We start from the raw sequence: 500,577 nt of genomic DNA, 5'->3' as shown, positions 1-500,577 counted from the left end.
TCTTCCCCTGTGGAGAAAAAAACGCGCTCAAGCAGCGCTGATTTTTCTCTACAGTCCTTTTCCACTTGTCAGTCAATACTGTCTTATTCCCGCCACGCTGGCCTGCACACAAACGTAGCAGATTTTGCAGTTTTGTATGTGATTAGCATAAAAACGTGATGAATACTTTTGCGCTAATAGCGCCGTTGCACCTCCCAGTGTGACATTGTTACTGGTGCCCAGCAGACTGACTGCTGTCTGCGAGCTATTTGTGGCTATTTATGTGTCTATAAAAGGAAGTCTGGATGGTGATATGCACGCTCACACACACACACACACACACACACACACACACACACACACACAATCATAACACTCTTTGAACTTCATGTGATGGCTCCAACATCGTTCAGATCACTTTCTGCCTATTACCCCACTGCATCTGAAGTCCTGAGAGACGTTTGACTGCAGGCTGGATGCTTTTTATTGAGATGAGGAGCTGTTTGATGCGGACATGGACAATATGAACAGGAGCGTTGGGAAGGTAAGAGGTTTTGATTACACACATATGTGGTATTTGCAGAATGTTTTTCTTTTTGTTGTTTGTCCTTCAGGACTGTTCAGGAAGAGCTGCTGACACTCTCTGGTAGGTTGCTGGATTCAGGTTTACAACAGGAAAAGAAAAGAAAATCCAAATACTGTCAAGTTTTCTTTTCGCACATGTGTGCACAAGGCCGCAGAGTCTTTATTTATCTATGTTCATTCTGGGAATTCTGACTCACACTTTCGGATCACACGGGGAACTTGAAGCCTGTGTAAATACAGAGAGACTGCTCTGTTATGAATCCTCTGACACTTCTGTATCTCTGAAGTGGCCCAGTTGCTGTGTTTGCATTGTGCTACAGACAGTTAGGTTTTGAAATAGTAATGCGAACAACTCGACACTCTTTTGGGCGCGTTATCAACAGTGCCACCTTCCAGGCTTTCACACATTAACGCACAGACGCTAGAAGCTACTTAGCTACCCATACGAGCCTTTTCCACCCTGAATACGCTGCCTTTAGAACTAAATTCAGCGCATTCTGGCTTTTGGACCAATGAACACGATCTGCAATCGTTGGGTTATCATTGGAGAAGATAAACCTCAGAGGCAGCTGGTGGAGGGCTATATTTGCCCATCTTATCGTCTTGGAGGAAGGGACTGTTTATCTGTAATTAAAGTCTTTGCTAGGTGACACGCCCAGAGAGCTTTTCCTTTCAATGATTTATGGCCGCTTGTTTTCTGTCTTCAAATTATGATGGTCCAACAGGCTGCACCAAGTGAGTCAGAGCAATGAACCCAGGGGCTGGACTGGAAATGTGATACAAGAGTACGGCGTGACCTCCCCAACACTCAACACCTTTAAACATTCAAAGGTTTGGTGGACGAGTAGGAAGCGCCAGGGTTAACCTTTCACAGTGTAAAGTTATTCTGCTATGACTACCAGGAGCTTGTGTAAGAGCACAAACACACAAACCGTTTTATCAGACGGCACACGGTGTTTTGGGTAAAGGAATTTGTTCTGCCTCCCGCAGCTCAGGGCCCGCACGCACTGCATACAAGTTGTACAAAGATTTAATATTAACCTACTTCAGGAGGAGCTGGGAAGGCAAGAGGAGTGTCTGGAAACCACTGATTAGCTTGTTGGCACCGTGACCCGATGGCAGCCTACTGGGAAGAATGGGAAGATGCAAATTAAACCGAGCCCCCAGGCTTCATCTTCCCTCCCTTAATTAATTTGGCCATTAAATAGATTTTTTTTGTTTTTGTCATAGAATAGTTAACATGCAGGCAGGCTTTGGGACTCGCCAACCGTGTTCGAGCAGAACTCACTCATTTCTTTGACATCGCATGCTTAATATCACTGCCTGGGCACCATTGTGGAGCTTCAGGTATTAAAATAACTGATGCTTCACTTTATTTCAGTCTGTTTCTTAGTCAGATTAAAAGGGAGCTGGCTGATAGTGGGAGCAGACTGGCGCTGGCGGGTCTCCCTGTCAGGCTACGCTAATCGGTCGTATCTCGTTTATGGCCTCCTCGGGACGATTTAATTGAGCCGAGGGCTCATTTCAAGACGCAGCGTATAAAAACACGCCGTGCCGCCTTCCTCCCATTCTGTGCTGGAAAAATGTGACCGGTAATGAAAAACGTGATGAACCTATTGTTGAAAGAGGACCTGATATGGGAACAGACCCCTGAGGGATCCCTCTGCAAAGCCAGACTGGTGCAAGAAACAATAACCGTGCTGAATAAAAGGACTCAAACCACTTTAGAACAGCGATCTGTAGAAGTGTTTTGTGCCGAGTCTCCCCGATGTCGATTTAAAAAGAAATCGTTAGAACCTAGAAACTCTGGGAGGAACAGATCTATATATGTGGAGAACAACTACCTCCACAAATAAGTGGGCTCAAACAAGAAGATTTCAGCCAGCGTGGGATGTCACACCTCCCCTTGTTTTAGGGGGGCAGTCAATCACAGCCGAGGCAGAACCCACAGTGTCTCATCTGTCCCTTTTCTCGGGGAAAACCCAGCCTCACCCTGAACCGGCCGGTCTTTGGTTTGCTGAAATGAAACTGTGGGAGCGGTATCTTCGCCTCGCAGCCTCGCCAGTCCCTGAGAAATGCAGATAGTCCTTTTTCAATTTGTGCCGGACTTTCTTGTGTCTGTCTCGAGGCAGCGACGTCGCTATTAACTGGCTCCCCTTCGGATTCGGAGCCCTAAATGGGAAAAAATAGGCCAAGCTACTTGAGCCACGGAATCTCAATCATTTAATAACCCGCCCAGGATGTCTCTAATGATTTTAATCACGGAAACGAGTTGTAGCTTTTTGTCCCTTGCCAAAGGCAATAGAAGCTGTTATTTGTGAATTTCAGAGACAAAAATGACCCCAACACATCCAATCTTACAAGTGTCTCCAGTATTTTGACTCTGTTGTTGGTCCCTGTTATATCCCTGCATTTATTTGCTGTCCTCCCCTCACTGACTTGGCTGCTGGATTTGGTTTTTATCAGCTTCAGATTGAAACCGCAGCTCCAGGAAGCTCCCGACTCAAAGCTGTGGGCTGTGATATTGACCCCACGCTGCAATCAAGGCGGCTTCACTGGGCTGCGGTTGCCATCAGCGACAAATGCGGAGGCCCGTGTCTGGGGGTGGGTTTGAGGAGGCTCTTGAGCCCGTCTCCTGCGTCTTGTTACCTTCGCCTCTGCATTCGACCAATTATCTCCCTGCTCCCCGCCGGCGTGTCCTGGGCTTGTGTCTGATTGTCATCAGTTGTTGCTGCCTTTCCGCTGCTGCCGGTTTGTCTCTGAGTTTTACACAGTTTGACTTTACGCAGTTTGGATTTTACTTTTCCGTTTGAGCCGGTTGGATTTGGACGAGTGACTGGTTTTCTGACCTGACACGTGAGTGGAGCATCTCCGGCTGAGGATCACTGACCTCATCCTGCCCTTTCTGTCCACCTCACATGTGCACTTGCTTCTGTGTTGTGTAGTTAAAAGCATCCTGAGATAATCTGCTTCGTATATTTCGGTCTCAGGCGAGACAAGGCCAATAAATATGTCATTTTAAACTGTAATCCACACAGTGAAAAGAAGCCCCGGCTTTACTTTCATAATGGCTGCAACAACAGCAGCAACGGTTCCTCCTGGATAATTATATTGTTCGTCTTCCCACATGCTCTGTTCCTCTGATATGAGCAGAACAGCAATTTTCTCACATGATCTACATTTACTCCTGAATAAATGTGTCGGGTTAGCAAGAGAGAAGCGCACTAGAGCGATTTAGAGTCCAAAAGTCAGAGAGTCACGGCAGTCATATTTTCATACGTATTATTTTCTTGTGCTTCAAGACAAAACCAACACACGCTCTGCTATCAGAGGTTGATCTTCTGGGGTAAATTATTGGATACAATTTGACACATAGCTTAACACGCTGATGCTCCAAATGTGACTTGTAGAGGATGTGTCAGCCATGAAGGGCCGTTATTAGCGGAGAAAATGGCCGCCGTCCTAACCTCCAGGCTGTAGATGAAACGCAGAGAACCGGCCTGAGGGAGGCGTGAATTAATTTCAGGGTGGAGATAACTATTCAGTTTCTCCTCACATATGTGAGAGCCTGTATAGGCCAGCGAGCAGCACACAAACCAAGCAGACCCAAGCCATTCTCCAGATTATTTCCAGGAGATGCAATCTTTTTTTTCCTTTTTTTTTCTTTTCAATGCGCTCTGCATGACGTTCTCCCCGAAATGTGTTTTCAATCATGGTAAATGATGCTGTCAGTCATAGGTGGAAGGAAATAAAGTCTGTAAAGCCTACATGAGACGGGGCTGCTGAAAAGAGCCCCATTTACAGTAAGAACGGGAGGAAAGTGGCTCGGAAAGAGCGGAGCCCTGGCTGTGTTTCAGGCTGTCACATCACTGTAGACACACTTTCCATTTTTAACCAGGAGAAAATGCTAAAGTGCCCATGTAGGAAGATAAATTTAGGGTCATTTGGCTGATGTTTCTATTTTCATTAATCAAAGGTGCATTTTAAGGTACCATAAGAGACCTGAGCTGCCAGCAGCTGAAGTCCTGCTGCAAACAGAATCTCCACTTTTCTTCCCTTTGACAAAGACATCATTAACATCAGGCCAGCCTCAATATTAATCAGAGAAAATAGAATTTAAAAAGTTGGGTCACTTTAAGGTCCAACCTAAATGTCCCTCATCCCATCATCTCTTCCAACTCTGGTTGGTTTTACCTGCTGAGTGTGTCTGAAAGGGTTTGGACGACTGATGATGCCTTTTAAAACCGGGAAATTATTAAATGAAGAGATGGTAAAATCCCAAATATATTATCTTTTTATCTGCAAAGCTCATATCTTACGGATCTTCGTCCACGTGTTAAATTTACATGTAATTAAATGATTAAAAAAAAGCTGTAGGAGAGGCTCATTGAATGTCTACCCTGAAAATTCCACCCTGTTTAATTTAATGGCATGAATCAGTGTCCTATTTAGCTACAAAATCGTTCCAATCCCTTCAGACAGAACCTGACACCACGGCAAATATTAATTTGATAATTCCAAGGCCTCCCCGCTGCGCCGCTGCAGGGCGCCGAATTACATCATCTGTGTAATGTGGAGGAAGAGTTCCCTCATGTGAAACGTGGCCCCGTCTGGAAATGAAGACTGACACGTGTTTGCTATCTATTAACTGTGGATTGTTGCGTGTAATGTGTGGAAGCCTGACAGGTCGCTTCTCTTTCCGCCAGCTCTCAGGAGGAGTTCCCTTCACCTTCACATTCGTCCCGGTGTTGCGAAAATTACCCAGTGAAATCCCCGTTACTGTAGCAGAGGGATCAGGACCCCCGGCAGCAAAGCAGGTACAGCAGCGGCACGCACGGTGTGATGACTGCTTTTATTGGTGGATGTCTGGGAAAATGGATGTGTGAGGTTGGGCTGGTGGATCTCTTTCAAACTGGGTTTTAAACTAAATATACGACAAATAAAACATCAAGCAACATCACTAAATTAAACGTCTTGCAGTTTGCGTCTCGAAATCAAAAGAAAATAGCCCCTAATCATGAGAAAATTTCTAATTGCTCTCTAATTTTTTCAGTAATCATAGTGTCAGGCTCTGCTAATTATCAGGAGACAGTGTTTAATTATGGGATGGTGATTACTGCCCTCTGCCCACTGGATCGAATCCCGAGCTTGTTTCCAGATATCCGAAAGCACCCAAATCCCAGCAGATAAATGGTCAATTTTCCTGCATTTTCTTCGTGCTGATAATTAAACTGTTGGGTGAGCCATGAATCTCATTTGTAGAGCGTGCGTGTAGCCTACGTGGTGAACAACGTGTACAAAAGAATTCCATTAACGGCATCACTCATGCGTTCAGCAGCTTAGTTATGTTTCATAAAATCAACTGGTGTCCAAGAATTTCATGTTGGCCTCTTATGCAGCTGCATCCAAATAGCAATGTTCTTCACATGAACATTAATATTCATCCAATCATGAGGGAAAATGACTGCCGGAGTGCACCTCTAATGAGTTCACCACGTGGTCTCTGCGGAGGGTTCTAACCAGGGTCGGTACACAGGGCAACATCTCTGCAGCACTTCTCGATAAATATGAATTCAAACAAACTTTGGCAGCTGCTGTGCCTCACAGAGACCGTCACGCATCCACGCTGCCATAACGAGCTACTGGGAGTCACTGGGAATGAGCTCACGGCTGCTGTATGTCAAGGACGGAAGTTGATAGGAAGGAAGATAATGATTTTTTGAAAAAGAAAAAAAATCTTTTAATTTAAGCTTTGGCAACACGTTTATGTGGAGAGAGAAGAAAAAAACCAGCAAGCTTCCAGTAAACTGGGAATGTTGTGGAAGTGGTTGATGTTCTCTTGGACAAACATCCAACAGCAGCAGCAGCAGCCGCTCCGGGAGCCTCAGGGTGACTGACAGCTTCTTCTTCCTGAAGACACCACACAGGCTGCCTGGACGGCTTCAAAGGGTTTCTCATCAGTGGGGGGTCATCAACCTCCCCCTGTGTTTTTACCTGCTGGTGGCAAACTTTCATGTCATTAACCATCTGTATCAGGCTCAAACGCTCATATTCTCCGTTCCATTGAGCCCAGATGTTATCTGAGTGTTGATTCCCTCAGTTTTCCCTCAGTGTGATTGTTCTTTCTTTCCGTTCCCCTCATTTTGACCTCTTTTCACCTTTGTAGTCATATATTGGGATAAGTCTCCAGTTGATTTTCCCCCATCATATGGGGATAAGACTCTGATTTCTAAGTTAAATTGGGTTCAGGATGGCAAAAAGAAACAAAAATGCAACAGATAACAAAATGCAACTTTGGTCTTACTATCTTAACTCAGACATTTATGACAGCGTGAACACGCATCAGCTGCTTGTTTATATATGAGGAATGGAGAAGGTATAAATAATAAATAGGAAAATATGTTATTTTTTATATCACACAAGCTCTGAAACAAGAAAATGTGCCTCTGACGGCCGATTTATGCCTGTAAAGGATTTAAAATATTGTGTTGGTCCTGACACAACAGACATTACAGCGTCATTACAGCATCAAAGATCCACTGTCAGGCATCCCATTTGAGTTAAGATTATAGCCTCCACGTGTAATGTGCTGCAACATCAGATTGCCATTTCCAGCCAACGCTGGCTAAATGCGGGAAAACATTCGCTGTCAACCATCAGAGGAGACATCAGGTCACTCGGCGCCGGTGAAAACACACTCTGGTGATGTTCTGATGGTGAATGAGCCTTTATGCGAACAAAATATCAATTAGAAAAAGAAAACCACAACAGCAACCCCAACCTCCATGTATGTCAGCGTGTTTGCTAATATGACGGAGTCGCTAACCTCCTGTCACCCATGCGGTTAGCCGCTGCTGTATGCCCACTAATTGGGCTAAATATTGCTTTTATATGAGCTGGAATCTAACAGGAAAAGAAACGTTGAAATCCAGACTTCTCGCCGGCCTTGTGAATACCAACAAATACATTTTAAAAAATTCTATGTGTTTTACAAGTTTGGAGCATTTTTCTCCGGCACACCAAATTTAGCGTGCCAAAAAAGTTTCTTTTGCAACAGATGAAACAGTTCAAGCCCTCCGAACGTCGTCCATCAAAGTGCACCAATAGCAGAGCTGTAGGAAAATGATCAAAACACTAAAAGATCAGCAATAAAAACCAGACCTGAGCCCTCTGATACCCAATCAAGACATTTATTAGCTGTAGTTAAACCTAAAATTGGTTGATGAGGGTTAATATTTTAAAAAAATGCCACAAATATCATTGTTTTTTTAATGTTTATGCTCTTTTAAGCCACTTTTGAAGATGTTTTTTTTAATTAGGCATCTTATGATTTATTGCATGACGGTTATATAAAATATATCACCTATAATTACATTCTGTTTATTAAATGAAGTGGGCAATTTCCCTCACTGGTATATAATTAAATCAGCGGTGATAGCAGCCCGTGGACCTGCTAGTTCCACATATACACAACAACAGTGCTGATATCATCGGTGACGTTCGCGCCGAACTCTCTGGCGCTGAATTAGACAATGTAAAGAATAAGCCGCGGATCACTCAGCACTTCATTGTGAATTCATTCATCATCATTAAGGCACCCAGGCTAATTTCCTGAATAAAACCAAGGAGGTCAGAGGCGTGCGGCCGGAAGTGATGCCCATCAGTTCACATTGTGAGCGGCTGTCATTAACTGACACAGGTTAACACAAAAAAAAGCCCCACTCGGCTTACTAATTGGCTTTTCTTCTTAAATTAGATGCTTCTTTTACACATTTACATTTCTATTGGCTCAGATCTTCTTCATGCAAACTAACTGGCCTTGGTTTTTAAAAGTTTGAGTCCTGAGGGTAGCTGCACAGGATGAGGCAGCAGCAGTGCATCTACCTTCCAACCCCCCAAAAATGACTCTCCAGATTCATTGAACAAACATCCTCTTTCTTCCCCCTCCAGGCCCGGGACGTGATCCAATGTGATTAACTATATAACCATATATATAAGAGTCTGATGCCAACTCTCCGACAGTGACTGGCTGTTCATTTAATCTTAGTTGTAATGACAAGAGGATGACGACTGAGAGAAGCTGCCATTAATGTTAAATATGGTTCCATTAATAGGTGTGAAACTGACAACCTTTCATTTCTGTGATTAATACTCAAACGCACTTGATCACAACTGAAGGGTGTCATTATCGTGACTTGCCAGTTATATTTTTATACCATTAAGTACCACATATGTTGCCTTTCTATGCACGCACATTCATCTTTAAGCTGTAAAACGGTTCCTGTAATCTTCATTTACGAGCTGCTACGCATGGGTCAGCCACTTTAATGCTAAGTATTTACAGGATTTCAAGATAAATTTGAATTATTAGTGGTATGAAAAACTGGGCGTACTGCTGCAATTGCAGAAAACTCCAGGGCTTCACCAAGTGCATGTTGCAGCCATAGATGATGGAAAATGGTTTCTATATGTTATTATTACACCCCTCCCACTGCAACAGCCACACAGCCTTGTGGGTTCTTTTATCCTGCGAATCACCTCAGTATCTATTATAACGACGAATGCCACTTTGCATATATGCTCGAGTCTTTGAATTCTATCATTTCAAAAAAGATGATAATTAGCAAAGGTAATTTGCTGATATTTAAACGCAGATCCCTTCAGAGTTGACTCCCCCCCCCCCCCCGCTTTTCAAAAGTGGATGAGCCCGTTCATTTATTGAGCGACTCACTGCCAATTCTTGACATTCTCCACGGCAGCCTGGAGATTTATCAGTGAGGCCGCGTGCGCTCGAGATTAGCCGCATTTTGAGTCTACACTTGCTATTCATGCACTCGTGGAGGAGCGCGGTCAGTAATGAGTGCGCACGCTGCTGCAATCACGGGAAAGTTTCGGCCCGCGCCGTCACCAGCTGCGCCTCCAGCAGGTTATTTGTAACCGAGGCCCAGTTCCAAGCATCTCAGAACGCCTACAGACCCGGGTGATTAAGGTTGACAGAGATGAACTGTAAACGCCCGTTATGCTGTCTAACATTCGCAGTCCATCACGTCTTCTGATAAAAAGCAGATTTTTAAAAAAAAATGGAAACATCTAACCTCTCGTGACCTTGTTTGAGGCGTACCGCAAGGCCGACCAGCCACAATATTTGAATTCTGTCACTTAAACACTCTCTATTATTGTCAAAATGAGTTCAACTAATTTACAAAAAAAAAAAAAAAAGGAAAGCAAGATCCCTCCTGCACATGAGCAGCATGTGTGCGTACATGTGAACTATATGTGTGGGACACGCAGGATGGTGACACCCCTCCCGCCCCCAAAGCTCAGACGGGCCAGCTGAGGTTTTCTCCGGTTTCACTTGCTCAGTTCCTCCTAAACATTTTTTCCTGTCAGAGCTTAACTGCGTCCCGCGAGAAGGCGAGCGGGCAAACCATGTCAGCCGGGGACATTTTCAAAGTGGAGACGGTCTTTATCTCGGACCCTGTGGAGGGAGGAGCAGGAAACGTCCTGCTACCAAAAATAACAAATCAAGTAAGTCCGCACGGGTGCTCTTGCACGTCTCTTGAGGAGCTAATGTCACTGCAATGTATGACCAAGGGAATATAGCACTGCACTGATGTTTCAGTATGTTAAAGCTGCCTAAATGTTACATACATATGCTATGTTACATAGAAGTTTGGCTCCTGTCACAGAGTTGTCTTTAAATAAGGTTTATTTCAGTTCTTTTGCCTCTGTTCCTCTACAAATCTGAACTCAAATACAAATAAAGTGCAAACAAGCTGGTGAAAATATCGTTTTCTGTCAGTTGCAGCCGCTGCCGGATCACGTGAGCCCCCCTGAAAGCAGACCGCGTCCCCAAGTCGGTGCTCAGGCTGAAAATACGGCCGGCCTCGTGGCTGCCGGGACGACCTCTATGGAAACAGCTGTTGGTAAACACGGGCGTGCTCCCCAACGGCGGTGCCGCGATGCTGCCGGGCTTTCCGAGGTTAGCTCGAGTTTCTTTGCAAATAGAACGAGTCCCACTGACTCTGCAGACGCTCTGACACCGACGGCTTCCTCGAGAGAATCCCTGCTGTCAGAGGACTTGGACAGAGAGACGGGATGGTCGGCCTTGCAGCCTCCCTCCGTAACCTCTCCCGTCTCGCTCAGCCGCACCGTTTCTCCGTGCTCGTCTGTCCTCTCCGGCATCTTCTCCCCAGCTGTTGTGCAGATCAGGAAGCACTTTCTTGCTCCCGGCTCTAGTTTGATTCACACGCCGCAGACCTGTTTCTCGTCCTGTGAGAGCCTGTCCTCCTGCTGTCCCCAGTCTCCTCCGCCTCGGCGCCGGCCTCCTCTCACACGCCTGTCCCTCCTCACCGCTATCCTGAGGAAAGGCCGTCTCCCTGTTCTGTCCCCCGCCGTGCAGAGGCCTTACACCCCCTGCTGGCCCATCAACCCTGTGACCCTGTCCTTCTGCAACGCCTGCTCAGCAGCCTCCAGCGTGGCCTCCATTCCCCTGGAGCTTTCCTCGCAGTTCTCCTCAACAACATCCATAGACAGTCAGGGCCACGTTCACAGATGTGCCACTGCTCCCGCATCCTCTAACGAGCCCCCTAAAGTCCGCTCTGAAACACCAGTAAAAAGGTGTTTTGAGCAGGTTCGCTCCAGCCAGGTGATTTCACCTCCGCCAGTGAAACCCGACACGTTCTCCCGAACTCCGCTACCTCGTTTATGCTCAAAGGCCAGAGCTGCCGCTCCTCTACCGCAAGCGCACAGAGCAGCTACCAAAGTCCGCCATCGCCCAAACATCTTTATTTCCAAATCCTTTAAACTAGAACCCACAAACGTTCAGGTCAGGGGCCCCGCAGATCGATCGCCAACACTCATCTCTTCATCTTCTCAACATTTCATCCATCAAGCGACCCCTGTCTGCCCGAGTCCCGCAAAAAAATCCTCTCTCTCTAAGCTTCACATGCTTTCTGAAAAGCTGAGGTCTCCTCCGAGATCTCCCCTTCAGCCTTCACCCTCGCCCGGCTTGGCGCGCACAGCACCGCATCTACCTCCTTCGCGGCCGGCGGTGGGAAGCGGCGAGTCACACAGGACCGCCAAAACATCAGAGGGCTCCCAGAGGACTCCGAGTCTGCCTCTCACCCACCGCACGCGCCCCTGCTCCCCGCAATGGCTGCCGCCCATCGGCTCTCCCACGCCTACGCTCTCTCCCGCTCCACCCAGCAGAGACCTCAGCCTGTCCCCTTCCCCCCCCCTGCACTCCACGCCCCCCCCAAGGCTGAAGAGTGGAATATCAGACTACAGTGACAGGGAGGGTAAAAAAAGAAAGGTAGTCACTCAGCCTGCATGTTGCTTTTTTTCAACTTAACATTATCCACACGCTCCCTCTGATTTGCTGCTGTGCTCAGAAGCTAAAAACAGATTTGCTAGCAGGCTACCAGGCGCTGGGCTCTACGTGGAGCCATTGTTACACTTTTGATTGCATAGTAGTTTGTGCGACAATTGCACTGATGCCTGAATGAATACTTGACAGGCATGTTGTACAAGTAAAGAAGGCTGCTGGTCTTAATGTGGGTTAAAATATCCGCTTCCAAGTTAACTGGCAAGCCCGCATCAAGAGAAATCCATCAGCCAGCACGGCTTTAAAACGTGTGGTTGTTTCTTGGCCTCGTCGCATTGAGCTGAATTTGTGACCTTTTGGAAATACTTTGCCTTATCTTAACGCATGTCATTGTGGGAAAGCGTGTCATTGGGACTTGTGGTGCTGCTTAAATAACAAATCAAAGTTTTTTTTGTTGGAGTTGGTAGAATTTCCCTAAATGGGCGAGCTCATTTGTAATCCCTGTCTGTCCAACTCCCTCCAGACACACAAGATTAAGTTGAACTACAAATCGCTTGCTGCGATTCCGACAAACACTCTTCTACTGGACCAGCAGGTGAGATCACTTAGTATTCAGCCATAAAAATCTCCCTCATTCATGCTTACAATTTATGATGTTTACTGTTATGCCACAAATTGACAAACAAAAACAGACAAAAAGGCGCTTCATAAAATGTGAATTTCCCACTAAATTTGCTTAAAAGAATGACCTCAACGCTGTCTTAATTACCGCAGCAGAGATGCCGTCTCAGCTGACGCAGGCGCTCTGCTTTGCACACACAGGTGATAGACGAGCAGGTAGAGAGAGGTGACAGTGGAGTGGACAAAGGTGTCCCAGACACCCACGCTGAGGTACTTGCTCACAGCACCTGACTGATGGTTCTCACTGCCCTTTTCACCCTTCACAAAACACCATCTTTCCCCACAGATGTGCTCGCCTGCTCAGTTTCGGCAGCAGTCGGCGGAACTTTACGCGGTGATTGACGAGGTCCTGGCAGATTCCATTCCACCGGTGAGCGGAATTAACCCTTCTTCTTATTTGATGAATAAATGTCCAATTGCAGCATGCAGTTTAGATTCAGCTGCCTTGTGTGTGCTTGTGACCTTTTTGTGCAGACACCCCAGCACTCCAGAACACCCACTCCCACCCCCGGACTGCAGGCTAAGGTAGCTAACTGGTATCATCGTCATTTCTCCCCACCAACATGCAGGATGTTTATTCTTAATTGAGTGATTAAATATTGAATTAGGGGTAAGAAATCTTTAATTACAGGAAACGAGTCCTGAACGTGAACTCTGTAGAGTTCTAACAAAAAAGAAAATTGAAAATGTTCATTATTGATCAAAGGATCAAAGGGTTTTTGCTCTCCTGATAAAAAATAACTGAATGAAAGTTGTAGAGGTTCATTAAAGCCGGTCTGATAACACCGTTTATTTAAGGAGCTGTTGAGGGAACCAGTAGAGTGTAATCAGGTTTTCACATCACCACATTTCAAATTCTACATGTAGTCCTGAGGAGTCACATGTACCGTAGTCCATCCTGAGTTGATTGGAATTTACCCAAAAATAAACCTCTGGGTGAGGTGGAGTCTAAATTCCGATGCAGTTTGTGTATCCCAGTTTGTGTATCATGTGGCTTCTGCTCTGTCTTCCAGCAGAACAACTCATCATCTCCCAAATCCTTGGGGCGTGAAACCAAATATGTGAGTAAGGGAAAGGTTTGTCTGTCAGATTGTAAAAACAAATGGATTTTAGCCTCATTTAGAGCTGGCTGAATTCACCTCATGACAAGCTAATTGGATGTTGGCGGGGAGAGCTTTACACGCTGCTGGTATTATAAAAACTCAGCTCCTCTGCTTTTAGGGATTATTTATTCATGAAATTCATTTTGCATCTTAAGCTTGCTCCAGTTCTGTGATATTACAGATTCACGATGTGGATGTTTTACTTCCACTCAGGCATCCTTGTGCAGTTTGCCTCCATCTAACAAAGCGGACAGAAACCAGCTGGGATCAAAAAAGGTATAGATTTTAATTCACTATGCTTCTGCCTAGAGTAGTGTCAATAGAGATAACGTTGCCGTGGTGACAGCCTCATTTCTGCTCCTCTGTTAGATGAAACCCGGGATTATTCGTCCGATGACAGCCATCCCCAGACTGAGAGTGGAGGATGAAGAAGGATATGAGCGAGATGCCTTTGATATTAGGGGTTCCTTCCTTGACAGCAGAAAGGTACTCTGATGCGTGATTGTATGTTATATTATATATAATAAAAAACCTGATATACATGCATAGTGATCAGTCCATCAAAAACTCAGAATTAGAGTACTTTATTGATCCCTTTAGGGGGTGTCCATTAGGGAAATTAGCAGCTGATACTCACATCAATCCACTCTTAAAAACACCTGTTTTAGAAAACTTTTCACAGAACATTTTAGAGTCGCACTTCTAGTGTGCTAGAGCCTAGAGTCCTTCTGTTTGAAATGTTGGATATCCTCCTCCACGTTGGTGATTCACTGGTGAGACCTTCAGCAAATGAATTAAAGGCTACTATAGGGATCTTTATCGAACATGTGAAGGGGATTATTATGCTCAGAATGCTCAAAGATTATATTTCAGATATCAGGCAGTAAATGGGCAGAATTAATGGAATCAAGAGGAAGGTGACAAAAAAGTGATTAAAATGGTTTTGATGGTAATTTCTGAAGCTCTGAATTTAGGGAGGTGAATACAATAAAAGTCATATTGCCTTTGATAGCTGTCTGCACTTTAGAATATGTTGACACTCAGTGCAAACCCTATATCACAAGTTCCTGGTGTGTTTAAATCAGGATGTAGAGCATATCATTCCTTACATACAACCCTGCTGCTCCTTCACAACATTCAATGATGCGCCTCCACACTGTCGTAGCACTGTAACAGCCAACAGGACCTTGATGACTTTGGGATTTATTGAAGAAGTTTTGCAATAATCCTCTTTCTTCGTAGGTAGATTAAAATCACCAAGGGTATACTGCTCAGGGAAGACATGATATATCCTCTCCGTACGGTTCGTAAAGGCGCTGGTGGTGGCGGGGGCTTAAGGTGGTGTTTATCCAGTACAGATGTGGATGATGAGGCTGATTGAAGATGAGCTCTGTTGGAAAGTGGAGCGCTGTAACTTCAATAGGGAAGAGGCACATGGATGATTGATTCATGTTGAAGAGGAGATCAGGAGTTGAGAGCAGCTGACCAACCTGAAGAGGAATTCAAACTTTTTACTATAGCTCCCCAGGTTGAGTGTGCCCTCACAGCGTGAGTCAAAGGAAGACCCTTGCTACTGTATGCCAGGACGATAGCCTCCATGAGCCAGTGGGAAAGCTCAGACAGTGCTTTTCCCTTAGGCAGATTAGCTTGTTGCTGTGGTGCTTAATTTACGGACCGGGCATAAGAAGTACAACCACCTCTGCTCCTCTGAAGCAAACAGAGGACGAGAGAAACTCAAACGTTCAAACCTCATCAATCTATTAAACCACTAGGGCTAATTTTAAGTCGCTGCGCTGTTGTATAACCTTTAAACCATCCAGAGTCACCTGAGCACAAGAGGAATGCACAGAAAAAGCATTAATGTCACCCAGTGCCGTCTTGAATAAAAGAAACTTCATGCCAACAAATCAATAGGCTCAATCAGGCCAAATGCCATAAGGAATGCCTTGGCTTAATTACAGGTCTCAACCTGTGGACTGCCTTGTCCTTGTCACCTGATGTCACTCCATTAAAGGTCTGATCCCAGGTTCAAGTGAGCTAGGACATGCATTTCTCTGAGACAGAAACTGAGCATTGCACCACAGCAACAGAGAGGGAGAGGTTGCAGCATTTTTAGTGGACCATTGAGTAATTCCCGGTACGATATACTGGGTTTAGGTCCGAACGAGCATGACTTATATCTCTGGATTTGATTTGCACGCGCAACACACCACTCGAAGGCAAAACAGTCAGAAAACACATTGTGAAAAACATGAAATATTTCATAAGTTGCATAGCTGAAACGGGTCTATATAATTTTATATGATCAGCTTCTTTGTTTACATTTAATGGCTATCGAATGGCGTTAGACAACGTAAACGATAAAAGTTACAACAAAATCTGAACAAAAGCCAGAAAAATGAAAACTGGAAACGATGTAGTTTGGCGAACAGCGCTCCTGGTCTTTGTATATTCTAGAGTCACTCCCTGCATAATTTGAATTTTTTGGTAGGTGCAAGATACGCCTCTGTGGTGATTGCAGATGGTGCAACGCCTATGCACCATCTGCAATCACCACAGATGGCGCAGATGGTGCAACACCTATGCAACCCCCTAAGAACTAGGTATTCATAGGCTCTGCCTTCAAACCCAAATCTCAAAAACTGCTTTTCCAGGTGTATCGGTACATGAAAGTAAGCATCTGTGAGCTAAAACATTGTAAACCAATCTGGTCTTATAGTGCTCAGTAGCTGAGTGACAACATCCCAAACCTGTAAAGTCGTAGGAATCTGTGTAACACTCATAGATCCAGAATGGAGTCGTACCCTTTTCTTTGGCGATAACAGCTGTACCAGTCTTCGCTTGCATCCGAAGCAGGAACGACTTGTATTGGTGTTTTATTCAACAAGTTGTTCATTTCTGTTCTCATTGCTGCAGCTATATCATTCCCAACAACTGTGTCTACAAAAGGGCAAAAATGAGGGTCCCAACCCTTAAACTGCAAACCTTAGCCCGTGGCAATGGTCTCTACCCAAGGTGGGACGTCACCTGTGCACCACTGAGGGCGCTGAACTGTCAGCTGGCTGAACTGCAGTCATGTGGGCGAGGGACTGTCGCCCCCTGGTGTTCCAGTGGGAAGCAGCTACTCTACTTTGCCCCAATGTTTGTGATTCATATTTTTGGGGGGAACATTTGGATCGCTCACACTCTGAACAACAGGAACTTTTATTGGGACATTTGAGCGAGTGGGAATGTTGTACTTGGGAAACTGCGTGGAGGAAGCCGAGTGGCTCTCAGGGCTTAACTCCTGAACAAAATGTAAACTCGGCAGTGTGTCCCTTCTGCATAAACCCCTCCTGAGTCGATCCTAAAGCTAGGGTGACTGAAGCTTTTCCACCCAGATGCTGAGTCTTTCTAGGGGCTACACAGTGGGCCACAACCCTGCAGATGGTGTCAACTTTAGGAGGATGCGGTGGTGCAGGTCTCCGCAGAGCTGTGCTGCCCTATGAATGGTAGTTTGGGTTTTCCAGCTGTGTGGCAAGCATTTAGCCCCTACAGAGGCTGGCTAGCACTGGCATGGGTCCCTGCTTATATTCAGTTAGCCCGTCATCAAACTCCATGTGGTCTGCCCAGCTTTCGTCAGGAGTTTCTAACCATGGCCAGACAGAGTGGGATCCTTTGAGGAGGAAAAAGGGTCCTGCTGAGCCACGTTGCCAACCAAGTACTCTCTGGACGAAATTCCTCATCTCTCCAGGGTTGAGCCTCGAGCAGGCAGCAATCCGCATGAGAGGTTGGCTCCAATAATGCCCTCTTAACCTGTCAAAAGTGCTTTCAAAGAAAATACACAACCTGAAGTTCCTGGCTGTATTTAAATCAGGTGTATGGCATATGGGGGAGAGGCGCAGTAGTAGTGCCCACTGGGACTGTTGTGGTCATTGAGTATCTCAGCACATGTCCTTGTCCCCTATAGATTTCCAGGGAATGTGGAAAGTCCAACAGGCTAGGTACTTTACTTTAATGGGGCAATCATTTTATTTTTTTTCAAAAAGGTATTTCTTGTGGCTGGTTTCTGTCAAATGTTTTAGTTATATACACCTTACTAGAAAAATTAAATCCTGTTGGCTCAAAATGCTGTGAAAACGGTTTGAATGAACTGCCTCTTAACTGCGAGCCTCATTACCACCTGCATCATCAATATTAAAATATACAATCCATTTTAAACGGTCACTATGACTACACTGCGTGGAGGGCTACCACTGAGACTTTTTAGGCTAAATAAATGTCAAGGTTAAGTGGGATGACCTTCAAAGATTTTCAAGATGTAAAGGAAAGAAGCTGCAAAGGCGTAAACAATCATTATTTTAGTCAGAGTGTTCAGTCATTCGCCACAGCACCACAGAGAGGTTTTCATCCTGTCAATGCTCTGGATATGTGACACTTACAAACACAGTTTGCACTCTGAAAGGTGCTCATTTGCTCCCAAACAATCAATTAATTGCATCACTTGTGATGCAGAGATGTTTGCTTAATGGTCTTTTAAAAATCTTATCCATTATCTCCTTCATCTTTGTCATCTTCGCCTGTTATCTGTGGACAATGACTTTTGCTGTTTAGAATAGCGTAGGCGTGCTCCAAAATTTGAATGTCTTAAATCAAAAACAACAGCAGCTAAAACTATGTAATATTTGTCTTTATGTTTTAAAATCCATGTTTGTTTTGAGTTATGGGGTAATTACTGATGGCATTTCTAGAAAAATAAAAAATAGGAACAAAGATAGAACACACTGAATCTGTGTGTAGAACCCAGTCAAAGAGCAGTGGTGGGAGTGATGATTGCCTTTTATTGTTGATGGGATGGTTATACTGTGATTTGTGTGCACAAGGTTCTGGCAGTGTCTGCAATAGCATCAATGAAAGGATTAAATCTTTGATTTGAATATTTTGAATGTTTTCAGTGACTTTCTTGGTTGGATTTCTTGAGAAGATGGTAGTGAGGTCACCTTCTCTTGATCCTTTCTGATGTAAACCTGGATTAAAACCAGAATACAAAGATTGCTAATATTAGCCTTCCTTGGATGCTGTTCAAACCTAAGGATAACAAAACATATACATCAAATACATGTGAATAGCAGGTGGACAAAGGATGGTAATTACTTTGCATCTGTGAAGGGTCTGTCACCCAGGTCATGGTAATTCTGGTAGTTGAATCATAGCAACTGGACTGTTTGAGTTTAATGAATACGTTTCACATCTCATCCAAGAAGCCTAATCAGCTCAGAACTGATGAAGCCTCTTGAATAAGACAACAGTAAAACAGTCCGGCTGCTATGATTCAACTACCAGAAGTCATTACTTCTCATCACTGGAAAATTACAGCTCAAAGAAGAACATGATTGCTCTCACTTGCATCATATAGAAGCTTGGATATTTCACCTCCAGTTTAACAAAACTACCAGTTGTGATACTAGCTGAATAAATCTCATAAAATTACTCTGAGGATATTCTTTTAATTAGAACAGCTTAACAACAATTCAGGGTGGCGCAAGATTCAATCGATGTCCTTGATGTGGTAAGAAAAGGATTTGTTTTGTAAGCCTCTCTCTGACGGGAGGAGGTCAGCTTACTCCCTCTATACAGGCTGAATCACTAGCATGACCTGCAGCTCCTTCCTTTTAAGAGACGATAACGACCATCTGTGAATGCAAAAACGACAACATGGCGAGACCTTCAAAGGTCACTACCTATTCAGTGTAGTGGAGGCAAAAGCAGCCTGGAGGAGAACCAGAACTAAAGACCAGCTGAGTGGTTTTGGCATGGATTAAATAGATTTATTATACTTTCTCAAGACGTGGCTGGATTGTAAAAAAAACAAAACCTTTGGGAATTATTATTGCAGTTCGTAGCAATAGAACCGTTTGAGATGGGAATTGAGCAGATAAAGATTATATTAAATGAAAAAATCTTCAGTTGCCCAGACAGGTTGAAAGAACCTTGATGTGATTGCAAGGTTTGTATAGGATGAGCTTTAATAGCAGTATGGATGTAAGTCATGTAAAATAGATTAATATCCTCAGTTAAAGCTTCCAGACGGCCTCCTCGGTCCCGAGTTTTGCAGATTCGGTTGACGACGTTTTGGGGCAATGCACTCCGGAGGGAAATGGACCCGTGGTAGTTTGAATCCTCTGAGGCTGCCATCCCTGGTTTCTCACAGGAGCCGCCTTGGACTGGACTGTCTCCACATGCATCAGCGATGCTTTATGAGAGGCTCCAGCCAGGAGTCTCAGCGAGGTACCTGTTTGTGTACAACCAGTCCAAGGTTCTGATTCTGAACATTTCATCAGCAATTCTGTGGGAAGTACGGAGCGTGCTTCGATCAAAGTGCCACGTGATGCGGGTGTAAAACATTCCTTTTGTTTCAGGCTCTGTTTTCCCTTTTTTGAAGCAGCGACAGGAGATTACGTGCTATTACAGCAGTTATGTGGAATGTCACAGGGCGACACGTAGGAGCCAAACAATTCCCAACTAAAGGTTCCCCAAATCAGAATTCTGATAATTTCTCAATTTTTCAGGACCATTGTTGATATGAGGTTGGTGGCATCATCTTAATTCTGGTGACAGATTATAATGTTGGCAATAAGAACAACTCTTTCTATACTTCTCTTTTTTTTTCAACATCAAAAACATCCACTGGGCAATAGACGAGGAACCGACATCCGGAGATGTGAGCAGTCTGTGGAATGACATGTTCTCTCCTGTTTCTTTTTTCGGGCAGCTCCACAGATTTTGGCTTCATCCTGACGTCTCAGGAAAATATAATCATGTAATTTTAGTTCAGCTGCGCATGGGTGATTCTCCCCTCCAGCTGTGATTACAGTTACAGTTGTTTCTGTCCTCTATAAATCACCGTAGGTTAGCCGTAAACATACTCACCAAAGTAAAATGTATTTCCCTCTCATACGCAGCTGCTGCTCTACGGCCAAAAGCTCAAAGACTTCAGTCAGAGAGAATTTTAAACAGATTTCCACTTTTTGTCTTCCTCAGAAATGAACTGTGAGCAGGTGTCTGAAATCACCCCGTAATCCAGAAAGATTCCTTTAATTTCTGATCAAATCCCCATTAAATATTGATCACACTTTAGCCCAGCCTTGGGGAAATTAAAACACCGCAGTTACACACTTTCTCCCGGATTAGGAAATAAACAAGTGGATCAGAGTGTGCTGCTGCTCGTTTCCCTCCGCAAATGTGTGACCATCCACTCTTATTTCAGGTTGAAAAAGATTTTTACGCGCTCTCAACACACAGAGGCTCAAGAGACATGTGGAAGCCTGAGAGAAGAAGTCCGTCCACAGCGTGGGACCTGCAGATTACAGAAGCCGAAGACGGCCCTCCTGTCAAAGGTGCTTCAGCGTCATTTAGTCCCAACTAGAATTAAATGGAACTCTTATGCGCAGTATTAAAGCTGACATGAAACCTTTGACCTTTTTTACTGAAGAGTTATACTTAGAGACATGTGAAATCTGTTTCACAGAAGGTGGACCGACAAGTTTATTGCACCTTAAATGCTGTATAATTAATTTTCCAATTGAGTAATGATTTTCACTGTATGACCTGTCAGTCAGAATTCAGCTTCATTGAAGTTTAGCAGATTTATCTACAGAAAGTCTCATGTTTTTTTCCTTCTTCTCCCTCTATTCAATGGAGTAAAATGATTGTGCTCATAATGACTTTGTGCTATTCATAAAAAGAAAAAAATCTGCTCAGCTCCTTTTTCGCTGTTTAGCTGTCAAACAACTGACTCCACTCCAGTAGGTGGCGATATAGCTCTTTCTACATTTGTTATTTTGGACTTTTCCAGGTGAACTGTAGGCATCCTAATTCAAATGAAGAGAAGAGCAACTCAATGTTTAAGCTTAAAGCTGGACCACCCTGAGGTTTAAACCTGGAGAAATTAATCCAAATTTTACTCAGCGGTGAAGAAGAAAGGACAGAGCAAGAAGATGAGGGAGGAAGGAGAATGAGCCGAGTAGGTTGTTTGTTTTTTACCAGAGGAGATTGCAGAAAATAGGTTCTATTGTCTCTTTTGACAGACGCGTGTTAATTGGGTGTTTTGGTCTTTTGCATTCAGTAAAAAAGTGAAAAAACACACTTGTCTTCCATCCTTTATTCCTGTAACTAGCCATGAAAACGGAAAACCGTGGTAAATCCTTTGCAAAACAATAGATCTCTAACGCACAACTTCAGTTGGTAAAGTTAGTCTGATTCGTTTCTAACCAATTAAAAACAAGAAATTCTAAATGACGCTGAACTTCTAGTCAGAGCCAGCTCTCATAAACTGAGCTACAGATCTTTTTCAAGGCCTGATTTTTTTAAATCATTCAACAGACACCTATAAATTCACCCTGTTCCTTATGTAATGTCAACTCTCTCCAGCTTAATATGCTATTGCTATTCAACATTGAATAATAAACCTTAATAGGGGTGAATGCCAATTAAACATTTCAATACAGTTTGCAGACATGTTTGAATCCTTGGCCATTGCGAATTGCTTAAGATGGAAGAGAAAAAAGTAGAAAATTGATGAGGAAGTAATCAGAAAAAGAAACACGCTGAAAGCATTCTATATTTATCGGGGCCAAAGCCGTGAGGTCAGAGTGACTGTGCAAGCAAAACATTATAAGGAAACCCATACAAAGCTGCCAGTAAACAGGTTCGAATAATGATAAATTGGTCTTTATAAAACGTACATATCATACCATTATATAAGAGCAGCAGACTCAGCCCCACTGATCACTCCCATCTCATCAGAAATCCTCAAAAAAGAAGCTTTTCATCCTTTAAAGAGGCTCCTGGAGAGACGTGATTCTAAAACGGTGGCGGTGATTCTTGATTCGTGCGCTCAGTGCAGCCGAGAGCAGGAACCAAGCAAATGGAGCCATAATCAGAGTCAAGAACGTTGAAGCTTGTCATTGACCTTAAAATGATTGTAAACAAAGAGTCATTTAAGAAGCTTGATTTTAGACCTTTTTTTTTAAAGCCCTTGGACAAAATAGAATATTTCCTACTGGAGAATCACAGAATTTTTTAGTCTTTATTTTTATCTGTCATGATCGCAAATAACAGTGTGCTTTATTTTCTTATTTGTTCATTTCCTTCCCACACTCCGGCATTCTCTTGCTCACTAAATCTCCAGGCTGCAAGAACAGGATGCTTGTATCTATGGCAACAACTTGGTCAGTCCCCGGCCCAGTTCATCTTGGCTGAAATTTGCTACACTCCACAGGACATTCTCTGTTACAGAGGGGGAACAGTTTGGCTACGAGGGGATATTCATTTCACTCAGTCTACTTTTAATGGGTCCGTCAAGGGCAAAGTTGACGATGATGATGAGATGAGAACACCACTACAGAGCGAGGTCGCTGCGCTCTTCATTTCTTTCCACTTCAGGGATTTAGGTGTGAAATGGAAAATAAACTGGGCGGATGTGTCCACTAAAAGTACAGCCTTTGGCTTGAGTCTTAACAGTCACTGCACAACATTAGTGCTGGAGATATACTGTCAGATAGATGTGCTGCATTAGCCGCTGCAACAGCGGGCACAGCAAATTAAACATGGACAGAAACAGAAGGACTCGCTCCTCTTCTGCACATCTCAACTTGAATAAAGTAAATCACATTTTTAGATCTGTGGGGTGGTCTCATAGTTTTAATCTGTCAGATTCTGCAGGTTTGTTTGCTCAGCACACAACTATTGCAGTCACATGACTTCAGTGATGTAAAAACAGAATGTATTACTCCCACTTTGAGTACCACAGGGTAGCGTTAGACTTCTACTCATTTTAGAGGCTAATTGTAGTCAAGGAAGATTAAAAGTAACAAGACATAGTGGACTTGAGCCGACCTCATACGACAAGATAATCCGACCAAATTGAAGCTAGATTCTTCCCATCTGACCCTCTTAAGATCTTAATTACTTGGATGGTTCTATTGATTATTTGTCAGCATGCCTTCAGCGAGTGTGTGAAGTGTGCTGCACTTCAGGAAGAAAGATTATATGTTAGATATATTATATTCTAAACATGAAAAAGTCTATGCACCACTTGTAGATCCCTTTATTCCTTCCATTTATCGATTCAGCTGTGAAACTAATTAAAAGCCTTAATCCAAAGTCTGGCGGTTATATGAACCCAAATTGTTTATCTTAGATGGGGGAATAGGGAGGCTGAGATGGTCAAGAAGCAACACACCTTAGAAGTTGGCGACACCGTGTTGGCAGCCTGGTGACAGGTTGTGGATATGGCAGTACAGCAAACTCACCTGGAGACGCACACATGGAAATGAGCACTAACTGAATATGCAACAAAGTGAGTCTCTCCCAACAACAAAGGGAAAATAAGACTTTCAAGCTCCCTCCCACACCCGTGATGAGTCGGCTGTGCTGCCTTTAGAGGCATAAATAAGTATGAGGGGCCGTCAGTGACATTATTCCGACTTCCCTCTCACCCACGTGTGCGTGAAAGCTTTTCACTTTTAAAAATCAAGGGAAAGTCTGAGGAATCTGAAGAGAGTGCTTCTGGAGTCCGCATACAATGAGCTGGAAAGGATATTTAGAGCTGCTGATTCAAAGATCATTCTTTGAACAGATGGATCAGTGGAGCGCAGCGTTGCACTGATCTCGTGTTGTTTGCAAAAGGACGTGTGAATCCGTGTCTCTTCAGCCTTTAAACAGACAGATCTGTCACCAGTCTGTCAGCATGCTTCTGTGGGCCGGCCTCCTCATGCTCACCAGTGCTACAAATGCAAAAGTTTCATTTGTCATTAAAGATTTTTTTTTAAATTCTAAAAAGCCAAATAAACTACCGTAAGTCAAATAGTGCCCAGGGAATAGAGCCGAGTCTGCTGGATTATTGCTGATTTGCATGTTGAAACAGGCAGGCAGAAACATGATTATCAGGTTAAATGAGACTAAATGAATATTTGTTCAATGGAAAATGAATGCAAAGCATGTTTTTTTGACCCTTTATAGTACCTATAGAATTAAAGTGTGTGTCAAAGAGAAAGAGACACAAAAGAGACACTTCTCTTCTACAAAAGTGTAGTCTTTGCTCCTAATCTTTTCAGTCCTCAAAGCCCACAACCATTATATGATTAGGGTCACATTTTCAGTACCTTGACAAACATGAAAACACCTTAAAACTGCCCATTTGTATGCAAATGTCTGCCTGTATTGTGAGAGCGACTCAAAGAAAGCCCTGCAGCCCCTGTGGCCCATCTTTCATTTCAGAGATGAAAAAGGTACCAACATTACTGACAGAGGCCGTTTCATATTTAAACACAGTTGAAATAATGTGTCTCTCACTGGCGCAAACTCTTCGCAAAACAGTCAAACTAGCAGGATTTCACAAACCAAATCCATTTGTCCTTTGCAAGGAATGAAATTGTTAGACCATTCATGGATTCCTCCCGGGGAAGCTCTCACACAGCTCAATTTATTGGCTGAATTTTGTAAAAGGCCATCTCACTAAAGGGCTTCACGTGCATGGAAACACCTCCCACCGCTATCACTTAAATGCATTATAAAGTGATATTCAATCAGTAGGCGGAAAAGGTCACATGCTGCTGGGGCAATCAGGCGGATCACGCAGGTCAGATTCAGCTCGCACTCATCCTGGGCGAACGCTGCTCTGCCCTTCAGTAATGCACCCCAACGCCCAAACCCTGAACGCTGTCATTTCGCCGACTGTCACTGGCAACACAAATGCAAAAGTCAGCGGAAAAGCGCTGAATTAAGGGAGATTGAAGGAGGTTAACCAGCCGAGTACGGTAACCACATCAAAACATCAAACCTTGGATTATTAAATCACGCTATGTTCGTGAATAATAGGAAATGACCACATGGACGATATAAAACCATTTATTTTGTGATAACTCAGTAAAAGGAAATGAGAGACTGAATTCACTGATAGTGGTTCTGCATCAAGATCAATTAAATGTCATTAAATCACTGATCTATTACCTCACGATAAGGCATGAACAATATAATAACATTTCAAGCCCTTTCATTTCTAATTTTATCCCCATGCACACAAATGCACCATTTGTTTTAATTGGCTATATGTCTCAAAATATTTCCACTGCTTCCCGCAGAGGTCGGGGAGTTTGAGGGTTCTGTGCAATAGTCCCTTAATTTGGTCACCGCTGTGCCAGTTTTAGACGCGGTGGTGTAGGTGGGGCTGGTTGGGGGTAGTTCTGGTCTGGGCTCAGCTGTGAGTGCAGAGAGGTGGAGCGGGAGGCCTAATTAACAGATTCGCCAGATCTGCTGCTGACTCTCCTGTTTCTCCTGAGTGAAGAGAACCAGCACCACTGAGGGGGGATTTTGAATTTGGTTCGACCCCCCCTTTTTATTCCCCATTACGATTTTAAACGTGGGCTGAATTCTAAAGTCTTGATTTTCCATCCGATTTCATGGACCTCCAGGCTGATTTCAGTTTGAGTTTCCGCTTAAGTTCATTTAGAGATTCGTTGGCTGATTAAAGTGGGAAATTTCATTTCATTGAAAATGAGAGATAGTCCGTCAGAATATGCTGGTCTAATCTGCCAGCCCTGCTTGCCCCCCCCCCCCCCCCCCCACCCCCACACTGTCGCTGTCTGGTCTGAACTTGTCTGGTTGTCAGAAACGAAAATACATTTCCAACAAAAAACAAAGTACACTGGTGCAATTGACAAACAGAGAGGCACAACATGTAATCTTTAAAGTTATTTTAGTGCTTTTGAAAAACTTTAACTGAAGTAAGTTTGCAGTAATCGTGTTACTTCTGTGTGCTTTCTCCTGACAGCTCGTTCGGACCCAAACTAACATGACAACAGCTTCTTTTCCACCAAAATTCCCAGGAACCTTTATTTCCAATAATTTATATACCAGGGTAATAAAAACAAAACATTTCCACCACCTCTTAAAATTCCTTAAAACACATTTATATCAGATTATAGGCATGATGGGAGGCTGGAAATCCCTCCAGTATTACCAAGTACTGCTCTAAGGGGACTCTTAGGGTTTGGGGGAAGTTTATTCCATAGAAAATCTTTGGTAGATACAAGCCAGATTTTTTTCTTTAAAAATAAGCTCTGATAAAAGGTCCTGCAGGGGAGAACTCTGAGCTCCTGAGACAAAGTTCTTCCTGCTGTCGAAGATGCTCAATTATAGCTGATCAAAGGGTTTTAAAGCTTCTGCCACAGACAGCTGTTGTTGCTAATCGAGAAAATTTTGGGGTAAAGTTGCATCGACGTTTTTGCTGCTGTGGATGCTTTTAACGAGACTTCCTCCCTTGTTGCACAATCGTATACGTTGTTTGGTTGGCACTCGGCTCTTCCTCCGTTAACACTGAGCTGTGCTTAATTTGAGGTCAGTGGTTCAAATGTGCTAATTTGGATCCTTCCTGATCAGGATTCTTTACCTGTGTTTTCCTTTAAATTGTATAACATTAGCTGTCATTCTTGTGTTTCTGACCCTGAGCACATCTGATTGTAGGAGTGCTTAATACCCTGTTTTAGTTTAAAATGAGAGGGCAGAGGTGTGATGTGGAGAGACTAGCACAGACGCTAAGAGCAATGATGGCCAGTTCACGATTGCATGTTTTGAACCAGCCATCGCTGGATGAAAGCACATGAAAGCAGCGAGCAACTTGAGGGAAGCAGACCAGACTGACATACCAATTTTCCACATATGTGATCTGGTATAATCTGTTTTTGAAGCATGTTGCGAGAGATCTATACTGATGGTGGGCGCGCTTCGGTGATCTTTTTCAAACTAAAACAGCAAATTCACTAAAAGAAGCTGGTGCGGATGTAGCCTCGGGCGGGGTTTCCTTGTTTTTTCTCTCCACCTCTCTGTCATAACACCTTTTTTCTGGGTTTACTGATCTCAGAGTTTTATCAAAACGTAACTTTTCCTGTGGGTTTGCAATCATGGATCAAGGCTGTAAATATTCCTTATTTTTTCCAGTCATCATCTCCATTCATCTGCAGTACTTAATTTATGTGTCTTTTAAATATGTGTTGTTGCACAGATGGAAATTATATTTACTATTAAACCTGTAATTTACATCTTTTCACCCTTCTGATAGGGGTCATGTTATTATGCTATGATTATGAGCTAGTTCCATGAATAACTAACGCTTAATTTCATTTATTTATTTATTTAAGGTTCAGGTAAAACACACACTGAAAGTGTTCAAATGCAGCCAGGTTTAAACTTTATTAGCTTAATAAATTGCTTTTTCATTACTAGATATATAATCATTTTGTACTATATAGCACTTATTACATTTGGACTTTAGATCGACCGTTATGGCCTCAAGAGGCAACGTTCTCCATTTGCAGGAGCTGCAGGAAGTGAAGCTTTTTAAAATGATCTTCCTTGTAAATTGTGCTTGCATGTGTTACATCCCGACATGTGTCATATCAAGTGAAAGCTCTAATTGTCAATTAGGCAAACATGATTTCAAACCTCCGCATAGTTTGTGTGAAAGAGATGGAACTGCTCACTCGGGACCTGATGGTGGGGAACCGTCACAGCTGTGCACATTAAAACCAGACAAGTAGTCAGTAATCATAATGTATGCACAGGCACGCCCAGCAATGAAAAATGAAGGGCAGTGACAACATCACAGTTTATGGATTATTAGATGCTGTGAATAATGTATCACCCACGCATCGATACGTTTCAGTATTTTATGATGACAGTTTGTTCAGCAGACATTTAATAGCATCCTCTTGGTGAATGTGTGCGCACTGTGTAACCCTTCGTATCATTTTCCAGGCATTCCTGATGGATTTCTGCCACATGAAGACTGGGCAGAAAGACTGCCACATTTACTGGCCAATATACAGTCCTGTATTTGATATAGGGGCAGGCTGCAGCAGCGCATATGTTTAGAATGCATCCTTTCACCACAATGAAAGGGTATTGGAATTACAATATTCACAAAAATACACCTTCTTCACATATTTTCTGATATCGTTGGCTTAGAACTGCCACTGATGTTTTGGACTGGTTGATGCTGCACATTTTTTCCACATAAAATCATCATAAAAAAGACCTTAGTACTTCTGTGTGTCAGAAGGTGTGTGATATTACAGTATCACACACCTTCATGGGATATTACAGTAATGGGGATCAGCTCTTAATGAGCCAAGGGAGCAAAAAGTGACCAAAAGGTAAAGAAAAACTATCAGCAGGTGCAGTCAGAGCACCTGCGTTTTGCTTTAGTCTGAGTTCAGACTGTGTTCCCACGACAACATCATTCACCTTTGTCGTCATCTGGGTGAACTTTGTCCCTGAAGCCAGATGGGGTGTGGCTAAACATCTGAAACAGGTTTACTGCTGTCTGTGAACAAGTTTCAGGCCCTGTCGCTTTGCATGTCAGAACTGGAATCCACGCCCTGCCTGTGCAGACCAACAGTCGTTTTGAGACGCTTCAGTCTTTGTCTGGTCTTTACAGTAGCTCCTCCGCAGACATGAACTGAACACGGACATCAATCTTTCTGGGAGCAGGATTTCCACAGAGTTTGCTGTGTAAATGTAAGTTACCTGTTGTGCATGGGATAGAGGTGTGGTTCATAGCTGACACCATCCGCGGGAGCACGCTAACCAGCTGAATGAACACAGTGAGGAGTTGCAGATACAATCGTGGAAATAAATAAGCTCGGCAGTGCTGAGGGGCGCTTGCTGTGGTTGAACATGCTGTGATAATAGCTGCTATTTTCCTTTATGGTTGGATCTGAGAATTAGAGCAAAAGCATGTTGTCCTTGAAAAGAGTGGGAGGCTGTGCTCACCTGAGTCACTTTAGACTCGCTGGTCTTGTCAGTGCTGCTAAGGCAGTGACTCACTAAATGCTGATTATTGAAAGTTGGACTTAAGCTAAGACTGGTTCTCAAAACATCAAGAAGACAGGCAGACAGGCTTATTTATGATGCACCTGCAGAGAATAGTGATACTTTTATATTGATACCTATAGTTTTAATTAATGTAATGTGTGTACTACATAAAGCACTTTGAAGTTTCATCGTCTTCTTTAACAACTCTGTCGTTACCCATTAATCAGCACGTACATGTTTCTCTCATTACTGTCTCTTTTATTATGTCATAACTCTAAAGATATACGATGACAAACAGGAGTTAATGTGTACTTGCAATGATTGCTGCAACATTAACGAGTTTTCTCTTATTTTCTTATTGTCTTTTTGGATATTTGAGTCCCTGAATGACAGCCATTTTGTGCCATTAAGTTACATGTTCCACCCTTTTGTGATGTTTGTGTAAGATCATCTTACATGATGTCATTCAATCTGCCCATCAACAGGTCAACCTGACAGAGCCTTGAGGAATGGATGGTCCAGGGTTCTCCATGTTGTCCTCCCTGAGGGATGATTTCAATGCAGAGGAGTGCATCCAACCCCACTATAAAGAGTCCTACCGCATGGCCATTGACCGACTGGTCAGTGGCGGTAGAGACAGTTACCAGGAGTTCTTAAAGGGGGAGCGTATTGGGAGCTTCCTGTCAGAGGATGAGCTCGCCTTCATTAGTGCAAATGTTGAGCAGCTCCCCCCACAAAACCATACTGAGGAAATCTGCGACCCCCAGGAGAACAAATCCTCCTCTGGGACGTACTGGCCGATGTACTCAGACACAGACGCCCCTGATTTGGACTTGGGGTGGCCAGAAATCTTCCCAGATACTCGGCAAACAAACATAGATCTGCTGTTTCACCCACCACGGCAGAACAGCCCCACCATCAAAGAGGTGGTACGGAAGAACATTCAAGAAGCAAGACAGGTAAACAAAACTGACTGTGGGAAAGCTGAAAAGGCAGCAGAAGCTATGGATCCACCTCTGTGAATATGCACATATTCGAATGAATTTCCCGATAGCTCTTCCTGCAGGCAATGTGCTGTTAAGGAGTGTCTGCTGTGTTTCTGAGATCAGAATCAGGTTCTGCGACTGTAATTTGTGCCACGATGAATCACAAAGCTTCTAAAATGTGTTGAGGAGACAGTTTCTTGAAATATGAAACAAAAGGTTTTATGTGTCATGGGAGAAGTAAAAAAAGTGTGTGTGTGTGTGTGTGTGGGGGGGGGGGGCTCGGGCTAAAAAAGGGATTTAGCTATTACGAACTGATGGTGATATCTTCAGCGTGTCTCCACAGGTCATCTCCATCGTGATGGACGTGTTTACAGACGTGGATATTTTCAAAGAAGTCGTCAGCGCCTCCCTACGAGGAGTCCCAGTTTACATCCTGCTGGACGACTACCACGTGAAAAGTTTCCTCACAATGGCTGAAAATCAGGATGTAAATATTCGACAGCTGAGAGTAAGTGCAGATTGGGAGACTACCTCTGAAAAAGACCCGTCGAAAAATAAGTAGTGTAAAATAAGTTTTTTCCTGTAAATTCTGACTGTTAAATACAATTAATAAAAAACATAAACTTTCATCTGGCCATTGAAATCATGAGTGAAAGGCCAGTGAGTTGAGCAAAAATTCTGGTACACCAGTGACGGGCGAGACGCCCAACTGCGCGTACAACTAACCAGCAAACCAACCACCCAAACAAACAAACAAACACAAGCTCTGAACAAAAAGACGTCTGTGTCGTTTTTAATTATTCAAAAGGCACGCTTTATTTTAGGTCCTTTTTTGGGTGGAGTCATAATAATTAAGAGAAGAAGATAGTCACACACCCTTTAAATTCCACTTGCGATACGAATAAGTTTCGATTCACAACTACACCCAATCAAAACATTAAGAATGATGCAATCTTTGTGAGCATCTGTCTTTCTCTTGTCTCACAACAGAACATGAGGGTGCGCACCGTGAAAGGCCTGAATTACCTCTGCAAATCAGGAGCCACATTTCACGGGACGATGCAGCAGAGATTCCTTTTAGTCGACTGTCTTACTGCAATTTATGGCTCATACAGGTGAATGAAATAGCCCAGCCAGCTGTAAACTGACTGCATTCATAAAGCAAAGTGCTGCATTTGTTGTCAGACTTGCTGTCATCATTTTGTCACGGACGTCGTGTAAAGAAGTTACAGAAAAGAGACAAGCAGACAATACAACACCATGTTTTTGCAGCAGATTAATGCGTTTTCTGGTGTTGCAGCTTCACGTGGTCGTCTGAGAAGATCAATCTGAACATGATTCAAGTCATCACAGGACATCTGGTCAAGTCCTTTGATGAGGAGTTTCGTACGCTCTACGCTCGGTCAAGTGCACCAGCCGATCTGTGCCCGCTGGATGGTTCCCTTCTACAGAAGTTGCCAAAATCTGACAAAAAAATCGACCGGAAGGACCTGCTGAGGCATACGCTGGATACGGTCTGCGGGAAGACATTTGGAAGGGCGATGGCAGCGAGAGAAAACAATCACAGGTTGCTGAAAGAAGAGCGCAACGAGGTTGGGCACTTGATCAAAAATGAGTTCTGTGTTCCAACCCCGGCGTCTCACTTACTCTCCGCAGCGCCAGTAGATTTAAAAAGACATAGCTATGCTGGCAAGGTGCAAGACGGATACACACAACTGAACATTTGCCCCAGGGGGAGTAATTGGAATATATACCAGGAAACAGGACGTGCTGTAAACAAAAACCTCACAAACAATAATTTATGTTTGCCACAAAGAAGCAGGGGCCAAAATGCACTTCACTTTTCACATGGCGAACAGGCTGTGAATATGCTGCAGACCCCACCGACACTAGACAACAAATCCACGGCATGTATGCGCGCTTTAAGAATCGAGTCCTACCTCCAGACCAACGACTTCCCCCTTCAAGACTCCTGGGATTACTTAGATGAGTATGAGCAGTTGGATAAATCTAGCAGAATAATGCAGGGGAGGATGAGGGCTTCCCTCGTATTTAGGCCCAACGTACAAGAACAAATGGAGCCGAACAGGCATATGAACCACATTGGACTAAGGCCTTCAGCAGTGCCAAACAGCCCTTTGCACTATTCATCCATGCAGTGGAATCCGATGATGACAGAAAGTCATATAAGTAATGAAGACTTCCTCATGAAGGGGCAGAGTTTGCAGATTTTGGACAACCGAGACGGCGCAAGCTACGGTCAAGGTAGAAACATGTACCCGCCTGGATATGCTAGCCTCAGCAGAGCCAAAGGTGGGCCCATTATTGCAAACCCTGATGCCCTAATGGAGAACTGGCACAAAAGGCACAGCATGGCAGATCCGCGATCAAACACCGAGTACAGGCATGACTTCTCTGGTAACATATATGAAGACTATGCAAGGACACACGGTAATAGGAGTGCCACAGGACTCAATGCACAGAATGGACAATACCAGTCAAACCTAAATGAAGAGCAAAGGTCGGTTTCCCATTACGATGTCAAGGGTATCACAAATAGCCCCGATATTTGGCAGGACCCACCGTCCCGAACAGTGTCTGCAGCTGCCCTGCATGCTAATAACACAGATTTAATTCCCATGTCAAACATTGCGGCTTCTGAACATCTTCTAAAGAAGAGTTCAAAGAAGATAAAATCATTACTGAACATACCAGAGAAAAAAGAAGAAGTGGGGATGGCAGAATCATTCAGTACCAGATCAGCCAGCAGCACCGCCACCATAACGGCAGAGGACGAGTCACCAGAGAGCCAAGGAAGACACCAAAAACGATCCAAAAGTCTGAGGTCATCCCTGAAGCAACGGGGGAAGTGGCGTGATGATTTTAAATCTTGTAAACCTCAGTCTGAGGAACATCATGGACCAAAAAAACACAGTTTTCATAAAAAGAGCACAAGGACAGAAAGCTGGAGTAAAGACTGCAGCACAGATGACACATCCCAGCCTTACAGCTCTACTGAAAAAAGACCTTCCCTGGGTGCTGACCACAGCCAGAAACTCAGGGAACGAGGCCACCATGAAAATAGGCTGGAGAGGTTCATTCAAAGAATGGGAAATCTCATATACAAGAACAAGTAGCTGTACTTTAGATCGCACAGTCAGCTACGGTGGCTGAGAAGTCCCAAACAAAATAACATCTGTGAAACCTTTTCTTCTTCTTTGGTGGCAGACTTTCTCACAACAGCTGCAATGCAATAACTTCCGTCTGACTTCCGGCCATCGTTTCCGTTGAATGTGTCCAATATGTTTTATAGTTTGCAAAAGTCTTCCGCAACTTGTAAATTTATTTTTTGGTTTGTCAAAGTTCATCCCGTTTCGTCTCGTCTTTTTATCCGCTTTATCCCTTTTGGGGTCACGGGAGGGTACACAAAGACTTTGTAAAGGTCTTTCGTCAACATTAGTTTGCATTTCACTTCTCAGCCACCCTCCTAAACAGGTCACAAATGTTTACCCTTTGGTCTATTTTGAGACACGCAGAAGCACTGTGCAATGTAATGAAGTAATACAGAAACCTCTCTAGGTAGGTTCTGCAATAGGTTGTTCTAGCAGCATGCCTCTGTTAGCTGTCCTAAAGCTAAAGAACTAAAGCCAATCACCATCAACTAAACAAACATAATGAAAGTGGCAGCTGTGAACCGAAGATCAGTGCTGCCCTTTCTCTGTCCAAACACCACGGTGAAGTCCACATTTGTTTAAGCGCCATATGAAGCATGTTGCAGTGTATACCCACGTTGCCAACACATCAGCGATACTGTGTGTTGTTATTACAATCACCATGAGCAGCGGACTTTATTTCTGCCTGCTAATAAAACACGCGGCTCATTCAGAAGGTGCTTTTTATCGCTTTAAGTGTTTATTGCAAGAACATTAATAAATACACTAAAATAATACTAATTATTTGGTGGAAATATCTTCTTTGATCCATCTTTACACTTTATTTGTGTGAAATACAGTTGCGTTCTCAGTGGTGTAGTTGACGGGACTCCTGGACCGTCTACTAGTCAGATGGGCCATGAAGAACCAGAAGACTAGTCAGACCACACCGCAGCCACATGAGGAACCTCAGGATCAACAGGACCAGGGTGATTTCAGGGTGTCTCTTTGTGGAACTCGCCGTGTCTCTGCAGCAACCGAGGCCCAAGTGCCCCTCCAGTTATCTTCCTCCTGAGGCCATCGTGGACCCCAGACAAACCGGTCATGCTGGTGGTTCACGTTACAGGCAGCGTGAGCACTCATTTATGAGTCTCCAGATTCTTTCACAGTGGCGCCCAAATGAAGGCACCAGTTCTCAGGTAAATGCTAATTAGGCACAACAGTGCGGAGCTGCGAGCCACACTGGAGGCCCCATTAAGCAACTGAAGGCCATTTTTAAAGACTGTGGTGTAAAAACTTTCTCGCACAAAGCATGAATCCTCTAACTTCTTCATAGGAGCTGCATAACAATATATTCTAATATAATACAGCCAGAAGGTGTGATGACAGTCTGGGTGTGATGACAGTAGATCCGCATTAAGCGCGTCTTTGATATAGGACCCTACACCGCTGCTGGCATTCAGGGGCCTCATTGATATGCAACCCCACCAGTTAAGACTGCTGGTAAGAACAGGAGAGTGGATTTTTGTAGTCTGTGTGTGTGCCTGTTGTCTCCTAGAGACCCACAGATGTGTTTGTTATGATGGTTTCTTAAGGCCTATCACTGCAGTCACTGGGAGATGGAAGGAATACACCCTGGCCAGGTCACAGGTCCATTCCAGAACACACACCAGTCACCCACACATTAGAGCCTCCATCACTTAATGTGAATGTTTGTGGACTGTGGAAGGAAACTGGAGGGAACCTGCAGAGAGAACATGGAGAACCTGCTATGGCAGAAATTCTGTCTTTTTCCTCTAAGGTGACCCTTAAAAGAAGTTATATGGCAAGTTCCTTCTAAATGCCACACTGATGACATTAAAATGAAGACTTGAAGCTCAAAGTGCCAGACCTTCATACCTTTACCTGTGGGATGAACTGATTTTCATCTATTTCCTAAACACACATCTGTTAAAACTATTATAAATATGATGTTTTTAACTTAAATACACTCTACTAATGTATGTAAAGCCAGAAGACAAAAAAATCACTCTTTTTTGTAGTAAAATGACAGTTGAGACTATCATCAAGTGTTCTATCTATCTATCTATCTATCTATCTATCTATCTATCTATCTATCTATCTATCTATCTATCTATCTATCTATCTATCTATCTATCTATCTATCTATCTATCCATCCATCCATCCATCCATCCATCCATCCATCCATCCATCCATCCATCCATCATCCATCCATCCATCTTTATTTATTCATTTAGTTTTTTTCTTTTTCAAAGGACCGTCCATGTTGAAAATGTTGACTGTGCTGTGTTGACTTGCTGTTTGTTAATTTGCTAATTGTGGAAAGCAGGTGATTGGTGTGTTTTGCTTTTTCTTTCTTTCCTTCTTTTTTCTTTCTTTCCTTCTTTTTTCTTTCTTTCTTAGTTGGTAACAGTTTTTTTAATCAATAAAGAGAACCAGCAAAGAATTGCAAATGCTAAAGGAGAGGTGGCAGGTGGAGTTTATGGGACTCAGGCAGCAGAGACGGGGTCAGGGACATGCTGTAGAGGACAATCTTTCAATGGCAGCGTGTGGATCTGTGAGCTGAATCCCGTGGCTGGTTACAGCTGAGTGGGATGCAGGAGCAACTTAGTGAGACTGTGTGAGACCTGGACTGACAGGTGAGATAATAGAAAGTTACCAAGAAGGTGAAGGGAAAGACAGGCTGATCGTGACAATGCAGGACAACGTCCTATGTTCAGCATTGATCTATTGGGATGTTTGGGATGCTGTGTAAGAAAATAAATGCACTGACCTCACAAGGTGCAGGGAATCAATTACACCACATTAATTTGTCTAATCAAATAAAATATGGACTAGCCAGTTTTACCTTTCTTTTCATAATCTGACCAATTTCAGCAACACTGAGAGGATTAATGAGACATCTTCAGCTGGGTCCCCCCACACTAGCGCATTGACAAGATAAATATAGTGTCAACAAAAATCAATTCAGTATAAATGAAGATGAAGACCAAGGTGAAGAAACTCATTACTGATACAGAAAACAGTGGTTTCACGGACCACGCTTTCATAAGTAAAACGATTTTCTTTGGGGAGCTCCAAGATGATGAGAATGAAGGCTCTAACTTTTTGTAACCTTTAACCTCATCCAGCACCACAGCTTTATTGATTTACTCTTTCAAGCCCATGCACATATGCGCGCGCACACACACAATACTCATGAAGCACATCCATGCGCACCACAATAGTCTATTCCATGGCGCTGAGAGGCAGAGGTGAAATCAGCGTCACACTGACGAAGCGGGTGTGCGAGGCGCTTCTTCATCACTCCTTCAGTGCTGTGTCTTTATTGGAACATCTACTCAAACACGCTGCACATACACGCTGCACGGCAGGAAAAGAAGAGGCACTTGGAGAGGATGTCTGGCGTCACTGGGAATTTGGATTGTGAGGAGTGTTTGTCGCCGGCGCACGTTTCCAACACCACGGAGTTAAATCTGCACTCCGCCGCGGACGAGGACGAGGAACTTCTCAGATACATTTGGAGAGAGTACTTACATCCCAAGCAGTACGAATGGGTCCTCATCGTGGCGTACATCATCGTGTTCTGCGTTTCCCTCATCGGGAACTCGCTGGGTGAGTTTCATTGCGCGTAATTGGGGATGCCAGTGGAGTTTCAGCAACTTTTATCCGTGACCGTGAACCGTCGCCTCGTAACAATAGGAAAAACCCAATTTGGGTGCGGATTGATATTCTCAGCGTGCGTTTTGTGCTGCCATTGATCAAAATATGACGCCCGCAGATGTGTCACAGTCATTTCAGCCTTTTCCACTGAGCGCGCAGCGCTGCGGTAAAGGACTGTTGCGCACAGCTTGACAATAATATTCAACAAAATTCTAGTTTATGTTCCATTTTTGTCTTATTCAATTAGTTCTTCACCATGCTTTTCTCCATTTTTCTCCTCCACATCTTTTTCCTCTATAACATTTTTTAAATAACATCAAATTTACAATGTAATAGATGTCTGTCAAAAGAACCCTGGAGGACAAATCATGATTGTTTCCAATTTAATTTGCAACCAAACGGATTGTTTGATTGATTAGTTAAGTTTAAACACACATACCTGTTGCCCATGGGTACACCTCCCCATCCACATACAGTGGTCAATGTTTATGGATCCAGATGCTGTTGACTGAGTTTAGAGTTTATATGAGGCAAAAAAAGACCCTTCAGTGAATCATAATGCAGGAGTCTTGTAGAGGAGTGTTGTAATTGTCCCAAGTGTAGTCTTCCATATCTCTTTATTGATGGACGTGGATGTTGGTGCAGTATGGCTGCTCAGCTTGGGAGCCCTTTTGAGACGTGTTGGGTTTGTTTTGTGTTGTTTTCCTGTTGCTTTTTCACAGTTTCATGGCGGTCAGGAGAGGCCAGTGTATTTCACAGAGAAAAAAACAGACTAAAAAGGATTCTGACAAACGCTGCGGTGAGCATTTGTGGCTTTTAAAGTAATTTCAACCATACTGGTCTGTCAGCTCAAAGTCAGAGGGTAATACGGTGCAATCCTGTCTCTCCCCTGGTGACATGAGCATCGACTCTGACTGTGCTCCACCCAATCCTGTAACTAATAATTAGCATCAGCTATTTGGAGACACTTGTTTTCAGGGGGATGTTTTTGCCATTTGTGTGTTGTGATTTAAAAGCAAAATCTATGTTGTCAGAAGCACAGATTATTGAACCTTAACATGTGTAATCTGGAAAATAAAATAATTCAGAAACTCCAAAACTGGGATTTAAACTTTTCCTTTAGAGTTTATGAATACATTTGTGCATTTTAATCTACTTCACTTAAACTGAAACAGGAAAAACAGGGAAAAAAAAGATTGAACTAGTTAAAAGTTGACAGCAGCCATGTCATCAGCTCTTTCCTGCTGAAGACGGTTTTGAAAATGCAATTGGTACTAAAAAACTAAAGAAAAAAAATCACACCACATCTCACCACCTCAGTGATTTCTCATTAATCTCTTAATTCTTGTTACTCGTCATCTTTTTTGAGCCCCTGAGGGGAACTGACATCTTGTCATTCACCGTAAATTATCCTGCAAGCCTATTAATTTTGTCCTTGCCCTTCCACAGGAGAAAACAGCAGAATGAGAGAGTAAAACTATGTTTTATTCATAGTTCCAGCCAGTCTTTTCAACGTGTGCTTGTCAGTAAAGCTGCTTGAGAAATGCCAGACTTAAGTCCATTTATTCACTACAGGATATTTTTTCTCTCTATCAATAAAAAAATGCACCAAATCATCTTTTTGTTGACTGTTTGTCAAGAATTTCAACACCCCAAAACAGTAATTAAATAAAATACAAAAATCAAATCACACTAGAAGTAATTGCACTCCTTTTAATGGGCCATCTGCCAGCGGATGCTGCTAAATTACATTTACTTAATTATAACCACAATAAGCAGTAGCTCGTTGAAGGACCACTTTCAAGTAATTGTTCCTAATAGTTGTACCTAGTAGCCACAGAAGAGCACCAGCAGTCTGGGGCCCAGGGTGTGCCATTATGTTCCAGCTCACAAAAAGTTCATTAGTAAAAGACTTCATTTAATTTCCCTTCTTTTGTCGTGGCTCGGGCTTGTCAATGTTGCCTTTAGGTTGTCATTTCATGTCCCTGAGCTTTGTTGGAGACTCTGCCGTCTGCTTTACCACCTGCTCGATGGCGCCTCCACCTGAGCACAGTTCCTTGCAGGTATTTCTGCTGAGGCCGATAAATATTAATCTATTTATTTTAAAATGAGCGGAGCTTTGAGGTTCCACCGACCACATATTAATAATATAATGATGAACTGCCCATCACGAGACCTTATACATAAACATTCAATTCCACTTTCCCTCAGATGCTGCTTAGCCCTAATTAGATTTTTTAAATTGAATTGCGATGGGATGTAAAATACATTATGTGCAACGCTGCAGCTTAACCAGGCAACTCTGGTAACTTTCACTCAATTTCAATCACTTTTCATCAGAAGTGTCCTTGTGTCCTTTTCATGGATATCAAAAAAGCCATTATTCTTTTGGATAATAATTAAAATGCTCCTGTTCCTTGACATTGGCTCTTATTTTTATATCTCACTCAAAGTACAAGGTCTATGAAACAGGGGGGAAAAGTGCTCTTAAAGGAAGAAATGGTGGAGGAGTATACCACAAATAAGCAGGGGGAGTTAAAGGAGTTGGAAAGAGAAGTGTGGCGTATTTTTCCTGCTACAAATTGCAAATGAATAACCGCCTGTTGATACGAGGCTACCACTGCCACTCCATCTTCATGGCACAACTATTCATTTATTCTATTATTTACAACATGTGTGGATCGAACACGTGCAAATATCCACCCAGGAAACTGAACCTTAAATTTGCATTTTCAATTTCAATAAACTTTATTTCTCCCCTTGGGCTGATCACTGTGCATTTATTAACCTGCTTTTACTGGTTGATAATTGTTAACAGGACACTTTATTATTTTGATCTTTCCCAGCAGAAACGATCCTGCGGCTAGAGGCTAAAATCAGTGAGACACTCACTGACCAGTCATGATGGAGGATGTTGTTGCCCTCACACGGCCTGCCTCCTGCCGTCTCTCACACTTTACCCTGCTGGCTGACCCAGCAAACCTTCTGACCACGACACATATGGGGCTGCCACCCAGAACTTACTGTCTAAACTTATGAAACTTTTTGCCTCTTTTTTGGGGCATGTGTGTGTGTGTGTGTGTGTGTGTGTGTGTGTGTGTGTCCTGTCTTCCCTTGGTCTCCTTCCAGTCGGACGAGCCTCGAGTAGGCATCCTAATCAGATGGCCCAGCCACCTCATCTGCCTCCTTTAAATTCAAAAGGAGCAGCGGTTCTGCTTTGAGCCTCTCAGGGATGAAGAGCTTCGTAACCTCTGGGGGAAACTCATTGCGGCTGCCCATATCTGAGATCTTGTTCGCTTGGTCAATACCTAGAGCTACTGACTATTGGTGAGGGTCAGAATGAATTGACAGCTGTGCCTTAATCTTAGCTGCTTCTTTACCGCAACAGACTAATGTGAAATCTTCATTACTGCTGATGCTGCTCTATTCCAGTTCTACAAATTTGAAAAAAAAAAAGCCCTTACCCGGTGTAGGAGCTGGCCCGCCTTCGATACAATGGTAGCCTGTCTCCTCTTTGTACTGTAGTCGGTGCAGGGCATCGAGTTAACACTAAGCTGCAGACAAGAGACATCACATGAATCCACAACCTTCTGGAGGACTGATCCATGCTGCAGTGAAGGACCTGGCAGCAGAGACAGGAGGACCACCAGCTGCAGTCATTCAGCGTGGCGATAACACAGCCCTGAGGAAAGCCAAAGGAAGCATGATTCACGCTACTGAATGTGATCTTGGCCAACGTTCGGCGTCAGCTGTGGGTCAGAAGTCATGTCACAGGATGCCGTGCAGAGGAGAGTGCGGTAAATGCAGAAGCGGCAGTGTCCCTGGGTGGCCGCCAAGCATTTACCAATTATGCCTCCCTCGTTTGTTCATCTTTCTCAGGGTGTATCGTGCCTCTTGCTGCAGCCTTCCCCCCTGTGAAACCATTAATGGAAAAGCGACAGATGGATGATTTGAAAAGTGATTATGAGCTGTCTAGCTATGTCAACATTTGATCGTTTCCATTTACGTTTGTTTCTGTCGAGGGCGAGATGCTTCACCACAGCACGTGCTCCGGCATCTCCCTTCCAACCCACCCATGAGAAGAGGCACATGAAAATACATGAAGGAATTAGAGAGGGCAGAGGTCACACAAGCCAGACTCGCTTCAACACAATTCAGATTTAGAAGCTGAGCAAGTAGCAATGGATTCTGAGGCTGAGGTCCACCCTTGTAGCTGTCTGACCTTTCTAGTAATTACTCATCTTGTGTGTCGTGTGTGTGCCCGTGTGTGTGGAAGTGGGGGTCCGTGCATGTGCGTACTTGATGATGGCGGCCTCTTAGGGCACCACTTGCTCATCAAGAGTGAAGTGCTCGAGGACACGCTTCCAAATGCAGACCAGTGGGGCCAGGACCCTTGAACCCTCCCCGGGCTCCACCGGCCCCATGTGCATCTTTGATCCTCTTTAATTTTAGCTCAGAGTCATGTAGATGATGTCACATTTTCTTCAAATATCAACCATATAAAATGTAGCATTTTCCTGTCGTCATCTGATCAAAAAGCAGAAAACTGAGTGTTTGCTGCTAATTGTTTTAATTGTGTGTGTATAACATCACAGCAATCCATATGTTATATATTTTTATGTCTACACAGTAGTTACTGATTATATTATTTCTTTTGTAGGAGAATGTGACAGTGGACATGGGTATTAATTAAAGCAAGTGATTACACAGGAAATTAAAACCAGCAAAGAAAGTGAAGGGTTAATGGTTCATTTTTCGTAATCTTTGTCTTAATTTTGAAAGAGGGCTGTTAAAATAAGATCAGCTGTAATGAATCGTAAGTGGAGTGAAATTTGGGATTGGTGTTAGGTGTAAATTAGCTGCTGATGGTGTGGAGTCCAAGTCAGTCAACATTGCTCAATAATAGATCGACTTTGCTTCTGTACTGTCAACATGTCAACTCGGGGAGGCTGCAAACCCAGCCCCCTCTCCCTCCTTTTAAAGTCATTTGAAAGGATGTTTGATGTTGAAAACAGGGCAGCTTCAGGACCACCTCATATTATGTTTGCACTCAATACACACAAGAGCTCTCTAATAAAGGGATCTGCCACCTCCGTGGCCCCGTGATGCTACAACAGCTTTGTGGGCATTTAAAAACACAATTTGAAGGGGGGGGGGGGGGAAGCCTGACTCTACTCCCCAGGCTCCATATTCACCGCAACTTCACAGCATCTCATTCTCTCCAGCAAAAATGTTTCTTTCATCAAGAAAAACAAGTCCGCTAACAAGTGGAGGTGCAGGTTGCAGATGCCGCATGCAGGTATGAATTATTCAGCGGCAGCAGACGCTCCCCAGCTTCTTTTGTCTTCAGAACTGTCTTAACTCCGTAAGGCAGACTGTTTCCATCGCGTCCTCTTGGATGACGGATTTATTTCCCGGCACCTGATTGGTCGAACAGATATGTGCTCGGTATCTCGCCGGCTAAGAGGGGACATAAATGCTCAACTGTCACACGATAACGCTTTTCATTTCTGTGACATAATAACTCCCATCGCTTTCACCTTCTGCTCTTAAAAATAAACAAAGAAGAGAATAAATCTAATTCTGTAATTGTCCGAAGTTACAACTATGAACACGCTGCAAAAAATAAAATATAAAATAAAAATGCTGCGTTACCACAAAGGTAAAAATAACAATTAAAAACATTCAGATTTCTTTGCTCTTAGGCTTTTTTTTTATAAAAATAAATGTAAACTTTAAATATCTAAATATATTTCCGTTGTCCACAAACATGTTCCCGTCAAAATCATACAAATTCAAAATATGAGCATGGCCCAAAAACCCTGGAAATATAAATAAATAAATCTAAATAAAATGTCGCCTCCCGAACCTTCAGCATACAGTTCTTTAACCTGATTCTGCCACTTCTCTTCACTCTGTGTTTTCGCTCTGGTGAAAAACATCTGGTGAGATGTCAGATTCTCCTTTAACTCTTCTACTTTCTGTAGCTTCTGCTCTGCATTCAGGTTTTTCAGCTTGTCTTGATGATTCGTCTCGATGTGCCTTCTTAGTTTAAATTTCTTAATTTCAGCCACATTAGCTCCACAAACAAGACATCCCAGCAATGTCAATAAACTCAGCCTCCTCCTTCTGTTTTCAGAATCCACTTTTCTTTTCGCCGTTGTTAAGGGCAAGGGTTGATTTTACAATAGCTTTGCAAACATTAACATAGGCTTGACTTGAATAACGCGGGAATCTTCCCAGGTGTAAACTATCATCAGGCAAGGCAGCTGTTGCGCTGCATTATGGGATCTGTAGTTTGTGTATTATCAGGGCTTCATATCGCCATTAACAACAATAATAATAGATCAATGTAAAAGGATCTCGCGGGCCGTATATATTGTCATTATGGGCCGGATATGGCCCACAAGCCTTGAGTCTGACACATATGAACTAGGCAATGCTTTTACAATTCATATTCTGTCATAGAGTGTAAAGTTTTATGTCACTTGGGTTCCTCTTTCACATTTTGATCCTCCATTCTAATTCCTGTTCATTCTGTTGAAGCAGCATAGAAACCTGTTGAGCTCGGCGGTTATTAATCCTGCATGAATGCAATTCAGTGATTATTATTATCATTATTATTATTGTGGGGCAGAATTTTGATTTTCTCCCTCGTGTTTAGTTTGTTTTGCAGTGTGGAAGAACCGCCACATGCGCACCGTGACCAATTATTTCATAGTGAATCTCTCCTTCGCTGACGTGCTGGTCACCATCATCTGCCTGCCTGCCAGTCTGGTGGTGGACATCACAGAGACTTGGTTCTTCGGGAACACGCTTTGCAAAATTGTGCCATATTTACAGGTAGGACATCATTTTGCCACAGAAAACCTTGACCTGATCTGCTGTAGATTGACTCCTCCATGCTTCCTCATTTATTATGTCAGACACCGTCTGTCACTATGGTGCTTTAAGCTGTTGCTCTCTTCAGTCCCGTCCTCCTTCACTATCCATAACATGCCTCAATCGTGCTGCACGTCATCCTGATATCAAGAATCACTGAGAAGTTCCCTGCACAGGTTCTGCACAATGAATCTCTAATCCTACTTCAAATACATACAGATGAATATGGTCCTTTGCAATCATAAGCTTGGTATTACTGTTATTAAGAGACGTTTTTAGGTTTAAACATGAGAGAGAAATGTCCAGCAGTTTAGAAATAGGTGAGAAAAATGGACCAAAATGTAAAGTGCTTATACATCTATGCAGCGCTCTTCAGGACCTTTCTCATTTAGTTTGGGTCGAAACAGAGAAGACCTTCACCACAGTGTGGTGTTAAATCTGTGATGATGGGGCTTTGAAAAAAATCTATAACAGATGGTGAGCTCCCCAATAAATATGAAGCTGTGGGAATATTTCATCATCAAAATTCAGCCGTTCCCGCAGCTTTACGATAAATCCCATATGGAGGTCACATGTTGATGTTGCTGGTCATGAAACCAGGCGATGAGACACATGAGGTTGATTAAACTGCCAGGACTGACGGGATATGGGTTAATGTACTTTACAGTCATTAAAAACATTTTAAAATTTAAAAAGAGCTGCTAAAAGATGATTGGCTGATGGATAAACTGGGCTCATGTTGCTATTGGTTACAGAGATCAGCTCCTGGAAATGATGGCTCACATTTCAAGTGGTAGATTATTGCAGTCAGAAGGATATTACCAGTGGTGGTCAAGAAATCAAAACTTAAAGTCTGTATAAAAAGTCATCTTATCGATTAGAACAAAGAACTTTGTCTCTTGATTACGAAAGCTTCCATCATTCTCATTTGTTCTGTATCAGCAAGGTTTTGAAATTCATTTTCGCGACTATCAACATTTAATTCTGTTCATTATTGGGCATGAGTGCAGAACGAACGTGTTATGACGATGTGTGAATATGTGGTGCGGTAGAACAAAATTAGTATTTGTGTTTAATTTTCTGCAGTATTATTTTCCAGCATCATCTCTCTGCTGGAAGTTGAAAATGAGAAGCAGTGAGCCGATGGAATCACTCATTATTATGTTGATTCAACACCACGCTTGAATTATACCAGTCAAGGCAGGATTCTGTTTATTCCATTCTATACTTTTCAATGCAAAACACTATCGACAGTTTAGCATCAAGGCTTTATAGGAGAGGCTCATAAGGCTCAGGCTCTAGGATCAGGATTCTAACAGACGTACTGTAGAGGATATAAGTCCCAGAACTACCGGTAGTTGTCCGCCAGTGATGTCTCATATTGGTGTTTCTGTTTACCTTCTGCTCCAGACCATCTCTGTTTCCGTTTCGGTGCTAACGCTGAGCTGCATCGCCCAAGACCGCTGGTATGCAATCTGCCACCCTCTGATGTTCAAGAGCACAGCCAAGCGGGCCCGCAAGAGTATCGTTATAATCTGGGTTGTATCTTGTGTCATCATGATCCCTCAAGCTGTAGTGATGGAGAGCAGCAGCCTGCTGCCTGAGCTAACCAACAAGACCAGCTTGTTTACAGTGTGTGATGAACACTGGGGAGGTTAGTTTTCAAAGGTCTGCCTCAAGCCACCAAAAATATTGATGAGTTGGTTTATTTTATTCTTTGCTGGCATGTACGCAGCCTAAACTGCACAGGAATTCAAGCTTCGGTGTTCCATTTTTAGTTGTCAAATCACAATGCTGTCACAATAAATGAACCATCCTCTGAAAGGAAGGAGTTGTAGAGAATCTAAGTGGCCTTCAGTTTATTACACTTGAATTGTGTCTCTGTATTTTGTTTCATGTTGGATTGATGTGCACCACTCACATCTCACTTGGAGAAGTGCACTGTAACCTGTGGCAACTCATCCCCCCATTTTTATGTGCATAAAATCCCTAACAAAAAACTTCTCCCATATTGATTTTTTTAAAAGGCCACGAGAACAGAAAAGATAAAGGAATTGAATCACTCATTTCCATCAGCCACCCAGACTACAAACTTCATTGTTTTTTTAATCTAAATCTGGTGAAATCCAAACAATTCCATTTTTAGCCAACCGTTTCAGTAAGGATGCTTCTTATTTTTCACAAAATATACTTTAAGATCCATTAAAGGGGACTCAGAAGCAACAAAAGAATCATTTTAATAGGCTTTCACAGCCATCCAGACAACATTAATTCAAAATGTGATGATTCATTGTCTTCTTTCCGCAGCTGAAATCTACCCAAAGGTGTATCACACCTGCTTCTTCATTGTCACCTACTTTGCACCATTGTGCCTCATGGTCCTGGCTTATATTCAGATATGTCACAAGCTGTGGTTTCAGCAGGTCTGTAATCTTGATGGATCTTGTTTTTTTGTTTTATTCTGCTCCTGCAAGTCTGCAATTTACAGTCTAAAGGATGTATAAATCTTACCCTATAGATACCTGGAAACACATCAGTGATGCAAAGGAAGTGGAGGTCCATGCAGTGCTCAGCTTCAAGTCCATCTCCAGGAGAACCCGTGAGGGTTAGAACCAGCACAGTTTGCGCCGAGATCAAACAGATCAGAGCCCGGCGGAAGACGGCACGCATGCTGATGGTGGTGCTCTTTGTGTTTGCACTGTGTTATCTTCCCATCAGCATCCTCAACCTCATGAAAAGGTAAGAGCTAAAGGTACAGCTAAGAATAGTCAATGAAAGGGGAGAGTTAAACTGGTGGATGGTGGGGAGATTCTAGGGTCAGGGTGTAGCGTTAGAGTTAAGGGGTTAGGGTGCTTAGGGTTATGCTAGGGTTAGATTAGAGTTTAGGGCTTAGGGTTGGTTAAGGGCTGTGTGTTAGGGTTAACATGGGGGTTAGGTTAGAGTTAGGGTTGGTTTAGGGTTTGGGGTCAGGGTTTGGGGTAAGGGTACAGGTTTAGGGGTCAGGGTGTAGTTAATTTTTCAGCTAATTTTAAAGCATTTATTTCTTGTTTTTTTTTCATTTGCAGAGTGTTTGGGAGTTTCAAGCACGGAAATGACAGAGAGACCGTGTACGCCTGGTTCACTTTCTCCCACTGGCTAATATATGCTAACAGTGCAGCTAACCCCATCATCTACAATTTCCTCAGCGGTGAGTTAGTAATCAGTGATTTCTTTTCCTGGAAACACTGCGAATGAATCCGAAGCCATTGTTGTTGAAAGGATTTCTTGATTTCTGTTTACTTCCAGGGAAATTCCGCGAGGAGTTCAAAGCAGCCTTCTCTTGTTGTCAGCGCAAAGAACAAAGTCAGACGGTGAGGATGAGGACGAGCACCGACAGTCGAAAATCCATGTCCACCCAAGTCATCAACATGGACAATGTGTCGCGCATCTCGGATCACTTGGTATAGTTTTTGTGGACACGGTTTCAACTTGCAGCTGCACAGATCTGGCGCACGTCTCCATCTGTTTTTGTGTTTGGTGGCTGGCTGTTTGTTACCATCACACAGACACTTTATTAAACGAGGAGCATTAGAAATAATTCCATTCAAATCTTTATTTGCTGGACTTTCTCAGATGTGCCGAAAATAATTTTCTATGTTGAATGTATAACCTTGCTCTGGTCAGTAGTGAGAGTTTATGTCATTGTTATTTGTATTTTATGTACGTTATGTTTAATTGGATTTTTATGGAAGGAAAAGTAAATGAATAATAATAAAGTGCCCAATCAGCGCCTCACTGTAAATGCCAGTGATTTATGTACATAATAAATAATGTCAAATCAAATGTTTGTACTGAATATTTAGCACTTTACCTGGGTGTCTCCTGGTGATTACTGAACCTATATTGTATTTCTAAAGCGTCCAATGGAGAAAAAAAAAAAAACATCTCCAATATTTGAATTGATTTGGAATTAAACAGTTGTGTTGGACAGTTGTGTTGTGTGAAGGTTAACTTTTAAATTTGCCGACGGTTCAGGATGCGGTGCCCAGCCTTGGCAGAAGGCAAACTGGATCTGGATCAGGAATATCATGGCCCACAGGCCATGGGCCACAACTCACCCCACTCAGAACTAGTACATGTGCCACCCCCAGTTAAAAACGAACAAGTAATAAATAACCACATTTAAGGTGTCATAAAACGTAATACGGGCAACATGACCATGGTCCTTGTTACCTGTCTGTTGCCTCAACATTTTCTGAGTGGCCTTTGCTTTGGTTACCATATTTTTAATACACCTTGACATTTTTCCACTGTGTTGATGACTCATCAATGTGATGCATCATCTTTTGTCTATCATAAATAATGGATCATAACTACTGTCATCATCAACTTGACTCAACTTGACTCTACCGGCAGCTTGCTTTACTTAATATAGTGTATTTCTGTATGTATTTTCTATGATCTATGCTTATCCTCTCCTCTCCTCTCCTCTCCTCTCCTCTCCTCTCCTCCTCTCCTCTCTCTCCTCTCCCTTCCTCTCTCTCCTCTATAAACTTGTTACATTTTTTAAAACACACACACACAACAGTAGGACCCTCCTTCCGATGGAGTAGGGGGTGAACATAGAGGAGAGAATGGACATACATCATTCATGCTCGTACATTATTTACACATGGGACTCAAGCTAGAGCCGAGCGGGTCAGTGGGGCCGGTCAGTTCATGACTAGTGACGGTGATACTGTACTTGCAGATGGCAACAGAGAGAAGCAGAGGGAGGGAGAGAGAAGCACAAAAGACAAGAAAATGTGTTATTGACACCATCACTGACCTGCAAGACAGGGGAGGATGTAAATAAAAGAGTTTGAATAAAAAAGTTTAAATAAATCCACCAAAAATACTGTGTGAGCCTAAACAAGATCGTCTGTTAAATTGTGCATTGTAGACTTTTCGAAACAAACTATTCATTTAAAATTAAAATAAAAAGAAAATTTGCTTTCGAGAATAAGAAACAGCAAAACAATTGAAAATTTTGGCGTAGCTGCGACTGACGTCAAATGGCAACAAGATAAAACGACAAAAACCTCACCAACGTGGACTCACCTCCTTCACTCCACCTGTTTATTTGGAAATAACATTCAACCAAATCTATCTCTTCTCCTTCCGCCAGGTTTATAAGATCGAGTGAAAGATGTTTCATAGCTAACAGATATTTGGGTTTTGTTCTGATACCAGATTCAGGTTCTCCTATGCTTATCCGACCACTGGATGCGTTTCGAGCACATGTCATGTTAGACAGACCTTGGAGCTGGCCGTGGGGCTGCAGCCTTGAGATCTGATTGGCTATCACAACTGAACGTGTCCGTCCAACTTACAGCACACAGGAGCCGGCTCTGTGATTCAGAAGGCCACAGGCAGATTTTAAAGACTGCGACAACACAAGCAAGCTGAAACACAGCCCTGGAAGCTGGATATAAGTGGAGTGGATATAATATGACATGAAGACAACAGAATATAGAATATATATATTAAAATTGACCTTTGTGATGATACACAGGTGTACCAGGACAATGAAAAGCACCATAACAATTGTGTCTTAAAAGCAAAGGTGATATAACACAGTGGTAAATATGCCTCTGTATCAGGTTTTCTGAAACATTTCAGGCATCAAACTCAAAATCTGTGAAAATTTGCCAAAAACCTCAACAAGGTTTGTTATTTATCTCATTTGAATCAGACAAGGGGTGAGTGATTTTTCATTTCTCACGTGTCCGGACGGAGGTTAATCATCAAAACATGTCAGGTATGCGAAAATCGAATTACCCACATGTCTGATACAAATAAGATAAAAAAAGCAATCTGTTAAAAACAAAGACACAATGAACAGAGTAGGAATAACAATAAGATTTATCAGTTTGGAATTTAAATATGTTGTCTTTGCAGTGTAGTCGATTAAATATAAGGAGAAAAGGATTAGCAAATAATTGTATTCTGTTTTTATTTATATTTTACACAATGTCTCAGCTTCACTGGAGTTGGGGTTTTTGTTACATGACTCAAGAGAAGCAGTAAAATGGAAAACTACATAAATTATTAGATGATAAAAATAACATGGAAAATATTGAATGACAACTGATATAGATAAGAGGGGAGGAGGAGAGGAGAGGGGAGGAGAGGAGAGGAGAGGAGAGGAGAGAGAGGAGAGGAGAGGAGGAGAGCGAGAGGGGAGGAGAGGAGAGGAGAGGAGAGGAGAGGAGAGGAGAGGAGAGGAGGAGTGGAGAGGAGAGGAGAGTAGGAGAAGAGAGGAGGGAGAGGAGAGGAGAGGAGAGGAGGAGAAGGAGGAGGGGAGAGGAGAGAGAAGAGGAGGGGATGGAGAGGAGAGGAGAGGAGAGGAGAGGAGAGGAGAGGAGAGGGAGGGGGGGTTAAATCAAATGTTTGTACTGAATATTTAGCACTTTACCTGGGTGTCTCCTGGTGATTACTGAACCTATATTGTATTTCTAAAGCGTCCAATGGAGAAAAAAAAAACATCTCCAATATTTGAATTGATTTGGAATTAAACAGTTGTGTTGGACAGTTGTGTTGTGTGAAGGTTAACTTTTAAATTTGCCGACGGTTCAGGATGCGGTGGCCAGCCTTGGCAGAAGGCAAACTGGATCTGGATCAGGAATATCATGGCCCACAGGCCATGGGCCACAACTCACCCCACTCAGAACTAGTACATGTGCCACCCCCAGTTAAAAACGAACAAGTAATAAATAACCACATTTAAGGTGTCATAAAACGTAATACGGGCAACATGAATGAACATCATTGAATAGAATATCGCTGATAAGACAATATTCAGTGGAATATTGTATTTCCATGAGCTACTGTCCAGACTTCCTTGGAATTATGTCCTTAATGAGGTTAACAATGTCTAACTACCTGACCCAGGCTATTCAACCTCAGTGATTCCTCCATTCTATTGGACAGATCTCAAATAAGGCAGCAGCAACACCCAGAAGTGGTTGCTTTGTGCCACGGACCCATTGTTACAACCACTAGGGGCGCTATAGAGACTGATAATGCTCCAACTAGGGACACTAAACATCCGGGTCATGACCATGGTCCTTGTTACCTGTCTGTTGCCTCAACATTTTCTGAGTGGCCTTTGCTTTGGTTACCATATTTTTAATACACCTTGACATTTTTCCACTGTGTTGATGACTCATCAATGTGATGCATCATCTTTTGTCTATCATAAATAATGGATCATAACTACTGTCATCATCAACTTGACTCAACTTGACTCTACCGGCAGCTTGCTTTACTTAATATAGTGTATTTCTGTATGTATTTTCTATGATCTATGCTTTGCTATCTTTTCCTCTTCTCCTCCTATCCTCTATCCTCTCCTCTCCTATTCCTCTTCTCCTTCCTCCTCTCCTCTCTAAACTTGTTACATTTTTTAAAACACACACACACCACACAAACAGTAGGACCCTCCTTCCGATGGAGTAGGGGGAAACATAGAGGAGAGAATGACATACATCATTCATGCTCGTACATTATTTACACATGGGACTCAAGCTAGAGCCGAGCGGGTCAGTGGGGCCGGTCGGCAGGTCAGTTCATGACTAGTGACGGTGATACTGTACTTGCAGATGGCAACAGAGAGAAGCAGAGGGAGGGAGAGAGAAGCACAAAAGACAAGAAAATGTGTTATTGACACCATCACTGACCTGCAAGACAGGGGAGGATGTAAATAAAAGAGTTTGAATAAAAAAGTTTAAATAAATCGACCAAAAATACTGTGTGAGCCTAAACAAGATCGTCTGTTAAATTGTGCATTGTAGACTTTTCGAAACAAACTATTCATTTAAAATTAAAATAAAAAGAAAATTTGCTTTCGAGAATAAGAAACAGCAAAACAATTGAAAATTTTGGCGTAGCTGCGACTGACGTCAAATGGCAACAAGATAAAACGACAAAAACCTCACCAACGTGGACTCACCTCCTTCACTCCACCTGTTTATTTGGAAATAACATTCAACCAAATCTATCTCTTCTCCTTCCGCCAGGTTTATAAGATCGAGTGAAAGATGTTTCATAGCTAACAGATATTTGGGTTTTGTTCTGATACCAGATTCAGGTTCTCCTATGCTTATCCGACCACTGGATGCGTTTCGAGCACATGTCATGTTAGACAGACCTTGGAGCTGGCCGTGGGGCTGCAGCCTTGAGATCTGATTGGCTATCACAACTGAACGTGTCCGTCCAACTTACAGCACACAGGAGCCGGCTCTGTGATTCAGAAGGCCACAGGCAGATTTTAAAGACTGCGACAACACAAGCAAGCTGAAACACAGCCCTGGAAGCTGGATATAAGTGGAGTGGATATAATATGACATGAAGACAACAGAATATAGAATATATATATTAAAATTGACCTTTGTGATGATACACAGGTGTACCAGGACAATGAAAAGCACCATAACAATTGTGTCTTAAAAGCAAAGGTGATATAACACAGTGGTAAATATGCCTCTGTATCAGGTTTTCTGAAACATTTCAGGCATCAAACTCAAAATCTGTGAAAATTTGCCAAAAACCTCAACAAGGTTTGTTATTTATCTCATTTGAATCAGACAAGGGGTGAGTGATTTTTCATTTCTCACGTGTCCGGACGGAGGTTAATCATCAAAACATGTCAGGTATGCGAAAATCGAATTACCCACATGTCTGATACAAATAAGATAAAAAAAGCAATCTGTTAAAAACAAAGACACAATGAACAGAGTAGGAATAACAATAAGATTTATCAGTTTGGAATTTAAATATGTTGTCTTTGCAGTGTAGTCGATTAAATATAAGGAGAAAAGGATTAGCAAATAATTGTATTCTGTTTTTATTTATATTTTACACAATGTCTCAGCTTCACTGGAGTTGGGGTTTTTGTTACATGACTCAAGAGAAGCAGTAAAATGGAAAACTACATAAATTATTAGATGATAAAAATAACATGGAAAATATTGAATGACAACTGATATAGATAAGAGGGGAGGAGGAGAGGAGAGGGAGGAGAGGAGAGGAGAGGAGAGGAGAGAGAGGAGAGGAGAGGAGGAGAGCGAGAGGGGAGGAGAGGAGAGGAGAGGAGAGGAGAGGAGAGGAGAGGAGAGGAGGAGTGGAGAGGAGAGGAGAGTAGGAGAAGAGAGGAGGGAGAGGAGAGGAGAGGAGAGGAGGAGAAGGAGGAGGGGAGAGGAGAGAGAAGAGGAGGGGATGGAGAGGAGAGGAGAGGAGAGGAGAGGAGAGGAGAGGAGAGGGGAGGGGGGGTTAAGAGGAGAGGAGAGAAGGGGAGGAGAGGAGAGGAGAGGAGGAGAGGAGAGGAGAGAAGAGGAGGGGAGAGGAGAGGAGGGGTAAGAGGAGAGGAGGGGGTAAGAGGAGCGGAGGCGGAGCGGAGGAGAGGAGGGGAGAGGAGAGAAGAGGAGGAGAGGAAGAGGAGAGGAGAGGAGAGGAGAGGAGGGAGAGGAGAGGAGAGGAGAGAGGAGAGGCAGCTATGAACCAGCAGCTGCCAGAAACCAGTCAGACGATCACATTTTTATGTTATATGGAGGCTACTGTGTTTCTTCCACCCCATTTTAACTGACATATTCTTCTGAGAATGCAGAGAGAGTTTGTTATTTTTGAAAATCAATTCTTATTTTAGCTGGCAAATGCCGTGGCGAATTTTATCAGGGAGGAAAGCTTCAAGGTCAGTTTGTGCGCACGCTAAAACAAACAGAAAAAGGAAGATTGAAAAACAAGTCTGAGTGTCAAGGTCAACACCTGGAAACATGCTGCTGGAAACATAAAGAAGCCTTCATGTTACTGGTCACGCAGATTACGCTGCCACAAACAGCTGGCTTGGAAGATACTCTCCAGACACAATAAACACAGCTCTACCTTATCCTAACATGGGGACAGCGTGCAACCTTGTTATCAAAATTCACTTATTCTTCATTCAGAGTCACCAGCAAACGGGCAAACCATTCCCTCTCACACTTATCTACCCCCTGGGATAATTAAGAGTCTTCAACCAGCCTCCTTTTCACATGCTGTTCACACAGTATTTGAAATGCTGAGTGGGCTTTTCTCTGCAGCAGAACTCCAGCCCAGGTTCCATAAAACCGCCACATATGCAGAACAAATATACTCCACTGTTTCGCTGATCTTTGAATTTTAAATACGCTCTCCCAGTTGAATGTTTTTCATGCCAATTGGATGCCATGCTTTTTTATGACTTGACTGTGGAGATTCATTAACCCACATTGATCAGTTTACTTCATGAAAAGATGCAGTTTATAACTATTATTTTAATTTAGCACCTTTACACAGAGATTAAAAGAGAGTTGAATTCAGCTTTAAATCATCTATGTATCTATCTATCTATCTATCTATCTATCTATCTATCTATCTATCTACTATCTATCTATCTATCTATCTATCTATCTATCTATCTATCTATCTATCTATCTGTTTCTGACCTTCATTGAGAGCATAATTAAAAATGAGAAATAGAGCATCTCAGTGTTTTTAACGTAGTCTGGAAGTAGAGATTTTTTCCACGTAGCATTCCTCGTCAGATTTTCCAGTTTAATTTAATCCCGTGAAACGAGACAAGCAGGAGTTTTGCAAGTCTGCAGCCTGCTTATGCTCCCGTGTGTAACCTGACTGGCCTGCAGGCTTCTCTTAATGCCAGCAGGAGCTAGAAGACTCAAGGGGACAAGGACACAGCAGAAGGCAATATCAAGAAGAATCTGGAGTTTACACATTGGGATGTTGTTTCTTTTGTCATCAGTATTGCAACAGTTTTTCATCATCTATAGATTGATGAAATTCATTTGTAATGTTGTGAAAGAAGCAGAGCTAAAAATGCATGTGTACCTTTAAACAAGATGAAGGCAGATTTTGCACGCTCCAAATCTATCCAGGTAAGTCACGTCTGATCCATTTTTAATGAGAGAACATATTTAGAAAAAACAATCATCCCCTCAGTGACGGCTGTCTGTGTTTCTATATTGCTCTGAATTGAATTGGAAAAATGTCATCTCCCAGTAAAGCTGTTACACCCTGGTGACTGTGGGAGGTGTAACTCGGTTTAAGTCCTGCCACTGTGTGACCAGAGCGACAGATCAGCTGCAGGAGAGCCTCCATCAGCCCGCAGCTTCCACTCTGGCCGCCATGCAGCTGATACGCCTCCGATCCGCAGTTCTGCTTGGTGAGTTCTGCTTTGTGATTTGAAAGTCTTTGACCTGAATAAGACTTTAACCTGCGCTTGTCATCTCTGTATCAGCTCAAAGCCTCCCCTCAGCGAGGGTCAGTCTAGGATCAATAGGATCTAAAGAAAACCTGTCCTTAAAATCCACGGCGCTTTGACGTTCCCTTGCCAACGATTGATGTATGCTTCTGTTTCAGGGATCGTTCTTCTTCACATACGCAGCAGCGTCGCACCACTTTCTGGCTGCCTGGCTTGGGTTGACTGTCTATCTGATTTATTCAAAAGTCAAGAGGCGTTTTACGGCGACACCTGTGGAGGTAAAGCCAACAGTAGTTCACCCTGTTCTGTCGCCTCAGGCTGGGGATGCTCTCTTCAGGTGGCATTATCCTGGCAAAGATTACATTTTCTTTGGAGGATCAGGACACAAGGCTCCAATTAAATTACACCTCAGCTGGAAAGCTTAAAGACAATGACCTGAGGGAATAGCCAGGAGCATAGTGTTATAAACTCTGTTAAATATGAATATGTGTACATTATGAATAAAAAGCCCTTCGTGAGTACAACTCATTTGTTTGTTGTATTTTATATGCTTCAGGTAAACAGCAGTAATTGCACAACCGGAAAATCCCTTTTCTTTTTGCTCCTCCCTGCTGTGTTTGTGTTATTCAGATAAAGGGTGCCAAATGAGCGGCTTTGAGGTTTGTAACTTGACCGTCCAGACTGCCCTGGACCGATTCCCATCTCTACGCGGGTGTGTGTGCGCCTGCCAGGAGGATCTTTGTGCTTCCACGCCAGCCGTGGTCACACAATGCCGCAGACAGGCAGGTGCAGTGCTCAGTAGTCTCTGAGATAAGCATTCACAGTTGAGATTACATTTTTGTTTACCAAAGGCGAACTGGTGTTTCCTGCATTGCCTGTTCTACTGAATGCCATTTTTTTGGGAGAATGTGCATCCTGTTATTTTTTCACAGCAGCTAGACAGAAGAGGAGCACGCTGCCGCGCTGGAAGTCAAGCAGTCTAATAGACTATGGTGCGTGTAGATGTCGGCTAATGTAATATAGATGTTACTAGACTGTTTTATTGCACGTGTTTCCTTATTTTTCAGTGTATCGTGGTGTTGGATCCTGCACGGACCGCGCGACGGTTTGCATTGGCGATGCAGTTTGCAACAGGTACCTAGCGCCTGTTCTTCAGGCCTGCAAGACGGACCAGTGTCAGCCTGATCGATGCCAGCAGGCAGCAAAGCGCTTCTATGGGAGCATGCCCAGCAATGTGGCTGAGATGCTGCTCATGTGCGAGTGCGAGGCTTCGGATCAGAGCTGCACGAATATGAAAACTGCCCTGCACGGCAGCACATGCGGCGGAGATACCAGGATGTGCCAGGATATGATCTACGATTGTGTTGAAGACGACAACTGTGGGTAAGACCTGCTTTTCCCTCTGGATTAATCACAACACTACAGCAGAAAAATGACCTCAAACTGCTGTTTGTGCGCACGTGTTGAGTAAACTATGTTTGGAGGGGTCCCACCGGTCCCACCCCACCCTAGAGACAGGAATGGGTCCAAATGGAGAGAAAATTAATGCAGTTGTTTAGGAGCCCGATTGAAACCACACATGCAAAGAGGAAGCCTAAACAGTCCAGGAATATAGTGACTGGGATGGAGACCCTCTGCATCTAACAAACCAGACCCAGAGCACAACAGCCTGCTGGAGCACGGGCACAGACAAAAGTTGCTGTAAAGTCCCGGTAAGCATCTGACGCTCTGCTGCAGGAGGGTTATTTCAGCTCAGGCAAAGAGCAATCACGGCGCCGAGGAGCCATCTGGCTGCAGCTGAGTCTCAGCGGAGCTAAATGAGCTGGCACATTTCTATATTCTGTTACTTTCATCTCTGTTTCTGGCCTTCTTACTTTTCTTTCAATTGGATCTCTCCAATGTATCTCCCAGAATGTATCGAATAAGCTATATGGCCCTCTGATCAAAGACAAATGTGAGAATAAGGGTGCATCAGGAAAAATGACCGTCGTCTTGTGTGAGTGCGTGTGCGAGCGCATGTGTGCGTGTGAAATGCATCCATTAGTACTGAAATTCCAGTTTCTTTATTCCCACGATGTTTCTTCCTGTTTCGTTTTTTTTCCTCTCTCTTTTTGCTCTGTATTTGTTGGAACTAATTTAATCCCACAAATGCTTTCAGGAGCTTAAACAAAAAAAGTGCAGCTGTAAAAAAAAAAAGAAAAAACATCAACCCCCATCTTTATATATAAAGAGAAGAAGGCCGACATTTGCATTTTATAAATCTATGCAAATGAATAAAATGTGATCCAATTTTGAATTTAAAAAAATGCATTTAGAAAAAAAAAATTGAGGAAAATTTAGGATTTTTTATTTTTTTTTAAAAACTTATTTACCTTTATTAATTTATTCCTCTGAATTGAATTGGACACCTACAGTTCCCAGTAAAGCTGTTACACCCTTAGCATGGGTCAGACAAAGGAACAAACAAAGGACAAAACCAAGAACAAAGCTGTTCTAGGTGGAATTCTGACTGCGGCTAAAAGCTTTTTGTTTGCTGCTGAAGGGGTCGAAGGCAGATTTTCTCTACGTGTGTCCAAAACACACAGATCTGTTATTCAGCATGATCCCAATTTCTATTTCCAAATATCGACAAGTAAAAATAAAAAAAGCTGTTTACTTAGTAAAAAAAAACAACAAAAAAAACCCACATCCATTTATGTTCACTGCCTCAAATCTTGCAATCTGCATTCTGACCAGTGGGGGCGCCAAATCACCACAAAAACGTTTAATATTCACTAGCACAGGTGATTATGAACAATCTACCCAGCTCTCAAAAGGTGAACTTCCATGTTAAATGAATTAATTTTGCAGTTAAACATCTGGAAGAATTTTGTAAGTTTGTAGAGCTTTATTATTACATTACATTAGCTTTCCGTTAGTGACATTCAATGTCAGCGAGTAAGATATTTACTCTCTTTGGACAGAGATAGGTTAAAAACTTTCCAAATCAAATGCTGGAGCTCTGGAGAAGTAGAATGCAGCGACAGCGAACTTGGACAAGGTGAATGCTGGGCTGACATGGATCCATCCCGCATCCTCGGCACCGATTCAGAATGTAAAGCGGCATTTTTTGCCACCGTGGGCACGCCACTACACCGCCCGTGCTCGTGCAAGGGGCAGCATGGTGAGCATCTCCTGAAGTGCAGCAAAATTCAGAGTGTGTTCCACAACAGATCGCATTTTGGTGAGTACGGGTTTGATCTCTAAGCAGTTCAGAGAGTTCAGAGGAATGAGTTCATTTTTCCCCTTTTTCCCCCTGCACCCATATTTCAGTGGAACCCTGGAAAAGTCCTTCCAAACTGCCTGAGGTTGATGACTCGGAGGCAGATCACGCACGGTCCAATGGAAAATATGCAGGCAGGTGGCAAAAGTGGTCATGCTGGAAGGTGATGAGACTGGGAAGATCATCACAGACCTTTGACCTGTGACAATTCAATACCTTTATTTTTGTTTCCATATAGAGTCTGAGCTTCCTGAATTTTTAAGTGTAATGTTGGTGTCTAAACAGCTGTTATCGAGCAGGATTATTCAGAAATGAAAATTTCATAATCTATAAGAAATTTCTTGTCACCACTTATAAGGATCCTTTATTCACGTGTTTTCCCCAGGTCGATATTTTTAGCAGATTTACGACACAACCAAAATCTATTTTTACGCTGTTGAAAATTTACTCTTATGTCGCTAATTTGATCTTTTCAGATTACCTTCTGTTGCCTTTCGCTGCTGTGTTGCTGGTTGGGATTGCTATATTACTGCCTCTAACTCTGATGAGTAAAATATGGTGAGTCAAAGAACATGCCTCCCTTTTAAAGCCGTCGCCTTTCTTCAGTCATCTTTCTCATCTTCTGGCGTCTTTTGTCTTGCAGGATGTTAAAAAGGAGAGAGGAAAAACTCTGTCAGCATCCTGAGAAAAGCGACTGTGTCATAATGATCTAGTTCTCACCCTGATTCAGTTTGACAGTCACCTCCTGCTGCCAATCAAAGCTGATGTTATCTCCTATTTTCACGAGTTCTATTAATCTTTAAATGGAAGATCTGAAATGACTGACGGTTTTGCTGTCACATTCAGGTAACCTGTTCTGCAAATTCATTGATGCTGAATTCCACTTTCAGCAGCGACTCTTGTCTGTGATCATGTTTAAAACATAGGAAGGTTTTAAGGTGGTCCATTTTCATTCAACCAAATAAAACGCTTATACCTGGAGGACGTGTCGGATCTGTTGCGAGTTCATTGATTTTGTGGCAGAGATGACGAGAGGAAAAATCTGAGCTTATCAAACCAGTCCAGGCTGCGGTGTCACAGCAGGGGGCAACTGACTCATGAGCTGTGGAGCCGCAGGTGAGTCCGCCGCTCACTCACAACGGGCTTAACGAGTAACGAGCAAACAATGCGAAGGAGAAATCAAATGTTAGTGTGTCCACCGTGTTTTGTGAACTATTCGCCTGGAATCTCACCCGATATCCCACCTGACAACTCACAAATTGACCAGGAAAACAGAAACCTTTAGAAACTAAAAGGAAAACAATAAAAAGGCGACCAAGAGTCCCGTCGGCTGCAGAATAAAACTGCTTCCTTGGTTGGTTAAAATAGCCCCTAACGAGGAGACACATGTCCATGTGGTTTAATAACCTGTGCTGCAGCGAGCTGGCGTTGTGCTGTTGATTCACATCTCAGAACAGAGATGTTCTGAGGCTTTTGTCAGACACATTTGGTCTGAAACACATGCAGACGCCTCTTCAGCACCCGTCGCTTCCTTTGCTGAGCGTCCGCTGGCTGTTGCCAGCTCCACCATCCACGTCAGACAGATGAAAGAGCAAACTCGCAGTGCATCAAATGATATTTTCTGTAATTAGCCTTTGACCAGAGTCAGCATCTGAGGCGTGAAGATGAAACGATCACTTTGATGAACTCTCCCTGCGTCGAACGTTTTAGTTCATAGCACACGTGTCCCTTTCTCTTTTTCACCCACAACTCTTCCTGAAGTTTCTTTTCTTGTTACCAACCTGGACTTTATTTGTCCTCTTTGAGTTTTGAAGTCACCTGATGTTTTTACTGTGTGTTTTACTCCCACCGGACATCATTAGAGGCTTGAATTTTCTTTGGAGCTCTCAGAAAAGTGCTCAGAAAAGCGATCCCCTCCATCCTGATGGAACATCGTTTAGTTTGGTGTGATTGCTGCCATGCAAAGGTGGCTAATTTTAGCATGGCCTTTTCTCCCCAGGTATCAGAGAGAGTTTTTCCTTCTTCCAGAGTTGAAATTATAATATAATTATAACACTTTTCAGGATTTCAACCCATTAAAAACTTGTGGCTGCAAGGAGATTGCCATATTTTTAAACCTCATTTGCAAATGGGCCAATTTTGCTCAAATATTTAATCAAAAAATCTTGTTGTTCAAACTCTCCTAATGATCCTCCCCACTCTCATTACCAAATTCAAATGTGATATCCGGCTGGAATTTCGAGCAATTTGCACAATTCAGAAAAAAATAAAGCAAAACGTGCTTTTAGATCCTGTTGTCATTGTTCTCTTATTTATTTTACAGACAGCAAAGCGAGCACAGACAGAAGCACCATTAAAAACAATCAGTCAATCAAGCTTGCTTGAGAAGATGCTCACACGCACCGCCCTACATACAGAAAGAGGAAAATATTTCTTTTCAGCAATCAAGAGGCACTTCTCCAGCGAAGCTGAGGGCCCCACAAACTCTTCAGAGATTGCCTTTAAATTTTTCTGTGGCATCTAGGAACTTCAGATTAGACTGCCAGTTTATTTCCCCCCACGGAATTTGCCAGAAGCAGACTTTGGGAACGCCTTCAGAGAAATAAAGTGCACAAGTGTTTTGCAGAGGGGTTTTTCTTCTTCTTCTTCTGCTTCGTGATCAGTTCATCATCACAAGTGTTTGGTTTCGCATGGATGAGACAACAGTGGGCTCAGACGTGAGCCAACACATAAATGCTTATCACTGCTTTGTGAGGTGGACGGGGCCAAAGACACGAGTCGATTTCTAGTTTTTGTTGTTGATTCACAAAGACAGCCATTGTCACAGACTGGAGATAATCATCGAATACATCCTGGGATGTTAATTGTGTGCAAAAATACAGCGCAATAATGGACTATGAAAGAGCAAAAAAACAGATTCCCGCTGATCTCGACACATTAAACACAGCATTTGGATTGCAGTAATCGATGTCTGATGAAGATATAATTCACTTTTGAAGGCATAGCAACACATCAGGGAGCCCGCAGCAGCAACAGGGGAGGAAAACAGATACTAAAGTTGTCTCTCCTGAATCACAGCCCGTCGCCTCTGGCCTGGGCAACCTTGGAATTTGTCTTTCGCTGTAGAGCGCAGCAAATAAAATCCCCAGCTTCTATAACTTTGGCCAGATTCACACCCTGCAGAAACAATGAAGCGCAGTTACAACATGACACCTTTTATTAGTCCAAATAGGGCCAAAGTGGACAAAGGCGTGCAACAAGTGATGCAGAGCTGAGCCGCAGTGACGGTCTTCGGCCACCAGGGGTAGGAGTTGCTAAATAAATTGCTCCTGAGTTGGCACATGCATCACTGGGGGCTCCGTGCAAGCAGAATGAAACCACTAATATCGTAAAAGATATATACCTGGAGCTGTGTGTTTGCAGAACCAGCTGTTTATGTGAATGAGCTCTACTTGACTGATGTGTCAGGATAAGAAAGACATACTTACAGTTTCAATGCCCATGCCATTGAGCATGTAGAGAACGTCCTCTGTTGCAACGTTTCCAGATGAGCCTTGAGCGTACGGGCAACCTCCCAGGCCAGCTACCGCGGAATCGACCACACAGATCCCCATCTGCCAAAGCACACACACACACACACGGACACATTCAGGGCCTCCGCTCAGGTACTGTCCAGGAACTGCAGTCCATGTTCTGTCGGGCAGTTCTGCTCTACTGCACTCATGTATTTCAGCTGTTGGGGAAGAACTGTGGCCTCATGTCTCAGCGATGAGTGGGCACAGCCGCAGGACGGCACACTCATCCTCCTCAGCCGCCTAAACCACTCCTGCGACATAATTACCGCCTGGATCACTTGAAACTGTAGATCCGCGTTTGGGATTCTTCTGTTTTTTTGTGTTTTAACAGCACTGCTGATCCCTCACACCCAAAGATTCTTATTGCTACAAAGAAAGTAGTAAAAAAAAATATATAAAAAGTTACTACAGCCCTTTCAGCTGAGGATATTTGTGCACTTGCTGCAAAGAAGAGCTCAAACTTAAATATTAGACTTATTAATTCACAAAAAGCAAAAGCAACTCCATTAAGAAGAAAACCATTTGTGTGGAATTCAAGGGGAAAATATCCCGATATTGGGAATGCTGCTTTATTTAACAACTTTCCTATTGTGGCAAATCCAAACATTAGCTGTGGAAGCAGTCTGCTGTTATTATTTGTGGGATACCCCCCACTTCCCTCTTCTTTGTTCTTTTGTTTTACATTGTAGCTAAAATCTTAAAATCTCTTGATTTGTTAGCTCCTATTGATATATTTGTTTCATTTCTCCAGCTCAATGCTGCCCACATAAACATAAACTGTGGTGTAGTTGATGACCACAATTAAAAAAAGATGAACTCATAAAAAGATGAAGGCAGACCTTTAAGATTTCAGAGTCATTATGGACTAAGGTCTCTGGATCTTTTCCACATGTCCCTGTCATGAGAATATTAAAGATGTTTTCCAGCTTCCATGGCTAAGCCAGATGTCAGAGGCTCCCACAGAGAGGCTAAATGAACACGCCGATCCTCTCAGTGGTATCTGCTCACGAGGGCGTTCCAGCCAGGCTAAGCCAGCTAAATTAAGATCCTTCGCTGTCTTTATTTAAACAATGTTGCTAATTGGTTGTTGTCGTTTTCTTTCTCCAGCCCCCCTCCAAAAAAAAAGAAAAAACCCAGCTCCTTTCAGTGGACGTCTGAGCCGGCCATAATTGCTGTTTATATTGGCACCGCAACGGGAGGAGCAGGGGTGGGAGGAGGAGGAGATCTTCTCAGGGGTGTGTGGTGCACAGGATTTCCAGACCTTGGTGAGAGCCAGAGACGGATATTGTACGAGGCAGATTTTTTTTTGTAGTGTAAACACAGAGTTGTAATCTACCGCGCCAATCCTCTCACTTTCAGCTGCTAACCACCTAGGGCCAAGGGTCCTTGGCATAGTGTTTCCTAGAGGAACAAAACACTCCTTGAGCAGCCCGCCTCGCGCCTCCGGACGCTAATCGTGCAGGAACTGGTGGTCAGCAGCTTCGCCTTGCCAGCACTCAGTTAGCTTCACACTACCCAGAAACCAGATGTGACCGCCGTGCTGAAAAAGCCATATTCAGGACCGTAGGAAAACAATACATTCCTGGATAAAGACACACTTATAAAATGGCATGATTTGGCATAATCTTGTTGACGTTTTTCACTCCAAGTGGACGGGACGGAGACGGACGTGCCCCCGGTGTGGTTTTCCAATTGCGTCACAGAGAGAGCGTGCCTTACGAGGCAGCGGTGTTTCAGCCACGGCCACATAAACCAAGACGTCCAAAGATCCAGTGCTGACACATATATCACCTCTTCCCAGGAAACCATAAATAAGCCGAGTGTAGCGCAAAGCCCACATAATGGAGGGCAGCTACAGCACCGGAGGGGGAACATCAAGATTAACTTTTTTTTCTAGGCGCGATGCTTTTTAACTTCACAGATCTGTAATAGTGCGTCTGTAGCTGTGGTCTCCGCTTCCTCTTCTACCGTATTTGATGGATTTACTCAGCTTAAAAGGCTGTGTTGCGTGGGTCAGAGTTGGCGTTCGCTTAATCTAGTCAAGATTTAGGAAAGACAGTAAAACAGCGGCACAGGCTGGTGTGGTAACCCCCCAACTACAGGTCACAGGTGATCCACTGATCAACGGAGACCTGTCCCCTAACGTGACAGCGAAAAGCCATCTGCTTTCTGGTAATTGCTGATTATTCATGATCAAGACTCACAAATCAAGATGAGGGAAAACACCCGTCATTTAGCCCACTGATATACTGGATTTACTGGATATACTGGAAGAGACCAGACTGAACTCAGCTGTACCACAAATGCAGAGAAACGCAACCTTACTTTTTACTGTTTCTGGTCTGCTTTCATGGACAACAAACCGCTGAAACTGTATCTGAAAATGTTGTTGACATGTCAATTTTAAAACATATTTGGTCTGCATGTAGATACTGTACACAGTGATTGTTTGGGTTGTATTCAATCAGTGCCGTCTCTGTATTTCTCTTGTAATAAGCTTTCATAAATCCCGATGCAGTCGTGCGTGAGTGCAGCTGTCTGCGCTGTACTCAGGGTTCATCGTAGCGTAATGTTGTTGTTTACTCCAGACTGAGCACACTTCCAGGCAGCAGATCGTTTCACCGTTACCAAAACACCGCGGTCCCCTCGGCCCATCGCGGTTGAACATTTCCTTACGGAAAGACCACAAACACTACTGAAGGTTCCCTTTGTTGCTCAGAGGGAAAGAAAATCCCGTAGATAAACAGGTCACGCTGAATAACCCAGCATGTGGGAGTTAAAAAGTACACCCGAACTACGGCTAAGAGTAAATCATTTTTCTTGCCAAGCCTGTGAAATCTAAGTGCGTACGATGTCATTGTGTGACCTGTCAGGAGCAGGTTATTCACCCACCCCCGGACCTCCTGGGGGGAAAAAGAAAGAAAAGGTACAAAGACAGAGGAATGTCTTTATCGGCAACAATAGGGGTGACTCGGAGATGGCAGCGCTGGGGGAGTTCATTTCTCTCCCAGTTGGTGGTGTGGGCTTCTGGCACTCAGGAGAGATAAAAAAGAATTGTGATAAAATCTTTCATTTCCATTTTGTTTAAGCATTCCAGGCTTTTTTTTTTCCTGCGGTCACGTGACGGCTGCATTCTTTCAGAACAAGTCCAGGCTCACATTTAGGTTTTGGGTAGATTACACGCGGACGCAGCCGAGTCCTGTGGCACCGCCGATAATCAGGAGGAAGCGCTGGTTTTGGGAGCAACTCCACCCACGGTGTTTTGTATCCTGACAGAGTGCGTTAGGAAGTACAACCAAGTGCAATAAATATTTCACCCTGACAGCACAGACCGCCACACGGAAATATTACAGTTCTCAGAGACAGTTGTCTACTTATTAAAGACGGCAAAAGAAAAACATGCAGCGGCATCAAGTGTGTGGAGGTTTTTTCCATGGAGCATAAAGAACGAAAGCTTTCCTCAACATGTCCGACCAACACATGGCTCCAAATGTTACCCCTGGGTCCAATAGGACCCTGGGTAGCATTTCCTACATTAGCACCCTGCTGTGCAGGTTAAGGTTTATGGGTAATGGAGGAAGGGATCGGTTTCACCCACCAACTCTACACTTATTTTACTCACATTTACAGTTTCTTCTATATACAGCATCAATTACACTGAAATAAACTGCAGTAATTACAAGCTGTGGAGTGTTATTACATATACAGACATGGGTAATTTGTTGTAACTGGGTTTCTGGTCACAAAGCCACAGGATCCCCTGACAGACAATAACACCTGATTCCCTAATCTACAGTTTTAAAGAAAGCAAATTTCAGAACATGGTTGATGTCCTTGTGGCCTGAAAATAAGGAAAGTCTGTAATTTGAAAATAATTCCAGCAGTCTTTGCTGGTCCTGAGTGATGCCAGCTTTAATTAGCACACGATAGAGGATATTAGAAGTTTCTAGAGCTGGGTCGGCAGCTGCAGCACCATTTGTGGCATATTCGGGGTCGGTGAATGAAAGGGCAGTTTTCCACCGGGCCTTAAATGCATCATTGTCAGAGAGTTCAACAGCTAAATGACAGATGAGTAAGAAGCCCCCCGGGGGCCCGTCCATCTACCTAGCTCTCAGCCGCTTTGTCCAACAGACACCAAATAGGTGAGCCTTTGTCCTGACCCCCTCACATCTGCTCACCCCCCGATGCCGTTCTTCCTCTGTGCTCCAGAGACAGCCGTATCTGTGTCGCTTCGGTTTTATGTCTGGATTTATGTTCGTTTGCAGAGAAAGAGAAAACACCCCTGATTGCAGCATTTCCACTGAATTGTGCATTTTTTGCCAGCTTTGCAGAAACAGAAAGCATCACTGTAACAGTTTTCCATCAATATGTGTTCTGTGATGGGAAATATCTTATGGTTATTAAGATTCTGGGCGTATTTTCAGCGGGGAGTTTGTGAGACGGCTTAGATCATGTTTCTGAATGCCCCTCCTTCTTTTTGACTGATAGTTCCTGTGTTTTTCAGCGTTTCATTGTGACCTTCACATTTGCCTTGCGCTGCCTCACAAACAGACGGTGCATTCATGAAACCACAGGTTGTCCGGGAATTTGCAGGTTGATTCACCCGTCAGTCCAGACAACAAACACAGTGGCTTTGATGAACACAGATTCCAGTCAGAGCTGGATGAGCTGGCCCTAAATTCATTTGAGGACTGGAATTTAATTGTCTTTTGTTTAGGTCAAGTGAAAAACAAACTGTAAAAAAGAAATATATATAAATGTATTTCTCCAACAGAATGATTATAATCTTTGGAGGGAGCTGGAACTTTCTTGGAGAGAAGGCCAACACTTACAGATGCTGATAGCTCCAGATGCTAATTTGTCCTATATAATCTGACCTGGACATCCTTTCAAACTGTTGCTACGGAAACAATATAGAGTATACGATACTGTTTAATTTTTTATCAAGACAGCCCATCTTTTCTGTTCTCACCTGGAGAGCAGTCAGGATGTTGGGGAGAGCTTGCCCATAAGTGTCGTGGCAGTGAACGGCTAAAGCGTTAGCGGGCACCTCCTTCATCACACTCTGCAGCATCTTAAGCATGGAACCTGGGGTTCCAACTCCAATTGTGTCCCCCAGGGAGATCTCATAGCAGCCCATTCCATATAATCTCTTTGCTACCTGGGGGGGAAAAGTAAAAAAATAAAGTAAATACACCTTTGATGTTGAGCTAAGTTAGTTTAAAGCAGCATGGTGCCGCAAACACCACGTGTTGATGGTTACGGCACCATCATCTCCACCTTATAACAGCTTTAATAAATGTTGTGGTGTAAGGCGAATGCACAAGTTACCTCAGCAACTTTGGAAGGTTCCATGTGTCCTTCATAGGGGCATCCCAGGGCGCAAGAAATGTATCTGAAAGGTTACAACTCTTATGAGCGTGTGAAGACATCATCTGTTGGTATTTCACACTAGGAACCTCACTTTCCCAGTATCTTCTTAACTGCTCAACTATTAATCATCAAAAACAAATCTTAAAGAGTTACAAATATTTGTGTGACCTCAAAATTGACTGCTGGTCGAAATGTTGATTCCGTGAAGTTGGTTAATGGTCAATTCTGGACCGCCTGGACCAAATGAATAAAACTTTATGATATAATCTGAATTTTTGCCAGATTTTCCATCATCCTATTTAGTTTAAACATAAAGGCTCTAATTGATATCAACTCCATAAAAAGAGAGGACTATTGGGACCTTTCACAATAAGAGCACTAACCCACGCACAGGAATCTTCTGCTCTTTGGCTGCGTTGATCACATCCTGGAACCTGAGCATGCTCTCATCAATAGTGCAGTTAATATTCTTTTTACTGAATGTTTCCGACACCGACCCAAACACCGCCACCTCACTGGCACCCGCTGCCACCTAAAAGCAGAAGAGACAAATCCAATGGAAGTGTGTTCACCCAACTGGATGCATTAGAGATCGAGGACCTACGGCGTCTCGGAAGCCTTGGATGTTAGGTGTCAAGACAGGATACTGGACATGAGGGGCCCTCTGGATTCCTCGAAGCACATCTGTGTGGTCCGCCATCTGCACAGAGGAGCCAAACACGTGGGGTATAGACCCGTTAGCAACACAACAAACCTGCTACAGCCTGCATTCTTCATTGAAAGTGGTTTTAGACAGGAAAAGCGACGCAGACGACTCAAACCGAGTGGACAAAATATTCAAGGTAAAAGCAGACGTGGGTCCGACAAATGGAGAGTTTCCTCTGGGCCTCTGTAGACCCGGAAAAGAGAATAATAAATGGCTCAGTGCTTGTTCCGTTTGTACTAAGAAGACGTATTACCTGCGGTACCCACTTTGAAGAGACAAAACTGGTGGCCTCGATCACAGGCAGACCTGATCCGGAAAGCATGTCTATCAGCTGGATTTTCACCCCCGTCGGAAGTATTTCCTGAGGAAGAATGAGACTGAAACAGCTTGAACTGGCTTTAAAGGGAGGTGGAACCTGCCGGCGGGAACAGTCGCGTCTGCCTTTTTAATTTGTGTGGGTCCATTTTTTGTGGTCAGTGCAATCAGTGGAGGCCCCAGGTGTGCGGCAGGAAGGTGGTAAAGCGGTGACGGATGAAGTGCAACGATCCAAATGAGTCATCCTGCTCTGATTCCGATGTAAAACATGTGTTCCTGACAATTACGGCACATCTCAGGTTCTATCTCAGGTTTGCACAATGTCAAGATGCACGTAAATTACATTTGTGGCTGAAGAGAGGAGATACCTTTTCATTTTGAAGTCCGTCTCTGGGGCCCACTTCCACGACTTTCACAAACTTTGGATACTCGTGTCCTGAGAGAGTCTGTCGGAGACGTAAATAATGAGGGAAAGAACGCCAGTCAAGGAGACACCGAGAGCAGGCCATGAATCATCCGTTTATCATGGGATGCTGCAGAGCATGTTACTGCCAACAGGCCCCGCTGTGCCTGAAACCTGAGAACCAAAGCTCACGTCTGTCGTCGCAAACTGGAGATGTGTCATGAACTCCAGGGTTGAGAACAACTTCAGCTGAGCCACAAGGGGAATTTTTGTAGTCTGCATTTCATCCTTTTAACCCTCAATTGTAAAATACAAAGTTTCAGGTTTATATACTGTAGATGAGCTCTGAAACTGAATGAGAGATATTTGAAAGTTACTACAATGTAGGCCAAAAAGCACTCATTTTTAGCACCAATTTGCCTTTTTTTTATTTTAGATTTTATGTTCATTTAATCCAGAAATACATCAGTACAAGTTAAATGTAATGTAGGCCATGAACATTTCAGACAGTTTCAGACAGAGAACAGCGTTTTGAAATGAGCTGCTCTCCTCACTTTTGTGTCCACAGATGTCTGAAATCCCCGGTTGGCTAATTTCATTTTTTCTCCTACTGATTGATAAATACAAAATACTCGCTGGCCATTTGTTGATGTTCTATTGTGTCATTTAACTTTAATTACTAATAATTTGCATCGTTTGTACCTTCACACATGCGACCCCAAAGGATGATGGGATATATTTCGTGGCACATCTGTTGGTGATAAAAAACAGATGTGATATCCAATCGTTTTGTAGCTCAGTTGGTCTTTTTGAGGCTATTTGACCAACTTCTTTGCTTACTTTAAATGGGTCGAGAACAAATTTAGATCACTTTGGTTGGAACGATAAAAGTTACAGTACAATCTGAAACGAGATAATCAGCCATTGGACAGCGGAGACCTCTGTCAGCTAGCTCATTTCCCCACATATTGTGACACGGCCAAAACTATCGCTGCAATTATTGGGATACATTCAGTGAGTTTGTCTGGCACCGCATTTGGCTCGTCTTGCATTTGAGGGTGAGCCTCAGTGAAAGGATCGCTGATTGAGGTGGCAGATTATAGACTGATTCTGATTAGAGAATCAAGGTGCCTGGAGAGAGAAATCTGAGTTTCCTTCTTTTAATGGGGGTTGAACAGCTTAAAAACAAGCAGCTCATTTCCCCGCATGCGACTAACACCCAAAACAGCCTTGTGCGTGTTCATGTGGGGGCAGCAGGTGTGTGTGTGTGTGTGTGTGTGTGTGTGTGGAAGGGGGGGGTCCTCTCATCCTTTAATAGAGGAACCTAAAGATAACTGTACAATTTAACAAGTAACTTATATACAGTATATATTGACACTAGAATAGAATGTTACAGAATATAGCATGTTGCTTTGTGATCAAACGTTCATCAAGATCAGAAGGTCAAAGTTCCCCAGGAAACCAGAACCTCACCCAAATTTAAGGTGCGGTTTCTTGGCCCGTTGTCAACATTTTCCTCAAGATTTCATTAAATCCATCCACAACCAAATTAAATTGCTAACAGCCACCGGCTGTCACGTCACCCTTCCTGCAGATGGTAATAAAGTCGACGCAGTGGCAACCAGAAATGATGCTGCTTGTCAAACCAGTCATGGTTCCCCTGGTCTCCGTAGGGTTCATCGTCCCTCCATGTGCAATTTTTGGGAGGTGGGCGACACATCTGCAGCTTTCAGTTGCAGAAGCTACTCAAATAAAGCTTAAATTGGTCTCGAGGGAGCATCAGTCGGCAGTTGAGATTAAGTACATGAGGTTCACAGAGGTCCTAGACAGCCCTACATAATGGCTGCTGTTGGGTCCCCTACACAGAGTATTGGGGGGGATTTCAGACAGCGTCCGTGACACCACCAGTTTGAAAGGTCACTTCCTATATGTTGCTGAGGGACTTAATGTGTGAAGTTAATAAACTAGATAAGGTTATAAGACATGTAAAGTGAACACTGCACTCTTTAAATATTATAAATGAAGTGCATTTCTTTAAAAATCTCGTATTCGCTTACACAGAGTATATCTACTATAGCATAAATTATGGAACCTGTTTACTCAGAAAGGGTACAAAGACAACCTGATTAATCCAGCACAAGGCAGTAGATGCATTAATATTTCTGCATGCATGCATAGTTAAGAATCCCATGCTCTATGCATTTGTTTGACTGTTACATAAGCCGCCAGCAGCATCGGTGGACGGCTGCTGCAGCCGCTGCCACAGGGGAGTCATGTGGCAGCGCATGTGCAGCAGATAAGCAGCAGCAAGAAAAGCAACGCCCACCTTCTCCTCTAGCAGCCAGCGTCTCAGCCACGGGTAGTCCTGGACGAGTTGCTCAGAGCTCAGGCAGTGCTTGATCGTGTCGGGTGCGTTACCCATCCAAAGAACGGCGTCGAGCAAACGCAGCGGATCAATATGCTAAAGCGGGGCCTGGACACTGACAGGCCTTTGCTGCGTGATGAGACGGCTGCAGAGGATGACTGCAGACCCGGGAGTGGGAGTCGGATGTTGCCATGGCGACATCCTGCCAAGGGAGGGGAGCAGAAGAGAAAAGGGGGGAGGGATTATGTAATGTAAATGGGATGGCATTTTCTGGCCCAAGTCACTAATAACTGTAGGGGAATTTTAATCAGCGTGCAGTAAAATATCCTTGGATCTTATGGAGTTGAATTCCCAGTTCCCGTGAGAATCGGAGGGAAAACGGCACGCTCTGATTTGATCTGCTGTGACCTCAACAGTTGAGGGGTTTCCACCGCCAGACGTGACACCGCTGCCAACGTCAACTGCACGGTGAAATAAAATCCCCCCGTTAAGCCCGGGCAACATTTAGCAGAGAAAGAGCCGTTCTTCAGGAGCCAGATGTTAACAATAGAGGAGCTTAATGAAGTCCCTGCGTTCAAGCACCTCAACAGGCTGAACCGCCCTGAGATTAGAGACCCCCACCACTCTCCCGGCGGGAGGGGGGACTCAAATGATCAGCCCTTTTGTAGCAGACTTTAAGGTCCATGTCAGGTGACGCCCCCTAAAACTCAAAGTAGCATTTGAAATATCAGGCACCTCAAATTATTTATAGAATGAGCACCTTTCTAGCTTTAAACCAGAGCTGATCCACATTACCGCAACATGAGTCACCCCCCTCCCCCACCCTCACAAATTAATGTATTCGTTAAAACAATTTTAATCCATTTGCTGTCCTTTAAATCTTCTTCAGGTGAATGTAAATTTTTCCCATGTCTGTAACTTCCACGTAAGTGTCTTAATATTGTTCTCCTGCTTACAGCATTTAAATTCTAATCTTGCGTAATGAATGTATGCGTTCCTTCAGAGCAAAAGGCAACGGATGTAATTAGATTTAGAAGTGCCGGTAAAAAATGGCAGCTTCAAAAGAACATTTGTTCTGCTGAAGAAACTCAGCAGATGTGCTTCTGCTGACAGTTCCTGCGCAAGGTCACGTTGCACCATGGAAAACATGGGATGGTTCCTATAGAAGATAATCTATATCTTCTGTAAACGGTGACGTGTAGGAACTCATGGTGATTCATGACAAGCCTCTGGAAACACGAGCCCGTGTCAGGTGCTGAAACCACCATCGCGGCACCTCTGGATTATTAAAGCCACTTCAGTAGATCTCAGATAAAAATCCCGAAGACTGGAAACGTGTTGCACGTGCAGCTGCTGCACTTCAAAAGAGACTCAAGGACAAGAGAAATGCAGCAAGCAGGTGGGCTTTTAAGAGAGTGCAGATTTTAGACGCAGCATCCAAAAATCTTTAAGTTCTCTGAAATATGGTATTTTCAAAACAGAGTAGAACAAAAAAGAAACAAGAACCAGATCAATGCCCATACACACACACAAATATATATATATATGTGTATATATAAATGGAAGTAACTCTTTTTCTTAAACAAATCAATATTACTACCTTTTGCCACTTCAGAAGACATTTAATGAGTGTTGTTGTTGCTGATGTACAAAGAGACGTGTTATCCTGAATTATTCGTGATGTTTTAGTGAGCCGATTCTTTCTTTTTTAGGAAGCAGCGGAGCTCTTCCTGAAGACGCGGTGGAAAGTCAGCGGATAACCGCCAAAACATCAACACAAGAAGACTTTAAATGTCTTGGCTACTACAATCACGATAATTAACTCAAGGATTTGGGGTAAAAAAAAGGGGGGGGGGGGGTCTTTTTCAGTGTTTTCATTTTGAAAATGCAGACCAGATGGTTTTAATGGAGTAGTTTACCTTTATAAAGTGACTGTGCCGCTTTTGTTCTTCCTTTTTCTTTGTTAAAAATTGCATCCAGACAATAAACAGATTAATCTCATCTGCCCTATTTTGGAAAATACTGATATTGTAAATCCCGAATAATGACAGAGACAGGGAGACAGGTTCATATCCTGTTCATCTGCTTTACTTCGGCTTATTTCCTTTGAACCTCTTACATTGGATGTGTGCTAAGAGATGCAATTACCGGTATGCTAACAGTGTTAGCACGTTGTTATTGTTGAACACTTATTATTACACTAGTTATTTATCATTTGCCTTTAGTATTCCAGTAACAGGGGTCCAGTCAATAATGAACCGGAGAGTAAAGAAATGGTTTAAATGCTCAAGAGCTGGTTGTAACAGTAATGGGGAATGACAGCAGAGTTGTGTTGAACTCCAGTAACTCTCTCCCTCTCCCAGTACTCACCCAGTTCTCACCCAGTTCTCACTGGCGCTGCTGCAGCCTTGTCATACCAAACAAGATGTAAAAATGTGACCCATATGTTCTCTCTTTTCAAGAGGGACTGATTGAGCGGCGTGGAAGTCCGAGCCCACCCACAGAACACAAATAAGGGGAACCATATGTGGGGAGATGAATTAGGTAAACTGCACAACATTTTTATTAGATACAATTTCACTTGCCTTGGTGGATGGACTGCAAGGCGACACTTTGCAAATAAACTCCGAGCCTCGCTGGTTAACCGGGGGTAACTTGACCAAACATGACCAAACGAACAGTGGATGGTCTGCTTCAGATTGGCCATAAACTGAAGAGAACGTGAGCAAATTGAGATTTCTGCTAATCCTGTCTGCACTGGAGCCAAACGTGTCACAATGATGATGTCCAAACTCACAAATGTGATGTCCAAACTCACAAATGTGATGTCTTAACTCACAAATGTGATGTCTAAACTCAAGCTCACTGTCAGATCTCCTCTCTTAGTAAAATCTAACTCCCCACCGACCTTATTTTATTTCCAAGGACAATTGAGAACATGTGATTTTTATCTAAAATACAACTGTTCTCATTTAAGGGAATAGGTTACCCAATAGAAAGGGACTCAAATGTTCTACAAATAAACCATTACAGGAAGAAAATGGCATGATCCACTTGCCAAATTTTGGTTTAAAAGCCATTAGCTGCACCAGCTCCACAGGCTTATGCACTGTTGGTAAGGTTCCTGTTATTAATTCCAGTAAGAACGACTGTCATTAGTCTACAAAACACTGTATTTTTGAGCAAGCTGGACCTGCCTCTGCGGTGCTCTGACCAGATCAGGTGTATTACTATTACTACTGCAGCCTCAGACAATAAATCTCCTTAATGACAAAAATACAAAAGAAAAAAAGAAAAAAAAGCATGAATAAGTCTGATTAAATAATAGGTAAATTGGAATTAATCCTTAGTCAGATGAACGATATGGCAATCACTTAAGATTCCCATTCATGGGGTCAGGAGGTTCCTGCACAGCCACGCTCGGTTACTCAGAGCTAACGCGACGCTCCTCGAAGGAAAAGCGCGGCGCGGAGCTAAGCTGCAAGGGCTCCGTGATATAAAACAGTAGACGGGATTGTGAAGTGCGAGGCGTAATCATGCCAGGCAACAGGCCGCAGGAATGCAAATCAGCCCTCAAGCCAAGAGTGAAGCTAGCAGGTGGCCTCCCCTATTCACTGGATGTCAACGCTCCTTTTAGACCGAGTCCGAGCGCCCAACATCTGGGTCGGCAAGCCACTGCTTTTAATTAAGTGAAATACAGTCACTCAATGTTCTGCCATGTCGCAAAGAAAAAAAATTAAAAGTGGGAGCGTAAGAGGAGAGAAAGTGCAACAGTACATATCCTGTACTCAGTCAAGGTCGGCACAGTTGTGTAAACACGTCTTAATGCTTGACCTAATCCCCAGACTTCCAGGGTCATTTCAAAATAACGCCTCAGATTTCATCCACATTTTTCCATGTTTGTCCAAATGAAAACAAACGAACAGCAATTCTGATCGTAAATCGATCATTATTGATTAAAACATTCACAGGATGGAGTCGCATACATAAAACACACACGAATGTGTGTGTGCACATGCATGTCTCTCACCAGCATATCAGCAGTGTCTGTGGGCACTAGTGTACATCACACCTGTCAAACGTGCACACATCTGAATCAACAGAGCGCATTTAACATGTCTCCAAACGGGAATACTTAAGGACAACAAGAATGTAGGAGATAGATGTCTGAAAGTTGGAGGAGGGGCCCAAATAAGGGAAATAAACACAGTTCTGCGTATGGTCTTGCATGAAGAAAAGCTGTCACGGCCCAAAAAGTTCTTTCAAATAGGACATTTATTAAAATAAGCAACGCTTTATAATGAGTACTGTTGCCTACAAGAGTCAAAGATCATCTATGACAAAGACATGAAGAAAAAAAGAGGATGTTTCACCCAAAAACAAAAAAAGGAGTTGGCCTGTAACACCGAATCAGTGCTGAAAGACAGTGACGACCTGAACGTTGCTGGCGTGGAACTGATTACCACTTGTTGAAATCACAAAAGATTCCTGTGAGTCCTCATTACTGCGATATCGGAGCGTGTTGTTTTAATGTTTTAAAAAAAGAAAAACTTGTCAGAAGTTTGAGTAACGAGGGGGAAAACTGTCATTATAATCCTCATAGCAAATTCTAAAAGTTATACAAACCCAACAGAGACTACTGACTACAGTATATGCCAGTGGACTGAGACGTAAAGGATAACTGGCTTAAAGTAAACTCAATATTTCATCCTAATCATTTAAATATCACATCATTCAGTGCTATCTTATAAAAGGAAATAAATAAGGCTCATAAATCTTTATATACATAATACTGTACATCACATCCTGCAGTGGATCTATTATTCAGAAATGTCCTCATACCAGTGAGCATAAATGATCTCGAACACCTAATGGCAACCGCACGACCTGACGACCATATTTCTGTATTTCTTGAGGATCACGTTGGAGCTGTCGTCGAAGTAAAGCACCGATATTGCGTTGAGCTTGGTGGGGGCGCAGCACGGCTTTGGCACGTTGTCAGGAAACATTAAGTGGACCTGACGACGAAAAGGCGTGATCAGTTTAAAAGAGGTGCACCCGGCGTCGGGCCAGGTTTGAGCGACAGATACGCACCAGGGTCTGCACGATGGCGTGATTCGTGGCGTTCATGTGAGCGTTGAGTGGGAAAGCGCATTCGCCATCGCAGTAAAACGCAGCGTAACCTTCGGGCGCGATGATCCAATCCTAAACCAGAAAGAAAAAATCATTTATTTGACTTATTTTTACCAACTTGTTGCACGTCAACAGCCTTTTTTGGGCTTTTTGTCTCACCTGCCAGCCCAAGTCTCGAAAACTGACATAAAGCTCATGTTTCTTACAAGCCTGCTTCTGCTCACTTGTGTTGTAATCTGAAGGAGAAATAAAATCCAAACGATTACATTTCTTGAGAAGTGAAGAAAAAATGTCCGAGCTTAGTGATAAGCGAAAGAAAAGGAGATAGAAAATGACTGATGAAGCTTAAGGCGGCGGTCTGCCGGTCGACGGTGAATAAGCGACAGTACCGCCAGGTTTTGGAGCCCTCGACGTCTCCTGTTGGTTGGTGGATTTATTGCGACTGTGGTTCTTCTTTTTGCCACCGGCGGCCCTGACCGAGCGAAGCAACACCCCGCTGGCCTTGAAGAAGGCAACCAGAAAAGGCTGTTTGGACTGGGGCCCGCTCCTGCCGACCAGTCCAGCCGATTTTATGCTCAAGCTTCGTCCTTGAGAATAAATAAGTCAATATGAAAAAGTAAATAAAACTGCATGTTTTATCAGTTCGCCGCTGCTTTCAAATGTAAGTCGGAATCAGTCCCTGTTGGATTTGGTGGATTTATGATCATTTATTGTTGATGAATAGCAGAAATCCACAGAAATCATTAATCACACATGCACGGTTTTTGGACCGTCTCTGAGGTACTTTGTGACCTTTTTCAGGTCCAAGACTCTGACATAAATCCTGGGAATAAGGAAAACATTCAAACTTGCCATCAGCAGTCTCCACGCAGAGCTGGAGGCCCAGATTCTGCTGCGGATTCATCACCCAGTGGTTACTGGTGGCCGTGGTGTCGAACACTAGCCAGCCGCTGTTGGACGAATGGATCTTTTTGGAGTCCAGGAGAAACGTCTCTGCATCTCTGGAGGTGTGAGGGGAAAACGGCAAAACGCATAAACTTCGGGTGATTAAATCTATATAAGAGCAGGGGAAAGAACACGCGGGCACGTCGCCGCTGCCTTACAAATATTCCGAAACCTTGGGGCCAGATTGTGCTAAGCTCCTGAACAAATGAAAACTGTGTGTGCACCTTGATATTGAACAGCTGAAATGTGACACAAAAACAAACCAGATGCTTCTCTGGGGGCATTTCGGCCAAATCCGAGTCATTTTAGCCACTTTAAGTGAAACAGATAAATGAGGCATGGCTGCGCTGAATAACCACCGATTGGATGTTCGCTAAAACCGACCATCGATCTTCTTCTTTTCTATCTTTTCAACTGTTTTCCCCCGTGGAAAGTTCAGCTTCAGAACTTTGTTACATCCCGACTTCACCTTGGGGTTGAAACTTTAGATTTCAGACATTTCATTGGCGATACATGTTCAGTGGTTCTGAATCACATATCAGCTCTTGTACTTCCAACATTTGCCTGACATGAGGCATAAATCAGCCCTAAGTTGAAAAATCCCCACTTTGCAATTTGCATTGGATTCCTTTCAAGCAGCGGATCGGATAAAGCAGCGCCTGTTGAGTTTTTGTGGTCAAGACGACCAGATTTTTCCATGTGGCCCCAACAGCTCGGGAATCATTCCCGTGTTTATTACAGGTGTAGCTGAGCTTCACATGACATTTGCCATAAGACATACTGCTGACCCCCCTCTTTGGGATGTACGGGATTATATGTAATATCCTATAATAATTCACTTTCTTCAGGCAGGAAGGCGTTATTCCCAGAGTCATATCCAAGGGAAGAGTGCATCCTGTCTCTCGCTTGCTGGATGTTTTGTTCCACTGGAAATGAGCTGGGAAATATGGAAGTATGCCTGTCTGCTGCAAGTTATATTCATCCGATGTCACTGACGCATAAAGTTTGTCTGCAGAGACGATCCAGTGAAGTCCCTCTGATATTCAAGGGAGCGAGAGGTCGTGTTTTTAATTCATTATCCGCTTCCTCTCTCGCACAGACGGATGCGCTAGAGCACATTTTCTCCGTCCTGCAGCCAGAAGTAAAGCAAACTGTTTAAAAAAGGAGGGAGAGCGTGTTACGGCCAACATCTCAACACCGATCTCTGACCAGCTTATTTGTTTATCATTGAGCGTGACCCTTTAAAGAGCTGGAAGTGGGGGCAAAATGGCCATCGTAAAGATTATCTTACCGAGCGCAGTTATTACTGAAACCCTTTAAAAATGCGCAACGGTGCGGTTTGAATTCGCTTCAGCTCGAAAGTCAGTGGAATAGAAGAGGGCGCGTGATTAATGCTGGTCATTGTGGTTTTAATTACAGGTTTATATGTTCAGGGAAACCATTAGCCAACTGTTTTATTTCAACGCTGTTTTTCACGACTCCTCACCTGGAAAAGGAAGCTAAAAAAACCCTCAATGAGGCCTTTGTGAAATCTAAACTGAGCCGTCTTCACTGTTAAGATGGCCGTGTCCGTTGACTCGGACCTTTTGGAAGCCCGTGGGGGCCGTATCTCCACTTCAATCACCCACACATACTTTTTTTTTTTCGCCAAAATGCGGGCCCACTCTTAAGTGCCCCCTTGTGTGTTCAGCTATGTCACGGTTCAAACTTCCGCTGTATTGTTGGGCCAGGCAGGTGGCGGGCAGAGGGGGAGCAGCTACAGTCAACTTGGCAGGCAACAGAAGAAGAGCGATAACGGACGGGCCCTGTGAGGTCCGCGAGAGGCCGACTTGCTAATGGAGCCCTCTTTATCCGAGAACTATATTTACAAGGCAGACGCGGGTGCGAATGAAGGAGACCAGAGTCCCAGATAGAGGAACGTCCTGCGCCAGTGGAAAGCTTCATCCGTCGGAGACAATAACTGAACTCTGATGTAACATTAACGCATGGGATCAAGATTCAGCACATTGGTCCAGATTTTACTGGCATCTCGCTGCCCTTATTGTTTCCCCAGCATCCGCTTCCAATTGAGACGAGATTTGCTGTCTGCTTTGCGTTTCACAGCGCTTTAAATAACTGGAAACAACCTTTTCACAGATCCTCCAGCTCTATTCCTTTTTATTGTTTTTATTGATTCCCCAGGGACGGACCGATGACTTAACGCCAAATGCTTCTCTGTAGACGATTCACTGTTTTACATGTCTAATCTACAGGAAGGACTCCTGATGACTGAAGCCCACTTAAATTAGTTTTATCATCGGTTGGGGCTATCGAGGTGTTGATCCAGACTTAGCTCATTTGCGTTCTTTTGATTAAAAACGTTAAAGCCATTAACGCTCGGGCAGCCCGCGCACGATTCCTCTCTCGTGAGGATTAGTGGTTCAGTGCTGTGTCAGCAGAACCAACTCAGTCAAGATGGACGTTTGCAAGCAATATGAAGACACATACATATCGTTGAGAAGATTTCTGCATATCCCCAAAAGTGTATATGCTTTATATATTGAATAAAACACATGTGAAGTCTATATGTATGTGCATATGTGTGTGTGTGGATATGTGCTTTTTAAATTGCGTATCACAAAATGATAGCCATTAATAAAGAAGGGGTAATGATTAATTTTGTGTCTCTCTGACTAATCTGATTAAAAATTCTAATCAGATGACACCCTTATCATTATTGAAATGAAATTACTCAATAAATGACCACTTACAGAATATAGATGATTACAGCGTACTTTGATACATACATATTTTATGATTGGCATCGAGATTAACAAAGATAGTGGTTGACAGTAGTTCCATGTGTGCTTGGCTATGGTCCAGCACTCTTTATTATTTCAGCAGGAATGTGTTACGCACTTACTTGTTTTGGTTTTCCTTTATGACCTGATATATGGAAACCTTCAGAGTGATATTGTCGTAGCGGGAATGACTGCGCTCCTTATAGATCCTGAACTCGGCGGCCGTCACCGCCTCGCCCTCTGGGATCTGGGTCAGATCGAAACGGAACTCCTTGTAGTGTCTCCGCTGGTGAGAAAAATCTTTGTCTTTCTCGACTGGGAAAGAAAATAGTTTTTGGTGAATCAGAGAGCCAGAGAGCCAGAGTGACTTCATCTCCTGCGCGTTGCTCAAAGGAGAAAATAAAGCTGCGATATTGTGCAGGGAAGAAAAAGGGTAATTTATTACATCGTCTTCTCCGTTGCGAGTCCAATCCAAACATTTAGACTCCCAACAAAAGCACTTTCCAGTTCATTAAATCAGTCCACTGAATACAGGTAGCAGTTCCCAGACAGGCCCTCCACTGTGCGCCTAACTGCATTCTCTGGACATGATGAATGGGCTGTCAGTTAGGAAAAACAGGCCCATTTCTATTAAAGACACTTTCTTCTGCCCTTCAAGTGAGAGAAAAGAGCAGAACGGAGTCTTCAACGTCATGCGAGTGTCGACTCTGGCCTCATTTCTGACCTCACTCCGACCTCCTGTAGGTTTCAAACAAAGCCCAACAAGGATTTAATGACCTTTAACCTTCAGCACTAATACTTCTCATGTAATGAGAAACATATTACGCTGTGACATTTTTTGTTTTGTTTTAAATAGTTAAGCGCTCATTCTGCGGAACCTTTCCCAGAGCTGCTGCTTCTAATTTGGTGGAAAAACAAAGAAACTCGCCGATTTTTAGCCTGAGCAATGTTGTTAACACAGCGGCCAAAAACACACGGGCTTGTCGTCGCTGTGGAGAAGCTGATATCTTGCAATGCACGTCTCTGATATTTTATCCCCGAGGAAGCCCTACGGATACTCAGCACAAACAGGTCAAAGGTCAAGCCTGCCTTGGAGCTTTCCATTTTATCATCCTAGGTCGGTAATCTGAAGCATCCCAAGCGCTCTTTGGGATGTAGAATCGTCTTTCAAACAGTTTACAATGACATCCACTCAGTCCAAGGATCCTCTTTAACATGAACATCATGGTCGATAAGATGCTTAAATGGCGTCACGTGATCCACGGCTGATTTAATCAGGGTCAGAGATGAGGTGCATTAAAGTAGTAAAGTAAAGGTCATTAAGCGTGTATCCGTGTGCAGTAATAAACGCTTTACTGACAGTCCCCAGAGCGAGAGCTGAGTCTTCAAGGCTAACAGCGTCGTGTAGTTGGGAGGGTAAGTGGAAACAGATGGGCTCTGACGAAGGTGAGGACATAAGCCTTAACCTTTCACAAACATGTGTTTACGTTGCCCAATAATCCCAGGAATCAACACATTCAACAGTTTTGTAACATCGCTGTCTGAACGTGTCCATCGTATCACGGCCAAAATTTTTAATTCATAAAAAAAATGGGAATAAATTCAGAGAAAACGTTGTAGATCTGAAGGATTGTGCTGCTTTCCGTCACTGTACGAGCCTAAAGATCGTCAGACGTCGGTCAATACCGTCGCCCTTTTAACAACAGGAAATAATTCAGACCAATTTTCTCAAGGTCAGACAGTCATCTGATAAGCCGCGTCTAAAGTGCGAGGTTAAAGGTCATGGCTACTGCACAAACTCAATCATTGTGCACACGGCCACTTCTTTAATCAAAAGCAGCCTATGACAGGGTCAACTGTTGGGCCAAATGCAACATAAAGCTGATATATATGGTTTATATGGTTTACTAGAAAAATGTGGACGTAAGATTATTGTAAAGACACCACGACTACCTTATTTAGTTAAATTATTTCTACTTCCTCAAGGTCAGCAAAACGTATTCTAATTTGGTTCATTTTGTAATCTGAAGTGGAGTTAATGAAAACTGCAAAGCATGAGATGACTTTTAATTTCAGACACATAAAGATCTTATATCTCTCTTCAGTTAATTATAGTAAAATCATCTGAGGGGGTTAAATTAAGCCGAATTAATAATAATAATAATAATAATAATAATAATAATAATATAATAATAATAATAATATAATAATAATAAACAGCTTCAGAAATGTCTCACCTAGATTGACGAAGCTCATAACCATGTCGGCATCGTTGAGGACGTTGGTGTCGTGCGCCGAGGGGAGTGCGGGACTGTGGCCTAGGAGCGGGGCCGCACGGTAAGGCTGCGCCACTCGGGAGTACCCAGCGTGCTGGGGACTGTAATAACTGGTTCTGGAGTTCGCCTGAGCCTTGGCACCAAGGCTTTTCCGCCGTGCGCCCTCCTCTTCCTCGTCGTCCTCCTCCAGGGCCATGGCGTTGTACAGGTCCAGCATGAAGAGCGGCGCGGAGGACGCCTGCTTCCCGGGAGAGAAGGGCCTGGGACGGTGAGGCAAGCCCAGAATGGAGAGGATCTCTCTCTGGATCTCCCTGCGTTCGTGATTGCGCAGGCGCCTGTAAATAAAACTGGAGTGCACATGGTTGTCACTTAACCCGCAACGGGCGCAGGACAGAAAACCCAAGCAGCTCCACGCCAGTCCGAGAAGAGCGCGCTGCAAAGGTGTCATCTCGACGGCTGGTTCGGGTCCCGTGTGAAGCTGGACTACATTGTACTGTCTGCCTCTGCAGAATCACTGACGGTCCATCCTGGACACCAGCGGCGGCACTTTGGGTCAACGCAACAGTCCTCTCCCGTGCCCTGTGTTTCCCCTCAGCGTTCATCCAAGTATTTATGGAGATATGGCACCGACCCTCACCTTACTTTCCTACGTTGCGGAAACTTCTAGGTACGCCCATAACGTCGAGTGATCAACGGCGGATCGGGAGTTTTCCCAACTTTATCAGCATCAGACTCTCCCCTCATGCCCTGGCTCGCAGTTGAGCGTTTCCCCTCCGCACCAGCAAGAGTTCATTTGGGCTTCAGTTGCCCTCCGAGTCCATCCCACACATTTTTTTTTTCAAACTTTTGCATCCACCTCTAGCGGCCGCAGTAAAAGTTGAGGCCGGCCGCCTGATGAATGAGCCCGGCAGTGTAAAAGGAGACACTTGAAATCCGAGAGCCGGTAACGAGCGAAAGAATAATGACAGAAGCTTTTAATCACCTCGACTCACTGAAGTCTGCGCGTTTATGGAGAACTCTTGGCCAGCTGCGTTCAGGCCCCACATTTAGAAGCTTTTACAGAAGTGAAAAACCAATTGGGGAAAAAAAATCTAAAAACGAATTAATCAAAAAGTACCTAAAAAATGTTATTTATTTTAATTAAAATTTCTAAGAAAATCGATTGGTACCGTTTGCTGTTGCTGCGTCCTAGGGTGGGTCGAAGTTAACACGTAGCGCCACCTAGTGTTTACATTACTAAAACGCGTTAAACCATAATACCTAATATCCCTAAATTGTGATATTTTATGGCGCTCTAAATCCATAAATTCGCCTTCCACTGGCAGCTGTGACCTTTTGACAGATCTGGTCTCGCATCAAATGAGAATTTCACCCCTGATTTTGAGGTTACTCATTGAAACATTTGATTATTTTGTCTGGCCATTTTCAGTCTTGACAATTTGGGGGGGACACACCAATGAAAAGGGTGTTATTTAACAACAAAGTTTATAAAATATGAATTTCTGGGTATATGTCACATTGCAGCGACAATTCTGGCTGCTCAGTTCATAAAAGCGAATGGAATTGAACATGGAGTTGGGTTGTTTTTCTTGGTACACTGAGGTTAAAAATGAACCACTTCAAGCTGGTCGACCTCTCTGATCAACGTCGACTCTCTCTTCTCTCTGTGTGAGTTTGTGTTCTTGCTGCTCTTCATCTGTCTTTTTCTTCTCCCTCCTCATCTTTATTTAGAGAAGCTCTTCGAGTCGGCACAGTGTTTCACACTGTTCAACTCTTCATTATTTTGCACCGGAAGTCTGTTCCTACTCTTGGATTCCATTTGATGTGGTGAGAGCATGAATTGTGTTTCCACTAGCAACACGTTGCTGTCCTAAAACATCTTCTTTATGGACAGCTCACTATTGGAGTTTCAGTCATCAAAGAAAATAATTATTGCCGCTGTCAAACAAAGCAATCATCTCCTCAAAGGTAGTTCCTGAATGTTTTCTTTTCGCCTCATCATTTTGGGGACCTGTGATCAATATGTCTGGAAAGATACTCTGATTTATTGAGGCCCAGTGTCCCGGCCAATCGAGCATCTGTCATCGCTTTAATCCCTGAAAATATCTTTTACAATGTCCTTGGGTGAAAGATGAGACTAATCCAATCCTGAAATAAGTCCCAAAACCTCAAAAGCTTCAATCTCTTGAGATATTTTTTTTATTTCTGTTTTTATAAAAAGGGACCCTTAGTTAAAAAAAACAAAAAAAAACAACAAGTTGTTCACAACATGGAATCATGTGAAAAGACTCACAAATGCTTCTATAAATAACATAAATTGCCTGGTACAGTAATTAAAGACACACCTTGGAAAAATAAGTGTCATTAATATATATATTTTTAAACATAAAACAGGCAAAACATGTTTTTAACAGTAAAAGAATGAATGGAAACGGGGGTGACTTCATCTTGTTCTGAGGGGATTTATGATGGAAGCTACATGTGTCTCAAATGAAGGTATGAAGAATTAAGTGCTTAAAAGTCAAAGCGACGTCCCTTGGAGGACACGCTAACAGGAGCTGGTTTCCAGGAGATCTTGATCACATGAGTGAGCATATACTTTAAATGGGAACTCTGGCACTTAACCAGCTCTGGGAATTTAGAGACAAACAACCAAGAGAGAGAAAATGGCAATTAAGAGAATCACATAAATGCTCCAGGAGCCTCTTAATTTTACCCCTCAATTAATTTGAACTGAAAATGACATATGAATAATTATAACAATAGTAAACCCCAGCAGACTAACTATAATGGGATCCAGGTGCATTGACTGAGTCTGTATAATGAGTTAATTACAGAAGGAGGGAATAGCCAATTCCTTTGATTGGACCGTTAGCTTTCGAAGCAAAAATTAGAGTTATTATTTACGGGTCTTTGTGCGTCATTAAATTAAGAGTGAATTAAGACCACCTCATTTGGAGGACGTTCCCACATGAACCGTCCAGATAAAGGGATGACTCAGCTGGGGCGAAACCAGCTGTTTGATTGGGAATCATTTTGCAAACCGTGACAAAGAGACGTCACAAAAGAGAGATCTTCCTGAGAATGGCCGCCTGTTCCACGTGCGCTCCAGAGCTTTGCTTGCAGTGGTGCTCCACAGCATCAATAATTTGGTCCTTTGCTGTACGGATTCTGCCTCATCATACTACTGTGGCACATGGATGGATCGCACACCCCAGGTCGGCCAGGGTTGCCTTGACTACCGCGTTTGCCTTCAGCCCCATTAAGTCCTGGGGATCCTGGCTTACCTGGAGGACCTGGATGACTGTAACCTTGGGGGCCCGTTGGACCTGTTGTGATTATTTAAAAAAAATAAAAAATTGCGTTGATCTTGGATGAAATGTAGACATTTCAATCAGAAGACATTAAATGTCTCATCTTTGTCACTGCGAGTTTCTACCTGGAGGCCCGGGGGGGCCTGGGTCTCCAGTAATACTCCGACCAGGACTTCCCTTCTCTCCACCCACACCTGGTTCTCCTTAAAACACAAGTACGGCCAGTAAAGCATTCGTGCAACCCTTCTTTAATAACTCACCCATAACACCATGTGGGCTTTACCTTTCTGTCCGATAAAACCAGGACGTCCGGGCCATCCAGGCTGTCCTCGAGGACCAACAACTCCAGGAAGGCCCCTGCCTCCCTGAGGCCCAGCTGGACCAGGAGGACCAGCAGAACCCGACTGGCTCTGACATCTGCTACAGCTGCTCTGCTGATTGCCGAGCAACAGCGAAGGCAGCTCCGCTGGGATGAGTGACAGTGAAAAGGTTTCACCAGTGTGAAGGAACCCACGGAAAGTTCGCCTGAGCTGACTTAGAATGAAACTCACTGTGAAGAATCTCTCTGCAGATTTGACGTATGCGATTGTCCGACATTTCAAAAGCCTGTAAGATGAGGAAGAATCCGTTAGCTTACACAGCTCAGCCTGGAACCGAAACCTTGGATAACATCAAAGACGTTCATACAAGCTGCGGTTCCCGTACAGATCTCCCCATAGGTCCAGGTGTGCCAGGCAGACCTGTGTCTCCCATCAACCCTCGAGGCCCTGGTGGGCCCGGCAGACCAGGTTGTCCAGAACCTCCCATCTGACCCTCTTGACCTCTCTGCCCTGGTTCCCCTGTTGACCCTTTCTGGCAGAAACACCACCTCAGTGTGTACGATATACAAAACAATATGCGGCTGGCACGCAGAGATGAATGCGTGCAGCTGAACATACCTCTCCTTTCAGCCCCGGCGGCCCAGTGGAACCCTGTTGATCAGAATCACATCTATCACCACAGTAACTGTCAATAATTCACATTCCAACAATGTTATTTGAGCAACATCTCAGTTTGGAAGCATCAGAATCGTCACTGACTAACAATCTTATGCTCAGGGAAGGTAGGTGATTAGTACTGACCACACGGTGGCGCTACTCACAGTGAAAACTAAGTTTTAAGCAGTCTACTCTAATAAAAAAAACATTAAACAACAGGCTGATTTAGGCTGCGTCACATCGAGAGAGTTTTAATTTTGAGCCAGAGCTGGTTAATAACACTCACATGTTCACCTGGTCGACCGTCATCACCTTTTTGACCCTGGACGCCCTGGTGAGAAACAACTGAATGAACACCGTAGAGTCACATGAAAGAGCCACTTTATTCATCTCTGTTTGGGTATCACCCAGAATGGAGAATGATGCCCCAGGAGTTGGTGGTTGACAGTTATTTGTTTGGAGCAGTGAAGTTAAAGAGGACGTTCAGGTCTGTGCCTCTGGAATTATTCGTGATCATGAATTAACAGGATCACTGGGTGGATTCAGTGATGCATTAAGCAGTCATGGCAGTGCAAATGTTGGTTATTTCTTACCATCTGTCCTCTTTCTCCTGGATATCCAATTTGTCCCTGAAAATATAGAAAAATAAAACTACGAGCATGTCTTTGCCTTCCTCTTCGACTACAACTTATACTTATAACAACAACTTATAAATATGCACTTATGGCAGAAAATGCACACAACTGAGCAAAATGCAGCTATATGTATCTCTATAAAAATACATACAAATGTGACCTTTTGACCCCTTGTGTAGAAGAAAGACCTCAAAATTACATAAATGTGGATACCTTGCTCCCCTTGAGGCCTGGCATTCCGGGGTGCCCCGGGTGACCTGCTATTCCCGGCTCTCCCGCTCTTCCCTTTAACAGCATTAATATTCAGTTTCACGTTGTATCTCAACACAACTCAACATGGAACTAACAACAGCGGAATAATGACCTGCCATAGGGTTGAAGTTGATGAGCAGTGGAATATTCTAACATCAGAATTGTTTACACTCACCACAGGCCCTGGTCTTCCTTGAATACCTGGATGTCCTGTTTCTCCTTTACTTCCCTTGAAAGACAACATTCAGAAAGTAACTCCCCAAAGTCACATGGTAACCTCATCATATCACCGGCTGGATCCTCACTTTTCTGATCCACCACTACAGTCTGAAATTCAGCCAAACAACCCAAGACTTGCCTTCCAGGACTAATTCTTCACTCTTCTGCCATTTCATCAATTTAGTTTTAAAGGCAAAATCAGCTAATGAACATGAGGCAGCAGGCAGACACAACCCCAGACGGGACAGGGAACATTTCCACTGAAATTCCACGACCAATGAGTGCTTGATTTAGAAGTGCTGGTGAGAGTATCACTGTTGTTTCAGTGTGTTTTTGAGAGATAACGAATGCCCAGAAAAAAAATCCATCACACTGAGACCCTTCGACCACAGATGGACACTTTCTCGTTGTGAATTGATCTGCTTTATTGATTTTCCTGGGTCACAGTTTGAGCTACAGCCTCAGAAATATGAGGGAGGATCAAACCGTCGCTGTGTTTCGAGCAGAGTTTTAGCCATTTTTAAGAATCCCCTTTTATCTTTTTTAAGCTGTTGTGGCTGCTGGCTTGTTTTCAGCAGTTGGAAAGGCAAAACAATCACCTTGGCTCCGACCAATCCTTGTAAACCGGTGGCACCAGGCAAACCCGTGTGACCCTGCGGTGGAGGAAGAAACTCTCTTGGTAGGCACCTCAGAATTTATACGGATTAAAAAGCAGAAAATTGACTGTTGACATACAGGTGGTCCAGATGAGCCCTTAATTCCCTTTGCTCCAGGCAGACCCGCATCCCCCTTAATCACAAACACCAGAACGGACCCAAAATCAATAAAAGCAGTTGATTTCATGACACCATTGGTGGATATTTACCTTTTGCCCATTCAGTCCTGCACTTCCAGGTATTCCAGGCATTCCCTGGAATATAAATTATAATTATTTATAGTAAATGATATCCACTTTGTTCATCATGTAAACACAATTCCTGTCCCTTTTTTAGACTTAATTCATCCTATTGCAGCTGCTTTGATAAATCTTTGCAGAAATAAACAGCGTTTCAGCAACTCGTGATGCAGACGAAGGGAATCATTTCTCTGGGAAGACAGAAGGGCAAAGAAAAAACTATTTTTTAAATTCTGCTAACGAAAGAACATGGCCGAGCGCCTCTCGGAGCCACTGACTCATCCCGGCTAAACCAATCGAAGCGTTTGCCCAGTTGCAAAGTTTCTTCCCAAAACAAACTCGCCAGAGCACAACAGTATTCCCCCGATGAGAAACCGCTGCTGCCAAAATATAGTTGGAGCCTGAGCGTTACATAACAGGGCTGTCCTGGAATCATCTACAGGGGGAATACTCCTAATTTACTGGCTGCCCGGGGCTCTCTCATCTGCCTCTTAACACATATTTAACAGCGTTCTTCAGCTACGCAACGTAAATCTTTCATTTTATAAAGTTGAATGGTTGGAACCAAAACATCGTCTCCATAGAGGACAACAGATGTGTGTGAGCATGAGCACAAACGGCCTACAAAGGACCAAATATGTGCCGTGCTTAATGTCTGTGTTGGCTCACAGGGTGTCCGTCCCTTCCATCGACACCAGGAATCCCAGCGGCACCAGCGTCTCCCTTAATGCAGAAGAGAAAACTCCACATCAATCACAATGTTCTCAAGTAATGCTCGATAAGGCAAGTATTTCTCTTAATTAAAGCTCCGACAGACCTTTAGGCCAGGTCTCCCTGGTATTCCATCTTTCCCCTCTCTCCCAGTTATGCCCTAAAGTTGGAGAGGGTTGTGGGCGGGAATATCCCAATGATTATAGTTGCACATGTGCGCTGCGTTTGTTTCAAACTGAATTTATACATACAGGTTTACCAGGAAATCCTGGTGGACCCGGAGGTCCCGGGCTTCCTTTTCCACCCCGTTGACCAGGTCTTCCTGTTAATCCCATCTGTCCTTTGGATCCTTCTAAGCCCTTTGAGAAAACATGTGGAATGTCAGTCATCATTGACCAGGCTAAGGCTTGTAGCAGTAGTAATTACCTTGACAACAGCAGATCAAGTACCAAGTATTCCTCCGAGGGCCGATGCTATGGGGCCAGTTTACTTTGGTGCACACGTTACGCAAAATATAGGATGCTTTTTTCAAATATTTTAAATGACTGTCTGCATGCAGGTGCAGATGTAAAGCAGCATATCTTCAGTATCTGTAGGATGAGCTTATTAAACAAATACAATGAGGTGGTAATCAGACACTACCTCTTCTACTTAGAATTCAGTTTGGATTAAAACTGGTATCAGCTGGCTGTTGTTGGTATATTTTATAGAGGGCGCTCAGAGGTTTTTCATTAGTTTTTGGCAGCAGCGTCGCTTTGCCAGTGAAGAAATGACGTTCTGCAAGCTTTCTCATCTCTCAGAACGGCTCATTAGTTGCCTAACTACCAGATTAAAATAACCTCAAAGCCAATAAATGCCACAATCCTTTCATGTTTAAATAGTAGCCTGAAAACAATGGACACAGGGAATAAATGAATAATAAATGGCAAACTCTTTCCCATTATGTTTTCGTGTGGTGGTAACATTGAGCAGGAGTCATGAGGACGGTCTGAAGTAAACACTAGTAAACCATCTTTATTCGATGCATCCTGGACGGATGAGTCAGACTGTGGAACAGATGACACAGGAGGAATACTCTGGGTGCACACGTGTGTCCGCAGACTGCAGAATTCGATTATCTGCTTGAGTGGATTGAGTCCCAGACATTTTGGCCATCCGCACAGGGAAAGACCAGAACAAAACAGCAAATTTAGAGGGATTAGATAGCCTGCAGCCTGCTATCAGAGTAATATTTCTGCACAAACAAGAGGATGCCCTTCTATAACGGAATATACTTTCTGCACTGACTGATGGTGTTTACTCATTTTTAGTGCCTGATTGAAATGCTGAGTCCATAATTATAAGCATCTGGATTCTGTATTTCCAAGCTTAGAAATAGCATTCACCATATTTGAATAATTAGCATCATCACCTTCTCCCCTGGTTTTCCAGGTGTTCCCAGTTCTCCAGCCATTCCCTTTTCACCCTGAGGAAACACACTCACATCACATCAGTATTTGATTTTAAGCGCTGCAGAATAGTGCTGGATGCAAATATGTTTTTAAACCTTCCTACCGTGACACCAGGTCTCCCTGGCTCGCCTTTGTACCCACCGGGCCCACGTGGACCCTGGTAGATGTAGAAGAGATCAGGTTTACATTTCAAATCCTAAATCGGTTAAATCGGTGACATCTTTTCTTTATTTTTTTACCTCTGCTCCTGGGCTACCTGGCAGCCCCGGGCTTCCTCTGATACCAGGGACACCCTTGAATTAAAATACATCCAGACATTGAACCAACAGAATGGGGAATTCTCTAAATCTTTAAACTCGCAATAAAAAGTGTTTCTCTGTTGGATGCTTTTCTCTGAGCACATCATCTTGTTTATGAACCTCACTGGTGTTTGGCATTTTCTTTTGGTCCCTTTTGACTTTAGTATGTTTGTATATGGAACTATGCAGTACTCACAGGCTTACCATCAGCACCAGCAGGCCCAGGGCGACCAGTCAGACCGGAGTTTCCCTGTTCTCCCTAAACAGGAATAACGGTCATATAAAAGTCGTGTTTTCTGTGTGTCTGATGGTGATCACATGAAGCAACGCTTAAAATTATTTAAATATATGTGCAAAAAAGTAACAATTTAATCTTGTTTCAAACAATAGATGTTAATCCTTTACTGTCCTATCACCCATCAAAATCATGTAATGGAGCATAAAAGTGATGCATAAAATATGATGTATCAGTTACAGACCTTTCGTCCTGGGGGTCCAGGGGGTCCAGGAGGACAAACACAAGGTTCTGGAGTTGGCTCAGTGTAATCAGGACTGTTAGAGCACTAATTAAGAGATAATAGTGGGAAAAGGTCCTTGCATTTATTCTTTGTATCAGCCAGTGAAAAATGAAAATCAATATTTATTATATAATATTAACATCAACAAGGCTGAAATGATTTGTCTTTGCCGAAGCTTCAGACTAGATCTACTCACCACACCAGGTATTTCACACGCCGTCTCCCGGCTACTCTGCTCGGGGTCACAGTAAATGCGAAGTTTCTGTATTTCAAACTAAACAAAAACTTTCTTTTAAGACGCCATTTGCACGAGGACATTCCACTTTTTCAGGATGACTTTATCCAAAGAGCAACTTTATGTGTTATTTTAACTTTGGGATCACACAATAATCGGTGTAACAGGGGTAATTACAGTATTACTATTCTGTTTTTATTCTATAACGCATCAATATTCTACATACGATAGATTAGTAACGTCGTTGAAACTTACGGGCACTGTGGTTTCCTTTTGGACGTATTTTCCGACTTGAGTTTTTCCGTTGATGAAGATGCCCACAGGGGGCTTCAACAGCAGGGTCTCAATCACCAGGTCATCAATGTAAAGGGTCACATCCTCTTCAGTGACCAGCAGGCGCAGCTGGTGCCATTTCTCATCAAACAGCTGTGTGAGGGTTTTAAAATTGTGGACAAATATATGATATTAACGCAATGACACAAACTGGTGGCGGATTAAAAACACGCCAAGTAAAACAAAGATCTTTTTAGGCCTTTACCCTGGACGTATGGTGCGAAAATGTCACAGTTTGGGTTCCGCTGGGCGCTTCGCTGGTCGTCGTGAACATGACGGTGCGGTCGGCTCCGTTTAGGGTCACAGCCATCTGCGGTTTCCCGTCACGTGTCTGTATTCTCCACACGTCCCAGTCCTCCTTCGTCACCGAGCCCTTGTACCTCAGCGTGGCCACAAAGACGTATGACGGGGGGAGCCCATCAGGAAAAAGGGTCCTGGGGGGGGAAGCCGGAAAAGGTCAAAATCAGCGAGCTCAGGGGTGTGCGGGATAAAGAAAGCTGAAATGGGATGCGAACCGCGTAGCTTCGCTCAGGTCCAGCCGAGATGTCACGGCGTAGGCCTTGGTGCCATAAAACGCTCCTGTCGTCAGTTTAGCTTTTTTAGCCAGGTTTAGATATAGCAAAAGATCGAAGCCCTTCTCGTCGCGGGTGTCTATGGGAATTCTTGCAGGACAGACAGTCTCTACAAGAGGTGGGCAGAAGAAGAGCGTCAGGAGGTCAAATAGCATTACAGGAGAATACCGCTGATGAGAAGACACTGACCTTCACACAGTTTCTGCCGGATCACCTGTATGATCCTGGAAATGGCTTTGTAGTCCTCCACAGAGAAGACATACGTTGAGAATGGCTTGTTAGCGATGGCCCTCAGCTCTGCCTCTTCTGTCTCCGACCCCACACCGATGGCAAACACAATGACTCCTTTCTTCCTCGCCGCCTCCGCCGCTTTCAACACCTCGTCTTGGGACTTCCCGTCCGTAAGGACAACAGCAATTCTAGAGATGCCGGAGGAGCCGCGCTCGGATAAGCCAAAGACTTTGTCCGTGGCGAACTTAATGGCTGTCCCCGTGTTCGTGTTCCCACCCATGAAATCAATGGACTGCATTGCTTTTATGAGGTCCTTGTTGGACGAGAACTTCCCCAACGGAATCTCCAAGACGGGATCGTCGCTGTACTGGACAACTCCAACCTGGGTGAATTTCTGTCCGATTTTGAAGCTTGTTGTCATGTTGACAAGCCATCGCTTCACTATCTCAAAGTTGACATCTTCAACGCTCCAGGAGCCGTCTAGAATAAAGACCAGGTCACACGGTGCAGTCCTGCAGCCTGAAGGGGACAGGAGAGACGTTCTTATTCAAACAAATTCGCTGTAATTTATTCATTTTTTGGTTTATACACATTCAACTGCCGTAAAAATGTCGCGTTATTAGTTTCTTTCAACAGCTTCCACGAACCGGTGGTGTAAAAGTGTAGAAAAAGGAAGACAGAAGAATTCTTACTTCTCAAGTCTTCTTCTTGAGCTGCACAAAACAAATGGAGAAGCAGGAAGCACAGGTATCTTAACGCACGGTGCAGGAAAGTTGCTTTGCAACCCATTACGCAGCAGTACCGAGTTCCAGTTGTGCACCTACGGAGGAAGAGGAAACACATGGCTTGTGTTGAATATAAAGAGAAAAGGACAGTGGGAGCATTGGATGGATGGATGGATGGATGGATGGATGGATGGATGGATGGATGGAGGATGGATGGATGGAGGATGGATGGATGGATGGATGGATGGATGGATGGATGGATGGATGGATGGATGGATGGAGGTTTCCTTTCACATGACAGCAGCTCCATTACGCCTCCTACCCCGTGCACCATGTTTCCAGTCCTGATTCTCCACCTCAGCGTGTTTTTCCTTTCAAGCCTCTGGTTACTACATCATCTCATGGCACGGTTTTGGTTTCCCCAAACAAACAGAACGCTGAGCTTCTCACCACAACTACCCTAACGACAGCGCTGAGTGTTTCCTGTGGGGTTGTCAGCTGTTTCCTCAGATCTGCCCTCTTTCTGGCCCAAATACAACACGTGTGCCCAGGAAATCCTCACTTCTGCATGTTTTCCTTCCCCGTGGTCATAATCTTCCTCCATCACAGAAGATGACATAATAACTGTTATTACAGAGACGTTACAGTAGTTATGTCATCAGCTAAACTACAACCTGTTTTAAAAATAGAGAAACCCAGATCCTAGTCAGATGATAAACACTTTGTACATGGTGATTGTCTGACTCTAAACATTGGAAAAGTTCACGTTTTGTATAATTTACATGTGATGCGCATTGGTTTCTGTAAGGTTTCCTGATCTGTTACCACAATTAAAATCAGATGGCTTTCTTTTTCTCTTTAAATTAGTGTCCGCACAGTTACGGAAAATGTTGTGGTTCAGCTTTTCATGCCGTGCTCAAATTATACCAAACGCTTAGGCAACTTTACAGGATTTATATTAGCATCTTATTTCCAGTGTGCAATCAATGTTTCCAAGGTATTTTATGAGCAAATATCCGAGTCTTCATTGTGACCACATGGTTTTTCTTTGAAGCTGTAACCATAGTTGTTATAAACATCTCATTAACCCTGTTAGTATTTAACTGATACTCTTTATTTCAGCCTCATTCACATTACCACGTGGTGCAAATTTATTTAGAATCAAGTGGAATAGATGCAAAAACACTGATGTTAATGTAGCAACATCACAGCAAGTGTCCTGTAAAACTGACAAGCTCAAATAAAGAACAGACCCGGAATAGCAGTTAATACACTGCAATTGCTGCTAACAGCATGTAGCATTCTACAGTAATGAAGACTGATTCTGTGTTCATGTTAATGTGTTTAGACAAGATGCAACACAGACATCACAACCAGGCAGATCAGGTTCTAGCAATTATCAGCCAAACTGCATGTGAGCAAACATCAGACATTCATTAAATATGCGTGGCTGCGCTGATTTTGCAGCTGTTCTGCCCAATCATCTTGTGCTGTTGCCAATATGACACATAAAAAACCTTAAACTGGGTTGTAAATGCAGGCCAGAGCTGTTGATGTGAGCTAAGTGTGATCTGATCTGACAGCACATCCCATTAGTATTTCTTTTCGAATGCAAATGCAAAACAGTAGTTTAGCTGTAACCTTTGGCCTCCAGAATGCTTTTACTGCACTGCAGCCAGAAAGTTTAAAAGTTACCGTGACAGACTTTTTCCACCATGTAAACTCAATAACAGCACTGAGGGAGGCCTGAAGCTTCAGCTCTTGTACAAGCCGTTGTCTTCAGACTTTTTCCCTAGTAAAGAGAGGTTCTTGGAAACCCCCTCACCGACAGGTTCCAGCCCAGATGATTTTTCCCTCAACTGAGTCTTTATACACCCCCGTTCAAGCCACGTGTGAGTCGCTACAGCGGCGGATTTTCAGACAATTTCTGGTTTTTGGCGTGATGGAGAGCTGCGGAATCTGAAACGCAAGTTCACACCTGCAGTCTGAGATAAAGTTAGTGGAGTGAAAGAAGCCTAACTCAGTCGCTCCATGTTTCAAGCTCGGAATGTTGTTCAGAAAGCTATTTTTTGGTGCGGTTTACTTGATATCGGTTTTGGTTTTGAACGTTATTCATATCAGATCCTTCACTGACTAAACTTCTGATAGTGCTGTAACCAAAAGTCTGACTGTCTGTTACATTAGCCAACTGAATCCAAGTATTCATTAAATATGGACTTAAATGGGCCTTAATTACATCCATCAACTTTAGATAATGCCATTTTCCCCTCTATTTTTTACTCTGCTTATCAGAAATGTATTTTTCTTTCATTAATTTTAGCTGCATTATTTTCACATTTGCTCTATTCTGTGCAAAACATCACAATTATTCAGCAACCATGAGGAGAAAAGTGAGGGAGCAAAGTTGAAGAGACGACTCCAGGCATTCTCCCCTGCTCACTGCTCTCTCAAAACAAACACTGAACTTCAAACACCAAATGCATCACAATCAGCCAGGCCGGTTCGTACCGGCCACCAAAACTCAACCGCTATTGCCCGGCAGTACAAACAGAAAGTTACCAGATTGCATCCGAGTCCTTGTGCGTTTCTTCCTGTAAATCCTCTCATTGAAAACCGCTCATCACTAGTGGAAGTCTAAGAGGAGAGCATGACTGACTGGCTGACTGAGAGCCTGCCCTTTTCCAGCCACTTTGCTTCTGCTGCTTCGGTCCTTCTACACCCTCTTTCCAGTATTTTTTTTTTTTTTTTTACTGGCCTGCAGCCGCTCTCATTTCCCATGGGTGGAAAGAGAAGCCGATAAGAAGAACGTGAAGACTTTCAGACATCATCCCATCCCTGACAGTCCAAAAGGAAAATACTGGTAACGGCTGCAGTCCAACGCCAGTGATGGTTTGGATTTACATCCTGGAGGAAGACCCACAGCGCATGAAGTTTCTGGATGGAGGAAAAGGTTCGGCCTGGCCAGCACATTATGACACTTACACACACACACCAGATGCTCTCGGTGCTTTTACTGCAGCGGGACGCTCCTTGAGTCGCGTGTAATACTACAGTTCCACTGATTCCTCCTCAGCAGCCAAAGGGACAGCCGATCGTGTTCTACAAGTCAGCAGTGAACAAGGTGCTGAAAGCTGCTGCTGTGCTGCTGCAACAGCTGGAAGACATTAGAACGGCAGGATTTCAACCTGCTTCCTGTAAATGAGGCAAACGTCCATTTGATTGAGCCTAACAAGTTTTATCAGGCTCATTCCTCAGTGGCAGCCTGCACAGTATCAGCTTCAGCGTGAAGCCACACAGGCGTTCTGAAATGAAAATACCGTCAATCCACAATGGAATTTTCCCTAATCTGAGTAAGATGACTGTCCAAAACTGCAACAGGTCATATTCAGTCAGATGTGGCCGCCACTTACTCCTAATCAGGAGGTTTGTCCATGTTTCTGGGCTGTGGGAGGAACCTGGAGAACACCCACACAGGCACATGGAGAACATGGAAACTCTTTGAAGGAGGGCCCGTCCTGGAGTCGAACCTGCCACCAGCGCTGACCACTGCGCCTTCGCACTGACACTGAAGTAAATTGAATAATTTTTATTTGATGTGGGATCAACTGTTCAACTGGCTTCCAGAATCTAATGAGAGCCAGAAAAATGAGATGCTGAATAAATGATCTTGTATCAAATCCTTTCCCAGTTTCGCAATAACCAACACGTGCTCCGAGCAAACATGTTGATGGACCGCACCGGGACAGTGATGCGACTTTTCATCATCCTTCCATCATTGAACGGGAATAAAAGATTAAAAGATTACCTGCTGCTAGGCGCACTGTAGCCTTCGAAAGGATCCCGTACTGCAGGAATGGATGACATGAGCGCTTCCTAAAAGTGAGGTCATAAGACCCAGCCCATGGCAACAACCCTCTGTTGTCCGTGCACACCCAGAAAAAGAGTCCTGCCATGTGTTTCCACCTGAGAAGAGCCAGCATAACGATGTCAGGACGTGTTTCCAAAAAGACACGAGTCATCATTCTCATGGTGGCCAAAGTCACAACCTGTTCCCTAGATAGTGTACTAACTAGGGAGCGTACCATTTTGTAAGGGTGACTCAATATAAAGTGAAGATCACAGCAGCCTGTTTAGTGCACTCCTTGTATCCCATAATTCATTGTGAAAGGGAGCGTAGAGATGATGCTCCCTAATCAAGCGATACATCCCATCATACGATGCCGTCGCGAGCACATGATTTAGTGAGTAAGCAGAGGATGCTGGGAGTTGCTCATTTCGACTCACTCAAAACCCGATCAAATCCAACATTTTAGCACTAAACGAAGAAGATGGGTTGAAAGCAAATCGAATAAAAATGTATTAACAAAAACATTCAAAACCAAACAAAATCATTGATAGCGTTTTAGGATTTTATTTATGAAGTACTGACATTTAAAGTGTGTCGGTGTGTCTTTATACAAATACATTTGATCTTTTGCTTATATAATGTATATACAGTATACGCTGTTGTCTCTGGTGACTGGCTATGAAACTATTTCCAGTTTCAGAATCATATTTACAGGAAAAAATCCATTTATTTGAGCACGTATGAATAAAAAGACATGATTTTTTGGCATTAATGTTTCCTTTATGGGCGATTTCTTAGCCTCCGTGGTGCCTGCTGAGGAGTTCCATTGGTGTCGTTCGGCTGGCTGCACCCAGTGGTGACACAAACACCCGGAGGTCCCCTGAGACCCGGGTGACCCCTCAGTCCGGGCCTGCCCTGATGGCCCCTCTCACCAGGCTTTCCCGGCTGACCGTTAAACGCTCTTCCAGGTCGTCCAGGCGGGCCTGTGAGGGAGGCGCGATGTGGCTTTTAATTGACAAACTATAGGGGGGAAAACTGGACTTTCACTAATTAGACTCACTCACCATTTGGTCCCTGGTCTCCAGCGTAACCGGGAAACCCATAACCTTTGGAGCCTTTATCGCCTGGCTCTCCTGGCTCACCTGCAAACCAAACACGCTTAAAAGTTCATATTAAATGGTGTTCCTGCTGAACTCTCATGAACAGAAGCTTTAATGCGGGGTCAAAGAAACAACTGGAAACAATTTGTTCTCTTCTGTGGATATGAATCCAAATATTGATTCATTATCCTCCTCCAGACAATGTTATTGTCATAGGTTCAGTATATATAATGTTGATGATATGTGTATATCTGTGATGTCTTCCATGTTTCTTCTCCAGAAGTCCCAGTTGTTAGACATTTAAATAAGAGGGTTGCATATTTATTCTTTGATTTGGTAGGTCCACACCTGTTTCTCCCTCTCGGCCTGGTTCTCCAGTTTCTCCATAGAACCCTGGTGGGCCCATTTCTCCTTCAGCACCATCATATCCAGGATCACCCTGAGAGCAACATCAATATTACAAGACAAATATTGTCCTCCATCCTGTGTGTCCAGCCAAGCATCATGTGTTAGCAGGACAGAGACGTGGCTGGTGCAGCGTGGTGTAACCGTGGGTTACGGGTAACCCCGTAAAAACAATGCAACAAACCCAAACTGTCAAACTCACAGTGGGGCCGGGGGGTCCCTTCTGTCCTGGTGGACCAGGAGCTCCCATGGGTACGTCCCCATAGAGGGGACAGACCGCAGCGCATGTCCTCTTCACCGAGTTAGCGAAGCTGGAGAGCTGCTCCCGGAAAACCTTCTCGCAGACCTGGATCACGTGTTGAGCGGGAAGGCTGGGGCCCTGCCGGACATCGGTGTTTTCTACCTGATCACCTTTACTGATAAGGCTGTCTAATGTAAAGGAGGATCACTTACTGGAGCCCCCGGAGGCCCTTGAAAACCGTCCAGTCCTCCGTCACCTCGAACCCCCTTTGTTCCGACTGAACCTGACCGCCCAGTTGGGCCAGCCGGTCCACGCTTCCCCCGTCTTCCCTGAGACCCCGGCTCACCCCTGCCCCCCACCTAGAGCGACAGAATAGTAAAGACAATTCTCTGTTCTGGGGGGCAGCTGTAGGAGCTGAGACCTTTAAGATGTGCATGTGGTTGGAATATTATCTGATGGATTTATCGTATATCCTGTCAACTTTACAACAGCACCCAGCCAACATCCTCTGAATTATCTAGCAAATAAATAGGATCAATACTCCCATCAGTCTACTCCTGTTTCATTATTGCCACAATATGAGAGGTATCACTGTCAGGGACGCTAAGAATCCCAGCTCACCTTTCCTTTCGGGCCCTTAGATCCTTTCCCTCCCTGTGAAAGATACAAGGTTGGGATTAGTAGGGCGCATGTTGTAAAGCAGATGTAATCAAAAGCAGAGAAAATGAAATGAGGTACCTGAGCACCTTTAACTCCCTGGATTCCCTGGATTCCTGTGTCTCCCTGCAGAGAGTCAAAGACAATATGGACAGTTGTGATGTCCAGAAATATCTATAGCCCTGAGACAGATCTTCCAGTGATGAGGAAGTGTTACCTTGGTTCCTGGTTTTCCGGCTTCACCCACATGCCCCTGTGATATGGTGAGGAATTATGCTGCTTTCAATATCTTACAAAAAATGTTTAAGAAAATTATGTCTTTGGACATCTTAGGACTTACAGCAGGTCCTGGTGGGCCAATAAATCCAGGTCTTCCTGGCTTTCCTGCAGAACCTTTGTAACCTCTCGGGCCCTCAAGGATAGAAGATTAATAAAACTGAACTGAAGGATTGCTTTATGCTGTATTATGTAGTCGACATTTAAATTGTCAACACTGTTTTTCCTCTCAACATTATGACTTACAGTCTGTCCTGGGAGACCCATTTCTCCTCGGGGCCCGAGGAGCCCTTTCTCCCCCTTTAAAAGACCCATACAATTAGAAAGAAATCAGCTGATAGTGACTTGAATGCCTGAAATTCCTTCACAGCCCTAAAAGGTCCACAGACTTACCTTGACTCCACTTCGGCCGACCTTGCCCCTGAGGCCTTGAGGTCCTTGATAAGCCTGAGAGGAAGAAAAATAACAGGGGAATACAAGAACACTGATGCTGGAGCTCACCATGAGAGTATTTTACCTCTATTCCAGGGTCCCCGTCCCTCCCAAATGGGCCTGGATCTCCAATTATACCCTGTCAACATATTTTAATTACCACAGGAAAAACAGAGCAATTGTGATGTGAGACCATCAGCAGAAGCTTACCTTTGGTCCGATGGTGCCGAGTTTTCCCATGAGGCCCGGGACACCCTAGCGTTCATACAAAAGCAAGGAAACAAATGTTTGATTTAATCGGTCGAGACAGACGCGTCCAATTGCTGGTCGTGATTAATGTGAGGTACATACGGGCTGCCCCTTCTGTCCAGGAGAGCCTCTCTCTCCAGGATCTCCCACAATGCCCTGTCGACACATCAGCGACATAAATCAGAACATCATGTGCAACATGGCCTCCTGAATTGAACCTCATGACCCTGGAACCTTTCCTTCTCTTTAACGCTCGGGTACAGATGTCGTGGAACATCTCATTGTTTATGGAGACGCCAGCACAGTCACATCTCAACTTTTCACCACATTAAAGCGGACTTTTCAGCTCCACGCTCACATGAAATAGCTTTAACGCTATTGAGAGAAGCTGTGGAGTAGGAAAACCACCCACCTGCTTTCCTCTGGGTCCAGCACGCCCGCTCACACCAGCAGTTCCTTTTACTCCCTAAAAACATCATGGAATCAAATCACACTGTTAAAACATTAAAACACACCAAAAGGGGAAAGTGCGATATAAATACCTTGACTCCTTGAAAACCTGGAATCCCTTCATATCCTGCATCACCTTTCTCACCCTTTGTGGGACATACAATGTTTAAAAACCCGCTAAAGTGCACGAAAGATCGCAAACCAGTGTCGAACCACGCTGAAGGGTTAACTCACAACTTCTCCCTGTTTGCCAGTTTCTCCGATGTCTCCAGGTGGTCCCCGAACTCCCTTTGAACACAGACAAAATGGCAGCTTTAAACACTCTATGCCTCTATAAACAAATCCCCTGAAAAGAAATAAGCTGTTGCTTATTTCCCAGGTTAGATCCAATCCCAGTCTGGCCTGGAGGAGTTTACCTTGAACCCCGCTGCTCCTTTTAATCCCTTCAAGCCTTTGAAACCTCTGTCTCCCTGGAAAAACACAGCATTGCATTAACAAGGACATGGATATTCAGACTTAATAAACATGGTAATTCGGAGCATTAGGATTACCACTCGGCCCCAGAGTCCTCTCATCCCCTTTTCACCTTTGATTCCTTCCTCCCCCTGCAGATGTGGGCGTATGAGGTTCCATTAATGCATTTTGAACACGAGCCACGCTGAGACGTGACCTGCTCAGGCATCATAACGCACATCTCACCTTTGGCCCCGGCTCGCCGATGTTGCCGTAGTCTCCGGTCTTTCCCCTGATTCCCTGCAACACAAGCTGAATTGAATCACAAACAACAGTTTCCTCACAGCGAGCGACTCTGCCAAAGCAGCCACCTCGCGGTTAAGCAGCTGATACACATTCACGACTTGGACCGATTTACAAAGCTCGGAAAGAGTTTTTGAAAGAACGAGACTTCGGGGGAAACACACACTTAAACGAACGCTGCGGGAGAACCACGTGTTGAATTAAAATCTCAGTTTTTCGTGAAATAAAACAGAGGCAGATAACAAGAGTTTGACTCTTCCTTCAAGCCTGTGGTCTCCCGGTTGGAATACCTCCTCCTGCCAAAGGGTAGAAACAAAACTTTTGTTATATTAAAAGTATGAAACTACACAAGAAGCATTTTAAAACCAGTTGAGTGCTCAACAGACTATATCATGAATCTCTGCACACTTTGGTTTATACACAGGTGTGTTTGAGGGTATTTGTAGATGTCTTTATCCAGGACTTGAGTTTACAGTAAAGTCTAAAAAGCTCAATTCCTGCTGCTTGTAGCTTCATATTAAACTTAGTATTTGGATAAAAATCAGGCGTCCCTTATAAAGGTTTGACGAGTAGGTTAAAAACAAGTGTCACATCTGTAAACATCCAGCCTGTTGCTCCCATTAATGAGGAGTCTACAGCTGACATATCCATACCCAGTATTGTTTGCACAGATCTGACTCTCTCTCTCCCATGGATGTTCCACGGGTCGGGGCCAGCGGGCCTGTGAAGCTGTCAGCTTATTTGAAATGTTAAGCTGACTCAGTTGGGTTGAGGATAACCTCAGCAATGGCAGGAAGAATGACTCTCAGCTTTACGGGCCAAAGACCACCCACCACCTGAAATGGATCATTCTGTGCCAGGAAATGCCCCTTTATAGGTGGCGGCGGAAGGGGAATAAACCTGCTGCCGTAATTCCCAATCCCGCAGGAGGAAAGACTGATGTTTATAGATGAGCTGTGGCTGAAATCCTGACAGCTTGTGGAATACCGCAGCTCTGGACGGACGGAACATGATCAAAGGGAACAGAGCGCATGTATTTGATGTGTGACCTAAACCGGAACATTGATGCTTGTTATCGCTGTTGCGTAACCTCCTTCCTCATAATTTGTTCTTCCTGCAGTGGCCTGACTGGAGCATCGCGCCATGTTTACAGCCAGCACTCATTAAACCTGATATCTACTCTCTGCTTCCTGGTTTCTCTGCATGGGGGGAGGGGTGTCACATATTGGCTCATTAAAAAGAAAAATCGGAATTCCGAGACGTCCTGTGATTAGCGGCCAGTTTGTTCCATCCTGAGCCCCACACCAGCGGAGGCGCTGATGATTATTTCAGAAGGACAGAAACAAATTTATCGCATCAGTTCATCTGTGCCTTCCTCTTGAATTGCAAAGCAGACATGAGACTATTAAAGCCAGAAAGCAGCCGCTGTGTTTATCATCGCCGAGTGCTTTTGCCTCCTGGATCTCTTTCCATCCTGCAGCGCCTCAGCTGTACGTCTGCTGCCAGTTTCCACAGTTTTGCTGCTGGTTTATCACTAAAAAAAATCCGTTTTACAGTTTCATTTAACAAGCAATCAGTTTAACTCTTTATTGCAATGGGAGAGGAGGCGGGCGGTGACCTTAAACAACAACGAGGAAGCTGTTTTACGTGGCGTAGCAACATGTTGCTTTGTTTTACTGAAGAACTTAATGATTTTACACAATTTAGGAGCAAATCTTCCAACCGATCTTGCCTTTTATTCATTATTTTACTCCAAAACCCAAACATGGCACTGGCAATGCTCGTGCATCCTCCTTTGCCTCCTTCGGGGACGAGCATCTGTTACCTCTCAGGAGGAGCGATTTTGCCCCGCCCACTCACGCTCAACGGCTGACCTAATATCACATCTTAATCTAGAACTTATTGAACTGGTTTGGCACCTCTCATAAATCCAGAAAGGTCACGCAGTGGTGCCAGGGACTCAGATTCGATGGATGCGATGGGATTAATGTGAGCGTCGCAGGTCAGTCAGTGTTGACCTCTCAAATAGCATAACAGAGGGAGGATTTGCATAAATATTCACCCAGTTTCCTTGTCTTCCTTGGTCTCCAGGTTCTCCAGGAAGACCTCTGTGACCCTGCAGGTGAATGAAACACAGAGCAAATTCATTGTAGCGGTTGGTGGAGGCTCTCATGGGCTTTCACCCCTACCTTCGGCCCCGGGGGTCCCTGAATGCCCGGTTGTCCGTGCATGCATTTGCATGGGGCCGGTGCATCTCTCAGACCCATCTCTGCGTACCCTCCGCACTGCCGGTGACATCAAGATTTAGACACTACAAACACAGACACAACAGATGGTCGGGCTCCATATGGACTCACCACACTGGAGAGCTCACAGCAACCCTCGGAGAGAGCCTTCTCTGGGTCGCACGACATCTCCATCTGCTGGAGGTCCACCTGGAGAGAGGGGGTGGAGTTATGCGATCGCTCAGCCTATATCAGAGGATCCAAACTGCTAACTCACAGACACCGAGCGGTCCCCGGCGGCCCGTTTAACGATGGAGGTGTACCCTCGGAGGACAACCGGCCTCGGCTCGTCCACGGTTTCCACCTTCACCTCCCGGCAGTCTATGAGCAGCTTCATCTGACTGCCCTTCACGCTCAGGGCCAACTTGTGCCACTCGCCATCAAATAACCTCTCCACCCCATTGAAGGTCCGCACCATGTGACTTGCGTGGGGGCTGGTGTAGAAGAAGTCCAGAGAGCGGGTATCACCATGGAAACGCAGGCCGACCTGCTCCCGTCCTTTGGGGTCACTGACCTGCCACAGGTCCCAGGATTCACCGGCTGTGTCCTCTGTGACCTTAAATGTGGCGATGATGGAGAAGTCGGAGGGAAATCCATCTGGATACACGTCGCTGGGAGAGGGCGGATATTTTTAGAATATGCACGATGGTTTAGACACAAAACGCTGCTCTTTATATCTTTGATATGAACACACCAAGTTTTTCTTTACTTTAAGTCACTTAACCTGTCGCCTCGCTGCGACACCTCACTTTTAATTCTGTGGATCTTAACAGCACGTGTCGCTGCCTATTTCAACACATTAGCATGCTGACACTTCAGAGGGGATTAGAGCAACAGGCTGCCATACCCCATAGAGCGATGTCACAAAGGGAAAAAAGAACAGTTTTGTAGTTGTGATTCATTTTAGACATCAAACATGTCTCAACGCGCAGACATAAAGCCAGAGATCAGGGGGAAGAGTGTCTGAACGCCCCCTGAAAGACATCAGTTGTTTAGCTTGTCTCTCTGCAGGTGCTCAGGTGGCAGAACAGCTGCTCGATATTTCAGGCTTAAATCATACGCTTAAAAAAATGGGAAAATTGACTTTCACAGCTGTAATTACAGAGTCGCTCGCCCCTGCATGCATGTTTGTGACTCTGGCTAATCTGGAATGACACTGCGCACATTCTGCCATAACCTAACATTCAGTTTGGGATTTTGTCAGCATTACACGTGCAGGCTTTGCTTGCTGATATTCAGAGCTGCTATATTTCACCTCTGTACCTCATGCGCCTCCGCAGGTGAATGGACGGGTTTACTCGGTAGGCCGCCACCGCAGGTCCAGAGCCGCCCACCCTCCTCACTTCTCTCAACTCAGGCACACGAAACTCCTCCAACAGATCAAAACCTGTGAGCAGAAACACATCCACCATCAGAAGCTCTATTGACAGTATCATTTTCATTTTCAAGACTTTAATCTCTCCACTACGGTAATTTGTTTCAACCATTAGCATGATCATGTTTTTTTTTCTAAGTTGATTTTTGGATCTAGAGCCTCAGTCACTTCACAAATTGTTGTCAGATCAGTGTGGATTAAGGCTTGCTGCCTATGAGGATAAAGCGCGTGGATTAAAGCTATTGAAAGCATCCTGACGACAGTCTGTCATCTTGTCTAATTCCTCATTTCATGACAGCCATATGTTGCCTAGGCTAAAAATATGACACCGATCACATTGATCCTACAGCAGACTGTTTAATGTCTTTGCACAACATCCTGGTTTGTAGAAGCTTAAACTTACATGCACGTTTAACCCCAGGGTGACTTATTTGACCTAGGTGTCGAAATACTGTATGCGACATTTGCTGTCGGCAAACACTGACACCTGCTGGTCACTTAGTCGCACTACATTAAATATTAACTTTCAAATGACTAATTAATTAAAATTTAACCTAATGAACGATGGATATAGGAGATGTCAAGATTATAAATTCGTCAATGTGCCTATTTTTATATTTCTGTATATGTAGGTTGTTTTGAACTATTAAAATTCCTAAATATGGTGTCCAAGGACCAGAAAGACATGCACAGATAAAGGCAATTCGTTTTTAGGAGGGTTAAGATCCAATGTTAATGATAGTTTAATGTTGTTGCTGTGGATTGCTTAAACTTACTGGGCAGGTTTTGACACCAGGTGAGTCCCGAAATGACCAAGACTGTCGCCAACACCAGCAAGTCCTTAAAAGCTGGCATTTTCAAGGATTTGAAGTCAGGGACTAAAAGTGCCCGAAATACAGCAAATAAATGTCAGGGTGATTTAAATCATATCACACGTGCTTGTATATTCCTTTGCTATAGACCATTATAATTTATCTGGTCAAATTTATTGTAAAATACATTTCTTCACATAAATGAGGATTTGTAAAATGTACATTTCTTGGCAAAGTTTACAAAATGTAGATATTCTGTTTTCACATGTTTGCTTTTTTAGGCATATGAAGGGGGGGGGAAAATCACCTGCTGCAACTGCCTCCTAAAATATCAATTAAAAAAAAAAGAGTGTTTACTCACATAATCTTACAAAAGTAAGTCCAAATGCTCCGGCTCCAGATCTTTTCCAGGAATCAGGATGCAGTGGTCTCTAAAGCGTCATCCCTGGTCCAGTGTTTGAACTGAACAGAGGGGCCATTCAAACTAGAAGCCCTGGGTCTCATAGAATGATGACCCCTGAGCTCCACTCCACCGTTGGCCCCTGGGGGATCTGAGATTTCTCACAGGCTGATTCCACTCGTCATCCAAGCCAACGAAACCCTCAGCACATTGATGCCATAGAGGAGAGCTTACCAGGACCGTATTTGGAGGGATATTTTGAAAGAATTATGCATTTTATTTAAAAGACAACAGCAAAAAAACACAAGATTTACTAGGAATATTTTGCTGTGAGAAGCCATCGGGGCTGCAGCAACAAGTGTGCTTTTGAACTCTGGTTAAAACTTAATTTGTAATTATTCTAGAAAACAATCACAGGTTTTAAGGGATGTTCGTTCAACTCGGTGTTTCATCATCAACGTTACTGAGAGAAGGATGTAGTATGTCACAGCCACACACGAGATACTCTGCAAACATTCCAACCTTCAGGCTCACCGCATCACAACCTGACGGCAGCCCCGAATCCAGCAGTCAGCAGAAAAAGGACTTTACATTATTTAGGAACTGAATAAATTTACTTATTAATAAGTAATGATAATAAATAATCGGGGATTTAAATCTTAATGAGAATTAATATTTGGTGGAGTGGGGTGGGGGGAGAGAGAGTGGGGTGAAGAAATGTGTTTTTTAACGACACTTTTTGATTAATCTGCCCCCTACAGGTCGACACGGAAACTGCAGTTCTGTTCACACTCATTCCGTATTGTCAGGGTTGGCAGCTACAGTGTTGAAGACCTTTTAAATATTTTCTCATTGCTAATATCAGGACAAAATCAGTCACTAAATTATGTAAATTGCCACATCCTCACTCTAAATGCTCAGTATGTGGTTACAACAAAGTACAACGGCCTGACGTGGTCGTAGAAGCGGTTCAGCTCACACAAAGCAGCTCCTGAGACGGTTCTGGTGTCCCACCAGTATCTGGTGGTTTTCTGCAAGCAGGTTTATTACAAAGTAATGTTACAGTAACAATTTCAGCTCTACCGAAATGAACCTTACATCGACACGCGACAACAGAACGTCTACACGGAGTGGCACATCTGGACGCACACGCCGCCGTGACGCCTTCAGACAAAGAGAGGGACTGCAGCTGCTCACAAACAAAGAAGTTGTTTAAAAAAAGCGTTGTGGTTACAGGCTCTTTGCTACGCGCCTTACATAGTGTTATTTGAAGGTTTCTGCAGTGCTCACAGGGGTTCCTAGACTATATTGCATTGCCCTTTAAATGCATGTTGGCAGTTCATCATAGCACTTAAATAAATTAACTGCAGCGCCTTACACGGTCCCTCACACACACACACAAACGCACACACACCCGACTCCAAACATCAGCAACCATAACTTACAGTACATTCAGTAACTCCAACAGCCTTTCGATGCATTTGCCCTTCATTAGTGTTTAGAAATGTTAGTCTACCATACCACAGTCACTCCCAGGGTTTCTAGTCGTCGTCAAACAGGTCAGGCGTTAACAAAATAAAATACAGTTCAATTAAAAAAAATCACAACTATTTTGTTTTTACAAAAAATAAATACATTAAAACAAATGCACAAGGCCATAAACATTCCATTCTCACATAATATTAAATCATATTGCCTCTCGACAGAATATTTTACATCTTTGCAACAATTTAAATAACGCTAAACTTCTGCAGTCTTTAAGTTAGATTTCTCCAGTGTCCGTTTACGTCTTTCGGGTGCAATCAGCAGCGTGGGGCGGTTGTCCGTTGCCAGGGCGATTACCGCTTGGCTCCCTTGGCCAGTTTGCTAGTTGGAGTGGTTCGTCTCTGCGGAGTGGGGATCTTGGAGGGCCTCCCTCGCTGTTGGCGGGACGCAGAGCGCGGCGTGCCACGCGCCGATTCCCCGACCGTCTCAGACGCGTCAGAGCACACGGACTGAATGTCGGAGATGTCGAAGTCGGAGGCGTCGCTGCCCCGCCGGCTGCTCCCTCTGCTGCCAGCTTTGCTGCCAGGGCGGCTGGAATTCCTCCTCGTCTCTGAAAGGGTGACAAATACAGACGGAGCCGGAAACACGCCATTAGCAAGTGAGCAGAGGTCCCGTGGCGCCTGTGGCGTGCGTCTCCACTCACCTCCGAGCGTTTGGTTTCGAGCTTTCAGCACAGCGGCGCTGATCAGGGTTCCCTCTTCACCAGACTGAAAGCCTTTACCCGACAAGTAACCAGGCAGCCGCAACTTGCTGCCTTGAACTGGCGTCACCTGGAAAAGACGCCGCCAGGGGGGTGTAAGCGGTGCTAAAATGTGGGTCAGGCTCATCCAGAAGCAGTGAAGCGGTTAGTTTAAATTCTGTTTAGTCATCACTCACATTCACGCGTGCACAGATTCTAGAAGGCTGCTGCACCAGCACGGATTAGATACTCGTGTGAGCACAATTGGAGCGTTGTAGGTCAAACAAAACATGAGATTTGTGAGAAAAAATGAATCAAACTCCACTATTTTACTGCAGAATCACCAAATTGTAGGTTTTTTTTTCATTTCACTCGTACAAATGAGTCATGTTTGGTGCGTTTTCTGCTTTAATCTTGAGAAATCCTGAGTTTTCTTTAACCTACAATGACTGGGACACACTGCTGTGCACGTTAGGCACACTCATAGAAAAGCTGTTAAAGCTGTCTGGACCCAACTGAAATTTCAAGGTCATGAAACCTTTTTTTTTTTATTGGGTCAGATATCTCCGGACCCTTGACCTAAATGTTCTCAACATAAATTCAACCAAAGCAGCCAAAAACGACCCGATGCCGCCTGCATTGTGAATTTCGGTTGGGTCGTGAATGTAAAGCGTTCCAAACCACGAGCTGTGCGTGACTCTACCTCAGAGGACGAGCCTTGGCTCCCAAAGGAGTCGGATGATTTAAGAGGAGTGGAGGGTTTGCTGTTTGTAAGCCAGGGCTTATCATAATTGCGTGTTATGTGTTGGGGAGTCTGGGGAACAATGGCAAATCAACAAAACAAAAACAGAGACACGGATTCACAAATCAAAAGGGAACAAAATCTACAAGAATCACTTTAAAAGAAAATGAATAATTCAAAATGAGATTAACTGAAGAAGGATCAGTGGCGGTGGTGATGATGATTGGAGGGCGGAGACTGGGAACAGCCGTGAGGGGGCGGCTTACCTTCACCCCGGCCACCGTCGCCGTGTGTGCGGGGACCGGGCAGCTCTGACTGGAGGTGGACCTGTTAGGAGACGCCCCTCTGGACGACGGCCGGGATCGGCGGCCTCGGTAGCGGAAGCTCGCCATCACCTGAGTGGTTCCCTCTGGGAGGATGAACTTCTCCCGCAGCTCCACGTTGGTCCTGCCTTTAGCTGAGGAACAACGGCAGAATCAACCACGCTGGGTAAAAATGGCCCCCCATCAAGTTTTCATGCAGCTTGAGATGACGATCAGCACTTTGAAGTCCCTCATTCTTCAATAATTGAAGAGGAATCTGATCATTTTGGCGTAGAGTTCCACAAAATCCAATTTTGGGGAATAATTGCAGAAATACGCACAAATAAAATAAAACTTTGCCATCGTATGAAAGCCAGATTTGAAATTCTCCTCATATATAAAACAAAACTCCGATGGCATCACGTTTCCCCCCCAAAAAGCTGAAATTTAATTTGGTTTTTTCTGCTTCAACTGCTGATCAAATATTGGAACAATGAAAATGAGTCGAAAGTCCCACACCAAAGCTGCCAGACTCAGCTGTGACACTTCAGAACAAACTGATGCACGTGCAGTTTGAGCCGTCTGGACTCTGTATCGGTGAGTCGTGCGTCCACCAGAACTCCCTTTGACTCCGAGCGAACCGGAAAATTGTGCTGGTGACACGACAAAGTGGAGGCGTGCTCCCCACAAACAGGCATGCACGAAACACCAAGGCTGAGTGATTGATGGGTGATGAGTGGCTCGGGTGGACGGCATTCATGAATAAGCACACACACACACACACACACACACACACACACACAAACAGCTACAGCGACACAACCAGCACACGTTCGGATGTGCAGATGCACATACCACCGGTGGGTTCATGGAGCTGGGTGAGAATTTGTGAGATTTGCCAACCTATGGGAGACTGAGTAATTGAAGAGTTTGATTCCGAGCGCAACATTTTGCTTCCGTGGTGGTGAACTAGAGGGAATGACACCCGTACGCAGCAGCCGGGAGGATTAGCAGGGAAGAAGAGAAGAGCCGTCGTTAACAGAGGTGGCCGAGGAAACGACATCGTGACCAACAGAATCTTCGGTTCGAGCGGGAACTTGTGAACTCACCTCTGCAGGGGTCGTTCTTCACCAGAAACTCATCCAGGGCCATCCAGCCTCCGCCCACGCGCACCATCACGGTGCTGCGTAAAATCCGCACCAGGCGCAGCTGCTGCGAGTCTCCGAACTACGGAGAGGAGAGGGAGCGCGTGAGACATGTGGATCACCACTCATTTCAAGAGAGAGAAAAAAAACACTTGTGAAAATACGGAGATCAGACTGGGTTGGTGGAATTAAGTCGTTCATGCAACAGCAAAACACACACACACACACACAGATTCTTTGTGTAAACTTCAGGAAGCATTTCTTTTCCATGTTGCACAGATTTACACAAAGAGGATTATTACACATTCTGAGGTTTCATTCCCGACAACACAAGTTACACAAAGGTCATTCCAACTGGTTTATTTCTAGCATGCTGTTCTCTTTTCCTTGCACGTTTTTACTGGCATTTTTGCAATGAAAATATTTATAAAATCACTGTGCAGTGAATTTTATAGTGCACTTGCAGCTGCAGTGTTATTAAATGCATATTTTCATTAATAAATCTGTTTGGATGGCGACTGCAAGTTTTCATCACTGCATCGCTAAACCACTAGAGGGCACTAAAGCGTAACAGTACGCTTCGAGCGCGTAATAAACAGCACATGCGTGAGAGTGAGAGTGTGTTATTGATGTACACGGTTTGTTAGCCAGTTGGATGTGACCCACGAACAAAAGCATAGAACCATAAATCACAACCACGGATCACACCGCATGCACCTTTCCCAGAGACAGTTTCACATCACCGACATGGACGAGCAGCAACGTCCTGCCGTCCGACAGTCGGCTGCTTGTCTAACAGCTACAGACAGCTCAGGTTGTGCACTGACACTGATGCAGATCGAATGCAGAGAGCGTCAATGACACATGAGGAATGGAGCGAATCAGTTCTGTCTAATCCACCACGGCGTGACACGCAGACATGACCAGACACGGATGACCCTCCGCTTACGATCCTGACATCTCACATCTTTTCGATTGATATAAAAAGGAAACAATCTTGCACTCGTATGATTGTCAAAATGATTGAATGCCACTGGTGATATTAGTGATCGAATACATTTAAGGTGATGATGATTTGGAGGAAATTAAACAAAAAAAAAAAAAAGAGGCACAAGACAGATCTTAAGAGTAACTATTTACCAGAATACAGCTTTCCAAAACTGCAACGTGTAGGTGGGGGGTAAGATTTTGATTTTCTCTGTTTGCTATTGTCTCATCGCCGATTACGGAGTCATGTAAGCAGTGAACCAGACCAAACTGTCAAAAGAATTATTTCAATTCATTTGTTGTGTGATACAGCAAAACAAACGGACGTTCTTATCCCCGCTAGCTGACACCTTCCCTCATTAGACTTAATTCAAGAAGCTACGCAAAGCAAAATGAAGGCAAACTGATAAACAACAAAAATAATTGGAAACTGCGACATGCAATCGGTGGCGACATATTAACCCAGCGCTCGTTAAAGGCATTAAAATCAGAACTCCTGGCCCAGCTACGACACTAAATTAAAGTCGGTTACAGAAAATATGTCAGCCAATGTTGAGGTAAATCATTCCCATGAAACTGAAGCAAGCACACACAAAGCGTTATTTTCCAAACTGCCCGGCAGATGAGTTTATGTCTGTGGACCAGTCAGAGATGTGGGCTGAAATGGTGCTGGCGCTCTAGAGCCATATTTTCTGAAACTCAAAAGCAGATATCGTCTTCGGTGAGTTGCTGATCTAAAATACACCGAGGCTCAATCAGTTGCGCTTTTTGTTCTCTTTAGTTCTACTTCTGAGTTTCGTCGGCCAGGAATCGGCCGGAAATCTGGGCAGAAAGTGTTAACTGGACAGCAGTGAAGAACAGAAGAGAAAGGCCAAACAACACAGAGGGGGTTTCAGAAGTACCTGGTTTCCAAGGTAAAACTGAGGAACAATGAAAACACAGGTTAGACGTTTCACCACGTATTCAATCCTGAATCGCAAACACCAACAAACCACATTTGCTTTTTTTCCCTGAATTTGGGAGATTGTTGATTCCAAAAAAATGCCACTCACCCGGTATTTGTTGGCGCCGATCTGTTCCACTTGGAACCGTTTGGGACATTTGCATTTGGCCACCTGACGCGTCACCTGCGGGAAGACGAGACGTTATTGCACCTGCGGTTCTGGGGTTCGGCGCCCATTTCGAGCCGTCCTTGCCTCGTCTTCGATTTTGTCAGCGTCCGTCAGTGGTTTGTACGCGTCCTTGTTGGGATGGAGCGCCGCCACAAACTCGTAGTAGTCGATGTAGCCGTCGCCGTCCCGGTCGAATATGTCCGCCACGGCGCTCATCTCCAGACGGCTGGTGGGGAATTCTGTGGAGGAGGGGGTTAAAAGTGAGGATCCTGCCAACCGCTTCCCGCTGCCCTGTTCTGGGTTTGCCTGAAACACTCACTGGAGGACAGAATACCCTCGATGAACTCCTGCCGGGTCACCTTTCCGTCCTGGTCCTTGTCGATACGGCGGAAGAAGTCCATGACGCGAGACTTCTTGTGGTTCATCCAGCGCATGTAACGCTTCCGCCACACGTCGAAGTCGAAGTTGGCGAACTCCTTCAGCTGTGGATTACGATCAACGTTAATACGGACGTCCTGAAAGGTACACAGGGTCCACAACCTTAGATCAGAGATGCCAGTACCTCCTCCAGTCTGTCCATGGCGTCATTCAGTTTCCTCCTGCGGTCCAAAGCCAGCAGCCACACATGCTGCCACTTGGTCACCAGGAGGTTAACTTGGGGATTCTTGGTTTCAATGGGAGCCTGAGTTGCTGACGCGTACATGGTTTGCGTGGGCGATCGCTTTCCTGTGAACGAACAAACGCTTGAAATGAGGAAGAGCGGGTGACATCACCGCAGCTGCAGTGAGGTAATGAGACGGTGAGTCAACGGCGGCGCAGATGGCCCAGGTCGCGCTTCCCGAGGGGGCGTCCGTGTGATACGTACGTCCCGCTCTTCCTTTGCCAAACACTGGGATCTGAGACTGGTTCTGAGTTTCCACTGCTGCCTTCCGCTTGTGCGTCTTGGTGATTTTGTCGACATCTGGCTGCTTCCTGGTCATTTCCTCCATGAACGCCTGCAGGGGACGGATTCTTTCCAGTTTAGCGCAAATATGATGGTTTGATAATAAGCTAAGCCCTTTTCCCCCCAGATTTACTTCACCTGGTGTTCTGCTATGAGGTTTTTGACCTCTTCGATCTCCTGCGGCAGCGGCTCCTTGTCCTTATTGCTGAGGTTGGTTTCGGCCCAGTGCAGCCAGGTCAGCAGGTTCTCCAGAAGCTCCTGAGTGGTTAACAGCTCAGTGAGGGCTGTGGCCAGTCGCTGCTGGTGCTGCCTGGCCCAAGCTTGCACCTGCAGATGTGAAGTCACACGCACACACATGCCTTAGATTACATAAAACTCTCCTCCCTTACAGGCCTGGCACTGTCGAGAGTTTTGACGGTTCTGACGCCCAATAAAAGCTGAACTGACCTCCTCAAAGCGAGCCTTGATGATGGTGTTCCAGTGTTTGACGGTTGTGATGGAGTCTGGGTGGCAGATGGTCAGAATGGCCTCCCCCATGCTGGTCGCTTTGTTAAGGGCTGCTCGCTTCTCCTCTAGATTCTTCATGAACTCCTTAAATAGAAGTGAAAAGAACCAGTTAAGCTGGATGAACCTTGGTTCGTTCGATTTTTCATCGGTAAATTAGGGAAAATGTTAACAATGCTGCATTTTCTTTGGCTCTGAACAGGCATGACATCATGCAGCGGGCATGTTGTAATTCTGTTGTAAACTGTTAAATCGTGCAAGCCTATTAGACGTGTTTATTTAACATCTGCGGCTTTCACCTTGTGCTGTCCGATCAGAGCCTGCACAGCCTCTTCATCATCTGGCAGGCTGCCGTGGAAACGCAGACTCTGCTCTGCCTCCGCCAGCCACTCCAGCAGGATGTGGACCGTGGAGTGAAACTCCTCAGCCTTATTGTGGGAGACACAGATCAATCGGGAATGACATGGACTCTTTACCGGTTCTGTGACCACCACGTGCACACTGCAGTACCTGACACAGCGCCTGCTCCAGGCGCGCCTGCTTGGACACCGACAGGTTGCACACTGTCTCCCAGCGGGTGCTCAGCTCCTGCATCTGAACTTTGACCCAGGACGAGTCGTCGTGGCTGCTCTCGATCAGCTCCCTGGCTGAGCGCTTGAGAGCCTGAACGCTGACTGTCCTCTTCCCCAACTCCTTCTGGAAAACCTGCAGAGACCAACCGGAACCCACAAACAGGACAAGGTTCAATAAAGGAATAAACTACTAGAAGAAGTCCTTTAAGTGTTGAAGATCTGGTCCACCTTGTGGTTGTCTATCAGGTTAAGAACCAGGTCTATGTCTCCGTGCACGGGCTGGTCTTCTGCCAGCTGAGGCTCCACTCTGTATAGCCAGTCAATGAGAGCCTGGAGTGCGTCTGTAAACTGTCCGGAGAACAGCAGGGCTTCCTCCAGCTTGTTTTGTCTGCAGAAGATCACAAATCATGAGCCGAACTGCACATAATCTGATTAGAAGAGCAGCTGCGGGGGGTTAAAACACAGCAAACACTGCAGGGAGATGCTGCCTTACCTCTCCACCGACTTGCCGCAAACGGTATCCCATCTGTCTCTGAGTTCGCTCAGCATGTCGTCCAGCTTCTGATTATCGTCTTTAAGTGTCGTCTTGTCTTTCAGGGCACGCCCTGTTCGAGCGGTGGTGTCGTACACTGAGTGTTTGCTGCCCAGAGCTTTCTGGAACTCCTGAGACAGATTGTGAAATGTTAACTCTGTCTGAAATGTCAGCGCTATCTGGTGACCACCGCAGTGGAGGTTTCTCTCCTCTGACTGTTACTACAGTAACTCAACACAAAAGAAGCGCTAAACACCCAAAAGCCTCTGGAGATTAAACGTATAAAAAGCAATGTCACAGCTTATACATTTGATCCATCCTGGGATTAAGACAGGATTAGCAGAAGAGCTCTGAAACAATGCAGAAATGAGAGCAAAAAGAAACAAAGAAATAATCGCAGTTATGCAAATTCTCTAAATTTGGCAAAACATGGCCAAAATATAGTATCTTAAAATATTTGACGTTTTCACAGGCGACTAATGGAGGCTGGCTGGGTCGCAGCTCTTTCATTGGAAGTACTAAGTGAGGTCAGAGGATGCTTGTTAACCTTGTGCTGCAGCAGTTGGGTCTTGATTTTATCCGGCTCGTTGGCGATTTCCACATCAGTGTCCAGGCTTTTCTCAGACTCGTCCAACCACTCCATCAGTTTAGTCCAGTTTTCATGGAACTGAGGAAGGACAACGAACAAATTGAGACAAGGGAGCATTTTGAATGTGGCAGTAATTAAGATGTCTTAGGTTTGAGGGGGAAAAAGAGACCTAAACAAATAAAAAATGTGATAATGAGCTGCTGACAGAACAATAAACAGGCCTCAGACTCCAGAACACTCCACTGATAATAAAAAAGGCCAGACAGCAGTGAAACAATGCCTGTTTCCGTACCTGCTTGGCCCTCTTCCTGGCGTCGTCCAGCTGACGGCCGCGCTCAACAGAGCGTTGCACCAGCTTCTCCCAGCGGCCTTGGACGCTCAGCAGCAGGTTCTTGATCAGCACCACGTCCTGTTTCTGGCTGAAATACTTCAAATGCGTCCCCGTCTGGTCCAGTTCAATGATGTGATCTCTGTGGGAGTTCACCTCCGTCACAAACATCTGCAGAGAGGCAGAAGTATTCACGTGAGTCGGCTGCGATGCTATCGAGACGGAGCGAAGGCTTTCCATTTGACGGTGCAGGAAACATTAGTCGCGTGATTGATGAGACTGAACGGCAAAACAGATGGAATCATTAAGTCACCGCTGGCACGACAGCAGAGCCGAACGATGGATTAGCAAATATAAACTTTTTCCTACACCGACACCGATACTGTATTTTCTGCCGGCTGTTGGAAGACGGATAAAAGCCTGGAAAGGCGAAAATATTATCTCATGTGTCGTTGTGGGTTTATTTACATTCAGAGGTTCTGTGCCCCGTCCGAACAAAGTACTACCTTATGCTCATCAATCTGAAACATGATGGTCTCCAGTATGAGGGAGGCGGGGGAGACCGTGTTCAGTGTCTGCTCCGCTTGAGTCAGCCAGTTGATGAAGTCCTGCAGGGAGTTATGGAAGTCTGTGGCCAGCTCCAACGCTTCCTCCAGTTTGACCTGTTAGACACGGCACACGAGAGCACGGGCAACAAAACATTAATGTTGGTACAGCAGCGGGGGAGGGGGAGAGGGGGCAGGAGGGGCTGGTTGTGCGGAGCATGACCTCTGTTCCTCCAGAGGAAGTTAGCATCTCTGGAGAGGCTGATAATGAGGAAGAAAGTGAGCAATGAGCTTTTAATTGAATGACACAAAGAGCTGTTGCTATAAAAAAAATAGCCATTTCCTCCAGCTAAGGTAATGAAATTTCAAAATGGACAAAATGGGTGATACGGCTCTCTCATCCACACATTCAGATTCCCGATAAACCAGAAAGCGTGGTTTGACATACAGAGCTCATTTAATTAGGAAAGGACTCGTTGCAGCCGGGAGGAGAGGAGCGTCCCGCTGCTTTTCGCCAGCAGCTGCCACCGCATGATTTAGCAAACGCTAAATTTCTGGGAACGAGACCAAAGTAAATGTGAACCCAAACACCACGGCAGACTCCCGAAGCAGCCAGAACCACTATCTCCATATCTGGAGCGAGAGCAGTCAGAGGGAGGATCCGTCTTTTGCAAATGTAACATGACGGAGTTTATTTACTGTGGCCGCAGGCGCGAGAGATCCTTCCAGCGGGCGGATTTCTCAGAGATCAGCGGAGATCGATGCGCTTTAGTTTGGCGCGTGTCTTCGTTTTACTCTGAGCTCCATTATTTACGCACGAGACAGGAGCGCTGTTGTTGTGTGCTGACTCAGCTGTGATCTACGCTGTAGCCACCTCCTCGCAGCACTCTGCCTCTACGCCATTCATTACCAGCCGTGGGATTAGCAGCTCATGACTGCAGAGTCACGGCTCGCGGCCCCTCTCTCGCTCTCTCTGGGACCTCCGCGTCTGCAGCATTAAGCTAAGAGCAGCACTAAGCTGCAACACTCACTGACCCACCACCACGACTGACGTACCTTCCTCTCAGTGACCTTCCCTTGCACGGCTTCCCACTTGTCCTTCAGGTTGGCGAGGTCCTGCTCCGTGTTGCTGTCGGGCCCCGCGGGGGTCACAGCGAGCAGCTGCTGGCCCTTGTTCAACAGCTCCTGATACAGCACCTCCTTAGCCTCGAAGGCAGAACACAACTCCTGCAAGAGGAGAGCGACATTTTCGAGATGCTTTTGAGACGCTTTGTTCACACGAGAGAAAAGGAAACTAAAATAATGACAACATTCATTACAGTCGAGCGGGGGTTAATGAGGCCGAACCCCTTTAAACGCTCTTTTGTTGTCCTTTGCGAGTGCCGCATTCTGCACTGTCATTTAATTTTCACACTTCAGATAAAAACACAGAGAAGACGTCTCCTACAACCGGCCGTCTGCATGCTGCCTTTCATAGCGTTAAAAACATACCAGATGGGCGTTAAGCTGCTCCCGGGCCGTGTCTGGTAAGCCTCCCACGGCCTTTGATGCCAACAGCTGACGCTCAGTGTCTTTCAGCCATTGCTGCATATCTTCTATCTCACCATGGAAACCCTGGGCCTACAACACAATACAACCTCAGTCAGCCATTGTCGGCAACCTACGCCTACGAAAGGCCGAGACCTATGGAACTAATTCTTCAGATGCTGAACATCTTCAGTAGAGAATTTAAAAGGCATTGAATAGAAACTTTGGTGTCATTACAAGACAAAAATGTTGGATTTTATATACCAATTCTTCTGACTTCTGAAACATGCATGGAGGAAAAGGCATGTGAGGCTGTATACCTGAAGCAGGGCGGCCTTCAGCTGGTGCTTCCGCTGCGCCGTCTTCTCTAAGATAGCTTTCCATCTCTGGTTCAGGTTCTCCAGTTTGCTCTGCAGACTTGAAGCTTCCTCTCCAGCGCTGGATTCCACCAGATCGCTGCCAGCCTTATTGACCGTCTCCACTGTCGCTTCGTGAGCCAAAACGTCATTTTGGAGAACCTGAAGAGACAAGCAGCCGGAAACTGTGGTGAGATGTTTGATTTTGATGTGCGGTAAGACATCTTGGAAGATGGGATGGAAAGTCTACAGCCGCCTCATTGCTCTGTTTCCATGACTACGTAAATTAAAAAAAACATGGTTTGAGTTGTTCGTACGTGATGCTTGGCGAGCTCTATCTCGATAGCTTTGGGGTCTCCTCCAGCCTTCCTTTGCTCAGTGAGGAGCTCCTCGGTGTGGCTCATCCAGGCCAACAGCTCATCCAGTGCGTGCTGGAACTGGCCCAGTGCCAGAAGGCCTCGCTCCAGTTTATGCTGGGTTAATGATAGATTAAACCATTACCATGTGACAAGCAAAACCACTCCAGATGCCGTCCACCTTAAGCGAAGCAAGATGTTTCACAGCCTGCTTGATTCCATGAGGGAGCTATATTTCTCCCCTTACTCACCTGTCTCCCGATGATCTTCTCATCCAGGCTGTCCCAGAGCATCTTCAGCTCAGACATCGGCTCCTGGATGGCGCAGCGATCGGCCTCCTCCGCCACCTTCTTCAGCAGGAGGCCCGCCTGGTGGTTGAGTCGCTCCATCTCGATCTGCAGCTGGTAGGCCTCTTCTTTGAACTCCTAAATCATCGGCACCAACAGGAAAGACAGTATAAAAGTCAACAGCAGATCTACAGCACAAGCTCTGCCTTATTGTCCACGAAACGCTATTGTGCAAACACAGAACTGGCCAGCCGAGGGGGGGCTGTGACAAAAGCCGGTGTAGCATTACAGAGTTTTAACAAAGAGGTAACTCGATGAGCGGTGAGAAAGCGAATCGTCTTGTTTTCGGCTGCTGTATTTTCATACGACCCGCCCTACCTTCAGCTCCACGATCTGCTGCTTCACCGTTTCCAGGTCTGTGCCTACAGGTGACATGGAGTCCAGTTTGCTCTCCAGAATATCCACCCAGTCAAACATGCCCTGCGTATGAGACGAAGCCTCATTGTTAGCAGGAGGAACGTCGCTCAGAAAGTCAGGTTTCACATTGAGCAGAAAGAAATGTGAATCTGTATGGGTGTGATATAAAACCAACACATTTAAATGTAAGAGATCTCAAGAAAAACCACCAGGAGGACCCGAACTTCCTGACTCACTGTGTATTTAACTTTTAAAGGACCATATAAAGACTATTTCACTAAAGAGAAGACAGAGGGTAAAACCGAGTATACCTGCAGGCCATCCTGAAACTGCACAGCTGCCTGCATGGCTTCTTCCAGTCTCTCCGCTCTCTCCTTCCAGGACTTGTTGAGATTTTCCCAAGCTGAATTCACCTCATCGATACTTTTCTTTATAACTGGTTTGTCAGGTTCCCCACAGGCGGTCAGGAGCTCCGCGCCCTGGTGTTGGACGACATCGAGCTCTTCCTGCAGCACATCGATCTCCTCCTTAAACCCCTGCAGGAAATAAAAACGGTTGTGTCATCACTCTTTACTCCCCCACCCTTTTCTTAGAGTCCTTCATTTCCAGACCTCCACAAACTCCTGCTGCTGTTTGACGACAGAGGGGTCGACGCCGGGTTCCTCCAGCTTCCTCAGGAGGTCTTGGCTGTCTTTGATGGTGACGATGAGGGCACAGTGGTCGCACCAGAACTTGTCTGCCAGGTCCATTACATCCAGCAGCTTGGCCTCCCGCTCCTCCTGCAAGGCCTGGATGTCACTCCAGAGGAACACCATCTGGTCCAGTTTATCTTGTACAGCTGAGAGGGAGAGAGAATCCACAACCGATACAGTGAAGTAAGGTGGAATCAAAGCATCTGCATCGTGTTTTGATGGTTCCATGTACAATAACGACTTTAAAACCTCAAATTGTCATGATCTACCTTTAGCAGAGATGTCCTTGTCTGCTCCTTCAGACCTGGCAATCATCTCCTCTCCGCGCTGCTTTAGGGTCTCATACAAGGGCTGCAGCTTCTCCAAATCCACCGAGACGGCTTTATTTTCTGCTATCTGCTCCCTGATCTTGTCCACCTCCACAGAGATGGAAGGGGGCTGCCGCAGGCGCTCGGCGATCCGGTCCAGCGATTCCAACATGGGGTCAATTTTGTCATGAAACTGGCAGAGAACAAAGAAGGATTTTAGTCGACGCAAGTCTGTGCTCAACCTGCCGAACCTGGTAATCCTCATATCCTGCAAGGACGCCGTCGCAGCACGGATCATCAGCACGGATCATCATCCTAACCTGGGTAGATTTGGAGATGGCCTCATCCAGAGTGGCGGCTCTCTGCTTGACGTCAGCCTTCAGTTTGGTGTAAAGCTGGTCTGACACTGTGTATTTCTCCCTCACGGGAATCCCCTCCACCGGGCTGAGTTCAAGCAACTGAGGCCCCGTCTTATTCATCTTATCAATGTGCGGCTTGTGCTCGGCAATCAGCTCCCGCATTTGCTGGAGAAGACAATGATGCGTTTTAACGCATGAAAGCGATGCACCCAGCACTTGAGCCTCTCCTGGTTCCTTACCCTGAGCTCCTCCTGCTGCTGCCGCAGCGTGTCGTACTCGATGGCGGGCGGAGGCAGCTGCGCGAAGGTGGACAACGTTTCCTGGAGCCACGGCCACATCTCCTCATAGGTCTCCCAGAACTGAGAGGCCAGAGAATGAGCCCGTTCCAGCTGCAGACAGCGTTCAGAGTTCAGCTGACTGACGACGGCGTACTCCTCCAAGAGACTCTGGGTCTTTGCCTAAAAAGAGGGCCAAAGTATTTTACTTTACGAGCACACTTATCCACAATGAGTGCTTACATTAGGGTAAAAATATAGCCGACCTTCAGCATTTCTTTCTCCTCTGGGGTTTTACTGTTCATTATTGACTTTCCTGTTTTCACAATATCATCCAGTGCATCTTTGTGTCTCATGATGTCCATGGCGAAGCACTGAGAAAACCGGTGGAGTGGGTTTGGATGGAGCAAAATAGATGGTGTGTTTACTGTACATTGTTTAACTGGAGGCCTGTGTTCATTCACGCACTTGCACACACAGTATTAAAGACTAACCTTCTGTGCTTGGAGCTGAGCTGTGGTTTGGTCCGACTCCAGTCTGATCTCGCCCATCGACAGCAGCTTCCTCTCCGCATCAGTCAGCCAGGAGAGTTCAGCGTCTGCAGCTTGTTCAAACTAGTAAAGAAAAAAAGAAATCAGGTGGCATTCATGAACAAAACTGAATACGCGAATACAAAAAATTAAAATATGAATAATGAGAAATGTAAAAAGAGTGAAGAGCGTCTGTAGTTTACCTGCTGGGACTTGAGCAGATCAGCATCCATCTGTTCCACTTGCTGAGCGGCGGCGTCACAGAAGGCTCTGTAGCGCTCATTGTCCTCAGTCACCATCCTGTCTAGACCCTCACGCGTGTGCCAGGGGATCAGATCCAGCAGGGAGCTGCTCAGCTCATTCAGCTTGTCCACCAGCGGTTTTTGCTCTTTGGCCTCCTTCAACAAGGCCTGAAAAAAAAATCCGTGAAAAAATAAACTTCAGTAGGGCGAATGAGAGCAGGAGGTATTTTCATATGCCTGTGTTTATTTCTGAGGGATGCATTACCCTCTGTCTGCTTTGTGCATGAACCAGCTGCTCGCCCACCGGCTCAAAGGCTCTGGTCTCAGACTCCGCACCCTCGAGCCAGGAGCTCAGATCCTCATGGGTTTGTTGGAGCTTAGTTGAAAGATTCAAAACCTGCTCCAATTTCTTCAAAACATTCCCACTCATGGAGTTGATCTCGGAATACTTAGTTTTTATCCCCTCAAGTTTGCCTTGGATTACCATAACCTCATCACCTGCAAACATGAAGTTAGACTATTAAGGAGGCTTTCAATTATGCTGTAGCAATAGCTTAGCTAAGGCCAAAAAATGAATAGCGAAAGAACCCTCAGCTTATCTCTGTCAAAATGGAAAATGCCCCGTGACCTCTAAATCTCTCAATCTGTCATATTTATTTTTTAATTCAATGTAGGAAAAAAAGAAAATAGGGAGTTTTAAGGAGTTTTCATGTACTATCTGGGAGTGCAAGAGCTGGTGGATGAATCTAACCAACATGATACACATAAGCCAATACCTTCTAATTATTCTGTTATGTACTTTTATTTGCGGTTATGAAGATTTTGAGAATCAACTTTCACAGATAGTGTTGATTTTGACAGTGATAACTGATAACTTGCCTGTTGTCTGCTTTAGAAGCTCCACCCCATTACAGATGGCCTGCTCAACATTCTTCTTTCTCAACTCGATGTCACTTTGCAGTGCCTAAAAGGAAAATACAACTTTACAAAATCCTCGCAAGCGGGGAAAAATAAAATGCTTTGGCTGTGAAAGACGCAAGTCACAAACATAGACCAATAGAAATGTGATTGATGCAACTTAAATAGAAGAGACAACATAACGCTTGGCCAGAGGAGGACTGTGTACCCTTTGTTCGCCCAGCTGATTTTCGAGAACATCTATTTTGCACTCCTCCACGGACACTTCATTTAGCCTGGCGTGCACCTCGCTGAGCCAGTTCATGAGAGCCACTTCGTCTTCGCCGAAGAGCTGGGCGTTTGCAAGAGCCTGCTGCAACATCTCAGCCTTCCTCCTGCATCGCTCCTGGAGCTCTATGTAACCGGCCTGGGCGGCGTCCAGCTTAGACTGCACAAACTCCTTATCATCCACTGAGCTCACAGTCCTGAGCATCTGACCCAGGCTGACGGCCTGGAACAGGTCTTTACTGTGATTCATTATCTCCTCCTCTAAGGCCTGACCACAGAGATGGGGAGCAAACCAAAGGGATGTGGCATAAAACAGAAAAGACACACACGTAGAGAAAAAAAATGAACAGAAATGTAATGAAAAACAAAACAAATGGGGACTAATGGAATTGAATAAGCAAAATGAAAAGAAGTGGACAAGATGGACAGATCCGCGACAAAAGTTGACCGATGTTACCTTATGCTGAGAGATCTGATCCTCCAGCCTGGACGTCTCGGTACCGATGGGTTCACAGTTGATGAGGTGTTTCTCTGTGGCTCCGAGCCACTCGCTCAGGGGCTCTAACGTTTCATGGAACTGCTGAGTAACCACTAAGATGCTCTCCAGTTGCTTGTGCCTGACACGTTAACATAAACAACGGCAGTAAAGTAGCAGAAAACACAAGCAGTTAACCACAAAGCTTCAAAACTGGCTATTGAGAAAAGCGTGTGATATATGAGTCATGTTTTACAGTCATGTAGAATGTAAACCAAGAGGATTTATCCCGAGTCGCGGGGAAGAGTAGCTCAGTCGGGCCAACCGCATTGTTAGTCTTTGTGCTAAGCTACGCTAATTTCCAGCACGAGTCATATGTGCCATATGAGGGTGGTCCTGAAAGATTCCTTTATGATTTATGAAGAGGAAAGTAAAGGTAAATTTACTTTCTTGATTAAGGGGTGGGAAAGCTTTGATCATGGGGAATAACACAGCACACACTGAAGTGTTTAGAGGGAAGTGTAATGTTACAAATGTTTATGCAAACCTGTTTTCAGCCTTCTTGAGCAGAGCGTCCCACCTCTGCCCCAGGCATTCGATTTCTTTTGCAACCTTCTCCTTATCCACAGACTCTGCCAGCTCTGCAACCTTCCCTCCCTCTTTTTTAATCAGCTCCACTGTTGGCTTTCGGTCATCCAGCAGTCTCTGTAGGAGCTGTCAAAGGCAGGCGGGAGGGTTATTTGCCTCGATGGTGTTTCACGTCCTACGGCACTAAGAGGCGATGCCTTACTTTCTGCTCCTGTATCTGCGCCTTGACCACTTTGAACTCTGCAGACGGGGGCTTTTGATTGGCCACCAGCTCCTCGGTGTCCGTCAACCAGCTGAGCAGGGACTCCAGAGCATCCTGGAATCTCCCACAGTGCAGGAGGGCCTCGTGCAGCTGGGCGGAGCGCTCGGCAATCTGCCCAAAAAAAACAACCCACAAAGTAAACTGACGGCGATTTAGCTCATTATAATAATACCAAATAAAAAAGTACAAATGAGCATTCATCATACTTTTATCGCCCTTTTATAGCATGTATTAGATTAACAGGAACCTTTTTATTGAGGGTGTTCCACTTTCTGTTGACTTCCTCCAAGTCATCCTCGAGCTTCTTGGTTCTGGTGCCGTTGGCAGCGGTTTGGATCAGACCCTGGCCCAGAGAGTTGATGTCTTGAAGCTGCAGCTGCAGCGGATCAATGTCTTCCTTCTGGAAAGCCTGAAGACAAATGGGAGAAGTTTGAGTAACTATTTCTAGACTGTGGGTTCTTTTATTGCTTCTCAAGCTCTTATGGTCCTTTTCATCACAATAGTGATCAATCTTGGTCACTATCAATCTAGCAGAAGAAAGTAGATGAGTGGGTGGATGATGTGGAGCTGTGAGATCAGCAAGATGGAATGTCTGCTCAATAAGATATACATCTAGAGAACACTAATGAGCTAATATCATAACCGAGGGTATGAATGCTTTTAGAGCACCTGTGGTGACAGACAGCCTATTTCAGGACATGCAGTAATTGCATTCAGTAAGGCTTCAATCTCCCCCGCGTCCTGAGGAGTTTGAAAGCTCTTAGGCAGACAAGCCTCCACTGACTGCAGAAACTCCTCCAGCTCCTCCATGTTGTACTCAGACGCTCCTTGTTGCACAGCGTATGCTTTTGTTGGCTGGCCCCTCTCAATGGGAAGCGTCCCAGAGTTCCCATATGTCTCCGGCTGTGTCACCACCACACTAACCAACTCGCAGTTGTCCGGTTCTGACGCATCCTCTAACAGCTCGGCGGTGGACGGCTCATCATAGTCTGTTAAAGTCCTTGAATGCCAACAAGAGATGTCCTTTTGAGCCCTGGTTGCCGACCCACTGGATAACCGCCCTGTGGAGTATTTGTGCTCTCCTTTCCTGAACGTATCCCTTCTATCCAGAAATTCAGCTTCTGCTGTTCGCGTCTCCTTGACCAAGCTGCTGCTGTAGTAAAGCGACTGGCTGTCTCTCACAGGTGAGAATGGGAACTCCTCCTGACCCGAGCTGAGAGATCTTCCTGCTCTCAGATCCCCAGACAAATGCACGGCCTCTGACGAAGACAGGCTCCTCACGCTGGGACCTGCTCTTTTGTGGGACCTGGCCTGTCTTTCCCTCTCCACAGTGGGGCTGTATAAGCCCGAGTCCTCTTCAGATGTCAGCGAGTTGGTCATGCTCTGCCCTCTCCTGCTACTCATCAGCCCTGGCCTCTCGGTGCTACCTGAGTTTAAAGTTCCGCTGCGGCTCGCGTACTCGCCCAAACTGGTGGGAGCGAACGCCCGCCACGATCGCCGATGATGTGGTTTGTCTCCTCCCTGGAGACGGGACTTGGACAGCGTGGTGTCAGCCACCCTCGTGACATGCCCATTGAGTTTCAGTCCGTCAAACACGGCACGCTCCTCCAAGGGTGCCGGCTTGCGGGACCGGAGCTCAAACGAACTAGAAGCAGAGAGGCCGCCGTTTCCACAAAGACTGCTGAGGTCTAAGGTGCGGTGGGTGTACGGTAAGGTTCCTGTGAAGTGCCTGGAGGACAGGCTGCCTTTGGAGCTGGAGTCTATCTGCTCATTGAGAAGAACGGTGTCATAAATGGATCTCTGGGGCACGTAACAGTCGTCAATGTTCAGGTCCTCCTCCTCCCCCTTCCCCACGCAGGAAGGGTTTTGTCTGAGGCAGTCTGGCCGGCTCAGCGGTTTGCCCATTCTTTAACAATCGCCCCGACCCACGACAAAGAAAGGGTTAAGGATGTAGTGAAATCCTTTGAGGAATATGTTGGTGTAGTGATCGGTGAGTCATTTAAACCATGTGAGGAGCAGCTGCGTGCAAAAACTGTAAATAATAAATAAAAAAATAAATACTAAAGATTTACACGTGTCTTTCAGAAGCAAATCTGCTGTTACTGATGGAGATTCCCTCTGATGAATTAAGCAGGAAAATCAAGAACTACATCAGGGAAAAAATGAAAACTTTGGCATTAAAAATGTGTAAAACATTATAGAAGAATCCCAAACGAATGCCGAGGCTGTACAGCAGTTTCATACTCTAGTTGAGATCGAAGTTTTCAGCAATGGGACAAATATTCCTTCAGATCCTTCTCATGTACATTTCCCAAAAAAAAAAAAAAAAAAACGTAATCCCTACGACTCTGCTCCAAAGTGCTTCTTTTTTCCATGAAATCCTCACAGCACCCATCCGAGCTGAAGGAACTGAAATCTTCAGTGCAAAGGAGAAATGATCCCCAGTGAAATCCGGCAGCAGCAAGCAAAAACTCCGGGCCGTTCTGAGGAGAGCTGGTATTCCCGGATAAACAAAAAAGCCTGCCCTTTCTCTCCCATCGCTCTCCTGCAATGACAGACACCCTTCTGGCAGGAGGTTCCGTGCCCCGCCCCCGCTCATTATTCAGACAACATCTGCCACAACTCCATTTGTGCTCAGAGCTGCTACGGCTCATGTTGATTGGTGGACACATGACCCGTTTTCTTTTTTTTTTTCCCACTTTCTAATTCCCCCTTATGTCAGCACGGCCCATATGACTTCACTTCTAAGCCATCGTCTGCATCATGACGCAGTCACTCACGTTTTCATTTTTTTCCCTCATCAAAATCTGACGGAATGGGGGGGAAACAAAACTTAGCGCAACTTTGCGGCAGCTCCCACTCCGGTGTTGAAACAGATATCATTTGTCCTCTCTTGCTTCTCTTTTTGTCTCCTCGTAGATGGTTTCTCATTTACTGTGGAATGCTGAGGGAGGCACCGGTCCCAGGTAATTTAACACCACTTTCTCTGCCAAGTGAATGAAGACACTTTTTATGTCCAGAGAGTGGAGAGAAGGAGAGAAGGAGCAGACAGATGAAGATAGTGAAAGGGGTTTATCTGTGTTTTGGTGACTCGGTGAGGAGTCGACCCTTTTGTCCACTCCTGCATGCATGAGAGGAGATGTAAAGAGGACGCTGACAGAGATTAATAAGCACTTCGAGTCCAACGGGCTATATTCCTGTTTCAATAGAAGTTTTAAATATTTAAAGGATCTTTATATCTTCATGGATGTGCGGGGAAAACGATCTATTTTGCACATTTAAAAAGAAACTTAAATCCAGTTTAATGTTCCTTTTTTTATTAATGATAATATGTGATCTTGGTCTCTAATATTAACCATATTTGAATGCAATCCTCTTCCAATAACCCCCCCCCCCCCCAACTGTTGACAAGGCTCTTTTCTATATGACGAGCACATAAAAGCTAAACATGTGAAAGCGAGTACCGGTAAGCGGAACTACCCGAACATGCTAATACATCACTCATCAACTTTGCTACGATGTGACTCAGTGGCCTGAAATTCCTTTATGATTTTCAGCACTGATGTAATGTCTGCACGCCCACGCTGGCCCCCAGTAGGGCTGAATCACTCGAGCTGTCCTTTAAGGTGCACGTAAAGAAAACGGTAGGAGTTTCTCGCCTGGGCTCCCTGCAAATCTTATGTAAAAAACAAGAGTAAACGCATGAGGTCAGCCGAGCCTCAAAACCGGACCTAAAATGGTAACGGCACATGAAAGAGGCCAACGTGAACGCCGTCCTTTGCTGTTTATTTCTTTCCCAGCAGCTGCCAATAAAGCCCGCATACCTGCACCGGGGGAAAATCTGATCCACCGAATTCAAACTCTGACACAGTAGCTTTCCCAAAGCAGCTAAATAAAGACCTTACTCCGGATATAACCACGCGTCGACTTTCCACCAGCAGCTGGGTCCATATCTGTGCCCTCTCAACCCAGACCGGTGACCAAAAATGAGGGGGCAAGCATGTGCGCCATGACAACGCAGCTCAGCAACAACATCTTTAATAGTTATCCTGCAGAGCCTTTAAACCTCACTGACACCCCTCCAGCTCTCACGCTAGGGTTTTTTGTTTTTTTTAATCTAAGTTATCCCCCACTGGGAGTTTGAACAGAGACCTCCTGCTGGAGTTTAGCACCCCCGTAAATTAAAAGAGAAGAAATCCTCTGACCTATCTTTTAGACAGATTTGTGTCATTTGCCTGTACACATCTGTTTACAGTGCTTTATTGTAATAATATCTAATACTATAAAGGAAGAAGTCTTTCCTACTGAATGTAGGTTAATCCTTTGCTGGAAAAGTCCATCAGAATTTATAAGCTTTTAAAATATTTTGCCTCTGTCTTTTAAATCTCTCTAATGAGTATTTTTGTTTTTGCTGGCGTAGGCTGGAATTAAAAAAGAAATGTCTTAATGCGTTATACGCACTATAAATATCTAACCATTTCAGCCAGTAAATACTGTAGTTTATCTAGTTTAATGACTCTAACCTTCTCTTTACTGAATGGCATCTTGTATGATCAGCGTCAAATTAACACTAAAATCAACAACAATGTTAAAGGCTCAGAACACAGGCCTAATTTTATTATGAGCACCAGTGAATCCAGTAAAGGCCTGCTGGTGACCACCTGGCTGTGATGGTGCACCCTCCCACAGAGGGGGGGGGGGGGTCCTTTTGTTTCCAGCAGATCCTCTGAATGACCCAGCAGTCCCCAGAGGATTGTCACACAGTTTATCAGTGGGGTGCAGTAAACCAGTGATTTCTGTACAATTAGCAGCTCCAATACTGTAACAAAGTAATAAAAATGATCTAAATATTACAAACGGATGTAACAACTGGTTGGCTATTAGGGTAAATGAAGCTTTAATCCAGTTTGACTGTTATAAGTAGATGGCGCTCCTTGGGCAGCATTCTGGTGGTTACCATGGGAACTCTTACCACTAAAACTGCGACTGTGGATGCAACAGTTATATTAATCCACGTTAGGCTGCTACTACAATTCAATTTCCCTACGGGGATGAATAAAGTAATCTTAAATCTTGAATCTTGAATCTTGATTGTCCCAATATATCATAGCTCTCATGTTTGCCTGGAAACACTTCCTAAATAAAAAACAAAAGAGGCTAGAAAGGAATCCATACCTTAAAAGCCTCCAGCTGCTGATTGATGACATCTGTCTCCATGCCGACGGCCTCCTGCGACGCCTCCTTGGCCACAGCGCTGCAGAGTTTCTCGTCGACCTGGTGGATCTGATGGTACAACGCCTCCAGTCGAGTGAGAGTACTCTGCACCTGCAGCTCTCTGCCTTTGGCCCTGTCCATCAGTTTACCGCACTGCTTGCTCAGAGCATCCAGATCTCTCTTCAGGCCCAACAGATCAGGTGAGGTTTCTGTCTCCAACATCTTCTTACAGCTGTCTCCTGCATTGGCTGTGTTAGCCATTAGCTCCCGCAGCTTAGCCATGAAGCTGTCCAGACTGTCCTGTTGTTCCTTGAGGGGGGCAAGCTGAAGAGCCACCGGAGCCATGCTGTCCAGCTCATCATCCAGGTCGGTGAAACAGGTGAACATCTCTCGGATGTTGTTTTGGAACTGCCCAATGCCCTGAAGCTTACCCTCCAACACCTGACATGTCTCGTCCAGTTTCCTGTTCAGGGTGCTGTAGTTTTTCTCGAGGCCGTCAGCCTGCAGCAAAAGGTCAGTCACTCCTTCGGCATCGGGGACATCGACCACGAGGTCCTTGGCCAGGTTTTTCAGGTGTTCCACTTGGTTCTGCACTCCTTCTAAACTCTTGTGCTGGGCTTTCATGTTGGTCAGTGTCTTGTTGCTGTGCGCCTGCAGCCCCTGAGATTCATACGCATCCACCTGCTTTCCAGCCCCTTCCAGCTGATCCTTAGCCTCCTTGTAAACATCATTAAAATCCTTAACTTTATGTGCAATCTTCTCTAGGGCCTCCCTTTTGCTCTGTAGAGCTTCGGCTATGCCCTCCACTCGTTTGCCGATGCTGGCTTTCTCCTCTTTGACAGCTTCCACGTCTGCGTTGGCCACCTCTAGAAGGCCGTCCACAGCCGTGTTGAGCTGCTCCAACATCCCTCTGTGCTTGTCCACATCCTTCTGGAGAGCTTTCACCTGAGATACGGAGCCCTCCACGCCAACGGGATCAACAGTCAGTTTGACTCGGTTTTCGCAGGCTTCACACTCTTGAATCCAAGTGGTGAGCTTCTCAGCGTGCTCCTGATACTTCAGAGATTTCTGCAGAGCGGTTTTGAGTTTTTCCGCCTGCTCCGCGGCGCTCTTCTTCACCTCCTCCCAGTTAGAAGACAGGGAAGTCAGCTGCCCTTGAAGGGCCACCTTTTCTGCACCCTCAGCGTCGTGTAGAAGCATTTCACCTTCCCTCATGATTGTGTTGTAGGCGTCCTCGTGCTCACTGAGAAGCTCCTGGAGTTTACTGTGCTCCTCCAGGCTTTGCTGCAGGGGGTCTGCTTTGGCAGATATAGCCTGGGGCTTTAACTGATCCTGGAGCTTCTCGCTCAGCCACGACTGGAAGTCTTTGGAAGTCTGATGAAATTGCTGAGAGCTGGCAAAGGTAGAGTTGAGCTGCTCAATCCGTTTTGCTGCAACACATAAATGCAATTGCAATATTAGAGCTGGAGCAGAACAGCAAATGGAAATAAACTGCGTGAGTTTAGTTTATTGTTTGATCATTTAAAATAGACGTGTATAATTAGTGCTATTTCATCCACGTTTGAAAAGAGCCAAAAGAGGACGTGAACCCCGGTGAATGGCTGTGAATCAACACTAATGAACGGTGCCGCTGGTCCAACCATTGCAAGATTAGCTTATTATGTTTAAAGGCGAACCTGCTTTCTCATCCAGTTGTTTGAAAGGCTTGCTGATGCTCTCCAGCTGCCTGGCCAAGTCCGCTTTAAGGTAATCTTCAGTCACCATGGTTGTGAGCTCCGCGTTGATGGCCTCAGCCTCCTTCAGCTTCTTCCTCTCCTCTCTGAGCTGTACCGAGATGTTCTGGACGTCCTCCAGCTGCTTCTTCACGGCGTCAGGCTGGGTGCTGTGGCTCTGATGGTGGGTGAGCTGCTTCTCCAGCTGAGCGGTGGTCTGGCCGAGGCTGCACAGCAACGCCTGAAAGTCGCCCGTCTTCACCACGGCCTGGTCGATCAGGCCGTCACGCTGGTCCAGCTGGCCCGTGAGGCCTTGCCACTTCTGGGTAAGGGCAGTGAGCTGCTCCTTGACTAACTTGCCACTTGAGGGGTCCTGGCTGCCCGAATTAAGAATGGCAGAGGCGGCTTCCACTAGCTGCTCATATTGAGGTTTACGACTTTTAAATTCATTCTGGAGGATCTGAAGGGAGTCACAAAAATAAGCAATGATAATTCTGCTAAATCTCACAAGCATCGAGTGTACACAGCATACGGACCTGGACCTGTTGCTTCTGCATCTTAAGCATGTTGGGGTCTATGGAGAGGGGTCCAAGGACACTCATCATCAGTTCTTTCTCTGAAAGCCACTGACCGAGCTGCACCTCCGTCGTCTGGAAGATGTCCAAGTTCTTGTTCGACTCTTCCAGGTGCTGCTTCCTCTCCTCCACCGAGCCGCTGATATCTGCCCAGGCAGCATCTGCGCGGAAGGAACAATCGCACCAGTCTGCATGACTCAGCACACCAGCGTCATCTCTTTCTCCTATCCTGCTGTTTTCTCTGCAAATCCCCCCCACTGTGCTGGACTTGGCAGGAGAAATGTGTTAATTTAACCCATCAGGCAGAGAGCAGGTGTGTCTATGTGTGTGAGGTGGAGGAAGACTAATGTCACAGCTAGTTTATTTATAAAGGCTCTTATTCATAGTTTGCAGAAGGGATTTACCATGATTCAAGGCCATCTGGCATCAACACACTGTACACACCTATTTCTGCCAGCATCTGCTTCCATTTTGCTGCCTCGGGGGAGTTTGGATAGGTCTTAATCAAGTTGAGGAGCTTCTCTCGGAGCTTCTGGAGCTGCTCCTCCTTTTGCTTCATGTCTTCCTCGAATACCTGAGTGAATCAACAAATGTAATGTATAAAAAAGTACAACTAATGAACCATATGGAGAATCAAAACATCACCCAGAGGCAGCAACACTTCGGTACCTTCTGCTGCTCAAGCTGCGTTTTCACTGAATCTTTGCCGTCTGAATTGTTCCAGGAAGCTGCCGTCTTCTTCATGTCCTTCAGCCACGTTATGATGGTGTCCGTCTCCTCTTTGGCTTCACTGAGATCGTGCACGGAGCTCTTCAACTCAGCCGCTCGACTCTTCAGCTTTTCTCCGAGACTCTCGTATCCCTCATTGACAAATGACATGTTCTGCTGAATCACCGTCAACTCTGCGAACAGCAAAAGGATTAAAAATGATGATATTTTTTCACGATAAACTCATAAAGCTACGTATCTTCATCTAAATTGTTGAAAGGTCAATAATAACATTTTCAGTCTAAAGTTCAATAATAATAATATAAGGGTTATTTCTAATAGGATATTTTTCAATGTTTTAATGTGAAGTCATCAGAATATTCACATTTTTTCTATTACACGATCAAAGAGACACAAATGTGCTGAAATTTAAAAATATTATACATAAAATGTAATTAGTAATAATGAATTATAATGGGAGTCATGCTGCTCGAAATTGTTTGAATTTTAAACATACTGTTCCTGCTGATTCATTTAAAAAGAAGTGCCATAACGACTGCTTAGTTAACTCTAAAGAGTGCATTCCCACAGCAGCACCATCAACCAGACAGGATTACCTTTATTAGTTAGGTAGAAATGGCTCCCAGCACCGGCACCGTTAGTAAGAGCTGATGCAAAGACACGAGACAAAGCTTGCGTAAATGACAGGCATTTACCTGATTAGTGCTTGTTTAAACACCATGCTTCCCATCCTCCCCCCAACTAACTCATAATCTATAGATCACCTGATTTGTTGGCCTTTATTTTGGCAGGTGATGTGAGGGAAGTGATGAGGTGGCAGAGTGACGATCCTTTAGTGTTAAGGTCCTGGACAGCAGGGCCTTTGGAGTTCCATTCATCTAATAATCCCTGAGAATAGATTCAACAGTCATGTGAGGAGTCTGGATTCAATTTCTGTGTCAAGCATAAATATTGTATATTTCAATCTGCCGACTCCAGGATACATTTTTCTAATCCAGACATCAGTGTTACAACTAAGGGTAGAGGGGAGTTTTTAGGGTATATGATCATAAACTCCTCCTCTACTCACATTTCCACACTGAATAATGTCAGCTTCACTTATAGGTTTCATTTAATCTATTAATCTATAAATCTCTTGACTCACAGAGACAATCTGCAGGTCTTTCTCTAGAGTTTTGCTGCTGCTTGGCTGGGCTGCAGGCACTTTCTCATTGGTCTCTTCCAGCCACTTGCTGAGAGCACCAGCTGTCGATCTGAACTCTTCCAGCTGGTCCCGACAAGTAGAGACCTCCTCTTCCCTAAAGATGATCATATGCAAAGATTAAAAAAGAAAAAAAAAAGAAATAATGCTTGACTCGCTGATCCCTCCTCTACCATCCACGCTCACCTTTCTTTCACTGTGTCTTTAAAGGTGCTGAAAGCATTTGAGAGATTTTCCATCTTGCTCTGGATCTGGGCTTCATTTCCATCCGGGCTTATCTCAGACAGTTCCTTGGACAGAGTCTGAAGTGTCTCCAGATCCCTGACATGTTCAGCCATCTCAGCTTTGGTATTCTACAAAATAATAATAATAATAATAATGGTTTGTCATTCACTGCACTTTGAGATAATTAAAAGCAAAACTGTGAACGGATGAAGACGAGAGATGTTTGCATCCACCTGCATCAGCTGGGACAGTTCGGTGAACGTCTTGCCTGGACCGTCTGTCTCGTGCAAATCTTGCGACCGCCTCACGACAAACTGTTGGACTTTATCTGCGAGCTTCTCAAACGTTTCCACCTTCTCCTTCAGTTGCTCCAGCTTGGAAACTTTGCGTTTGTGGTTGTCGCAGGCGTCGGAGAAGCGCTGGCAGAGTGTGTCCATCTGTGACTGCAGCAGAGCCGCGGCAGCGGGATCCGCCGTCTCCACAAACTTCTTCACTTTAGCCTTCATGGCTGCAATGCTGCTCTGGCGACTGGCTATGTCCTGTTCCAATGCCTTAGAAATACAGAAGAGTCTATTGAAAACGTCGTAAACTGCAACGACGCACGATAATCGTCGAAAAAACATACTGCTTCTTTGCTGAGAATGTCTCCAATAGACGCTGAGTCCAGGGGAAGTGGTCCTTTCTCCTCAACGCTGGTCTCCACGGCTTCCATCCATCGCATCATCTCGTCCAAACCATCCTGGACACTCATGGAGCGAGTCAGGGTGATCTGCAGCTTCTCGTTACGGTCGCTTACGGACTTGGACAGGTTGTCGTAGCGCTCGACGATGTCGTCTAAAACATAAGAGAACGAATCCAGGCCGGATGTGAAGATTTGAGGGTAACAAAGATAGAAAATGGACTGTTTTTAAGTTGTAAAATCATTGTATTTCTTGGATTTTTTTGTACCGACCTACAGACTCCTGGATTTCATCTGGGTTGCTCAACAGGTCTCCGTCAGATTTTATTAAAGAGTCGGCCGATTTCCGGAGTGTGTCGATGGCAGTCTGACGTCCGGTCATCTGAACTTGGAGCATCTAAAGATCAACAATTAAGAGGTTAAAGAATGATAAATATTGGAAGTGTGAAGCTTGCAGTCACATTTTGGTGATGGTGTAGATAAAAGCAACAGCACAGCGATGCGAAAGACTGCCTGGATCACATCTATGGAAATATTAAGTCACTCGGCAGATATAGTAACATGTTTGCCTGAGAAAATAACTTTATAAGGTATTCTTTTCAGTAATTTATAACCTAAGCAGAAAGCACAGTGTTGCAGACACTTCATATCTGCTCGTATCTTTGAGTAGGGCAGTACTTCTTTCCACAGAAATGTTTGAGCTAAAAGGTGCCAAAAGGTTAGACAGAGGCAGTTTGACTTCTTATCTTCCCTTAAACCAGTCACATGCGACTTGACTTTAAAAACAGAGCTAAGAATAACTTTCTAAATTAATGGAAACTTTATATCTGTGTGTCAGTCGCTCGCTAAATAAAGCTTACACTTCTATTTATATTACAAAACACAACATCAGCCCGACGTTTGGCAGTTGAAAATAAAACAAGTCTGGGCTCAAAGCCAGCCAGAAAATGAGCTGCAGAGCTTTGCTGCTTGTCGTCTTGCCTTGGTCTCCTCCAGTTGCGTCTGCAGTGTTTTGGGGTCAGCTGCGATGGCCTCTGACTGCTGCTTCCTGGCCTCTTCCTCTGAGCTGCTGAGCCATTTCAACAGACCCGTGCTTGAGTCCTCGTACTTCTTGTATTTGTCAACCACATCTTTGAGGTTGTTGCCGAGCTGGTTGCACTGAAATAAAATAATTTATTTTCGAGTCACGAGACAGTACACTATCAATACAAATGCTTCCATCTATTGGCGAGATGTGGGTACTGCAACCCAACAATGTGACTACATTTAGTTTTCGATTTAATACCTGGGAATGAAGCTTTTTGTATCTGCTGGCAGCTGAATCCAGCTGTTCCTTCACAGCCGCACAGGTTTTTGAAGTGTCCACATGCAGCTGAGCGTTCTTTTCCACAGGATCAACCAATCCACAGGCTGTAGCAACATCCAGCACTTTTTGTCCTGACATGGTGATGAAGCGTAGGTCGCCTTTGTGGGAAATCACATCTTCTGAAAAGCTTTTCTGCCGCAGGATTTTGGCAGAAAGGTCATCCAGAGAGTCTCCGGGGGCTCCCAGGTCCCCCATGTCACGCTCGGCCTGATCCAACCAACCGTCAAACTCCTCAACGTCGCTCCTGAACTTCTTCAGCTCCTCTTGGATGCACTGCACCTGCTTCATCTGCTGCTCGGCCTGCGTGAGCGAGGCGTCGTACCGACCCTTCAGTTCCTGGATGCTCTTCTGCAGCTTGTCCTTTTCTTCAGGAGTCAACATGTTGGCCTGTTTGTCTAGTACAGCCTGAGCTGACTGGGTGGCCATAATCAGATCCTGTTGCTGGGAGAGAATCTCCTGATGGTGAGCCTGAAGCAACAAAAATAGCAACAGATGACAGACATGATTTTAATAAATGTCACATTCTGAAGCTTATAATCCTATTTACATTTGGATAATACATTATCAGTTTCTGTTAGACTCCAGTCATAGGTAATAGATATAGTCAATGCTCCACTCATACAACAAAATAACCTTACCTTGACCCTGTCGTACTGTTTATCAAGATCCAGGGAAGCGTCCTGCTTGCCACTGGTCTCTCTGCCAAAATCTTTTCCAGAGGTCTGCAAAGCGTTTCCATTTGCATCATCGTCCTCCATCCTTATCAGTCCCTCCGCTGACGTTACAGCTGGAAGGTTTCCATTCTCTTTGCTTATACGGTCGGTTTGGTCCAGACCACTACTATTTTCATTCCCTATGTTGGATATCCAGTCCAGAAGAACTTCAATTTTGTTCTTGCTCTCTTCCAGCCTCTCCACAGCTGCAGCCTGAAAACAACAGGCGTCAACAAAACAATAAATATTGAAGAAAATGAATCAATCGTCCAACGCACTAACGGAGCTAAAGGCATTTCTAACCTTTTCACTTTCTTGTTTTATGGCCGTGGTAACAACCTTCTCCAGATCTTTCCTGGACTCCTCCGCCCTCTGATCAATGAGCTTGGCTTTGCTTTTCGCCTCTTCCAACTTATTCTCAAGCACTGTGATTTGATCAGGTGTCAGCTTGCTCCTGTTTTCCTCCAGAAACCTCTTAGTGCTAGTAATGACCTCATTTAGGGCACTGGCATTCGTTAATACATCTTTCTGTAGAGCCTTGTGGTCAGAATGGTGTAAAACAGGAGGAAGAGTGAGGTCATGGAACTTAACTGATGTTGGCTACTAAGAACATAAGCAGATGGTTTATTAATGCATTAAAAATAATGGTCAAACCTGATGCTCCTGCTGGTACTGCTGCAGATCCGAAACACTCTTGGCATTTTCAGCCTGCTGTTGATGGCCAATCAGGTGGTTTTCTGTCTGGGTGAGATTACTGCAAACCTCCTCCAGCTTCTCTGTAAACTCCCTTTGTTTTGCCAATAAAACCTGTCAGACAGCAGATTAGAGAAAAATGAACAAACACAAAAGAGACACTCAAACTTAACTGCAAGCGCGACTAGATCAATACAAATGAACCCAAGAGAGCAGAGACATAACATGCCAAATCTTAGTGACGGAACATCCTGATATCTTATGATCTAGGTTGCTGCAAACATGCTTTTTGGCTTTTTTCATTGCTTGTATGTTAAAGCAATTGCTGAAGTTCCAAAAAAGAAGGTGGATTTGGTCCACTGTTAAATGGTCACGGGTGTCCTGAAGGCCTGAGGAAGAAAGCAGCAGAGATGTTAGTCTGCAGCAAAGGTCAAGCGTTGCATTCTGTATTTCGTTCAACACGCGTCCTGTTAGTCTCATCCTGTCTCCTTTACATGCACTGTAAGCTTCCCTTGTCGTTTTCACTAAGCAAAGGGACCACAGTTGTTATTCCAAAAGGCAAAGTGCAGTATTTGTCCACATGTCTACGGGCAGACCTTCTCCTGGTTGTCCCTCTCCCTGGTGTCCAGCAGGATGTCCCACGTGCTCCTCTGGGAAGCCAGCATCTCTGCCTGGTCCCGGAATGCTCTCTGCGCACTACTGAGGGACTTCAGAAGGCGGCTGCTCTGAGCTGGGCTCAGAAACTGCGTGTTCTCGGAAAGAAAACATTGGACGTCAAGTGTGGTGTCCTCTAACTTGACCTTGGCTTCGCTCAGCAGGTTCTTCTCTGAATCCTGGAAAAGATGTGGATAGTGTGAATGTGTTGCTGTTGGTGAACATAAATTAATTAAATTGAGAAATACCTTGTTCCTCTGAATGATCAGTTTCAATGCGTCCACATCACATGTGGCGGTATCCACGTCATTCAACACAGAGTTGGCTTGGATGACCTCTCTTATGTCATGAAGGTGAGCAAGATGGTTCTGGTATGATGAGTCCAATTGCTCCTAAAAATCAACACATACAACCGTTCAACCCTGGCCCAGTATTCCCTCGTGTCTCAGGGAGAAAACACTGACCCTTCCTGTTTCCATCGCTTGCATCAGAGTGCTTCCCTTCTCTGCACACAGCTGAGAAACGGCGCTGAAGTTGGTCTCTAACTCCAAACGTGCAGAAGCCAAATCTCGGCAGATTTGCACGGGGATGGCTTCATCAGACGAATTCAGGAGCTCTTTGGCTTTTTCCATGTCCTCATTCACACCGCAGGTCAGTCTAGACAGCTGGGACTCCAAGGCCTGAAAAAAAAAAATCAACAGAAAAAGCATTATTTATACTTTTGTTTGACTTGTAACCACACAGCTTTGAGCACTTTTTCCTAACCTGACACTCCTCCACTTGGATCTGTAATTCTTCCAGGGTTTTGCCCAGGTTTGTCTTGATTAGAAAGTCTTTTCTGACATCATCCAAAGTATCACAGTGGTCCTGCAGTCTTCCAACACACTCAAGATAATCCTGGATGGAGAACAGCTGTTGGGGGGATTGACAAAATTAAAGCAGATGTTACTTTGCTTAAAAAAGATGAGGTTATCTAACAGACTTAAATTGTACCTTTTTCTCTGTCTGCTTGACTTTACAGCCATTTGAGCTGGCAGAAGACTGAGGAGATTCATCTTCAGCCGACCCCTCATCTTCTCCCTCTGAGCTCTCCTCCTTGATGCTGTCCAGCAGATGTCTCGGGTCCTCCTGGGTGTTGCTTCCTAGGGCCACGTTCAGGCTCTGCATCACTTCCTGGAGCATTGAAAGGTCCTGACTTGAGGTGACTGTCTGAAGAACCTGCAGAAGTTGTTGCTGGATACTTGGAAACTCCTCAGCCTTTTGGTTGACTTTGACTTCCTGCCGGGTTTCTCCTGCTTCTTTGCTTTCTAAATTGTGAGCGTTTCGCTTCAGCAAATCAACGAGAAGGTCTGGGTGCCTGCTCTCAAGAAGTGCATGTGGCGTGGCGTTCTTGTGAACATCTTTCTCTAAAAGTTGTGAGGTGTTTGCTAGAATAGAATGAATGCTTCCAACATCTTCGGCACTCTGAAAATCCCTGACCTCCCTTTCTTCTGAAGGTGCCTTCCCCACCCCCCAAGCCCCTGACAGAGGAACAGATGTAACGCAGCAGCCTGATGGGACATTAGGCAGGTCACTCTGAGAGAAAGGCACATGTTTAGAGTCATCTTCAGCTGTCCTGTTATTGTCTGCAGGAGTCTCAGAACCTGATTCAGCACTCGCTGCAGGTTCAGCCTGCTCTGAGCTCATTTCTCCTGGAGCGACAACCCCATCGCTTGTCTCTTCTCTATCACCACTGATTTGCTGCCTCTCATGGGAGAAACCTGGGCTTGGCTCATCACCCACAGACCCAAACTGTGATGCGGACACATGTTGGTCAACCGGCGCAGCCTCGGGAGAAGTTCTTATGGCAGTTTGACTGTCTTCACACTCTGAATCATCATCAGTAATACTTTCAAAGTGATCTGGCAGAATGACTTCATCTGATGAGATGGCTAACTGTGGAAAACCTTGATCAGCCTCCTGTTCCACACAAAACACCCTTTCTGCTTGAGCTTCTGTGGGCTGAGGTGATGTCATTCTGGTGCCATCCTCTTTCCTGGAATGAGACATAATGTCTTCAACCCTGGTGGATGAATAGTGTCTACTGGGAGCTGGCTCGCTGCTCAAATGCGGCTCGAGCGCGCTCGTCTCAGACTCCGTGGCTTTATTCTCATACATGAGGACATGTGACGGCGTCAGATTGTCAGATTCGCTTTCACTGCATTCCTGAGTTTCCACCTCTGAATCCGATTCAGCAATCAGAACCTTCTCAACGAAGAGAGGACTGTCAGAGTCAGGGGGAGGGGTAAATGTGGGGTACTGAGTCAGGCTGACAGAATTCCCCCTCTCCTCAGATGTCTGAGTGATTTCTCCTTCATCTGGTGCACCTGTCAGCTGGCTGTTGCTCATGTCCTGTGAGTCACTGCGGCCAGTCGGGAAAGAGGATTTGCTGGTGTGATGATCTGCAGTAACCTGACTCCACGGGGAGCAGGAGAACGTCTGAGAGCTGCGACCATCAACGGCCGGAAGGCAGCGATCGAGATCGCGGCTCATCTCCTCCACATTTCCTGTCCTCTCACAATCAACCTCTTTATCTGCGATCTCCCTCTCGAACTCTGTGTCCTCAGCTGCCTCGCTGCCCTTCCTCACCATTGGCTGCTTTTCATTTCCATTCGCATCCGTAAAATCGAGATTATTCGATCCGGCGGTGCAGGGCGGACATTCATCTTCTGAATACAGGCTAGTTTCCAGGTCAGAAGCAACAAACTCATTTTCGGTTACACCGGTGTGATATGATTCACTGATGCTAATGGAGCAGCCAGATCTTGATATAGTTTGCTTTTCCGCCAAGAAATAAGCACTATAAGAGGAATTGTATCCACCAGATGCAGTTTCTTTAAAATCAGACATGGAATCCCACTCGTCGCCTTCCGTGCTTCCTGTGTCATCTGAATGTGAGTTGAGCAACTTCACAAATGCCTCTGGGTCCACGAGGTTCTCGCTGAGAGCTGCATTTACACCAGCGTGTCTGGCAGAGGGTATTTCTAAAATGCCTTCTTCCTCCTCCACCTGAGCTTCCAGAATCTCAATAACAAATTGCTGCTCATCATCCGACAGGTAATCAGGGCACAGAAACTCAGCCTCAAATGGATCTGTGACGTCTGATTCGCTGCAAATGGACTCTGCGTTGTTGTGCCGTGGGGTCAGATGGGAGGATTGACCTGAGTCGCCATCAGCATCATCAGCTTCTGAACCATTTCCATAAATCATCTGAATAAACTCGCCGGATTTTGTCCAGCCAGGGTTTTTAAGACACACGAGTTTCTCAGATATATGAGGATCTGATTCGTCCACGTTTATGTCATTATCCTCAGTAACATCCGTGACAGGATGATGATTCACAGCTTGGTCGCCCGTATGAGCTTCAACTCTGAATGACACGTTTCCATTTAAGGGGGAAACAAAATAAGGAGGTTCGCATGTGTGTTTGTTGTCTTCAATACCCGTGTCCATTTCCTCCTTCCTGTGTAGCTTGAGGTTTAAATCTGCTTGGTCTAAAACATTTAATTCCAGAGAGGTGGTGCACTTGTTGCCGTCTTCAGAGCTCACGGGCTCTTCCAGAAAGATTTTCACCATTTTACTCAGCTCGTTGTCCAGTATGACCACACGTTTTCCTGTTTTGGGATCTATGTAGCTGTTTATCATGAGGTAGGAGATGAACAGCTGCTCTGCTTCTGCAGGACTGGGGACGCTGTCCACTTTTAAACAATGTGCAGCATGAAAGCATCCATCTACTGTGAGTTTCCTGTACATTAGCCAGGATGAAAACTTTTCGTTCAGGCGATCAACATCAGGAACCTCATCTGGGATCTCTATAGTTCTCAGAACCTCTGCCGTGTGCATGTCAATCAAACCCTTCTGGATGGCAACATCAAAGTCCACAACTTCGGAGAAGTGTGGAATGTAAAAAGCTGCAATTTTCTCCTTGTTGCTGAACAGGCTGCTGGTAAACTCAGAGGCAGCGGACAGTTTGTTGTCTTCAAAAGACTCGGAAAACATTCGGATTTCCTCAGAGGGAGGCAAAACAAGACCCAGATACTGCTGCTGGCTGCCCAGCACGACGAGGGTGCTGCTAGAGCTCCTCAAATCACACTGAACTGCTGCATCCACGTTCAGAATGTCCATATCATGAGGTTTAATCAAATCACCCACATCCAGCTGAGGACTTGACAGCTTCAGAGCGTGAACATCCCTCGGTGAGATCGGTTTATTCCTGCTGAGACACTTAGATATGAAACTGTTCACATCACAGGGTTCAACTTCCCGCACCGGCTCAAATGGTGACACATCTTCAGCAGCATCTCGAGGGGTTTTCTGCCTCTCCAGGACATTTGCATAGTCAGAAGCTGCTATTAGCCCAAGCTGAAATGCGCTCTCCAAGCTGACAGTTTCCCCTGTGTAGGACACATTCACTCCATCGCTGTCTGTTTTGACCTCTATCACCTTGATGACTGCATCTTTCCTTTCCCTGGCTGGGGTTGTGTCAGAGAGCCCAGAGGAGGACACGTATGAACCTGGCTTTTTGGGTTCATTTAATGCTGGTGAGTGATTCAGGAAGGATTCAAACATGGCATCTTGTTCCAGAGGACCACACCAGTCCAGGAACACATCAGCCTGGAAGGGGTCAGAGGTCATGGGTGGGGTCTCAGGGAGAGCAGCCCCACTTCCAAAGGCAAATCCAGAATATGTTGATTTAAAGTCCTTAAGAAAAAAAAACAAAATTACTGACTGGTTCAATTTTCAAATATTTATTATTAACTGTACAAACTGTAAAGGTTCTTAAAAGTAAGTCAATGGGTATACTCACCGTGAGACACACGTGTTAGAACATCATGCGCAAGACTGCACCAGGGTTGCAGCAGGAGGGTGACGGGTAACACATAAAGCTATCATGCATCTGGAAACCTAGTGTCCAGCATCTTTACAAAAGGTTAGTCACATCATAGTCTGTAGGTGATGATTAGTGTCATTCGGTTTTGTAATCTTTAGTTCCAGACCAGAACAGCAATAACGATAACATCTCAGACCAAAGGTGGGCAGAGAAAAGCATGTTTGCAGCACACTCAGATTTTTCTCAACTGTTTGAATGTTTCCTGCTCTGCTCCAGCGTGAGGAAGTAAAAAAAAAGAGTGATACAACAGGGCCGCTCACACTACACGAAGGGAAAATTGTTAGTCATGCAACTGAACAACAGGTGGCGCCGTTTCCTAAAAGAAAACACAATAGAAACAAACACCAAGAGTCCAACCTCTTCTGAGGAGTTGTTCTGGTCGGAGCAATGCTGAGACAGTTCGCTGTAGGCTTGATTGAGCGCTTTCATCTGTTCCTGAGCCTTTTCTCGTTCATCTTCTGTCATTCTGCAAGAGAAAATACAACAAACGGGACCAAGAGTTTAACTTTGGGGGAAGCCTTATATCTACATCTGTATCTGAAACTTAAGGCAGCTTTACTCACTTCTCACTGTGTTTGCTTAGTATCATTTGCGTGGCCCTCAGCGCTTCTGCAACCTGTTCCTTCTTAGTAACCATTTCTTCAACTGACACCTGAAATATTAAACACATCACATCCGTGTGATACAAGGGAGGGAAACAGGCAGAGGATACACAACTCAGACACCCTCGAGTACATTGGTAGTATTAAACCAGCAATTACATCCCATCAGACGAGCAACGAGTCTTCTATCTGAGTCAGTTTGGGAATTATATGTTTCATGTTTCCATGGACACCAAAATCCAAACTGTACTGGTAGTAAAAAAAAGATCTACTGTGGTCAGAAAAGAGTAGAATATAAATGTGTGTACAACATTTGGCTGAAGTAAATGGAATGAAAGGTGACAGAAATAATGTAAAATGAATGTAATAGTCTGATGATAAGAAAAAGTAATTAAAAATAAGCAAGAAGATAAAGTTATGCATATAAAACAAAGAAATATTGCGAATCAGAAGTATGGCATTAAACTTCCTCTACCTGGGGCGCTTTAGAGGCGTCTGTGTTGGCGTTGCTGTCCTTCAGAGCATTTTCGTTGTTGTTGGAGGACTGCTGCACGTTGGAAACCCAGTGCAAAAGTTTGCTCACTTTATCACCGTGCTCCCTCTTCTCTTCATCAGCTGATCTCTATAATTCAAACATGACTGAGTTTGTAAGAAGACAGAAGCATGGCTTTGTTTACCACGGACAGTTCAATAAAGAACTGATAGAAGGGATTATAGTAGACAGCCCCATTGCGGCTTCTGCACAAGCAATTTTTTTCTCTATTATTTATAGTGAGGCAACAAAACATAATATGTATGAGGAACGATGCAACAAGAGGTTATTTGCTGCATCAGCCCCTGTAAGTGTGAAAAGAAAGAGGCCTTGAAATCTGCATCTCTCACCTCCTCGTCTTCAGCTCGCTTCAGTGTTTCACTTGCAAACTTCACGTACTGTGTGATTAGAGTTACGAGAGCAGTGTAGCGGGTCCGGAGGTCCATAAACTGTGTCAAATCAAATCAAACAAGTGTGTCAAAGAGATGTCCTACAATCAGCAATAATTCCAACGAGCCCAAAGCAGGCCTCTGAGTCTTTACCTCCTGCTGAATGGTGTCAGAAGAGTTCTGCATCCTCCGTTTCTTCAGAGGGGATTTGTGTTGGGAGTCCACCATCGCTCTGAAGGTCATCAGCTGAAGCTCGTAATCCTAAAAGAAGATTTCAGTGCAGGTTTAGAAGCTGTTTACTTTTGAAATTGCAACATTACTCTGTTTCAAGCTGCACTGGTCATAAACTGACTGCCTGCCTTACCTTAATGGCAGCTGAGTATTGCTCTGAATGCTTCTGACACGCCTCGATTTGACTCTGCTTTTGCTCAATTTCAGCAACAAGCACCTGAGGAAATAAATAAATACTTTGGGCATTCATGTTTACACTTTTTGTAAGAATGGGGGAGCGGAAATTGCATCCTACCTTCTGTTTATTCAACAGCGCCGCCAGCGACTTGCTGTCTTCGGGTTTGTTTTCCTGGGCCTTCAACTGCTCTGCTTCCGTTTCTCGGACCCACTCATCAAGACTACAGTAAGAGTCTCTGTAGTTTTGCAGGGACTTGCCAATTCCATCCAAGTCTCGCAGCCTTAACATTAAACAGTCAGCATCAGTGGGATGTATAGAAGTGGCCAGCAGTGAGACAGAAAGACGTCGTCTGAACTAACCTGCTGTCTATCTGTGAGTGAATGTTCTGCCATCGCTCACTCAGCTGGTCGGCTCTCTCCTTGTGCCAGTCAAGGTCAAAATCCCGCTCATTATGCGTCTTAAACATGCGCTCGCTGATCAATCGTGCCTTCTGCAGCTCGCCCTCCATCATGTGGAACACCTCCTGCTTCTCGTCTATCTCCGCCTGCCATTGCTGTCATCACCAAGAAGAAGAATGACTCAAAATGACTCGTGACCTGAACTCTCAATACCATTTAAAACTGGCACAGTTGGCGAAACGCTGAAGATCATTTATGGACCTTGAGAGTTGATATTGCACTTTCAATGGACTTGATGTCAGGGTTCATAGCATCCTCCTCATACAGTTTGAATTCGAAGGTCTTCACAAGCGCCTCTGCACTCTGGCTGTGCTTCACCACCAGGCTCACCGTTTTCAGTCTGGCAAATAAAGCAGGCGTCTCGTGAGGGCAGCTTCTCTAAACACCACTCTAACATGTGGGAAATCACAGTTTTGCCTTACTTGTCCATATAAATGGAGGACATGGAGTACACTTGGCTCATACTCTGAAGGAGGACGGTGAGTTCTGAGGACAGCTTGGACACGGACGGGGAAGCTGCGGCCTCTCTGAGGAACAACTCGCACTTCTCCTTTAAAACATCAAGGTCCTCCTTCAGTTTATTCAGCTCAGCTGTCTTCTTCTGCAGAGAGACACGTGCAGAACCACCGTTCAAGTAAAGACAACAGCGAGTGTGCAGATATGCCAGAATCACTCCCTCGTAGGCGGGTACCTCGTGCTCCGAGATGCGCTGCAGGCTCTGATCCAGGTCGTCCCTCTCCAGCGGCGTGCGGAGTTGTCTAATCAGGTGTTCTTCGTGGGCTTCGAGAAGCATCCGGAAGTTGCGTAGCTCTGAGATATAACGATTGTATACCGACTCCTCGTGCTCCTCTGTTTACCGAGGAAACATAATTGGCATGAAGGTGACATCATACTTATATCTTACCGATTCTACTCATACAAATCAGGCTTTATAAAATCTACAGAGAAAAAATAATCAGAATTCCAAACAGCATTAAGTTAAAGAGCTTCAATAGCATCATTTGTTCCATGAGAGTTCTCCGGAGAAGTGAGGGGGAAACTTGCCTCTTTCTGCAGACCAAAGCAGCTCCTGGTAGTACTCCTTACATGCCAGGACGTCCTTCTCCAGCTCAGCCCGTTCCGTAACGGAGAAGACCTCTGATTCCTTGCTGTCCTGGAGGAACTCATCAAAGTGGGACTGCAGGTTGCCCAAGACTTGCTGATGTTCCCCTGGCAGCATGGTCTTTATCTAGCGGTTTGAGGAACAAAAGAGGGATGAACCTCATGATCATCCAGTAATAAACCATCGACCATCAACTGGTCAACGAATCCCACCGAGGCCACGTTCCAGTTGCGGATGGCTCGTACATCAGCCATCAGATAATGCCAGGAGACCACGCTCTTCATGTTGATGTGGGAGTGGTGCCAGAGGGCCAGGACATTCTGGTATAACTGCTCGGTTCTGCCAGATAGGGACAAGAATAATCAGAACCACGGTGTCCGGTTCGTTGTGAGTTGAATGACAGTTAAACTGATCCGCGCTCCTCACTTTGCAGCCGCATCGGCAGCCTCTTTATTGGGTGGAGGTACCGTGAAGCAAACAGAGGGCACCATGGCCTCATTCCCTGCAGGACTTATGACTTTCCACTTGGCCCGGTGAGAGTTGCTGGTCAACTCACACTCCTCCTCTTTATGGATGGTGATCTGAAAAACATCCAGACAAAGATTTACTTTGAAGTTCTGAAAGTTCTGAAGTGATGTAATGTCCTGTAGAGACACCTCGATCTGACGATAATCACAGATGGCTTTAACGGGGATGGAGGATCTGATTGGACTTTCGGGGTTCCTGGGCCTGAGCTGCACAATGTTCTTAGCTCTGCCCACCAACCCAGCCACGGTGCTGCAGTACTGAAGGAGTTGCTCTTTCTCATCCTAGGGGCAAAAGTGCAAATGAGTTTGTTTTGTGTCCTTGTGTCCACCCCATGAAAGAAAAGCCTTCGTTTATTCAGCATCATACCATAGACTCCTGAATCAGATCCTCCAGCCTGTGGAGGCTGCTGGTCTGGTCGCAGCTGTACTTCCGTTCAATGGAACCTTCCAGGTTCTTAAGGAAGTCGATGGCCTCTTTGGCCTCGCTGAAAAACTACACAGAAGATTGTGGACTATATATTAATATATTAATAATATTAGAAGCTGTGGAGGTGACTTGAAACGATGGCGCCTTACCTCAAAATAAGCAGCGTTCTCCTTCAGATGTTTCTCTACACAGGAGCAGAGCTGCAGGATCCAGCTCCACTGTGTCTGCATGGCTGCCTTGTATGCCTGCAAGAGATGAGAAACATGAGAATTTATAAGGTTGGGATTGTTTCATCGCCGTAGAAGAGGCAAAGATCTGACCACAGCATCAAATCACCCGCTCCCAATGACCAGAGAATTGTCTTACCTCAATAGTGGCCCTGGCTGGGTGGTTCTTGCGGATAAGGTGTTCTCCTTTATCCTGCACAGACTTAAACACGCTCTCCTTTTCATCCAGCTCCCTCATCAGGTCCTGGATTAAAGACAGATCATCTCTGACGAAAAGCCCAACTCAGCTTAAATGGCGCTCTGTAAAACAAATCCAGACTTACCGTGTGGTATTCTCGCTTTTTGGAGATGCTGCTGTTGCGGTCACTCCAGTCGAAGGCCACCTCCTCTTCCTCCTTCTCATTCAGCCAGATGAGTTCCTGGGTTGCCTGTGAAAGGAAGTCATGCAGGCTTTCCAGGTGGCTCTGCCGCTCTCTGGAAAAGCCCTGGAACAGGATCCACAAAGGTCAGACTAGAGAAACATATTTTCTAGAAAAGACTGGAAGAGAAGGGTGGCATCCCTTACCAAAAGGATCTCATACTCCTTCTCCAGCTTGTTCAGCTTTTCGGAATAAGTCAGCTTTAAAGGTGGGTTCATCTGAATCTGAAGGGAAAAGCATCTTTTCAGGAACAGATCACACTTACATCTTACTCACAGATCACTGCCAGCAAAATCGCCTAAAGAGGAGGTCAAAAGCAGGACGCGCTCACCTCACTGAGCTTGGCTTCTTTAAGACTCATTTGGAATTCTTCGATGTCTCTATGTACGCCACTGTGGCTATCCATGTGCGCCTCCACGCTTGGCAAATCGTTGCCCCACTCCGAGCGGCCAAGCTGCGACTTCAAAATTTTAAAAAAAATCAATGTGCTTCAATGTGCTACTCATGCATATAGTGAGTTTAAAGCTGATACACATCATCAAACTCACCTGCATTTCCTCCACCCAGGTCTGGAGGCCCTTGATGAATCTCATGTTGACCTCCTCGTCTGTCAAACTGGGGTCTGCCACGGACGATTTCCGCAAGGGTTTGCTGCTCTGTATGTGTTTCAGGTGCCGGAGGCCGCTGGGGTCCACACCACCACTGCTGTCCATGAAGGTCTGGACTGAGGGGGGCTGCAAAACGGAGTTCATCGAGGGACTCAAAGACGGGGTGAGGCACGACGTAAGGCTGGAGGTGAACGCTGACCCGGGGGCTCCTAACCCCCGGGGGTGAGTGCAGGTGTGAGGACTGGTGTCAGGCTTGTGTTCTGCGGGAACGTAGAGTTCAGGCTTTGTGTGATGCCTGAAATCATCATTTTGGTTTGCTCTGTTGTCAGGGTGCGGCCTTTGCTGTACAAAGAGGAGCAGTCCGCTCTCAGAGCCAACAGGTCATCGCGCAGTTTTGATACCCTGCCATGAGGAAAGGGACAAAGGACGTGAGGTCTCACGCTGAGTGACGGCTGCATTCTCAAGGTAATGTTGTTTTTACCTTTGGACAAGTTGATCTGCAAAGGGAAACTTTCCATCCAGTAGAACCTGGATGTCCACCACTTGTTGTCTGAGGATGTTCTCACACTCCAAAAGGTAGCCAGCGATCTCAGCCTCGTTGATGAACTGGATCCCAGACTCAAGGCGTTTCGCATCCTTAAAAAAAAATACCCAAACATTTCACAATGTGTAGAAACATGATTTTCTCTCAAACAGAGATTACTCACAGACTGCAGGGCGGTTTGTGCCAGGGCTAGTTTGTCTTCACCATTGACGCAATCTCGCTGGACCCTGTTTGCAATCTGCTGCAAAGTCTCGAGTCTACGGGGGGGAAAGGAATGAAAACGGTTCACAACCATCGTGAATGTCACTGAAACACTGTGATGGTGAGAGAAATGATAAAGACAGCGTCACTGTCTTAAACCTCTTTATACAGTATTTATAGCTGCACAGCCAGGCTGGGGGGGGGGGGAATCAGAGGCCTTCTTTAATCTTTACAGAGCAAAAATGAAAACGCAAATCAGGGCAGCAGAGTTTTATAAAGACAGTGACGGCCTCTTTGCAACAGTAAAAGCAGGGGTTGTGTGAAGAACAGACGTTGATAACATCCTTTTAAGTGGCTCAAGAAATCGAAAAGTGAGCCTTTTAATTCAGACATCCTGTGTGTTTGCGGGAAGAGCCTGGTGATATTAGCCTTTGGCTAGCTTTAGAAAGCTACGCTGAGTCACGTTTGCTCCATTATTGAGAGCATTTCATATAAATAGGACACAGGTAATTTACCTAAAATATTTTGGAGTGCAGAAATAAATGTGTTAATTACTATTTAACTGTTAACTACTATTATTATGTCTCCAAATCATCCTGTTATTGCTTATTTAAAACAGAGGCGATAAAGACTGGACAGTATCAATTGTCTTACACACCTCTCCACCTCAGGCCTCAGACTCCTCTCTCTTTCAAGCATAGCAACGATTAATTTACCCCACTCCTTCTCTATATCATTGGGGTGATGTCCTGGGGGCAACTGAATGCGGCCAAACTCGATCCATATCTGTTGAAAACAGCACAATCAGCACAATATCCACGCCGTGTAAGATAGCAAACACAGCCGCCTAACTATGTGTGTACCTCAAGCATTTTGTAGAGGTTTTTGATTTTGGTCTTCTCGTTCTCCTTCAGTGGGATGTCATGTTCTTTAAACTGCAGATACTGGGAATAAAGTGCCTGCACAACAAGAGGAATTAGAACTCAAAAAATATGGTGCAATAAAACCCAATAACACAAGTCAAATGGGTAATACCTTCAGTTCAACAGGGTTGTTGGGGAATGATCTGTCTGACATTATGGCCACATTGTGTTTGATCCACTGGCTGAGGTATTTGATCATGTTCTGGTACTCCACCCATTTGATGTCGATGTCCTGTGGAGGTGGAAAAAAGATTTCAGCCGAGATGCAGGCAGACTCCAAACGGACTCAAAGGTGAATGGTGTCACTCACATTAGGACTGATTCCATCAGCGCCATCAGGGACCTTTGGAAAGGCATCATACAGCGTTGAAACATACGTGATGACTGACTTTTCATCTGGAGACTGGACGTCGACATCTGTGGAGGAAAGCAGAGGGCAAAACGAGGGGAATCATTAAACCTGGATAAATTCTAATGAACCGGGATAAACCAAAACCAAAGCAGACTCGCCCTCTGGGTCCAGGAGTCGGGGCACTCCCAACTGCTCGGCTGCACAGAACGCGTGCTCCAGATTGGATCGGTTGGTTTGTGCAGACACGCGAGTCATGTCAACCATGTCAGGCCTGCCAGAGAGAGAACAAGCAAGCACCAGGATTAAAGAGAGATCTAACAATTCAAATGAGCCGTGCGGTTTGCTCTGTCTTGGTTGTTACCTGTATTTATGAATGATGGCATTAAATAACCTCCCATCTCTCCAGGAGGTGGTGAAATTGTCACATCGTACGCCCACGTAGCCATCAGATAACTGCTTGGACCACAGCAGCAGCCTCTCCTTGGCTGTCATGTCCTCGGACTCTCCTGTTACATGGATCTCCGAGATCTGTGGAAAATGTCCACACGGGACGCAATAGATGGATATCTTCAGTATTGGTGGCCTTGTTAACATTATCTTCGAAGTGCATGTGCACCCTAACCCTAACCCTAACCCTAACCCTAACCCTAACCCTAACCCTAACCCTGCATGCTCATACTTAGGGTAAAAGAGATAGTAGCTCTGAAATGGAACTCCAAAGTAATTTCTAGCACGTCTCCTAACACATGAACCAAAGCAATGGTTAAACAGTCCAAAAGAACTAAGAAACACAGTAAATTTAACGAGACTGACGGATCAGCCATCAATTACCACCTCATTGAATGGTGAAGAATTTACAAGCTTTTGTCAGGACAAAAACTGAAGCTCAGACAGAGTCAGCGCCACATAAATCCAGAAAAATCCTCCAGCACACTGTAAAGCTATAACAGTCAGTCAGTAAAATGCTGTTTAACGGACACCTTTGTCTTTTAAGGACAGATTCTTCAGAATGTAGTAGTACCTCATTAACATAAAAGTTAAAATTTTACTGGCTACTTGAGTGTTCCTTTAACAGGCCTCAGCCAAACACTGAATAAGACCTGATTCTGGGGGGGGAAGGTCGTTCCTGAGACGAGTATCAACATGTAAACTCTGCGGCTGGACTGAAGCAACCGTGATCGCACACAACGGCCGGATGTCGCAACAGAGGTGACGGGATTTCACTCCAACAGAGGCAGCGTGTGAAAGCAGGCAGTGTGAAAAATGAGCAGACACATATTTGAGTAGGAAGATCCTGTCTGGCGCGATCTGCTCCGAGCCGCCTGACACATGCTGCTGTGCTGAAAACACAAACACTGTGTCAACGGGCCGCCGCCTGTGGGTTTTGCCTGTATTTCTGCTCCCACAGCTCTCACTTTGACATTCAAAAATCACTTCCTCCAGGCGTCTACTGTCATTTTACGTTGTAAAAGTTTCAAATAGAAGTAGATTTCGTGCCATGTTTCATTTTATTTCTGCTATTCCTTGGATATATTGTCAAATAACAAAAGTCTGCAGAGCCCCCGAAAACCATGATGACATAACAGGCTACAAACAATGAACCCTGCTGTCAGGTTATACAATCACGTAATAAGACAATTAATTCAACTTAATTATTTGGCAGCCCTTTGCCAGTCATTTAGCATGTGATTGTGGCCGAGAACCAACAGCTCTGCCATTTAGCTGCCGAACCCCTCGTCTATGGTGAATGACACCCTCGTGCTATAAAAAACCGTTTATAGGTTTACCTTGTGATCAGCAGAAACACATTTGGCAGAAACTGGGTAGTGTATGTAACCAGAGAAGGAGGAGGCCCTCCGTCCCCTTCTCCCGTTTGCTTCAGAGCCACACATAAACTCAGCAAACGTTTCCTCGTTCCTGGATGCGTCACCGACCCTCAGCGTCGGCAGCGTGCGCTCCGCTGCCCCAAAGCTAACAGCCCTTCTCAGCTGAGGGACCATCAGCCGTTTCACCAACACTCCCTCCCTGGCTGGTGCAACTCTGGATGCTGTGCTAATGTCATGGAGCCTTCTGTCCACAGCCGAGCTGCTCCATTCGCTGTCTGAGGAAATCCTGGGTGTTAACTTCTTGTGGGGTTGATGACAGGAATCTCTGAAGATTGAAACCGGCTCCTCTCCAACACAGATGCCCCCACTGAGGCTTTCCTTGCTTGATAAATGTGTCTCTGCTTCCATTCCTGTTTGGGACTCCTCCACGTTTCCTCCTGGGTCATTTTGAGGCTCTTGGCTAACGCCGACGACCTCACTCATGACAGCCTCACATCCAGGACGATCGGGGGGTTCAACAGGCCGAATGTCTGATTTCCTCTGATTTTTCCTCTGAAAATAGCGACGTCCTTTGAGCTCCTTTGACTCTGGCCTCAGCGGCGCTTTCTTTGGGTCAACATAACACTCCTCTTTTGGACCTCGGACGCAGCCACAGACGTTTCCCATGGCAGTCAGCCGAAGTGTCCCTTTCCCATGAAACAGCGAGTGACCTCCAATTCTCAGGCAAAATATCCTGGGAGCTCCTCTTGGTCTGAGGAGCCACTACCAATCCGACAATACGCCATCTTCAGACTGTGTAACCAGACAACAATGAGTAGTGGCAGAAAACCCGGCAGCCGGAGAACAACCTCCACTCAGTTGACTTTTCCTTTCACTTCTTCTAAGCTGGGAACTGGTCGCCCTCTCCCTCTCTCCCTCTCACAGCTCTGCTCCCTTGCTCACATGCTCCCTCTTGGGTCTCTCCACTGACACAGGAATCCTCTCTGACCTTTGATACATTTCTCTTGGTTCGCTAATCCGGCGCAAACACCATAAATGCACACTCGAACACGACCCACGTGCTCATAGCTCTCAGCTGGGAAAGACTGCAGTCTGGCCTGTTTGCCACCTGGCAAACGCACACACATGCCCCTGCCTTCCACATCAAAGAACAGCTACAAATCCGCATTTATCCACCCCAACTTGTTGTAAATGATTCAGCATATGTAAAGGTTACGGTAACACCAGTGCAGGTTAATCTAAAAATAACAGCCATGAGATCACAACATTAAAGATTTCGCTGAAGGTCAAAGTCACCTGACAGCCAGCGCAGGTCAAACTGCACAAGACCGGTTACTCAAGTGGCCATGTGGCCACCTAGGGGTCAAACTCCCAAAGGCGGATTTCACACAAATGTTATGTTAGAGGGACATTTCTGAAGCTAAACTGTGACGACAGGTGGAACAGTGGATGGGCGGCAACGTCGACAGGCATCAGGTGGTGACAGTGACACGTAGCCAGGGCAAAACAAACAAGACCGACAAGCTCGGAAACACCTGAGAGACGGCTGTCGTTATGGAGCTGTGATACATGGCAACTCCAAACACACAACAGTGCGCGTGCCAAAAAGTGGGACATGTTCTACTGCAGTGACACGACTGCTGACAGCACAGATGATTTTTACATGAAAGTTCCAAAGCACCAGAGCAGGATGTCAGCAGCGAAAGGAGCTAGGAGGTCAAAGGTCCTTTAGACTCAAGACCAGAAGCGTGACAACAGTCTCTCACCATCACAGCCTTATTTGACTAATATGAGAAATTATTTTATCATAACCCTCCATTTTTATTGTAAATGTCACCGGAACTCACAAACAAGACGCCGGGCACAAGCATGTCATGAAAACACTGACCTGAAAGTGCAAAATGATTGTCCAGATCAATCCCAGGGTTAGTTTTGGGTTGCCGTCTGTGATGTCATCATTCCTGATATTTACAAGCTTGACCTGCGGAGAGAAAGTGCACGATTGACCTGCTGCTTAAAGATGCCATTTTGAAGTGATGCGCCCATTGCTATTTCCATTTAGGACATCAATTACATCTAAAATATGGAGCATGATTTGATCTGTTTTTGATTCGCCTGTATCACCACAAGGTGGCAGTAGCCATCATCAATACAGGCAGCGCCGCTTTGGGCAACATTTATATATCATCCAGGATGCTATCAACCAGCAAAACAGTTTATCAGAGTGAAAACACCAGAGTTTATCTCGGATCTAAAGGTTTTATCTATTTTTTTAATCAAAGCAGGAAAGTGTCTCATACGTTGCCTAAAACAATAGCACTCATTTGTGAGACTCCTGGAACTCTTTGTCTCCAGGATGACGTCACATCTGGACACAGCGCAGCTGTGTTTTTCATCACAGCGTGACTGTTTTTCATTGGCAGTCAACACTCACATTTCTTGCAAATGCAGAACAAATGTCAGAAAACACTGCCCCAGTCTGACTACAGACTTCCTTCTAAATCCTTTTAAGGTGCAACACAACACAAGCTGATGTCTGCAAGTGTTAAAATAATCTTAACTAGTTATGAACACTATAAATTGATGCGGTTCCTTACCTGCCGCCTCTTTAAATAATCCAGTGCAATCTGTACATTCTGGAGTCTGTGGAAGCGCATCCTCCCTCTCTCCCGAGGCTGGGGACACAAAGAGGGGACGGGGGAACATACGTAGCGCTCAAGTTTGAGTCACTCATCCAACATGAGTGGAATATGCAGTTAGTAGCGTGGAAGACGCAGGACATGCCTCTGATTTTACCCATTAATCTGATTAGGTGAAAGAACGAGAAATAAAAAAATGCAGAACGTCCTCCAGCGTTTGCATCTCACTCGGTGTCCTCGCTGCGTAAAAACACACTCAAAACACACTTACGATACGATCCACGTGCTGTGGACACTAATGGCAACGTTAGCAACGCCCTCGCGGCGTATGTCAAGCAAGTATTCAACCTGTCGTGGCAAGCGCACATGGTCGGTCAGGAGCCACGGCGGGGACGTAATGAAATGGAAAATGCTTCTCAAAGCCCGTGCACGGCGTCAGCAGAAACACGCGAGCGTGCGTTCGGCCGCATTTCCTCTGCACATCTCAGCCGCGAAGCATCGGCCTTTAAAAGACTCGTCCGCAAACAGCTTTCAGCCGCTTCTGGACCCCTACTGGGGTTTCAAAGTGGCCGAAGAACCTTAATGAAGCAGATGGCGAAAGTCTGAGTCGCACCAAAGCGGCGGCGCAGTTTGATCGCGTGGCTCAAAGGTCAAAGGTCGCGGAAGACCCACGTTTTGAAATTGCTTGTGAATAAATGCAAGAAGATGGAAGCCTTTAGACATTGGTGTGCATATGTATTAGCATATGAGGATTATTTTCTCATCAGTACGCTAAGACAATGACAGACACAAAATCACAAAATTAGCAGAAGTGGACAAAGGGAAACTACTTGATTGAGGGCAAATAGAGCTGCTAATCAAGACTAAGGCGAACCCCTACACTAATGTTAACTGGCCACATTAAGGCTGTGAGTTAGTCTGTTAAACAGGGGTGGAAGGGCGGGGGGGGTTGGCCACACATACCCCCTTATCATCATCCACCGTCTCTCCATGCTGCTCAACCGCGCATGCTTCTGTCCCACTCACCAACCGCAATGTCTTCAGAAAATCACGCTCCCTCGGCTTATCACCGAAAAAAAAACAAAAAAAAACGGGGCAACACATGGGGGAGAGAGGCAAACACATGGCGGCCGGATTAAAGGACGTCAGACAATGGACAGAGAGAAAACAAGGATCAGAAGGACAGAAGAGGGAGGTCAATTCGAGGGGAAACATGATTTAAACAGAACATAGGTGGCCGCTGAGGATGGAAGTTAGTGGCGGAGACATCGCAGCGTATTATGGATCAATGGCTGAGGCATAAAACCAGACATGTTAACAGCCTGTTGGGTAACACAGCAGCCTTTTCTACGACTCATGTCCTCCCATTTATTATTTAGCAAAAACAAAATGAATTTCCGGAGTAAATCTGCTTTTTGAAAACGCTTATAGATTAATTCTTTAGTGGCGTAAATACATGTATAGTAATTCTCTTTTTCTACAATCGTCTAGAAACAGCTTTTTGGAATCAATGTGTGTGATTGCGAAACAACAAATCCCAGGATTGCAGAATCCTGGGATTTGTTCCTTTCTGCTCCATAACCCCTGTTTTGATAACCTGACCGTCAGGATGATTCGAATCATGACTTGGAGTCATTTTATCCCACAAAAACTGCCACAAAGAAAGATGGAACTCACCAGTGTGTCTCCAGACAAAACCTCCAGCAGTGAGATCAGGTTATGTCCATCTCGCAAGTCTTCGTACAGGTCGTTTATGTGCTTCCGTACCTGCAGAAGCGAGTCAAAACGCACAATGGGAGACTTTTCACTGTGTCTCTATTCTTATTGGAGATAATGTGACCAGTTCCACCTTCATATTTCACTTTTTTTGTATCGTTGGTGCATTTCTTGGGGGTGAAAGGCCTTTTCTACATCTGGTTCCACCTCCTCACCAACCTCAGCTGTACGGTCATTGTGCTCATTACCTTAGCACTTCACCACTCCTGCCTTTCTCCTTCACGCAGGCCCATCTCTCCTTCCTGTCCTAAATTCCGCACCTCTGAAATCACGCTGTTGCCCGTTGACCTGCTTTCACACAGGGCTTTCAGCGCTGTAATCCCACGATAGCAGCCACAGCTGTGAGGCCAAAATAGACCTGCACCCTTGTGTTATTGGGTCAGCAAAGCAGGCTTTCTGTTATTACTCAGCATCTCTGCTTTCTGGTTACCCGTATGTGACATGACCACACATGTCTAATGGCTGAGGTGTTTCATTAAATTCCAGAGTGTGGCAAAACAATGAAGACTGTGATTCCAAGCCCTGATTCAGCAGAGGAAACCAGTTGGTGCAGTTGTGCAACCTTGTGTCTTTGCTACAGACTTTTAATCATATCAGGGGAGGAATATTAGCATGCTAGCAGCTAACATTGAGAGCTAACATGGTTTTATCATAATGAAAATGTGCCTACATTTTCCCCCCTATAATTAGGTTTGATCTCTTAGTTTTGAGATTTAAAGGAGATTTGAAACCATTAAGCAGGAAGAAAATGGATCAATGATTAAATAGCTGCTCTCAATTGTATATATATACATACATAGACGCATATAGATGTGTATAGATGTGTTTTCAAAGACATTTGTAAATTATACCATATTTCTGATCAAACACTGGACCCTTTAGAGGGAAAAGCAATGCAACAGTGCACAAGTTCTCACCTTCATCAGATGCTGATTTATCCATTTTGTAAAAGTTTTCTTCTGCACTCTGTCTCTTTCATCTGTAAAAAAAGAAAAGAAATACAAAATCAAGAAAATACCTTTTCACATTTAGCTGAGGGTTTTGAAGCATGACCAACATTCATCTTCACTCTATAATTTTCCTGCTAAAGTCATATGGAAAAGTAAGGCCATACAAAAGCTGAGCTGAAAATAAGGAAATCATTCACTGGAGACCAAAATGACATCACTCTCTCCGTCCTGGACAACATTGTGTTTTTCCTGTTACCATAGCAAAGTGTGAGTGCTTCTCGGCAGTGATGCAAGCGCATAAAAAGCACGAGTGCAAATGAATAGAAAATTGCAACAAACATTCCAAAGTGTGCAGCATAAAGACAAAAGTGCTTGCATTATCAGATTTTGCTTGTTTCTGCCTGTCTCTGACTCTGAGTGTGCCCCATCTCCTGTGGGACCACAGTAGGATCCAAGCCCGCCACCACAGCCGTGACTCATACTGTCCCAAAGCTTCCACGCGTCTCCATCTGTGACACACGACTCCCCGGATCCTCCACTCGGAGCACCACATCGCTCTCGATCAATAGCATTAGCAGTCGATAAGGTCACATTTACTCCGAACAGTACTCGGGAAGCGTTTTTTTTCCTGAGCTCTGCCACAGAGGTAACGTCACAGACCTCCTCCTGAAGGGTCAGGATTACAACACGGCTCTTGCGCAAGGATACCCTGCAATAACGAGCGAGCACTGATGAAGCGAGTGCGCGAAAGAAACAACAACACTGACCCATGCAGCACATCAGAGATACCAGGTGAGCTCTGTGCTCCATCTCACTCCTAAAAGGAGAAGTCATCCCGGGTCCTGGCTCCTGCCGTGGCGAGCCAAGGTTGAGGCAGGCAGATGCCATGAGGGACGAAGACGGAAGGAAAATCAGCACGCACTACGATTTGCTTGCTTGCCTGGCTGGCTGACTAGCCTGTAGGGCAGCAGCGACTCCCTTTTTCATCTAGAACGAGCCCAGTCAGGTTTTCTGTGGCTATTCTTGGGGATTGCCGTTTTTTTCCACTCGCAGCAGCACTCACAAATCTGTGTTTCTCACAAAATAAAAGCTTGTTTCTGTTTCTGTTTCTCCAATTCCAACATTAGCCCTTTAAATGAAAAGCACCGTACCGTCATTTCCGTTGACAGCATGTGTCATTTAGCTTTTTCAAACAACCTGCACGTGTTCCAGTGCCTGGACCTGAAATGATGCAGGGATTTGCAGAAAGCCAACAGCTTGGCATTTTATATTTGTTTTCTTATTAAACTCAACATTGCATTTGCATTAAAGTGCAATAAATGGCTCTTGATGCACGTGCAAATCTTGCCACTAACATGCATAATGTTCATTTTCACCTAAGCAGATGACAGTAGTCATGCAGCTGTGGAAGATCATAAAGGGGAAAAAAAAAAGAGAAGCATTATCATCATGCTTCTGCAGCCACGGTGCTGCTGTGTCATTGTCGATGACTCCGCACTGCAATCTGCAGCAGGACCCCAGCGTGATGGCGAGAGCTCATATCCCAGCTCCTCAAAGCATAATTTATAAACCTCCCCAGAGAAACTCATTAATATAGATTATCTCTGAGAGTATTCCAGGAATCCCTCTCTGGCTAGAGTGAAGGGTTAGTCAGAAATATGACTCCTGCGCTTCACATATTACAGAGTTTATGATGGCAGAAACATCTGCTGGACTCTGGTATGTTTACCTGTTATAGAGCATCAAATACAATCATTCAAAAAAGAAAAAGCACTCAGAATGTAAGTGAGCCTCAGAAAATGAAGGTGTGTTTGATAATATAGCGCCCTCTGGAGGATGCTGTGAGAGTAAAAAAAGTAAGTCCCATCTATAAAGATGAGCTTCACCATTTGTGCTAACAGCATAAGCTTAAATAGAGGAAATGCTCCTGCAGGTGTGTTTTATAGAGGACCCAAAGTGTGTATTACTATCTCATACCACTACGTTGGTAGTGACGTTATATAGCGTCGCAACCATGTAACCATGATTGTGCAGCAGTGTTCATGGGAACATGAAATGACCCCCACAGTCTGTCTATAGCATTAAAACAGCCAGTCAGAGCCTCTGAAGCATTCAGACCTCAGCAGAGCACATGTGCGTGGCTAAAAATAGCCTCAGCTCTGCCATGCTGGCCCTGAAACCTCAGGACACAAAACCTGCGCTTCAGTCAGAGCCCTTTTATTTTTGACCTCCCGTGAACGAAAAACGTGGCTCGAATAGATTCACAAAGCGATTTTTACGACAAGTGAGAAGGGGCTTTTTGAAACAACAAATAAACACTTATTTTCTCGAGAATGTGCAGCTCAGGGTGCCGGTGACACCGCCAGCGTCTCGTTACTTCAGGGCGCCTAAAATATCCTCACATTCTGAGCAGAGGCAAAAACTATCCAGCAGCTATAATCCTGTGGCTCCTGGCTACCTTTCATAAACAAAGGTAGGCCGGGGTTGGCTTTGCTCAGAGTGGACTACAAGGGAAGGGAAGACAGGTGATGAATTATGAACAACACGGACTCATCACGTCACATTCAGACAAGCGTAAAAAAAAGCATTCGCGAAAGGAAAAACTATATCTAAAAGATTTTCCTATGAACTTTATTTTTACCACCACAAGTTACTGTGAGCTGTAATCTTATTTAATAAATTCCGACCCTAATTTCAGCTAAATGCTAGTACATGCGTATTGTAATACTCGATATCTCCATGAAGAAAAGAACAAGGTTTTTATTGAGATACGTTTGAGACACAACATTTATTAGTAATTCTAATATACAAAGCTCTATAATAACCATAATAATCCAACAGTATCAGTCCGCCTGTTTAAATAGATCCTGGTCACATGAAAATAGGGACAAATCTGACGGCTAAATTTGTAATCGTGTGGCTAAATACTGACAATCTAAAAAATAATGATCACGTTGGAGGCAGCGGATGCTTTGAAGGGGTTAAATTGATGCTGTCCATTATGAGTCAGCAGAAAATGGCTACCCTCCAATGCTGCATTATAACAGCCTTCTCCTCAACATGCCATCCAAACAGATGGTAAACACAAACACGGAAGTGTAATAATGAGGAGCAGAAATGCATTTTTATCATGCTTTGCCAGTGAGAAGGCAGCAGTCAGTCATCTGAAAGGGGCAGGGCAGCTTCACAACTATGTAGCTGCAACTGAAACAAGCTGCCCTTCCAGTTAGTTTGTTTTCCCCTCAAAGGAAAGACGAGCAAAAGAATAAATCACGAAACTGTGACTGCTGGCCTGATACTTAGGTTAGTCACGACTGTCTAGACTGCAAGAGTTGTAATTCACAAATACAACTATAATGAAGAGCTGCATTGTGATTGGAGGGATGTGGCTTTTCCAGGACGCCGCTGTTCTTCCATGAGTCTCCATACGGGGGTTAAGTGAGGCCAGCAACAGCTGAGATACCACAAGGGCAAAATGGAGGAGATGGGAATGACAACACAGATATGGGAGCATGCGTCAAGTCTGCCGGCCGGATGTATGGAAGAGCCGTCATGTGACGGGGGAGCTGGCTCTGAGATCAGCTGACCCGGTCAGGTTTTTAATGTGTCATCAAGGAAGACCTGCTCTTAGAGACGAGATGTTACCACAAAAACCTGTCAGCTAAGACAACCCCCCCACCCACCCACACACACACACACACACACACACACACACACACACGTAGTTGTTCACACTCCCCTATATGCTTAATGTCTAACAGCTGTGATTACAAGAGTGTGTTTGTGGGTGAAGAAATCTGTTTTCCTCTCACTCAGATTATCCTTACGAAGACTAGTGTCCAGTAATCCTCCATATTTTGGAAATACTCCGACATGTCAGTAAGGAAAAACACAAATGTCACCTTGTTTCGTCATTTTGTTCACATAATAATGGCACGAGGGGAGGTCTGTTGCTGAACTGGGCATTAGGGAGTTCACCTCTATGTGCTGACTTTGTCTTTGCACTGTTTTATGAGGCCTTTTTTTTAGTGAAAAAGCCAAATGTTAATCAAGCAAATGTGATGATTATAACAGGAGCTTGAGATTCAACACAAAGCCAGTTGCTCATTCGCCTGATCACCTCTGAGAGAATGGAAAAGGGAAGCTGCTCCCAGCGGCTGTGGCAACTGCTCCCCAGCATCTGCTGCATTTGGAAGAGAGGGGCGGTGCAGCCGGAGTGAGAGAGAATGAGTCAGGGTGGGACACACACACCCGATGATCTCATGGAAGTGGACCTTAACAAAGCTGCGGAACGGAGATCGAATCACGCCGGGTCTGCCATCGCCGGGAAAAAAAACCTGCATTCGGAAAAAACTGAGCAGATGCAGATGTGATACAGGAACCATATGAAGCTGTGTTCGATTTCAAGACTGCATATCCAAAATCGTATACGATTGGAGTAAACGCACAAAGCTAATTATTGAATGCGTTGACGATATGAGTGGAGGGAAACGCGATTTAACGGTTTATACTTTAGACAAATTCCAAAATGAAACAAAGAAGCGCGATGGTCACGTATTCAAGGTCGCATTTCTACACAGATATAACTGTTGGGAGGAAACGGCGCTTAAAGTGAAAGTGTAAGTGGTTGCAGGGAGCGGAGAGCTGCTCCTGCTGCGGGTCAGTGTGAACACACTGTCACACACTTTAATGGTCTCCGTTCATGCACGAAGGCTTGGGAATAACTGTTACGGGCTGATCTTTGATAGCTAACAAATAGTATTTGTTCATTTAAAAAATGTCCTCCATGAGCGTTGATGCATACATGTACAACAACAACACGGATGATATTAATATTAATAATAATAATAGTCTGTGTATTCAAGGTCACAGATGATTAGAGGGCTAATGAACACAGATGTCAGCGGGTTTTAACTTCTAATAGTTTAAGTCTGAATTAAAATGCAGAAGAAGAGCACAACATGTTTATTTAACACACTAACGGGTCTTTGGAACAAGTGCACGTAAAAACAAAGTGTCTTTTGTAGTGGAGACAGTGTCCGTAGAGGGGCCTGCTGTGTGTGTGTGTGTGTGTGTGTGTGTGTGTGTGTGTGTGTGTGTGTGTGTGTGTGTGTGTGTGTGTGTGTGTGTGTGTGTGTGGCCACTAGTCCATTTGAATGTGATGAGTGGGCTGTCGACATACAGCAGAAGGGTTGGGCGCGGCGGCCCGGGATGGACAAAGGCAGTGACTGTGCAAAAAGGCACAATACTCCCTCACAAATGGTTGTGTTTCGACATCCAAGAGAGCACAATTAATGCAGATTTTGGACGGTGTAGTTTCCTATTCTACCTACAGAAGATCGAGTCCTGCTGAAAAATGATGAGTCACGGACATAAAGAGGCTGGGGGAGACCGCGCCCTCTCATGACACACTGAAGACCTCTAAATATTGTCCCTATAACATTTGAGAGTGCAATGTATGTGTGTCATGGTCTGTAATTAATCACTGAACACATGTGCCTTGACAAATTTAGCTTTCTGGCACATTATTTATTCCCCTTCACATTTAGTTCCAATAAAAACCACCTTTGATACACGTCTTGGCCAAAACTACTTTTGTGGCCACAATTTCCCTGCAGATAAAATCAGGTCAATCGCTCCGCGTCCAGCTTTAATTTGATTTAACAGATATCGGAGATCTGTTGGTAATCTCAAAAGCACATGTTCGACCCTATTAATATACCCCACGCTGAATCAAATAAGCCCTTAATGCCATGCATCTTAAAAAAAATCAACCGCCGAACCAACAAACGTCTAATCCGCTAAATCTTTCCTCTCCCAGCTCGAAAAAGGGCCCTTCCGACTGGAGGCTGACCAAGCAGGCTCTGCAGGGACAGCGTGAGCACGCACACGTTCACAGGCGCTGTCCGGCGTTGTGGAGTTCTTTAACTCACTCCTCAAGTTTACAGTCTTTTGTAAATCCTGCTCGCATTTTCCACCTGAGCCAAAGGAATTCTTCCATTCAACGAACCAGAGCTTTAATACCTCATTAGTGCTCCTAAAGCCGCTGCAATAAGATCCGCACACATTTTCACGGTTGTTTGGCTCGGTCACAAACTCACAGTTGTTGTACAAATTTCACTGATCTTCATCGGACGGAGCGTGACCCCCTCCCCCCCCCAGACACAAGTGCTGAAGCTCCAGCAGTTAATCAATCTCCATCTTGATTTGGTGAGACGAGGACAAATCTGTTCTGTTGCTGCTGCTATGTTGGTCTGTTTGGATGTGTTTGTTTGGTTACTAGTTTCTCTTGCAAAAATATCTTTTTCGAGACATCACATGTAGGCCCGAGGCCTACAGGTCCCCCCCCCCCCACACACACACACACGTCTGTGAAGAAGCAAACTGTTCGTTTCATGCAATCATGGAAATAAACACCCTCAAATGCATTTATCTTGACAGGGAACACATGTTGACTCAAATGCAGCTTGTTTAAAGGTGGGAAAGACGGTATTAAAATGACGTAAACACTGATTTTGCAATCCTGCCATCCTCCCGCTCACTGTTTACATCCTTTAATATCTACTGTGGTTTATGGTTTTCTGAGCTCTGAAATCACATCTTATTTTCCAAAGAGGCACTTTTACCCTTTCATCAGCTCACAAAGTCCTACGTTTCACAAGATTTTGGTGAAGTTGTCCTATTGATTCCCCTTTTTGCCCTAAATAGACCTGAGAAGAACATAAACCATCTCTGGTTTGATAGGAAAGTTTTTATAATGAGTTAGATCACTCAATAACCACACTTTTCAAAGGCTAAGGAATAACCATTATATGAAAGTACCTATCAAATTTAGACAGTTGTGCATGCAAGAATATGGAAATGTGAACTCAAAAATGTATATTATCATTCTGTTGAGGCTCTATCACCAAGAGAAAAAGTTCAAATGTAGCTGAAATTACCAGAAAGTTCTGCTGCAAAAGTCTCACCCCTCCATGTTGAGTTCATGGCTCATGCGATCGCTGGTAGGGACTTAAAGAAACCCCCCAAAATGGCTAAGATAAAACATGGAAAAAGTTAAATGCAAGATGGCACTCCGAGAAAATGGGGGGAAATAAATAAGCTAATTGTGTGTCAGCTCCCCAGCTTCGGATGATGCTACATCATATGATCCCATTAGAATCCAATCAGAGCCGTGTGGCCACAGCTGACTGCTCTGCTTCCTTTCTATAGGCTCCTGATGGAGCACTTTTCAGAGCAATCATCTCCATTGTAGGCTGTGCTTTTTAAAATCATTTTAACTTGGTGTTCCTTGGAATCCTTGTGTGGTGAGGAAAGAGTTAAAGGCGCTGCTGTCAGTTTGAATTTGGCACCACAGGCGTGGCCTCATGCTGCATGTGTATCTAGCTGTCAGAGAGACAATGAACAACATAGATCCTTTACGTGTGATGGATTTACTAGTATTAATGCGATTGGCTCACCGGGAGCAGCTACACAGACAGACATGAGCGATGAGCTGAGACACCTCTGCAATGATAACATTTAGCCCACGATAGTCCAGTGAGCCATCAACTTATAGGCTTATACATATTTATACATTAAAAATGCGAGTCTGTGACTAACCCTGGAAATCCAGCAATGAATCGTGGAATTATCTGGTTCCGATGTAATACTTCACAGAAGCAACGGATGCTAAATATATTCAGCAAAGCAACAAATAATGCCTATTGTTGAGGCATGGAAAGCTCATAGTAAAGTCTTTGTCCTGCCTATTAAAATTCAGACAAAACGTGATGTCATGCAGGAAACATTCTCACTTTTCCACAGCAGGGATAAAGCCACTGACCGGCCAGTTACCAGTAGAGGGGAGGGGGGTGGGAGGCTGACATTTACTGAACTGTCAAGCAGCAATCACACCATATCTTCGTCATCCCCTGGCCCCCCCAACAACGACATTAGCCGATGCCTCCTACCTTTGTATTTCTCCAAAACGTCCTCATACGCCTGGAGGTATTCCTGTTCGTCCGTGAGCGCACTTGCCTGCGGCGCGTATTGAGCCATAACCCGAGCTCCTCTGACTGGACATTCACCAGCGGTGGACAGGGACACGGCTTACGTGTGTCCGCCTGTGTGTGCGTGCATGTGCGTTTGTGTGTGCGCGCTGAGGTCTCTGGAGTGATCGGCGCTGTTGTTGCGCCGAAGGAAACGCCCTAGATCCCGCCCTTGTCTGGCGCCCTGACCAATAGGAAACACTTCCTCTCACTGGCTTGATTGGAAGGACTGCGCTGCAAAAAATAGCTGTCTTTAAAAAGCCAGTGATATATTAAATATAATTAAAATTAAAATTAAAGTACACTTAAGCAGGCGTCTGCCAGTAAAGGAGGAACAGCGCATCAGCCTTCTTCAAATTGTTGGATTAAGTCAATCAAAACCTCAAAATATGGACTCAGATAAAGTTTGATTTTTTTGGGTTTTTTTTTTTTTTACAGTGTGTAATAGTCAACACCTTTGCTTTATTCTTGTAATCCACCTCCAAAAGACGATATTTCCACACACATGGGTTGAAAATGGCAGGAGCAGATCAGCAGCCACTAGAGACTCACATTTTCCTGAGGAGATACTTCCCGCATGGTCGACATGGATTTTGTCACGTCCAGCAGAGGTAAAAACTCCAGATAGCCGTAAAATAATTAAGCCTACTTCATTACTCCGGCCTCCCATAAAACATTCGCCGTCCAAAACAAGGTAAAAAGCCCCTTTCATAAAGACTACACTGCATTCTTGCAACATTGCATTTACATTTTCGGCATCATATCCAGAATCAGTGCGCACCAAAATGCCATCACATCGGCTTCCCAAAATCTATACACAACAGCTGACAGGGTACCACGCAAACTCAGTCACGATATGATGATGTGGAATGATGGGCAGCCGAAAAGATTCACCGTAGGAAGCTTCACGTAGGTCATATTTTGTTAGTGTACGTGAAAACGGGACAACCGGGACGCAGCTGCTCACCTGCGATCCTGAGCACAGCTCTCTCCGCGGGGTCCAGCACAGACCCTCCGTGGATTTTCCTCTTGGAACGCTCATGTCTGGGCAGGTTCCAGGGTAAAGTATCACCGGGTGCCGGTGACGCCGATCCCGATTTTAGGCTGTAATCATCCTCGTCTGAGAAATCCGCTGAGGACGACATGGAGCCGTGCAGGGAAGGGTTCCCTGAACTGGAGCTCTGCGAGACAAAAGAAAAGGGGGTAAACAAAAAAAGGGGGACAACGTCTCCGTGCCGCGCAGCGCAGGGATAAAACGCACAAATCCCGGTTTATTCCGTCACGATCGCGGGTCAAAGTGCGTAATACGGGCGCAGGTTAGAGTGAGGACGCTCCGTGACAGCTCGCAAAGATGGATAAAACAATAACAGGTTTGGTAAAATAAAGCCAATGTGAAATCAATAGTATTTGGCTCCCCCGCCAGGTCAACATTAAGACTTACCACCGTGTACATGACGAAGACCTGTCAGGCGCAAGGAAAGAAAGAAAAATCCGAATTTGAGCGATATTAGCTTCCACCTTTCAGTCACACGTCTCCGTGCGTCATTATCCAAAGGCGCCACGCCCTTTGAGGGATGCTCCGGCCACGACTTCGCCCTTTATCCGAGCACCGAGGATGATGTCAGATCTTCGCAGGGGCTGTAGGGCTGGTACTGTGTGCGCGGTGTGCAGCGTGATGGGGAGCGCAGGGTGCATGTGTCTGCGCGTCACAGCCGCCAGCCAACATCAGCAGCCTCCAGCGGCGACGGCGGTGTTACAGCGCCACCCGGACGCACCGAGGTGACGGCGGATAAAACCCAACACCGAAAGCGGAAGCAGATACAATGAGGAGGGCCGTGACAGAGCCGCGAACAGATGCACATTAGGATCCGCAGAGAGACCACCGCTGTGAGGACGCGATTACATAATCTCAGCAGCGGATACGCGTTCACCACAGCGGGCGCCCAGGGGCCAATTACAGACAATCTCTCTCCATTTAAAAAGGCTTAGCCGGGTTTATATTCAAACTCACATTTTGCCTGGACTGAAGGAAGCAAACGTGTTTATCTTCGATGGGGCCTGGGGCCGTTTCTTTAACAGTAATAATGAATCACCTTCTGTTGCAATTTCCCACAATGTACCCTGACACACCTGATATTGAGCAACACAATGAATCCAGGAGGGTTGGGCAAACACTGGCTACACCATTCCACAACATTTAAATCGAGAAATCGGCATCCAGCTGTGAAATCTTGGGGTTACAATGGTGTGAGAACAGATGTTGTCGTTTTAAGCCCTTCTGGGAGCATTTCTACTAAGTTATTTGTAGTCCGTAAATAGCATGATGACAGCCTGTGTCACGACTGTGGACCAGATGAAAAAAGAGCATCCTGTTAAAATTAGCAGCATTATCATCGAGGCATCACTTTCATCGAGATTAAACTTGAATTCAAAAGATATCGGTCTTGTGTTTATTTATAGTTTTAGATTCATATGAGCTGTATCCTTTCTGCTAACAACCCATTTTCCTACACAGCTGTCAGTGTAAATATTGATGATTAGAGGTCACTGTCAATATATAGTCCTTATTTCTGGAAATGACAATCTAGCTCATAAGCTGTTGGCAAAAAAGACATTGGATGATGTACGTAGCCACACTGCTACCAAGCTTTTGGCATAGATTGTGAAGAATGTTCAGTATTTGTGATATAATGAACAATATTGATGAGTTTGTAAAAGACTTAAATTGCTGTAGCAGTGCAGAAAGAGAGAAAACAAACTAAAGGAGGGAAGGGCGTCTTATGTTTGCACAAGAAGTTCCCGCTGAGTTCATGCTCACTCTTACATTCCCTTCCACAAAGAAAATGATCAATATATGGGTCAGGTGTCAAACTGCCTGGCTCCTCGCTGTAGATTTAACTGCACTAACCTGATGAAAGTACAGGAAGTAGTTTGGACAGACTGCCGCCATATCACAAGGTAAGGGGAGAACTGTCTAATTTAATATAATAGCCAGGTTTATTTCCTCTTCTTTTGTGTGAATGTCCTCCACCTGCTGTAGTCTGAAGCAGATCTGATTGGATTAAGTATATCAGTCCATTCATTTCCTGTGAACTGCAGCTAATTGCTAATCAGGATCACAGATCCTGGACAGGTAAACAGTCTGCACTCTCCACGCTCACACACTCGCATAACAACACAGACTAATGTGCATGATCTTGGTATGTGACAGGAGACTATTAAAATATGAAATCCCACACCGAAATGTGATTAACATGCATCAATGATCACTAAACAAAGGGCATTTATAACTGGTATAAATGTAACAACACCCCAGGACTCACCATCATGTTGTATAATTACTTAAATGTCACATATTTATCACAGATCAACATGTTTGGACAGTGTTGTTGACCTTATTTTTAAAACGCCTGTTGATAAAATCATTTTATTTGTGAAACTACACTGGGAATAAATTGATTGTTCATATTTAAATAAAAACTGCCTTAATTTTCTTTTGATTTTCATGTTGTAGGATTGTCATTTGACCCCAGCTGCAAATGGAAATCCCACAAATCAGTGCATGCAAAGTTTTATGGAAATAACTATGGTCTGTGCATAAAGATGGAGGCTTTTCAAAGGTGATAGAGGTACGAGTGGCTTCTGTAGTCAGGCTGCAGTAAAAGCTCATTATTTACAACTAATTAGCTCACATCTGGTTGATATCTGCCTTTAAAACCTTACTACAATTAATGGAATATTTTTCCCCAAATCACAGTGATCAAAGTCCAGCTGTACATTTTATTGGCCTTTTTTTTCCACTGACAAAAACAACCTAATGATTGACAGCTGAACTGTGTGTAATTTGCACATCAGTCGAATGACTCCACCGAATGACGCCACCGGAGGAAGGCGGAGACTGCGTCCTACATATTTTAGCTTCAAATTTGCAGCACGGCAGGAAGTGGCTGGTAAATATTCATTTCATCGCAGGCCGCGGCTGTGAACATTTTACCGTGTCCACAGAAGCATTTAAATCTGTGGAGGGGAGCAAGTGGAAAGCAGCACTGCTATTTTATTAGTCATGGTCAGAGTGGAGTTGGTACCTACAAGTTTGCGTGTGGGGGTGACTTGTACAGACTGGTAAAACTCAGGCAGAACTCTCTTCTTCACTTTACGCTTTCTGAGACCTGCTGATGAATCTGGTTCGCTCTCGGGGATCTGGACCAGACTGGGCTTTTCCTCTATCACCCGAGCGTGTGCACTCCTTCTGGCATGACGTGGACTGTTCCTGAACCCCTGGAACACATTGACAGTTATTCAGATAGCGAATGAACACATGCACAGATACAAAATCCTTGTGCTTTTGCTGCTTTCTCTGACTCATAAGTGTGTATGAAATTAGAATTTCCATAACTGGGGAGGAAAAGCTGATCTGTCTCCTGCCAGAGCTCATCATTTATTGCTGAATCACACAGCAATGAACAATGACTGGGATGGTTATTACTTTCGCTTCTGGTTTTCTTCAAAATGAAACTAAGCTCTACCAACAGAGAGACAATGTTCTGTCTGTCTGCCTGCCTGCCTGCCTGCCTGCCTGCCTGTCTGTCTGTCTGTCTGCCTGTCTGTCTGCCTGCCTGTCTGTCTCTTTGTTTGCCGCCGCTTTATTTTGAAATTACAGAGCGTAAAACGGAAACAGAACCAAAAGCGCTCCTTTACGCATAGCGATAACGTAGCCTCTCGGCTGGTTTATATGATAAACGGGCAGGTTTGGATTTCCTCCGACTCATTCGTGGCTCGCATCATTCGTAGGACTACACGGCAAAGGGTTTCAACCCTCTGTAAAAGAAAACAACTTGCAAAACAGCCCGTTTAATTATTGATCCTCGAACACATGCGCATTGCGCACATAGCGATTCTTAAAATAGTCATGCCGCTCTATTAAAGTCCAAAGAAATAGGTTTGTGGATGATGCATTTCTCTTCGAAGCATATAACTGGGATTCAGCGTTTAACTCCCTCGCTGCCTGTGATTTGATTAATCACAAATGTTGTAACTGACTCAAACTCATAAAGTTCATCCTACCTCTGATCGAAAATGATGAGATCGCAGGCCAACTATGGGACAGATAACAGACGTAAGGATGACAAAATAGACATGTTATCGACAATCTTTTTCTTTTACAATGTCGGAAGTACACAACATGCCAAAGATATGTGCTGACAGGATGAAGAGGAGACGCGGCCATCCTGCGTTACTCACCGCGGCTCTTCGTGCGCCCAGAGAGAACCGATTTTATTGGATGCTTTCCATTGCTAATCCGGCGATGCCAGCAGCACAAAAATGTAATCGTCGCTACAGTTCCGATTAACAGGAGTAACAGCACCAGCACGTACTGGATGCTGTAGGGCCTTAAGAGGACCAAAAACGCAGCAGCAATCATCGTGAGGCGAGATGTAGGACAGATCCCGCAGTCTCAGACATCTGACTCCTCTGATGCCGCTTTGTCGATGAAAGCCTGAGATGAGTATGAAGAGGCTGGTTGACGTGCCCGAAGCATCGTGGCATATTGTGGTGAGGGTTCTGGTTCGACTGCACAGACGGCTGATATCATGGTCCTGAGGTACAATGCGTGAGTCAGCAGACACGCAAGTTTTATTATTTTTTTCCCCCCCAAACCGAATTAGGAAGCGTCGGCAAATTAATTTTTACTGTCGCAAACTGCTAAAGAGTCCAAAGGGATAATTATAATACATTGTTGCCCATCAAGAAAAAAATCTATATTAAATATATATATATATATAGAGAGAGAGAGAGAGAGAGAGAGAGAGAGTCATGCCTTGATAAAGTATATATTTTCTCAAAACTGTATGTGATTAATCTATAAATAATCAACCTTATTGGCAACAGTTTACATATATTGTCTTTGTTGGACATAGAAAATACTAGACTGGAGAGTCAGCTAAAAGAACTGGCTGGACATTAAACCTTAAAATCTAAAGCTACTGCTGGCTGCATAAACAACTGGTCCAGTGGCTAGCTGACTTCAACTTACCAAGAGCCTTGAAGGTAGCAATTTGGAAATACCTGCAACACAAAAAACACGGCAAAAACAAAAACACGATAGTCTGAACAGGATGTCTGACCACAAGTCCCGAGGGGATTTCACAATATGTAACCCACTGATTATAGTGATTTTTGCAACATCTACTTATGCACGACATGCACACACCCCAGTTTGGGTGGTTCCCACGTCGATTTAATGCCCCCAATTTGCTGGAGAACCTGCCGCAATAAAACTAAGCTGGTCCTTATGTTACTGGTTATTCCCATGGATAATTGTGAATATTTACAAAGTCACACGCATGCCAAAATGTTGTGTGGGATACACATTTATTGGTGGATTAAAATGATGTACAGTTTCTTGTTCACATATTGGGATGGAATCGTTAAATTATACGAGAAGTGAGTGATAGTTTGTAATTCCCACTGTTAGCGCCGGTGAGATGGGCGGAGTCTCCCAGGCCACAAAATTCCTGTAAACTCCGCAGATACGGCACACACCACGAGAAAAAAGGAGCGCTTCCTTTACAAATGACGCTTCCCAGCAGACTCGCGTGTGTGGTCGCGGGCCGGAGTTATGTGATTCAGGTCGAAGTAAGTGAACACGCCGCACTGGGGAAATCATTTAGGTGGGTACTAATAGCTTAACCGTGGCAGATTATGTAGAGTTGTGGCAATATTGATCGCTTTCCAACAGTAAAACGGAAGGAATTGGAAAACGACAAATGAATAAACTAATCTGTACTTTCGACCATAGACTGGGGCGAGCGACTGTGTCAGTGTGCTGCTGCAGAAGACCCTGTAAATGTTGCCTGGAAAGACAAAATGTATATATACCGTGTATATATAATGCTTGATGTTTGTTGGTGGCTGTAATTATACTCCCATCCGGTAGTGGCAGCACCGAAGAGTAGTTCAAACTGTTGCCAAGGAAGAAGTGGCGGTTACTGCACGATCATTCGCATAGATTTGGGTCAATTTAATGCAATTAACCCGCATCGGTCTGGTGTAAGTCGTGTTTTAATTACATATCTGAAGAATCCTTCTGCATTACTTTTGCTTCCTGTTTATTCTCAAGCATTTAAGCAACACTTGTGCGTGGTTAGCTTTCGTCTAGCAACGCAGCTGCCTGCATCATGAAGAGGCTGTTTGTGACTGTCTCCCTAAAACAATGATGCATTTGTAGCATCCTGAAGTGAAATCTAGACGTGCACCCTGCTGTTTTGGTCACTTGTTAAACTGCTCGTTGTCAAAAAGGAAACTTTGACTTGTTTGTCCTCAGACAAATGTCTACTGAAGCAGACGACGACGAGATGGAAGAAGTGGAGTTTATATCAGTAAGTCACATGTTTCAAAAATTTAAAATGCATTACATTAAAAAGCTACCTGTTTGCTGACTTTGACTGAATCCTTGCTGTGCAGCACATTTCCTTGCACATGTGTTAGATTGCACCTCTGACACATTGCTTGTATTTTTTAGGAGGCTCCCCCAGAGCTGGAATGTATTGATTTAGGGAGCGACAGCGAAGACGAGGGGTTCTCGTCCTCTTTGACAGGCACTGTGAGTTGTTGAAAAGCAAAATAACGTGTGTGAATTTGAGCATAGAGTTTTGTGAAATGCCCTCTGTTCTCTAGCTGGATGATAAAATCACCTGTCACAAAGCACGGGTCACCTCAACGCTGGAGAGGTTAGCACAACAGGTGGCTCAAGATAAAGAGGAAAGAGCAAAGAAGTGTAAAGCCTTCAAGGTGAGATGTATTTTACTGTCACACTAATGTCCGTATGGCTGTTAGTGTTTTTCTTGTTATGGGAAATAGTATTTCACTCGTCTAATTTGATCGGCTATCAATAATGAGGTCAAGGAATGAGAATTGTTGCGAAACAGCACCACCCTGTGGATAAATTAGTCCCTAACAGCCACAGCAACCTGGAATTAATGAAACGATTTCATTGATGCAGCAAAGAATGAGAATATATGCTGTGTCATTTCCTTGTCATTTCAGGAGAAACAGAACCGGCAAAAGGCTCATGGACAGCAGGAGCTGGCTTTTAGTTCAGCAGATGGAATCAATCAGGAAGCAAAGCGCTGCGTTGACATGTGGTTAAAGATGCCAGGTGCATATCCACAAATGTGAACCGCGTTCTTCCCATTAAACTTTCAAGGACTCCATTTAAGATGGCTTGTTGATTGAGTGTTTTGAATTCTGCTTTTGTGCAGCGTTTGGTGCAGGTTCCAGAAAAAGACAGCGAACCGCATCTTTTCCTGTGAGCACAGCCAGCAAACACACGTGTCCTGTTGTCAACTGTGGCCGAGTGTTTGACAATACACCACTTCTAGAGGGGCACCTGAAAAGGTAATCTTTTTAACCCTCACAGGATGCAATAACTTTCAAACCTTTTAATAAATATATCATTAAAAGCTGTTCATTCTTCTTCTGATTAGGTTCGATCACTCTCCTTGTGACCCAACCATCAATCTTAAAGGATGTCCCTCTGAGCTCTTTGCCTGTGCTGCATGTGCACAGCATTTCCAGTCCAAAGAAGAATGGCGGAAGCACCTTGAGTCAAAGGTTGGTGCACTTATCTGACTGCACTCTGAATTGTAAATATTTTGTAAAGAACCTTTTTTGAACTGTGCGCCTTTGTTATCAGGTGAACCTGCTCACGCCCGATGGTCACAGCAGCCCTCAAACCTACCAGCGCATTGTTTGTTTTGCCTGCCCTGCTTGCTTCCTCTTCTTTAATCTCCGGGATGAATGTCTTCAGCACATGGCCGCCAAAAACCACTTCTCCGAGTCGCTTCCCCTAACTGGTAAGAGTAAACACCCGCTCAAGTGCAACACGTATTGAAGGCGCCGTCAGGGGGGTTTATTGTGCATACATCAAACATCATCGTCACCTCTCTCTCCTTATAAGAAACCAAGATAAGGGCTCTGCCTGTTCCCGTCCCACAATATGTGAAGAATCGTCTCATCACTTTGTGCAAGGAAATAATGTTCAGTGTGCGATGCTCTCTGTGTCACAAAGTGCTCACGTCGCATCAGACGGCTCAAGCTCATTTCAAGTACGTTTCACTGAAATCGAATCAACGCGTGCAGATGTTTGTTTCTTATATTCATTGTTCTTCTCTTCCAGCGTGCACTGCAGACACGGCTGCGCGGTGGCCAAGGCTGATAAAACCGTGGCACAGGTGATGCAGCGGCTGCAGGTGCGAGGCCAGTGCTCGCTCTGCCGTCAACTCTTCTTCAGCCAAGCCGAAATCGCCAGCCACAAGGAAGCGACTCATCACGGCGTGGAGATCAACCGAACGATGCAGAGGGCCGTCCTTCAGCACTGCAGGTTTAGTGGGACGCAGCACACGGGCGGCGAGAGAGCGGCGCCAAAGGGAGGACGGCCCAGCTGCCTGAAAACTCCTCATCAGAAGATGAACAAGGAAGGTTTCGAGGAATACTCGACTAGGAGAAAGCGACCGGCCCCAGGCGAGAGCGACGGCGCCAGCAGCAGCTCGCCGGTGGGCTGGCGCTGTGAATGCGGCCTGCAATTCTCAGAGGAGGCCGCAGCCAAGAAGCACCTGTTGGCCGCGAACCAGATCTTCCATCAGTGCGGCGTCTGTGGGAAACATATGGAGGAGTCGGCCATCACGCGGCTGCACATGAGCCGCTTCCACGGCGGAGCGCACTTGTCCAACTTCCTCTTCTACTGCCGCAAATGCAAGATCGAAATGCCCCGATATGAAGACATCCTGTCTCACGTGTCGGACGATCACGGAGGGCACACCTATATCACCGAGCAAGAGATGCCCGAGGAGCTCGCCGCCGCCTGTGACGCTCAGCCGTCCACGAGTCACGCTTCCGCCCCCGCCAGCCGCTTCAGCTCCTCCTCCGTAAAACTGGAGCTGTCTTGGATGTGCAGGATGTGCGAGGACGTCTTTGACTCGGAGAAGGAGGTTCTGGAACACTGCAGCGACGTAACTAGCCACAGTTTCCAGAGATTCATGTGTGGACACTGTCCTCAGAAGTTCTTTAAAGAGTCGACCGTGCGCCGGCACTGCGTGAACGAGCACGGCGGGCAGATCAAGAGCTTCCACTTCTGTGGCCTCTGTGACAGCATGCAGCTTGAATCCGAGGGGGAGTTCTTGGAGCACTACAAGAGGCTCCACAGCAAAGACTTCTACTGCATAAATAGTGATGGAGTCATTCAGAGCACCGTTCAGCCCACATGCCCCTGCATGGGTTCAGAGAAGAACAAGGGGGAATTAAAAGCCGTATACACTCAGTGTATGAGGGACCTGGCTACTGAAGGCAAGTGTCAGTACGCGTGCGCTCCCTGCGGCGTGTCTGTGTCGTCCTACGCTCAGATCAAGACCCACGTCCACACGAAACACCCAGCGTTGAACCTGGAGAAAACCTTCGAGGTCGCGTGCGGCATTTGCCAGGAGAGCTTCAAAGACGTGCCGAGTTTCCATAAACATCATCACTCTCGGCACTGCGCCCTGGAACCCTGCATGAGCTCCAGGAGCCGCGGCGCCGAGAGGGAACCCGCCCCCGTGAAAATCCTCGACGCCGTGGAGATCAAACCCGGCACCAGCGGTAATCCGCGGTCCTCTTCCCTTCAGTCACCCGTGTTTCGTTGGAGCGTTTCATCACATTTCCGTCGTTTCAGAGATTTGTGACGAGACTCTGGCGGCCTTTTTGAATGAGGACCAGGCCAACAAAGACAGGCATGTACGCAAAGGTATGGAGGAAATAAGAATGAATCCCTCATCTCACGACAGCATCGCTCTATTGATGCGTTTGAATAAAGGGCCGTGTGACTTTCTCCTGCAGATGGAGCCAGTGATGCGGCGTCCGTTAGTGCAGAAGCAAGAGAATCAGCAGGTAGTTGTTGTTGTTCAGCCTCCCGCAGAGCTGCGAAGATCATACATTCAGTTATTTTCATAGCCGGTTCTGTCGCCTTTGTTCTATTGTTCTCCACGTTCCTGTTGTGATCTGGTTAAACATCCTGTAACCGGAGTCTTTGTTTCCCTTTTCCTTTTTTCCCTGCAGAGTTGGAAGAAGCCCTCCAAAGAAGTCTCTTAGAGTTTTAATGATCTGTGTTGTTGGGATGCATCGTTCAACAAAAATTACTTAATTATTTTCTAATTTCTAATTCTCTCCAGAATAAAATAAATAACATCTACATTTTGTTTATTTTATATCATTGATATGCTAGAACATCAGAGAGACTAATTTCCCTGTAAAGGAATATTATTGGGGTCATACCGTAGACCCTACGTAACACAAGTGGACCTTATATAACACTTTTCTTTTTTTAAAAATCTGTAATTATCACAACTTTTTAAATCAAATCTATGTACATACACATTTGGCCTCAGTGGTAAATAAATTAAAATTAAGAAAACCTCATTTCTTGCTGCTTATTTGGCCTTTTTTAATAAAAAGTTTATATTAATATGGTCAGTAGAGGTGGCTGTGATATAGAATGTGATAGAAAAGCTGCAGAACTGTCTTTTGAAGTGATTTTTGAAATTGGCTTCATCCTCTACTCATTTATTCCATCATTTTGGAAGGGCATTTCCTGTCCCGGTCACATGACTGTCCCCTGGTTGCATCATAGTCTTTCGTATGTCATTGACAGGTCCTGAAGGTGAAACTGGTGTCACCACGGGGGTTAAGTTGGGCAGTTATGGACTGTGGGGGCCTTCGCCTCCCTACATTATGCTGCATCAGCAGCAGAGTGCTATAGATGGCACCATGATGGTGTGACAGGCTGCAGCTGAACCTCTCAGCTCAGTGGAGATCAGCTGCCTCTGAAGTCCAATGTGGTATTTATGTATTTAAAAGTAATGCTTTTCTACATAATTGTCAATGTTCTTTTTAAAATTAAAAACTATCCATTAAGAACAGTGGAGAATAAACTAAAATGGAATCCCAAGGTTGCTTGAAAGTAGCTGTTGTGAGCTTTAAAGTGGGGTTGGATGTTCATTATAACATCTACGGATCACACCAGAACTCTTTCTCAACATCTGAACGCGCGTCTGCGCACCCTCGGGGGCCCCCGCACCTCAGCTTGGCAGCAGCTGCTCGTCTCCTCGGGACCCTTCTGAGAGGAGCCAGTGAAGGAAGTCTCGGCCCATGTTAGGAAATCCCCTCCCAGGAGGAGTCCAGCACCGTCATCCGGGCCGAACCGTGCGCTGTTGAAGCTCCCCCGCAGTCTCCACCGTCGCTCTCCGCCATGGCTCAGGCCAAAATACAGGCCAAAATGAACGAAGCCTTCAACGCCAAGTTCAGCAGGACCCTGTCGATGGCTGATCGCTCCGGGCAACTCCTGGAAAGTTTGGATCAGCTGGAAATGAGGTAGGTTGAAGCAACAGGCCGCGGGCGTGCGCGCTCCTATATAAGTACGCACGGAACACCCATCCAAAAGTCTTTAAAACAGACCCCCGGCTATTAATGCGTGACGGTTAAGAAAGGCGGCTTCTCTGGTGTCTGTTAGGGTGGAGGCTTTACGCGAAGCTGCGTCCGCCCTGGAGCTGGAAAGGGAGTCCATCATGGAGGTGATTCAGGCCATTCAGACCGGACAGGAAATGCGGAACATCTGTCCTGGTGAGGCTGCTCACTGTCACTGTCACGGCTCTGGCTCCGCTGCGGGACTCTGTGTTCCACAGACCTGGTGCATGACAAGCCGACACAGGCAGCTTGATTTAAACAGACTTCCAGCCAAGAATTCGAATTCAAATCGGGTGTTTTATTTGTGTTATTATTGATTTATGCTCTCCAGGAGAGAGGGAAGAGCTGGAGCTGACCGCCGACCGCCTGATGGGCCGGACACTGGCGGTGGAGGTCTCCGTCAGCACGGTCAGGAACCCCCAGCAGGAGGAGGCCCTCAACAAGGCCACGTCCATCATCGATGAAGTGGTGCAGAAGCTGCTGGACAACATGGAGAGCGGCCGACAGAGGCTGCTGGCCCTGCACGCCGCCTGCCTGACCGAGGCCCCCGCCGTGCCCATCGACCAGAGGTTTCAGGCCGTGGTGATCGGCTGCGCTCTGGACGACCAGAAGAAGATCAAGCGGAGGCTGGAGACTCTGCTGAGGAACGTGGGGAACGCCGAGAAGAACATCAAGCTGATGGACCACCAGAAACTGGAAAAGGCAAACGGCTGCCAATGAACCGGGGGTCACTGAAGTGCCGCACGTTTGATGCCACTAACCTCACCGGGACCGATGCAACAACACATTAGAATAGTGATGAGTGACGTTGATAGTGATCACACCCACGATTAACTTCATTTTACACTTTTTTTTGCACTGAAGACACAAGGACACTCATTTTGAAACGTAACCCAGGTTCCAGGTGTGTGTGTGTTTGCTACCTCTTGTGTGAAGGAAACACGAGTCATTTTATACTCGCACCAATATGTGAGCGTACGTGTCAATAAACGAATAAAATTAAAATAAAGGTGTAAAAAGGACTCATCAGAATGTGTGTCACACCAAAAATGAGACCGCTCAAAGAGAAAAAAGTAGATTTATTCATGATTTTACTGCCAGAACTCACTCCAAAAGAACAACAATCCAACAGAGTGGTTTTCGTCTGATCGGGAGCGCTCGTGTGCAGCTCGTGAAAAACTACGCAAACGTGTTATTTCTTTTAGTTTCTTCTTCAGGAGCGTGTGGAAATAAAGACAAATATTCTCAAAACACCTGAGTGACAGCCCAGAAGGATGCTTTGGGATTAGATGCCATCTCTCATGATAAAGTGCGCGAAATAAATCGGACGAGAACGACGACGGGAGGCCGAATAAGCAGGAAGCGAGAGGATGGAGATGCTGGTGGAGAAGGCAATGTGGCGTCGCTGGACATTCACTGATGTGGACAAAGGAACGTTTCCACGTGGGAGAACGGCACCGTTTACACAGGCGGAGAGGGAAACGTACAGATTCTGGATCATTTGAAAGCACCTTTTTTTTTTTTTTTTTTAAGAAAAAGAAATCTGCACGATGGGAAATGATGACAGCAGATTTCTTCTTGTGCTGGTCTCCCTGTTTCCCTTATCAGAAAGGAGCAGATCGAAATGAAACACACCAAAAAAAAAAAAAGTACCTGTTTGATTAACGACCAATCGGTTCCTGGCGAAGGTACCAAAGGTCAAGAAGGGCTCCACAGAGGAGATTTGGATGTGTTGAATCAGATATTTGTATTAGATATTTCTGTTGAGATTATGAGTCGAACGTCCTCTAATTCTGTGTTAAATCTCTATTTGGCACCATGTCAACGCCTTAATTACGTCAATCAACACTAACGAGATTCGTACAAAAATACTTCTGAACGGCAAAATCGTTTGATCATGTTCTGTCCACAAATATCAATTCAGCCGTGATCGGTGGGACCGGGAAAATATGGCCCGGACGCTCGTGCGTGCCGCAACAACGCGGCTGAAAGGTGAGGAGGAGGTTCTGAGTCTGATGGAGCGGGTCGTCAGCCCCGACGAGCATGCACGTTAACCCACAGACGGGACAAACACTGACGGATCGCTGATGGAAACCCGAGTGGGACCGAAGAACCGGGGCGAGGCGGCGGCCCGGACCTCTGCTACGGCTACAGAACGCGACCAAGACGCCTCCACGGTCCGAAATCAGTCACATCTATAGAAGGCTGCAGCCCCCGAAAGGATTTTTGCTCTTCTTGGTTCTCTGTTTGTTGGGTCGCAGGGTGATGACCTCTTTGCCGTTGCTGGAGTTCTGGCTGCACGTGGTGCTGCTCGTGGTATTAAAAACGCCTTTGAAAACAAAGAGAAATGAGCAACGCGTCACTTTAGCGTAGGTAAATATGACACGAGCGGGTCGCTTCTCGCTCCGGAACGCACCGATTTTATTGCTGGTCATGTGGACCACCTCCGTCTCGGCCGCTTGCTGTCGGAGTCGTTGAAGGTATTTGTCAGCCAGGCATTTAAAGACTGAAGGGGAGCAGCAGAAATGTTAGCGCCGTGCGCGCCGACCACGTTCGCACCACCTTTTCCGCCGACTCACCCTCGTTGACGTTCAGGTCCTCTTTTACCGAAGCTCGGTAAAATCTCAGCTTCAGCCGCTTGGCCAAGGCCTCCGCCTCCTCGCTGCAACAAGGGGAGAAATTCACCCCTTCACCATCTGCTCCGTTATGGATTTAGGAATAACGAAGGGGAACGCTGGCGCACCTCTTTATCACGGTCTCTTCCAGCAGGTCGATTTTGTTCTGCACCAGGACGGTGGGAACGTCTCCCACCTCGGCCTCGACCTTCTCCCTCCAGCTGTCAATAGCCTGAAACGACTCCCTGTCTGTGGTGGAGAAGACCAGCACGCACGCTTGGGCTCCTGGAATGTCAGACAACAGCTGATCTACTGAACCTACGAGAGCCAAATCTCAGTTAGAGACCGAGGCTAGAGGTGCTACAGATGTCTCACCGCGGTAGTAGGCCTTGGTAATGGCGTCAAACTCCTCCTGCCCGGCGGTGTCCCACAGCATCAGCCGCACCTCCTCGTCGTTGACACTGCAACGATGAGCGGCAACGTTCCCTGGTCACACTCAGCAGACATTCTCCCCCTTATGGTAACATCTGGAACTGCGGCTGCACGAAATACGGTCTGACTGGGTGAGAAAGCAGCTGCTTACGCGATCTGCCGCTCCAGGAAGTCCACGCCGATGGTCTTCTTGTAGTCTTTTGTGAAGATGCCCTTGCAGTAGCGCTGGATCATGCTGGACTTGCCCACGGCTCCGTTGCCGACCACGACCACCTTGATGGCCACTTCCATGTCCTCCTCCAACATGGTGGCGATGTCCTCGCTGGCCCTCTCGGCTCCACTTCCGCGTTGCCCGGGTGGCTGCAACAAAGGGACGCGATGTCATACCACACCTCAGAGTGTGAGGTGAGGGTAGAATCGGCACTCGCCCACAAAACACTGGTAAAAAAAATTGTGTTTCACTACTTTCTCGGGCTGGGAAGCAATTAAATATAATCAGATACTGGGTTAAAGCCGATCGTAGGAATTTAATTGGAGATAGCCGCAACGGCACAACCTTGTGCACCCACCTCAAGCTAAGTGTTGTAAATTTTATGATGATTTCATAGCAACGGTGTAATGAGTTTATTCTTCCATTAGCACCGAGACCCGGGGGGGGGGGGGGGGGGGTTCACATAGCAACTAGCAGGTCTCCCATGCATGTGTGCAGCTGCTCAGTGCACAAAAAATAAAAATAGCAGAAAAAGTGTGTTGTGTTCCCAGCAAACACCTCCCGTTGGCCTGCGATGTCCACCAGCCCACACAATCGGTGCTGCCACAGACGACTGTTATTTATCCGTCAGAACACGGTGATACAACACTCTGGCAACGTGTGCAGCGCAATAATAAATCCCACGTTAAGTCGAGACTCAAATAACATCTTTGTATGCCAGCGCTGGTTCCCGAACTGCTGCCGTCCCAAGGGAAGGTCTGTCAAAAACCCAGTTTAGCAGTAAAAAGAAAAGCACCATCTTTTCTGGTATGGGGATTAATAAGGGACTTATTTTCCTCAATGTATTGCAAATAAAAGCTAATACTCTGTATACAGTCTCCTTACATGCATATGATCCGCTCTAAGTTCATGCCAGCAAAGATAAAGGTCGATTTTTTAAATATTTTGTCATGTAAGACACAGCCCTGCAGCCTGGGGTTCTCAGCTTAGATCATTCCATGATAGGGAACACATTAAAAACTCAATAATCGGTGCTTAGGCCTAAAAGCGGGCTTGTTTGAACTCATCACTTAGGAATGCAAGGGCACCCTGAGCTACTGATCATCCGTTCTAGCTGCAGTATTTCAAGCCTGTGACAGTGATTGATCATTGTTCGAATCCCTCACATCAGATTTCCTTGCCTGCTGGAGATGACCTGTTGAACAGCTGGCAGGAGGGTGGTCGGAGACCCGGCAGCTGCTCCAGGCTCATCACTACAGCAAATACCCTACTGTACTGTCATAAAGGAAGAAGCGTAAGCAGACACATTTCACTTACCTTTGAATCGGGGTTTACCTTAAAGGAGTCGGATCAGATCAGGGGGGCTAAACCGAACGGTCGACCTACAGTGACATACTCAGCCTCTCTGTTCTTGTCCGAGGCAAGACAAGCGCTCTCGGCTTGGCTGCTAAGGTTACTTCGGCTAATGTTAGCCACTTTTCACAGAGAAAAAAAATGCCTCACGCCTCCACCCGTTAATAATATATGGCTAACATCCACACAGGGTTGTTGCGCCCTTCAATGTGACTGGTGGGGAAGAGCTGACGCCACAAACTATACAAAATCTGTGACATTTACAGGATGATAATGCGCCGCTACCAGTGTAGGAGTCTGCATTACGTTGCGCATGACGGTCGCTAGCCAGCAACTGGCTAACTCGCTATTGCTTGTTGCTAGGCAGCAGATCAGAGAGTGTGCTAATGCAAGAGAGTGATCTTCACCTACACATTCAATTCGTTTTATTCGTTGCTTTTTTCACTTGTTCACTCTTTTGAAGAAAAAATAAGGATAAAGGGCAAGACATGTTTAATAAAGACCAATTTTTATCATTAATTACAACAAAAATACAATTTTAAAAAAGAAATTATCTTGCTGTAAAACGATGCTTTCCTAAATATGACAAGAACTGCTGTACACGAGGGATGCTTTGTTTGAGCTGAAGGTACACATGATTATAGTCCTCACCTTTAAATTGTGTCAAAGTTTTAATATTTAACTATCACAGAGAACGCATAAAACAATGATGAAATAAGCTGGCACAAACAGAATGTAGAAGTTTGCCGTTTACGAAGTTTACGTAACTACCGGGTGCGTTTGAGATTAAATACAAATGAAAATAACACGTCAAGCGAAAAAAGGGGCCAAACAAATTACAAATCTCTAAATCTTCCTTTGTTTGACTTTTTACAGCATAATATTCAGCACCTAACTAGAATGTCTAATTGTTGCGTAGAAGTCGTAATACCCAGGATGAAGCAATTTACGGGTCGAGCCGATGTAGAAAACAAGTGCTCCCAGAGACTTTCTCTTCCTGGTTGGACTGATGACGTCACGGTTTACCCGCGTTCGTCAAACACTTCACCGTTTGGCGGGATCGAGCCTGGAAGAAGCGTCTCCACCATAAACTCGGTAATATCTCGAAAGTGTTTAATGTCCTAATGGAGCTCCTAACTCGTGTGTTGTCTTTAACAGGCCGATGTTTGCTAGTAAGCTACGTGTAAGCTTGCAGCTGCCATCGCGGAGTATCTTGGCGATGTTGTCTATCGATTGAGAAATGAGGTCTTTTACCCTCTTGTTTTCATTTAGCTGCGTGGTATATAGTTAAGTTAAATCTCAATACATTAGCATATATATGACAGGTTATATCTCTGCTGGATTTAACTTAAGCATTACATCCATTTGATTCCTTATTCTCCATAACGAATCCGCATTGTCCTGGTTTCACATTTAGATGTTGTTAACTGTGGAAAAATAAGAGTGGTCAATAAAAACGTCAGCTGTTGTTCTCTAACTACTAGAAAAGTTAAGTTTTACGTGTTTTAAGAGACAACGACTACATTCTATACGTTGAATAACAGCACGCGAATCAGTGACATGTTGCGCAATAGTTGTGCACCTTTCTGTGGCTGACTGATCTACTCACAACTGTTCACCAGATATATGTATATATATATATGCAGATGGGCCTTTTGCTTGAGACCTGATGGTTCAGTTCTGATTTGAAAAGAAAACTCTTCTTCCCTTTATTGCAGGAACGATGCTGTTCTCCGGCAGGAGGAGGAAGGTGAACCTCAACGCTCAGTCGGAGCTCTACGAACACGCTGTGCAATTTTATGTGCAGCCTCCTCTTGAAAACATCTCCCTCAATGAATTTGAAACGTTCGCCGTGGAGCGTCTGAAACGTGAGACACCGGATCTGCTCTGCTTGTCTGAAAAAACACTGACTTTCACTTTAAGCTGATGTGTAAAACATTTGATAAGGTTTCAACGCCAGATTTTGCGTCCTTGTCATATTTTCATACTTCTTATATTTATCAGACTTCGTTTTTTGTCTTCTTCTGTAATTGCCACCGCAGTGCTTAAGACCATCGAGACTCTGGGAGTGAGCTACGTGAAACTATCTGAGCAGTACAAAAAGAAACTGGAGAGCGAGTCCAAGAATCTGAACTTTCCCTACAGATCAGAAACTGTGAGTATCTTTAAGTGACCGTTGTGATTTTTTTTTTAATGACCTGAGGAATTTCCCTGCCGGGATCAATAAGTTTGGTATTCGCCGTAACGTCTCGTATGGAATTCTGGTTTCGTTTCCATCTTTAGTCCCAGGATACTTTGACTCAATAACGAGCAACTTTCCTCCTCGGTGTCTTTTTAGGATGACAGAAAAATCCCTCCAGGTGGACTGAGCGAGTGTGAAAAACGGAGGAAGGACCACATCTCCCACTTCATCCTGCGACTCGCCTACTGCCAGACGTAAGTGTGTCGGCACCGCCTCCGGGAAGCCAACGTGAATATGGGAGACGGAGATGAAGGAGTGTGCATAATCCTTACAGGGAGGAACTGAGACGATGGTTTATACAACAGGAAGTAGATCTTTTCCGCTATCGCTTCAGTGAGCTTCACTCCAAGCAAAAGCTGGAATTTCTCCACAGGAATAACCTGCAGTATGACGCAGTGAGTATTAATTTGTTGCTAATTTGTTGTAAAGAGGACGACTTCTGTGTTGGATATTTAAAAAATGCTGCAATATAAAGTTCCAGGTGTGTTATTTACAGCGGACTTCTCGAGTGGTGCAGCTTCCTCTGGAATAATCAAATCTGAGCCAAATGTTAAGACCAATACTGTAACACAGCTGTGCCTCTTAGTAAATGGTAGAAGTTACTATTCATTAGTTAAACCTCGGACAGAAGTTTACCAAATATTATATGGAAGTACCGTCAAATAAGGACAGTTATTCAACCACTAGATGGCGCTATTTGGTAACTGTAATAGGACAGAATTTAAAACCTTTAAACCTTTTAAATGATTTTTTCTTTTTAAACGGTTATTGTCCAAGATCAGTTTCAGTCACAGTATTTAAAATCACTTGTGAATAGTTCTGTGTTTACCTTCATCCACCTCAAACACGTCCATCAATAGTAAACGGTGAAACAATTAAAAGGAACATCACTATACTTAAGCAAGGAGAAACATGACGCATTCATCTGATGTCAGTTCTTAAATTTCCCAGCACGAGCGTATTTTCCGCTCCCCAGTGAAATCCTTCATCCTTTTCTTCTTCATCTCTGGTATTTTAGATCAGCGCGGAGGAGAAGTCGGAACTGCAGAGAGAACTAATAGACTCCACTTATGGCGTCAGCGGCATTACAGTGGAGCAGCAGGACTTCTACAAAGTGAGTTCCTACAATGTGGAGCATATAAAATAATAATTCCAAGAGGGTTACAAAGCTGGTCCTTCTCCTTAAAAAGAATAGGTGCTTACATCATTCACAGCCGCCCCCCCCATGATTGTCTGGTGTTGTATTCAGTCCCGATGCCTGTTGGACTGGTTGTTGGGCTGTACCACCAGCACCAGTGGCAACAGCATCTGGTCCCATTTGAAGGGCTTCCGTGAGGCAGGTATTTCCTCAGGTGTCTTAAACCCTGTTGGTTTTAAACTTAAATCTTAACAAGAGGTAATCGGATGACTTGGAAAAAAGAAATGCAACACATTAAACCGTGTTGGTGTGCGTTTAAACAAAAAAAAGAAAGAAGTGAAATTAGAGGAAGATCGGTGTTTTCTCCTACTTAATTTGGCTGCACTAATTGGTAGATTGTGGCTCCTCCACCAGACGTTCACAGCTGAATGGATTTAAACAATGCCTTATCTATCCTCTGAAGGAAAGCTGCTAAATGCCACAGCAAGCCGGTCGGCTTTAAATTTACATTCTAAATGTTACAGATTGGTTTTATTTGCAGACAGAATGTAAATGGATGCCGTGCTCTCCTAAACATTGTTGCCATGGAGGCTTTGCTAGCCTCACTTTCCAGGCCCCAACATCAGTTCTAAATAACCATTTTTAAAATGAAGGCATGGAATTAATAATGTCGACTGGCATGTCAAAGGTTCCCTTTCAAGATGCTCTGGATCTTGTGCGAACGAGGAAGGTGTACCTCAGGGCGGGCTACGCCTACATCCCTCACCAGGACATCGTCACCATTGTGCTCAACGACTTCCGCACCCGACTCTCCAAAGCCCTCGCAGTAAGTCTCCTGCCTCACAGTCAGGTCGTTTCTCTCTTTCAGCAGGTTGTGTCTGTCTTTACACACCCCTCTCTTTCTCCTCCGCACGCCTGTTTTTGCTGCCACCTAGTGGTTGGAGAGGGTAATAATTACACAGGCTGATTTTGAACGGCACCCGCGATTAATTAAACGATTAATTTGTCATTTAAAGATAAGGTACACCGTTTTTACTGCCCTGCAAATCCACTGATTTTTATCAGCCCTCTGATTCAGTGCAGAAGGCTTCATTTTTACACCCTTGTTTCCACTTTGCACACACACATTTATGTTAATGCGTCCACTCCGCACGATCTGCCTGGTTCTGCACGGCACATTTGTTGCCTGTTGCAGCCACCGTTGCCCTCGGTGCCCAGAGGGCAGCGGGGGAAGTTCAGCATGAGAGGAATGTGTATGACCTGACATGTCCTGAGGAACACGTCCCTGCAGGCCTGCTGGTTATTCTTTCCCCACATATTTAGTTGTTTGTTCGTTTTTCCAAAGCAGCAGAGGTGATATTAACGCACTCTGTGCTGCACTGAATGCCCAGAGGGACATAAAACACAAAGGAGGCCTTTATGAAGCATGCGAGGAGACGTTTGGTGGCGTTTGAATTTATAAATAGAGGGTTTTTTTTGTCAGTGATGTGAAACAAATTAATGATTTAGCGAGAGGGCGTACTGAAACTCTAAAGCCTTGCAGGTAATTACAGACTCTATACCTGAAATCATCATTCACGTTCTGGCAAAAAGACCGTTTTCACTTAGAATCAAAGAATATTCAGTCAGCAGAATAATTAGGAGCATCTGTGCCGTCTTTAGCATCAAGTTAGCAACAAGAGTGAGCACAGTCTAATGATTCCCCCCATTGATGAATTTACTGTTGAGTGATTATTGTTTTTAGATTTATTCACAAGCAGGATGCAAGAAACACACTCGGACAGCTCCAGTGGTTTCTTTATCGGAGAAATTCAATGTGTTTGTTGCACTGCAGCCCTTTCAGGCTACAGTCCGCCTAATTTGCTTTAACCTGAATTTGCTCTGGCATCTCGCCACCATCCCACCACATCGCAGATACTAGCATGAAAACCCTCCACCAGAGCAAGGTCACGGGTTCGATCCCCAGCTACAGCAGGCCGTTCTGTGTTCCGTTGGCCTGTTCTCTCTACGTATATGTGTGTGGGCTTCCTCCGGATGCTCTGGTTTGCTCTGGTCAAAAGCACAGAGGTCTGGTTAGTCCAGGAAGCAGCAGCGCCTCTGGACTGACCTCCATCTGGCCTACATATTTAGTTGTACAACTATTTTGTTGTTGTTCTTCTTCGTGCACCTTTTTCACATTCACAAGCCTCATTTTTGGTTCCTTTTCCAGTCCCTTAATGCGTGCCTACAGACGTGCCGCTCCGTTCCCGTTAACGCACTTGTAACGGCGAGCAGAGCAACGGCTGCAGGAAAATCCAATCAGGGCTCGATCATCTACAGTCTGACTGAAATGTTTGACCTTTTCTTAATGACTTGCCTCTGTGGTACTTCACGTGTCGCTCGGCGTTGGCGCGTCAGGCCCCACCGTGTAACGTCTCCCACGTGCTCGTCTGTCCTGCAGCTGACGGCTCGCTCCTTACCAGCGGTGCATTCTGACGAACGGCTCCAGCCGCTGCTCAGCCACCTCAGGTAAGGAGAGCGGAACGCTCCCACATGTTGAGGGTGTTTACATTTCCATTTGAATAGAAGAACCCTGATTAATACTCCGTGGAAGAAGTCAGGTGGGGATTAGTGGGCATCTTTAGATTAGTGGGCTAATTGCCGAGCGACATAAAAAAAGCAATGTAATCATAATTTTCTTTTCACACCTCCTACAATAAATGCTTGTATTCCTCCTGTGAAACATTTGTTCAGCTCACCGATTTATTTTATTTGATGTTATTTTAGTCATGCATACCTGGGGCAGGATTACAGCGTCCAGAAGAACGTTGGAAAGTTCTCCTTGGAACAGGTCGACTCCGTAAGTCACTCTGCATCTCCGCTTGGGTTATTTAACCCCCAACGCCCATTAAAATTTAGATTTGCACTCTTAGTAATGTAGTTTACAAGGAAACTAAATCGGGCACAGCACGATAAACAGGGTGCGCAGATGCTGACACCTCCGGGGCCCTGATGCTCGTGTCTGCAGCTTTCAGGGAAGTCCTTCCCGCTCTGCATGAGGCAGCTGCACCAGAGCCTCAGGGAGAACCACCACCTCCGCCACGGCGGCCGCATGCAGTACGGGCTCTTCCTCAAAGGGATCGGCCTCTCTCTGGAGCAGGCGCTGCAGTTCTGGAGATCAGAGTTTGTGAAAGGAAAAGTGGACGCCGACAAGGTAACGTCGACCGTTGCTGGACATTTTTACCGCAGTTAATAGACATTTTCCAGTTGGCCTACAATATCAACTAACAAAGTTGGCAAAGCAAAATGATCTGGCTCCCTATGAGAAGCACAAAGAGCACCTATTAAGTGACTTATTAACCGTTAATCTTTTTGGATCTGATTGAAAAGTGAAGGACAACTTCTAGTTCCAGCGTTTGTGCTGCAAAGCAGCTTGTGTTCCCTCTGGACAGCCCAGAGTTCTTAATTAACCTGTGCCTGTCTTGTCGAGGGACTTCACATTAATACCCTCCGGCTGCTGTTATGAAGCCCTTATTAACTGCTGCATAAGGCCGACCGACCTTTTTTCTAGCCAGCCACTCGCTGTATATGCAAGTCATTTTCCAAGACTATTACACGCTCTCAGATTTGATTAAGTTTTGCAGGAATGAATATTCATCTCACATAATGGCTGCCTCTGTGGGATGGTTTTAGTTTGTGAAAAAGACTTTTCTATTTTGTCTGGCATGCTCCAGCTATCACTAAAAGAGCCGCCTTTAGAGCGACTGAGTGACGGGTAAGTCCTCAGAGAAGGGAGCTATAAGGAGAGGCTGCGTCAGCCTACTTCCTGCTGCCTTTAAGCCTCAGGAAGGTCAGGAAATATGAAATAATTTTCCACTTTACAGATTGAGTTTACTCTTTCCCTTCAGTGGATTCATTAAGCGTGTGGTCGGCTACCTAACGTGCATGAAATCACAAGAGAGCGACCGTTAGATACGGGAAACCACCAAGATGGAGCTGAAAGGTTCAGCAAATCATTTTGAGATAAGCTAATCCTTTACCCCTGCGATAGCTAACCAAACAAACGGCTCCATTCGAAATCAGGAAAGACAAAGTAGGGAAAAAAGAAAAACAAATGGGCTTTTGTGCAGGAACCTTCACTGCAGAGGTAGTATTTTAGATTCCCTGAGGATCTACGCTATTCTTTATTGCTCCATATTTTCTCACAAACAAGTGGAAATGAATGTACAGTTGTATCCACTCTGGGCGGTCGCCCGAGCACACACACACACACACACGTCCGTATATATATATATAATCCCTTTGACTGTGTCCTACTTTGCTGCCACTGGTTTTTGTGCACGTTTTCCCAGAATGTGTCAGCCAGTATGTGCAATAAAAAAACCCAGAACATTCAGTTGCGAAGCTTTTATTCATAACTTAATTGCATCATGTGATGCAGAATAATCAATATTGTTAATTAATTAATGCTAATTTTACATGTATGTTCCATTCGTATGTCTACGTTTCTCAAGCCACTGCGAGACCTCGGCAGGCTGGGATTTTAACTTTCCTTAAACGTTCCCCGGACAGCAACCCAACAGCGCTCGTATGGCACCGTTTAAGATCCGGATCCGAAGTGCGACGGCCCTCAGCAGCTCTTTGACCAGCAGCTTTATTTCTCATAGATGGAAACGCTCGGTCACAGCTGACATGATAGACACCGGCGTCTGTTGCAGCCCGTTCGTGTCCTTCTCGCAGTCGTGTCCCTCTTCATCCTCTCCTCCGTCTGTCTCCCCAGTTTGACAAAGCGTACGCCTACAGCATCCGCCACATGTTCGGCAGAGAAGGCAAGCGGACCGACTACACCCCCTACAGCTGCATGAAGGTGATTTTGTCAAACGCGCCGGGTCAAGGCGACCATCACGGTGAGTCGGTGGCTGTCAGAGGGAGCCATTAACCGTGTGACAAAACACCGCTGAGGCTGAAGTACAGGACAATCCAACAATGGAGGGGGGAAAGAAACTTTCAGAGCTTAGCTGAGGGCAGGAGAACAGGCATTTCAGAGCAAATACTAGACAGTCTTTCTTTTGAGCCTCCAGCTGCTTTCATTTTTTTTTAAATATATATGAATATCAGAATGACCATAATTGTGTTCAACACCTACAGATTTAGTCAGATAATTAACAGCACAGCAAAATACAAATGATACAAAAGTCTCTAAGCTCTACTAATGTAATATTTCCACACTAATAACTGTTTCCTGTATATCACACTGTGTTTAGATGCAGTTGTTCTAAACGCCCTTTGTCTTGATAGGATGCCCATTCCGACACAGCGACCCTGAGCTGCTGAAGCAGAAGCTGCAGGTCTACAAGGTTCCCCCCAGTGGAATCAGTCAGGTGGCTTCATTAACCCCCCCACCAATCTCACTCACTTCAGCATAGAAAACAGGACATTAAGACTCATTTCTGACTGCAGCGACATTAGCTCTGGGCATTAAGAGTCTCGGTAATTGAGCCTTTTAGATGCCTGCTGCATTTCAGCGTTGTCAGAGCGCCGCCGCATGTGATACAGAGCCGGCCGAGGGCACGGCGAGGCCAGCGGGAATCCTATTTCACACGGGTCCAGAAAGGGAATGAATAATAGCGCAAGCTTCCACTGTTGTCGGAGGCATAATGATACAGTGGATTCAATATTGTTTTAACCTCTTCCACAATGTGTCGGCCAGACGTCCAGCACCTCCATTTTTGTATTGGTATTAGAAGCAAAACTCTCTGCTATTATGCTTTTTTTTTGTAATTCTCATATTTTATTAACTACAATCATAAAGTATCTGTTGGAGGCTGTGAACAGCCTATGATTGGCTGACTACCAGCCCCAGGATTGAGCATCCAGTCACACCTGGACGGTACCATCAGGAATAATGATTCCAGAACGGGAGAATGCTAAAGACTTTCCCTTTTATGGATGTTGCCCTCCTAAAGTCTGGCTTGAAAAAAAAACAACAACAACCTGAATTTTACAGAGAAATTCACATAGTTGATGAAAAAGGTGTCATGTTGATTTCTGCAAAGCTTAATCAGCTGAAACGAGCCCGATGTCTTCGCTCCCTTAATAAACGTAATGAAAATGTTCTTATGGTTGTTGGCAGATCCTGGAGCTGGTGAAGGGGATGCACTACCAGCTGGCGTGCCAGAAGTACTTTGAGTTAACGCACAATGTAAGTGGGGCGTGAAGAGGGTCACCTGTGGCCAAACCGCCGTCACTTCCTGCCTGTCAGAACCACTTCATTTTTCCAAGTTTATTATAGCATTTACATCCACTTTGTCCCCCCTGGATACTGATTTAGTTTAATCTCTTTAGGTTTGACTCATCATCCCTTTCAGTCACACTCGACTCTGATTGAAGTGGTGATGGGGGGGGGGGGGGCGCGTGTGACATCTGTGCTAGACATTTTGTTTGGATCTGTTTTGATGGGGGGGATCCTCCTCCAGGCCACTTTACACAAAGTTCCTCTTTCATATGCAGAGGTGCTTGAAAGTTTGGGAACCCTTGTACTCCAGATACTTAAAAAAAAAGAAGAGAGAAGTTAATCAACAAAGGCCTCCGCGTGGTTAAAAATAACCGATCTGTCAAACCGGCGAGGCAGAGATGTTAAACTAGATGGTTTAGGTGCAGCCGGCGATCAAACTGCGACGGCCTTAAAGAGCCTGGAACAACTTCTTACTCCGATTTTGACAGGTTGCAGTTTCTATATGCTGTAGTAACGTAGATTCTCTACCAGCAACGCGCTTCGTTTGTTTATCGTCCGACAGGGAATCGAGGCGCTCGCTTCTCGACATGTTTTAATCCTTCTGCCTCGTGTGTCGACAGGTCGACGATGCCAACTTCTCGCTCAGTCACCCCAACCAGTACTTCATAGAGAGCCAGAAGATCCTGGGTGGAGGAAAGGACCTGAAGCGAGAGGCGGATGTCCCGCAGCGGTCGCAGGAAGCCGCTGGGGGGTTGGCAGAAATGTCCGAAGACCTGGACTCTTTCTTTCAAGACGGCTGATTTTATTTAACAAATGTTGGTTTTCATTAAATCTCTGGTTTTGTTTCTCACCTGTTTGATGTTGTATTCTCCCCTCCCCGACCTGGACCGGCATTGTTTCCGGACCCTCTCGGCGCTCCGTGTTTTGGCAAAGCTGCGGTTTCGAGGGTCGATAATCGGGAGAATTTCCCCGCCGTCTGAAACGCACTCATTGTATCTGCTGGCAGGAGGACGGATGAATGGTGGCACACGGGTGGAGGGAAATAAACAATTTTGCGCAGCATTGTTGTGGCTTGGATTAAAGCCACGGGGTAATTAATCCAGAACTCATGTGGTCAGAAGATACAGCCTCACTCTCCCCCAGTTTCTGCGGAAAAGGCGCCAAAATTAGCAAGACCTTCCCTCCCCAGGCACCAGAAATGGCCTGTTGCTTTTACACGATGACCAACTTTGGATCCAGTTACATGTTGGAACAGGCAGCCTTGAATTACATCAATATCTGGTTGCCTGGGAGACCAAATAAAGCATCAGGTGATTAAATGACAGCACCTCTCTGAAAGTTAATGATTAACCCCCCTCCCAAAAAATGCTCCTAAATCAGAGTCTGCACCAGAGAGTGGATTGCACATGCCTTTTGCTCTGCGGGCTTTATTTGCTTCTCAACTTTTCGACAGATTCTGACCACAGTTGGATCACCACGCCGCTCGTAGAGCTGCACACCACTGGAATTAAATTAGATCTCCAAATCCAGGCGTGGCGCCTGACACGGGGAGGATTTATTCGGCATAATAAGGCAACTGGATAACGGCCCGCTGTCGGCACCAGGGTCTTGATGTTTTCTATTTGGTGGAGCCCGAATCGCCTTGACAAAGCTGGCACCTTCTCAGGCTGGAGGAAGGCCGTTGTCTCGGGAAGCTGGATTTACAGTCATTAGTGGCAAACTTGCCCGCTTTGCTCCCTGATATGTCGCCCAATGCTCGTTACATGGACCAGGGGTGTTGCATGGGCTTGGCGCTTCCGTCGCAACGGCAAGAAATTGAATCCAGGGCCCAGCAGCATTTGTCTTATGTAGCCTTTGTAGAAGTTGGGGGGGGGATTACACACACCACGTGAACACCTCCATGCATACGGGAGTATATGAGCAATTCAACTAAAGGAAGTCGCGTTGCCAGGGGCGACAAAAGTGTGAAATTGGACCTTGTTAAATTAAAAAAAATTGCCTGGCAAAGTGAAAGGAAAGATTAAGAACGTTTAAATCGCACATTGCAGGTCTCTAAAAAATGAAACTAACCAGGTGAAATTGGCGAAATTGATTCGATTGTGGAATAGTGGAAACCCAAGTTATTAACTCTCCGAGGACTGGATTTATAATCGCACTCAAAATCAAAGCAACTCTCTCTCTTCATTATACAGCATCCGTTACTTTCAAAATTGTCTCTTAGCCCTTTACATGACCTGACCCCCCCCAATAAGCAGGAGTGGCATGAAAAAACTCCCCTTTAACAGGAAGAAACCTTGAGCAGGACCAGGTTGCAAATCTAACAAAGCATCTGAGCTGCTCTGTGGCCTGCAGCCACTTCTTTACGGGGATTTTCTTGCTAATGGTTCCTTCCACCTGTTGTCAGTTCCATTAGCACAACAGCAGGTGAAAGTGTCGCTTCCTAACTGGACAGGTTGATAAGTGCGATCCACTTGCAGTTACACAGTAAGGTTCCCTTTACTCAATTACGAGCTAACTTGGGAAGCATCGATGATTTACGTTGCCATACGAATCATCTGGGTTCCTGTTCTCTGTTCTGCAGACGTTCTGCAGACGTTCTGCAGACGTTCTGCAGACACGCTGGGTGTTGACAGGTGAAAATGAAAAAGTCAAGGCCGTTCAGTTAAACCTCGACACCGCGCACTGGGTAGATATACTGACCTGACTCGTTCCACCGAACTCTGGTTAATTAAACCTGATTTAATCACATTCTTCCTGCGCCGCGCATTTCTCTGCACGTCTGCATAATCCAATAATAGAAGCAGCATCACGATAAACGTCTAAATGCCAGGCCTACTCAAGGCCGGCTGTTGTGGGTTTTGTTGTTGCACTTGTGTCAGGACAGAACTGTAAAAGTGAACGTGTCATATTTAATCACTGACATCCACTTCTTGCATCTGTCTCACACATTAGGATTTGACAACTTCCCTTTGTTTGGCTGTGCCTCCTCGGAGCCGGTGTTTCCACATTTGCCTGTCGAGTGTAACGCGTTTTCAGGCGAGCGCTGCAGGCAGCGGCGCCGCCTGTCAACAGGCCCGCAGCACCTCGCTGCTTGGGTCCTTCGCCTCGTAGGGGGCCTCGAGGCCTGACAGAATTCAAAACATGCCAGCAGCAATGTGAAGGGATGAGAGCGGGAAAAAATGTAAGACAGATTCTTGCATTCAAATTCTGCAATGACCTCACATAATCAGGAAAATGCTACATTTTAACTATTAAATCAATTCCTAAGATGAAGATCGTGGGGGTGTCAGCATACTAGCAAATCAGAGGTCAACAGTGTGAGATTTGGTGGCACCTAGTGGTGGAAACGATAACTGCAGCGGAAAATCATACTACTAAATAAATGAATGAAAAATGAAGGCAGCCACAAGGAAGCAAAAATGAAATATTCTGCATTTTATTAGAATTCTGATCCCCTATTTCCCCCCCTATGTGAAAGGCTCAGACTGCCATTCCAGCCTATATTCCAGCTGTCAGACGCCTCAATATCACTTGGATTTGTGTTCAGCCTTTGAGAAATACGACCCATAAAAAGTCTACAGCAGAACTGACTGCACTCAAACTGGTGCAACATCACAAATTCTGTATCATGACTGTGCCTCAGAAACCACCTAATTCCATCACACTGGCTTAAATATCGCCAGCAGGGCTGGTACTGGAGACTACTTTTTCTAGTGCAGTCCCACTGCAGGAATATGTGGTATCATCATTTTTACACTGTCAAATCCTTCAACGTTTAATTTTTTAGGCCGGTATGTGGCTCTCCAGAATGGGGTTTTTCCACTCCATTTTTCCTCTCCACAGGGGCCATCAACAAAAAGACATCATCCTGAAAACACTGCTGCTCTCGGCTAACAACCGGCCGACTATTGCATCTGGGAAATTGAGTAAAAGAAAAGAAATAGTCTCAGTCCGATGTGCCACCAGACTTTCCTGAGCAGAGCGGTTTGGTTTTTGCTATTTCGGTTTCCTCCGAGCACTCGTGATTCACTGGAGACTGTGACTTTTATTAAAGTTTGCCCGTATTATTCGGCCGAGGTGGAGATGAAAATAGCATGTCCATGAAATTTCAATGAAAGGCCGTTTCTTTCTGCTAAGCGCAGCGTCTTTAGGATTAAGATCCTTGATTATCATTCATATTGAGTTTCCTTTTTCTGTAGGCATTCAGCCATAGAAACATAATCATCTATTTGGTCTTAAAGCCTGTGCAGTAGCTGGAGACTGTTGAATACTGATGTGACCCCAGAGCACTTCCTTTTTTCAATAATTACAGCTGTTGTAATAAAGATCGTATCACTGCACGCTGGGACTCGCATCTCTTTCTATTTCAAGAAGAAAAACAACAAGTAAGTGTTAGAAGTGCAGAATAGAGCGAATTGATTAGCGTGTTCGGCTTTAATCGAACGGTCGGGGGGTTCAAGCCCACCCAGGGACGGGGCGACGGTACCTAACGCTACATCTGTCAGAGGGTCTCTGGTTCGGATCCCAGTTGGGCCAAAATAGGCAGGTCACAGCAGAGGTGAGGGAACATTTCCAGAGACATCCAATGTGCCTTTAACCAAGGCACCGGACGCTGAGGTGCTCGGCGTGTGTGGAAACAGTCATTTCTCCTCTGGGATAATAAAATCTAGCTGACACGAGTCATTATTAGTTGCTGCACCCTCCTTCTTTTTAAACCATTATTTCTACATGATGTGGGATTTTAGTTTACCCCCCCCACTTGCTAAACTACTCTCTTTGTGCTATTTTCAAGATTGAAATTCCTGCAAATGATCACATTCTTATCAGAAATCCGGTCCCGAAGCATCTGTGTTTGGTTGAAGTCCACGTCTCGCTGTGAAAGTGTACCTGTTGGCGTTGCCGTGCAGGGCTAAATCCGGAGGCCCGCGCCTGCATTACCATCTCTCGGCGTTGCTGCTCCTCATTGATCGCAACACCGGCTCAGAGGATCAATTACTTTCCCATCAGCATTTCACCGACTCATGTGACACCTGGCAGGGCCGCAGAACCGCCTCAGCCTGGAAAGGAAAGAAGAACAAATGTGCCCAACAAGCCCGACACGAAATTAGCTGTGACAAAGCTGATCAATGTAAAGCTGGAGGCGAACTTCCTGCAGCTGTGTGTAAACTCATCATCGTCCTCTCGGGCCCCGTCTCATTAACTTGACAGATGTTTCAGCTGCCGCTCGTGTGATTAACTTTGCTCATGCAGTCTTCAGTCTTTGTAAGCTTCACCTGCAGCCATGCTGTCACTTCCTGTTAGACGAGACTCCTGGAAAAGGAGAGGCGCTAAAAGCATCCCCGCCGCCACCCTCGTGTTGGTAAGCAGGCTTTAATCGGACCGGTGCACGTGCAACTTTTTTACAGCTGCCGATCAAGCTGCTTCAGACTCGGCCGTCTGCTTGTTGCTCGTGGAAAGTGTTCCTCACTGTGAAGGCAGCTCAGGTTTTCATCTTTACCCGCTATGATTCTCCTGTTTGTATGTCGGAGGCGATCATGCTGCTGCTGCTGCTGAGTGTGCACATTTTCTTTTTACGTGTGTTTATGTCACGTTCTGCATTTAAACACCCGAGACAACACTGCAGCCAAGGATCAGACAGAAGGAAAGGGACCATGATGAGGATTTAAGGAAAGATACTTTATTGGTTGTTTCCTTTAAGTTAGTTCATTGCAGATGCGGTAAAAACTCTATAATGGTTGATGTTCATCGAGGAGACCAAGGTTGCCTTGCTCAGCTTGTCACCCTTAAAGTTTTGAAGTGTCCAGGAAGTGCCCTGCGAAAGAGAAGAAAATGACAGGATTACAGAAAGACTCTACACAGCACAGAACTTACAATAATAAACAGACCAAATCAAGCTTATTTAGAGCCCAAAATCACTAGTAGTTTGTGTATTTATGTATTTATTTGGTTTTAAGGGTAGAGGAAGTGGAGGAAGAGGATCAGAGCTCAGCAGACCTCTCTCGAAGCCCCACGGTCACACTGGAATTAGAATTCCTCCCAATAAAACCTGCCCAAAAACACAACAGGTCTTCTAGGTGAACGTGATGTTTGATTAGGAGCGTTAGAGGCAGAATGGTATTAAAATGTGTTGATCAGATCCTGAACTTTCCCTGTTTAGATTTCATGAACTTGTCAACATCACCTCCTGCTATTAGCCACTAAAATAGAGTCCACCGCTCATCCAAAGCAAACCTTCACACACGTGGGGCTGGAAAGCAACCCTCCCTGTTAATAATGGCATTTGTGGTTGTGGGCGCCGAGGAAGGTGGGGGAATGAGCGGCCCTGACAATCATCCAGCTGAGTGCTCACTCCTTTCCCCGCAGGGGGGTTGGAGACGGAGCCCCGTGGCTGGTTGATGCCTCGCTCGCTGACACGGACCCGACGGCTGTGAACCGACGGCAGATGAGAATTGTGTGAGTGTGACGAATCAGAATTAAGAGCGATTCCCTGGATTTCCACTCAGACAGTGACGGATTGATGCGCCGCAGCTGGATCCTCAGCTCAGCTTCCAGAGGGAAGAAGATCCCCTTTGTTTTTCCAGGTGGGTGCCTCCCTAACAGGCTGCATATTGATTATTCTGAAAAGAGCAGCCTCATATCTGCGGCTGTAGACCCGCACTAGGAATTCTGTTTTAGTCAATATTGCCTCTGATTTCTCCCTTTACGGATGAGCTTTTGCCTTTAACATCCGGCAGCTACTTTCCCACTCTGCCTTTATATTATTGGAGATTTCCAGCACAAACGATCTCTCAGTTTGAGGCGCGTTGTCAAAAACTGGAGATAATTGAATAGAAACAAACCGCCGCTCATGAGCTCGGCATTTATTGCGATCATCTTAAATCTACACAATGAATATTGTGGATTCCGTCTTCACAGAGAGGAAAACATGCACCTTCTGCATTATCCAGTGTTTGTATTTTCTTGTCATATTGGGTGCAAATTATGTTCGTGTGAAAAAGAGGGCAGCTTGTAGAATGTAGGTGGTAGAATAGAAACTGGTTGAGGACCCCCCCCACTTTCAAAGTATTATCCGGATCCTCCTTGAATCCATGAAGAATGGATCCTTCTAACGTCGGTATCAAGTATAATAAAGACTTTTTTCTTCTGGGTTCAAACCACTTGATTGAAAGTTGCTCATATCTGGACGAATAAAGTGCCCAAAGTGCCCAACAAAGATGCAGCCTTGTGTCACGTTGCCATGCCGATGAGATGAGGGCGATGTAACCTGGTGGTGCTGGCAGCAGCCTCCCGTCAGGCCTGGGCGGTGGACAAGGTTTGAAGGTAAACTGGAGACCTTTAAAAAGCCATGAAATGTAAATATTTTGAGGTTGCCGCCGTGTTTCCATGGTTAGTTAGCATTATATTGATTAAGGTTTACACTCGGTGGGGCTATTTTTAAAGGGAAATATCGATTCTTCAGTGAATTAAATCTTCAAAACAGAGCGCTCTGTTTTGCTTTGGCGGTCGGCATTGGCAACGCTCTCCTTCTCCTCCTCCGTCACGTCAAAAACACAAACGCTCCTAACAGAGACGTGACGCTTTCATTGGCTTATGCTCTGAAGACGCTGCGCAGAAACACTCCGGCGTGCCCCCGACGCGACCATCCGCGACCATCCACGACCATCCCCGACCATCCACGACCATCCACGACCATCCACGACCTTACATCCGGGCCACATCCGTCACGCTGCCACATGAGGATGGCTAATGGTATTTTCAATGTTGTCGCTGTGAAAATACAGTAAATACAGTCCTGGTGGTGGCAGGGGGGGAGAAAGGCTGCGGGGACGTCTTCTGGATCTTGACAGGTTGTTTTTCTGAGGTTTTTCTGATGCTCTGTTTCTCATGGGGGGGACGCGTGCCAGACAAGCGACCACAGATCTCTGACGTGTCATCGCTTTGAACAGCAGCTACTGTACAAAAGCAGCTCATAAAATTAAATTAAATATATTTGACAGCGTCGCTTCCTGTTTGGGTAAGAAAAGGCCGTGGATCATATTATTATGGTGAGTGGCTTCTATTTTTTTTTTTTTTAAAATCAGGAGACATCGTGAATGAATTGAAAACTGGCTCAGAAATTATTTTTGGAAATCATCAGCACTTATTGTGGTGCTTATTTTCAGCAGCGCTACACACAATGACGTGACTTGTTACCACCCAGCCCCCTCTAATGAGATCAAAAGGGAGGGAATATTACAAGAATGGGAGTTTGCTTCAGTACAAACAAAAAAAAACCAACCCTGAGAACGAAGCCGCAGCTTCGCTATCTGTCATCTGGCTCAGATCTTCGCATGCTGTCGTAAGGGAAACGCCATGAAAATCCCCCAAACACGTCAAAGGTGGCAAAGAGGCTGGAAGTCATGTGATGCTCAGCCCTTTTCTTCCTGCTCTGGCTCATCAGGCAGCTGTCGAAACAGAGCTGAGCTTGCTCAGGTACCCGGAGATGGACAAAACGCTGCGTGTTGCATTCACTGCCTCGCACCACTTGAACGTTTCTAGATAATCGCCTTGATACTGACCTAGTTGGTGTTTCCAACGTGTAGCTCAAGCAGTTTCAAGGCAGATCAATACCGCGGCCTGTCAGGCTGTGAGAGGGCAGATGAAGTACAGAAATGCCAGAATCAGAGGCGGTCTGAAGGATATTTATGGCGCAGGTTTGTAAAATCCTTTCAATCCAACCTCAGGAGGGATTTTCATGCACCAAACCTGGCTGGTTTAACAAGCTGCTCATGCAGGACAGGTTAGTTGCATTGTGCCCCTTTACAAGGTAAAGTTTAGGTGGCACTTTGGGTGGTTTTGGGCAAAAAAATACACAATATCAAAGCAGGTTTGCTAGAATTGGTGCCGCTAGCGTAGGCGGAGCCGCAGACAGCAGCATCTGTGTGCGACCGTTGGAACACGAGGTGTGAGCCGTGCACGCTGACGTGTGTCCTGGCAGCTGCGTGGAGCTGGATGTGAAAATTGGCCGTGACAGTCGGCCAAAACGCCAACAGCGGCCTCCACTTGTTTAATGAACTAACATGTTTGTGTTGGCAACGGTAAGCCAGCCATTTATTAGCGGGCTGGGAACAGATGGGTGGGGCGGGGGCGGGGGTGGGAGCGGGGCGATGTGCACACTCACGCCGGTGATGACAGCAGCCAAGCGACGGCGGCGCGACTATGGGATGATTTCTGTGCATCTCCAGTGGGAAGACCTCCCACTTTAGGTCGATGTGACACCCTAATAAAGGGGAGATGAGATAAAACACAGCAGAAGTGACACCGTGAATTTGTCCCTCCTCAAGAACAAACACACGTTCTGGTATTTCTATCTTTGTGAGGGCTTTCATAGATGTAACACATTACCCAGCTCCTTACCATAACCCCAACCATCCCAACTAACCCCCAACCCTTTTAACCTCAACTGTAAAACCATGTTTTAACCCTAAAATAGATCATTGAAGTTGGGAGACCGGGAAAAATGTCCCCATTTTGCTAGTAGAATTTGGGTTTTCTAGCCCCAACATACATACAGTTTTATCATAGCTACAACACAGCCTGCATCACATGCAAAGAGACAAAGAAGCAAGAAATTTAACAAACAAACACGCCAAAAATGGCACAAATATTTAAACTTATAAGTACATACTGTATGACATGTGTGGAAGCCTTTGTACGGACTGAATAGCAGCATGTGTGAACAAAGGCGCGGTGTCCTTGGTGAGCCGTCGAGCCGTGGATCTGACATTTTGGCTGGGTGTGGCTCAAATGCGGTGTGGTAATTTCTCCCGATCCACTGGCCTGTCTCTTCATGAATCCCCAAGTATAATCTGTCAACACATATCTGACATTCAGGGCAATGTTTTGTATTGAGACGCAGCTTTTGCCAGAGACAATTAGCTCGTCCTTGAGGGGGCGTCGGAATGTGTGTGTGTGTGTGTGTGTGTGTGTGTGTGTGTGTGTGTGTGTCTCCTCTCACTTCAACCTTTTCAGATGAGCTCTTATTGTCCTGTTAGGAACACAAAGGTGCAATCATGAGAGGGGGTAAGACACAAACGATGGTGCAGTCGATGTTTGGTCCCTAACATGGTCGTTAACTGATTAGCCAGTGTAGCCTGGTGCATATCTGAGGACACTGAACCCTTATTAGCAAGTGGCGTCTAAATTAGTCAATTCCTCTGTCAATTCCTTTTTTCCCTGCTTATTCCTGATCAAGGTAGTGAGGGAGAATATCCCATTTGGGTTAGTGAACAAGTCCTCAGACCGTCACAGAACATACACACTCAAACAGCCCATCGTGTTCATGGACCGTGTGGGAGAACGTCATAAAAGTCTGACCCCCTGGAACTTTCTCCAAGTTCTGTAATGCATATTCAGCAGCTGAACCCTAGTTAACAATTCCTCGATGAGAGATTAATGTGAATGCTGAAAGCAGCCTGATGTCTGGACTGTAACGTGTAGGATGACAGCCAGATTCTTTTATTATTATTTTTTTTCTCCCACTTTCCACAATTTTTAGGCGACGCTACGTCGCCGTCGGCTATTCATTAACTATTCATGGAAAAGCAAACAGAATTATTTCCCCTAGATACCGAACTATTTCTTTGTTTATTACACCCTCGCATAACCAGACGCATAATGAAAAGTAGTGACTGCGACCCCTGCCAGAAATAACTTTCCTGAGCTGTCAGGCGGCTGTGGAGGCTGTCGCAGCGGTTCTGGAGAACTATAATCAAAGTTCCACCTGGGCGGATCAGGTGCGAGCGCCAAACAGTTTTGGCGGCGCGTATGGTTTTGGAAATAATGGTTTGGAAATTAAACGAGCTGAAGAAGATTCCCAACCCAGAGTCGGCTGAAAATTCCGAGGCTTCCTACCTGGACCTCATTTGTCGGTGTTTTCTGAGCCGTCGTCTTTCCTCCCCAAGGTCAAACGCGTCCCTGCGTGCAACAACGGTGGTTGGTTTTTAATCTCCGCTCAGGCAACAATATTTCTGGTGTCACAACAAACCAGGTCTCACAGAACAAACCGCTGGCTGTGCCTGATGGCGAGGACGGGAACGCGGTGACGGCCGCAGCGCCCTCGTCACCGCTGTGTTGTGGTGCCTTTCCAGTAATTGGAATGCAGGGAAGGTTTAGCGGCGGCGTTCGCTGGTCTTAGTGGGTCTCAAGTGGAAAACGGCTGAGAAAACGCTCCGGGCGACGGCGGCGGCAACCACAACCGGGCCGATCTCGTCTGTAACGGGGATGAAAACGGTTGATATGATGTATTCACGAATGAATGGAGCAGCAAGAGCGGAATAAAAAACCAAAACAGACGTGAAAATGGCAGTAAATCCATGGATGTTAGACGAATACGCACCGACCCGGGCCTTCGCCTCGGGCCTTCGCCAGTAGGAACTGCTGTTTGGAGCTGCTTGGCACAAAGGCAGAGGGGAATGGGAGTCACAATGAAATGTGCAGATATCGAGTAATTTAACCGAACAGCGCCGCAGGACAAAACCATTCCAGCAGTTCGATTTGTCTCACGATGGGCAGGGAAGAAAACACCCGAACGTGGGTGCAAAGGTCCATTCATGACCGCTTCCTTCCCGCCGCTGCATATTTGTGGCAGCGTGGAGTTCAAACTACAGTTAATTGTTGCGGCAACAAGCTGCTTCTGTCAAAAGAGAATTTTACACTCCAGGAACGAAAAATGTGGTATCGGATCGAGGTTGACATTTACTCCCGTAAACTGGTGTAAAGGAGGATGGCTTCACGAGGACGGAGGTTCCCGTGACCTATGACCTCTGCTCACCCGTCATCGCCTCTTCTCCTTCGGCCACATTACGCCTGCACACCTTTCTTTACCTATAGAAAACCAAAGGAACAAGAGAGAGAGAGAGAGAGAGAGAGGGAGAGAGAGGGAGAGTGTGAATGGGGCTGCGGCGGCCGCGTGCACAGGTGCAGCTCAGGAGCACAGGCGGGCAGCATGCGGTGGACTCAACACGTACGCCACAGAGCAGACACTGCGTGCGATCACCGTGAAAAAAAGTAAACCGGCGTCAATGTCTTGAACGCTGAGGGGGAATTTTGAGCAAATTTTAGGAATTTGTTTTAAGCCACTGATGAGGTGTTTAGCTGTCCGGATAGTTTAGCGTTCTGTCTTTAAAAACATCAACATGTGTTATTCATGGCGTCAAAACCAGTTTAGCGCTATTTAGTCAGAGAATGGAAGGATTTCTTTTTAATTCAGTTTTATTTCATGTTAAAAAGGGCAGGTTTACTTTTTTTTAAAGTGGAAGTTAGAATTTAGTTATTGCGGTTCTTGTTTTTATTGGGGTTACCTGCTTATTGTTTAGTCTTCCCTTCAGTCCTTCAGTGATCTATGCTCGTAGGCCTCAGGCGTACTAACCACAAAAGAGAATTCAAGGCGCGTGATGGACTTCTGCAGGTAAAAATCCGCTACCTGTGGGTTTTTTTCTCTCTCTCTCTCTCTCTCGGGGTCTCTCAGGTTCGCTACACGCTGGTGGAAAGCGTTCAAAAGCATTTCTGTGGGATTATTGTCAAATCCGAGGACTTCTTACCTCTTTATCGATTGTCAATCAGTGTAACGGCGTAAAACTTTTAGGAAAAAAGACACGTATTAGTTTAGAAATAAGAAATTGAGACTTAAGGAAGGGGTGGTCAAGAATATAAAATGCCATTTGGGAACATTTGTGTCCTTTAAGCGTCTTTATGGCGAGTTAAAATCAACTTGTTTAGAGAGTCTTACACAGTGGGCTCAGATTAATGCCGTTTTTATTAAATGCTTTATATACAAATACAGATTACAGACAAACCACGCATTAGAAATCACATACTAGATGTTTCTGTGTGCTCGAACAAAAGAGTTATGCACAATAACAATCTCACATTTTAAATTCACAATATGACCTTTTTGAACTTTTGACTCTGGGATCGACTCCAGTAATGTTTGCGTTTTAAATCCAGAAACGTCATTAATTCACTTTATAATCAGGCTCTGGTTGGACTCTGAATCTGATTTCCATGTTGCCTTTAATGGTGGTTATCAGGAACTGGGCTGGCATTTCACAGAGGACGGGACGTTTCTGCTGACGATGGTGGGAGAAAAGCTATTTTACACATTTAGTCAGTCAAAGGATCCGTTACTGTCGGTGCTTAAAAGCATCCAATAATTTATTAACGAAGGAAATAGAAAATTGTTCCCATGTACCCAAATCTTAAACACAAACATCTTGTTTTGGATACCTCAAATCCTCAAATCCTCTATATGGCCAGTCGACAAAATGAGTTTAGATTGTCCCCAATTCATAGATAGATAGATAGATAGATAGATAGATAGATAGATAGATAGATAGATAGATAGATAGATAGATAGACAGATAGACAGATAGACAGACAGATAGACAGACAGACAGACAGACAGACAGACAGACCAGAAGAATTAACCTTAATAACCACTACATTAAAGGCACTCAGTGGAAAACAGCACAACTTAAATAAATAAATAAATAAATAAATATTTTGTCAAAACTCTTGAAAGCGCTAATCAAGGTCATTCACACATCCAATTTGAACATTTTCTTTATATTCTTTAAATTCAAATGATCGTTTAACTGTGTGGTTAAAGGACAGGATCCACAGGTCAGGGGACGGCCATGAGGTAAACATATGGATTTATGTGGCATCAGCCTTAACCTTTCTTATGGAGCAAAACAGAAAATATATATGTGTGTGTATATATATAAAAGATAAATCAAACATTACAACAGTTTATGGTGGCTTTAAAAATAGTCATAATATAAATATTTGCAAATGGACTTGGCATATCTTCAGTATCTACCATATGGATGTTTTCTGTAGCCCCCTCTCGTTAGCCGTAAAACCGGAGCTTTGAGACCGGGACGACTGCTTCCCCACTCCTCCTCTGCACAAACAAATAAACAAACAGCGCCGCCGCGTTAAAGGTGCAGAAATGTGGGTGTCATGTGTTATCCTCGCGCAATCCGTTTAACCAAGACAGTAAAATTCAATCCAACAAATTTTATCAAAAGTTTGCCTCCGCTTGAGATTTGCCAAATTCGATTAAGGAGGCCCCCGCAGCAGCAGCTGCAGCGCCGGTTCCAAATAAGAAAGTGTTTACGGAGCAGCAAATGAAATCAGGGGCCCTTTGGTTTGGGTTTGTTCTGACCTCGACACCCCAGTGCACAGTTGATTGTGCTGTAAATGAACGGGCGCTCGAAGCTGCCAAGTCAACACACGGCCGATCTCCTGGAGCAACCTGCTACTCTGAAGCATTTTAGAGGAAATTAAGTGAAAAAAAGTTGTGCAATAATTTATTCAGCCAGTAAAACGTAGTACTTTTAAAAGGTAGCCATGCATGGCGCATGTATGCAGGCACTAACCCTTGCAGAGGTCGGAGCCCCGTTCCTGTGCCGAGATACAGCTTTTTAATTTCACTGACCAGGACGTTAAACTGGTTTCTATGGAACCAGTTTAATCTTGAGAATTGTGGGCGTGTCCGTGGTGCCTTCATGGTCAGGATGGCCGAGCGGTCTAAGGCGCCAGACTCAAGGATCATCTCCTTCCAGGAGCGTTGGGTGTTCTGGTCTCCAGATGGAGGCGTGGGTTCAAATCCCGCTCCTGACAAGCTTTTTAGAGTATAACTACTTCCCACACCGCCGCTTGAACGTGCTCATTTAGTCGACTTTACTCTGTCAGTGTTTACTTTTCATCATTTATCACCTTTTCTCACAGTCACATCTCAGGGAGGTGGTAATGTGCTTGTGTAGAGTGCACGTTCTCTGTATGTGCCAACACTGCTGATGCACGTGCAGCTTAATGACATTAAAGCTTGATTCGATTTTAACCAACAAACCAATCAAACCCCCTGTAAAGAGCAGCTGTCCTGGTCCAGACACCGGTGGACAGATAATAACTCCATTTACCTGAATAACACACCAGCGTGCACACAAACACACCATTTAAGGGAGAGCAGCAGCGTTTAAACAAGGCTCATAAAGGATCTAAATACCCATTTTTTTGTGTGAATGCTTCCCCCTCGAGCCCCCAATTATTCATTGGGAACCAACAGCTGACTTTGTTGGTTACCGGCTCCAGAGCAACCCCTCACTGCACCAACACTTCCAGGCGGATGAAAGAGCAGCTAGCCTGACTAGGAGGGAGAAGGGCCAGGTATCAGATGGAACGGAGGAGATTAGAGACTGGCAGCGAACTGGACGCCCAGCGGTGGAAGATAAGGCCCCCGGAGGGAAGAGAATGCTGCTGCGGCGGATTACTCCCGGCACAGGCGCAGGGCCTCCACACGTCTGCTACAAGGTTCAAAACGCCGTCCGTCCAATTTTGATCCGAAGGGAAAACGATCACGTTCATCACGTTTGTTAATCGGCCGCAGTAAAACCAGATTCTGTCGCTTCATGTGACAGTTTTACAACAAAGAGGCAGGTTGGAATTCTTGCACTATCTATTTTTTTGGAGGATTTTCCATTTTTCAACTACGTCAGAATTATTTTTTTGCATTTGTGCCACAATAATCATAATAAAAGAAGACAAATGAGGGAGAGGAGATTCCTAATCACTGTTTGGGATAGGAAAATAAATCATTCTTACCATAGCTGTTGTAGGCTTCATCGCTGGTTCCACAGCCGTAGACATAATATTCTGAAATGCTGAATCAGACAGGGATTAAAAGGTTGTAAAGATTTGACATTTATGTGAGTATAAAGGAATTAATGTGTTTCTGAGCTATTTCCAAGTTGCGGATCGATGCATATTTGGTTTTCTGGTCAGTGTTTACAGAGAGTAACACATAGTTCCACGCCGATTTTGTGCAGTTGGGTTGGTTTGAGGGAATTTATTTCATTCCACAGCTGCTTGACAGTATTTCCACAGGTGGCAGCAGCAGCAGCAGAAGCACTTAAAAGCCATTTTCCAGACTTTGCTGAATGTGAAGCTCACCTCTTTGACTGACTGCTGTAATCCTCCTCATAGGCTTCATAACTCTCGTCGTATTCATCCTCATATCCGTCATCGTAGCCCTGCGAGGGAATATATAGCCGTCATCATCTCTGCCCGCTCCTATTGCTTATATATTAATCTATAAACAATCAATATGGGTGCAGCTCCACAGGCAGAGTCTGTAAATCTATCTGGATGGAAACAAATATGTTAACCTGACGCACCAGTGGAGATAATGGACACCTACTGGAGTTTGTCCTGCAGTATAATTCAGAGAGCTGCAGGAGGAATGGGAATGTAAATGGATGGGGGTGTCCAAAGAGCACACATGCATTTGGAAGTGATGGAGGTGTACAACACATGCTGCCAAACATTCTGTAAAAGGTTTCTGGTCTATAAAAGCAGCGTATAATTGGGGGTAGAAAAAGGTCAGTTTGATTCCCACTGTCATCCTAAAGATACTTTAGGTCTTTAAGATCCTCTCAATTCAGACCAAAGTTGCTCAGTTATATATAAATAGAATTCTATTTATCTATCCGTCCATCCGTCCATCTAGCCATCATTAATCTAGCTAGCTCATTTAGCCTGGTAAGATTGTTCCAACTCTAAGTGATGTTGTTTCCCACCAACCAGGGACAAGTAAAGCCAAAAAAGGATATTTCAGATATCTACAAGGTTCCCTCTTGAGTCATCTTTATTATTCAGGTGTTGGTAAGCCAAAGAAAATGCCACCAACCCCGAAAACAGCTCCTCCGCCTCAAACTGGGGGTCGCTGGGGATTCGCTTGGTGACACACAAGCAGGCGGCTCGTTGCCAGGTACATCAAGGACCACAAACACAAAATGAATCTCACTTAAGGCCCTTGAGCAGCCTCTCCCTTCCTCCAGATAATGATTATTAAAAGGGTTTCGTACTTTATTGCTATGGACATTTGAAAATGGAAGTCGGGGATTATGTCAGGGTTTACGTCCTTCAGGGGATCTTAAGACTTTCAGGTAATTGACCATCACTCGTGAGTCAGCCCGCGCATGATCGTTGATGCGAAGCAACCGGCGGATGAATTTCAGCTAAACAAAGTGAAAAAAGGGGACCTTTGGTCGTGTGAGCGCAGAAAGGTCAGGTCTAAAACCTCGGGTATAAAACAAAGGGCGGTTCAGAAACACCAGCCTGGATGATAAATGAAGTGAGCTGGAGGAAAGCAGAACAGCGTGCACACACAATCTTATCGCTGGCCGCTGACCTCCCTGCGAGTGGAACCCACCACAACAGGGTCTGCATTCAGATTCTGCGAGGCTCCGCGTGCAAACGCTCCGGCCCCCGATTAACGGGCCTTAGCTCGGCCGCGAAAACAATTAACGCCGTTGCTTTCAGACGCGGCAGAGGAAATAAATCAAACGTTAGCACAAGGGTGGAGGGTCCTCACTGGGTGTAATTAGGAAAGCCCAAAGCTGAAGGCCCTCGGCGCTGCGCTTCATTATCAACTGCGCGTCCTCCGACAGCGACCGATCTTCGCGGGGACGGGCCCCTGAATGCACCGCCACACGGAAGAATGGGGAGGACAATGAGATCTGCCTTTTGTCTCCGGGAATAGATGGACCATTCGAATCTTCAGTGGTGGTGCACCTTTGTGGTTCAGCCCGGTCTTTAAATGCAACATCTGTCTGCTTCAGATAGGCTTCCCGGCCTCGGATGACGCCTCGGAGGTCATTTCGCATTCCGCCAGAGTTTTTCCGCTAATGTTAAATAACTGAAGGGAAGTATGTGTCATACATCTGCTTTAATAAACAGCAGGGTTGCGCGCGGAGAAGTTGTATAATTAATCAAACAAATGTGAACTCAGCAGTGTGGCTCGCCCATTGTTATAAAGCAATTACAGCGGATGCGCTCGGTCCCTGCGGAAGATGCACGGAACGTCACGAATCTCACGTATCTTTTATGTTCGCGGAATGGATGCCACGGGCAGAATTTTCCTACCCCATTTCAAAGGGGTGTCCTTTTGCTTTTACCACGGCAGCGAGATTAAACTTTCTTTCTTTAAAGCTCCTCAAAGCTCTGTGTTTAATCACATTATGGCATTTCCCCTCAAAGCCTGGGCATGGTTGCAGGGCTTAGGTTCAAAAACTAAGCCGTGCCTTTCTATTTCTACCCACAATTTGTACAATTCATGCTCGGCTGTAAGGGACGGGATCCCGTATCACCCTCAGATTCGTCCTCCCCATTGTCAACCCTGACATTAAAAGAAAAATATCCGAGCTGGATAGGACTTGATCTTCAACATTATACTGGTCTGGGCCTGTATGAAATATCATCAGTCACATCTTTAATCTCCCGTTTCTCTCCTCCTCCTCTGCTATCTGCCTGCCTGCTGCCCTTTATGAGAGAATATTAACACTTCCTCCAGCCGCAAAATCATGGACTGGGAATGTTTGCATCTTCTCACGTATGCGTCGAAGCCCGTGACGTCGCCAGGGCTGACGTTGCTTCACAGTGAGGTGAATCGCAGATGTGCCCACCGCCCAAGAGATCATTAGTGGAAGAAGAAGGTCCTGTGCACGTTTATCAATCTCCACACTGCAGCTTTAAATGAGGTTCCCACTGTGCTTTATGGGGGGAAACCGCTAAATACACAAAGGCATCATCTGACGAGGAACCCCCCCCCCCCCATACTGGTACTCAGGCTGCACAAACTGTATGGCGAAAAGCTCGGCGGTGTGAGCAAATGTTCCGTTGAAACAGCTGTAAAATAATCATAATAGTTTTACACAGGACAACAGCTGCTTCCTTAACTAGCAGATTTATGGGCGGAAAACAGACCGTTTTCCAGAAACTCATTCTAATAAACCCCTCACAGATGGAGGATTCATCCTGCAGCTTATTGCAAAATGGGGGGGGGGGGACATTTAGGTTGCAAATGTTCTTTCAAAGTACAATCGGTTACCAGGAGACCTGCTAAAAGAAAAAAGAAAACATCTATGTGAGCTGTTAACATCGTTCCTCACAACGGAGGAATCAGCCGGGTCAGGAAGACGTCACTTCCCCAGCGTTTATTTGCATGTGACGCTAAAATATTTGCCGCTTGTTGCCTGACGACGGCCGCTCGTTCTCCGAAGACCCGCTCCGGAATCGCCGCCGTCCTTTCGAAGGTACGATAATGGCCTCTGTCGCGGTATTAGTTTGGCGCCACTGACAGCGTGACAGAGTCCATTAATCACTGGAATCTCCAGAGGACGCCGCGATAACGCGCTCCCCAGCACAAACACCGGCTGTTGGGCAGAACCTAAGCCCAAAATTGAAGAGAAAACAACCATTTGTCATTCATTCACTTATCAGTAGGTGCAAAGCTCAGGTTGAGGGAGGGATAAACATGCTTTTGGACTGGGAATACTTCCACCTGTACCCTCCCTCTTCATGTCCGGGGCAGCCCGTCGCTGCTGTCTGCACCTCTGTGAAGCTGTTTACGGCTGCAGTGTTTCATTAGTGAGTTTGGGCTATTCTTAGATATCTGCATCCGCCCTTTTCTTACCTGGTCTGAATCCTGCCTTTTGTTTCTAATCTGCCCAAAAACTCGACTCTAAATATAAAATAGAAGTCAACGGTGCCCCCGAGTCACACATTGTTGCTCACAGCAGTTGAGCAGTTTCTATTTAACCGCGCTTTCTTTTTTTCTTTCTTTCTTTCTTTCCCCGCGTGTATCAGCGTGCGAAGCAGCGCACTGGCAGATTTTTGGATGATAATCACGGCTCCATGGCGGTGCAGAGCCCGGCCCGGTTTGTGTCCAACGTGACAACATTTGTCAGCTTTTCAAAGCAATTAAGGAAACCTACAATAAGCTATTATCGTCGCCAGGACTTTGAGAAGACATTAATGAGCCGTGAACCTGCGGGTGGAGGGGAAACCACGGAGGTATTCATTATTATACATCCAGACAACTTTCTGAAAAAGTCAGCTATAAACCTGCTTCACAGGTTCGGCTCATGTATTTATTCTGTTTTTGTTTATTTTCAATTAGAGAGAAGAAGAAGAAGAAGAACGCCGCCTGATGATAAAGAAGCTGCTTTTCTAAATAAAACAGCTCCACTTTCCTGTGAATGATTCAATTCAATTTCCCCACGGGGATGAATAAAGTCCATAAAGTCCATCTTATGATAGCGTCCCACTGGCTCTACCCACTGCTGATTATACTAATATCAATACTATTGACTATAACAACACGTGCATCTGTCATGTTTAGCAAAATGACCCTAAAATAAGACGTTTGCAGCAGAAGCAGCAGGTTCGTCCCACTTCTCTCGCCAATCAGCGTGGAAACACCCACCTGAGTCCGTTTGACCTTAAACTCCCTCGGTAAAAACAAAAGACTTCCAGACGTTAAACTGCTGATTTATGTTTTCAGTGTCAGGCGTGTGAAGCAGGGCGATGCGGCAACGCTGGGCCCGAATCGCTGCGCACAAAGAACCCGGCTCCAAAGGAACAAAGGGACCCGGCAGCGTGAGGTTTTTGTGAGGGCGAGGAAGAGCAAATGCTGTGGTCATAAATTGTGGAGCACAGAGTGACACGCGGGAGGTGTCAGCTTCCCCGCCTCCTCCATTTAAGATTGAAATCAATAGAGCCTTCGATTAGATATAATTACAGATATTCTAATGTTATCACTTTTGGGAGGCGGGCTCCCGGTTTGACAGGAGTCCATCAATCATCCGTTTATACGATACCCGAACGCACGGCAGCGCGTAACGCTACCGTGGCCCTCTGTGGATAAATGTGCACGTTGTGTTGTCGGTGACAAAGATGCATCTACAGAGCCGATGATGCCTTGCAGAGTTCTGGCGGCGGAGATGGAACAATGGAGGAAGTGGACCTTTCCTTATGAAACATGTTCAGAGATAATTGTGTAATGTAGCCCAGCAAAATAGCAGAAGTGAGATATGAGAGGGGGAAGCGTACGGGACAAACTCATCTTTCTCTAATCCCCTGTCTCTGCGCCTCCGCCCCTCTTCCCAGCCTCCAATTACAAAGAGAAGGAACGCTGCACTTTTTACTCCTCAGAAATACACAGAGTCGACATCAGAACTCAATTTGGTTTGGTAATGAGGCCGCGCTTGTGCGTTTCCCCGTGCAGACAGACCAATCTTCAGTTGCCAGCACACGGGGGCTTTAGCGGGAAGCCTCAGAAAAAATCGACTCGGAAAAGTGTTGCCTTTTTTCATTTGGAAAGGCTCACCTTGTGTAATCCTTCCAACACGACCTTGAGAAATTTTCCAAGATTCAGGTTTAACCAGCTTTGACTTTTTTTTTCTTAACAGAAGGATCTCTGCTTTGTGTGAGAAGTTATAGATGGGTCCTCGGAGTAAAGCTTACACATCACAATGGGAACCTCCCAGAGAATCTGCTTTACATTTTCTGAACATAATGTCTTCTTTGGTAATGATTTGTTTTCTTTACAGGAACCCACCAGTGCTTGCAGAATAAACCTATCTGGTCTGGTCTGGGAGCCCATAATGTGCATTTTCTCATTCTATTCTATTCTATTCTATTCTATTCTATTCTATTCTATTCTATTCTATTCTATTCTATTCTATTCTATTGTGGAGTATAAACACGTCTGCTTCTCTAAAAGTCCAGAGCTCTTTAAATCAGCATGTTTAAAGGCTGAAGGATGTGATTCCGTGAGCAGGTGTACAATGGTCAGACGAGAGATTTGTCACGGTTAATGGAGCCCCGAGCTGCTACATCCAAAACACTGATCCAAACCCAGAACGCGTGCGCTGTAAAGGATACCTGCCTAAAGCGAGATGATGGCGGCGCGCCAGCACCAGAGACGGGACAGTTGGGGGCGGAGGTTGACGATTCCAGATCTAAGTTTTTACTGTACATGAAAAATGATTTTCCTTTGACGCTGTGATCAATTATAAAGTCCACAAAAGGACAATAATAAAAACAACAAATAAAGTTCAAACCTGTTTAAACCTGTGGGCTCACACACGCCCCCTGTCTGTGTGGCACAGTACTGCATACCAGCAAATGTGCTTTTATACTGTTTTAGGTCCACTCAGCACAACTAAATATGTTACACATGTACAGTAAATATATTAGCCAGACTGTAGAATATCAGGGGGTATAAAGGTGTTATTTTCACAGCAATTGCATTTTCGACCATGAACCATTGGCCAAATATTACAATTTGACTGACCGAACACCTCTGAACTCTCCTGAGCTGAGCTCACTACATCAAATACATGCAAGACTGGGGTTATGTTCACATAACTACAGGTGTGAATTCAATAAAAAAAAACTAAATATATCTTGTTTGTCCGTAATGTGGAAGCATGTCCCTGAACGCCCCCTAGTCCTCCATCCGAACACAATAAACCACATTAAGGGGCCTGAATTGCACAGTTCAAACAGATTTACGACCGGCTCCACTCTTGTGTAAAGAGGATTTGACTTACGTAATTGTTATATGATTCGTGTGTGACGGCCAACAGCGGGGGCCTGTACCCAGTGCTCCCTGCTGCCCCCCTGGCTCTGGAAGCTTGTGCCTCCCTCGTTAAACCGGTCGTGGGAAGTTTGCTGTGCGCGGCTGTCCCCCGAGGCGCCGCAGCTGTCGCTCTCCTTCCTGTGCCTCTGTGGCCCCTGGTTAAAATAGAGAAAAAACAAGTGGGCAAACAGGGCATCCTTTGGATCCGAGGCGCTCTTCGTTGAAGAAAATGTGGTGGTGACGGTGAAACGTCTGTTTAACCCCTGTCTATATGTGCAGCAGAGAAACACAGGACAAACACAACCTCCACCGGCACTGAGGAAGACCTCGTGACCTTCGGCCTGCCGAGGAACGTCACTTTGTCTCTTTCCAGGCTCTGCAAACATGCCCGCAGGACACGTCTCGCTTATTTCAACGGGACGGCGCGGATCCCAACCCGCGTTTCGCAGGAACTCGCACCTTCTTCTGCCGGAGGCGCGCTGGAAACACGCGCAAAGCTCGACGGCGCCCCAGTCGGACAGCGCTGCCGCTTGTTTTACTTTCCAAAGAGCGACGGCTTCATTAGCGCCGTCCACCCGAGAGCCGGCACATGTGAAGGACTCATCCGGGCACTGGTAATTTACTGCATATTTTCCTCCGAAGGTGTGACTTTTTCAGTAATAAACCTCCGCGGGGATTGGACGCTGGGTTTAGTGCCGCAAAGCAATCTATTGTCTCCCAACTTCACATTTGAACAGCGGCGTGATGTAGGTGGGCCAGCGCACCCTTTCTTCCTCCAGCACTAAGTAACAGCCCATTGTTGATCCTGAAATACCGGCGCATATTTTTCATGGAGATTTACAATAATTGCTTATCTGTGCACCATAAGGAACAACTCTGGGTAGTGAAGTGCTGCTGCCTTCATATTTTGGGGCTCCCCGTGTTACTGTGGGATTTAGCTCATTTACATGCGGTGGCTAAATTAGGCCAGGCTGTCATGGGGAAGCGTACCTGCTCCTCGGGAGAGACTGACAAGGAAGTTTGAGAACATTCTCCTCTAAAAAGGAAGCTGAGGCAGTAACATCAGGCTCTGTATGGGTTCCCTGTATCTACTAAATGATCTCCTTTCGATGCGGAACACTAATATGGAGATTGTACGCAAGCTTTTAATTGCAAATAATGTTGCGTGAAACTTTTGCGACTCCCACATTGTTTCTCAGTCAGTTAATTAGCAGCAATCCACGAGACGACCGTAGCTTTAAAATGCAAAATGATTAAAGGTGGTGAATATGGATGAGGAATCTTTGCATACGTTTGCATTCTCAGTGTTCTGTTGTGTCCGGCGCTCTGACAGTAACAGACTGACTAAAGTGATTAGGAAGGCTGGGATGGAGAGGAGGACACGTCCTAAACTCCCATGCATGGGTGGATAATCCGGACCGCCCTCGCCGGACAGACTAAGGAGCTTGTCCTCAAAAAAAAGTTTCCGACAGCTCTGGAACTTTTCCCAGCGGATGCGATGCCACTCCAAGTCTGTCTCTGTTCCTCCCCCATTCTGCCCCCCCCCCCCCCTCCATCAGGAGGATCCTGGCTTGACTCAAGGTTTATCCCTGCCACTGATGGGGGACTTGTCGGGGGTGACTGTGACGCGCCTGGAGACCACCCTGGCTGTAACATCTGCCATGTAAATAAAGTTGGATTGAATGGTCTCTGCGTGACGGATTAACTGTCTGGGCCCAATCATGTTTCCCTCCACTGTAACAGCTGTTTGCACATTATTTTGCATATTATCCTGCGGGTTAGTGATTCATTTTTAATGTGTTTTTGGAGGGGGGGGCACCCTCTGTCTGTGGTTCCTCCTTCATTTGGGAGGAAACGCTTTTGTAAAGCCTATCGAAGCAGGCGTGGCTGGTTTTGGGCTGTTTAAGTAACATTTACCTGATGTTTTGCTGACTATCACTCCTGTATTGGATGAATATTATAGGATGAACGTGACTGTGTGACCGTGACTGTGTGACCGTGACTGTGGGTGCATGTTGTTACAAGCGTTTGTGACTGTCAGTGACCTTATTCACTCGTTTCCTTTTACCTGACGGAAGCCGCCGCGGCCGGCCGTGCGCTCCTCGCTGGCGCGCTCCTCCCCCTGCTGGAGTCGTCGGAGCCGTTTAACAGCGAGAGTTCTCTTAGCTGTTCCTGTCTGATCTCATCGTTATAGTCCTGCGAGAACAACATACAGCGGCTCTTATAGAGAGAGAAAAACAAGCACATTTGTCTTCTGACTGAAACGGCTGCTCGCAACAGCCATGGAAGCCATCACATAAAAACTGTATTGACGTGCACAGGAAACACGTGGGGTGAAAAATGGTTCTCTTTGCTTATAAGTGGAGACAAGATGCAGAGGAAAGACGGAAAGGAGCAGTTGATCGCCAGTAGGTTTGCCTTATGACGTTATTCTCTCTCATATAGAAATAAAAGGAATTGTCACACAACCAGCTTTGTAAAGCAAAAACACACAGCATTTGAGTTAAATCCAAATAACCTTCTTCTGCCGCGCAATTATCTATTTTGGTTTTGTGGAACGGCTTTATCTCGGTCTAAGGCCTTTTTTTTCCCCGCGACCTGTTATCGAACACGTCACAGATCATTACACAGCAGACGCGGCGGTCGACAAAGCGGCCTTCATTATCTTGTCACTGCTGACAGATAAACAGGCTTTTCCACGGAAACACATCGCGGAGCCCAGCAGCATCGCTACCTAAGGTTGAAAAGGATTTTTTATTTTTTTGGCCCTAAATGATGAAAGAAAGGCAAAAATGTGACACCGTCATCCCCTTTTCTAATCACATTATGAAAAATAGATATTCTCAGTCATTCATTCTTGGAAAGCGCAGTTTAAAATGCGCCAAAGGATCTAATGCTTTTAACCAAATGACAGGAAAATCCATATTTCACAGGTTACCAACAAACTTTAGGATGTTCATCATGTTTAGTAATGGTAATCTAGTGAGACCAAAGAGCAGATTACATTTCATTCAGAACTGATATCTGGAGTCATTTCGTATTCAGTGTCAGCGTTACGATGAACTGATTCGGACACTTCATCCCTCCCAACCGCAGGACTTGAGTGGGTGAATTAATGGACTCTGGTTTGGAGGAGACGCGGTTTTTAATTGAAATGTTGGCAGCTGATGTGCAAAAGCTGAATAAATAAATAAGCCACGCTACACGAGCATCGATCACCTCCAGCCGTTGGCATGAGAGGGGCAGAGAAAAAAGCCCACCGTGATCCACGTGGAGACCGAACATGCTCATCTCACCGCATCGTTAGCAGCTGCCGATTCCTTGATCTGCACTTTTCATTTGTTGTACAAACCAAACCACAAAGTCTTCCTGATACGCTTGTTGTCGAAATAATTACTCTCACATCCACTCTTTCAAAACTAATAACGGCCAGTCCCTCCTGAGAGCTCGCGAGTATTTCTGCAGCATTTATGCATCTTAAACTCGATAGCTTTGTTTCTGCACAAACAACCGTTTGAACCTTTGGACCCACTGCTAATTATCAGCAAGTGTTTGATTGCACCGCGTGCTTCATTTTTCTCAGTCGCGTAAACATCTGCTTTAAATGGCCTCGCAGCAAAACAGCACGTTCTCTATTATTCACTGAAATCACACTTTCTTTCATCGGCGACTACAATTATCACCGTTTATTGACTTTTTCCTGTGTTCTATAATGTGCATCTCATCACTGAGCAGGAAACCGGTGCCGAATTAGCAATGTTCCGCAATCAAGTTGACGAATAAAGTAAGAATTTTGAATATGCGAACAAACTCTCTCAGTTGGCTCAAAAACACTCATTCTTCTGTTGCTCCAGTTACAGGACGCTTTAGAGCTGAACTATTTAATATTTTATTATGTATATATGCAGTTCTACCCTAAACCCATCATTTTATTAAGTACTGTTTCAAACAAATTGACCAATTTCTAGCTGTAATCGACGCTTCCTCTCAGTCTGGCTTCTGTCTATTACTGAGCAGCAGGATTCCCATAACATCTGTCACCATGGTTACTGAGCAACGCTGGCCACCTCCCTAACAGTAAAAGAGACCTTGTTTGTTTTACTACAATCCCTGGATTCTTTTAAGGACAAAGAAAAAGGATAAACAAGCAAGGAAGCGTCTTTAGAGGTAACATTTACAGCCGTGTGAGAGTTTTATGACAATGTTTGAAGGCCTGTTTATAGTTTGCAGCAGCGATACTAAACATGTTTCATTCATTATTCGTGGTTTGTACCAGGCAGTAATTATTTGTCACTTGGTAAATCCTATTCAGCTTGTTCTCTCCCAGCACCCTACACTAAATTAGCATAAAAGATTCACAGTGCTTTCAAGCCTAAACAGCTTTCTGTGTGGGCTCCAATTTAAAAAGCGGCACGCTGCAGCCAGTCCTGCGTGCACACTAATTAGGAAATTTAGAAAACACAATACCCATCTATACCCAAGTTACTGCAATTAAAGTGAAAGATGAGGCTCTCTCGGTCGGAGGCATTATCATCCAGAGGCAAAGTGTTTTATAAAACAACATGTTGGAGCTCCCGCTGATCAGTAAACAGTGAGAGACGCCGGCTGACCTTTCATCACCAGAGGACGCGGAAGACGTGAGCGAGCCGTCGGGTGGAGACCTCGCCAGTCGGAGGAAAATGTCCAGGGTGTTAATTACCACTCTAAGAAATGCATTTTTACACGAGCCTCTTCAAATATGGGCTGCAGGGGTGTTTTGCAAAGCCTCAGTTTCCATGCAAATTGTTTGGCCTCCGGAGTGACGTGTTCGGCGGGAGGAAAACGGGAGTATCACTGCTTCCAACTTAAATGCAAAGGTACTTAATGCACAACACACTTAAGGCAGAATAAATGAGTCTGAAAGTTTCAATAATCAGAGAGGACTGATGGAAAAACCTGATTCTGGTTGTCTGTCTGTCACACGGGCTTTATAATGCGTGGCCTTCACTGATAAATTGTGTTCACTCAGAAGAACTTTAGTGAAAATGGGGTGTACTTGTACTGCTGTGGTGATTAAATATGTTTTTTTTAGACTACTTTCACAGTTGTGCTATATTTGCTAAGCATTTCTGGCTTTTTTACTCAGTAAGTGGGCACTAATTATGAGTTCTCTGGGTTTTAAGTTTAGGGAGAAGCTCTATAGTTCCTCTTTAATTGGTAAATACGTGACTCTTCTTTCATAAACGGCACATAAATGCAAAAGATCCGTGAGGGAATGAAAGGAGCCCAGTGGAAAAACGATCCAGTCGGCAGTAATGAGTCTGGATTATATGTGACAAAAGATTCATATTAGTAGGGAGGGGGGGAAAAATGACAAACTTACTGGAACTAGGAACTTTTTAATCTCTTCCAAGGCGTGACTCATGCGGGAATAAGCCTCTCCAGGTGGGGCAAACACTTCAATTAGAACGTGGAGATCGTTGCTCAGATGAGCATATTTGGCCTCGCCACTTTTCCGTAATTCTTCTTCCTGTGACAAACAGACACAGAACACATTCTGGAGCTCGATAAGCACTCATTGTTCTCCATAATACAAATATGCATCCATCGACAACTGCATTTATTAAAACAGTGTGTTTAAGACAGGGCATCTTCACCTAATGAATTCTCTTTGTTTGAAACAGAAAGGGCACCTTTAAAGGGACTAAAATGGACCTAAAACCCAGCACAACGCATCTGTCAGCGCGACTCAACCTGACATTTTATTGCACTCTATTTATTTATACGGGAAAAACAATATCAGGCTGTCAACAGCTGAACGGAACGTGAATGAAAAATGTTGCAGCGCTCCTGCAAATGCAGACAGAAGTGTTGGCAGCCGACTGCAGACGCGGTAATCCTCCATTCTCTCCCGTTGTCTAGACTCCTGTATTTTTTCACGGAATTGAAAATATCGAGAAGGACATTGAGTCGGGAAGGGGCAGGAAGTGTTCCGAGCTCATAACGCAGCGCGGAACGAAGAGATCCGTCGATCCTTGACAAGATATTGTCTGATAACTTCATCGGGCGTTTTACACACGCTGGGGGAAACGTGGCCTCTCTCGTGTTTGTGAGGCTGACACAGCTTCACATGTATGGGCTGTCTCATCGACAGAGGACACCCGAGGTCATGTCACCCTTAAACATCCAGAGCAGTTGCATCCTCCTGTTGCATCCATTTGGAGGCTTTCCTCTGGGGTTAACTAACATAAATGAGCAGAAGTCTGTGGAGGTTCTCAGACATCCTGGTGAGCAGGAGGTTGAGGAAACACTGAGTTAAAAATAAAAGCCTGGGCCAGGTTATTACGTTGTCAGGGCAACGTGCTTAATGAAAATTCTATGGTTCTTATTCATCAATATGTGCCACTCGACGAAAATCAGAATTAGCCTGACTTTGCTCCCAGGAGAACGGGTTTCAAGAGGCTGAATGCTAATCCAGAGTGCGGCTGTCCAATCAAAGGGAGAGACCGATTTTTGATGGCTTGCAAAAAAAAACAAAAAACCAATCCTGCAAAACAGTGGTGATGGTTCAGAGGGAGGATGAGCAACTCAAGGCCACCGCACAGATGTAGGCAGCGGCAGCAGCGAGCGCGAAGCTGCGCGCTTTAGCAAACGGCTCCGTTCGCTACGAAGCCCTTCTCTTCCAAAGTAACACGCCGTGACACCTTGTCGCCTTCCCTCACAGCTCTCGGAATACAAGGATTTCACTTCACTTATGAGAGACTTAACTCAACTTCCGAGGAATAATTGCAGCCCGTCTCGCAGGAGAACTCGCTGTGTAACAGAAGCTGACACAAAGGAAGCTCTCATCAGCGGCTTTTCCCACGTTTCTGAAGTCGTTCGTGGCGTCGCTCCAAAACAGCATTAGCAATACAGCGGATTGAATACGGGCAGCAACCTGAACTCTAGAGCAACAGACTCCTTATTCGGGCGAAAGTAAGCCGTCGTGACCTTTTAGACCACTTTTCAGGTCATGCTTTCAAGAAGCCGACTAAAACAGACCCGTGGCCCCTACACGGCCTTGTTTTGTGACGGGCTGCTCCTCCACTTCAGCATGTCTGGTTGTTATAGCGACACAGACACGTACTGATACTGAGTGCACAGTAAAGCCAGCAGGAAAATGGAGGGAAGTGCTTGTTGATTGTTGTGTGGGTGGTTGAAACCTATTTCAGTCATCTGTTAATAAAATATGTGCATTGCTGCATCTAAAAACCTTTGTCAGGCCCACAAATTGATTTAAATTGTTTGTTCCGCACGATTAATTCAGATCAAACCCAGAAATCTTTTAAACAAGACAATTCCCGGACAAAGAAAGCCCAATCACATGTAAGGTCTTACCTCGGGCCCCGCGGGGCCCCGCTCGAGGCTTCACTCCGGCTTAAAAGGTTTAAAAAGATCTGTAGGATCGCTTGCAGCCTATCCTGACGGCGTTCAAGAAGAGCCAGTTAAATCGAGAAAGTCAATTCTTAGCGAAGGCGCTGTTCCGCCTCAGCTGCTGGACACCGAAAACATTCTGGAACATTCGGTCAGGCCATCACAAAGAAGCAAGAGCACAAAAATCTGAACTCGTCCTCTGCTGTACTCAGTTTTGAGAGCTTCGCTTCAAGGACTCAAGGGTGGCGGCCGATATGTGAGTCACATTTGACTTTGCCTCAGACGCCTGTTATAGAACAGCTGCGTCTGCGCGTCTGACCTGGATGAGGCGGCAGAAGTGTGTGGCGGCGACGTTACGTGGTTAAGCTCCTGGTTTTGAACACCCAGCGGTGACCTTTAGTCCTTTAGATGTGATCTGGCGGCACTCGTGCAATCAGGATCACAATCAGGAAATCGGTCGCTGGGGTTGTATCGCAGCCAGAGCCGCTTGTTGCAGAACGCAGCTCAAACCGCCGTCAAACCTCGTGTGAGTCGAAGACATTTTAGGTTTCATTTAGCTCACCCAGCAAGCAGAAGGTGCAGCGCGTCCCTTAAGAGTTTGTGTAGAGTTGCTATGAGACAGAGCAGCGAGCACCCCCGAGACAAATGAATGCAGCACCCGGGTGGCAGGAAGCCAAATTTATAAATGAACTTGTGCTGCAGCCAAAGAAAGTCTCAGGCAATGAATGTGTGTCTGCGTCGGGGTGAAGAATTCCAGCCTCCCAATTAGGCCAGAACGTGTTAATTTCTAATTATAAAGCTGGCTGGTTTCTGAAGACGCGTGGCTCTTATTAAGTTGACTTCCCCAAAAGCTCGCTCACCCGGATGATTACGCGCTTTAAAGAAACGCTCCTTTGGAGTAGGAATGCAAGAACGGGGTGAACCTCAGCGGCGTGTCCTCTGAGAGAAGCGGCTGATTCCTTAACTTAATGTGTCCCGTGAAATAAAATCCACTTTCGCATTGACTTCAAAGCATCAAAGCTCACAGTGACTAAAACATACTTAAGAAGATACTTAGTAGTATCACCTGATACCGCCGATTCCACGGCCACCTGGTAAAATCTGCCAAGCGATATATATTTTCACAACGCGCTCATCGATCGCTGAGGCGGCCTGTGCGTTCACCGCGCTCTCCGTGGAAGGAAAGCTCTCATTTCACTAAAGAGGTGGAAACTCTGCACGTCTTTTGTCATGTCTAGGTTACAGTGATGACGGGGGAGGCAACTCAATCGTGTTCTGAGCGCTGAATCCAGCAGGTAGCCTCAGATGGCGATGGCTTTGGCTCCAGGGGAGCCGGAGTCAGCGGGAAAAGAGACTCATTACTCTGCATTTGTAATCGACTATCACGGAACATACCATTATACAAGAGACAGGGGAAATGTGATTGTCTCCTACATATGTTTGTTGACTAGAAGCTATTAATTCTGCTGCCCCATCGGTGTCTCTAACATCTTTAACACACATTCTTTCCCCTGTTGGAAGTTCAATCATTTCTTTGAATATTTCACCCATTAAGGTGGACCTGATTCAATTCTGACACAAGCTCATCATTCAAACCTTGTCTTTATCCCTCATGGACCCCTTGCCGAGGATGGACATCTTCGCTCCTGTTTCCTCTTGTAATCGTTTCATGGAATTTCCCCGTGGTCCCAGCAGCTTCCCGACAAAATTAAACTGCAACACAGGAGGGGGTGTGGGGGGAGAGGAAAGGCAATCAGGCTCCTTAACAGCAGTTCCAATCAATTTGTCAAGATAAGGGCAAATAATGATGAAAGAAGGTGAAAGAAGGGTTACAAACCCACAAATAGTCCCTCTGTCTATTTATGTGCTGGACCAAACAGCGTCCCCTTTGACCCCCCCCCCCTTCAGTTCTGCCCACTTGCTTGAACTTTGCTGTTAGCGTGTGTCTTACTGGGACGGACGGTCACCCATGTCACGGCTGCCACAAACCAATAACGTTCACAAGATCGTTCCAGAGGTCATCGTGGAGACACATTCAGAAATAATGAGTTTCGTCCCAGTGGGAAATTAAGTTATACTATCCCGGTGACAAACCATCAGATCGCAGCCCCCGGGCTCCGACTATCATTTCCCTCTCGCTGTGCTGGAATTCATATTGAGGAGCGCAGCTGTGGTTTGTTACGGACGCAACACTGCCGAGATTAGTGGTGATTAATCCGAGGGGTGAAAGTCATAAAACCCGCCTGCAGTCAGAGGGGTCATTTCTGAAGAAAGATGGGAATTTTAATCATTCCCTGCCGTAAACCGACTTCAACCAGCTCGTCCGGGCTTTGGTGATAAAATCACAACCTCCAAATATCGCTGTTGGAAGGGTGAAGAGCTCCCTAGCTGAACAGGTGGTCAGCCGCCCACCGCGGCGCCTCCTCCTCCCCCGATCCTGAAGAGATATTAACCTCCTCATGGAAGAGACTCTCCCGCTGTGGCCGAGCGACTGCCAGCTGCAAATCAACTCCGCAAACTGCCTGAATTAGACGCCATTTGCATACTGAGTCACGGCCTGTGATTAAGGGAGCCGCCGCTCCGCGTCCTCTGTCTGACCTCTGATCTGATCACCTCGCCGGACAACTTTCCTTCTCTCCGCTTTGACAGCACCATCCTGGCGACTGGCGGGGAGCGTCGGAGCAGATGGTCTCCTCGGCGCTCGCTGGGCGGTGGAGGAAGACTGGCCTGTTTTCATTAAGCTAATGAATGTCTGGAGCTACACGGGCGCTCCGCGGCGAGCAATTTGGGCTTTAGAAAGAGGACAGGGTACAATGTTAAATGAGGTCTGAAATGATGCACTGTGCAGCCCCTCCCCCACCCTTGTCCCAACATGGGTAACCGCAGAGACCGCCGTATTAACTGGATGATACAGAAGCAACGTGTGCGGCTCCACCTCAGACGCAGAATAATTCAGGGGAGAAACCAGGAGGCTCTCCGGCGATCTCTCAGTGCACCTTCACGCGATAAACGCTCAATTAAGACCTTTTGTGATTGATACCGCTCATAATCGATGAGAGGGCGTTGCTCGCACGCCTGTCAGGGCAAGAACCGGAGGTGCAGCACCAGGTCGGCCGCGCCACCTTAACGCCACAAAGCTGCTCGTCTGCTTTTGCTTTGTTTTGTTGTATAAATCAGCTTCCATAGCTGAGAGTCAGACGGAGACATCGAGAATAGTTCCAGGCACGCCGGCGGGTTTATTTGTGTAGGAGCACTGCAGACGCACCGTCCACCACACGCAGCCTTTCCAGTGGGAGATGGTCACACTGCGGCGCGAGAAAGCTCAATTTAAACATGTGCATTAATCATCCTCACCATGGGCAGCATATTAAGGATGAATGCTGCAAACTAGTAGAATAACCACACTGCAAATAAGTAAATAAAAACTCGGCACCAAGCGCTGACGAACTGCCTACAGTGGTGTAATAATATTAGCATCCGTGTGTTACAGGTCCACTCTGTTGCCTGACAGTTGAAACAAAGGAACCACCTATTTCGTTATGGTGCCGCTCTGCGGTCTCACTGGGGCTATTTCTGTGACCGAAAGTTGATGTGGGGCTCGCCAAAGCTGCCGTGAAGAACCCCCCATCCCATATGGATGGGTTTTCCACTGCAGGGAGGAGTTAAACCGGAGCGATCCGGAACATGTGAACCCACAGAGAACGCTCAAGTCCAACACATCTATTGTCATCTTTTACAGGAGTATTGCAGCTGTCGGCCCTCTTAATGCCAGGAATATTTATATGTAAAGTTTGATATTCCAAAATGTTGTTTATTTCATGGAGGAAACTTGCTGCCGGCCAAATCAATATCTCACCACGGGTCAATATTGTGACCCACAAGGCCTCCCATCTCACGGAATATCTTAGCATCAACTCTGCTTTTAAAATGGAACTCTACAGTTTAAATGATGCCAACGCTGATGCAAACTGGGACAGTGTGTTCTGTAGGCGTTTCGGACCCGCCACCACCACCGAAGGGATGTTCACCTTTAATGGACTCTAATGGGAGCCGTCGGGATGCGGTGAGGTACTTTGCCAGGTTAGTGAGCTGTGCTCGGTGGGGAGTCCAGGTTATCCCAGATAGAAGTATTAAGGCAGAGGTTTCTGTTTTAATCACACCTCAGGAGTGGGTCCCATCCGTTCCACTTCCTGGTTCGTCACATGTGCACTGAGCAGAACACACGTACGCTTCACTTTCCTCTGCCACAGAGTTAAGAGAGGAAGGGCAGAGAGGCCGTCCCAGCGATGCTGCGGGAACATGCGGAGATTTGTCTTTTCATAAAGGGGCGAATGCGCTGCGAGTGTCATCCGTTAACCAGGACCGCAATCAGGCCGACAGGCTGCGAGGGCCCTGAAGGGGCCCTTTGACGGTGACAGCGTAGAGACAGGTCGCGTTTGGTTGTCAGAGCGTCGGCTGCTCAACTTTCCAGGGAGAGGAAAATCAATGAAAGGGATCTGATTCAAAGACAGTTGTTTTGCACCGAAGCTCCGGTCAGACGTGCGAGATTTCTCCCGGGATCCAAAGAAAAAAGCGATGGATTGCGCTGACGTTCCGAGCGATACGGTATAATCAAATATAAGGCTGGTGTGGTGGAGGGGAGGACCACAAACGCATCACAATATTAATCCATGAATGTTGTTGTGCTCCGGCATTTGGCCCTTGATGGAGTCTAAACGCCGGCTCTAATTGCAGAAATTGCCATAGGATTATGATAAGTGAAGGAGGAGAGACAATAACACTAAAAGGGCTTTAATGTTGCAAAGGTCCATTAAGACGTTTTGTGTTCAAGAATAAAAGAAACAAGGAAGTGATTTAAAATGAAATAAGCCTTTTCAGTGTCGGGGCTGCAAATCTAAGGGAGAAAATATAACTATATATTATGCATGTATCCATAAAAGAGCTGCTGGCTTATGTGCATGCAAAAGACACAACGGCTGTCGTAGATGTCAGAACATTTCTGCACCGATAAAATAAGTTTACAAGTGACACGAACGGGTGTGCAAATGCCACCGTTGGTGGCTGAAGCCGTATGGATAAAATCAATACACTCGCAGGCACAGACTCGCATAAAACAGACCCACAACAAAGTTAATCACACACACACACACACACACACACACACACACACAACACACACACACACACACACACACACACACACACACACACACACACACACGTAACAGTCAGGAAGTGTGATGCATCAAGCCTCATTTTTGTCTTCTCTCCTCGGGTGCTGTTGACTTGCACCGTGGACGACGTTAACGTGGGGGTGTGGAACACTTATTCTATCTGAGCTGTATTGTGGCGGACAAACTCATCGCAACCGAGCGGATCCCTGAAGAGACGTGGCGATGCTATCGCGTAAGCACTTAATTTGACTTCACACTCTCCTGTACTCAGCACTTATCGAAGCAAAGCACCTGTCGGCGGAGGGCCTTTCTCTGGGACGGCGACATCTGCGGGCAGAGGAAAATGGAATATCTCCAACTGGTGGAAAAGCTGCTGCAATATTTAAAGGTCATAATAACTCAAGACAGATAAGCTTAAAACTGTGACAACCAAGAGGACAAAACACATTTTCGAATGTCACGGGCTGTATATAAATTGCACAGTTGCCAGTTAAGGCGGAACACTGAGCGGCTTCAGAAAAAAAAAAAAAAATTCAGTTTATTTAAATTTAAAAAAGGAATAAAGTCTCTTGGATACAGAATTGTGCCAGACTAGTCGACATTATCAGACATTGAAAATCAATCTTATTCCCCCAGGTTATGAGGTGGTAATCAAACTATCTCATTAAAGCGAGGAGGATACATTTTAGTTAAGGCATAATAAATGACTGCGCCGATTATATAAACCTGCCCCCCCCCCCTTCCGTAGAGTAACGTAGCGCTGCAGGTACTCAGAAGTGCACGGTAAGCACGCCATTTGTACTCGTGTCAGGGACGGGACAGTTACCGATGCGTCCCCTCTCCCTCCCGATTCCATAGCTTTCCTCACTTTTTCGTGAGAATATTAAAATGAAGGTAAAGTCGGCGGAGCGGGACGCCAAGGATGCAGCAATTCATCTTCTCAGGCTGTAAAATGACAACAAGTATAATGTGCATGTCGGAGACAGCGCTGCAAAAAACGCCCAAATCTATACTGACTCACAACCAGATTCAGAGATCTACAGCTATCGGGGTTATCATGGGATGTCCTTTTTAAAACGTCTTTATCTGGGGAAAATAAGTGTATTATGTGGCTCCATTGATGACTAGTTGACTCTAACGAAAGCGATCCTGCAACAAATTTCATCTCAGCTGCCATTTTTCATTCATATCCCACAATTCCAAGAGCTTCTGAATGTTGTTATATCTATAATAAAAAGGCCCTTTCTTGCTTCTGTTGTCGTTTGGCTAATGAGCTGTGTGCCCTAAACACAGCCCCAAAATTAAAGTACCAAAAATGAAAGTTTACATTTTTCACGCTAAGCGAACAACCAAGTAAAGACAAACACTACTGTAATATGCTGAGTTGGGGTATTCCCTAAGTGCTGAGGTGTTCTTTTTTGTTTTTGCCATTGTTTTCTCTTTACATCAGACAGCTGGCAATATTTCAAATAAGTTATTAGGGTTCCTCCTAACAAATGTCTTTCAGGTACTGAGCTTTTCTGCAAAAACTGGGACGCATACGGGTCAGGAAAACGAGCAGGTGGGAAGCAAACCACATTCTGTTGCATATTTATTCACAATCGGAGGCAGTCTTGTAACAAGTTGATGAAATACAACCACTGCTAACGGCTAACGCTCATAACACAACAGCAGTTAAACCGGTCTACATGCTGCATCTCTCAGAGGAGTCTGTAACCCAGAAGGAAAATAAAGATCACTGCTGGACTGTGAACAAAGAGGCGCGTCATCAGAGTGAAGAGGTCTGACCCCAGAACTGCATCCTCGCTGCATCTCGTCGGCTACTCGTGCGCGCTTGATCAAAGAGGCCCTTCCCGTGGCTAATTAGCATTAGCTGAAAGTGCAGCGTTACCAGGATGGCGGAGGTAGTGACGCAGCACTCCTGTGCAGTGCTGACCGCGCGCCTACATCACAGAAGCTGATGCTGGACAACACTCGTGTCCCTCTGGGCCGCGCCGCTTTGCTTACTTTGCAGAGCTGACAGATTTATGTTCATTACGCTGAACCGGGATTGAGAACCCATAAAAAAAAAAGTTACTGACTCACATCGTTTCTGTGTCCAGAGGTTTCCATTAAACATCAGCCAGGCACCGGGGAACCTTAACTCTCTGGAAATCAATGGCAGCGCGATGATTGATGATTTAATTGGGTGCTGCTGGTTTGACAATGTTATCAGCGTAAATGGGAGGATTCCAGTGGCGTTTAAGCGTCGCGTGTCTTTTGTGGCATGATGTCTTTTGGGGAATAAACTTTATTTCCTTAATGCACTTTGTAATCTGAAAATTCAATGCTCAGAATCATAAAGAACTTCGAAATGACATAGCGGTGCAGCAGGAAATGTGCCTAATGAGGCAGAAACAGGAGAGGAGGAAGATGTCATTGTGAGTCATTGTGGATCCTCCCCAGGAACTGGCTCATTTGGTATTTTATATAGATTTTTAATCAATGTAATAGAGTGAGGAGTTCCTGAACACAGCTTAATTACTTTCCCAACACTGATCCTGAGGAGGAAGCAGCAAATTGATTTATTTGAGAGACACGTGGGACAAAAGTGTACGTCTGCGACCCCGAGAACGTTCCGAAGGCTGCGGCTTTTCGAGGGTTTTCTTATTTGTCGATATGTTCTAAGGTGTTTTTGTGAGCACCAGAGGTGCGATGCCTGTCTGACATGCACAGCAGAAGGTGTAACTGTGATAAAGCTCATTATAAACTAGGGGGGGGGGGGGGGGGGGGGGGTCCTTGGTGTGTATGTGCGTCGTTGTGTGAGGAAAAACGCTCTGCACCTATAGAAAGTGGGGATTATTGGCAGACTTTCATCATTGCAAAGGACACTGCTGCTTTCACCTCTGAACACAGACGTTGCCGTGGCAACGCAGCGGGACACAGGCCTGTGTTGCTCCTGATGACACTGACATTTGTAGATGAGGCAAGAACAACGGGGCCCATCAATACCGATGATGGTGGAGTTTCAGATGTTAGCCGCCAGATGACCGACCCCCCCCCCCACACCCACCCACCCCCACGTGTAAAGTCCCAAAAAAAACGTGTTCTGTTGCCATGTGTGCCGTCGTATTGTCGAGAGACGGGAGCAGGTTTCTGTGATTACAGAGCCGGTAAAGTCTTTTGGTGCTCCACCTGCGGCCGCTCCGCCGCCTCGTCCGCTACGCCTCAAAGTTTGGTCACCATGGACACCGTGTGAGAATAACCCTCACATGGTGATTTATGATCATCGGTCTCCCCCGATACCCTGGAGCGCTCTCATGAACAAAACTTTGTTGTTGCTTTTTCCTTCCTTTTCTCTCCCTGTTTTTCTTTCTAGGTGGAAGACAGAGTTGACATTTTGAGATGTTCTTTGTGGTGAAGCGGTTTTAGCCGGCACCAAATCCACGTATTTCTGCACGTGTGTACCAGACAATCTGATTCATTTTGTCCGCCTGCATCTGTGTTTGTTAAAAAGAAGTAAAGGCATCGCATGACGTGATTCCGAGGATCGGATCTACCAGGAAGCAGGCTGGGTGGCGTCGCTTACCTTCGGATACTGCTGGACGGGAATGAGAACGCGCTCAGAGAGCTTGATGTTTTTATTGCTGATGATGTCGAGGTATTTCTTCATGTCGCCATCTTTTTTCAGGTCATCGCCTTCACATTTCTCAATCTCTGCAAGAGAGAAAAACAAAAATAACCAGTAGCAGCTTGGCCTTGATGGGCCGCGCCAGTCACGACTTCGACTGCATCGTTGGCAGCTCTCCCCCAGGAATCCTGCGGTCCTGAGCAGCAGCCGAACACGTTGTCTGGACAGCAAAAACGATGGCTAATACACGAGCGACGCGACACCCTTTTGCAGTCTGGCCCCCTCTGACCGCCTCTGAACTGGGCTTTCACTCGTACATGAGCAGAAATGACGTTTCCAAGTTGAGCCCAGCTTTTATTCCAAACTTTATCTCCCTTTAAAACATTATTAAGGACACCAGAGTGTTCAGGACGCCGCCTCCCACTGCGCCCTTCTTTTAAAGACCGTGTGACATTAAAGGAATGCCTCAGCCGTTTGTGAAGAGCACTCATCTTTAAAGCTGGCGTCTGGTGTAAATTATCAAAGAAAATCAATCATCTTGGTTATTTATTCAGTCCAAATCTCTTTTACTCCAGAAATCAATTGATACTCTCATTAAAATCTTTTTTTTAAGAAAGCCTCATTAGGACCAGCTTCAAATTCACCAATTGCACCGACACAATCTGTGTTATTGTGTTTCGACCGCCAGGAAACCCGCTGCCCCTGGGACGCTCCTCTGTGGGAACGAGCATCCAGAAACGATCTTTCAAATGATCCGGATGAACCAATGAGTGGAAGTGGTGAGTGTGCTGAAGCGAAAGGGCTCATCGATGCCGCCTGTCGCACCGTCCGCCTGAATCCTTTCGCTGGAATCACAGGTGGACGTGTCTAAAGACCCAACACTTAATCCACGAGCGCTTCTAATCCAGCTTGATTATGCAAAACTTCGAGACGGCACCTTCAAAAATGTGCAGAGGCCCCGAATCTGAAACGCAGGCAGCAGAGAGTCCACCGTGGCTGGATCGGAGCGCCATATTTCTGGAGAGACGCATTGTTCCGCACTTCAAACACGTCTTTAGTCATAAAGACGATCCCCAGAGGAGGAGTCAGAGTGTTGATCATCTTTTGCTCATTTAATTACATTCTTTCCATCCATCCATCCATCCATTCATCCATCCATCCATCCATCCATCCATCCATCCATCCATCCATCCATCCATCCATCCATCCATCCATTCCGTCCGTCCGTCCGTCCAGCCAGCCAGCCAGCCAACCAGCCAGCCAGCCGGCCAGCTGTCTTTCCATCATCCATCATTGGCTTATTTGAGATCAGATCATGGGGGCAGCAGCTCAAGCAAAGCTCCCCCGACTTCCCGTTCCTCGGCCATGTGGGCTGACCCCCCCCCCCCTCCCTTCCCAGGCGCTCCCAGGCTGGAGTGGAGCTAGAATCTCTCCACCGGGTCCTTCCAGTTGGACAGTTCCTTAGGATGGCATCCCGTCGTTGTATCATCATCCAGTAATTGTATTAAACCAATCTGATGTGTTTGCATACACCTCAGTAACATCCTGGCATTGCTGGATGTGGCGACACCGCGGTCTTAGCGTTAGCTGTCCTAATGTGAGAACTAATGGAGCAAAACTGGCTACACGCTGCTGTTGTCCTCCATTTACCCTCCACGTTTGTCATCTTTGGGCTTCGCCCATGTTGCAACTCCTGTTTTTACACATGCACAGACGTAAACGGACATAATAAATCAGATTGAGAGGGACACAAAGACATCGGACCTTTTCCAAGACATCTGGGTCTGTTAATGTGTAACTGTGGAATAAATAACGTCATGGGGTCCAAGCAATTTCCTCACAGCACAGAGAAGAAATTGAAAATTAGCTACACAACAACACTGATGACACACGACCTCCCATGATGCACCTTGAGACTTGTAATAATTCCAATCAATGATGTCATGACGGGAAACTTGGCCTGAGGGGCCGTTTTGGCTCATGCGCCTCCAAAAAGCACTTTGAAATATTTGGTTTCATTTGTTCGTGCGTAGCAGGTGATATAATATTGACACCAAACACTTTGTTCGGGCTGTTTCCATTCTTCACGCTCTCGCGGGGGCCGCAGCTCAATCTGGGTAATCTGTCATGTTTACTGGGAACAGCTTGCTTCACTCTTCGTTTTGCGGGGTTAGGGAGCATCTATTTCAGCTTTTTAGACTGTTTAAACTTCCACTTCCTGGTATTCTCCTGCATTTTTCCAGATTTGGGATCAGGTTTTCCTCACGTGTGCTCACTGCGAGGACGCTCTGGACCTGGTCTCCACCTCCTCCGAGCTGAGCGGCACTGTTTTTATAGTGCCTTGTGGTGATTATAGCATGGAGCAGAGCATTAACTGGAGACACCTCCATTCGGCTCTGCAGCCCGCTGATGAACTCAGAGGAAGATTGTGGAATGGGGGGGGGGGGGGGAGAGGATGAGTGACATGGAAAGAGGGAGAGAGAGAGAGAGAGAAAGAGTGAGAGAGAGAGCGAAATAAGCTTACATCAAATAAAGCTGCAGAAGTGTTCACATGAGTATCATCATTGTCAGATATGAGAGCAACAGGGGCCTTAAGATGAGAGAGTGTGCTTTGAAGGTCACTGATTTCAGTCCTCATGCAGGATGAAAAAAAATCTCATTGGGGGACTGAGTGAGTAAAACACTCTCAGCAGCTATTCTGGTGCTCTTGATCCCCTCTGTTGCTCTGCCCAAACTCCTTCAGCAGAGCCGCTCAGCAGCCGGGAATGGGAAGAAAAAAAAGGAAGAAGAGGTTTAACTGATAGCAGATAGATGTGTGCAACTGCAGGAGTGAGGTAGCAGGGAAGTGGGGAAAGAAATGGGTTGAACACGCCAGCTCCAGGCGGACAGGAAATCAGCGTGACCACGTAAACACCCGGCGCCAATAACGCCGCTCAATTAGGGGGGGGTTCAATTTTCACTGCATCTTGATTCACCACCCGTATCCGTCACTGAGCTTGTGATTCAAGCAACAGGGTGACCTGCCCATGTTTGAAGGGCTGCAATCTAAAGGTGGGGGGGCGGGGGTTGGGGTCCAGAGACAAACATCCAGAGACAAACAGTAGCCCCTGGGGAACATCCTCCATGCCTTCCCCCTTTGGAACCATTTTTCATCTTGCAACCATCACCCACATTCTGAAAAATGCACTGAGACAAAGCACTGAAGAATACTGCCTGGGGGGCCTCAGTCCAGCCAGGTTCTGTCCCACCAGGTAGCAAACATTTCCCCTGAGGAAAGTGAATCCCAGGTGAGATCCCAGCCCCAGCTGTGGGTCCGCTTATTTGCATTAAACAGAATGTAGCGCTAATAGCAGCGCCGCTGAACCGCACACGTGAAGCTGAACCAGGTGTATAATATGCAATGGGCCTTTTTTGCCCCCCCTCACTGATGATGGTGCAGGATCACGCCAGAAACCTCTGGCAGAAAAACTTTCCGCCACTTACAATCACCCCGAGGAATAAACGACGACACCAAAGACGATTCTACATCAACAATAATGATGAAGTCTCACCTGTTGATTCCGATTAATCATCCCGTTATTGTTAAGGGAATGAATCCCCCTCCGGGCTCACGCTGATGCATTCAAACTGTCTTCAAATCCATTTATTTGTTTGTCACAACGTCGCAGAGGAACGAGCAGCTACCAGTTGTGTGCCTGAACTACCAGCCTGTTAAATTAGCCCCCCCATCACCCCTGATTTTGATACTTAATTGCATCCCAGCTGTTTTTCCCTGCCACAGGTGACCGTTCAGGGGCGGCGGTGTCATCATCCGATAGCTGCTATCTTTTGTCTGAGTGCCGCGGCTCGTCCGCTCGCCCCTGTTGCCTGAAACGCCCGTGACCTTGGAATTTAATCTTATTCGACCCGTGCGCTCGTAGCGAGCCGCTCCTGATAAGAGCGCCGTCCAAATGCTGTAAATGTAATGCAACGGCTCACTTTCCCCCAAATGTAATTCTGGTGTCCTTCTGATAGGTCGCCCAACGCGGGCGGCGGCGGTTTATCTCCCGCCGCGTGCTGAGGTCACGGCTGATACGGACTCGCGGAAAATGTGAATAACAATTCTGGACAGGCCGAATGAAAATCAATCCCATTTCGGAGAGAGCGGCCCAATTCTGAGGTGGAGAATGAGCTCAGGCTGTTGTAGAAATACATGTGAGGAATCCGCGTTGTTTTCTTGTGTTTGTGATGCACAATAGTTCGTTTATATGCAGCGCCATTGAAAAGTGGCACTTTTAAGACTATATTAAGATCTTAAATGGTCATTCAAACGCAGAATCTTCATTTGTACAGCGGCTTTCTGATGTCGTTCCTTTAGAATCTCCTCAAGTGGGTGTGACAGAAGTTACCTTTAGACTGTTTTCACACTCTAGGGGTGAATTCTAGGTGACCACAATAAGGAATATAGAAAAGTTGTTGTTTTACGAGTCAATCAAGGGAACGTGGCGAAACGCTGGCGCTGGGCTCTTCTTCCTGTCCGTCAAACGCTGCACCTCAGACCTTTATTACAAAACCGATGGGGTTCCGTGTCACGGCGAGGATAAGAGGAATGATGCCGGATCGGACTCAATAACACCCGTCTGCACGCAATGACAAGAACCTGAAGCGGGATGGGAGGGGTTGGAAAACACACGTGGAGGTAAACAATGGCTGCATCTGAGGTAAAAATCTGTCCAACCAGTATAATCATGTTGGCTAACTGCACTGTTAGCATCACTAAGATGAGAAAAGTCCCCTCCCATCTGGAAGAGCTGTAAACTGCCTAAATAAAGACAAATAACCTAACAGGCACCAGAGTTTAAGCACGTCTGCGACGAGACTGAGACAACGGCAACGCCGCCTTGGGCTGCTTATTGTGCAGGACGTGAATAATTCAGGAGGAGGTGTCAAACATCTGATAAGACTCTGTGAATCTGTAACACCATTTATCCTGCTGTCCCACCAGCCGCAGGCGTCCTGGCGCGCCAGCAAACGCCGACACCGGGGAGCAAACGGTGGAAGCGGTTGCTTCCGGTGGCGTCCCAGGGGGAGAGGGGTGGAGCCCCGCTCTGTCTGGGCTGACAGCGGGTTATTAGTCCACTGTGGTGCACGTTCCTCACGGTGTTCTATACAGGGAAGAAGAGTGGGTTATTACAGTGCTATTACCTCAGAGGGCGGCAAGTCTGCTGCGCCCCACTCATTCTGCCAATTTGGACTCCGAAAACAGGCTTAACCTGGTGTTCTTTTTTAAAAATCCACTTCTGTGAGTCAGCGGCGAGCGAATCTGCCAACTCTCGCTGGGTGACAGATGATCTGCACTGCGACACGAGCCGGACCGTCAGGTGTCTCATCAACACGTTTTAAGTGGAAAGCCCAGAGGTCCAAGCACGTCCCCCAGACATCCCCTTCGATTGGATCTTCATTTAGCCGACACGCTAACGGCTTCAAAGGCTGAGATGTGGAGTGGACGAGGACCAACTCAGTCGCCAGATCCCAGGAAGTAAAAGGTAATTATGATGGTTCAAAAGTGGGATGTTGAGGCCTTGGAGACAGAATTAAAGGACATCTGAGTAAATGAGAATGGACAAGAACTTACACGTGTGTGGATTCAAGTATTTGTGTTGAAGCATCACAAACTGGAGCTCCCTAATCAATCGTGAGCTCTTCAAGAGTGAGAAGTTCAGACGATTCAGACTGGAAAACGTCCAAGCGTTGATCAGATCCTGCTGTCACACTGCAAATCAATATCCTGGACCTCAGGGAGAAAGATGGGGGGTGGAGGGGGGGTCTGTCTTTCCTTACTTTAAAGGCAGTATTCTGTCGCTCTCCACGGGATGCTGCAGCACCTTTGTCTCCACGCCGCGGAACCTCCATCGGGTCAGTATTTTACAAGAAAAGTTGGGGAGGAACCAAAAGTCAGAGACGCCGAATGACCCGCGTGGCCCCCCCTTCCCTGCACACCCCGGGTGCTGATCCATTTTCAAACCCATGAACGTCATTAACGGAATGTGGCGAGAGCAGCAGCTGTTTCCGTCTCAGCTGCTGAGAATGTGGCCCGAGAGGACTGAGGATAAAACTTTTGCAGAGGCAGTTGCTCACCGAGATGACAGAAAAGTTGGGCACTGGTGCCAACGAGCACGAGTGAAACGTGCCCCCCCCCAATATTAATCCGAATATTAATAATAATAGTGGACAAATTGGCATCTCCAATGAATGCAGATGGGAGGGAGGGAAAGGACAAACCTCTTGTCCTGACTTACCTTCAGCGAGCAGGCGCACCGCGTGCACAAAAGAGGGGTCCAGGCTGTTTTTCTCGGCCATCAGTTCAGGCAAGTGCTTCTCTGGATGCATTATTTCCGGACCACTTCGGTGCAGGTGAGACCGCTGCAGGTGCGGAGCCGCGGAATCCGTGTGTTTCTTTACAAGCACCCCCGAGGAAAAATGAAAAATAAATAACCCTTTAGATGAAAAAGAAGGGGGAAAAAGGAGAAATCCTACACCAACAGCAACTCCCGGGTCCTCGAAATGCTTCGCAGGGGAGTGAAGTGCGGGTTCAGAGATGCGAGCCCATCTCTGTCGGAGCTGCCTGCTGCCAGCCTCACTCTGGTTGGGTCTGCAGACCGCCCTGCTCTCCGCCCCCCAGCACCGTTATTGGCCATATTCTGGGGACTGGCGCTGCTGGGAAACAAAGACAACAGAGCAATTGGACGATGCTCTCGGTGGGATCATTTTTTTAAAAGTTGAGGTTGTGGTCGTGGGTGTAATAAATGCGTGATGTGCAGCTGGTTCAGCAGGCAGATCGTAATTATAGGCTCCAAGAGGGCGTGTGCGTGCACAGATCTCATCAGAAGTATGTTTTACTTGGGGAAAAAAGGTGGCTTTAGTTATTAAATACAAGTATGCGGACTGCACAATTAGAAATCAATGTCCAGAATCATCATCGACACACATCCATGCACATTCAGTGTATTTATTTATTAATTAATGACCGTGTGGCAGGCGGCTAGGGCAGCTGTGTCTCTGTCCGTGGTCCTGATCGCTGTCTAACTCTATTCCAATATTTACAACTAGTGTAAGACTTGTATTGCGACACGGGTTTCTCAATGATTAACGGCTGCCCTCTAGTGTCGATAACTAATAATTGCACATTTTCCTTCAGATTTCTACGTATTTTTGTCTTTTATTTCTTTGTATATGATATTTGCCACTTTGTTTGTTTCAGACAAATGGTTTTATTATAGTTTCGGACAATCGTATTAAATTCTCTAAATTAGGATTATTAGCAATCGTTACATCACATGACTGAGTTAGACCCGAGTACATTTTTCATTCTGATTTTAGTAATTTAGCAGACGTTTTCTGCCAAAGAATACAAATCAGATATATAGGTAGAATGAATTTTCTTGCATGTGGTAATGTTCACAATTAAAGCGTAAATTGGCAAATCCCAACTCTGAATTAATCCAACTGCCTTTTATTCTGAAAGTAATTACCGGATTGGGTTTGTAAATCATTAATACTTGACATTGTGTGTTTTGAGTCGAGAGAAAAAAATCACGACTCATTACATACAGTCAGTCAATTCCTTCAGCTTCAGGAAGAGTGAAGGTAAAAACTCCAGTTTTTGATAATTATTGCGTTGATTATCTGTTCGGAGTCAATGACAGGAGCGACATGTCGGAGCGAACACTTGTTAAGTTTGACCGACCCAGTGTTGTCAAAAGGCGACTTCTCTCCAATTCTGGTGAAGTTTCAAACCCTCATAAGAACTTTTACTGATATAAGCGACTAATATGAATATAATATTGAGGGCCAAATTTATTTTTTTTATCATTTGAAAAACTAAAATTCAGTCAAAGGCATTTGAAACGGAAACATCGGGTTTTGACGTTGAACTACCAGATGTTACAATTTTTGGAATTTTCATTCTGTTTTTCAAAATTTAATTTATATTAGTGCCGCTTCTTAGATTACCACTTTCAGATCCCCTTTTTCTGGTTTATTTATTATTGTTTTTTGGCAGTTTCATGTCTTTTCTTCAGTTCGATTTCGTATACAGTATCTTCCATTCTGCCATAATGAGTGACAGCAACGGAGGCTGGGACAACTCCTTAATCATGATGCCTTCAGGGAACGATGGCCTTATACCAAGTTAAACTGCTATATTGATGCGACTGGCTGCAAAACGAAAAACAAACAAAAAACCAACCCCACTAGTTAGGTCAGAGATGTTTAAACCGACTGTTGTTCACAACCTCCTCATGTGACTGTGGAGGCAGCGTCAATGTGCGTGCGTCATCAGAAATGGCTTACGTTCCCTGAAGGCAACCTGATTAAGGTTCAGTGTTTTGCTGTCAATCATCATGTTTCTTTGAAAGTTTCTACACTGTTCCACTAAAATAAGCGTCTATAAAGTTATCCTGTTATTCCTTATCCCCCCTCCTCCTGTGCCGAACTCGAAAGTTGCAAATGACACTATAAAATTGGATGTTAACATTCCTTATTGAGGAGTTGGTCACAGCGTCACGACCAATATTCTGAGTTTAAAAGCCAATAAAAACTCTGTAGAACGTACCAGACCTGAGTGCAAATTTTGTACCATCTCAACAGATTCCTGTAATCCTTGAAAATATAGATAATAGATAAAGTGTTTCAACTATTAACTTTTAACATCTGATTGAGATAGTGCTGGTAACCTTAACAGGTTGTGTTCCCCTTATAATAATCTCTGTACTGTGCCACACAATACTTTCCTGTGTTCCTAGAATAAACACAGGGATGCCTGCTGTGGTCGTTGTGCACGGCGGAGCCTGGTCGGTCCCAGACAAACTTGCCAAGGCTGTCGTGGATGGTGTGAAGATGGCTGCACTGGATGGCTTTTCAGTACTGGAAAGAGGAGGGAGTGCCCTGGATGCTGTGGAGGCAGCGGTGAGGAATCTGGAGGATAATGTTACGTTTAATGCAGGTAAAGCATTCAATTAAAAAACACACCTGACTCTAGAGGAGCTCACTGGCTCCACCTGCTGGTACTGATTCCAACATGCATGGAAAAAAACAGCAGCCCTTGTCTAAAGTCAGGTTGCTGAATAACTGAGATTATCCTCATACTCCAGTGCTAATCCCAGGTTAAATCTGCCATCCGAGCTAATTTACAACTGTAAGAAATTCACTGCTGTACATACATAACATAACTGGACCCATGTTTCCATTTAATATTTTATATCTGTATAATAACAAAGATGACTGGAAAAAATAACAACTATTACCCAAAATAACCTATATTTGAGTTCACAAAAGTCATGGAAATACATTTCTAAAAACCTTAAAGATTCCGATTTTCTCATTGTTTAATATAATTTCATCTACAAGCTGCGTCAGCTGTGACCCAAAATGTAATAGGCTTCATTTTTGACATTGAATTTAAGGCCACGGAGCCGTACTGAACGCTGATGGAGATGTGGAACTGGATGCTATCATCATGGATGGACGCACGCTTGGCAGCGGTGCTGTGTCGTCGGTGAAGAACATCCCCAATCCAGTCTCTCTGGCACGGGCGGTGATGGAAAAGGTGACGCCTCGTCAACAGAGCGATATTTCCTGTTGGTCAAAACAGGCATTTGATGCCACTGAATATTCCAGACGCCCCATTTGCTGTTGACCAGCAGAGGCGCCAACCTGTTTGCTGAGAGCATCGGCATGGCCACCGTCCCCACTGACACGTTGGTGACGGCAAACGAGAGGGAAAAGTGGGAGGAACACAGGAGCTACGTGGCAGGAGTGAGGGAGGATTTCAACTCAAAGTGGTAGGAACTGCGCGGAATTCAGTTTGGACTGAAGCAGATGCAGAGAGACAGGTCTTGATGGTGATCAGAAATCCTCAGAATTGTGTTGTGCCTTTTTCTGGCTCCCCCCTGCAGGGCCCATGATACGGTAGGAGCGGTTGCTGTTGACTCTGCCGGCAACGTTGCCTGTGCGACCTCCACCGGAGGGATCAGAAATAAAATGGTCGGCAGAGTTGGAGACGCTCCCATTATTGGTGCGGTGGCTTGATTTCACCATCAGTAACAGCTGCGCCGGCAGATGTTTTCCCCTAATTCGCGTTGTCATTATTTCTGCGTGTCTCCTGTGCAAACCAGGCTGTGGAGGATATGCAGACAACAGCAGTGGTGCTGTGTCTTGCACTGGTCATGGAGAGTCAATTCTCAAAGTCACCCTGGCCAGACTTATTCTGTCACACATGGAACAAGGTAGCGGGGACACGCTCCATGGTTGTATTCTGTTTTTAACCAATAAACAGTTTCACTTGCATGCATTCTTTTTTCCCGTACCTTCCCAGGGAAATCCGCGGCGGAGTCTTCACAGCTGGCTCTGCAGTACATGGGCGAGCGTGTGCGCGGCGCAGGAGGAGTCATCGTGGTGTCTCCATCAGGACAGTGGGCAGCTGAATTTACTACAGTGAGAATGTCCTGGGCTGCAGTGGCGAAAGATAACCTGTGGTATGGATTAGAGCCAGGTGAACGGTTTGAGGAAGCATTGCCCCGCTGACCATTCAAATAAAGGATTCAGGACTGAATTCCAATTAAATTCAAACAATAAATGTTCATGTATGCACTCAAAAAGCTCTTTTTTTCCTTTCTCTACTAGCTCTATATCACAATTTTCACCATTATTATGGCCTTCGGGTTGTTTTGATAAAATCTTCAAACAAAAAAAGTAGGGATGTAATGACTAATGACTTTAAGTGCTAATAATTGCTTAATTTGGAATCAAACCTACTAGACGCTTAGAACCTGTGATGTTTAATCAATCACATCCTTTTAAATAAATATTCATACACTAGTTTTGGGAGGGTTGTTGTCATCAAAATCAGTATGTCTACTTTGTCATATTGATCAAATGGCCGCAAAAACGAAATTACTTTTAAGATTGTTGGCAGTCAAGTGAGATGGTGAGTCCTTGAGGGACATGTGAGAGGAATAAGACCAGTACTCCAGCAATAAAAAGAAGTCACACATTTCATTGATTCAATGGATAGTTTTTCTGTTTCTTCCTGAGAAAAGTTGCAAATAAAGAAGGTTTCCTCAACAAACCACAGACGGGATTCGTATCTTTTGGTCACTATGGCGCCCGTAAACACAAGTCACGTGACCGTCACCGTTGAAGTCACCGTTGCCTGACAGCAACAGCTTTACGGCAGCAACTCGACTGACGGCAGAGTTCCAGGAAGTTAGTGGCAGCAGCTGAGCTAGTATGAATCTCTCAAAGATCTGATTACGGCGTTAGCGTGAGAGCGAGGTGAGTCTTTCGTGCAGCTTCACGCACATATAAAGGCGTTTCAAGCGCAAACCTCAAGCGCCGGAGAGTCCAATATTCGCATGATCAAAACTCCGCTAGCTACGGTTGGGCTACAAACAAACTTGGCAGCTAAGGCCTAGGCTAACGGGACTTAATAAGCCAGTCTGCAGGAATTAGCAACGGATTGTCCTAAAATATTGCATACGTTCAACCATTATATTGGGCATTTTTGGCCAGAAAAGTGTATGAATGCAGATGGTGTTTAATGAACCGCGGACGTTTTCGGAGCGGTCACTTCTAGTAGTTGGTAACATCACCTTGCTAAACATATGGGATGGCGCTCTGCCGCGGGTTGTTGTTAGCCACCCGTGTCGTAAGGCTACCCACAAACTCTCTAAAGTGGTAAAAAAAAAGAAGGTATTTTGTAACCAGCAATTACTGATAATAAAAGTAAATTTAAAGATTTACTCCTTACTGCCTTCATGCACGGTTCAGCCTTTGACCGGCTTGTTTATTTCCCAGCCGTTTATTTCATTCGGCGTACAGGCCGAATGAGCCCGCTAATAGTTACACATTTTACGTCCACGCTTTCTTAAATCGCTCAAGGAGATAGTTTTGGCAGATTTTTCTTGCTCGTTTGATCTTATTTACAAGGGACTTTTTAAACGCTGGACATAATGGCAAAACCGCGTAAACCTCCAACAGCATTTAATTCAACGTAGCACAGCAGCCGTTAGCATCTGTAGCCCAATAAAAGGTCCCAGCATCAACTTGGTAAACTCTAATGCATCAAGATACTTCTGTAGACACTTAAGTTTCTGTCAAGCAGTAGTTCAAAAGTAGCGAAAAGTTGCTTGCAAACGAAATGTCTCAAACTAGCTGGTAGTGCACAATGCATTACTTTTTAACTGGTGTATGTGTGTGTGTGTGTGTGTGTGTGTGTGTGTGTGTGTGTGTGAGATAGCATTCTTTGTACAGGAGGGCAGTGGCATTCATGGATATTGTGGACACGTTTAACCACCTAATACCGAGTGACCAGTTGGATGAGTCCCTGATAATAGGTCAGAATTTGGAATGTGAAGGCAGTAATGAGTTTGGGCCCGGAATTCAGCTGGAGGATTCGCTGAAGAACATGCTCAGTGATAAAGATCCGATGCTTGGGTCTGCAAGCTCTCAGTTCAATCTGCTGGAAAATGAAGATACAGCGTTTCCTATTGCCGCTTCAACAGGTATGAACATATATTATTATTATTTGCACAGGGTCTAAAAAAAACAAACAAAATACAGAAAAGCCCACTCAGTAACTGAAATATTTACTACATGGGACAAAATGTTTTGTTCAATGTTGAAAAAACTGGATTAAATTGGAATTTCACAGTAGCTTCTCCTGCAATGGAATGTAATTTTTCTTTTAATTTTGCACATGTACAAGCTATACAAATTGCCCCATATATTGATAGTTCAATTAATCATGCACTTGTTATTGATCTTTTCCCTTCTGGCACTTGCAGATTTAGATGCGTCAGAACCAACAGGTGTTAGTAAGGAGGCGTCAGTTACAGAGGCAGGTAGAAGACCTGTTGGCAGGAGGAGGAAAGGCCCACGTATTACAGAACACGGTGCGTCCACTCTTCTTTATTTTAGCCATAGGACTACAAGTCTGATGTGTCATTATTAGGTGAATTTGTCTGCTACACAGGAAGCATCTGGTTACAAAAGCAGTCCACTGGACGAAGGCAGCGCTGAGCTTTTTACTCTATTCCGTGCCGGAAACCCCCTTTTCCAGGAACTAGCAGATGACCTTGCACTAATTTATAACGGTGTTTTATCTCAGCATTCGGGAGCATTCCATAGTCATTCAAGCAGATCACAGCATACCTGTTTCTCTTCAGCTGTCTTGCAGAGCCTGTTATCTTCCACCAAACTAGCATCCAGCATCAACCACTCCTGTTGGGCCTTTTGTTCTTCATTCTGCAGAAGTCTTTGACATGTTAAAAAGCATCAAAAATGTAATTTTTCTAACAGACGTGTTTCCCTTTCTTTTCTTATTGCAACAGAAAATAGCAGTGGGCCAGTATCTGTCAATACACGCTCAAATACTGCTGTCCGTGGAAGACCAGGAAGGAAGCCTTTAAGCAGGCTGCAGAAGTCATTTCTCATAGTGAAAGGAGTAAAGGGCACTCAGCTGAAGAAAGAATTAACTCTGGGCGGTCGTGTTAATGTTAATGATCTTGATGGAGGGTCATGGCTGAATCCCCTGGTTGTATTAAGACGACTGACTGTTACAATTGGAGGATTCAAAATTGAGCTGCTTCCTGGACCCTCTTACACACAGAACGTTGAAACGGACAAGTCTGCCTACTGTGATGAGGGTTTGTTGTACAGTGCAGACACGACTGTTGCTGCATTAGCAGGTGGTGCTGGCAGCGTCCAGAATCCCACACCCGAGAACACTGAAAAGATGGAAGTCACTGAGAACGCGTGTGCAGAAGATGCCTCCCTTGGACTGGGTCCATATGTGAATCCCAATGATGTCCAGTCTGCCAATGGAACATTAACAGGGAGCGTATCGTCTCAAGAGGAAAAACCTGGCAGCCAGACTGTTTCTGAGGAAAAGCCAGGCGGTAAAAAGAGTGAAGTCAACCAGCCCCAAAGCAATGAGATTGATGGAAAATCTGTCAGTGATAAGACTGACGATAAGGTGAAACAACAGGCTGTGTTGAAATCACCGCTCAAGTCCAAACAAGGAGTCAGTCCACTCAAGAAAAAGGAGAAGAATGACGTGGTTTCAGTTAAACCAAACCACACTGTTACAGGCCAGGAAGCATCCCAAAACCTGCCATCCACAGCAGGGCAAAGAGAAGAACAGCAGAAAATGAGGCCTTTGAAGGAAAAGAAAGACACTGCATACTTGAAAAGGCCTGCAGAAAACGTGCAAAATGAGCATACGACTAAAATACAGAAGATGCAGGTTCCAGGTGATGGGAAAGAGAAGCCAAAAGTGCAACCTACACCCAACTTCCCAGTCAAAAAGAGCCCATCTGGCAACCGCGTTGGTCAACATGGATCAGCTAAACACAATCCTCCTCCCAGTGGTGCCAAGGTAGATCCTGCTCACCAGGGCCTCAACCACCCAGTCCATTCTTTGAAGGCTACAGATGAAGGAGGCCCAGAAAAGCATAAAGTGAAAAAGCCTGAAAAGATTCTTCAGAAACAGAAGAACAAAAGTTCAAGGAGCATTTCTGTTGATGAGCCGCAGCTATTTATTCCAGACAACGCTCCTGTTGTGAAGAAAGAAACTCAGGAGGAGCAACCTGCCACCACTGAGACTGTATGGGATGGAAACAACTGCTGTGGTTTATGCAAGAAGCACCATAATAACATGTAAGTGTTGCTCTCCTGCTGTGTTTTACTATGTTGTTATATTTAACTTATAACATCGATACATCAGAGACTAAAACAGTCTCCTTACGTTTGTCAAGCATCTTAATCTCGATTGACATCTGCCGTAGGTTCATGGTTGGTTGCGGTCGCTGCGACGACTGGTTCCACGGCGACTGCGTTGGCCTCGACCTGGCGAAAGTACGTGAGATGGAGGAGGAGGACCAGATGTACGTGTGCTTGAAATGCTGTGAAGAGGAAAGCAAAAAGGTGGAACCCGAGGCTCCGAATGCAGCCAAGCCAGAAGCTCAAACAAAGACTGACGTGCAGCATCACAAGCCGCCCCCCAAACCCCAGCCGGGACCCTCGCAAACTCTCACGCCAGCTGGGGTCAGACCAGTAAGAAAGGTGAGCGGCGTCCCCGTGCTCTGTTGGAACGCTCCTGATTTATTAACTGTTGACATTTGGATCCTTAAAGTGTGTGTTTTTGCTCCACCAGCTAATTCATCCTCAGATATTAATCATAGGCAGTGTCACGGCTATACGAGGGTTTGTTGTTTTTTTACTTTGCCTTTGCAGAAGGTTTGCACGTGGTGTGCGGCTCACATTTTTGTCCACATAAGTCACAATGTTTTGTGAGCCTCTTGGCTGGGTTATTTCTAGATTTCCTGTATCTCTTTCCTCCCATAAGTAATGCAAGATATCAGTAACGCTCATGGATTATGGCTAAATTTCGCTTTTCTCTTTTCACATAGGATCAGGATAGAAGGCAGTCCACAGATGTCAAAGAAGGAACTCATAAAACAGGTAGCTTTTATTTGCGGTAAAGTTAGAAGCACTTTAGATGCCGTGTCCCATTTTTACACGATAACTTTATTTTACTGCACAATCTGTGCAGACAGGCACTCAGTATTGTTATTCTGTGCTCACAGTCATCCAGCAGAAACAAGAGACAAAAAGTAAGCCTCCATCTTCAGCTACAAAGAAGCCTGTGTCGGTGGAGGCAATCAGACGAAGTGTTCGGGATTCTCTAAAGGAAATCCTTATTCAAAGGTAGGGATTCAATGGGAAAAAATATTACCCAGAGCCTTGAAAATAGTGTAATTGTCACCTTTTTTATTGTAACACTTGGAAAGCACGACGCTTCTTTTCATTTTAGGTTGAAGGAGTCTAATTTGAGTATCTCTGTGGAAAAAGCCTCTGACGTCGCAAAGAAGATCGAGAGAGAGCTTTTCCACTTGAATAAGGACACGGATAATAAATACAAGAACAAGTACCGGAGCTTGATGTTCAACCTCAAAGACACTAAAAATAATGTAAGAACCTTAAAATCAGCCATGGACCAAATGTGAGCTCTCTCAGAATGGTGCAATTAAAACGTATAGAGTTGCATGTAAACTGTTTTAATTGTTCAGGTCCTGTATAAGAAAGTTCTCAAAGGTGAAATATCACCTGGGAACCTCATTCGAATGAGCCCAGAGGAACTGGCCTCAAAGGAACTGGCCGCGTGGCGCAAAAGAGAGAACCGACACGTGAGTCTTTGATGTCATTTCTGTCTAAACTCAACCAATAAACAGAAGCTACAGTAATTTAACACGCTAGAAATGGAAAACTTTAAGCCTTAAATGCACAAAATTCTCATTTCGCAGACTATTGAGATGATTGAAAAAGAGCAACGGGAGGCAGAGAGGCGCCCCATCACCAAAATCACACACAAAGGGGAAATCGAAATCGAGAGCCAGGAGCCCATGAAAGCACACGAGCCTCCGGAGGTAAGGGCCATCGCAAGACGTCGCCACGCATCTGTGTGTATTCCGCAGTAAAAGGACGCCCTCGGTTTTATTTTTGGGCTTCCTTGACAGCCTGAGCCGCCTACCGCTGTGACAGAAGTCTCAGTAGAACCCCCCGAATCCCCTGAGAAGAAACCAGAGAAAGCCAAGATGGAAAAGGACACCACCAGTCAACACAAATCTCACTTATTCGACCTACATTGCAAAATCTGCACAGGTACAGCGTATATTCTCGAACAAACGGCTCTCGTTCCTGGAGGTAATGGTTTCCCAATGCTGTTGAGCCCATCTGTTCTGTATCAAGGTCGTATGCCGCCCCCGGTGGAAGAGGCATCTACTAAAGTGGTCAAAGTTGCTACCACAGTAGTTAAAAGACAACCGACCAAAGTCGAAGAGGCAAAGAGCACAGCAACGCCCTCCGTGGAGGATGAACTTCACCTTAGCGTGCTTGAAGAGAGCTTCCGGAGCGCTCAGTCGGGCTCTGAGGGCGGGTCGGTGTTGGTCTCCTTTCAGGTTTTGTGTTGTCACTGGAGCCACTTTGCCTCATTGCCGCTTTCTTTGCCGCAGGTTTGATCACATCGCTGGACGTGATGAAGAAGCTGCTTACCTCTCTGGGCTGAAGACCCTGTGGCGGGGACTCATTCACATGCACGCTGTGGCGAAGCTGGTGACTAAAGCTTTTCCGGTCTCGGGCGTCATGGACAACTTAAATGAGGTAACAACATGGACAAAAACAGCCCCACGCACACGTGCCTGTCAGCAGGCTCTCACCTTGTTTTGTTTTCTAATAGGACCTTCCAGACAGCATTCATGTTGGCGGAAGGATCAGTCCACAGATTGTGTGGGATTACTTGGAGAAGATTCGAGCAACTGGCACAAAAGTACGTTCCGACAAGTCTCAAAGTCTTAAAATGCAAGCATCTGCAATTCCATATGTTTCATTCCAAGTGAGAGCTTAATTCCAATTAATGAACTTCTAGATGATTATCATTACGCCTTTAAATGTAAAAAAATCTTGTTTAAAACCTTGCACATTCACTGTAGATTTTCCTGACATTTTCTTTTTTTTAATTAAAGGAGGTGTGTCTGATTCGCTTCTCCCCCGAGACGGAGGAAGATGAAATCTCCTACACCCTCCTCTACGCCTATTTCAGCAGTCGTAAGCGTTTTGGGGTTGTGTCCAACAACCTGAAGCAAGTGAAGGACATGTATCTGATCCCTTTAGGTGCCATTGAAAAAGTTCCCCATCAGCTGGTACCCTTTGATGGTCCAGGTAACAGAGTTTGATTCTTTCACACGATCTGTAACCTTTTTTAAAAAATTTTTTTTAACTAATGCAACCTTTTTTAAAAAAAATAAAAATGACAGGTTTAGAAAACAACCGTCCCAATCTTCTCCTCGGACTCATAATTCGCCAGAGGCCCAAGAGGGATTTTCTCTCCATGGACTTGACTGAACCTAAAAGGGTTATTCCTGAACCCAAACCCATCCCTGTTGTTACAAAAGAAACCAGAACAGTGGAAGAGCAGAAACGATACCTCACTTCCTTAATTGTAGCACACGATAAAGAGAAGGACAAACAGCTCAGCACCGCTGAAGCTGTGGAGGAGCCCATCGCAGAGACATTTGAAGAACCACCTGCAGCAGAATCAAGCAGCCAGGAGTCCCTTAAGCCTCTGCGCTTTCTGCCTGGGGTGTTGGTGGGCAAGGGTGGAGACCTGCAACTGCTGCCTGACGTGGGAGGTAAATCTGCGGCGGCTGACGATGGCCCGAAGTTTCAGCAAGACCCCGAAACAGAGCCGTTAGACGGAAGCACGAAAAGCCCGACGGCTGCTGCGCCTCGTTTTGTCATCAAGAAGAAGGAAGCCAAACCAGTTAAAGCTGAGCAGGAAGCCACCGGTCCAACCGACACTCAAACCAACCAGCCTCCAGAAAAGGAGTCTGCAGTGATGACCCGTGGGGCAGCCGTCACACCGGTCTCTCTGAAAGACAAGCCTCCAGACGTGTCCACCGAAACCTTCCTGGAAGGCTTCTCAGTGGCTCAAAGTGGGCCAGAGAGCAGCGACGTTTCCTCTTCAAACAAAGGCGCCGCCGTCCCTCAGCCCCAACCTGAAAAAGGGCCATCAGAAGAGAGTCCCGTGTCCCAGACGGCTCCGCCGCACACAAACAGCTCAAAACCTCCATTAAGCGGGATACTTAAAAAGTCTTCGTCTTACTGCAGTGCAAATGAAGACAACACAACGGTGCTACAAAAGGATAAAGCCAGCCCCCCCGTTACTGTTAGGCCTCAACCGGGTCCTGGGGGAAGCAGCGCGCGAAGTGACGCAATTACAACTTTTCACCAAGGACTGTTACAGATATCTCTGGCCAGGAATCAACAGCAAGAAGACAACAAAGGAACTGCTCGTGAAAAGGACCTTCCTGTTACATCCCCGACTCACCCCCCAGTAAGTGTCCATGTTCATTCAGCTGATAGACCGCAGCAAACATCTGACAGCGAAGCCTGCGACGCCCAGCACGACAGCGCAGCGGCCGCCCAGCCACAGCAGCCTCAGGTACTCGGCAGCTCCGACCAAACGCAGCCCGACGACTCCGACTCCGATCAACCCGGAAAACCTCCGTCCGTGGTCAGACACTACAAGCAGGAGGAGGAGCTCTATCACGACCCGTGGGAGAGGCCGCGGAACACCGAGGACAAAGACCACTACGGGAGGCACGGCCACCACAGGGACTCCTACCACGGGAAAAAGAGCAGGCACCACGATCGGGAGCGCGAGAAGAAGTACGATCGCAGCCACGACGACAAGCACAGAGAGAAGGGCAGGCACCACGGACACTCAGACGAGCGCCACGGCGAGAAGAGGAAAGAGCGACAACACAGCGACGACCACAGCCGACACAAGGACAGGCACAGACACAGACGGGACTCCGACTACGAAAATGGACGAAGAAGAGATAGCTATTCATAAAAATCTATTTTTTAGACTTCGTGTGGTGCTCTGTGACTGAGTGTGTTTATTTTATAATGCTCTTCTGTTTGTTTTTTTAGATTACAGCCAAACAGAAATATCATTTCAATTGGAATATTTTACGTTTTCTTAAGATGAAGAGGAACACTGTTGAAAAATGTTCAAGTTTTTAACCTTTTATTGTACATTTCCTTGTCCGTTACGGGCTGCTGTATTGATTTCAAATGACTGGCTGAAGTGTTTGAGTTTGTGGACCATTTGTCAAAAACTGTCGGGCATGAATGTATCAAAGAAAAAAACGTATCGGAAGACAATCAACACAGCAGCTTTTCTTTCAATTTTTGTTCAAATTGCCTAAATATTTTTTACCTTTCTATGGAAAAAAAAGTGTACATTTTGGCTTGTAATATATATTAGATTACATGTGCCTTTGCACTGTGTTTTATGTACAGTTCATAATAAAGCTGATCCTTTTTGAAATATTGAAAAAATCAAATTATAGTAAAAGCAAAAATTCGGTGTTGCCTACATTGCATTTTACTTGAAAAGCTGCATTTTATTAACTTGCAGCGATAGATTAACTTCCTTTAATGGATGAAGCTGTTGCGTTCAGATGATTCAGTTGTTCACAGCTACAGAAACGAGTAAAAGGCATCACAGGGAATTCTTAGCTCAGATTTTTTATTGTTCGCTGTCTTCAAAAACATTAAAACCTTCCGTATCTCTGAGAAACAACAAGGGTTTGGTATCCTTACACAGGTAAACGTTTTTCAGCTTCCCCTCAAAGGCGTCCGAGAACAGCCCTGAAGTAACGGCGGCTATCTTCCTGTTTAACTCGAACCCCGCGAAGTACAGCCGGCCTCCGTAGTTCAAGGCCACGTAACGCTCGAATGGGTCCAGGTTTTGGAGGAGGACTCTCTCGCTGTTGTGGAACACCTGTATCACAGTGCTGCTCAAGGACAAGGTGATGTTGTGCCATTTGCCGCAGCAGAACGTGAGGTTTGCGAGGGTGACTGGGGGGGAAAGCTTCTCCCCCAAGTTGACGGCGATTTTGAGGCGACCGCTTTCCAGTCCCACTGCGAGGTAGTCGTCGTCTTGGTGCTCGGCCTTTCCCGCCCACATGATCAAACCGTCATGTGACCTGGTGAGGAAGCTGAAGGAAACCTGTACGAACCTGAGATTTCTTGCGTCGTATCTGGGGTCGATGTATTTAACGTACGAATTACCCACAAACCTCAGCGTGTCTGTCGTTACCTCCGAGTCGCAGTACCGGCCTCCCCACCCTAGGGGGCATATGCAACGGTATGAAGTGACATTAGATGGAATGCACGAAGAACCGCGGCTGCAGACGTTGTTCACACATGGAACAGACTGGTTGCACACAGAACCAGTCCACAGTGGTGGGCATGTGCACGTGAATGCGTCAGTCCCGGTTGGCGCGCAGCTCCCTCCATTCTGACACACCTTAAACCCACAGGCGGTCCCGTCCCAGTCTCCTACATTGGCACCACTGAGAGCGCTGCTCTCTGTTAACTCAAACTCTCGCCCGTTGACTATGACCTCTCTCAACCCCCCCGTGAAGCCCACTGGCTCCCCTTCAGTGGCGTCCACAGAGACGAGGCTCAGCGTGGACACGCCCCCGACAAAGATCTCCGTGGCCACATCGAGGGTGCTCATGCCTCCGGTTCCACTCTCGTTCACCTCTTTGTCGTCCAGACTGAGGAAGCCGCGGTGCCCGACTCGACCAGCCCTGACCGTGTGCCAGCTCCTGCCAAGCGTGTCCACTCGGCCCGCAGACCTCAAGGTGTGAACGCCGTCCCCGAGGTTGAACCGCAGCAGGACGAAGCCGGACGCCAGAGACAGGCAGATGAAGTCACCTGCAGGAGGGGCAAAATGAGACAGTTTAATTTCAGGAAGAGAGTGTCAAATAAAACCTTATGGGGAGCGACACGACTCTTTAGAGTTAATTAAATGCTTTGAGCAACAAAATTCCTAGTGTCAGCAAAGTTTAAAGTCTTCCAAAGAAAAGGAACTAATGGTAGAATTCAAGTCAAATGAGTTGGGACGTGCAAAAGCAGATCTGTGCATCCTCACCTGCACTGGCGCTCAGCCGCTGAGCGACGTAGACCAGGATGCCGTGGGGCGATAGCGGCTGGAACTGCAGCTGCAAACCAGTCGTGTGTCTCATCCTCACGGGCCGGAATGACATCCAGGATGACAGGCTGCCACTGAAGAACGGATCGCTGATGGTCACGGCTGAACGGGTGAGAACCAGATGATTTACATGAGGGAGCGAACGATAATAATGGCACAGTTAAGGGTTTAATGATGGGACCTTTGTCGCAGTAGATCCCCGCCGTCCCCAGGGGGCAGCGGCAGGTGTATCCATTCGGAAGAGGGATGCAGGTGGAGCCTTGGGCGCACAGGGGAGGGGGGCTGTGCTCGCCATCACACACAGACACGGTCTCAGAACAGAGCGCTCCCTTCCATCCTAATGGGCACTGGCAACTGCACACACAGCCAGACATTGTGGAACTCTTGCAGCCTCAACTCAGATGAGAACTGTCAGAAACGCATTCGCACTCACTAAACGGAGGAACCGGAGTCCACGCACGTCCCGCCGTGCCTGCAGCGCACGTGGTTGCACGGGTCCACGCCACACTGGCCCACATTGCGCCCGAAGGACGGATGCCCCAGCGGTTGGGGTGCTCCCTCTCTTCTTGTGGAGAACTTCACATCAAAAATGCACCCTTTGAGAAGAGCAGTCATTCCAGGTTAGTCAGGAGGAGGAGTGGGAGGAGGGACGGGGATTATCAGAGGGATGCGCGTCAACCTTTATATTTCCTCAGCAAGATCCTACGTTATGCACGAACCCATAACCCACGTCGGCGTTTTCTCCATCATCATGCATTCCCTCCCTCTGGGTTTTTTTTTGCGTCCATAATTCAATTTCATCAAGGCAATATTTGCCTTGGCCTCCACCTGCGGAGCACGGGGCCCTTCAATAAATATGAGGCCCGAGCACAAGCCTCACAGTCGTCTGCACATGCGGCCCCTCTTCTCTCTGCTGCATTAGTCACTGGCATAAACAGGAAGCAGGGGAAATGTCATGCTCACTCATGAATATTCATGACACGATGCTGTCTCCTTGGCAGAGTCAAGCGATGGCTGCAAACGTAGGCAACAACAACAACAACAGCAGCAGCAAGGTGGGTTGACAGGAAGGAGTCTGAAGGCTGGCCATTTTGGTCTCAGCCGCACATAGGAAACACCCGAAAGAGGGTGAGAGGATGAGGAGAAAATGGGGTGTTCCTTTTTCTCCTTTTGACAAATTGGACAAGCACAAAGGCTTTTATTTCTGTTTCCCCTCCACCGCCCGGCGGCTACAACACCTCCCCGCTGCCTTTCCAGGGAGCTGTGTGGATCGGTTGATAACTGCGAGTGAAGTGCATTATCAGTGTGTTCACTGCCAGCCATCATGATTAGGGCTCGAGGAAGGTCGCACAGATCTGATTAGACTCTCATGAGTTCTCATTACATCCCGGCAAAAAAAAAAAATTAAAAAAAAAAGATTGTGGTTCCGCCGGTGTCACTTGGCTCAGGTAGTAAAGTGACCTTCTGCTTCTGCACCGGGCTCAGTCCATCACGGAGCTGACGAGCGGAAAAAATGAACTAGATAAATATGAAACTGCATCAATGAGCCGTTGTTCTGAACACCAAATGCCATTGTTCACCTGAACCGGAGGCGCCGCCACATTTTTCTTTTTGAACAAGTCGTCGCTGGGGTGCAGAGAATTCCGAATGTGGTTATGATGATATTCACTGTTATCGCTGCGTCTACGGCGACTGTGCTCCGCAGCTCGGCACATGAGCAGGAACAATGGATGCTCCCCTGAATGCATTCCTACACAGGCCCGTTATGAGGGAGCATAAATGATGCCAGTGATGACAACGATTATTTGTATGGTGCCCTTGTTGGAGTGACTTATTAGCATCGAAATAGATTTGCACACGACCAGAGACTGCACAGGGAGTGATTAAAGGGTGTGGATGCAATCAACCGCCACCATGGCCGCGTGAAATAACCCGTGACTCGTCCCACTGCGCACCTTTACCCCCTGATTACAGATTTGGGGGCGACTCAGAGGCTCAGTGCTCTCGCTCCGGACATCAGAGGCGGTTCTATTAAAGGACGCTCACCCTGGAATCCTTGGCGGAACCTGGAGCCAAGCGGCAGCAGTTCGGGGGTGTATTCACTGTATCCCCCCACGAAGAGAAGCTTGAAATCCTTGAGGCCCCGCAGGGGTCCTGGGGAAGATCTTGTTCGGTTTCGTTGTCCATCAACCTGGGCAAAACATCATAAAACTCAATAGCGGGGCCGTGGGAGTCAGCGTGGGAACGGTGAGTAAATGAACAAGCCTGCATTGACTTTCCCCCTCTGTGTACACTGTCAGCCCCAGCAGGTCCGATATTACACCGCCATCTTTCCTTCTGAGCATATTAAATGTTTGAAGACATCGATTTACCGTCCTATTTGGTGCATTTCACGCTTTGATGATGCAATTGACCTGTTTTGGTGATCAAGGCTGTGTATCTAAGACAGGTTTGCCTTTTTATCGTTTGTGTGTGTTAAACAATGAAATGTTGCAGGAGGGGTAGACTTTATGCAAATGCCTGATATTACTTGAATTAGAAAGAATGAAAGTAAGAAAAGCTCAAAGGTTTGATGACTGATACGACTAAGTAAAAGTATCACTCAGTTTTTTTTTCTTTTATCCAAAAGCAGGTACAAAGAGACCATAAAAGCGAGCATAAATAAGGAATCCAACGAGGATCTGACTTGAAAAATGTAAGAGCAGAATAACTTAGTTGCATTTGTTCTGGAGGGTTTTAGGAGGCTGCAGCATCAGCAGTTAAATGAAACTTCTTTTTCCTTCCCTCCTCTGATTTAAAGGATTGTCGGAGGCCTGTGAAGAGTCATTCGGGCTCCCAAGGAAAAGCAACGGTTCAACCCTTTTGGTCCTTGTAAGGAGATGAGAAGAGCGAAGATTTAACGCTACTCTCTGACACCAGCGACCAAATCACCTTCAGCCAGCCCGTTCTCCCGGCCCTTCCGAACGTAACGCTGTGAATGTTGACCCGCAGGTCCAGTTGATCGCTGACCATCGTTGCCACGCCCGATCCCAGGTTGAATCGGTGCACAACTCGGCCGCTCCGCACGCCCAAGACCAGGTAATCGTCCCCGTCGTTGCCTGAGAAACGCATGAAAAAAGTGCAGAGGAGACACACAAACAGAAGACTTCTCTCCAATTAAAATAAAGAAATAAAGCCAAAATCGTTTGACAATTAATTATGCCCTATGTGAGCATTTGCGGGTTCGGTACCTCGCTCAAGGGTATCTCGGCAGTACATCCTGGTACCTCCCCTTGTTACCACCTTCCAAATGTTGTCTGCATGGGGGCTTGAACCGAGAACCCTCGGACTGAGCTACCACCGCTACTCTATTGACAGTCCACATTCTAAAATGTTGTTTTTCCATTTTACATGAGGCTGAGCTCCTCCTTTGGAGATATAGCTGCATATAACTCATGCTGCATTATTTAATAGGTGTCACTCAGCCACCCAGAGTCACATGGTGCAGCTCAGCCAATCAGCAGCAGCTCCAGCAACAACAGCAATTTACAAGCCAGCGATCTGCTGTATTCTATAGTTATGGGGACAGTCGGTAATAAATATTTGCTGTGGGGAATCATAAAACACTTGGCTAATATACTGACTATGCTGCAGTGGGTTGCTTAACAATAACTTTTGATTCCTGCATGTTTCCTGTGCTCTTACTTCACTGTTGTCTACCCATCCTGATTCCAGCAATGAGGTAATTAACTCTGCGTCCTCCCTCGGCATTTGGGACGATCAAAAGAAGCCCCTTCATTAAACCAATTATCATGTGAATTTCTCACATTTCATCTCTTCTAACATGGCGCCTTTGGATGCGAGCCACTTCCTGCTGTGCAGCTCATGCTTCGCAGTATTCCATTATTCACACTCCCCTTGTTTTCTTTTCGCCCCCACCTTGATGAATTGCTCTCCCAAGGGACAGAGAGATGAAAAGTAGTAACCAAGAAGGAAAAAAACAGACGCAGGAGATTCACAAGATTCCGTGTCTTCTCCTCTTCCCTTCCTGCCTTTGATGAAACAGGGTGATGACAGTGACTCTGTGGTTACCTGCTACCGAGTCTGACCCCCGAGAGAGGAAGTCCTAATTTAAAGTGATGGCTGCTGACAGCATCACATTGCACCTGCACCTTCCTGTCCATATCATATAATTAAAGCCCAAACTCGGCTCCTTTTTCCTTGCACCAGCAATTCTGACCCGCTCTCTTTGAAAGCCCAGAACAATAACAATTTAGCAGGAAATCAACCAATAACTGACTCATTGAGGACTTTTTTTTTTATTCTCGTCTCGATGCCAAGATGCTTTCAGGAACTCTTTTAGATTGCATTTAAAGGTGGAACCGTTCTCTTAATTCCGTGGTGCGTTTGGGTGTCTGCATCGGACCTCACCTTGGCCTTTGTGGCCGGCGAACAGCACCAGGTTGTCCCTCACAGCCGTGGAGTTATTGGCCAGCGTGAACTGCAGCCTGAACTCGTAGAAGAAGGTGAAGCTCGGCAGGGAGGAGTGAGCCGCGAAGGACGTGTATCCGAACCGGTCGCCTCCGCTGAACCTGGCCCGGGTGATGCCGATGGCTGCAAGACAAACGCGTGCCCGTTAGTGGCTGGAGGTGATTTCAGGCCTGAGCCTCCCTCGCAGGTTACCAAAAGATGGCACTATTGCTACACATTACAGGCCAGGGCTGCCTGAGCTATTTTCTTTCCTTTTCAGCTATATAACATGCTGACCCCCTTTTCAAACACTATCACCTCCTCAGTCCTATTTTATTTTCATTAATAGCTATTTAGGATGGATTCTGGCCCGGCTTCACACCCGGCGCCACAAGTGCGGCTCTATAATCCCACTAATATTCAATTATGAGTTGGGTTATTTACAACGCACGTGCTCCTTCTCCATTGCTGCACAACAATCCCCTTAATTTAACACAGGAGAGTCAGAATAAATGTCTCTGTGCTACCGGCCGCTGCCTGGCCCTCATTTATTTTTGATGTTCTATCTTAGTTCTCAAGCACCAACCTGGATTTCCTCTCCACTCAGAACACCTTGCAGATTGTGCTGCAGCCTCAGGCGATGGCTGAGCTGGGTTCAGAGCTCTGCTCTGTGGCTGGGCCGGCTCTCTGTTTAGCTGCTGACGTATTAATAAAACCCAAAAACGCTTCTATTACCGTCACTGCTTCAGCAGATGATGGCGGGTCCATCGCAGTGGGCTACATGCTGCCAGAACTGATGCAATCGATTAAACAACCTTGGGCCAGTGCGTCGATGGACAGAATAGGCGCGTTTCCGACCGATATTCTTGTGGGTACCAATTTTAAGCTGGTCCACGAGCTGCCAGACGAGACAGTCAAAAAGAAAAAAGGGATGACGGTTCCAGTGCCCTGACCTCAGAGGTCACAGCCTGTGATCTTGTTTTATGAGGATTAATGAGGGGAAAAAGGGGCCGTACATGTTTCTGAGATTAGAATCACCTGCTTTGTCCTCTGCCACCCCCCCCCCCCTCCAAAATTAAGATGTACGGCCCTGTCATCTGCTGGGTGAGGGAAATCAGCATTGAATTTCACATTTATTCCAAACGAACAGAGATTAAGCCATTTTAAAAAGCTCTTAAGTTGAATATGGAACCGATAATAACCTTGACAGTATTAAACGGACACAGAAAAGGGTGACGGGCGATAACGATGTGATGGAGGAGGCCCGAAGAATCCCGGCGTAACGCATGTTTGCTCGTTCATCCTTCACACTGCAGCAGGAACATAATATTTGACGCGTAAACATGATACACGATCGCGGAGCTTTGCTGGCTGATATTTACCACGTGTTGGAACAGACGGCAGAAGCGAGTCGGCTTTAATGGTGGTTAGAGAACAGACAGCATTAACAAGGAGCAACCCCCCATAAAATGCATCCGTCCATGTTTCAGATATTTACATTAGCAGCAGCATCATAGCAACAGGTTGTGAAATTCCTTCGCCGCCCCACTGACACTCCTGAATTAGAGATACTGTGGATGCCATTCTGTCAAGTGTAACTGGAAACATTAATGAGGGGGTTTAGATGAGCATTATGCCTATTAAAAATAGACTGTATGAGAGGGATGAATGGAAAGATGACGCTCTAAAAAAAGGCTGCGTTACGTAACCGTTTCTGCACACACAGGCTGTTCTAAGGCTGCGTTAACAGACAACCAAACCCACCACTGTTGTCACTACTTTTGCCGTTCAGAAGCTCGTCCCAGGACGCGTTTATCCCCGACTGCAAATCGCCGTCATCAATGTTGTCAGTTCCAAAAGGAAAACGAACCAATTAACCGCATCGCTGCATTTGACTGCATTAACCTTGTTTTCTTTCCCTTTTGTTTTCCTATCAACTGTAAACATTAATCTTTAACACAAGAGCAACTTGTGTGCAAAGACAGGACATTAATAATTCTGAGTGAAGTCATGTGACGATGAATCTTTCATGAAGTCAATTCTTGAGGCACTGCGTCAGCCGCACTTCCTTTTCTTCCCTTTCCTCCATTTCCTGTTTGCCGGTGGACCAATCGAGCGCCAGTTCTCACGCAAACAAGCAAAAACAAAACCACTTTTTGTTCATTAACATTAAAAAAAAGTGAACAAAAGACTACCTGAGAGCGTAGCTCTACTTGACCACAGATACCGGCGGTGTCACCTCGGGGGTGGTTATTTTTAACGGATCTAATCGGGATTAAAAATTCAAATGTCAGCCGTGTGCTTAGTTTGATGGTGGAAGGTTAGACGGCGCTGTGTGACATGTGGGTGCGGATCCTGTCGGGGGCTGTGACATGGCTGAGCGCCTTGTATGCCAAGCACCCTGCTGCTCCAGCGCTCCCTTTAGTGGGGCTGAGCCCTTTGTTTGCCGCAATGTTTTTCTGGTTTATTTACCCTCCATGGCGATGCTCATTCAACAGACCAGTGTCTTGTAATTTCCAGTTCAATTCAGACTTCTATTTACGTCCAAAGTCATCTCTTCATATGTAGATGTGTTCTGGAGATGCTGAATTAGCCATTAGCCAAAGAAAAATGTGCATCTAATGATACAGTTTTCTAAAAAGACATTATTGCTAATCATGACGCTGATGTTTATTCAAAAGCTCATATTTGGAAAAGTGATTCTCTCGGCGCGGCGGGGGGGCGGGGTGTCACTAGTGATGATATCATTTGAAACCGTATACGCACGAGAGAAAAGGTTTTAATGTCGAAGCTGGGGTGTTTTGATTCAGAAATACGTTGAAAGTTCCAGAAAGGGTTTGACCTAATTAGACACAAAATCAATGCAGTATTCCATGTTGACTGTGGGCGGAGCCAAACAGCTGGGAAAAACCTGTAAAAAACTTCAGAACAGTTGAGAAAGAATTGGTCACCACCAGTGAAACCCAGACCCATTGCTTTTGTTTAGCATGCTGACATGCTAGCTTTAGAGTATGTATTGCTTCTTTCTCCATGAACTGCTCACAGATCTCTCATTAGATGTTTACAGCCCCAGCTTTATAATAAAACCATGAAATGTGCCCTGCACTGATCCTTAACACTCACGCTCTTCACACAGGAGACCCTGCCTGCCATAGGGACAGAGGCACACGGCCTCCAGCGGCGACTTCGGGATGCATGTTGCTCCGTGACTGCAGGGGTTGAGCTCGCAGGCGCTGAACTGGCACAGCCTGCCTGTGTAGAGTGGGGGGCACTCGCAAAACCAGTTCTCCGCATCGCTAAAAGAGGAGACACAGAGGGAGGCGGCGTTAGTCCAGAGGTGAAACGTGGGCAGTGAATTTGTAGCGACGTATCCACAGCGAGAGATGTGATGATACAACAACCTACCCAGGAAAGCCTGAAGGCCATGAAAAAGATGTAAAGAGCGAATGCACCCTGGCAAGTACAAAGTGTGAAATACATCAGATTTACAGAAACACAACAATCTAACAGGGTCGCCCGTTGGTCATCTTTTTGAGAGTGTATTCATCGAGGCTGCTAAGGCAGAAAAAGCATGTTTTCGCAACAGCTAATTTACACCGAAAACTCTGACGACGGGTGAAAACGCAGAAGCACAAATTGCGGTCCTATTGCATGCATATGCGTGCAATAGAGTGCTTTCTCACACTTTTAGGGCAAGAAGAGGATGATAAGTGAGTGCGCAGACTAATACGTAGACAGGGACGTTTTAAAGCACTCTGCGATGCGCGCAACAGAGAGGTATAATATCAAATAGAGGAGGCATCGGTGGGGCTTCAAATGTATGAATTAATAATGCCTTCCGAGCAGCAGCACTACAGGACGGGGTTCGGCTCCTTGAAAAACTGGCTCCTTGGAATAAAATATTTACTTTCCATCAACAGAGTTGAGCTTTGTTGGATGCAGCCCTACTAAAGTAGAAAGGGACGCGGCGCTGTGCGGCACAACGGCATGTACGACAGCACGCTAATGCCCGTTAGATTTAGGCTACGCTGATTCACGGCTATGGGGTTATTCTGAGATGATATAACACGGATCCTCAGCAGGCCCAAATGAGCTGAGTCGCGTATTTAACGCACACGTTCTCCATCTTTCAGATCTTTGAACGCCACCTAATTTGTCTGTGTTTTGTCAGTTATAGTTTACGTTTAAATGACGCAATATGCTTAGATTGGTCTATTTTACCCCCCCAGACTCACACTCCAAAAATGTGAGCTTTAGACTCGTTGGCAGGTGTGACTGTTGAGTGCGTTTGTCGTTGCTTTTCATTCATTCGGGGCTTTTTGTTCCACCCGGAGGACGAACAAACGCAGACAGAGAGTAAATGATGGAAATGACAAAGAGCCATAAAGTGCCACCTTCTAATATAGAAGTGCTAAAACACTTTTAGACCTGAAAAAGGGGAAAATGTTGAAGTTTTGGCAGCTAAAGTGTGGCTGCACTGTTTGTTTTCTGACAGAATGGACTGTTGGAGGCAACGCCATGACACTGTTGGCCTTGAAATAGCCCTCCGAAACCCTGAACCAAGTGATACCTCCTGATTTGAAGCACCCAGTCAGCAGAGGGGCTGCTGAGCCGCTCTAAATATGCATCCCTTGCAAATAAACAAACCAGCTATGCTAAACAGCATCTCACCTACACCAGATTTAATTTCCTGACAGTTAATGAGGTGTTGCTAAGGCAGCGGAAGCCGGAAGCAGATGCAGCGTCGGTTCCTCAAAGGTAAAGAGCAGACAGGAGAGGCGACGGGAAACACTTCAATCTAAATTGGTGTAATCAAAACTTGGATGTGTGGGGTGACAAAAGGTTGTTTTAATTTGGCCCACGCAATCCTTTTGATTGCAAAATTGTAGTAATGTTTGCAAACTGGTTTGAATATGTTAATGGTGATTGCTTAAAGCCGCGACTCGCCGGCTCTCACGCCACTCAAAGGCTGCGCCGCTCTGCCGCATCGCGGTCGGGTTGAATTATTGAGGAAGACCACATTTTTAATTTAATGGATACCAGATAAAATGATGAATAATTTACCGCTTAGCTTAGGACATCCCCGTTAGCCTGAACAATAATGGCGGCGCGCTTGATTCCAGTTATTTACTGCATATTCCTCACTGATGTGCATACACGCTTCTGCATGAAGAGCCTGATGAGGTCCTGCAGCCACGTCATCTTCAGTCCCCCCACAGGACATCATGAGAACACTTTATCCTTTTTTTGAATAAAAAGGGCCAGTTGGTTTAGCAGCTATTATTTATACCAGAAGAAGAAGGAAAAAGCGCAGCGCGGTGCCGGAATGTGCCACCAAATTGCTTTCCAGCATTGTGAGCCGCCAATTGGACACCGTTTCACTGCACTATGATGATTCCCGGTGTGTTGCCGGGAGGGAAAATCATTTGAAAGTCGACTAGTTCCACACTCAATTATTTGCCCCCAGAATTTGAGCAAAGGGATGAAGTGGAATTTATACACAGCTTCCACCTGACACGTTCGGGCTCCTGTTTTAGCAGACGGCTGCTCAATATTCCCGTGACCTCTTCCAGGCACCATCGCAAACATTCCCCTGGCACCGAGCGGCAGTTAAGTCTTTTGAACCGTACGGCCAAAAAGAAGCAGATTTTAGATGTTGCTTGAAATAAAACCCTTATAGACGGAGGACGGAGGAACATCTCTCAAGGGGAAAGATTTCCTCAGTCCAGCAGCGGAATTCAATTCTCAGGCAAATAATGTTAACCGAGTCCCACATGTCTGATAAATGAGATAAACTGTTTACGCTGCATGCAATGATTTCGTTTTCAAAAGAAGAACATGAATTACATTATCGGCGAGTAGTTTAAACAGCTGCTTCATGAGAGGTAACATTCTCACCGTTCCTCTCCGACAACAACACATACAGACAAAAACATGAACATTTGGAGCAGAAAACACAACATTCAAAACAACTGAAATGACATTTCCTAAAGCCGGTGAGTAATAATGAAATCAAAGTCACATTATCACTGTGAATTGACTGAATGAGACTGCGGGGCCACGGGCAAGTTTGAGGAACAACAGAGCCGTGGATTGGATTTGAAACTTTGGGGAAATCAGGGCAAGACAGAAAGATGGTTTACCGCAAAGCTCTCGTGTTGCAGAGACCGGCAGAATCAACGATCATTTAAAGATTTGTCTGTGCAGTTATGCAGTGCCTGGGAAAAGAGCACACATAAACTGGCATTTGTGCTTTTAGGAGTACTGCTATTGTACCAGTGATTATGCTGCAGCGTACCAATAGTGGCCCGCACACCATTGGTTGCCAACCCCTGCTTTAAAATCAACCCACACGATGTGTCTCGCCTCTTCGCTGACAATTAAACAAGTGGCCATTTCTACCGTTAAGTGGACATTTTCTACTGATTTAATCACTTCTAGTTCTCTGAACTTTTCCCACCGCTAGAATAAGCATCCATTACTCACAAGTACATCAAGGTTCCACCAGGAAAAAATCTATAAAGAGAAACTTCACAGAGCTTCTCTGCGATTTAAAGCACAGAACAATAAACGATGTAACGAGCAAGTTTGTGCTGGGAACAATCTTCGGGGACGTCACAGAACAGGATGTGATATCGATGTTTTGCAGTGAATTTAAAAAGCTGCTTCTTAAACCTTGAGAAGTTTAAAAAGAAAAAAAAAGTGCAGCAGGATGTCCAATTAAGATAAAATTAGTTTCGCTTTCCTTTAGAACAATACTCGCGGTTAGCACAGTGATTATTCACTCGATCCCACAGTCGCACTCTGGAAAAATAAATACGAAATAATCTCCACGTGGGTGTTTGTGTCCAACCTCGACTCAATAATGAACATGGAGTTCTTCCCTGCAAGTCTGTCAGAAATGTTAAAATTTAGATGCAAATGAAACCAGCTCAATCTTTGCACATAAATAATAAGGGTCCAGCTCCTTGAAGCCATTCATGCTTTGTTCTTTGTTTCCTGTCTCTTTGTCAGTTGGCTCAGCGCGCTATAAAAATTTAACAAGCGAGCTCACGTAATGTCCGACAGCGTGACTTAATGTCTTCTACATGTGTAGCCGGTGGTCGTTCGGTGGACTGAGTGGTTCCTGGTTTTGTCCCGCTTGCTAACCTTTCCCATGCAGCCTTAGAAGTACATACCACACAAAATACAAATAAATTTCATTTGCCAGAAAACTCCAATAAACCATTATCAGAGGAGAGTAAAAGGGTTCAGGATCAAGCTCGCTCCGAGACCCGGTAAAACCTTGATGTCGGTCCTGAACCTTACAGGGAGCCAGTTGGGGGCAGCTAGAATGAGGCTAATGTGCTCCACAGCATAATACAGTACAAAATGAAAGCATTTAATTTACATTATGTACAGTTTTTGGATCCATTGCGTTTGCCAGAGTAGAGGTTTGCACTTGTCCATCATCTTAGAGCTGCCACTGACACCTTTTCAGGCTTTTCATGTGGTGTCACTTCAAAACCCTTCCCCTCTTTAAAAATGAATCATCCGACATTCCGACAAAAGTGAGCAGAAAACCGCATTAAAAGTGTACGAGCTGAATAACCTGAGCTGAACCCCCGTATCGAAACCCATTTCTCCTCTGTGATGTCGCGGCAACGCGAGGGAACGACGCGATCCGAGAGAGCTGCGCGAACTCCCGGTGACCCCTGCCTGCTGCGAGGTTCAAGAGGATGCTGCATTAACACGTATTCATCACAGCGATAATTGCGAGGTCCGCTTCCTCACATGGCAGGCCACCGTGAGCACAATGGTGTCCGCTCCTAATTGGTATTCCAAGAGCCTGATTCCAATATTTCACCGCAGCCCTTTTGAAATTCCGGTTTAATAAAAGCAACTGTTCATTTATGGTGTCATAACCCAGTGACAGAGTTGCTCAGAGCAGCCATTTTGTGGATGAACTAAGGTGGAGGAGCATTGTGGGTAGTTAAAGCATTGCTAAAACGGCGGGCAAAAGTGCTGATAAATAAGGTCTGAAGGCAATCTGGTCAGATTGTGTTTTCGGTCTTACCGACCTCTATTGTGTGTTTCCAGTTGGACTTTAACCCTGCGTATGAGGCCATAGGAAAGACCCGAGGACTAAAAATTAAAATATTAGCCACCACCCGGTTTTGTGTATAAAAACATGAATTCAGTTTGAAACTCCTCATTTCTCTTCAAAGAGAAAGAGGAGCTGAATTAACCGCTGGAACTGATGGAAGCGGTCATTTCAAAGTTAGACTCCAATCCTATTTTATAGATGTGAGGATTATTGAATTCCGAGAAAGATCGCACAAAATTTTCATCCAAAGAAAGTTTCTGGAGCAGCTAGGAACGATTTAGTGCTCAATAACAAGGGAGAGTTTTGAGAAGGGGGCCAAAGGAGGTCACTCCAAATATTCAGATTTATGCGTGTCAAGTACGGTGGCTGAGAAGTGTAATAACATAGAACTTTTATGAAACAAATTTACAATTAAGAGCAGTTTTACATTTTACCAAACAAAATTGAAAAAACGAAACAAATTCACATAAAAAAAAACCCCAACGGACAAAACAGGATAAACTTTTACAAATGATGAACAAAGTCATGGAACACTTTGACCAAGTGTACAAAAAATTAACAGGACAAATTGGACAGAAACGGACGTCAGGAAGTGACCCAGAAGTTATCGTATCGGCCCTGTTGAGAGAAATTTTGCCACCAAAGAAGAAGTTGTGTTTAAATGCTAACACCCTTATGAGATGGTGAAGGAGAAGAATGAGAGGATGCATCCATTCCCAATCGTTTGTCTGATTTATTTTAGAGTTGATAAAAGTGTTCCGAGACTTGTAAATTTGTTTCATCATTTCGATATTGTTTCAAACTTTTAGTGTTTGATAAAACTTCTTCTCTGTTGCACTTCTCAGTATAGAACTGTGAAGGAAAAAGAAGAGGCCGGTCAAGCATGTGTCATCACACTAAAGCTGTCATTTCATGTCCTGTGAAGAAACTTAACAACAAAAATAACCTGCCTAGCTGGGCCTCACACCTTTCCTATCATATTTGTGTCCAAACTGACACCGTCCTTAAATAAAGAAAGATTAGAATTATATTCTTAAAATGTTCCAAAACATTTCCTACTTTGATCGAATCATTTTGCGCCGATTCTCTGCTGATACGGAGCTCGGGACCAAATTCCACAGCACATAATTAGCATAGCGGAGGCCTGAATTCAGATCCATCCAAAGCAGATAAGACGGGCTTTACGCTTCCACATTAAAAGATGGTTCTGGCAGAACGAGGGGGCTGCTGCCAAACTCTCATTTGACTGGCGCGCTGGGTCGGTGCGTGCTAGCTCAGCTGCTGCACCGCCACACGTCCATGCTCGTGTTGTTAGAGATTGGGAGAACAATTTAAATTGGAATATATATTCCTGCAACAGAGACACTGACTTGCTGACAGTTTCATGCTGAGCCACAAACACATCAGAAAATAACTGATTGAATGGGGAGATATAAGACCCACATGGAAGAATACTTTGTAAACACCCCCTTGATTAGTTTTTAAAGTCGCTAAAATATTGTATGGCAATATAATCTGTTATTGGCAGTAATTCAATGATATCTCATGTGAAAGGTGACCTTGTACCTGATACAAGTTCCTCCATTGCGGCAGGGGAGGTGTTGGCAGACCGGTGGGTCACAGTTCTTGATATTCCTTCCCCTCACTGCGTCACCCATCAGGTCACTGTCATTTGAGTTGACCCAGAGTTTCCCAATGCAGCCGACGAATCTCCTCGATCCCGCCGCCGGCCTGTCAGGAGACTCCAAATGGGGCGAAACATCTCCGAGAAATATGGGTCCAAATATTCCCTGTGGAGAAAAACTACGTTTTCTTTCGTACAGTGAATCAAGGACTGCTAAGAATTGACGTCTGGACTTGCTCTGAGGTGCAAGATCGTTTGGAACAACACATTCAGTCCCCACTTCCAGCAGGTTGTAAAAAGAGTGGTTAGGCGGTAAAACGTGCGAGACAGGAGGTTTTTGATATAGAGAAGCCTGCCGTCGAGCATTTTTTAGGGGATTTTTAGCTCCTGGTATTGACGTGACTCAGGAAATGTAGGTTAATTAGCAATTCTTCAAACACAGCTTTGGATATTCAACATCTGGACTTATTTGTCTGGATTTGTGTGAAACTAAACTGTGCTGTGCTGTGTCATGGGCGGACTATATCTTTTGAAATACTGGTGGCGAAAGGAGTTTTAGCGTTTTTCCCCTGGCAGCCATGTTGGGTTAGTTTGAAGACGCAGGTGTGCTATTTTCACACTCCACATTCCTTTCTAGTCAATTCTTTAAAATGGGTATTTTTGGATGCCACCAAACCTGCCAGCCTGGATCTTTAAATTGTTTGACTTTTTATCTGAACGCTGACAACCTCAAAATAACCTCAAATTAAACGTAGCTGAACCTTTAATGTCTGTGATTTATTCAATTCTAATTCAGATTCAAGCTCATCCCAAAGCTGCTTTCTCTCCCATCATATTTTAATTGTTCTTAACTGTCACAGAACCATATTTATTGGTTTACATAAAATTAATTATTACATATGAGAAGGTTTGACTGCTGTTAGTAATTATATCTAAAATAAGTAGGAGTAATATGCTGATGACGTCCTACGTTATGTTAGAGGCGAAATATTTAAATACGCTGTGGTCTCATCAAAATGTCTCTTTTACACTCTTGTAGAGCCTTAAATATAATATACATAATATACTATATATCTAGTTGTGACTAATGAAGGAGGGTTTGATATTAAAATTGGGCTATCACTGCTTTGTGATTCTTATTTAGTTACTAATCAATTTAAACAATCCATATATACTTAAACCACAAGTACATGGAGTAAATGTGGACAAAAGGTGACTGAACAGTATGTAATGCTATAGTTTGAGCCCAGATCGATTCCGTAATGAATGTTTTAGTAATTTAAAATGATGGAAGGAAAAAAACATCTTGGTCTCTCAAATTAGAAGACAATAAATCAAATTGGGGGAGGAAGGAGGGATGTTGCGCCTGTGGGAAGGTTGAGCCCCTCCGCGTCTTTGAAAGTGAAAACAAAATTATTAATTTAATAACAAATATAGGTGCTGTTAATCAAATTAATGAGGCAGAGTGAAACGAGCACTCTGTGCTAAGAACCACCAGCCCAGCGCTGCTACGAGAACGTTACATTAAAGAGGTTTTTCTTTATTAATCAGTAGTGATGAAAATAACAAAGAAGGGTTTTTGTTTTATTTATAAAATAGGTATTTTGTGAATATTCTGAATATTCAGAACTAGCCTTTAAACTCAGTTATGTTGAATTACTGAGGGTTATTTCTTTTATTTCTGTCATTCTCTACCAACCAATTTATTCCCATGAAAGGATGCTAACCACATCACGGTTCACCATCAAGTTTGTTTTTATTTCTAAACAAAGAAACACAGCTAATAGTTAGCATTCTGATTAATAGTAAAAATGGGTTTCCGGAAATAAACAGCTCCCAAAAAATGTTAGCTGGAAGGGGAATGACGGAGAAGTCACAACCACGATTTCTCCGACTGTTTATCCCGTGATTGCCAAGGTCACGGAGTCCAACGAGAAATGGCGGAGTAACATTTTAATTTATCTAACGAAAAGGAGATGCAGATAAGGCGGATTGGGATGCTAATTTCTCATAATTGTTGGACAAAAGGTTGAGTTGATTGCAAGCAGGTCACATTACCTCTGGCGCCGGGCGTGACACGTACTCCTGGAGACGGCGAGCTGGGCCATTATCCGCAACTATTTCAATCATACATGACCCTCCTCGTTTGCCGACGGGCAGATTGTATCTGTGGAAAGAGAAGAGCGAGGGACTGGGGCTGGTTAGAGAGGGCTCGCCGTATCTGATACTCACAATAAATCCAGCAAAGCATGAAAAAAACTTCCTGATGGGGAAAACAGACACAGTGAAGCTTTTAATGCGACCGCAGAGACTGGGAAGAAACCAGCAATGCATATCTTTTATATATATTTTACAGCCTTTTCCATGACTCCTGATTGAAATATTAACATATGTGATGCTTGAAAGGTTTAAGGACACTGCAGGGAGACAGAGCGGAGGGAAAGAACCCAATACAACACCTGTGCAGAAGTGATAATGACAATAATAATAATGTATTAGCATGTATCCTAAGTGCTCATTATGTCACACAGGATTAATTTACAGGCGCAAAAAATGAGGGCAGAAACGGGATATACATTTTAAACCTAATGAGTAGAAAGACAATTTTATCATTTGACCCTCAGAGGGTCTCTGGGGAAATACACTATTGTACTAGTCATTATTGTTGCAGCTGCGGTGTTAAGTAGCTGGTCTACTTGTGTCATATTCCTGCTTGGGCAAAGTCAAGTGATTCCCTCTCTTCAATTCATCATCGGGTTCACGGCGGCAATGTGCAATTGCAGCATCTTTACATTGCACATGCATTATGCAGGGCGCTTTGTGTCGTGCATGAAAAAGGACCCGTGGCGGCATGTACGCGTTGGCCTTTTCACTTGGTCCAGCCGCATGGTCGTGGAATGAAGCGTCTCTGATCTCTGAATCAGTCGGTGCTTTTACTGTTGAAACGAACCCGCACGTCTGCTTTAATGGCCAGATGGAAACAATCAGGGCAATAGCCCTCCTGCTAATTTGAAAAAGACTTCCAGGACACTTCCCTGAGGCAATGGCATGCGCGCGGCTTCAGGTAGGACTAATTACAGGTATGTAAATCAGGAGAGATGTTTTGTGCATGATAAATTGGGCGACAATAAAGTAGCGAAACAGAGACTGGATGCCGTCGAGTGCAGAATTTGGTCCTTGTGCAGAAACAAAACGGCACTGATGGAACATGAAAGGTTGTAATATGGTTGCAGTCTTCGCTAGTGCTGCAAAGCCTCTCCCAATGAGACCCAGAGAGCATGCTCACTAAGCAAACAGGATGATGCTACATGATGAGCTCTCGTGAGCACGCCGAACGCTTCGCCACTCTCATTTACATCGGTCTCGCTCGAAGGCAAAAGGCCCTACATGTGAAGATGACTACGACTGCGTGGCTTGGCCTGGCAGCCAGATGGATAAGAATAAGCCCCACAGCACCATCGCCACCACCGCAGACGTACGGACAAACCCACAATGGTTTATATTACACAACCCAACACAACAATGGATCAGAGGAAGAGCATCGCCTTTTTCTTTCTTTTTACCAAAGAATAGGAGAAGAAAAAAAATGTGAGGATGAAGTGCTGTACGGCATCTTCTCAGGCTCCCTCTGCAACATTCCATGCTGGGTCTCTTAGGAGCACTCACAGCAGATTCACAGCTTTAGGAAAACAAACAAAAACAGATGAATATTTGATTTTCTCCAAACACACAAACATTTTTACCAACCCCATCATCACTTATGCATACCCTCATCTGGCTAACGCGCTAATCACGCGCAATTTGTCATCTGTGCTATGTTAGATGGGGTTTTCTGTACCACTGCACCCCCCCATATTATATTACCTGGAATGTTCAGGGACCTTGCAAATATTTTGAGCGCCGCACCTTCACGCAAAGGTATTTGTTAAACCTGATGGCGAGGTGTTTGTCTGTGAATGCACCTCCTTCAGAGTCCCCCGACTAAAATTACTAATGAGGGAAGAATCATCATTAAAATATCACCTTTGCATAAATCATCTGAAAGTATTGGCAACAGATGGCAGTACAGCATCGTGCACTGCACCGGCACCCCGCAACACTTTCTCCTGCCTCACAGGCCTATTACTGTAATTATATTTGGGATCCACAACAAGAATAATAACAAAAAAAAAGTTAAATCAAAGGATAATGTGGAACATGTTGGTGACTAATTTAGAAGTCGCAAACCGTTTGCCCCTGTAAAGACTTCATTCAAGCAAGAGGGCAAATTCTCCATGGTCTTCTCTGTTCGAGTAGCAGATGTTGCGCGTCAATAAAAGACGAAATCCGCATTAATTTACGCAAAATGTGGCCTTGACTTCGACAATAAACCTTCTACACGTGCAGCCACAGCACAAATGTCAAGATATGCTTTTTTTTTTTGGTTTTTAGCCTGCAAGGATTCCTGCAACAGTCCACAATCAACATCTACGCTGACGTAGTCCTTGTTCTGACTGACTCTGGTGCAGTGACTCTCCCCCCAAACACACACACACACACACACACACACGCAACACTGCAGCATTTGCTGCATAATTTGTACTGTGACTGGCAAGCCTCAATTAATTTGGCTGGGCTGTGTTCTATCATTATATCTCCAGCAATACAATTAGACAGCACACAGCGAGCCTCTTGGCATTGACGGGCTTTACAAAGGAAATTCCCAGAGAGCAGGCAGGACCGCCGGTTGCTTCTTCAATGCTCCTTTTATAGCAGCACTTGTCAATACAATGCTGAATGCCCTGCCACCGATAAGCATATGCTACCTCAAATTAAGCTGTATGCGGTGATTAAGATGACACGAATACAAGCTGCTCCGACTCTTAAGACCTTATTTTCCAGGAAGGTGCGTATCTGCGAATACGTGCCCCTCTTCTGACGATGGATCGCACGTGCAAAGCGCCGCAGATTGAGTCGCGCTGATGTTATTTCAGGGAAAAGAAAGTAATCAGGGCATGTTTACTAATTACTTGTCCAAATTGCAAAAAGGATTTCTGCACTTATTACTCACACACTAATTACGGCAATGCTTCAACTGTAACCCTCAACACCTGCCACAAATTGAAAATGTGCACGTGTATTAGCCCAAGTACCAATTTCAGGCTCCTGTGGCGGATGTATGTGATCTCCACTGTCTCCGGCATCAAGCAGCCTCCCGTTGGTGGACGTCATTCATGCAAAAAATGTACACGACGCACAGTGTTTTCTGAGTAAACACCTATGGTCTTTGTTGTGAAGCTAGTTAGAGTAAATGTTTGTTTGTGGGTGACATATGGATTAACAACAAAACAAATATTGGATCTATTGGAAGGTTTAAGCCAGGGAGGCAAACAATACATACAGCAAATTCTTTCCATATTTTTTGAAGAACAAGAACTTCCTCCTTTTTCTTTAAAAAAATCACTCCTTATAGAGACACATTACGTGTGTTCCTGGGTCAGGTTTTATATGTATCTATTTTAAAAAGCATCCTGAGTTTTGAAGAGGAGGAGAGCATCTGAGTTTGAGACTCTTAGGACCAGAGTGATGAACAAAGATGTCATTGTGTTAAAATGAGGATCCTCTCTCGGAATCATTTCCCCTGGTCTCTTTGCAGCCTCTCATGCTCTGGAGAGCTTTTAAGGAACCAGCAGCGATGACGTGGACTGGACTGAGTCCGCTTATAGACTCGTGCTACGCACGTCGCAGCATCCGCTACACCAATCATCCATTAGTTATTGTTTGGCCAAGATTGTCGCTCATGTAGTATCTGAGCTGTTCTATGCAGGCTTTACATCTGTAAGGCCGTAATGTGTTTAACACCCAGCCTAAGCACCATATTAGGACATGCTCCACATGTGTGTCCGGTGTCTTCCTCCTTTATGTAAGAGGAGCTGCTAAAAGACAACACTGGAGCCTGTGGGCCCCTCGTTGTCCTCCATATGAGGATGTGTAGCATGAAGCATCTTCAAGTATTCCCTTTTTTGGTAATAACTGAACGCTATACCATTGGGTTGGCCATATTGTACAGCGTGAGCTCATCAGTAAAGAATGTGTTTACTCGACTGTATAAGAAGGAGGTGACGATGAAGACACCTCGGAGTTCTTCACCATCGAAACCTCCCTCGGACAATCTGCAGTGTTCGATTGATGCCTGACTGTTCTCTCCAATAAACATCTTTGATAACCAAGTCGGTGTCTGCGAAGATTCCTTCCTCATCAACACATCTCGGCAACCACCAGGAGAAGATTTACAACACTCACTATTCCTGTTGGCCGTAGTTGATCGTGATGCTGTGCACGTGGGAATAAAGAAATACAACCCAGGCAGGACGCAGTTCAAGTAAATTAATTAGATTAACAGGCAGAGAGACCTTGGTTACTCGGCATTATGCTGTTGACATTTCCGCACGATTCGAGAGGTGCACAAAATAGCCCGAGTGAAGCAGATTGCCGACAGAAATGTCCTCAAAAAGCACATTATCAGTCATTCGGCTTCAAGGGGAAGGAAAATTGCCGTAGATTTGTACAATTTTAACTTTGGGCAAGGATGAGGATGCAGAACTCTAGTAATGACTTCAAACCTTGAACCCGGAGTCCTGGAGACGGTAATCAGCAGTTTGTACCCAGAAAGTAACATAACTGACGCCGGCACTGACATTAAAAAGCAAGTTGGCAGCAGCAACAACAACCATGGCAACATTGACGACAATCCCCGAAAATGCCAAAGGCTCACACGCTGCCGAGTTATCCGAGTTGCCACAAAACTGTAATTCCAATGGCATTAGCTCATATGCGGCTGTATTCACAGAAGTGTAACTCATTTATGTCAAATTAAAAAGACGAGACTTCATTGAAAAGCATAAATCATCTCCTACATGTGTTCTGTCCATTATAGACAAGAATTTTCAGCACGTTGGAAAGTGGTCCTGGGTTAAGAAATCCCGAACCCTTTGCAGACTTGAACGGAGCGTTTGGGGAGATATTAGTGGCTTTATCGCCGTAGATTACCTGAAATGTGGCGGGGCTGGAGTGGGACCGCGTGGAGCTCTGACATTTGAGCAGCAGCAACAGCTGCGCGGATCACCCACAGGAGAGCGTTTAATGACATTTAAATAAACCCTCCACATTGTTTAATGCGCTGCTCTGCACTCATCTTCGGAACTACTTACAGCAGCTATTATGCCGTTACCTCAACTACGCAGCATGAAGGCGCAGCGTGGATAAACATCAACAAATTAGAGCAACATTTGTTTTATCACAGCGTTCTCGGAGGTCTTTTGTCAATCTTCGTGTCAAGAATGCACAAGCTGCTGGGATGAATGAAGTTTATCCAAAAACAAGAGCTTTTCCCTCTCTTGGTGCTTTTGTTCTTTTGTTAACCAGAAGAGTTCAGACCACTTTGCTGCACAGCAGCGGCGTCTGAACCCAGTGTCCAAAACTACCATGTGGGTGTTCACAGCCTGACTGGATGACATCATCATCATCGTCCTCATTTGCATATGAATCAAAACTGCTTCAGGGCTCAGCAGCGCTCTCAGTGGGTCTCTCTTATTTCTAAAGCTGGTGACCTCTGCACCGCACAGAATCATCTGTGGGTCTGGATCATGCAGATAAGAGCCAACCCCACCCCCCAAAAACAAATCAATAAGCTCAAGTTGAAAGATTTGTTGCCCTACCTGCTGCAAAACCAGAGGTAACGCTTCTTTTTTTGTAATGCACACACAGCTCAATTTGCCGTTGTCGGCTTTGTACTGAGTTTAATGCCAAATCCAAGGTGTTGGCAGAGGAACCTGGGTGTGATGATCACATTATGGTCACATTTAACTGCAGCCATCTGACTCCTGATGAGATGCTGCGATCCAGATCATTGTCTCAACACCTCGCTGGAGCCTATCCCAGCTGCCTATGGGCGAGGCAGGACACACCCCTGAATGAGACGCCAGCTTTGCAGGGCCCTTTGAGCGCATTTGGGGTATTGGTGCGCATATAGAGGTATCCTGGCACTTCCCCCTAATACCACAACACCCTCCATGTTGACCCCCCCACAACACAATACCAACGTGTGTTGAGAGGCGGAGGGTTACATAACTAAAATGAAATACTGGCTCATTCAGAAAGTGTCGACTTTATCTGCTGCCTCTGGCCAAGTTGAACCAATTTCCTGCCACCACAGGCTGGACAATAATGTTCCAAAGTCTTAAATTCTGAGGTGCAAAAGATGCTAAATCATTGTTTGAATCACAGATTGCAGAACCCCCTCCAAAAAATCACAGCAGATTGGTGTTTGTGCTCATCATAGAGGACATTTTACTGGCTCGTTTCTGTGGATAAATACCTGAATGTGCCACAGTTTGTGTGTGTGTAAAGCCATTTTTCTCGGTAAAAAAACAAAACTCATTTAAATCATTTATGAGGAGCTGCTGGACGGAAGAAAAAAACAATTTAGGGAGATTTGATGAGACAGGAAGACTTTTTTAAAATCCCAGGAAAGACCAATGAAAGAAATTAGTACCTTCTACACATTAAATGTTAATCTTTTTTTCATTTTTTATCCTCCCAACACGCACACACAAACACGCACAAACTAACAACAAACTAAGGACAGAAAGGCTCCGTTTCATCTATTGATTGTGAAGTTTCTTTTTCACTCTGCTCAGACGTTCATGGTTGAACCCATTTGCTTTTCGTAGTTCCATTAGATTAAAAAAAAACAAAACCTTGCTGCTTTGGATTTTCTATAGATACATCTTTTGATCTGAGTTCTACTTTGTTCCAGGCGTAGCTAAGGGATAGTGGATATTCCAAAAGCTAAGACACAACACAGTAGAAGTAAATGAGACACGTGGTACCGGACTGTGATGTTCATCCATCTGTCCTTGTCGATGTTCTGCTCTGCAGCAGCAGTTAACAGCAGAGCGCCGCCGCAGCCCAGCTGAGCGACAGGACTTCCATCCTCGATGAACACGTGAAGGAAGTGATCTCCTGTGGTCTGGTCCTGAGCTGCAGTGACAAGAGCGTGTGATTAAAGGCACCTCCACTTCCAACCCATCTTTGGCATCCCAAAAACAAAAGGCATCACACTGTAGCTGCGTGTACATTAAGCATTTATTCACCCACAGACCATAATCAATCAACAGGGGCCCTCTCTGACTGAACCTAATGGATACAGAGGTATTAAGGATAATATAGAATATAGCCTGCATGAAATTATGAAATATTTAAAATGCAGTGGAGGAAACGGCCAGTCTGTAGAGACGGGATTCAGCCTGTCTGGGAGGCTGCTGCTGCCTTTAGCTGTGCACATTTATCCCCCATGTGTGGCTGCAAAGCACAGCAGATATAGGTTGTCGGAGCCATGCCGCCCCCACAGACTGTAATACAATAGCCAGTTCTGCTGGGCTTGAACACAGTCTCCTGTGATAGGATAGTGGGGGGGGGGGACACAACAAATGGGGGTAGCATTAATTATCCTCACGGGCTACTTAGTGTCTTCCAGAGGGATACAGAAAGGAACCATGTGCCAGTTCTGCAGCTCTTCCAAAGAATACCCGGGCAGGAAGCGATAGGAAGGAATTTAGCTCTGTGGGTTGGACAGAGACGGAGAAAACGCCGGTTTCACCGCCGCCGGAGAAGCCGAGACAGCGGGGCAGGACTGCACTTCTTTGAGATTAGAGAGTCCCAAAAGGTTTTTCAGTGTTTTTTATCTCAGCTGGTCAGCAGAATTAGAATAAATGGGATGAACGCGGGGGGCTAGTGGGGAGGAAGCACGCAGGCAGGAGTGACTCGGCGCACTCCGTGGCAACAGTTGTGCCAGGACTGGAGTGAACGGATACAGCTGTGCTGCGGGAAAACACGGCGGCTTTCCGTGATGCTGAGGTGCTCCGGCACACACAGGACTCGGCAAAGTGGAGCGCCATTAGAAATTGTGGAAAGACGATAATTACAGCACCGATGAGGAGGAAAATCACTGGCTGAACCTCCTTCCAGAAAAGAGTCTTTGTCCCCTTTCAGACCAGTTGCTTCCGCTCGCTGCCATAACTCATTTGTTGACACCTCGTATTTACTTCTACAAATGTCAGCGTGGCCCCAGCTTTTATTTTTCTATTTCCCTGGTTACGGGCGTTGCTTCCCTCTCGTCCCCATGGCCCTGTTACTCCACTGCAGTGAGCCTACCGGAGCGTCCGTCCTTTTGTTAGTGCCTGTCACCTATTCTTCCCCCCTCTTTCTTTGCTTTCTTCCCCGGTCCCCTTCACCCCCACCTCCCTCTCTTTTTCTCCAGGAGCTGACAGCTGAGGTCCGCGGGGAGGGCTGCATGTTTGCTTCAGGGAGAGGTGTGAAAAAAGGGGAGCAGAGAATAAGGAGCAGGACCGTTGGAGGATTTCTCCACGTCTCAGTGCATGTCTTTTGGTTGTCTTCTGATTAACTTTGTCTGTTTGATCTCTAGAGTTTTCTTTTCAGTTCCTGTCCTCTGATGTGAAAGAGAAGGCGCACTGTAAGGCAGGGAGCATTATAGATAAAAGGCAGCGCGCCCTCTATATATTCTTTCTGAACATTCATCCCTCTTCATGACGTGTCCTCCTCCACATGCGGCACCAATAAAGTGGCACAAATTTGATTTGGAACAGAGAGAAAAGATTTAAAAAAACAGAATAAATTAAAATGACTCAATAGGTTTGATGTTTTGCTTTAAAATCAGCTTTTGAAACGTGGCAACTCATATGACTCTCGGCCTTTGAAAACTTTGCTAGCGTGACCTCTAACAGATTAAATCGCTTGATAATTATCACATTTGATACTCCGGGCTACTTTTGTGTCGTGATCATCCTTTAGATACCGAGGACCTCTTGATGCGTCCCTGCTGGAAAATACACCAATCATAACCTTGTATTATAACATGTATAAATTCCCTCATGTATAAAATTCAGTCCATTTAAAACTGCCTCTATTGTATCACCTGTATGATTCTGGAGACTTTTTAATTTCATACACTGTGCATTTACCACTCCTATATTCTTTAAAAATTACCGTATTCAGGGTTTAACATAAGCTTTAGCCATTTTCCTTTTGAACCACAGTAACTCCATGTAGAGCACCAATTAGGAGTTCTATTAAGCTGTAAAAGCTGGCTGTAAATAGCTCAGTAAGCACAAAAGATTTAAGTCTTTGGTAGAACACTCAGCAGCCACAATGGGAGGTGAATCCTAGCTGTGCAAATGAAAAAACCTTTACATGGAGCCTGTGTGTGCTTTCTAGCTGCAAAGAAAGACACACAGCTCCGCAAGGCTGCGGAGCTGTGTGTCCGACCCCCTGATGAGCAACACAGGAGCTCCTCAAGGAACTGTGCTCTCCCCCTTTCTGTTCACCACCTACAGAGCTGACTTCCAGTACCACTCTGAGACATGTCATCTCCAGAAGTACTCGGATGACACAGTTGTAGTCGGGTGTGTGGAGAATGGACAGGAGGATGAATACAGGGACCTTGTTGAGAGCTTTGTCAGGTGGAGCAGGGAGAACCTTCTGCAGCTCAACGTGACCAAGATGAAGGAGATGGTGGTGGATTTCAGAAAAAGCAAGTCCCCACCCTCCCCAGTCTGCATTAGTGGGAAAGATGTGGAAATAGTCTCATCTTACAGGTTCCTGGGTGTTCACCTGGACAATAAACTGGAGTGGTCCACAAACACCGATGCTGTTTACAAGAAGGCCATGAGCAGACTCTATTTCCTCAGGAGACTCAGGTCCTTCAGTGTTTGCAGCAGGATGCTCCACATGTTCTACCAGTCTGTCATGGCTAGCACCATCTTCTTTGCTGCAGTGGTACAGGCATTGTGCTGGGGTACAGGCATTAAAGCAAAGGATGCTAACAGACTCAACAAACTCATTAAAAAGGCAGGGTCTGTTGTTGGCTGTAGACTTGACAACTTGGACGAGGTGGTGAGGGACAGGATGGTGTTAAAACTGCGGACAATCATGGACAATCCCTCCCACCCCCTCCATAACACAGTGGACAAACTGAGAAGCAGCTTTAGCAGCAGACTCCTGCAGCCTCGCTGCTCTAAGGAACGCTAGAGGAAGTCATTCCTGCCGTCCGCCATCAGACTGTATAACTCGTCCAAACCCAGCCAATAACAATAACTGTGTAATGTTCATGTTGTAATTTTATTTCTATTTTATTCTATATTTATGTATATATGCTTATAATGCTTATAATATGTATATAATATGTATATATTATATATATATATGTGCTTATAATATATGCTGTATATATGCTTATAACGTTCTAATCTTATCTGTATTTATTTATTCTGTTTCTATACTTTGCATAGGTTGCTACTATAATTCAATTTCCCCACGGGGATGAATAAAGTACATCTTAATCTTAATCTTAAACTACTGAAGTGGCAGTTATATAGGGTCTGGCTGGGACGATATCACCTTCAGAGCTCTCAGAGCAGTGGATGGATGCCTCCCTCGTTATGGTGGTTAGTTAAATGGCATTTCTGACTTAACGACCCTTTTGTTTGTATATCCCATTTTTGGCTCATAAGCAGCTGGCATCAGTCTCAAACTAAGAGAAAAGCTCTATTCTATACCATAAAAAGCAGTTTAAATGATTCCAGTCCTGCGAGTGATCTCAGTGAATCAGGTGTTATAGCATATACGTGGCATGTAAATGAAAATGAGAGGTTGTGAACCTGCAACGATGCTGCAAAGGGGGTTAATTTAGGTTCCACCGGCGAGATAAATGGAAGCTCCTGTTGGAGTGTAATAAATCACTTGTGATTAACCCACAATGCAGGCCGCTTACAGTTGTGCACTTGACTTAAAGGTGCACGACAATGGACTCACCAAACCAAGGTGAGTGCTATTTTAAGAGAGGAGCAAGGTCCTAACATTGTACTCCACTGAGATGGACACACACGCACACATGCACACATGATTTTTTCTTGGCTTTATGCAGCAATATCACCTAAGATGGCTGCTCCACTTGCAACAATGCTCTATTGTTACTGTACCTGTGAGGCCTATATATCTAAATCTGTAACAATAGAGTGTGTGTTCGTATCTGCAACATATTCATATCAAAATACTCCTTCTAATATGAAAGTGGGGCCATTTTGGCATGTCCCCACAACTTCAAAGGTGTGTCTGATGCTGAAGACATGGTTTGAAGGTTAGGGTTGGGGTAGTTAGGGTTAGAGTAGGGGGCTGGGTTATTATTATGCCTACAAAAGTCTCCACAAAGATAAAGTAATAGGAGGGTGAGTGTGTGTGAGCAGGTGTGGGGGTTGAAAAGAGCAAGCTGGAGAGAGAAACAGAGCTCCTAATTAAAGTGAAGGCTGGCCCAATCTGCCCTCCTCACGTGTCCGAACACTATAAAGATTCCTTTGTTTTCCTTTAGGCTGTAAATCACGTCATCAAAATCAACACAGGGAAACAGATGGCTCAGATCTGGCAACAAAAGACTGGGCTCGGAATGGATTTCCACTGTGGACTTAGTTCTCTTTTTGAACACCGTGAGCTGACTATCAACTCTTTGATCAGTTTGTGCTGTCGTCCTTTTCCTTATCTTGAACATTATCGTGAATGAAGAAGAATCCTGGGTAGCTGCATGTCTCCAAATATAGTGAAGTTGGAATTAAATGTGGTCAAGTCAGCATTTAGAACAGTGATTGTGAACAAGGGATGCTTTCTAAAATTTATATTATTATATATTCTGTTTGCGCTCACTGTACAGGATGGTGCCTTGTGTTTCCTTGGTCTTCACACTCAAGGAGAGGGTCATGGTGGTGTCCTGGACGGGGGACCGCAGGTCACTGCTGGAGCCGGAGGACTGGCGCATGTATGAGAGGGGGCGGAGCTCCAAATAAGAGGTGCCGTCAAAAGATGGGATGTAAACCATGGTATCTGAAAAAAAAACACACATCCCTGAAATACCATCCATCCATCCATCCATCCATGGACGGGTCTCCAGGTCAGCCCGGGGTCAACATATAGGACAGACCACCATTCACACTCACATTTACGCCTATAGAGTTGGCAAGTTGCTTCCCCCCCATGTACAGAACCCATGCAGTCCCAGGGAGAGGATGTGAACACAGGGGAGGGTACCCAGAACCTTCTTGCTGTGAGGTGACAGTGTCACAATCAAGTGGGTTGACGGCAGGGAAAAAGCAAAATAATCCCAGTCACAGATATTATGGATCCTGGTTAGCTTTCTAGCATGAGGCGGACGACTTTATCAGCCTCAGTGATGCAGAACTCAGAGGTAATATGACGACAGCCGGTGGAACCATGTTAAGATTGAGGAGAAAAGCCTCCAAAACCCCAGTAACCTGCTGGCGTCAGCAGCACGGCCCTGCTAGCACTCCGCCGTGTGATTTCCCACAGGTTGAAAAAGGGTTATATGTTTAGGCCAAGGTGGCACAGATAACAGCGTAGCTTATCAACTCCAGCCGCCAGTGTCGCTCTCACATGAAGGGCACTTTACTCTTCGTGGGCTCTTCAGAATCAGCAGTCAATTCAAAGCAGGATCGCTCTGAGAATCCCGCCTTCAGTGCCAAGGTTCTCTGCAGGAAAACTGCAGTTTACCATCAGCCGAGGACTGAAAATACGGCGGAGACTGAGAAACTTTTTAATGATGGTAAAAATATGGATGCCCTCTGCATGTGTTGGACTTTGATGTTGGATCAGATGGGTCTTTTGAGTTCTTCTTGAAGCTGAATTTGTGAATTTAGAACATTTAGAACAGATTAAAAGAGAAGAATGCTGGGAAATGATGAAAATCATTGCTGTCTCTTTGATTAGCTGGTCAGAAGATAATGCCCAAATCAAACTGAAGGCCAATTCTGACATGGACTCAGTTCCTGAAACATCGCATAAAAACACTGTGCAGCGTAACAGGCAGATTCAGAATTACTTGCGCGACCTCATGATGGTTGTTCTCATTAATGGTGTCATTTCTCTCACTTCTCTGAGTTTTGTCTGGGTTTTAACCGCTTTATTCAGTTCTTTCTTCACATTTCTTTGAGTTTATATTGGCAGTCAAATTCTTTCCACAAAGAGGGAATTTGGATCATTATTTTTCAACAGACTATCATTTTGCAGGTCTATTTTTATATAATAGATAATAAAACCCATTTTAAACCGATTCAATTCAAACCCATTAACAACGAATAACAATAAAATTCCAAATATCAGTCAGGTGAGCAGCATGTCCTCTTAATGAGTGCCGAGGTTTGGTCCTGCGGTTTGCAGGATTGTCCCAGGCTGCTCAGTGACCTCCACCTCAGATCACTTCTTAGACCATCACCAAAAACATGTGCGTGGTTGGAGCATTTATCAAAATGGAGCTGGAGCTTGTGGTCTTAGCGAGCGCGCTGCCGTGCTCTCCTCCTGACCGGCGACAGGAAAAGAATCCTCACAGTTGTGTGGAAAATGATGGCAGCAGCCATAAAAACAATAAGACAGAGAGACACAGAGAGAGAGGGAGAGAGAGAGAGAGAGAGAGAGGGGGGGAGAGAGAGAGGAGAGGGAGGGAGAGAGAGAGGAGAGAGAGAGAGGGAGGGAGAGAGGGAGAGAGGGAGAGGGAGGGAGAGAGAGAGAGAGAGAGAGAGGAGAGAGAGAGAGAGAGAGGGGGAGAGAGAAGGGGAGAGGGAGAGGGAGAGGGAGGGAGAGAGAGAGAGGGGAGAGAGAGAGAGGGGAGAGAGAGAGAGAGAGCAGTTGCTTCCACGGGCTGAAAATGATGAATCAATTCTGTAATGTTTGTTGGCAATTTCTGACGACGGCAGATTGAGCTGGCTCATTTTGAAAGGCTTTAGCAATTACAGCAAACACACCACTAGATGCCCACAAAAAGAGCTGGCAGCACCTGTCTGTGTGCTGGCGTGGCGGGGAGCCCAGCGCCCCTCATCTCTTACCCTTAATGTCAAACACCAAATAAGCTCTAATACGCACAGTCTGTCTGTTAGCATCTATAAAGGCTTTATAACTGCGGTTTGCAAGAGGGAAACACTATTGCTGCTGATGAATCCTGATAAATGAAAAAAGGCTGCAGCTGGGGACGACTTGTACTTAAGAATTAAAATCCCTTTAAATGGAATTAACTGTGCTGTCAAGTCCGCTTAACTGTTGTTTAAAAAAATGAAGAAAAAGCATATTCATGTGTTAAATAAGATCAAAAGCAAATGTAAATGTAAAAAGGGGGAAAACAGCTTTACTTGTATTGATGTAATGATGAGAGAAAACTAGCTGTTGAGGCAAAAAGGATTGAAACGATTGTGCCTCTCCTTTACATCCCAGCCTCAGATGCACAGAGGACATAAGGAAATTAGACGCTAGGTCTGATAGTAGGTCTGAATAATTTCAGGCTTCATTGCTTTCAACTTTTTTTCCATACACTTTGCTGCCACATGCTCCGTAACTAATTTTTGTGATCACTTAGCTTTCAATTGAATGCTTTTATATACTTGAAAGAATGTCCCTGGCAAGGTCTGAAACCTGCCGGGAGCTCCTTTAGAGACGCTTTATCATAGCTTAAAACTCCAACAAAGCTGAACAGACTAGCTTTATCTTGACAAAACGTGTCTTTTATGGTCGGCTACCCGATATCAGACCTGTAGTCGCTGACCTGGATTTCAATTCTCGGGGCCAGAAGTGCAGCCAGGGGGTCCACACACAAGTGAGCAAGGCTCGCGGCACGCTCTGGGTCAAAGCTGCTCATGCACGGAACACGCAGACTGGAAAAAGTCAAGTTGGGCGAGTTGGGCTCGCCAACCATCAGTGAGGTCACGATTATGCAAATGAATGGACAGGGATGAGCGCACTGCCTCACTACTGTAGCCATCATCTCGCTCGCGTGTGAGCTTCATGAGAAAATGAACAGGATTCGTTGAGGTGACGCACACATACAAGCGGCGTGCGTTCCCCGTGTGCATGTGTGTATGCGTGCATGTATCCCTCACAAAAAAAGGGTGTTTTAATGTGCGAGCTGTATTTCGGATTTGAATGAACTTTAGGCCAAATTACTGGAGTTTATTGGAACAGGAGGTCGTTTCAATGGATCGGCCATCAACTAGAAGAACACCAGTGTATACGGCTGACAAAAGGCTTCTGTTGGACTAAAGATTTCAAGAGCACAGTGGCTGCCATCGTTTTGAAGAATTTTACGCTATTTCTGGCCAGTCTAAGCCATTAGGGGAGAAGGGTCTTAATGGTCCCTCCAGCTGATCTCCAGAGATCCTGCGTGGAAGAAAATCTCAGCCGTCACTGCAGCTCTCCAACAAAATGGGCGACATGATTGAACTATAGTTGGTCTTGATTGCAGGTGTCATGTTGGGAGGAAAGCAGGGGACATCCTCAGCTGGATGGGGGTGGTGCTTGGGGCAACGCTTGTGGCATCATTCCCAAAACGACTGGAAGCTTTAACCACTAACAAAGAAGAGTGAAAATGCCTGTTTTTAAACGCATTGTTGTAGAAAGAACAAATGCACAGGCACCCTGAGCTACCCAAAGGGAACCAAGACCCTTCTGATCTGTAGTCACACATGCTTCCCACTGCACCACTGGAGCCATGAGTATTGATTATTGATTCCATCTAAAGTCTGTCCGAAGAGCATTCAAGTACACCTTCATATTTTTCTAAACATGACAAATCAGCATTAAACAAGGACACAAACGGGTCCGCATTCACGTCACGAGTCAGCGTTAACGAGGATTCGCTGTATCTATAATTAACTGAGAGCAGAGGTGACTTGCTGTGATCGCCTTTGTGTCTGTTCTTAATTCAGCAAGATGTGAAGAGCTGGCCGTGGCCCAGCGACGCTGCGGTGGAAATACACACTCATGAACTGCGTCAGCACACAAACGCGCCTCAGACTCCGTGTCGGGACCTGCAGGACTGTTGCAAAGCACCAACCATGGACGATGCGCGAAGGCGTTCCGTTAATCCTGAGAGAGCAAACTACTTCTGAGGAGGAGAGATTCCTCGACCTCAGCATAAATGACTCAGGGAGGCCACAGCTGCTGTTCGGGTTTATATACCGCCAGTTGAGAGATAAGGACAAACTTGTGATTAAGGGAAAGCTCTAGAGAGGAAGTAAATCTCATTATTGTAGCAATAATTGACTGGAAAATAGATTTGAAAACTGTCCTAAATGATTAGCGTAAATCGGGGGTCACCTGGGATTATCAGTGATAAAATCCATTTAGCAAAGAAAAGCTTTTGTGTGCGTTAGCGAGGCGTTTGTTACACTTCTGAACCTGAAAGACACAACGTAATCTGCAACGCTTCTCTCGTGTAGGCACGAGGAGTGAGGGTTTACTGGAGAGACTTCCTCTGAGAAAATCAATGAGACTGGAGTCTGGAAAATGGCAGCGCTTTTCCACAGTGCCTGAAGAGACAGATAACATTTCAGCGGATTACTTAAGCGTCTGCAACTTACTTGTTGGAATGCATGACGAGGTGCCAGGCGCACGCAGGCTGCACAAAGCCAGGTTAATGACTGTAAACATTAACTCTGGGCGGAACTCTGCCAGCTTTCCGCGCTTTCTGCAGCTACCGGGCTACGGTTAGCATAAATCATGCTCAGGGGCGTGGAAGGTGAAGATCAATCCCGTTCTCTATAATTGAAACTCTACATCATAGAGTTCACTAATTCCACCAGACATGTACACCACATATGGCACGGCACGCATGCTGTTTCCCCAAAACTCATTACGTTCAGCCCTGAACTGGCAGCACTGCGAGGAGCAGAGGTAGAGAAATGCAGGACCAACCACCCCCTGGTGGTGGGATGCAGAACAAGTCATAAAGCATCCTCCGTTATTTTACATAGCGCTAGGGCCAGAATTAAACCTCAATAATTTGCCCCAGTTTTAGGAGTTTACTTTTTTACTTTTTCCAACGCTATATTTGTGTATCGGGAGCGCCTCCCCACCCCGAACGTGGCGCTTTTCAAAATAAATATTGTTACTTTCATTAATTACGCCATGTAAGTGCGATTTGCTGCGAATAAAATTTCTATATATTATACGAAACGATTTAGTCATTCTCAAAATTCACATTAGCAGTTGTGAACGTGCAGGGAGATCTATATTCACACGGAACCAGCAAGACCTGCTGATTAGCTCATCGGTCCGAGATATTTTCAACAGATGGGGGATTTCTTGTGGCATTTTTCTAAATTCATTGTCCGGGACCTTAGCAACAGACCGCCCACCTATCCTGCAACAAGCTTTATCAGTTTCCCTCCACTTGTTGCCAGCTTCTGTCCAGGATTAAAAACCCAATTTATCTATTTAGGGCTCCTGCAGCCACACTCTGAGTCCTCAGAGGGCTGGTGGCGAGAGAACACTTGCACTGACTGCACAGCGATCTGCTCTTCCTGCAGACTGATGATGTGGAAAAGAGTCCTGTCGTCGCTTTTCTCTGTCATAAATAAAAAGAATTATATGCATCCATTGAATGTCAGCTTTTGTGGCTCCTTCAAGCTAACACGGTAGCCGTTGCCATGGTATTTTGCATCAGGTGATGACTCACTGTAAGGTTAACTTAATAAAAGATGTACATTATAAAACAGCCACGTCAAACACGGTCATGAACTTACATGCGATCCACCACAAATTTTATCTTTATCATCTTTCAGTGAAATTATGCGGGGAAATATGTCTCTTTTAGCTTATCCCATTGTTTTCCCTGGAAAATTGCTTTAAGTTCCTTTTTTTCTCATTTTCTTTTGTTTAAAAAACTGTTGGGCATTTTCACATCAGTGCTTCACTTTGTGATGGTCAACCATAGCAACGGCTACAAACAAATATAAACAAAAACTCAAGAGAATCATGTTTTACCTTGTTGAAAATTGGAAAACTCCTACACAATAACGGCATTTCAGTCGAAAGAACTGATGTATTGTAAAGTTGTGTCAAATTCGATTGCATAGAATGTTTGGATTTTGTAAAAAAAACAAAAAAACAGCCATTTTTAAATGAGAAAGTTAATAAGTCCTTGGTCCTTATGTATAGTATTGTCTACATTTGAGCTCACCATACATATCTAAAGTTGAAATGAGGTCACAAGGTCATCTCCTCATTCTTGGTGACTGTTGGGGGTGACCGTGGAAACAGCAAAGGTTCAAGCCGCTTACAGGGATCTTTAATTTCAATATTCTGAATAATTCATATCACTCAGGGTTCTTAATGCAACAGACTCTTTCTCTCTCATAGTGAGACCTATCAGCAAAAGAGGCTCAGCATATATTAAGTAACATAATTATTTGGCAAGCTCTGAACAGTAGTGCAGCAAAGGTCACGCTTCCTTTTTAGCTTCACGCTGCTCGTGCGTGTTAGCAAATCAGTAGCACATCTGGAAACTGGAAAATCCTCCTCTCAAGCCTTGAAAAACCTCCCCGCTCACCTCTCTCACAGAAAGCTCCAGTGAAATGCAGCGGGCAGTGACAGGAAGGCCGAGCTTCTCCAGGCAGCTGGTGACAGGTCCCCCCATTGCCACAAACGCCGTCTCTGCAAGCTTCAAATCCGCCTGCTGGAGACTTTTGACCGGGGGCCGCAATTTCTGTTGTGTGCGTGGCGTCAACAGTCAGTGATTGAGTTGTCAGATCCGAGGTATTTGTTGTTGAGTCTACCGCAGCACGCCTGTAACATCGGGCAAATATTTCACTCTAAAGCAACAGGATTTTACTACGACTGTCACGGGTCACAGATTTCACCTGCACTGGCCGACGTTGCTGCCGGCAACGGCATCCGATGTGCCAAAGTTGGTCACTTTATTAATTTCAACGATGTGGATGCAGCCGGTGTAGTTGTGGAAAGGTTTGGCTCTCTGTGGGGGGGAAAGGGCCTTGATTGTGGGCCTGATAGGATTTCATCAAAGCTGATTCCAGAAAAGGTCAGAACCTCACCTGATTGGGTAGATAGTTTTGGGGCAGACCCCCCGTGAAGATGTGATTTGTACCTTCCGTCATGTGACCCACCCAGTAATTGCTTGTATTGCTCTTAATTTTGCCTTGTCCAGACAGTGTCAGCTCTGCCTCGCAGGGGGTCAGATGTTGCCTACAAAATACACAAAGTTTTCACGTCAGGGTGGAAAAGGAGGTGGATTTCATTTGAATTAGACTAAAACAAAATCTTCCTCTCAATGCACGCACGAAAATACGGCTCCAACAGTCCAGAAACTCATCTAGAATGCCGAAAAAAAGCCACCTCTGTGCTGAGATTAGATTTGCTGTTAGTAGCAAATGCAAGAACAGACGAGGAGCCAGTAAATATCGGCCCAGAAAATGCATAAATGCTGAGAGACTTTAGGTTGACACTGTCAGGCAATACACTCATAATTGCTGCATATTTACCAAGTCAAGTATTTTCTGTTTAATGTGGGTTTGTTTTTTCCACATCTGGTTTCAAAGTGCAGAGAATCAAGCCTCATCTGTTATACAAGTCCAAACAGATTTATTTCAAGCAGAAGCCACATAAGTACAGAGGCAGGAAAAAAAAAACGGATGCGCGAGTTTTCAATTACTTCAGCGCTCGAGCGGAGCGAGGAAGTTTTCTGAGATGCTGCTTTTGGAGCTGCAGCTTCATCATGCAGATAATATGGAAATAATCATCTCAGGTTGAATATATAACCCTGATGTACGACGTAGCCGCATGGTGTTGAGAAAGCGAGTCACCCGAGGAGACGAATGAAGCGGCGGTCCGGGAGGGTAGTCCTCCTGAACGCCATCATGTCTCCGGTATCCAGGTCTTTTGCACCCTCGCAGCAGGATTCTGGAGTCGCCCCCCAGCCATCTGAAGCTTTCAAACTCCAACTCCCCACCATTGAAACAACAGGGAAGGGCAGATAATCACCCAAGTGCAGATTCTTGAATAACCATCTGCAGCTCGAGGGTCCTCGGGCCTCGCACATCGTCTTCTCTCCAGTGTCTCCTGATGCCCCTCGTGGTCGGGAGGAGGTCCACGAAGCAATCTAGTCTGATTTATAAAGCCTGTAGTTTGCAGGCTGTTGCACATGCCTACAAACACTCGAGGCGCCAACTCGGAGCAGCGCAAGTCCTTCCTCTAGAGCCGGCACGGAGAAACGGTTAATTTAGAAGCAGTCTGCTAGAGCGGCCTGGCCGGCAGCCAGAGGGCACCGTGCTCGCCGTCCTTGAGAAGTCATCCCCACTGGGTTTCTATTTAACATATTGAAAAGTGTCTCTGACGGGAAGATATATTAAAAGTCTATAATGAGCTAGGCGTCGACGTTCCGGATGGCCGTGGCGTTGTAGCTCTGGGTCAAATCAGACAAAGATGGACTGACTTGGCCATTGGACAATTATAAGGAATTTGCTTTGTGACACCAGGAGCCATTTTTCCATAGTGCTAACCCTCTAGTCATGACAGCTTTCTTTCTTGTAACGTCTCCAAGGGGCCGGTACAGAACATTATGATTGATTTCACACCACTGTTGTATTTTTCTCTCCGTGAGAGAAAAATAAGAGAGAAAAACAGGGGCAGAACCTGAGAGCTCTTCAAGCTGATGGGCTGATCCGGATGCAGCCGCATATTTAGGACAAAGCAGCTTCCTGCTAAAACACAAGGCTGCTCCGGGGTTCGTAATTGTCCGGATAGGAAAAATAAGCGAGCACATACATTATTTTATACTTATGTGTTCTTATCTCTAGTTTTGACCTTAAACTCGGAAATTCTGGAGGGAAATTTAAAAAAAATGTTTTTTGCTGCGCACCCAGGCACTTTATTCGCACAGTAATCAGATTTGATATTGCTCTGTTTGCACTTCAACCTGATATATAATGTTTTTTTTTTCTCCCGTCTCAAGGCTAAACTGAAGTCTTTGCCCATGTCGGACTATAACAGAGGGCTGGCAGGAAGACTGCACTCAGGCATAGAAACAATATAACTAAAGGGGCCACAGCCTCGCTTTAAATCATTTAAACATTGATTTTGTGTTCAGTTCGGGCTTGTTAATCTTTCAGTAATGAAAAACTGCAAATGAAGACTTCAGAACAGCCAGTAAAACACGCTCAAAGATCGCTAATGCATTTTAATTGGCACATCCTGGTGTTTGTTTTAGCTTTTGTTAAAATATAAGCGCATTTTTCTCAATTTGGCGATCCTGCCAATTACTCATCCCCATCTGGAATTAGCCAAAGCTGTGGAAGGAGTGAAAAAACCTAACATTAACTAGAAGTACAGATTACTAATTAGTTTCTGTCTTTCTTCAGAATAACCAGACAGCAAACCAGAAGAAGGGAATAATACCTGATATTAACCACCTGAACCTGGCCGTCATCAACGGGGAGCGTCGATCCGATCTGTGTAAGCCCCTCCTCCTCGTTACAGCAGAAGGAATACTGCAACACGTGAGAGTGAAACACAGTTAGCATCTGTTCTCCGAGGAGACGTCGCGGCTGTGACGAACGTCTTCGCCTCTACCTGCAAGAGTCCATTTACGAGGAAGAGCTTCATGAAGAAGTGAGCATTAGCTGGACCCTGGTCCACGTACAGGAGAGTTCCCCGGGCTGCTGCCGTCTGGAAACTCACAGTGATGTCGTTGACGGCGGCGAGTTCCACGGCCGCGAACTCCAGATACGAATCCCCAAAGTACCGGACGTTGCTGGAACCTCGGAGAACAGGGAAGAAATGAGGCAAACTAAAATCGGCAGTAGGACAAACAGAAAACAGCCCGACTGCAGGTGATGCAGCTCTGCTGAGATTCTCCATTGATCCTTGAAAGAATTCAACACTTCCTCCCCTTCCTCCGCAGGGAGGGCTGCACACACAATCAGACGCACAACGCTGACCTCAGAGTTAGTTAAGATTCAGCGTCCGCCTAATAACAACTCAGCGGGCCAGATACTGATGAGGCTTTAACACTGACCTGCTTTTAAGTCTGGGCTCTTCTACACACCCCGCTGCACGTTGCTTTATGATAATACAAACATGCTTCTCACTCTGGTCAAGTAAAGAAAAAACACAACCCAGATGATTATTATTACCAAAGGGCTTCCAGGGCTCTCGCTCATCCCAGCTTTCCTTCTGCTCACTGTACGGCCGCACTAACTAGTCTTATTTGCCAGAAGGCTGTGAAGCATGCAAATGGCGCTATATTAGCTGGGAGAGGAGTTGGCTCGGATGAAACTATTCATACAAGTTTATTGCATGCCTCGTTTTATCGTGGAATAACTTGGCTTATATCATCCATGAGAATGGGTAATTATGGGGCTATTTCAGTAAATGTTGCACTGCCCTCCAGCTTATTGGGGGCAGTGACGCAGACACACTTAAGCGAATGACTTAAGCATTACGGGCGCTCCCGCTCGATATTTCTCACTTTTAGGACGCAGCGGAGGCAAACTGGAAGTCCGCGCCCGATGAGACGCTGGTGGACGCACCTATTTGGGGGTCTGTCTGCAGGAAAAAAAAGTGATTGCACTCTGGTAATCAGTAAATCTCTTTTAAGGTTGTTGCCATGACTAATTGAGCAGATGCAAGGAGGACCTTTATCAATATTTGTTACACGTCAGCTCCTAATAGGCTAGCCCCCGCTTTGATCTGACGGAGTCTCCCCTGGGGTATTTGGCAAACAACATGGCCTAAATACCCCGCTTTCGTCTGGAGAGTAAGATGGCCAATATCCCCGAGGAAAATCTGACAGAAAAAGTGAGAAACATCAGGAGGCGACCTACTGTGATCTGTGCATTAATGAGGATAAACCAGCTTCGCTCCCGACAATGGGCTTTTGCCAATGCTGATGATGGAAAATTACCCCTTAGAGACAAATCTATTCATTAAATTTAAAGCCTTGTTTAGTCTGTTGTAGTCTTTGATGCAGACTGAGGCTGCTGCCAGGAGGCACTACAATATAGTACCTCATTAGCAGTTAGCTAGTCTTCCTTTCAAAGTGTCCCTACCTGCCTTAAACTCTCCCAGCAAGTTTTCATCAACGCATTCAACGCCACGTTGAGCTCGATCTAAATGGTAAATGTGTTCCGTTGACTCTGCATCTCTCTTCCCACAACCAGTAACTCCACACTGCATAGAACCAGTAGATTCCTACGGTCGGAAAAACAAAAACGCTGATGCCAGAACTTTGTATCTACTCTTCAAAAGCTTTTCCACTTTCAGTGAGATATAAAAGTAGCATCGGTGGGAATCTTCCTCGACATAAATCTTTCACGTCAGATTTAATTAGGGCCGGCATTAATACACGTCCATAAAAGAGGTGGGGAAATTGATACGAGTCATATATAATCAGGAAATATGGAGCTCCTCTGTTGCCCAGCAGGCCCCGAGCAGATGTCGGTCAGGTTAAAGAACAAGATATAGAAGCAAAAAAAGAAAAAAAATTATTTGGAGAAATATGAAATTAAGATCAATGAATATGAGGGCAGACTGGGGAATGGTGGGGTTTAATTGATGTAGACGTAATGTTCCATTTATTAGAGAAAAGCCGGGATGTGAGTCCTCTTTCGTCCCTGATTTATCGGGGAAGGTAATAGACTGAATGATCGAACTTGTCACAGGACAGAGATAAAACATTCCCGAGGATCATTCTTGGACCCGAGCAATTTCAGAGCAGGGAGGGAAGACAAAAGGTCATTCCGTACTGTACCTGCAACACCGGCTGAAAATGACTTCGATTAAAGATATATATAACGATAGATGTAGCTGAATTTTATAATACTCCAGAGATGGAAGAGACAGGAAGTTGAGGCTAAAAATAGACCTTTGTTTCAATGTAGGGGATAATTATATCTTTTTAGTTTAAAAATAATAAAGTTAGACAACACCCGGAGAGGCGTGCAAGACAACAGTTGGAATCCAGCGCTCACGTTTTGGCCGGCGCCGCCTTTTCCCTCCTGAATATTCATGATTAAGCTAATTCGTGCGAGTGCCGCTATGACTCACAAGGAAAGTTGTGTCACTGAATATCTCAGAATGGTTTAAGGCGCACTAATCAGGCACTGTCAACTCCATTCATAACAAGCCGCGCCAATAAATAAATACATTTAAAAATGAGCTAACACCAAGCAGAACAAATGTGTGCATGTTAAGCTGAAGGTTAACAAGGTGGCTGCCCAAAGACAGGTGGCGTGTGTTTGAAAAGGGGCCTCCCGGCTAACCTCTTACTCATCGAGTTGATTTTGAAAGGCTTAAGTAATTTCACTGCCGCCGCGCATGGCGGCGAAAGATAACGGCTTCGCCGGTGATCACTCTGAGGAGAGACGCAGACGCAGAAGACGTGGCTTAGCCGCGGTAAGTCTCCTTCTGTCTGCAGGCTCCCGTAGAGATTCCCATCAGTTCTAATATTGTGCCGCTAAAATACTGGGAGGCTCAACAATCCACGTATGTGATGGAAGTCACAAGATAATTCTGCTTCCAGCTCTTAAGCTGCTTCCATTTCTCCCTGTTCTTCCAGTAAGAATCAGAGGCAGACCCCATTTGCGTATGTTAACAGCTGATATGCTAATTGCTGGTGGGACACGCGCTCTGTTTCTATTGACTCAGTACATATGAAAGGTTGTGGCACAGTCTCAGGTTCAAATCAGCGCTATGCAAGTCTATTTCAAGCGGCACCAAGGGCAAAGCATGCCTTTAGATGGTGACCTAGATAGATAAGCTAACAACTTTTAGCTCCCTTTAAATGTATTCATTATGTGTTACGTAGTATAGATGTGTAGGGTTGCTTTCCTTGACGGTGTGTGTGTGTGTGTGTGTGTGTGTGTGTGTGTGTGTTTGTCTCCTCCTCCCTATACCAGTTCAGGGCTGGATCAGGTGCTGCGAGGGCAAACTGCATTATGTTTGGGCCGCAGTGATTTTCCGAGTGTCGTGCTGAATTGGCTCAAGTCCGCCTGTGTTCAATGGGTCTGTTTTACAGCTCTGTGAGCAGTTTCAAAGGCAGACAGACATCATCTGTCAAGGAGTAACAATCTGCCCACAGCTTCCAATTCCTCCTCTCGCACAGATGACTGATTCCGATACCAATCGTGTGCAACATATTGTGTTGGGGCGTATGTCATTTAGGTGTTAACGGACACAGAGTCGAATGACGGTTGAACTGATGCTCTGAAATCATTCTCCTCAAATCTGAATCAAAATGTGTTCAGGTGGAATTTGTACCTGCAGCTGTGCGAACCGCTGCATCTAGGCCTAATATATAATTTTCCTGCTCTGCATGAAATGCTCTGGAATTAAAATCGAAGCAGCTCCGCAGCAGCGACACGTCATTCAGGGGTTTTTATGAAGGACAAGGAACCAAAGGCTTCACAGTTTATAAAGAAAAAAATCTAAACTTCAGGGCTACTTCATGTAATGACTGTAAGTAGTTAAGTGCCACTTTTTTTCCATTTTAGATTGTTGATGGAGTTAAGAGCACTTTGGCAAGAGTCATTTTGTGAAAAAGTTCAACTGAGCAATCAGTTGGAAAAAGGTCTCCTTTTACTTGTTACTTTTCGTGCAGGTTGGAGGTACCACATCAAAGTGTCGGTGTAGAGAACAACCGGTAAAGGCGGCAGAGATACAACAGCGGTGACAGCTGCAACAACGCAGCAACACTGTCAGCAAACTGGTCAAAAGAAGGATGATCAGCTCAGAATAAAGTGATCAACAGCTCGACAAAAGGCAACAATAGAAAAGAGCACTCTGTCTAATTGTTGTGTCCCAAAGGTTCCAGACTGAGGCATTAATTACCAGAAGATGAAGTCAAATCCTGATATTTTCAGCACTATCCAGGTCCAGTCACTATTGCTGTCATCATCTGTGCTAGAAAAGTGATTATTTCCTAACCGGCGTTGAAATGTGATGACCAGTAAAGCACCAAATGCTGCTTTTGTTGTGGGAACCTTCACTTTCCATTGACTATCACATTGTCAGAGGAAATGCATTTAAGGCTCCGAGAAAGAGGCGAGTGCCACTTCGGCTTGGACTGGATGGAGTGTCGGCAAAAACTACTGCGCGCTTTAATTAAATCAAAGTCGGACTGACTTCTGTCTGTGGATTCACACACCAATAATACATCAGCGCGAAGACGAAACCCTGTTAAGAGAAGAAATTTTGTGAGGGAATTGACGGTGCGTGATTTTCTCTCTCTGTTATTAGCAACAAAAGTCCAGAACTTTGGACGGTATATTGACTCACTTGAAAGCTGAGATTAGCTTTTTTAACTAATATTTTGGGACAGTTTTGCAACATTCCTCTCCTACCTGTAGACAGCTCAGCTACAGATGTTGGACCTGTGGCGGCGAGGCCGTGACTGATGTTCCTCGCTGCGGCCTCCAGGAGAACATCGCCCGTTACAGGCGGCAGACAGCTGACCTCGTTGATTCCGTCGATGCAGGAGAAGCCTTCCGGACAGGGATTTACCAGACAGTCGTCATAGTTGTGCTCACAGTTTGTCCCCTGTAAGACGTGCAACAGGTCTACAGTGGGATGTTCAGCGGGGGGGAAGAGGAAGGACGATAATCCCAGAATATTTCAAAAGCAAACGCTCTAAAAGAAAAGGCACCTTCCTGCAAATTAGACCGTGGTTCGAAGAAAATTGAGGACAGTCTGGAGCACCCCCACCCACCTCAGATGCACAATACCCTCCAGTTGTTTGGAGAAAATGAAGGAGTTTCCATTTTTAGATGCACTAGCCCTGGACATGTTCTAGATAATAATAAAATCTTAAAAATCTATTAAGTCTTGGTTTTTTTTACCTCAAAGTCTCTGTATTTTTTAACGAAACCTTATCAAATCATTCAGAATGTTAGGAGAAACGTCTCCAAAGAGAGCACGGAATGCTGAACAACCCACCCTCAAATTTGACTTTAAAGAACCTACAATTAGCCTCCATTTTAGAGGCATTTCTGCTATGACAAAAGAAGCAAATTGACCCAGCGGTGCCTTTATAACCCAGGAATTTTATCCTCACTACAAATTCTGGCCATTGTTACAGACTTTAATCTCAATAAAATGTATAATTAACCTGAAACAAGGACGACGCTCCGCCTTACAGTGAGGATAAATCAGTGAAACTTGTGAAAATAAGGGAGGACTCGTGCGGCTGAAGTTCAAAGAAAAAAAACAATAGTAATAAGGTAGGGGGCCTCACCACAAATCCAGGGCGACAGAAACAGGTGTAGCCATAGCCTGGATGGTTCTGAATACACATCCCCTGGTTGCAGGGCTGTGGAAGGCACTCATTAATGTCATCCTCACAGTGAGAGCCTGTCCAACCTGCCAGGAATAAAAGCCCACACAGTGCAACGGTGAGCCCGGGCTCTCTAACTTCCATCTGAAGCGAATATCAAACAGATTGCTCCAACATTGATTTGCTTCTTTTTTGGGTTCACGCACACACAAAGACAAGGAAAAGCTTTCACTAAAGAGGAGTAAGGCACATCCATTTTAATGAGTCCGGGCCGGATCGTGTTTTTGCACCGTACGACTACAAATTCCTCCCATGAGAAAGAAAAAAATAAGGCAGATTTGAAAAATAGGCATAATGTGGGCATTATATTAACCTTTAGTGGCTTCTTCCCATCCACATTTTTTGAGTGTGAACACGGTTTTAGATGTGGTAAAACACTCTGCACTAACAAGCACAGCTTGTGTGTTAGCGTTTGTTCCTCAGCCGTCAAGGATTCATGGAAAATAACTTCCGGAGGAGGAGAAGAAAATAAAATAAAGCTTCGTCTGACTGGGTTTCGAAGTATATCAAGAGCTTTACAGGATGGGCGAGTGACTCACCAGACCTGCAGTGGCAGACGTAGCTATTAATAAGATCCTGGCAAATGGCACCGTGGTGGCAGGGCGCGGAGCAACATTCGTTAACGTCCACTTCGCAGAAATTCCCCACGAAGCCCGCCGGACAGCTGGGGAGACACATCACATTTTAAACGCCTCGTGGCCGTCTCGGAACTGTCGCGTGCCTCCCGCCGGCCCGGCAGAGTGAATCTGGAAGAATATCTTGTTTTCCATTATTTATCAAAAAGTGCAACTTTTTTTTTTCCTCTCCTTTTTCCACTTGGCTGCTCCTTCTTGTTTCCGAGTGGTGGAAAGAAAAAGACAAAGCCTGAGAGATTCAACAGAAGAATCAGTGAAGCGGGAAATAAAATTCAAAGGAGCTCATGTTCATCCAACATTGAATCCATCTGTAATACGCTGACCGTTTCCAACATTTGCTTTTAAGGCTCGGTCATTATGATAAACGTCATTTTTGTGTGCGTGTTAGCAGGAGCAGCTACGCTAAAGCCATGCTTTGATGAGAAATGTTCCACTTTAATGATAGATTCCATGTATAATATTATAGATATGAGAGACAGTATATTACATTTGTATGGTACCTTCTTCTCAAGAACCACGCTGAAGAAGCAGAGAAGTCTAAGGAGTTATTGAACTTCATGAACTCATTATTGCAGGTTATTAGACGTGTGCATTAGCAAACCCTCTGTCCTTGCCCTACTGTATAGTGGAGCTCATGTTACGTCCTGATGCTTTGTTAAGACGTTGTTAGATACCCACTAACGGTGGAAGTGCACACTGATACACGTGCCTTTTTGTCCACTTAAATGAGGCTGCTTGCATTGTAACCGGAGGTAATAGATGGAGCTGCCGATGCAGCCCTCGCAGGCTAAGTGCCCTGGATGTTTTGTGGATGGGGCAACTGAATCGATGCGAGTCTTTATGTGTTAATGTCAATGTTGCTAATTTGTGCCTGTGATGGGCCCGTGCACACTGGCAGACCAAAAAAATAAAAAAATGAGACAAACATGGCATGCTGGTACGAGGAGCGCTCATTTAGGCGATAACAACGAGCCTAATCACGTATCAGAGCTACCTGGGGACATGGAAGTCCAAGGTCTGCTGGCTTTCATGGATTTTCAATTCGCAGTCACCAGACCTCGAACCCGCTCGGCACCTTTGGGAATATCTGATACCAGAAAACGTGGCGCAAGCAGAACAAGCTGTAATGCTGATCCAACACTATCGAGACCATTATCAAACAAGCTTCTATTCCCATAAAGACCCATTAACCCCGCTTCCTCAAGTTTCTCTTATAAACAAACATTCATTCATTCATCCAAATGTCTCGAGACAAATAAAATTCAATGCTCATTTTGTTTATAGGCGTTCCCCACGCTTCCTTAATCATGTAATAGCAGGTGGGAGCACGTTTGCCCATCAAAACGCCCGTCAAAATATACAAAAAGTCATTTTTCTTGACATTCCGCTGTCGGCAGAACTGATTAAAATTAAGGTGTACATCATTTTTTATGTCACAGGCATGAATAGGTACATGTGTGTGTGCGTGCGTTTGTGCAACGCCTCCTACTGCACACACCCACCCACCCACACACACACACATACACACCGGGGTTGGTTTCAGGGATGCTGTAACTGCGCCAACCTATTTGTAGTTGTGGTTGTCTGGGACACATTAAATCATGTCACTTGAGCAGCAGCACATCCGCACGAGGTTAGACAATGTAATTAACAGTAAGGCATCAGGGGAGTGGTTGTGTCAAACATGCATGCTTTTACTGCATGTAGCCCGCATTCAGATGCACTTCATCACTGGTGGGGGGGTGTCAGCAATTAAAACGTAATGATTCACCAGTGACAGAGTGCCCGCATGAGACAGCACGGCGAGCTGGGGACGAGCAGGAAATGATGTGGGAGGGAGCTTTTCCCGCCTTTTTTTTGAATGTTTGACATGCTAAAGCAAAACAACGTGACTTGAGGCTTTAAAGATGGTCGCGGGGGTGTCGTTCTAGGTCATTTTCAGATGTCGGCTGAGCAGGTCAGACATTAAGGTGCCCCAGTGATAGTGTGGGCACTTTGATGAGGAAGCTAGCTGAAGCTACTGGATTAGCAGAGCTGCAAAGCTGGAAAAATGTCAATCAGATCAGTGTTGATCAGCGAATCACAATTCTTCTCGAGCGTCTCCAGCGGGGAGCGGCTTACCGACACGTGAAGTTGGATCCCTCGCCATCAACGCAGGTGGCTCCGTTGAAGCAGAGTGAGCCATTTGAGGGAGCAGTGCTGCAGACATCTATGTCATCCTGGCATGTTTTCCCGGTGTAACCATCCTTGCAGAAGCACGCGTATTTGTCAGTGAGGTCCACGCACGTGCCTCCGTTCAGACAGGGACCTTCAGCACAATCCTGTAAATAAAAATGGGAGAAATGATGACTGGTCCATAAAAGAAGAACCCTTTTGTTTTCAACATCCTGCTTCTTGATCACAGTGGATAAATCTTCCCAAGGACCTCGTCGGTGTGTTATCAACACCGCACTTTTGATTATTAAGCACAAACAATTTCTTTTAATTGGGATGTGTACAATGTTTACATGATCGCGGAAGTGCCACTGACGTATCACGCAGGGAAATCAAAGGAGTTAGTTCTAACAAGGGCCACACAAAGATTAGGAATTTCTCAGGTCATTCAGGCTGAATCAGATGCTTTTTTAATCAGGCTCAACTCACGTCGATGTTTGTTTCACATCTGCTGCCCGTCCATCCAGATTCACACAGGCAAGAGTATGAAAAGAGGCCATCTTCACAGCTGAAAGGGTCCAAATCAACCAGGTAAGCATCACGCTCTTAAACTATGACGCTCTAGAGTCTAGAGTACGTAATGATGATGATCCTAGTCTTTCAGCCGCCACACGTGTCCCAAAGCTCGGTACCTGCCATGAAGACAGGGCGCCGACGCGCATTCATCCACATCGGTCTCACAGTGGCGCCCTGCGAAGCCAACGGGACACAGGCAGAGGTAGCGATCGATCCCATCCAGGCATTTCCCGCTATTCTGGCACGGCTCCGATACGCACTCGTCGATGTCGACGCCGCACTGTGGCCCTAGAAAACCATGAAATAAGTCATTTAGACGCCCAGGCCAAAGATGCATAAACGCGGTTTCCTCGCAAGGCCCATTCAAACCGAGTTCTGATGAGTTCTACCAGGTTCACCTATGGACCGTTTCTCTGTCAATACCCTTTGATGAATCGGATCGAATCCCTTTAGAGAGCATTCTTCCCCAGTGACGGCGCTGTACATTCAGCATTAACAGAAACCCGGGCTATTGGAACCGCAGGTGCATGCAATCAGCCTGAACGCCTCCTTCAAGGTTAAACTCTAAAGATGAAAATATTAAATATTAGATATTTGCTAAAACATGCTGTGCATATATTACTGTATAATAAAATCTGCATCCATAAATGATGCAATTTTCCTATCCACGCTGCTTAAAGGCCAGTTAAGGGACAAGTTATCATGTGTTTTATGTGTCTGAGCAATAAAAATGTTGCACGTGAGCAGATACGGTGGCGATCAGCAGCAGAATCCCAACAATGAGCAACACACATCTGAAAATGCATCCCAAGGTACCCGTAGCTGCGCTTTGCCATGTTTTGGAAGGAAAATCGAAGAGAAAAAAAGAAAGCAAACCAATAAAAACTCCATTTCTCATCCGGCAGGAATGTGGGGGTGACCCTGTCGGAAGTGATGGAAATTATGGAAATTAGGCTACATTTGATTCAAATGAGCACATGCGATATGTAAATTCTTGCACGGACCATTTTAGGTAAACATAAAAATGGCGGGTCCCCACTGTCCCGACAGCGAATTGCACCCATGTTCTTTCAATCCTTGTCAGTCAAATCTTACGCGGCGGTGGGACGACCAGCGTGGCTGCACGGAGTAAAGTGGCGTCTGCGAACGGCAGGGGGCATATTGAAACCGCTCCGTGAGAACGGGACATGTTTTTCTCTTTTTGTCTTCTCTTTGATGCGCCGTGATCAAAGCCTGACAGCAGCCGTGACCACGAGGACGTCCTTCGCTGTCACCAGACGTCCCTTTAAATCATTATTTATTTTTTCCCATCGCCCAAAAACACACCTTGACCGGCTTTATCAGAAAAGGGAGAAAAGCGGGAAAGACGGTGGCTCACATGCCTGGAACAAGACCTTTGAGGCAAGTGGCGTCCCAAAAAGGCTGCGATCGTTGGGATGTACTCGGTATCCCAACGTCTGATGTGAAGTAAATAGTAAGAAATAATCCTAAACTGATGGGAACTGAAGTGTCGAGGTCACACGCAGCTGTCCAAGGTGGCGAGATGGTCACACACACACACGGAGAGCGAGCATGCTAACGTTGTGACTGGGGATCAAACCCACAACCTTCATGCTGGGAGGCAATAGGGCTCGAGTGGTTTTTGACGAAAGTATCATAAATGATCGTTTTGACTTCTTGACCTGCTGGTTACCTTCACCCGTGGAAGGGTTTTGTTCTACACGACATTTATCACGTCCATTTTTGTGCAACATTTTCCTCCTGTTGTTCTTTTGATGCTAAACGTATTTGAATCACAAAGAAAACAGCTACGGTCTTAAAATTATGGATTTGTGCGGATTTAGCATTAGTGTATGCAAATGCGTCCAAATTACCCTGATTCACAAACACACCCGTTGAGGACACTAAATTTACACATATTACTCATTCAAGACAGATGTTAAAACCAAACATTACGCTGAACACATCTTACACGTAGCCGTGAACTCCTCATTAGAATCTAAGAGTGCCAAAGTGAAACTACCAACAGAGAGACTTTTCCTTGAGGCCACCTTTGACTGCACTTTAAGGCGGGAGGCCAGAAGCCACCATGTGCACGCACAGTCAGAGAGGCGCTGCTCCAAAATGGAGGCTCGCGGGGCGCCGTGGTTACGATCTGAGAAACAAAGAGGTGAACACACAGAGATAACTGTGCAACTTGATTAAGGCACAGATGACAATAATTAACGGGAATCAAAACCAGCAGGAAAGGAAAGAAAAAGTGGCGTATCATGAGAAACAAAGAGAACGGAAGAAACAGAACCAACATTTCTGGTTCTGCGCCACACAGCCTGTCCCACATGAGCTATGAGATCCTGGAACCTTTACTGTACTTTCTCCACCGCCACAGATCCTCTGAAGTAGCTTTATTCAGAAAGTTGCTGGATATTTATTATTTATCCGGACCACCCCCCAAAAAAGAGAAAGAGGAGATCACAGAGGAATCCGATGAGAGGAGAGAGTTCAAGCTGCGAAGGCAACGTCATCTATAACAGAAGCTGTCAAAATATTCTCCCTCCTTCCAATAAATCAGAGACAAGCGAGGAAAACGCGCCGAGGACTGTTTACAGTAGCCTTAATTATAGTGCGGTGCCTCGGAGAAGGGCCTGCTTTTGCCGGGGAATTAAAATTTAATGAATTAACACGATGCCGCTAATTCCACAGTTGGATTTCTTTTTTATTTCGATTCTTAGAACTGAATGAATTGAATTATTTTTCACTGAAATCTACGAGACATCCAACAATGAGAAATGTCAAAAGTGATGAATAATTCTCCGCCGACTCGCTCCTTAATCGGCTGTTTTAATCTCTCTCTGTAAACATGTCAAAGTTTTTTCATAAAAGAGAATAAATTTGTCCTAGTGTATACTCACTGATCCCATTTCAGAGGCTGAATCTCATTTCTCCTATTAAACTGCCTTGAATTAAAACCAAATCCTTATTATTTAAAATTACGTATTTCCTGGCTCCTGGTGGCAAAGATCAACAATAATAATCCCAATTAATAGAAAGGTTATGTTGATAAAAGCCCTGTGGGTAAAATACAGTCTAATTCAGGCCCCACGCTCCTTTTTATGGTACATCTTTTCTTTTCATGTTGTCCATATGCTCCTCTTTATCTGGGATCACATTTAAATTATAGAGACGCAACCTATGCAGACAAAAATTCCAAGCCCCCCCTCCTTTTTTAACAACCAAGGTCACCGTCTGCGGCGTGTGTTCTTTTAGGGTGTGTCCCAACCCACCGTGGCAGGTTTAACTGCAGAAAAATGGATGTAGCATCAGACATATGGTTCAAAGGAGTTGCACTTAGGTTCTTAATTAATCATCATTCTCTGCATAGCATAAAATAAACCACTCACGGGGTCATCTTCCCTTCCATCCTATAAAAGAGCCATAAAGTGGCTTGCACCTTGGCGGACCGCAATTATGGTGGCAGATTTACTAGTAATACTAGAGAGAGGACACTCTGCAGATGAAACTAATCTGCTCCTGAACCTGGAGGCCTGTGGAGGTGCCCGCTGCTACTGTGCAATGATGTGTCCATCGTCTCGGTCCAACGTTTGTTTCCCGTCGTCATCGTTCAAGTGTCGCAGCCTTCAACTGTTAGAATGAGAAAATTTACTCAAGAAGTTGCCACAGGTGATCCTTCGTGCCGTAAAGGAGCGTCGCTCCAGCCGAACAGCCGCGCTCGGCCCAGTCTCAGCGTTATTTATCAGCTTTGCGCAGCGGCAGGTGACAGAGCAGACAATGCTGCCACGGCCGGAACATCGGCGCCGCCCAAAATGCTGACCGAGGGAACGGCCGCGGTCGTGTCACACAGGGGAACGCCGTCCTTAACCACGGGTGAAGAAGAGAGAAGAGAAGGTGAAGAAAAGTATGCTTACACCATGATTTATATAAAGATGGGCCATTAATCATGTCCCTGTAATGACTTCTGACTGTGGTGCAGAGTGAAACGGCCGTGCGGATGATCGGGGTTCAGGAGCCTTTTAGAAGAAACCCCTTAAATTGATCAAACAGCAGCTGTCAGTACTTTTACACAGTTGGATGTAATATTGATTACTTTTCTGCACCCCTTCAGTGTCAAATATCGGCCTGTGGCTACCTCACAACTGACGGATAAAGTTTAATCTTCACCTCCTCCATCTGCGTGAGGAGGTCCTGAGAGCAGCGAGAAAAAATGTTGTTGAGGAGCGAATCCGATTCCCACATGATTCCGGCGCGATCGATTTCAGGCGTGTCACAACCTGGATGCTCCAGCTTCTCGACTGGCGCACACAAAGATAAGACGTCTCCTGCTTCATCGCCGCCGAGCCACATTTCGCCACAAATCGCCAGAAGAACGCCATGTCCATGCCTTCGTTAATGTCACCTCGAGCCGCACTGACAAACCTGAATTATCCACGAGGACATCATGGAGTATTAAAGTGAGGCTTCGTCACAAAGCAAATAGAAATGTGACTTTATAATGCGACTTTGTGATGGAAGAGAAATGATGTGCCTCCATTTTCCTCCCTTTCAGGCCTCTTTTGGGATGGTTTTAGCACATACTTACGGTATATTTAATAGTGATGTGATTTGAGAAAATATCTGACTTGGCCTCTTTTGTGCCTCTTCAGAGCCGCTGGCACCGAAGTTGTAAATGAAAAAGAAAGGTTCACCCTTCGTCCCGTCTCTCCATTATTGAAAGAAAATGTGTTTTTTTAAGAGTGTTCGACAGCACCAGTGTTCTGGGAAAAGATGTCCAACCCAGTCATACATTAGTAGAAAAAAATAATGCATTTTCTGGATAGGAGGAGGCAGAAATTAGGAAATAACTTGCTAACACTGGCCAGAATATTCAGTTCTAATTCATTATTGGCTGATCAGATCGTTGAAGAGCGCCGCTCCAACACCGCAACAAAGCGGCTTCACCAACTTCAGTCACAATGAAAGTTGGCATCCTGGATGTGCTAAATAACTATATCAACCACCCCCCTTCTCTGTTGGAAGCAGAGAATAATATGATGATCCCGTCGAGTGACACGGGGAATTAAAGGATGGGTGAGATGGGAAACATGACACATTGGACCACAGAGGTCCAATAACTCAAAGCAAATTTAGCCACAGACTGCCACAGCACCATGCGACTGGAGCTCTACCTGAGAACATGTTTTTACTTGTGTTACTGGAGCAAATATTTCGTTGGACTCCACCTTGGTTTGAGCCGATCCGAACTGAATCCATCCTCTCCCCGCTGACTCTCTTGGGAAAGCCAGATGAGCTTAGAGCAACAGAAAAAGTAATGACTAGTGTGTTGCCTGCGCACAGGCCTAATAATAAAAGCTGCTTCTGTGGGAATTGGGCCACGTGTGTCAGGTTCGGCTCTCCAGAGTAGCAATGCCTCGGGGACACCCACCACTTCCTCAACTGGGAAAGGATAAATTGATGATACAGTGTGGAAGACAAATGAAATTAATCTTCCCGCTGCCTGACAGGAATCGGCATTAGGGCTGTGCACACGTACGTACACATGCCGGCGCTAAAATAGCTTGATCTGTGTGAGCGGAAAATAAGACAAATGGACCGGAGTCGAACAACAGAGTTCTAAAGAGCCCGGTGAAACCCAATAAAGCAAGCTAACGTTCCCTCAGATGTTTTCATCCGATTAAACAAGTGACATGAATTTGTCTCTTGTTAGCCTCACTGAAAAGCCAGCCCGGTATCTTCCAGAGGCAGACGAGCTAATTAAAAGCCGACCATTGTGAGGCGGCGCTTTCATTCATTTATTTATTTTTTTACCCAGAGCCAGATCTGCATCAGAGTTGCCTCGGTAACATACAGCCACCGGGCCACGATAAGCTTTCTGAGGCTCTGGTATCGATCTTCACGTCACTGGAGGGGAAAAAAGACCTACCTGAGTATCCGGGGCGACAGACGCATTCGAAGCCGCCGCGTGTGTTGATACAGATACCCTCGTTCAGGCAAGGTGAGTCCTCGCACTCATTCACGTCCAGGTCACACAGTGTCCCAAAGTACCCTGGGGGGCACACACATCGGAACCTGGGGAAGGTGTGACAACACTCGATCAGAAGGAAGTGACAGTACGGAAGAGCCAGATGACAACGCGGATGAAATCCATTAAAAACTACGAATCTGACAGCTCAAAATTAATAATGCGGCGCTCCTGTGTAACTTCATTTGCACCCTGTTCGAAGGCGCCGAAGGGAAGGGCTTAACCTGTCCAATAAGACTCCTTACTCAATCCAAATCCCTCTGCTGCTCTGCGGTGGAGTCCAATTTGCCTGGTTCGGCATCCCGCTTGTGAGCGAGATAACAAGAAAAATATATCATTAGGCACCTCTGTGCTCCAGGTCTTTTGATCATATTCTCATTCATTACACTTACCCATAAATCAGCTGTGTTATTTGGAATCTTTATAATCGACTAAATGACATCATCCATAATAATATTCCCTCATCATGTAAAAGAGGACGGGCTGGCGGGAGAGACTGGCGCCCTCTAATCAACGCCTTTTCTTTTAAGGGAAGACAAACAGGAGGCAGCCAAAGGCACACAGGACAAGAGGCGCCGTGCAGATGCGCTTGTTCATCTTGTCGGGTCAGGGAGATTAAGATAGCGGCGCGTGCTGTGTTTGCGGTGAGTTCCGGGGTTAAAACACACCTGATGTGAACTCCCCGGACTGTGCAATCAGGCAGACCGCTCTGAGCAGGGCCGGGTCACATGGGAGCCAAATCATGACGGGAGGCGAACTGAAGACAAACCATTTAGGACTCAAATTGGCCCTGGGACTCCTCTACCCATCTGTCCAACTAAGCCTGGAAGCCCCGGGGCTCCCATTAAGCACAGCAGAGAGAAGCACCAGTGGAGTAAAGCCCAATCTAGATACATGATGTGTTCCTGCTGAATTCGCTCTGTCTTCAGAACAGCAGCTTATGTGTGTCAAGGATAAAGACAGGACTCCTTATATAAAACCAGAGCGCTTTTTGAGGAGCTACTGCAGCCTCGCCTGCATCGTTATGGGGTAGGTGGCGACGATTTCCGTTCAGGGAAAGGATCCGCCGTCATCGACATACACATGAAATCAAGCGCAGATTGAATTAGCACGAAGAGTTCTTACTTATTGGTGAGGTCTTGACAGACAGCGGCGTTGTGGCAAGGACTCGACGCACACTCATCGATGTCCTCCTCACAGCGTCGGCCTGAAAATCCCGTCTGACAATCGCAGCTGTTAAGGACAATCGTTAATATTGAAGGTGTTTTTTAAAAAAAAAACGAAAATCCCTACTGAGGACAGAAGACAAAAGAAATCAGAGAAGAAAGAAAAAACAATGTTGTGTACTTATATTGATATCAATTACACAGATGGATGCTTTTAAATGAAACAGAACATCGATAAATCCAAGTGCTTGTCGACACACACAGAAATACACTAATTAGTTTTTTTTAAAAATGGGGAAAAATGTCTGATGTAATGAAGATTGCAGCACAGGCAAGAAAAGCCTGCAGTGTCATCACCAGCCAGCATTTGTGTTAATTGTGGAAGGTTCATTATCACTAAAGAGGACATATATCTTCATAGGGAAACACGTCTGATGATCATCCATTAAGAAAAGATAATAGAGGACAATGGTGCTTATTAGTTTCTTCAAGCTTAGGCCCTAACCTTCACAAAACAAGAAGAAAAGTATTTTTTCAGTGGAAATGATGTTTAAAATAATTCTCTACTTAATAGGTGGCATTCAAAATGTGGGACAGGAGGAATTAAATAAATTGCACCGTTCAAATCCAGTCATGTTTGTAGTCCTGCGGCAGAGAAGAATCTATTAAATCTAATCATAGCAAACATTCCAAGGACAACACCCAGCTGTTGGTATTCTTACTCTATCAAGTTTGGAACATTTTTAGTCACGGGGGGGTCGGTGCCGTTGGCCTGGGGTAAGAATGGTCTAATGCTCATTCAAACTGGAGGAAACAGGGATTTAAAAAACAAACCTTAGCATCTCTTCTTTGTTTCTTTCCACTTTACTCAGGCGTTTATTTGAGACAGAGGCAATTTTCCGGAGTCCCTACATGTCCCGGGCACAAGGCTACATGCAGGTACACCTTCTTAAGGTGATGCAACTCTTTATTTAATTTGTGTGTCTTGATGGCCGGAGTGGAAAGGGTTAACTAACTAACCAACCAACCAACCAACTAACTAACTAATGCTCCACTGTGCAAACGCAATGCAGGTACTGAAGGAATTCATGCTAGTTAATGATCTCCTGACTGAGTCCCAGTTTGAGTGTTGTAGATCAAATTAGTAGTGATCAAAATATGGTTGAACATTTTTTATTTGTGCGCGCGTGTGTGTGTGTGTGTGTGTGTGTGTGTGTGTGTGTGTGTTATAAAACTGTTGTGGAAGCTGGTTCGGGCTGACCGACTTTACCTGTAACTGTTGACCTGGTCCACACACTGGCCTTGGTTCTGACAGGGATCTGACGCGCATTCATCGGTGTCGGTCTCACACCGGCTTCCTTCAAAGCCTGAAAGACAGATGAGGAAAGCGACGGGCCGTCAGGCTCCAGTACGTCCTGAAAACACCAGGGCGGATGATAACAAAAGTCCCGGGCAACGCCGTTTTAATAGAGCCCGTGGCCCCTGCAGCATGCCTCCTCTTTCGTCTCCGTCCTCGCCGTTTCCCCTCTGAGAGCGTGTAAGTCTAATAATACTTCAGTGCCACAGACAGATTGGTCTGAGGGTTAGTGGTTTGGGGTTTGGGAGGTGTGTGTCTTCCAGCGCTGCCGTGCATCTGGCGTCGGTGTTTGTGGGCCAGTTTGAGTGCGTGGGGGAAGGGCGACATCTTGTTACCTTAGGGTAAGAGACAGAGGGTAAACCCAGGGGCTCTTTTGCCCTTTTGCATTAAGAGGTTTGAGGGGCACACTGGCTAAGCAGATCAGTGAAAATCAGCCCTGAAGCTTGCACATTGGGCCCTCTCTGAGGCATTCCCTCCCGTCAAAAACGCAATCTAAGCAGGTCGATGAGTTCAAACATAAAGAAAAAAATGGCCTTTTTAAATTGATTCTATTTTATTCCTGCGTGTGTCAGAATGACAGACGTGCAGCTCTTTGTATTCAACCCAAACCCAAACATGACACACAGACTGCTTTTACAACGTAGTACTGGGTTAAATAATTGTTTTAATTCCCTCTGTATTCCAGCAACTCCAGTCCACATAGCTTGAACCGAGGAGGATGGAAGCCGTTAGTTCTAATTTTCCATTCATGACATTCAAACTGTATGAATGCAGTAAATCCTGAGAAGAAATTTGCCTTGGAACCAAATGAAGCTCCAGGAGCAGCCCTCACGATCTATATTTAATGGGTGAAGGAATATATGGGTATTTCCAAAGTGAAGTTAAATTTCCGGTCCAATTACGGCGTTGAGAATGAGGCGCTCGGCACAGTCGCGGTCCTGTGAAGGAGGGGGGGGAATCCAGGAGACCGCGGAGAATCTGCTGAATTATAGGACAACACCGGTTTCTAAAGCTGCTCTGTCAGTCAAAGCCATGCTGGCGCCCCTCCGGGACCATCCCGAATGTCACCGCAACGTAATGCATCTTCTGCCACGAGCACTGACTGGAGGCCTGCCTTTGACTGAGTACAGAGAGAGATACCCAAGGCACTTAATACTCACACAGTCATTCCATCATCTGACTGGGACCGCGTGTGTGATCACCGCTCCTTCCAGTCAAGGTCTCCGAGGAGAAGAAATTGCGAGTAATCCCCCACGGATGGCGAACTAACTTTGATAGGCATTTCAATTGAAATGTGCCATGTTTTCATCGTAGCATTATGAATTAGGTTTGGACCGTCAAGACGGTGACTCGACTGTCAGCCTGATCTAAGAGCTCCTCACGTGCACGGATGATGGCTCTTTGTGGCGTCCTGAGTGTCATAATAGCAGATTTCGGGTGATTTTTCTCGATGAACCCGACTGTAGCGTTTCAAAGCACAGATAAGAACTGAGGAACACACACACTCACCTCTTTTTATATCTTTGCGAGGATCTTTGACACTATGCACCCTCAACTCCTCACCTTAACCCTAGAAGTCTAACCCCAATCCTGAAACAGCCCTTTGAAGACAACTCATTGTGGTACTGACGCAGCATGAGGAACACACACCCACACAGCCACACAACCTCCCCATACATGCAGTACTGGACAGAGAAACAACTGAGCATCTGCTCGTGCATTTGACGGGGGCCATGTGGTTAGGATAACATGTTAATGGATGAACCGGTCATAGCAGATGCACCCTCGCCATCACACCACTTTACTGGAGCGTGACAGGGCGAGTTAGCTGAGGAAGTCTTCAAATCTCATCAGCATCCGCCTCGCTGAGACGAGCCCCCGTAGCATCTATAGCCAGACCTAATGATATCAGCTGTGCCGTTCGGAGCTACTCCTGGTGTCCCAACCGAGAGGAGCCCGTTCAAGAATGTGTGAAGACAAAGTGTTTAAGGTCTCAGTGATTCATGCAGCGAATGCACGCCCAGCATCCGATGGATGGAGCCCACAGAAAACCCGATCTCCTGGCTACGCTGCACAAAAAAAGGACATTTTGACATTTGGTTGATCTTCTCAGGTTTATAAAGAACCTTTTTTTTCATATTACACACTGGGAAACCTTCATGGGGCAAACAGCAATATGTCAGAAGCCGGCGTCTGGGAATTTTGATGAAGGGAAAACCTCTGACGCTTCCACGGGTTCGTTTCTTTGCATTCTTGCCTTTGATGCTGCTTCTTGCTTTTGATGCGGTCAGTGTTTCGTGCCGGAGATAGAGGTCTCAAAGCTGAAATGGAGTAGAGAAAAAAAAGCACCTTTTGCCCTCAGCAATGGAATATCACTAGCATACTGAGACCTGTGCTCGTGAAAGGGGAACGCTCTCACACCGAGACTGAACGCACGCTACATTTTAATACGCTGTGGCCTCAACACTCGTGTTCGAGGTTGCGTTTTTTTTCAGGTTAGTGAACATTCACCGACAGGTTCGCCTGCCGTTATCTCAAAGGCGACATTTGAATGAGCGCCACCTTATGGCATCAATGAGTTCTTAAGACTACAGCACCGAGGGCGAGGAGAGCATCAAAATCAAAGATCTGAGAGAGCCACACACAGCTAACCAGCAAGGCCCGCATTGGACGGCAAAACAATTGCGCAGCTTCTCGTGCACCTGAGAGGGGACGAGTGGTTAACGTACCGTGCTTATGCCCAAATGGTCCGTGCAGTCCTGCTGCTGTGTAACTACATTAGGGGATTGCAGACAACTCTCAGGCTGGGAAATCTTATCATGCTGCTCCTGCGACAGCAGCCCAACACCTGAGATCTGCTAATGCTGCTGGAAAATCCTGGAGCACTCTTACACTGTCCTGAAATTTAATATAAGCTTACACACGTTCCTTTACGCTAATGCACACAAAGATCATTTTGTTCATCATACGAGTCTCAAGCAAATCCAGATCTGACCAACTGCTTGATATTGGTGTTTTTTAAAGTAGGTGTATAAGGTTTAAAATTAGATGAATAATATTCTTGTACATCTGCCCGGACATCTGCTTTATCATATTAGTTTCCTCTTCTATAAACATAATAATAATCATGGCGAATGGAACCATGAGTCAACAGACTCCTCAACACATGCTCCCGACTCATCATTTTTAATATCATATTAAGTATTAGCCAGTTTTCTTGTTGGCGCAGCTTCAAGGCAGCTCATTAACCAACTGTTTGTTCGGACACAATCTCAATCTTGTGGAAGGTGAAGGCTAGTGTAGCGTGCCATGCAAATAAAGGGGTTTGTTCACCATCTGGACGGAAACACCTTGGGGGATAGATAGAGCCACGGAGACCAAATGGTTCCTGCATGTGAAGGGACCACGCGGTGCGACCGAAGGAACGCACTTCATCGCAGGACTGTGTGCCCGCTTAATGTAATCGGCCGGAGGCAAAAGGAAGAGAAGAGTTGTCAAATGTGAGAGTTCATTTTCCTTTTACTAAATACAACTCTGGAAAAGCCTTTTATATTTCAGATGTTGCAACAATGTCCTATTTTTTCAATCTTTCAAAACATTGATTTATTATTTGAAATAGCATTTGATTTTTCATTTAAAGTGCTGGACGAGACAGAAAACAGACCCCAGAAAACCACAAACAAAAGCCTAAAATAAAAGGTTGACTTATTAGGGTGACAAGTATTTTTGGTAACACGAAACATAAACTACTTAGTTACTTAGAGTTTTGCTAAAGCTATGCATTATTATTTGTTCAGTTGCACCTTTAATGCATTTATATCAACCAATTAACAGTTGATTCAATTAAAGGATGTTGTTTTGTCCCAACAAGGACACAAACCCGACACGTACGTTGTTATTCTGACTTCCAATGAGAAAAAACATCCAAACTAGACTCTTCTTTGTCTTTTCATAGAGAGTTTTGCCAACTGAAGCAAACAATATTTACCACCAGTTGTTTGGGCCTTTGACCTATTTGTGTTCATATAAATACTTTGCATGTATGACAGATGAGAAGGAATTCCGCTGGAGTCTCACTCATATTTCATCCCAGAATGCTTCAGTGTGCAGAAGCTATTCTCAAACAGAACAAGGACATCCAGGACTACAGATTACAGTAGCGTCCATCTCTTGTACCCGCGTACACTAATCTGTGTTGACCGATGCTGCGTGCGTTTGTTTCATTTGTTACGGTTGTCGACCAGAAACCCTGAACCGACCTCTACCCTCGCTCGCCAGTTTTCAGGTCGCTCTTCTATCAGGTCTAGCGTGCCTGCTGAGGCTCCTCATTAAGAGGAAAGCAGAACATCTGCGCTGGTCAGGCTGGGTCTGCTGGTCGGAGCAAGAGTGCAGAGCCATTCGAGGAAGGACAAAATCTCCCTTGAAGAGCTCGCTTTAATCAAAAGAAGGTAACGGTTTCCGATCTTGTAAAGAGAATTCCGAGCCCAGCCCCCGGTTCAATTCCCGCTTCAAAGTTCTCGCAGGAAACCTTTGTAGGCAAAACTCCTGTGCACCATGGATGTGTTTTACAAATCCCTTTAATACGTCTCCCAGCAGGTTCCTCTGTAATGACGGCGTTTTATTTCCCATTGAACCAGAGAATTGATGCAGTCACTTTACTGGTTTTGTTTTGTAAGAGTCCTACGGCCAGTAGAGAGTCTTGGGAAAACTCTGACCACACACTTATGCAGCTTTATAACAAATGCGGAACATGGAGGCTGGCTGAAACGATCATTAAAGCAATAAGACGAGCCTTATCTCACCGACTCTTTTCAGTTGCTATCAGGTATTGTTATAAATTGGCCAAGAAAGTTTGACAGAGGCCATCCGCTATCAGAGAATTCCCTGGGTGGCTTCGCATCAGATATCGGCGCCTTTTCAATTAGCTGCGATCTAAATGTAGCATGTAGCTAGAAGCTACACAAAAGGCCAGAAACTGAGATAAAGTCCTATCTGAGGAAAAATGAATTAAAGGTGAGATTTGATAGAAGCAATACAAACTACATAAGGTGACTGATGTGTGACTAAATATTATGGCATCGTTGCATCGAAAGGAGCATAAATCATCATTGAATGCAGAAATACTGGCTTCTTCTTCTACTAAAAGTACTACTACTAATAATAATAGTAATATTAATAGTTATTATTATGTTAATTTTAGAAAGACTTTGCACACTTAATTTTGGCTGCTTATTAACGTTTTTCAATTGGTGGGTCATAACTAAATCAGAGAATATTGAATATAGTTCACACACAGATACATTACTTGTTTTAAACCTTGACCATATGAACTGCCCACACTAATACTGGATTATGATGGTTGTTTTGAGGTTTGGGTTCTTGTCTCTGTACCACCCAGCATCTACAGTCAAAGACGGCATCTGTAAGGTGCAGAGGGGTTAGATTTATGGCCTGGAATGCAGCCCATCAGCGGAGGGGAGCCCTCGTGATTGGCTTCCCTTGATCGCATTCCAAAAAGTCTTTGTGCTGCTTGTTGGCCCCCACACTGGATGCAATGATAACAGCTCTGCCCCGAGTTCATGATGGCCAGCATATGGGTTGATTTACTGGCTCTGATACTGTATAATTGTAAGAACATAAATATGCATAAAGCACTCTGCTGATTGGTTGGCTTTAATGCTGACCCATCATCGCCCACAACAGTCTCAACATCAATAATGTGTAAATGATCCAATGATCTATTTATTATGTAAAACTTGGTGTTGCTGAACATTACGAGTACAAGCTCAGTGCTTAACCCCCTCTAATTCACACATACCCCGGGTCTAGACAACTAATAAAGTACGTTCCACATCCTTGTTAACAACAGAAGCCCTCTTTCTGGTCTGCCCTGAGGTTTGTTACAGCCATGGCACGGCTGCGGCGATTTCAGACTGTGCGCACGTAAATATGAGCACACAACCACTCTGGTGTGAGCACGCATCATGCGGATGACGCCAAGCTGAGAAGAAGGTGGTTTTGGGCTGCACAACTATCGTACTCCGCCTTTGTAATGCTTCAATTTATTCACTGTTCATGTTTTCACGTTAAAATAAATAAAAATGCCGCGGTGGTTTTGTGCACGTGAGTGCGTGTGTGACTTTAAGAGATTCAAAATTCGGATTGGGCGCCAGCAGTCCAACAATGTCTGACTGAGGAGCGTCCGATCTGATGTCACGCTAATGAATCTCATCCAAGCGCCTTAATTCGCTTCATTTTCCGATGTTGTCCTTCTGCTGTGCGACGAAAAAGAGCAAAGACGAGACTAAAAAAAACAGGCGATTGTCTTCAAAATGAGTCAGCCATGATGATATTCAGCACGGCGTGTCCATCATCGGTGTGTGGGCTGAGATTTGTTTAAAGCTCTAACTCTGCCAAACAGGACGAAATAAAACAATGTCATTTAATTAGGCCTGGGAATAATGCAAAGCCTACACAATTTCTGTGACGAAGAGCCTACACGGATGGTAAACATGTCTGCAGAGGTGCGGCGTTGGAACCCAGCCCTGAGTTGCGTAATAGCTGTGTTTATTCAGTAGAAGCTATGTAGGCTGAATTCATGTTGAATAATAATGGTGAGCAGTCAGTCACAATACTTGTGAAGTGAAAAAGACCAGGCCCACGCAAAAGCTCTGGTGTAATGTATGCAGCTGGCACCTAATTTCTCACTCCTCTCCAAGGAAGCCTGCTGAAACCAACCCAGCCGCTCTATTTATAACTGGCAACAGCATTTCATCTGCACGCTGATGGAGCCATTAGATACAGCAAACCTTACACCAGCTTAACCTGCTCGCTGATAAGCTTGGCTGCCTGAGAGCCGCATTGTTTATAATTGCTCGCCATGAAGGTGGATTCTGGTTTCTGATTCTGAATCACCATGACTTGGATGACTGTGAACGTCACAGACACGAAGGTGGACGACCAAGAGGCCCAAATAGCTCTTTGACGGCGCATCCGCTGGACAGAGGGAGGCAGATCTAGTCTGACGTGGGCTTCCTGCGCTCGAATGGTCAAGAATGGTCAGCATTGCAGGATGTTTACACAGGTACTGGTGACAAGGTTTTTTTTTCTTTCAAATTTAATGTAAATGTTTCCATCTAGGGTGGTGGGAGTCCAGCCTGTAGGTGACTGGGCTGAAGGTTGGAGGGTTCTTGGTTCAAGCCCCAGCGAGGACAAAAACATGGGAGGTGTTCTGGTAGCAGAGAGAGGTGCCAGGACACCTTCAGAGAACTGCCCAGGTGCTCTTGAACAAGGTACCATACCCCAAATGCTCACATAGGGCCCTGGATGAGCTGGCGACCCATTCAAGGATGTACCCTGCCTTCGCCCATATGCAGCTGGGACAGGCTCCAGCACCCTCCCCAACACCCCAAAACAGCTAAAGCGAAACAAAGAGAGATTTGATCTGTATGCCTTCACCAGAATAGCACGCCGTGGACAATTTGTCCCCCCCCTGTCTTTTATTTTTGAAATATATCCGGTAATCACGAGTTTAATTCGGCCAAATGGTGGCGTTTTTGCTGGACCTCACTGCCCTGTGTAGAGCACAAGCTGCCGCCTCCATGGGATTGGCTTCGGTTGTTTAAAGGTGTCAGGAGAAGTCAACCCAGGGTAAAGCAAGTCCAGTCTGCCCAAATCCACAAAATGCTCTGCAGCAAACACAAGCTTAGAAACAAGCCAAATGCAATCATCCCCCTGCAGCGTGTGCACATGTTTTCAACTCGAGCGCGTCACCTACGCTGAATTAATCCTCTCTTAATAAGAGTGTAAATAAAAGATTGTTCTTGGTACAAAAAAAAGCTTTGCCTGGAGGGATTGGTTGTAATGTATAATGTTGATTGTCTCTGGTCCTAAAGAAACGCGAGAGAGGAGACACGTGTGCATGTGTAACAGAGAGAGGATTCATTCCTCCTTTTCTGCTGTGACCTGTGTTGATCCATAATGTGCAGGAATTAGGAACGTGTTTCAAAACCTGGCGATTTTCTTTTCTTTCTTTATTTTCTGCTGCTCTGATTATCATCTACCGCCACTGACCCAACAAAATTATGTGTTTACCTTCAAAAAGTGAGCAGAGAAAGAATCAGACAGAGACAGGGAGAGAGAGAGACAGGGAGAAAGAGACAGAGAGGCACAGAGAGAGAGAGAGAGACTATTAAGGGGTTGTGGAGGTGTGTATTCACTCACCAGCTGGGCATCTGCAGGAGGCTGTTCCATCGGAGCGTGTCAGGCAGGTGGAGTTGTTCAGGCAGGGATTGTGGACGGGGCCGCAGGGGTCATGAGGCAGGCTGCAGAAGGGGCCGCCGAAGAAAGGAGGACAGGTGCAGGAGAACTCCCCAGGTACGTCTGACTCCTGACACTGAGCTCCATTTAGACAAGGCCCAGAATCACACTCATTCACGTCCTCGGTGCAGTCCACACCCGTCCAGCCGGGTGAGCAGAAGCACCTCAGAAAGCCCAGAAGTAACAGAGAAGCATTATTTTGGAGAAGCAATTTAAGTCCTCTATTTATTTAAACTATTCCAAACGGGAACCAGCTCAGTCTGGGAAAAGGTGCTAAAAATATAGAGCCAGGCAGCAGCGCAGCGGGAGACTGCCAGTAAACGACCCCATATTTATATTTTTATTCAAATGATGCAGTGGGAACATTTTTCTGCGTGTTGAGAAGGATGAACGTTGCCGTGCGTTCACCCTGGAACGTGCGCCCGCATCTCCGTGTGGAACCAGGAGGTCACTTACAGGTCAATTGAGCCACAGGTCAGAGCATCTTTGTGACCCCGGACAGCCGAATGTGGGACACGTGCGGTCAGAGCAGCGAGCTGGGATTAAATGGAAATATATGCATGCCAGGCGGAGAGAGAGAAAGAGTTGGTGGTGGAGGTGGGGGGGGGGGGGGTATGCATGTCTGAAGTGTCTCTTAAGACGAGCAAACATTCCACTTGGTGGCAGTGAGTACCCGAGCACCGCCAACCCGTCCGCCTTGCGCTCCTTTTTATCCCCCCCCAACTTTTCCACCTGAAGCGGTTTTCACGTCTCCCGAGTGGTAAGGGGGAAGGGGTGTGTGTGGGTGTGTGGGTGTGTGTGCGTGTGTGTTAGCTGAAGCATATACACAGGCTTCTTTTTTTCCTCTCTCCCCTCCGATGAGTCACAGATCCCCTGGAACCTTTTCATGCTGTGAGCCATTGATTGACTCATTTATTTCACCTGCCATCTGCAATTCATTATCTCTGCCGCCACTGGAAGGGCAGATTGCCGCTCGCGCCGCATTTATTAAGTGACGGACGCGCAGATGTGGACGCGGGCGGCGCCCTGAAGCCTGGGTGCACCTACTTGTAGCTGTCGAGAAGGTCGGCGCAGGTGGCGTTGTTTTTGCAGGGCTGTGACAGGCATTCATCAATTTCTTGTTGGCAGAGCCGGCCCTCCCACCCGGGGTGACAAACGCACTCATAACTCTGGAAAACAATGAGGACCACAAGTGCCGATGTCACCGAAAGAGCGCAGAGATGCTTCGAGCTCAGATCTGAGGGGGCTTACATGTCCTACGCAGCTGCAGGGAGACGAAAGCGCGGCGCTTTATACATTTTGGTTGGATAAAGCTGAGCTTTTTCTGAAGGATAGTGTCAAGCACAACCTCCCACTCGGAGCACAGCATCTTTCTGTGGAAATCTGCAGATGTAAACACCCACCTGCTGGATAATAGGTGAGATGTAGTCCCCCCCACCCGCCATCATTCCGGATATACCGGGTGTCATGAGCCTTTATGGAGCATGAGATTGTCTGGCTCTCTATAACAAATGAAAGTGACTTTTCCACCGCACAGAGAGGAAACTGATCATACACTTAGCTCCTATCAGACTGAGTCATTTTCATTTATTTCCCCCCTCCATTAAGAGCAGCATGTGGAGAACTTGTCCTTTCTTCATCCAAGACTGCTTTTGATAATTAATAATGGCGTGGGAGAGTAATAGTTTGCTGTCTATTTCCAAGTTTGCACTTTAATTTGAATTAAGATGGGAAATATGGTCAAGAGGTCCCCGTGATTCCTCATTGCCGACGCCTGTCTAAAGGTCCGGCGTGCTGTCGATGGAATGCATGATAATCTGTATTTCATACACCAGAGCGGAGCCGTTAAACTTTGTCTGATGTAATTTGTACACGGTAGGACCGCGGCCGCCGCCGGTGGGGGGGAGGGATGCCGTCATCTCGTGATAAATTAGATACCTTCAGGAGGCACCAATTTCTTACCCCTGGCGATTGAATATAATCTCATTTTTGCTGCCAAGTCACCTTCAGGGACTGCAATTCTCCAAAATAAGATAGAGCTCTGTGGGACACGGTGTTCAGGGAGAGGAACAGCTGCGCTGTAAACAAGACCATGTGCAGAGGTTTCCAAAAAGCTGTTTCAATAATGAGGGTTTTTAAAAAAAAGAATTAAACTACCTCCCCAACATCTAGATTAGCTAGAAAGGAGACAACGAAGCCTCTTTATTGAACTTCAAAAACCTATTTAAAGGGCCTTTTCAGAACACAGCGAAAGCAAAAAGGAAACATTTATCTTTGGGTTTGGGTTAGAGTGGCACGTTCTTGAAAGCATCATGCTTTCACACCATGACACGACAGGAAGCTCCTGTGAATACAAAAAGAAGGGAGCTAAATTGTTTTCTCACATATAGAAATGTGCAAATATAACACGCTGGGTTCGACCTTCCAGCACATATAATCTATCCTCCATAGAGTTTGTTTTCCTGTAGTTTTTTTCCTTTTTGATGGGAGAAAGAGATGGTTAAATAAAAGCTTCCAAATCCTCCAATGGAAATGTTAAAAGGTTTCTGTCAGTTTATTCGTCAATTGAATTGTGCGTGAATGTTTTCATCCCGATAAATTACACATTCTCAAATGTGGCTGCTCTAACTCAGAAATAGGCTACTTCCTTTCATATAATAGGCAGCCTTTTCAGCACCCAGAACTGATATCAATCCAAACACAAACTGTAAAGTGATTTATCGCCACTGACGTCAACACAAACTATCAGTATTCAGTGAAACTCACACACATATATAAATAACACACATCTGTTAAAGCTAGAAGACCGATTTGAGGTCCGTAAGAGGACACACAATCTCAATCTCAATGTAATTCAATCTCATCAGTCAACATTTGTATAAAACCACATCCAATATAGTTTTAAGAAACAATTTTCCACCTTTGCATCATTGGAGTCATGTGGAGGCCCATTATCCGGATTTTATGACCAAGCACACTCATTAGAACATCAGGCCATTTCTCGGCATTTTAAAAGACACAGTGTCAGCATGTAACAAACCAAAAAGGAGAAAGCTTCCACTCACCAGATGGAGGTCCCGACAAACCGAGTTGGAGCTGCACGAACTGTTCACGCAGTCGTCGAGGTCCTGCTCACATCTGACACCGGCGTAGCCGGGGCTGCACAGGCAGTAGAAGCCGTCCACGGCTGAAAGACAACCAGGGCGGACAGACGGCTGCGTTAACGTCTTCAGTGATCATCATCTGTAAAAACATTGTCTCGTTCTGAAGCTCCATCATCTGCAGGTGTTTACCACTCTAACCCCCCTGGAACCTGTCCCCTCACCCTCCTTTTCACCCCCTTTTGCACACTTGAGACACATTTTACGATGAAGAACACAGGTGCAAAGCAGGGAGAGAGCCCGTCTCATCCTTTATTCAGGTGTAACAAATGCTCCACTTTCTTCCCTCAGAATTTAAAAATCTCCCTCCGACTAATAATTCATTCTTCCCTGTCGTTAATTATTAACGACGTTAAAGCTGGATGCATCCTTCTGTTTCTCCAACACAACACTGGTGTACAGGCAGCCAGTGACAGAGGTAATTGCAGGAGTGAATTTATTACTTCCCCAGTCAGGGTCCCAGGATTCTTCATTATCCCAAAGATTTACCACGTAATCTATGCTGTCACTCTGTCTTGGTACGTGTAGCTGCTATTACTCTCATTAAATGCTTTAGGTCCTGGGTGGCAGCAGCATTACTCATCCCAGCCGCTGAAGCTATGCGTCTCACTCCCCGGTGGCTGGCTGGCTGCTCCTGAGTGCTGGCCAATAGGTCCGGCTGGCCCGCCTCGCTCGCCTCGCTAACTGGAGGTGAACTCCAGATTCCTCCAGACAGCCGGCCGGGGTTTCCTGTGGTTCTTTGAAGGGTAGAACGCCCTTAGTGGCGATCTACTCTGAGCAACGGTCCCAGTGGAACCGGCCTGACCAAAACGCTGGTTGGATTTTCGGAGGCGCCCCACAACGTAACCCAGCCTTGGCTTTGATTGTATTAATTTTGTCATTTATCATCCGTTATTTCAATTACAGCACGGAATTGATGATAATTCCCTTTACAATCGCATTAGTGAACTAATCAAGCTCCAGCAGGTGATGTCACAGGTCATCACATCAGGTGGAATAAGCCCACTGTCATAACACCCTTATTACCTGCAACTGTGATATAATAACTAAATGTGACTCCGTCCCTGAGCGTCTGTATTTCGATGGAGCCTCGCTACCACCCCCAGCGCCACGTTGTAAGGATGGATTTTCTTTTTTTTTTTTTCTTTTAATACCGTCGTAGCAAAAGCCGTGAAGACAGGGGCTGGAGCTGCACTCATCCACATTGATTTCACAGCGGGGGCCGGTGAAGCCCCGGCGACAGTGACAGCGGAAGCCCAAAGGGAAATGGTGCCGATCCAACTCCTCCACGCACACTGCGCCGTTCTCGCACGGATTGTTGGCCTCGCAGGGTAGGAACTCACAATTTGGACCTGGAGCGAAGCACAGAGACACACGGTGGAGCGTCGCATGGCACAACACAATCTTTGTGGCAAAAATAATGGAAATCCCAACCTGGGGATATTAAAGCTTAAGCCAATATTTCATGTTTTCTTAAACTTCTTTTAGTAATACAATTCCAAACAGGAATGTAGACGAGTATTCATGTAGCTTTTATGTGAACATTCTGCAAAAAGGCAAGGAACCAAAAGCACACGTTTATTCATCTGAGGTAAATGCAGGTTCAGGGTTCGGGCTAGCATCATAACACCTGCGTGATGAAAGCATGAATAATAAACTTTGAGAGCAGACTTGCAATAATAGGTCTCAATTTTTGGGTCTCTAATGGATGCTCCAACCAAAGAAATCTTTGTGTAACCTTCTCATCAGGTACCGTAATATGGCTAAAAAAAACATGTCAACAAGTCACTAACTTGTGGCTCTGAATGAGACCATCTCAATCAGAACGTTGGCGCCCAACCTGCCTTTAGGTGGTGAATTTCTTTCCCTAAACCGAGACTCTCCTTTGGAATTTATCATTTATCCAGGATGGTAAATTGTAAAAGAAGGAGAATTGTAATTTGTATAGGCAAAAATTTTCATTTTTTTTCTTCCTCTTTCCATTTTGAGGTTCCAGGATGAGACCAGCTTTCTAATAAAAAGGCAGTCCGGGAACATACGGATTACAGGAACGTAAAGAAGCACAAACAAATATATTAAGGAGGAAAAAAATGAAATGGAGATATTTGTGAATGTTGACCGACAAAACATCCATAAATGTATGATATAATATTTCAAATCTATGCATACAAATCATGCAGAGATGTGTTTGAAAATATATCTGGGGTATTTTGACTACAGTAAACATTAGAACTTTTATCAAAGAATTAATAATTTTGCTTTTCACATCTATGTGTCAACGTGGCGTCCCGTTGGTGTATTCCTGCAGGGGGGGGGGCACACAAGACTTGAAGGAGCTGAAACGGACCTGTGCATGAAATCAAAACTGACAATTCATTTCTGTGGGATTTCAAATGAGACATTGGAAGGAGGGTTTAGCTGCTATTCTTAGACTCCGGCTGCAGACAGAGTGCAACAAAAGAAGTTTCAGCTGCTCCGTAAAATAATCCTCAAAGCGAGTTTTCAGCTCCCGGCCTCCTTTTTCAGGCGGGGGTAGCTTGTTTTTAGGGGTTGGTGGGTAAGACACAGATGCAGGTGCATCTCTGGCAAAGCCTGGTGCAGCGGTAATGCAGCAGGAATAGACAATCAGAAGGTGTCACAGCTGATTCCAGTCACGGACAATTAGGTCGGCTGCTTTCGCTCCTTATAAGGCCTCTGCGACTGAGAGAATGGCAGATTTTTGGCGTCTGAGTCGATGGACCATCAAGGAGCATAATGTAATCCACCAATCCATACTTACTGCTTCATCTTGAATTAAATGTGAAACAGCAAAAAAAGTCTTTAACTGTTTTCTTAAATTTAGAGGAAAAGGGACCGGCAGAGGAATGGGATCGCGGTCTTGGATGCATCAACCAAATTACTATACAGATATAGAAGATTGGCCCCAGGCCACCCAAGCGGCCACTAGACCTATCCCAACCTGGCAGGTGCCTAAAAGTGCAAGTTGAGCTGAATAAAACTTGCAACGTGCAGCTCATTGCTGTGTTGGCTGAAAGTGCTGCTGCCATGTGGGCAACCATCCAGTAAAACAGCAAATTGTGGCACTTGGGCCTGTAAAGTGAAAGCAGCCCTGTCAGGACGGAGCTTCCATCCCATCCTCTAATGGCAGCAATGTCACACGGGGGAACAAAACACGCCTCGTTTTCGGGGTTCCTTTGAATTCCAGCTGAAGACGTCCGTCATCATCGTGATCAGGGCTCCAAAGCTCCCTCTGTGTGTTTTTGAAGAATCCTTCTTTGTTTTTCTTTGCAGAATTCGCAAACCTTTGTTTCCTTCTTTTATTGCAGGAGTAATTTTCTTCCAGGCTACTCGATTGTAAAGCCCAGATGATTGAAGTGCTGCTCTTGTACAAAAGATCTCAAAGCCAACAAGCTCATTATATCTGTTGGAGTGGCCCTTGGAGTCTGACCATGCTTTTTCATTGTTGCTTGCGCCTTGGTTGTTTGATTCTTTCTTTCTTTCTTTGGATGTGACAATGAGGCGGTTGATCACACTTTGGACTTATGGAGGACAGGCTGGAGCCAGAAAAATCACGCATGTTCTCTTTTAATATTTCAATTTGCAAATCTTAAAAATGACTGTTCTTGTGATAATTCCATCTCCAATCCCCAACCAACCTACTGTGTTTTAGGCCTTTTCTCCCACTGATAATACACTCATACATTTTTCTGTAGTTTCTGTCGGACTCACAAATTCTTTATGCAATTACATGTTTCAAGTGTAAAGAGTCATTGTGTTGAGCAATATGACGCATCTTCCAGCAGGTGACAATAACACCCTCTGGACTTAATTAACTTTACTTATTGTTGCCATTCCCTGAGTGCTCATTACCTTTAAAAGGAGCCACACACTGGCAGACGTAATTACCAGGTTGGTCAATGCAAGTGGCTCCATTCTTGCAGGGTGACGGAACACACTCGTCAATGTCGAGTTCGCATGCAGAGCCTGTGACAGGAAATATGACACCCCGGTAAACACGTTACGCAGCCTCTGGGATCGAAATGAACAAATGCTACAGGTCAGGAGTTGTGATCGCAACTGTAATATCAGATCTGGCTGGAGTGTATACAGAAACAGAGGAGCCGAGAGGCTTCATGAGGACGGATGTTTGGTCTAACCCCGAGGGATATTTAATGGTTGTCGCATGAATGGGTTATTCAAGAAGAATCATGTATGTCTTCACTCTTGTTTCTAAGGAGTCTGTTCTCATTTTGGCTGCTTTACTTTGAAAGCTGATCCGATTCACAGAACCATTCCGGTTAATCCCAGAGCAATTTAATGATACTTCCCACATGTAAGCTTTAAGTTAAACATTGATGCACGGATCAGCCATGGTGCAGACGACCATATGTGCACCTGGTGGACACCCGGGGTAGTGCAGCATCCAGATATTGGCAGATATCAATGGAGCATCAATGGAGTACAGTAGCAGAAATACAGTAAAACATGTTCACTGACCTGTAAAACCAGTCAAACACACACAGCTGTAACCATGGACAGAGTCCAAACAGGTGGAGTTGTGGAGGCAGGGGGAGGACGCACACTCGTCAATGTCGACCTCACAATGGGCCCCTACACACACGCACACATATTAAAACAGCAGAGACCAAAGTCTCATCCTGCAGCTTAATTTCATGTTTCCCTCCGACATTTTACCCAAACGTGGCCTTAAGGTTAATCTAGTCATTGCTGGCCACCAACAGTTTCACCCACTGAAATATGATGTGTTCAGGGGTCCAGTTACCATGTTAAAAAGAAAAGCACGGTCGAGTTAGAGCAGTTTGGAGCGGCACTGCCGGCATGCGGTTCTCTACTTGTCGGCACTGTGGTTCATTTGTAGTCACTTCAGAAAAGGAACAGTTTCACGACTGAACTCAAAAAAGGAGGTTTTCAGGTTGCAGCACAATTCCAGATCTTATGTGTTATTACTTTTCTGGGAAAAATGTACGTAAAAGCTCAGCACTGAAGCCTGCAGAAATGCTCACACCTGCCTCATTTCCCTTTTTAAAATCCAAATATATATTTTGCAGAAATCAATGTTTTCATCCTGATGGGAGTGTACGACATACCTGTGACCCCGGGGGGGCACCGGCAGCTGAAGGAGTTGAGTTCATCGACACACGATCCACCATTTCTGCAGGGCTGACTTAAGCATTCGTTCACTTCAGTTTCACAGTTATTTCCTTAGAATACACACAAAGAAGAATTACCTCAATGGAGGAGTTCTATTGCAAATACACCTCTTGACATGCAAAGAAAGGTCAAGTACCGACGAACCCGGGCGCACAAAAGCATCTATAGCCATTTAGAGTATCTTCACACATGCTGAGGATCCCACAGGGCTTCTCCTCGCATTCATCGATGTTTATCTCACAAAACTGCCCCTTGAACCCTGCAGAGAGCAAAACAAAAGGGAGGCATTTGTCCTACAGTCGTAAATACAAAATCAAAGCCAAATGTACAGATATTCCCGTTGAGAAAAGGAGGTGTAATAACGAGGTTTTTATCAAACAGGAAACAATCGCCTCTGTGAAAAGAGAAATGGCAAAGTTTACTTTTCACCCAGAGAAATAAGCAATGAAATGAACGGAAATCTTTGCCCTTTTAATGTCGCGTTCATTGTTAATTAGAGGGTGATTTTATGGCAGATTCCCAGAGCGGGAGGGCAGGCGATTCTACGGTGGCTCTTAAGTGACAAAATGGATTTTGCAACAACCTCTTTGGCCGATGTTTTTTTAATGGTTGGTTCACTGTTTCAATTTCCACACCCGTTGTTGCTACTTTATTTCCAATCACGTTCCACAGCAGCCTCACGTTTCCAAACGTCACCCCCGCTCGGAAGTTCACTCACTATTCGACAAACTGAGCCCACAATTACGCAATCCACCAGGTTGTTCCATGTTGTCGCTCAAGGCCACAGAGATTAAACTCCCACAGAAGAGGAAGCCTGAACAAGGTGAAGGGGGAGCATCAAAACCCCTGAGCGCCTGCGTTTGTGCATTCCAACGCGCCTCCTTTCACGGTGACATCCCAGCGAAATCGCAGCTCCCACCTGCTGAGCAATGACACTTGAACCCTCCCGATAGATCCTCGCAGGTTGAGCCGTGTTGACACAGGCCGGCGACGCAGTGGTTTATGGGCGTCTGACAGCGGGGGCCGGCGTGCCCGTGTTGACACACACATCTGTAAGTGTTTGCCAGCTCTTCACAGCGGAGAGTGCCCTCGGGTTTGCAGGGATTTGACATACATGAATTCAGAGATGAGGAGCAGTCAGCGCCGTGGTATCCTGGAAGAGGTGGGATCAAAGGCGTTATTGATGCGGCGCGTACAGTATCCCCTTACCTACCCACACGAGGCAACCAACGCAGATTAGGGTTTCACACACTGTCGTCAGTGCCTCCAGAACATTTGCAGAACATTTACATGTGTTTCCCTGTGATGCACACAAAGAGGTGAACCACCGAGTTAACCATGAATTGCTGGCCCCTTGCTTAACCGGGGGCTTTGTACAGTATTTAGTGACGGCATCTGAGCATGGATGCGCACGGCAGATCTACTACTGCTGATACCGCCGTATACAGGGGGTGCTTGCGGAACACCTGGGGGGCAGATGCAGTGCAGTCCTCCAGCCATGCTGTCGGAGCATGTTCCTCCATTCTTGCAGAAGTCAATATCTGATGCGCAGGCCTTCACAGGAACGGTACAATTCTTGCCTGAAACACGGATCAACAGGAATTGACATGAGCTGTGAAAATGATGTCAATTATACACCTGCATCAAAGCCCAACGTGTGCAGGGCCAATAAATGTCTCTGTAGCGAGCACCACAGGTATTTAAATAAGCTAATAAAGAGCTAATTTTCATATGGAGCCGACGTTGAAGGGAATCAGAGCTTTCATCTAATTTACCTCGTTATATAAAACCTTTTTTTGAGGCATTTTAATCACCATAACATCTTTAAGATACACACTTTTTCCCCCACTGCGCCGTCTTAACTGGTGGAAGAAAGATAGCGTATCTTTACTCCCAATCTGCTGTAGTCAACAACTGGTGAATAAGCCCTTACATTAGGCGTCGGCAGCTCTGCGATAGTTATCGCTGATTAAGAGCCATTAATCTGCACTGTTTTCATTCAGGCCTAAACTATGAAAATGATGACATAGATAATTCACCAGCAAAGCCCGGAGGACACACGCACTCATAGTCTGCAACCAAGTCAATACACGTGGAATTATTGGCGCAGTATCCGTGGACACATTCATCATCGTTGATTTCACAGTTGGAGCCCACAAAGCCTGAGATGAAGGAGGATAAAGAAGAGAAGACCAGAGATTAGGTGCCAGTGCCAGAAAACTGCAGGTTAAATTGGCTGGGATTGGCATTACCACCCCCCTCCCAACCAAATTTTACATGACATTTCTCAGAAGAAACGAGCGAACACGGGTTGCTGCGTTTGCCGCCGTTTCGCACAAACGGTTGCGTCAGCACGTTCAACATTTTGCAAATAAAAGGTCAGCGCCTGGTAGGAAAAGCGAACGCTTCCAATTTCTGACATTTTACCCCCCCCATAAATATATCGCACTGCATGGTCACGCAGCAAAATGACTGTCATTAGCGGCGCCACACACTGCAGCTGCAGGAGACCCATGACTAATGCCCGGCTATCAGCACCATCGGCGCAGGTCAAATCCTCATCATTCCTCAAACTGACCATGGATCCAATCTCAAACTCTCTTCACGTCATAAAATTTGACAATTACCCTGACTTCATTAAAAATGCATAACCGGCTTCACCCACAATCGCGCTTTAATCAGAGGTATGTCTCGCAGGTAAGGTGTCAACTGGACCAGGAAATGATTGCCGAAAGAGCAGAAATGTATTGATTTATTTATTTATTTCCTGCCTCCATTAACGCCGCTGGCAAATGCTAGCGAAATGATAATGAGATCAGAGAAAATAAGAGAAAATAGTTTTTAGCAAAACATTTTTTTATTGCCCCGAGCCAGAAAATGTGCCATGTACTATCAGCATCATTTCCCCCCACAAAGAGTTTTTTTTTGTTTTGTTTTGTTTTTTACATGTTTTATTTTGAGCAAACGGCACATTAAGTTGCGCGCACAAATAAAAGTCGGTTCGGGATTAAGAGTAACTCTACTTCCTCGCTTTTGTCGATATCGTTTCACCAGCGCTCGAACATAATCAGGCCTGAATGATGCATTTATCATCCCATCCCAGAACCCCCCCTAAAAAAACCTCAGACAATTACTGACTGAATTAATGGTCACACACATTGGTGGTCATCATTTATTTATGATGAATCTGATGTTTTGGATTGTTCAATTCCACTAACGAGTCCTCGAGGTGATAAAGCATCTCGACTTTTTCTCCCTCTTTATTATTTAATGCCAAACCAAAAAGCAAGCGTCTGATAATATAAAATAGTCACATGAAAAAGAGTCGCATTTAAAACCTATTTATTAACATTCATATGATAATATATACTTATATTCCAGAGGGTATACAGCATGTTTATACATGTACAGCATATATCTGACATATGTACATATATGCATGTATATGGCCTGAAGGTCATGGGAATGCTGATTAAATAACTAATATGCTGCTTTTGCCTTTAGACGTCTCAATCAACCTCATAATTGCAACATTTTCCTGCGAATTCATAAATGTTTTGCTGAAACTTACCTTCTGAACAGAAGCACTCATAGAAGTCAACGCCGTCGGCACACATCCCGCCATTCTGGCACGGCTTTGACTGGCATTCGTCGAGGTTGACTTCACAAAAGGTCCCTCCAAAGCCTGCAAGGCATTTCCAGAAAAACATTACAGACAGGAGTCTTTTTTTCTGATTTAAGTCCTCAGTTAATTAAGATCAGTGGGACTTTTCATGAACAGACGCTTGTTTTCTGGGCCTCGGTTGATTCAAAGAGAGCGTCGGGTTGATGCTGGCTCAGCTCGCCGCATCATTTAATGTCGCTTAATGAGAAAGCAATTTCGCACCGATGGATTACAGGAAACCAGTGATGTTTGGGATCTGAGACGGCCTATCCACAAAGAGAACAGCATGAAGCGAAAGCCACGTGTGAACTGTAAACCCCGACAACGGACGCGCGCAGCCACACGGGCCGTTAATGAGGCTGTTGAAGGAAGGATGTTGGAGCCTCCGCGTGATGTAACCAGATGTTGGTCAACCAAAAAGCAGCGAGAAGCCATTCGAGGAGCTTAAGGCTGATTTTCTGCCGAAATCAATGTGGAAAAACAAATACAAGTAATCAGGTTAGAAAGGTAGATCCATCCATCCATCCATCCATCCATCCGTCCATCCATCCACCCTTGAGAAAAGCTCCCTCATTGACCAGTGTCAGGTACTGGTTGGTGACTGGTTTAACAAGAAAAGGCTTTTTTTTAACTAAATAGACCAGCAGGACTTAACATCCTGCATGTGCAGCAATCCTCGACCCTTCCACCCGGTTACTTCAAGCATCCGTCAGCGTCTCTGAAGGCCAGTCAAGCCGCTCCTCATCTGTCACTGTTGCCATGACAAAGAAACGCTCCCGTCTGAACCCAACAATTATTGCCTCTAACGCGGTGCGGCGCTTCCAGCTCTCGTTTGAAATGGCCAGAACGCTTGATAATTGCCGCGGCGGGCTAATGGCGTCGATGCAAGTTGTCTGGTATCGCGGCGTTGCGCTAGAGGTCGGGCCTCTTCAGCGGCGTTCCGTCACCTGGATCCTTCATGGAGAGCAATCGATAAACATTGACTGACATATAAACCAAACCGTTCTCCGCGGGAGCTGTCAAGTTAATTTCCTGCCTGATCTGTGAATAAACACATCAGGGTGTAAAAAAACCTCAGACCAGAAAATGGGCGCAGTTTTCATTTGATTGCCATCGCAAAACAAACCTGAAACGTGGCCAGGAGGTGGATATGGCGCCGGCCAAAGGGCTCCTCATCTCTTCCACGTGTGCGAGTCTCAGCACATATTAATGTGTGTTCACCACACGGCCCCAACGAGCAAAGGTCAACACCCACGGAGCAGACTTCTCCCTTGAACCCCGCAATGGTGAGTTGAATGAACAAGAAGAACATCCAGGAAATAATAAATCTGAGAGCAGGGATGTGCGCTCTGAAGGCCATATCCCAGCTCCTGTTCTTCGGCAGATTAACTGAGGCATCGATTCTCCCCCTCTCTATCTGCCTGCTTTGCAGTATGCTAATTGAGCGAGTCATTGACAGAAACCTACCTTACCAAACTGATGTATATCACATTTATCTGCCCCCACTGAAAGCATGTCTGCGTGTCACTGATAGCTGCCCCTGTCAATACCTCCTGTTTTAAATAAAGCTCAGACTTATGAGGAAGCCGATACATCGGCACCAATAAAGATGGCGCCCCGAACGATACGTCCCGAATGAGGATTGTGGCACTTGTAAAAACACTTTATAGCGAAGCTTCTAAACAGGAAGTGCAACCCTGTCACAGTAATCTGCTGGTTGTCACCGTCTGTAAAGTAGGTCTCACTCTCTGGCAAAGCCGTGGAAGATTTCAAACATCACTTCTGCATTTTTCAAAAAAATAAAAACAAATAAAAATCAGAACTTGAATAAAGAGAGGACGCAGTCAGGTTGAAGGCAGCTTTCAGATTCTGCACCTTATATTTTACGATACATCAACGCCTCTGTCTACATGTTTGGTGACCTTCCAGCTACCCTTTTCTCATCAGATTTGGTATTGCCTTGACTAACGGAGAGCTATCGCCTCCAACCGAGTGTTTCAGAAGTGTTTAATAACCAATTGTGCATGCAATTCACTCGGAGGTTAATGTCGCATGAAGGAATGTCACACTTACGGTGTCACCATCTCCAAATGGGACTCCCTGTTCTATCTAAAGCCGACTGGCTGCTCAAGCCTGCACGGCTGCAGAAAGAGAGGCAGAAAAGGGAACAGCTCCCCTGCTCTAAAGTGCACAAACTTGGCACACGAAGGCTGAGGTCGTTGAAGGAAACCCAAGTTAATGACAGCAGGCTGAAGTGATTATTCCACCCGGAGTTGGAATGTTCCAATTCTGATCAAAATCGCCTAATGAGCCCAACTGTTATTTTGATTTTTTTATGTGTGTGTATTTCCACCAGTGGATCAGCACCAATTTGAGGCCTCGGGAAGATTTAACAAACATCTAAACACCGTAATAGATTTGTTAGGCTAAGTGCTACTGTTGCTCAGTGTGTATATTTTATGCTGTATTTTTATTTTCTGGAGGTAGAACAACTATTCAATAACCCTGCCTATAACAGCGTATTCCACTTTACTTTATTAAATCTATTTCACATATTAGAGACCAAAATGGGAGATTGTGGCTCTTTACACAAGAACAGTGCTATTTTTTTGTTCCTGTTTTGTAAATGCAGGCAGGCCGAACAGAGCAGTAATTAAATTACTGGGAAGATAGAGTGATAACAAAAACACCTGTCTATAAATCTGCCAATGAAGCCTAATCGTGAATGGAAGCCTTACTGACACATTGGTGTTCTGGTTTTGTTCAAATCCAATTAGAGCAGGAGGCAAAAGAGAACATAACAAACAACAATAAGAGCAGATTATTAACAGTGATGGATGCGCGGCAGCGTGGATGCTGTAAAAACCCTGCATGTAGCAGGTGATGTGTGCGCTGGCTGCCCACCGCGCTTCGGGCAGATTAATGGGAGTGTGTTTACCTTTAAAGGGCCTTTCAAACAAACACACGTGCTTTTTCTGCGTCGGTCAGGAAACATCCCAAAGCTGACGAACTCTGGTGCTAAAAACTGTCTTAACCTCTGTGTGCGTTGCGATTGTTAAATATTGGTTTGTAGATGGCTCCGCGGGTCGCGGCTCCCGCCTCTGCTGATAAATGTGACATTGAACTCGCAATGCCAAGTGGGCAGATTGCAGCGTTTTGTCTTGTGTAAACAGCAAGCGTTTGTGTAATTAACTACCAGAGGGCAAAACCCACACCAACATGTGTGGAAAGCTCGGCTGTGACGGAGCCAATAAGCATAATCGATGGAAATGGTGTTATTAAAAGTCTCGCGCTGACACTGTGCACGTGTCTGACTGAGGAAATAATGTTTATTTCTTCCCAACTCACTGATTTGCTTCTGCTTTGTTGCTTTAAGTGGCCTCGGTTCAGCTTTTAAAGTTTCAAAGGAACAATCCTCGCCGTTGCCATCCTTGGAAGTTTCTCTCCAACACAACATTGAAAAATGATCAAAAGCAAACAAGGCGGTTTGCATGTAAGCACATGAGCAACAACATCTTCACATATTCCCAAGGAGGCGCCCGCAGAAAAATTAATAGCATGATATTTTTGCAAACGTGTAGCGAGCGCTCGCTGCTTACCAAGAGGACAATGACAAATGTAGTCATTTATCAGATCCATGCACGAGCCTCCGTTCAGACAAGGCTGCAACCAGCAGTCATTTACATTCTCGGAGCACGTTCTTCCTGCAGGACAGGGAAAAAAACAAAATCAACTCTCTTTAATGCCACAGGAAGCACACTTTAAGGCAGCCCTTGACGAACACATTTCACTGTCGCCGCGAGCTCTCAGTAATGAGGGGAGGCTGTAATGCACGGCCATCGCCACATATAGAAACACACGCAGCGCACATTAGGCACCTGTAATCAACAGCCGTTGTTTGAGTGTAGATGGTTTATTTCAGGCAGCAGCTAACTGCTTTGAATTGAACTAGCTGGAGATGTGACTATTCATGTGTCCAACAAGCACAGCCTGGATCCCAGCAGCTCGCGGGCGAAACGTGAGATGTAGAAATGGATTTTAATGACAAATCTAATGCTGGATACTGGATCTGGCCTCTGGTCTGGCAGATTTGTGGGCACACTGGCGACTGAAGAGCCACACATGTGACATTCTCTCCTCACATGATCTACACCGAGAGGTCGTTGCACTTTGGCAGCGTGACCCCATTTAATGGCAACAGCTCTGTTAATTATGAACTGCGAGCTATTTAATTAAGGTGGCTGCAGACTAAATATGCTCTGCATAGTAGTTTTAAAAACTTTGACACATGATTGGGACAAACGCTGTCAGATTCTTAATGGCCACATTCCATGTTGGAAGCAAAGCTATTCATGAACTACATGCGTTATAACTGAGTTATAAGGTTATGTGAACGTGCAAGGTTTTACTCAAGATTCTACTAAAACCTCTTTAATGCTTTGATTTTTGTTTGATAGTTTCTATGATATAAAAGCGTCAAAAATGGCAAAAATAGCAAAAACAAATGATCCAAAAATTTCCATTAAAGCAAATTCCATCTGACCAGCCTTTGGATTAAGTTAGGGGGGGCTGTGCCATAAACATGCTCGTGGGTTCACTTGAAGGTCAAGTTCAAGACCTTACGTGCACGCCCATCAAGCCTTGGTTCAGTCCAGCCCTCTGTGCACCTTCAAGGGGAAAAATGAACCTCCGGCTGTAAATAGGTGGACACTCAGTTTAGATGGTCTCGTACCCGCAAAGCCTGGGGGGCACCGGCACTGATAACCACTGGGCAGGTCGACGCAGGTGGCCCCGTTTGTACACGGGAAGCTGTCGCACTCATTTGTTTCCAGTTCACACAGCGGCCCCTCGAATCCGGGCCGGCAGCGGCAGGTGTAGTTGTTCTGCTGGTCCAGGCAGACGCCGTGCTCGGAGCAAAGGTGGTCAAGGCAGTAATCAATGTCCTCCTCACAGTAGACACCGGTGAATCCTCCCGGGCAGACGCAGCTGGGGGGGGAGAAGGTTTTAATGGTGTTGGAAAGCAAAGCAGCCTCCTTTCAGACGGAAAGGAGAACAACAGTAAAGGTCAGGGCTTTTAAAGCGACTGAGACATCCCTGATCTGGAAGCTCACCTGTAACCATCAATCTCATCCACACAAGTGGCTCCATTCTGACACCAATGTTGGACACAATCGTTCACGTCGAGGCGGCAGTTCTGCCCGGACCAGCCCGGCGCGCAGATGCACGTGTAGCTGCTGGCGTTATTCAGCACGCAGCGTCCTCCGTTGTCACACGGCTGTTAATAAAGGAGGGCCGTTAAGCAGACGCGGCGTGAATTAAAGAGCACGCGGCGCCAATGCGCGCAAAATTCGCTCCTTTTGGGTTCCTAATGGCTTCAACTGGACTGAGCTGGATCTGGTGCGGGGTGAAAACCATTAGTTTACAATGCGGCCCCCTCATCATTTCTCGCTCCTGGCTGCCTGCGAATGAGCTTCATTACTATCAAATGACACACTTATGAATACTGATGCGAGCTTTGTAGCGAGTTCACTCACTGTTCCACGCTGCACCTACATCATGTCCGACCACACCGGATCAGTGGTCATTAGGGGGCCCGGATCTCTAATATGCAGCGGCGGTGCAAATATAGCAGAAAAGGCTGCGAATGCAATCGTTTCATCAGCTCTGTTATGACACATGCGGGATTTTCTAGAACGCTGATTTTCAGGCATGTGATCAAACGCTACTTAAGCTCTGGTTCTTTCCCCGACTCCTGTGAACGTGCTCCTCTTCCTCCACGCACCCGCTCACTTTGTCCAGGGTGCCTTTGAAATTTTGACGCGAACGGGCCAGATTCACAAAGTTCGCGCTGGCTTTAAACACGCGGCATGTGCTCCAACACGAGTGCAGATTTGTGCGCTCATAAAAGCAAAAAAAGCTAAAGTACACTTCAGTCATTTCTGCATTAGTCAGGACTCGATGTTTACAGCTTCTCAGTGTGTTTATGGATTATGGCATACGCTGTCACTCTTCCTATGGGATGCTGACTTATTTTTATCCGCGTGTATAAGAGAGGATTATCCCACATTTTCACAGTAAGATACTGAATTAACATCTGATACCTCCTCGATTGAGGATGTGGTGTTGAAATTCAATATTACGGAGCAATAATAAAAATCAAGGGAATGCCCAGACATGGAGTCAGAGCGATGATCTATGCACAAACCCACAACTGCTAAACAAGAGCAACTGTGGCTCCATCTTCACCCACTTGAAGGCTTTGGGGGCAGGGTACACGGCACGTGTACTCAAGGCTGCCGGGCAGATCCAAGCACCAAGTCCCAGGAGGACACGAGTTGTTGGGGAGAGCGCAGGCATCGACGTCGATTTCACAGTTCTTTCCCACAAATCCTTAAAAAAAGAATATTGATTATTCTTTGTGAAATAATCGTATCACGTGATGGGAAAAGTCCCCTACAGGCGCTCATTTACAATTCAGCCCACACCTTTTTCTTTCTGAGCTGCGGCAGAAGAATTTGACTATTTTAGACCCACAGTTGCCGCTAATACTGTCCAAATAATGGCTCTTCAATATTCAACACGTTAGATAGTCCCTTGTCCAGATCGACTGCCCCTTAAATGGCTCCTCGAGTCGTCTGCAAAGGTTTGTTGAGCTGTCCCACCCAAGATATGATGGTTGCCTGAACTTTGTTTTTTTTTCTTTCTGTCAGCACTTTGGCCTTAAGAAACACTGGCAGCCTGTTTAGGACTTACATCATCTTACACAATGCATGCTGGGAGAGTGCAGAGATGGCCTGAAAGGCTCTGAAATGGATGGATGGAGGGAGGCAGGGAGAGATGGAGGGATGGATGGAGGGACAGAGGGATGGATGGAGGGACAGATGGATGGATGGATGGAGGGAAGCAGGGAGTGATGGAGGGGTGGATGGATGCATGGAGGGATGGGTAAACTTTCCATTCTCAATCTCACTGATACATTAAAGAGTTAATAAAGAGCTTTTTGTTTTTTAATAATGCGGCGCTCCACCTAAGGTTATTTAAATGCCAGCGTGCGGCGTTGGGCATGCACATTGTTCAGTTTTATAATGAGAGCAATAAGTTCTGGCCACATTTGCTGTAAACTACTCGATTAATCAGGTAAGAGAAGCTGTTGTCAGACACACTATCCCTGCCAGCATCACGACGCTCCATCAGTTAACACAATTTAAATTCAGCCTTGGTCTGTCTGGCACGGAAGGCAATTACAGGTAAATGATAATAATGGCCGTTTCATAATGTTTTATTATGAAACAAAATATCTGCACAATTTTGGTTGTGTTATCAAGCACTGTTAATGAGCCTGGATGGTTCATTTTCCCCAGTTGTCAGTCACATAACCCAGGTCTAAATTGATGCTTTAGTAATATGAGTGTGACTCTTCTGGCTGTCCTCAGTCCTCATAACAGTTGTATTATTAGTAACAGTAAACACACAAAATGGTTTCTCCCACCTGACTTCCTTCCTAATGTTTCTCAGAGCAACAGAGTCACCTCCAGTGACACTGACATTACCAGAGTCACCCTGGCCGACCACTTCATGCCACAGATGAGTTCAGAAGGTCTGCAGATGCCATAACGGACACAGACACCGTGCAGCTCGGGTGACGTGTCCACGTACCTGCAGGACACCGGCATGTGTAGCGCCCCGGTAAGTCAACACATGTTCCATTGTGCTGACAGGGGAAGGAACCACATTCATTAATCTCAGTCTCGCAGTATTCACCTGAGAAGAAGAACAAGATGAAGAAGAACAAGAAGATCAAATTAGAATTAAAAGGTTTTGGCTCTAGAAATTGGCGTTTGTGGATGTAGAGATGTGGAGAGACCACCGACGCCCTTGTGCACTGATGATCATGGCCCTGGAATCCAAAACACCTCCATCGCTTTCATCACAGTCAGCACGGATGCTGAAATATTTGGTTTTCGCTCCCATTAACATTTCAGAAAGATACTTTTTTTGGCGTTACAGATTCAGCCCCTGCTGAGAACACGCTGTATCATGTACGTCACCGCATTGGTTAGTTTGAAACAAAGCGCTAAATAAAAATAACTCCTCAGCTTTACATTGCACGTCACATGTCTGTGGCTTTTCAGGCGGCTCGCCAGCTTAATTAAATCTGGTCTTCGCAAAGTAATTTGTATTGATGATTCGGGTCTCCCAGGAACATTTTGGCCGATTTCTAAAAGAAAAAGGCCACACGGGTGGTCCATTCCAAGGAAATGGCTTTAAGAAGTCATGAGAGAGTGTTGGAGTTCTCCGGAAATCTTCCAAATATTCAAGTTAAAAGAAGGACTGAGCTGATATCAGTTGTGCTCAGGGCAACCATCTGCAGATTTCAGCAGCGTAATGAGAAGAAATCTTGTTTTGGAGGCAAAAAAAAGGGTCTAGCAGGTGTTTTGTGGGTTTCTTTTACCACTGCTGTAATTCAAGTTTTAATGGAAAAGTATTATGATTCAAACCTAAGCAGGCTAATGTAAATCTTGGCGAGCAGTGGTGATAGCGCTGATAGTTTAATGTTTTTAATCTCTTTAGACAGGCTTAAGATTTACACCTGTGATTGTGATTTTTCAAAAAGGAAGTGAACAAAGCCTCCCCGGTTTGTTACTTTGAGCATCATTTTCAGTTACATAGCACACAAAAGAACATTAAACACAATTATCCTTCAATGTTTTGAGCAGCTGACATGATTAGCATTACTTTTATATTTAGCAAGAAAAGCAAATGTGCATATTGGCTAAAAATACATTCCACCTGGGACAAAAGTGTATTTAGGCACAGACATCCCTTTAATACGATATGAAATGCTGGTGCTGAGTGCCTGGAAACACAAAATGAGATGTAGGAGAAACAGACCCCGGGTCTGACAGGCTCGTTCTCTCCTTAAGAAAATGGACACCTGATAATGAGCTCTGTCTGGGCTGAAGGATGAGCGGAAGGGGTGTGTGTGTGTGTGTGTGTGTGTGTGTGTGTGTGTGTGTGTGTGTGTGTGTGTGTGTGTGTGGTGTGTGTGTGTGTGTGTGTGTTTGGGAGGTGCAGGGTCTCTGATAGGACATTCATTTGATGCTCAGCTGCCTCAGCATCTGCCGCTCTCACAGATAGGGTTTGCGGGGGCTGGCGTCTTCCAGTGCAGGGTATTAATTTAAAATGCTTCTACCATCAATACTCCAGCTGCGGCGACACGTACTGGAAAAGTCTCTTCTCGGCGGAGGCGCCCTAATGCTACAGCACAAACACCGTGATTGATATCATCTGCGTGCCGTTGCTACAGGTCATTATATACAAACACGCCCCGCAGCGCAGCGGCAAAATCCACATATCTGTCCAACTGAAAAGAAGGAATAAAATGCGTTTTTTATCAAATTTGAATTCTAACTCCAGGCTGTTGCGGGAACCGAGGTATTCAGGTTAGGAGATAATAAAAAGTCCTTTATTATAGCGTGGCCGTAGAAATTAAAAATCTGCCAGCACGTTGCCGCCACAGGCCTCCATCAGGTCTCATCTAATACGCCCGCCAACCTGCTCCCTCCTCTACAGAGACAAAGGTCAGATAACATGGCTGGCCCAGGTGGGGCACGAACAGAGTACAGCTCATGGTGTTTAACAGTAGATTTCCAATGACTTGATGCAATTCCTGCGACCTGACGTAACCTCTGTGAAGCAGTTGGCTTTGCTCGTGTTATCACGATGATTGCAGGAGCCACCCTTGTGATTGCCTGTTGTTCTCATGGTCAGCTATGTTTTGCCTCTCCAGCAGGTTATCATTAAGGCTGGGAGCTTCTCTGGAGCCGACAGGGGGGGCATTTGGAAGAAACCACCACTTCTCCAAATTTCCCAGTTTATTTTGTGACGATTTGCTGGACAGATTCCATATTGTGTCACAAAGTTGACCTGATCCAGATCTTGTGTTTGAACTAAAAGTAGTTCTCTTGTGATCCTTTTGGCTTTATTCTATGTTCGATCGATAGTCCAACTTTTGTGATGTCCATAAGTGGACCAGCAACTCACTAAAGTTTCTGTTTTGCTGTTTGATTTTGGTATTATATACCGGTAATAAATAAATATATATATATATATATATACAGTATATAAATAATACCCTGGTATTGTGTGAAGCTCTTTTATGCCTGAACTACTTAAGATTGCTTGTTATTTAAATTGTTGCTCTTAAATCGACATAGTCTTAGTGCTTCTTTGCTTTTTGCTATGGGTCTATGTTTGAGTTGTGGCTCCCCTCCTGGAGAAGAGTCCACCAGCCGCCACTGTTCATTAAAGATAATAAATCATGCTTCAGCCGAAAAAAGTGCACTTTTGAGGAGCTTTTACATTTTAGAAGAATTAGAGGCGCATTCCGAGGGTGTGCCTTTTGGTACTGGATCTTTAATGGGTGTCTTAAACATAAAATGCATATCATGTAAGTTTTCAATTGCTTCTATCAGCTCCCAGTTTTGCTGGCATAATGCCAAGAGATGGTATTGAGGGTACATGAATAAATACATTTTTGAAACCAACCGCAGCCCTGATGCATAGGTCCGACTGACGCATTGATATTTGATCTCGTTGTACGCCGTTCTGGACAGAGCCTGCAATCCCATTGGCCATTCTGTGCTGCCTGGTTTGAAATTCCAAAGCAGAAATCCTATGATGTCACGATGGATTCCATCAGTCGGGAAGACCTGCCGTGGCCTGAGAGACAATTTTCCATTACTGGAGTGGCGACAGATTTCAGCCTTTGAAGAGAATGGAGGCGGGAAGGGGGGGGGGGGGGGGGGGGGGGGGAGGGGGGGGGGGGTAGTAGTGCTGTGTAAGGGCTCACTGAAGCGGCAGGTGAGAGCAGGTCTAGCAGCCGGATTGGGATACACGCCATTGACAAAATCCAGGGTGCAATGAAAAGAGGGGGGAAACAACGCTTGTTGTTTAACTTGTTTAAAGGGATGTTGTGGGCTATCGGCTGTAATCCGAATTGGGTCGGTGGTAGCTCGGCCTGATGAGGACTGGGCTGAAAAGGGTTCTGGAGGGTTCTTGGTTCAAGATCTGGTGCAGACAAAACATGGAAGGTGTTCTGGAATTAGGGGAGCTGCCAGAAAACCTTCAGAGCAATGTCATCTGATCAGACAGGACCAGAGGTCTCTTTGTTAGACACCATTTTCAGAACCAGAGAAAGCGAATGAAAAGGCAATAATCACAGGCACCCAACCCAAAGTCTATTTTTGACTTTTTTGGTTCATTTTTACAAAAGTGTTGTGTTCATGAAAGGGGAAAAAAGCTTGTTGCCATGGTAATCACTTGGGATGAAGGTGGTAAAAACACAAAACTGAAAAGAAAACTATTTCAATATGGTCAGACAGGGCAGTACTCTGGAGAATCGTGCAATTAACAAAGGATTGAACAAAGGAATAAAAATATATGGCGATCAAGGCTACAGGCGACATCGTGATAAAGAAACTGAACCAGACAGATGATGAAAGTTGAGCTGAATTTACAGGCCGCGTCTAGGGAAGCACCAATGTTGCTGGACAACAACAATAACAATAACAACAATAATAATAATAAATCCATTGAGGAGGTGCGCTCGTTGGTATTGGCAGGTTTAATGTTTACAGGGTGCAACAATCATGTGTGTCACCTCTACTACGCTCCAATGACTGACCTCACCAAAATAGGAGTAATTTGCCAAGAAGTAGTTCCAAAAAAATAAGAGATTCAAGAGGCTTAATGGAAAAGTATGGAAGTATGCCTTCATGACAACGGCCAACCTTGACATATCAATGAGGCGCAATAGTTTCTGAACAGCTCTGAAAGGCTAGCAAGACTACAAAAGAAATAAATACTTTGAGTTTCCTGTTCTTGTCAGAGTGCTGTTGATTGTTATCCCTATTGTAGAAAAAGATCCAGCTTTTCTCCGTACATGGTTGTTACATACGATTGCAAACCTGTGCTAACAGTGCGCACGGCCACTGTCTCCTCTATCTTTCCCCAGACACCAATCACCCACTCCTCACCCCATGATCAATTATCCCCATTGGGGTGTGTATCAGCGACATCGAGCCGTAAATCTAGACGGGACCAAGAGGACCAAGAAAGAACCAGGACGTCTCACCTGTGAATCCAAGTGGGCATTTGCAGGTGTACTCTGGGGGGGACGACGGCTGGCTCGTGGTTATGCACGTGGCTCCGTTGGCGCAGCTGTTTGGCTGGACCAGGCAGGCGTCGCCCACGTACTGGCAGAGCTCGCCGGTCCATCCCGGAGAGCAAACACACTGCAGCAAGACAGGACACACGCATCTGTGTGTGCAAATATTCCGATTCATTCCAACGCTAATTACAGAGGGTTCCTCTTTACGAAATGAGGCCTCGCTCATAATTATTTACAACTGCTTGACACTCATTAACCTTTAACTCAGGCAGACCTGGAAAGACTCAACTGCCAGATTATACAGTACATCATGATCAGAAATCAGATAATAGCCTTCGTACTATCGAAAATCATAGCGATGAGAAGCCATTGCAAATAAGAAAAGATTTTTTATGTCCATTATTTATTTAAAGACGCTAGGTCATTACTGGATTATGTGATGTAGGGGCATGGTGGCACAACGGACAGCTCACCGCGGGACGGTGTTAGCATGGAGTTAGCATGGTTCATTTTCTGGCAGTACGCATTTCAGACTCAAACGAAAATAGAACCCATCTCAAAAGTACAATATTCCGTTAAAAAGCATTTAAAAATAAGTGTTTTGCAACCAAAGGGGGTTGATTTTGGCCAACCCTTCAAAAAATGAAACCCCTAACGTTTGATTTCAGACCACAAATCAGTGAGTGGCTTACTGAAAGAAAACTGATGGAGAGCAATTAAGTACTGTGGGCCATTATGAAGCACTGTAAGGTGTTACAGACATAAGAGTGACCAACAGAGAGGTGTCCTTCAGAGCAAAAAGCCTCCCTATGCCAGCAATAAGTAATGGTTAAGAACCAGAATGCTTCTCTCACTCTCCCCCCTTTCATGTCATGCTGTAAAGCAGCTTTAAAGGGACTAATAACACCAAACGGTTGTCAACATGATGCAACAGCTGAAAGGTCCAACATATATTTTTAATCATCACACCCACAGAAAAACACATTCATTTCATGCTAATACTAAAGCAGGAGTGATTTCTTTCTTCTTTTTTCCTTTTCCTGGGTGTTCATTATGGCTCCAGCCTTGCGTTACTCACCTGAAATCCGCCAATTACACTCAAGCACAATCCCTCATTGAGGCAGTTGATATTGAGCAGCCTGCAGTGGTCAATTATTTCTTGGCAATTCTTCCCGGAAAAACCACGCAGACATCTGTTAAGCAGAGGTCAGTGTCATTAAAATCAATTCACCCAGAGCCCTGAGCTCTAGCATGATTTTAACCATTACAAGAAGTATGCGGTTCTAATTTTATTTTCTTGATATGGACATGATCGACACAGTGGAGGCGAGCAGCACTTCCAGTCTCTCCGCTCTGGATCGTCAAATGCATGCAGCACTGTTATTCCCAGCAGTTTAGACTGAGGATTTTCCTGTAAATGTAAAAATCCTTTTTTCTGTCAAATATAATAGTTTTCTGTGATTCTTTCAAAAATACAAGACATATATTTTTGCTGAATCATTAGGCCAGTCTGACAGAAACCAGTCTACCTCCTCTTGAAGTTTGAGGGCAACAGAAAGTCCCAATAAGAGTCTTTGTTTCACTGAAGCACTGCCAGCTTAACATTGGTGAGCACAGAAAATGCCTAAGCAGGGAGTTCTGTTAGACCTCGGTTTTTTCCAGGACCCCAAAGCCGGCAAAAACGCAGTGGGAATAAAGTCCAAACACAAAGTCTTTATCAAAAGACCAATTTGGCAGCTGTCCTGGACCACAGGGGAAGAACTCCTTCAGTCTTCTGGGGCACACAGAGCCAACACGGCAGTCAGGTCCAGCACATGCTGCACTCCAGCAGGGCAGCATGGAGACTGTGAAAACCACAATAACACTCCAACGCTGGCAGGCAGGCGCTCCGTCCTTAAATAGGTGGCCTGATGTAGATTGCACACAGGTGCGCCTGCCTGCAGCGCCAGCTGCAGCAAATTAACTCCTCCACGCCCCCTGCAGGAAGAAGCAAACAGGACCACAACAACACACAACCCGGAACCATGGACCCCAACAGGTTCCTCTGTAAAAGCATGGTTGAGATCCGGCTTCAGCCAACCCAGTAAGCTGACAATGTTGCAAGCAGCAATGTGGTTGATGTCGTTTTTATCATTTGATGTGATCAGTTTAATGAGTGGGCCCATTATCTGGTGTTTCCAGGTTAGGCTGTGTTTCCAGGTGTGGGCTACAGCCCTACTCAGAACCTCCCTAAAACACACTGTCTACAAACACAAGTCAACATTTCTGCCTCTTTGGTGCCGAATAAACAGACAACACCTGACTTTATTTATGAGGATTTAATGATAATATCAAAATCAGTCATCTGAGGGCTGAGGTTCAGCTTTTTCCCCACGCAGGTGCGTATTAACGCTGAAAATTCAGAACCTGATACAAACGATGACGATATAAAGACAGGATGATAAAATAAAGAGGCCGCCTCGCCCCTCCCCTTCATTCTCGGTGGGAGAGAGAGCTGCAAAGCTTTCGAATTATCTGGAGAGGCCCCCATCGCGAGTGTCGTACCTGCAGATAGAGTCGTTTCCCTTTGACACACAGGTAGCGTTGTTGAGGCACGGCGATGGGCTGCACACACTCTCCTTCTGCTTCCTGCAGTCTGGGACCATATTAACATCTGCACAGACACATTCTGGCGCCTGACGACGAGACAAAACAGGTCATCTGTTAGCGCAGGGAAACGGGGTTACATTACACAAGGGTGCACGAAATTACCAAGAGTGAGGGTAAAAATAATGGCTTTGCTTCTAAAATTGCACCTTTACTGACTTGCATTAATTTTAATGGCCTAAACGGGTAAAGGAAATAAAAGCAAGAGCAGGTCCTGCAAATGGAATCATTGGAGCTGTAAAAGTCAAAAATTAGTTTAGCAAATAACAACACTGCGCAAAGTTTTGGCATTATTTTGCTACGTACCTCCTTTAATTTGATTTGAAATTAAATGTTTTGTGAACATACTGTATGTAGCACACAATTAGCAAGTGTGCTTATTAAAAAAAGGTCAAATAAGGACAATAAGGCAAATATTACTTTTTCTGCTCCTCCTGCTTGTGCAAAATGTGTCGAAATATGAATAATAGAAATAATATGTCGTAAAAAAAAAAAGCAGTTAATGAGAGAAGATTGGAAGTGGAACGCAAGTGCTTAAACTCTTTATCCTCTCTCTGTGGGGGGACATTTCAATTAGACGTCGCGGCTTTCCAGATCAACTCATTTGATAACGTCGGATGACAACGCGCTGATTTCCGCTCCTCACGTGTGAGGCGCTGCAGTTTGGTCCCTGCAGACACGCAGGCTGGGTGCAGTCGATGTGGCAGCGGAGTCCTGCAAACCCGTCTGGGCAATGGCAAACGAACCCGCCGGGACCTTCGCTGCACATCCCACCATTCCTGCATGGATTCGGCTCACAAGGATTGTTCCAGGTCTCACAAGGCGGGTCTGGGAAATTTAAAAAAAGAATAAGAAAACAAGTACAAAACTGTGAAAATGGGATTAAATCAACCTGGTAATATCAAACTAAAATGTTTTTTTCACCCCGACATGCTGATTTTACTTTACCACTGCAGTGAACGTGCACTAAAGGGTTAAAAATGGTTGTAAAGATGGATGTAAATAGTTTTCCTGCAGTATTTATGAAATGCGAGTCTATCGGCTCGGTCCTGCTCTCCAGGTCAGAGCTCCACAATAGGGCAGCTCAGGACAAATCAGTTCTGACCGTGATACCACGAATGCACCACAAACTTTCCCATCACGCGGATTCTGCCATGCTAACATTGTACCAGCAAGGCATAAAAGTAGACCAAACTCTCTGTGGATTTTAAGGTGAAGCAAAAAAAAAATGGATGTAATTCCCCAGTGAGAGATTTCCTTTTTGTGTTCTTCACAAGGTAGCCACACATTTATCTTTCCAGGGACTCTTTCTTTGCATATTTTTTTTTAATCCCCCTGCTGATACCGAAGCAGCCGTACCCCAGAGGCCCCTGCGTATCCTCCACTGCGGGCATCAATCTTGCGCGTACCAGTTCGGGCCATGCCTTCCCCTCGTTCTCCATCAGAAATCCAGTTTTCAAAACAGGTCCATTAAAACTTCTGCCGGTGCGATAGCGACACTTATTTTCCACTGGAGAGAGGCGGGAAAGTGTCCTTCTACTCCTGGGCTCATTTCAAATAACAGATGGAATAACATGGTGCACATTGTCGCCCGTGTTTTAGTTTCCCATAAAGCCGTTCATCTCATTTAACATCGCCGGGCTAGAGATGAACTGGAGATAGCAAACATGCGTAAAAATATCACGTTGTGTCAGTGTCTAATTAAAAAGTTGAACGAGGCTAATGAAAGAAGGTACAGTGCAAAGGAAACTTGAAGAATATGATATTGGCACTAACAAGGCTTGTGGAAAAAAACAAAACAATTAATACTTTGGACCAAATTGAAATGACTCCAGACTGATGCTAATGCCGCGTGTCTAAAACCCCGGAGGTAGTGCAGAGGAGCGTCCAATCAAAAGCAAATCTCATTTGAAAGATCCCACGAGTTTGGCTCATTATTCTGTGCGCATAGACTTTGGCCTGTGAGGGCAGCCGGTGCCGCAGCAGCCGCTAACTTCCAGTTGATTAATGAGGCAACTGCGGCGGCAAGGTAGAGGAGGCGCCGGCTCCCCCGGAACTCCCAAGGAGCTGATGCTGCAGGACACCGCGGCTACATGAAAGCACCCGGTGGAGCCCACTTAGCTGAGAACGCAGCAGAAAATTAAAACAAATTGAATGAAAGCCGCAGCAGCGGGAGGGGCTTTCGGCTGGCTGCTTTTCTTTCCTCGTTTTTTTTATATAACTATCAATGAAATTTAAAACAAAAGAGCTCCGCTATCAGAAACCTCCGGCTACTTCCTCCACGCTTCAACGCGATATTTCAAGATTTCTGAAACAAGTTTAGCGTTTGTGTCCAAAGGACCTGCGCTTTCTTCTTCTGCCGCCAAGACTTCATCCGTCCCCGTCGGGCTGGGCGCCGCTAATAACAAGCTGAAACCAGGGAGGCAACCTCGGACGACGCCGAGAGGCATCGAGACCAGGACAAATTGTTCTCCAGCCGGAACTATGAATCGAGGTTCAAGAGCCCCCTGGTCCTCTCTTCCCCCCTTTGTCACTGACTCGTTTTCCCTGGAATCTGTGACATCCAGGAATTATGCAGGTCTGCTAACCTTTATGTACACAACGGCTTTTGACCTCATTGTACATTTGGAGGCAAATGACACCCATTAACTCTGTAATAAAGGGGGAAGCCTGGAAATATTCAAAGGTCAGCAGGTCACAAATGTTCTAAATTCGACAGGAATGAAATTTCGCCGTCAGTGGGGAATATTAAAGCTATGTCCAATTCTCTTTGATTAATGATTCATGGGAAAAAAGGCATTTACATAATTTAGCGCCGACTTGGCTAAAGTGGGTATTACCCCGAACAGACCGCCGTAAACATATGTGCAAGCCTCAACAGACTGAATGAAAGGAATTTAAATGTGAAGTAAAGCGGCGTCGCATGTGGGTCAGTCGTCCGTCTGCGGTGGCGAGAGAGGGTTCAGCCGGATGAATAACAAACAGAAGCTCCGCGCCGATTTAACACAAGCAGAAACGATCCACCATAAATCCCACTTTAATTGAACGCTGTAAACTTTCCTTTTATCAACAGTGACACGCTCGGTTAGCCAGCAGTTTGGCCTCGGCTCTTTACAGGCTGCCCGCCGTGACGTGAGGAATTCGATCTGGAGTGGCCTCTGGGTGCATTACGATGACAAATACAACATCGAGTGGGACCGGGTACAAAACCCACAAGGAAACGTTGATATTTAAAAAGATATATGGCTTTTGGAGTTCCCGGCTTTGACCTTTTCCAAAGATCGTTGCCACTGCCAGGCAAATGACGCGGCTGTGCATACAGAGGTGGGGCGGGGCTTCATATTCCTGTCGGGGCTCAACAGGAGGGCCTTTCGCGGACGGACGAGCGGTCCCACGCACGCATGCTGCCTACCTCCCCCCGACCGACACAGGCACTTGAAGGAGACGGGCGACGCTTGAACGCAGCTTCCCTGTTTGCAAATCCTGCCGCAGTTTTCTCTGCCGATGACTTCGGAGCAGTCGGGCCCTGCAAACAGCAAACAAACGCCCCGATTTAGGGATTTCTGTTCCCACACAGTTAGGACTGGTGATGAAATGAGAGGTGAGGACATAAGTGTTTAATTAAGTGGTTTGTTATCAGGTAATTATGCAGGTCCGTTATCAAACTCTGCATGTTTGATGGCAGCATTGGTACCTAATCTGACCAGCATAACAGTGGTAAATGATGGGTTTATTGGGGGGGTGTCGATGCTAAAAATGAGGACTAAAAAGTGGCCTGATGTTCTTCATAAAACGGATGTAGAAACAAACATTCGTGGCGTGCTGTTGATACCTGAGAAATGCGGAGGGCAGAGACATTTGTACGCTCTGTGGTTTGGGTCTGCCGAGCCGTTGCTCAAGCAGACCCCTTGATTTTTACACGGGTTCTCCAAACAGGGATCCGACATTTCACAGAACATGCCGGAGTAGTGATGGTAGCACCGACAGGTGTAGGCGCTGTCCTCCGGGCCCGCCTGACAGGCGCCGCTCCCCGAACAAAGCCGCAGCAGCGGCGAGGCCTGACAGAGCTGGACCTTCACAGACACGTTTAGCCTCAAGCCAAGCTTGCAGAGCTGCGGGTCTCCATCATGCAGAGCGATGAAATAATGATGACCCGGGTTCAGCCACTTGGTCTCGACATGCTCGCTTTCGTTCACATTGTGGGGGAAGAGAAACTGATCCGCGAGGGCTCCGGGGACGGAGCAGCTCTCAAAGTTTCCCTCTGACACGTTGAGGAGCCTGATGCCGTATGACTTCAGGGTTTCGTCAGCAGACATCGCCAGTTTGTCTCCGTGCTGGAGCCGAAGCGGGCAAATCTGCGGGAAGTTGAGGGAAGGTCCGGCGGACTCCGGTCCCTGGTGAGACCCCCAGCACTCCGAGGGGCTGCCACAGATGTTCCCTGTGAGAGTCCAGTTCATTTTGATCACATGCTGTTTAGGGTGCCACTCGAGGGGAGCCTGGCCACCGCAGACTGTTTGGCACTCGATCATGTGGACAGTGACAAAAACGAGCACCAAGGAAAGACTCGATGGTTCCATTTTAAAAAAAAAATAATCTCAAAAAAGGAAAGTTTGCTTGGTGCTTTTAAGAGAAGCGCTGTCAGCGATCCTCACGAGATGTCGTCCTCCCAGAATGCCACACGGGGTCTGCAAACCACAAAGCAACAGCGGTGTTTAACATCCTGAAAAATATGAGGGTGATGTTGAAACCAAACAAACAAGCCAACCAAAAAAACCCCCCAAAAAACAACGCCACAGGAAGTGCGCTGCTCCATTGCGCGGGAACTCTGGCGAGACTAGCATAGCTGTCATAATCGCACGCGCGCACACTGCTGACCACCAAGTGTGTCACAGCAGCCTCGGCTTCCCGGAGCTTTCTACAGAGAGTGACAATGTCAGATAAAATATTCTCTCTCCCCTGCCGGTGTCTCAGCGTCTAGCCGTGAGATGAGCTCAGGCAGACAGCATTGTCCCTCCCCCCCCCACTCTCTCCTGGGCCTTTTTCAGAAGTGTGCACAAGATAAAAACAACAAAAGGGGAGTCGGCGCCCGGCGAGGGAGAAACTCTGCCTCCTGATCAGTCCGCGAGGGCCGATGTGGCGATAAGTCAGACAGCACTTAATGTGGAGCAACGCTGTCAATAAAAGGGGGGGTGAATAGGAGGTTGAATGAGGCCGCAGCTATTGTTGGAGCGCTCATAAGACCGAGGGCGAGATGGGAAACCATGGTTCCCTTGCGGATTTCATGAATTTACATCCAAATAAAAATAAAAAAGTGGTTGGAAGTGGCTTAATATGTGAAGGATTTGTCGAGATAGATCATCACTGAGGGGGGAGTTGTAATATTTATTACAGTTATTTAGTTCTTTTCATGCTGCCTCTCCAAGACCAATTATGCAGGCCTACATGAATTGAGAGACGGGGGGGGTGGGGTGGGGGGTTCTCTGATGCGCTGTGATGATGAACAGAGCTCCATTAATAACTCAACTATGCTGCTTTCTTCCGTCCTGTTCAATCGAGCTAATACGTGTCAAAGGTGCGGACCTTTGATGCCACCTTTGTTGTGACAGTGAAATGACTGTGGTGGCGCCGTGCGTTTCAGGCGTCCTGAAGCATGCAACGCCCCGCCCCCCACCACCACCCAACACAATCAAAAGCCTCATTTGCTGCATGGCTTCCTTGCAGCCGTAGGTAACATCAGAGCAGCACGCTTCGAGTCAACAGTCCTTCGGCGGGGTCGTACGGGGTCACAGCCGCGCAAACATAATGGGTTTTTGACATTCATAATAGCCGCGGCGATTCCGACGTGACATGGCGTGCTCGCACGGGCAGGCGAGTACCACGATGCATCAAGACCTTGTGCGCCGCAACGGCAATGGGGTCACCTCTGATCCCAACAACCGGAGCAGGGAAGGTCCAAAAGAGAGCATGTGGTACCGACAGTCGCCAAGCGTTCCGGTTCGCCCCCAAAAAAGTCAAGGTTTACTGTCGTTTGTCAATCACAAGTTAGTCGTTGGATCGTTTTCAATTAGTTGACGCTGGCGAGATGACGAAATCATTTTGAAAACCTTTGAAACCGGCGCCGTCGATACCGCTCATCCCTCCTAATTCTGCAGAAGATCAAATTCATTCAATCTCGATAGCTTTCCGCGCTAATTGTGATGCTGTTCCAACAATCCGCACAGTCGGCCACAGCTGGAATAAACCGTTTCTTTCGAGGGATGTTAAGGCGCTTTCATGCCATTGATCAGGAATAAACTGCAGCCTGAACACCGAGATGTTACGAGTAATAACGGCCATGGGGTCGGACGCAGGCTCGCAGTTCCGCCAGGGTCAACTCATTCCCTGCCGCTTTTATGGTAGCTTCACTTCAGCACCGCGCTTTAGGATGCCGACCACGCACGTGTGCAGGGGGCAATGGATCAAGGGAGCTTTGTAAATCCTCACTTGACTAATGACCCAGAGACACGCAGAGAGGGCACAACAAACGAGCACCTCAAGCGACGGCCCGCCGTATGTCATAGATGACACACGGCGCCCGGCGGTTTCTGCAGCATTGTTGAATACAGTTGTTTTTAATTTTTGGCGCAGGTGTATTCCTTAAACAATAAAATAGCCATTTTGTTGATGACAGTAAACGCAACACCGGTCCCAAACTTTGGCCCAGTGGAAACATTTTCAAACTTTGCTGTCTAAAGAAGCAAAAGTTTGACTTATTATCATGCCAATGCGATACCCAGATCAGGATAAAGAGGCTGCTGGGGGGGGGGGGGGGGGGATCATCTGCTAGTTAGAGTATAATGATACTTCTGCTCGGAATGAGGACGTACAGGTGTAAGTAGAAGAAAACACCGTGGAGATAAACAGCCTGAGCCCCCTCGTATATGGAAATGTGTCATTATGATTCCATGTTTGGGCCTTGACAGCTGCACCGTCTGAACGCGTCTCCTCGCCGTATTTTGAGAGCTCTGTGTTTTTCTTTGCCCGCTGCATGGGATATTACATTTATACGCATCACAAGTAGGATAAAACTTGGAGTGGGGAATAAATTGAATTTATAAATTAATTTGAATGTGACGACTCACTTCTGCACACGTGCACACACACTCAAGCAGAAATATCTCCATGGTAGCAACAGAGAGATGATTCTTGCTAAAGGGCTGCCAGCATTGTAGTGCAGTTTGGATTTTGGATTTTGAGAGGTCTTATTACGAGACCCCAAACACAACAGTGTGGGGCCGTGGTGGCCGTGTCAGAGCTCTGCCAACTCTAGAGAAAACTAGAAGCACCTTTTCCAGGTGTTGATTTGGCTCATAATTCAATCGCAAAAAACCTTCCACAGCCACCTGATCTGAATGTTTGAAAGTTAAAGTGATCGAATCCTGAACAAGTTGCAGCCCCCAGGTGTGCCATCAAGTAGCACGTACCATTTTTTTTGGTTTGTTTTTGGTATGACGGCCCATTTCTGAGGAGGATATAGCAGAATGAGGTGGTGTCATTGTTACTGAAAGGAATGCAGATGGGTTTGTTTTTTTTAACCAAAAACACACTCGGTTCACTCTTGGATTTGTAACAGAGGAAAAGAAACAAACCAAAAAAATCCCTGTCATACTTCATTCAATTACCAGCAGGGCCACAGCAGAGCCGCTGAATGACTGATTAGCCAAACACCAGCAGGCAACTGGCCACAGCTGCTGCTGGCCTGATCACCGGTTCTCCCTGGGTAGCTATCCTGGATCAGCGCTAATCGGTAACTGATGAGCACCGGGGCCTGAGTTCTCCAAAACAAACCCTTGCATCTTTTTTCCACCTCTAACTGCAGACCTGAGCAGAAACTAAACAATGTGAGTTTTTTTTTTTTAATGATAGCTTTCTATTTCTGGCTAAGAGAATGACTTCTTAGTGTCATCTGAGGGGCTAATAAGGGACCAAACACGAGTTTCTGTAGCAGTATTACCCAAAAGAACTTTGACCTTTGTTAAAATAAAGCCAGCAGCAGCACAGCTCTAGCAGGAATACTTCTTTTTCATGAATATTTTTGTTCCTTATGTCAACACTTTCATTTGACAATATCTCCCCTCTAGTGGGCTGATGGGCTTCCTGTTCACCACAAACTTTAGAGAGACACCTCAATAAGGTAAGGCTGTGCATCTTGATTTGCTTATTTTTACCTCTTGTTCAAAACTTGGAGAAATTGTAGAGGCTCGAGAGGCTACGAAGCATGAGTAGTTTCTATTAGCTAGTGGTACAAAACCCTGCAGGAAATGTCCAAATGTTTATTTCAATTTCAATGCATCATCTGATTTACATTACCAAAATGTTACTGCTTGAAAGCTGCATTAATGTTCTCATTGATCTGCAGAAGGCTATCAAGTCGCATCCCTATGTAGCTTGCTATTAGCATCACAGAGCATGTAGCATAAATATGCAGCGTTTGATAGTGGCCTCTGGCTCTGTGGGAGAGTGCTGCCTCAGTGCCCATGCTGCCCTGACCCTTATATCCCCTCCATCACATGCAGTCACAGAATTGTATGCTATTTTTTTGATTGGATGGCAAAGCCTGCTTAGGTATCATCACAAATTAACAGAGCGCATAGAGCAAATTTTCAATACATCCAAATCTGCATAAAATTGTTAAAAAAGACCAGGACCTACACCAACAGTCAGTCAGTGGGCTGAGACTGGCCAGCACGCTGCCTCACACACGTTTGGATCCAAAAGAGTGCTTTAAACAACAGCTTAAGCCTTCAGACTGAGATGGAATGACCCCGTTCTGCAGCCGCAAGGCCCCGGATTTACCAACAGACACATAATCTGTCTAGGAGAACACGTGCACGGGCCATCTGCCGCCACAGCGTCTCTGTTTACTGGCAATTAGCAGTGTAAGGTTAAAACATGCGGGATGTGAGCTCACCATTGATATGAGAGGTTGCTCCGAGCTGGCTTGGTGATTCGCAACATCTTTTTTTTTTTTTGGAAGAGTTTTTCTTTTCTTTTCCCTCCCACTGTCTGTCACTCAGGGGGAATAGGGCAGCTGAGCCGTCGACGCACAATCAGGAGCAAACGCGTTGCTAAGGAGATGTGATCAGACACTGAGGGCTGAAGGCGCGTCTGCTTGCTGGAATCAAGGTCCTCCTGGGTAGGACAGGGCGGGGATACAGCCTGCCTGATTGATTATTTAATCAGGCTTAACTAAATATTTATAAACCAAGCCGAGTCATTATCTCCTGTAAATAACCAATGCGCTCTCTCGGAGTCAGGTTTATCTATTTTAGGTATGTATATGGGGGGGGTTCATAATAAAAAAAGGAGCGGGCTGTTTAATAAATGCAGTTGAACCATGACAGATATGGCTTAAGGAACACGTTTAATAAACATTAATTCCAAAAAACCATTAAACCCATTCATTCAAGGAATTGATGGCCATTTCCTGTAGTACCTATAGCTAATAAATACACATTACGGCGATTCTTTGCCATGCATGAGCTGTCACAACTACTTGGCCTGATAATTAGATGAAGGCTGCCGCTGATACAGCCGCCACCGTAGCACAGCCTCCTCTAAATGCTGCCGGGAATCAGTGGGATATTTTTGGAAAAACACATATGTCTCCACACATGAACTCCCATAGAACGTATTCAATTAGATTTTCTTTTTTTTGGTTCAGACGTGGAAAGACAGGTTAGGGTTAGGAGGACAGACACAGGTTTTGTGTTCAAACGTGATTTTCGTTCGTCCTGGTAATGTTTTTGACAGTTTTCTCGCAGTATAAGCTCGTCCCCGGCTCTCCCACCTCCCCCATTCGTGGTCGGCATAGCGACATCCTCAGCAATCAGTCTTAGTGGTCTTTGTTGTTGTGTAACAAATAGGTAAGGGGTTAAGCTGCCTCACTCCGGGACATTCCAGTACCAGGGAAGGAGGGCAGAGTTAGACCATTTACTATCTCAGCCCAGAAACCCTCCAGCTGGTCATGGATCAAACCCAAAGAGAATCCATTCATAAGTTTCTGAAATATTCCATCGTGTCTAATGTTCATTATTCATTTGTTTATTTATTTATTTGGGTGGGCGGGGAATTGACATTAGATTCTAGTAGCTTTAAAGAGCTGCTAGCTTGTCAGAGGTAGCAATTGGATGCTGTAACCCTGTATTTTCCATGCAAACCCAAGACGGTGGGTGGGGAGGGGGGACGGGGACGCTAACGATTTGAGGACACATGCAAACACTCAACACAAGGGAGAAGTTCTGAGAGTTCTTCAGGAGCTGCAAACCAAATCCTCCATCACAACCAGCACAAAGAGGAATCTTCTCATATCCATCCATCTAATTGGTGCCGGTACAAAAGAGGACTGCTTATTTGGTCCAGCTTAAGTGGAGCCCTGAGATGGGGAACGAGATTGTTTATTTCAAGAGACAGAATCTGAGCGTCCTCCTGCAGCAGCAGCAGAGTGGAAGGAGATGCAGAGAAGGACGGTTCCAAGACGTGTTTTTCATTCCACATTCTGCCGTTACTCATGAATTGTTAAAAACAAGCCCAAACAACAAACAACCATTCACTTCCTGCGATAGGCGGCGGCACGATTCCTTGACCCACTTCCATGCTGTAGCTTCGAGAGGCGCAGAGCGAGATGACAGTTCTCTCCATAAAGGTCACTGGCTTCTGTAACATCTTACTCGGTTTGATTGTTTGTTCACAACAGAATTTCACCTTAAATTTGATCAGGGATTTTCCTCTTGGGTTTCTCCTCCTCCGGCTCTGCCTGCTGGAACGTGTTGCCCAGAAGCCCCACGGACGCTCTTCAGCGTCAGGTAATTCCAGGATCAATTTTGAGGACGCCGTTGTCGTCGAGCATCGCTGTGAATCAACCAACTGACCTTAAGATCTGATATATTCTATCCTCTCCACTTCTCCCGCTGAAAGACATTTAAGTTTTCAAATTTGGTTTGCTTCCCCGCTGTGACGAGATTAACGAGCTGCCCTTTTGCTCGGAGCGTCGGCCATATTTCCTGCAGCATTAGGTGTCTTCATTAGATGTAGAAATATTGACCTTCACGCCTTTTTATGAGAATGTACAGTGGAGGGAAAACAGGCATTTATCTCTTATGGCCCTGCAAACACTTCTCATCACTCCAAATCTCCCGACGCTTCAGCGTGTCCGTGCCCAGGATGCCTCGGAACCCAATTCATCTCTTATGAAATTCCTGTTTGTTCCCGTTTGTCCAGCAAACCCCAACATGAAGAGTAACACCAGAACTGTCTATAGCGACTTCACTCCTACTGACCGATATGAATTTCACCATCAACTGCAATTAAAGTAACGGAGAGCCGCATATTAAATACACAATTCATTAAATCTAAAGCGACTGCAAGCGCTTTAATTAGTTAACTTTAAAATAATTACAGTAAATGAATTTTTACAGGCAAGTCAAACAAAAGGTGGCAAATTATTCATTAGGAGTTATTTGCGGGACTTTGTAACGCCTTGTTGTGTGGTAAAAAGTCTGTGGGCTGGAGGCACTTTTGGACTGAACGTGCTGACTCAACAACATGGTAATCAAGCCCACGGTTCTGCACACACAGTCAGCTGCACCGAGCCCACAGAGAAATCCTCAGATCCCTCCTGAATATAGATATAATTAGATCATCCTGCTGAATTATGAACTCTGGCACTTGTGTGTGCTGCACACAGTGTGGAGAATCTGCAGATAAACAATATTTTACACCAAAACACAGCTAAAGCATGTTCCAGCTCGATAATAAATGATAATAACGATAATAAATGTGGTGGTGTTGTATGCTCGTGGCACTAATAAGCTATTTGTGCGCGGCAAATAAAGAGTTTTCAAATTTAGGAGCTTTTAGCACCACATTTCAGGAGGAAACTTACAAGTCAACGTACCGACGGCCTCATGTTGGAATTGCCAGAAAGCCGGAATGTCTAACGCAAAATTGAATTCAATACATCTGTGTGACTGGTAGGGGATTAATAAACACGGACACACTTGCTGACCTTTTCCCCTCATCGCTGAGCTCTGGGATAAATGTGGAAGTCACAATAGTTATTCTAAATAAATATACAGTATAGAGATGTTTCCCTGTGGATCTCCAGTGTGCCCGCAAACAATGGTTTACCATCGGCCAGGGAGGAAGTAACCAGAAAACAAGCACGTTCAGGGGGATCACCCTCCGTGGAAGCCACAGATAAATAATTAGGTAAATGATTAAATAAGTAAATAGGAAGAATTGATTGTGACCTCGTTAAGGCGTCAGGGGGGTCGTAGGGCGGAACAGCGCACCAGTGTTCCTCCACAGCCACAGCGAATTTCACACGGTCCTTGAAAATAAGGTGGGAAAAAATGAGGTTTTGGAATCGCAGCACAGATGAATGTAAGTTTGGTGATTGATGGTGAGCAGCACAATGCTGCCCATGCACAGGTCTGGGGTTTAAATCCGGGTGACATGGGGTTAAACGTGGCTGCAGATCGTGTTTGGTGTTGCCCCATAAACGATACTGGAGTCGAGAAGGCCTCGGAAACACAAGGACTTCTGCCTTTACCTTTGGGATTTAAATATTGCACATAAAGGCTAATAGATTATTATCCCTGTCACCTTTCCTCAAGCAATGATGCTGTAAAGCTGCCATCAAGGCCCCGATGCGTTCACATAACACAGTTACTCTGGAAAGAAACGGGCTGTATATGAAAGAGGAAAGGTACGTCCATAAAGTGTGTCAAATTCCTGGGAAGCAATGACCATCGGAACTCCTCGGAGCCGACTTCATGACTACGACAGTGAATGTGTTCCCTCTGAGCCAAACAATGCTAATCTTTTTGGAGTGCGTGCAATGGAGACGCCTTTCAAACAGTCTTTTATGCGTGGATGTAGAAGTAGAGAAGAAAAGATTGTTTTCTTTATTCTCGTCTCTTTATTGAGATTACGATCACTGCAAAGGATCCCAAATGTTCAAAGGACACTCGAGGAACAAAGCGCACAATGTGCCGTTTTGATAAAGACATGAAAACTCAATTTCCTTTGTGCAAAGTTCTCTTAAGATGATAATTAATGGCGAGTTGGGTAGAAAATTTGGTGGCGTCGACCGGAGGTGGGAACGTGCAATCGGAGGAGGGAAGCGCTCACGATTTTCCTTGAAACCTTTTTTCCAGTGCGGGAATGAGTTGTTTCAAACAAATCCAGAATAGCCGTCATTTTATGGTAATGACCGCACACCAAAGCATTCGGTGAGGCGGACATTTTCCATCCGGCCTTGCAAAATATCTGAATAAATAAACGTGCGACCGTGGAAATTGTTGCTTTGTCAAAAATCAACTCAAAAATATGAATATAAAATATCACATGTGGTTCTGGAGCTTCTCTAACATCTAAGAAGGAAAAACACGAGCCTGCGTCTCCCATCATTTCCAAACGATCATGTTTATGTTCTTGCTTGCCAACACAGCACAAAGCAGGAGTCAATCTCCATGACAACAGGGACTGAATTAGTGACACTGGCGCTCGTTAGGACTCAAAAAAAGTTTTTAAGGTTTGTGGCAAAGGCGCTTCCAGGCAGAAGCTGTTCTAATAAAAATAAATCTTAAATGCAACACAGGGGAGATAAAGTGCAGCTTCACTGCCCCGACCATAAATAGATGTGTAATATTCTTAACCACCTCTGCAAAAACTTGTTTGCGCTAACTCTACCCGCTTGAACTCGCGGATGGATTTCACGCCAGTTTAAGCAAATCTACAGAGTCGGAGGCATCCTATTAAATGTACCCAACTTTGTGGTGTCCTGCGAGAGCTATATGTGAAATCCTGAAACATAAATCATCACAGAAGCGCTATCGGGTACTGAGCTCGGCGTACGCATGAAAGGCTCGGTGCACGGTTGGACGAGCACCAGAGCCGACGCGTCACTACCTGCCTCACACGAACGCACTTCCTGGCCGCCGCCTCAAAGTCCCACTGTGGCTTCATCTGCATCCGGACCGACGCCCGACACCGAAGCTACCGCAGCCGTGGCTTCACGCTAATTCACAAGACCCACCGACCCAGAAAGAGCCCATCCAACAAGGAATAATGTAGGTTTCTTTGGCTACGCTGTAATGAAGGCAGCGTGGAAGTCTCCCTCCCTCCTGCCCGTCTGTAGCTCCATTCACAGAGCCGAGCCGCGAATATGTTTCTATTCAGTTTTATTTATGACGCTCCAGTTTGTGGTAAATGTCATCTAATGGCGCTTCGGTTGCTAGTGACAGTCATGCAACATCTCTCAGGAGCAAGAGTGGGGGAGAGCAAAACGTCCTTTGAGTGAGAAAGACAGACGGGGACGGGGAGACATATTATTATGATGAAGTCGTCTAGCAGGGTAGCCGTCAATCGGGACATCGGCCAAGAAAAGCTGCAATTATTTAACAATTTTTTGCAATTTCTGTAACTGTAAGGCATGGATGATGGCATGCGAGGCCAGCAGAAGGAGCAAAGCACAGCACACTACAGACTCAGTGCATCATGGGAAGTTTCTCAGCTTAACTCTGGGCTCTATAGAAGCGTTGTCAAAGAAAGAAAGTTTAATATAGAAAGGGCGTCAACAGACAGTACTGAGGCTGGGAGATAAAAAGGAAAAAGGAACAGCCTGTTGGGCCCGTCAATAATCCTGAGTCTGAAAAGATTTGCACGGTGAGAAGTATGACGGACCAAGGCCACGCACACCTTTTTGTGTTGGGTGCTCCCTTTAAAGTCTGTCTGATGCTTTTATACCACTCTATTAAATTAGATAATAAAACAACAAATATCTCCAACTTAAACAATAAAAGCAAGCACTTGTGAAGCCAGTTTCTGAGCTGTGGCGCTCAACAGGAGACGATAACAGTAGTTCTCTGTGATGCAGCTGGAGGGCCATGCCAGCAGTCACCAATAAACCTGCCCCGGCTCTCAAACCTCCCCTCTCTCCTGCCTTGCTGAAGGGCCTCTGACTCACCCCTGTCTGCTCTCGCTATCACAGTCTAACCTCATGCCGGCGGACGCTTGAGTTTTTCTACAGCGAAGAATATTATAAAATATGTAGTCATTCACAAAAGCCTCGGCTGTTGTCGCTGCTGGCTGTAGCGCCATTGTTTATTCATACCGTGTTTACTGAGTGGTGTTTTGCAGTAAGTGATGCACTAAAGGGATCACTTATTCAACCATCAGGCTCTTCCCTTATGCACGCATGCTAACATTTTCGAGAGGATTGGAACAAAGTTTGTGCGTTGAGTAGCTTCGACGCTGACGAGCGGCGACGGAGCCCGTCAAGCTTGAACCTGGGAATGGTTTCTGTCTGCCCCTCTGTCATCACCCTCCATCCAGGGCCGCACAGGGCTGCGGGTGACGTTTACACACTCGGTGGGATCCATTCGGTGGACCTGCTGAACAATTCTCTGATAAGCATTCATAGAAGAAGAAGATGAACCCTAACCCTAAAGATGAAGTTGCTTATTTGTTTGGTTACCAAAGAAACCAAAATGTGGGGTGGGGAACAGGAACAGCAGCGAGAGGGCGAGTGCTTCCTGTTTCCCCCCTCTGGTTATGAGTTGCCCTCTAAATGAATCAGTACGTCTGTGGCCTGATCGAAACTAAAGTCCAGCGCTGTTTATTACCCACAGGTGTCTTCACATCAGTCCTGACTTTGCTCAGCCAAGCTGTAATTCCCTTGATATATTATGGGATGGTAATTGGATGGGGAGTAGCCATGACTCCAAGCTGTCAGATCATGAATCATGTTGGACAGGACATATCTTTTGTACCCCGTGACACCAAAGGAGGTCATCACAAGAGACCATAAGAGGGTTTGATGGTCAACAGCGGCGCTAACGCCGTTGCTGCCGTGACAGCTTCTTTGATTACCTGTATTCTCTTCTCATGGCTGCTGTTTTTTTCCATGATGTGAGGGTCATGGTTGAAAAACTGCCTGATTTGAAGCCTCCTCGCTACATGTCAGCAGCAGTGGATGAAAGCCAAGCGAGGACTGTGTTGCTCTGACGTCAGACGTCACTCGGGGCCCTTGTGTGCGTTCGGATTTGCGCTGGCTTTTTGGCTTGTAGGGGGGACGGGAAAACTGTGCACTAAGATTTGGCATCGGCAACTCCGTTATCTTACAGATGTGACAGAATCAATATCTGGGGCAGCTGCAACGTGGCGATGCCACCTGTGTCGAGTGCACCAGGGGAAGATTTAAAATGCAACAAAGGGCATATGTGTTATTTTCATTAACCTTTGCTTGTGCTGAAATAAATCTACTGCGTGTATTATTGCAGTGGTCATTATTGGGAATCCAAGGCATGACGAAGATCATTGTCAACGTATGATTTGTATGTCCAAGCTAACGTGGCTCATTGCCACGAGCGGCAGCTGCATCTCCAACCAGGCTTTCAGCCTTTTGTCCTTGTTGCATCCACTTTTTAGCTTCAGGTGATTCGACAAAACTGCTTTTGTGCCTCTGTGGGGCACGAGAGACTGCACACCTAAGAGGTTCCCTGAGTCAGCAAATGGATCTTTAGATGTAATATCCTGTTTCCATCGCGTATGCTGCAGGATATTTGTTATATTTCCCTCAGCTCCACATGATATGTGCCTTCAGATGAAGTCGTCTGCCCGGTAAAATGACTGTTTGCTCAGTCTGAACACACAGCAGATCGCACACGTGAAAACCAAAGATTTCTGAAGTTCCTGTTTGACAATAAGCACTTCATATTTCCAGGTATGACGCCCTGTCATTTCCATTTTTACGTCATTGATTGACCGACTAGCGGCACCAGTCGCCCCTTCAGAACACGCCGGCGTCTCCAACGTGATCCGTCTGGGTGATCTAGAGTCCTGAGGCTCCTTATCTGGATTGAATCGCACTCAATAACATCTCAGAGCAAAGCAAGAGCAGTAAATAAATGAGACTTTTGCTATGAAAATGGCAGCTTTCTGACCAATTTCCTCGTCAGATTTCACACGCCGAGACAGAAGCATTTTATGCTCGGAGGAGAAGATTTACCCTCATTGCATAATCGTTTCTATCTCGCTGCTCGCAGGAAGCCTGACATGCCTCACCAGACAGGGCCCACAGACACCCACATGGACTCTTTTCCCCCCTTGATGTCGACGGACCTGGTGCTGTTGACACCGGGCGCGTCTGCCTCCTACAAACACACTATCTATTTATTATGCACATCGGCTGACTCTCAGAAGGTTAGTTTCTAAATCCGTCCGTCCTCGATGTGTGTGTGTGTGTGTGTGCTCTGATTGAAGGCACCACGGAGGAAACTGTTCCTCTGACAGAACAAGCAGCCCCCATCCAAAACAAATCTGTTTCAAACGCTTCCTATATGTTTCTCACATTAAAGCGTTTGGCGCGAGTCAAACTATTTACACGGTGCATCATTTAAAAAATCTTTTTCTTTCATTTGTTGCCAGACCGCATGCTGTCAATATTAGAAACAAACACACACTCGCACACGAATCCACAACTTTAAAAAACGCCAGTTATGGTCTTGGTGCGCTTGACGTGCGAGGGGATGGAGAGGGAGACCAACAGCGTGGTGGCGACACAGCTCGCCGTGTGGGCGCCATCCCAGCAGGAGAAATGAATATCTCGCCACGCCAAACCGCAAATCCCACCGAGGAACGGCTCAAGGAATCGGATCTGATCTGAATCCAATTAAACCTTCATGGGCTGGGATGGAACCACCTGATGTTTGCGCTCTGCTGAGACTTGTTCATGCACAGTAATGGGGCTTGTGCACAGGTGCGCTCGCTGCACCATCCACGTGCACACAAACGCACAACCTTTGTAGCATATCGAGATTTTAATGCATACTCTGAGCGGATGCTTCATCTGAGCACAGAGTTGTTCCAGTTCAAGTCAGCAGGGGCCAGCAGCTGTAACACACTCTACACACTATGTCAATTGTTTGCAAAAGGGAAGCTAGGTGTGCGACGTGCAACCGCATCACGAGGGACGTGAACACAGAGGTGATCGTCAGCTGAGCACAGCTGGACGCCAAACTAAAAGAAGCCAGATCAGTGAAGGTCAGTTGGGGAAGGTGATTACAGCAACTCTACCATGATTCTTGAAGTGTAAATAAGCTAGAACGGAAGCTTTAGATTCAATTTGATATGCTAAAAATGATAACTAGATCATTTTCGTTGCAAGACATTTGGCATTTACAGTTGTAGGATATAACTAGTTCTAAAATATCTTTCTTTTCAAACATATATTTTTTAATCACAGTACAGACAACGTGATGTTAACTACCACTCTTTCTTTTCTTAACCTATTAAACCGTGTCTGTGTCTTACAAATTGCAATTTAAAGTGTAGAAACAATCAAATGAAAACAATTTGTGTGGCTGAAAGGAAATAAAGTTGATATTAATGAGAAATGGTTGAGGGGATCCACGCCACCGCAGCGTCCACCATCAGCATTCAGTGCTGGTAAACACTGTGATACGGCTTCAACAATCATCTTCCTAATGCACTCAATACCCTTCTACCAAGATAATATTCCAAATAAATGGACAAGGATCCAACCAGGGCAAGACAAATGTCCTTACAAAAGCAGGACACCCATTCACTGGTGCTTTATCCAGTGAATAAATGGAATGGGAGCAATTGAGAGTGTGCAGAAGTGTCAGAGTTTATTGCAATTGGTCCGTCAGCGAAGGTGACGGGAAGATGGCCGATGTTGGTGCACGACGGATGCAGAGGCTGCGCCGCCCTACTGAGCCGCTGGTGCAATGCGGTGTTGAGTGGATCGGCGCGTGTACGGTTGGATTCTGGTGAAACCCGGCAGCTGTTTAACCTGCGATGGCGCCCGTCACTGCCGACCTTAGAGCCGCTCAATTAACGTTGGAATAGAATGGGAGGAGGGTCCTCCTCACAAGACCCAGTTATAGCCCCACAGAGCACCTCTGAACCGCCGCAGCATGGAGTCTAAAACCTGGAATATATTCCCGTCCTCTTCCGCCTCTGCGTGCGATCATCGCCGTGTCTCGTATTTAAGCTTTAAAACATGGAGGATAAAAAAAAACCCCGCTGACTGGGAAAGAGGTCCTTTGATCAGGATAATCAATTCTCTGGGAGATCTCTGGCATACATTATGGGGTTGCTCACTTAAGTAAAGGTGGCCCACTATATTGCTTTCCACAAAAACAGGAAGAGCCTCAGTGGGTTGTTTTTTTCACAGATCTGAGGTGATGGCGGCTCTGTCACCATCAGATCATATTGATTTAGCCATCAAGAGGCTGCTTCACAAAAGCCTTTTAACCTCTCAGAATAATGACAGAACCAACACTTCCGCACATCCGCCTCCTTATGAACAACCCATGAAAGCTTGTACACCCACTCAGTCGCGTGGCAGCGTCTTTGCTGTGCAGAAACCGCCCACTGGACCTTCACCCCCAGGTGCAGCTGCTGTCGCTGCCTTTGTCATGCTTGGAAAGTGACCGGCGGATATGAAACCTCGGGTCGGCGTGTCTCAGAACTGATGTTCAACAAACAAAAAAAGCAAGCCTTGTCTTTGAACATCGGCTGAATAAATGTTCGTGACCTCGTGACCTCTGGCTGTGGAGGTCACAGGGTTGGAATCCTTCAAAGAATGACACTATTAACTTGTGTTGCACAACTCAAGCTCCACGGCTGCATTCAAAGGTGGAGAATTGCTAACAAAACCCAGCAGCAACGTCACTTTTACTGTTTCGTTCAACCCATAATTGGTTTCAGGCGACTCTTAAAAAGGTTGTGGAGAGCAAAGATCTCCAAGGTTCACCTCGAGATACTTATAGCATCTGTTAATGAACGAACACGCCCGGCACGACGTGGAGTTTGATTTCTCTGTTTTCTCCAACTTCTTAAATTTCTCTAAATGTGAAAAATCAACATTGAAAACAAATTATTTTTTTAGACCTTTCAACAAAGATATTTAATTGGATCCTGTCTGTGGCTGCAGTCACAGGCTCAGTACCTAGTTTTTCCATCCATCCATCCATCCATCCATCCATCCATCCATCATCCATCCATCCATCCATCCATCCATCCATCATCCATCCATCCATCCATCCATCCATCCATCCATCCATCCAGCTTATCTCCGTGTTCACCTGGTGAGGCAGAAACACAGCCTGGACAGGATGGATGGATGGATGGATGGATGGATGGATGGATGGATGGATGGATGGATGATGGATGGATAGATGGATGGACCCGCCTCATAAGTGTTGTTCAGAGCTAAGATGTTCCCTCTGCGTTTATAGAACATAATTGCCTTTAATGACGGTGAGACCTTTACTACGATGTGAGGGAACAGGAACAAAGTGATCTTTAGCAAAGAGAAAGAGCTCTTGCAAGACAACATGATTGGCACAGTGAAGCCCTAAAGACATGGATTAATGCACCTGCTCGGGGCGAGGAGGTCCTGCGGAAGCAGAATGGAATTTCATCCTGGGGTTGGGGTCAGGAGGTCGGGGAAGGCTGGGGCTACTTAAGCTTATTCCCCTCGTCACACGGGGAAACAGCGTGGACGGTTCACCGACCAATTTCCAGATCCAAGCATGTTTACTCACAGACTCGTGCCGACGTGCACGTTTGAGTCATGCATGCATCACTGACAAAAGGTTGAAAACAAGATTGTTGTTGCCTTCATTAGGTCTAAATTCAGTTTTAAGAGGCCTTCAGCTTCAAGTCGTGATAGCTAATGGGAGCAATTAGCTCACAAGATGAGCATTCATCAGACCATCAGCACAGTTGTGAAGAATCCAGCTAAGCCGAGCCCTGTTGTGACCGTCTTTGATCCCACGTCTGTATCCACATTCTGGAGTTTGTGTCTTGTGCTTCTGGGAGGTTTACAGAGCCTGTGAAGCACTCCTGCTGCATTATGGTGCTAGAAGAGCCTGTTTTTTGTTGTCAGCAGGATTTCTTTCACTGCTACATAATTCATAACTCTGTCCTTCACTTTCATACTGTTCTACTTCAATGCAAGTCACCCCCACCCCCCCCCCCCAACACACACACGCGCGCTCAGACGCAAAAATAGATTTGAGTTCTGAACATCCTTTCCCTGCCACAGTAAAGCCCCTGACTCTTATAAACCCTGAATGTGAAATTTGACAAAAGCAAAGTGTGACAGCGTGCTGATTACAGCAGGGTGTGTGTTGGCGCTGGTTCGTGTGCTACAGAGAGCGTAATCAGTTTCGATGGTGAGCAAAACATTTCACATGTGGGCTTTTCTGATGTGCCCCCCCCCCTCCCTTTGTGTCTTTTCTTTTCCGTGGTAAAGATAAATCAAGAATTATTATTTTTTTGCTAATGATGCTCATTTGCAGTCGCACACAGGAAAGATGAGGACATTCATTTATCGTGGAATACGGCTGCTTAGTGCAAGTTTTCAGTTTTGTTTCTAAATTAAAGCAATTGTGAATTTGCATCATGGTGGTTTTACGGATTTAGAGATGGAAGCCAAGTAAAGCGAAAGCTCTAGAAGCGGAAAGTCAACGCTACTTTGGAGAAGAGCACTGCGGAATATGTACATTAAACTAAAGGAATTAAAGTTTAAAAACCAAGATGTTTGTTTAACATTAATTTCAAGATTGAAGATCCTATTAAAAACACCTCCACTTGGACAAACAAGACACGCCTGCTCATTAATAACAAGGTGCTCGTTGATAAAAAGGTGCTGCTCGATATACTGATATAATATCATTTACTTGTTTCAGATGGACAAACACATTAAATATGCATGAATCCCCCCAAAACTCTTCCTTTAAGCAAGAGCTGTGCAACAGTGAGGGCTGAGCGCACATTTATTTGAGGTTTTGATGAAGAGCACATGCTAATCGAATGAAACCAGAAGCCTGCAGCCGGCTGCTAAAGCTCACGATAAGAGTCATTCTAAATGCATGTTAAAGGAATCAGAGAGGAGTGGCTGAAGTTTCGGACAGGCATATTGTGGCAGAAGACGCGCGGACATCAGGTGTTATCTCCCTGCGTGGTCGTGCTTCACTGTGACCACGGTGATGTCTGACACCGCCATCAAATGGGATCTGTTTCCAATACAGGTCAAATGATGTTTCCATTAACTTTTCAAACATGCTAAATGGAAAAAGATGTTCATACGGCCGCCGCGTCCCCGGCTCCTAATAGGACAATATAAATGAGAGGCATTTTCCCACAGCAGATCAGGAAGAGATGCGGCCTCGTCTATTTCCTGTTGAGCCATTTATCTTACCAACATTGATGAATTCGTTACGGTGACACTTCCTAAGGCTATAATGAAAATGCCACCCGAAGATAGGCCCCTGGTTGATATGGAGAGCGCGGGGGTGGGGTGGGGTGGGGGGGTGGGGGGGTGGGGAGTGGTCCCTCAACCCCAAGTAATTGTGAAGGTGCGTCCTTCTTTGATGGGTTTGCATTAGCATCACATTGCCAGTGGGTCTGTCAGGGTTGATGGACTCTGACACCGAAATGGCTTCAGCTAAATGATTTAGTTCATCTGTGTCAATCACGCGCGGAACGCAGGCAATCAAAACAAGATTAAAAAGAATTGAGAGCCCCACCCCAGTAGGGCTTCCTTATCAATAACCGCCAGGTTAAAGGGATCTATTGGAATCAGAGCGAGACAAACGCCAGATTCCTTCTACTTCCTGGCCTAATATGCTCCTGTTAGAAGGAAAACGATGGTCTCCACCCTGTCCTCAGAAGCTGTTGTCACTCTCCATTGCACAGTGCTGTAAAAGTTCTGATGGGATATGTGTCACTGGATTATCACGCCTACATCCCCCCCAGGCTTTCACTGTAGTCCTGTGACAGGGGGCAGGGGCATTTAGTGCAAGTCCCGGGTGTCAGTGGCAGCCCGGCAGGAGCCCGCAAGGCTCCAGGAAACACCATCTATCATTGTCATAAGGCCAATCATCCACATCAGCGGGGCCTTGCTATCAGCGGGGACCGTGACACCCATTAAGCAGTTTCCCTGACCCTCCTCTGGAAGACTTCACGTCCCCTTTGTCTCGTTTTGTTTTCCGTGAAGAAAGGCGGCGATGAATGTGGAAAATATAGCGGGAGTGTTGAGAAACGGTGCAGTATTTGAGTAGCTTGGGTTGCTTCCAGCATCCCAATGGGACGTCACCTCACAGATGGATTTAAAGGGTAACGGTTTGTTAATACTGGTCCTTTACAGTTCAGATAATCGGCTCAAAACGACACGTTAGATCTCAGATTGCTGCGAAGCATAAATGTGTCATATGATGTGGTCCTAACGGAGCTTTAATACCTGCTGGCGAACGAGGAGGAATCCCAACACAGAATCCCAACAGGAAATTAAACTCAGAGGGGGAAGGAAGTCATTTTCTTGACTGTAGCGAGAGCTCCGGGAGGATGACAGGGGAATGTGTGACATATCTGCTGCTGGTTTCCTGGAATCAGCCGCCAGTTCGCTTATTTTGATCTTTGGGGTTCGAATCTGCGTCGTAGGAAAGTTTGTTTTGGTCATGTGACTCCATTTTAAGACGTCTCCCCACCTTTAGGCTCAGGTTTACTGGAAGAGACAAATATGAGCAGAGAGTGTAATTGTGTTTTGGAGAATAAAAAAGATATGTTGTTATCAGCACAAAGGCTCTGAAGAAGCACGCTGAATTAGAATATGGATCGGGAGCAACAAAGGTTATTCTTTGATTCTGTGACTTTCTTCAGTCTCTTCCTGGAGCTACGTCTCCATCCCATCTCCCTTCTTCGTCCCTGCCAAACACTGAGTCTTTTGCTCTCGCTCTTAACATTTCTTCTGAATCTTTCTTTTGATTTCATGCAGCCTCTCCTCATCCTGCATCCATGTCTCTTTCTTCAGTGTTGGAGCAAATCCCTGCCACAATATTCCCGACACCTATAAATGTCAGTGTGTTCTGATATGAGCTGTCAACGAGCCCAAATTGGAAACGCGTCACTTCGGCGAGATGCTAATGAAGTCAGAGACTCATTGATTTTGATCAAATGTCTTACAAATTGTACTGGGAAGAAAAGTCAGTCTCTCTCTCCTTTAATTCAAAATAACATTGACTTTAAAATGCTGTTTGTTACAAGCATCAGAGCGAAACCACGAGTAAATAAATAAGCATCTCGCTGCTCCGGTTTTGTAAACAAACATAAGCCAATAACCAGTCATGATCAGAAAAATATAAGAAAGAATGCAAAGGTAATAACACGTGTGATGAAAACAACGAGGAACTGAGACACACACCTCTGAAGAGGTCTGTGAACGCACCATTTGCACGGCTGTTGACATCTACGGAAGTGTGGAGTTTGTTTCTGGAGAGAATTCTTATTCTCGGTCGGTTGGCCTCAATCTCTCATTGTTGCTGCATATTTTTTATTTTTCATTAACTTGAAACTTGTGAGCATTTTTTTAACGGCTGAGAGGAAATGGGGGGCACGCACGGCATTTCAAGGAGTTGGAAGTTGCCAGTTTTGGTGCCTAGTGAGCCAAGAAGTCATTCCAATTGTGGTCCGACTGTGGTTGGTTTGGGTTTGTGCCAGCCTGGTTTCCGTGCACGCCTGTCGATACGCACAGCCCCGAAGCTCAACCGCGAAATCAAAAATTAACTCTATATGGAAGTTTTACGACATTCAGGGGTGGTGCACGCCGAGCTCTCTGCCCACATCGCTCCCACATTCCCACAGCTTGTTAATGCAGATTCCAAAACAGGGAAGCACAGGCGCTCCTCTCGAAATGTGATGTTTGCTCATTCGGTTTGTTGGAGCTTACTGCGCTGGCTTACCACGGAAATGGGCCTCGGCCAATCTCAGTGCAAAGATGAGCTCTGGCAGCGTACATCTGGAATAATCCACCTGCATCTCGGAAGAGCGGCGCGATCCAGGGCACGGAGCCACGTCTCCGCTCGCTACAACCCTGCGAGTCCTTCGCTTCACCTTTTGCAGAAAGGACACAGACGTTGTCTCCGCCTGGGTCCAACCCGGCGGCCATCACGAGACTTTCTTCATCAATGAGCAGAAAACGCTCCGTGATCCGGGAATCCGATACGTCATTGCTCTCTGTTTTCTTAAAATATAGCGCCGTACGACGGAAAACTGCCCTATTTAACTCGCCTGGATCGTGTACATCAATCATAAACATGCACACTGCTTTAGAAGACAGCTGCGTGGCCCCGGGCTGGAGAAGAAGCGCTCCAGCAATGTCCTTTTTGAAGCATCGGCTGTGAGGGGCTCTGCTGAACAGCGGAGCAACAAAACATCCTGCAGCCCAACCGCCATAAACAGGATTGATGTCGGCAACTGGGGGTGTTTGACTCCATCCAGTCGAGCCTGAAGGGGGATTCTTTGGCGCCGTCTCGTTAAACGGGCGATCTTCAGCTTCCCTCACAATATGGATAATTAGCACTTTCCCTGAGTATGCAAAGGTAAACGAGAGACTTTTCTCTCAAGGTTTGATGCCATGAGGCTGTGAGGGGATGACGGAAAACTGGAAGCAGCCAATCGCCTCATAAAGCAATAAATGAAAACACAGCAGATGAGCGCTGGTGTTGCTCACAGGCCTTTTTAATTACATGTAAAGAAAGAAAGAAAGAAAGAAAGATAGATAGATAGATAGATAGATAGATAGATAGATAGAGATAGATAGATAGATAGATAGATAGATAGATAGATAGATAGATAGATAGATAGATAGATAGATAGATAGATAGATAGATAGATAGATAGATAGATAGATAGATAGATAGATAGATAGAGGCTGCACTTATTGAGCTAAGGATTTGTTGTGTAGGTGCAGGCAACACAACATGAAAACGCTCCCATTTGTCATGTTGTTTGTGCTCAGACGCAGCTTATGAAGAAAAGCAACAAAGCCATTGTTAACTGTCCACAGCATAATAATGAATAAAGGGTCCTAAAATGCTTATCTGCCCGGGGCTCATAGAAATAAAATCAATTGCAAAGAAAGGTGAGACTCACACCTTTACACTTTCTTTCTACACACACACACTCACACACACACACACACACACAGGCATATATAATTCAGTGAATGAAACCTTCCATTAGGATATGAGTGGGCTCCTTTATGGGAGGGAAGTCCCATAAACAGAAAAGAAGCATTTTGTAAAAAAATAAAACATTTGTGCGCAACCTTGTGTTTGTGTTGCATCTGACTGTCAGTTGACTCGACGACGCCCCATATATTTTAAAAATTAATTGATAAAAAGGCTCGTGCATTTTATAAATCAGTGCTATAGTGAATAATTCATTATTATGAAACACTTTCTTTGATTCTTTGAATTGCCTCATTACCCTGAAATATGTCTTTAGCGTAATTACGTCTTCCTCCTTTTAATAATTAGATAATATTTTGTTGGGTTTGATATGCTTCGTGGTATCGTTTTAATTGACTGTCATGTTTTTTAGCAGAATGACTCCTTTGTTAGTCGGATCTTCTTGTTCTGCTCTGGTTCTGGCATCAGCTAGTCATGAGAAGTTCGCAGAGCGACTCGGCCTACGTCAGTCGTACATCGCATGAGCGATACGCGCCGTGGGTGTGCTCGAGCAGCGTGATGTGAAGCAGAGTGCCGTCTCTGACTGTGCCAGAGCTGCAGAAGCGTAGTGAATGCAAAGCTGGGCGCAGTCTGCAAGAACCCGTCTGCTCCTGTCAAACATGTGCAGCTACCATCAGGGTCTGGAGGGAAGCGCGTGAGAACCGGCTCCGACTGGTAAAATAAATAGATTTAAAGGACAGGGAACAGCCTCGACAAGACACTAGCTAATCGCACAGCTAACAAAGACTAACGACTATTCTCACTCACATCTGAGGTCAGTTTAGAGTCACTGTGGGGGGGAAGCTGGAGGACCCAAAGCGAACCCCCGAGAACATGGGGAGAACATGCTAACTCCACAGGACTCCAACTGTCTTGCTGTGACGCGACAGTGCTAACCCCTGCAAACTGTAAAAGATATAAGAACTCTAATTAAAGCACCAAAAAACTACTTTATCGAGTTCTTCCACGACAATGGAGTTCACCATGATGCAATTTAGAGTTGGTCCATATAAGCACATCAGGCAGGAGGGTGAGATTACTTTTATTTAGATAATGGCGCCCGACTGTTCTAAACTCTGGCCCAGTTTTCCTCATTGCCGGGTAAACTCTGCGACTGGAGCTTACATCCTAATCCATATCTGCGCACCCATCCGTCATCACCGTTTCCTCCCTCAAAGACGCTGGCTAAGTGTTACCTGCCACGCTAATCCAACGCTGATTCGGGAATCCAGATGAACAATTTACCTTCAAAGTATATTTTAGATACACAGTTAACCTACATTCCATTGTGCCGCTTTATCACTTTATTCCGAGAAAACTGGATGCAACGTAAACGGATTATTGCTAACTTTCCCCCCACGACTTTCCCACATTTGCTGCGCAGCAAGAGCGGGGATTGTGGATATTACAAAGGCTCTATTCAAATTTGATTCCACTCGAGGCCTGTGATGTTCCATGAGAGTCGGGGAACAAAAACTTTACCATTTGATAACAGAAAGTCAACTCAAAGATGTGGAAGCGCATTGGAATGCAGGACCACGGCTTCCACGACTCTCAAAGCATCATTTGCATAATATAAAGTTTGGATAGTGGTAAACTTTTATCATCTGCAGAGTTCACATTTCACCTAATTACACACCAGCACCAGCTGCAGAAGTATTCCAAGCACGTATATTTATTATCTATGGTAGTAAATGTGGCCAACCTTCCGAGATTTCTGTTTATACATTTGGTTGATTATGTGCCGTCACCACGCTGACAGATGTTTGGTGGCTAGCTTGAGTGGTGTTGTAGAATTAATTTGTTTAGCTTTAATCTCTCAAAGGTCTTCCAGCACAAAACACAAGTTCTTCTGTGGATTCAAAACCCGAAGCTCCCGGAACAAATAAATATGAAAAAATGAAAAGCTGAAAAGCTGCTCTGTGTAATTAAAGAGTAACTAACCCCACCCCACGTTGCGGCTGATGTGCCTCGAGGAAATTCAGAAAAGGGCCTTGATTGTGGGCGGGGCTCCTGGGCAAAGCCACGCCCAGTCGCTCTCGCACAGCCACCGATCGCAGTCGACAGGTGCTAGTTTTTGTAGGGGGCAAATGGTGGTAGTTTGGGATGAAAGCTGCCTTCAGAGCTTGATCAGCTTCAGTCAATAGGATATCTGATTGTAATTGCCGGCTCCAACCCATAGGGGGCAGTCTCTCTCCCGGTTTAAAATAGGCCAAATTGAAATTCTTTGACGGAAATATCAACAGTTGGACCAGAAACGATCAACACTAGTTCATACCCAAAATAATTTTTTTTTTCCCAAGAAAAAACCTGGATTTGGGCTTTAGTTACTTTAATAAACACTGCTAACTTCTATTGCAGCATTTGTATTTTGTGTTCTTTAGAGATCCTCTTCTTATTCACTCACTCAAAGTCTGGGTCAAAGTCAAGTGCAAAATACACCACAGTGGGTGTTTGGAGGGTTTAGAGAGCCAAGGGCTGTTCAAGATCAAATAGTAGATCTGAAGAAAACATTTTGGGATTCTTAGATCTGGGCAGTTTGCTCTCAGATCAACTCTGTATTTTGCTTGTTAAGCATTTGCTCTTACAGAAAAGAAAACTGCCATGACATTCTCACCCTGCTCATTTGTTCACATTTTTAAGCTCTTCTGACTTCCTTCTTGAACACTTTGGCTGTAACTTGACTTCAATGCAACTCAAATTATTATCGTTTGTGTCCCATCCCGTCGGCCTCCACTTGACCTTCTCTTCATTATTGCATCTCCCTACTCTGATTAAAAGGTTGTGTTTTTAAAAAAAATCTTATTAGATAAGTGGTCTGAAACTGCAATTAGGAGATTTGGAACTGATTTTGTTCGGGGTTTATTTGTCTTCTGTTCGCCTAGCGAGTGACGGCAGGCAGCAGATTGACTGATCATGCAGATCATGCTGGCGCCATCATACCTCTAACCCACCGTGACATGTTTACACGGCGACTCTGAGCAACGGCGGGCACCGGCGTGCCGGAGCAGCCGCCCCGCTTCACAGAGTGATGAAACGGAAAATCCTCACATTTGGAACAAGAAGAAGAAGCCTTATAGGTTGTCGGGACTCTCTCGTGTACTTATACAGGAAGCGACCACAGTTGCTCCGGCAGATACAGAAAATGAGGCAGCAATTTATCCTCAGCCGAAAACGCTGATTCATTTCACAGAATAATGAATAAGTCACAAGAGCTCCCTTTAATGCCAGAAGAATGCTGATTAAATGTCGACCCACATACAAGTCAAAATTTATGCCAGGCATTAATATATATTGGAAATAGAGCAGAACACATTAATATAGATGGCCATTTTTTATGTGGGTCAGTTTATCTGGTCAAATGTCGTTAATGTAACCCTGATGTATTAACATCAGCGCCGACTTTCCTGACAGATCCCGGAGTTTTAGATATGGGTCACAGTCTTTTTACAAGGGAGCTACGCACAATACATATTCTGTTATGGAAATGCGATGCGGATCAGTGCAAATGCCCGGGAAGGAAGTGGCGCGGTGCCCAGAAAGAATAACAACAGTTCTGAGCCGCTACAAGGAGCATAAATGTAACCGCCGCATTACTCTACGGCATCATCTGAAGAGTGGCGCCCCGAGTTAACCCTCGGATTTTCAGTATTTGTCAGTTTAGATTTTATTCAGCTCAATAGATTCATGCATTTACAGTGTGTGAGAGGAACAATTACCAACACACACATCGAAAGGAAAATCTGTTAAATTCTTAAAAGATACAGAAATATTAGATATCTGGAGCTACATTTGCTGCTGTAGTGGGACCAGACGCAGCTGCAGGCAATAAAATATTTATTTATTTACATGTGCGCTTCAACAGAAGCTGCCAAGCAGACGTGGAAGGTAAATAAAGATTTTTAACCGTCTCCGCAGCAAGTGAAACAAAGTGGAGATTTATTTTTCATTGGGCGCCATGTTCGGGCCCGAAAATGGGAGAAATCCCCATGTTTTATATCCACACGTAAAGCTAGAATGAATTATTATATATTGGATTTCACAACCCCTACCAATAAAAAAGAACCCTGTAACCAAGTCCATCGTCCCCATTTTGACTTTATGCTTTTTATCCTCCAACAACAGGTGTCTGTTTATGGCCCCGACTCCTGGGAGCCAGTAAATATTGTTACTCGCGCTCCGCTCTGCCTCTAATCTGTCCTGGGAACTTCAGCGTTCATTGAGTTGATGCTAAACGTGTCTCCTTGCCACGGTCGGAACGTCGTGTACTGCGAGAGAGTCGAACACGGCGCTCCTCACCTTCGGCCCGTGACTACAGATGGTTTAGATTCTATTAAAAATTAATGTCCCATTGTGTCCCCGGGGACGGCGCTGATATCCTTGGGCCAGATACAGCCTGCACGCCGACCTCGGAGAAGGACCTGCGCCACCTAGAGTTCCACAGCTGACCTCAATTCCGAGCAGCTATGATACCCCCTGCTGAGATTCACCTTCTGCCAGGGTAGTCGAGAAGCCAACCGCACCGTTGGACTCTGAATCCTCTGCTGCAAGGTAGAGGATCATGTAGCGGGATGGACAATGACCCACATTTAAGCTAGTCATTGACAACTGTGACATAAACGAAGGATAACACTTTGGATTTCTGAGTTCTCAGTGGAAGCTGACGATTTGTAGGCATCAAATGAATTTTCTCATTTTCATTTAACCCTTTACGACCTATCCTCCATTCTGAGAATTTTAAAGGAATTGTATAATCGCACCCTATCATTAGCGAATAAAACAGAAGAAGGGTGTTTATTTATAATCATTGCTTTCAGAAAAGACTCTGAAAGAAGTCTGAAAGAAGAAACAAATGACTCCGACCTTGTTGAAATGAAGCCCAATGAAAGAGGAGAAGCTACCGAGTCCAATGATACCCAACATTTTATGGACAGCACCAACTGATGTAAAAGTCCTGCTTATATCTGAAGTTCCAGCTTTAAATGGTTCCAGGCTGCAGAATTGTCTGCCAACACTCCCAATCGAGTGTGTGAGGCACCGCTGCACGCACGACACCATTGGAAGAGTGTAAAGTGATCTTAACTGTGTTTGACTTCTTTTATCTGCATCCTGTCACTATTGTATGTTATTTTAATGGATTATTGCCACTGAAGCATTAAACTATTAGCAGCATTTCACTGACACAGTAAGATGAAGTGGAAAATCCGGGCAGCCGCTGCTGAATAATTAAACGCGGGGCAAAGCGTGCTGCAGATAAGAGTGTTATATGTTTATGTGATGCAGCCCGGTGTGTATTATTTGTGGTGGAGTAGGATTTTAAATCGGAGTTAATGGAAGAGCAAGTAATTAAAAAGGAGCGCACTCAAGAACAGTTGTGAGAGAATTATTCCGTCGGCCCCGCGCCGCCGAATGCTGCCAAACGAGCTGAATGTCATTCGGAATATAAAAATGAAATGTGAACGAGCTCCGGAAGCCCAAAGAAAAATATGTGCCATTAGGCTTCTTTGCTTGTCATCGGTCATTTTTGCGGAACCTTTAAAGTCGTGAGCGATCGTTCTAAAAGAATCACACAGGTTCGGAATCGCTCACTCGGCTAATGGAGGCAATTTGGAGCTTCCACGGGCCTTTTCAATTAAAAGTCGTCATCGACGCTCGTAAACAAGGGCTGGAATCCGATCCGCCTGTCGGGAGAGACACAGCGACCCGTAGAGGTCACGGCGCAAGCTGTCGGCCGCCATCGAGGACCCGGAAACGCGCCTCGCCGGCGGAAATTGATTGTAACTTTCTCAGGGGGAAAACGGCGCCGCTCGCTCATGCCGCGGCGGCAGAACGTTATCCCCGTTTAGGGATGAGCTTTGCGTCGCGAACCTTTGTCACGTCGAGATAAATCAAGCGGCGTAAAAATGATCCGTCATTGCAGCAGGTCTATTTATTCTGAGAACATCTCTCCTTTGATACTTTGTCTTGGCAGCCGGCGAATGAATCAGCGCTTCTCTGCAGACGGTGCCAGCTGCGATTCCAAGAAAACACACAACGCTCCCATCAGGAAGACTAATAACTGGAGCAGACAATGATTTATTAAGTTCAAGTGTAATGGAAAGGCATCCCATTATAGTCTCTGTCATCTACATCTGGGGATGTTTACCATCCGGGTTGGGGGGGGGGGATCACACCTTCAGTGTATTTGAACGGTGGAATTCGGCTGGAAAAAATGTGACAAAGCAATTGCTAAGTGTGATGCACTTTTCCATTGGCGCTGCTTCTTCCATGAGGTGAGCATTGGAGTGGATAATTAAATGTAAACTGCCCAGTGTAATTTGTCATGTCGTGTGAGGGGCCCAAGGCGTTTTCGCAGCGAGCAGATGCTACTCAGCACTTCCCAGGCAAAATCTTTCATGTGGGTCACATTTTTCCGTTGCTGTTCTTATGGCCAGATGGTTAGACCGATCGCCTTTCCAAAATCACCTTTGTGCGCGCTTTGAGAGCCTCTCTGTGTAACAGTAACGAGCGGCCGGAAGGTGCAAATGTTGTCCAGGTGCCTGCGAACGTGTTGCCTGACCCCCCCCCCAGCTGCTTCTCTTCAGCCTTGTATAAATGTGGTGGAGCCATGCAGGAACCAGGAACCGATTTCACAATTTTAAAGTAGTAATTTGCTTTTCGTAGTGGGGGGGACAGTTTCTGGAAGTCTGAAACTGGGGTTTGCTTTATTGGAAAGTAGAAAAAGTGAAGGAAACTGTAGATTTTTAGGGGTTCTTTAGTTTTTCTGTGTTCAGGTGATTACGTAGCCTGTTGTGTCGCATTGATGTGGGATTGTCTGTGGGACCCTCAGATGTCTGAAGTATGAAAACTGTGAAATCTTTTACACTGCTATCTTTCGGTCATTAGGCCCCCACAGACCCAAGCTGTCACCGGTGCCATGGTGAGCCCCCCTGCTTAAAGAGGGGCAGAACATCTGCCATTATTGATTCAACCATCTCTAATGTCCCTCTGATCTATATCATATCACTGATAAGTACAGCCTTATCAGTGACACACAGGGAGCTTCTGGGATGTTGTCCTGGACTTGCATGCGTGAACTGCTGGAACTGATGAGGAATAAGCAACCGCGCAGTCAAATATTATTTAAAAACCGCAGCAGAACCGTCTAGTTATCAGTGCCAGTCATTTTTCCTTAATGAAGTGTCTGTAATGCTGCGGGAGAGCGCAGAACTCACCCTGACAAGAATTCCTTGTGTGTTTCTACACCAGTTGGTTCAAGTCACCTCAGCGGGGCTCAGCTGTTAGTCGACGGCGATCAAAATAAGAACACAACAGTATGTCACTGGTACATGGCCGCTGGAGGCGGCGTCTGACGATAGAGGCATGTGGCTCCCTGTCAATGCATATATTGGGTGTTTTCTCAGGATTTTCACACTGGCAGACCAGGGTTGAGACTTTGGCCCAATAGCAGAAAAGCCCTGCAGTCAAATGGCCTGCTCCCTTTCACAACACGACCGCACCAGTAGCAGCCGTTCCCATGGCGATGTCACCTCCGATTTCCTTTCTTTATCAGTGTTTGTTGGCCCTGTCCTCATCTTCCTTTCATCGAGTGTCTCCTCTCTGAGCGGAATCCTTTGGCCGATTAGCCCGAGAATTTCATTAGAACTTTTGTCGAGAAACGCCGGAGCCACCTCGTGAGCGAAAAGATCTGCAGAAAACCATCAACTTAGCATCAACTCAGAAACATCAGCTCGACCTAATGACCCCTGAAAATAAAACTAGCCAGAGATGCTTCGGAGTGAATTCAACCCACATCCACGGGAACTCGAAGAACCACAAGCGAAATGAACCGAAAAAAAAAACATGGTGATATCTAGATTTGTGCTAATGCAACGTGCAATAAAAATATATCTATTAATCCCTTATTAGGAACGTAATAAGTGCATGTTTTTCCAAACACGCACTCTTCAAGAGCAGTTGCCCAACAGTTTGTTCGTAGTTGTGATTGGCTGGTTTCTATTTAAACTGGGCAACGTTGTCGCTCGGGGAATATTCAAGTTCCGCTTCCAAACAGGCGCGCTCGGGGTCAAAGAGCTAAGTTGATTTGGATTGTGGGGCAGCAGAAAGAACGCTACGCTGGTGCTGAATCGTGTCAGCAAGCAGGATCCATTTGACTGATAAAGCTCTACTTCCTGCCACTTCAAGCGCTAAAAGCATGAAGCTCGCCACTAAGTTAGGAGCACAAATGGATATGTGTGATTACACAGTGGGACAATTCAGGTGTTTATTTTTTCCATATTATAGTCGTCTCCCCCCTTTTTTCCAGGGCCAATGACTCACTGGCGCTACTGTCTATAGTCTCATAACACATATTAATGTGTCTGTGCGAGTCTTTAAAGTCTAGCCAAGTTAACACTTGCAGCACACCTAAACCCCATATCAAGCGGCAGCAGCTGCAGAGGAGCCCCAAGCCACCTCAGCTTTAATCCAATTTGACTGGCCATCACTGTGGGCGATGCTGGATGGAACATTATGTGAGGTGGATAGAGCTTTTTACCCTGCATTAGTGGAAAGGGATTTATCAGACCACTCCTGACACTGTAGTGAAGAAGACGAAGAAGAAAGAAAGAAAGTCATATGCTAATATTTATATAAATAGGGGCTGCCATATAGCAATTTCTGGGATACCATTAATAATTAGCCCTTAATCGGCATGGCTGTCTTGGAATATACCATCATTTTCCACACAAATACTGAAAACACACACTTTTTTAGATTATCCTATGCCTGACACACCTCAGGATTTGAAATCGCTGAAGAAATAGGACAACGTTAGTGTTTTCCAGACAAAAATGTTGGCCAACCTACATTTCTGCTGCTTGGCTACTTCACAGACTGCACACTATTCAGCTAGTGGTGAATTGTCTGAGGAGTCTGAGCTTTGGGGACTGATAAGGTGCAGAAATAAGCCTTTAGCTAATCCATGCCAAACATATCCGACATCTGTCACTTGCAGTCGCGGCCAGCCTTCTGCCTCGCAAGCTCATTTGGCACCCGCAACTAAAGATTTCTGAAGCAATCTTAAGATTATGCCGGTATACAACTGTGTACTTTCGTGGTGCAGCCACTCTGTTCTCACTGCCAGCCCATCGGGGACTCCCTGTGGTTTATATGTCCAAAAAGACGCTCATTCCATCCAGCCGCATTAACTTACATCCAGCTCCCTAAGTGGGGGCTTCAAATGAGAGGCTGCACCATCAGGAGATAATGTTGCAGGGCTGCGGATTACCTGAGCTGAAAAGGCTAATAAGAAGTGAGCAGATGCAGAAACGCCGTGGCATTGTGATGACCTCAAAACAAGTCATTAGCAATGCAGATTTCCCGCCAGTGCGCCGCACGCCCAGTGATAAGATCTATCATTTGTCGCTCATCTGTTTTAAAGCAATCAAAATGGTGCTGATGTTCTCTTCCATCCTCTCTTTGTTCTACGCTCTGGCATCAGGGATGATGGCAGGGGTCAGCCGAGCTAAAATACACACAGAACACGTAGCGCAGTGGAGTAATCGCCCCTGCACACTTCACCACAGTGTCAAGGGTTTCCCGTTTCCCATTAGCTCGGGCTGAACAACAACAGTTTCAGGAAAATCAACACAGTTTGGAATTTATCTCTTTTTTTTCCTTAGACTGTATTTATCAGAAAAAATGTGCCTTTGTCTGTGTTTAAATCTGGAAACCCTGATTAAAGAGTAAAGAAAATACAAATAACACACACACACACATAGACACACATACATATAATATAACATGCCTGCTTCATTCAAATCAGGCATGTTATTATCCCCCCCACACACACATACAAATACACACGGATCATTTCACAAGGATGTTAGCAAGGTGTTCCCAACTGACTTTTCCCTTTTATATTAGGACCTCGTGACCTTAATTACGCTGCACCAGTGGTACAAACGCATTGTTTTACCTAAATGTGGAGGGTTGGAGATAATAATGTGCGACTGGGATGTATGAAACTGAAAAGCTTTGGCACCCTCTGCTGTTAAAGACGTTTCCAGATGGCAGTTATTTGCACAGTAGTGATGCCGACATTAGCAGAGGAAGGGAGGAGGAATGCAGAGGCAGGCTGGCATTAGGAGCGATGGGGGGGGGGGGAGGGGTTAGCCTCTTTGTGAGATGCTGAAGGCCCTACCGTGCCTCAACTTTTCGTCCCATTGAGGAGCCTTTGATCGCTGGAGTTGCGCAACACGGTCTGAAGCCCTCGTCGGGTTTAGAGAAAATGTTTCTGCTGTTCTGCTTTCTGTTTGTTGGACCATTCAATTCACGGCAAAAACAATTTTGGTCCTTTCTTCATATTCGCCTTTTTCTCCCGAACAGCCGAGGCTGCTGAACGTCTACGTTCTGGTTCTCAGACCAGTGCTTTGCCTGTGTGGAGCACGGGACACACCAGTATGAAAGTGAACCTTAATTGGGGGCATTGGATCCGTTTCCCTGTACCTGCTGTGAGCCCGCACCACGCGTCAGTGTGGCAAACCCATCATCCATCTCATCTGAAATCTCCTCTGACAGGGCCGGCGGCAGCGAGCCCCTGGTTATCGTTCATCAACCCGGCAGATTGGCTTTGAGTAACGCCGGGCAGGCTGCTGGGTCATTCTCATGCTGGGGACCTGGCTGGAGAGAAGCCGTTTGCATGAACGGCGACCAGGTGGAATGGAGAGGGAAGCCTAAAATGAGCCGGGGGGGGGGGGTGCTAATACATCTTGTGGCTTTGCAGCTTCAACAGCACCGATATTATATTAGCGCACCTGCAAAAGCCTCAGGAGGAAAGAGCAGCCTTCCAAGTGGCGTTCCCCCCCCACGAAATCCCTCAGAGATGCACACCAGAGATTACCCCATTAATATATCCAGCTATGCTCACTGGGGGGGCGGGTATTTCTCCTCCCATCGCACATCTGTGAGTACAACAGGTGGCTGCAGGAGATGCCCTGGCACTGTTGTTTCCCCCCCTAAGGCACAGTTGTCGTCAGTAATGACGCCCAAGCCATCCAGCCGCCCTTCGGAGGGAGCGCAACTTCGCACGCCGTTGAATCCACACGTTTCATCTTTGCCGCAGTCCGTCCGCTTTGAAGGGCTGCCGCTGATCAAAGGACGGCGGCTGGCAGGTCATCATTTAGTCATAATCAGCCCAAAGCTCCTTTGTCACGCTTCGGATCTCCAAGTAGGGCGATAAACACGTTCTTCCGAGAGTGGACCAGCTACGCGCAAGAGGTCAAAGCCAAGGAGCTAATCAATGACACCACGGAGGGAAGCGACTCCTGGGGACGGTTCCTGCAGCCTGCATGCATTAGAGTGCATCATTTCATGTCATTCCTTACCGAGGGGAATATCTCGCTCTTCCAAACGCCATCCAGCACCGTGGCTATCAGTCAGTGCTAATGGGGCAGACGTGGATGGATTAGCTTTGATGACAAAGTGAAGTATTGGCTGCTTTTCATGCTTTTGAGAAGAAATATAGTCTCACACGCGGCTTGATTGCTAAACTTTATAGAGGTAATTTAAGCTGTTTTGAAATTATTTATTTTTCCGTCAGTGGGAATTACTTTCACATTTGACTTTTTGGCATCCAGCAGCACGTCCGTCTGCGTTACTCATCTCCTCGGATGGACAGACTGTGACAGGTCTTATCAATATAGCAAAGTGAATGAATCCGCCGTGATATTACCGCACTGATTTATTTAAGCGCCCCGCTCATCATTTGAACAGCTGTAGGCCTGTAAAATATAATTCAAAGGCTCCCATTATTACAATTGGCGTTTCAGAAAAAGGGATCTAATTATTTCCCGAGTCTTAAATCTGTCAAACCGTACCTGGCCACTCGGAATTGGCAGACGCACTTGGAATAATTGGAGTGAAACGCCGGTTTGGGCTATGTGGGGTGATTTAAATGGGCAGCCGGGTTGTGATGACAGAGGCACAGTTCGCCGTGACCGCTCATGCTGCTGAAAGCAAGTCTCTGGGCAGATGTGATCAGTGGAGGCACCGTCTCTCTCCCCCCAGCCCAGATTGACAAGCCGGGCCAGACTCAGAAGATAGATATCAGACGAGACAGCGGAGCTGCGGGAGAAGCAGCGGCGCGGGCAGTTTTCAGCCGGCCCTTTTAAGAGCGGGCGGGTCGGCCCGAGCGAGCGCTCGTCAGCAATGGCCGACTGCAGAGCGCCAGTGCTGCCGTTCTCTGCGACGCCTTTGATCTGGCAAATGCGAGGGACAAGTTTGCGTCCCCGTCTGAACACATCTCAGCGTGTCTGCTAGAAAGAACCCGCACCGAAACTGTGAAGCGGTCGATTAATGGCTGCGGATTAAGCGTGCGTGACCTGGGCCCCCCATTACAATCCCAGTGCAGTGACAGGAACACCTTGTCTTCACTTTATTTATTTTATCTCGCTATAGTTCGGCTCTCTCTCATGTGTCTCGCCTCGTAATCTCCGAGCATCCACCGTTAGCGCTTAGCAACGCCGCAGCCAAATGGCAATCAGCAACTTACGGAACAGGAAATGACATAAAAGCAGCTAACTACTGGACACAGATCATTCAATGTCTTCACAGACATCATGAAACTTGTTTTATTTTTTTGTTTTATCCTTCCTGTGAGGATAAAAGGGCTTGAGACAAGGATGCAGCTCTTCCCTCAGATCACAGCTCCCCCAGCGTTAGCAGGACCGTGGGAACACTCAGCAGCAAAGTGTCCTGAGAGGTGTTTCACTGTGAAATCTGGGCTGATTCGCCAGGTCAGGACCTGACTGGAACCATCATTATCGTCACAGTGAGGGCGAGGGTAAAAAAGGGGAGAACAAAACTACGGAGATTTCACATCCCAGAGGTGTTTTTCCATCTGATCCATTTGAAAAATCACATTTGGGAAGCCCAGAGGAGCTGGATGCTTGGCTGCCGGCAGAGACGCTGTTGTTTTAATGCAGGGGCAAGAATTCCAGCCCTGGGCTGCTGGGAGTTGAAAGGAACCTGAATGCTTCAAAAAAAAAACCCTCAAAGGTACAATCAAAGAGCCGAATTTCAGCGAACGATCAAGTCCCGCGACTCACTGTAGACTTCAGTGTATAAAACAGCCGAGTCGAGGGCCCTCGGATGGACGACTGCAGATCTCCAGCGGTCTGCTGGTGCGAGCAGTTAGACCTCTACTTTAGCTGATTTACCACACAAGAAAAGCAAGGCAGGATAAATAAAGGAACAGACTCGCACGCGGGGATTGATCTGGTTAAAGGTTGGGGAGGAACGCGGCAGCCATGTTGGCCTCTGACTGCCGTCTTTTACATTTAACGGCTCTTAAACCTCCGAAGCAGCGAGCACACACACATGTCCTGGTGTGTAAAGTGGAATTTCTCTGCGTTATTCCACGACTCCGCCTGACACAGAGACAGGATCCTTTTTTTTGGTGGCCAAAAATAATAATAATAATAATAATATTAATAATAATTCACTGTGATGAGTGAGCTGATGCATGAATGTGAGTTGAGCAGCCTTTGTGGAGACAGAACAAATATTGACGCGCGGGGCCGCTGCGTTACCGTGCTGCAGAGGGGCGGAAGATCTGGATTATTTCGCATTGTTCGGGAATAAAACACCCAGATTATGTCCCACGGCGCGACCGCAGTTGGGAGAATCTGCCAATTGGACCAAATCAGGTTTCTTTATGTACAAAACGTACAACTTCTTCCCCAAAAGGTTTGTTATTTGCAGTAAATAAACGAAGGATTGATTATTTCGCCTCTTTTCATCGTAATTCTGCATGTTTTCAGAGAGTTGTCTTGTCAGTAACAGCAGCAACATACCTGCGACATACAATTAGCCTACATGCACACACACACACACACACACACACACACACACACACACACACACACACAGACCCTCCACAACAACTCCTTAGTACATCTTATCAATGCCTTTGAGCCTTTATGAAAGAATATTGCTCTCGGTTGTCTTCCAGGGAGGCGAATTATTTTATTGCAGGCATCTTAATTAGAAATGTCTACAAGTTTGTCTGAGTCACAAAAGCTGGGGAGACACAAAGAAATGATGAACTCTGCAGGAGGCTGTGTTTTCCATAATTCTGCACGTCTCTGCGTAAGATTCTCAGACGCCAGTCAGATGTTAAACGACTGTTTCCCAACATAAAAGAGTCCAGAATCAGGTTTACGTGTAGTTTCCCCTTAAGGGGGGATGATGAAAAGACTGTGCAAACGTTCTTAAGTCATCAATATATTTAACAACAGCTCATTCGCTAAAGGACGCCGGGCCTTTTAGCTCCAACCTGTTTTACAGTAATGGCGGATCTGTAGGTTTAAAAGCAGCCAGGGGGTGACTGAGATTGATCAGTGACAGTTATTGATCAGAGAGCAATCACACAGTCTCTAAATGAAGGGTTTATCTCAGATTTTTAGGCCGCTCGTCAGGACCATCTCACAGGAGACGTTATAAATATTTGTATTGCCGCTGATGTGTCTCATTCATGGAAGTGTGTGGATTTCGAATTGATGGTTGCTAAGGTGACCTGTGTTCCCTTTGATTAACGAGCACGCAGCTAACGAGCACGCAGCTTTATCCCTGCCCCTGCCTGTATACGTTCAGCTGGTTGTCAGGAGAAAGCGATAATGTGACGTCCACATTATTTCCCCCCACCACAAAAGACAATAATGATGTGTTTCCTTTAGACTTTAATGGAAATAGTTGAGCTGTAGTTCCCCGCTGCCGCTCACCGAAAGGGTTAAAAAGTCAATAAAATCGCCTGCACCTGTGTGTGTTTCAGTCCGTCCAACCCTCGGTGTCCAGATGCAGCTTTTTTATACTCTGAATACTTGTCAGTCCACCGTGAGGGCTTATGGAATATTTATGTATCTAAAAAGGGTGAGGTGTGTGTGTGTGTGTGTGAGAGAGAGAGACAGAGACACACACAGAGCGAGAGAGCGAGGCGGAGGCCTGGTTTTTGGGGAATCATATTCAATGGAAACAGATAAAGACCCTGTGGATTCATGCAGCGCAGCATTGTCTCAAAAATAATATATAAAAAAGGAACAACGCTGGGAGGGGGGAGAAACTGGATTTAAAATTCAGCTCTAAACCCAGACACTGAAAAGGCAAATGTGAGCGTGAGCTGAATGTAAAGCAGAGCTATATGTATCCAGCTGACATAGTTTTGGACACAGCAGCAGCAGCAGCCTTCATGTTTTTGCCTGAGAGAAAAAAATGAAAGTGGCTCGTATTAGGAATTAGCATTTCTATGAATGATGCCTAACTCTTACACTGGCGTTAAAAATGAACGGACTCATTAATATTTACAGTAGACCATATGTTAACAGGGCCCGACAGGAGTGGGTGATGCTGGACGCTAGTTTGGTGGAAGCTAACAGGCTCAGCCAGACAGCTGAAGAGATACATGTAACTATATGACTGTGGAATGTTCCGGAATGTTGAGATTAAACCTTGTAATCATCAGTCCAAGGTCATCTGGGGATGGGGGGGGGGGGGGGGGGGGGGTATGGGGTAGCGCTGCTTCACCCACAGGACGACTCCCCGACTGTGCCGCTGTGTGATTTGTCTCCTTGGAGCAAGAGAATAAACTTTGCCAGCTTTGGTAATCAGATGCTTCCTGTGTAGAACTGTTAGCAGAGAATCCACCTGTCAGCATGGCTCGCTGGGAGGAAGAGGAAGGACGAAGAGCTCACATCAACACAAGGTGGGAGGGAAATCATTACGCAATGCAGACAGAAGCCTTGCTCCACACGGGGATTTTACAATTCTGTTGACGTTTGATTAGCCCTTAAATGACGGAAGGTTACTTTTTACAACTTCCAATTAAGTGCTATCCTGTTTGTGTTGTAAATAAACACACTACACAAACTTTACAGGTGATAATACAAGTACAGACTAGAAGCACAAGAGGTTTTTGCCTTCTTGCAAGTGAAAGTCAAGTTTTTTCTTTGGATTGTTTCCCACTGGCTGCTGTGCTGCTACCTTTGAAGAAGAAAGATTTCTTCTTATTTCCATATGAGCATCCTGCCTCTTCCAGAAATATGTAGAAACCTCTGAAGCGAGACAACATCAGCTTCCTCCTGATGCTCAGCTTTACATTCAGGCTTTCAAAGCAGTCGCAGGGAACAGCTGTGTGGGGGTGTCAGCGTGCGCAACGCCGCGCACTCTTCTGTCATAATTACAAACCAATAAAGACAACTGCCACCCTTAATGTGGGTGCCATGTTGTTGGCACCCTTTCCAGGCGATACAGCCCACATTTGCAGTTGTGGTAGCTAATCATTAAAGGTTCAGGTCAAAGGGCATTTGGAGGATCTGGTCCCAAAGACACTGCAGATAAGGGGAACAGTTCAACTTAGATGGTCCCTAAACGCAACATAAAGCAGACCTTGGATGCCATCACACTCTGTCCGTACCTGAGCGGACAGACTGTGCCAGTACACACGTTAGCTCATTAATCACGCAAGGTAATCCGAAGTTTAAGGTCAGAATGTTTTAGCAAAGAAGACAGCACTTGATATGACTGTGTCCGTGTCCATTACAGTGGTTAAGAGCAAATAACTGGATCAAATCCATTCAGAAGTTAATAGCATCCTCTTCTGATATTATAATTTATTGACATGTGAGCCGGGAGGTGTTCTTTGGAGATTTTGGATAAGGTTAGCATGCAGTTGCTAACGTGTTGCATTTACGACCACATCATCACACCTTCCTTCTAACACCTTGCCTGTGGTGTTATGGACACAGTGGTTTTTGTAAGGGAATTTCGGACGACTGCAGTTTTTCCACCATGTTTCCATTGTGTTAAAATTCAAATTCAGTTGCTATAGTGGCAAAATGAATGTGGTTATTAATGGCTCGGTATCGACCGGAAAAGAGTCGCCGCGCTCAGGAGTTAAAATATTGGTAATTCGCACTGCGAAACTTGTTCCGATACATCGATTGCATGTGCATTTTATCTTCAAAGAGCCTCAACTATGCATCTTTTTGACAGGCATTGATTATCTCCTACTATTAGCCTACATTACTCTTCGCACTTGCTTCAAGTGTTTATGATTGCCATACAAGAATAAGTGCAAAGACTGCCCCCGGGCACTTAACCTCATCACCACAGCTGCGCTTTCTGCGCTTTCTGCAATTTCTGTCATGGTTTTTAATTAAATAAGAGAAAAAAAATGTGGAAAACAGCCCTTGAAGGGTTGCATGGAAAAGTGCCCACACTTTAATTTGTTAATAGTGCACTACATCATTAGTGTAATGACTGCACTGGACCAGAGGACACATGCCTGCATACAATGATGGTGACATCAATGGACGTAGCGGCACGGGGAACATTTCAAACACCAATCCATAATTCAAATTGATTCTGAAAGCAGGAGTCAGACTGGGAAATGATTGGGAATACTTTTATGAAGCTAATTACATGCTTGTGTTTGCAACCAAGATTACTGATTGTTGATTTTAAAAAAAGCACACTCACCATAATGAACCTAATTTTCCACAGCTGGCATGTTATTGTTGTGTTCACTTGATCAGTTGTTTATTAGCGTAGATCCCGAAACAACTGACAACACAAATGTCACACATGAAAACAGCACAGGACAAAGTCGTTGGATTAGTGGTTAATCGCCTTTATTGTGCAGGGAACACAATGTGGACGCCACGCTATGGGGGGACACACATGTTGGATGTGTAAGACAGCATAAAGACACATTCAGTTAATGGACAGGAAATAGCAAAGAAGGGAAAAGTGCTTCGCTGGGTCCAGCCAGTGAGTTATAGCTGGGTGTCGTCAGCATAACAATGTATTTGCAGAAAATGTTGCAAAGGGGAAGTAAGTAAGTGATTTCAAAAAAAGTAAGGCTGCCTAAAATGGAGCCCTGAGGAACACCTGAAGTGACAAGGGAAGGCTGCTATGTGAAAGAGCTCAGCCTGAGCACCGACTGAGAGAGTCCAGAAGTGCTCCCACAGGAGCCAGGAGAGCCTACAATGTTATTGTTGTTATTATTATTATCATTAATGATATCGGTGTTGTTGTTATTGTCCTAGTGGCGCTCTAGCTCTTAGAGACCCACTTAAGACTTTTTGCACATCAAATATTAAAGAGATGTGGGAGAGTTTTTCTGTATTTCTGACCTCACACACTAAAAGAACGTGATCAGGAGACCATTCACGTGGGCTGATACGCAGACATTCCCCGCTTTTATCTTCACAAAAGGAACTCCGGGAGGGTCGGTAAAGCTCAACAGTCAGTCGAGGAATTTCGCTTGAAATGCGCAAATAAACCTGCAAATTGCCTTATTTAAGCTGCACGTTGTAGCAGCGCGCCACCAACATAACAGGGGAGGGGGGAGGGGGTTCTTTTACGCAACAAATCGTTGAACTTCCTGGCTTATTTGAAAGCAGCAGGAAGAGGCGAGATTACGTAGCACTTTGCCTGGCTTGAAGTTGCGCTGAAGTTGTCAAGATAAAATACGATTTTCTCAGATTTGACCGTTTAAACGAAGAGCTCACTTCAGTAACGCCAGCTGGAGCGACAACACATTTCAGAGCGGCGTGGGAAAACGACATATTTCAACAGTCCTGGGGAAACTTCTCAGCGGTGTGCTCGTGTGAGGTTTACCAATAAGTCATCCAGCTGAGATTAGCAGAGGGAGCGGCTCATTATCGCCGCGCACAAACGGCGCAACATATGGGCTACCTGTGAGTAACTGAACCCAGCCCAAGTCTGGATACGTTTTACTGCTGCGTTAAGAATTTAGCCCATCTGGGCTCACAGATTAGGTAAAGACACTGATTTTAAGTGTCTGGTACCATCACGGCCTCGCAGAGACGCTTTATAAACATCGGCACCGGTGATTCACACGGGGTGGCCAGAATCTGAGAATCGCCATCTATCACATGATCAATAGACTTCTGTTTATGACGGGAGATGTTATCGTCAACACGAAGGCACTTAAATCTTCCAACAGACGCGACAAGCGCTCGGGGGGGGGTGGGGCAAGGTGATAACGGGGCTATTCTTTATGCAACGTCATGAATTATTCAAAATCCATTTGCTCCAATAGGTCCTTGAGTTGGCTGAATGGAATGACATATGATAAGTGTCGCTGTGGATTTGAGACTAAACCGGTCGGCCGTGCGTGGTTGTGGCTGCTAAACTGATCCAGCGTCAGTTGAGAGTAGCTGCGTTTACAAATTGTGCGTTGATGAATATACAGCTTGGAGTTCAGCAGTCCAATCTGTTGGAGACGAGGCCATTTGGCATCCTTGTGGTTGGAGCGCAGGGAAAAGCACGGCTTGAAGAACAACACAACACAAATGGGGTCATTTATTCTCATTCCTTTTTTACATTTCAATCTAAACAGGGAGCCACGCTTTTACATGACTTGAATGACATTTAAACGCACCATAATGTTCCCGAGTCACAGTTCCTTGTGAATTTCTCTGAATTTCAAGCGTTTTCTCCGAGGAGGAAGGTTACATTTACCAAGCCCACTTCACATGGCGCTGCCGTTGTCTTTTCCGTTGTCTTTTATAAGACTTCACGTGAATTTGTGTCACCTCTTAAGCTCACTGAGACAAAAGCTCCCTGAGCTCCAAAGTCGAGATTATTGCCGTGGAAAGTTGGCTGACTCGAGGTCATGCCCAATGTTCAGCCCACTTCCTGGGGATGGGCGGAATTAGGAGGCTACGGCAGCAACAGGCCGCAGCGGTCGACCTCCAGATGTGTTGGATCTCCGGTGTAGGTTTGGTGACAGGTTAGCATCGGTTGAGCTTCTCATGTTACCATAGCTGGAGAACCAGAAAGTCACACTTCCCCTTGACACTTCCTAATGAAGGTTTACTGCATCTTCATGGTTTAAAGCGTAAACTAAGCATCTTCATAACTGAACTGGAGGTTAATACCGCCAAGACTATTGGCTATGGCTAATTTCTTATTTGACTTCGCAGGATGTGCAAATAAACCAGCCTCCACCATGTGTGAAATATCGCCGATTCATTTGCCATTCCAGAGAGCAGACCTACGCAGACCTATTTTCGACATATAGACGGGAGCAAAAAGCCTCGCAATCTTCAGTGGTAGGTGCAGTGTGATCAGCCAGCCATTCATTATGGATCACCATTGCTTTCGCACCCATGAATCCAGCTGGCCAGTAGGCAATGGAGGCCATTTGGGCTTTGGTATGGGTTTTTAAGGGGTTCTACAGTGACCATGCTACATCAGTGCCTGATAGGCAGCGTGACAGGGCAAAGAGTTGGAAGGAAACAGAACCTGCGATTCCATTCTTACCTTCAACACACACACACACACACACACACACACACGCCCCACCTCTGTGGAAGGATGCAGATAAACGGCAGGTTGCCTGACGCGCTTGGTTCATCCGGAATAAGTTTCCAAAGTGAGCGCAAGTTGCGGTCCCGCAAACGTCTGTCACCTCCCCCAACACCACCAGCAGCGCGAAGGCGGCGGCGCTGCGCCACGACCGCCCAAAAGGCGACCGCTGCCCTCCAGCAGAGGCGGCAAAAATGACCAGACGCATCCCAGACGCATGGCGCGGAGGCGCGGGCTGCGACCGCGTTACTCTCATGTGCGAAATAACAATCAACATATTTGTTTTTCTTTAAAAAGAAAGTCATCCGCCAGATAGGTATTCCTGACGCGGGGTGATGTCTGCGCACCAGGAATGAGGGTCCAGTTTTGGAGGAAAAAAGAGGGTGGTGATGTTGGTGGTGATGGTGGGGGGGGCTTTTGACTCGAATTAAGAGGCGGCATACATGTGGAGGGGAAAAAAAGAGAAAGGGATGAAGGAGGAGGGTAGGGATGAAAGTATTGGCGCTTCCAGACGCAGCGGCAGGAGCGTACGTACGTGCTTTATCTTGGCGGCTGAGTGTGTGACGTGATATTGCAGCCTGCTCCCGGAGCTCTGCGAGCACCAGGCACAGCGCGTCTATTCCTCTGTTTTAACTCACTGGCCCCCCAACATTTTACATCCACCCACTGCTGGATCCCTTCTCCCATCCGCATTCTTTTCCACAGGGGGGCGAGCGACTTGCTGGAGAGAGAGGAAAAAGCTTTCAGTGGGAATAGAGACGCGGAGTCTGCCGTATTCATTTATGGCTTTTCTGTAAGAATCGCTCTCTTTTCCATCACTCCAAGAATTCCCTTTCTCTCTTTCTCTCCGTCTCTCTCTTTCTACCCCCACCCCTTCTCTATCCTCCCCTCTTTCTCGGCGGCTGGCGTGTGTTGTTGCGCTCAGATTTGATGGGAAAAACCCAGAAGAAAGACAAGAACCAGAAGAGGGGGACTATGAGCGGACAGCCCGGAGTGTAACGCATTTTTATTTGCATCCACTGAACCATCTTGTTGCGCCGGACTTCTATTGTCGGGAAATGGGGAGTATCGATTCACTGGAGGGCTGCAGAATTTATTAATAAAGGATGTGGCCAAGTATGCTGGAAAAATAGCCATAGCTTCCGCAGTGTAAGGTAAGATTAGTTTGCATTATTGTCAATGGAATGTGGGGGGGCTGCAGAAAGCTCATATGTCATGTCGGTTAAAGTTTATCCTGCCTGGGTGAAATATCAGTCCTGTCTGCTCATCACTGTGACGCCACGGAACTCATCACCTGCTGCTATTTGCATACTGTGCTTAAATTAGGGTTTTATAGGAGCCGATCCGTGATTTAGGAGGCTAGAAAACACTTCAGAGGCGCCGTGCGTCGAACTGACGCTGCATGAGATGCAGCCCGTATCTCTGTGTTCTCACGTCCTCTTGTGATCTTTAAAAAAAAACAGCCTGGCACTAAAAGCAGGCTGCAAATTCTTGCCTCCGGAATGCTGATTTCGGCCGCGGATCTTGCGGACTCATCGGGGTTTATCGTGACTGGAAAAGCTGCTTCTCTCCACACTGTCTCCTCTGTTCTTGGTGCGACACGCAGCGTCGTTGGGGATGTGCTGTTGCGCGCCTTTGATGGGGGAACTTGGGAAAAAAACGCACACATTTTCCTGATTATCTTGACTATAGCGCGCAATCTATTCGAGTTGGGCTTTTAACGCCTACACACACGCGGCACGGGCGTGCGCGCACAGTTCGAGACACACACTCACGCACGCACGTACGCGCGCTCTGCTGTGACACTGCTCACAGCTGCATTGCCTGTAGGATTAAAGCAATCAGGACATTGCAATGCATTCTCTCTCTCGCTCTCTCTCCCTTTCTCTCTCTCTCTCTCTCTCTCTCCCTTTCTCTCTCTCTTCCGCTTTCTCGCGCACGGACACAGTTGGGCGTGCGCGTCCACACTCTGGCACATGCTCGCACGTCGCCTCTTTATTAAATTATATCGTCAAATATGTTGAGCCCTGAAATTTAGGGACGCGGCGTGCGCGTTTGGTGGAGCACCGGTGCGCGCAGGACGAGAGCGGCGCACAGGGGGAGGAAGAACTGCGATTTGCAGCGTCTTTTAGTGGGATATTTCTTCCCTTCCTTATCTAAAACATGACCTATCGTTGCCGGAATAAAGAAGGAGGGGAGAGGTGGACTTTAAAAACACAGATCGCCCTGGTGAAAGGAGCAGCTGCCTCCCGCAGCAGCGACACGCACACTCTGGCGCCACTTCCCCCGTCCGCGTCGTGGTACCACCTATTCTGACTTGTGAACCACCGCGTTGTTGAAACCCCTTCAGAGATTGTGGCACAACGAGTACGACCTAAATCCAAATGTCTAAATGACTCACGTTACTGCGCCACCCCCCCCTCCAATAAATAAATAAATAAATAAACTATAATGGCGGAAGTAACCACAAGGTGGCAATGTTTGCACAAAGTATGGTGTTGTAGAGGATGGGGGATGCAAAAGACACTTGCTGAGGTCAGTGTGTCCCCCACAACCACCCCCCCCCCCACCCACCACCGCCCGTGTTTCTAATAGGATGTCATAGCAGATGTTTGAAGCGCATCCCTCAGCCTCCACACAGCTCATCCATCATGTTCTCTTGCTCTAGAATTTCCCCCGTGTGACTCTCTCTGTCTCTCTTTGCAGGCCAAATGACATAGGATGAAGGCTGTTCGCAACCTGTTGATTTATATATTTTCCACCTATCTTCTGGTTATGTTTGGATTAACTGGTGCCCAAGATTATTGGTGTTCCACGCTGGTCAAGGGGGTCATCTATGGATCGTATTCGGTGACTGAAATGTTTCCTAAGAACTACACAAACTGCACGTGGACGCTGGAGAACCCAGACCCAACCAAATACAGCATCTACCTGAAGCTATACAAGCAAGACTTGAGCTGCTCTGAATATTCGTTGCTTGCTTATCAGTTTGACCATTACTCACACGAAAAGATCAGTGAATTGCTGAAAGTCAACGAGTCTATAGTGTACCTGTGCGATACAAAAAATATTTATGTCTTTTTGCTGTACGACAAGAATTTCGTCCAACTGCGGAGAGTTTTCCCGTACGATTATAACGGATTGACGCCGCAGAAGCTGGACGAGGAGGAGAAGTCCATCGTGGAGTTTTTGGTGTTGAATAAGGCCACCCCCAGCCAGTTCGGGTGTCAAGTGCTCTGCACATGGCTGGAAAACTGCCTGAAATTAGAGAAAGGGACGGTGGAGACGTGTGGGATCGTGTACACGAAATGCACCTGTCCTCAGCATTTAGGCGACGGGGAATCGGAGAGTATGCTCATGCTTAACAACGTGGTTCTACCTTTAAATCCACAAACAGAGGGCTGTTTGTCACCCCAGCTGCAAGGTGGGCAAATCTGCAATCTGAGTGCAGAAGTGAAACGGCCTCCCAAAGAAGGTGAGTACCCTCTTCTCATGGCTCTCATGCTGAAGTAGACGTAGGCTTAATGGACCACTGTAGCCATAGTCATGTCAGTCAAATGTGCATGTCAATCACTCCCTTCTCTGTCCTATTGCATGTTTGAAGTGTGATGGCCCATGAAACAAAGAGCACACATAGATAATGTAGGCTGTAGTTGACTCGGAAACGTGGCGGCGTAAAGAACAATGCTGCCCGAGGAGTCGGGCGTAGTGAAGACCACGGCAGCACGAAGCGAAGCACCTAAAGGGGATCTTTCATTCCATCGGACTGGATTCAAGCAGCACTATCAGTGCTGTGAATTTAAAATGGCTGTTTTTCTACATATCGGCCCAGGATTAAAATGGCTGCAAACCCAAAAGATGTGTGTGCATGTGTGTGTGTGTGTGTGTGTGTGCCTGTGCATGTGTGTGTGTGTGTGTGGTACATTTATGACATCTTTACAAAATGGGAAATGCTGGCCAACATGAATGCAGCGCTCTAGTTTTTTTTTAATTGACTTTTTCTTAGCAACAATCGAGATCAGTTTTGGGGATTTGAGCTTAAACATGCAATCAAGTGTTGTCATTTTTGAACTTTATTTTGAATTGAGCAATAGATTTCACAAATGTAATTGACACCGACTTACATTTTATAACATAATAACAAAGATAACAAAGCCCAGTGTTTTAATTGGAGATGCTTCCATCAATATCGAAGCAGGTTGCCTATAAAGCAGGAGTTATTCTGCCATGTTTCTACGGTGGCCTAGAATGGACAAACTAACCAAGCTTCAGAATCCATTGAGTTCGCACGAAGCGCTACTCTCTAACCTTCGCAGTTGGAAATCTAAATATCTCCACAACGCTAAATGTCACACGTGGAAATATTTGCGGAGGTGCTTGAGAAAAGTTGGATTTGTTCCCCAACAGTCGCCACAGGTGCTCTTGAAAGGGGGGGGGGGGTGCAACGGGTGGCGCGACACGCGTGGGTGGGTGTACACAATATAGCTAACAATAGAGGCCTTCATTTCCCGACACGGCAGCGGCGGGAAAACCCCAGAGACGTCGTAGGTTCGTTTACCGCCACGCGGATCGGAGGGGCATTAATCACGACACGCTGAACCAAAAATAATGAGTCAACCCAGAGACATTCGGGGCGCAACGGTACTGATAGCAGGGACAATGCCATATCTCCCTCGCGGCGCGTGCCAACGGAGCTAGCTGACCCGCGGCAATCGATGTATTCCGTGATTAGAAATCCGCCACCTGCACCCGGCGACCATCGTCTCAAATGATCAGGAGACCCACAAGTCCATAAATAAACAATTTTGGAGCGCTGCGCACGCTCGCCAAGAGCATTTAAACAGACGTAAACCGACATTACCCCCCTGTCCTGCGCCGGGAAGCGTGACGGCGTGTTTGTGCCAGACGTTACATAAATTTTGCGTTCACATCCCACCACGCAGAAAAAAAGCCCCTCTGCTTCGAAACATTTTGACATTTTTCTATCAGCATGTTAATAACAGCTTAAGAGCACAGCTTATCCACCCCACCCCCCCTCCCCAGAAGGTTTTTCCACGAGCTTCTATTTATAGGGTCGCCCGGGTTTGAATAAATCCGTCTTCATCTGGATAACGGGGAGATCACCGCTGGGTTTTGAAAAAGCACAGAGGCTTGGCGGCAGCAGAGTGGGTGTTTCCGATCCAGAAGAAAGCGTCACAAACAATTGACAAGGGCTGCGTTTCGACTAGCTAGTCTTTGATCAGTGGGGGACGGCTCCACAGCACATCAAAGGCAAGCCGGGCCTTGATGTTGTAAACCACAGCAGAGGAAGGTCCGAGATGGGAGAGAAACACGGTTTAAAGGTTAAAGCTCTTTCAGGTGATTACATAGACGGAGCCATTTACAAATGTCACACAGGAACCCTGAACCGTCCCTGACGCCATTGTGTTTTTCTGTTTCGCTATCCAACTTGATTTGGCGGGGGTAAACGACAGATCTCACCTCGTCCTGTTTCGCCTCTGCTTCTCCCCACGTCACGTGCATCCGAGTCAGGCGGCCGACCGCTCTGAGCTGCCCATAGGTGGGTGACGTATTGTCTGTGTCAGCGCTCTGACGCTAACGTGATCTGGCTCTTTCCTTGCTTACGGATCATCCCCTGCGAGTCCCAGGGGCGGGGGGGGAGAGAGAGAGGAAGTCGAATTAAAAGCCAGGTAGATGGCGTGTGACATATTATCTCCACTTGCACCAATTTCATATTCTCCAGTGCGTGGCTTCTGAAAAGATTAATCAAGGAGATAAAGAGGCGTTTAGCTGTCATGGACGGGAGCGGAGATTTTAGAGTCGGCTCTCACCCAGCGAGCCGCCCTTTCACCGTCCAATCCTGTGCAAAATCTGGTGTTTACATGTGTGCGAGCATATAATCCTTAAATTCACAATGTAGCGCTCAAATCGCTCAAAATTGCACTTGGCTGCAGGCAAAAGGGCAACATCATCAGGCCTGCTCTTGTTTTGCGGCTCAGCTGACGTCCTACATCGGCCTTGCCTGAGGAAAACGGCCGTGTTTTTGGTCTTGTTTTAGTTGGATTCAGAGAGCGGGGGGTCAAACAGCCACGGCTCTTTCAAAAGGAACGAACCGCGGCCCCTTGTCCTCCCAGATAATCGCATACAACCGGGGGACGGACATCCGCTACGAGAGGATATTTTTTACAGGACAATGCAAAGAAATGCTGCAATTCCTGACAAAATGCCTTGGAGAAAAAGACCAATCTGATGTTTTCCTGCAAACATCGTCAGGCATTTCATTCCGTGTTGCGTGCTAGCCTGGTGGAGTATGACAGCGTCTGCAAATGAGGAACAGGAAACTGATTATTCTGCACAGGCTCATACGTACAAAATATCCAAATAAATATTTTACGAGTGCACAACGTGGGCTTCAAAATCTATTGTTCCTGCGAGGGAACGATGTCCTGCGAACGGTCCCCTCGGTTGTTCTGTACTTAAAAAGGAAGCGTTCAAAATAACAACACTTCAGTTAGAGACCCGGCTGGCTCAAATCCCCCCCCCCCCCAAACAGACAGAGAATAGGAAGATTGACTGTAGATATGAAAGCTGATTTTAATTAATTTGAGAGACACTTCCAGACAAACTGCAGATGTTTATCTCCGCAGCGTTTCCATAATCACAGGGATGTTTATTTACTTATTCTGGGCGACGCGGCGCCGGCGTCCAGTGTAAAAATGGCGACGCGGCTCTATTGGCGGCTCAGATGTGTGCGCAAAGCCCTTTATTGCAGCGTCACCCGCCAAAGTCCTGAGCACTGCAGCAGCTCGGCCTGGATGCTTCACATAGTGAGGCCTTTTATTCACTTTGGATCTCAGTCAAGTCGCTCAGTAGTCACACTGCATTATACTCAGCACCATTGTTCGGTACACTTGGAGGCCATTTTACTTCCAATTCAGCGAAGGGGAGATCTGAGCTCTACAGCACAGAATCTGTTTGGGTTGTCGTGGACCTGCGCCTTTGGCCACAGTCAAGTTTCTGTTTCAGCCAGTGGAACAAATATCGCACAATAAACTCATTTTAACCTATATTTCAGGCCCAGCGTATCTAAGTGCACGTGAGGGGGGGAGGGGGGATAGGATCTCATCAGTCTCACAGCTTCAGGCCTGTGAAACAGAACGCTGCTCCAGTAAAACACGGGTCCGCTGAAGGATTTATGTCAGACTATGATAATCAGGAAGGAGGCGAGCGGCTCAGATATATGCACAAACTGTATATATTTTCCGAATGGCCCAGTTTTAAGGTGCTAAAATTTATGAAGCTCCGAGGTGCTGTTTAAATTATTTTGCACTGTGAAATCAAACCACAAAAATTGATGACATTTTAAAGTTCTGAAACCGCACATGGGTGCAAAAGGATTCGTCTGGGCCATAAAAGCAGGCAGCATTTAAGCTAACAGCAAGTTATGACCCATGAAGTCAAACGCATCACTAAAAGAGGCCTGTATTGTCGCACGCTAAAGATTTTTAAAATGCTAATGCCAGCAGTTAGCATCCATTAAAGTGTTCTGATGAGTTTTGTTATCCCGTCGCCATCGCAGCCAAAGAAGTCGCCTGGTTTTCAGGTGCAGTTGAGGTGAATTTCCGTGTCGCAGAATGAGGGATTGGGGATTTCACGCTGCAGTGCGCGATCCTGGCAGGACCTGGCAGGAGATGCAGATCAGCTGCAGAACACTGCGGCTCATCCGACGTGGATTTGCAATTGCGGGCGTGGGGGCTCAGCGTCGACAGCGTGGCGATTGGAGCGTTAGCCCTCCTCTATCCTCAGCCTGAGGAACCTGCCTCAGACTTTATTAAAGCCTCGTGCTGTCACAGCTGAGATGCAACCAAACAGGATGCAACCTAACGCTTCGGGCTTCCAATGAGTCCTGAAATAAAATTTCATCCGTCTGGATGTGATTAAGTGTTTTCAGACGCCGAATGCAGACCTGCTATATTTAATTTAGGTGTAGGATGATTCAATTTATCTCTAATTGGGGGGACGCATTTATTAGCAGACCGCCAATCATTGGGCAGAGAAAATCTGCATTTCCTGAATTAGCGCATTCAGAAACAATTGGAAATAACAATTCCTACATGGAATAGAGCAATAATCTCCCTAATGCAGTGATGAGACCGTACAGTTAAACCCCCCATAGGCTATGACGATGATGTCGGGCCACAGCATCTATAGCACATCAAATCTTCACGCGTGGCTCCTGCTTTGAATTCCTCCTTTTCCCGTGAGGTGAATTCCACAGAGCCGGAGATTCTCCGTCCTGCCTGTCCACGCGGCACCATCTCCCTCCACGCTGCCGGAATTCTCCCCGAAACACCTGCTTTTAATCGCAGCTATCATTAATCTCTGACCGTTTCATTAAAATGCAATGCGCCTAAATCGATCCCACCGTCCTGAGAGAAGGGACGATGAAGCGGAAACGGCGTGATACTGTTTAAACGCTGAGAAGTTAAAGGTCAAGTCTTTTTTAGGATTATTTTTCTGGCTTCTTCATTCGAAAAAGAAAAGCTGTTTTAATTTTAAAATCTATTCCCCCGTTTAAACCTGTAGAGTTGAAATACCCGACAGAGTCATTAAAAAAATAAATCAACCCCCGCCCACCCACCTAGTCCCCCCGTCGATGCGGCGAGTTGAGGACGGGCACGCCATTATTGCAATCTGTCTTCTCATTTCACCAAATCTTGCACGCTTGTCCTTCAGAGACCTGATAATGAGCAGGCGTCCATCTTGAAAATGGCAGCTTTCGATTTGTCCAACCAGCAAAACGTGTCTGTTAGCCGTGTGTTGCCGACTGACCCGACCAGCCGCAGACGCGCTGACGTGCACTGAATCGTTAATTTCGCCGTCTTTGATCGGATAAAATAGCAATTGTTGGGCGCTGGGGGCCCCTCGGTGGAGGAACACGTATTACTGCATTAGGCTGCAACGCGTTACTAGTTTGCCTGATTACAAAGGAACCAAGCTACACTTTCTGACTGAAACGTGACTCAAACGGCGCCCTCTCTCTGTATTTTGCAATTTATGAACTGAGATCCACGACCCCCCCACCCCACCCCCCCCCCCCCACCCCGCCTGTAAATCAAAGGCAGCGGCTCTGTTGCGCTTTTGTTTCCTTTGACTTCAAAAAGGTTCCCATACGAATGCAGATAATGATAATGAGTCTGTAGATAAAAGGGTCTCTTATTACGCCGCCATCAGTGTGCATTATTCAATAGGATAACATAATATTGTTTTCCAATTGCTGCCATATACAGAACTAAAATAGAGGCAAACAGCCTTCCATTATGTTGCCCCACGTGTTCTGTGTGTTAGGTAGACCCCTCTGAAACAAAAGCCCCAGAACCACATCTGACTACTTCAATTTGGATGGATAATGATCAGACTGAGATGTTTAAACAGACACAACAACAACAACAACAACAACCTCTATCTTTTCGGGCTCATCACGCTATATTTGTATCTTTTTTACAGTCCAAGCGGCGCTGGCGTAAATGACGCCGGTTTTCTGCTCCGCTCATGCATGTTCCTGATTTTTCAACCCAGTTACTTTTGGCCTGTCACTGGACGGCTATTTCGGCCCACAAGAGGAGAGTCATTTGCATAAACATCCGCCCACAAAACCTGGCAAATGAATCTGTCACTCAAAGCGACTGTCTCTGCGGCAAAGTGGGGAGAGAAATGCCTCTTCCCCCCCTGGAGGGGCTGCTCTAACTACCCACCGGCAGCCCCTCGCGTCCCCTGTCGCCATAATTGATGCCACCTTTAAACTTGAGTAAACTTGTGTATAAACTTGTAAGCGATGCTGTGGACCAGATAAAACGCAATTTGATTCGGATCGCCCACCTACATAAATATAAATGCCCGTCCGTGCATAGAATCAATGCCTCCGTTGGTTTTTGCCGGCGGATGAAGGAACCTTGTCAGAACCACAGCCGCTTTTCTTTTGGTCAAATGTCTTTTGGCTTCATGCAGGAATTCACCACACAAAGTGCACCTTAAAGGAAGTGGAGCCTGTGAGCTAGTGCAGCCACATAGACACTTACAAGTCCAATCTCATCACCCCACACACACACACAACACACACACACACACACGGCCTTTATAATTTGGCAGTCTATTTAAAGCTGCAAAATTTCCCATCATTCTCTGTGGCTGTCAGTGTCACTGCTGCCCGGCGTGAATATTGCTTCATGAACTTTCAGCCCCGCGCACCGTCCTCCATCCCGTATCTGCCGCTGCGCTCTGTCGGGGAGTTTTCGGGACATTTTGTCATCAGTCACCCGGCTCTCGACACTAATATGCATCTCTGGGGAGCGATGAGAGCGGAGACTGGAAACGTCCACGTCACGTGTCCGTTTCCTGATGTCGGAGGGACCCGCGACGCCCGCTAACATTTGAAACGTTAGCGGGCGTCGCGCTTCTTTTAATTTACATTTGATGTTTTTCATTATCTGTTTTGTTTCCATGTCAAGAAGAGGTGTGAAAATGCCTAAAGATGAACTCAGAATCACACAGTTGTGTGCGTGTGTGTGTGTGTGTGTGTGTGTGTGTGTGCAATAAAATGATAGGCAATAAAACATAACAGCCTCTACACACACACACACACACACACACACACACACACACAAATGGTACAGATGGACTTTAGATTTATGAAATCTGTTTTTGTTGTTGAACTAAAACTGACATTTTAAAGGTGTACTTTAAAGAAAAGGCCTTTCAGGTGCCAGCTGAGGTGTTTTTCACTCTCCTGAATGCATCACATGATATGTTGACACTTTCCTAATGCAGCTACGCTCTCGCACCTACTTGATCACGGGGAAAAACATGATCACACAACTTTTATATGCAAAATTACCTCCAGTTACGTGTAAGTTTTGCATGGATTTCAGTATCTCAGGAGACTTTCGAGATAGCTCTTGGCGCCCTGCCTAAACTCAAAGGAGATTAAAAATCTGACCTGGAAAGACTTTGATCCCACCCTGAAAACGTAATTACCAAAGTTTTCAGCCCAGATATCCGCCGTCTTGAGCGGCAGCCTGGATGCTGGCGCTCAGCCCTTGTTAATGTCATAAAGGAGCTCATATTACCGTTTGTCAGGGAGCGTTTTGGGTATTTGATGATTCGGCAAATATTGGGGTTGGACTGACGCCTTCACCTGATAGTGAAAGATGAAAAGTTAAAGGATAATAAAAAAGTTATTACATTTTATCCTTTGGGGCTTTTTACTATCTGTATCAAATTTCATTGTCCTACATTCAATTACTTTGCAGAATGAAACCTGTAAACCTGCTGGAGGTGCAAAAAAGGGAAGAGTCAGTGAATTTAGCAAAAGTCTGTGGTTTCATCCTTGTAATGACAGAGTCCAGGTAGTAATCTCTGCTGCCCTCCAGCAGCTGTCAGCCAGCTGGCCAGTTTACCCTCGTGGTCTTATTAACAAACCAGTCAAGGTGGGAGACAAAAGATGGTTTCACTGTAGTCAACACGTCCCGGCAAAGCATTAAATGGATACAACGGCGACCACAACAGTCGTCGTATGCGTGTGAAGTAAGAGCAGCGTGATCCTTGTAGTCTCTATACAGACGTGGGCAGAGTTAAACGGTAAACACAGCTGTCATTGTTTTTAATTAAGATGAAACATTCAAAGATGCATAAATAATGCTCAATCCACACATGCTTCATTTTATCCGTCGACAAGACGAGTACAACGGGACGAACTACCCGGTTGGGCCGTGGCCGTGGAGACGTCCCTGGCTCCGTCCTCCCTCACCAGTTCCTCTCGTTTCACCTTTGATAACATTTCAAAAGTGACTACAGCCAGTAGAAACTATATTCACCCCTATTTTAGCCCTGGTCTCAGCGTCCCTGTCAAATATGTTTGTTTGTCCTTCCACAATCCGCCTTTTCCTTTATTTCGATGCGCTGATAAATACGATGCAGCAGCAGTTGTAAAGTTGTTTATTAAATGTTTTACATTCGGTCTATAAGAGTTTGTTCTCTGGGTGGCTTAAATAAACCTGGATCCTCACCCAGAGCTGAGTTTAAGGCCACCCCTTCCTCCCTCCCTCCCTCATCCATCCATCCATCCAATTTCCTGTTATCCTTTTCCTACCCGAAAGGTAGAGGTCAGGGGTAGGAACACACCCCAGTCAGCTCACCAGCCCCCTCCCAGGGGAACACACACCATTCAGTCACAACTAGGGGGGATCAGCAGGGGGCGTAGACCACCTGAAGGCACATACCGACTGCACAATCCCAAAAATGACACATCAAACTTCCACAAGATCTTTGTCGGTCAAGGTCAGAGCGCCACACGGGAGACAGAACAGGAGCCTAAACGCTGGCCATCGAGGCGGACGAGATTTTAAACTTGATTTATTCAACCACCGAGTGCAGCACGGGAACAGGACAGGGGGGGACGTGATAGTTTACAAAGGACAAACATAAATCCACAGAGGACACGATGAGTAATTGAACTGGGAACGAAAAACCAAACAGTCGGGATATACAACAGGGGGGAGAAGGCAAAAAAAGAAGTAGCACGATGGAAACATGGACACTTTCAGGGAAGCAGAAACCAACATGGGACGTTGGGACATCGGACATCATCTATGAGAAAACAGAGGAGTGACAGCCCGGCTTGTGTACTCAAGGGATGAGGGGGATGGAGGGGCACAGGTGAGGAGGAGCAAGTGAAAGCAATCAGGAAAGAGGGAGAGACTTGGAGAGGACACAGGTGGCAATCAAGGACGGAGGGAGGACAGAAGCGGACGGGAAGAATCACAGGTCTGGATACTGTGCAGTGACTTTAATGTTCCTCAAGGCTTTTATTTTGTAGTATCCAACAAGGAACACCCTCAAAGTCTTGACCTGTCTTTACCTGTGGCAAATCCCACTCCAGCGGAATTCCGAGAGTACAGGAGGACCGTCGGACGGGCCGGTCGGACCGGTCGGATCGTACAGGAGCAAAGTGCCTCAGTGGGTGGGAAACATAATAAAAAGTGAAGGAGAGAAGAGGCGCTCCTGGGAGAAGACTGAACATTACCGAATCGATACCGTGCTACCGAAGAATGGCCACAACTCTCAGACCTGCTCCGGGTGGGTTGGGGGGGGGGGGGTCTCTGTTGCTGCCAGATTAGGCTCACAGGTCCCCCAGCCAAACAGGAAGCAGCATATTAGGGATGTAAAAAAGCGAAGAAAACAAACGCTACTATGCAAACGAGGGGAAAAAACAAGTGTCACCTGCGATTAGTTAATTGCCTCTCAAGAAGTCTGCAGCAGCACAAATGAGACGTGTCCCGGGGGTGCGTCAAGAACATGGTGACATCACCACGAGGGGAGGTCGCCGGTGCAGCGGGCATCGTGCCGCTGCGCCTTCCAAACAGTCGGGGATTGCATCGGTGCTTTTGGGGGCCAGCTGTTCTGCGTATGATGAAGCATTAAATCCGGTGTGACTTCCCTGAACATTCTGCGCGCACGTCTGTAATCTTTTCCCCGGTCTTTGATTTGCTGCATTCAAACACACCTTTGTTTCTGAAGGAAACATTAATGGAGCCTTCCTCCGAGTGAGGCGGCTGTGCGAGCCTTTGATTTTGCCTCTTTGATGCACGCATCTATGAAAAGAGGTCACGTGGCGGCGGCGGCGGCGGCATGCACATGTGTTTGGTGCACTATATCAGGCTAATGAACGCGGAGCAAATGGCAGTGACGTGATAATGTAGCCTGTAATTGCCCTGTGATTCTCAGGCCACATCTGAGCCGCGTTCGCTTTCTGTTTAAAACTCCTTTCTTGCACATCTCCGATCGTCATCAGGACTCAGAATGAAAGAGTCTCTATCATCTTCTCCCAGTTAGTAAAAAGTTGTTTTTTACAATCCCTGGTGATTACCAGCAATATGCAAATGATCAATGCAGCGCTATTTAAAGAGTCTAACTGGATTTTCTTACACAGGAAACAGGAAATATTTCACCACAGCTCTCGTGATGGAATCTCTTCTTCTGAATTAAATGCAAGACAGTCTGTCCTTTTTCTTCATTCCCAGCTGACACTGTTTTAATTGAAATGATCCCTTAAAAGTTGGAGCTTGGTCAAACAAGTGCAATCAGGTTTGGAACCCTGGAGAGGTTCTGGGATCTTGTGTTGGGGAGCTTTCTGCAGGCCATGCGCCTCAGATGATCCATCCACAGGTCTGTTCTCTGTGTTAAACTAAAGAAAGTCTCCTTTTTGCACCTCACATGTGTCATATAGGCGTAGAAATATCTGTCAAGAAGACATGATGGCTATGATTCATCAACATTCCACTGATTCGTGGGTTTGATGCTGCCATATTTGAGAGCAACAGTGAATATTCCATTAAGGAAGGAATAACGAGGGTAATTGCAGTAATTTCTTGATTATTGCCTTTGTTTTGGCACAGCACATTCAAAGCTTTTGTGATTTTACTGATAATTACGCACTTTAAAAGGAAGAACTGACCCTGATGCTTCGGTGATGGAACACAAACATTTAAATGGGAGATTTCTGAGCAGCACAAATGCTTTTACCCTCTCAACCCTTAAAGAGTCCTGAAAGTTCTCCTGAGCCTCCAGCCACCCAAGACGGGTTTCCTTCATTCCTTCAGGCAGCGACACCTGGAGCGGCTCGATGGAACCATTCATACCAACCTTTTTGCGCCTCCATGCCCCCCCCACTGTGATCAAAACTATCATTTAGCAGGTGCTTCAGAGCCCCAGGATCCTCCAGTTCGAAAGCTCCGCTCTTCTCGCCCTCTTGCCAAACCATCAGCTCGGCGGTGCCCAAAGTGTTTGGATGTTCTCTCAACAGTTACTGAAGTGCAATAATTGCAGCTTTTTCTATTTCTCCTCTAATGTGAAGTGACAATTGGGGTGGCGGGGGGGTGGTGGGGGGGGGCAGTATGCACAGTGAGAGCGAGAGACTATTCGGCCATTTGGCAGAGCAAACGTACACATACCAAAGCGTGGGATAAATCAAAGAGGTTTTTGAAAACATTGTTGTGGGTGTGAAGGGATGCAGCGCCGATCTTTACTTTCAGTTTTTTTCCCTCTCTCTCTCTTTGTGTGATGAGGCCCTGGATGTTTCCTGTCTCGAACGGATGCTACAGCTGTTGCTTTCCCTTGACTCTGTTACCGCTCAACACCGTAGCTTTGACCTGAGAAAGGAAGGAGAAGAGCAGCTGCCTTTTCGCTCGCTGGGCAGACAGAGGCAATATTACTCAATGAGCCTGAGGAGCCGGGGGTCAGCAGACGGCCGCCTGTCGAGCGCCGGTGCGTTTGAAACAGCTCGCCGCGAGCTGCCCGTGTCTGCGTGTCCCTGTTATGCTAAAACCTCCGCCCCACAAGGCCTCTCAGTTTGTTCCATAAGGTTAGTTTTACCCTCCATTTGCCAGTGTGGCGTCCAACCTCCCCCCACCGCCCCCCCGGTCTGCCGCACAGTGCTTATAATTTGCACAGTTTACAGTTTGCTGATTGGAATTGTCTCACTTGGAGTCAGATTAGGTGTGACATATGTTGCTGGCACAGCAGCTGAGCATGGGCAAGAGATGTTAATGAGCTTTGGGGCTAACAATGATGCATCCCCGCAGCCACTCTGCCTGTTTAAAAAAGAAACAGATTTAGATCAATAAAAGGTTTAAAAGTCTTTAAAAACCTATTTTCTCAATCCAATTTAAGTGTGACGGATGGTCGCGACACCAGGTTTTCTGCGAAACCTGCAGAAGTACAAATTACCTCAAAGATTTGTGTCTGCACTGTCAGACTAAGCTCTTTTCACCACGTCGGGGTCGTAGCAGGGAAACCTGAATCCACATTCAAATGGCATTTGAATCAATTAGGCAGGGCTGTTTCAATATTGTGGCATCAGATTTCACACATTTAGTTCTGAATATTGAACGGTACACATTACCGTAATACATGAGATTTTTAAGCCAGTTTTCAAGTGCGCCACAATTCCCAAGTTTTTTCCCCCTTTTACAGTGACGGACACACATTTTTATCCCTGAACCGATGATTTATAAGGAAAAAATGGACCCTGATTGAAGGATTTCTGGGGAAAAAAGGGATTTCATTTCAGATTCCCAGTAGATTGCGTGGAAACATGGGCGCTACCAAAAAGGATCAGCTAGAAGTTGCCGGAGGGAATATCTGCGCATTAAGCTTCAACAAATGCAGTGGTTAAGGAGGTGGGCCTAATGGAATCTTAGTCATTAATGCAATTAATTTGAAGTGAGCTGTTTAAATTTGACCCGAGTTACATTCTGGTCAACAATGTTCTGATTGGCTGTTATCATCCACCTTCCCCTTAATTTGCCGGAACTGTCCTTGCATCCCTGTCAGCGTTAAGTAGCCTTATTAGCCTCATTCTCACCATCATGTGAGAATGTTTTCTTTCTTTCTTAACGCCGCGTTTTCTCAGCAAAGCATGGAACCGTGAGGAGGGCTCTCATGTGATTTGCACAACACACTGAACAAATGTCCGTTATATTTCCAACCTCAGAGCTGCACTTGTTCAGAGAATACATCACAGGACATCTTTTTGTCCTTCAGGGTAGAGCATATTTGTATGTTTTGCCAGCACTTTATTTGTGGCCGCCCTACAAGCGTCCTCTATCAATTTTCTTCCTGCTTTCCACTATTGATTTATTGGCTTCGAGGCATTTTTGGACATTAAAAGTGGTGAAAAAAGAGGAAATGATGTTGGGTTATGTCCATTTTTTGCAGGATGTTAGGTGCATGACTACAAGCCTGAGTGAATTCCCAGATGGACTGTGGCCATCAGCCAGACGGATGAATCTAAAGCGATGAGATTCTTCTGCTTCCCTTTCAGGGCCGAATAGCGTCGGAGAACTTTGCGTGAAAGCTGTATCTGGTCGAGTCTTTTAGCTTAAAAAAAGGCAAGGTTTTGTTTAAAAGGCTCCTCACGTCCTAGAGGGCAAAGCCTGTCAAACAGGGCCCATCAGAAGACCTCCCCACTTTAACAAAAGAGAGGCGTGTGTATTCCATCTAATTATTCAACAGCTTAGACTGACATGAAAAAATAAAGCTCGGCCATCGCCCATCAGATAATGTCTGCATTGGCTAAGACAGAAAACACCCACGCAAGTCTGTCGCTACCTTGGTGTGTTAGCGCTGTTGTACTGACAGTTTTAAATGTCCAGCAGAGTGGGACAGCTCATCACTTGGGAGGGGGAGGGGGAGTGATGCAGAAAACAATCAAATCAAGAGAAGAGAAATCAAATATCCTTAAGGTATATTGACTTTTTTTTTAGCCTGGCACCATGCTGGCCTCTCGGCATGTGACCAATCCCGCTGCATCCTTCCATTGTCCTCAAACAGCAACTCTCCTGGTTATGGTTGAGATTTCCATTAACAGACTCCCGCTATCGGGGTCGACTCCTGGGTCGTGGTTCTTCTCGCTGCGTGTGGTTCTGTCTTGATTTTATTTATGCATCCACCGACTGTGACATTTCCAAACATTACCCTGTCATATATAAAGTTAATTTAGTGTCAGAGCTTCTCTGTGGATGCTGCCCAGTGGCAAGAATAATATGAGTTTGTTTTTAAAATAGCACGTTTGTCCGTGCGATCACCGGTCGCAGCATGGCTTCCACGCTGCTGAAGACTGCATTAAGAGGTCACAGCAGGGACCTGTGGCAAGATTCCATGAAAGCCTCATTAAAGCGTTTGGCTCATGGGCATCGCTGCCGTATCCAAAGAGTTAACGCGTCCCCATCAGTGTCGCTTTCTCCGCTGCACCGGTTCCGTCGATCCCTCGGCTCATTCCGTCACAAATTACTTGAATTGTAATCGACGCAAGCGGGGGAAAGTCTGGCATTTTCAGTTGGATCAACGGCACCGTGGGAGTGAGAGACCAGATACAGACTTTTCGTCTTTCTCGATACACTGTGCTCATAAAATGCTCAGTTGCGACCGTGCAGACCTGTTTTAATCTGCCGCTCCGTTCTCGCCTGTCTTTGCTTGCTGCACACGTGTCCAGAGCTGATTGAGGCTCAGCTTGGTTTTTGTCTTCACGTATTGTTTCAAATGGTGGAATTACTTAGAGCACCTAACCGAGGTCAGGGTAACTGAGGCCTCATATATAGATTTGTTTCTTGTGCTTTTGCTGATATCATGTGTGCTTTTCTTTACAAATATCACATAAAGAAAGAGGGAGAAGATGCCACGGGAAGGGAAAATGAAGAATATACACTTTTACGCTGGCCGGGTAACCAGAACGCCCTGTGGCATGTTATATTTTGATATTTTCATAAACATGTCCTATTATTAGCTTGTCCTCTAGCACTTCCGACATCAGTCTGACTGCAGCCGTCTCCCTTCATATCTTAGCTTTGCCTATTACACTTGGTCTGACTCACCAGCGGACTGTGCCTCCCAGCTGGCCATGGGATGACACTCGCTTCCACCTCATTACCAGGAAGGCCAGAGAAAGAAGTGAACGTGCCCCCTAGCCTAGTTAGAGGTTGACACCTGGGGCTGTATGATGCCTTATACCATTTAGGTTGGGAGACAAGGGAGAAAACAGGTATAATGAACCAGCAGGGCCAGTTTTGTACAGCCGAGATGTCGTTTGGAAGATGAAATAGAAACGATGCCTCTTCACGTTGCCAATATGCCACTATCTATCTATCTATCTATCTATCTATCTGTCTGTCTGTCTGTCCATCCATCCATCCATCCATCCATCCATCCATCCATCCATCCATCCATCCATCCATCCATCCATCCATCCATCCATCCATCCATCCATCCATTCATCCACCCATCCTCTATCTATCTATCTATCTATCTATCTATCTATATCTATCTATCTATCTCTATCTATCTATCTATCTATCTATCTATCTATCTATCTATCTATCTATCTATCTATCATCCATCCATCCTCTATCTATCTATCTATCTATCTATCTATCTATCTATCTATCTATCTATCTATCTATCTATCTATCATCAAAGCGGCCATTTTGTAAACCTGCTCTCCTGCTAAAAGGGCCGTTGTTGCAGATGGGGTGACGCCAGCATTTACCATTTCACACTAAATATTATGACATATTTGCCAAAGCCTTAAAATAGATTAATGACGTTGCGAGCGTTTCAGCAAAGACAGCTCGTCTCTTTAAAGTAGGTGGCAGTAAAGGAGGGCGTCCCAACACTCGAGTGTAGCGCGGCGGCGGCACTTTAGGATTCTTTAAAAAAGACGGATGATGCAAGAAAGAACTGTCCAAAAGAGGTGTGCAGAGCGAAAGAGGGACAGGTCTTCAATCAAACTGGGTGCAAGGTGCACTTATAACAGGTTCCTGGTTTAGAGAAGTCATCATACAGGAAGAAACAGACGGATTAACAAAGGAAGGGAAAGATCTCTGTGTAATTTTAAATAGTGTCACATTTGAACCCTACCTAAGCTGGGGGGGGGGCATATCTGTCCATACGCCTCTCAGCTGTCAGAGCAAACGCCCACGTCGTTCAAATGCAGCCAGTGTCTCTGGCTGTCACCCAGAGCGGCTGTCAGGGCCATAAAGAGGTGGGTGGTGCTGTCAGACGCATCCTGCCTGCTGCTGGAGCACCAGCGACACTCTAAAAAGGTGTGCTCATGACGCTGCATGAGTAAGGGACTTCAGCCCCTGCAGTCCACGGCCACTCGTCAATACTAAACATCCCATTTGGTGCTTCTTTGATTTGCATCCCTGGCGTCAGAATAAAAGCCATCAGGAATCCCAGCCAATGGAACTGTAATCTTCTGCACTACCCTGTCGGCCTCATCCTCTTACTGTAGCTTTGTTATTGCTGAAGCAAGGAAAATGCTAACATTACCCCAAATCTCTTCCCGTGTTAGCCTTTCATTTCCTTGCTCTTCTCACTTGTTTCAAATCTCTGCAGTAAATGTATCGCTCAAGCGCCAGCCAAGTGCTTTGGATTCGAGTCACACCGACTCGGGAGTCTCAATAATGTCACAAAACGAGCCAAGGACTCATTAAAGGAATTTCAAACACTCCACTCAGACTTGATCCACATTTCCACTGCTTTGTTCTTGAATGTGGCCTATCCAAAAAAATAAAAAAAAGGGGTGTTTCGAAAGAGAGGGAGCCCCGTTCCCCTCGCCCTGCATATACAGAGTGTATGCATATTGCTTGTCGGTTGCTTGGTAACAAGGAGCCAGACATGCGAGTTAGACCTCCGCCTGTTTTGCTTGGTTTTATAGATTCAATTACGAAGAGGCGTTCAAAACTATACATGGCTTCGAACATGTTGAACCCCTGGTAAAATGCAAAAGCAAACACCTACACACACACACACACACACACACACACACCTGAAAGCATTAAAATCACCGTAATGAAGAGGCGTTTAATTGCATGTGCAGTTTCCTCAGATTTCGCCTGAAGTTCAATTCACTGAGCTTGCCAACAAAAGTCTTCTTGTTCTGACTCCAGAAGCTGCACTTTGTGCTGCCCGTGCCCCCCCACCCTACTCTGCACCCCGCAGGCGCAGAAATCCTGCTGAATACACAGAAGACTCGACTCGAGGTTGGAAGTGGGAGAGTCAGGGTGAAAAATGCAACACGTAGACGCAGACAGGTCGGAACTTTAGGAAACAGATAGCTGTAGTCCTTTTCTTCAATGGCAGCAGCTTGTGTATCAACACAATTTGCACAGTAAAAGCCAAATTCAACAAACTGATGGTGGATCTGAAAGGTTCCGACAATGGCACTTGAGCAAATGTCAGCAAAGTAACGCACTTATATCCTAAATATTAACGCGATGACTTTTAGCAGGTGCAATATTTACTTGATTATACTGTTGCCCTAATAGTGGCTAATTATCGCTACTGTTCTAGCGAGGCCGCTGTGAAGCAGACATCGGCTCACAACTCAATTTACCGGCAGATTAGACATTTTGCTCGGATCACAGAATGAAGTAAAAGTCTGCGGGGATAATTAAAGTAATTAAGATAGACGGTCTGAAGACTTCAGAGTCCATACCGGAGATGAAAAAAGTTCATTCGCTGGTGGCACAAGATGGGAAAGAAGATTATTCATTGTTTTTTGGCAATGTGCACAATGGAAATTGATCTTCAATATGCTTGATTAAAATAGAGTATAAGTAGAGTATCGCCTTCTGATCGCAGACGCAGACACTCAATGCTTGAGGATAATCGATTCTCTGATAATGATGAACATGTCCTCTCTTGACTATAGTGGGTCATTTATTGGACTTAATGGAATGTGGACGCCTGTGCCACAAATAGCAGCGCAGCCTTCGGACAAAAGGACCACTGAACTGCGCTTGTATGTGAAAACCTCTCCAAATGCCACCTCCGGTTGATGCGTCACCGGCTCAGACGTGGGCAAACATGGTAGGAAGCGGGTGCGATTTTTCACGAGGCGAGAGTCGTCGCGGTTTGATCGCGGCGGAGGTCGCTCAATGCGAGCTGTCAACCTGCATTTGACCGAGCCATTGAAACAAGCAGAAACGGGACGGGTCTCGTTTGTGATGAATAATTGAGAACGCCGCATAATGAATCCCGTCTCTGCAGGGTTCCCGGAGTCACTGGAATTTGCTCCAAATTAAAGCGAATGCGATGCATTTTGTATAAACTGTTAAATATAGTCATATAAAATTGTGCGTTGCATAGTGTATAATTATGCTGCAATTATAAAGACTAAAGTCTACTTATATTGCCAACATGAAATTCGGACAAATTCCATCACTGCAGATATGATACGGTGACTTTTCCAAGGGTCATGGAAAATGACTACATTTGCTACATTTTTGCCTCCTGCTGCCAAAGCTTCAGTATTGTGGTATTGTGGTACGGTATTATTCAAAAACAGTTGAAAACCATGTTTAAAAGGCGTGTTTACTGCATATTAAGGACCGAATTCTTCAATTCTACGAGCAAAGTGGGGCAAGTTTGTGAAGTGGGGCAATTCCGTTGGACCACCACAACTTCAAAGGGCTGTTTGAGGTTTGAGATGATGCTTTAAGATTGAGGTTAGAGTTCTGGTCAGGTCAGGGTTAAGGAGTCAGCTGGGAACGTTAAGGGAAGGAGCTGGGTATGGTATTATGTGTATGAAAGTCCCCATAACAATAGAAAAGTCTGTCTGTTACAGTATTAGAATGCACTGTCTATACTGCATGACTTGGAAATATCTATACAAAAGCCACGTTGTGACCAAACTGACCGTATACAGCAGCTAATGGGAGGCAGTTAAAAGCCAAACATGAGTTCAACTTGTGATGGAGCCCATGTGCCTTGTGGTGGGTGGGTGGGTGGCTGCTGAGGAAGCTGGCCCTCATGACTTGTTCCAGATATAGATAAAACAGGAGCTGCGTAGGAGCCAACGCTGAGCAGCAGATACGTTGGTAAAACTGTCCTCTGTCTTTATTTACAAGCCTGGTCCTCGGTGTTCTGCCTGGTTGGCACAGTTAACGGTCATATTTCAATACCCCTTCAGGTTTATTTAGGAAAAATTTTCAATGTTTTAGCAAAATAAGATGTATAATAAAAGCCAGAGCACCCATCACACTGAAGCAATCAGAGGCCAACAAAACATTCCACGTCCAGGACGCTGCCCGGGTTCTCCTCCATCAGAATTTTCTCCATTTAGCTTCGTGAGTCGAGAAAAGAAAAGAAAAGAAAAGAAAAGAAAAGAAAAGAAAAGAAAAGAAAAGAAAAGAAAAGAAAAGAAAAGAAAAGAAAAGAAAAAAAAGAAAAACGCTTTAGCCGACTCTCGCTCTTCTAAGAAAACAATTGAACGTGAGGTACAACATATTGATCGATTGAACAGCCAAATCAATCACAGCATTTACGTCTTTAAAATGAATGCACGCAAAGCCCGAAATGACCCTCGCTCACAACACTCTGTGATGTATTTTGGCGTCGGCGGGATTGATGTTGGACCAGCAGCCTTGCGGACGGCTCTCCATCTCTGGATTCATGTAGTTAATCATTAATCTTCCTTTGCAATGTTTGTGCTTTCACTATAAGATGTTCAATTCTCTAACATTGTTGCGTTCATGGAACACGGACAATGTGGCCTTTACCAGCTCTCTCACAGAGATTTAGTTGCTTTCTTAATATTTCAGTTTCATTTATTTATGTGTTTATATTTACTGGATAGTTTGTGAAAATAAATAAACATATTAATTAAATAGCAGATCTATTTAAATTAAGGTGTTATTAAAAATGTGGGTGACTTTTTCTTTTTTGTAAATTTTTTTGTAATTCAGTTTCAGCTTCTTTCGTAAAAGGGAAAGAAAAGCCAAGAGGCAAGGCCGTTGACGCTCGCCACAGATCAGATTCTGTTTGTTGTGTCAGAAACGGAGTGAATAAGTGGCTGCTGTCAGGCTGTAAGTGCTGGAAGAGGAAGTGCTGGATGCTATGGCCCGACAGCCATGAATGATAAACACGTATTGATCATTTCACACGTGCACGCGCGGCTGCATTTATACATCACGGCTGCCTCATAAAATACCACATTATTTTAGGCCCTATGATGAAGCGGAGCGCTCCCGGGTCACTCTGTCTTCCTCGTTTATCGGACGTATTCAGAGACCTAACATGGACTACAGGCCGAAACCGCTGCAGATTATTTTAAAATTCTTCACATTAGCCAGCAGGAAGTGAAGGGAGGAGAGTGAAATGTGTTTTTTTTTAAAAAGTCATCCCTCTTTTTCAGGGAGGCTTGCAGATTTTAATCAGGCAAGAAGTCAGACAGGCTCTTCGCCAAAGCTACTGTAGCTCTGGAATGTGGCCTGGTCATTCCTCTGCAGCCTCCAGAGCCTCCAGTGCCTCCCCTCAGCGTTCTGCAGCCCATCGTGTGCGCAGATAATGCTCCTCCATCACGCTCGATGTCATCACGGCCAAAAATCCCCCGCTCTACCCAAGCGGCTCGCTCCTCCTCATATCCAGCAGCGGAAACTGAAGCTTTAGCACCGTTTTGAGTTTTTAAGGGTCCGTTCCCCATCGATCACGCTGGATTATGACACGCGCTCAGGGGGTGGTAATAGGAAACACTGGAGTAGCTGCTTTTGCACATTCAGTGGTGGCCTCTGGCTTGGAAACAATTAAGCAGTCATGTTTAGGTAAAGGCTGATTTAATTTGGAGTGCCTCTCTTCTTTCTCCCCCGTCCCTCCTTCTCCCTCTAACTCTTTTTGACTTAACACTTAATATTCTACACATGGTGGGCTGCGGGGAAAGCTTCTGATGTGCTAATCAATTCCATACATTCGCCAGCGGTTAGATGTTCAATGGCTAATTGACCACAGTAATGGTCCATGGCTATGTGCGGGTGGACGACGGAGACGTACGCATTAAAAAACAATTAATTTCCAATACTAATGTCACCCTTGGCTACCTCTGCGGCGGTACGTAACCAGGGCCCGTCACTGATAAGTCATTTCATACTCCATCTGGGGACTGATCCAGGCCGCGCTAGAGCCCTCTCCGCGTCACTATTTGATTTTTCGAAGACACGTTGGCTTTTGGAACATTTTTCCCTCGCTAAACTCCAGACAGTGCTCTAAATTGAGGGTGTGATTGGCAACGCAAAGCCGGGAATGATTTTCAAGCAGTAAGTTCAGCCATCGCTGACAAACGGGATCCTGTGATTGCAAACAGTTTACTGGCAGCTGGGAGGCAGACAGCGTGTTTTTATCCAGTCTAATATCAATATGGTTCCTACAGTTAAGAGCTCTTTATTAAGGACAAATGCAGCAGTTGACAGAGGTTGTTAGTGCACGTCAACACTAGTCGAGCAGTTCTGAAGAGCCAAAATCACTGACTGCAAAGACAATAGCAGGTGATCACCAAGCATGTACAGAATGTCCTGTACTGCACAAACCGGCACCATAACTAAAGAACATCCTGAACGTGCTGCTTCTAAAATATACGCTTGTGTTGCCTGTTTCTTAAAGTTTAAACACATGACCATCGCGCTCATAAGAAAGATCAACCTTAGAAAATCAAGTTGTATTATATTGTTGGTATTTAAATGTAAAATTCACACAAATCAACTAATTTAGCCTGTTGTTTCTCCATTTATTGGTCCCTCTGTAACTTGTATGCGCTAGTTTGCTTTTACAGACTATTTTAATACACGCATACAAGTGTTTATACTGCCCCCACAGTTCTGGAGGATTAACTACAACAACAACACTGGGAACAGCATTAACATCATTCCTAACCTTGTTTTCTTTCCTTACTTTTCTTCATTTCTTTAATGTACGATCCTCAAAACTTTAAGTAGATAATTTTGTGAAACCCTTTTAAGGGTACAAAGAATAAAAGCATCGCCATATTGTGTATGTTTTACTTTGAAAAACCCTTTCCCCTTGATCCCTTGAGAACATCATCTGAGCAGGATCTGAGCATCACCTTTTCAGTATAGAGAAAATTGGGTTTAACAGGACCGGGCAGGTCCGTGGAATCTGTGGTGATGCATCGTTTCTGACCAAACAAGTAGTTTTCCTTTCCCTCTTTTCTGAAATCACTTTTGATTGTTCCGAGCCTGCGAAAGCGCTGCACAGTACTTGTTCCATTATTCCGCATTTCCAGTGGCCATCCCTCCCGTCTGTGCTCCCAAATCCCTGTTGACTCTTCCAATCCTCCTCTTCCCTTAACGGTTTCCACAGTCTCAAATAATTAAAAAAAAAAAAATGCTACTAGCAAGCCGGGTGTCCACTTTATTCAAGAGAATAACTGAGACTCTTCTGAACATCTTTTCAAATGACATCAGCTTCATTTTCGTGGGCTTTATTAATTTTTTAAAGACTTTTATTAAATGCACACTAAAAACAGGCATTCTGTGCAACCTCAACCTTCGCAGCTTTGCGCTTTTATTTCAAACGCGCAAACAGTCCAGGCCAGTGCATCCGTCCATGTTTGTGATGCTGTGAGCATCCTCATCCTCAAAGACGCGGCATCAACATCCATTACATAAAAACCCCGCTGCACCGCATGCATCCTCTTATTTGAAGACGCTTCAGTGCCACCACTGTGTCCTTGTAATTATTTTGGAGTGTGTGAGCTTCAACATGGGCTTAGCGAATGAGCGAAGACAGGGCATGTTGCAGGCATCTTCCTCATGACTAACTTGCATATGACACAATGTTCCCTGCACTGATAGATGCAGGGTGGCAGTCTGGAGCAGTGGGCTTTACCACGGCAAAACAAGCCGACGTGATTGGCGCTCTGGAAGAGCTGACAGCATGAATTATGGAGGTCTCATTAGGGCCTGTTGGAAATGATTTAGCTTGCTACATATTATGGTTATCTAACCTTCGTGGGTATGTTGGCGATTGTGTTTAAGGCCCCTGTTTTCCTGCCTTTTCTCATTCATATTTGTTTGTATATTAGTGGGAATTTCCGTGGAATCAAATCCGCGACTCCATTAAATGGCTAAATTCTGCATGCCAAGCAAAATGACTCAGAAAGGACAAGGTGTGCGCTTTGAAAATTGGCTCCAGCCACAAAGGTGCTGAGAAATGTGTCATGTTTCTCACTTGACAGATGCATCGCCTGGCGTGATGGCGTTGAGCTTGGCAGCCCGCGTTACGGCCGGGTCATCTACAGGGGACGTGTGTCTTTCTATACTGCTGCCAAGAGCTTTTTTCCATAGTTCCCCAATATTCCTTAGTGAGAACACTCTACTAATGGATGACACAAAGGGTAATTATGCATAGTTATAATGCTAACTTAGCATCGCATCATGGTGGTCAAAAAGCAAGTCTCCTGTTTGAATGCAGCAGAAAGTCTTCTTTGAGAATGTGTAGGTAGCCTTCCTGGAACGCTTTCATTAGTAATCTGCTTCCATCCTTGTTTCTGCCGGCGCACAGTAGTCCTTTCAGTCCCTGACGCAGCCCCACTTTCAGCCACGGGTGGCTCAGCGGCCTTGCTGAAAGGGCCGTCGATTCTGAAGTTATAAGCTGTAATCTCGGCGTCGCTCTCGCTTTAAAACACGCCATAGGCGGATTTATTTTCTGATAGCATCATGCAGCTGAAGCGAGAGCCTGACACGTCGCTCACATTATCACGCGAGAGTGCTTGAAAAAATAAAAAAAACATGAATCAACGACAAGGAAATGACTATCTTCATTTGTTAATGCTGTTGTCACCACTGACGCCACCCCTGCATCCAGCTTTTGCTGAGACAAATCCCTTTATTTCTTTAAGACTGATAAGCAGGCATTTGTTTATAGTCCCTGGAATATGGCTGCTGCTACTATCACTGAGTAATATGTATTCAGCTGTGCTGTTCTCACAGAAAAGATTCAAATTACACATTTGTGTTTGCATTGAGTGCGACGGGTGAAGGCTTAAGTATATAGAAAAGAGCCAGAACGAGGCGTTTGAGGCACATAGCAACAGAACTTCCTGATAGTGCGCTTTGATAACATCAGAGCTCCATCTAGGTTGCTTTGGGAGGTACTGCTTGCTAACTCTGCTTTAGCAATGAGCTGGAAATTAATAACTCCAGCTCCAGGAGCTTGTAAATTACAGAATATAACCTCTCTAATGACGGCAGAGTGCGCCTGCTCACTGCACCCGATTCATTCTCAGGCAGGATGACGTGACTTTTCATGGCGGAGCTGAATTCTTATCTGGCTTCAATCTCCGTCGTTAGGAGAGGTAACAGGAAGCGAGCAGATGGCCATAGGAATATGACAGATAATTGCGCGTCTCGGAGGACAATTCGTAATGTGCGTCTGATTCCGAGCAACCCCCCTTCATTTTCTTAATGAAAAACTAATTGGGTTTTTGTGATTGGCTCAAGCATATGGTCCCACCAAAAGTGAGGCGTCGGAATGGCGGCTAAAAAAAGAGATACTGTACGGTCTCTCTTAATAATGACTTGGCTGGAGTTCAGTGCATTCGCGATAAATTCAAAGCCTCTCCGTGACTCCACAACCGCATTTATTGAAGAAATGAAGCCATTTATTTAATTTGTTTCTGTTCAAGAATGACTGCCAAGTAGCAGTCAAACAGTGGGAAATGTGCATGTTCCTGCATCAGACAGCGTCGGAGGAGACATTTGCTACATCACTCTTACTTTTTAAGACCAAAACCGTCCTTTGCTGTTCAGTTTCTCTCTGCCTGATCACACCTCTGATGTCGTTTTTAATTTTGGGGGGTTTCGCAGACCAATCTTCTCTGTTCTTGCCGACTGGTAAAAGCCGAATACGTCAAAACCTGTCTTCATTAGTTGATATTTGTTCGCTTTTGTGGCTCAGCCGTGGACCATACACTCTTCTCCACTTGGAGAACTCTTCAAAGTGCAGTGCTGATGAAGAGGCTCCCATTAAGAGGCACGTTTGTGACAGTCAGACAGGACTACATGGACCGCTCCAAGGCCTGATAGAAGCTTCAGAGTAAAAGCTCATTTCATGCAAGGGTGGACACATCACTCATTGGACTGGTTTTCACTGCATTTCAATAAAATTATCAACGGAACATGTCGGCCCAGTGAAGATGAACCTGGAAATTAAAAGTCTTTGGTCAGAATGTTGCTGATGGATACGATCGGCCCCTCAGCATGCGGTGATTCATGAAATTCACAGGAAAGACGGCCCGTCCTTGTCTTTAAGTCGGCACCAATAATTAGAAATTATTCTGCCTGAACAGGACATTCAGAGACACGTGTGCGTCTCAGTTTGTCCCTGCAAGACTTCAATTTTCATTGCTTTTGTCTTCTTGCGGGGGAAAAGCCTGACTTGTTCTTCCTGTTCCACTGCTGCTTTGCTCTTTTGGCTCTACTTGAGCAAGCAGGCAGAATAGCTGTCATTATCAGCCCTGACACCACTCCAGAGCAGCGGGCTCAGAGAGCGCAATTCTGAAGATGTCTTTCCTCTTTTTGTTGCTTAAAATTGAGGAAAATAGAAGATTACGACTTGTGGGCCATTTCATTTTCAATTTTCATGCATCTTTATCCCCGCCCACACAAGCAAAAACCATCGGAGTGCATGACTGAGACTTCCTGCATGAAGATTTTAAGGAACATTGAAGAGAACTGTTAAATAAGAACATTTAAAGGGCTTTCTGTAGGTTACTACACAGAAACTGTGACCCCTAAATATTCTAAAGCTTGATCTATTGCTCTGATCACGACTGCCAAGTAATAAGTTGAACTTCTGGGGGACTGCCGCCCTCTTTTGCACTTTATTTCATTGTAGACGTTTTAAACAAACACGGTTGCAGGTCAGTTTTAGCCACTGCTTCCTGTTCCAGTTGTTTTGGGGAATCCTCCACTGTAACCTGCGCACGTGACAGTTCACGTGGACTACGTTAAACACGGCAACATCTGTAATCTTCATGAAACTTAAATCGCTTCACGTACCATCTGCTGACCGTCGCCACCGAGACCTTTTGTAATCTGCTCGAGTTATTTTTAGATTTCTGTCGCCTCTCACGGAGATTTAAAGAAGCCGCCATTAATGTCTTCACTGATGGATTACTCAATGAGATTTTCATTTCTTCTGTTTCGGAATGCCGACGAATGAGTCGTGCTGCTCACAGCTGGGAGGCTAGCTAATGAGGCTAATAAAGCCAAACATTGCCTTCAGAGGATGGCGTCTGTCTTCGCGTGCTGTCTGACCAACATCTCCAGGAGTCTCTGCACATTTAACATTCTCTGAAGTCGCTCAAAAGCAGGACTGCGGATTAAATGACTCATTTCCGGAGACAGCAGGTCACAGGGAAGCCACTTACACATGTGGGCAGGCTGTTAGCTCATTTCAGATGGCATAAAACACTGAATAAAATCGGAGTTTGTGGAGATTTGTTTTTTCCATGATAGAATTTTTTATTTACCCCATAAAAGACAAGATTACTCTAACAAAAGAGAGATGTTTAATAATGTTACTTAAGGAAAAAGAGGTTTCAGGATCGGCGCACCTGATATAATGGAAGGAACTTTTATATCGAGAGTTAAGACTTTACTTTAGTAGTTTAGTTAAAAAGAAAACTGTTTTTTACGTGTTATTTACTTTACACTTCTAATCTTTTTTTTATGAAATGGCTGCACGGTTTTGTCACTGATCCCACAGAGAGAATGGTTCTGGCTCTTCTGTCAAGATCCATTAAAAAAAATGAGTTCAATGGAACTAAAGCCAAGCATTCATCCTCACTTTGTATCATATCAGGATGAATGTGTTATTCACCTTGACGCCTGCAGCAGCTCATGTATGTAGAACACAAGCGCGCAGATCTCTTGATTTATGGATGTCTGAGAGGGAGAACGCACACACAAAGCAAAGTGAGTGAACCTCACAAGACAGATTTCTCCCAATGGCATCATCTGGCCTTTGTTATTGAGCACCACGGGTTCAGGGTGGAGGAGACTAGTTTGATTTTAAAGCTAATTTCTGACGCACCAAAGGAACAAATTCTCTGGGAGAGGAAATGGTGATGCTCTAAATTGCATCAGATTGTCCGTCTGCCTCATAATGATCATTGAAAATCAGTCCTGCCGACCGTCGGGTTGTTAAAGTTCAGGCCTGGCTCCTTGTTACGGCTCCCTGACATCTCGCCGCAGGCCTGACTACAATCGCCGCTGTTAATTGAAGCTGCTGTGGTGGGTTCTGGGTGCTTTTCTTTCAAACTGCCTGTTCCTCGCTGGGTTTCGGACCTCAGGCTCGGCGGAGGCTCGGTGAGGAAATAAGTTCCAGTGTGGGAAAAAATAGCCGACTTGTTTACACGACTTTAAGTTGGGCGATGCTTTATCAGCAACCGATCAATAGAGGTAACATTTCCATTTCAAAAAAATGTGTGACGTTGGCTTCGCCCACGCTCCGCGGAGGCCGTCTACGTGTCCTCCATCTTCATAATCTCTTTCATGTTGCAAATCTTTTGTTGTACTCTTCATCAAGAGCTGCTCTGAGCAATTACATTAGGTGAGACTGACTCCGGGGCTTCTATTACTGTTTAATAGGCTTAGTTGATCAATGTTTCTCAGGGAGCCAATCATTTCCAGAGGTATGACGGAATTATAATCAATGATTTCTAAAGTAAGTCATTAGCATTTAAAAAGGAAAATACAGGCACCTATAGGCTGATGCTAATCCATAAGGGGGAAAGGAGGGTTTCTTCCTTCAGTGTCTATAAGGATTTGCTCCCTTTTTGCAATTATTAACACTGAAAGCTAAAGAATCCACATTGGTTTATATGCATTGTGTAGATCCATCAAGTCCCAGTGAGCCAAGCGGTGAAAAAGTTTCTCAGTAGCTTCGAGCATTTCACTTTTATTGACGAGTATTCTTCAAACACACTGGCTACCTGCAGCTGTTGCTGTCCAAAAACGGGGATTAACTCCAAGAAATACCGATTACGGTTAAACAGGTCGTTCGTAAAAACACCTTACAGCTTCTAATCTGTCACTGTTTTGTGATTTCTGGCCACTCGTCTACGTTTTCGGTCATCTAGCAGGTCAGTCTTGATCATTTCACGCTGAATTCTGGCTCTCAGTCGGACGTGATGATCTCAGTCTGGATGAAAATTGGTTAACATGGGTAACATGGGTAACCGTGCACACTTCTACCATCTTCCCATCCATTAAAATCTTGTTCTTCATATCCAAACACTGCAACGCTGGGAAGCACTTTCTTAATTACCTTATTTGCTCCCTGGTAAATGTTCCTGTATACAGTATAATTATAATCAGCCCACCGCTCTCTTTATACAATTTATTACAAAAGCCTACATTTCAGTAGGAAAAATGACGTATTTACGTCTTCAGGGAGGTCAATCGTTCATTTATTTAATTATTTGGGGGGGGGGGTTAGACTACTCAGATGCACGGCCCGTCATTGTTGTGTCTTTTGTACTAACACAACCTTAAATCATCCCATTCGGACCACGCTGCCAAAAGTAAAGCAACTTTTTAACAACTGCAGTTGTGCAAGTCTCATCTTTCCCGACCAGATCCACGCAACATTCGACGGGACGGCGAACTTTTCCCAGCGTGGCGTCGGAGCATCGCTCTCGTAGCATCTTTGTCCCCTTCGCGGGTCACAAAGAAGGCAAACACAGCTCAGAATACATTTGTCTAATTTTAGAAACAATCACAATACTTTGGGTAACTTTTCTTCTTCTTTTTTTAACAAAGGACACTGTGGATCAATAGCATGTTATATCCATGACCCCCCCCCTTCCCAACTCCCTCTTCCCTTCCCCTCTTCTCCTCTGTGGCTTTCCGAAGGCTTACACATTTTTTTTTCCTTTTCATTTTCCTGTCTTTTCTTTTTCAGGTGGCTCAGGAGGGTGGGAGGGCAGGGAAGGAGGGAGGGAGGGTGCTGCTACGAGGGCACGTTAGCGAGAAACAAATCCGAGAGTTTACCTGCATGTCTGCTCTGTTGTCTGTTAATAATCCCGAAGGAGGAAACCGCTGCACTGTCACTAGTCGTGTGTAGAGTAACGGAGTTACAAATAACGTGTGTGGTCTTTGTTTCTAGCCATTTCCTGCTTCAAACATTTAAAAAAAGAAAGTCAACAAGTATGTAATGAGCTCATGTTTCAGCCTAGCTTTCACATCAACCTCTATTTTGTCCCATAGAATATGGAATGATCGGACAGCATACAGTAAAAAGTCAGCGGCCGAGATCAGTTCATGACACAAAGGCCCTGCAGGAGCAAGCTGAGTCTGCTAAATTTATGGCACAAACTGGTAATATAATAGTCATGTTTCTTTATTTCCTGAACTAAACTTAATTTCTTCATGCATGCTCTCTCTCCTGTACTGCACCTTTTAAGTGGAAATGTTCTGCATTATTCCTTTTATTTTCCATTCTCTCCTGCAACATATGAAATAGGAAGATAAAGTTCCCATCTTCTATCAGTATTTACTTTGAATTTGGAAGGTAATTGGGTTCTGTGGGTCTATTTGTTTTATTGTCACACAGCGAGCTGGCGACTGGATTACTCATACACTCCAGTCATGGAACATTAATTAAGCAGTCGTTCTAAGCTAAAGCACTGATGTATTTAATCATTTCCTCCAAGACTTGATAAATTAAATGTCACTTGGTTTAAAAAATTAAAATAAAACACCCTTCAGTCAAAAGCAGAAGGCTAAAGGTTCAGTTGATTAGACGTTAAACTGTTGAAAATTAGATTATCTATTGGAACATATTTTCATAAAATCCATCAGTAGCCAGACAGGAAAGCCTTTGTTTTGCAAAATCACCAAAACAGAGCTTTAGTCACTGGTTGGGTTGGTTAGACGTAGCTGCAGGTGTCTTTGCTCATTTCTTTCCTCATTTTTGCCTCATTTTTTCCTCATTTTTTCCTCATTTTTGCCTCATGTTCCATTTGAACGACATTTGCAGTGTAAAACTCATTCCATCACCGCTCTGATTCCAACACGCCCGTATGAGCATTAACATGTAATTAACATCACCGCCGCCTCCCCGCATCACACACACACACACGCCGTAGCTGTGCTGTTTCCCTCTCTTTCTGTTGTTCCATCCTCACACAGTTTAATCTCCTCGAACTGCCTCATTTAACAGATTGATCCACCTTTCGGTCTGTTTTACGACGTGAAAAATTAAGATCAGGCTTTGGATTCTCATTGGGCTGAATCTATGCGCCCCTGCTGATAGGTGCTGGGAAACGACTCTCAAGTACATTACGCTCCAAACTGTAGCATAATTTGATGACTTCCCATCACATAAATGTATTCGGAGCTGCAATTGAATCTGTTCCTAATAAAGTAATCCGCTAATGCACCAAGCTGCGCAGACATTTAATGCTTCACCTGAGGGTTTAACAAATCAGACGTTCATTATTGGGTGAATATTCTGACGCTCTGATGTAGGAGCTTCTATTTATTTGTCATCACTCCCCCCCCCAGACACACACACACACAGACACACACACACACACAAACATTTATTTATTTGGGCCAATGTGGTTTTAGATATCAGCTCACCATCTATTCCACCATCCCAGTGATGTTTCCTCTTACAGGTTATTCACATGGATGTGACCCCCTGCCCCAAAAAAAGCCTTATTATCATGTTCTATTTATTCTGTACGATTAGAATTCCTTATTTTCACCTCTTCTCGTGCAATGATCACGACATTGTGACTTATTCCTCCATAGCTGAGGGGCTATTCTGACTTTGTTGACCAATCAGGGTCAGAAGTTAGAAATAAAAGGAGGAATGCACCTGAAAGCCAAGTTCTTCCAACTTTATGGGCAGAATCCACCCTGATTCAGCCTGAAACTGCACCAGAGCAAGCACAGAAGTGGCTCTGAAGAGCAGGATAGAATCAGCTAACTTCCCCCATTCCTTTGTATTCTTCGGAGTTGGCTCGCTATAGATTGAATATGAATAATGCATGTTCAACGATACATAATTTACTGCACTGACGTCAAGGAAACAAGGAGGTTTTCTGCAGCTGGAGGGACATCCATATGTCAGCCTTCTTTCTAAACTAACACTCATGAAAATTCCATCGTATTCTCCTCTGATGTCATCTTTCTTGCATGCCCCCGTGTTCTTATTAAGATTTTATTTGTTTACGGAGGTTCGGGTTGGTTTTTTTTTACATTCCTTTAAAATGCATGAGTTATTTTTTAGTCATGAGTGAAAGAGATAGATGTTGCCCTCCACAAAACATAATGCTTCATTCTACGCCATGAGCTGTGTCTTCGCTGTGGTCTTTGCATGGACGCACACTTAACTTCACACCCACAAACATGATTTGAACGCTCAAAGCAACGACCTGCCGCTGTAAAACTTCACTTAAACGCCTCAAAAAGCCTCGCTACTTCAGCGCCGCCACAGGTTTTTGCAAATCATTGTCAAGCCTCGTTACAGTTGTATCACATACAACTCCGACCTCGGTCGCATTAGCGATTAATGCTAAAGAATCAGTCTAATCGCGCCGCAGTTGACGGACCTGACCAGTGTTTTTGGGGGCGATTTCTCGCACATGTAGGAAAATTAGCTTTTAAATGAAGTTTTACAGTATATGCAGTAAACATGCCCCCCCTTGTTTCTCTAAAACCCCCGCTACACCCTGGGGTGACCCACGCTAAGCCCCCCTTTTCAGATTTTTTACTAAACCCCACCAGCCTTGCCCCCACCGCCCCAGCCCCGCGTCCCCCCCCCCCCCCCCCCCCACCCCTCCGGGACCGTATTGCTGCATTTAACTAGTGTCACCCTTCTCCCACACAGGTGAATCAGGTGCAGAGGAGTGGTCCCAGTGGAGCTCATGCTCTGTAACATGCGGTCAAGGGTCGCAGGTGCGAACAAGAACATGTGTCTCACCATATGGAACGCACTGCAGCGGCCCTTTAAGAGAATCAAGGGTTTGCAATAACACTGCCCCTTGTCCAGGTAGTGTTAGCCGCAGATTCTTCAATATCAATGTGTTGTTGTGTTTTAACAAGCTTTCTACTATTATTGTTATCCCAATGTGTCTATCTGAGAATGTTTGGGTGTCGTCATTCCAGGTATTAATATCCACAATCTATTGCTCTGATGATGTTTTGTGATCTTTTGTTTTATTTTGTTGTGTTTGTTATTTCATTATCATCATCTTGTGTTTTCCATATCATTTGTCCGTGAAAGGCAATTCATCAGCGGCGATAGGGGCTTAAGGCGGCCGCGTGCTCGCAGAGATACTGACATTGTCAGCTTCGCTTCCTTGAAGGTCACCCACGCGTTCTGAAAAAGCTTCCCTCAGACACGGATTTGGTACACAACAGCAGACCAGATGCGTCACAGGCAGTCAGGCGTCATCAGATGACTTTTATTTTTACCGCCGATAGCTGCCTGCTGTCTTTCCAGGCCGCTGGTGGGTTTAGGGAGCCGATTCCGGTTTGGAACGGAGGTCGCGGTGTTTAGCGGTGCTGCGAAGTGTAATGCTAATGAGACAGCAACTCAGGCTACATCCCCTGACTCTGATTTACGACCCACTGCACTTCATTTTTTGATGACGGCCCGTTGTAAGTGGCGAGCGGGTCGGTACCGAGCCACTGGCTAACTGTGCTAAGAGCTACGGAGAGTAGCGCTTGAGTGAATCTTCGGCGGCCATTAATGCGGACTCAGACGGTACTAAAGCTCACGATTTGCCCGACATGAAAGTGACGCAGCCTGATTTTCAGGTACACACATTCATTAGCATCCAAAGAAGGCAGAACCAGGACAAACGAGGCGACGCAGGCGAATAGATTATTGCCTTTGGTGAACCACAAGACCGGCAGATAAGGATTCATCTCCTGGCTAATTTTGAGCGCAATACTTTCTGTCAGGAATCAGAGCTGCAAGCGTCATCTCTAACGGATGTACAAGCGTGGGATGAATTTAGAATAAAACTGACCTTTCTGCCATGTGTCTTATTATTATATATTATTATATATTCGTACAGACAGTTAAAAACGGAGATAAGAGGCGTGTTTTGGGTTTTTTATGGCTTAACTGCAAAAGTTCGAGATTGATTTACTCTTTTTTATTTTGATTCCCTGAAACTTCTGCACTCGGATCATGATTTATTTGGTATCTTTAAAGAAATGCAACTGACAGAAGGGGGGGGGGGGGGGGGGGCATGTGGCGTGATGCCTCGTTAAGAAGCGAGTCTATATCTAATATCCTGCCCGGCAGACAGATCAATAGGCTGCCTTCAACTTGTCTGTGAGCCACAAGGGAAAAAAAAAACCTGACGGTAGTTTGTGTAGTTTGAAGCCTCATCTCATAGTTACGGTGAACACTTGGAAACCTCCCTGCACGTCATGCACACAGCAAACTGCACCTATCATTAAAAAAAACACCGTAAGATTCCTTAACCAAGCCTCAGGAAACCCGTTTAATAGTGCAGGACTTCATGGCTGTTGGCTGTGAGATGCAAAGTAATTATCAGTTATCAGTATTGTTTGAGAGAAGACTCACATATTTTGCCTCAACCCAGATGTTTCTGTTTCTATATAACATGAATTTAATGTAATAAATGAAGTATCATCCAGACAATGGACCTAATGAAACTAGTGTCCTTGTCGACTCTATTTTCTTAGTCTGAGGCGTGGATGACTCGGTAGCCCCCGTGGTTTCCATTCACGAGTCCAGCAAACAGCCTTGTTGCAGAAAGAGACGCCCACAAAAGAATGAATAGCAACACAGTCTGGGTCATTTTGAACACGCGACAGGTTGAAAAAGGTAAAACCCCACTGAAACGATGAGCGGGCAGCAAACTCCCAGCCTTCCGCAGATTAAGGGAAGACATTCTTGGCAAACGCGCTTCGGCACCAGCGGCACAATATGGCCGCTCTCGGTTATCCCTCTAAATCATGGCCGCCGTTCAGAGGGAACGCGCACAGAGGCGCGGAATCCTGTTCCATCATTCCTCGCTGAGATGTGAGCGCCTGCTTTGAACCGGAATTTTAGCACATTTTAGCTTTAGTCGCCATTGGACACTTTGCTGAGAGCATCAAAGCGGCGCGTCAGAGGCAGGGCCGTGACAGACGGCGGCTCCCTGGCCTGATCCCAAACCCCAACGCCTCTACAGAGACTCCGCTATTGTAGTGCCTTTAAGCACATAAACAACAAACATGCTTAAAAGTGCAAAAAATACAGCAAAAGCCCAGACCCATAGGTTTCCTCTATTCTGTACAGGATCAAAGTTGATAAAACTGGATTTAGAATTTTCCTATACTCAACTTCAGTCTCTTTATTTCCTGTATTGCATCAAATGTTGAACCCTCCTCTCAATGACCGGGTTCTAAATCGCACCAGAAAGTGTTGAATGTTCCATATTTTCTTATACTTTCACACTAATTAAATGCACTTGCTTCCAAATGGTTCTCCTTCACATTTAATTTGTACAAAGACAGGTGGTTAGCACACATCATCTCAGGGTACCAAGGGCTGAACACGGTCTTAGCCCAGATTTATTTTATAGTTCCGTGTCAGGTCCACTTTTATCCCGAGCGCTGAATCCAGGTCACGGCTGTCCGCACTGGGCAAAAGCGCAATAAAGGTGCAGAGCCACATTAACCTGGAGCTCCGCCGCGCCTCCGTGTCCAACCAGTAGCGAACGGACTGAAACGCAGCGCAGACGTACCGCCAGCACCTTAAACGCCGACGTTGCTGATCAATAAGCCGTACTTTGATATGTCTGTGCTCCTCCCGTCGCCCTTAGAGGTTTCCATCGTCCTTGTGTGCATGGTTTTTACACAAATTAAAACCTTTGAAGGCTCTGAGGAGACTGAAGCTACAGTGTCGGTGTGCTCCGTGTTTCATTTACATTAAGAGCCAACTGTTTCTGATTGATTTTGCATTATTTATGGAAAACTGCAGTTTGTTATTGGGTGCTCAATGTAGTGGCAGGCAGAGACATGGATCAGGCCTGACGCCTTCTCTGTGCCCGCAGTGCACGGTGTGTGGGAGGAGTGGTCGCCGTGGAGCCTGTGCTCGTTCACGTGTGGCCGAGGTCACCGCACTAGGACTAGGATGTGTGCCCCTCCCCAGCACGGAGGCCGGGCCTGTGACGGACCCGAGACCCAGACTAAGCTTTGCAACATAGCCCTGTGCCCAGGTATCGTCTGACTCCCGACGCGACGTCTCACACACACACACACACGCAATCCCTCTCACGATTCAATCCCTCATCAGTTGCCATGGAGACGTTTTAATCATCGCTCAGACATGGTGAATTTGGGGCTTGGGGTGTGTTTCGAGAGCTCACACACTGCTGCAGCTGAGGAAACCCTGGCGAGCTGTAATACCAGTGTCAGAATCACTTTCTCCCAGATTTGATGATGGTCAGGATTCCTCTGTGGGGTTTTTTTTTTCCTGTACTGTAAATGTTTGCTTTGCTCAAGCGTCAGAGTCAGTTCCGAAGCAGCCCTCCCCAGAAAGGCAGAACAGGAAGTCGCTGACGACCTGCCCTTTCTGCCCTTTGTGCCTTGATATATCCCTCAGCTGAATCCCAGGCTGTCCAATTCTCCTGAATGCAGCGCCGAGCTTTCATCCAACCTTTTATTTTTGTTGTCTCCACAAAAGTCCGGCAATCTTAATACCCCCCATTTCTGTCTGCCATCTTTTTCCACGCTGGTTGGGTTGCGGTTGGCGCCTCAGTGGACGGACAATGGCAGGAGTGGAGCTCTTGGAGCGATTGCTCAGTGACCTGTGCCAACGGCACTCAGCAGAGGACCAGGCAGTGCTCGGCAGCCGCCCATGGGGGATCTGAATGTCGCGGTCACTGGGCAGAAAGCAGAGAGTGCCATAATCCTGACTGCACAGGTAAAACCCAGAGCCTCTTCACTCCATATCCACTTTGATGTCTAAATATGTCAGGATCGTTATTGCTGAATGGCACGCGGGCAGACGCGACACGCCCCATATTGTCATTTTGATTATTATAAATAAGCCGCCTCGCGAAGAAGTAGATTTATGGTTCGGGTCTGGTTTTATTGAGCCGATATCCCTGCCACCGGAAGCAAAGCCCTGCCGTAGGAATGGAGAATGATGGTTTCCAAACCATGCTCCATCAATTGGATTTGTGGAATCCAGTTAGATATACTGTGTGCTTTTCCCATAATTCAGGGTTAGCTGTCCAAACTGCCTGTCAACATCACAGATGCATTAGAGGCTTGAAGATGTCAGCTTAGCCGTCTCCGCCAGGCTTTGAATTGTCTCATCGCGCGGAGGGCCTGCACATTCTCACAATATCCTGATGCAGTTCTCCCAACATGGCTGTTTCTCCCCCATCCCGGTTCTACTGGTGTATCTGTTCTCGCTCTCTTGACTATTTTTGCATGTGAAACTGTCGCGCTAGCTGTGAGCCTGCAACCTCCAAGGATGCTTCCATACTCTGATGTCGTGCTGGCGAGTAACTAGGAACGCGGTGTTGTCGTCCGCCTCACGCGGAGCCGAAGCGTCGTGCAATTTATCCATTTAATGAGCCCGGCCTGCTTTGCAATTCTTATTTGATTTCAAGGTGAGAGATCAAACAATAGCGGGACAAACGCGGTCGGAGCCATCATTTAGCGCATCAGCCGGCGTGTCCGCGGCTGCTTTGTCTCGCTTTGTTGAGGCAGAGTTCAAAGGGAGCTCGGGAAAAAAAGAAGAAAAAAACTCTTCCTGAAAGGCAGCGAGCTAGTTCGGAAATAAAACAAAGGCTACAGGAGACGAGGCCCCTCTAGGATTTGCACCCATGTTGTAGAGCTTCAGCAGGAACGCAGCTCGTGTGCTTCGGTCGTCTCCCTCTCCTGTGGATGCAGCCCTGACAGAGGTTAGTTGTAGGACACGAACTGGCCCCGCATGTGTATCGGAGGGGGTAAGCGGAGGTTAAAACCAGCGCGGGGTGCCCTTCCTGCTCCCAGTGCTGTAACCTTGTGGCACTGGTTTCCACGAGGGCGAGTGATTTACTCCAGCGCTGTAGGGGAACGTGTGCGTTTTGGCATCTGATGCACATTTTAACCGTGTTTATTACAGGGACATAAAACAAACTGCTGCATTTGGAGACTTCAACATTCATTATTTGCCTCACAAACAAGACAAATAATCTCAGCTCGCCGGCGGGCCATAAATCACGTATTCTCCCGCCAATTACGCGAAAATGTTAACATTGCATTAAAACTACCAACTCAAATCTCCATGGAAACGACGACGACCTTCCATGTTCACCAAGGCGAAGACATCAAGAATTGGTGACAATATGGCCGTTTGATTTGTGACTCTGTTGCAGCCAACGGCCAGTGGAACCCCTGGGGCCCGTGGAGCGGCTGCTCTAAGTCCTGCGATGGCGGGTGGCAGAGGCGAGCGCGGGTGTGTCAGGGGGCAGCGGTGACGGGGCAGCAGTGCGACGGCACCGGAGAGGAAGTCAGAAAGTGCAGCGACCAGCGGTGTCCAGGTGAGCGCCGGGATAATGAGGCGTCCCCCCGTAGATGAAAGCGAGGAGATAATGATCTCTTGGGGGTGGATGGCATGTCTCATTATGTAAGATCAGGCAGGACTAATGCGGGGGTCAGCTGTACGTACCAGCCTGAGTTCCAAGTCAAACCTGGAAATAACCCCTTTAAAGTGAGGATACCCTCGGAATGGGCTGTCTCTAAAAGAGGGCTCCTGTCATCACAGCTCAGTAACGGCATGCCGATTCCAACTAATCTGTTATTTACATACGTCCCGGCTCGTAACCAGGAGAAATCCTTGCATCAGGCTTTGTAATGCTAAATCGCTCTTTCCATTGACACACACCGGCCCGCTCTCGTTCCCAGCACCCTATGAGATCTGTCCTGAGGACTACGCCGTGTCCATGGTGTGGAGACGGACGCCTTCGGGGGAGCTGGCCTTCAATAGGTGCCCGCCAAACGCCACAGGTACAGAACGGAGCTGTGTGTCACGTGATGCTCAGATCTGTGCTTGTTTTCCTTCCTGCGCCCTGAGACGGAGCTCTGCTGTATTTAGACATGATGGGGGGGGCAAAGGTCGGCCTTATCCTCATGATTCCTTTTTTTCTTTTTTATTTGAATGCCATAGACCAGATGAGGTTTATACTATTTTTTACAATTCAAATGAAATCCGTGTTCGTCTTAAACCCAGTCTGAGTCATTGCGTCCGTATCAGTTCGAGTTCGAGCGGTGGACGGGATTGTGGGAGCGCGGCGTGAGAATAGAGCACCGAGGGTGCGTTGCGTGTTTACAGAGGCTTCAGTGGTGCTGACGGGGAGGAAAAAGAGGCGTTCAAACACATTCACGCTCTCCAATGGGGCAAAGTGCTCGGCTTCTGTGGTGAAAAGAGCGCCCTGGCGCTGGTGGTGGGTGGGGGGTGCAAGCTCTGATAACGTGGTCATGACGGTTTGCTGTTGCCGGAGGTCACTTTGCAACAAGAGCAGGACGAGGTTTCATTTTCAGCGCTGTCTCGCTCGTATCGGCCTTCACATCCTGAAATGAAGCAGTGGAAAACCAGAAAAGGCAAAAACGGCGTATGAACAGCACGTCGACGTTAGCGTTAGACGCCAACGCTTCGGGCGCCGCTCGGGGATCCAGAAGACGCCTTTTTGTCGTCTGGTCCGTTTGTCTCCTGCGTCCGCTCCCAGACGGCATGTGCTCGTGTTCGGAGTGACGGTTCGTCACTTACGTTTTCACACCCTTTGCGGCGCTACCGGCAGCTAGCCGCTACGGGCCCGCTGACGTGAGGTCCAGGAATGGCACGGAGCACAAGTACGGATCAATGGAACACAGATTCCTGACACCTTTCTGTTGTCGACGATGATTTCAATGTGTTTATTTTTACAGTTTCCTGAGGAAAATCCATTCGTTGTTGCGCTGGCAGCGACGCGACGCCACGAATGATGAACATTAACAACCCAGAACATTATTTTAGGGCCTTTCATGGACACATCCAACATTCTCTCTTTCAGCGGTGCCACTTTCTGTCATGTTGCAATAAATCAGCGCTGATTTGCTTCTGAGTTTGTTTTGTTTATCAGACTTAGTGGACTTTAATAAATCACAAAGACATTTCAAGTGAAACAGCCGCAGATGCAACGGTGTCGCTGTTCGAGGAAAACTGGATAGAACATAATGTATGGTTCATTTTATGGTTCCAGACAAGTTAATAAACACGACACAGACAGATGGCACGTTAAAAGGACAGCAGAAACAGGAGTCTGCGCCATGTTTCTTGCATTAAAAGGATCAGTCGCCGTTCCAGCATCAGCAATTTTAGAGCTCCCATTGAGAAAAAGTGTGTGAAATCCAGAGGTCATGACCTTTGCCCCCCCACTCGAATCAAATCACGCTAAAATTCCCAAACGCTTCGCGTCCAGACCTCATTTTTTAGCCGCCTCAGACGTGTAATTGCCTCCGAGAGCCGTAAACAAAGATGAAATATTGATCACTGAAGGGGACAAAATAGGCGCATTAAAAGCAGAGGAGCTGATCGGCCGAGGCGTCGGGGGCATCGCTGACAGCGGTAGTCACGGTCGCCATCAAGGTCATCACAGCCGCCCAGCGCCGGGGCGCCGGCGCCACCTCTCTCGCGTCGTCACAGATGACAACAGCCACCCGAGGCAGGAGCAGCAGAGGAGGCGAGGCGATGGAGCCGTACAGGCAGCAGATGAGTCTGTGTCTGTCAGGCCGACGTCTTAAACAGAGGTCGTTTACGGCAACAGAGGACGCACAGCTGTTTTTATACATTCGTTCATTTTTTTATGTATGATCATCCACAATTAGGGTGTTGGCTTCATTTTTTATTACACCTCTTGGGTTTTATGCTAGTTGTGGTTGACATTGTCTTATCTATTGTAGGTTTAACTGATGGAAGGGTGGCACAAAACTGGACAGAATAGCCTCAAACACTGAATATACAGAATATTCCCGTGTTTATTAAGCATTTATTACTGGTTAGTACAGCGTTTGAGTTGTTTCATAAATATTCTACTATTCTGTTGGGTAGAAAGCAAAGAAAACCTCATCAAACTGCTTTAATTTAGAAAACTGGGACAAAAACATAATTCTGCTCATGGGGGACTTTAAATCTCCTTTTGAACAGCGTGACCTTCGACCTCTCTGCTGTTGTCACCCGTCACACACGCGCGCAGAGTTTAAAATGACCTTTGAGAATGTCAGAGCCAAGACATTAAAGCAGACCTCTAACTTCTGCTTTTTAATGCCACCATAAAAGAAAACGCACTCCTTCAGCCCGAGCGCCCGGAAGAATATTGGATATCCGATAAGAACGTCCAAATTTATGGTCCAAAACCTCAGCGGCGAGCGGCTAAAAGCCCAGGAGAAGTCATGTTTGGAGGACGCGCGACGCTCACTTCAGCCTGAAGTCTCCAGGACTCTGCCGCTGCCCCGTGGGCCGCCTCCTGCGGCGCTGCATGGGCGCCCCCGGCCCGCCCGGCACTGCCTCCTGCGCTCGGCAGGATTGTAGCTGTGGAAAATGACGTGGGAGGTGTGGATCTGATCTCTGTCTGCCTCTGTGTGTTAGCATGTGAAAGACCGAGGAAGAACAAGAGGTAGCCGAGGGTTGGTCGCCGGGGGAGATGTTTTGTGCCGTGGGAGCTTTCCTCGGCTCGTCGAGCACCTGTGCCTGAGCAGCGGGGTGAGGTTCGAGCTGCTCACCACCGGGTCGGCGGGACCGGGGAGGTGTGATGTGGGCACCCCTATGTGGGACATGTGCAATGATGTGGGCGGACGGTCGCGCTATTTCGGGAGACGTTGAAACGGCTGATAGTGGTCGCAGCATCGCTGCGCGTTGCATTATCGCGGCACGCGGAGCATTCAAAAGAGTGTTAAAACCTCGGGGACCTGAGCTCATCAGAGGAAGCCACCTCTGCTCAAACACTGCAGCACTTTCCCTCCAGACCTCTCTCTCTCTCTCCGTCCGTCTGTCCTCGTCTCTATTACGCCTCAATGCCGATGCAAAATTTAATGGCCGCCATCAAATTTTGAAGAGTAACAGAAATGGACAAAAAGGGGCTGAAGTATCAGTCTTCTGAAAAGAATCAATAATTCTGTCTCCACTTTCCTTTTTTGTCTTGCTCCTCTTCCTACATCCCTCTCCCCACACTCCAACACTTCCATCTGCCTCTCTTTTGGTCTTAATCCCACACACACACACGCACACACACACACACACACACCAATACTCTCGACATGCTTGCTTCCTCATCTCCCTTCTCATCCCTCTCTTGCTCCCCTCTGCTCTCAAAATCTCTCTCTCTGTCTCTCTCTCCCTGTCTCTCTCTCTCCCTGTCTCTCTCTCCCTGTCTCTCTCTGCCTGTCTCTCTCTCTCCCTGTCTCTCTCTCTGTCTTTCTATGTCTCTCTCTCCCTGTCTCTCTCTCCCTGTCTCTCTCTCTGTCTTTCTATGTCTCGCTCTCCCTGTCTCTCTCCCTGTCTCTCTCTCCCTGTCTCTCTCTGTCTTTCTATGTCTCTCTCTCCCTGTCTCTCTCCCCTGTCTATCTCTCTGTCTTTCTATGTCTCTCTCTCCCTGTCTCCCTCTCCCTGTCTCTCTCTCCCTGTCTCTCTCTCCCTGTCTCTCTCTCTGTCTTTCTATGTCTCTCTCTCCCTGTCTCTCGCTCTCCCTGTCTCTCTCTCTGTCTCTCTCCCTGTCTCTCGCTCTCCCTGTCTCTCTCTCTGTCTCTCTCTCCCTGTCTCTCTCTCCCTGTCTCTCTCTCTGTCTTTCTATGTCTCTCTCTCCTGTCTCTCTCTCCCTGTCTCTCTCCTCTCCCTGTCTCTCTCTCCCTGTCTCTCTCTCCCTGTCTCTCTCTCCCTGTCTCTCTCTCCCTGTCTCTCTCTCCCTGTCTCTCTCTCTGTCTTTCTATGTCTCCCTCTCCCTGTCTCTCTCTCCCTGTCTCTCTCTCCCTGTCTCTCGCTCTCCCTGTCTCTCTCTCCCTGTCTCTCTCCCTGTCTCTCTCTCCCTGTCTCTCTCTCTTCTACAGGCACCACCAGTCGACGCTGCTCTTTGGATCACCGTGGTATGGCCTTCTGGGAGCAGCCCAGCTATGCTCGATGCATAACAAATGAATTCAGATACTTGCAGCAATCAGTAGGTGCAACGTCAGCTCCCTCTCACAGCCTGTGTTTCCATCCCATCATCAATTACCCCCCCACACACACACCCACCTCCAGCTTACGTACACAGACACACACAAGGGCTGGCATTCTGACCATTTACTAGACAAACGTTGACAACTTCCAACCGGGGAGCAGATTAGATCAGCGGTGACGTCACTCTTCTCCGTTGGCTATTTGACTTCGGACGCATTCCGTGCACGTGTTCAATAACCTCTCTTGATGCGGCTGGTAGCGTCCCTGTCTTTCTCTCAAAAGTACCTGTTTGGGTGCCACGAACGCTCAAACACGTCTGGATTATTTCCCCACAGCCGTTTCATAATTACGTATTTGCGTGAATGGGCGAACTCTGGCTCTGTGATCCAGTCGACGCCTCATTGCTGTGAAAGAATCAGACAAGCTGAGATTAGCGCATTCAGAGCTGCACCTGTGCACTAGCGTCCGCAGACGTCCGTGTGCACCGATGTGAGACGCCAGTCCACCGTGCAGTTTCCACCTAAATATGTGTCTTCTGCTCCAGTTAACCTGTTTATTCAAACGGGCTGATTTCCAAATCTCCGTGAGGAAGACTACGTTGTGGCCAGACGCTGATTTAAGTTGGGCCCTTTTTCTCGCTCCTGCACGCTTCATTTGCTCAGACAGTTTAGCTTTTTGCTGTGTCACAATCCTGCCCCACAGTTCTGTCCTCCCCCTTTTTTTGGAGGTTCAGGGGCACCTTGCTAAGGGCCAGCGGATGCTCGCGGGCGACGGGATGTCCCAGGTCACCAAAAACCTTCTTGACCTCACCCAGAGGAGGAACTTCTATGCTGGCGACCTGCTGTCGTCTGTGGAGATCCTTCGCAACGTGACGGAGACTTTCAAGCGGGCCAGCTACGAGCCATCCTCGGACGACGTACAGGTGAGTGTGCACGTAGAGGACGATCCGTAAGCGTCTTGAGAGAAAAGGCGCCGTGTGTCTAAGCCTGCACAAGGGGCGAGACCCTAAGCCCACAGCTCTGGTGTATCAGAAGATCTCGTCCACGTCCTAAGCTTTTTTGATCTCATCATGTTGGGGTTGGCAGCAGTCTTGATCCTCTTTATGTCAATAGGATGATGGAGATTATAGCTAAAGCTCCTCCTCCTTCACCAATAAGATAATTTATGTCCTCAGAGCAGTGTCATTCAAAGACACCTTCCTCGTGCCTCTTATCTGTGTAATAACAGGCTCCGCACCTGCTTTTCTAATATAAAATAATATTATTGTTGGCAAAAAACGGCTAGAATTCTTCTCTTTCATCAAACTTTTGTGCTATTTGATGTGCTGTCTCAATAAAAAGGGCATTTGAAAATCTCCTCACGTCCCACATTACATAAGGCACTAAATTAGGAAATTAAAAGCAGATAAATAGCAACAGCATCTTAGCTAATTACACAAATGAAGGGATTTCAACATCTTCTTCTCTGTAATTTCAGAGAGAACTAAAAAACGTTGAGCATCATCAACTGTTTCGAGCAGCGCAACAATTAAACCCCAGAGATGATTCCATTTTTTTTTTCCTCTCCAGGAGTTTTCAGTTCTCATCTCTCTCTGCTATCCTTCTGCAGGAATAAAACCTAAACGTGCTCGCCATGGATGGGTGAGCGTTTAGCCATTTCCCAACCATAGAAAATCTAGGAGATGAGGAGAGCAGCCTGTCTCTGGATATTATGAGAGCTCTATGGCATGTGTGGGAAGATAGCAGAGCAGTCAGCCAGCCCACCCCCTCCCTGTGCCTCTGCGCTAATGCAGTGTTAAAGTGGGCACATTACCACCAGAGGGAGCATAAGCATTCAAGTAGAAAACAAGATAGCCTGTGTCAAGAGAGGGAGCCACTCCCTGAGGCATATTGTAGACCAGATGACATAACAAGGCTAAAGATCAGGCAGCGGGGGTCCTATTACTACTGCAGGCATGCACCCCAAGCACCCAAAGCAGAAGACAATTCACCAGGCTGCTTAAACATTCTCTTTCTCTCTTTTTGTCTTGATCACCTCAAAAAGGTTTAAAGGTTTTAACACTTTCCCATCACCAACCGTTACGGTCACGTTGTTAACGTGTCTCCATTTACCTATGAATGTATTCAGGCGTGTACGTGTGTCGGAGTGTTTAAGGCAGTTTGTTTTCCTTCAATCTCCACAGAATTTCTTTCAAATCATCAGTAACCTGCTGGAGGAGGAAACAAGGAGAAATGGGATGATGCGCAAAAGGTAAGCGGGGCGGCGTGCACGGCGATCATTGATGTTGCCTCGTTAGCAGCTGGAGAGCCCGTTCAGGGCCCGTTCCCGTTGTGCCTCAATGGCAAAGGCTGTGCGTGAGATCACGTTGGACAGATCCCTCTGATGGCGGATCAGGTCAGTTCCTCCGAAGGCCACTTGGTGGCAGCAACACCGCCAACAGAAGCGACTCCCGCCGCACAGGCTTCGCCTCACCCAGCTGATCCGGATCAACCACCAGTGATCAGATACCTTGTTGTTTTTATATTGCAGAATACTTTTCAGATTTTCTACAGGAACAAGGTCGGTCACACGGTGAGGCTGATCTAACAGGCTGGTTCCAGCGTAATGACCGAGTACAGCCCAGAGCACTTTCTCCACGCTGTGCTGAACCGTGGAGGGTGTTTTTCTGGATGCATCCACTGTCCTCTATCATTTTCAGAGGCTGCGTTCGCGACAGCCTGAACTCTGGCTCTTCCAGACGCGGACAGGGATCCCATCTGTGATGATTGGGAGTCTGCGGAGGGCATCTCCACCGCCATCACCTCGGGTGGTATCTGAAGCCATCCGCGGTGTCACCTGCACTGACATGCAACTCAAACCTTGAAATCAGAGGGATATTTCTTTCTTTCTTTCTTTCCTTCTTTTATCTCAGTTTTTACTTCACCTGGCTGGATTTGAGCGGTTGAATCTCCATGAGCGCCGCTCCTCACCTCAGGAGGGGCTCAGATGTTCCCCCTCTGGTTGGATCAACCCCCCCAACTTCACAAATGACCAGTTTCACTCCTCAGAATCCTTCAAACGCCGCAACACACAGACAGAAATAACGATATAAACATTTGGCGCTCCTGAGGAGAAGCATTTGTTTGATTTTAATTGTTGCTGTAGTTACCAATGCGCCTCCAGGACAACACCGGGAGGGTGTTGGCGCCGCCTGATTATCTTTTCGCGCTCGCTGCCTTTTCCTGCATTAATGATCTCGGCTTTTATGCGACGCCCACTCGCGCGGTGCGTGGCGCGGACGATGAAAACACTTAAATGAAACACCTCACTGTGAGGTTGTTGCTGGCTGGGCGCAGAGATCACTATATATTCAGCTCCTGTCACTGTTACCATGGCGAGGAAAGGAAGAGCTCCACTGCAGCCATTTCCCCGCGCTGCCTTCACATCCGTTGCCATGGAGACCGGCCGAGCGAGCATGACTGCGCCGTGCGTCAGACGCGCCGGAAGGGACGCCGTGATATTCCCCCCTCCCCGCCGTGGCTCTGGCTCTGCCGTGTCAGGGGCTCGCAGTTCGGGCACCGCTGATCCACTTGTCAAGATCGACTGCACGCACGTGCCTCCACGTGTGCGTGCGTGCCAAGGTGTCACCGAGGCGGGAAATACCTGCCGCGGGCATTTGCCACATGCCTAAAGTGGGGCGCTAATTGCCTGGTGGCTCTTGGAAGCCCTGCGAGCAGCCCAGAACGTATCAGCCGTGTATCAGTCGAAGACACGTGGGTTTAAATCTGGATGTGATGACGCCGCTCCGGTGTTACAGAGCTGGTTCTGCGGCGAGTGGGCGAGGCGGCGGGGGGGTCGTGTCTGACACGAGTAACACAGCTGCTCATCCAGAACGATTAGAGTCCAGTCAAAGGACAAAATCTCCTGCCCCGGAAATCAAAGCATCTTATTAGACCCCCCCCCCAACCCATCAACCCCTCCACTGGCAGCCATGACCGCAGTCCAGTCTTTTGAAGGTCACTTACTGGATTAGTTTTCCTTTGATTTATTGACTTGGAGGAGGCGGCTGACCCGACCAGCGGCATCGCCGGCCAGGCCGCGGCGCTTGGCTCCCCCCCCCCCGCCGCTCGTCTTCCCTCTCTGGGCGTCTATGTCTGTGAAGAATCGCACGCGCCCTGGCGATGGCGGCCTGGCAAGAGCTTCGAGAGGAGAAGCCAACTAACAAGTCTCCTTGTGTCTGTGCGAGTGTGCACGCAGCTCTCGTGCCATGAATGTTTCAATTAAGGCCGCTGCTTCCTGTCTATTCTCTAGTTTCACTTCCTCGTTTGGATCAGCTGACTCATCTGCAGATCCAAACCGTTGTTGGTTGATAGATTTCAAAGTGCCATTTGAAAATAGTTCCCTTATAATTGTACATTTGCAAACACATCCCTGACCTCCTGACCCGCAGCCCTTCTGGGACGCGTGGCATCAGAAGCCTCTTTTCACCCTTTTTCTTTCTCCCACTTGTCCAGATCTATCCTGGGGCGGTGGAGCTCATGCAGGTCATCGAGGATTTTATCCACATCGTTGGACTGGGAATGAAGGATTTCCACAATGCCTACTTGATGACCGGGAACTTGGGTGAGAACCGGACAGTTTACTCGACTCGGACACGCAATGCCCACGTTCTGCTGACCCCTCGTGTCAATGTTCCCCTTCATCATGCTCTATATACACGTAGGAAGTTGCTGAACATCAATATCATCAATTAAAATAGAGCTTGTGGTCTTGAAAACTCGGGTGGCACCTCTAGAAAGAGAGATTTATGGATTTCTGGGGGTAAAAAAACAGGAATGTGCTTATTTATTTGTCCCTTTACCGTTATTCAAAGGGCTAGAGGCTAATAATAGCTTATAGGTAAATCTGTATTTTATAGCAGCATTAAAAACAAGCTCCTCTTATTAAATGCGAGTGAATGAATTATTCATTCCCAGCAGCAGCTCCCAAACACCCTCCAACCACCGGCGGTCCAAGGCAGCTCTTTGGCCAAATTTGCGGCGTCATTCTGCGGGAGGACGGCGCCACTTCCCTTTGAGGAAGGCGTGATGAGCGCCGCGGGCCCTGAGGCGGGCTGCGCGTTAACCCCCCCCCCCTGAAAAAAAACAGATCATCTGTCATCAGTGACCGGGAAAAACGTGCCGTGGGAGCATCTAATCAGAGAGTACGGAAGCTGGAGCGGGATTGTTTGCGTTCCCTGTCGCTGATCTCGGACAGGCGACGGCCCTCTTTTCAAACGGATCAAAGTAAATCTAAAAATAAACTAGAAAAAAACTCTGGATTTGAGTCCTTGAGCAATATTTTTCTCGCGGGCCGTTTCCGCTCCTGTCGTACCGCCTCTGGGATGATCCGAGGTCTCTGTTGGCATTTCATTTCTCAGTCAGCCGTAAACGCTGTCTTTCTGGATCGGAATAATAGAATTGCGCCATGATTTATTCATGAGCGCGAACGTGAGCCGGCACAGCTGCGCCGCTCGGCCTTTCCCCAGGAATGAAGTGGGGTTTCCTTGACAGTATCTAATATCTGACCCCGCCAAACACTGACACTCACGGGCTCTTCAGACTTTATTGTTCACGTAATGGCGAACACGTCGCCTGCATGAGCAACATACCAAACCTGCTCGATGAGCGCACCCATCAAAATGCCATTAGGAAACACCACCGGAGCCAATTAAGTGGCGGCCGGGTAGAAAAGGCCTTCTTTAATGGCGCCCAGCACAGATGTGATCGCACTTTTCCCCAGTTTCACAAGTGTCCGTGGGTTCTAATCGTGGGCTAATTGCACTGACATTGTTGCTTCCTCTTTATACTCGAGGCTGAAGCTCCAACACGACCTTCTGCTTCACAGATAACATCCTTGTCTGTTGCAAACTGACTCTCTAATGAGTGTTAAATGTTTTTAACGGACAAACTTAGGCGTGAAAGGAGCAATTTACTTCGGAATGCAGTTGTTTTTCTTAATAGTTAAGGTGGAATTCCTGAGCTACTATAAATATATTACACAGAAGACTTGCTACAAAGGTGAAATCAGCTGAGACAGGAAGTCTTTAGCATTTGGATCATGCGTGTGAAGTCTTGCAAAGTGGCGTTGCAATGATTTCATCTGTAATAAAATGTTTATTTTCAGAGCGTGAGAGAAGGTTTGATCCAGGAATTTACTAAGCAGGCCATGGAAATCCAAACCTCTCCATCATCGGCGTGAAGTATCGGTCCGGCCCACCCGTTTAAGGCGCTCTTCTGCTGTGATGCTAACGCGCGCTAACCTCGCCCAATTTAATTAGCAACTCAGATTCTTTTCACATTTAAGAAACAAGAATCTGAGGTGAGGAGGTGAAATACATCACGGCCATATTTACAAAATGAGCAGATATTCCCGAGCAAATGCCCCTTTTTATTGTCCGCAGTAAAGATTTGTGGCTTGAGTAGCCAGCGAGAGTTATTTGAACTCAGGCAACAGCAGATTAGTGGACACAGGGCCCTTTTTGATTAAAGGAATGGAAAGTTTTGTGGCTCCGCGGTCGGCAGCCAAGTGCAGAGTGTCTGGCTGAGTAAGATATTGCAGCATCATTTCATCACTGATATACGGCGCCCCTCTGACACCAAGATAAATACTGGCTGTCACTGGTCCATCGGCCTCTGTCCTCATTTTACTCGCATAACCTTGATTGCAGGAAGGCTCCCAGAGCCGGTAACTTGAATTCCCTTACCTCACAAGCAAGCACTTGGAGGTCAAAGTGAAGCTCGGGACCTGTTAGACAATTAAACAGCACTTTAGAGGTGTGAGAAAACATCGTGCACGTCTGGCATTTCCGTCTGGCTGCCTGTTTTGTGAGGTTCTACTTCACGGTCGGGAGAATATTTTGACATTAATAGTGATTAATTGTGAATACGCACACGACAGACAATGGCGGCAAACGCTCGTTAATTTATTCCTCGGTGCAAAATGTTTGTGTCTTCTGACTTCAGCAGTTTACTTAATGCCGAAGCCCTAATGAATGCATTCAGATGTAATGAGTATTGCCATAATTCCCTCTTATGAAAATGAGCCATGCAGACTGCTCTGAATTGGTGTTCCGAAGCTTCACAATCCTAAATGATCATTTTATTTATGCTGTTTAGCCCATCAAGCAAGCGCAAAGCCCCATTTACCTGCAGAATTACCCACAGCAGTAGAAAGAGTGATTGGAGCTCCCTGTTGTGTCTCACAGTGTGCCTGGCATTAAAATCACACACACACACACACACACACACACGCTGTCTACCACTCCTGCTCCCAACATCTGGTGCCGTGAACAGACCTCATCAGGAAATGCTGTTTCTGGTGGTGATGCTGAGCACGCTGCCGGCTCATCCCAAACACAGACGCACCTTCTGTCACAGTGAAAGAAACAATAGAGCTTTTGTGTCAATGGCGGGATTAGCCTCCGATTCCACTCACACGAGCGCCACCTGACCAGAACCGGGTGTGATATCAGGTAGAAAAACGCGCGGGTTTTCTTTTAAATCCTCTCCTTGTCATGCCGAGGATTCTTTCCACTGATCCGGGGAATTTCCCCGGGCCTTTCCTGGGTAGCGCCGCTGGTCTTTTATGACAAATCAGCCACGAGGTGAGAAAAGAAAAGAGTGATTATGGAGTCTGCCAGTTGGCAGGTGCTACGCTACGCTAACTTTCATTTGTACTCCATTGTATGTGTTAGCCTTTAGCTTAGCCAGTGTGGAGATCATAGCACTGTCATAAAGAAGAAATTGAATAGGCTGGCGGCTGCTGGTGGCCTCATCGGTGTTGGGAATTAAATGACTCTCGCTTTCTTGCATTTCCAATTAGAGAGTATAATAACACCAGCAAAGTTCTGAAGCGTATCTGAATTTACACGCGCAGCTCTTTAGCAACGGGACTTTCTGTTGCCTCATTCTCATGCTGTTAAAAGAGTGTGAAGGAAGGACGACATTTACAGCCTTAAAATTGAAAAAAAGCAAGAAAAACATACAGCCACTCTCAAAGTGTAACCGCCCGTCTGTGTTTATTGCCGGTGTGTGTTGAATTGTGCAGTGGCCAGCATCCAGAGGCTTCCAGCGGTGTCCGTGATGACTGACATCAACTTCCCCATGAAGGGTCGTAAAGGCATGGTCGACTGGGCCAGGAACTCTGAAGATAAGGTCGTCATCCCGAAGGGTCTCTTTGTCTCCCAGTCAGCGGGTACGTGACCGAACGGGTCTCGCCGAGCCGTCAGCCCTCGTTCGCACGCACAGAAATCCGCACAAGTCCCACGTGGCTCCCCCAGGGAGGCTTCCTAAATGCTTGTCCTCTGTCACCCCTCGTGTGGCCACGCTCGTCTTTGAGAAGAACCCGTGCTCTTGCCAGCCCTCGCTCCGTTTTGTGTCGACTCGGCATTTTCCGCATGCTTTTAAACCCCCGCCATTCACCGGCATACTGTGCATCACACACCGGTGCCAAACCATTTGGTTAATTGTTGTAATCAGTCTTTCCTTGAATAAATCAAAGTCAACAAAAGCAAGGGGGCCGACGAGGAATCCCTGGCCACTCTAATCCGGACGCAGCAGAAGCTGATCCCACTTGACACTTCCGGATATTTACTGCAGTCTGCTAAGATTTAGCCTGTTTCACTTGTTCGGAGCCTGTGTTGCCACTAAAGTTGGAGTTTCAATGTGAACTTTCCTCAAACTTCCTCCCGTTGTTAGTAGTCTATGGACAGTGGCTTGTTAAAACCAGCACCTTATTCCATTTCTTACCAGAGACGGGAAGTTAAATGGTGTAACAATTGTTTATTTTTTCCCGTCTTTAGACATGGAAGGCTCGCCTGTCTTCATTCTGGGAACAGTCCTCTACAAGACTCTTGGACTGATGCTGCCGTCACCAAAGTAAGTGCTGCGTAAATCCTCGTCTCCGTTTGGGGGCTCGGCCGGCGAGACGGAGCAGCAGAGGCGTCAAGATTAGATTCAGAGATTCACTCAGAAACTACTTTGGAAAAACTTTGGTGTTTCGCGTCAAGTTTTATTACTCCAACGGCTCTTAAAGGTGCAGTCCGAGCTTTTATATCAACTGTGGTGACTATCAATGGGGAGGTTGGTCCACATTTTTGTGAGTAAATAAATAAATAACTGAATCAAAGTGTGTCACCTGTGTCTCTGAGCCTGGGCTCATAACAGCCAAAGGAAATTGGTTTGTTGGCCTCTGTGCTCCGGCTCCAGTGTAAGGTTGCAGGAGCTCTAATAGGTAAAGTCCTTGAAACATGCCACCGGGACGCTGGAAACTGATAAGACAAGTTTCCAATTGGGTCTGTAAAGAGCCAGCGTGTGAGGCCGGTACAGGTGACATTTCCTGCCTGGGAAATGGTGGATTTGAGAGAAACCTGCAGGCGAGCGTGTGACAACTGTTTAAAACCCCGTAGTTGAAGTAAGGCAGCAGTCCTCCATCACAATTTCCCATCCTCTTGTGTAATTACACAGGTAATAAGATATCAGCATGTCTGGGTCAACACGAAACCCTGCGTGGTTAATTAAAAATGGATCCAGACTCTGGAAGGACCAGCAGGACACCCCGAACAAGCACCTGGTGTCGTAGCCCGGTCCTCGGCCTCTTGGCGTCGGCCAAGGGCAAAGCGGACACTTTAGGAGCGTCCACAGCTGTCAGGTCTTTGTTTGACCCTCCTACAGGAGAAATTCTGTGTACAGGAACCGCTCCCAGCTTTAGTCCAGTGTTCCGAACATTGAAATAAAGAACCGGCGCGTTCCGGGTGATAGAAACAGGTGTTGTGTTTCTTCCTGAGGTTCCGTTTCTTCCTCATGGGAGGTTCTAGATGCCAATAAATCCAATATTGTTGCAACTGTGCAATAGCTGTTGAGGTTTTTTTTTTTTTTTTTAAGGAATATCTCCTCCGGTTCAGGCAGGGCTTCATTTCTCGTGGTTTGTTTTCTTATCCGACCCGACCTTTATTGAAACCGTTCACTATTTGAGTGGGTGTTAACACCTGACTACCTTAAAAGTTCAAAGAGGCCGTGCTCGCCGCTCTAAATGAGCGCACGTCATCGTCTCCGAGACGCTGAGGCGGGTTGTCATAGACGCGCTCCTTCAAGATCCCACATAAGTCTCATTGACTCCACTCCTCAACTTAATCCCTCTTTCATCCGCTGAGTACAAGGAGGCGTCACCTGTCTGAAGCCGTATCGGCATCAAGGCTTTTGAGCGGAGGATGTGTTGTCTGCTCCCCGGGACCCCGAGCTCCGTTTAACGTTTAAAGACGTCGTTTTCAGCCGCGCCGATGCTCCCGAACCGGCCTCGGCTTCGTCAGGAGAAAGTCGATATTACGCCATTTGTCTGTAATGAAGTCATTGAACCGGCAAAAGCTGAGGCAGATTTCCTGACTTCCTTCCTCCAGGAATCACACCGTGGTGAACTCCAAGGTCATCGCCGTGACAGTGCGACCCGAGCCCAAGGCGACGGAGTCCCAGCTGGAGATCGAGCTGGCTCACAACACGAATGTAAGCGCCTCGCATCACACACTTCACGTGGTCCAGGAAGGGTCTGGTCGCCCAGGCTGTCGTCCGCTAGCCGGCACACAAACACCGGCTTAATTGGCTGGATAATGAACTTGTAAGCTGCGGGCGTCAGGAGAGTGCGCCATAATTACACGGACAATCCCTTTAAAGATCTTTGCAATGGAGGCCTTTTCACTCATCTGTGAGATAAAACCGCCGCTCGTCTTCCGACAGGATAAATTTCGACTTGATTAGTACGATGAAGATTAAGGCGACGATTCTTTTCATCGCCGACCTTGTAAACATCTTCTTCTCTCTTCCAGGGAACAATGGGCCCCTACTGCGCACTGTGGGACAGCACCATAATGTAAGTCTTGGCTCCCATTGTGTTTGCTGGGGTTCCTGGGTTTGTTTGTGGTGGCTTCTGCTGAAATGGAGTGTTATTAAGGATAATCCACTTCCTGTTTTCATTTTGTGTCACATCTCTGGAATTGGGCTACTGTACATCTTACTTTCATCTGGTAAACACATTTCTCTGGCGCGGCCGTGCGCGGAGAAACCAAATAACTCAATAGCCACATAAAAGGAAGAGAGTTGTGGAAAACAAACCCACGAGGCAGAGCGGTATATTAAAGTCTTATCAAGGTGTGGACAAACTAATAGGAGATAAAACGGCCTCGTAGGAGCCCAGGAGAAGACGAAGCTGTTGTCAAGAAACCAGTTTTGGGTTTGTGCTCTCTATGATATTCGCTATTTGTTCATGATGTTGAGTCTGCTTGCATGATGATGTGCTACAAAACTTCCTCCTAATTCACAACGATATGAAGGTTCAGCTTGAGGGGAACAATTAGCAGCTTGTGTAAAGCGGGTGACCTGGTTCTGGTGGTGTGATGCTGTCTAGGATGAGTTTCTGTCATGCACTTTGATCCTGATGGGCAGGTTTCCCTGTGGATCACACACCAACCGGTCTGTTCCATTGCTGTGTGGTCTGTCCACTGCTTTAATTCCACTGAAAATGGAGGTGAGGGAATTTGTTCCCATCTTAAGTATCCTGGCCAGCTATTGTTCTTTCCCCTCACAGCTCAGCAGCTACACTGTTCTGGCTGATGGGTGCAATTATCATGAGGTCAGATCCGTCTTGGTGTGATTTAAATCGTGCGCTCTGGGGAGAAATGATGCGTGCGCTGATGCATCGTTTGTGTCGAGAAGACATGTTTGGTCAAGTGCGTCTACGCATCTGTCTGAGCTCCTCTGTTGCTTTGCTAGGATAAAGTACAGTAGCTGCTCAAGGCGTGTTTACTCCCTCCAGTGGGTGTTACCTTCAACTGGGCCAGGCTGTGTGCCGCTTGCAGTTACTTTGGTGGCCAGAGGGGGCGCCAAAGTGACCAGAGTTTTAACCTTAATAAGCGCTGTTTTGCTTTGGGGGTGATGCTGAAAAGGGTTTTTTTCACAATCTATACTAAAATTACATTTATATTAAGTAAAGTTGGTTCAGCCAGTTTATGTGAGATTCATATTTTGCTTTGTGTGTCAATTGCGTGCCATCATAATTGAGGGCAACCGGGCTATTTTTGGATGAAAACAGCACACTGGGGACATCTCAGCCACACTCTCTTTCCACCAATTTCACATTCCAAGTGTTTCATTTCACTTCTTTTGTCTCGATCCGCATAGACTCATTTCTTCAAAGCGCCACCAAACGACCGCGGTCGAATGATCACGCCCGTTTCAAACAGTTGGCTCGTCGCGCCGCGCCATCGTGCCCACCCCCGACACTCGTTATTACGGGGTAATGCGCCGTCTGTCATTCAGGCCGCTTGGAAACTGAATGCAAGTGTTCTCTGTAACAATTAGCAGGATGAAAACACGGTTCAAGAGCAGAGAAGTGTGTCCTTCACTCTGCAGCAGGAGTTGCTGTGGCGCAGATAAAGAAGGTTTGAGCGCCGAGCCCAACGCCGGGGGCAGTTTATTAGCTGCAGGGATGAGACAGCTGCCACACCTGAGTCTCTGCAGCTCCAGCGACAGCACACATACATTAGAAATAAAGCTTTGGCATTTTACACAAGCAGCGAGTGGCAGGAAGGGGATAATTTACTGAATATGTATTCGCCTCTGCTGGTTTTTGTTGTTTCATTGGGTTTTCTTTTGAGGGGGGGGGGGGGGGGGGTGTCAGGCTTTAGTTTTTTTTACTATTCAAGGTGAAACTGCTGTGTTTCTGTTTTAATCTGCAGGATTTTGCTGTCCTAACCGTAGTTTTGGCCAGGCAATGCATTTATTTCCAGTGTTTCTATTCCATTTCCAGAAATGAGTCATTTGATATATTAAAATCAGCCGTAGGGTCTTAAAAGAGAGAAAGGTTAGCACAGCGCTGCAAATTGGTGCCTTTTGTATTTACAATATTTACAAGGTTGTGCATTTAAAGCTTATGACGGACTAATAGTATCGTTAGTATGCTCAAATTTTCAACATCATTCGGATAATAAAATAAAAGCAAAGAAACGTCTCCTTAATTTTGTGAGTGGTGTATTTCAACACTTCCGTAAATTTAAACGCTGAAAATGAGAAATAAATACACCCTAAAGGGTGTTTTCCCCCTTTAATCTGTCACTTAATGCAATATTTCTAAAATGTATAGTATATATTTACAACAAATATTGGTTTAAACTGATCCTGTAAAGGTTTTTACAGCCCAGAGATCTCCGAGGTAATCTGCTCTACTTGACTGGTGCCATATTACTCATGAAAAATAAATCCAACAAAGTAAACATGCTGATGCACAACACTGCGAAACACAAAACATGAGAGCCAATATCAGTTAAATCTGCAGCTCGGTGACACCAAATGAAAACAGCACAGGTGCAAACGCTTCCATTTCTGTTTGAAATGTCAATATTTCCCCCTAAATAAAAATCCAATTTTACCGGTAAATTGTCCTTTTGCCGTGGAAAAATCTGATCCAAAAGAGCGGAAAATAATCTAGAGCTGAATCATCACACTTACATGCGAGGTTTAGCTTTTTGGCACGTCCCCGTTCTTGCTCTTAAAAATCCCCCAAATCCCCGTTAAGCTGCGTATGAAAACCGTGTCACACGTGCTCAAACACCTCCTCAAAGATTACCGAAGCTATTAGATCACTGGTCTTATTAGACACCGAAGAGGACAACACTCAGCAGCTAATGGGATGGAGACTGCAGACTCCTTAAGTCATATGTTCGTGGCCCTCTTACTCAAGAAAAACGTGGGTATTAGCGACTTTTTAAGATGCATCCTGATCCTCTCCGTCACTTTAAATTAATAAGATGGGAAGTGTTAAATAGAATTTTTACTATAGAACCAAACAACTTAAAATCTTGAGGGTGTCCCCCCTGCCCTACCACACCCCCCCACCCTTCATCAGTAGGAGGATCCTCTACTGCGGTTCCCTAAAGGGCCTAGAAACAATCTTGACGTAACAGATGCTGTATTAACAGTCACAAGTACCTGATGAAGCAGGTATATAATATTATAAGGAATGCTTGATAATAAATAATCATTGATACATTTCATGAGTGAATGTTCGACTCCCTGTGAGCTCCAACAATATGAATCACTTACATGTGAAGGTGTGTAAAACAGCTGCCAAGCTGAAACATCTGGAACTGCTGGGTCGGAGCCAAATGCAGCCAACCTTAACAAAAGTGTAGAGAAACATTTCTTTTCCGACGCGTGGTTTTCCATTACACGAGCTCCTCGGCGGACGGTGCTCCGAAACAGTGACATTGTGCGTTTAACTATTCAACCACGAGTGTTTCAGGGTCCACTTCGAGACCCACTGAAGCCCTCGAGTGTCGCAGGGAGAAAAAACAAAAGACTGCTTTGCTGGTCTGGTTCAATCCAAGTCCAAATCTAAGAAAGAGGAAATCGACAGAAATTCTTTTCAGCATCGTCGCTGTAACATTGTACAAAATGACAACAATAAAATAGGGCCAGACTTTGAAACACAATACTCAACTTTCTATAGATCCAGCCAGGGATATCTCTATGGGCTTCATAGCAACCCAGAGGCCTTTAACAGGAAGAAACATAGAGCAGGACCAGGCTCACATGGGGAACCTTCATCAATAAAGTCATGCGCAAGCTAGCTAGCTAGCTAAGTAACTGTTTCAATCTCATGTTTTTCTTAACTTGCAAATTTGTGATTTTGGAATGTCCAAGGAAAGTCCTGCATTTCTTTTTAAAATCAAGAATACGTTTGTAAAATCTAATCTGCAGCAGCACTAAGTAGTTACGTTTACCTGATAATATCTTTCATCCACGTTGCTGCGGGATTCATGTGACTAATTCTTCCCTCATTAATCTATTTAACCACATAAACGCTTCGGCTTTTTGCGCCAACAGTAGAAACATTTTTAGTTCGTCAGCAGCTGACAAATCACAACGGTTCACTTCCAGCCCCGTTTTTCAGCTCAGGTTTTATTGATTCCGGGTTTGTGTCTTTCCTGCTGCTGAGCTTTGGTGATATTTCCACACCGACGGACTTTGGGTAGTCTATTAAAGCAGGGAAAAAAAAGCTCTTTCGACTTGTTAAGCAATTGGGAACCAGATTTTGATTTGAAATTGATTAGAAATGATCACCACTGATTGATAAGTGGCATAAATCAGGGCTTTTGCCGAGGTCCCTGCATGCTCCTGGTAGCCAGAAGCAACAACATGGCCGCTGTTTTCAATAATAACAACCTTCGACCCAGCGAGGGGCCCTGACGAACTGATGAGGACACTGAAAGTGTGCATTAGCTGTCAGGAGAAAGTTCCTCTGACAGCACAGGATGTGAGTCACTGTGCAGCACAGCCGTGTTGCTCTGAAAACAGCAGCTGCGGCCGCTGCCGCGGCATCTGCTTTACGTTACGCACAAACGTGCGGGCTACATTAGCGGGAGCGCCGCCGTCGTTTAACGGGGGCCGCGCAGCCCACAGGCCGGAATAACTCATCTGTCATCAGGAGATACGGGATTGATGGAATCATTTGGCAGCGCTTCCCTTCTGCCCAGCATTGTGTGTCAGTCTGAAGAATTTATTACGCCGCCTGGAGTGCACCGCCCGAGGACCTCTGAGCACTGCGGAACGGCGTCTGGCTAATCTGATGTGGGCACGTGGGGCAGTTAAGGAGCTTTTTGGATTGAGTAGGGGGAGAAACTGGAGTTTTGATACATTTGGAGACTTTCTTTGGCTTTTTATGTCTTCGGCTGTCAAATGTCCATCGGGACATATAAATACTGTCAAATCGGAGTGCAATCAGATGTCAGCTATTCTAGATTTACAGGTTGTAATATGTCAACGGGAGGGTGAGGAGCGCTGTTAACGGGGACCTTTTACGCCCCCGGGTCCTGATGCGTTCAGACACACTGTAGATGTGGGGGGTTGAGGCGTGTTTGAGGTGTTCTCCTGTCAGCTCCTCACAAAAGAAGAGCAAAGCCACGTTGAGTCTAAAGCGGTGAACGCTTCAATGTGTCAAAGTTAGAATGGCAGGAAATGCCCCCCCCCCCCCCCCCACGTGAGCGTTTGCTTCTGAATCAGGAATGAAAGTGTTGGTCTGTGACAGAAGGGACACAAAGGGCGGAGATCTTCCTGCTGATGAAGGTCGCTCACTGTGAAGGTCAAAGGTGTTCAGAGTTGAAAGTGAAAGAAGGCACCAAAAAACATAAGGAAGGGGATAAGAAATGGAAAGCAGGATGGAAGACAAGAAACGAGGGACATGATGGAAATCCAGGTGCTTAGAAAGTTGATTTTATCTTGTAATGTATTCAGTCGAATCTTAAAGCCCTCAAAATGAATGCAGAACACATTTTTCAAGCAGTGCTGAAGTTGTGTGAGCTGAAAAATCTGCAGACCGCATATACCCCACCACACCAAAGATAATATTAATAATATTCCAAAATGTGATTCAAAATCTCGATTCGTCGTTTGAAAGGCGTTTCTGACACTCGTGGAATGGCTGATCAGTCCAATCTGCTACAATCCACATCAAGAAACACGACCAGCAACCGAATCTTATCTCTGCAACCAGGAATATTGCTTCCGTATTGATCACGTGACACGTGCGCGGAGACTGACACCTTTACCCCGCGTGTCAGAGTTTAATCTGCCATCAAAGTGTGAATACAGGCGGTCCTGCGGCACAACAGGTGTGATGCGTGACTGTGACACGCATCTTAATAAAGGGCTCAACGTGCTGCGGCAAAGCGTGACCCCCCCACCCCCCCCCCATGATGGCGTCACGGACGTTTAATTGCGCAATCGTTTTATTATTGTTTTCCTGCTTTGTGGGGTGAAAAGAGAGATGAGAGGAAGAAAAGAGGAGCGCTCCTCTCCTTTCACCTGCTGGTGGTGTGAAGTTCGGGTGGGTGCAACCATTCGCGATGCTTCCGCGGGGTGGAATAGTGCGGTGTTTTTTTTAATAAAGCGCGCGGTGCTGGCGCGAATCGGACCTCGTGTCAAAAGAATATTTTTGCAGCAATAATGTAAAATAGACACCAGCTCCCGTCACAGTATTAGTCTCGGATACGATGATCAGATCCTGCGACAGCAGCGCGCCTCTCTCCTTCCATTGTACCACCCCCCCTCACACACGCGCGCGCACACGCACACGCACACACCAGCAGAGAGGAACAGAGTATCAATCTGATGCTGTCCACCGTTTCCAGGGTGAAAATCCCCCCAAGGAAGCTTTTAAAAACCGTTAATTAAAGCGATCAAAGGGGCGAGGATCATCGGAATCGGCGGTGTTGGGGGTGGGGGGGGGGCGAAAACGTGGAGGAAAAACGACGCGTTGGAAGAGAAAGAAACGTGGAAAGCGTCGCTTCTTTTTTCGGAGGGGTGACGGAAGGGGGAGCGCGCACGGAGAGACAGGTAAATGGGATCGGGGCTTATTTTGGGACGGGGCTGATGTTTCGATCTCGGTTATTCGCTGTTTACGTGCGGACAGTGAATCGATCAGCAGCGGTCTGCTTGGAGAGCTCCGCGCGTGCGTGCGTGCGTGCGTGCTCCCCCTCCTCCGCGTCTCTGCCTCCATCAGCTTCCAGCTGAACCGCCGCGCGTAGCCGATGTCTGCTTTTGCTTTATTATTATTTTTTAAATATAAGTCTATCGCAGACCAGCCGGTTCCTGTAGATGAATGATCCGATTTGAAATCTTTAAAGCGTGCGTGCGTGCGTGCGTGTGTGCGCGCCCTGTGAAATCGCGCCGCCGCTGGAATTAAGCATCTATTTGCCTTCTCGTTGCAGGAACGACTCTTGGGGAGCCTGGTCCACAAAAGGATGTAAAACGGTGCTCACAGATGCATCCCATACTAAATGCTTGTGTGATCGTGTGTCCACCTTCGCCATCTTGGCTCAGCAACCCAGAGAAATAGTAAGTAGCCTATTGATTAATTACTCGGGCTGGCTTTCATAGGCCAATGTAAAGGAGAACTGCCGTGTGTGCGCGCGCGTGTGTGACGCCAGTGAAAATTGAATCCTCGGTGTGCTAATCCTATTAAAAAGCTTAGAAGTGAGGGGAGATTTTGGAGGATATTTCCTGCTTACAAGGGTGATTCAAACACCTGAGCGTGTGCGAGCGTGCATGCGCCTGATTTCCTGGGTATCTGCTCTGTACATCAGCCATATTGGCTGAGGGGAGAGGGATGCGACTGGCGTGATGCTGCTTCCCCTGCTGACATCACGCACGGAGAGCGTGCGGCCGCCGTGGAGAACGCCGTAGAGCCACCAGAGAACTGGGATCTCTGAGGACGCCGCGCTCATCACCGGCGAGACGCCGCGCAGCCTCTGCATTAGCAAACACCAGGAAGTGAGAGGCACATGGATCCAGAAGCCAGTTCACAGGCCTGTCACTGGGGGGTCCGGGGGCGTCTGGAAGGGGACGGAACCGACCGTGATGCCTTGGCTCTGCTTCCTGCCCCAATATGTGGGGAATTTAAGCCCCCCGCGTGTAATGAAAAGTCCCGTTTTCCACTAGTCCGACTGCTGGTTGAGTAGATTGGTTAATTTCCTGGTCTGGCGAGGACCACATCCCCCCCCCCCCCCTCCTGCTGACAGTTTGGTCTCGCTCTGTCTCCTCCACAGACCATGGAGTACTCAGGGGTCCCATCTGTGACGCTGATCGTCGGCTGTGGTCTCTCCTGCCTCGCCCTGATCACGTTGGCGGTGATCTACGCCGTGCTATGGAGGTAATTGTGCGCCGAGGGCTAAAGCGTTGGGGTTTTCACCCCCCCCCCCCAGATGGATCAATGGCACCGACTCGGACCTTTTTCTGTCTTCTGCGTTTGTCCCACAGATACATCCGCTCGGAACGGTCCATCATCCTGCTCAACTTCTGCCTGTCCATCGTCTGCTCCAACATATTGATCCTGGTTGGGCAGACGCAGACCCACAACGCGGTGAGTACCGGCCCCGCACGCTCCAAATAGCTATTTTTAGAAACCCGGGAGTTTATGGCAAGATGATGGTGCTCTGGAGACATGAGCGCCCCTTTTTTCCAGCCTGGCTGTTGAATTCCCACGACCTTCGGGCGTCCGGGTGCACAACGTTCTCGCCACGTTATCGCCCGGCGTTGTCTTTGTAGTTCAATCGGCCTCTTTCAGGCGAAGCTTCCCGCCCGTCACCCAAATGGAGGATGTCTCCAACTCTGTAAGACGAGGTAACACTTGCTGGCGCTCGTCTCCATTTGGACGTTGTCCCCTGATAAACTTGAGACCGCCCCGGCCTGGCGCGGTGACGGTCACCTTATTGGATTGCAATTAAAAGTGCACGGACGAAAGCGGAATGGAAGGACGGGCGGTCGGCTCTGCGAACGCGAGGGGACGCGTCACGCGACAGGACGCACGCGAGATGGCGTCCTTTTACCGCCGTGACGCTCGTGGTTTCAGGGTCCTCCTGATAAGATACAAGATAAGCAGCCGCGTCCAGTGGAACCGGCGCGTCCTGCGTCGGGTCCGCAGGAGGCCAGTAAACAGGCGGCTAATGGAAAAGTCTATTTGGCAAACAGTTGTTGGGATTTACAAGCTGCCCACGCCGACGCCCGTTTCAGGCGCTTGGCAGCGCCCGCGCCGCCACACGCTGTTTTATTGTGTAAGCGTGGCGTCGCTACACCTTTACCTCCGGCCAAAAAGCTTTTGGAGGGCTCTTAGAAGAGCTCTTGGTGCTCTGCAGCATTATTCTGGATCGCTCTGGGAGCAGATGGAGCCACCAGCAGCAGGGGGGGGAGGGGGGCTCACATGGGAGGGGACCCTGCTCATAAATCACGCTGCGCTCCCCCATTAAGTGTCCCCACATTCACTGGACAGTCAGTCATGAGTAACAAATGAGTCCGAAGGAAAATAGACCTACTGGAATCAGAACCAAGAGGAATGATGGGGAAAAAAATCCCAGATCGCTGGAACCCACACAAACATGGCCTTGGAATTCCATTCCAGAGTCCCGTTGCTGGTTTGTGGCCCACAGACGCCACCGATGCGTGACGCTTCAGGCCCTTCTCGGGCTGATCCGACGCCTTGTCAGATTTAATCAAGGCTCCGCACGTCGCCTGTCTTGATTATGAGGACCGCCAAAATAATCACTCGCCGCCCTAATAAGATATTTGTCTGCGAGATCCGCGGAGATTAGGCGCTTTTCGGAGAAACCCGCTGAAGATGCCGTTTCAATTAACGTCTCCTTGGGTTACTCAGTAAACACGGCCCAGATTCCGGGGTCGGCGTGTTCGCTCCCACTCAGAATTAAAGGCTCAGAAACAAAAGTTTGCCTTCGGATGATGGGTGACGCGCATCCCCATCAGCCGGTGAGCAGGTAGCTGTTCACACCCTGTAGCTATCTGCTCCGTTCACCTCTGGGGTCCAGGCGTGGCTTCACGCCCGTTGGCGCCCGTTGATGCTACACTTGTTGTTTAAGGTGGCTGCGAGGCTGCGTTCAATAGCGGAATTTCGAGCCGCCGCCGTCCTGTTTGTTTAGAGCGTTCCCGCCGTTGTGCTAACGTTTGATAAATATGGGGTTTGTTTGATCAGACATACAGAGCAGCTCAGTGTTTGAGCGCGGGGCGAGCAGGAAGAGACAGCAGCCCCGGTGTGGTTTTAATTGCCACACTTCCTGACACAGCCTGACTCTTCTTACATCTCTTGTAAGAAGTGCTTATAATTGGCTCCACTCGCGTAGATTCGGCCCTGTTCGCCGTCTAATAGAAATCATCTCTTTAGTGTGGAGGTGTCCTGTGGGAACAGGAAGTCAGTGAGTCACCTTTGGCTGCCAGAGCTTCTCTTTTGTCCTCTGTCACGCTTCGTTTCAGCTTCTCAAAGGGAGACAAAGAGACAGAATCTGTATTTTTTTTATATATATCAGAGTTTAAGTTGAAAGAGCCCTTTTTTTACCATTAAGAAGAAACAACACGGCCAGAAAACACCAGATAAAAAGCTTAAATCGCATTAAAGCTGACACAGCTCTCCTTTAGCTAAACAAGCTTCGCGCAGCTCATCAGCCCTTCGCATTTCTGGGTCTGAACATTCTGAACTAACAGCGTGTTTTCCTTGTCCTTTATCTGATCATGTAAACTCTTAATTAATCGACCGGGTGCACGCCTGCCATTAGGTAAATCACACCGGAGAAGCGGTGAAACACATCCTGATGTCTGAGATTCCATTTTGATTATCACAGGGTTGAGATGGGAGCGAAGGCACCTCTGTGGAGCCGGTGGTCGTCGTTATGTGGGATGTGAAGGGAGCCATTTTCTGCCGTTTCCTTCTCCGCTGTGGTGCTGAAGCTGCTACATTATTAAACTTCATGATCTTGCGCACGTCTCCCCAGCAACGACTGAGAGCCCGGCGGCTGCAGTCCTGATAAAACACGTTGAGGAGATGATCCCCAACGTGTGTGAGGCAGAGCAGAGGGCCGACTGTCCAGGCCGGACCCCCCCAGATTTCAGAGCCACGTTCTGCCACTATGAAACTTGACGCATTCCCACTCACTCTCCTACACCTCCACGTCTATCAGTTCTGCGATATTTCAGTGCGGTCCCGTCCTCTGTTTCCATGGATACGGACACAGCGCGTTCCGCATCTCCCAGCTTTTGCCTTTCCTAAGGGCGGCATAGACTCCAGTCTCAACGTTTTTATGTGCGCAGTTGTCACCGTTTAGCCTCACATTGTAGCGTTCTGTGGGTTTAAACGCATTGTTTCATATTCTGAAGCACCAATGAGGGTTAAGTGATGACAGGAACCTCGGTGAACCCAAACTCGCTGTGCTCCCCCCACATTATAAGGCAGATCTGCGTTCAGCACCTCGGACAGCTACGATTAGCCTCGGAACAGCGCGTCTCTTCCACCGTGCTGGTTTCTGCTCTGGCTGCTGGAGATCCTATAAAGGGGCGCAGGAGCATAACGTGGTTTCATCTCCATCTAGAATCCATCACAGAAATCAAATATCCCCATTGAGTGTGACAGCACACCGCAAAGGTTCGCCACAGAGACACAGGAAGTGCAAGAGGCAGTTTGAAGCACTTAAGCAGAACTAAGGAGGCCGTCCTTCTCTAGAAGGGGACACTGATGATCCTGATGTTGCCGCGGTGACAAAGTGGTTCTGTCACCGACTGGCCAGAGGTACGGTTACATAAACGTTGGAGTAACCTAGCGGAATGCACGATGACTCACGAGTTACAAAACAGGTTCTTTCTTCAACACGTGTGACATTGGCGTCTTTGGTACCCGCCGCTAACAGGGCAGAATGCTACGTACGAGACGCCGCTAACAGGGCAGAATGCTACGTACGAGACGCCGCTAACAGGGCAGAATGCTACGTACGAGATGCCTCTAACAGGGCAGAATGCTACGTACGAGACGCCGCTAACAGGGCAGAATGCTACGTACGAGACGCCGCCAACTGAATTTAGCACCCCTCACGCTGCGGTTTCCTCCCGATGGAGCGGATAAGATATCTGGGAGATCTTACTGTGGGCAACCTCAGACAGGATGACGCACGTGCGTGCCCCCCCTCTTTGTGCAGCGTTGCTCACACGTCTGCAGTTTTGGGCGGCAAACAATCGGCGCCGCGTCTCCTTAAAGACGACGGGCTGGTGCAGCCGAGGCGCGGCGCTGCGTTGACGGGTCTGGGTGCGATCCGCCGCCCGCGGTTTGGGCGTTTTGTGTCCTTTAAGCTGTGTTGTGGTTTGCTCCCTCCCTGTCTGTGTAAACCAGTTGACCTTGGCTCACATGCCTTCAGGCGGGATCCCCGGCATACTAATCAGGGCCGGCGCAGAAACAGGATTTCCGTTTCAGCCAGAGCGTCTCGACGGTTTTTGGTATTTTGCTGGTCCGATGGGCAGCGAGGCCTCGGGTCCACGGGGCCGTAGATGATCTCCTTCCCTGTCGCTTGCATCCCCAGGGCGTCTGCGTCATGACCACGGCCTTTCTCCACTTCTTCTTCCTGGCCTCGTTCTGCTGGGTCCTCACAGAGGCCTGGCAGTCCTACATGGCGGTGACCGGGAAGGTCCGGACGCGGCTCATCCGGAAGCGCTTCCTGTGCTTAGGCTGGGGTGAGTAACATTTTCCCAAGGTCTGTGATCAAGGTGGGACAGGGACCGCGCTTCCAGCCCGTCAGAGAAGGATAAACGGACAGGCGGTGGGGGTTGGGGTGGGGCGGGGGGGACTTGGATAACCTTTTGTCTCATACGCGCACTGAGGAATGGAGCTAAGGAGGGATGCACGGAGCTCCATCGGGAATTCCAGAGAGCTTTGGTCTGAACTGGTGCGATGGCACGAAGGCTCCAGTAGGTTTTCGCCCCCGCGGGTCCGTGATTGTCATTATTGTCATCATAGGAGCAAAAAAGAAAAAATCCAGCCCTAATGAGGATTAAAGACGCGCACGGACGGGGAGACGAGACATCTATCAAAATGTGATGGACTTCGATTTTAGCCGTGCTTGATAAATGTCGCTGTGAGGTTTTTCTTCTTCTTCTTCCAGTCCGGCAGAAATCTCCGCATTAAAAAATCAATTTGATTATGAAAAGAGCCCACTCTTATTCTGCTTGTTACCTAGCAACAAACAAGGCTCTCTTAGTCATTGCAGCGCTTCTGCTCTGCAGCAAAACAGGACAGAGGCGATTTTAGCATCGGTGACTTTAAAAAAAAACAACAGAAAAAGGATAAATGTAAAGAATAAAGTACGCGCAGCATCGTTTATGCAAATGCCTGGAAAATTAGCATAATCCCCAGATTATTGCAGGGAAAACCCTCCTGTAAATTGATTTGTGGTGGCACGGCTGCACCTGTTGTGTGCCAACTGAGCCGGTTTGAAGCACCGTGTCCCTCCGCGATTTACGATGTGTCCCCCCCCCCGTCCGATCGCCCTCGCCACTCCTTCCCGCAGCAGCGGATGGATGCGGGGTCTTTGCCTCAAGCCACCAGGAAACTGATTACATCAATAGCACCTGCCTGCGCCGCTCTAAAAGAAAAGATGCCTTAATATTCAGAGCACGCAGCAGCGAGGACGGGGGGGGGCATTAGGGTAGAAGGAAAAAAATGACTTCATTGAAAGATGCGGAGGGTAGAAGGGTGTCCGCCGGTACAGTGATACGATTTCACTTCATGCTCTGTGCTCGCTGCCATTTTGTCAGAGCGGCGCAGCCGGCGCTCCGCCGCCCCTTAATGGAACGCCGCACGGAACGCTGATCTGCGCGTCGTCGATCACGTCCTCCCGGAGCGGTGTCGTCTCCTCCCGGAGCTTCTCGTAGACCCAATCAAGCCGCACTTTGTTTAATGGCTGCGATGCATTGAATCAGTTATTTGTTTGTTTGTTTGTTTGTGAGTATTGACCGTTATCGATGTGTTTTTAGGCCTGCCTGCTTTAGTGGTCGCCGTCTCCATGGGATTCACCAAAACAAAAGGCTACGGGACGCCCTTATAGTGAGTATCATCACCATTTTGGTCGTGATTGCCGCGGCATTAGCACGTAAATTAGCCTCGTGGTCGCCCCACAGCGTCGCCTCTTTAAACCTAAACGGTGCCGTTAACTAAGCCCCCCCCGCCCCGAATCCAGCCGTGTTTCAGAGCGGCACAGCGAGAGCCCCGATTCCATGTGAGTTGTGTCCCTGCTGGATGGCGAGCACATAAACACTGCTTAAACTCTCTGTAGCATTTTATTATCCTGCAAAACTTTGGGAAACGGAGGCGCAGCATATGGCGCTCCTCCCTTGACGGCTGGGGGGATTTGCAATCCTACGCTGGCGCGCGCCATTAGCTTAGGAGCTAATGTCTTGGTGGGAGTTAACTATTTTACCCCCCCCCCCCCCTTTCCTGTTTTTCCTTTGCCTGCAGCTGTTGGCTGTCTTTGGAGGGTGGACTCCTGTATGCTTTTGTTGGACCTGCAGCGGCTGTTGTTTTGGTAAGATTCAGCCCTTTAAGTGCAGCAAAAATGCCCAAAAAATGCACATTTAAGGCTTCTTCTGCATTACTCGCATCCATATATTCTCCTCAAAGCCCAGTGATCCGGTTTAAGGGATATTTTTTTACAAGGCTCCACCGTATAAGCTCCCGTGCAGCAGCATTAATTGGGAGGCTGCACTCCGCTGCGAATTGTGAAAACGATGGCAGGAAAATGCCCGAGAGGAGCAAGACGCTCAAAGTTTCAAAGTTAAACTAATTAGCATCCCAACAGGCGATGTGCACAAGTAATTCCCTTCTTTTTCAGCCTAATGGTGCTGCGTGTAGTTCGGGAGATATGAAATATTTATCCACTACATTTGCTCTAAATCTAATATACTGGGGTATTCGATTCATCTCGCATTTGCATTGTTGTAGGGAGAACGCTGCAAAAAAAAAAAGATGCGATTATGCTAATCGCTATCTGGGCGCGAGAGGGACAGCGAGAGGACAGCGAATACGTCCCGCTGGGAACCCTCTGGTGGCGTTCAGCTCTCGGCTGAAGCAGAAACATCTGCAAACATCGGAACGCAGCACAGATGCACCTCCAAGTGCATCCGCCTGCGGCCGTATAGCGGCGCCATTACGGCTAATGCGAGGCGTCTTTGATAGCGTTCCTGTCCATATCAAGGACACGCCCCATCCTTTAGCGCAAACGTCATGGAGACGACCGAATAATCAATGCCAGAGGTCAAAGATCAGTGGGGACGGAGAAGGAAGCAAAGAGTAGCATGTTAGCATTAGCATAGAAGCGTTCACTCACTGACGTGTCTTCTTCCTGTCGGCAGGTGAACATGGTGATCGGTATCCTGGTGTTTAATAAGCTAGTGTCCAGAGATGGAATCCTGGACAAGAAGCTGAAGCACCGTGCAGGGTATGACAGCACGTCCTTGTTAGTACCTCCTTTTTCTTCCTCACTTCCTTTGATGACCATTGAAATGTGCTTTGATTTTTCCCTACACATATGGAGACGCAGACCTCCTTTTGTTCTGTGCCGTTGAGGAGTAAACATAAAGAGGTCAGATCTCTCTTGGGGGGGCGCCGGCGGAATAAGTCCGGGGACGAGAACCGGCGAAAACTCGCCCCCCAACTCGCCACGCGCGCCGGCGGTTTCTGCTCACATGAAGGGTGGCGGGAGGAGGAGGGGGGGGAGGGGGAGGGGCGGCAGCTGTGTTGATGGCGCTCTGGAGGGAGGCGGCGGCGTGTCATGCTCTTGTCTTTGTGTCCTGCAGACAGATGAGCGAGCCGCACACAGGATTAACTCTCAAGTGCGCCAAATGTGGCGTGGTATCAACAACTGCTTTGTCAGCAACTACAGCCAGCAACGCAATGTAAGTGTCCGTCAGGGCGCCGCGATCAATAGGACGCCGCAGCGGGGGGGGGGGCCTCTGCGCACGGCGCCGCATCAGGCGGACGCAGAGGTCGGATGTCCTTTTCCCTGCCGTCTGCGCTGATTTGCTCCCCCCCCCCCTCCCCCACAGGGCGTCTCTGTGGAGCTCCTGTGTGGTCCTGCCTCTGCTGGCTCTCACCTGGATGTCGGCGGTGCTCGCCATGACAGACAAGCGCTCCATCCTCTTTCAGATCCTCTTCGCCGTCTTCGACTCCCTGCAGGGTTTTGTCATCGTCATGGTGCACTGCATCCTGCGCAGAGAGGTGCATCACGGCCTTCAAATCAACCCCCCCCCACCCTCCTGCCCACCCCCCCGTTGCTGAACATCGACTGCCTCTCGTCTCGTCCTCACAGGTGCAGGATGCCTTCAGATGTCGGCTCAGAAACTGCCAGGACCCGATCGGTGGTGACGCGACGGGAACTTTCCCTAACGGGCATGCTCAGATAATGGTAGGCCCCCCCCCCCCCCAACCATTGAATCCTCTGCCATCTCAGCGTTCCTGTTTCTAACACATTTCCAAAGCCTGATCTTGCATCTCTAAGGTGATGAATTCTCCAGGCATGTGAACCTTTTTGGGGCCGTTTTCCCTCCCCTGAATGAGAGGGATTCTATTGGGGGGGGGGTTTCTGAGGCACTGGCTCTATTTGATCTCGCTCGCCTCCACGTTTGCTGTGCAGCCCACTCGTTTCCTCTCTCGGGGAGAGAATGAAACTGACGACAAAGGCAGCACCATCGCAACGGACCGCTATTAGTGTTTTAATGTCCTTCAGATTGAAATTGTTTCCACAATTGCTCCTGCATACACACACACACACACACACACACAGGCCTTTAATCTGGCCTCTGAAACTAATGACACTCATCTTGTGGACACAGCAGACCTGTAAATAGAGCAACTCTTCCTCTTTACTTGCAGACGGACTTTGAGAAGGACGTGGACATCGCTTGCCGATCAGGTAAAGGAGTCTTGGCTTTACCACATTTCATTTTGGAGCACGTTACGAGAGTGCGGCAGTAAAAAATAGCTCGGCTTACATAAGAGCCAACAACAATCCCTGCCTGAATTTTATCTGCTACCAAAAAGCTCCACTTTAATCCGAGAACAAAATAGTATAAAGGGAGCTGTTGGATATTTGCTTTATTTTTAGGGATTTTTCTTTCTACCCCTCCACCTTCTGGAAGCCAAACTTGGTAAATAGATCAAAACATGTAGAATTCCTAAAAGGTGGGCCTTATTTTGGGAGGATTTGCTCCGTTTTCCGTCTTTAAATGAGCAAGGATGAAACGTTTCTCCCTCGCCGCTGCGTCTTGCTGGAGAAGAGTTTGATCCTAGCATGAGCCTCGTCTTGCTCCTGCTCCTCTCCAGACCAGTGGAGAGAAAAAAAGAGAGAGAAACATCTGGAACGGAAGCCAGAGGGAATAAATGAGCCGCGGGGTATTCAGGGAGATCAGACGGGCTCCGGCTGGAGTGGACAGAGACGGGTGTCCTTTCTGAATAACGCCCAGATCCAGGTTGAAGGAACAGGCGCGGTTAGAGAGAGATGCTGGCGCTTCATGTGGCTCCACTGTCCAGACTGAGATTTGGGCAAAACGCCTCCTCTTTATGGTTGTAAACAGACGCTGTGATTAAACTGCTGCTCGGTCGTGAAGGCTGCGGCTTCGTCGTATATAAGCGGGAGGGAAATTAAGCACAAATGATGTTGGGCTCTCTGGAGAGCGTTGAGCATTTTGCTGTGATGGACCCATAAAGACGTAGATTCAGACGTTCACCCCACCACGCTAGCCGCTCCTCCACCGGCTCCTCTGGGAAGCGGCTCGTATCGATTCGAATTTGCCTGCCTCCTTGCAATCGTTCTCCTGACGCTGACGACGCTTCGGCGAGTCGGTGCCAAACGCTTGTGTGGTTTCTCCCCTGCAGCGCTTCACAAAGACATGGGCTCGTGTCGCGCCGCCACCATCACGGGAACGCTCTCTCGCATTTCCCTCAACGACGAGGAGGAGGAGAAGGCCCCCGAGGGTCTCAACTACTCCACCTTGCCCGGCAACATCATGTCCAAAGTCATCATCCAGCAGCCTTCGGCGCTTCACCTGCCGATGGGGGTGGGCGACCTCAAGGAGCAGTGCATGGCCGACGGCAACGCCGACATGCGCCGCACCGTTTACCTGTGCACCGACGACACCATGCGGCAGAGCGAGCACGACATGATGGGCCGCGACATGGAGGGCCACCCGGTGGCGGCCCAGATGATGGAGACCGACTACATCGTGATGCCCCGCGCCTCGGCGGCGGCGGTGTCGGGGTCGTGCAACACGTCCACCCTCCTGAAAGACGACTCCAAGATGAACATCACCATGGATACGCTGCAGCACGAGAGGCTGATGCACTGCAAAATGAGCCCCGACTTCAGCCTGGGGCCGTCGGGCATGGACCACATGAATGTGAACTTGGAGCAGCACTACCCGAGCGCTCCGGAGCAAATGCAGAACTTGCCCTTCGAACCCCGCACGGCCGTGAAGAACTTCCTGGCCGAGATGGAGGAAAGCGCGGGACTTTCAAGAAGCGAGACGGGGTCCACGATATCAATGAGCTCCTTAGAGGTGCATTTTTCTCCCGCACGCATCGAAATATTACTCTGAAATGGCACTAAACCCTCTTGTCTTCAATTTTCAGAGACGAAAATCAAGATATTCTGATCTGGACTTTGAGGTACAGTATGTAAAAACAACCACGTGTGGTGTGTGCTTCTCTTTTTTATGTAGAGTGAGTTCCACACTTGTGTTGGCCGTTTGATTTATTAGTACCTGTTGTGCCTCTTAAGCTTATTGGAGTAGCACAGCCTTGACTTAGAGATTTATGGCCACGCTGCGCAGTGAAGGTAAAAGCAAGGCTGTCAGCTGACAAACAGGGCAACACTCCCCATCTCCATTTCTGTCCTCCTCCATCGTTGGCACCCATTCGCTACGTGTTGGTTTTCGGGAATGGATGCCCATATTGTCACTCGCACATTTCACATTCTGATTTCCACCCCGAATCGGCTTGCAGACGCACCTTTTTTTCCCCCCACTTTAAGCATTTCTTTTGCATTGTCGAATCAGCCTCAACTGCATATATATTTTGTACGCACGTTCTGAGTAAAGGAAACCCGAGGTGTCGGGGTGGAGACGCGCCCCGACCCTTAAATACGCTGCTCGGGATTTGATTCCAGACTTTTGTTTGATGCAAACAAGTCTAAATGTTGAATCCAGATCATTTCTTTTTGGTATTATGATTATTGTGGTGGTGTTTCCTTTACTTCAGCAGTCACTTGTATATGTGCAGAGGCAAGTAGATTTGTTTCAGACCTGGCCTAGAAGTCGACCGCCGTGACACTAACACATTGATCAGAGTTGGAGGGGGTGGTGAGGAAGATGCATGTCCATTATTGGCTGTCGATACCAAAGAGAAACCCCTTGCCATTGCAGAAAGTCATGCACACCAGGAAAAGACACATGGAGCTGTTCCAGGAACTGAATCAGAAATTTCAAACCCTGGACCGATTTCGAGACATACCAAATATGGGCACCATGGTGAGTAACAGGAAACCAGGGGAGGGCGGGGCTTGGGAGGGGGGCGGGGGGGGCGGACGGACAGTTCAAGCCAGTCGGGCGCGTGTGGTGGGGGGAACACGTGATGTGTGATGTGAGGGCGGGGGCGGCGGGGGTCCTTAAAGCACAGAAGGCCAGTCTCTAAGAGTGCATCCATTCGAATGCAAGGTCATGAATGCACCTTTATTTACATGCACATTGATCTACTTAGCAACCCCATCCATTTTTTTTCCCATTAATGCATGGCAGATTATTTAATATTATTTACCCGACATCGAAATGCCCCCTTCCGTTTCGCTTAACACAGCTGTTTGTGTCCAGGGTGGGGGGTTGGGACGGGGCGGGCGGTGGCTGTTGTTTTGGCTTTGTTTCTCACTCAGAAACTACTTCTGACCTCACGGCGACTCAAAAGAGCCACTATCTGCCCCCACACCTGGCGGCTGCAGGCAGACAATGGCGGGCTTTGTCGGGTCCCCTCGCTCAACGCGGCAAATAGGGACGGAAACGGGCCAACAAACACAGGCCAACTGTTCCAGGAGCGCCGGTGGCGCGGCGGGCGCCTTTTTGCCCGGGCGTCATGACATCCCTCACTCATATTCCAATCAGCCCTTAAGCACACTGTAACGTGAGGCCCGTTGCTTAGCTACCAGCGCGGCTCCTCTCATGTGGCAAATGCTAACTACAGTGCACTCTCACTCCCCCGGATTCTTTTCTTCCCCCTCCCTTCTTCAAATATACTGCAGAGCCGGCTGCACACATTAGTATCACATTAGTTTTATATCCCCGACTGGGCGCAGCTCCTCTCCCTAGTAGGAAGTCTGCGAATAAAAGCGGCGGATGCCCGGAAAAGTGCGCACGCTTTGAGCGCGGGCGAAAACCGCAATTGTGCGGCGATAACGCGAGCATGATGGCATTGAACACGCCGCCATTGCCTTGTATTATTTGAAGCGGTCCAGCCATTGTGTCTGAAGTAGCGGAGGGCGGAGCTTCGCGTACCGCCCCTTGGAACCAACGCAGCACCCCCGGTCAAAGCCGCTCGCTGCAGAGCGGGTCACGCCACTAACGCGCCACCCCTCCTGACCTCGTTCACAGGACAAGGCGATGCCCAACAAGAACCCGTGGGAAAGCTACAATCCAGCCTGCGAGTACCAGAATTACGCCACTATGAATGTACTACAATCCGACGCCAAGGACTCGCTGGAGATGACGCCCGCCGAGTGGGAAAAGTGTGTCAACTTGCCCTTAGACGTCCAGGAGGGAGACTTCCAGACCGAAGTCTAGAGCGTGCAGGAGAGGTGGGGGGGGGGGGGGGGGAAATGCAAAGAGGAAACGGGGGTGGACGGAGATGCATTTTGCACTGAATAAAGCTACAGACTTTATCTCGAAGCCTTGGCATACATATCTGGAGAACGGGAGCGTGGCAGGGACATTACAGTATGTGCCAATACAATAAAGGACTGCGGAGAGAGTATAATAAAATAAAATTTAAAAAAAAACAACAAAAAATAAAGACAAAGAAAAGGGGGGATCGGTGTTACTTTTTTGTATTCTCACTAGTGTACTTACTGTGGGGCAGCCTGGTGTACAATATTTACCATCATGTGTTTCAAAGTATCTGTTGAGGAACTGGCTTCAAAACCTCCGGTGACCCGACTGATTCCACCTCACAAAGCAAGCGACATGCCATGCGGTCCCAGCTTCGTTGGGTCCGGTTTTTGGATTTGACAAAACTGGATCCGGGAGCACAATGTATATATTTATGCAGGTTTTTAAAAAGTTTATAACAGTCTGTTTGGCCATTACTACACTTTTTACTTTATAATATAAAAAGAAAACATGGAGAGCAAAGAGGATTTTTTTCCGTCATATTAAAATGAATGTTTGTCAGGCTACATTCTTCATTGCTTTAAATGCAATAAAGATAATACTCACTTTTATATAAATAATATATTTCACAACTTTAATACTGCAGAATCCGCTTGAAGGACCCCCAGCAAGCTCTCTCATCTGCAGCTCTGTATAAAATATTTAAAAAAAAACAAAATGTTGTATGGTGTAAATAAACTTTTGTCTACATATGTTTTACTTGTGCCAATTTATTTTAATGAGAACAAATGCCAATCCCGAATCTAAAGTTATAGCGACAAATGTTAACATTTGAAAAGGAATGTAAATAAAAGAGGAAATATGTTCGTACTGCTTCAGAGGTTGTGTCGAGTTTATGTGGTCTGGAACTGCTCTGCTGGGGGGGGGGGGGGCATAAAGCACGCTTTATAAATATGGTGATACGGGATATTTGGTGATATTCAGTCGGACTCCCTCCGCCCGTGGGGGGGGGGGGGGGGGGGTTCACTGGTATGATGGGTTCCACCGACAGATGAGGCCAGACACCGGGGGGGGGGGGTTGGAGGACAAGACGGAGGAGAGGGGAAGGACGGAGGAGGCGGCGCCAAACTGGGTTGACGACGGTTCCCCGTGTGGCTCTGATGGCTTCACAATAGAAGCTGATTATAGAAGATTTCAGCATAATTGGGTCAATAACCTGCTGCCTTCTGTTCTCACTACCAGGGACATCAGTCCGGGTTGTGGGACGGGCCTAGAAAGGGGGACGGGCCTAAGAACGGGGACATGTTGCATCTCCAATGATGTCATTGAGCCTTTGCAGGGCTGAGGAAGCCGTTGATAGAAACCTCATTTCTACCATGAATGTTGGTATTAACGATCTATTTCTGTCCTGACGTCCCCGTCCTTTGTCCTCTGCTCTGCTGCCCGGGGACAAGCTGACTGCTGACGTCAGGACACATGTCTGAACCAAACCCAACATGTGATCTTCATGGGGGGGTGGATCTTTGACCTGAAGGCAATGAAACAGAATTGATTTGTGTCCTCATGCGAACCCGTTCTGTTTGACTGTACCTGGGATCAGATTTGGAGGCAGCACAGGCAGCCGAGCGCGACCGACTTTGCCTTGCAAATGTGACGGCTCCTCAAACAAAAGGAGAGCTTCCACCGCCGACCCCACACCCCCCGATAGACGCGCAAACACGGAATTTGCCTTTGGTTCCAGCCCAGCTTTGTCACCCAGCCACTAATACCGCGCTGCGGGGCTTTGATCTGCCTGACCTTTGACCTCCCCCCCGTGTCGACTCCAGATTGAAGCCGGGACTACAGAAATGAAATCACCTGGCAGGTAACAGGATGAGTGTTTGCTTAGGTTTACCAGGTAAAGTAAGACGCCTGCGCTGTAATTGAACATTAAAGGCCACATCAGGCAGTAATTTGGCATTTCAGAGCCAGGCCGGGACGCGTGTGACGGGCCCTCTGATCAAGTCGCCGCCTGGCAGTGAGTGACAGGTCCCGCGGGTGCACGGGAGCAAAGGGATGAAGCTGCTTAAAGGGGATGAAAACAGAGAATCAACATAATCACATCGGTCCTGTGTCACTTTCCTCCCAGAGGTGTGACTGACGGCTAAGACGAGCTGTTCTGTCTGTCAGGAGCCTGTCAGAGGAAGTCAAAAGCCAGGGAGGGGCGCGGAAGCAAACAAAGCCGTGAGGAGGAGAGGCAGGAGGTAGATGGGGCTTCTCAGTAGAGGACGCTACTGAGGGGGGAGGGGGGCTTTTCTTCACCAGATTAAACATGTTAAATAAGTGTTTAGTCTGATCCTCCTTCACCCACCTGAGCTTCACCTCATTTTATGAGCCTCTGACCTCTGCAGGCTTCCCACCTTGAATGTCCAGGACGTGCCTGCGCCCCCAGTAATAAAGTCAGCTGCTGCCAGGCCTCCACTGCTGACAGCAGACAGCTCCACTTTATTGAGACCTTTGATGCTGGAAAGGTGCTGGAACCTCCTCCTCTTCCTCCTCCTCACAGCTCAGCCTTCACTTCTTTTTTTACCAGTTAAGTTTTTGTGGCGCTGGCCTCTGATTTAATATTCAATCCCGACGAGCCGTCTACAGCCTGGAAATGTCACATTCCTTTAACTCACCCATCTTCTGCCCTTGTTTACTTCCCGACAGCCCCCCCCCCCCCCCCCCAGCTCAGGCTCTTCTCCACTCACCCATTTTTTACCATCTTGTTGTCTCCCTCCCTTCCTCCAAAAGAATAACAATAATAATAATACCTTTGGAGGTAGCCAGTGGGCTTATTAATGAGGGGCTGGGGTAAATCTCAGGATGAGGTTAAAGATGATTGACAGATAAACGGGAATGCCCTGATGTATGCTGATTCCCCTCTAATGTGATTAACTTACAACTGAATGAATGCGGAATTAGCATGTTAGTTAGCATCCATCCATCCATCCATCCATCCATCTACTTGTATTTATGTCCATCTATCTGTCATCCATCCAACTAATCCACCAACATGGATATGAATATGATGTTTATTGTATGGCTAAATGGAAAACAAGACTATTGTCGTCCTCCTCCAGATTGTTGAACCGGGAGAAAGTGTGAAATAGCTTCTGGAGCCTTCCACAGAAATGAAAGTGTGGAAAGGCTCACAGCAGGTACCGACTGGCACGGCTGTATAATGTATTAGGGTCTCTCGCGGTGTGGAGCAGTAAGATGGATGATACGGGCTCCGACACTGGCTCGGCTGCTCTGTAATTCCTCTTCCTATCTACAGTCATCCTCACAATCCTCTCGGTCTCCTCTGAAAAGCAGGCTGAGGTTCCCATAAGTTCATTTCTCGTGACGGAGATGAAACGGGGGGGGGGGGGGGGGGCAGAGATTGTCACGCGTCATAGCGACCAGGAGTTCTTCCTTAAAGCTCTCAAACTCACCGTGCGTGTCACAGACTTCCCCAGCCCTCCATGAAACGCTTCCATGTTGGGAAGTCCATCCTGAAGGCTTATTTTGAATATTTTGCGCGTTATGTGTGGCCCCCAGGCAGATGGGACCCCCTGTGGCAGTATTTATTTTTAATGCTTCTGATCTGATGCATTCATGTATTCATTAAAAACTCTGTCATTGTCCCTAAACAAACTAGCAGGACGCAAAAGAACTGACGCCTGGAGGAACCGAAGCACGAGACAAAGCCGCCTTTGGAATAATTGGGAAGACAAGACGAAGTTGTACTTTGAACTATGAGAATCCTCTGATCTGAGATGTTGATCATCCTCTCTGCTCCACTTCCATGGTTCCATCCCCCTTTCTGGGGGGCTTAAGGCTTATTTGGTTTATTAGTGCGTGTGTGTGTGTGTGGGGGGGGGGGAGTATCAAATAATGGCTTAGCTCAAAACAGGCTCGCACAATAGTTGTGACAAGGTGTGCGTGCAAAGAAAAAAGTAGAAAACCTCTAATTGGACGCACGCTTCAAATTACATGCAAATCCATCCAGAGCAGGCGCTGAGCGCCGATATGCTAATCCAGGAGGGGATGTATTTAACTGTCGGTTTAATTCGACGCGCGTGCCCGTGGCTCCCAAACTTGGTAGGTGTCTGCACCTGAGCTTTGATCAGCTCTCCCCCCTCCCACAAAGCTCGCACACTCGGCGGCGCCCTAATAGATTTTGTCATATCCGAACACAAAGCGGTAATTATTGTGTCACGCGGCTTCGGGGCGACCAGAACTAATAAAATCACAGACCCAATGTATATGTATATGTACAGTCTTTTAATCTGAAAGACCAGTTCCATGAGAAGACATGACAGAGAAAATGGATGCAGACAGTTTTGACTCAAATTAGGCAAGCGGCTTAAAAATGTTTTCTTTTTTAATGGACTGTATAATCCGTTGCATAACGGAGAGCAGGTTTTAATGAGCATTGTAGCGATTGTGATGCTTGAATTACCTCCGTTTGAACACGACTGCGTTTAGAAATGCTGCCATTATCACACGGCCGCAAATCATCTCTCCTCAGGCAATTAGAAACTAAAACCACGAGCAGTTTCTTTGGAGATAAATTACAGTTTATGTACACGTGCGTGTGCCCGTCATAGCGTAAGTCATTCATGAGGCACAAGCACTGGGTTCCCCCTCAAACCTCACTCACATCCGGCCACCGGCATTTAAAACGAAAAGGAATAAAGGGCGTGTTCATCTCCAGATCTGCTGCGCCAGTTTCATTAAAACACTCCAAAAGACACCACTAAAGTTGGTCCCCGACACCTCGCACAAGTGTCACGCGCGAGCGCGGCGAGATTTGACTAAATTACAGCGTCAATGTGCTGAAACAGACACATAAAGAAAAAAAGGAAATAGACTCAAACCTGTCACATTCTGGACTCATTCTTTAAGTAGTAATGAACTTTTCTGTGAAATCAAAAAAGGCAGAAAATAGTGAAGTCGCCTTAAAGTTACCTTTAAAGGATGAGAAATCAAAGTAAGGACCTCATTACTGTCTATTTATGTCTCTAAGTAACGTGTTTAAACTTAAAGTTTAGGAGCAGCTCGCAGAAATCTAACAGAAAAAGTCTGTGTCAAACCTGGGATGGGTGAACTTCCGAGGTAGCAGGCGGAATGTCAAACACATCAATAGCATCGACTGGAAAAGACAGTCGGGAGCGTCAGGTTGAAAGAAGGCTAGAATCAGGAAGACACCACCGCAATACCCACTGAGAAGGAACAAATCAGGATTTTAAATTGGTAAAATACATGTCTGAAATCATCCGCCAAGCCGCCGCCGCTCAGTGAAGGTATTCATCATCACTGATGTCGGAATCGTCAGCTTCCACCTCTCCTTCGATCACAGACTTCTTGCCTCTGCAGCAGGAAACCGTCAGACCGACGAGGAACGCCTGCAGATAAAATCGGGCGTTACGGGAGATGTTTGGCTGTAACCTGGATGGACGTCGTTATGCCCAAACTAAACTGAAGAGTGAAATATTCATCATGGAAAGCATAGAACAGGAGGAAAAACGTGCCCTTGAACTTACCGCAATAAAAGCCCAGTTCCCAAAGTAATAGATTGTGCTGAAGAACCAGAATTTGTGGAGGAACAGATAGGTTCTTGTCACCGTGCACTGGTCTGAAAAAGACAGGAAAGAAAAGAAATTGTGGTTCAGAAATGAGTTTCCTCGATGCCTAAAAGATTTGCTCTAGTTATCCTAGTTTCTATTGTGTTTGACGTTCAAGGGCAGCTAATGGCTGCTGTCTCAGTGTCACTCAAATGTCACAGAGGCCAAAAAAGGGCAGCTTGAAAATGTCCCTTTGCATCTGACAGGATGGAAAGGCCAAAAAATCTAAATCATCTCAGCCTTAAGGAATAGTTAAATTAGTGTATTCAACAATTGTCCTCAAGGTTTTTGCAATTTCTTATCCTAAACATTTAAACCGACAGATTGCTGGTGAGCGGAACCTTGAACTTTCAGGGACAGAGGAAACAAACAAACTACCGTAGGCGCGGTAACGTCCCTGTTACGAGCACCGTCGGCCAGAAAATCCTGACAACAAGTTTGGAAGCAGCACTTGTTATACATGTGCGTGAGAAAGTGGTCCTAATCACTTAAGAGGCAGCAATTGCTGCAGAGAAGCGCCTCGGGCAACGTTGTTGCTGGAACTAACACAGACAAGCAGCCTTCCGAAAAGAGGGAAGCCACGCTGCTGCCAACGTGAATCTACAACACACCCGGCTGCAGTGACACAACATTTAATACCGCCTTGCGTCAAATATGTCCAGAAAGGCGTACACGTGCATTACACGCCGACGGAACGTGAAGATGGAGACCCAGAGGTTATAGAATATGCATGGAATCGCCATCCTCTGATGAGGTAAGTGGATGCAACCCATTTGGGAAATTGTGCAGACTTCAAACATGTCTGCTAACAGACGTTGCTATTGTGCAGCGTAGCTAAAGTCATAGCTTCAGACGGGGAGGGGGGGCGAGAGAGCTCCTGGCGGGGGTGGCGGGGGCGGGTGGAGCACAGGCTCACATGCAGAATGAGGAGCGAGTGGAGAATTAATGTCGCACAGGTGTTTAGACCCGCGACTGACTGGAGCTGCCACCCACAGCGGCCCTGCTGGAAGCAAGAAAACTCTGGAAGCTGCGACCCCAGGTCGCTCTGTCAGCACGGGCTAACCACCGCGGCGCTGCGGATAGACCCATAAAAACCAAAAGCTCCAGCTAAGAAACTCGCTTATGCTTTATAAAATCTAATTGCCTTCTTTGTCTGTGGCGCATCTCCGCGCTTCACGCTGCTGAAATCACCTTTCAGGCCGAGCTCTTCCCTTTCTAACACAACTGGAGGAGCTATTGATCCGGCAGACGGAGGGCAGCGGGGAAAATATGAGAGTTCTTAAGCTGAGTCATTCGACTTAAAGTGCATTAATGGGTTCTGGCAGGCAGGGGGAAGGCTGATGACATCAAAAGTGGGGCCTTGTAGAGCCTCCTTTCTGTCCTGTTTCTGTGTTTTTTAGAGGCAAAACTGGGAGAAAGATTGTACATATCAATGAGTTCAGCAATATTGGGAAAATAATGACAATGAGCTCATGCAATAATGTGTATGAACTGAAGAGAAGGAGGAGGGAGGGCAGGAGAAGTTGCACAGAGCTGGAGAGGAGACCAAATGTACTGTCTGGCTACGTTAGAAAGCCATCTGGAGTATTAACGCTCACTGCGCTGAGCCGCTCCTATCACGCTGTTTCTCTAGCAGCTCTTCACGTGGACTCCAACCCCACGAACGGTGCAATCAGCCTTTATACCCAGCTACGTGAAATCAAGGTCCACAGCAAGAACCCAGCGTGGCTCAGGAATTATTTATACAGGACAGTAGTTTCAAAAGCTTTCTCCCACTGCAGATTTATTTATTTTCCTTAAAAAACAGGGGGGAGAATCAGGTCACGCTGGCTTACATATGAGCTTAAAAAAAAAACAGCTTCTACTCGAGTGGACGAGGAGATAAGAGAAGAAATGTCCATCTCCATCCCTGTGACACCAGTCTGTTCCACCGCAGCCCCGGCCATCTGCAGCCCTCCAGCTGTTCGCCTGAATTACACCGGTCCGAGTGGGGAACCTACAGATGGTTCACAACAGTGGTCTGCCCAAACATATTATCATGTACACCGCTGACCCCCCCTCACCTTGAAATCATCACCGCGCACAGGGCCAGGGTGTGTGTGTGTGTGTGTGTGTTTGGAGGTTCACCTTGACTCATGATGCACAAGTGAGTGCAGCTCTGTGAGGCATCATGCATTATGCATCGCTCCCATCTCCGCACGGGGACGTAAACTCATGCACAGAAGCCCAAATATACACGTGTGTTTATTGCGAAAGCCTCGCCACCGCCGAGCGCTCGCGTTTCGACGCCGTGTGCTTCTACTTTCCTGAATCCAAAATGATACAGGAGCTCAGACGTCCTCCGCAGACGCGGTCGATCCACAACTACGTGCTCGATAGCGGTGCTCTTCCTCAGCAGGGAAGTGACTGAAATCACAATAACGACGCTCCAGCCAGGGGACGCCTTGTTCTTAGATATTGTTTTTGGCAGATCTACTTTTCCCACCTGCAAAGATAAGACCCTTAAGCAGCTTAAATTGTTTCGTTCAGGTGGAGCTCTGAGTGACATATTTGTCTAAAATGCAAATTAAGCTAATCCCCATGCAAAAAAAAAAAATATATATATAAATTAGGGTTGGGGGTTGAGGGAGTCCTCTCGTCAACATTGTCTGGGCTTCCGACACCTCACGGGGTGACACTTCATGTACCATTATGACCGTCTTCCCCCTAAAGCATTTTAAAACAATATACTCGCATACAAGCAAGTTGCTAGGAAACAGACTGCAGTCCAGGCGGGAAAGCGCTCCCTCTGCATTATGCGTTTCATCACTGAGGTTTAAATCCGCACTATAAGGCTGGAAAATAATCCCGTCATTGTTTTGCACAACAGTTGCACAAAAGAAAACCAAGTATCCATATGAATGTCAGCGCACTCCCGGGGTGAAAGTAAATGTGTTTATTGTGCATGTTGCCGACTTGTAAAGGAATAAAACGGTTTTCCAGCCGTTTTGCACAAGACATTCGCTCGCAAAATGGAAAATCGTTACTCATTTGGCTTTTGGAAAATAATTAACTTAGCAGCTGTGGATGGGGTGTCATTTAAATCACTGGTTGGACTGATGAGGGACCTAATAATAGATGCTGCAGATGTGACGCCGGAGACGTGGACGTGACGGCAATAAACAACAGAGGACGGTTCATTTCCTGTGAGAGCTGGTGATCATTAGAAATGGACACGACGGCGGCAAAATCAGGGATGGAATGGTGGGATAAAGGCGTGTTTCAATTAGTGGGAATGAATATAAAATGTCTTTGGATCAGCAGGGCTGAAATACTTTCATCATCTAATACTAGTTTCAGCTTAGATTAACAGGAAATAAGCACTGATCACCACTGGACTCCGTTAATGGACAGCAGCTGTGAGCGACGCAGAGCAGACGTCATTCACAGGTTTCTCTTTAATTAACACGTTGAGACGGGGAAAAAGGGCGTCGCCAGCCGAGGGACCTACAGCACCAACATTACGTTGGACGTTTCCCCCCGATCTGCCACAGTTTGAAAAGCTGTCCCTCGTTTCTCTACTGTTCAGACCAAACTGCCTCTGCGGGGACGCTGAAGTGGCGCCGCTGGCCCGGGTTAACTCGGACATTTGAGCCGTGAAAACAAATCAACTACTTGAGAGAAAAAAAAAAAAAAAAATCAAACAAGCCAACAACAGCAACAAAAAAAAGTCATTTTGTCTTCACAGTGTGTGATGAACATTATATGAAAGAGTATTATGGGGGATTTTCTGTTTATGTAATTAGTTTGTGCCGGCAGTATTATCACATATTACTGAAGCCGTACGAATATTGCAGCTTCCTTTGCACAATACTTTTGTTTGAAACTCCACAACTGTTATCTGATTTCCTACCCTCACTTTAATTGTTTAACCCAACTTAACCCAACTTTTAATGAACTTTTAATTTATTAAATGAACAGGTTGATTTAGGATCACCTGCATAACGTGGGATTTTCCATTTCTCTTTGATCTAAAACCAAACTTACAGTAAATGGACCAACAGCATATTGCGACACAGTGAATCACGTCAACAGAACATTTCTCATCGTCATAACAACATTGTCCTAATATAGTAACTAGGTGTAAGCATTAAAGCACTTTGTGCCACGTACCAATAATGCGTCACAGAGTGTGACTGATGTACTGAGCGGTTCTTGATTGAGACATATGGAGTCAGCACAACGCTTTCCGTGCCCTTGCATTGTAGTACATTTTATGGTGCATGAGCAGACAAAGGCATTAACTTGATAAAGCTCCCCGGTATCATAACTGCACACATTTGTTTTGCTTTTTTCATGGCAGATTTAATGTTGTAAGTGTTGGCATGAAATCAGCGCGAGGCTGTGTAGTGCATTAGGAAATATTTGTTTCTTGCTATTATTCTGCTGAATAATGAATTAATAATGACTAGTGAACAGCATTTTACACGACAGTAGAGCATCCTTCCTTTCTTTGAGGAATAAATCACTGGTTTTAAGACTCGGGGCGTCGCTCTACTGGACCAACGGTACCGTATATGACAAAGATGGCAGGCTTACCTTCAGGCGCGTTGGCGTCACAGATCCTCGTGGTGTCAGAAGTAGCATTCCCAGCTGTGAAACCTGCTGCAGGCTGAAAAAAGACAAACGTGTTTTAGCAAAAGAAGCATTAAAAACCCTTTTGAACCGTACATACGAACTGGAAATCTAGGAAACCCACTGATCAGAACAATAATGCTGCAGGTTTTTTACTGGTTCTCTCGTCCCTGCGTGGTCCACTTGCATCCCACTGTTCTGCTGCTGTTCATGTTCCCATCTTACCACTCTCCAGTTCCTCTTGGCCAGACATTCTTGCCGCCACCTTACCTTCTCAGCAGATGTCAGCCACATCTATGCATTTAAATCACTCTTTGTCAGGAGACATTATGTCGTTCAGCGGCAGCTGTGATTTCGCTCGGCACTGTGCTCTTCATCTTTAAGCCCGACGGTGCTGAATCATTGCCGGTCAAGAGATGTACCGTTCTGTGTATACTAGAGCGATACAACCGAACTCACTATATGGCAGAAGCTCCGTTACCAGCCGTGAGAGACCATTCCAGTACCTATACTACGCTGGACTGATGCAGTGAGTCCACCACCACCATCAACAACAGTGAGAGGCCTGAACTTGTGTCCTCCTGCGGTAATGCCAATCTGCAAACACATTCTCTTTGAAGAACACTGTTCCTCACCTGCACAAGGTACTTCTGGCTTCCGTACATGACATACTGTGGAGCCAGGCTGTAGATCATGTAGCTGGTGTGAAGGATAATCAAAAGAAGAATCATGCAGAGGAACAGAAGAGCCTGTGGGCGAGTTCGCTTTGGTCTTATTTTGTACAGCTGGAGTTGAAAAAAAAGAAAAAAAGTTAACACCATACATTTAATCTTTTCCTGGTACAGCAGAAGTGGAGCTGTTGCTTACCCTTATCCAGAAGAACCAGATGCCCATGTGGCGGATGCCAGCCATAGATGTGATTACAAAGTACACAGTAATGACTGTGATCAAAATGTAATCCAACGGAAACACCTGCGATAACAACAGAAGTCAGGTACGCTCTGCCACAGATTTCTGCAGTACAATCACACAATCACATTCCTTACAAACATTGTTCGAATTGTTCTGGCCTGTGTTGAACCAAAGTCAGCGGCGCGTTATAGGGCAGCAGAGAATAGAGCTTCTCTGAAGCTCGCGCAGGTTAATGATGATTGAGGTGAGAAAATATGGCTTTAAGTGCGTCTTAATTAAGTAAAATCATCGCTTCACCGCATGAGATGAGGAGAGACTCACTGGTTGTAAGACCAACAGAAGTTCATTCAGAGGATTTGTGAGGTTGGTGCCAAAGATTATAAAGCCAGAGCTGATGCCAGCGGAGTGGAGAGCTTTATCCAGACTGGAAGGAAAGCACATATACAGTACAGATAAAGTGTACCTTCTATTTTAGAGGCAAAGGGGAAAAGCAGCAATGTGAAGGCAAATACTGACTTACTTTGAAATGAAGAGAGCGATGGTGAAGAGCAGCGCAACCAGGATGAAGGAAACACCCAGCAATATCTGAAGAGTGGTCAGAATTACACGTCAGAATAATGCTTGTAGAGAATGTGTCCTTTCTAAACCCAAAGGCCTCACATTAGGAGACGCACTTTTTTTTGTCGGTTCAACCAAAACAACTTTGCTGTCGTGTCTTTAGTCAAGGAGAGACCATATGGCATGGCCTGGCCTGGCCTGGCCTGGCCTGCCACAGCTTGGCATTGATACTTGTGGTGACGGGGAAGAAATGGCACTGCCCAGACAGATCACCCAGGTTGCGTCCAGAGAGGAAAAAGGTGCCAGAAATGCAATAAACCCTGTAAACTCAATACCATAAGGTAACTGGACTTTGAAACCATGTAAAAAAAAAAAAAAAGATCATTTAAAAAAAGCTCATATGCAGCCAAATAGGTTCATTTTTAAGGGGTGAATCAACTGAAGTTACAAACGGTGTATCCTTATACGACGTGCACATCACCAACAGCATCGCAGTCATATTTATCTTAAACTAGCGGATATTAATCACTCTTGGGTCGTGGTTTCTTTCTGTTAAAATTAACTGATTGCACAGCTGAGATTTTATCACAACAGAAGACTCACAGGTGGATTCATAATTACTCTCTTCCACTTAGACGCCCTTTCCCCTTAAATGAACTCAGCTGTCATAACTCTTATTAAGTCCATCTATGGATTTTTCTGTTGTGACAGCTCTCGAGGTGAAACGCCGGCTGTGGAGGTCCCTGATAAACCCAATGAGTCGGGCGAACCAATTCGGACATGGGTGAACAAAATAATAGTTGAAGCTTCGACGCTCATCAAATTAAGCTGAACCTTCTTTCTTATTTATGTAATCATAATAAAATGTGCGTAGGATGAACAAACAGCAGTACAAATACAGCTGCAATAATGGCTAGGTAAAATTGAAATTACAACGAGCTATATTTATGTTATATAGGTGGCAGTTAGGTGTCAAAACAGCCAAATGAATAAAATAACTAAAATAACTTCAGGAGATATCAAGCAGATCGAAAAGATACAGGGTGTAGTTGAGAAACATGGGCAGGAGCGCACTGAGGAAATTACAATTATTTGGCTTATCACTCCACACCAGTGGTTGAGTAAACAGTTAATAAATCTCCCCAACTCATTAGTGTCTAAATTTGAGTCTGGGGACTGTCATTTGCAGCAGCCCTCTTGGTTAAAGACCAACTGTTACAGACACTGCTCGAAAAATATTTGCACATCCCCACAGTGCCATAAAATCCAGAGAAACGAAGAGCAATGGGCAAATAAAACACGTGTTACTGTTGCTGGGAACATTCGTCTGGCTGAAACACCATTAACATATCATGTATGAAGGTCATCATCATCAGTTTTTATGCACACTGCTGTCATTCAAAAATCCTGAAGTTGCTGCAGACGGAATGAGCATATTTATTATTCATCACGCTAAACACACTTTTACTTGATCTTTTCATGCCTATTTGACAGAATATGCCTGATCCTATTAAAAATCTACATACAATTCCAGGATGAACCGCTCAGAAACGATCCACCAAAATCATCTGCGAAATAGTGTGAAAGCCTCTTTTTTTCCTGAGCCAGCAGAGTTCGGTGCGTAAGATCTGGCAGCGAGTATTCAGACTGCAGGAGCAGAATCTGTGTCTTCCACCCCCTCCTTTTTTATAAGCTTGTCATGTTGAGAGTCTAGAGATCGCTTCCAGTACTTCCTGGCCAGAAGTTTATATATAACTTTAGATTACAATAGGGATTCGGTTGTTAATGAACACCAAAGTTCACATTCAAGGCTATTTGTCCCCTTCAGGTGCAAACATGCCAGGGCAGAATTTTAGCACCCTTCGAAGGGGACCTGAACACATAAAGGGCAAATCTAAAAGTGATATTAAGAAGCTTGTCCTGCCACTGCGGTGACTGCTTTGAGAAGCTCTACCGCAGCCTCACCTTGACGGGCCGGAGAGCTCGGCCCACTTTAGTGCAGCAGTTCTTCTCTGCAATTTCCAGGTGTCTCCCCCTACGCCTGAGGACCAGCAGTCTGCTCTCCAGCTCCCTCAGGTTGTTCCTGTCCCTTGAAGAGAGGGGACGGCCATCGCTGCACTGCAGATAACAAAAATAAGACCGTCAATTAAATCCATACGAGCACACATGATGGATTGACAGAGATGGGAGAGTTGAGAGCGTGAAGAGCACTATCAATCAAAAACCGAGCTGGAATTGATCAACCCGTGGTCCAGAATATTACGCAGTTTTGTTGTTGTTGTTGTCATGATGGTTGCATTAATATGGCTGGATGGTTCAGTTTTCAGTATGAGAATGAGGAAAACAACCGAACGCAACACAGCCAAAATCATTCAGTCATGTCAAAAACCGGGTACAAAGTAGGATTATTTTCATTTTTAAATGTTTCTTTCTTGCTTTTATTGGCTTTCAACAATGGGGAAGCTTGTGCTTTTATCTTTTTGCACGCGCATGTTTGTACAAATTGCATCCATCAAATGTTTAAGCACAGATTTGAAATTGGTGTGTGGCTGAGCCACGATCTAAAAATGAAAATTGGCAGTAACTTTTCCAATATGGACTTTTACAGAGTTCAGACACGATACTGAAGCCCTTTTTCTTATTTAGCTGGAATGCTACATAATTACAATACCTTCAATTTACTACCAGGCTGCATTCACTCCAGAAATGGCAGTGAAAGAAAATCATATGATTGGAAAGATTGGAATGACCAAGTGAAAAGCGGCTCTGGACTAGTGATTTTTAAAGATTACATGTTTATGCATGATACACACGTGCAGAGGTGCACACATTTTCAGGCTTTGTGTTCAGTCTTGTTCTGGCAGCTGTTCGTGCATTTATTTTATTTTCAAGAGCTGCTCTCACATCTCAGTGACGAGGATTCTGGGTCATCATAAGCATTGCGACATTCTTTTAAACCAACCTTGGATTTCAGCTTCTCTATCTGATGCTCAACATCTTCAGTGTCTTCTGTGTTCTCCAGGCGCTCATACGCCACGCTCCTGGTGCCTTTTATCAGATTCAAAGGAAGCACGGACATACCATATGCCTGGAAGAGAGAGCAAATCCACCATCGTGATCAGATGACACATATAGCGTGTGCATCCACCCACACAGACAAACGCACCAGCCTGTTGTCAAAAAGGGCTGCTCACAAGCACATCCCCCGAGATGATTGTATAGTTCTTAGACTGTCTTTTATTTCTTTTCTTTGTGGTGTAAAAATTTGTGCAATCTGTAATTGTTCTAAGCTTTATTGACGAAGTCACTGCAACCATTTTATGTGGGTACCACTGCATCATGTCACGCTGATTCAATTTACAGCTTAACAGTGCCCCCATGTGACGACTGCATCCTCCAGACCGGGTCTGAAGAATTCTGAAGAAGTCAAGAGAAAATCTGGGTCAGAGGAGTGAGCGTCAAGGTGTCATCAATGTTAGATGGCATGAGTTAAAATGTAATGTGTAGCGGTCACAGCATTACATTATGTATACTGTATATAGAGTTGTGATGTTAAAAATAAATGAAGCGCAACATTTGAAATCTTTATGAAAGTGGCTAATCAGTTCAGATGTCAGGAGCAACAGGGCAGTTCCATTTAATGGTTTTCTGTGCATTATAATTTGGAGAAGAAATAGTCACCCTATATTAATGGTAAAACTTTATTTTCAAGAATAGTTTGATCCCTTTAAGACTTTTTTTTTATTGAAGCAACTTTCTCTGGTTTTAGAGGGTTAGGTAGAGTTAAAGACAGTCACATGGGATGCCAAGTCAGGCTGGACTATTATTAGTCTCAGCTGTGGATCTCTGCTATGGGCGAATGTCGCCTCCTGCAATGAATCATGGAGCTCTTAAGGCCGGAGCATGTCCCGAATATCAAACACGCTCATAAAAGGAAAACCTGTCTTGGATCCCAGGAGAAACATTTCCCTTCCTCTAAAATGTGCTACATGAGAGAAATCTAAAAAAGAGGGGGGCAAAAAAAAAACAAAGGTCTCCCTTTGCTAGAGTTCACATCCAATAATGTGTAATCATTAAAGTGATTTTAATACCCATGCCTGTCAATAATAACCTAATCTGTGGGCACGTAGAGGCTGATTAATAGATTGGTCATGTTGGGCTGTGATGTTATCAGCAGAAGTTATTGTGTGAGCCCGGAGTGAAAAACAGTGTCTCTAATAACGGAGCTGCTAGGTAGAAGCTCCACATGCTCAGACATGAATGAATGAATGAATGAATGAATGAATGAATGAATGAATGAATGAATGAATGAAGGAGGGAGCCACGTCTTCAGCCAAGTGTCTAAATAAAAGAATAAGAGCCAATGAATACTGGAGTCATTGGAAGAATACCGTAACTGAGAAAGTCTGAAAATTATTATCTAATAGTAGTTCATAGTGCAACACTGGAGTGTTTTACTTGTCCTTCCGTTTCGTATATATACGTTTCATATACCATTTACATCATAAAGGGCTTTACATTGTGGCTGCACACAGATACATTAGCCTGGGAGACATGGATAATCATTTTGACCACACATAAAACCTGCCACTCAGATTCCATTAAGTTAATCAGAATTAAACTGACTTATGTGCAGCGTTAACTGATTAATCATGCAGCATTTTGAAAACCTCTCTGATTGTAGACCCACAACGTGAGGGTAACAACAGTGAAATCAAACCCCTTCCTCCTTCCTCCTCACCAGCCCTGTTGACGCCCAGCTCCTTTTTTTTGATTAGCTTCATCAACACGACGAACAAAGGACACAGTTGAATATTTAGTTTTAACGGGGAAGTGAATCATAAAATGAGGTGTGTGCAAATCACAAGAATTTCTTCAAACTCCAGCCACTGATTTTACAAAAAAAGTGGGACAAAAGCAAACAATTAAAGCCCGGCTGTAGCCGACATGCTACATGCTATTTAATTTTGCTTTCACATTGTTGCTTTTTTATGCTGGCGAACTCATGCGACTGCCTGACACTGTCTACAGGAAATATTTACAGTCGAGTCATAAGAATATGGCCGCTATGAAAAATGGACTGTGTTAAGTGCCCAAGTGCCGTTTTCTTTTGTGATTTTGAAGGAAAAAAAGTCAGCAGAATCAAAATGGAGGCTGTTATTAATGGAAAGTGATGTAGATCTATACAGGCTGTCCAGAAATAGCAGTCGATAAGTGGCTGATAAGTCAGAGAAGGGTGTCGATTCATCATGCAAAAGTCTTGGGTGTCAGATAGCAGCTTGAGCACATTTGAGCAGTAAATTACAGAGATCTAAAATCTGAAGGCATTAGAAAGCCTAAAAAGCCATTCCATCACTCGCTGTGGCACAGAAAAAAACCTCATGAAATAAAACATTTGAAAGTTTCAACCAGACTTTATTATTTTGCTGGGTAAATCTGGGGGGGGAAAAGCCTCACTTTGTGTTTAAAAGCATCTCTGTTGTATCATTAATCTTCTTGGAAAGCAGGATTTGGAAGTAATCCCGTCTGAAGCTTGCGTTAATTACTTTACAGACGAAGCTTGAATAAACAAAGGAAGCAACATTAAACAATTGTCTTAGGTCCCAACTCACCGTGTAAGTGATGACTGCCAACATGCCAATCAAGGTCAGGGTGCTAATGGAGAAAGACAGAGCGTACAGGCCATCTGCAGGCGAAAAGACGAGAAAGCTATTAGAGATTCGACCTTGGACTGGCACCGATGTTTCAACAATTTGGGGTGTTTTGTGGATGTTTTAAGGAATAATATTGGTATATGTCTTCAGCATGAAAGACATTTTTGCAGGCTGAGTACAGGAAGTGAGACGCAATCCACACAATGAAAAAAGGAAAAGGTTCCATCTCTTTGACCTTTTTGGCCTGGCCTCCAAGCTATATAATCCTATCCAGCAAACCTCTACAAAGGCACCTATCACCACCTTGGTGTTATTCGTCATTACATAGTCTGTGCCATATCAATTGGATCATTTAATATAGGGTATGTAGGCTGACTTGATGCATGTCACCTCTGGCTGAAAGGGGACCACCCATCAGGTGGGACCAACAGTGGGTGTCACACCAGCTGTCAAAGTAAAAGACAGAAGACGTGGATTGATGAACAGACTGATTACCTCTCTCCCCTGTCAGGACACCACCTGTTTTAGCGCTCTAAATAAAAAGCGGCACGGATATCCTGCATCCTCTCGGCACCGACATCACGGTGCCCAAACCCCCTAACAGCTTGAACATAGGTGTCTCCCAGCTTGCCTTTCTCTTTGACATTGGCATTTGACTGTGGTTATTAAATCACCGTGGAGGGGTGCATTATTTGTCCCATGTATAGGATTAATCGCATTCATTTAGAGGCATTTCAAAAGCAGCACAACAAATGTGTAAATGGAGATAAATTATACGCCCACTCCCTACTGTATTGTGTGCAAAAAGAAAACTTTGAAGTCTGACAGCTGGGTTCAGCATTAACATTTGAATACACACTTTCTATTCCAGAGCAGTTCATTGAAAATTCACAGTCTTTGTTTTGCAAGGAGCTTGACGAAATGGACAATAGCTTTATGTCGGCCATGGTGAAAAATGCCTTCATAGACTCAACACAATGCAAAGGATAGATGTTTGCCGACACATTTGTTCCTGTTCCTTTTTTTTGCGGGGGTTAAACGGAAGGAATACACAGCACACGACATCGGAGGTGCATCCGCGGCTGTACAGCGTTGAATGCAGCTAAATATGTTCCTTTAAATGTGGATATGAGACTTGTACAAATGAGACGTTTAAGAACCTCCTGCTTCCGACTCGTGTGGAAGGGAACTGAAAGAAGAAACCTGTATTCTCAAGGAATAAATAAGGTAACACTTTGTGATGCAGCAATCTAAACACACTGCTTATGAGTGTGTGTTTCTCAGACACTGTTACTGTTTAGAAGTAATAGAATAGCCTTTATGTAGATTCCAAAAATCCCATAAAAACTGAGTTAGAGGTAAAACTCTTGGGGTAAATTAATTGTGGTTAGCATGTTTGGTCTGGAGAGGGAATCTCTCAGTTCTGCCATTGTTGGAGATAATAAAATCACCTAAAAGGTGCGAGAGTGATACGATTACTGAAGAAAAACAGCCAGGTATTATTATTTACCTATTTATTGCTTTTGTACTCCTCTATTTTTGTGTGTTTGAGCTGGCAGCTGTTGCCAGGCTTATTTTGTGAATTGTGCAAGGAATCAATTAAAAGAAAAAAGGACAGAGAGCATTGGTTCAATAATAAATTAGAGGCGAGGTACAGGAGAAGCAGTTGTGTTGTTAAATAAACACGTTTGATCCAAACTGAATCAAATGGGACTTTATGAAGAGGATATACTCACGGCTGCTTCCGAGCTCCTGGAAAAGATACTGGACTTTCTGCCACTGAGTGGAATTCTGACCAGTTGGTGGGTCAAGTGGAACAAAGGCTCTGTAAGCAATCATTAAAGCAAAAATACATTAGCTTTTAGGATTCTGTTCCTCTAATCTCACACGCACGCACACACTGATGTATGGCCTTTGAACTTGTCTTTTAATAACAAGGCATGCATATATTTCACATATGAACTGTATTAGTGAAGCTCTCAGTTCCTTTTTCTATTCAGAGCATTAGATACCGAATGTACAAGTCAATGAATGTTTCGGGAGCATCTCCGCCACAGCAACAACAAAGCAGGGCTCCATGGCTGTCCTCTTTATCTGTTCTGGTTTTAAATGTAAACCTCTGTGGGAATAAACAGATTTAACAAAACCTTTTGGTGACCTTTTTACCCTCAAAGCTTAAGTTTCTCCTCATTTCCATTTAATTTATTTTTGAAAGGAACAATCACAGACCAAAGCTGCTTAAAATCTAAAATAAAGCCTTTCACATGTATTAATATTAGCCATCTATACTTGCTGTGTAGATAAAGTCCTTATTTCCCATTAAATATTTCTTCCTCCAAGTAGTATGGTCTTACTGCTCCCTTTAACAGAATATCTCATAATTTGTTAAAATATTAGACTTTTGACAATGCAGCCATTAAATTGCAACTATAGAAATATCTGTAGAAGCTCACATTTCATATTTAAAAACAGAATAAACACTGGCAGAGAAACAGCCCTGTCAGTATACAGCAACCTAAAGCACAGACAAGGTCAAAAGGTCTGTGGCTTAATTACAGACTTAATTAAACCTGAACTTCATGTTTTACAAACAGGACAAAGTCCATTCAAACACTTTCTGCTTTACTGGTTGAATAAAATGACAGGGATTCTTTTCATTGCACACAAAACTGAGATTTGTACTAGTTACAGTCATTAACTGTGAGTAGATTCAAGTCTCCAACCAGGTTCCAAAGACCACCTGAAGGCTGATCTTCAATGTTTGTTCAATGGGAGTTCACATGAAATTGCTTTTTTTGTGTTCTTACAGCACATCAACCAAATATAGAATGAGGTAATATTTCAATGGAAAGTTTCCTTGAGAAAATAAAAAGCTTACATATGAAGCTTAACAAATTGAAAATTGATCGCAGGGATGAGCAAATACAACACAAAAATGACAAAGGCGATTGGTCCTTCGTGGACTCAAAAGTTTATCACAATAAAAATAAATAAAGCAATATTTGTTGGAACATAGAAGCAATAGCTCAAGTCCAGGAGGAAAACGTGGGTCCAAATTGATTCAATCTCTAAAACCTCCACAGTGAGCCAGGAACACAGTATAGTGATGTGTCTTTTCTTTTCTCAAACCAGTTAAGTCTTCCACCAGAGCACTATTTAATGGTTGAGAGAGCACATGTAGGGACTGAATTCCAGGCACTTTCAGGGCTGTAAGGAAATCTATTGTGGACCAAAAAAAAACTATAACAAAACCGGTGCCTAAAAGGGAAACCGCAGAGAATGCACATCAGCACTGATTTAGCAGATAGAATGTCACAAAAATAACATGTGAGGATGTGCACGGGATCTGGGTTAGGATCAGGCAGAAGAGAATAAAATCTATATTTAGCTGGACCGAGTGTATGTGCTTCTTTTGTCTTGAATAACTTATCATGGCCGGGCAAACGGCACTGCGGCTGTTTGAAGGGATCCTCCTCTCATTAACTGAACACAATGACATATCCACAGCCCCTTCCACCTATCACGCAGCGAAGCAGAAGAAACCATACATGTCTTGGACTTACCCAATTAAAAGGAGCACCACACAGACAAAGGCAAATCCAATTGTGTACTTCAGAGCGTTTTTCACTTGCTGTAATAAAAGAGAAAATGAATCGGAATGAAGGGAAATAATATTATTCGTCAGTGAAGGAGGGAGGGGGGGGTCATCATCCGTTTGGCTACGGACGATAACGAGTGCGAGTTATATAGGGTGAATGAAGATCAGGTTTGGCCCTGGCAGAGATAACGTGTCACTCCCTGTGCTATTCAAGGTGCTTTTTAAAGTCTGACATACAAAAGACTTGCCCGTCTGAGAGAAAATGCCTCTGTCAGCTCAAAAAGGGCACAAAAGAGGGAGAAATGGCAGGATGGGAGGACTGTTGTCAGGTACATGACTTACCAGAAAGACTTTTAAAGATAAGGATTTAAATTTAAGACCAATTTCAAATGGCTACAAATATCATTAATTGATAGAGAGCAGTTGTGAAAAGATTTTCCAATGTGAATTTTAATTGTTCTCCCTTCCATTTATCAAACCCGTATTTCTAATTCTATGTCAATCCTACAAGTGAAACCTTTACACAATGCTATTTTTTCCCTTATAACCATTAAATCATGTTTGATCAAAAACGGGGAAAAAGTGATGTACAGTAATTCCCAATTGTCATCTATCATGTACGTAAATTGATTGCATAAGGAATCATTATAGATTTTATAATGATTCCTTATACAATCATTAGATATATTCACGTGAGACCTTTTTTCACACATTGGCTCTCTGAGGAAGTAATTGGAAAGCATAACAATATAAACACTTCTTTCTCCCAAGAGCTTCCACGGTAACGTCACTGCTGCTAAACGATTCATGAATGCATATGAAAACCAGGCAGGATCACAATAATATTATATAATAGCGTAGCGTGCATGCTTACCAGGCATTTGTTAATGTTGTCATCATCCCTTTCTTCATAATAGAAATAAACAAAGGGGATCCATAAGAAGACACAGAACAGTATGATGGAGTAAAGAGCTGTGGGGACACAAAAAATGGACAAATTAAACCTTAGAATGTGTGTATAAAATAAATGCACTTAAAAAAAAAAGACTGCACAAAAGATTGATGATGTAAAAATGAGTGAAAATATTACAAATCTGCTTCCCAAGCTAGTATCAGTAAACTAAAGTCTCGGAGGAACAGTAAGAAATGGAATCTCGACACCATTTGTCGATGCATTTCACAGGAAATCTCAGTCATATCCAACGTCATTAAACTGTTACATATCAAAGTTAAACCAAACATAAAGGAGAAAATGGATATTGTTTTTATTACTAATTCTACAATCAAGAAAATTCCCTCTGTCCTTCATGTCCTGCATCACCCAAATAGCTCTTAACTTATATATTCCTAATAAATTCCTAATGGGGAGCAGGAGCCTATCCCAGTCGAGGTCCCAGGACCCTGACGGCTCACCAGTCCTTTACAAGACAACTCAAACAATGAAGATCCCAGCGCAGTGCAGTCCAAGGATAGCTGAGCGTGGTTACAGTGGTAACAGTCTCAAAACTATTTTAAAATTCCTGATTACTATTCATCAGTCTTGGTCGTATCCTCTCGTGTACTATAGTGTCATCAAATGTTAATATTCATGACTGTGACAGACAAGTCCGTCATTTTCTCTTGCATTGATATTTCTGCATGCCACATGAAGTTGATGTAGCAAAAACTTTACTCGTATTTGTGCCACAGACTGATGATGGCAAAGAGAAGAAATCTGTGGCCTAATTTAAACTGAAGCCACGATGACAACCCAATAAACAACAGCAAAAAATGCAATTCTCCCTCAGAGTGCATGTGAGAGACAACTGCACCACTCAACAGGGAGAAATTGATTAGATTTTACTAAATGCTCTTTCTGCCGCGCGAGCAGATGAATGTAGTGCTGCTGTTGTTTGCTTTTGTGCCAGCTGTAATTATGGCAGGGCATTACTTTCAATAAACACGTGCCGGTCGCTGCAACGCCGTATCATTTTCCACTTGTTCACAGCCAGACAGATGAGGGCGCCGCCAAGACCGGCGAATGAGTGCAAGCTACGCACAATAAGCAGCCCTCGGCATATGCTCGCCACCCCCTGCCTGGAGGTAAAATTAATCACAACATTATAAATATTAACATACCAGAACGCAGCATATACAGTTAATGAGTGCTCATGAGCAAAAGCAGAACGCAGCAGGTTCTGGGGGGGGTGTTTAAACATACTTCAGCTGGCTAACTTTGGAGTTTTATTCCTGGTAATGCAAAACAATCACACAGTATCAGCTGTGAATTATGATTCAGAGCAGTACCCGCTTGACTCCAGGCGCCAGATAGCCCGTGCTTTAATGAGAAACTTTAAACCCTTGTCCTCACCTTGCGGTGTCCCACCACAGGGGCTTTAACACCTAGACTCTTGTCCCTCGCAGACTGGCAAAATATATGACATTTCAAGTGGAAATTAAATGCCAGGGGAGATTTCTGGAGAACGGCGTCTCTGACAAACCGCTCCAGAGACTGATGAAAATATCCAGCCGCAGAGACAGTCGCTCAAAGATATGAAACTATGAGGCTGCGCTCTCATTACCTGTAAACATCAAGGGAGGCACTGTTGTTGGTGCTGAAGCAGGTGGGAAAGGGATAAATATTCAAGTCTGAGGAGTACGAGGAAGAACATGGAGGCCACCTGCTTCCTTTGTGTAAGCAAACAGACTCATGAACACACTGTATTAATAGTGTTGAAGAACCCTTGTTGTACGACAAAAAAGATGCATTTTCAATTCATTTCTCCATTCATTCTTTTAAGCGCCTATGAAATAATTGTGCCACAATAGATTATTATGTGTTGCATTACCCAATGGTTTCTGAGACTGATTGTTTTTAAAAACCTTAATTGGCACATTTATTGACAATGGCGGCATTGAAATAATCATAAAATAGCAGCCTTATTATTCAATATGGGTTACTTTAGGAATATGCTCAGATGTTAAGAGACAATCAATGTACTAATTGACTGCTGGATTGATGGATTCAAATACTGACATTAATTAGCAAACAATGGCCACAGATAGCATGCGAAATGTAGTGTTATTGTTATTTTATGGTGTATTGTCATCTCAAAAAGGTTTCCTATGTATTGTGTGCAGAATAGCTGGAGTGTTTAATGTGCCAGTTTCCATTGCTGAGCTCTGATCTCAAAGGGAAGCGGACGGATATCCATGTATACGAAAAGCTTACAAAGAAATACTCAACAACCGTCCCCCTAAAGTTTACCCAGTTCATGTAAGTGGACTGGAATCACAGCAATCACACCAAGTAGGAGGCCCGTTAAGAAGAGCTCATCGGCTCTTGGTTGTCTGGAAACTGCAGCCAAGCTTGAGAGCCCAGATTTATTCAAGTGAAGCCACAGAATAAAATACACAGATATTCGACTGAAAGGCTGTGCTATTGAAAGGTTTTTTAAATACAGTATTGCAAATCTCTCTCGAAGGATAATGGTTCTAGAGAATTGTAACGAATATTATCAATGCAGAGAGGCCAATGTCTCCCTTTATTAAAAGTGTATGATGTACAAGCACTAGCGTTGAATATGTATAAATCACAAATATGCAGCGTTGCATACTATTTCTTGCTTCTCTTGACAACCATATCCCCTTCAGGGTCACAGGGAGGATGCTGGAGCCAATCTCCTGATGAAGACCAGGGACATTTTGAATGAGCCCCCAGCTCATTGAAGGGCCCTATATGAGCATTTGGGGATTTGGCACCTTGCTTATGGGTACTTTGGCAGTGCTCTGAGGGTGTCCTTGAACCAAGAACCATCTGCTTCTCGGCTTTGTCCCCAACAGGCTGTTACCACCATGCCAATATACAATCGGATACAATGAAACGCCACTAAATATCAGAGCAGCCATTTTACAGTCGTAACGTCCTGTGATGAGACTACTTAGTGCTTTGTCCACGGATTGATTTTTACTGACTCCTCCATCGATTTCCACAAAAAGAACACCCTCCTGTCTCTGGAGCTGAAAGGCTGGAATATAATGCTGTCTGGCTGTTACAGTCAAAGTTCTAAGTAGCAAAGAAAGGGATTTATTGCTAACGAAAGGAGAACAAATGGGTAGAAGGTAGAAACAGAGGGATCACACACACACACACACACACACACACACACACACACAATAAAAGTTATTGAAACTGCTGATCCATAGTCTTCTTCACTCACACCTGCTTGATTTGTGAGTCCACTGATTGTTTTGGTTCACTTTATGCTCATATTGACATTGGAGTTCTGCACTATGAGCCCCAAAGCTCCCCCAGCTCTGTTTGCTGCTATAGGCTGAGCCTGTTTGGGCCCTTGGGTGAGGGCAGCAACCCTTTGCCAGGTTTAACCACAGGCAGGACCCCAGACAGGGTGCACGCTTCAATCTTCTTCTTGACTAAATGAACCCACTGCCTCATCACCCTTGTGGCCCCTAAAACACAAAGTCTCCCATGCTCTTGGGACACATATTCATAATGGCTAAGACTTTACAACTAGATAAGGAAGTGCATACTAAGGATTAAATGGTTTTTTTTTCCGTAAAACTGCACAGCTCCACAATAAAAGCGTGTGAATCCAGACTATGAGGGGCGTGTTCGCTGCTTTCAATGTGACAAGTCTGCACAGCAGCTCAGTTATGTTGTTAATGCAATCAATTGAAATAGAAACGGGCACAAAATGCGCTACGGCTGCTCAGCCTCAGGAAATAATCACATTACATTAACACTAAAAGAGCACTAGAACAATAAAAGAGCACAAAATACTGCGTGCAGAATCCCATCTGTTAGTCCAGAGGAAAAACACCCGATGCCCTTTGATTGATGTTTTCGTGTTTGCTATTACGATGTGTGGAGTCATTTATTGATGATTAGGCGGTCTGGGCGAGCAGACAGCTCATCTTCCTGTGGCATTTCTAAACAGACGCTACATTTCGGCACCGCTGACAGGCATCTTAAGGCAGCAGCTGTTTTAAAACAAACAGATCATCCTATGACAATGGCATGACTGATTCTACCATCTACAGTGCTCAGTAGACGCAGCATTTACACTTTATCGGACCCAAGGCGCCGCAACTGTTTTGAACACGTTTAATAAGCTGTGAATGTATTTTATTATTGAGCTCTGAACTCATTGATGGCAGCTTCCCTTCATTTTAAAGCTCAGGGTGGCTTTTTTGCCAAAGACTTTTCTTCCTACTGACATAAAATGGCTTTCCATCAATCACGAAGTAATTTAAAAGAAAACACCATTATAGTTAATTGAAAAGATGTATCTTAATTTCCCTGTTTGTTGAATGCAATTTTCAGAAGCAGATAACTGGTTAAACACATTTTTGGGTTTTATGGGGGGGTTTATCAGAATATTATAATGTTTTACATCTTTATTTGTGCTGTTGAGAGTTTTAAAGTCAAAAGACAGATTTTAATGAAACATAATTAGTGCGATATTTTCACTGTAGGTCGATTATTTTTTCCTCTGTGTAGATTTTCACACATGACCAACAACAGGGAACAAGTGCTTATTTAAACACAATTAAACTCCACACTGTGAAGTCCTCTGTCTCCCTCTCACAAATGCATACGTATGAAAACACACGGACATATGTAAGTTAATTAGTCTCGAAGGATTAATCATCTTTGATTACTCACTGTAATATCCATACAGGACAGAGTCTTCAATTTGTGCCCTTGTCACATTGTTTGCTGCCCATTCCTGGGAAAGACACCAAAAATTCCCTGTTAAAACTTGAATAAAAGAGCAGAAACTACATGTTCTACATGTTTACTTCACAAAATATCTGTTCTATCAATTCACAGCATTCCACTGTCATTTTTCCCTTTTAAAAGTTGCTGCAACGTTGTGTATCGATTCTAATTCGACTGCACTGACCATCCTACATGGTGAAAGTTAGAAGCTGCCGTTTCCCTGTTTTTGTTGTCAGCAACAAAATCACATATAAGCCTTTAAGCTCAGGTGCATTTTTTTTTTTTAAAGAAAAACTTCATTCACCAAGATTCATATCTGATAATGGGGGATTTGGGATCCTAATCATGATAGCAAACGCAGTCTGATTCAACGATATGGCAAACACACATTAGGATTCCATGAGGGGAAACATTTCCTCCTTAGTTAATTTAATAGTTTTAGTAGATGAATAATGACACAGTTAAGACGCTACTAACCTTGTAGGTACCATTGGGAAACTTCATGAAGGAAACAAGGAATATATCCACTGGTAGAAGAGCAGATGTTATCAAAGCAATGGCCAGGGCGCATATCGCTGTAATGGTTGAAACGACTTCGCTCTCCTGTCGGCTCTGATATTTCCGAATGTAGAACCAACAGAAAGCCAGAATGGCCTAAAGAAACACAAGGACAAGTTTATTTGCTGTTGTTATTTGCTATGTCTTAACTCTGTGGAAGGTTAATTTCCCAATGTGAACTGTGATTGCAGTGTAGACGCTGTGATGTAGAGTTGGCTAATATCGTGCACTGTTGCTGCTGGGATCACTGCAACAGGCAGGAATCTTAGGAAACAAGGAGAAGGTCATATTCCAGGCACACCAGCCATGAGGAGTGAGGACACTGCTAAACCAGTCTCTTTTCAATCAAGGGCTTTCATTCACATGCAGGATCGATTAAAGGCCTGCAAACTTAAGCCCCTGGATTTTTGAATTCTCAGGTAATGGCGTGGATTTGTACATGCAAAAGGAATCCACGAAACCCTTCAGTCAGTGCTATTATGTGCTGGTCTTTTGTTACTTGGCTAAAAGTTTTGATAAGGATGTTGTTTTTTTTTTAATCCTTCGACAGACAAATACCAGAACTACTATTAAAACTATTACGTGTGATCAATAATAATAATAATCCTTCATTATTCCATCGATATCGTCTATTTGAGAAAGAAGACGACATCGGGGTGACCGGTACTGTAAGTATGGGGATAAGAACTACAAAAAGGCATTGTTCCTAAAAGCATGTTAAATATTAATTTAAACAACAAGTTAATAACACCTACTCAAAGAACTGCTTATAGAACACGACGTAAGTGTGTCACGGCTAATGTTAGCTAAACCCTTCCAAAGTAAACATTGACCTAATCGCTTGGTAGCCGCGTAGCTTTGAAAAAGCAGGTCGAATTTACAATATGCTCGTCTGCAACCCTCGAAAACAACACACAGCACAATAGTGTAGTTACTGAAACCACTCATTAACCGTCGCAAAGCTTACCAAGAGTATAAAAGAGAAAATAGACCATCCGACCACAGACTCGGTGAGAAGCGACTGATCCGCCATCTTTACTTTCTGTCACAACAAACCCACGTGACCATATGACGCAGGGGCGCGGAGCAACTTCCGGGTTTGCTGAAAGGTTGACATTTTTAATAAATGTGATGCTAAATGGGACTTTTCACGGCTACTAAACGTATTATTGTGCGCTCTTAAATTATCTGGGAAAACAAAGATTGCTATAAGCAGTCATGGTAGCAGTAGACGAATAAAATGTTTGCAATAAAGTCATTAGCTTAACATTTAAGGCTCAGCGACACCAAAAAAAAAACCTTTACAGTGACCTGTGACAAAGAAAAATAAGACTGAATAGCCTGGTCAATCACGAATAATAGGCATCTATTAGCGTGGCACATCCCGACTGGACAATATTTGCGCACGCTTCTGCAAAAGTGTTTTACATGTGTGTGATTGCAAGGGCATCTCTATGTGGAGCCCTCTTCAGATCCAACCCTACAGATGTCCAGTTAGCCTGGGGTCTGGCTGAGCCATTCCAAAATGTTAATCTTCTTCTGGTGAGGCCATGTTCAAAATATAGCTTTGACTAGAGAGAAGTGGCAGTCAGCTCTGCCACATTAGGCACTTGGATGTGTTGGACAAGAAGATTTACAATAGATCTCAGGAAGTAAACAACTCTGTAATCAGCCCAGTGTGTGGCCAAAACATCCTGATCCAGGCATCCAAATGAGGACAATTTCAGAGATGTTGAATATGATAAAAGGGTTGATATATTCAGGGATTACAGAGGAAGGTCCCAAAAGAGGAAAAGAAAAGTTGTCCTGGAGGCAAAGCGGGCTCCAGTATATTCTTAGCAAGTTCTGTCTAGACAGGTGACTTTTGAGAGTATTTTGCTTCTGTTATGCAAACAGTCAATAGTTTTCAACCGCGCAGGAATTGGGCGGATAAACTTTCCTGACCTCATAAGAAAAAGAAGCATCAGCATGATTTTGCTCCTGTGTGTGGAGGTTATAACTAGAACTGCTACCCTCACTGCTCCTTTCACTTCTTACTCATTTCTCTCACATGCAGGTCCAGTGCTATTTTCAATATTTCTTCTCATTTCGCTGCATTCTGCATTCACACTGCGTTCCAGGAGGTTTGCCCCATTTATGCTGCTCCTTATTACAGCATTCTACGAGTGTGCTGTCATGCTTCGCCACGGCTGAAATTACTGACACATAATAATGTTATAATTTGGGTAATTGCTTTTGCGAGAGGTAGAGTATAACATTCTGCAGTGGCATTGACACTCCAAAGTCTTTGAAAGTAGAACTGATGTCTCTTTTTTCCACAATAGAGGGAAGTTAATTAGTTGAAATGGTGAATTTTCACTTTAATTAGCTGCTCATGGACTATTGAATTTACCTAAAATTAATAACTGTACGTGCTCCTTTCTGGAAACTGGTAGAGAATTTGGGATAAAACTGGGATAGACTTATATTTTATTAGTGTCTGAGCAGTTTTAACTGTAATTCCCTAAAATGTGAAAAGAGTGAAAGCAGCTGCCTACGCTGCATGTTTTTCTCAAGTGGATGGTGGTTCTGTGACAGCAAAATTGTCATAGAAACAGTCTTTTCACTACTTTGTCTGACACGCTATATCAGTATCACAAAAACCAGCAGCTAGCACACGCGTGACACTGTTGAAATAGATCAAGTATAATAGTTTCTGCCCTGCAAGACTCTCTCCTCTTTCAGACGCGTCCTTTAATTCTGAAAATGAAAATTGACTGTCACCGTTTAATGTGACAATGTTGTCCTCCCACTGCTGCTGGAAAATAGATGGAGCTCTCACAAAGGCTGCAAATGATTTTTGTATGAGTGGTTTTTATAAGGCCAAGCGCGCAAGAACCAGCACAAACCAGGGCCGAGTATTGTGCAACAGCTGCAGATATAAGATGATAAAAAAGATGGATTTCATTCACATCGTGAGGCCACAAAATATTCAATATATGTGCCGACACTTGCTTCAAACCTGTAATAATATCAGGACCCACATCAAAGAAAACTAGCTTCCCAACCTTGCCGCCATGAAAGAAAACACAGTTTTCATTCATTAAATTTCAATAGATGGATCAATTATATGATCATATTCCACATAATAGCCGCAGGCCAAACTGGCATGTTATTGTAATGTTTTAATTCCCATTCTTTTTTCTCTTCTGGAAGCTTCTGTCCCCAGGTGAGCTCTCAGGAATGATGAATGCAACCACTTAATGGCTTTTGTGATTTTACGAGCCCATGAAAGGTACACATCAATGGATACGTCTGCATACAGATTACGCAGCACGCCGTCTTTGTCCAGCGCCCTTCATCCACATGTTGATTTAGTAAATGATCCCGTAAAATGAACAGGTGTTTTGCCTCCAAACCGCTCTAACAATGCCGCATCGACAGGCATAACGAAGAAACAAAGTACCGCTGATAATCAGTTTGAATACAAGCAAATGACAGTTTGTCTGAATAATAGTGTTTGCTCTGATTAGGTCCAAGCACGATGCTCCATACATGGAGGAACCCTGTGTTAACACACAAAAATATGTTTGTTAAAGAAAAAGAATGGAAAATATATTCTCTGTTCATTTCTCTAGAACTTTTTACTTTACCGAGAATCCTCAGAAGAGATTTTCTGATATCCACAGGATCCTTAACATTGTGAATCCTGATAAAAAAGTACAGAAAAATACAGGAATTGCGAACACTCTCCTTTATTGTGTGTAGGATAAATGGATGAGTCCTTTCATTGAGGTTGCATTTGCAGTCAGACTAACACTGTAAGAGGCTCCCAAAAGGCAGCCACCATCTGCACATCCAAAATGCAAAATCCACAGTGGCCCTGCAACAAAAGAGTGCAAAAAATCTCTTTATGTGGACGTACAGCAAAGTTTACAATAGAATTTCTTGAACATTCTATTTTGTTGGAAATATCAGAATGTGCAGACAGTTCCACGACATTTATTCCATACAGAAAAGGCTCCTCTGGAGGGAGCATAAGGCATGGTTTTCAATAGGTTTCAGTAATATTCACATTGGTTCTGTGGTGAGTATTACATATCCTGCACACTTAAGTCAGTTAATGAATATGAACATAAGATAGTTTAAAGTTGTCTGTAATGCTTATCCAACAGGATCACACTCCATAGTTTAGTTTATGCTAAATGTACTCATTAGTTACAGTACCATTACCCTCTGTTAAAAGGGTCGGGGTTGTGGTGGGTTGAGTGGAAAAACTACATAAAACCCCCTTCTTTCCTCCAGGATGCATGTTTCAGCAGTTAGCACTCATTTGATGGCTGAGCTAATGCTAGCAGCTGTGAAACACCTGATTGAGCCATTTGATGGAAAAAAGATCTAAAATTATGCTTATAACAGCAGTTGTTGTTGGTCATAGGGCAGCCGACCATATGGAATGTATTAAAATGAGAAAGAGTAAAATACTTTGTTGGCCAATGTTAGCATGAGAAACTGCACACAGTTTATAGAACCAGCAGAGTTCGGGTCCACATGTGATTCTAATGTTGCATGTTTGGACTAGAACCTTTTTCTCAAAATTCAAAAATATTTCAGGAAACATTTAAACAACTGAGTTTTTAAATCTTTAGGGCCATGTTGATTCAAGCAGCCTGTTCATGTCATTGAACTCTTTAAACATTTGTTTCCAATCTCTCCAAAACGGTTTGATCAATGAAGAATTCTAATATAAAACCAAAAAACTTTTTTTTTTAACCTGTATTAGTTCTCTAATTAAAATTGTTCTTTAGGCCACATATAAACAATCAAACGAGTGATTCCGATCAAATGTTTTGTTCACTTTTTCTAAATTATAACATTTCATCTTCTATCTTTTGCACTTTTATCTGTCATCTTTGCCCAGAAAATACAGAATTACCACAATGCAGTGAGTCAGTCTTCTCGACAACTATGGGGAAGTAGGACGGGCTGAATTTCAATTAAAGTGATATCGATTTCAGTGGAAAAAATGAGAGGTTTATACTGTGCAGTCAGGCCAGTAATCAGATACAATCCCAAATGCAGACGTTGCCCCAAATAATGAGCTGACTTTATCCATATTTATTGGAAAAAATCAGAACCGAAATTGAAACAAATTCCCTCTCGTGCAAATGTTGGCCTTTTTTTCCCACAGAAAAAAGGATGAAGCTACAATAATATATCAGGTAATTCATGGACTCTTGTCACCTTCGGGAGCTTGGTGAGCTGGGAACATTTGCCTTACCGTAGCTATCGGTGGGTTGCATTTATTGTCGTTTCTAACTCAAAAACTATTGATTTTCTGACAGAAAAGGAACCGGCTTGGTGTGCAGATGATGGGCTGTAATGCC

At 45.6% G+C, this 500,577-nt stretch overlaps 19 protein-coding genes, 1 long non-coding RNA gene and 1 other non-coding gene across 48 annotated transcripts; 11 read left to right on the top strand and 10 right to left on the bottom strand.

Moving 5' to 3' along the window:
- The first annotated feature begins 294 nt into the window (after window positions 1-294).
- On the top strand, window positions 295-21,796 carry mlip (muscular LMNA-interacting protein). Of its 3 annotated transcripts, XM_057047277.1 has the most exons (13): window positions 296-523; window positions 5,271-5,381; window positions 9,955-10,092; window positions 10,367-11,878; window positions 12,414-12,485; window positions 12,713-12,781; window positions 12,858-12,941; window positions 13,046-13,096; window positions 13,585-13,632; window positions 13,888-13,950; window positions 14,044-14,160; window positions 20,921-21,050; window positions 21,509-21,796. In XM_057047277.1, the coding sequence occupies exons 1-13, from the start codon at window positions 494-496 to the stop codon at window positions 21,517-21,519; spliced, it is 2,436 nt and encodes an 811-aa protein (XP_056903257.1). In that variant the 5' UTR covers window positions 296-493; the 3' UTR covers window positions 21,520-21,796. The 3 variants fall into 3 exon arrangements, with proteins under 3 accessions (XP_056903258.1, XP_056903257.1, XP_056903255.1); XM_057047278.1 differs by lacking the exons at window positions 20,921-21,050; window positions 21,509-21,796 and adding an exon at window positions 16,591-17,806 and having other exon boundaries at window positions 295-523; XM_057047275.1 differs by having other exon boundaries at window positions 20,921-21,796.
- Window positions 21,797-28,876: 7,080 nt separating this feature from the next.
- fam83b (family with sequence similarity 83 member B) lies at window positions 28,877-34,465 on the top strand. Its single transcript, XM_057047271.1, has 5 exons — window positions 28,877-29,229; window positions 30,012-30,485; window positions 30,856-31,020; window positions 31,503-31,627; window positions 31,813-34,465. The coding sequence occupies exons 2-5, from the start codon at window positions 30,036-30,038 to the stop codon at window positions 33,647-33,649; spliced, it is 2,577 nt and encodes an 858-aa protein (XP_056903251.1). The 5' UTR covers window positions 28,877-29,229; window positions 30,012-30,035; the 3' UTR covers window positions 33,650-34,465.
- A 1,612-nt stretch (window positions 34,466-36,077) lies between these two features.
- On the top strand, window positions 36,078-48,198 carry hcrtr2 (hypocretin (orexin) receptor 2). Its single transcript, XM_057047335.1, has 7 exons — window positions 36,078-37,301; window positions 44,014-44,192; window positions 45,642-45,885; window positions 46,539-46,654; window positions 46,750-46,970; window positions 47,297-47,418; window positions 47,517-48,198. Exons 1-7 carry the CDS (start codon window positions 37,085-37,087, stop codon window positions 47,675-47,677), a joined length of 1,260 nt encoding a protein of 419 aa, XP_056903315.1. The 5' UTR covers window positions 36,078-37,084; the 3' UTR covers window positions 47,678-48,198.
- Window positions 48,199-55,290: 7,092 nt separating this feature from the next.
- On the top strand, window positions 55,291-59,728 carry gfral (GDNF family receptor alpha like). Of its 3 annotated transcripts, none has more exons than XM_057047345.1 (9): window positions 55,291-55,446; window positions 55,644-55,763; window positions 56,116-56,271; window positions 56,421-56,477; window positions 56,553-56,868; window positions 58,449-58,708; window positions 58,798-58,881; window positions 59,224-59,305; window positions 59,391-59,728. In XM_057047345.1, the coding sequence occupies exons 1-9, from the start codon at window positions 55,410-55,412 to the stop codon at window positions 59,458-59,460; spliced, it is 1,182 nt and encodes a 393-aa protein (XP_056903325.1). In that variant the 5' UTR covers window positions 55,291-55,409; the 3' UTR covers window positions 59,461-59,728. The 3 variants fall into 3 exon arrangements, with proteins under 3 accessions (XP_056903325.1, XP_056903324.1, XP_056903326.1); XM_057047344.1 differs by having other exon boundaries at window positions 56,418-56,477; XM_057047346.1 differs by having other exon boundaries at window positions 56,418-56,477; window positions 58,798-58,910; window positions 59,391-59,605.
- Window positions 59,729-61,029: 1,301 nt separating this feature from the next.
- Window positions 61,030-71,671, bottom strand: hmgcll1 (3-hydroxymethyl-3-methylglutaryl-CoA lyase-like 1). Its single transcript, XM_057047362.1, has 9 exons — window positions 71,446-71,671; window positions 69,085-69,162; window positions 68,655-68,762; window positions 68,300-68,395; window positions 68,079-68,227; window positions 67,654-67,717; window positions 67,295-67,483; window positions 62,236-62,361; window positions 61,030-61,924 (listed from the first exon to the last, which is right to left on the bottom strand). Exons 1-9 carry the CDS (start codon window positions 71,539-71,541, stop codon window positions 61,820-61,822), a joined length of 1,011 nt encoding a protein of 336 aa, XP_056903342.1. The 5' UTR covers window positions 71,542-71,671; the 3' UTR covers window positions 61,030-61,819.
- Window positions 71,672-75,741: 4,070 nt separating this feature from the next.
- Window positions 75,742-83,486, bottom strand: bmp5 (bone morphogenetic protein 5). 2 transcript variants are annotated; one of them, XM_057047321.1, is made up of 7 exons: window positions 82,580-83,486; window positions 80,465-80,657; window positions 77,470-77,618; window positions 76,980-77,204; window positions 76,777-76,853; window positions 76,579-76,689; window positions 75,742-76,502 (listed from the first exon to the last, which is right to left on the bottom strand). In XM_057047321.1, exons 1-7 carry the CDS (start codon window positions 83,064-83,066, stop codon window positions 76,353-76,355), a joined length of 1,392 nt encoding a protein of 463 aa, XP_056903301.1. In that variant the 5' UTR covers window positions 83,067-83,486; the 3' UTR covers window positions 75,742-76,352. The 2 variants fall into 2 exon arrangements, with proteins under 2 accessions (XP_056903301.1, XP_056903302.1); XM_057047322.1 differs by having other exon boundaries at window positions 77,007-77,204; window positions 82,580-83,451.
- Window positions 83,487-84,794: 1,308 nt separating this feature from the next.
- Window positions 84,795-98,265, bottom strand: col21a1 (collagen, type XXI, alpha 1). 3 transcript variants are annotated; one of them, XM_057047252.1, is made up of 28 exons: window positions 97,791-98,265; window positions 93,953-94,080; window positions 93,219-93,779; window positions 92,973-93,138; window positions 92,663-92,891; window positions 92,380-92,550; window positions 92,086-92,163; window positions 91,851-91,934; window positions 91,568-91,630; window positions 91,312-91,365; window positions 91,176-91,229; window positions 91,033-91,086; window positions 89,873-89,980; window positions 89,728-89,781; window positions 89,580-89,633; window positions 88,881-88,925; window positions 88,751-88,804; window positions 88,615-88,668; window positions 87,972-88,025; window positions 87,758-87,829; window positions 87,503-87,538; window positions 87,196-87,240; window positions 86,871-86,903; window positions 86,620-86,784; window positions 86,484-86,538; window positions 86,216-86,398; window positions 86,058-86,135; window positions 84,795-85,947 (listed from the first exon to the last, which is right to left on the bottom strand). In XM_057047252.1, the coding sequence occupies exons 1-28, from the start codon at window positions 97,847-97,849 to the stop codon at window positions 85,760-85,762; spliced, it is 2,979 nt and encodes a 992-aa protein (XP_056903232.1). In that variant the 5' UTR covers window positions 97,850-98,265; the 3' UTR covers window positions 84,795-85,759. The 3 variants fall into 3 exon arrangements, 2 of the variants coding, with proteins under 2 accessions (XP_056903232.1, XP_056903233.1); XM_057047253.1 differs by lacking the exon at window positions 97,791-98,265 and adding an exon at window positions 96,545-96,881; XR_008952634.1 differs by lacking the exons at window positions 84,795-85,947; window positions 86,058-86,135 and having other exon boundaries at window positions 86,313-86,398; window positions 86,620-86,780.
- Window positions 98,266-98,380: 115 nt separating this feature from the next.
- Window positions 98,381-107,435, bottom strand: zmp:0000000760 (collagen alpha-1(IX) chain). Its single transcript, XM_057047279.1, has 27 exons — window positions 107,232-107,435; window positions 106,835-106,936; window positions 105,947-106,070; window positions 104,901-105,294; window positions 104,756-104,833; window positions 104,588-104,683; window positions 104,461-104,514; window positions 102,342-102,395; window positions 102,194-102,247; window positions 102,059-102,112; window positions 101,877-101,930; window positions 101,735-101,788; window positions 101,605-101,658; window positions 101,295-101,348; window positions 101,154-101,198; window positions 101,029-101,082; window positions 100,905-100,958; window positions 100,758-100,811; window positions 100,576-100,647; window positions 100,453-100,488; window positions 100,317-100,361; window positions 100,200-100,232; window positions 99,791-99,937; window positions 99,540-99,716; window positions 99,281-99,371; window positions 98,897-98,974; window positions 98,381-98,815 (listed from the first exon to the last, which is right to left on the bottom strand). The coding sequence occupies exons 2-27, from the start codon at window positions 106,911-106,913 to the stop codon at window positions 98,613-98,615; spliced, it is 2,292 nt and encodes a 763-aa protein (XP_056903259.1). The 5' UTR covers window positions 106,914-106,936; window positions 107,232-107,435; the 3' UTR covers window positions 98,381-98,612.
- Window positions 107,436-108,270: 835 nt separating this feature from the next.
- dst (dystonin) lies at window positions 108,271-172,805 on the bottom strand. Its single transcript, XM_057047216.1, is given in 105 exon segments — window positions 108,271-109,365; window positions 109,459-109,585; window positions 110,198-110,308; window positions 110,503-110,693; window positions 111,394-111,507; window positions 111,648-111,765; window positions 112,824-112,940; window positions 113,573-113,590; window positions 113,723-113,797; window positions 113,867-114,021; window positions 114,102-114,264; window positions 114,345-114,508; window positions 114,648-114,777; window positions 114,864-115,052; window positions 115,173-115,316; window positions 115,529-115,657; window positions 115,740-115,934; window positions 116,030-116,189; window positions 116,295-116,464; window positions 116,881-117,000; window positions 117,215-117,421; window positions 117,757-117,912; window positions 118,852-119,022; window positions 119,287-119,415; window positions 119,643-119,840; window positions 119,996-120,151; window positions 120,286-120,459; window positions 120,700-120,801; window positions 121,050-121,274; window positions 121,350-121,576; window positions 121,700-121,931; window positions 122,059-122,262; window positions 122,337-122,555; window positions 122,639-122,746; window positions 122,867-122,986; window positions 123,106-123,312; window positions 123,410-123,642; window positions 124,024-124,108; window positions 124,271-124,597; window positions 124,787-124,946; window positions 125,352-125,518; window positions 125,595-125,765; window positions 125,902-126,063; window positions 130,830-132,298; window positions 132,545-133,040; window positions 133,117-133,316; window positions 133,600-133,729; window positions 133,825-134,057; window positions 134,481-134,531; window positions 134,649-134,772; window positions 135,029-135,182; window positions 135,272-135,438; window positions 135,544-135,861; window positions 135,936-136,144; window positions 136,263-136,386; window positions 136,971-137,147; window positions 137,275-137,823; window positions 137,994-138,281; window positions 138,372-138,605; window positions 138,723-138,875; window positions 139,358-139,594; window positions 139,664-139,807; window positions 139,880-140,095; window positions 140,181-140,327; window positions 140,409-144,155; window positions 144,703-144,811; window positions 144,909-144,997; window positions 145,423-145,569; window positions 145,830-145,928; window positions 146,022-146,129; window positions 146,233-146,316; window positions 146,395-146,557; window positions 146,637-146,830; window positions 146,937-147,075; window positions 147,158-147,336; window positions 147,427-147,584; window positions 147,780-147,963; window positions 148,050-148,176; window positions 148,264-148,418; window positions 148,494-148,646; window positions 148,732-148,857; window positions 148,941-149,036; window positions 149,158-149,262; window positions 149,342-149,503; window positions 149,584-149,661; window positions 149,769-149,897; window positions 149,986-150,257; window positions 150,260-150,447; window positions 150,527-150,681; window positions 150,753-150,846; window positions 151,449-151,576; window positions 151,654-151,749; window positions 151,826-151,945; window positions 152,024-152,130; window positions 152,224-152,336; window positions 152,427-152,593; window positions 155,780-155,872; window positions 156,489-156,566; window positions 157,494-157,592; window positions 158,208-158,297; window positions 159,224-159,285; window positions 168,254-168,467; window positions 171,376-171,564; window positions 172,351-172,382; window positions 172,528-172,805. Coding segments are annotated over 105 exon segments (21,816 nt in total). The 5' UTR covers window positions 172,709-172,805; the 3' UTR covers window positions 108,271-109,108.
- znf451 (zinc finger protein 451) lies at window positions 170,166-178,636 on the top strand. Of its 7 annotated transcripts, none has more exons than XM_057047264.1 (13): window positions 170,166-170,244; window positions 174,611-174,665; window positions 174,809-174,889; window positions 174,964-175,077; window positions 175,333-175,444; window positions 175,548-175,683; window positions 175,773-175,899; window positions 175,982-176,141; window positions 176,246-176,393; window positions 176,465-177,918; window positions 177,992-178,063; window positions 178,156-178,206; window positions 178,375-178,636. In XM_057047264.1, the coding sequence occupies exons 1-13, from the start codon at window positions 170,198-170,200 to the stop codon at window positions 178,413-178,415; spliced, it is 2,598 nt and encodes an 865-aa protein (XP_056903244.1). In that variant the 5' UTR covers window positions 170,166-170,197; the 3' UTR covers window positions 178,416-178,636. The 7 variants fall into 7 exon arrangements, with proteins under 7 accessions (XP_056903244.1, XP_056903250.1, XP_056903248.1 ...); XM_057047270.1 differs by lacking the exon at window positions 170,166-170,244 and adding an exon at window positions 172,567-172,839; XM_057047268.1 differs by lacking the exon at window positions 170,166-170,244 and adding an exon at window positions 172,748-172,888.
- A 737-nt stretch (window positions 178,637-179,373) lies between these two features.
- Window positions 179,374-181,298, top strand: bag2 (BCL2 associated athanogene 2). The gene is made up of 3 exons (XM_057047404.1): window positions 179,374-179,685; window positions 179,825-179,934; window positions 180,110-181,298. Exons 1-3 carry the CDS (start codon window positions 179,564-179,566, stop codon window positions 180,496-180,498), a joined length of 621 nt encoding a protein of 206 aa, XP_056903384.1. The 5' UTR covers window positions 179,374-179,563; the 3' UTR covers window positions 180,499-181,298.
- On the bottom strand, window positions 180,838-184,736 carry rab23 (RAB23, member RAS oncogene family). 4 transcript variants are annotated; one of them, XM_057047394.1, is made up of 7 exons: window positions 184,372-184,736; window positions 182,977-183,185; window positions 182,769-182,854; window positions 182,522-182,711; window positions 182,358-182,440; window positions 182,195-182,284; window positions 180,838-182,107 (listed from the first exon to the last, which is right to left on the bottom strand). In XM_057047394.1, the coding sequence occupies exons 2-7, from the start codon at window positions 183,129-183,131 to the stop codon at window positions 181,974-181,976; spliced, it is 738 nt and encodes a 245-aa protein (XP_056903374.1). In that variant the 5' UTR covers window positions 183,132-183,185; window positions 184,372-184,736; the 3' UTR covers window positions 180,838-181,973. The 4 variants fall into 4 exon arrangements, with proteins under 4 accessions (XP_056903374.1, XP_056903373.1, XP_056903376.1 ...); XM_057047393.1 differs by having other exon boundaries at window positions 184,354-184,735; XM_057047396.1 differs by having other exon boundaries at window positions 182,522-182,678; window positions 184,354-184,733.
- Window positions 184,737-185,327: 591 nt separating this feature from the next.
- On the top strand, window positions 185,328-194,833 carry prim2 (DNA primase subunit 2). The gene is made up of 14 exons (XM_057047311.1): window positions 185,328-185,484; window positions 186,108-186,257; window positions 186,432-186,544; window positions 186,728-186,825; window positions 186,906-187,026; window positions 187,650-187,745; window positions 188,458-188,595; window positions 190,210-190,277; window positions 190,536-190,608; window positions 190,777-190,962; window positions 192,529-192,655; window positions 193,047-193,129; window positions 193,882-193,950; window positions 194,604-194,833. The coding sequence occupies exons 2-14, from the start codon at window positions 186,113-186,115 to the stop codon at window positions 194,781-194,783; spliced, it is 1,497 nt and encodes a 498-aa protein (XP_056903291.1). The 5' UTR covers window positions 185,328-185,484; window positions 186,108-186,112; the 3' UTR covers window positions 194,784-194,833.
- A 4,805-nt stretch (window positions 194,834-199,638) lies between these two features.
- Window positions 199,639-239,305, bottom strand: khdrbs2 (KH domain containing, RNA binding, signal transduction associated 2). Of its 12 annotated transcripts, XR_008952644.1 has the most exons (16): window positions 238,909-239,305; window positions 232,589-232,716; window positions 225,443-225,559; window positions 221,817-221,963; window positions 218,523-218,650; window positions 216,426-216,609; window positions 209,980-210,059; window positions 209,632-209,690; window positions 207,845-207,928; window positions 205,796-205,848; window positions 205,361-205,411; window positions 205,020-205,234; window positions 203,651-204,939; window positions 203,144-203,242; window positions 202,542-202,607; window positions 199,639-199,795 (listed from the first exon to the last, which is right to left on the bottom strand). XR_008952644.1 is itself a non-coding variant. In XM_057047359.1 (9 exons), the coding sequence occupies exons 1-9, from the start codon at window positions 238,997-238,999 to the stop codon at window positions 207,834-207,836; spliced, it is 1,029 nt and encodes a 342-aa protein (XP_056903339.1). In that variant the 5' UTR covers window positions 239,000-239,303; the 3' UTR covers window positions 206,762-207,833. The 12 variants fall into 12 exon arrangements, 1 of the variants encoding a protein (XP_056903339.1); XR_008952637.1 differs by having other exon boundaries at window positions 203,651-204,010; window positions 204,877-204,939; window positions 205,020-205,848; XR_008952645.1 differs by having other exon boundaries at window positions 203,651-204,010; window positions 204,877-204,939; window positions 205,029-205,848.
- Window positions 208,539-208,650, top strand: trnal-caa (transfer RNA leucine (anticodon CAA)). The gene is made up of 2 exons: window positions 208,539-208,576; window positions 208,605-208,650. It is a non-coding gene; the product is annotated as a tRNA-Leu (tRNA).
- An 839-nt stretch (window positions 239,306-240,144) lies between the features above and the next one.
- On the top strand, window positions 240,145-243,267 carry si:dkey-103j14.5 (isoaspartyl peptidase/L-asparaginase). Its single transcript, XM_057047370.1, has 7 exons — window positions 240,145-240,256; window positions 241,414-241,613; window positions 242,074-242,216; window positions 242,288-242,451; window positions 242,566-242,684; window positions 242,785-242,895; window positions 242,985-243,267. The coding sequence occupies exons 2-7, from the start codon at window positions 241,427-241,429 to the stop codon at window positions 243,191-243,193; spliced, it is 933 nt and encodes a 310-aa protein (XP_056903350.1). The 5' UTR covers window positions 240,145-240,256; window positions 241,414-241,426; the 3' UTR covers window positions 243,194-243,267.
- A 516-nt stretch (window positions 243,268-243,783) lies between these two features.
- On the top strand, window positions 243,784-252,602 carry phf3 (PHD finger protein 3). Its single transcript, XM_057047227.1, has 16 exons — window positions 243,784-243,943; window positions 244,908-245,172; window positions 245,455-245,562; window positions 246,001-247,327; window positions 247,456-247,732; window positions 248,080-248,131; window positions 248,257-248,377; window positions 248,484-248,640; window positions 248,740-248,856; window positions 248,974-249,096; window positions 249,187-249,331; window positions 249,419-249,605; window positions 249,682-249,829; window positions 249,906-249,995; window positions 250,192-250,387; window positions 250,483-252,602. Exons 2-16 carry the CDS (start codon window positions 244,938-244,940, stop codon window positions 252,081-252,083), a joined length of 4,884 nt encoding a protein of 1,627 aa, XP_056903207.1. The 5' UTR covers window positions 243,784-243,943; window positions 244,908-244,937; the 3' UTR covers window positions 252,084-252,602.
- A 145-nt stretch (window positions 252,603-252,747) lies between these two features.
- Window positions 252,748-353,824, bottom strand: eys (eyes shut homolog). Its single transcript, XM_057047223.1, has 50 exons — window positions 353,633-353,824; window positions 348,515-349,367; window positions 348,095-348,208; window positions 345,329-345,510; window positions 344,581-344,711; window positions 343,115-343,229; window positions 342,001-342,160; window positions 337,521-337,625; window positions 336,115-336,254; window positions 334,976-335,139; window positions 334,597-334,850; window positions 333,464-333,568; window positions 329,772-329,885; window positions 328,240-328,362; window positions 327,667-327,780; window positions 327,120-327,353; window positions 326,337-326,459; window positions 326,137-326,250; window positions 325,526-325,639; window positions 324,899-325,012; window positions 322,183-322,380; window positions 320,933-321,054; window positions 318,915-319,036; window positions 317,772-318,031; window positions 309,462-309,558; window positions 308,151-308,258; window positions 306,927-307,072; window positions 301,105-301,276; window positions 300,902-300,980; window positions 300,380-300,579; window positions 298,163-298,287; window positions 297,525-297,649; window positions 296,635-296,830; window positions 291,866-292,053; window positions 291,692-291,783; window positions 289,333-289,483; window positions 289,141-289,253; window positions 288,831-289,066; window positions 282,149-282,325; window positions 277,267-277,417; window positions 270,455-270,563; window positions 268,339-268,562; window positions 261,810-261,982; window positions 258,648-258,830; window positions 257,169-257,335; window positions 256,284-256,428; window positions 254,671-254,833; window positions 254,419-254,591; window positions 254,178-254,339; window positions 252,748-253,960 (listed from the first exon to the last, which is right to left on the bottom strand). Exons 2-50 carry the CDS (start codon window positions 349,257-349,259, stop codon window positions 252,765-252,767), a joined length of 9,018 nt encoding a protein of 3,005 aa, XP_056903203.1. The 5' UTR covers window positions 349,260-349,367; window positions 353,633-353,824; the 3' UTR covers window positions 252,748-252,764.
- Window positions 353,825-388,413: 34,589 nt separating this feature from the next.
- On the bottom strand, window positions 388,414-391,594 carry LOC130533751 (uncharacterized). Its single transcript, XR_008952651.1, has 2 exons — window positions 391,109-391,594; window positions 388,414-390,102 (listed from the first exon to the last, which is right to left on the bottom strand). It is a non-coding gene; the product is annotated as an uncharacterized LOC130533751 (long non-coding RNA).
- A 287-nt stretch (window positions 391,595-391,881) lies between these two features.
- adgrb3 (adhesion G protein-coupled receptor B3) lies at window positions 391,882-468,840 on the top strand. The gene is given in 32 exon segments (XM_057047233.1): window positions 391,882-392,296; window positions 393,849-394,617; window positions 423,764-423,874; window positions 426,396-426,557; window positions 429,586-429,750; window positions 430,293-430,457; window positions 431,905-432,069; window positions 432,434-432,535; window positions 436,607-436,713; window positions 437,443-437,637; window positions 438,898-438,931; window positions 438,934-438,965; window positions 441,209-441,317; window positions 444,783-444,929; window positions 445,537-445,612; window positions 447,130-447,232; window positions 447,553-447,596; window positions 454,489-454,615; window positions 455,326-455,429; window positions 455,537-455,639; window positions 459,625-459,775; window positions 461,075-461,144; window positions 461,556-461,622; window positions 462,449-462,534; window positions 462,893-462,991; window positions 463,142-463,313; window positions 463,405-463,500; window positions 463,968-464,007; window positions 464,970-465,649; window positions 465,723-465,758; window positions 466,514-466,618; window positions 467,729-468,840. Coding segments are annotated over 31 exon segments (4,596 nt in total). The 5' UTR covers window positions 391,882-392,296; window positions 393,849-393,863; the 3' UTR covers window positions 467,918-468,840.
- Window positions 468,841-472,231: 3,391 nt separating this feature from the next.
- lmbrd1 (LMBR1 domain containing 1) lies at window positions 472,232-496,267 on the bottom strand. The gene is made up of 16 exons (XM_057047304.1): window positions 496,179-496,267; window positions 495,131-495,307; window positions 494,597-494,660; window positions 489,806-489,903; window positions 488,897-488,964; window positions 487,070-487,158; window positions 485,292-485,365; window positions 482,642-482,767; window positions 481,645-481,797; window positions 479,642-479,706; window positions 479,443-479,545; window positions 479,077-479,181; window positions 478,845-478,994; window positions 478,174-478,246; window positions 473,515-473,606; window positions 472,232-473,376 (listed from the first exon to the last, which is right to left on the bottom strand). Exons 1-16 carry the CDS (start codon window positions 496,242-496,244, stop codon window positions 473,266-473,268), a joined length of 1,614 nt encoding a protein of 537 aa, XP_056903284.1. The 5' UTR covers window positions 496,245-496,267; the 3' UTR covers window positions 472,232-473,265.
- Window positions 496,268-500,577: the final 4,310 nt, after the last annotated feature.

The sequence above is a fragment of the Takifugu flavidus genome, chromosome 11 (genome assembly GCF_003711565.1).
Source record: "Takifugu flavidus isolate HTHZ2018 chromosome 11, ASM371156v2, whole genome shotgun sequence".
Classification (NCBI taxonomy): Eukaryota; Metazoa; Chordata; class Actinopteri; order Tetraodontiformes; family Tetraodontidae; genus Takifugu; species Takifugu flavidus.
The sequence above is the reverse complement of the archived record's forward strand: the minus strand, read 5'-3'. Positions and strand labels throughout refer to the sequence as shown.

Bases quoted from the DNA above. Each gene is read 5' to 3' on its own strand.
- mlip (XM_057047275.1), top strand. From the start codon at position 494: ATGGACAATATGAACAGGAGCGTTGGGAAG. The intron at 5,382-9,954 runs GTACAGCAGCGG...TTTTCCTGTCAG, and splicing joins GACCCCCGGCAGCAAAGCAG to AGCTTAACTGCGTCCCGCGA. The intron at 12,942-13,045 runs GTGAGCGGAATT...CTTTTTGTGCAG, and splicing joins TGGCAGATTCCATTCCACCG to ACACCCCAGCACTCCAGAAC.
- fam83b (XM_057047271.1), top strand. From the start codon at position 30,036: ATGGATGGTCCAGGGTTCTCCATGTTGTCCTCCCTGAGGGATGATTTC. The intron at 30,486-30,855 runs GTAAACAAAACT...GTGTCTCCACAG, and splicing joins ACATTCAAGAAGCAAGACAG to GTCATCTCCATCGTGATGGA. The intron at 31,628-31,812 runs GTGAATGAAATA...CTGGTGTTGCAG, and splicing joins GCAATTTATGGCTCATACAG to CTTCACGTGGTCGTCTGAGA.
- hcrtr2 (XM_057047335.1), top strand. From the start codon at position 37,085: ATGTCTGGCGTCACTGGGAATTTGGATTGTGAGGAGTGTTTGTCGCCG. The intron at 45,886-46,538 runs GTTAGTTTTCAA...TTCTTTCCGCAG, and splicing joins GTGTGATGAACACTGGGGAG to CTGAAATCTACCCAAAGGTG. The intron at 47,419-47,516 runs GTGAGTTAGTAA...GTTTACTTCCAG, and splicing joins CATCTACAATTTCCTCAGCG to GGAAATTCCGCGAGGAGTTC.
- gfral (XM_057047344.1), top strand. From the start codon at position 55,410: ATGCAGCTGATACGCCTCCGATCCGCAGTTCTGCTTG. The intron at 56,478-56,552 runs GTGCGTGTAGAT...CTTATTTTTCAG, and splicing joins AAGCAGTCTAATAGACTATG to TGTATCGTGGTGTTGGATCC. The intron at 59,306-59,390 runs GTGAGTCAAAGA...TTTGTCTTGCAG, and splicing joins ACTCTGATGAGTAAAATATG to GATGTTAAAAAGGAGAGAGG.
- hmgcll1 (XM_057047362.1), bottom strand. From the start codon at position 71,541: ATGGGTAACGCACCCGACACGATCAAGCACTGCCTGAGCTCTGAGCAA. The intron at 68,228-68,299 runs GTAGGTCCTCGA...TTCTGCTTTTAG, and splicing joins TCCAAGGCTTCCGAGACGCC to GTGGCAGCGGGTGCCAGTGA. The intron at 67,718-68,078 runs GTTAGTGCTCTT...GTAACCTTTCAG, and splicing joins CAGAAGATTCCTGTGCGTGG to ATACATTTCTTGCGCCCTGG.
- bmp5 (XM_057047321.1), bottom strand. From the start codon at position 83,066: ATGACACCTTTGCAGCGCGCTCTTCTCGGACTGGCGTGGAGCTGCTTG. The intron at 76,690-76,776 runs GTGAGACAAAAA...TTTCTGGTTTAG, and splicing joins TTCGAGACTTGGGCTGGCAG to GATTGGATCATCGCGCCCGA. The intron at 76,503-76,578 runs GTGCGTATCTGT...TTTCGTCGTCAG, and splicing joins ACGCCATCGTGCAGACCCTG to GTCCACTTAATGTTTCCTGA.
- col21a1 (XM_057047252.1), bottom strand. From the start codon at position 97,849: ATGTCATCCATTCCTGCAGTACGGGATCCTTTCGAAGGCTACAGTGCG. The intron at 88,926-89,579 runs GTGAGCCAACAC...TTTATATTCCAG, and splicing joins ATGGAAGGGACGGACACCCT to GGAATGCCTGGAATACCTGG. The intron at 88,026-88,614 runs GTGATTGTTTTG...TTGTCTTTCAAG, and splicing joins AAGGATTGGTCGGAGCCAAG to GGAAGTAAAGGAGAAACAGG.
- zmp:0000000760 (XM_057047279.1), bottom strand. From the start codon at position 106,913: ATGCCAGCTTTTAAGGACTTGCTGGTGTTGGCGACAGTCTTGGTCATT. The intron at 105,295-105,946 runs GTACAGAGGTGA...GCCCTCTCCCAG, and splicing joins CACCTGCGGAGGCGCATGAG to CGACGTGTATCCAGATGGAT. The intron at 100,489-100,575 runs GTAAGTCCTAAG...ACCATATCACAG, and splicing joins TTGGCCCACCAGGACCTGCT to GGGCATGTGGGTGAAGCCGG.
- znf451 (XM_057047265.1), top strand. From the start codon at position 173,860: ATGACGCTTCCCAGCAGACTCGCGTGTGTGGTCGCGGGCCGGAGTTAT. The intron at 175,078-175,332 runs GTGAGATGTATT...TTGTCATTTCAG, and splicing joins AGAAGTGTAAAGCCTTCAAG to GAGAAACAGAACCGGCAAAA. The intron at 175,684-175,772 runs GTAATCTTTTTA...TCTTCTGATTAG, and splicing joins CTAGAGGGGCACCTGAAAAG to GTTCGATCACTCTCCTTGTG.
- bag2 (XM_057047404.1), top strand. From the start codon at position 179,564: ATGGCTCAGGCCAAAATACAGGCCAAAATGAACGAAGCCTTCAACGCC. The intron at 179,686-179,824 runs GTAGGTTGAAGC...GGTGTCTGTTAG, and splicing joins TTGGATCAGCTGGAAATGAG to GGTGGAGGCTTTACGCGAAG. The intron at 179,935-180,109 runs GTGAGGCTGCTC...TATGCTCTCCAG, and splicing joins AATGCGGAACATCTGTCCTG to GAGAGAGGGAAGAGCTGGAG.
- rab23 (XM_057047394.1), bottom strand. From the start codon at position 183,131: ATGTTGGAGGAGGACATGGAAGTGGCCATCAAGGTGGTCGTGGTCGGC. The intron at 182,855-182,976 runs GTAAGCAGCTGC...TCATCGTTGCAG, and splicing joins TTCCTGGAGCGGCAGATCGC to TGTCAACGACGAGGAGGTGC. The intron at 182,712-182,768 runs GTGAGACATCTG...TGGCTCTCGTAG, and splicing joins TACCAAGGCCTACTACCGCG to GTTCAGTAGATCAGCTGTTG.
- prim2 (XM_057047311.1), top strand. From the start codon at position 186,113: ATGCTGTTCTCCGGCAGGAGGAGGAAGGTGAACCTCAACGCTCAGTCG. The intron at 186,826-186,905 runs GTAAGTGTGTCG...TAATCCTTACAG, and splicing joins CGACTCGCCTACTGCCAGAC to GGAGGAACTGAGACGATGGT. The intron at 187,746-188,457 runs GTGAGTTCCTAC...GGCATGTCAAAG, and splicing joins AGCAGCAGGACTTCTACAAA to GTTCCCTTTCAAGATGCTCT.
- khdrbs2 (XM_057047359.1), bottom strand. From the start codon at position 238,999: ATGCATCCAGAGAAGCACTTGCCTGAACTGATGGCCGAGAAAAACAGC. The intron at 218,651-221,816 runs GTAAGTTTGTCA...TTGTTCTCGCAG, and splicing joins TTAAAAAGTTCCTAGTTCCA to GACTATAACGATGAGATCAG. The intron at 216,610-218,522 runs GTAAAAGGAAAC...TATTTTAACCAG, and splicing joins GCCGCGGCGGCTTCCGTCAG to GGGCCACAGAGGCACAGGAA.
- si:dkey-103j14.5 (XM_057047370.1), top strand. From the start codon at position 241,427: ATGCCTGCTGTGGTCGTTGTGCACGGCGGAGCCTGGTCGGTCCCAGAC. The intron at 242,217-242,287 runs GTGACGCCTCGT...TGAATATTCCAG, and splicing joins CACGGGCGGTGATGGAAAAG to ACGCCCCATTTGCTGTTGAC. The intron at 242,685-242,784 runs GTGCGGTGGCTT...TGTGCAAACCAG, and splicing joins TGGAGACGCTCCCATTATTG to GCTGTGGAGGATATGCAGAC.
- phf3 (XM_057047227.1), top strand. From the start codon at position 244,938: ATGGATATTGTGGACACGTTTAACCACCTAATACCGAGTGACCAGTTG. The intron at 247,733-248,079 runs GTGAGCGGCGTC...CTTTTCACATAG, and splicing joins GGGTCAGACCAGTAAGAAAG to GATCAGGATAGAAGGCAGTC. The intron at 249,830-249,905 runs GTAACAACATGG...GTTTTCTAATAG, and splicing joins TCATGGACAACTTAAATGAG to GACCTTCCAGACAGCATTCA.
- eys (XM_057047223.1), bottom strand. From the start codon at position 349,259: ATGGAACCATCGAGTCTTTCCTTGGTGCTCGTTTTTGTCACTGTCCAC. The intron at 328,363-329,771 runs GTAAGTTTCAGC...CCTTCATCTCAG, and splicing joins TGAGTGCTTCTGTTCAGAAG to GCTTTGTGGGCTCCAACTGT. The intron at 277,418-282,148 runs GTGAGCGCAAAC...TTGTCACTGCAG, and splicing joins ACAAGGCACCATCCTGTACA to CTCAGGACCAGACCACAGGA.
- lmbrd1 (XM_057047304.1), bottom strand. From the start codon at position 496,244: ATGGCGGATCAGTCGCTTCTCACCGAGTCTGTGGTCGGATGGTCTATT. The intron at 489,904-494,596 runs GTGAGTAATCAA...GTGTCCCCACAG, and splicing joins TGTCCTGTATGGATATTACA to CTCTTTACTCCATCATACTG. The intron at 482,768-485,291 runs GTGAGTTGGGAC...TCTCTCTTCCAG, and splicing joins TGGCAGTCATCACTTACACG to GCATATGGTATGTCCGTGCT.